Source organism: Ovis canadensis, chromosome 3 (assembly GCF_042477335.2).
Source record: "Ovis canadensis isolate MfBH-ARS-UI-01 breed Bighorn chromosome 3, ARS-UI_OviCan_v2, whole genome shotgun sequence".
Taxonomy (NCBI): domain Eukaryota; kingdom Metazoa; phylum Chordata; class Mammalia; order Artiodactyla; family Bovidae; genus Ovis; species Ovis canadensis.
In genome coordinates this window covers 6353494-6921299 of record NC_091247.1, presented here as the reverse complement: position 1 = coordinate 6921299, position 567806 = coordinate 6353494, and the positions used below count along the sequence as shown (strand labels likewise).

General features: G+C 49.3%; 13 protein-coding genes, 1 long non-coding RNA gene, 2 other non-coding genes and 1 pseudogene across 52 annotated transcripts in view; 10 read left to right on the top strand and 7 right to left on the bottom strand.

Annotated features, from left to right (window-relative positions):
* C3H9orf50 (chromosome 3 C9orf50 homolog) overlaps positions 1–6147 on the bottom strand; it is a 9601-nt gene extending 3454 nt beyond the window's left edge. For both annotated transcript variants that reach the window (XM_069580040.1, XM_069580041.1), the window contains exons 1-3: positions 3006–6147; positions 2612–2705; positions 2403–2516 (exon numbers count right to left, since the gene is read on the bottom strand). In XM_069580040.1, coding sequence (XP_069436141.1) covers positions 2403–2516; positions 2612–2705; positions 3006–3525 — 728 coding nt within the window. In that variant the 5' untranslated portion in view covers positions 3526–6147. The remainder of the gene's footprint in view (positions 1–2402; positions 2517–2611; positions 2706–3005) is intronic.
* Positions 6148–7814: 1667 nt separating this feature from the next.
* Positions 7815–16262, top strand: NTMT1 (N-terminal Xaa-Pro-Lys N-methyltransferase 1). Of its 10 annotated transcripts, none has more exons than XM_069580029.1 (4): positions 7815–7993; positions 13309–13522; positions 14240–14492; positions 15215–16262. In XM_069580029.1, exons 2-4 carry the CDS (start codon positions 13361–13363, stop codon positions 15469–15471), a joined length of 672 nt encoding a protein of 223 aa, XP_069436130.1. In that variant the 5' UTR covers positions 7815–7993; positions 13309–13360; the 3' UTR covers positions 15472–16262. The 10 variants fall into 10 exon arrangements, with proteins under 10 accessions (XP_069436130.1, XP_069436137.1, XP_069436138.1 ...); XM_069580036.1 differs by having other exon boundaries at positions 7821–7993; positions 13309–13458; XM_069580037.1 differs by having other exon boundaries at positions 7824–7911; positions 13309–13458.
* A 193-nt stretch (positions 16263–16455) lies between these two features.
* ASB6 (ankyrin repeat and SOCS box containing 6) lies at positions 16456–22072 on the bottom strand. Of its 6 annotated transcripts, none has more exons than XR_011255087.1 (7): positions 21792–22070; positions 20564–20745; positions 19479–19585; positions 19275–19383; positions 18238–18324; positions 16644–17939; positions 16456–16570 (listed from the first exon to the last, which is right to left on the bottom strand). XR_011255087.1 is itself a non-coding variant. In XM_069580027.1 (6 exons), exons 1-6 carry the CDS (start codon positions 21902–21904, stop codon positions 17272–17274), a joined length of 1266 nt encoding a protein of 421 aa, XP_069436128.1. In that variant the 5' UTR covers positions 21905–22072; the 3' UTR covers positions 16456–17271. The 6 variants fall into 6 exon arrangements, 2 of the variants coding, with proteins under 2 accessions (XP_069436128.1, XP_069436129.1); XR_011255086.1 differs by having other exon boundaries at positions 16456–16580; positions 16654–17939; XR_011255090.1 differs by having other exon boundaries at positions 16644–17813.
* Positions 22073–43969: 21897 nt separating this feature from the next.
* Positions 43970–97605, top strand: PRRX2 (paired related homeobox 2). 2 transcript variants are annotated; one of them, XM_069580026.1, is made up of 4 exons: positions 43970–44518; positions 94625–94812; positions 95641–95819; positions 96971–97605. In XM_069580026.1, the coding sequence occupies exons 1-4, from the start codon at positions 44257–44259 to the stop codon at positions 97002–97004; spliced, it is 663 nt and encodes a 220-aa protein (XP_069436127.1). In that variant the 5' UTR covers positions 43970–44256; the 3' UTR covers positions 97005–97605. The 2 variants fall into 2 exon arrangements, with proteins under 2 accessions (XP_069436127.1, XP_069436126.1); XM_069580025.1 differs by having other exon boundaries at positions 43989–44518; positions 97112–97605.
* Positions 97606–108249: 10644 nt separating this feature from the next.
* On the bottom strand, positions 108250–119905 carry PTGES (prostaglandin E synthase). Its single transcript, XM_069580024.1, has 3 exons — positions 119600–119905; positions 116670–116752; positions 108250–108881 (listed from the first exon to the last, which is right to left on the bottom strand). Exons 1-3 carry the CDS (start codon positions 119726–119728, stop codon positions 108632–108634), a joined length of 462 nt encoding a protein of 153 aa, XP_069436125.1. The 5' UTR covers positions 119729–119905; the 3' UTR covers positions 108250–108631.
* Positions 119906–138475: 18570 nt separating this feature from the next.
* On the top strand, positions 138476–139174 carry LOC138436223 (chromobox protein homolog 1 pseudogene; annotated as a pseudogene).
* A 38550-nt stretch (positions 139175–177724) lies between these two features.
* TOR1B (torsin family 1 member B) lies at positions 177725–184777 on the top strand. The gene is made up of 5 exons (XM_069580020.1): positions 177725–178023; positions 178658–178923; positions 180672–180847; positions 182476–182603; positions 183058–184777. The coding sequence occupies exons 1-5, from the start codon at positions 177825–177827 to the stop codon at positions 183297–183299; spliced, it is 1011 nt and encodes a 336-aa protein (XP_069436121.1). The 5' UTR covers positions 177725–177824; the 3' UTR covers positions 183300–184777.
* A 2096-nt stretch (positions 184778–186873) lies between these two features.
* TOR1A (torsin family 1 member A) lies at positions 186874–196517 on the bottom strand. 3 transcript variants are annotated; one of them, XM_069580018.1, is made up of 6 exons: positions 195681–196517; positions 194457–194918; positions 193545–193810; positions 190796–190971; positions 190567–190694; positions 186874–187450 (listed from the first exon to the last, which is right to left on the bottom strand). In XM_069580018.1, the coding sequence occupies exons 2-6, from the start codon at positions 194887–194889 to the stop codon at positions 187200–187202; spliced, it is 1254 nt and encodes a 417-aa protein (XP_069436119.1). In that variant the 5' UTR covers positions 194890–194918; positions 195681–196517; the 3' UTR covers positions 186874–187199. The 3 variants fall into 3 exon arrangements, with proteins under 3 accessions (XP_069436119.1, XP_069436120.1, XP_069436118.1); XM_069580019.1 differs by having other exon boundaries at positions 194457–194810; positions 195681–195904; XM_069580017.1 differs by having other exon boundaries at positions 194457–195889.
* A 1-nt stretch (position 196518) lies between these two features.
* Positions 196519–205212, bottom strand: C3H9orf78 (chromosome 3 C9orf78 homolog). Its single transcript, XM_069580022.1, has 9 exons — positions 204703–205212; positions 204275–204334; positions 201870–201921; positions 201665–201735; positions 201051–201128; positions 200307–200504; positions 199175–199311; positions 198970–199068; positions 196519–196864 (listed from the first exon to the last, which is right to left on the bottom strand). Exons 1-9 carry the CDS (start codon positions 204783–204785, stop codon positions 196773–196775), a joined length of 870 nt encoding a protein of 289 aa, XP_069436123.1. The 5' UTR covers positions 204786–205212; the 3' UTR covers positions 196519–196772.
* USP20 (ubiquitin specific peptidase 20) lies at positions 204956–251312 on the top strand. 7 transcript variants are annotated; one of them, XR_011255084.1, is made up of 26 exons: positions 204956–205087; positions 214332–214446; positions 217809–217905; positions 223024–223077; positions 224886–224948; positions 225226–225357; positions 226387–226483; positions 226854–226923; positions 228006–228119; positions 229162–229240; positions 231039–231486; positions 232052–232192; positions 232576–232685; positions 232945–233117; positions 233752–233846; positions 240550–240583; positions 240762–240807; positions 241917–242097; positions 242176–242302; positions 245583–245752; positions 245833–245914; positions 246907–247015; positions 247857–248243; positions 248373–249120; positions 249637–249813; positions 249965–251312. XR_011255084.1 is itself a non-coding variant. In XM_069580015.1 (26 exons), the coding sequence occupies exons 3-25, from the start codon at positions 217825–217827 to the stop codon at positions 249795–249797; spliced, it is 2742 nt and encodes a 913-aa protein (XP_069436116.1). In that variant the 5' UTR covers positions 204956–205087; positions 214332–214446; positions 217809–217824; the 3' UTR covers positions 249798–249813; positions 249965–251312. The 7 variants fall into 7 exon arrangements, 4 of the variants coding, with proteins under 4 accessions (XP_069436116.1, XP_069436114.1, XP_069436115.1 ...); XR_011255085.1 differs by having other exon boundaries at positions 231039–231504; positions 246959–247015; positions 247857–247959; positions 249049–249120; XR_011255083.1 differs by having other exon boundaries at positions 231039–231504.
* Positions 215655–217004, top strand: LOC138435407 (prefoldin subunit 2-like). The gene has a single exon (XM_069580023.1). It carries the CDS (start codon positions 215840–215842, stop codon positions 216302–216304), a length of 465 nt encoding a protein of 154 aa, XP_069436124.1. The 5' UTR covers positions 215655–215839; the 3' UTR covers positions 216305–217004.
* A 5150-nt stretch (positions 251313–256462) lies between the features above and the next one.
* FNBP1 (formin binding protein 1) lies at positions 256463–391926 on the bottom strand. 11 transcript variants are annotated; one of them, XM_069582185.1, is made up of 16 exons: positions 391609–391926; positions 343493–343608; positions 331433–331489; positions 330572–330719; positions 314891–314953; positions 314351–314455; positions 288120–288248; positions 286340–286486; positions 284131–284328; positions 282996–283148; positions 273579–273688; positions 268463–268595; positions 266020–266141; positions 265564–265700; positions 263261–263419; positions 256463–259411 (listed from the first exon to the last, which is right to left on the bottom strand). In XM_069582185.1, exons 1-16 carry the CDS (start codon positions 391630–391632, stop codon positions 259404–259406), a joined length of 1809 nt encoding a protein of 602 aa, XP_069438286.1. In that variant the 5' UTR covers positions 391633–391926; the 3' UTR covers positions 256463–259403. The 11 variants fall into 11 exon arrangements, with proteins under 11 accessions (XP_069438286.1, XP_069438280.1, XP_069438281.1 ...); XM_069582179.1 differs by having other exon boundaries at positions 265564–265703; positions 282996–283178; positions 391609–391897; XM_069582180.1 differs by having other exon boundaries at positions 282996–283178; positions 391609–391897.
* On the top strand, positions 300886–300992 carry LOC138438372 (U6 spliceosomal RNA). The gene has a single exon (XR_011256311.1). It is a non-coding gene; the product is annotated as a U6 spliceosomal RNA (small nuclear RNA).
* On the bottom strand, positions 367012–367083 carry TRNAY-AUA (transfer RNA tyrosine (anticodon AUA)). The gene has a single exon. It is a non-coding gene; the product is annotated as a tRNA-Tyr (tRNA).
* Positions 391927–401305: 9379 nt separating the features above from the next.
* GPR107 (G protein-coupled receptor 107) lies at positions 401306–459170 on the top strand. Of its 3 annotated transcripts, none has more exons than XR_011255447.1 (19): positions 401306–401478; positions 412245–412367; positions 412678–412728; positions 412971–413050; positions 414243–414382; positions 415969–416006; positions 417514–417570; positions 421468–421578; positions 422403–422536; positions 426703–426778; positions 428373–428446; positions 428815–428932; positions 431486–431616; positions 434974–435017; positions 448141–448190; positions 449960–450043; positions 450979–451100; positions 454323–454577; positions 456053–459170. XR_011255447.1 is itself a non-coding variant. In XM_069582172.1 (18 exons), exons 1-18 carry the CDS (start codon positions 401338–401340, stop codon positions 454417–454419), a joined length of 1671 nt encoding a protein of 556 aa, XP_069438273.1. In that variant the 5' UTR covers positions 401306–401337; the 3' UTR covers positions 454420–459170. The 3 variants fall into 3 exon arrangements, 1 of the variants encoding a protein (XP_069438273.1); XR_011255446.1 differs by having other exon boundaries at positions 454323–454615; XM_069582172.1 differs by having other exon boundaries at positions 454323–459170.
* Positions 459171–476759: 17589 nt separating this feature from the next.
* On the top strand, positions 476760–477988 carry LOC138438021 (uncharacterized). The gene is made up of 2 exons (XR_011256244.1): positions 476760–477223; positions 477486–477988. It is a non-coding gene; the product is annotated as an uncharacterized lncRNA (long non-coding RNA).
* Positions 477989–478317: 329 nt separating this feature from the next.
* Positions 478318–534325, top strand: NCS1 (neuronal calcium sensor 1). The gene is made up of 8 exons (XM_069580012.1): positions 478318–478709; positions 504959–504983; positions 514750–514888; positions 516153–516231; positions 519590–519678; positions 520162–520239; positions 522800–522917; positions 530716–534325. Exons 1-7 carry the CDS (start codon positions 478646–478648, stop codon positions 522896–522898), a joined length of 573 nt encoding a protein of 190 aa, XP_069436113.1. The 5' UTR covers positions 478318–478645; the 3' UTR covers positions 522899–522917; positions 530716–534325.
* The last annotated feature ends 33481 nt before the right edge of the window (positions 534326–567806 follow it).

The window sequence follows — 567806 nt, the reverse complement described above, 5'->3', positions numbered from 1 at the left end:
CAACTATGAACCATCCCAGTCCAGTGACACGGGGCAGACCACCAGCAGATCTCCCCTTTAAGTTATGTACTGTGTATTGTGGACAGGATAACAACATCCTTATAACAGTTTGCATGAGTGCGTGCTAAGTCTCTTCAGTCGTGTCAGACTCTTTTGCGACTCTATGAACTATAGTCTGCCAGGCTCCTCTGTCCATGGGATTCTCCAGGCAAGAATACTGGAGTGAGTTGCCATGCCCTCCTCCAGGGGATCTTCCCAACTGGAGGCGGGTTCTTTACCACTAGCGCCACCTGGGAAGCCCTGTAAGAGTCTGAGTGCATGCTAAGTTGCTTCAGTTGTGTCCGACTCTTTGTGACCCTATGAACTGTAGCCTGCCAGGCTCCTCCGTCCATGGGATTCTCCAGGCAAGAATACTAGAGTGGGTTGCTGTGCCCTACTCCAGGGGATCTTCCTGACAGGGATCAAACTCGCATCTTTTTTGTCTAACCTGCATTGATAGGCGGCTTCTTTACACTAACATCCCTCCTAGAAGTGTGCTAAGAGTTTGTAGAGTATCAGATAAAATGTGAGGCGTCTAGTTTGAAGCCTGGCCAGGGGCCTGGGCTCAGTAAAGGGGATCTGTGATTATTACATTTATTGCTACTCATTTCAGCCTCCAGAGCAAGGCTGCAGGATGGTGTGCTCGATCCACTGAGGGCTCTGTTTTCCAGAAATGCCATGTTTGATCTTAAGTACATGCCTATGGATATACCTGTCTCCATTTATCTGACCACATCTTTATGTCCATGTGGACACAGAGAGGACACTTTTCATGAGTCCCTTAAAGAGTCAGGCACCCAGTAGATGACCAAGACAGTACCAGCTACATGCATTGGGACCTAGTTACGCAACAGTGGTGCATATCCATAGGCGGTGTATTCCTGGAGCACTGAGTCAAGAAGGGTTCTAAAGCTCAGTGGGGGAAAAGTGCTGTGCTCAATTAGTAATGTCTGCCATGGGCCCAGGATGTCTAGCGTATGTACTGTCCTTGGTCTTTAAACTCAAGGACGATGCTCTTCACCTTTCATCCAGAGTTAAGCAGGGGGAACTACTTCTGCATTATTTTCTCCCTCCCTTAGAGCTATTGCATCCAGGTCCAGCTAAGTTCTAGTGCCCAGGCCCTTCCTACTTCCACTGCTTATTTTATTTCCCCCAATATTTGACATATGTGCTGTGCTCAGTCACTCAGTCATGGCCGGCTCTCTGTAACCCCATGGGCTGTAGCCCACGAGGCTCCTCTGTCCATGGAATTCTCCAGGCAAGAATACTGGAGTGGGTTGCCATTTCCTTCTCCATTGACTTCCTCCCTGGGTCTTCCCTGGTGGCTCAGAGGTTAAAGCATCTGCCTGCAATGGAGGAGACCCGAGTTCAATCCCTGGGTTGGGAAAATCCCCTGGAGAAGGAAATGGCAACCCACTCCAGTATTCTTGCCTGGAGAATCCCATGGACAGAGGAGCCTGGTGGGCTACAGTCCACGGGGTCGCAAAGAGACACGACTGAGCGACTTCACTTTCTCCACTGACATACAGTAAAAGTGAATCAAAGTCAGAGGAAGAGATGGATGAGTGAATGGCAGGGTGGGTGAAAGAATGGGTTGGTGGGTGGGTGGGTGGATGGACTGACGGATGAATTAGTGAAAAGGTCTTTTTTATTTGGCATACCACTCGGCTTGCAGGACCTTAGTTCCCCAACCAGGGGTAGAATCCAGGCCACAGAAGTGAAAGCATTGAGTCCTAACTGCTGGACTGCCAGGGAATTCCGCAAAAGGTCTTAGCATAAGGTTCGGATCTCAGGAGGATAGGTAGATGTATGGATACATGGGTGGAGGAATGATTATGCAGGTGGGTATGTAGACTGGCTTCATGATTAGATTAGTGATGGACAGTATCCTGGATTTACAAGTGGATGGAAGGATTGGTAGACGATCAATCACTGAATTCATGAATAGGTGGACAGAATTGTGGGAGTTTGTGAATAGCTGGCTGGCTGGAGAGATGGATTAATGAATCAACAGGAGACCTGATTCATGAGTGGATGGATGGATGGAGAGATTCATGAATAGATTGTAAAAGACCTGGTTCACAGATGTATGCAATGGTGGATGGGTGAACAGGAGAATGAATATATGAATGGATTCATCAGGGAATTATGAATGTGTGGGTCAAAGACCTGATTAATGAATGGGTGGGTGGATTCATAGATGTTGATGGATGCTCCTTAAACAGGTGGGGAGAAGAATTGATTCATGGATGGACATATAGATGGATGAACAGGTGGACAGATGGATAAATTCTGGAAAGACAGAGGAAGGAAAGAAATGTTCTTTCTCCCCACCCCCCTACCCCCGTCCTCCCACAACTCACTGATTGGCCTTGACCGTGGTGAACTGCGGGTAATCTCTACTCAAGGGCCCCAGGGCAGGTATCTGATGAAGCAAAATCTTCTTAAGGCTATTCTTGAGGTAGGACGATTGGCCCCTTGAAAACAAATAGGCCACACCTGATATGAGGGTCCTCCACGGTCAGAGCGTTGATGACAACCCTGTCCCCACGAAGAGGTCACTGACGCTTACCCAAGGTCTGGGAGGAAGTGGGAGCTGGAACACCGCGGAGGACTTCTGTTGAACTCTGCTGCAGGATGCCTTTGATGTTGAGATGTTGAGGGTGCTGGGGTGGGGGTGGGGCAGGATGAAGTAGAAAGAGTTATGAGCCTTCGCTTGGGGGGCAGTCTTTATTAGGGTCTTCCTGGTTGCATGGCTTTGGGCCTCAGTTTATTCATCTGTACAATGGCAGGGCCGCCCTCAAGCAGTGGTTGTCAGGATTCTGCCACCCTACTTCACTAATACAAGAATCCTATGCCACGTGGTGTGACCCCCACCCCGACCACCCCCACTCCAACCACCCCCACCACCGGAAACGCCGCAGCCCCGCCTTGCCCCGCCCCCTGGGGAGGCGTAGGGGCCTCACTCGGTGGGAGAAGCCGTTCCGCAGACTCAGCCCTTAACTGTCGCAGGAACTGCCGGAACCGGCCCGGGAGAACTTCTCCTAGGAGGGAGCCCAAGGAATCGGAGGTCTCCTTGGCCGAGCCCCTGCGAGAGTCCTTGCGCTGTCCGAGCTCGCGGCATGCGGGCGCCGATTCGGGGGACTCGCGGGCCAAGAGCAGGGGCGGCAGCAGCAGCGACCTCAGCCCTGTCCGGCTCCTCGCCGGCCGCTGGGCCACGGTGGGCAGGACCGGCAGGCGGGACCGGGAGCGCCTGAAGCCCAGCCCGGGATCGGAGTGCAAGGACTCACACGCGGAGGCCTGCCACCACTCGGCGCCGCTCTCAGAGGCCCTCGAGACCCCGAAGACCCCCGCGCCCGAGGCTGCCCGGAGCTCCGGCCGCAGCAGCCTGGGCAGCAGCGGGTCTCTGCGCCGGCGATCGCCACCGCCGGGGAGCCCCTCGGGCGCCACCTGCTGGGCCCAGAAGCTGGGGCGACGCCGGGGCATGACCGGCCGTGCGCTCAGCTCAGGGCATCCTCACGCCAGCGGGGGGCGGAGGGCGGGTGCTGTGGGAAGTGGACAGTAGGGCGCAGACCAGCCCACCCCCCAGGCCATAGCGCCCAGAGCGCGGCAGTGTGGTTCGGGGGATTCCACCACTGGCCCGCCAGACAGTAAAAGCGGCTTCAGGCTAGAGCGCCCCGATCCTGTTTCCTCACCTGAGGAAACGGTGACGGTGAGAGTACCCACATTCTCAAGTTGCTGTGACGTTAAATGAGCCAGCAGATGTAAATGGCTTAGAATAATGCCAGGCACCTTGTACGTGCTTAACAAAGCCTAACTGCTATGATTATTTTAAAATTATTATTTAGGATTTAGTCTCAGCTCCATTACTTACTGGGGCTTCCCTGGTGGCTCAGACAGTCAAGAATCCCCCTGCAATGGGGGAGACCTCGGTTCCATCCCTCGGTTGGGAAGATCCCCTGGAGAAGGGAATGGCTACCCACTCCAGTATTCTTGCCTGGAGAAGTCCATGGACAGAGGAGCCTGGCGGGCTTTACAGTCCATGGCGTCCGTAAGGAGTTGGACAGGACTGAGTGACTTTCACTGCCATTACTTATTAGCTGTACCCTTGCGCAAGCCAGCTGATTGCTCTCAGTGCCCTTATCTGTAGAATGGGGATAACCCAGGGCCTGCTCCTTTGTGAGGATGAAACCGTGCCATGTGGAAAGCACTTGACACCTGGAGTGTTCAACTTGCTATACTGTGACTAGCTCTCAGGTAGAAACTGGAAAAGCTGGAACCAGCTTAAAGGGGTGGCTTGCCCTGCAGTTGCCCATTCCTGCTGGAGCCTCAGAGTCCCTTGGGTGGGAGCTTCTTGAAAATACAGATGCCCCAGATTCTGATTCACTGGGGTCAGGTCAAGACACTTATTTTTAACAAACTTCCCCTTTGGAGACAGAGCCCCAGACCCACCCCCCTCCCCCCACTGCCCCAGCTTCTGACACTGGGATCTGAGCCTGCTTCCTCCCTGTCACACCCACTCCCCAGACTGCTGTCAGCTCTGAACCGGCTTCCCGTGGTAAAGAATCCCCCTGCCAAGCAGGAGACTCAGGTTCAACCCCTGGATCGGGAAGATCCCCTGGAGGAGAAAACGGCAACCCACTCCGGTATTCTTGCCAGGAGAATCCCATGGACAGAGGAGCCTGGCAGGCTGCAGTCGATGGGGTCGCAAAGAGTCAGACATGACTGAGTGTGCACCCACGCACACGTGCACTGACCAACTGCTAGTGTCACACTCACCCTAGTGGGGCTTTGAGGGGTGGGGCCAGAGATGGCCCCTTGAGTTTAGAGCCCCCTAACAGGTGGGCTGGTCCTTGGGAGAGCCCATCTTCCCGGCCTGGTCCCTCTGCTGGCCCCTCCCTGCTGCCTCCATGCCTTTCCAGAGTGATTGTGACCCGCCTGGCACTCAGGGCCAAGTAGGCGCTGAGGCTGGGTGCGGGGCAGAGGGCGGGGCTGTCATGCTCAGGATGTCAAGGCTGCAGTCACAAAGGGGTGTGGGGCTCCCCGCCAAGGCAACCAGGCCCAAGGCAGGGATGAAGGGCTGGGGGGTTCAGTTACCCGCTCTGGGCCTGGGAGGCTCAGATGGGTCAGGTTTGGGCTGGGGTGGCTCTGGAGTTAGAACTCGGAAGTCTGGGCAGTAAGAATGCGGTGGGCCTGGAAGCTTCGAGAACCAGCTTTGAGCCTGCACTCTGCTTCTGCATGCTGTTTGATGCTGGTTGAGTCTCCTTTCTCAGGGCTCCATGATAGAATGGACAGTTGGGCTCCATCTGTGACTCTCGGTTGGGAGGGGGCAGGGAGGAAGCTTGTATTGTAAAACTTGAGTGAGGAACAAGGGTAGTTTGGGCAGTGATTTCACTGGCCTGATAGGATTTTACAATTTGAAAATGGAAAAAAAGATGACTTTGAATTCACATTACAAGATGTCTGCCTGGAGGAGGCATCCCAGACAATGTGATGGATTTCTTTTTTTTTTTTTGAAATTAGTTAGTTAGTTGGCTGTGTTAGGTCTTGGTTGTGGCATGTGGGCTCTCCATTGCCTCAAGCGAGATCTCTTGTTGAGATGTACGATCTTTTGTTGTGACCTATGGACCCTTCAGCTGGGGCACGCAGACTCACTTTTCTCCTTAGCTTGTGGAATCTTAGTTCCCCCACCAGGGATTGAACCCATGTCGCCTGCACTGCAAGGCAGATTCCTAACCCCTGGACCACCAGGGAAATCCCAATGTAATGTATTTCTGCAAAGACTCCTCAACCAGGGATGGAAGAGCATCCTTCCTTGGGAAGTTAGAATATTGAGTCAGGAGGGTGAAAATTTTTTTCTATTTATTCTAAGGGTATGTGAATTTTTAGAAAATGAATGAGGAACACCAGACTACCTAGATGATTTCTAAGAAACCCTCCAGCCCGTATATGCTGCAGACATTTATTGAATATCTATTATGTGCGAGGCTTGGGAATTCAGTGATGCAAGAGGCTTTGGAAGTCAGTGGCCCAGCCAGACCTGGAAAAGTCTTGGAGTCCAGATGCAGGGAAGGGACTTTGTCTTCCATGGACAAGAAAGAAAAAAAAAAAAAAGGTAGAGGTGGATTTTTAGGCACGCCCTGAAAGATCTAGACTCAGAGCCACACCCACAAAGATTATAGAAACTTCCTGATTGAGGCTGCCCAAGATTTATCCTCCTGCCATAGAGGTGTGGAAAATGAAGCTTGGGAGAGGGGTCCGAGGCCAGGGAATCAAGTCTAAACTGGAGTGCCCTAGGGAGTCATGTATGGATGTGAGAGCTGGACTATAAAGAAAGCTGAAAAATAAAAGCTTAGTGCCGAAGAATTGATGCTTTTGAACTGTGGTGTTGGAGAAGACTCTTGAAAGTCCCTTGGACAACAAGGAGATCCAACAAGCTAATCTTAAAGGAAATCAGTCCTGAATATTCATCGTGGAAAGACTGAAGCTGAAGCTGAAACTCCAATTCTTTGGCCACCTGATGTGAAGAGGTGACTCACTGGAAAAGACCCTGATGCTGGGAAAGATTGAAGGCAGGAGGAGAAGTGGACGACAGAGGATGAGATGGTTGGATGGCATCACTGACTCAATGGACATGAGTCTGAGTAAACTCTGGGAGTTAGTGATGGACAGGGAGGCCCATGGGGTGGCAAAGAGTCAGACATGACTGAGTGACTGAACTGAACTGAAGGGAGGATGCTACATAATATGGACAGATCTGGGGACTCAATAGCAGGTCGGGGACTTCCCTGGTGGTCCAGTGGCTAAAACTGTACTCCCAATGCAGGGGGCCCAGGTTCAATCCCTGGTCAGGGAACTAGATCCCAAATGCAACAACTAAGAGCCCACATGCTGCAACTAAGACCCAGCTCAGCCAAATAAATATTAAAAAAAAAAAAAAAACGGTGGGGCTTTTCAGGGCACCCCACTGCCCCACTATAGCTTTCACTTCATTAGAGCAAACACAATTTAAGCACCTCCTGTGTGCAGTGTCCAGGAGGCACTGTAAATCTAAGCCAGGATATCAGTTTAGGAAAAAAGAATTTATGATAAATATTGTGAATATTATGCTATACATGAATACAGTGACCAATATTATGAATCAGTTTCTATTTACCGACAGCAGGCTCCACACACAGGGCTGAAGGCTCAACTCACAGTATCCCACAGATGTAACCCTCGAGCATTGAAAAATGAGCAATTATTCTGTGCATCTGGCGGAAGTAGAGACTGAGGCTTGGAGAGGTTCACAAGGTCTTCCACCTGCAAACTCACATGTTCATCTCGACTGCTTCAGGGACCAATTCAGAATTTGTGTTTGGGAGGAACCTAGGAGAGGGCAACCTTTTCGAAATGGAAACATCATGGACTTGTTCTGCTTATTTGGAGTGGCAACCCCTTGGCATTGTCAAGGGTATTTTTCCTTTACTTTTTTTTGGATCTGTATATTTTAAGGATGTTAATTGTTATGGGTAGAGTTAAGGCTTGAATAAGGCTCTCTCCCCCGCCTCTTTTTTTTGTAACCCAGTGGAAGACCCACAAAATGCTCTTTTTAAGCCTGCTCCAAGTGAGCTGGTGCACAAGCCGGAGGTGGGATAAGCTCTGCGCAGGGAAGTTGTCGAGTTCGGGCCGAAGCCCAAGGGTGCGGGGGGGGGGGACGGGAGGGGGCCGGGGGGGGGCGGGGGGGACGGGGGGCGGGGACGAGTCGCGCGCGGGGCGGAGCCCGAGGCGGCCCCGCCCTCAGAAGAGCGGAAGTGACGTAAGTGGGCAAAAGCGGCGCGCGCCGCGAGGTGTCGCTTCTAGCCGAGGTTGGACGGAGCTGGTCGTGGGCAGGTGGGGGGTCTTTGCCGCCGCCGCCCCCCTCTTTTCCGCTTCCCCGTCCTCTTCTCCCGCGTCCCGGGAGCCCCCACCCGGGGTGAGTAGCGCGAGGCGGAGCGGGGTGGGGCGGAGACAGTGGCTGCCGGGAGAGGGGAGGCCCCGGACCCCAACCGCCTGGGTGCCCTGAGGCCTCCCGGGTTCCTCACGTGACCCGAGCGCGAGCGGGCTCGGCCCCACGTGCGCGCTCGCGGAAGGTCCGCCGGCCGGCCCTGGGCCCCCGGGGTCCCGGGGTGGAGGAAGGCTGAGACCCCGCAAGCCTGATCAGGGCACTGGCCCCACGCCGACCCCCGCCGCCGCAAGTTCCTTTCCCTGTCTGAGCCTCAGTTTCCCCTGTGCCAGATGGGTAAGGCGCGCACCCGCAAAGGAGGGTGGGTGTGAGGATTCAGGAAAACCGCTCAGATCACAGTCGGGCACAGGGTGTCGTGCCCGTTACACAGGCGTCGCTCTCATATTTCACCTTGGACCCGACCCCAGTGACGGCTCAACAGAGGTGCTATTTCAAAAGAGAGCCCGCCGGCCCCCCGAGCCCTTGGAGCCAAGGTCAGCCTGTTGGCAGAGAGGCTGCCATAAATCTGAAGGCCCAAGCTCTGCTGCCCAGTCAGCTGCGCCTCTCTGGATCTTGGTGTGTCTGTAAGACAAGGGTTAGAAACAGCTGGTGTCAGAGGCCCTGCCAGTGGGGCTGGGCTGTACTGCACGTGGTCTGGATGTATAGAGTCTGCTCAGTGAGATGGCCTGAGCCCCTGGGAGAAAGGGGACCTTGAGGGGGGTCAGAAGTCTGGATTCTGTCCTTGTTCTGTTCCTGGTTTCCTGTGTGTGTGCATCGCTCCATTTTAGTGAATGGTTTTTCTGTGTGTACCAGGGACTATGGGAGGGTTGGAAGTAAATACATGTGGCATGCTTTGGTGGCGGCCAGAAGCCCTGGAGTCACCAAAACCTTGAGGGTTTCTGTGCTTGCATGGCCGGAGGCTCGCTCCCCTCTGCTGCCATTGGCAGAGCCATGTGAGCGACTGGATTGACCACCTGCGGTAGCAGGAATAATCCCTTAGGTGTGATCAACACGCCACGGTGTATAAGGGCCTTTCAGTACATTTTCTCATTAGATCTTCACACTTAGCAGAGAGAATTGATGAGCATATCATTGGACAGAGGTTGTTTTTTGTTTTGTTTTTTTTTAAGATTAATATGTGCCCAGCAGTGTCTGGATCACTTTTCACTTTTATATCCACATTTAATCATCACAGCCCTCCTGTAAAGTCAATATTGTTCCCATTTTATAGATAAAGACACCTGCTTAACTGAGGTTATGTCTTAGCTTGCATAGCCAGTGGGAGGCAGAGCCAGCGTTCAGACCTGGTTCATTCACCATCAGAGTTTAATCTCCTCCTGTCTTTGTTGCGTCTTCCTTGTTTCCTCCTTTACGACATGATTCCTTTAAATGTCAAGGTCCCCTGAATAATCTCATTTACAAGAATTCCACTGACAGGTAGTGACAGTTCAGACACCGTTCTCTGTCACGGATGCTGGAAGAAGAGTAGTTGCTGGGGCGGCTGCTCAGGGTCACCCTGAACACCTTGGAGTGGGGAGATGACCATGAAGGATGCCCAGACACATTCCACTCTGAGAAGCAGAAGTTCGCTAATGAGCAAAGGGTTTCTCTTCTCCTCTGAGCTCGTTCAGAGCACTCACGAAGCCAGACTGTGCCCAGGCCCCTTCGCATCCCTGCGGCCACGTGGCTCCTTCCTGTGATCTGGACCAAGCGTAGGAGGACTTCTTGCAGTTTGATCAATAACTCTGCTGTCCCCTCTGCCTCCTAGGGACCTCCTGCCCACCCCAGTCTGGATGCCAGGAGGTACAGTGTAGACAGGGCCCCAGGAGTCATGTTTACTAATGAATCTAAGCTGTTAGAACAAATGGCAAAGTCACCCTTGCCGTTTCCCAGCCCGGATGTGCCTCCCTGGCTTATTCCCAGACTCTGCCTGTCAGTGGGATTCCTGTCAATGAGATCATTCAGGGGGCCTTGGCATTTAAAGGAATCGTGTTGTACGGCTTTTGGTAAAGCAAAAAATCATACTGTCAGTAAAGGGCTTCAGTGTTATCACATTGGAACGGGTACATCTTTGTAGGATTTTCTGAAAAGTGCAGAATGGCTGTAGCCGCACAAAGGTCCTTCTTTGATTCCTTCAGCAACCAGTTAGTAAACCGCCCCCTTGTATCAGGTCTGAGGCTAAGGGTGTGTGAGGCAGTGTCCCTGCGCCCAGGAGCCATGTCTGCTGGGAGGAAAGGCAAACAACGGGGCAGAGGGGGATAGTGCACCCCGGATTAATAATAATAATGATAATAATTGTCCCACAATTATTCTGTTCTTTTGATTGGCAGGGAATTTTGTTGAATACCTGTGAGCTGTGTGGAATGCGAGAGAAATACAGTGGTACATTCCAGGGTGTTGCCTCTGCTTTCTCAGGCAGCTCCCAGTCCAGTGGGGGGAGAGACTCAAGTACGGAAGCAGAAGTTTGTCTGAGGGGGAGCGCTGCTGTGTGGTGTGGAGGAGCTGGCTTTGGCGCTCTCCTTCCTGGGTGGTGGTCGGGCCGGGAGGGACGCTGTGGCAGAGTTGCCGTGGCCCCTTTTGGCCAGGGCCGGGGAGTCCACTTGGCCTTGCCGACCCCACCCACGTAGGCCGCCCCAAACCGAGTCAAGTCCCAGGTGTCATTCAGGCTGGCAGCCCCCTCTCCTGTCAGCTGTCAGGAGACACTGCCACTCTGCCGCAGCTAGCGTGCTTGGGGACTGGCAGGTCTCTGCGTCCTGTTGCCGCGCGTGTCCCTCAGGGTTGGAGGGACAAGAGCCCATTCTCACAAGCAGCATGTGACATCCTTGTTCTGATTGGGGGGTGGCAGCTTCAGGGGTTGGGACACGGGTGTGGGACACCGCCATGATTGGGGTGGGGGGACAGTATTTGGAACCCAGGACCCCCCAGCCTGTGACCCAGAGGGCTCTTGGGTGGGTGCAGTAACTGGAGCCCTTGTCGCCGGGGTCCCGGGCCCTGCGCCTGCCCAGGGAAGCGGGGGATCGGCCTGAGAGCTGATTCAGGAGCCTGCAGAAGGGCCGGAGCAGGGGCCTCCGGGAGCGGAAGGGGCCTCCGAGCCGGGGACCTTGGCTGACCCTGGTCGGGCTCATGGACCTCTCGGCCTTCCTCTGATCTCAGAAGGCCCGCGTGCGACCTGGCCCCTGAGAAAGCCCGGACCCATGGAGGAGGCGGCCCCCTGCCCAGCAGCTCTCACCTGCCAGGCCGGGCCCTCCCTGGTGACCCCACTCGCCGGTGGGGTCTCTGGAAAGGGCTGGCCACGGCAGAAGTGGAACTGCATCGAGGAGCCATATCTCTGAGTTGTTTGGGCGGGGCACGCCTGCTGCTTCTGGAAGGTTCCTTCTGGGACAAGTTCAGAATACATGTGCGGGTTGGAGGCTGGCGACAGACACAGGAGTGAAAAATCTCCAGCGCACCTCATGTTCTGCTCCCCTTCTCTCCTCCTAGTCTCCAGACTGCGTCCTGCAGGCCCTTGCTGTCCCCAGGGCACTTTCCCGTGACTTCCTTTGATGCGTTCCTCGCTCTCTGGGGGTACCAGCTCTTTTGCAGGACTGTACCGGTGGGGCGGGAGTGGGCTTAGCTACAGCCCTGCAGAGTTGTATAAAGGGGGGGGAGTGAAGCCCCCAGAGCACAGGGGCGCACAGCTTTCCTGTAGGACTGGGGGGCTGTCACCTCTGCACCGAGTGACCCCCGTGGGCTCGGTGCTGGGACACAGTGGTGAAAAGGCCCTGCCTGGGGGGCTTCCATTCCTTGAAGGCCAGACAGTCAGTAAACAGCTCATTTCAGAAAGAAACCCACACTCTGAAGGCAGCAGCCACGGGGAGTGGGTAAGGGCATGGGAGGAAGGCACCTCGGGCAGGCCAAGGCAGGCCTCTGGGAGGAGATGACACTTGAGCTGAGACACTGTGGTGCAAATGAGCTGCCCACGTGGGGAGGTCTAGGGCGTGGCAGGTGCACGGGCCTCCCGGCCTAGGGTAGGATGCGAGCGCGTGCGTCCACCCCCTCCTCTGCACGGGCCTCCTGGGGACCCTGACTCACCCTGCCTTCCCATGCTGCCCCAGCTCGGTCCCCAGGCTGGGTCCCCGCACATCCTCACCCTTCAGAAACTCAGCCGATCTCTTCCCTGTTGGTGACACGTGGCAGCCAGCCGAGCCAGCCCTCTGTGTGGGGTGCACGCTACGCCGTCTCTGCTCTGCCCCTGTCCCCATCTAGAGTGTTCCTGGTCCTCAGGGCCCAGCTCAGGGCTTGCCTTCTCTCAGCTGCTGCCCCATCTGCCATTCGGAAGGGACTTCTTCATCCCTTGAGTTCCCATAGCACTTTCTGTCTCAGCGAGAGGCCTCGTTTCTGCCTTGTGTTTGCATTGGTTCCATTCGGGGATTGGGCTGTATCTGGACCAGCCCTGTGCACGGAGAGCATCTGTAGACCAGTGTTGTCCATGGGGAGAGGTGTGACCCTCCCTGCCCCATGTGGCGCAGCCCAGCCAGCGGGTGTGGGGCGCTGTGGGCCTCTGTTCTGCTGCAGGGGCCTGGCCATCTGCCGGGTCTCTCACCCAGGAGTCCACTCAGCTGCCAACACCGCCTTCTGGAATCTCACGTCTCAGGCCACTTCTGCTTAACCCAGAGTAGTTGCAGCTTGCTGCCCTTTGGGCTGAAGGCTGAGTTGGTAGCCGTGACCTAGAGGACCCCGAGTTTCCCCTTGGAAGAGCCCCTCGCCCTCGCGTCTTCCCAGTTGCTGCGCAGATGTGTCCCCCTCCCTGGTGTCAGCTGCTGTGTCACGTCCCCCGGCGCCCATTGTCTGCCCACCCCTGTGCCCCTCTGTGGCCCTCACGCACGGTGGTGTGTGTCCGCCTGCCTGTCTCCCTGTTCACAGCACTGCACCCCACAGCGAGGCTGTCCACGTGTTAATGACCAAAGCTGGGAGGCGGGGTCCTTGGGGTCCCAGAGAGGAGGCTTCAGTCCCCTGCTTTGCTCTCCTTTAACTAGATCAGGATCCTGTCTACCGTGGGGTCAGAAGCCGCCAGGTCAGGTGTCCTGTCGGGAAAGGAAAGCTGGAGAAGCCGGGACGCTGGGTCTCCTGCTGACATGAAGATAGCTCTGCAAAACCACTTGAATACAAGAGTCAGGAGGCCCTGCCCTCCAAGGGGTAGGAGCCGGCGGGGGTTGGGGGGCCAGCCGCTCCTCGGCATCGGACAGGATCGTGAGACCAGCAGCAGCCGTGCCAGGAGACCGGGGCCCGAAACCTGACTGCTTCACCCACTTCCCTTTCCTCCTCAGGAGCCACCGGCGCTGAGTTTGGTGCCTGGGCAGAGACGCAGCTGCTGACAGCATGACGAGCGAGGTGATCGAGGACGAGAAGCAGTTCTACTCCAAGGCCAAGACGTACTGGAAGGAGGTCCCGGCCACCGTGGACGGCATGCTCGGGGGGTATGGCCACATCTCCAGCATCGACATCAACAGCTCCCGGAAGTTCCTGCAGAGGTTTCTGAGGGTAGGCAGGTCCGGTGTGCTCTCCAGGAGGAGAGCCCACGTCCACTACCCAGGCCTTGACAAGCGGGTGGGGCGGGCCAGCTCGTAGGCGTTGCCGCAAGGTCCCCCACCAGGAGCCGGCGGTCGCGCTGGGGCCTCCTAGTGCCGGAACAGAGCAGCATTTTCGCAGACTGTTCCATTTTTCCAGAGGCAGAAACCGTTGCTCTCCTGCCGTGTTTGCAAAAATCTGGGCTATGGGTGTTGGCTGGTCTGCTGAACACAGGCTCCCAGTTTCTCGTCCTGCCACCGCCTCTGTGCCAGGCTGGCGGTGCTGTGGTCGGAGCCTCCCCAGGCCCGCCTCCCTCCTCTCCCTCGGCACACACCGCGGCTGCTGTTGCCCGCCCCTCTACCCGCGTGCCAGCCTCCCAGGTGTGTTCACTGAATGCCCTCTTCCTTCTTGCACTGCTTCTGTCCACGGTCCTTGTGACGGGAGTCTCGGGAGCGAGAGGAGATGAGTGCATCTAGTCAACACCTTTAAGTGGAGGGTGGCTTTCATTTCAGGAACATGTGACCCAGAAAAAGGCTGTGCTGTGCTCACGCCCACCGCTAGCCCACCCACGCCAGCCACCAGCCACTGATCCGAGTCGTTCTGGGGGGTCACAAGGAAAGGCCCTTTGCAGAGACGGGGTCCGTCTGGCTTCTAACCTTTCTCTTCAGTCTGTCTTCCCTGCTGCTTCAGGAAGGCCCGAACAAGACGGGGACCTCGTATGCCCTGGACTGCGGAGCTGGCATTGGGAGGATCACCAAGCGGCTGCTCTTGCCTCTCTTCGGAGTGGTGGACATGGTGGACGTAACGGAGGACTTCTTGGTCAAGGCCAAGACCTACCTGGGCGAGGAGGGCAAGCGAGTGAGGAACTTCTTCTGCTGCGGCCTGCAGGACTTCAGCCCCGAGCCACAGTCATACGATGTGATCTGGATCCAGTGGGTGATAGGTGAGCCTCCCGTGCCTCTCTGCACCTTCCTGCCCATCTGCTCCTGGGGTTGGGGGGCCAGAGGATCCTCAAATCCTCCCTCCCCAGGGCTTCACCTTGAAGGCTCATTTGTTTCCACGTTTTGTTTCAGCTCAGTATCTGCTGCGACCCATTTGGGGGCAGTTTTTTGTTGAAAAAAATATTTAATTTTCAAGTTTTAACTGCACTCAAAGAATGTGGAAATCAGTTTTCCTAAGGAAGGGGTTTTTAGGAAAAGTGGAAGCCTTGGCCACCCCCCGTGCTGTTTGTGGAGAGCGAGCCCTGCCCTGCTGTCCTATCCTGCACCCACTTAGCCTGACGGCACACTCAGGGTGCTCTTCTCGGGTTGCCCACCTGGCAGCAGGCCTCCCCACTGCAAGCTGGGCGGCCCAGGCCTGCTGGGAGCCCGTGGGGGTCCAGCCCTGAGTTCTGTTTGGGGTTGTAATGTAGGTGAGGAACTCAGCTGGGTGCGCACCACTGGCCCGGGCTAGGAAGGATGGGTGGAGGGCAGGTGTGGGGCAGGTGGCTTTTGCGCCCATTTCCGCTCAAAGTGGGGTTTGGTGAACCCCTCTGGGCTGTTGAGAGCCAGCACACCCTGTGTATTCAGCACAGTCAGCTCTCAGGAAGTCAGTGGCAGTGCCGAAGGCCGCGCAGGGGCCTGGCGGAGCCCGCCTCTCCCCAGTGACGGCCTCTGCCTCCCCCAGGCCACCTGACTGATGAGCACCTGGCCGAGTTCCTGCGGCGCTGCAAGCAGGGCCTGCGCCCCAACGGCATTGTCGTCATCAAGGACAACATGGCCCAGGAGGGCGTCATCCTGGATGACGTGGACAGCAGCGTGTGCCGCGCCCTGGACGTGGTGCACAGGATCGTCCGCAGCGCGGGCCTCAGCCTCCTGGCCCAGGAGCGGCAGGAGAACCTCCCGGACGAGATCTACCACGTCTACAGCCTCGCCCTGAGATGAGCGGGCCGGCGGAGCACGGGGCCGGTGTGGGACTGGGGACTGGCGGCCAGGTGAGGCCCAGACGCTCCACGTTGATGGTTCGGGAGTGTTGAGTGGGGTCACTAAATACACCTGTCTGCCATCCACTGCCAAACAGGCTCTTTTTCAAAAAGGCATAAGGGAACCTGGTCCAGAGGAGTGCTGCTGGATGGGGCGGTGAGGCTGCAGCGAGGTGGGGAGTGGGTGACCCCTGAGCCACTGTGCTCCCAGCAGGAGCAAGAGTGAGTCCCTCACCTCCAAGACACTGGCTGGCCCTCCAGCCACAGGCCTGGCTGCCTCAGGAGGAAGAGAATGACCCTTAATGCAGTTGCTGAGGACTGTGCCTCGGGGAAGGGGGGGAGCTGGGACTGTGGGGCCTACAGCTGTGGACCTCCTGGCTGCGAGTCCACATGGCACCTGCTGAATCGTGGGGCTGAGGGCACGTCCACGTTCCTGGTGCTGTTGGGGGTGGGGGCATGTCCACGTTCCTGGTGCTCTTGGGGGGGTGGGGGCGTGTCCACATTGCTGGTGCTGTGGGGGGATGGGGGGATGTCCATGTTCCTGGTGCTGTTGGGGGATGGGGGCATGTCCACATTGCTGGTGCTGTGGTGATGGGGCCCTGGCCTCCTAACATGATGGTCACCGCAGCCTGTGGCAAGGAGAGAGACCGGAGCATCACTCCCAGCTGTGCCTGTGGCTTCTCCTCGGGGGGGCATTTTCAGTTAAAAATAAAAGGGTGAAGCCTATGCTGGAAAGGCCCTCGCCCGTCTGGAGTGGTGCTCGTCTTTACTGGGACAGCCGTGTCATGCGGCTTGCAAACTGCTCTAAGCGTGGCATCTTGTGCCTGCCACCCCTCCCTCCCGGCTGCCGGGGGATCCTTTATCCTGAACTCAGGGAAGGTGGGGTGTGTGTGTGTGGGGGTGTGTGTGTGTGTGTGTGTGTGTGTGTGAATGTTACACAAGGACCTTTAAGGCCAAGAGAAATCAGTTTAATTTTATAAATATATCCTTTAGTCGCCTCAGCTTATCTCCAAGGCGGTTACACAATTCACAATGACCACCTTGTGTGACCCGCAGGCGGCCTGGTGAGGGCTCAACAGAGGGCGGAGGTTGGCTTTCAGCCTTGGTAGCTTTTCCCATCAGATGAGCCCTCACGATGTGAGACGTTTCAGAAAGACAGCCCACGGTCATGCATGATTGCTTTTTAGAAGGCGTGGTCCCCAAACCCCACGTTTGGCACAAACGGAGCTGCTGCCAGAGCAGAGCCCTGCCCCTTGGTGGGCAGGGTGGTGGGTGGCTTGGCCCGAGAGCTATAGAAGCTGGCCAGAGTTAGCTCAGCTCTCTCCCTACCTGCCCTGAAACACTTATTTTTTTGACAGAATCTTGAGTGAAGAGTCAAGGGTCTCGGCTGGGCTGCACCCCACAGGCCCCTCCTGGTGTTTCCACTCGGGCTGGGGCAGGCCGGCTTCCTCAGGAGGGCGTGGGCATGGAGCCCTCTTGCTTCTCTCAGTGCCTGGCACTCCCTCCCACCAGGAGGGTCTGTGCTTGTCCTAAACCCTGTCTCCGGTTCCACTGTGGGCCAAGGCTCGGAGTCGCTGCAGGGGAAGCGGGGGCAGTCTCCCTGCAGAGAGAGGCCTTCCCCCGCTGGAGTGCTTGCAGCCGCCTGGCTCCACCCTGCACCTTCTAACAGGCGGACCGAAGGCTGTCCCCTCGGGCCACCCTGGTACTTCAATCACCCACAGGCGGACGGGGCTGCCCAGACCCCGCCCCACAGCCCGGACGGTCAGATGTCGTCCTCGACGGCACCACTGTGCTCACTGAGGAGGTACCACTTGAGCCTGTCAGGCAGAGGTAGGGTCTTGACCTTGGCGTCCACGGGCCATGGCTGAAGGTAGAGGCGGATGTACACTCGGCACAGGTGCTTGAGGGGCGGGGGGTAGCTCTCCAGCTGCCTCAGGGAGAAGTGCAGGGCCTGGATCTTGTCCGCCAGGCTGCCCACAGGGTGGATGTCAAAGTTCTCGGGCAGCTGGAGCTTCTGGGAGTTGGTCACCATGAGATCCAGCACGGTCTCCGCCTTGCGCAGCAGGTCCGCGTGGCTCTCGTCCTCCGCGCAGCCTGGGTGGGAGCAGAGCCTCTCGAAGACGATGTGGAAGCCGGACCAGCAGGATGCGCCGTGCAGGGAGCAGTTGTAGGCGGCTCCCGACTCCAGCAAGAAGCGCAGCAGGGGGAAGTGGAGCTTGAAGCTCTTGAGGCAGATGTGCGTGAGGGACTCGTGGGCCGGGCACTCGCTGGGGTCGGCGCCGTGGGCCAACAGCAGCTGCGTGACTTGGAAACAGAAGCGGTTGATCAGCTGGGCCTCCTCTTTGTCGCCTCCCACCGTCTCGCCCAGCAGGAAGATAATGCAGGTGAACACTGTGTCCCCGTCTTTGGTGGTGGCCTTGACGTCCGCCCCTAGGAGAGCCAGGAGGGGGAAGAGGTGGTGGGAGGAGGCCTTGGCCCAGGGGGCTGCGCCTCATGGTCCAGGTGCGCGTGGAAGGGTGGGGCTCACCTCCTAGGAGAGCCAGGAGGGGGAAGAGAAGGTGGGAGGAGGCCTCGGCCCAGGGGGCTGCGCCTCATGGTCCAGGGGTGCGTGGAAGGGTGGGGCTCACCTCCTAGGAGAGCCAGGAGGGGGAAGAGGAGGTGGGAGGAGGCCTCAGCCTGGGTGGCCGCGCCTCACGGTCTGGGGGCCGAGTGGAAGGGTGGGGCTCACCTCCTTCCAGCAGGAGCCGGATGTTCTCGGCGTTGTGGACCTGCACCCCGTCACTGCTGGCCAGAGCATGCAGCAGGGCTGTCTTACCTAGTGAGGGAGAGCCAGTGAGGCGGAGAGGCGGGGCTGGGGAAGCCCAGGCCAGGCCAGGCCAGCCCGGAGGAAATACAGACCCTCGGGACCAGATAATGAAGGCTAAAAACAACTGATCTTGGGGATTTCCCTGTGGCCTAGTGGCTAGGACTCTGTGCACCCAATGCTGGGGGTCTGGGTTTGATCCCGGGTCAAGGAACTAGATCCCACGTGCAACAACTAAGACCCGGTGCAGCCAAATGAAAGGAAACCAAAGCTGATCTTGGGCTTCCCTGGCCGCTCAGTGGTAAAGAATCCACCTGCCGTGCAGGAGACACAGCTTTGATCCCTGGCCTGGAAGATCCCATATCCGCAGAGCCACTAAGCCCGTGCTGGAGAGCCCGGGAGCACAGCTACTGAGTCCACACGCCCTAGGGCCCATGTTCCCAAGAGAAGCCTCCAACATGGAAAGCCTGCACACTCCAACCAGAAAGTCGCCCCACTCACCACAACTAGATAAACGTCCACATACCAACAAAGACCCAGCACAGCCCAAAATAAACAAAAACAAAACACCAAACTGACCTCTCAGCTACGGCTGAGGGTGACAGGTTTCTGGCCGTTTTCTCTCCATTGACACAAACATTGGACCAGAAGGGCCAGGAGAAGGAGGATTTTTCTGGGCCCTGAGATGCTACCTGAGACCCAGCCTGGGTGGAAGGAAGCCCTGTCACTCAGGAGCTGAGCACACAGGTCCAGCTCCTGCAGACGCCCTTGTGGGGCCACGATGCACCACCTCCCAAGCCTCTGTGAGTCAGCAGAAGGCACCAGCACGCATCCAGCCATGCTCTGCCGTCAGACGGGCTGCCTCCAGCCTGCCTGCCGAGCCATCACCCCAGCACGCCCAGGGTTACCTCACGAGGCAGTCTGGCCCCAGCCTATCCTGCTTTTCTCCCAGGAGCACCCACCATGCTTGTCGGCCGCATTGACGTCTGCTCCGAGGTCCAGGAGGCGTTGCAGGCAGGGCAGGCGCTCCGGCTCCTCGCTGGCCAGGTCCAGGGGGCTGCTCTCGTGGATCTGAGCCAAGAAAGCACAGCCAGGTTGGCCCTGGGGCCTGTGAGCGGCTCAGGGCCCCAGCCACATGCCTCCTTCAGAGCAGGGCTGGCTCTTACCCGGTCCCTCCGGTTGATGTCGGCCCCGTGGCGCACCAGCAGCTCTACCATGTCAGGCTGGTTTCGCAGGACGGCGATGTGCAGCGCCGTGTAGTAGGTGACCGGGTCTGAAGGCGCAGACACAGCTCACATCAGCCCTGCCCGACGGCACATTCTCACAGGATTCCAGGACCAGCCTGGCAGCCTAGCCCCAACGCTCCGACCCAAGGGCTCCTGGCACCGTGAGGGGTCAGGACACAGCTGTCCTCGTCAGACGCTAGGGTGCTCAGTCAGGCCTAGGTTCGGGTCCTGGGGAGGTGTTCCAGTGAACGGACAAGGTACTTAATCTGGGTTTTAGTCCCTTTTGTAAAATAGGACCTAAAACAAGGCTGTGGGGAGGAACACCCACAAATGCTCAAAGCTGGGTCTCCCAAGTGACTGACTGCAGAACGCCTCCCCCGCTCCTTGACCTCCCAGGAGCCCAGCCGCCTCTGAGCCTGTCCTCCAAAGGGGAGGAGAGACACGCCTGGCACGTCCTGTATCAGCACAAAAACCCCATTCGGGAACAAGTCAGTCCCGAGTGTCTCCTGGCTGACCTTGCCTGCCCCCCCCAACCCCCCACCCAGGGCAAAACAAAGAGGGAAGGAAGATGGCTCCATCAGCACCTCCCGGGCACACCAGCTAGACGCCAACACCATCAGTCCGTGATTTATGCCCAATGTGTCTTATCTGTTTCCCCCCTCTCCCTGTGGCAGGAACCAGCATGCAACATGGCTCAGAACCAGCGGCAGAAAATTACTTTCCCTTAGCTCTGGGCACAGCGCCAGCAGCCCCATTTTTGCATTAATGGAAGCAAGGATTTAGCTGGGAGCTGGGGGAAAGTTTGCTAAGTCAGTCGCCTGATAGGAGCAGCGACAAACTTGCTCCTGATCAGAGGTGGTTGAGGGCCTCTGGGAAACTGCAGGGGGTGGGAGGCCACCCAGTGTGGGTTTCCTCAGGCATCACCCCTGAAGAGATGAGGGCAGAGCCTGGAGGCTTGACTGCCCACCCCCGGCAGGCCACACTCAAGCCATCTATCCACCCCAGCCCTCCAGGCTCCGGCAGACCTTCAAAGTTGAGGTTGGCTCCATTCCGCAGGAGCACGGCGGCTGCGCGCGGCAGCCCCAGCTCGGCCATCTTCAGCAGGGCGTTGCTCACGCCTTCCTGGTAAAATGGAGAGTGGGCTTTTCTCTCCAGCAGCTCGGTGAGAACAAGGATGCGGCTCTCCTCGCTGGCAGCATAACTGGGCCTGGGGCAGGAGAGAGGAGCAGCTGAGGGTGGGACAGGTTGGCAGGGCACCCTGCGGGTAAGTGGCCTTGGTCTCCTGCAGTCACCCCCACTTCGCCCCCACCCCCACCCCAGGCAGGGCCCTGGCTCCATGGGGCAGAAAGTCTCTTCCGAAAAGGTTGGTGGACCAAGCTGGATCTTTTCAATGGAGCAGACTCCAGGTTTGCTGAGAAAGGACTGGGGCTGTCATCAACCTCCTTCCAAGTCACCCATACAACCTGGCCCCTGACTTAGGTACAAAGCCTCATACACCTGCGCTGTTGGCACTGAAGGAAACCCTTGCGGCCAAAGGCAAGAACCAGACACCGACTAACCCGGGGCTGCAGAAGGTGCTGCACCCCAGCTCAGGCCGCCCAGCAGCCAGGGCGGTCAGAAGACCTCCCAAAGCCCGATCACACTCAGAGACGGTTTGGTCCACCAAAGGCTGAGGGACCCAGAAAGCCCTTTGCACCACAGCCCCAACCCGCCTACCCCCCCTCGCCAATTCCAACTGATGCCCAAAACACACCCCCGATCCCCCCTCTCCTCGGCTCTTTTCTCCACTCCACGTAAGGCAGTATATACCACTTTAACCACTGTCAGCCTCTCTCTGGTAGCACGATCACCACGAAGGGTGAGGGTTTTAGCTCGCCGATGTAACCTCTAAACGATGCGCTTTCTGAACAGCCTTCCCACAGGCTAACGTATGACAGACGCGCGCCTGTCTATACCAAACGAGAAACTCCGGGCTACAGAAAGCTCATCCCGCGCCGCGTTTACCGACTACATCCTGCTCCTCTGCAGCTCCAGGTAGAGGGCACAGGACCGGCAGGGCGCAGGGTGGGGCGCTGAGGCAGAGGCCCTGCCGCCACCCCGCCCCACGGGCCTCCCTGAGCGGGCCGCGGCCGCCTCCACCCATCCCCGCCCGCCCTCGGTCTCCTCTGACAGATGAGGACACCGCCCGCCATATTTGTGGGGACAAGGAAAGGGGTGCCGCGCCGGTCTGAGGCGGGGAAGGGCGCGAGTTACCCGTCCAGGGGCTCCTGCCGCTCGGGGTCCTGGATGCCCAAGGAGCCCAGGATAGCATCCACGAGCGGCTGGTACTCGAAGATAATCCTCCGGAAGCCATGCAGGAACGGCATGGCGGCGGCCGCACCTTCCACCGAGGCCGAGACGTCGACTGGGATACGTCGCGGAGCCCGCGGTCCTGACCAGGTTCGGCCGCTCGCTGGGTCCAGTCCCCCGCCCCGCGCCCGGCCCGGTGCACCGCCCAACCCGGGGCTACGCGCCGGAAGTCACCCGCGCGCTTCCGGCCCGCTCAAGCCCCGGGGAAGGGATCGCGGCGGCGGCGACAGCGCCCTCTGCGGTTTCGGAGGATCGCGGTGCGATTGGGCGCGCAAGCTAGGGGTGCCTTGCGGGGACAGCTCCGCAGGACTGGAGGGCGCAGACCGGCAGCCAAGTCCGATCTCAGCCCTAGGCCCGGAAGCTCCTTTCCCGGCCCGGCCCAGCTCCGCCTTGCTATCCCGCTCGCGGCCGCTGGGCGCCGTCCTAGCTCCGCCCATTGAGCGAGCACACACCGGCCGGATCCGTGCCCAGCTCCCAGGAAGGACCCCCGGTGCCCCCGACTTGGGTGGGAGTTGGGTCGGACCACGGTTGGGCCTGGCTTTCACCTTCTCCCCAGGCTGACTGGACCACACTCACCCTGACGGGCGATGGGGACGATTCCTTAGCCCTTGCAGCCTACTGGGGCTTCCACTTTCTGCCTTGATGGACTCAATGAACTTTACTTTCTTCATCTGTAAAATGGGGATAATCAAACCCACGCAAGATCTTGGGTCAAGAGCTCTGTTACTGTCAGCTGAATCTAACAGGAATGAGCCCAAGGCTGGGGCCACTTTTCTAAGAAGTAGTGTCTGGCCTTGGGCCTTGCATTCGAACGTCCACAACCTTGAGGCCCAGGGTGGAGCCTTGATGCCTTCGTGATTCTGGATAGCTCGTCGTGAAGGGGTGTGCCAGTCCCAGCCGCTCAGGTGGCAGCCTTGGTCTCCCATCGCCCCCACCCTCCACCACGTGGGCTTGGGAGTCTCTCCCACCTGACACTCCTCAGGGACAAGTCTTGAAGGAAGTGGAAAACGTTTAGAGATGAATTTAAAGACAACCCCATGTGCCTACAATTAAACATAAAAAAATGGGTAGAGTAGGGCTCCCCCATCCCCGACCCCGGCCACCAAGAAAAACGCAATCCAAAGCCTTCCAGGCCAGCGATGGGGACCCAGCAGGGTCCAGTATGCAGCAAGGGCTGGACAATTGCTTGCTTATAATTCTTCAGTTCACAAGGTTGTTGTGCAGATCAAGAGATGAACCTTTAAAATCCCCATCAGGTCTCAGAAGACCTAATTTTGCTTCCCCCTCCATTGCCTAAAGGAGCAAGAAAAGTGGTAGGGGGATCAGCAGGGAATCTGCCTGTAATTCAGGAGACCTGGGTTCGATCCCTGGGTCGGGAAGATCCCCTGGAAGAGGAAATGGCAACCCACTCCAGTATTCTTGCCTGGAGAATTCCACGGACAGAGGAGCCTGGTAGGCTACAGTCCATGGGGTCGCAAAAAGTTGGACACGACTGAGCGACTAACACACACACACACACACACACACACACATACACAGTCCAAAAGTTATTTTACTCACACAGAAGCGGAGATTTCCAGCTTGTCATGTAAAATCGGAAGACTGGACACCTGGGCCCAAATTCCTGTGGCAACAAGATCCCTCTGGATGGGGCCCTGGCTCTGGCGCACCTCAGTCTCTACAGGAGTTCCCTTGGGAGTCTGGGGATGTTTGCCCCTTTTTAAAGGATTCACACCCCACCCCTCAGTTGATCCCGGGGCCCTGAATGGCACAGGCACCCCCAAGTGACCCCCGGGTTTCACAGCCCTGTTTGACCCCAAGTCACTTGCTCCATGGCACAGGTGAGGGGCCTAAGGGGCCTGGAGAAGGCTAGAGCATGTGGTCAGTAACTGCAGGAGGCCCATCTTCTAGACCATTCTATAGGGTCCAGGGCAGAACTGGGATGGGTGGACTCAGCCTGGCCCGAGGCCAGCCTCTACCCTGGCTTCATTCATTCCTTGAGGCTGTGACAACAAAGCACCAGGAACTGGGTGGCTTAAAACAACAGAAATCTGTTCTCTCCCAGTCCTGGGAGCCAGAACTCTGACCTCAAATTGTCCACAGGGCCATGCTCCCTCTGAAGACAATGGAGAAGGTTTTTAGCATCTCTGGGCATGGCTTATGTCGGTATCACCTGATCTCTGCCTGGACGTGGAACAACAGACTGAGTCCAAATAGGGAAAGGAGTACATCAAGGCTGTATATTGTCGCCCTGCTCATTTAACTTATATGCAGAGTACATCATGAGAAACGCTGGGCTGGAAGAAGCACAAGCTGGAATCAAGATTGCCGGGAGAAATATCAATAACCTCAGATATGCAGATGACACCACCCTTATGGCAGAAAGTGAAGAACTAAAGCGCCTCTTGATGAAAGTGAAAGAGAGTGAAAAAGTTGGCTTAAAGCTCAATATTCAGAAAACTAAGATCATGGCATCTGGTCCCATCACTTCATTGCAAATAGATGGGGAAACAGTGGAAACAGTGACAGACTGTATTTGGGGGGGGGCTCCAAAATCACTGCAGATGGTGATTGCAGCCATGAAATTAAAATACACTTGCTCCTTGGAAGAAAAGTTATGACCAACCTAGATAGCATATTCAAAAGCAGAGACATTACTTTGCCAACAAAGGCCCGTCTGGTCAAAACTATGGTTTTTCCAGTGGTCACGTATGGATGTGAAAGTTGGACTGTGAAGAAAGCTGAGCGCCAAAGAATTGATGCTTTAGAACTATGGTGTTGGAGAAGACTCTTGAGAGTCCCTTGGACTGCAAGGAGATCCAACCAGTCCATCCTAAAGGAAATCAGTCCTGACTGTTCATTGGAAGGACTGATGTTGAAGCTGAAACCAATACTCTGGCCACCTGATGCAAAGAGCTAACTCATTGGAAAAGACCCTGATGCTGGGAAAGATTGAGGGCAGGAGGAGAAGGGGACAGCAGAGGATGAGATGGCTGGATGGCATCACTGACTGGATGGACATGAGTTTGAGTAAACTCCAGGAGTTGGTGATGGACAGGGAGGCCTGCTGTCCACGGGTTCGCAAAGAGTTGAACACGACCGAGCACCTGAACTGAACTGATCTCTGCCCGCCTCTGTCTCCACGCGGCCTTCTTTCCTGCATCTGTGTCTGTGCCCAGATCTCCCTGTCTTTTCTAAACGGCACCAGTCACTGGATTGCGGGCCCACCCTAATCCAGTATGAATTCACCGTAACTTGATTATATTTGCAAAAACCTTATTTCCAAATAAGACCATGGTCATAGGTTCCTCAAGATTAGGATCTAAAATATCTCTTTGGAGGATACACAGCCACTCCAGTGGATGACCCCAGGTATGGCCCTTCTGGATGCTGGGCCTCAGTTTCCCCACCTATAACTCAAAGGCCTTTGGCTCTGACAGAGTTGGAGCCAATGAAGAGATCCTTGATGCCGCCAATGGCCTCTACCAGCAAGAAAAGAATAAGTGTCTAGTGATTAGAACAGTAACAATCACAAGTTAACTTTTATTTACTGAGCCCGTTCTATAGTAACGTTTGACATACTTATCTTAATATACCCTCCTAAAGAGGGTGACAGAGGATGAGATGGTTGGATGGCATCACTGACTCAATGGACATGAATTTGAGCAAATGCTGGGAGATAGTGAAGGACGGGGAAGCCCGGCGTGTTGCAGCCCATGAGGTTTCAAAGAGTCAGACATGGCTTAGAGACTGAACAGCAATAAGTAGGTGTTGGTATTACACCCTTTTCAACAAGGAAACTAAGGCTCAGAGAGATTTGAGTGCTTGCCTAATGCTACACAGCCGGGCTGGGTCATTAACCCAAGTTTGGGGGTCTCTTCCACATACCTGGCCTCCAGGGGTCAGGTGCCTGCAGCTCTTCTGCTTCTGGGCCTGAGAGGGTCTGGACATGCAGAAGGGAGGGGCTGACCCCTGCTCTGTCCCAGCCCCTGGGCACCACACCATGGAGTAGGCCCTGTCGCCTGCCCGTCTCCCAGACTCCTATCTTTAGAAAGCTCTGTGACCCATGACCTCCTTCCCGTCAGCAAGGGCAATCCTGTTTCCTCCATCTGCCTCCCATTAAGGCTCTGTCACTCAGAGACTCTCATTTCAGCTCTGAACCTTCTCTTTTTTCCCCTGCCTCTCACTATCCTGCCAGTCCAGCCACTTCCTGCCACCCAACTCCAGGCTTCTTAGCAGGCAGTGGGCCTGGGGCCAAGCACCCAGTGCTCAGACCCTAGCAGGGTCTGTCCCTGCCCCCTCCTCCCCAGGGAGTTACTCTGAGTACCTAACACACAGAAGGGGATAACCTTCATATATAAAGAACTGTTGAAAATCAACAAGAAGAAAACGAAAACACTAAGAGAAGAATGATCAAAGGACATGTACAGGCATGTCACAAAGGATGAAAAAGGGTCGACCAAAATAAGGAGAGAAGTGTAGTCTCTCCAGCTTTTCAACACTAACAGTGAAAACAGCTGACATATGGGGCTTACCACATGGTCGATTCTGTTCTATAGAAGCTCAGCAAAGTAAGTTACAGAACAGTAGGTACTGTCTGATCCCACTTGGGAAAAAGTGTGTGTGTGTACATGTGTGCATGGGAAGGACTAATTCTTCTATTTATTTTTAAATTTTTGGTTGTGCTGCATGGCATCTGGGATCCTTGTTCCCCAACCAGGAATCAAACCCACACCCCCTGCATTAGAAACACAGAATCTTAACCACTGGATCACCAGGGTAGTCCCCAGGAGTAATTCTCAATGGTCCCGTACTGAGATGTTAGCGGTGACTATTTCTAGGGGCTGGGATCAGGGAAACTTTGACCTTCTTTGTGCTTCTGTGTATTTTCCACCTTCTTACCAAGGACTGGGTCTTACCTGAGACTCAAAATGCTAAACCAGCCAGAGGCAGGATCCGGCCCTGAACCCTCTTACTCCTGGGGGTTGAAGGCAAGACCGTAGAGAACCAGAGCATGGTCTGTTCCCAGAAACTTCTCTCCTCCTGGGACTCCCCTGGTGGCCCAGTAACCAGGACTCTGTTCAGGGGGCCCGGGTCCAGCCTTTAGTCGGGGAACTAGACCCCACTTGAACTAAGGGTTCACATATCAGAGCTGAAGATCGGGGATTCTGCGTCCTGGGACTGGGACCCAGCGCAGCCAAATAAATAAATTAATTTAAAAAACTTTTTCTCCCAACTTCACCCAGGGACATCCTTCCCAGCACACAAGTCACCTCCCCCGAGGCCCTCCTGAACGCCCCCGCCTCCCCCAGCTGCCCTCCCCAGTCCTCTGGCACCGCAGGGCCCAGGTTGACCGTATGAGTGGCACACTGGTGACAGCAGCAGCCTCTGGTGGAGGGCGTCCTGGGCCCATGCATCAGATTAGAAGCTCTGCATGGCTTCCCTTGGGGCTCAGCTGGTAAAGAATCAGGAGACCTGTGTTTGATCCCTGGCTTGGGAAGATCCCCTGAAGAAGGGAAAGGCTACCCACTTCAGTGTTCTTGGGAAGTATTCTTGGGCTTCCCTGGTGGCTCAGCTGGTAAAGAATCCGCAGTGTGGGTCCTGGGTTCAGTCCCTGGGTTGGGAAGATCCCCTGGAGAAGGGAAAGGCTACCCGCTCCAGTATTCTGGCCTGGAGAATTCCATGGACTGTGTAGTCCATGGGGTCACAAAGAGTCAGATATGACTGAGCGACTTTCACTTCATTTCACTTCACGTGGAGGTCCCATCGACTGGTCAGAACACCCCAGGAAGAAAGCGGCAGCCATATTCCTGGGTCCTAGTCCAGGAGACCAAGGCCTGCAGAGAGGACTGACCTGCTCCAGGGCAGCCGGCCAGCAAGCGGCTCCCCAGGCCTCGAGCCTGAGCCTGGCCCTTGGCATCTCCCTGGAAACCCACCGCCTGCCCAGCCATGGCCCCCCACACTCTCTCCCGCTGCCCTCCCCCCACACTCCTGCTCACCCTTTTACACGCTCACACACGCTCATGCTCACTTTCACACACAGGCACCCTCGCACACCCACACGTGCGTGTGCCACTGCATTCACACTCGCAAGACATTCTCACACGCACTCACTTGCTGAGACACAGTCATGCACACGCGTTCACACACGAGTGCACACACACTCAGGGCTGAGGCTGCAGGAGGGCCAATGCCATGGCCCCAGCCCAGCACCCTACCTTCCCAGTGCCCCCTGTTGGCAGCCAGGAGGGGGGCCCTGGAGGGGGAAATTGGTAAAACCCCCCTCCCCTTTTATTTCTCTCTCTCTTTCAATTTGGCAGTTTCCTTACAGTAAGATACTTGGTATTAGTTAGTCACTCAGTCGTGTGCAACTCTTTACGATTCCATGGACTGTATGTAGCCCGCCAGGCTCCTCTGTCTATGGGATTCTCCAGGCAGGAATACTGGAGCGGGTTGCCCTTTCCTTCTCCAGAGGATTTTCCGGACCCAGGGAGCGAACCTGGGTCTCCTGCATTGCAGGCAGATTCTATACCATCTGAGCCACCACTTGGAGAACACAGCAGTCCGCACCAGGGCTAGTCTCCCTCCTCTCCTCAGTGGGGCTGCGAGCCACAGGCCTGGCGGTCCCGGCAGAGAGGCAGACTGGGCGGACCCCCTCTGGTGAGGCCGTGGGGCCACCGCCGCCACCCTGGGCTTTCTCCTGTGTGTGCTCCCCCCAAACTCCTCTCTGTCTCCTTTCCCCTCCCCCACACCTGACCCCACCCTGACCCCCAGCAACCCTCACAAGCGGCCCAGCCTGCTTGGCTGCAGTCCCCACGCTGAAGGGCCTGGCCCTCTGTGGGGCTCAGAGGGCAGCTGAGGGACCAGGGGACTGGGAGCAGGAGTGGCCAGAAGGATCTGGGCTGGGCGGGGAAAGACTGCCCTGTCCCCTCCCTCGTTCTGTGTCTCTCCTAGGAAGCACTCAGGAGCATTTTCAAGACCCCCCAACCCCCAGGGACATCTCTGCCCCCATCTTTACCCTGCTTTTTCCCACCACCTGCCCCCTCCAGGAAGTCCAGCCCTGCCGGCTGCAGCCCCTGCTCCAAGGGCAGCCTCCTCCCTGACATGTCCCCACCGCATTCTGCATCCAGACGTTGCCAAGTGGTCCTGATGTGGGGCCTATGAGAGCCAGCTGTGGGCTGAGCTAGCCCCTGACAAAGCCCCAAGATGGGCAGCCCAGAGCCGCAGAGGGGATGTTGAGGGACCCCTCCCCTTTCTCTGCCGTCCTTGTGTGCCCACATCGGAGGCCTCACCTGACCCCCGAGCCTCTTCCAGAAGAGGTGAGTCCTTAGGGATCAGAAGGAGAACAGGGAGAGAAGGTACCTGCAGCCTGTCTTAGCGCCATAGGTTAGGTGGCTCCAACCATAGACATTCATTTCTCATAGTTCTGGAGGCTGAGAAGTTCAAGATCAAGATGCCAGCAAGGCAGGTTTCATTCCAAGGCCTCTTCTTCCAGCTTGTAGGTGGCCGCCATCCCCTGTGTGCTCACGTGACCATAGGGCACTAATCCTATTGTGGGGGTTCCACCCTCATGACCTCATCTAAGGTGACGCCTTCCAATGGTCTCACTTTATAACGCCATCGCATTGGAGGTTAGGGTGTTCATGTATGAATTTGCTGGGTGGGGAATACAAATGTTCAGCCCGTGCAGAGCCCCTCAGGACCCCCATCTCAAGATGGGAGGAGGTTTGGGGCCTGCGGTCTGGCCTGGCTTGTTCTCAACTTAGCTGCCTCATGGGCACAAGAAAATGGTGGTTTCGAGGCTCACCTAGATTCCTTCCTGCTCCAGAAGTCAGGGGTCCTACTGAGAAGGACACTGAACTTCACATGTGGGAACCATCCCAGGCCTCCTCTGGGCACATCCTCTCCACCTAAATGCTAGACCATCTGTATATGCCTTTCCATCCTTGGCAGGCAGGTATCTGTAATCTCGGCCCAGGCCTTGCCCTCAATGAGCCTTAGTCTATCTCCTTGCCAAAATGGGTTGGGGAGGGTGCCCAAGAGGTCTGAGCCTGCCCCATGCCTCACTGGTCTGTGAACCCAGAGTCTTGATTCACCCAGACTCCCCATCTGACCCCCACTGTCGCCCGCTTGGCCTCAGTTCCTGGCAGGCTGGCCCAGAGGTGGAGCTCAGGGCAAGAACCACTCAGAGCCCTCCACCCCTTGCAGCTCAGCTGAGTGCGAGGCTCTGCCAAGGGAAGGCTCAGGAGGGCTCAGAGCCCTTGGGGATGGAGGGAGACAGAGGGGGGCACAGAGCAGGGTCCTTTGTGCTCCGGGGAAGCCCCTACCCCACCCCACTCCACCGCCGTGGGCCCTGCTTGGCAAAGCTGACGGCAGGAAGAGTCCCGTCGGCCATCCGTCAGGGAGACAGAGAGGGCCCGTTCTAGGAGGGGAGCCGGGAAATTTGATCATTAAGAAACCCTCCTGGCTGTCTGGGGGAATTTAATTAAATTGCTGGAGAGGGCTGGGAGAGAGAGCCACATCTGGAACCAATATGTGCGCTTTGATTTTTTCCCCTCCTCTCTTCTCTTTCTCTCATTCCCTGCCTCCCTCTCCCCATTTCTGGAAAAGGGACACAGAAAAGCCCTGGAGTATTGGTTCCTCCGGGACACAGTTCCTGGCAGACAAAGACGGAGGGAAACCAAAGACAGGGAAACCGTGGAGAAGGCACAGAGGCAGAGGAGCTGGCTGAACACAGGGGCAGAGGCAGGGACGGGAGAGCCAGGGCAGAAGAGGCCTGGGGGCGGCGCGGGGAGCTGTTCCCTGGGATTCGGCCTCAGGGGAGTCAGCAGTGACCAGAGGTCAAGGTCTACTTCGCAGACCCAGAGAGTAGGTTCCAGAAAATCCCAGAAATCCACACGCTCAGCCAAGGGTCCCTCCTCAAGCCAGCGTTTATCAAGGCCCTGCCCAGCTTGAAATGCATTGTGGGTGAATCCTCCGGAAGTGTAGGTACAGATGAGAGAGAAGTGACTTGCCTAGCGTCGCAGAGCACACGGGTGGGTGGCAGTACCGGGGTTTGATCCCAGACTTTCCTGGATTCTGCCCAGACGTGCTGCGTGGGTCACAGTGACTGCGATTCCTTTTCTGGGCAACTAGTGCTGGGCACAAGCTTAGGCTTTCGTGGGCAAGAGCTGACTGAGAGAGGGGGTGAGGTCAGAGGCCTTGTCTATCTCTTACCCCTGTGGAGTGGGACTCTCCAGACCCCACCTAGGCTGCAGCCCCAAGCCAGGCCAGTGTGGGTATTCACGGGCAGGGGAATGGGTGGGCAGCCTCCTGGCCTTGACCCCAGTGGCTGAGCCATCTGACACTAACCTAGTTCCCTCGCAGCCAGATGCCTGCACATTAGAAACCCTGCCCCTGGACTTCCCCAAGCCTGCCAACTCCCACCCCCCAGGCCCCAGAGTCCCCTGCCAGGGCTGGGTCTTTCCTCTGGTCAGACAACCTCTGGGCTAATTCTCTTCCTCCCCTAAAACCCAATACATCCCCACTAGCCTGCACAGCCTGGGGTCCTTTCCCGGATCCCACCTTCCCATCCCTGCCCAGGATGGCTGAAGTTCTGCCCTGAGTTCAGTATGCGTCTTCACGCTTCATCTGCAGGGTGTGAGTCCAGAGGGCAGCCTGGTCCCTGCCGTGGTCCCAGGTCCAGCCCAGAACAGGCACAGGGAGGAGGGTGGCACCTGCCTGTGGAATGGATGCCTCATGACCTTGGTGTATGCAGAGCAGTTGAAAAAGGTCATTTAAGCCCTTGGCTGGGAGGGGAAAGCGAGGCAGAGCAAGAACAAAAAGGATGCTTGGAACAGGTAAGGTTGGAGGCTGTGGGTCCTTCGCATGTGCTGGGTCTCCTGCCTGGCTGCCCCTAGACTCTGTCCCCTGTAACCTGCAAAGTGGAAAGTGTTAGTCACTCAGTTGTGCCTGACTCTTTGCAACCCTAGGGACTGTAGTCCGCCAGGCTCCTCTGTCCTTGGAATTCTCCAGGCAGGCTTCAAGAGTCAGTTTAGCACAGCTTCCTTGGGGAAGCCCTCCCCGGTGCCCTCCCGCAGCCCTCTCCCACGTGGAGCTTTAATCTGTTCACTTCTCTGCTGAGACTGGCTTACTGACATCTCTGCAGGACCAGGCTGTCTGGGTCACTGCTCTATCCCCCGTGCTCCAGCCGACTCCCAGGACTGGAAGGCAATCAGTGAAAATGTGTTGATAGAGGCACTAACCCCTGCATTTGGATGGACCAGCTTGTGAGCTGAGGCTGGGTGGGAGTGGTGGGGTGTGGGGGCAGGTGTGGAAACAGGCCTGGTCCTGCCCTAGGGCTCTGCTCTAGGCCTGTAGTTTTTGTTGTTTAGTTGCTAAGTCACCTCCGATTCTTTGTGACCCCAGGGACTAGAGCTTACCAGGCTCCTCTGTCCATGGGATTTCCCAGGCAAGCATACTGGAGGGGGTTGCCATTTCTTTCTTCAGGGGATCTTCCTGACCCAGGGATGGAACCTGTGACTCCTGCATTGGCAGGCGGATTCTTTACTGCTGAGCCACCAGGCAAGCCTGCTCTAGGTCTGGGGGAGTAATGGCGGTGGTGATGTGGCCGCTATAATAAGTGGAGTGTGCTCTGGGGGGGCAGGCATCCGGCACAGGTTAGGGATGACCAGCAGAGGCGTTCTGCAGCCTTGTGGTGACCCAAGGGGTACAGGTAATTAATTCTTTTTATCCTCCCATTGGACAGATAAATAAAGGAAGATTTAGGGAAACTGGGCGGGGAACTGGAGAGTGCCCAAGTTGGGACTGGAACTCGGCGCTGTCTGGGGTGGTTATGCCAGTCTGTCACTGCGTAACCGTGGAGTCATGTCTTCTCGGAGGGCAGGGAAAGAAGGTCTCCAGGAACCTGAGGGGGGCTCCCCACCCCACGCTGAGCGGTGGGAAGCAGCTAGGTGGGGTGGGATGGGACGGTGAGGGACCAGAGGCCAAAGGGCTGCACTGAGAGCTGGGTGATCAGACAGGGTGGGGGTGGGGGCCACACAGGGCAGGGGTCCAGCCGCCCTAGGGGAAGGAGCAGGAAGACCAGTGGCAAGCCCCAGCAGCCAGCCTGCTGGGCCGTCCACACGGCCCAGGGATACGAAACAAACCAGGAGGGAGGCTCGGGGTCCCACTTGGAGGCCCTGACAGGGTGATGATATACAGAATTTTAAATAAATGTATGTCCTTAGGGGCACATTGTCTGGAGAGAGAAAAAATGGCCATGCTCTTCCCCACTCCCGCCTCCCATCCCTCCCCCAACCCTGGCCAAAGAAAAAAAAGAAAAGAGGGGAAAAAAAATCCATTGCCACAGCTAAAAAGGAAATTGCATTAATACAGATTGTTTTATTTAAAAAACCTTGACCTCCACTTCAAAAAAAAGTCATTAGGCATTCTCCTTCTCAAAGGCTGCCGAGTGATTACCGGGAGGCCGGTCCATTTCTCAATGACTTACTGTTCCTGGCTGCTCGAGGGAAATGTGTGAGGAATCGGGAGTAATTTAAGGCTCCCTGCAGAAAGGTGTGTAAATCTTTGCATGTCTAAAGAAACTTTACCAGACCACTAAGTCGGAGGAAAAGAAAACTGGAAGAGCCCCCACCCCCATCTCCTTTTTTTTTTTTTCGTTTCTTGCCTTTGGAACTCTGATCTCTTTGATCGTAAAAATGGTCATATTTCACCCCCCAAATATCAGCAATCAGCGAACTAAGGAAGTGGGGGCCCATGGGGAGTTTAACCACCGATTAGGCCCTTGGTTTAATTATTTAACGCCTGCCTGGATCGTACAGGCTGTGAACACACTCTCCTGGCGAGGGTTCAAGATCGAGTTATAAATAATAATAACTATTAGATCCCCAATTAAGCCGGTGAGCTGACCGCCCCAGCCCTGTCTTTCAGCCCCACCTTATCCTCCGCCACTGTGGCCCCCGCCCCCATGCTGAGTGCGGGCGAAGGGCCTCGAGCAGCTCCACTCTGCTCACCGCAGAGTAATCACAGCAAGATGTTGGCGGGCCCGCGAGGGAGCCAGGGCAGGGCCTGAGGGCTCCGGAAGCCTTTGTGGAGGCTGGGGGTGCCTTGGGCCTAGCTAGGCCCATGCCCCTCGCCCTGCATCCTTCCCTGGATTCCTGGGGAAGCCAGGGCTGGAGGGGGTGGGATAGATCACTGGCTGGAGGGGGTGCCTTTCCCCTCCAAGACTCAGTTTGTCCACCTATAACAGAAAGGACTTCTCCAGCAAGGCTCAACCTGGGAGTCGCATGGGTCCCCAGAGCCTGAAGCCCACAGCTTGGAAGACTTGAGTGTCCCCCTGTGGCTTCGTGCTTCTCCAAAATGCCAGTATTCAGTGCGTGAGTGCATGCCCAGTGACTTCAGTTATGTCTGACTCTTTGCAACCCTATGGATCCACCAGTCCATGGGGATTCTCCAGGCAAGAATACCGGAGTAGGTTGCCATGCCCTCCTCCAGGGGACCTTCCCCACCCAGGGATCTTACATCTCCTGCACTGGCAGGTGGGTTCTTTACCACTGGCACCACCCAGGAAGCCCTCTGTATACAGTAGGTGCTCAGTAAATCGTTGTGGAATGAGTTGTTCAGGACCATTTCACATTGGTCCTATGAAGCCCGTGAGCCCCACCCCAAGGTCAGCTAAGAGGGGTTGTCGCAGGTCCAGAGTGTAAGTAACCTGGGCACCATGCCATGCCCACCGGGAGCCCTGCACACAGCAGATTCTTAATAGGAGCCTGTCATTTGGCCTGAGACCCAGATCTGGGCCTGTCCCAGCCCTGGGCGGGTCCTTGGGTCCCCAGAACTGCCTGAATGCCATTGTAGCGTGGCCTAGACCTAGTGCATCCCGCCAGCCAGGTGTGTCCTGGGCAGTAGAGATCAGCCATTCAACCCATTCTCTTTCAAAATGACCCTTCATGGAGCCCTACTGTGTGCTGGGTCAGGGCCTGCATCACTTCTCCTTTCTTTTTCCGTGCAGGCTCTGCAGACACGGTGGTGTAAAGGATAGCGCAGGCAGTTTACAGACGGGACGCCAAGGCTCAGAGAGGAAAGCACGCAGCCCAGAGTCACACAGCAGGTCCACAGCAGACACACAGCAGGCCAGCCTCATATCCAGCCAAGTCTTCCCATTTAGGACAGGTTCTCTGTGCTCTCTTGACTTTATCAAAGCCTTTTTTTTTTTTAAAGCCTTTATTGAATTTGTTATAATATTGCTTCTGTTTTATGTTTTGGTTTCGGTCTTTGGGCCACGAGGCACATGGGCTCTTAGTCCCTGGACCAGGGATCAAACCTGAGCCCCCTGTATTGGAAAATGAAGTTTTAACCACTGGACCACTAGGGAAGCCTCCCAAAGCCTGTTACTACACCCATCGGTGCTGTTTATTGACTATTTTCCACTTGCCAGGTTCATGCTAGGCTTTTTACTCAACTCTTACACAGATCATTTCATTTGATTCTCACAACAGCCCTGTGAGATAGGTCTCATTGTTACCTCCATCTTACAGGTGAAGAAACTAAAAGGCCAAGAGGTTAGGTGACCCAGTGAACGTCATGCAGCTGGAAAATGTCGAACACAGGGGCCACTGCATCAGAAAGATTTAAAACAAACACAGGAAAATGAAAAGTCACGTGAAAGGAGAGGAAAAGAGAAGTTAATACACGGACTTGCCTCCTGGACAGAGAGTTACTGTGATTATGTCTTAACATTATCTGGGATTCCTGGTAGCCAGGGCAAGAAGGGAAATGCAATGGGTTATACAGATCGCATTCCTTGGTCTTTATTTTTTAAGGAGGGAGCATAATGCTTCAAGAGAAACAAGTGACTTATTAGCCCTAAATTCTCTATGGGACAACTTGTCGTGATGGTTAGAAGCCTGACAAGCTTACCAGGAGACAGAGCTCAAGCTGTCCAAGTGTCCGTCCCCCTCCCCTCATGGTTGTTGTGACGGTGCTTTAGACGATGCAGTTCAATACGTCTCTGGGCTTACAGGAAGGCTCGGTGAGTAACGAGTCCCCTCTATCTGGAGGACATACCTATCTTTGGACTTGCAGGTAGAGCAGAAACATTTTTCAAAGGGATATAATATTTCATCCCTTGCCAAGAACTGAGAACCAGTCACTTCAGTAGGATTTCCTGGTGTGGAGGGTCCTTGGGAAGCAACTGAGGCTGGGAAAAGTCTGGGCGGTGAGCTGAGGGAGGGGACCAGATGTGCTGCCCCGTTTGGGCTCGGCTCCACTTCCCAGAGGGTGCACCGGGGTCTGGGGTGAGCAGGGAGACCCGCTGTGAGAGCAACCTGACACAATATTTACAGAGTCCTGTGATCTGCCACGGTCACGCCTGGTCACATCTGAGGCACATCAGCCTGTGGTGTTTACGATTCCCCAGACGAGCAGCAGTGAACACAGCTTGGTCCGCGAGCCTCTGTGTGCTGTCCCTGCTGAACTGTCTCCTTCAGAAGAGGCTCTTGGGTTTGTGGCTGCAGGGGAACAGAAAAGCTGCAGGATGCCATGTCGTCCTTGGTCTCTGTTTCATCTGTGAAATGGGCTTAGTCCTTTAGTGATTGACAGTCAAGTGTCCTGCAGAGGTTGTTACAATGAAAGAAAGGCCCAATTATAGAAACAGAACCAATTCCATAAGAAAAATGAGTAGTGAATATAATCAGACATTTTGCAAATAAATACAAGTAGCCGTTAAACTAATAACCTCTATGAGAAAAGAATCTGAAAAAGCAAAGACGTTTCTTTGCCAACAAAGGTCTGTCTACCCAAAGCTCTGGTTTTTCCGGTAGTCATGTATGGATGTGAGAGTTGGACTATTAACAAAGCTGAGCGCCAAAGAATGAATGCTTTTGAACTGTGATGTTGGAGAAGACTCTCGAGAATCCCTTGGATTGCCAGGAGATCAAACCAATCAATCCTCAAGGAAATCAGTCCTGAATATTCATTGGAAGGACTGATGCTGAAGCTGAAACTCCAATACTTTGGCCACCTGATGGAAAGAACTGACTCACTGGAAAAGACCCTGCTGCTGGGAAAGACTGAGGGCAGGAGGAGAAGGGGACGACAGAGGATGAGATGGTTGGATGGCTTCACTGACTCGATGGACATGAGTATGAGCAAGCGGGGGAATTGGTGATGGACGGGGAGGCCTGGTGTGCTGCAGTCTATGGGGTCACAAAGAGTCCGACACGACTGAATGAACTGAGCTGATATGTATAACTGAATCACTTTGCTACATATCTGATACTAACACAACAATGTAAATGAATTATACTCCAATATAAAATAAAACTGAATTAAAAAATAAAAAAGAGTAGCCATTAAATATTCCCATTCAGTGATTAATTTGAGCAGAGACATTACTCTGCCGACAAAGGTTCGTATTGTCAAGGCTATGGTCTTCCCAGTGGTAACATACGGCTGTGAGAGCTGAACCTTAAAGAATGCATAACACCAAAGAATTGATGCCTTCGAACTGTGGTGCTGGAGAAGACTCCTGAAACTCCCTTGGGCAGCCAGGAGATCAAACCTGCCAACCTTAAGGGAGATCAACCCTGAATATTCACTGGAAGGACTGATGCTGAAGCTGAAGCTCCAGTATTTTGGTCACTTGATGCAAACTGTGTGGATCGCAATAAACCGTGGAAAATTCTGAAAGAGATGGGAATACCAGACCACCTGCCCTGCCTCTTGAGAAATCTGTATGCAGGTCAGGAAGCAACAGTTAGAACTGGACATGGAACAACAGACTGGTTCCAAATAGGAAAAGGAGTATGTCAAGGCTGTATATTGTCACCCTGCTTATTTAACTTACATGCAGAGTACATCATGAGAAACACTGGGCTGGAAGAAGCACAAGCTGGAATCAAGATTGCCGGGAGAAATATCAATAACCTCAGATATGCAGATGACACCACCCTTATGGCAGAAAGTGAAGAGGAACTCAAAACCCTCTTGATGAAAGTGAAAGAGGAGAGTGACAAAGTTGGCTTAAAGTTCAATATTCAGAAAACTAAGATCATGGCATCAGGTCCCATTACCTCATGGCGAATAGATGGGGAAACAGTGGAAACAGTGTCAGACTTTATTTTGAGGGGCTCCAAAATCACTGCAGATGGTGATTACAGCCATGAAATTAAACGACATTTATTCCTTGGAAGAAAAGCTATGACCAACCTAGATAGCATATTGAAAAGCAGAGAGATTATTTTACCAAAAAAGGCCCGTCTAATCAAGGCTATGGTTTTTCCAGTGGTCATGTATGGATGTGAAAGTTGGCCTGTAAAGAAAGCTGAGCGCTGAAGAATGGGTGCTTTTGAACTGTGGTGTTGGAGAAGACTCTTGAGAGTCCCTTGGACTGCAAAGAGATCCAGTCCATTCTGAAGGAGATCAGTCCTGGGTGTTCTCTGGAAGGACTGATGCTAAAGCTGAAACTCCAATACTTTGACCACCTCATGCAAAGAGTTGATTCATTGGAAAAGACTCTGATGCTGGGAGGGATTGGGGGCAGGAGAAGAAGGGAACAACAGAGGATACGATGGCTGGATGGCATCACCGACTCGATGGATGTGAGTTTGGGTGAACTCCAGGAGTTGGTGATGGACAGGGAGGCCTGGCGTGCTGCGATTCATGGGGTCGCAAAGAGTCGGACACGACTGAGCAACTGAACTGAACTGAACTGATGCAAGCAGACAACTCACGGGAAAAGTCCCTGATGCTGGGAAAGATCAAGGGCAGAAGGAGAAGAGGGTGTCAGAGGATGAGATGGCTGGAAGGCATCACCGATGCAATGAACATGAACTTGGGCAAATTCTGGGAGGTGGTAAGGGACAGACAGGGAGGCCTGGCATGCTGCAGTCCATGGGGTCGCAAAGAGTCAGACATGACTGGGCGACTGAAAAACAACAACAACATACATATTAAAAGAAGAAAATGTCTTTTAAACTTAAAAGTAAGTTGTTACTATTGTTTTATTTGTTTAGGGCTATGCCTGGGCTTTCTCTAGTTGCAGCGAGCAGGGGCTACTCTACAGTTGTGGTGCTCGGACTCCTCATTGCGATGCTTCTCTTGTTGCAGAGCCTGGGCTCTAGGGTGTGGGCTTCAGTAATTGTGGCCCACGGGCTTAGTTGCCCCACAGCATGTGGAATCTTCTCGAACCATGGGTGGAACCCATGCCCCTTGAACTGGCAGACAGGTTCTTAACCACTGGGCCACCAGGGAAGTCCAGGTTATTATTATTATTATCATCATCATCCTTCTTCCTGGTCTGTCGGCAGTTTGACAAGAGGAGGAGTTGGGCAGGAACTCAGAGGCATTCACAATGGGATACAGAGAAGATTCAAGGGCCTGTTCTCCATGCCCAGCAGAGGTCATGGGAGCAACAAGGAAGCGAGTACAGGCTGTCCAGTGGCTTCCTGAAGCTCCTGATCTGTGGCATCAAGAAGCTGGAAGTAACAAGGTTGCTGATGTGCAACAGATCTAAGTGTGCTGAGAGTGTCCACGCTGTTTCCTTAACAGCTACAAAGATATCTTGGAAGAGCAGCCGGCCATCAGAGTCCCCCATCCCAAGAAGAGGCTGTGCAGCAAAGAAAGTGAATGGACAGCTCTTGGGCACGTTTTATTCACGCTAAATAAAACCATGGAGACTTGTGCCATCAGTAGAGAAAATAACTATATATACTAAAATAACTGAAGTGGTGCTGTGTTCTTCAGGGGTAGAAATTGATACAAGCTTTTTGGAGGCTATGAAGCAATATTATCAAAAGTCTTAAAGTCTTTGGTCAGTATCTGTGACTCAGTGCCTTAGCTGTCCGTTTGCTGCTGTAACAAATGATCACAAGCCTAGTGTTTTAAAACAATACAAAGGCAATATGTTAACCTTTTCAGAGAATAGATGTTGTTGTTGTCCAGTCGCTACTCTGTGCATTGGACTCTTTACAACCTCATGGGCTGCAGCATGCCAGGCTCCTCTGTCCTCCAGCATCTTCAGGAGTTTGCTCAGATCTATGTCCATTAAGTCAGTGATGCCATCTAACCGTCACATCCTCTGCCATGCCCTTCTCCTTTTGCCTTCAGTCTTTCTCAGAAAACAGAAGTCCTGGGCTAAAATCCACGTCCTGCAGGGCTGCATTTCCTTCTGGAGGCTCCAGGGAAGTTCTGTCTCCTTGCCTTTTCCAGTGTAGAGGCTGTCTGTGTTCCTTAGTCAGTGGCCGCCTTCTTCTACCTTCAAAGCCAGCACTGCCCAGCCGTTTCTCACATTGCATCACTCCAGCAATGACTCTCCTGTCTCTCTCTTCCACTTTAAAGGACCCATTCAGATGGTCCAAAACATTCTCCCTGTTTTAAGGTCGCTTGATAGGAACACTTAATTCCATCTGCTGTTTTAATTTTGCTTTGCCATATCCACAATTTCCAGGGATTATGTCAATATCTTTGGGAGGTTACTATCTGCCTACCACATCCAGATATCCTATTTCTAGGTATTTATGATCAAGAAAGTAACTATGGATGTATAGTAATAGGGACTGATGTACAGCAATAGGGAATAATATATCACTAGATTTTCAATAAAAATAATAGTGGACAAGACTAATGACATAATGCAAGCTATTAAAAAGCACAACATAATTTGACTTTTATAACGTATTTAACTATTCTCTCCATCAATCTAGAATATTGATAAAAGCTAGAAAGATATACTCTTTATTTTCAGCTCACGCCTTTTTCTTGTCATATAGCTTCTTCTCAGTCTTCAATTCAATACTGAATAAATAGGAAGATTATCATCAATCTCTTTCATTAAACCAACTTTATATATATATGTATATAAAATCTATTGTGTCTCAGAAATCTCTAGGAGTGGGATATATGTGCTTTTATTGTCTTAATTTTATTCGTGTATTCTAAAATCTCTGCAATAAGCATGCCACTTCTGTACTAAGAGAAGTTAACTTTTTTAAAAGCATGCAAGCTTTCAAGACTGGGGCAAATATGCATTTTTACTCATGCTCAGACTCGGAAGCCAGTCTCGAACAGAGCTGCCAACCAAGGATAAGCTTCTCACCACAGAGCAGGGGCTCTCTCGGCTCCTTCCCCCTCCTCCCCTTCCCCCCTGCTTAGAGCAGGGCCTGCTTCAATAACCACTCGCTGAACAGAGACGTTCCAAACTGGGATCTTATTCTCCCTTCATTGCCCACTCTGGGTTAGCATCACAGGATTTGTCTAAATCACCATGGGAGTCATTTATCTTTTAGCTGTATCCCTTTCGGGTAATGAGTTCCATCCTTCCCAGGTTAACTGGAGTTTCCTGGGGTGCATTCCAGGCTGCCTCAGGCCTGGAGCTCTTGCTCAAGTGCTGAGCTATACAATAGCAGTCAATGCCACTTGCCCTACTCTGCCATCCTTGTACCACCCCAGCCACCAGCCTTAGGACCCACCAGGGGAATTCGCACCCTCATAACAACAACGTGAAGAACGCCAATTCACAAGAATCCTTTCAAATTCGTCCCTTTATCACACAGATGACAGATTACAGTCAGGGAGGACCAGCAAGTGACCTCTTCAAGGCTACACAGCTAGCAAATGGCAATGCGCAGATTCAAACTGGTGTCTCCTTAGCCCTAAAGCTTGAGTTTGCCATCACTGCCTTCCATGACTTCTTGGAATAAATGCTTTTTTTTTTTTAATCTTAAAAAAATATTATTTATTTATCTTTTGGCTGCGCTGGGTCTTTTTTGCTGCACTTTCTCTCTAGTTGCGGCGAGCAGGGGCTACTCTTCATTGCAGTGCCCTGGCTTCTTGCAGAGGCTTCTCTGGTTGTGGAACACAGGCTCTAGGGCACGTGGGTTCAGCAGTGGTGGCACGCGAGCTTAGTTGCCACGTGGCACGTGGAATCTTCCAGGACCAGGGATGGAACCTGTGTCTCTTGTATTGGCAAGTGGAATCTTAACCAGTGGACGTCCAGGGTTGTTCCCTAAAAATGGTAACCGTTAACACTAACTGATTGCTCCCCAGGTACCAGGTGCCCCATATATATCAACCTACTGAATCCTCCTAAGAGTCCATCTTACAGATGCGGCAACTGAAAAGCAAGTATTAATAGACTGCCAAGGCTCACAGCTGGGAAATGCAAGGTCTGCATTTGAACCCGGATGATGTTCAGGCCCTTTCCAGCTCTGCAGGCTGACGCTGACAGTGTCCTGTGCTCTAGGCCATACGCCCAGGATTGCACTCTGATGGAATGCCCATAGAGCCCAAGCTGTAGGTGCAACATCAGACCCCTTCTACAAGGGAGGACTTCCCTAGTGGCTCAGACAGATGAAGTGTCTGCCTACAATGCAGGAGACCTGGGTTCGATCCGTGGATCGGGAAGATCCCCTGGAGAAGGAAATGGCAACCCACTTCAGTACTCTTGCTTGGAAAATCCCATGGGCAGAGGAGCCTGGTAGGCTACAGCCCACAGGATCACAGTCAGACACGACTGAGTGACTTCACTTCACTTCACAAGGGAGGAGGGGGGCTCAGAGGGGGTGGGGGACATGTTTGAGGTCCCACAGCAGTGCGTGATGGACTGGGCCTGGCATCTGGTCTCTGACACCAGTGCTGCTCTGAACGCTGGCTGTGCTTTCCCCGGGATAAGCGCCCCCTACCCTTCGCTTGCTGGGTGCTCCAGCAGGGGAGAGGTTCTTCCAGGCAGTTCCTAGAGTCCAGTCACCGCCCAGCCCTGCTCAGTCCCTCAGAAAGTCATTCAACCACTCACATGTGGGCAGCGCTGGGGACCACTGGAGCCCCTGGATCTCTTTCTCATTGGACACTCACTGGGCAACTTTCCAAAGAAGAAGAATTTGCTGTCCAATGGTTAAGACTCTGTACTTTCAGTGCCGGGGGGTGAGGGTTCTAGCCCTGGGAAGGGAACCAAGATCCCATGTGCTTTGTGGCATGACCAATAAAATAAAATAAATTTGGAAAAAAAGAAGAAGCTCATCTCTCATCATTTCCAGGTCCTCAACCTACCCTTGCATGTGCTCTTATGGATGGCTGTGGCTAATGTGGGGGACACATGGCCTCATCTTGGGGGTGATGCCTTTCTGGGAAAAATCCTGGCTCATGCAGAACCTGGCTGCTCCTCTACAGGTTTTCAGGGGTGAGTGCCGGCTGGGTTTCCTTTGCAGCAGCCCAGAAAGGAGTTTCTGAAGGTCTTCTCCTGGTGGGATTATTTTTCTTGCTCAAACGTTATGGCTCTGCAGTGGTGGAGGGGACAATGGAAGGCCAGGCCTCCAAGAGCAGTTTTGGGGAAAGACCAGCAGCATCTGGACGGCTTACAGTCTCGCTTCACCACCGGGGGCATCTTAGCTGTGCTTTCCTTGCAAAACAAAACAAGAGCAGAGACCCAGGCAGGCCTCTCTCTCACTCTCTGTCACCCATGTGTCAGTCTGGCTGTCGTCTGGCTATCTATCCATCTTCCGTGTGTAAACTAGGAATTCTGGGGCGGGACGGGGAGGGGGAGGGGGGAGGAACCTCCTTCCTCTTGCTTTGGTTTTCCTTGGGGAGGGCCTGGACTATCCCCGAGGTGGGCTAGGGGGATGCTACACCCCTAGAGGGTTGATGATGTACTGCCTTCTGGGGCAGAGACCCTGGTGCGAGGTGGCGTGAACCAGGCGGACCCAGGACTCTCCTCCGTCTGGGCAGGGACGGCAGCATTAGGGTGCATGAGGGTAAAGGTGGGTTGGGAGGTTTCAGATCTGCCGTGGAATCCGTCTGCCCCAGCGTCGCTCCCCCGGTTCCCTGCGGAGGAATCTGTAAATGGAAGCGGGGCTGCTAATCCCTCCACTGTCACCTCTCCAGACACTTGTTGGGGGATTAAAAAAAGAAAAAAGACAGACACATACCCAAACACTGAACTTTCCCATTCCTCCAAATGCGGGTGGGGACGCTGAAAGAAGGACACCCCTCTCTTCTCCCCCCTCCCCGCCCCCAGCCTCCAGCCGGCCGGGCGCGGGACCCCCTCCCTCCCGCAGCCGGAGCGGTGGGGGCGGGCGAGGCGAGGGGAAGGGGGAGGAGGAGAGGCAGGGGGCGAGGTCTGCTTCAAGAAGGGGCGTGTGGCCGGAGGAGCTCGCGTCGGAGCAACTTGGGAGCGCGCGAGGCGGCAGAGAAGGGGAGGGAAGAAAGTTGGTTTCCCCCGACGTCAGCGCCGGGCGGGCCGCGGAGCCAGGAGGCGGCCGGGAGCGGGGCCGAGCGCGGGGCGGCCGGGGCGCGCTCGCTCCGACCCGCGCCTGCCACCCGCGCCTCGGACCCGCGCCCACCACCGCCGCCGGCGACCCCGGGGCGGTCCGCGGGCATGGACAGCGCGGCCGGCCCCGCCTTCGCCCCGGACAAGCCGGCGCTAGGCCCGGGGCCGCCGCCGCCGCCGCCCGCGCTGGGGCCGGGCGACTGCGCCCAGGCGCGCAAGAACTTCACGGTCAGCCACCTCCTGGACCTGGAGGAGGTGGCGGCGGCCGGGCGGCTGGCGGCGCGCCCCGCGCCCAGGGCCGAGGCGCGGGAGGGCGCGGCGCGCGAGCCGTCCGGGGGCAGCAGCGGCAGCGAGGCGGCGCCGCAGGACGGTGAGTGCGCGGGGCCGGGGCCCGGGCGCGCGGCCGGGCGGGGCGCCGGGGATGCGGGGCCAGAGGCTCGTGGGACGGAAGGGGCGAGCGCGGGACCGGCGACGGAAGCGGGGAGGCTGGCTCTGCCGGACCCCGGCCTGGGAAGGAGGCGCCGCGGCGGGACCTCCGGGGGTGCGGGCGCTGGGCGCCGCCTCCCGAGCGGCTGGCGTGGCCGCCGCCGCCGCCGCCCTCGCTGAGGCTATATGTCCGCGATGGACGGGACGGGCGCTGTCGGCTGGGGGAGGCCAGATCCGCCTCCAGTCTTCGGGAGAACGGCGCTGTTGCTGCCTTGTGCCCTGCCCCGGGCGGCACCCCTTGAGCCCCCCACTCCCAAACAGCCTGGGCGAAGTGGGTGCGATTATTGCTGGGGAAACTGAGGCTTCCGAGTGGGGCGAAGAGACCTAGTCGCACAGCGGGGTCTCCAACTCTGCCCCCCTCTCCTCCGGGACACCAACTCAGCGACCGCTAGGCTTTTGTAAGAAGGGTGCCCTGGCTGGGCGATCGATGCTGCCCTCCCCCTCCAGTTTGCCCCGCTGCTAGCAGCTCCCTCGGGGGAGCCGCCCAGCCCTGAAAAGCCAGCTAGGCCTCTCTTACCCTGCCGAGGTTAAAGGTCATCAGGAAGGGGCTTTAAAAACAAACAACCCACCCAAGTGGTTTTTTTTTTTTTCCTTCAAAAAGTCACAGAGGACTGCAGGGTCTTGAGCCTTTGGTAAGAGGGGGAGTGGCTGGGAGAGGAGATGAAGATAAAGCAAAGATCCTGGCCGAGGAGAGTTTGCTGGAGAGAGGGGGAGGGCTGGAGTCCGCATAGCTCACCCCGGCCCCTGGAAAGGAGTGTGGGGGTCCTCTGAGACCACTGCCGGCTCTCCTAGCTCTGGGGAGCCGAAAGACCTGCAGAAGACTCTGGGCCCTTTAAGAGCCACCCACTTGACTCCAGAAGCATTCCCACCTGCCCCTGGGGTCCCCAACTTCCTGCACCAAGGAAGCCCAGGGTGGCTGTGTACCCCACTTTTCAAATGAGAGGAGATGCAGGAAAGGGTGAGGCGTCAGCAGCCTTGTCGGAAGCCTTGTCCAGGAGCCTGGGTGTACCCAAGAAGTATGGCCGACACAGACCTGACTGTCATGGTGCGTCTCAGAGGGTGCCCGCCTGGTGCCAGCCACATGCCATGACCTCCAGGTCCTTCCCAGTGGCGTCCATCTGCCTCTCACCGGCCCCTCTGGCCTCTGTTCACCCACCCAGGGGATCAGGAAGCAGGCTGACTCCTTCCTGGGAGCTGGCGTTTCCCTGGTGGAAGGACAGTGTCTGGTTTGGGCCAAGAGAAAAGTGGGGTGCCCTTTTCTGGTGTCGAGTGGGTCCTGCCAGCCGGTTGGTGGTGGTCGTCGGGTCTCCTGCTGGCTCTGAGCCAGCTTCCCCGCAGGGCAGAGGGGAGGTCTCCGAGTTTCCCCTGAGGCATGGGGGACCCCTGGGGGCTGGGATCAGAAGGAGGAGCATGTTGAAGAAAGGCAGGAAAGGAGAAGGAGTACAGGTGGGGTGGAGAGAGGAGGAAGGAGGCCGGGCGGCTTTGTCCTCAAGTCCTGGCCGCCGTGGGTGTGGACTTCTGCCCTGGCCGCGGCCGTGGGGATGGACAGGAGATGGTCCTGCTTCTTCTGCTCACAGACTAGAAGGGCTCCCAGTGGGGGGCTTTTCTGGGGGAGTCCCAGAATAGCTGGGGTCACAAGTGCTCGGCTAGGGCCTCTGGCAGCCCCCAAACCGCCAGGCCTCCCCAGCAACCCCCCTGGGATTGCGTCTCCCTCACTGAGGGCCCGGGAGCCCTTTCTCTTCTGCACACAGGGAATTCCCAGGCACTGGAGACAAAGGACCCCCCCGGGTGTGGGCTCGGGCGGGAGAGGGCCGAGGGCAGTGGCCAGTCTGCCCCCCAGAGGTGGGCGTCTCCTTCCGTCACTGCGAGGGACCGGGGGCCGCAGGCAGAGTCAGGGCCAGGCTCAAGAAACCCCTACTCCCTAGACCTCAGCCCCATCCTCCTGGTCCGCAGCCCCTGGGGACATTTTCTCCAGGCCTCGACAGACAGACAAACGGAAGCCCAACGTGGACACTGCAGAGAGTTCCTGAAGCTCAAAAACCTAGCTTAAAGAATTCTCTGTTTGAGGTTGCATCTTTCCTAGCTCACTTTTGGTGTTAAAATGCACTTTCTTTTATGAAACAGGGATAATGGCTGGAGATGGTTTTATTTTAATGTCCTTGCTTGGCAAAATTAAAAGGAGGTAACCCTATACTCATTCCTTAGACTGAAAACAAATCTCTAGGCCATGAAACCCAAATGTTTTATGTCGAGTCAAGCAGCTCCCCAAGGCCAGTTGGGTGCATTCCAGCGGTGCCCGCTGCCAGGCAGCAGGGGGGCAGGACTGGGGGCGCTCTGGGGCAGCCCTGCCTGGGAGAGAGAATCCATTGGCTTGCTCAGGGGTCCGGGCCCCCAAGCAGGAAGGTGGATGGAGGAGAGGCTGGCACCCTGCCCTGCTCCACTACTTCCTCTTTCTAGCAGGTGCCCCCTCCCACTGCGGCTGGATTCCCAACTCCTGAAGTCTCCAAAGGTGGAGGAGAAGGGACCTCCCGTCCCCATCCTCATGAGCCCAGCCTGCGTCACAGGGCCCCTTTAATAAGCGGGCAGCCAAACCTCGGGGTGCTGGGACTCTGGTCCCCAGGCCAGCAGCCGTGAGCCCTAGGCTGTGGTTTCATTCTCCAGTTCTGGACCCCGAGGGAGTCCTGGCCCCTCGCTGAGGATGTGGACACGCTTGGAAGTACGTTTTTCTTGTGGATTCTGGAGCTGTTTCCAGATCCAAAGGCAGCGACTGAAACCAAAGAGAGATGCGTGCATGTTCAGTCGCTTAGTTGGGTCCGACTCTCTTCAGACCCATGGACTGCAGCCCGCCAGGCTCCTCTGTCCACGGGATTCTCCAGGCAAGGATACTGGAGCAGGTTGCCGTTTCCTCTTCCAGGGGATCTTCCCCCACCCAGGGATTGAACCTACATCTTCTGCATTGTCAGGCGAATTCTTCACCACGGTACCACCTGGGAAGCCCATAAAAAGATGGGGTGACCCTTATTAGAAAAATAAAGGTTAATGGGGAAACCGATGAGTTAGAAAATTGATGTATTTTCAACCTGTCGGGTTAGCAGTCTCAAAAATGTTTGAATAGATTTTTCAATCTTTCGTTTTCACAGTCATCAGTAGATCTAGCCTATTCTTGCCAATGATTTCCCTGGACCAGGCTCCCCCCTGGAACTGACCGGGAAGGTTGTGGCTTCGCTGGTGACTCAGAGCAAACCAGGGTCTCGGGTTCCTCCCAAGTCAAACGCTGAGGTCTGGGCCGGGGCGCCGAGCTATGCCAAGCACGTTAGGAAAATAAACTCTCGTTTGCTGCCTTCGCAGTGACTTACAACAAAAGAAACCACATTAATAACTGAGATTTTCCTTAAAACATTCCCTCCTGTGGGCAGGGCGGAAACAGGAATGCGGATGCACTGAAAATAAACGAAACCCCTGGAGCCCGGCAGGGATGAAGCCCGCAACCCAGGGAGGCTGCCTGGCCCCAGTGGGGCTGCGACCTGTTTAGGAAAATCTCCTGAACCCAGTGGGTTCCCTTCTCAGAGATCCGAGTGGGGCCCTTGGAGCCTGAGGGCACAGGCTGAGCTGGGGCGGGCTGGGGCCCTGGGCCGGGGGTTTGGGCTACCCCCACGGAACTGTTCTCTGAGTCACCTCTGTTGATTGGCAAAAGGAAGCCACGGACACGCCTGGCTTGGGTGGGCACATCCCTCTCCCCCTTGCCAGTGGTGCCGGGCAAGGCCAAGTATCTGAGTGGGAGGCCTGAAGGGACCACTGAGTTTGAGAGATGGGCCAACTGGCCTTTAGTTTTTGGATTTTTCTTGTGGTCAGATACATCTACCATGGTTTACTGTTTCAGTCATTTTGGAGCGTCAAGTTTAAGGGCGTGAAGTTCATTCGCATCCTTGTACCATCACCCTCACCATCTAGCTCCAAAACGTTTTCCGTCTTCCCCAGCTGAAACTTTGCCCCCCATTGAGCACTAACTCCCCATCCGCCCTCCCCCAGCCCTTGGCAACCACTATTTTCTGTCTCTATGAACTAGACAACCCTCAGGACTCATAGATACGGAATCGTCCAGTACCCGTCCTTCTGTTGCCTAGCTTATTTCACTTAGCATAATGTTCTCACGATGTGTACATGACGTGTTAGAATCTCCTTCCTTTTTAAGGTTGAGTAGTATTCCACCATGTTGAAAACAGTTCGCATTTGATTTCCCCGTTCCCCCACCAGTGGACACTCGGTTGCTTCTGCCGTTGGGCGACTGTGAATGATACTGCTGGGAACGTGGGTGTGGTCCCTGCTTTCAGTTCTTTGAGGGGCCAGAAGTGGAATTCTATGTTGAGTTTTTTGAGAACCGCCGTACTGTCTTCCACATCTGACTTTTTAGCCAGCCTCCCTCTAACTGGCTCTGAAAGATGGCAGCGGCAGCCTCTGGGGCCGTGGAGAAGGGAGACGAGGGTGGTACCAGATGCCAGCCTGTGAGACAGGGGCGGGGCCGGTAGGTGATAAAGACAAAAGTGTTTCTTCAGAACCGACCTTTTAAAGACAAGCCTGCTTTCCTTCCTTCCCTTCCTTCCTTTCCCTCCATCCATTTCCTCTCAGGGGCACGGGTGGGGAGACAGAGCAATCTGCTGTGAATGAGCCCGGGAAGAGGGCGGTCGGGACACCCGGGTCCAGCTCCTGGCTTTGGCTCGTCTCTCCGTGTGTGACCTCCAGGCCCCGACCTGAAGGATGGGAGGCAGCACGCAGGTGTCTGTGGGACACCTCCTGTCTCTCCTCCATGATTCGATCTGGGCTGAGAAATTGCCCTGGGATGGGCCCATCTCCCCAGAGAGGTGGCATCTCTGAGCCCTGGGTCCTGGCTGAGCCTGGACCTGCCCCTCCCCACGACAGGTGAGAGCCTCCCTCAGCACATGCCCAGGGGCAGGGAGACAGGAGTGATGCGAGCTGAGGAAGCAGGCGTAGGAACCAGGCGTAGGAGCTGAGAGCCCAGGGCATTCAGTCTGAGAACGGCTGGACGCCTGGTAGGAGGGGCCCGTGATCCGCAGCTCGGGCTTTTTGTCAGCAGGGAGGACTCTGGCTAGTTCGTGCATGGCCCATGGTTCCAGGGTGGTCTTGCTGCTCTATTTAATAGATCATCTGAGTAGAGCTTGCCAGCCTGGCACGGGGGCCTGGGACCACCGGACACTCCCACAAGGGTCCATAGAAGCTCAACAGGGCAGGAGCTTCCACTGTTCCCTTCCAGAAGACTCCAGAAAAGTGACTTTGCAGCAGCAGTGATAATGCCTGCTGGCCCCCTTGAGGCCCGGGAAGCTCCCTGCGGCCCAGTGTTGCTATCTGTGAAATGGGGATGATGGACAGTGATGTCCCTTATAGGATGTGGGAGACCATGCCCGGAGCATAGTAGGTGCTCAATAAAGGGCCTCCTTTACAGCTCATGGTGATGCTCACTGTGAGTCAGTCCGGGCTAGTGGTTGCCATTCCTATTATAGGGGCAACACAGAGAGGCAAAGTAACCAGCCTGAGGTCTCCTGGCTGTGGAGGGAGGGGTGGGCTTTGTTTTGTCCAGGCCTCTCCTGCACAGCGCAGTGTTGGGGCTGGAGGGGTGGGGCAGGGGAAGCCCTACCTGCTTGTTGCGGAGACTGAGGTTTGGGGATCAAAGCAGTCAGGGAGGTCCTGAGGTCTGGCACAGAGTGGGGCGCTGGGATGACCCTCAGCTGTGTTAGGTTTCTAAGTGGATAGAGACAGGCAAGAAGGGTTCTCAGTGTCTTGTCCTGGGCAGGGATATGAGGTCGGCCTCGACAAGGCAAAACTTGGGAGGCCTTCCTGGTGTGCCAGACCCAAAGGGGAGGGGCTGATCTCAGGTGGGAGTGAAACTTGGGAGTAATTTAAGGAGCCAGTGCTGCCCTGAACACATCCTACAAACGGAGCTTCGGTGTTGGAACCTGAGCAGGGTAGCACCCTGGGGCTAGAGGCCATGGGAGTTGAGGGGAAGGCAGGTGCCTTTGATGGCACGTGGTGAGGGTGACCGGTTACTGTTTGCTGGCCAGGGGCACCCCCGTGCTTCACCCGTCATAGTCTTCCCACCAACCAGAAGTGGGTCTTGTTATTATACCCATTTTATGGAGAGAGAAACCGAGGCTCAGAGAAGCTGAGTGGTTGCCAAAGTCACACGAATGAATATGGGATTCCAGCCCAGACCTGTCCCCAAACCCCTGCTCTCCACTGCTGGCCGAAGCCACCCCTGGAGCCCCCAGAATGCTGGGTGCTCCGACCAGGGATGTCCACTCCCAGGCTGGTGTAGGCTGCATTCAGGGACCACAAGGCAGCTGGGGGAGGGGTCTTCTCCACGTTCTCAGCAATGTGGCCTGGGTCCCGGGGTTGGGGGTTGGGGTGAGGCGGTCAGGCCTGGCAGCATGGGGACTGTCTGGCTTGGGGGTGGGGGCTTGGAAGATATAAGAGTGAGTGGAAGTCCTGCCTGGAAGCATCCAGAATGGCCACGTGGACAGGGGAGAGCTGTGGACGGTCCCTGACTGAGGACCATCAATAAGACTTCTCCAATCTACCCCCCGCTCCCATATTCACTCACTCACGCATTCAGCAGTGATTTTCTGATCACCGACTATGTGTCTCTCCTTCAGCTCCTACCAGCTGCTTAGACTTTCAGATCTCAAGCCCTGGTGAGAATTTCCAGGCACTTCGAAGAGCTGGCATAGAGCGGGGCAGTTTAAGAAGTTGCCAAGAGGGGCTTCCCTGGCCATCCAGTGGTTAAGACTCCTTGCTTCCACGTCAGGGAGCATGAGTTCAGTCCCCGGATGGCATGCCAGGTAGCATGGCCAAAAAATTAAAGATAAACTGAAACAGTTTTAAGTGGCCAAGAAAAGCCGTTTACTGACAACACCTGTCATCTTGCTGCCCCCATCCATTTATCCAAGTGAGCACCTCTCATTATCTTCATCTCAGAGTCAAGAATGGTCCTGAAACAGACTTAGTTTGGCTTAACCAGAAAGCTTGCAAGTTGCCCCTATTTTCCTCATTTTGCAGTGGGTCGGTGATAACTCTGACTGGCATTTGGGAGCCACATGGTGGCTTTCCCAGACTCACGGACACAGAGATACATACCACCCGCCTCAACACACACGACCACCACTCACACACATACGCTCTCTCTCACACACACACTCACCCTCACGCCCCTGTCCCTAAGGCTCCAGCCTGGCCCAAATGATCAGGTCCAGGCTCTTGACAGCCAGGGTGGCCGCAGGCCGCTGGAGGACAGACCAGCAGTCAGATTGCAGCCAGATCACGCCTGGACAGGGCCAGGGGTTAAGTGCCTTTTGCGAGGTGGTGAGTAGAAAGGCACCGTGGGAGCTTCCTGTTTAGACAGAGTTGGGGAAAGTAGTCTCGGCAGGCGCCCATGCTGAGCAGACGCAGGGAGACAGGGTGCCTGGCAGCCCCCAGAGGCAAGAGGGCAGGGTGCTCACTGCCCAGAGAGAGCCGAGCTGCTGCTAGTGAGAGGCCGTGCCTCCCCGGTAGCCAGGGAATCTCCAGGTGTCCTGGCAATGAAGGTCACTGAATATGTGACCCCGATGCTCGGGCTGGCCACCCCCCTCACCAGCCAGGCCCCTCGCCCCGTGTCCCTTCCGCATGTGGGAAGCCGCTTGCTCCCAGCACAGCTCCGAGGGGCCCCCGTGATGACAGGACGCCGTCCACCTGGGGCCCTTTATGGCTCATGATATTTTTTATTGTGTCCTAAAACTGAAGCCAGCTCTGGAAGACATTACTTCGGGTCCCTCTTTGTGATCCTTTCCGCTTTCTTTTGCTTGGGAGGTGCAGCCGGGACCTTCCAGTCTGGGGGCAGGGGCATGGGGACTTTGGAAGGATGCTGGGCCGGTGAGTTGCAGAGGAGTTGAGAAGCTGGGATGGGACCTGGCCGCCTGAGGATGGGTGGCGGGGGCTGCTGGGGGCGTTGTGGTCTTTGGAGAAGGTTCTGGGTTGGGGGGAGGTCAGGGCAGTGAGAGCGGGATGCCCAGGGACTGCAAGACCTGGAAGCTTCCGCAAAAGCTTTTCCACCCAGAGCTGAGATGACAAGGCTGCCCTGGAGGCAGGAGGAGGAGAAGGACTAAGAGTCAGGAACCGGGACCCGCCCAGCCCTGCAACTCGGGACACTCCCTGACTCTGTGTGCCTCAGTGTCCCCAGGTGAGGGGGTCGGACCTTCTGTTTGTCAATACCTGGGCCCAGGAATCACTGCATTCGAATCAACCTGGGAGCAGGTGAAATGCACATTCCCATGTCCCGGCCTGGGGAAGGAAGCCCTCTGGAGCCCGGACCTGGGCCTCTGCGTTTGGCACAGTCCTAGTCATTTTGGGGGCTTCCCAGGTGGCTCGGCGATAAAGAATCTGCCTGCCAACACAGGAGACTCAGGTTCTGTTCCTGGGTCAAGAAGAGCCCCTGGAGGAGGGCATGGCAACCCACTGTAGGATTCTTGCCTGGGGATTCCCACGGACAGAGGAGCCTGGCGGGGCTATAGTCCATGGAGTGGCAAAGAGTCGGACATGACTGAGCGACTACGGAACAGCTAGTCATTGTTATAGGCATCAAAGCGTGTGCACTGCTGTGCTCTCGGAAGCTCCTTCCAGGGCTGATTCTGCCCCTCTGTCATCCTCCTCAGTTTGCCGGGGGGGATAATGGTCCTCTCGTGAGAGGATGGAGAGGCCCACTGGAGCCGCCAGGGAGGACTGGCATCATTTGGAAGCATCTAGAAGGGGCCAGTATGTGTGTGTGGGGGGGTGGTGTTTGCTGCTCCAAGGCCCAGCCCGGCCTCCGCCCCGCAGAGACCCGACTGTACTGTAAGCCGCACAGCTGGGTCTAGGGGAGTGCAGTCACTGGCGAGCATCTCCCAGCACTCAGTGGGCACTCACTGGGCACCAGCCCAAGGCTCCCAGAGCTGGACTGAAGGGGGCATTCCCACGTGGAAGATCCTGTCTCTTCCCCTCGAGCATCCTGACTCCCTCTTGCTGCCAGGGTGACGGGGTCGGGGGTGGGGGTCAGAAGCCTGAGCTGGGGGTCTCTATCACTCATCACTGGAAAAGCCCCCTCCCATTGTCCGGCCTGTCTGTCCTGCTCCTCCCTGTCCCCCCACCCTCTCTGCCCCTCACAACACCACAGGCTTTCCTCGCAGTGGTCTGCAGGATAGGGCATCCATGCCCCCAGGAAGCTGACCACCATCACTGGGGGTTTTGTCCACAGGTCCCCAATCCTGCCTCACTCCCTGCCTGTCCTTCCACCTACATCCCCCCTGCCACCCCCCCCCCCACCAGCCTCCCACTCCCAGCCGCCCCACTTGCCGCGGGCGCAGCCGTTTACATGCCAGAGATGGCGTTATTAAAAATGACATTTAACCAGAGCTAGAATTACCACGCGGATGGCTGCAAACCTCGGAATCAAAGCAGGAGCCGCCGGGCGCGCCTGGCAGGGGCCTCGCGGCCTCCTCTTGCCGCCAGAGCTCCGCGCGGGCCTCCCATATAAAACCCCCGCAGAACTCCGAGGTCTTGAAAGCCCGTGCACCTCCTTTCATTAGACTAACAAATAACACGTAACAGAAAACATCTGTGAACAGCAGCCCCTAATGCTCTCAAGATGGTGCCTCGGGCGGCTGGTCCAGCCAGCGGGCAGCCAGCCATCGTCCAGGGCTCAGGCCCTGGCCGCCCCCCCACCCCAGGTGGGCAAGGACCCTCGGGAGTGCCTGGCACCCCTCCCCTTCCCTCCTGGGCCTCCCCTCTGGCACCCTGTGGACCTGGGGGCCTCCTTCTCTGCCTTCCCATCCTCCTCCAACCCAGTCTTCAGCCCTCTCCTCTTGCAGAAGAGAACCAGTAATCCAGGGGTCTCTTTGCAAGGGGATAGTTGCTGGACAGGACATCTCAGCTGTCCACTCAAGGGCCGGAGCTGGGGCTTGGCCAGCTGTGTGACCTTGGCAAGTGTCGTCTTCTCTCTGGCGTGTTTGTCAGGGGCAGGAGAATCGTGCCCCTTGTGGGGTGGTTTTAAGGGTTTAGGGAAGTGATGGCAGCAGCGTAGCTGATCACGTGAGAAGGTCAGATGGGGAGTCTGCCATTCTCAAGACGGCTGGGGATATTGAGGCTCTGAGTGGTTGCATGACTTGCCAAGGGTCCACAGTGGGCGGAGGAGCCGAGGTTTGGAGCCTCAGAGTCTGCATCCTTTTCACGATCCCGTGAAGCATGAACTGAGGAAGTCGTAAGTGAGGGCGATGTTCAGACCTGGATCTGCTGCGCCCCCTGCCCTTGGGGAACGCCTGGTCTGTGCGGATGGCAGAGGACAGACTCACCTTTGAGAGAGTACAGGCCAGCCCTGCCCTCCCTGAGGCCAGCACCCCTCCATGCCCCCCACCTCTAACCCCGTGGGCTTGGAAGCAAGAGATGCCTCAAGATGCAAGGTCCTCCCCGCGTGGCTGGACATCTGGCTGCCTCCCAGGACCTGAAGCACGGTTCTCACAACTCAAATCAGGTGGCCGGGTGTGCATCCCAGGCGAGGGAAGAAAGGCCAGGAAAACATCCCAGAAATTGGAGAAAAGACAAATTGACCCTTTGTTCCCTATTTCCCTCAAGATCAGGCTACAGAAAACAGGTCTTTCCACCTTCCCCCAAAAGACTGTATGTGAAACTCCATCCCTCCCAGTCCCCTTCCAAGCGATGCCTTGCTATTTGGTTCCCAGAACACTGGATGTAATTCATTAATCCATTCACTCATTTGGCTGAACTGAACTGATTCATTCATTCATTGCGTGCACACGCGTGTTGTTTGAGGCATCACTGAACAGGTGAGTCGTTCAGTCACTCAGTCGTGTCCGATTCTTTGTGACCCCATGTACCTCAGCACGCCAGGCTTCCTTGTCTATCACCAACTCCCAGAGCTTACTCAGACTCATGTCCATCGAGCGGGTGATGCCATCCAACCACCTCATCCTCTGTCGTCCCCTTCTCCTCCTGCCCTCAATCTTTCCCAGCATCAGGGTCTTTTCCAATGAGTCAGTTCTTCGCGTCTGGAGGCCAAAGTATTGGAATTTCAGCTTCAGCATCAGTCCTTCCAATGAATATTCAGGAATGATCTCCTTTAAGATGGTTTGATCTCCTTGTTGTCCAAGGGACGCTCAAGAGCCTTCTCCAACACCACAGTTCAAAAGCCATCAATTCTTTGAGGCTCAGCCTTCTTTATGGTCCAGCTCTCACATCCGTACATGACTACTGGAAGAATTATAGCTTTGACTATGCGGACCTTTGTCAGCAAAGTGCTGTCTTTGCTTTTTAACTCACTGTCTAGGTTGGTCATGCTTGTCCCTAACCAGCGAGTGGAGCAGAGGCAGGAGCACCCTGATGCCCAGCTCTTTACCTTTGTCTGGGCCCGAGCTTAGGACTTCACAGGCTGCCTCATGCTGAGTTCTCTCAGCAGCCTTATGAGGCAGGTGCGGTATTATCCCTGGTGGCTCAGACCTTAAAGAATCCGCCTGCCGTGTGGGAGACCTAGGTTCGATCCCTGGGTTGGGAAGATCCCCTGGAGACGGGAACAGCTACTCACTCCAGTATTCTTGCCTAGAGAATCCCATGGACACAGGAGCCTGGTGGGCTACAGTCCACGGCGTCACAAAGGGTCTGAGCGACTTTCACTATAGATGAGGAAACTGAGGGCCAAGTGACTTGCTCAACGTCACCCAGGATATGCACTGTGGTCCCCAGAGCCCAGGTTCAACGCTGACCACTCTGTGCTGAGCCCGCAGATGGCCCGAGAGCCACAGCGTCCTCTTTTTAAGTTTGTTTTTGGCTGCACTGGGTCTTCGTTGCTGCTCAGGCTTTTCTTGAGTTGCTCGGGCTTCTCACTGCGGTGACTTCTCTCGGCGCGGAGCACAGGCTCCAGGGCTCCCAGGCCTCAGTGGGCGCAGCACACGGGCTCAGTAGTTGAGTTTTGCGGGCTCTAGAGCACAGTCTCAGTGGCTGTGGTGTTCGGGTCTTCATTGCTCTGCAGCATGTGGGATCTTCCCAGACCAGGGATCGAACCCCTGTCTCCTGCATTGGCAGGAGAATTCTTTACCGCTGAGCCCCCAGGGAAGCCCTGTGGTGTCCTCTTGCTGGAATCAGCACAGCCCCTGCCACGGAGGGGCTGTGCCTCTGGTTCCCTCAGTTCTTACCCCAAAGCTCCGCAGTGGCTGAGATACTGCTTTTCCGGGGAAACATCCCTGTGCAGAGTCTGACCCATACTGCCAGGACAGAGGGCTTCTGGGCTGTGCTGTGATGTGGGAGTGAGGGGCGGCTTGGGAGGGCCCCCAGCCTTTGGGAATCTCGAGTTTCTGAGAGACATCATGTTCTAATTGGAAGGCCAGCCTCTCCTGCCGAGCCGGCTGCCCTGCCACCAAACCCCCAAGTGAGGAGAGTGTCAGAGTTCGAAGTGGGAAATTGCTGGAGACAAGAAGTAAAAACGAACTACTCTGGTTTCATGGGGAGGGGAAAAAAAAAACAGGCCAAGATCTAATGTGGCTGAAAGTGGGGTCGTCATTTAAAGGAATCTCTTGCTGTTGCAGTGGTTTCAAGTTGGGGGCAGATCAGAGCTCCAAGGGGAGGAAATGGGGAAGGTTCCCTCCAGCCTCCCTTCCAGAAATATTTCTTGAGCATCTACTACTCCATGCCAGTCTGAGGATTGGATCCTGGGGTCCCATCAAGAAACAAAGGGGTGTGATCTCTGCTATAAAGGAGATGAGAACAGAAAATGGGGTCACCTACCTGGTCTGGAGGTTCAAGGAAGGCGTCCTGGAGGAAGTGGATTCTCAGAAGGGCTCTAAAGGATGAGTGAAGTTAACCAGAAGAAGTTGGGAAGGGTGCTCCAGATGGAAGGAACAGCAGATACAGAAGACTCCATGTTTCCAATGCAGGGTTCACAAGTTCGATCCCTGGTTGGGGAACCAAGATTCTACATGCTGTTCAGCACACCAGAAGAGAGAGAGACGGGCTGTTCCAGGAGCAGAGGAGGTGGGAGGGAGTCCCATTGAGAGGACCAATGAGCAAGGCCTGCTTCAGGATTGGCAGTTTTTGTGTTGGGAAGGGTGGGAATGCTGTGTCCCTTGTGGGTACTGGGGGGTGCGCAGAGCACCCTGGTGCGTGTCGTTGGGCGGGTATCTCCTGTCAGCTGGGAAGTGAATGGCTAACTTGGGAACACCTCTTGTGTCCTGGCTGCCCAGAGCCTCGTGGGCACCCCATCTCCAAAGGAGCAGACCACAAGCGCCGTCTGTCTGTCCCAGTGCACCTTCTGTCTGAGATCCAAGAACCTGTGTCAGGAAAGGGTGGGTCCAGGAGCAGTGCAGAACCCGAGGCAGGGTGTCCCCGTGCCCAGAGTGGGGCTCACCACTCCATCAGTGGGGCAACTGCACCTGCCACAGACCCAACACCGGGGCTTCAGGGATGGCAGTTTCCTTGACAAGGTGAGGAAGGTCGGCCCATGCTGTCTGACTGCAAACCCTGCCTCCCGGGGGAGTGGAGAGAGTGTGGGGTGCTTGTGGCTGAGTTGGGGGCTGGGTGACTGGGGTGCGCTGAGTGGCCTTGTGTTCACCTTCCTCATCACCGAGACCCCGACAGTCAGGACCATTTATTGCGCACCTGCTCTGTGCTCAGCCCTCTGTGTAAATCTCATTAATTCCTCCCAGATCCTCCAGGAGGTAGGCAGTCTTATGGCCCCATTTCCCAGATGAGGAAGCGGAGGCCCAGAGAGATGGGCTGTGCATGGAGGCCATGGGGGCTCCAGGCCTTGGACCCTTGTCTTCGGGGTGTTCCCCACCCCTGCTGGCCTGGAGCCCCTGGGCTGTGCTCATTCCGACCTCACTCAGCCTTTCTTGGCTTGTTTAAAAAGGGATGGATGAGGGTGGTGAGAGCACCGGGCAGAGGATTGCCAGACAGAAATCAGAACTGCTCCTTGACCCAGGCAGGCAGGCAGGCCAGGATCCTGGGACAGGGACTGCCTGCCCCCATTGTTCCCATGCGGCTTGACAATGACCCAGGCATAGAAGCAGAGAGCTGGCCCTGATGTCCCAGTGAGTCCCCGACCTTCTCAGAGGCAGGGCATGCTGCCTGGCTTAGCTGTGGGACTCCAGCTCCAATCTCACCCCCGTTTCCTGGATGATCTTGGGAAAGGACCTCATTTCTCCGAGCCTCAAATTCCTCATCTGCAAAATGGGCACAATGCCAGTACCTGGGGCCTGGGCTGTACAGTGGAGTTGATGAACTCAAGCAAGGCAGGGCTTTACCTCTGGTCTCCAGGAGGCGTGCAGTAAACATCTATGTGTTTTCTTTCTCATGCTCCCTGACACTTGGAAAGAAGCAGATGACCAGTTTAGGACTGTCAAACCCCCTTTTAGAGATGGAAATACCAAGGCGGGAGAAGTTTCCCAAGACCCCCCGCAGGAAGAGGAGTCGAGATCAGGAACAGAGTTCTGGGTCCCAGGAGCTGACCCCAGTGGCCTTTGCTGGCTCTTTAATGATGCTTTCTAAAAAGGAGTCAAGTTATCCAATGCACACCCAGGACCACGAGCCCTCTGCCTCTGCCCAGCCCTGCCTAGTGACCTGGGGTCCCCTCTCTGGGAGGATGGGGCTTTGCTGCAGACCCAGGCTGGCATTCCCCCATGCAGAAAAAGCAGCTTGCTTTCTTTTCCACGGCATAAATTGTAACCATGTATAATTTCATGACAAATACCGTCTATAAAACACAACACAACTGTTTTTATAATGTGGCATTTGAGGTTAAAAATTCAAATTAGAGATTAACTGCAACTTCTAGAGGGTGGCTGGATAAGATGGCTTGGGGGGGGGAACAGATATTCAGATACGCTCCTTCAGGAATTACGGGTGGGTTCTCACCACACGTCTAGAACACGCATGTGTGCGTGCACACACCCACACCCCCCCACACCCACACTTGCGCTCAGCTGATCTCTGGCTTGAGCTAAACTGGTTTAGACATGGTGTTTGCAATGCTGAGAAAGCTGGTCTTGATGCTGGCTCCTTTTTCTGCCCAGGGCTCTGACGTCTAACCGTCCATAAGAAGCAGGTTATGCGATAATCAAGCAGCCCGGAGATTTGTGGAGGCGGATGGTGGGGGGGGAAAAGGCACAGGGCTTGGGGCACCAAGAAAAGGAGCAAACGTAGCGGGTTAACCTCCATCGGGTGCCAGCTCTCAGCTTCTCCCCAAACCCTCCCCTTCCTCCACCCCCTAAAACCAAAACCAGATGGAAATCTAAGTGAACAGTGGGTCTGCGGACAGGGCAGACAGCGTGGGATGGAGCCCTGATCAGATGGGAGGGAGACAAGCCGGAAGAGCCCCGTTCCATTGAGGCCATGGGTGGGGCATGTCCACTGTGGCACCCAGGGGGCCAGATCGGAGCCCCCTGTGGAAGAATGTGGGCCTCTGGAGAGTTCGGTTCGAGGAAACTTCTTGCGGACGGTGGGGATCGTGGAGAATGTTTTTGCTGCTTACTTCCCACTGGAACAGCAGAGGTTGGGCAAGGGGGCTGCCCTCTGCAACGCACACTTTATTCTCCCCACCTTCTCCTGGGTTCTGGCAGGAGGGCAGCAGTTCCAGGGGGTCAGCGGTATGCCAGCGGCCTCCTAATGCACCCAAAGGCCCTAGGGAGATGAGGGCCAGAGTGGGGCCAGCAAGTCAGACTGACCCCAGTTGACTTCCTGGGCCTGGGGCTTACCCTTTCTGAGCCTCAGTTTCTTCATCTGTCAAGTGGGAATGAGGGCGAGTGAATGGTGAGGGTCCAGAGACAGGAAGCCTTGCACGTAGTCCTGGCATGTGCCCAGCTGCTGCTGTCACCGTTACTGCCATCGCTGTTATTGGCAACTCACAGGCGGTCCTGGAGACAGCATGCGTGTGGGGACCCAGCCACACCCCGGGCAGCTGCTGGTCCCCAGGGTCCCTCGTCTCCCCGGCATGAGCATGGGAACTGTCTAACCCAAACTAGCTCCATATAAGGTGACAGCTCCCTTGCTGCTCCACCCCCAGCCCCACCCTGGGGTGGACAGTGTGGGTGGGGCTTGTTTATTCCCCTCATCTTCTGGCAAGTTTGGGGTGAGATGGAGTGGGGAGCGTGCAGGCAGTGTGACCACCCTTCTCTCAGCAGTGGCTGTGTCCATCCTGGGGAACTCAGCACTCCCTGCCTCCCCGCACCCCCCCAACCCCGGTCTTGGGCACACAGGGGCTGGGGCAGGAGCAGCTCTGGGGAGGGGCTTCCATCTCTGGCATGGAGACCTCTGAGTATGGCCTGCATTGTTCCTCTTCTCCTCCAGCTGGGCCCATGCCTGCCGCATCACCTTTAATGTCACTTCTTTGGCCAAAGTCACTCCACTGGGAGCCTTTGCCGGGACCCCCTTCATAGCAGTGAACGCATCATCTCCCTAAAGGGGCCTGCACTAACCCCAGAGTGTACAAGCTCACCCCTCATCTTTAGAGAAGCTCTCAGAGGCTCCTCTACTCAGCATGTATTTCTTGAGCCTGCATTTTGTGCGGGCACCGCAGAGATCGCCCATCGCCCCTAGCAGCTTCTAGGTAACAGGAGACAGTCAATTAACTGATAATGGCACAGTGCCTCTGTGTGTGTGTGTGTGTGTGTGTGTGTGTGTGTGTGCGCGTGCTCAGTCGCTTCAATCATGTCCGATTCTGTGACCCCATGGACTCTAGCCCACCAAGTTTCTCTGTCCGTGGGCTTTCCCATCAAGGATACTGGAGTGGGTTGCCATTTCCTTCTCCAGGGGATCTTCTTGACCCAGGGATCCACCTAAGTCTCCTTCGTTGGCAGGCGGATGGATTCTACAGATCATTCGACTAAGTTGAGAAGCACAGAGTATCTGGGGCTCAGAGACAGGAGTCACCATCCCAAGACTGCACAGCCAGCCCAGAGCCCTCTCATCCTCGCGTCCCCACTGCCCAAGGCTGTGGCTAACGGGAGCCCCTCTGAACACATCCCACGTTAATCGGGAGAGGGAACCAAGAGCAGCCAACGAGGCAGGAGCGGAGTTGGGAGCAGAGGAGAGAGTATTCTGAACGCAGGTCCACAAGCCCCTCTGGTGCGGTTCACTGCAGACTTGGAGGCGGGGGTTCCCCTACTGTGTGTTAGGGGGGCACTCTACTAGTTCTGCCGGTGTCCAGGTCTACGTAAGGTTTGGGCAGCATGCTAGTCGGGATCGGCACCTACAACGGATAGAAAAACTGGCCCCAAGTGGCTTTTGAAAAGCTAAGATAATGTACAAAACTGAAACATCCAGGGTGGAACTTCAGGCGCGACTCGATCCTGGGCTTAAACAATGGAGCAGCCAGAGTGGGTCTGAATCTTGCTGCCACATCAGGTCCCTGCCCAACTCTGAGCCAATCACAGCGGCCGCAGAGGAGCTGCGTGCTGATTGGCCAAAGCTGGACTGTGGGGGGTGGGGCTTCAACCGAACTCCTTGGACCCGGAATGCAGGGAGCTTGCCTCCAAAGCGATGCTTCGGGACGCAACAGAGCTCACATTCACAAGGAAGAGTTCACGAAACAGCGCTAGCCCTGCTTCATGGGCTTCACATGTATTACCCATGAGAGTCTTGCTGGGCCCCCTTACGTATCAGTGTCCCCCTCCCATACCATCAATCACTCCCGGTCAAATAGACTTCATCCGCACACAGCCAAGGGTGAGGTGGGCTTTGGGTGATCAGCTGACATGCAGTCATGCGCGGTCCACATGTCATTAACCATTTGTTACTTGCCGTTGTGCTCGTATTTTGGAGGCAATAAGAAACTGTATTTCAGGTGTCCCAAAGATCAGATTTTGAAAAGCACCTGGACCTCAGGCATTGTGGGCCTAAAGGCTAAACTGAGATTGGCTGTGACCCATTCATTCATTTATCCATCCAGTGTTTCCTGAGCACCTACCTTGTGGGTGCCGCTATCAACACACAGAACCCTGGAGAGGGACGGATGAAACACTGGTGTGTCCAAGCGAGTTTAGGTCAAGCTACTGAAGCATCTGGGGAGGGAGACGGGCCTTTCTGAGCAGTGAGAGGAGAATTCCTACAGGAAGTGGTGCGTAAGCTGAGAGGTGAAGACTAGATCCGGCTTCATGGGGAAAGTATTCCAGCCAGAGAGAACAGCATAGGCAAAGACAGGAAGTGACAGAGTGAGGCTGGTGGGGTGTTTGTGGTGGGACAGGGGCTCCTAAGTATGGGTTCTAGACTCTGGCCCTGTGTGTTGGCTCTTCTCCAGGTCAGGACTAGGGAGAGGGGAGTGAGGTACAGAGGGTGCAGACTGTAAGGAGGTGCTACTGGGCTCGTGTAAGTTCCGGGGGGGTTGGGGGGAGGATGTATCTGAGGTGCACCTCCCTCCTTTTGGTTCCCTCCCTGGTAGGGCCAGCTCAGAAAGAGGTCCCTGCTCATCAGGAGATTTGAAATTCATCTTCACAATTAGCTACCCTTCCTCCACCTGGGGCTCTCTCCCCTCCTCTCTGGAAAAAACAAAACAAAACTCCGCCATACTGATTTTTTGAGTAGGGGGCCTTGGTGGGTCTGGTGGGGCGAGGGGGGAGGCTGGGTAGAATGCTAATGAAATCAGAGGTGCCCAGGTGGGGGCCAGGCCCTGGTTAGGGAAGAATTAAACAAATGCACCCAGCCTGCTGCAGGCTCTTTTCCATATTTGATTGGTGCTGACTGAAGGATAGCCCCCTGCCATGCAGCCCCCTGCGGAGGGGGATAGAGGGGGGTTAGAATGAGGGGGACAGGTTGCTTCTTCAGCCCTGGGAGCCTGAGATGTGGGCTGCATTCAGCCTTGAGAGGTGCTTCATGGAAGGGAACTGCCAAAGAGGGGCTCCGGGCTTGGCCAGGAGCTTGGCCTATACAACCCACCCCTCTGGATAGGTGAGGCATACGGAGGGCTGACCAAGTGCTTGTCAGCCACAGATACACTTGTGGGTCCCCTGTCTTGCCCACTTTCCAGGCATCATCCCATGGAATCGTCACCACAATCATGAGTGGCATGCTATGCCAAGTTGCTTCAGTTGTGTCCTACTCTGTGACCCCATGGACGGTAGCCCGCCAGGCTCCTCTGCCCTTAGGGATTCTCCAGGCAAGAATACTGGAGTGGGTTGCCATGCTCTCCTCCAGGGGATCTTCCCTACCCAGGGATTGCACCTGTGTCTCCTGTGGCTCCTGCACTGCAGGTGGATTCTTTACCACTGAGCCACCGGGGAAGCCCAGTGACAGGCTATGCAGACAGGGAAACTGATCACAGAGCAGTGCAGTGACCTGCCAGGGTCACAGAACCAGCAGCCTGACTGACTCCCCTACCCCTTCTTTTTTTCCTAGATTTTGGCCACACCTTGAGGCATCAGTTTAGTTCAGTCACTCAGTCGTGTCCAACTCTTTGCAACCTCATGGACTGCAGCACATCAGGCCTCCCTGTCCGTCGCCAACTCCTGGAGTTTACTCAGACTCATGTCCATTGAGTCGGTGCTGCCATCCAACCATCTCACCCTCTGTCATCCCCTTCTCCTCCTGCCTTCAATCTTTCCCAGCATCAGGGTCTTTTCAAAGGAGTCAGCTCTTCATGTCAGGTGGCCAAAGTATTGGAGTTTCAGCTTCAGCATCAGCCCTTCCAATGAACATTCAGGACTGATTTCCTTTAGGATGGACTGGTTGGATCTCCTTGCAGTCCAGGGGACTCTCAAGAGTCTTCTCCAACACTGCAGTTCAAAAGCATCAATTTTTTGGTGCTTAGCTTTCTTTATAGTCCAACTCTCACATCCTTACATGACTACTGGAAAAACCATAGCCTTGTGGCATTCGGGATCTTACTTCCCCAAGCAGGGATCGAGCCCCCGCCCTCTGCAATGGAAACATGGTGTCTTAACCACCTGACCACTGAAAAAGTCCCTGGCAGCCCACTTTGATCACTGTACCTGAGTCCATGCAGTCATGATAAGACCCCGCAGGGGACGGCTACTCCTATTTATCCACCTGAGATGTGGGGAGCAGAAAGGTAGCAGGCCCAGGGAGTAAGTAGACACACTCTAGCTCAGATCCCAGCTGGGCAAGCTCAGGCAGGAACACCAACCCTCTGTGCCTGTGTCTCCTGTAAAGCAAGGTAATGCCAGCACCTGCTGTGCACTGAGTGTGGATGAAGAAGGCTTTGAGGGCTTCCCAGGTGGTGCTAGTGGTAAAGAACCTGCCTGCCGACTCAGGAGACGTAAGCGATGCAAGTTCTATCCCTGGGTCGGGAAGATCCCCTGGAGGAGGGCATGGCAACCCACTCCATATTCTTGCCTGTAGAATCCCATGGACAGAGGAGCCTGGTGAGCTACAGTCCGTGGGGTCGCAAAGAGTCCGACACGGCTGAGCGTCTAACACTTGAGGACTGGAAGGGTCTTATGATGTGAAAGGAGGTTGTCTGACCCAGGCTCTGTGGTGTGGTCCCTGAGCATGAGCTGTCCATCTCAGCGTCTGTCCCTCTGTCTGGAGCTTCCTCCCCACTCCCTAAACATGTGCAGTACACATCCATCTCATCTTTCCTCCAAGAAGCACATCAATGTCAGGACAAGGTCTATTCGATGCTGCAGGAGAAAGGCCAGGAAGGCTCCCTAGGCTCACATTTCTTCTGCTCTTTCTGCTTCTCTTCAGTCCCTGGTGGCTGAAGATGGTAAAGAATCAGCCTGCAATACAGGCGACCCAATCCTGGAGGGAGATCTCCATTTGGCACATGAAGAAACTCATTTTGGGTAAGTGGCCTGCAGCTGGGACTTGACTCTAAACCAGTCTAATAGCCAATGATCATGCACTTGGCGTTGTCAGTGGTTCTCAACCCTGACTACACAATTGCATGACCCGGAGAGCTGTCAGTGAGTTCGATGTCCAGACCCCACCCAAAACCTGCTGAGTCAGACTCTCCAGTCTGGAGGGGTGGGGCTTGGCATTCTTTTTTTTTTCCAGCTCAGTTCAGTTCAGTTGCTCTTTGCAAACCCATGGACTGTAGCATGCCAGGCTTCCCTGTCCATCACCAACTCCCAGAACTTGCTCAAACTCATGTCCATCGAGTTGGTGATGCCATCCAACCATCTCATCCTCTGTCATCCCCTTCTCCTCCTGCCCTCAATCTTTTATAGCATTAGGATCTTTTCCAATGAGTCAGTCCTTTGCATCAGGTGGCCAAAGTATTGGAGCTTCAGCTTCAGCATCAGTTCTTTCAATGAATATTCAGGACTGATTTCCTTTAGTATTTTTTTTTAATATTTACTTATTTATTTGGCTGCCCCAGGTCTTAGTTGCAGCATGCAAGACCTTCAGTCTTTCATTGCAGTCTTCAGGATTATTTTAGGTGCAGCATGTAGAATCTGGTTTCCTGATCTGGGCTCCCTGCATTGGGAGTGCGAGTCTTAGCCACTGGACCACCAGGGAAGTCCCATTCTTTTTTCAAAAAACTCCACCTATGCCATCCACCCAACCCAGCTAGGACTGAGGACCCCAGTTCCACCTTTCTGCCTCCATCCCTCCCACCTTATTCCCCATTTTCGGGGGGGGTTGCTAGTCACTACAACACCTGGTTTGCAGATCAAAAACAGGTTGTGTAGCATGCTGCCAGCTCTGACAAAAGATGCCTGCAGGTGGATAAAGATGGGAGGAAATAGGCAAAGCCAAGACCACTTCCCTTAGATGGGCTGGAAATTGTAGTGGTGTAGCTAGTGCTGGCTTGTGAGAACCAACTGTTAAATTTCCAGAATTTTGGAAGCTGGTTGTCAAATACAGATGCTCGCAAAAGTTAAATTGTATAAACTTACAGTTATACAAGTTACTTTTAAAACGGGGCTTTCCTGGGGATTCAGATGGTAGAGAATCTGCCTGCACTGTGGGAGACCTGGGTTCAATCCCTGGGTTGAGAAGATCCCCTGGAGGAGGGCATGGCAACCCACTCCAGCATTCTTGCCTGGAGAATCCCCATGGACAGAGGAGCCTGATGGGCTACAGTCCGTGGGGTCACAAAGGGTTAGACACGACTGGGCGACTAAGCATAGCACAGCACATATTTAAAACAAAGGCAATATATACTCAAAACTTACCTCTCTCTAGTAATTTTACTACATTTTACTGTTATCTAGGTATGAACTTGGGATTATTTATATCTAGTTAGCGGAAATACTATATACTGATGTGCCTCCACACAATTTTACCCTAATTGATGTCACATTATAGCTAGAAATTGGCCGTGGTAGAAGTATCTATACTCCAGAAATTGGCAAACACTGTAAATTAAGGGTCTCCTCTCCCAGAGAGCCAGTTGTTAAAATATTTACCAGCATACCATAGGCTATATTTTAATTTTTTATTTTCCTTTTTTCCCTTTAAAGTAGATTTTAATTTTTAAGAGGAATTTCAAGTTCACAGAAAAATTGAGCAGAAAGTACAGAGAGTCCCCACATAGCCTTTGCCCCCATCATACATACACACCCTCCCCACTATCAACATCCCCCACCAGAAAGTGAAAGTTGCTCAGTTGTGTCTGACTTTTTGTCACCCCATGGTCTGGAATTCCCTAGGCCAGAATACTGGTGGGTAGCCTTTCTCTTCTCCAGGGGATCTTCCCAACATAGGGATCGAACCCAGGTCTCCCACATTGCAGGCGGATTCTTTACCAGCTGAGCCACAAAGAAAGCCCAAGATCTTCCCCATCCAGGTATCAAACTGGGGTCTCCTGCATTGCAAGTGGGTTCTTTACCAACTGAGCTATCAGGGAAGCCCTCCACCCCCCATCCCCTGCCCCTGGCCAGAGTGGTATGTTTGTTATAGTCCATGAGCCTAAATTGACACGTATAGGGGGCAAGGAAGTCCATTGGTCTTGGACAAATATATAATGACGGATCAGTTCAGTTCAGTCGCTCAGTCGTGTCCGACTCTTTGCGACCCCATGAATCGCAGCATGCCAGGCCGCCCTGTCCATCACCATCTCCCGGAGTTCACTCAGACTCATGTCCATCGAGTCCATGATGCCATCCAGCCATCTCATCCTGGGTCGTCCCCTTCTCCTCCTGCCCCCAATTCCTCCCAGCATCAGAGTCTTTTCCATGAGTCAACTCTTCGCATAAGGTGGCCAAAGTACTGGAGCTTCAGCTTTAGCATCATTCCTTCCGAAGAAATCCCAGGGTTGATCTCCTTCAGAATGGACTGGTTGGATCTCCTTGCAGTCCAAGGGACCCTCAAGAGTCTTCTCCAACACCACAGTCCAAACGCATCAATTCTTCAGTGCTCAGCCTTCTTCACAATCCAACTCTGACATCCATACATGACCACAGGAAAAACCATAGCCTTGACTAGATAGACCTTAGTCGGCAAAGTAATGTCTCTGCTTTTGAATATACTATCTAGGTTGGTCATAACTTTTCTTCCAAGGAGTAGCCGTCTTTTAATTTCACGGCTGCAGTCACCATCTGCAGGGATTTTGGAGCCCAAAAAAACAAAGTCTGACACTGTTTCTACTGTTTCCCCATCTATTTCCCATGAAGTGATGGGACCAGATGCCACGATCTTCGTTTTCTGAATGTTGAGCTTTAAGCCAACTTTTTCACTCTCCTCTTTCACTTTCATCAAGAGGGTTTTGAGTTCCTCTTCACTTTCTGCCATAAGGGTGGTGTCATCTGCATATCTGAGGTTATTGATATTTCTCCCGGCAATCTTGATTCCAGTTGTGTTTCTTCCAGTCTAGTGTTTCTCATGATGTACTCTGCATAGAAGTTAAATAGGCAGGGTCACAATATACAGCCTTGACGTACTCCTTTTCCTATTTGGAGCCAGTCTGTTGTTCCATGTCCAGTTCTAACTGTTGCTTCCTGACCTGCATACAGATTTCTCAAGAGGCAGGTCAGGTGGTCTGGTATTCCCATCTCTTTCAGAATTTTCCATAGTTTATTGTGATCCACACAGTCAAAGGCTTTGACCTGGTCAATAAAGCAGAAATGGATGTTTTTCTGGAACTCTCTTGCTTTTTCCATAATCCAGAAGATGTTGGCAATTTGATCTCTGGTTCCTCTGCCTTTTGTAAATCCAGCTTGAACATCAGGGAGTTCACGGTTCACGTATTGCTGAAGCCTGGCTTGGAGAATTTTGAGCATTACTTTACTAGCAAGTGAGATGAGTGCAACTGTGCGGTAGTTTGAGCATTCTTTGACATTGCCTTTCTTTGGGATTGGAATGAAAACTGACCTTTTCCAGTCCTGTGGCCACTGCTGAGTTTTCCAAACTTGCTGGCACATTGAGTGCAGCACTTTCACAGCATCATCTTTCAGGATTTGAAACAGCTCCACTGGAATTCCATCACCTCCACTAGCTTTGTTCATAGTGATGCTTTCCAAGGCCCACTTGACTTCACATTCCAAGATGTCTGGCTCTAGATCAGTGATCACATCATCATGATTATCTGGGTCGTGAAGATCTTTTTTGTACAGTTCTGTGTATTCTTGCCACCTCTTCTTAATATCTTCTGCTTCTGTTAGGTCCATACCATTTCTGTCCTTTATCGAGCCCATCTTTGCATGAAATGTTCCCTTGGTATCCCTGATTTTCTTGAAGAGATCTCTAGTCTTTCCCATTCTGTTGTTTTCCTCTATTTCTTTGCATTGATCGCTGAAGAAGGCTTTCTTATCTCTTCTTGCTATTCTTTGGAACTCTGCATTCAGATGCTTATATCTTTCCTTTTCTCCTTTGCTTTTCGCCTCTCTTCTTTTCCCAGCTATTTGTAAGGCCTCCCCAGACAGCCATTTTGCTTTTTTGCATTTCTTTTCCATGGGGATGGTCTTCATCCCTGTTTCCTGTACAATGTCAGGAACCTCAGTCCATAGTTCATCAGGCACTCTATCTATCAGATCTAGGCCCTTAAATCTATTTCTCACTTCCACTATATAATCATAAGGGATTTGATTTAGGTCATACCTGAATGGTCTAGCAGTTTTCCTTACTTTCTTCAATTTGAGTCTGAATTTGGTAATAAGGAGTTCATGATCTGAACCACAGTCAGCTCCTAGTCTTGTCTTTGTTGACTGTATAGAGCTTCTCCATCTTTGACTGCAAAGAATATAATCAATCTGATTTCGGTGTTGACCATCTGGTGATGTCCATGTGTAGAGTCTTCTCTTGTGTTGTTGGAAGAGGGTGTTTGCTATGACCAGTGCATTTTCTTGGCAAAAGTCTATTAGTCTTTGCCCTGCTTCATTCCACATTCCAAGGCCAAATTTGCCTGTTACTCCAGGTGTTTCTTGACTTCCTACTTTTGCATTCCAGTCCCCTATAAGGAAAAGGACATCCTTTTTGGGTGTTAGTTCTAAAAGATCTTGTAGGTCTTCATAAAACCATTCAAGTTCAGTTTCTTCAGCGTTACTGGTTGGGGCATAGACTTGGATAACCGTGATAACTTGGATAGCCTTGGATGAACAGAGATCATTCTGTCGTTTTTGAGACTGCACCCAAGTACTGCATTTCGGACTCTTTTGTTGACCATGATGGCTACTCCATTTCTTCTGTGGGATTCCTGCCCGCAGTAGTAGATATAATGGTCATCTGAGTTAAATTCACCCATTCCAGTCCATTTTAGTTCGCTGATTCCTAGAATGTTGACATTCACCCTTGCCATCTCTTGTTTGACCACTTCCAATTTGCCTTGATTCATGGACCTGACATTCCAGGTTCCTATGCAATATTGCTCTTTATAGCATCGGATCTTGCTTCTATCACCAGTCACACCCACAACTGAGTATTGTTTTTGCTTTGGCTCCATCCCTTCATTCTTTCTGGAGTTATTTCTCCACTGATCTCCAGTAGCATATTGGGCACCTACTGACCTGGGGAGTTCCTCTTTTGGTATCCTATCATTTTGCCTTTTCCCACTGTTCATGGGGTTCTCAAGGCAAGAATACTGAAGTGGCTTGCATTCCCTTCTCCAGTGGACCACATTCTGTCAGACCTCTCCACCATGACCCGCCCGTCTTGGGTTACCCCGCAGGTATGGCTTGGTTTCATTGAGTTAGACAAGGCTGTGGTCCTAGTGTGATTAGATTGACTAGTTTTCTGTGAGTATGGTTTCAGTGTGTCTGCCCTCTGATGCCCTCTGGCAACACCTACCATCTTACTTGGGTTTCTCTTACCTTGGACGAGGGGTATCTCCTTACCGCCACCGTTCCTGACCTTCAGCGTGGGATAGCTCCTCTAGGCCCTCCTGCCCCTGAGCAGCCGCTGCTCCTCGGGTTGCTCCTCCCCGGCCGCCGGCCCTGGCCTGGGGCGTGGGTGGCTCCTCCCAGCTGCCGGCCCATTATAGTATCATGCAAAATAGTTTCATTGCCCTAAAAATCCTCTATGCTCTGCCTATTCATCCCTCCCCTTTCTCCTGCCCCCAACTCCTAGCAACCTCTTATCCTTTCACTCTCTACATAGTTTTGCGTTTTCCAGAATGTCATGTCGTTTCCAGAATCATACAATATAGAGCCTTTGGAGACTGGCTTCTTTTACTTATTAATATACATTTAAACTCCATTGGTGGCTCAGAGGGTAAAAGTGTCTGCCTGGGTTGGGAAGATCCCCTGGAGAAGGGAGTGGCAACCCACTCCAGTATCCTTACCTGAAGAATTTCTTGGCTGGAGAATTCCATGGACAGAGGAGCCTGGCAGGCTACAGTCCTGGCGTTGCCAACAGTCGGACAGGACTGAGTGATTGACACTTTCATTCATGCATTTTAACTTCTTTCATGTCTTCTCTTAGCTTTATGGTTCTTTCTTTTTTTTTATTGTTGGATATTATTCCGTCATCTGGATGGACCACTGCTTACTTATCCATTCACATATTGAGGGCAAATAGCTGCTTCCAAGTTTTGGCAATTATGAATGAAGCTGCTGTAAACACCTATGTGTAGCTTTTTGTGTGAATATAAGTTTTCAGCTCCTTTAGGTAAATACCAAGAAGCATGTTTTCTGGGTTGTATGGGAACAGTTGGTTTCGTTTTATAAGAAACCGCCAAACTCTTTTCTCCAGTGAACGTATCATTTTGCATTCCCACCAGCAATGAACAAGAGCTCCCATTTGTTTGCATCCTCGGCAGCGCTGAATATTGCCAGTGTTCTCGATCTGGGCTATGTTAGTAAATGTGTTGGAGAAGGCAATGGCAAGCCACTCCACTACTCTTGCCTAGAAAATCCCATGGACGGAGGAGCCTGGTAGGCTGTAGTCCATGGGGTCGCTAAGGGTTGGACACGACTGAGCGACTTCACTTTCACTTTTCACTTTCATGCATTGGAGAAGGAAATGGCAACCCACTCCAGTGTTCTTGCCTGGAGAATCCCAGGGAGGGGGGAGCCTTGTGGGCTGCCGTCTATGGGGTCGCACAGAGTCGGACACAACTGAGCGACTTCACTTTCACTTTGCACTTCCTGCATTGGAGAAGGAAGTGGCAACCCACTCCAGTGTTCTTGCCTGGAGAATCCCAAGGAGCGGGGAGCCTGGTGGGCTGCCGTCTATGGGGTCACACAGAGTCGGACACGACTGAAGCGACTTAGCAGCAGCCGCAGTAGATGTGTGATGGTGTCTCACTGTTGGTTTCACTTGCATTTCCCCTGATGACATGTGATGTAGAACACCTTTGCATCTGTGTTTTTTGCCATCTGTGTATCTACTTAGGTGAGGTGTCCATTACAAGCTCTGGCCATTTTTTTAATTGGGCTGTTTATAATTTAATTTTATAAAAAAAATTTCTCACAGTAGATAATCTTAAGAAAAAAAAAAAAGACCTGTTCTTGGGGCAAAATCTAGTAGTATTTCTATGCAGGAGGTAGGATATTGTCCCTATTTTTTTTCTTTTGTTTTTATTGAGATATAGTTGACATATGGCCCTGTATAAGTTTAAGGTGTACAGCATAATGATTTGACTTACCTACATCATGGAATGATTAATGCAATAAGTTTAATGAACACTCATCATCTCATATAGATGAAAAATTAGAGAAATGGAAAAATATCCTAGGGAGATGAGAACTCAGAATTTACTGTCTCAGTTTTCGTATATAACACGGCGAGTGAATGAGTGAAAGTCACTCAGTTGTGTCCGACTCTTTGTGACCCCATGGACTATACAGTTCATGGAATTCTCCAGGCCAGAACACTGGAGTGGGTAGCCTTTCCCTTCTCCAGGGGACCTTCCTGACCCAGGACTCCAGGTCTTCTGCATTGTAGGTGGATTCTTTACCAGCCGAGCCACAAGGGAAGCCCAAGAATAGTGTAGTGGGTAGCCTATCCCTTCTCAAGCAGATCTTCCCGACCCAGGAATTGAACAGAGGTCTTTTGCATTGCAGGCGGATTGTTAAGTATGTTCATCCTGTTCTACATTACATCCTCTCTTGCTCCTACTTTTCGAGTGTTTAGAAGTTTAGATAATTCTTCCTGCACCACCAAGGCCCTGGACAAGGGTTTGTCTCCTGGCAACACCGGAGTGCTATGCATCAACTTCCTTAAAGAGGCAGAACTAGCGTGTGTGCTCAGTCGCTTCACGCGTGTGTTAGCTGATCTGTGATATTCAGATCAACCCCTCTGTGACCCCGTGGACTGCCGCCCGCCAGGCTGCTCTATCCATGGGATTTTCCAGGCGAGAATACTAGGGCGGGTTGCCATTTCCTTCTCCAGGAGATCTTCCCGACCCAGGGATCGGAGCTGTGTCTCCTGCACTGCGGGAGGATTCTTTACTGCTGAGCCACCGGGAAGGCCCCAGAACTACCATAGCTCTCTCCAAATGGACTTTCGTGACCTGTGTGGAACTTCCCAGGATGAACATGTCAGGGGCAAGGGGTGGTGAGATGGTGGCACACGTGACCCTGTTTGCTGTATCCCTTGAGGGAGAAAGAGCCCTGAGCAGGGAGCGAAACCCATATCCCCTCCGTGGCCCTGTCCAGAACTCTCTCTTCAAGCCCAGGATCAGGATTGGCAATTATTTGCCTCCTTCTCAGAATCCCCTTCCCAGGACTTCCCTGGTGATTCACTGGATAAGACTCCACGCTCCCAATGCACGGGGCTTGGGTTCGAGCCCTGGTCAGGGAACTAGATCCCACATGCCGCAACCAAGAGTGTGTATGTCTCAATTAAAGATTCTGAAAACCGCAACTAAGACCCGGTGCAGCCAAATAAATATTAGGAAAAAAATAGAATCCCCTTCCTGAGCGCGCAGTGAACAAAACTAATCAACCACTGCTCCTCAGAATCCTCCTTAACACAGAGTTCCAACCAGCTGTTATCAGACTGTTACTCTGAGTGACCAGGATGGGGGTGGGCGGGGGAGGATGACACCGAGATTCAGCCCTGGTTTGAGTGCTCCCTGAGGCCCTTTGCAACTCTGACTCTCTGTACAGGATGCTTCCCGGGAGGAGGTAAGCACAGACTCACCTGTGCTCAGCTAAAACCTTCCCAACAGGAGGCAGTGTGTCTCAGTGGTTAGGAGCACATGAGCTGGAGTCTGGTACATCAGGGTGTGAGTGAGTCCCGGATCTTCTGCTAATAGGCTGTGTGACCTTAGAGAAGTTACTAGACCTCTCGGAGCCTGTGTCTTCCTCTGTAAGATGGGTTGATGCTACCTGCTTCCTAAGGTTGCAGGTGTGAGGATCCCACAAAGTCACCATGTAAAGAAAGTGCCTAGAGGGCTCCACGGAGGGCAGCCCTTTTTAGATCATATGGTGTCAGCACGTGGTCGAGCACACGCCTCATGGCTGGGTCAAGCCTTTGGCCTGGAAGTTCAGCGTTTCATGGGCCTCGTGGAGATGATGAGTGAAAATCACTCAGGTGTGTCTGACTTTTTGTGACCCCATGGAATTCTCCAGGCCAGAATATTGGAGTGGGTAGCCTTTCCCTTCTCCAGGGGATCTTCCCAACCTAGGGATCGAACCCAGGTCTCTTGCATTGCAGGCTGGTTCTTGACCATCTGAGCCACCAGGGAAACCCTCGTGGAGATCAGGGCTGCTCTGCAAGTTCCCAGGACTCCCTCCCCCACCGCCAGCCCTGGAGTGTGGACAGAGTCAGTCAGCACCCGTTCCAGAAGTTTCTGACTCCGGGGAAGTGAGGGGTAAAGGAAGGCTGGGAGACCGAGTTCTGGGACCAGGAATCGCCACAAGCCCTCTCAAGGAGCAAAAGAAACTGCCTTTGCAGGGAGAAAGAATGCAGAACCAACGGAGGCCTGTAGAATCCGCTTCCTCCGGATTCAGTCACTGGCCCCAGGTCCCACTTGAGCAGGGTGCTTCTGTGGTTTGGTTTTCACACATCAGAGCCAGTGTCTGTTAGTCCTGGCCAGTGGCCTGGCCTTCACCCCCTGTCCCCAAGCCTGCCAGGGAAGAGGCCCGTCTCACCACGATGGAGGGGAGGGAATCAGAGCTGAGAGCCCGTTCAGGGCCCCCAGTTTGTTTGAGCTTCCCTTTCCTGCACCATCCTGGTCTTCCCCAGACCCCCACCTCTTTTGAGGGGGAGGGCAAGGGGGTGTCCCACAAGCCAGGAACCTCTACTGTGGGACTTGGCTGAAAAATAAAAAAAGACTCTTTCCCCTGTTGGTTTTCAGTGCCCGGGCATGTCCACAGACACCATTACAGAGCTGATTACCCTCCCTCGGCCTGGGAACCTTTAAAGTGCGGTTTTGTTCGAAACCCTAGAATTTCTGACAGCCGGAGTTAACAGGCACCCCCCCCCCCCCACCAAGTGAATTCAGAGGGTATGAATGGGAAAGTTTTGAGCATAACTCTTTTGCTGTCATATAAGCATCTCAGGAAAAGGCTCTTCTTCCAGTTTAAGGCTGAGTGTGGCACTTTGCCATGGCCTCCTTTTCTTATTAAGTCCCCTTGGAGAAAGGGGATGCTAAAACTTAACCTGGACACAACACAGTACTTGCCAATGTAATTTGCAAGCACACATGCTTAGCCCGTAGGGCTAAAGGCCATGGTTAAAATAAGCAAAGAAAGAAATAAAACAAGAGAAAGACAAAAACCCACCTCCACTCACTCACCCACTTCAGCCCACTCAGACCTATAACCCTGAGGGGACTCTTAGGGGAACTGTTTGTAAAGATCATAGCCCCCTTTAGAAGCAGAACACCTCTTATAGCCATGAATGATTTTTTGTTTGTTTGTTTTAAGGAGCTTCTACAAATGAGCAGTTCTCTTAGCAGGTGAGGGCTTGGAGTGTGCCCTCCAAGTGCAGGGTTTGATGTGGGGTGCGATGGGGAATAAGCAGCCACCTGAATTCCTGGGAGTCCCCTGGGAGCCTCACTGCCCCCAGGTGCTTGGGTCAGAGGACCTTTCAGATAAGGGACCAGGGATGCGGGTGAGAAGAGCTTCTCACTCGAGAAAGGCAGGGGAGGGGCGCCCCAGATGAAGGCACGTGTTGCTGCCAACTTCGGGAGACCTCCGGTCCCAGGGATGTGGATCTGCCTGGGGGCTGGAGCCCAACAGTCCAGCTCTGCGGTTGCCTTCTCCCTGCGTGATCTTGGGCCAGTGACCTCTGAGCCTCAGTTTCCCGGCCTGTGAAATGGGAACAGGCGTTGGTAGCAGCGTACCTGTCGCATAAGGTTATTATGCGGAGATATGCCGAGCCGGGTCCACCCCGGAGCCCGCGACACGCCCCCGACAAGCAGGAACCACCTCTGTTGCTAACTGAATTTGTTTTCCCAGGATGGGGAAGGCCAGTGCTAGCTCCGACGCGGGACCCAGCGGAGGCTGGGGGAAGGGTGGGTGGGGACGGAGGCGTCGGAGCAGGAGGGAAGACAGGCTGCCGGAAGGGGGAAGGGAGGGTGGGCGCTGCGCCCCCCGCCCCCGGCCGCGCCCGCCCCGCGCCCACCCCTCCAACTGCGCCCACCCTCCCGCGCGGGCGGCCGCCTAGCTCTCGCGCTGAGCGGCTTGGCGGCGGAGGGCGCGAGCCGCGCGGGGCTGGGCGCGCCGATCTATTAACGTCTGTGTGTCTGGGCCGCGGGTCTGCGGCGAGGCAGGCGCCAGGGGCTCGCCTGGAACCAGATGTGCCCCGGCGCCGCTCTGGCCGCCACCGGCGCGGCGGGCTCGCACGCACGGGCTGGCGCGCACATGGCGGGGAGGGACGGGCGGCGGCGGGCGCGCCCGGGCGGGCACCCCCTGGGTTCCGTGGCCGACCCCAGACCCGCGGGGGCGGAAAAGCGACCTTCCCTCCCCACCCTACCCCCCCAACTCCGGTCCCCGCCTGCGGGCCAGCGCCCCGCCCGGATGGGCCAGTGGCCCCGGGATGCTGGGCTCCTGCGGGTGGGGTCCCCCGAGGGAAGGCTCCCTCTCGGAAGGCCCAGCCCTTCCACGCCCCCTGCGAGAGCCAGGGGACTCTTCCCGCCTCGCCCCCAAAGTTTGTTTTCTTAAGTTTGTGCGTAAGATTTTTTTAAAGTTCTGAGTCAGAGCTTCCCCTAAGACGAGGAGTTTTGGGCCGTGCCGAGAAATGCCAAAATAGGGGGAGGGGGGCAGGAAATAGGGCAAAGGAAATGTAGGGATTGGAGGCTTTTTGACGCATGGATTCGGACGGGGGCTCTTAACCCACGGGGCGGGTAGGGGTTGTGAAATACAAGGATTTCACTGGGGCCTCTCGCAGTTTGGCATCAGATCAGCGTCAACCGCAAGATGGTCCTCAGCCCCGGTGGCGGGTCAGCCGCTTGCCCCACCCCCAGGCCGCCGCAGCCTCGGGGTGCTCTGCTGTGCCCTCTGGGCCTTCTCGGGGGTCCTGTGAAGTGAGCCACAGAGCTGAGCCATCAGAGCTCCCAGTTGTCGGTGCTTGGGCTCCCAGGCCCCCCACCCACCCGCAGCGACCGTTCCCAGCAGGGGAGGTTAGGAAGATGGGGCCACGGGGGAGATGGTTTGGTACCGCTAGATGGAGGCGGAATGGAGAGCAGAGAGAAGGCAAAAGGGCAGGGCGGTGCTGTCAGGCTGGGCCAGCCCAGCCTTGACGCAGAAGAGGGGGCCTCACGCAGGGCCTTTGGCTAGGGGGGTCGGTCCCCTCGGTTTGCACCCCCACCCCGTGCTTCCTTGAAGAGTGTCTCATAGAAAACCTTTGAAGATACGTGGAAAGACTGGGTTTTCCCAGCCATGCCAGGCTTTCTTGTTCTGGAAGTGAGGAGCTAGGATGCTGAGTGGGGGGAAGAGGGTGTCAGTCCCCTTAACATTAAAACACTGAAAGAGGACTCGCCTGCGTGGTCCCCAGGGGCTCAGGGTGGAGTGGGCAGAGCCCTGGGCAGTCAGAGCTCTCTGGCCATTTGTCACATTGCTGAGGGGACCAGCACGTGCCCTCTTCAGGAGGAAACAGGCCCAGAGAGGAGCAGCGGCAAGCTCAAGGTCACAAGGCTGCAAAGTGGAGGAGGTGGGATCCCAACCCAGGCTGCTGGGCTCTGGAGACTTTAGGACCGAGATCAAGTCTCCTCTGCATTTGCGGGCCCAAGGGAGAGGGAGGGTGGTAGCCTCACTTGGAGAGGGGATTGGGATCACCAGCCCCCGGCCCCTTCAGTCCAGTCCAGCCGCCCCTTCCCTTCCAAGCAAGCTCGGCAGACGGGGCTCCAGCCCAAGCTCCTCTTTACTGCCTCTCCTACCGGAAGACGATGCTCACGGTCCTCTGGCCTTGAGCACCTTACTGAAGCTTTCTCTTTGGGAGGGGGTGTCTCTGGCACATGTTCTGGCCCTTAATTAAAAAAAAAAAAAGAAGAAGAAGAAGAGTGGGACTTCTCTGGCAGTTAAGATACTGTGCTTCCACTGCAAAGGGGGAGCAGGTTCAATCCCTGGTTGGGGAGCAAAGATCCCGCGTGCTGTTCGGTGTGGCCAAAACATAAAAAAAAAAAATAAAAACCAGTAAATTTGTTTCTGCAGATAGGAGGGTCTCAGTGGTTTAAAAAAAAATCCGCCTGCCAATGCAGGAGACATGGGAGACGGGTTCAATCGCTGGGGTCAGGAAGATCCCCTAGAGAAGGAAATGGCAACCCACTCCAGTATTGTTGCCTGAAAAGTCCTGTGGACAGAGGAGCCTGGAGGGCTACAGTCCATGGGGTCGAAAAAGAGTTGGACACAACTGGGTGTGCACGCACACATAGGAGGGTCATGGGAGTCGGGAAGCTTAACACGGTTTACCCAGTCTACAGTGCACAGAAGTTGTCACGTGTTTGGGTGGACAGAGAATTGGGACTACCTCCCCACTGGGACCCAAGTTCCATTCATTAGATCAGACAAATATTTGCTCCATATTTATTGAACACCTACCATGTGCCAGCCGCTGATGATAAAGACTTCTCAGGCGCATTCAGGGCAGCCTCCCAGTGGGAGGGCACTAGCTCTTGGGGGGAAAGTAAGTGTCCGACATGCTGTTGTTTAGGAGCAAGATTTAGGGCACCCACCCTTAATCCTCTGAAAGTCTCCACTTGGCAGATGCAAACATGAGGTTTGGAGAGGTTAGGGAATTTGCCAGTAGGTGGCATGGCTAACATATGGCAAGTCTGGGAATCAAACCTAGACCCAGCTGACTCCAAATAAATACACTAATGGTTAATGTGATTCAGCACTTACTATGTCCCAGACACTCTTAAGAACTTTACATATGGTAACTCTTTTAATCCCCACAAAAACTCTTGTTAGGGATATGTGTTCAGTTGTGTCCAATTCTTTGCAGGCCCCTGGACCATAGCCTGCCAGACTCCTCTGCCGGTAGAATTTTCCAGGCCAGAATACCGGAGTGGGGTATTTCCTCACTGCAGGGGATTTTCCTGACCCAAGCTCTCTTGCATCTTCTGTACTGGCAGGCGGATTCTTTACCCCTAGTGCCAGGAAGCCCTGTTGGAATACATTATCTCCATTTTCTAGATGGGAAAACAGAAGCAACAGGAAAGGGGTAACTTGGGACTTCCCTGGGGATGGATGGGAATGTCCCTTTTTAATGAGCTTCCCAGGGAGTCTCGGAGCAGAACGTCAGTGGACACTTCATGAGAAATCTGGAAGACCTGGTATCAGCCCCTCCCCTGGGGGCCACCAGGGTGGAGAGGGGGCAGGGCAGCCTCCAAGCATCATGGAAAAGCTGCCTTCAAATGTTAGCAAGGTGGCCCTGAGGAAAAGTCAGCTGTGCTCTCCCTCGCTCGAAGCATAAACTCGGGGACCCACAGAGAGAGGGACTATGGCTCCCTACCATAGAGATTTTTCCAGAGTCGGGGTTGACTGTCATCCCAGGGTGTGACTAGGACCAGTTAGAGATGTCACAGGGACTTCCCTGGTGGTCCGGTGGCTAAGACCCCACAATCCCAATGCAGGGGGCCTGGGTTCAATCCCTAGTCGGTGAACTAGATCCCACATGCTGCAGCTAAGACTCGGCATAGCCAAATAGATATTTTTTTAAAAAAAGAGAGAGAAAGATGCCACAGATGGCCCTGTGCCCAGGCTTTGAGTGCACCTTGCTGATGAGGCTGGTGGGAGCCAGGACACGTAGCAGAGTCATCAGCCCTGAGGGCACTGGGGCCCGTGAGCCTGGTGTGTGGGTGTGGGCGGAACACACAGATTTGCTCAAGTAGAGCTAAGCCACAGGAAATTGGAGTGGTCTCTGCACCCGGTCCCCTCGCCCTGACTCCCAGCAGGTTGCAAGCTTCAAGAGGCGGGGAGCTCTTAAGTGGGAGAAGAAACCCACACTGGGTCCTTGGCAGCAACTTCAGCCTGGTCTGGAAATGGCTAATGAGGGCAGCTTCCACCGCCAGGTGCCAGCCACTCTGGGGACAGACAGACCGGATGTAAGCCTCCGCTTCGTCACTGCTTGGCTGTGTGACCTGGGTCAGCTACTTCACCTGCCTGACCCTCACGTCTGTGATGGAGAACAAGGCTTACTAACAGCGCCATCTGCACTGGAGAAGGCAGGGCTTTGTAGCACAGTGCCAGGCACACAATAAAAGTTTAGTAAGTGGAAGCCAAAAAAGAAAGTGGAGGGGAGGGGCGGCCCTGTCCTCGCCACCAGCAGAAACACTCGAGACAGCCTGGAGCTTCTATGAGCCGAGCCTCAAACTCACATTTTCCAGCATGCCTGGAACTCACAGATGGGTCGTAAAAACCTGCAGCGATGCTTTAAAGGTCAGCCTCTCTGGGAGTACAACATTGCCCCAGAACTGGGGTCAGAGGAGGTCCTGCCAGCCTTGGAAGAGGGGCAGACGGGCACTGCCTTTGTCTCAGCTGCTATCTCTGGCAGAGGGGTGGTCTGTGCAGGGGACCCCAAGGTGAAACAGGGACAAAGGGTCAGGTTCTTCTAGAGCACAAAAGCTGGTTTTCCATTAAGCTGACTTTTAATTTTTTTTAATGTTTTAAATTAATTTATTATTTTTGGTTGCCCTGGGTCTGCGTTGCTATGCAGGCTTTCTCTAGTTGGACTTCCCTGGCGGCTCAGACGGTAATCTTCCCGCAATGTGGGAGACCCAGGTTCCATCCCTGGGTGGGGAAGATCTCCTGGAGACAGAAATGGCTATCCACTCCAGTATGCTTGCCTGGAGAATTCCACGGACAGAGGAGTCTGATGGGCTACAGTCCATAGGGTGACAAAGAGTCAGACGCGACTGAGTGACTAACACACAACTGGTTGAGGCCAGAAGGGGCTACTCCTCATCGTTGCTCTTGGCTTTCTCATTGCGGTGGCTTCTCTTGTTGTGGAGCACAGACTCTAGAGCACGTGGGCTCAGCAGTTGTGACTTAGTTGCCCTGAGGCATGTGGGATCTTCCCAGACCAGGGATCAAACTTGTGTCCCCTCCATTGGCAGGCAGAATCTTACCCGCTGCACCACCAGCAAAGTCCTCAAGCTGACTCTTTAGCATAGAGTCTGAACACAATTCAGAAAGTCTATGAACCATGCCCCGCCCCCCCAAAGGTATGTGCAAACTTCTGTGTGCGCCTGTGTTTTTCTGGGGAAAGTGAAAGTGTTAGTCGCTCAATCGTGTCTGACTCTTTGCGACCCCATGGACTGTACCCTGCCAGGCTCATCTGTCCACGAAGTCCTCCAGGCACAAATACTGGAGTAGGTAGCCATTCCCTTCTCCAGAGGATCTTCCCAACCCAGGGATTGAACCCAGCTCTCCTGCATTGCAGGCAGATTCTTTACCATCTGAGCCAGCAGGGAAGGGTCCATAGAATTCCTTAGATTCCTCCAAGGGTTCATGATTGACATAGGGGAAGAACCAATGAGTCAGGGCCTCGGTTTCATTTTGAAAAAGTACTAGTGAAGGTAGTGGGCATGTGTGTAGCCCGCTGCGTTGAGCATGTTCTCAGGAAAGCCCTGGACTAGTCCATGTTCTCTGTGCTGCCTTGAGAGGGAGGTACATCTCTTCCTGTCCCACTCCACAGATGGTGAGATGGAGCACCCAAGAGGGGAGCTCTCTTGACTAAGGACCCACAGGGTGATGTTTTCCTACGTCTCCGATGCTTGGAGGAGGCAGCCATTGGCTCTCTGGTGGGGCTGCTGGTTTGCCCCACCCCCTACCAACCTCGCCCTGTTGCTGGGTCAAGGATGCGGATCTCCACAGGGAACCCAGAAACAGAGAGGAGCAAGAAGGAGGACAATGTATGTCCTCAGGGGTGGACATCAGTGGACAGGACTTGCCTTGCTGGAAGCCCTTTGGCTAAGTCACCGTGCCCCCCACCACGTGCCTCAGTTTCCCCATTGGCAACGTGAGGGACTTTGACAGATAATCTGTAAGGTTCCTTCAAGTCTGAGTCCTGAGAAGACAAACGTTACAGACTTGAGATCCCAGAACTGTTTGCAGCTTTGTTTCAGAGTCAAGTTACACAGAGTCGGACTGCTTCTGCGCCTGGGCCCCAGCCTTCGCCCTGACTCCCAGCAGGTGCTGGCCATGGGCTTCAAGAGGCCCGGGAACTAGAACTGGGAGAGGAAACCCCACACTGAGCCCCAAGCAGCAACTTCACCCTGGTCTGGAAATGGTTAATGAGCTTTCCTCCAGATACCAGCCCCTTATTAAAATGTAGGTTTTACAATAAATCTGGCATTTGGCCACCAACCTTAGATTAAAACCAGACGGAACAGACGCTAACCTCCTTCTCAGATCAAATTTTGAGCAAAAGGCTGCTCTTCTTCCTCCCGATGGACTCCCTAACCCTCAATCCCTTATATACCCCCATTCCAACCATGTGCCCCCAATTTATGGAGCTCTTTTTGGGGATCTCGAAAGCAGAGAAGGCTGGGCTGATCACAGATGTGAATTTCTGGTTCCTGGGGCCCTGAGATGGGAGGTGATCAGGCCCTGGACTCAGAGGTTTTGGGGACACCAGGGGAAGCTCCAGGGACCCCAGAGCCTTTGAGATTGCCAGCTCTGTCTGGCTTCTGACCTCCCACCCTTCTCTGTGCCTGAGAATAGGATGCAAATGCTCTCTGTCTGGGAGCTTCATCGCTTCTCCCCACTTGGGCCCAGTGATCCCATTTGTCAAAGTCCCCTGGGACTCTAAAGATGGTTTGGTCCCACCTATCTGCCTCCAGCAGCCCCCACACAAAGACATTCTATCCGGAGATCCCCACCTTGTGGCTGCTGTCTTTCTAAGCATTTCTGACCCAGTGGCTTTGGGGCTTCCCAGGCAGGACTGAGCCCCCCACCCCCACTCGCTATCACTTTCTTCCCTGGCTCCCCACCAAGCATACAGGGGTCTTCTTTCCTTGCTATCCTCAGCCAATCCCAGTATTTCTCTCTGCCTCCTTCCCTTTTTTCTGTGTTCTTGTATAACAACTTTTTGAAACATAATTCACGTACCAGACAACTCACCCATTTAAAGCATACAATCCAGTGATTTTTAATCTATTCAGTTGTGCAGCCATCACCACAATCAATTTGAGAACATTTTCATCACCCAGAAAGCAACCCTGCACACTTTAGTTCTGACCCCACCCCAATCCCCACCTCCACCAGCCTCCCCCAACACCCTGGCAAACACTAATCTACTTCCTGTCTCTATAGATTTGCCTATTTGGGGCAGTTCATTTGAGTGGGATCTTACATTATATGCCTTTCTGTCAATGTCTCCATCTTCTTCCATTCAACATAATGGCGCTAGTGGTAAAGAAGCCACCTGCCAATACAGGAGATACAAGAGATACAAGTTTGCTCCCTGGGTCAGGAAGATCCCCTCGAGTAGGAAATGGCAACCTGTTCCAGTATTCTTGCCTGGAAGATCCCATGGAGAGAGGAGCCTGGCGGGCTACAGTCCATGGGTTTGCAAAGAGTGGGACATAACTGAGTGACTGAGCGCACACAGAGAATATTTTCAACGGTCGTTCGTTTGTGGCATGGGTCAGTACTTCATTCCTTTTGACAGTCGAATAATATTCCATTGTATGGATATCGGTGTGCACATCCGCTGATGGGCATTTTGGGTTGTTCCCACTTTTGGGGCTATAATGAGTAATACTGCTATGAACATTCATTCATATCCAAGTTTTTGTGTGGACATATGTTTTCATTTCGCTTGCGTATATAACTGAGAGTGGAATCACTGGGTCATATGCTAACTCTATTTTTAACATTTTGAGGAACTGCCAGGCTGTTTTCCAGAGTGGCTGCATCACTTTGCATTCCTATCAGCAGGGGCTGGAAGTTCTGACTTCACTGCCTTCTTGCCACCGCTTGTTACTATGTCTTTTGATTCTAGCCGTCCTAGTGGGTATGAAGTGCTATCTCATTGTGAATTGTGCTTTGCTTCACCATCTGTTTCCCTCATGGCTAATGATGTTGAGCAGCTTTTCATGTGCTTATGGGTCATTTGTATATCTTACTTGAAGAAATGTCTATTCAGATCATTAGTTTATTTTTATTTATTTTTGTAAAATATTTATGTATTTATTTGGCTGCACCAGGTCTTAGGTGTGGCAGGCGGACTCTTGGTTGCAGTGTGTGGGATCTAGCTCCTTGACCAGGGATGGAGCCTGAGCCCCCTGAATTGGGAGCATGAAGTCTTAGCCACTGGACCACCAGGGAAGTTCCCATTTGCTCATTTTTAAATTGAATTGTTTGTCTTTTTGTTGTTGAGTTACAAGAGTTTTTAACATCTTCTAAATACAGGTCTCTTACCAAACGTATGATTTGTAAGTAGTTTTCCTATCCTATGAGTTGCCTTTTCACTCTTTTGATGGTGTTCACAAAAGTCTTTGATTTGAAGAGGTCTGATTTCTCTTTTGTCCTTTAATTCCTTGTGCTTTTGGTGTCCTATCTAAGAAACCATTGTCTGGCCCTTGTGAGGGTGAAGGGAAGTGGCTTTGGGACTTGACACTTCTCATCCTTTTTTGGAGCGAATCCTTCCCTCCTTTATATAATCGTTCAGAAATACTTCTGAAACCAAACTACTTGCCTGGTGCTGGGGATACAGCAGTGACAAGGCAAACCCAGCCCCTGTCTTCCTAGAGCTTAGAATGAAATGAAAGAGTCAGGCATGAAGCAGGTAACCAAAACAGAAGAATGACTTAATTACAGATGTGCGGGAGCGAGAGAGGGCCCAGAGGCCTGTACCAAGGAGATGTGTCTGGTCTGGGGGCTGAAAAAGACCCCAAGGACAGGGCATCTAGTCCGAGATTAAAGGCAGGGATGCATTCGCCAGGCAAAATGGGTGCAGGGCTCCAGGCAGAGGGAACAGCATGTGCAAAGGCCCTGAGGTGACGGGAGTTCATGCTGTCCAGTAAGGCAAGTTCCCCTGGCACACTGACCCCCCACTGGGGCTTCTTGGGGCATCCAGTGGCCTGATGGAAGTGTGTGCAGCATGCGTGTCCTTAGCGCATATACAGAAGAGGTTCTAGACTCTAGGGAGACCCAGATGCATTGCACCTGCCTCCAGAACTCTGCTGACGTTTCAAGAGGACATCGGGGGCCTCCCCAGCCTCCTCCAGGGTCAGCCCAAGCCTGGCTGAACCCTCCCCGTAGACACACTGGTTACTGTGCAGGCTGGGAAGGCCTAGGGGTGCAGCAGTCCTGGACGGGGGTGGCCCGTGACCCCTGGTTTCTTATATGCTGTCTGAGGCCTGTGAGGCCATGGGGACATGGATAGGTCTCCAGGGCACCTCTCTGCCCCCTTGAGTCCCAGTGTGTCTTCCTTCCTCACCTTCCTTCCTGCGATATTTTCTCCTTCTCCAGACTGGTAGGTGTAAAAGTAGATGAGCAGCTTGGGTTTTGGTTCAGAATGATTGAGATGAGATGTCCTCGGAGGGGTGGCTGGGCAGTGGTTGCTGGTGGCTGACTCCCCAGCCCACCGCCCCAAGCCCCTGCCCCCTGCCCTGTGACACGTGCTGTCGTGACTCAGCCCTAGCTCCGCAAGGAAGATCCTGGACCCTGGAGACAGCCCAGCACAGGAGCAGACTCTGAAGTCTTCCCACACATTTTCAGTGCCTTCTCATTCATTCATTCATTCACTGAACACTCAACAAATATTTGTGCAGGGTTTGCCTTGGGCTTCCCTGCTGGCTCAGATGGTAAAAATTCTGCAATGCGGGAGACCCAGGATCAATTCCTGTGTCAGGAAGGTCCTCTGGAGAAGGAAATGGCTACCCACTCCAGTATTCTTGACTGGAGAATTCCGTGGACAGAGTAGCCTGGTGGGCTACAGTCGACAGGGTCACAAAAAGTCACACGACTGAGTGATTAACACTTCCTACCTTGGACCAAGCCCTGTGATGGGTCCCAGGGAGTCAGAAAACAGTTAAGTTCCAGTCCCTGCCAGACAAATGACCTTACATTTACCCTACAGCGTGACAGAGCTGTGATGTGGCAGCAGGGCCGGGGCGGGGTGTGCGTGTGTGTGTGTGTGTGTGTGTGTCTGGGATGGCTTCCCGGAGGAGGTGGCATTCTGCTGAGAACTGAAGGTGAGCAGGGAGGCAGAGAGAAGTGGTAAGTCCAGGAACGGAATGGGCAGGAGTCCACAGGGAGAGGATGTGCCTGTCCAGCGTAAATGCTGACCTCCGGGAGACCACTAACCTGGGACAACATCTCTGAAACCACTGAGGTGCCCTGTCCTGGCACTGCCCACCTGGGCGACCTGGGGGTCCCATCCAGTAGATAGAACCAGAAAGCCCTCAAGAGGAAGGCCCCATACCTCTGTCAAGTTTATGGCCAGTTTGCCCAGGGCTGGGCTGGGAACTGGGGCTACCTCCTCCCTCCCTTCTCGCTGCCAAGCAGCTACCAGGGGTGCAGTAAGAAAAAGAATGGGTCTGGGGTTTGCAGAGGGAAAGCTCTCACTTGCTATGTGACCCTGGGTAGGTCCAAGCCCCTCTCTGGGCCCTCCTTCCGTCTTCTCTGTGAGGCAGTGACCCCCGCCCCCCGCCACTCTCGAGGTTGCTGGGGGCCTCCAGGGGGTGATGCTGGAAAGTTCGCCTCGGTGATCTCACTGCCTGCTCCCATTTGGGCCTTCGCCTTGGTCCCTGAGTGTCCTGGACAGAGGCCGACCAGTCCAAGCATGAAAGTGGCCCTTGGCTCCTTGCTTGAGATTCTGGGGGTGGGGTGGGGCTGGCCTCCTGGGGAAGCCCCCCGAAGCCCAGGTGCCCTTCTCCAGAGGGCTCCAGGGTCCACACTTCTTCTCCTACCTCCTGCCCATCTTTCCTTTCTTCCTTCCAATATGAGTGATGCATATAGAGCCAGGCCCAACCTTGGCTCTGCCCTCTCAGGCATCACAGGCTGGCACCCCCCTGCCTCTTCTCAAAGCTACCCTGCCCTACATGCTGCTCCCAGCTACCCCTGGCCTGTGTGCCAGGGACTCCAGCACAGACCTCAGGTTTAGAGATGCTCCTGTTGCCTTCAGCCCCCTCTTCTTGGCTGACCATTCACCCTAAGCCCCTGGAGAGACTCCCCCCATCTCAGGATCCCTCTACATGAGGACCTGGGGGTACTCATCAGGCCGGCTGCCTATGCCAAGGTGGTAAGAAGCCTGGGCTCTGGACCAACCTGCAGATTTAAGTCCCTGCCCCAGCCTTTACTGGCTACGTGGCTTTGACAGGTTGTTTAACCCCGTGCCTCAGTTTCCCCTTCTGTAAAAATCAGGCTAAGAGCACCCAGGTCAGATACTCATGAGGGTTTGGTGAAGTGGTTCCTGTTACCTCCATTTCTCAGGGGGATTCCTGAGGCTGGGGTGAAATAAAGGCTTCGCCCGTGGCCACTCTGCTGGTGAGCCGGCACCAACCTGCGGTCCTAAACCAGGACCCAGGCCTCCTTAACCACCTCTGCTCCCTGTTACTTCTTATCTGATGAGGTGAGATTCTCTCCCAAGGCTCTCCTGGTGGCCCTGGAGTCAGGGATGCTGCCTGGAAGGCACATAAGGATACACATTCCAGAATTCCTGTCTGAGCCCCACTCCTAGGGGGTCTTTCAAATGAACCCAGCTCTCTAGCAGGAAACCTGGGTGTTCGGGGGCGCAGCCTCCATGCGCCCCCACCCCCACCTCCACTTCCTTCCCCAGACTCCTCTGCCTGTAAGTACTTCTGCAGCCTCAAAACTCCTTTGACCAAGGCCCAGTGTTAATTTGTTAAATCCACATCGAGGTCCTGGGGACCTGTTGTTTATTTTTGTGAACGTGTTGGCAGAGATCACATTTGGGGTGGGGGAGGCTGCTTATTCGGTCGGAATAAATGCTAATTAATAAAAGTTATTTATTTGGGTTGGAGCTCGCCGTGGCCCCAGGGTCACGCACAAACTGACTATTTGAAGCAAAAACAAACAGAGAGTGTCTCTCAACAGCTTGAGAAAGGCAGAAACGAAGAGGCCGGGTTTATTTGTCTTAGGAAGAATTTGCAGTTAATTCCCTCCAGACTATTTAGACCCTTAAATTAAATGGAATAAGAAAAACCATGGGTGCAGGGGAAGGAGCCAGGAACACTTGATCATTTGGCCGAGAGCAGAGTTTTCAAATGTCTTTGGCCTGAAGTCAGCCAAGTAAATGGTATGTGTGAAATAATTTAATGGCAGAGAACGGTGCAGCAGTCACTTTTTCTCACTGTAATGTAATAAGAGAGAGAGCGTGGCTGCCTCTGCTATCTGAGTCCGTTTATCTTTCCCTGGACTCAGCCCCTCACAGTAGCCCCTAAAGAGCCCAGGTAAATGGCGGTGGTTTCAGGCTTTATTTTCAATCCCAGAACTTTGACTGAACAAAAGGAAACTTTGGGCACAGCCCTGATTGGGACGGACCTGGCCCCAGTGCTTGCTGGCCCGAGGCTTCAAGAGTATTTATTTATTTTCCAAATACTTGAAGCTCAAGCGTGGAACCCCCAGAGGACACACGCCCACTACATCCACTTCTCAGGGGGCGATTCAGGAACTCGTGGTAACGAACATCCGGCGCATCCGCTGGGAAGCAAAGTGCAGCCCGAGAGTGAGCCCTGGCTAAGGCCAAAGCTGTGGGTTCGAGTCCTGGGTCACCTCCAAGACACCTCCTAAATCTTCCCCATCTCCTGAGCCTCTGCCCGCAGCTGGGGCTGGAAGGAGCTTTCTGCTAGGGGCTGGGCTGAAGAAGAAAGATCCTGTTTATTTGGTGGCGGGGGGTGGGGAGGGGGGAGGGGGGTAGGGGTGGAGGCGCGTTGCATACGATCAAGAATGTTAAGGGCAGGAACTTCCCTGGAGGCCCAGTGATTAAGACTCTGCACTTTCGATGCAGGGGGCGCAGGTTCGATCCCTGGTCTGAGAATGAAGATCCCACATGTTGTGCAGCACAGCCAAAAACAATGTTAAATGCAGCAAGCATTTATGGAGCAATGACTGTGCTCTTGGCATTCAGTTAAACTCAGCTCCTCCAGGAACTTTGTGTGACCCTGGGCAAACCACGGTCCTGCAGGACTCCCAGAGGTGAGGTCTTCCCCCCTGGGGGGCTAGGGATGGAGTCTTGGGGACATTTCCACAGCAGTGAGATGACACAATCCATGAGGTCTCCCAGAGCTGGGACCGAGAGTGTGACCCCCCCGCCCCACACCTGGCATCACCTTCCCTGGGAACCAGGAGAATGACGGAAGACGACTCAGCAGAGACAAACTCATACCCTGGGCTGCCTGAGTCTCCCCACAGGCACGTCCCAGCTGCGTGATCTTGGGTCAACCTTTCAGAGCCTCAGTTTCCCAGTGTGTGAAATGGGATAACACCTCGTAGGGCAGATGCTGGGATCCAGTGGATGGGCGTGTATGCAACACTGGACAGTGTTCGTGCCCAAACCCCGCTTTTGTTGAGCACATTCCATCGCAGCTGCCCTGATGGAGAGAAGTGACTCCAGCCCAGCTGGGGTGAGGGGTGTGAGAGTCGGGTTGCTGGAGCTGGGGGTGTAAATCCCTTGCCTGAGAGTTTCGGCTCCAAGTCTCCAGCAGTTTAGCCAAAGAGCAGAGTTGTTTCTTCCGGCACCCCCTTGGCGGGGGCCAAGGCTGCAAAATGGTTTTCATTTCAACACCCTCCGTTTTGAATTGCTCAGAAATTTCCCGAAAAAGTCTCCTTTTTTGGCTGAAAGGCCTCCTGCGTTGGGTTTGTGCCCAAGCAGTATTGCCTAAAGGGGGGGGCGGAAATCGGCTTGCAATGGCTGGTGTTCCAGAAGCTTCCGTCCACTCTCTGGGGTCTTGATCACACAGGTTTTCAGCTCTCGACCCTTGATATTTTGGTGTAAGATTTCTTCCCACTCGAGGGGGTGAGGGTCAGGGGTGGAGAGACATTCACAGCCACCAGACATTCTCATCCATCTTCACCTTTCCTTGGAGGAAAGGGGTGAGGAGTGAAGACTGAAGCGGGTCCAGGAGATGAGGCCAGCTCGCTCTGTGTTCCCTGCCACCGCCTACCCCATTCCCACATGTGTCCTGTGTTTTTAGTATTTCCCAAATGGGAAAAGTAATGGACTTCAATTCCTGGTCCTCTCTCCAAACCAGGGCCTCTCTCCCTCAGCGCTATGCACATGGTGAGCCAAAGAATTCCCTGATCCAGGGGCTGTTCTGGGCACTGGAGCGTACTTAGCAGCAGCCCTGGTCTCTACCTCCGTCCTAGGAGCACCATTCGCCTCTCAGTCCTGACTTTCAAAATAGTCTCCAGACATTGCCAGATGTCCCCTGGAGGCTAAATTGCCCTCAATTGAGAACCACCGGTCCAAACCCAGTAAGGCCATCTTTTCCCGGGAAACCCTGCCTGATTCCTGCTTGACAACTCCCCTCCCCCAACCCCCACGCCATGCAACCATGACCAGACTCATGGAACAGTTTGCCCTCCAGTCCAATCAGCTGGTTGCTCTGCGTACATGGGAGCCAGGATTGAATGGTATCTGTGGCCGGGCCTGGAATGTTCTAGATGCTCAGCTGAACAACTCAGCATCGTGTGAAGAATGTAGGATGTGGTCAAACCAGTCAATCCTAAAGGAAATCAATCCTAAATATTCACTGGAGGGACCGATGCTGAAGCTGAAGTTCCAATACCTCGGCCACCTGATGCAAAAAGCTGACTCACTGGAAGAGACCCTGACGCTGGGGAAGATTGAGGGCAGGAGGAGAAGGGGACGACAGAGGGCCAGATGGTTGGATGGCATCACTGACCTGATGGATGTGAATTTGAGCAAGCTCCTGGAGATAGTGAAGGACAGACAGGGAAGCCTGGCGTGCTACAGTCCATGGGGTCGCAGAATTGGACACGAATGAGCCACTGAACAACAACGTAAAGGGAATATGTAACTGGGGAAGCAAAAATACAAGGTGTGTCCCCAGATCCAAAAGGTTATCCACACCCTCTGTTGACCCAACTGGGAGCAAGACTGGCCTTCCCGTCCACCGCTGCTGGGAACCCTGGATGGGGGCCTTGGCTATAGCTAGCATTTTACTCATTGGCCCAACAATCCCAATTCTAGGGATCTGTCCCAAATATTCACTGGCAAAAATAGGATATCATGTTTGCATGAGGTTATTCATTGTGGTATTCTTCTGAGTTGCAAAAAATTGGAAACACACCACCTGCCAATCGATAGGGCTCTGGTTTTAGTTAAATAAACCATAGTTTAGGGGTTTCCCTGGTGGTCCAGTGGCGAAGACTCTGTCTTCCCAATGCAGAGGGGGCCTGGGTTCGATTCTGGGTCAGGAAACCAGATCCCCGCGTGCCACAACGGAAAGATTCCGCACAGCCAAATAAGTAAATAAATAGAATATTTTTGAAAACATAGTATGTTTGCACAACTGAGTGGTACAGAGCCACATGCAGGGCTTTCTGTCCTGGGTGGCGAAATCCCTGGGATGTGTTGCTCAGTGGGATCAAAGAGAGGGGCACAGCAGTCCACAGTCGGCTAGCTTCCAACAGAAGAGCAGGAGAAAATACTAGGAAAAAAAATGCAAACAGCAGTGCTGAAAGGATAAAGCAAAGACGAATTTTACAATGGTTCTGGCAGGTGGAAGGTGGGAAAGTGAAAGTGGTAAAGTCGCTCAAAGTCAACCACTAAAAGGAACGAAATAGGGTCATTTGTAGAGTCATGCTTATAAATTATTTTTAAATCACACCTGTGATTTTGTAAAGCTTGGGGAGCAAAGTCAGGAACAGGGCGCCGTTAACTTTTGCTTTGTCCCTCTCCGTGTTTGAATCTGTTTCTGCGACAAGAGATGATGGTTTACTGTTTCTGTGGCAACTCTTTCGGTTCTTTGAGATCCCCTGGAATAGTCCATGGAATTCTTCAGGCCAGAATACTGGAGTGGGTAGCCGTTCTCTTCTCCAGGGGATCTTCCCAACCCAGGGATTGACCCCAGGTCTCCTGCATTGTGGGCAGATTCTTTACCAGCTGAGCCACCAGGGAAGGAGGGAACAAAAGGGAAAATACAGATCAGTGCATATGATGCAAATAAAGAAGGCTGGTTTGCTGGCCCGGGTTGGAGCGGTCTCAGGAGTATAGTAAATAGGAAGAGGAACTTGGCAGCACCAGTGTGTTCAGCGTGATCTCATACTTGTAAGCTTTTTAACTTTTGTTGGAGTTAAATTGCTTTGCAAAATTGTATGAGTTTCTGCTGTAGGATGAAGTGAATCAGCTATAAGTATACATATATCCCCTCCCTCTTGGACCCTCTCCTCCCCAGCCACCCCCCATTCCACCCCTCTAGGTCATCACAGAGCACCAAGCTGAGTTTCCTCTGCTTTATAGCAGGTTCCCACTAGAAATCTATTTTACACGTGGTAGTGTGTATATGGCCCCTGGAGGAGAGCATGGCAACCCACTCCAGTATTCCTGCCTGGAGAATCCCCAGGAACAGAGGAGCCTGGTGAGCTACAGTCCATGGGGTCGCAAAGGGTCAGATGTGACTGGGCAACTAGGCACAGCACAGTCTATCTATGTCCATCCTAATCTCCCAATTCCTCCCACCCTTCCTCGCTGCCCTGTGTCCACGTCTGTTCTCTCCGTCTCTATGCTGGAAATACGTTCACCTGTAACACTTTTCTGGATTCCACATATATGCATTAATATATGATATTTGTTTTTCTGACTTATTCAGCCTATCTGACCGACTCTAGGTCCACCCACCTCTCTACAAATGACCCTGTTTTGTTCCCTGACACGTGTACCCTAATATTCATTGCAGCACTATTTACAATGGCCAGGACGTGGAAAGAACCTAAATATTCAATGACGAATGGAGAAAGAAGACGCAGATGAACACAATGGGATATTACTCAGTCACGAAAAGGAGTGAAATAGGGTCATTTGTAGAGTCAGGCTTGTAAAGTCTTTTATATTCACGTTGGTGATTTTGTAAAGCTTGGGAGTAGAGTCAAGAGAAGGGAGTCATTGCTTTTACTTTGTCCTTTTCAGTGTTGTCCGAATCTTTTGCTGTGACAGTGATGTCAGTTGGTTATCAGAATATACTTTTTTTAACATGAAATCTTCAGATTCTTTAACTTGATAAAGTATCCTTTTGTTAAGTATAGTTGATTTACAATGTGTTAATTTCTGGTGTACAGCAAGGTGATTCAGTTATACCTATACTCATTCTTCTTCATATTCTTTTCCCATTATGCTTAATTATAGGATATTGAACATTGTTCCCTGTGCTATATAGTAGAACCTTGTTGCTTATCCATAAAATACACATTTTCAATACGAAAATAAGATACATAAGCAAGTACTGAACCAGACAGGGTTGGTTCTAAGTGCCCAGTGAATGCAATGGAGGAGAGAGCATTCTGTGTGCACTCAGATCAGGGAGGGCTTCCTGGAGGAGTGAGCAATGAGCAGGGCCCTTCAGGATGAAGGGCCAGCAGTTTAACCCCTGGGTACAATTGAAATGTGCAAACAGTAACTGAACTCCCCCCTCCTCCGTAGAGGGGGCATGAAGAGGTGAATAGCACCTGGCTCGGTTTTTGTGAACATCCAATGGTCTGTGGGTGTTAAAAAGCCTAACAGCGAGCAGTGGACCCTCAGAACTGTGACTTTCACTGTGCCTTTTTATATATTAATATAATTCAACAGAGCTTCCCTGGTGGCTCAGAGGGTAAAGCGTCTGCCTGCAGTGCAGGAGACCTGGGTTCGATACCCATGGCGGTTGACCACACCCCAGAGTCTGAGCCATCTTCGAGGACACGTAGATGCCTCCGGCCCTCCCTGACCAGGTCGGTTGTCCCTCTTGGTCCCCCCAGGAGGGGGGCCTGGCCGCTCTGATTCACCTTTGTATCCCCAGGGCCCTAGCCCTGTGCCTGCCACGTCGTGTGCTCAGTAAGTGTGTTGTGTAATAAATGGATGGATGAAGAAATTAACAAAGGAGTGAATTAAAGGGTCCTGCTCTCAGGGCTGGACCATCCACCCGCAGTGGGAAGACACAGGCTAAAGTGCTCAGCGCACGTTGCTGAGCTGGTGCCTGAGTCATGACCGTGCGGGCTCCTGCGGGCGCAGGGGCAGCCCGGCCTGGCCTTGAGCTGACCCTTGGGTCCCTCCGCAGGTGAGTGTCCCAGCCCCGGGCGCAGCAGCGCCGCCAAGCGGAAGAAGAAGCAGCGGCGGAACCGCACCACGTTCAACAGCAGCCAGCTGCAGGCGCTGGAGCGCGTGTTTGAGCGCACGCACTACCCCGACGCCTTCGTGCGTGAGGAGCTGGCCCGGCGGGTCAACCTCAGCGAGGCGCGCGTCCAGGTGAGCGCTGCGCGTCCGTGGGCTCCTCGCAGGAGCGTGTACAGCCACCATGCACTCAGGGTTAAGGAATTGCCAAGGTGCACGGGGGCGTCTGAGGCCAGGAGGGCCGAGGGTCCGATCCAAGCCCTGCCACTGGCCAGCTGGGTGAGCTTGAGCAAGTACTTAACCCCTCGGTACCGTAGGTGGTGGTGGTGGTGGTGTAGTTGCTAAGTCGTTCCGACTCTTGCGACCCCATGGACTGCAGCCAGCCAGGCTCCTCTGTCCATGGGATTCTCCAGGCAAGAGTACTGAAGTGGGTTTCCATTTCCTTCTCCAGGGGATCTTCCCGACCCAGGAATCGAATCCACCCCGGGTCTCCTGCACTGCAGGCAGATGAGTTATAAGGAAGCCCACAGGGTGGGTTCCCTGTAAAATGAGGATCGTGTGGGTCTATTTTATAGCGTTCTTATGAGAAAGAAAAGAATTATTTTTGTAGCTTAGCTCAGTGTCTGGCACAGAGGGTTTTGATAAATAAAAGTCGTTTTAAAGCGTCCAGGGCTTTCTCCGCGCCAGCTCTGAGCAGAGTGCCCAGCATACACCGCTCTTCATTATAACCTCCCAGCAGCTAAATGTTCAGCAGCTCATGCCTTCATTCCTCCGCTGGCACAGTCTCCAACACACACTGACCCAGCGGCAGGCACTATATCACCCCCATTTTACAGACGGGAAAACTGAGGTTCAGGGAGATGAAGCCGCCAGTGTAGGGTGGTTGACAGAGCAGGTGAACGGTGGGTCCAAGAGGACTTGGGTCCCCCTGGCAGCCCGCTCACGGCTCTTTCCCACCCCCAGGTCTGGTTTCAGAACCGCCGGGCCAAGTTCCGCAGAAACGAGCGGGCCATGCTGGCCAACCGCTCGGCCTCGCTGCTCAAGTCCTACAGTCAGGAGGCCGCCGTCGAGCAGCCGGTGGCTCCCCGGCCCACCGCCCTGAGCCCGGACTATCTCTCCTGGACAGCCTCCTCCCCCTACAGGTGAGCATGGGAACTGCTTCCGGTCAGGGTTGGCGGGGTGGGGGGTGGGGGGGCAGCAGCCTGGAGACCCCTGTAGGGTGGTGTTTTAGGATCCAGATTCCCTCGAGGCTCTGCAGAGAACTATGAAAGGGGCTCAGGCCCTCCGTGGACTGGGGGTGGGTGGGCAGGCGTGTGACTGTGCATGGGGGAGGTTGTAAGAATGTGTGTGTGTGTGTGTGTGTGTGTGTCCGCGCGCGCGCGCGCGCACGCACCTGTATTTGTAAATGTGTGGACTGGCAAGATATGACCTGTCTGGAGGGAGTAGAGAACCCCTGTCACCCTGAGGGAGCTGAACAGCTGCCAGTTTCTGGGACGTCCCTGGTGGTCCAGTGGCTAAGTCTCTGCACTCTCAATGCCGGGGGCCCAGGTTCCATCCCTGGTCAGGGAACTAGATCCCACAGCTTCAGCGGAACTTTAACAGCCACAGCTGAAAGAGCCTGCATGCCGCAACAAAGACCCAGCGCAGCCAAATAAATTACTAAATCAATATTTTTTTAATAAAAAACAAAGAAAACCTGCAGCTTTCTAGGCTAGCGCGAGCGCCTCAGCACCTCTTGTCAGTCATCCTGGAGGGAGGCTGGGAGGGCCCCTGAGGATGGTTCTCAGTCTCAGGGACCTGGCTGGGACCCAGAGGCAAGGGCTGAGGCAGTTTTGTCCTGGTCAAAGTCGGGAAAAGGTGTCAGGGCAGGGCGGGAGAGGGAGGGGGTGCTGGAGAGTTGGGGTTTTGCACCCTACAACTCCCAGGGGTGCTGTCCACCCCTTAGGCTGTGTGAGCAGCTCTGCTGGAGCCCTGGTCTCAGGAGATCCAGTGGGTCAGCTTGTGGGGTCTGAGTCCTGGAAATGCCCACGCTAGACCCACAGCCCTCCCACCTCCTCCCTGCCCTCTCCTTACCTGGGCCAGGAGAACCATCAAGAGGTATCCTTCCATACAGGTGTATGTTCATCCCACCCCCATCCTGCTGTGTGCCAGGCACCGGGCAGGTGCTGGGGGGTGAACAGGATGCAGGAAGCTCCTGGTCCAGTGAGGAATGACCCCAAACCTGCAGGGGCGGCTCCAGGTCCCAGCGCCGACCGTGGGCCCTTCCGCCTCTGCCCTGAATCTTGCGCCGCAGGTCACCTCCAGCCCCAGGGGAAGGCTGCCCGTGAGCTGAGGAGGGGAAGCAAGAGGACCAGAGGCTGGGGTCCTTGGACGGACAGCCAGGGTGGTCAGCTCCGGGCAGCACCGACGTCCTTCTGTCTTGTGTCGCCCCCAGCACGGTGCCACCCTACAGCCCTGGAGGCTCAGGCCCCGCGACCCCGGGGGTCAGCATGGCCAACAGTATCGCCAGTCTCCGTCTCAAGGCCAAGGAGTTCAGCCTGCATCACAGCCAGGTGCCCACCGTGAACTGACAGCCGGCTCCGCCAGGATCCCAGTGCCTCCCTGGTCTAACGACAGCAGAAAGGAGGGCAGACGCGCAGGAAAGTGACCTTCTCCTGCCCCCTGTCTCCGGGACAGGCTGGGTGGGCTCTCCTGGCTGGCCCTTCTCTGCAGCCCAGACTCCTGGGCCCAAGAGGCTGCTGAGATGCCTGGAGCCTGGCTCAGCCCCTCATCCATGGCCGCTGGAGACTTCGGCCCCTGATCCTTGGAGGGGTTGGGCCAGAAGGTGGAATAGCAGCTCACCGAGGACCTCACTTACTTGGTGTGTGAAAGCCAAAAAGCTGTTGTCTGTAAGAAATAAAAAAAGAAGAAATTGTTTAAGCCCCCAAAGATTGCCGGGAGGGCAGACAGGACAGCAAACCAATGAGGGGCCATTTTGAGGGGCCAGCTCCCTCATCTGTGTCCCTTATTCTGAAAAAGTCCTTCATCACCCTGCAGACCCCAGGGGTAGGGAGTGGGGTTGGAGGACAGAGACTTTCCCTGGAGCCCTTGACACCCAGGTGTTTGGGAGAAACCCTGCTGTGTGACTCTGGGCAGGATCCCAGCCTTCTCTGGGCAGGGGTGTCTCCCCTGCCCTATGGCAGGGGCAGCGTGGGTGTGGGGGCAGGGGCTAGAATTAAAGCCCTTGCTGCTGGACACGCAGGAGGTGTGGGTGCCCCTAGACCTTTGGCTGTGGAGGAGCCTGGGCCCAGACAGTGCGGGTGCAGAGAGGAGGCCCCAGGTGGGCTTACAGGGCAGAGTGGTTCTAACAGCCAAGACCGCCAGAGCCCTTCCTCCAAGTTCTCCAGCCTGCCCTTTCGCAGATGGTCACTGGGGGTGAGAGAGGACCTGTGTGCCACCAGCCACTCAGGAGTCTGCAAAAAAGTGTGCAGTGAGGGGTGTGGTCTGAAGCCAGCCCTTTCCACCCGGCCCCAGGCCACCCCTCCTGATGGGCATAGCCTCCAGGGAGGTTAAGAGATCATTTCTGCAACCAGCCCCCAGGAAGTGAGACAACACTTCCCAGGGGAATTCCCTGGGAGTCCAGGGGTTAGAGCTTCCCAGGTGGCGCCAGTGGTAGGTTCCCACCTGGCAATGCAAGGGACATAAGAGACATGGGTTCGATCCCTGGGTGGGGAAGGTCCCCTGGAAACAGGCATAGCAACCCACTCTACTGTCCTAAGAGAAGGACACGACTGAAGCAACTTAGCATGCACACCGCCAGTGGTTAGAGCTAAGTGCTTTCCCTGCCATCTCCCAGGTTCAATCCCTGATTGGGGAACTAGATCCTACCAAGCCATGTGACGTGGCCAAAAATAGAAAAACAAAGAACACACTTCCTGACCCCCAGACGGTCCAGAGGTAGAGGTGCTCAGCCCCTCATCACACCGCTGGACTCCACGGATGGGCCCCATGTCTCCAGTCTGCCCTGCCCATATGGTGTCAAAGCACCCCCAAAGGGCCGGCATCCTCGCCACAGGCTGCATCTTCTAGGTGACCCTGAACAGGGCAAAGCCACGTGGCAATCCTAACATAAGAAACGGTCTCTGTTTTTGTTTTAGAAGGTGTGACCGTCCCCGAGTGAGGTGAGGACCTTCCCCATCTCCCAATTCACCCCCAGAGACTCTTCCCCATCTTTCACTGGGAATTCCACCATGAAAACACAGTTCCTGTGGGGTGGGTGTCACCCTCTTCAGATGTGCCAACGGCCCCCGGGACCATCGCCCTGTGACTGTGATGGGAGGCTGAGGCTCTGGTCAGCAGTAGGGGGGCCGCCAACGAGCGGAGGGCAGCACTGCTCCAGCTGAAGGCGCGGGGAGGGCCATTCTGCCGATGCCTGCAGCTGGCTCTGCCCAGCTGACTCCAGGGGCCAGAGCAAGGAGAGACCAGTGCCCTGACCATGTGTGTGTGATGGGGGACAGGGATAGGGAGTGAAGGGGGGGACAGTCAGAGCTGTGTCTTCTTGCTCAGTTTGGCCTCTGCCTTGGGCGACTGATTTCTGGGTCTCCATTTGCCATTCATTCACTGAACAAATATTGTAAAACTCTTGCTGTGTGCAGGGCCCTGAGCAGAAAGCAGAGAACTGACATGGGATCCCTGGCTACAGAGGCCATCTCAATCACAGGGAGCCCCAAGTCTCGTCTAAGGCATCCAGGCAGGCTTCCTGGAGGAGGTGTCCTGGAAAGATGAAGAGGGGAGGGAGAACAGTGTTTCTGGCAAGGGGAACAGCATGTGTAAAGGCCCTGTGATAGGCCAGAAGCTGCCTCTTTGGGCCAGTGGGGGACAGTTCTGGGTCTGGATTTCGTGCAGGATGAAGATGGACAGAAGCAGGGACCAGTTCACGTGGGGTTTGTGTGGCCAGATCTCAAGTGCAGATGTCATCCTGGCAGTGAGGCGTCATGGAGGGAGTTTGCTTGGTAGAGGGACCCCCTTTCCCCACCTTGGACTCTGTGTGGAGGCAGACACACCCCTGCAGAGGCTGTCCAGTCAGGAGGGCAGCAGCCTGGACCAGATGAGGACAGAGTGGGTGATCCAGGAGGCATCCTGGACCCAGCAGAGACAGAGGCTGATGACTAGCTGTTGGACTAGGGGGAGGCCAGGGGGCCAGGATGTGGTTTAAACACATGGATGCGCCCGGGAGGAAGAGCCCCTGGAAGCAGGACTCACCTGGTAGAGGTGGCAGGAGGAAGCCAGCCGCCTTCTTCTGCCACCTGCTGGCCACTGAAGGGCTCATCAGTGTCCTTCCACCCAACAAGCACTGGGGCCGTCCTGGTCTGAGCTGGGTCTCCCTCACAAGGAGCTTACCGCCCCCCTGCCCCAGGGATTTGCACCAGCCTAGGGCCAGCACACAGGGTCCAGAGCTGTGCCCTCATGGGCAGCCAGGAAAAGTGGGCTCTTTCCTCCCAGAAGCACTGGACTGGTCGTGAGCAAGTGGATGAGTCCGCCCAGGTCCTGGGCAGCGCTCCGGAGTTCAGACAGAGGCACGTCTGGTTTTTCTATTTTCAGTCCAAAGGGAGCTGCCGTGAAGCATCGCCAGGTTGGGGCTGCCTGCTGCAGAGATGGGCTCCCACCGGGCGGGGGGCTTCCACTCACTGGGTGGAGAGCTCCCGCTAGGGCCTGGAAAGGCGGGTCCTGAGACCAGGTTCAGAGAGAGCCGTGGGCCTGGTTCCCACAGAGTCGCTGGCCCTGCCATCAGGCCGCAAGGATGTCAATGTCACTTCCTCCCCAGCACTCTAGAAAAAACAAACTAGCTTAATCGTTTACACATGCAGCTCTGGGGAGCTGAGGGAGGGAGCACCAGGGCCCTCCTTGTGAAAGAAAATATATTCCAACATTGCTGTCACTATTTTAGCCCTAATTACAGGGCTTGCGTGGGCAACCCCCTGGGCAACCATCCAGGGATATAATTTTTCCATGAGGCTAAGGTACCCGAGGCCCCCGTCCCAGGCTGGGAGACTTTGGAATCCTCCTCCCTCCGCCTCCCCTTTGCCCATTTGGCCAAGCAGGCTTGGGACAGGGCATGGCGTGCCTCAGCTTCTGTTTCTGTTTGAAAGAAGGGCACTTGAGAGAAAGAGGGAGAGATGGAAGGAAAGGCAGTCTCTGGCTCTCCTTGCCAGACCCAAAACCTGAGAAATAAAGACCAGAGTTTTACCTTAGGTGAGGCACCTCTCCCGGCCTCAGTTTTCCCCCTCTGTAAAATGGGGGTGACGACAGAAGCCACCTCACAGGGTTGTTGGCACAGAGTTACCTTCCATCAACAAGCGCTTTGGGTGTTTTTGGTGGAAAAATACAGAGCGAGGGGTGGAGTTTGAGGAAGTCAACATACTCCCCGTCCTGCAGGAAAATTGGCTTTCCCTGCCCAGAGAGTCTGGCTCTCCGCTTTGCCCCTTCCAAGCACACACTCCGTGGGCACAGCTGCGGGGGGCGGTGCCTGCACCAAAGCAACACGGCACCCTCAGCTCCTGCGCTTTTGCTGCTGGCCCCTGGAGGGCGCTGTGGGGAGCTCTGTGTCTGTTCTCCCGGCAGACGCAAAGCTGGGAGAAGCAGGGCTCTCTCCCACATAGATCGCCAGAGCTGGCCCAGGCTCCTGACCCGAAAACAAAGTAACAAGCAAGCCCCAGATCACCAACCGGGGTCCCTGTATAAACATCAACACAAGCCTTTTGGAAAATGTACCAACAGCCTCAAAAACGCTTGCATACTTTCACCCAGTGATCCCTTCTCTATAAGCCCTACTTCAAAAAATAATCCAAAGTAAGGGGGAGGGGGTGGGGAGGGGCGGTAGCAATGTGTGCCAAGATGTTTGTCATGCATTTTCGTACATGCAATGTAAAAAATCTGGGAAGACCCAAACCAGAATGTAAATACTTTATAATGGCTCACAATCCACTTGTCTCCATGTTTTCTGTAATGAGATTAATAACCTCACAGGGAAACAAAACAAGCAGGCCAATGTGAACGTCCCAGCTATATAAGTAGCTCTTTGAAGTAGGAGAAAAAAAGTGCTTTCTTCCCTTTTATGTCCCTTTCATCGTGCCTCAGTTCAGAGATGGACTTGTCTTTTCAGTCACTGTTGATGAGTAGCCCCCATCTGAAGCTCTCCCCTCCATTCCTGTTAGCCCGCTGGGAGTCCTCCAGGTCTGGAAGCTTGTGATTATCAAGAATTCCCTTCTCCGCTGAAAGTGGAAGAGTGGGAAGAGTGTACTGAGAGCTTCTTAACATTTAGCTCACATCTTAGAAGAAGTGGGAATGGATTGAACTTGGGATATGAGGGGTCAGGAGTGGGCACCTTGAACTCAGAAGGTGCCCTTGAAAAAGGAGTGTGGATGGCATAATTCTAGGATGGCCCCATGATTCCCACCCCAGGCAGATACACTTTTTGTCATACCCTCCCCTTGCGTAGGGGTGAAATCTCTGACTTTATGTGATTAAGGTCCCTACTCAGTTGACTTTGATCAAAAAGGAGATTGCCCTGGGTGGGCCTGGCCTAATCAGGTAAGCCCTTTAAAAGAGAGTCCAGGTCGTCCCTGGAAGAAGAGATTCAGAGCAGAGAGGGAGGCTCCCTCTAGCCTTGAGCAACAAACAAGAAACCAATCCTGCTGACATCTGAAAGAGCTCAGAAGAGGACACTGCACTCCAGATGAGACCTCAGCTGGGGACCTTGACTGCAGCCTGTGAGACCCTGAGCAGATGACCCAGTTAAGCTGTGCCCAGGCTCCTGACCTATAGAAACTGTAAGATCATAAATGGCTGTTGCTTTCTTTTTTTTTTTTTCTTTTTGCTATGCCACACAGCTTGTGGGATCTTAGTTCCCCAACCAGGAGACCAGGGGTTGAACCTGTGCCCCCTCCAGTGGGAGCAGAATATAACCACTGGACCTCCAGGGAAGTCTCTGGGTGTTGTTTTCAGCTGCTGTGTTTGTGGCAACTCGTGACCCAGCATCAAAAGACCCAACATCAAAAGCTAACGCAGATGGAGACAGAGTTTGGAAGTCCACTGGAGCTTGGCTTCTCTCTACCCATGGCATACCCAAAGGACCCCAGACCCATGACACAGACCTGAAGCCTCTGCTCAAATTACCTGCCATCTTAGCACCTTCTGAGCCATTCTGCATAAACTGACAGATTAGCTGCCCTAAAAGACAGCCTTGATCATGTCCCTCTCCTGCCTAAAGCCTCCTGGGGACCCCCAGGACCGTCCCAACAAGGTTTCATTACCCAGATCAGGTTTTGAGGTCCTGGCATGAAGCCCTGCTCTCCATGTCCAGCCTTAAACCCCTCTTGTTCCTACTCCAGATTCTTCAGACAATCCCGACAACTCAGCCCCCCTCCTCCCACACTCCTCCTGCAGCAACATCCTGCCCACCCAGTCCTCCTGCTCCAGTGAAAATGTATTCTCTGGAGGGTAATTTTTTTTTTTTAAAGCAAGTTAAGGGACTTCCCTGGAGGCTCAGTGTTGGAGAATCCACCTGCCAATGCAGGAGACACAGGTTCGATCCCTGGTCAGGGAAGATCCCACGTGCTGCAGAGCAACTAAGTCCAAGTTTCACAACTACTGAGCCTGTGTTCTGGAGCCCGGGGAACCGCAACTGCTGAGCCGAGTGCCCTAGCCTCGGGGCTCCACAAGAGGAGCCACTGCAACGAGAGGCCCGTTCCCTGCAACTGGAGAGTGGCCCTCGCTCGCCACAACCAGAGAAAGGTCCCCCCAGCAATGAAGACCCAGCACAGCCAAAAATAAATACATTTTTTTAAAAAGCAAGTTAAATTCTAGATGTCAGGCCCATCCGCACATCTGGGGAGATGTGTGTAGTAAGAAACAGAATAATCCAATGTTTTAATTTTATATTCAGAAAATGGAAAGAACAGCCCTATTATTTTCATAATTCAAACTTTAAAAAAATGAAGTTACTCGACATCTTCTTGATGGGCACAGAGACCAAGAGGAGCAACCACTGTCTCTTGGGTGGCCACAGCAGGATCTCCGGGGAAGGGAGGTAATATATAAAGTATAAATATTATGTGTTTAATATGCATAAAAGTATATGCATATTACATACTTTACATACAGTTTGTATGTTTATTTAATAAGCATAGTTAAAAAATCTGGAAAGTCATAGCATGAACTGCTGTTTTCTCAGGGAGGTGGACTGTGGGTGGTCTCTATGCTCACTTGTGCATTTCCCTACTGGGGTACTAAAAACTGACAAAAACTCTTTAGAACCCTATTCAAATTGGAACCATCTTTTTGGAGAACAATATATACACGCCTTAAAAACAGGCATGCCTTTTGGCCCAGTAATTTTACTTCTAGTGACGTACCTGAAAACAATAGAGTGGCCCAGAGATTTATGTCCGAAGGTGCCCACGAAAGCGTTGCTTATGCTGATGCAGCTTAGATAATTAATTATCCAACAATAAGGGCAGATAAATAAATGATGAGGGCACCCGGGATGATGGAAGGCCAGGGAGCTGTTAAGGTTCATGGTATGGACCATCGAAAGCCCCAGAAGGAAGCGCAGATGTATTATTAAGGAAAATCTGAAACAATGACAAAAGGGTCAGGTTTTGAGCCCCTGAGCACAGATGTCATCACATCTGTGACACACGGATGGCATCTCTCCTATGCCAAACACCCTCAACCCACAGTTTTCTGTTGTGGAATTCCATCCAGGATAAAGGCAGTTCTGAATCCCCATGTCTATACTATGTGTGTACACACACACACACACACACACACACACACACACACACTCATTTTACACACCATCATTCATTAATAGACACGCCCTAGAAGCCAAGTGCTCTTACAAGAACTGGGGACACAGGAGCACAGGGAACGACACGGATCCAAATTTCTGCTCCCCCAGAGCGTGCATTCTAGAGGAGAGGTGGACAAGGAAGAAGGAAGATGCTGTGGGGGCTTGCCAGCCCCCTCTGAGGGGCAAGAAGCCATCAGAGGGCTTGGCACACACAAGCTTCTGGCCCCAGAAGCCAGTGGCCTCCGGGGACACGCACAGACGTCCTGGGAGCCCTTAATGCTATGGGGATTGGGCTCCACCTTCCAAGGGGGACCCCAGGTTCTGTTCCTGCCTCCAGGGCTGAAAACCAGCCCCTTTGTCCTCTCATCTTGGCCTGTTCCTCCAAGTCCCTCGCGTACCAGGGTACCACGTACCAAATACCACGTACTCTTGAAGGCCAGAGCCACGAAATCCATTAAATGAGGGAGCCCCAGCAGTTCCCCTAAGGAGCCTCCTAGAAGACTGGGGAGTCCAGTTGGGGCCCACCAGCCATCACCTGGCGTGGGCTTTCTCAGAATGGGTGTGTCCTGGGATGGGGGTGGGGGGTGTTTCTATTGCATTAAACCATATTGGCAACATTTTGAGGTGACGTCCTCAACTCACAGCCCAAGGGCCCTGTGATCCTGGGGTCTGTGTGACATCCCGGCCCTGCTCGGGGCCTTCACCTGACTCAGAGCCAAGGAGAGGATGCCCCCCCCAGACATCAAGCCCCAACCAGGGGCAGCCCTGTGTCTCCAGGCGCGGACTGTGCCCCAAAGTCCTTGCCTGCACCCTGGGCCGTAGTTCCAGAGCCCCCAGGCTCCGCACAGCCCCACCCTCCACACAGCTTCTGCTTTGCTCCACTAGCCCCCCCCACCCCCCTGCCCAGGGCCAGGAGGAAGGTGGGAGTCTCACGTGCAGGCGGAGTACGGGAGGGTGAGACGGAAGTCAGAGGAACTCAGGCCAGGGCCTGAGGGCAACTGGCGCTGGTGCCCAGGATGGCCTGGGGCTGAGCACTGGTCAGCAGACCCCCACCTGCCTCACCTGTCTCACCCACTGCTGCCCAGGAGACGGACACAGGCTTTCATGGGCCTGGGTGTGTGGGCACAGGGGCAGCTGCTGCCCGGAGGTCACCTGCAGCCCTTCCCCAGTCCTGCAGGGTTGGGTCTGTTCTAGAAAAATCACCTGGCTCCTGCCAGCTGCCTCTGGACAGCACCCTGGCGTGGCCCCTCCATGCCGCTGGGTCGCACGCCCCTCTCTCCTGGCTCCCTTCTCCCCCAGCTCCTGGAGGGGCAGTCGGGCACCATTTGTGCCAGCTGGGGATCAAGGACCACTGCCCAGCTATTGACCTCACTTCTCTGCCCTCTCTTTCCACACACCTTCTCCAAGACCCTCTTAGGACACAAACCCAGCCCCCCAAGCCCACGCCGGCCTGTCCCCAGCCTGGCCCGGAACCCCACAACAAGGCTCCAAAGCTTCAAAGGAGCCCCACTGCTGCTCACGCCTCTAACCTCCTTCCCCTCCTCATCCATAGCTCCCCCCACAAGCCCCATTATCCTCCCTTCCCTCCCACCCTCCCTCCCACGCCTCCCCTCCACTTCCCAGGCACTGACCTCAGGGGGCTGAGCTCCGCTGTCTTTGTATCTCAATCTCCTCAGTCTGATTGGACAACCCACCCCCCCAAAAAAAAACAGCCTGACTTACCCCCATCACAGGTGAGTTGCCACCTCCTCCAGGAAGCCCCTCCCCAGCAGGGATTAGAGGCCCTCCTGAGGCCCCCGCTGCCCAACCCCTACTAGGACGCTGAGCGCTTGGAGTTGTCACTGCCTGACGTCCCGTTGTCCCCCAGCCCCACTGTCACAGCTCAGCGACCGAGGGGCCAGGGTCGAGGGGCTGCAGCCGCTGCAGCTCTGAGAGGCAGCCCCCCCACCCATTTCCAGGGTCACGCGCTCCTCATGAGTGTCGGATGCCCTCCTCCCTCGGGTCTCATCTGGGCACTTTGCCTTCTCAGCCCCTTTCCCCAGAAGGGAAAATATTAAAATACAAGTGCACGCACTGGGTCCACGCCTCTGTTCTACCCCGGCTCAGGGACGCTGGACAAGTCGTGGTTCCTTCCAGAGCCTTTCCTCATCAAAAAACAGAAATATCTCCCTCCTGGGATGCGTTTAAGCTTCAAGTGGGGAAAAAAAGTTGTGAACACCACGCCCAGCCCCTGCTTAGCAGACAGCAGGCACTGCACATGGGACTGCACCTTCCTGTTTCCCAGATGTACAGTGGCAGCCCGTGAAGGGACGGTCCAGTGATTTAGATTCCATGTTTTCAATGCAGGGGACGCAGGTTTGATCCCAGGCGGGGACCTAAGATCCCACATGCTGTGGTACAACTAAGCCTATGCGCTTTCATGAAGACTCCACACAGCTGATAATAATAATAATATAAATATTTGGGGGCTTCCCTGATAGCTGAGTTGGTAAAGAATCCGCCTGCGATGCAGGAGACCCCGGTTAGATTCTTGGGTCTGGAAGATCCGCTGGAGAAGGGATAGGCTACCCACTCCAGTATTCTGGCCTGGAGAATTCCATGGACTGTATGGTCCATGGGGTCGCAAGAGTCGGACTCCACTGAGCGACTTTCACTTTTTCCCTTTTCCTGAACAGAGGCTCACCTCACCACCAGGGGGCAGTGTTACCCACTGGCAGCTCCCAGCGCGGCCGGAAGCGGGCCTCAGAATTCTTGGGAGGCCTGGGGTCCCGAGGGAGGCCCGCCTCCATCCTGCCGCCCTACTCAGCAAGCTCGTCAGTCCTCCGGGGCGGAAGTTCAGGGGCTGCAGGGTGGTGGGAGGGGGCGTCCCCAGATCGTAGAAGAAAGGAGCAGTGCTGGGAGTGGGGGTGGGGGTGGTTGTGGAAAGTGAGGCTGGAGGGCACAGTGGTTAGAGCCGGTTTGGGAGCCAGACCGAAGCTGGGTTCAGAGCTGATCCCACACTGTAGGGAGTCCACTCTGAGCTTTGGTTTTCTCCTCTGCCAAAATGCTGGCCTAGTGCCCCTCCTCCTTGCCCGTGGCAGGAGTTGGAGTGAGTGTCTCCCGGGAGTCGGCTTGCATTCTGTGTGGTGTAACGCCCTAGTCTGGGCGTGTTTGTGTGTTTGCCCCAGACACAAACCCACAAAAGTGTCCAGGGAGCCAGATCCTTGGCCAGCCTGGACAGCAGTGGATGGCCAGGAAGCAGCAGCCAAGGCGCTGAGCTGGTCAGACAGTTCATCAGCGACTGAACGCACACGGTCTTAGAGCGAGTCCAGGGACACGGCGGTGGTTTTCAAACCTCACAAATACGAAAGGAGCCAGAACATTTCTTCTAGCCGTTGGTCCTTCAAAGCCCATCATTCTTGACTGACAGCGCTTTGGAGCAACTAAAGCTTCAGGAAGAGAAGGCCAGCCTTCCTGGTGGGCCCTCCCGATCAGCACCTGTGCCAAGGATAGGAACGTCCAGCCAGGGAATGTGGCAGATCACAGGGAAGTGTCAGTGGGGCACGAAGGCACACAACCCTACCCCCAACCACTCAACTCCCATCCTAAGGGAAATTCACACCCTGCCTGTCCTGGGCCCTCCTGGAGAGAGAACTGGCAATGGTACCCAGACCCACCATTGCTGGGACTCCCAAGGGAGCTTTCAAAAAATGCAGATGCCCAGACTCCCCTCTCGACCAGCTGAACCAGAATCTCTGCGGTGGAGGTGAGAACTCCTCATTTATTACATCCCTGGATTCAGAAGGTCGTTAGGTTCCAAAACGTGAACTGAGTCTCTGTTCGCTTTTTCCAGCGTTGGGGAGGAGGAGGGAGGGAGGGAGGTTTTTACAGTGGAAGAATTTTCTATCAATCGTGACAGTCCATCTCTAAACAGTTCCAAATCAGCCGCTTCACCCAGGAATCCAGGGGACACACGGGCAAACACACACAGGCCCCCTGGGGCCAAGATCGCGTGCTCAGCCAGTTGCCAGGAAACCCGGCCCCGGGGCCTGTCACAATCTCAAAGGGGCCATCGGTCCCCCAGGTTCAGCCCCGGTGGCTCGTGGCCAGTGGTCTGGCGGCCGAGGTGGCGTCCATGGCTGGTCACAGATGGCGGGCTGCCTCCCAGACAATCTGCAGGGCCATGGAGGCGCAGGGGAGCTGGGCCAGGGTGTAGGCCAGGGAGCGGGTGGGCGCCCGCAGTTTCCCCAGGTAGGCCACGGTGTGTATCATGCGGCCCAGGAAGAAGACCAGGAAGTGCATCCGGGCGATGAAGGGGTTCGGTCCGAGGAAGGAGTAGACAAAGCCCAGGAACAGGAAGGGGTAGATGGTCTCCATGTCGTTCCGGTGGGCTCTGAGAAGAAAAAGGGGTGCAGTCAGCCAGGTGTCAGCTTCGAGAATGTCCTGGATGCTGGGACCCTCTGCCCCCAAAGGCCCTGCGCCCCTGGGGATCATCTCTGGCATACCAGACTGATGTCCACTGTGGCGGGGACAAGGAGGTACCCCAGAGGCAGACGGGGACTGTGACTCCAAGCTGGTGCCTGCGAGCCGCTCAGGAAGCGAAGCCCTGTTAATGGCCTGGGAGCCATGAAGGGCTGCTGCTTGGGTTCTCCTACCAAGCCCCAGGGCCCGCCAGGACCCAACACCATAAAAAAATGACCAACAAAGAAAGCACCTGACATGGTCTCCCCTGTCCTCCCCTCTGGCCTTGGACACCAGCAGGGAAAAGTGGGGCTCAGTGGGGTTGCGTGAGAGCTGGAGCGGGGCCTAGGTCTGCCTCCAGCCCCTGATCTTTTTTTTTTCTTTCCCAATTTTGGCTGTACCATGTGGCTTATGGGATCTCAGTTCCTTGACCAGGAATTGAACCCAGGACACAGTGGTGAACGTACTGAATCCTAACCACTAGACTACCAAGGAACTCCCCAGCCCATGCTGTGTACCTCCCCAAGGCAGGGCTTTTCTGAGGCCGCTTCCTTCTGAATGCAGGTTCCTCCCCAGTAGGACAGGCAAAGAGCACATGTCTGACATCCACGCCTGGCTCTGTCTTCTGCCCCTAAATCTAAGCAAACCCTTCCTCCTCTCAGGGATTCAGGAATAACAGTAACAACTTCCACTCACAGAGCCAGCCAATCGCTGGGCAGTAGTGACGCTGTTTCCTCTGTGCTACCCTGCTTCTTTCTTTCTTTAAAATGATCAAGTGTGTGTGTATGCGCGGTGATGGGAGTGAGCGTGGGGGTGGCTGTGTATAACCCGGCCATAAAAAAAATGACCAACAAAGAAAACTCATCCACTTCTGCTAAGAGTCGGTTTACATTTTCCATGACTCCTGCTAATGGGCAGCTTCCTCTGAGGAGGGAGGTCGAGTCCCATAAATTAGAGGCTGAGCAAGAGACTGAAGCCAGAGATGGCATGTTGGAGGCGCAAATAAACAGGAACACAGTGCCCGAGCCATGACCTCCCCTGAGGAAAGGCCACATGTGTGAGGCGTGGAGATGCTGCTGGAAGTGAAGCCCCTTCTCCAAGCCTTTCAGCTGGAAGGTTTCACCAAGGTTGCACCAGCAAGCCAGGCCCAGCCCAACTGCCCCTAAGTGGGGACCTGCTGTGGTCCTGCTCTTCCGTCCCACTCTTGCAAGGAGAGTCTCAGCCAAGGGCCATGGTATGTGGATGCTCGGAACTGGGCAGGGTAGGGAGGAGGAGCACTCCGCAGCCCAGGGCTACAGGGGTCTCTGCAGCATGACTAGGCTGGGTGTGGTCAGGGAAAGAGGCATTTCTGGTAAAGCCTGAAAGATGAGGGGCCATCTGTGCAGGAACGAACTCTCCAGGGAGAAGGATGGGCACGTGCAAAGGCCCTGAGGTGGGAATGGGCAGAGTGTGTTCAAGGCCTAGTAGCTGAGCATTCCACACGTGTCTGGAATGTGGTCACAAGAGGGAGTGAGGCAGGAGCAAGACAAGCCGGGGAGAAAGCCCTCAAGAAGGAAAGTAAGGGGTCTGGAATTCAATCTGGACGTACAAAAGCTCCCATAAACTCATCAGGGCCTGGATCTTTCTTAGGTCAAACTTGGGACACAGCAGTTGGAGTCTCTGTCCCCATATCCTGGACGAAACAAGAGTCTTCCTTCTTATCTCACAGAGCCCAACCTTGGAACCCAGGCCCAGGGAACACAAGTCTATAGCAGGGCCGGTCTCACCAGCTGGGGGAAATACTGCTGGATGCCCACGTGAAAGAAGCTGGCTGGGTCTTGGCTTCAGGGACAAAATGCGGGGCGGGGGGGAACTGAGGATGGGGGCCACTCCAGTTCCTTAATCAGTTGAACAAGTCCTTTGTGTTATCTGGGAAGAGGCAGCAACTGTGGCTCTAAAATCATCCCATGCTATGGAGAAAGAGCTGTGTAACAACAACCTCCCCACATACACCTCGGAGAACCTATTTCACGTGAAGTCTGTGTGTCTCAGAATGTGGTCTGCCTCCCACAGGTGACTCATGAGATGGCGCCAGCTGGTATTTTTGTCATCCTGGACGTTTCTGGGAAAGTTTCAGGAAAAGCATAGCTAGCATACGATACCCATTCATTCAGACACTTCTCCTTAAAAGAGGCATTTACACTTTAAGAGTGAGTCACTTCTCAGAAAGCCGTTGAGAGGATCCTTGGCCAAACCCCAAGCACAGGTGAGAAAAAGAAATCAGGGGACTCAGGGTGGGGAGGAGGCATAGGAAAGGAGGAGCAGCCCCACCTCTTGGCACCCACATTCGGGACTAGAGGACTCAGGGGGTCACCTTCAAGGGAGCAGAGGCGCCTGGGAGCTGATAAAGCTCCTCAGCTCTGACCTTCGACCCCTGGGGTCCCCAGTCTCCCATCCTCCTCCCTCTGGTACACTGAATACCACATCGGGACCCCGGCGAAGCCAGAAGTGGTAAGGATGGAGGAGACGTGAGTAAATCAGCTGGATGAGGCAAGGTAACTCACACCCTCCTCCCACCCCAGGATCTGAGCAGAGAGACATGGAGAGAGTCACGTACCAGACAGATGCTTGGGCAAAAACGTGTCATTCCAATACCACTTTTTTTAAGGTGAAGATCGCTCAAAGCAGTTTCCTGCTTTGGACTTGTGTGACCTCCTGCAGCATCAGGCCGGCCCCTTCCCCTCACCAGATATTGCAACACTAGCTGCACTTTACTGCATCAGGTGATGGGTGGGGAGAGGGCCCTGTCCCCCTCTCCGCCCCGCCCCGCCCCTCCTGGGCAGGGACGGCAGCTGGCAGCCAGCCAGCTCTCTCCTTTTATGTCAGGCCCACTCTCTATCCACACAGATGATTTCTTGGGAGTCAGGTTGATACAAGGTAAAAGCTGCTTAGTTTTAAAGGCAGATATAAAATAGAGTTAAACTGCATTCTTGCAAGGAGGGCAGAGCCCATATCTGACGGCCTGGGCTCAATGGCAGCTTAGCCGTCACGAGCGATGTGGCCGTGGCAGACCTCTTCTACAGCTACCAGTTCCGCCCTTGGAAGGTTACTGCGAAGTGGACTGAGTTGGTCCCTAGTAAGTGCTTAGAACCCTGCCTGGCACTGAGCTTGTTGCTGTTCAGTCACTCAGTCATGTTCAACTCTTTTGTGACCCCATGGACTGCAGCCCGCCAGGCTCCTCTGTCCATGGGATTTCCCAGGAGAGAATCCTGGAATGGATTGCCATTTCCTTCTTCAGGGGATCTTCCCGATCCAGGGATCCAACCTGTGTCTCCTGCATTGGCAGGGGAATTCTTTACCACTGAGCCACCAGGCAGGGCCCCTGGCAAGGAGTAGCTTTGCCCTGATTTAGCTGTCTCCCTCTTTGTCATCATCACCATCACCAGCCTTGTCCTGGACACAACTGCTAAAGCTAATTTCCCCTCTTGGTTTTGCCAGACTCCCAACCCCCCTCAGACGGACAGGCCAAATTAATAAAAAACGTTTTATGGCACGGGGGCGGGGGAGGAAGTGTGCGAGGCCTGCAGCCTGCAGCTTGTTGGGTGCTCATTAGACACTTGGCCTTGCCCGAGTCTCTCTGTCTCTGGGCCTCTGTCCACCATCCACAAATAATGTGCTGGGTGGTGTCTTAAGCAGCTTATAATGCAGAGATGTCGGGACCCAATCTCCTGACAAACCAGTTCACTCAGATGATGTCTATACACTCCAGATAATCAGAACTATCCCAAAGTTTGGGTCAGGTGCTTATTGTCTTCTTTCCTCGGGACCACTTAGAGAGCCCCCTGCCCTACCCACCCTCAGCAGTTGCATTCACACAAACTCAGAATTTGGTCAAAAGACACATTGCCAGACTTCAGTGAAAAGTGAAAGTCTTAGTCTTTCAGTCGTATCCAACTTTTTGTGGCTCCTTTGTTCATGGGATTCTCCAGGCATGAATACTGGAGTGGGTTGCCATGCCCTCCTCCAGGGGATCATCCCAACCCAGGGATCCAACCCAGGTCTCCCGAACTGCAGGCAGGTTCTTTACTGTCTGAGCCACCAGGGAAGCCCAAGAATACTGGAGTGGGAAGCCTATCCCTTCTCCAGGGGATCTTCCTGACCCAGGGATCGAACCCAGGTCTCCTGCATTTCAGGCAGATTCTCTACTATCTGAGCCACCAGGGATGCTCAAGAATACTGGAGTGGGTAGCCTATCCCTTCTCCAGGGGGATCTTCCCGACCCAGGAAACAAACTGGACTCTCCTGCATTGCAGGCGGATTCTTTACCAGCTCAGCTACCAGGAAAACCAGAGAAACTTAATAGGGAATCACTAAAAGGATGAGCCTGGGTTTCAAAACTTTCCTTGAAATCTGTTTTCCGACTTCCCCTAGAGTGGGGTTCACATCTGGGCTCTAGCCTACACTCCTCCACAAGGCAGATCTGTGCTCTAAGAACCAGGGCCTAGGTGTTTTCCTGTTTGTGTAGAAGGTGGGCCCGGCTGCACTAAAAGCTTTGGTCTAATATTTAACTCACGTTTGCTTCCAGGGCATCTCCCATCAGGTTCCAGCCAGTTCTCTGGTAGCAGATGGCAGGATGTGTGATTCTCTGTACCCTTGAGGTTTCATGATGTTTTGTGAAGTAAGGAGCCCCTGGGTCTGGCATACTAAGTCCCAGTAAATACCAGTCCATGGAAGGTCCCCAATAAACACTCACAGAATTATAGAAAACATTATTAGATAAGAGGTGCTCAGAAAGTGCTGAACTAAATTTCAGCCATTTGTGCATTCGTACAGTAGACAACAGGGGCTTCTCTGGTGGCTCAAGTGGTAAACAATCCGCCTGCAATGCAGGAGACACGAGTTTGTCCCCTGGGCCAGGAAGAAACCCTGGAGAAGGAAATGGCAACCCACTCCAGTATTCTTGCCTGGGAAATCCAATGGACAGAGTCAGACATGACTTAGTGACTAACCAACAATTGTAGATAATGGGTCCTTTTGTTCAGAAATAAAAATTAAATTGTGTGTGTGGTGGGGGGGGTGGGGGGGGAAGGCAGTTGGCGGTGTCTTGGCACCAGGCAGGTGTGTGGTCTCTCCCTGGCATGGTTACAGCCAGTAGAAATAAAGCACTCAGGAACCTGTGTAACTACTGTGCCACAAGTAAGCTTTGCTACGCAGAGCTCTCACACCCTGGGAGAAGACAAACACTCCTCTGGGTGGATGTTCTGAGCTGGCTCAGGGTATACACAGCCTTGGCAGCCTGCTGTCCCTGCTGCTAATCACTCCCTCCCCATAACCAGGTGGCGTGAGGGTCACGTATGGATTATCATGATGGGTCAGGCTTTTGTTCACCAAAGTACAACTAGTGCTTAGCACAGAACGTAACACTTAGGAAGTGAAGTGAAAGTCACTCAGTCGTGTCCAACTCTTTGTGACCCCACGGACTATACAGCCCATGGAATTCTCCAGGCCAGAATACTGGAGTGGGTAGCCTTTCGCTTCTCCAGAGGGTCTTCCCAACCCAGGGCTCGAACTCAGGTCTCCCGAATTGTGGGCAGATTCTTTACCAGCTGAGCTACCAGGGAGGCCCCTGACGTTTAGGAAGTGCTCATTAAATGTGGAATGAACAAACAGATGGACGGACAGATGGATGGAACTCATATGAAGGACTGTATCCTGTAGTTACATTGTTGTTGTTGCTAAGTTGTATCTAACTCTTTTGTGACCCAACTGGACTGTAGCCCCTCCAGAGTCCTCAGTCCATGGGATTTTCCAGGCAAGAACACTGGAGTGGGTTGCCATTTCCTTCTCCAGGGGATCTTCCCTGCCCAGGGACTGAACTCATGTCTCCTGCGTTGCAGGTGGATTCTTTACCACTGAGCCACCAGGGAAGCCCATAGTTACATTAGAAAGGGTGAAATAGCAATTCTATACTATGCATTTCTGTAACTTAAAAAAAAACGCAAGTACATGTGTCATTTTCAATGGCCAAGAAAAATGTAAGGAAAAACCCCACTTTCTTTCTTTCAGTAAGAGAATCTCTATTATTTTTACTGCTTTGTCCCACCCATGTCTGCCTGTGACTCATGCGAACGTGATAAGAACCATGTGCGGATTTGTCTCCGTCTCCCTCCTGTCTAAGCTGCCCATCCTTCCCATCCCCATTCCACTCCACTGACAATCCCCATCCCTGGGTAGGGCCTCCTCCTGGTTCTCCAGCCTGTTGGTGTAAAGCAGCAGAGGAAACTGCTAAAATACCCACTGAGACCAGCTATGTGAAATTAACATCTGATGGAATTTTACACAGCCCCTTTCTTTTCTTGGCCGCACCGTGAGGCTGGTGGGATCTCAGCTCCCTGACCAAGAATTGAACCCAGTCCACAGCAGTGAAACTACTAAGTCCTAATCACTAGATCACCAAGGAACTCCCTACACAGCTCTTTCTTAAGAATCACTTTTTGAGTAGTATTTACTGACATGGAAAGTGTTCATGAAGTAACGTTATCTGAAAAAACGCAGAACCCCAAATTAGGTGTACAATGCACACGTTATGCTATGAAAAATATTTAGACAGATGGCAAAGAGGAGATAGAAGAACATGTCAGCAGTGATTGGAATTGTGAGTGGTTTTCCCCCTTATCCTCTACACGTTTTCAATATTCCCAAACTGCAATGAATAGTTCTGATCTCTATAAGAAAAAACTGGTTTTGATTGACTGGGGAAAGCCAAGCCTACGAAAAGATGTTCAGCTTCCCTTGGAAATGCAAAGTAAAGGGGCTTCCCTGGTGGTCCTGTGGTTAGCCACAACTAGAGAAAGCCCACGCGCAGCAACAAAGACCCAGCGCAGCCAAAAAAGGAAGGAAGGAAGGAAGGAAGAAACGCACCGCAAAAGTGAAAAGGGACATACATTTTCACCCGTCACGTTGACAGGGATCTGGCCAAAGATGGATCCACTGAGTTGGCAGGAGCGTGGAGACACATCTCACACACCAGCGGCGGGAGTGGACGTAGGCACTATTAGACAGTATTTCTTACCATTTGACTGCGACCTGCAGGTTTGTTCACATGTACACACAAAGGCAAAGGAAAGAAGTTTTGATGCACTTGGTTCGTAACAGAGAAAGACTTAGCCTAAATGCCATCAGAGGGGAAGAGGCTGGATCAGCTATGGACCATCCATTCCGCAGAGAAACAGCATAAATACTGTGGCATCGATGTAATGAACAAGGCCCCTATATAGGCTGATATGAAACAATTTCTGTTGTCACATTTTTAAAAAAGCCCATGGTATAAATCAGCGGGTAAAGGGTGATCCTTTGGGGATACAGAGGAAAAAGCACAGCGTGTGTGTTGTAAATGCAGAAGTTTCTCCAAGAAGGTGCATAAGACACCGGTAACAGCACCAGTCCCTCGAGAGCAGATTCTTCAGGTCAGAGGTTACAGACGGACTGAATGAATTCCCACTGAATAACCTTTTCTAACTCTGTCATCCTGAACCATGAGGACGTACTACAATACTTTTCCTAACTTTTCTTTTCTTAACTAATACTTAACTAGAAATGAAATCAATGAATAAATGAACACTGTTTAAGAGGATTCAGAAGGCAGAAGATCTTGGCCCCTGGGTATCCTCCAAGTGCCCCATGTTCAGAAGAGGGTTTGAAAGGGCAGGCTGTGATCTGGCCAAGGGCCAAGGGTACTTGCCTGAGGCAGCGTTCCACATCTGGGTCGTTCCGGCAATACTGGAGGCCTCCGTGTCTCTGAGCGTCCTCGGGGTTGGCAAAAGCCTGGAATACATCAGCTGAGAATTACTGTTCATGAGATGGACGGCCCAGTGGACGAGGTCTGTGATGACGCAGTCACATACATGTCTGTTCAGCAGTGTCCATGAACTCCTACTGTGTGCTGAGCACTGCTGACTTCATCATGAACAGAGCTGCTATGAACTAAATGCTCGTGTCCCTGCAAATTTCCTGTGTTAAAACCTAACTCCCAGTGTGACGGTGTTGGGAGGTGGGGCCTTTGGGAGGTGATGAGGTCATGAGGGTGGAGCTCTCTTGAATGAGATCAACACTCATAAAAGACACTCCAGAGAGCTCCCTCACCTCTTTGCGGTGTGAGGATACAGCAAGAAGATCACCATCTATGAACCAGAAAGCGGGCCCTCGCCAGACACTGAACCTGCCAGTGTCCTGACCTTGGACTTCCCAGTCTCTAAAACTGTGAGAAATAAATTTCTGTTGTTGCTAGGCCACCCAGTCTCTGGTATTTTTTTTATATAGCAGGGTGAAAAGAGTAAGAAAAAGGCTCCCTTATCCCTGCTTTTGGGAAGCTCACTGTGTAATGAGGGATTTGCCAATGAACCAGAAAAGATCAGGTAGTCAGAGTAAGGAAAAAGAAGACAGGGTTGGCTTTGAGAATGTTCATGGGAGATCCGGCCAAGTCTGGGAATCAGAGAAGGCTTCTCTGAGGCAGTGACAGTAAAGCTGAGACTTGAAGGGTGCAGCACCATTAACCAGAAAATGGGAGGGTTATAGCAACAGCATGCAAGGCTTCAGGAACAGCATGTGCAAAGGCCCTGGGGTCGGAAGAAGAACATGTATGAAGGATAAAAAACCAGCATGGCTGGAGCAGTGACAAGCAAGGGACAGAGTTCTGAGATCAAGTTGTAGGGGTCCTAGGGGCATTTTAAGAATTTAGACTTTGAACTAAGAGCAGTGAGAGAGACTTGACAGGCCCCAGTGAGAAACCCAGCCCCACAGAAACTAACTGCAGGTATCTGAACTTCCCTGGGTCTCAGCTTCCTCATCTGTGAACTCCAGATCACACTGAGATTGTCTACCACACGAAGGTGGCTGCTCACCCCTGAAGACAGCATGAATACACGTTGGCCGGGCCAGGAGCCGTGTCAGTGCAGGCGTTGGAAGCAGAAACACTGCCTCCAGCAGGGGCCGGGGAGCAGGGTGGGCCGGCCTTGGGATGTACTCCCACCAGGAAACCTGTGTCCAGTCATGTTAATTCCAGTTGTTAATAAATAATGAAGACTAACAATAGTGGGGGCATTTGCTCAGTGCCAGGCACTGAACTCTCCTGGTACTACATGACGACCCTAAAGTTTACAAATGAGGAAATCAAGCTCTCACACTTGACCATGGTCCCCAGGCTAATGGGTGGAGGAGCCAGAGTATCCCCGAGTCACCTCCCCACGGGGTAGTTCCCCCAGCTCCTCCCTGGCTGCCTGAACGCAGGGAGCAGGAATGAGAGGGAAATTCACAGGGCTGGGAGAACCCAGGGACAGCCTGAGTGGAGGTTTCCTTCTGCCACGCCCTACTGACCCGACAGAAAGGCACCCCGATAGGTTTGACTCTTCCTTCCCTAACCTACGTGAAAAGGAAAGCTCTGGGCGCAGCATGACCCTGGGAGAATACCTTCCCCCCATGGCAGGGTGTGGGCTCCCGAGCTGGGCACCTGGATCCAAACCCTGCGGTCACAGGCAACATCATCTACCCGAGCCCAGGTTTCTGGTGTGGATCAGAAGTTGAATATGGCCCCCTCCTCCCCACCATGATGGGGATCAATGCTCACTCCAAGGACTCAGTCTGTGAGAAAGACTCCATGAGGCTTTCCCCGCGCGTGAGGTGGGTACTGGGCAGGGAGAGGTCAGGATGACCAGTGTGTCTCTCTCTGCTCCAGAAGTTTCTTCACCTGGGAAGCTGACCTGCCTTGTCTGTACCTCTTGAGACGGGCCCCCCACCGTCCATCTTCAGGACGATATCCGAGCCAGCCTCGACTTGCCTTTGAGCTGGGCAAAGGGCAGGGCCGGGGCCATCTCCTCTCTGAAATACCTGGTGGATAATCAGCTATCCCTCGTGGAGCTCAGGATGGCTGGCGAGCTTGCCCGGAAGGTTTCCGCCGGCTCTGGCTGGAACCAGCCCTCCCGCCCAGTGGCTCCTCGAGCCCCGCCTCACCCCACACCGGCTCAGATCTTGGCGTCAGTCTTTATTGTTGTTTTGGCTCCGGGACTCCAGTGGGGGAAATTCCTCTCGGAGAACTCCAGGGGAGCCTGGCCCGAGATCCGCCGTGTGAAGGCTGCGGTGGGTTTGGGAACGACCTCGCCGAGGGCCAGTCGGGAATTTCCACTGAAAGGTTTCTTGGGGCTCCTGTTGGGTCGGTTTCCACCCGACCCATATATCAGCTCTCCGGTGCGGGAAACCGCCGGGTCAGAGGGAGGCTGAGCGCCCCTGCAAGCTCACGGGACTCGGGAATCTGGCAGTGCTGAGAACTTACCTGGGACACGGCAAGCGGGTAAAACGCTCTTAAGACACCAGGCCAGTGCTCGCTTAGGCGGCGCCAATACTGAGACGGGAGCGCTACCGAGGTGAGCGCGGCCCCTGCGCAAGGAGAACGCGCAAATTCGGATGAAAGCAAAACCAACCTCGAGACAAGGACGTGCGGGCCACAGAGGAGCCATCCCACAGGGCTGGGAGGGGCAGGTCGTTCCCAGCCCGCTCCCGCACGCTCCGGGGGCCGGGATGACTTCTTGGCCAAGGGTCCCCGACTCCAGCCTTCCCGGCGGCTGCGGGAGACGTGAGCGCACGCACGCGGGACTGGGGGTCCCCGAGAGCCGCACCTACCTTCTTCCGCAGCCTCACTTGGCCGGTGATAACGGCCACCGCGTACATTTTGATGACCAGCAGCGCGCTGCAGAGCAGGAAGGCGGGGAGCACCTGGCCGTTCATTAGCTCCAGGACTGAGGCCGGCATCTCGGCGGCGGCGGCGGCGGCTGGGGGAAGAGACCGCGGGCGGAGAGCTCGGGCGCTTGTGTCTCCGGGAGCAGGGAGGGGCAGGGAGAGCGCAGGGAGGCTTGTCTGTACTCTGCACCCGCCCACTCCCAGCCAAATGCAGCAACTTCGGCTCTCGGGTTTTGGAAGAAGCAGAGTCACCGTGGGGGGTTTGTGGGTGGGGGTGTCTCTAGCCCCGCCCCACCCCTCCAGGGCAAATCCTTAAACCCTTTCTAGTCTGTTTCCTCGATCAAGGAACTGGAGGGTTGTATGGCCCTGCCTGCCTGCCAGGGGGTGCAACAAAGCCAGGAGCCTGCCCGACCTCCACGGGGTGGTAGATTCACTAACCCGGGCCTCCCTGACGGTCAGGGCAGGGAGTGGGCTTGAGATCCGAACTCTCTGCTCCCACGTTCAGCCTGGACACTTGAACCACAGCCGAAAGGACACTAATATGACTTTGTTGAATAGTGTGCCCCTCCCCACCTCTCCCCACTCCCAGGGATGTCCGATCTCCATCCTCAGAGCGCATGTGTATGTTAGGGAGCATGGCCAAGGGGCTTTGCAGGGACTAAGTCAAGGTCCTAAAATGGGGAGATTTTCCTGGATTCTCCGTGAATCCAGTTGAATCAGAAGAGTCCTCCTGAGCTTCCCTGCTGGCTCAGCGGTAAAGAATCCACCTGCCAATGCAAGAGACACAGGTCGGATCCCTCATCCAGGAAGATCCCACATGCTGTGGAGCAACTAAGCCCATGCCCCACAGCTACTGAGCCTGTGCTCCAGAGCCTGTGCTCCCCAACAAGGGAAGCCCAAAACTGCAACTGGAAAGGGGCCCCGCCTCAAGAAAAGCCTGCCCAACAATGAGGACTCAGCATGGCCAAAAGTGAAAATAAATCAATCAAAAGAAGTGTCCTCCTAAAAGGAGAGGCCATAGAATTAGGGGAGAAGGCTGTGAAGACAGACGCAGAGGTCAGAGAGGAGAGAAGATACTCCGCTGCTGGCCTCAAAGGTGAAAGGAAGATGAACCAGAGAACGCAGCCTCTAGGAGCTGGACAAGACTAGGAGGAGAATTCTCCCCAGGGGCTTCTAGAAGGAACCAGCCTTGTGGATACGTAACTGTAGCCTACCGAGATTGATTTTCGGCTTTTGGCCTCCAGACTGTGAGATAACACATGTGTGTTGTTTTATGCCACTAAATTTCAGGTAATTTATCACAGGATCCATAGGAAACTAGCGTACCGTTCTACTGTCTTTTAGTACCACTTTAGTTTTCCAGGAAATTCCCAGGCAAACGGTTTGACTGTTCATTACAGGAACTTCTCAAAAGATCCATCAGCTCTTCAGTGATGATCAACAGTTTGTGAGCCCTTTGAGTTTCTTGCTTCAAAATCCTCACCCAGCTGTGTCCTCCCCTCCCCATAGCCCCTTCCCCAGGTGTGCGGTGGGACCTTGGCAAAGGCAGTGATCTTGTTGCTTTGCTGGGGGGCTTCTCAATGACTCAGCAAGTGAAGAATCTGCCTGCAGGGCAGGAGACGCAGGAGACTTGGGTTTGATCCCTGGATTGGGAAGATCCCTGGAGAAGGAAATGGCAACACATTCCAGTATTCTTGCCTGAAAAATACCGTGGACAGAAGAGGCCAGCGGGCTCCATAGTCCATTGCATCACAAAGAGCTAGACATGACTAATCACTAGCAGGAGACCCTGGGGAAGTGGGGAAGATGGCAAAGTTAGTTTCTGGCGCCCATTCTGACCTTGGACCTGCCCAGAAGGACAGCAGTGTCAGTCTGGTTACCCTAAAACTGGGTTCCCCCTTGGTGGGTGTTGAGTCAAAAGACATACCAAGCCAAAGATCAGGAGCAGGAAGGATTTATTTCTTGCAGCAAGTAAGAAGAACCCTGGATATCTTTCCGCAATCAGTGTCTCCCCAACAGCATAACTGGGGATGTTTTAAGCTGAGGGTATATGCTTATTCATAGACTGGCTTGAGCAGAGGACAATTCATCAGAGAATCATGGCAAAGGTTGACAGTCCAAACTTTGAAAGCGAAAGTGAAATCGCTCAGTTGTGTCTGAGCAATCCCATGGACTGTAGCCTACCAGGCTCCTCCATCCATGGGATTTTCCAGGCAAGAATACTGGAGTGGGTTGCCATTTCCTTCTCCAGGAGATCTTCCCGACCCAGGTGTTGAACCTGGGTCTTGAGCATTGTAGGCAGACACTTTACCGTCTGAGCCACCAGGAAGGTCTAAGCTTTCTCATGATGTACTCTGCATATAAGTTAAATAAGCAGGGTGACAATATATAGCCTTGACATACTCCTTTTTCTATTTGGAACCAGTCTGTTGTTCCATGTCCAGTTCTAACTGTTGCTTCCTGACCTGCATACAGATTTCTCAAGAGGCAGGTCAGGTGGTCTGGTATTCCCATCTCTTGAAGAACTTTCCACAGTTTATTACGATCCACACAGTCAAAGGCTTTGGCATAGTCAATAAAGCAGAAATCGATGTTTTTCTGGAACTCTCTTGCTTTTTCGATGATCCAACGGATGTTGGCAATTTGATCTCTGGTTCCTCTGCTTTTTCTAAAACCAGCTTGAACATCTGAAAGTTCATGGTTCAGGTATTGCTGAAGCCTGGCTTGGAGCATTACTTTACTAGCGTGTGAGATGAGTGCAATTGTGCGGTAGTTTGAGCATTCTTTGGCATTGCCTTTCTTTGGGATTGGAATGAAAACTGACCTTTTCCAGTCCTGTGGCCACTGCTGAGTTTTCCAGATTTGTGGCATATTGAGTGCATCACTTTCACAGCATCATCTTTCAGAATTTGAAATAGCTCCACTGGAATTCCATCACCCCCACTAGCTTTGTTCGTAGTGATGCTTTTTAAGGCCCGCTTGACTTCACATTCCAGGTTGTCTGGCTCCAGGTGAGTGATCACACCATCGTGATTATCTGGGTCATTGATTAAAATTCCAAGGCTCAGAAAATGTTATTATCATTCCCCAGGTTTCGGTTGATCTGGGGGCCAAGCATACAAGGAGGCTTTAAATTCTGAAAAATGCCTAGGAATGTGCTTCAGGTGGAAACTTTACATGGGAGTTGTTACAACTCCTCCTGCCTGATAGCAGTTTGTTCTTTGGTTCCCTTAAACTCATTATTACTGAGACCTTTTCAAGGACTAGCACTGTGGCCAGGCTCAGATCACAAAATGGCTTAGGTCAAAATGGCTTCTCTTGTGTCAAAAAAACTATATATGGTTCTTTTCTTCTTGGACCCCCTACCCTATCTTACAGCCTAGCCTGTGCTCCAAAACAGCAGAGGCCAAGAAAAGACCTGTAGTAGAAGCAGCAGTGGTGTTAGTCCCTCAGCTGTGTCTGACTCTTTGCGACCTCATGGGCTGTAGCCCATCAGATTCCTCTGTCCATCAGATTCTCTAGGCACGCATACTGAAGTGGATTGCCATTTCCTTCTCCAAAACTTAATGGCTTATAGACTCTTTGCGACCCTATGGACTGTAGCTCGCCAGGCTCCTCTGGGATTTCCCAGGCAAAGAATACTGGAATGGATTGCCATCTCCTTTTCCATTGGAGCTTTCCAAAGCAAGGATCAAACCCGTGTCTCTTGCATTGGCCGGCAGATTCTTTACCACTGAGCAACCAGAGAAATGCTCCAAAGCAGCAGAGACCAAGGAAAGACCTGAGCAGAGGGTAAAGACACTGGCCGTGGACTCTGAAGCCAGATTCAGCTGGCCTCGAATCCCAGAGCCAGCTCTCAGCTGCCCTCTCTGAACCTATTTATTCAACTGTAAAATTCAGCCAACACTCAGTCACTCCCCACAGTAGTTGTGGGAACGAAGAGGAGTCATGTCTGATTATTAAGCACCTGGTACATAATTGACCCTCCATCAGTTGGAGCCTCTGAACCTTGGTTTCCTCATCAAAACGGGGATAATGATGGCTAGCCAGCAAGGTTGCTGGGAGGGAGACTCTTGGAAAATGCCCACTCTTGCTGCAGGGAACAGTGGGTTGGAGGGGTTGGGGAGGGGAGGGGAGGGGCTAGCTTCTTGCCCATTTATATGGGCCAAGCCTTCCTTTATCTGGACAAAAGATGTGTTTGACACCCATGTCACTGGAGCATGGGGCTGCCAGACAGATTGCCCTAGCCTCATGAGATAAACGTTAGAACACAGTCAAGGACCATCACAGAAAGCAATGGATGTCCTGAAACGTGTTTTATCTCTGACAGGAGACTGAGAGGAACTGTGCTAACTTGCTCCTTGTTGATGTTTTGTCTGAGAACGGAGGATGCCCACCTCTCTTGCCGTCAATTCAGGGAAACCACTGGAGGGGGCTGTCTCCCTCGTCCAAAAGCTCTGTTATGGGGCAAGGGTCTTTCTCTGCACCACCCCAGAACTGTGGGCTGGAGACAACCAAGGGGGGACCCTCATGTTCATCCCTCCTTGGGCCAAGGGGCCTGCTTGGTCTTCTAAAATAGCTAGGTAGAAACCTCATCAGCAGAGGCAGGGAAAACCAGGGTAGACAAAGATTACCTTCTGTAACCTGTAGCCGAAAATAAGAGGGACTTAGTGGGGGAGGCCCTTCTGACCCACGTGTGTGACTTCACGGTAGGAATCTTTTCCTCATCGTCTGCTGAAATGAACCAACTAAGCCAGGGCCCAGTAAGGACAACAAACCCTTCTCTGATCTTCTTTCAAGAATTTCCCTAAAGCCTCCCTCAGTCGGCTGGAGCTGCCTGCTGTTGTTTTTGGTGGTGGTGTTAATTTTCTCTGAGCTCCAGTTACATTCTTTGCCTGTAAAATGGGATCCATGCCCTGCCCCGCTCCACTCCTTGCAGGGGGCGTGGTGGGGGCGCTGTGCTGGGCAGAGAACATGAGGTGGGAGTGTGCACCATGGGCCTGGCCCCAAGGCCCCCAGAAAATACAGGGGTGAATGCACAAAAATGAGGGCAAGAGAAGGCCCTGAGCCACCCCGGGAAGAGGCCTGCCACCTGAGCTTTGTAAATGTTTGGTCTTGTCCCGGGTAGTAGTTCCACAGGTGACTATATACCTAAAAATTCACCAAGGTACACTCAATATTAAAGAATAGCTATAAACGTTTCCCGTCCCAAGTCTAGAGCCCTGAGCGGAGAGCAGCTGCTGTGTGCCAGCTTTCTTCCAGCTCACCCTCCTCGGCATTTCCCGAGGATCAGAGACCAAGTTCTTCCCGCTGTTTCAATTGTCTGTGACTTCAGAGGAGGCTTAGAGAGACAAGGAAGTGGCCCCGCCTCAATTTCTGACCTCGGTCATTATTACTGGGGTTTCCAGGGATGGGGAAATGCAGTGATTTGAAAAAAAAAAAAGTTAGACTGTCTCAGCATCATGCCTTCTCAGAGAAGCAATGTTTTCGAAATATGGTATGTGATCAACGGGAGAAGCAAACCTGGATGAGTGAATGCTTTCAGATGGCTCTGCAGCCCCTCCTGGGGCAGAGGCCACTGGGAACCTTGAGCTCCCCTTGAGATGAGCAATTCAAGGAAGGGCTGTTGCTTTTCATCTGCCAGCTCACCTCTCCTTTCTGCCTTCCTCTGGGAAATCGCAATCTTCCTTTCATTTCCTTGCACCCCTATTGCCTGTCATCCTGTTGTGGCAGCCAATCAGACTACTCCACCTTCTCATCATGGGGTAGCCATGTGACCCAGGCCAGCCAATCACAATGTTTTTAGTGTTTGGGCACTGAGATTGGTCCAAGCAGAGCCAATCAGAAACGTTCCCTGGGAGTTTATATTCCCACACTGATAGAGAAATCCCTCTAGGCTCCAGATTTGAGGGTGGTGGGGCTGGGGCTGGGGTGGTGTTGGCCTGAAGCTGTATGCAGCCATTCACTTTCGCGTTCTCCCTGCATGGTGCCAGCTGTTGGTTATTCTCAAGGAAACAGAGAGACTCCAATCTCTTGACTCATCCAGCCTAGGAGTCTAGGCGTTTCCTTTTTAGCTTCAATAAAACATCACTCAAATCACATCCCTCCTCCGCTCCAAACTCTGCAGTGGTGCCCATCTCACTTAGAATAAACGCCAAAGTTTGAACAATGGCCCATGGCCCTAGCCCATCTGGTCCCCATCTGGTTTTCTATTAACTTCTTTTTCACTCCTTCCTGTCCTCATTCATTCAGTTCAGTCACACTGCTCTCCTTGCTGGTCCTCAAACATAGACCTGACGCTGTCCTTCCTCTGATCCCTCTGCCTGGAATTCTCTCCTCCCAGGCATCCATTGCATCGACAACTCACCTTTAAGTCTTTCTCAAGTCTCACCTTCCCGATCACTTTGAATCAGTTTTGAAGCCTGTCTCCACCCCCAGCTCTCCTGATGCCATTTCCCTATCTCCACTTTTTCTTTTCTTAACACATATCACTCAGAGACACATCAGATAACTTATTTAGTATCCTTACCCAGCAATTCATTCCAGTATTCTTGCCTGGGAAATCCCCTGGACAGAGGAGCCTGGCAAGCTACAGTCCATGGGGTCACCAGTGTCAGACACCACTTAGTGACTAAAACACTCTAATACCTGGCTTTCTTGGGCAGGGGTATCTCTTTTGTTTACTAGTGAACCACCAGCATCAGTCCCACACCTGACACATAGACACCACTGTTACTTATTGAACTGAATTGAACAGAAGTAAGGCAATGGCAACCCACTCAAGTACTCTTGCCTGGAAACTCCCATGGATGGAGGAGCCTGGTAGGCTGCAGTCCATGGAGTCTCGAAGAGCCGGACCCGACTGAGCGACTTCACTTTCACTTTTCACTTTCATGCATTGGAGAGGGAAATGGCAACCCACTCCAGTGTTCTTGCCTGGAGAATCCCAGGGACGGCAGAGCCTGGTGGGCTGCCGTCTATGGGGTCGCACAGAGTTGGACACAACTGAAGAGACTTAGCATGCATGCATGCATGCAAGCTAATTTGATTTGGATATCTTTATAAATATATCTAGAATATGAATCGAGTCCAAAATCCGTGAAGTCCCAGAGTTCAGTTCTGCATTCCAACTCCTCTCTGCTTACTTCTTGGAATTCCCCTGCAGTGAACCTGGCTGTCTCTCCTGCCTGCCAAGCAAAGAGCCCAGGAAGAGGACTAGGTGTCTCTGAGGGGGCTGGCTGCCAGGCAGGTTGGGACCAGAACAAGATTGCCCCAGGACACCTGTCTTTGATAACTATTCAGTTAGGGCTGGAAAAGAAAACGCGATTTCAAATTTGGATAGTTAGCACGCTGACAGCACAAACACTCATCCAGCAGTGTAGAAATACAGAAGCTGACCTTTATTGGCAAGGATAAATGGTTAAGATCGGAAGCCACCCATCAGTGAACCAGGCTGATCTGGGGCTTCCCGAAAAGCTATGACAAACCTAGACAGCATATTAAAAAAGCAGAGACATCACTTTGCCAACAAAGGTCCATATAGTCAAAGCTATGGTTTTCCCAGTAGTCATGTACAGATGTGAGGGTTGGACCATTAAGAAGGCTGAGTGCCAAAGAATTGATGCTTTCCAACTGTGGTGCTAGAAAAGACTCTTGAGAGTCCATTGGACAGCAAAGAGATCATTCCAGTCAATCCTGAAGGAAATCAACCCTGAATATTCACTGGAAGAACTGATGCTGAAGTTGAAGCTCCAATACTTTAGCCACCTGATGCGAAGAGCTAACTCGCTGGAAAAGACCCTGATGCCGGGAAAGGTTGAAGGCAGGAGGAGGACGGGGAAACAGAGGATGAGATGGTTGGATGGCATCACTGACTCAATGGACATGAGTTTTAGCAAACTCCAGGACATAGGGGAGGACAGAGAAGCCTGGCATCCTGCAGTCCATGGAGTCAAAGAGTTGGACAGGACTTAGCTATTGAACAGCAGCAACAGGTGGCGCTACTGATAAAGAACCCACCTTCCAATGCAAGAGATGAGAGAGACTCGGGTTTGATCCCTGGATCAGGAGGATCCCCTGGAGGAGGGCATGGCAACCCACTCCAGTATTCTTGCCTGAAGAAGCCCATCGACAGAGGAGCCTGGTGGGCTATGGTCCATAAAGAATCTTTATGGTCCATAAAGAATCATACATGACTGAAGTAATTTAACATGCGTGCATGCCAAGCTGTCTGTCTAGGCTCCTGACCCTGAAACCCATTCTTCAGATAACCTGAGTCAGATGGGATGATGGCCCCAGGGTCACTGTGGCATTTCCCTCACACCCAACACTGGGCTAATCACAGGCGTCATGATATTCAACCTTCCTGAGAAGAGATGACTGTTAGACCCACTTTTGAGATGTGGGGCCCAGATGGAAGCTGTACTTGCCCTGGGTCCTACAGCTGAGCTTTGGTCCAGGAGGACATTCTTTTAATTTATTTACTTATTTATGGCTGCACTGGGTCTTCGTTGCTTTGCATGGGCTTTCTCTAGTTGCGGTGAGCAGGGGCTGCTCTTCGTTGCTGTGTGTGGGCTCCTCATTGTGGTGGCTTCTCTCGTTGTGGAGCACAGGCTCTAGGCATGCAGACTTCAGTAGTTTCAGTCTGTGGGCTCAGAGGTTGTGGCCCATGCGTTTAGCTGCTCCACAGCATGTGGCATCTTCCCGGACCAGGGATCAAACCCGTGTCCCCTGCATTGACAGGTGGATTGTCATCTACTGCCCCACCAGGGAAGTCCAAGGTGGACATTCTTGTCACAGAGTCAGTGCTGTTCTACCAGGCCCACAGGAGCTGGTACGTGGCAGGCACTCAAGAGGCAGCAACCTTTACTGTGTAATTTTAAATTATTTTTGGCCCCACCATGTGGCCTGAGGATTCTGAGTTCTCTAACCAGGGATTGAACCTGTGCCCTTTAGTATAGAAGCATGGAGTCTTAACCACTGGACCACTAGCGAAGCCCTCTCTTATAAATCTTTTTTTTTAATTTTTAAATAATTTTCAAGTGTAATATAAGGTCCTTTCCACTCTCTCCAAGCTTCTCCACATCAGGAAACTCTTCCTGATGAGAAATAGCAGGATTGCTCAGGTGTAAAGCCCAGTGACTACCCAGAAAAGACTGGATAGTCACACAATGGAATGTTATTCAGCCATTAAAGGGAATGGCATACTGATACAGACTACAGTTCAAACCTGAAAAACTTCAAGACAAGAGAAGGAGCCAGACCCAGAAATCCACCTACTGTGTGATTCTCTGGCTAGGTGCCAACTACAAACTGGCACTTCCCAAGAGCACTGCCAATGACCGCACAACAAGGCCTTTGCCATCTGCCTCCACGGAAATTGAACCCCCTGCTGCTATAGGTGATGACCCTCAACAACCCCTGAGGGAGTTCAGGGTGGAGGGAGGCACTCTGTGCTCCAGGGAATCTGGTGGGACAGATCTTTAGATAGTTGGGTGTTTTTAGGAACAGATTTTATGATCTCAATCCTTGCATCTCCTCATATCTAGAGAAGCACTAAATCCCTTCATGTTGACATCAGACCCTCATGACTAACAAAACCTTTTGTAAAATGAGTGCTTCGCGGCACTGAACTCCCCCTTCACTGAACCCTTCAGTTCAGTTTAGTTCAGTCGCTCAGTCGTGTCTGACTCTGCAACCTCACGGACTGCAGCATGCCAGGCCTCCCTGTTTATCACTACTCGCGGGGTTTACTCAAACTCATGTCCATTGAGTCAGTGATGCCATCCAACCATCTCATCCTCTGTCATCCCCTTCTCCTCCTGCCTTCAATCCTTCCCAGCATCAGAGTCTTTTCCAGCGAGTTAGCTCTTTGCATCAGGTGGCCAAAGTCTTGGAGTTTCTACTTCAACATCAGTCCTTCCAATGAATATTCAGGACTGATTTCCTTTAGGATGGACTGGTTGGATCTCCTTGCAGTCCAAGGGACTCTCAAGAGTCTTCTCCAACACAGTTCAAAAACATCAATTCTTTGGTGCTCAGCTTTCAAAGTCCAACTCTCACATCCATACATGACTACTGGAAAAATCATAGCCCTGACTAGATGGACTTTTGTTGGCAAAGTACTGTCTCTGCTTTTTAATATGCTGCTTAGAGTGATCATAACTTTTCTTCCAAGGAGTAAGCGTCTTTTAATTTCATGGCTGCAGTCACCATCTGCAGTGATTTTGGAGTCCGAAAAAATAAAGTCTGACACTGTTTCCACTGTTTCCCCATCTATTTGCCATGAAGTGATGGGACCAGATGTTCCCTGTTCTTAGTTTTCTGAATGTTGACTTTTAAGCCAACTTTTTCACTCTTTCACTTTCATCAAGAGGCTTTTTTAGTTCTTCTTCGATTTCTGCCATAAATGTGGTATCATTTGCATATCTGAGGTTATTGATATTTTTCCTGGCCATCTTGATTCCAGCTTGTGCTTCATCCAGTCCAGCATTTCTCATGATGTACTCTGCATAGAAGTTAAATAAGCAGGGTGACCGTATACAGCCTTAATGTACTCCTTTCCCTATTTGGAACCAGTTTGTGGTTCCATCTCCAGTTCTAATGGTTGCTTCCTGATTTCTCTGGAGGCAAGTAAGGTGGTCTGGTATTGCCATCTCTTTCAGAGTTTTCAACAGTTTGTTGTGATCTATACAGTCAAAGGCTTTGGCATAGTCAATAGAGCAGAAATAGATGTTTTTCTGGAACTCGCTTGCTTTTTCGATGATCCAGCGGATGTTGGCAATTTGATCTCTGGTTCATCTGCCTTTTCTAAATCCAGCTTGAACATCTGAAAGTTCACAGTTCACGTACTGCTTCTGTTAGGTCCATACCATTACCAAAACCTTATATATTGACTTTTCCGCACTGCCACTTTGGAGCAGTCTCTCAGAGCTCTCTGAGATGCTGCCTCCTGGGCTGCAGTCCTCATTTTGCCCCAAATAAAACTTAACTCACAACTCTCAAGTTGTACATCTTTTTTTTTAAGTCGACATAGGCAATATCCAGGAGAGGCAAATCCAGAGACAGAAAACAGATGGTGGCCAGGGGGCAGTGGAGGGGGCATGGGAGTGATGGTTTGATGCATATGCAGTGTCCTTGGGGGAAGATGAAAGTGTTTCAGAGAGGGTTGGTGGTGATGGGGTGCACAACAATATGAACGCGCTTGATGTCGCTGAATTGTACACTTTAAAATGGCTAATTTTCCATGAAACAGAAAAGCCAAGGTGGCCATCTTGTTTGTGGCTGTATTTGCACACCTAGAGCGGCGTCTGCATAGAGCTGTGCTGGGTCAGCGTTTGTCGGGAGATGGACTGCCTGCCTGTGTGCGCAAGATGCAGGTGAGTCGCTGGGGCTGGCCGTGACTCCCATCCTTGTCTGTCTCCGGGGAAGGAAACACCCTTCTGGCTCTTCCGAGCTCTGACCCAGCGTGTCCTGGATGGACCCCATCTGCTGCTCCTGGGCTCCGGGCCTCAGATCCGGGCACTGATGCAGTCAAGCAGGATCAGCAGTTCCTGGAAACAGCCTGGGGACGTGACATAGCCAAGAGGAGCGGGCGGAGTGAGTAGGAGAGAGGAGATATGTTTGTCTCAGCACGAACCACGGCCAAGACTTTTCCAGGGAAGCGGCAGTCAGCCCAAGCATGGACCCCAGACAGAGGCTCCGGGATCAGCCAGGGTCGAGGCCCTTCCCTGCCTGGGGTGTTCACATCGAGTGGAACATGCCAGCCTGCTCTCCCACGCACACCACCCACCGATGCTGCTTTCCGTGTCCGGCTCTCAGACACATTGGGAGCCCATTTCACGGGAGGCCCTGGAGGGGCTCTTGTGCATTCCTGAGATCATGCTCAGCATGTGATGGCTCAGGGGACAGCTGGCTGAAGTTTTCAAAGGCAAGAACGATGGGAACACCCCCACCTCCCACTTCTTCAGCAGCCTCCAGGCCCCCAGACTTCTTCCACTCCACCAAAAAAAGCACCACCCCCTCTCCCTCCAGGACAAAGACAGTCTTTTATGACTGTAGGTTTCTAAACTAATCCTCCAAATATGCCAGATGCTGAAACTGTCCAGGGGGCAAAGAGGTCACTTCCTCCTTTAGCTCTGGTGCAAGGGTCATCTCTGGAAGTCCCGACTGGGCCATCTCCACTCGAACCCTGCCAGTTTGGGGAACTCACTGTCTTCCAGTAATAATAACAAGAGCAACAATAGCAACGGTGGCAGCTGTTAGCGTTAGGTAACCTCCCAGGAGCCAGGCTTCCTTTCCAGGCTGTACCTGTAAATTTGCCTTTTGTTTTACATGTTAGGGAGCATTCTCGGGCCTGTTTCCTACATGGGAAAATGGACTCAGGGCTCTGAATGACCTTCTCTAAGGCCACAGATTTAGGCAGAGATGGAAATACCCCAAGACAGAGCCCGTGCTCTCAGCCTCCAGACAGAGCTAAGGTTTGAACAGAAGTCAGCCATTCCCATCCTGCACAACTCTCTGTTCAAAATTCTTCCTTTACACTGAGCTGGATCTGCCTTCCTGGGCCACTGAAAATACTGCTATTCCCTTCTTCTCCGCACTGCCCTTCAGAAATTGGAGGACACGCTGGGTCCATCCCAAATCTCCTCTTCCAGGTGAAACAGCTGCCCCATCAGCTGATTCTTAGAGCCCATGTTTTCCAGCGGCCAAGACCCAGTTCAGAAAGATTCCTCTTAGAGGGGCCATCATCCCGTGTGCCACTGAACCAACTCAGACCAGAGGGGAAAATTCTTACCCCTCACGGCTACAGACACAGGAAGCACAGTGACCTCAAGCCGGTCTGGTTACCAAGTTTGTGGGCCTCAGTGCAAGATGAAAATGCAAAGTCCCTTGTTCAGAAGTTATTAAGAAGACAGCAGAGCAGTTAACCAAGCTTAGGACCCTGTGTGAACACACAAGACTGGCCCTGAGCTCAGGGTGACTGAGTGTGGGGTGAGGGGAGAAGGCATGTCCTAATCAAAGCCAGAGAAGGAATAACATCAGGCCTTGATAAGGCCTTTCAGGAGGCCAACATCTTATTATAAATAAGAACAAACAGTAATTGCTGTTTGTTGTTCAGTTGCTAAGTCACATATGACTCTTTGCAACCCCATGGACTGTAGCATGCCAGGCTCCTCTGTCCTCCACTATCTCCTAGAGTTTGCTCAAATTCATATCCATTGAGTTGGTGATGCTATCTGACCATCTCATCCTCTTGTTGCCGCCTTCTCCACTTGTCCTCAATTTCCCCCAGCATCAGGTTTCTTTCCAGTGAGTCGGCACTTCCCAACAGGTCACCAAAGTGTTGCAGCTTCAGGGTAACTTATCCTAAGAGCTAAAGAGAGGTCTCACAACAATCTTTTGGAGCAAATACTCATAACACCAAGATTTCCAATTTTCATAGAAGATTACTGAGGTTCCAGGGAGAAAAACAGCAATAGTAACAGGATCACAAGTGGAGAATTCAAATCCTGATCTGCAGAGTTGCAGACCCATGCTCTGAGCCCCCTTTGCAGTCCAGCCTCTACAAAGACAGAGGTAACATGTCTGTAGGGTGTTGAATAATGTCCCCAGAAAGGATGTGTCTGAGTCCTAACCCACAGTACCTGTGAATGTGCCCTTATTTGGAAATGGGGTCTGTATTAGGGTTTTCCAGAAAAACAAAATAAAAAACAAAATCAGGGACTTCCCTGGTGGTCCAGTGGTTAAGAATCCACCTTCCAACCCAGGTGACATGGGTTCAATCCCTGGCCAGGGAACTAAGACCCCACAGACTGCAGGGCAACTAGGCCCGAGTGCCAGAACTACTGAGTCTGAGTGCTACAATAAAGACCAGACACCTCTCACCCCAAAAAATCAACCATCAATCAAATCATTCATGTGTGTGTGTGTGTATATATATATATAAATATATATATATGCTGTAGACAGAGAGGAGAGATTGTATGACTATATAACTATATAGATACAATCTAAATGGCTTCAGTTACGTCTGACTCTTTGTGACTTTATGGACTGTAGCCTGCCAGCCTTCTCTGTCCATGGGATTCTCCAGGCACGCATACTGGAGTGGGTTGCCATTTCCTTCTCCAGGGGATCTTTCCAACCCAGGGGTCAAACCCGAGTCTCCTGAGTCTCCTGCACTGGCAGGCAGGTTCTTCACCACTAGCACCACCTGGGTATCTCTATATAATCCAGATAGAGTTTGTCTATCTATCCTCTAAAGGGATTTATTATGAGAAATTAGCTTCTGTGATTATAGAGTCTGAGAAGTCCTGTGAACTGCCATCTGCAAGCTGGAGACCCGGAAAACTGGTAGCATAGTTCAATCCAAGTCCAAAGGCTTGAGAACCAGGGGAGTCAATGGTTTAAACCTCAGCCTGAGGGCTGGGGAAGTGAGTGAGCCGGGGAGGCAGGAAAAGAAGGGTGAATCGTCATTCAGCCCTGGTGACTGGATGAAGCCCACCTACTCTGGGGAGGGCGTCTGACTTTCCTGAGTCCACTGATTCAAATGCTAATCTCATCCAGAAACATTCTCACAGACACCCTCAGAAATAATGCTTAATCTAGGTACCCAGTGAACCAGTCAAGTTGACACATTAAATTAACCACCGCAGGGTCTTTGCATACGTAATTAAGTTTGTTGTTGTTCAGCCGCTAAGCCGTGTCCCACTCTGTGACCCCACGGACGGCAGCATACCAGTCCCACCATACCTCCCCTATCCTTCACTATCACCTAGGTCCTTAATTAAGTTAAGGTCATCTCAGATTTGAGGTGGACTCAGTGCAATGACTGGTGACCTTGAGAGAGAACAGAGAAAGAGACTCAGACTCAGAACGGCCACGTAGAGATACAGGCAGAAATTGGAGTGATGTAGCCACAAGCCAAGGACACCAAGGGCTGCCAGCCGACACCTGAAGCTGGGAAAGGGGCGGGAAAGAGACTCCCCTGGAGGTGACCAACCCTGCCCACACCAGAATTTCAGACCTCTGGCTTCCAGAACTACTAGAGAAAAAAATTCTGTTGTTTATATGCGGTAGTTTGTCACGGCAGCCCCAAGAAACTAACAAAATGTCTTTCTGTGTTTTTAAAAGGGTCTGCGTGTCCACAGGACACGTGTAACTGCTGGTTGGATCTCTAGAGAGTGCTTAGTTCATGTAATCCAGCCAAAGACCAAAGATATCTTTAACCAGTACTGCCAACCTAAAAATAAATCGGCAGGCACCTTCCTGGATCTGCAGAAACCCAAGAACTGCAGATAAGAAGTGTGACTCTGGTTCAACGCCTTGTTGAACAAGGAGCCAGAGAGGAAAGGTGGCTTCCTTTCCTTGGAGAAAGGTCCAAGGTCACCACGAGGGCCAGCCATGTTCGTAAGTAACCATTTTCTAGTAGTCATGTTTAAAAACAAAAAAAGAAACAGTGAAATTAATTTCAATAACTGTTTGAGTTCCCCCAGAATACTGTAATAAATCACCAGAGATTTGGTGAAGTTAAAACTACAGAAACGTAACTCTCTCAAGTTCTGGAGGCTGAAAGTGTGAAACCCAGGTGTCAGCAGGGCTGAGCTCCCCCCGCCCTCTAGGAGAAAATCTGTTCCTTGTCTCTTCCAGCTTTCTTGGCTTGTGGTTGCCCCCCTCCCACTTACAAGGAAGGAAGCCTGGTGTGCTGCAGACCACGAGGTTGCAAAGAGTCAGATGCGACTAAGCTACTGAACAACAACATGTGATTTCACTTAGGGTTTACTAGGCTAATCCACGATAATCTCCTTATTTGAAGATCTTCAACTGAAGACACTCCTGGTGGTCCAGTGGTCAAGACTCCACACTTCGGGGGCATGGGTTCAATTCCTGGTCAGGGAAGTAAGATTCCACAGTCAAAAAAATTTTTAACTGAAACACGATTGCAATAAAGATCCTTTTCCCATTACAGTAACACTTATAGATTCCAGGAGTTAAGACGTAATATCCTTGTGGGATATCATTTAGCCATCATAATAATATATTTTGAGCTTCCCAGTTGGCGCTAGTGGTAAAGAACCTGCCTACCAAAACAGGGAATGTAGGTTTGATCCTTGAGTCAGAAAGATCCCCTGAAGGAGGGCATGGCAACCCACTTCAGTATTCTTGCCTGGAGAATCCCCTGGACAGAGAGGCCTGGCAGGCTACACCCCTCCCACTTACAAGGAAGGAAGCCTGGCGTACTGCAGTCCATGTGATTGAAAAGAGTCAGATGCAACTGAAGTGATTTAGCACACACACAGAAATGTATTATATTTAACCAATAGATCCAAAATATAATTTTAACATGTAATCAATATTTTTAAATTATTAACTAGATATTTAACTTTTTTTTTCATATTTAGGCATGAATTCTAGACTCGTGACACATCCCAGTTTGGACTCTTCACATTTCAGGAGCTCAGGGGTCATTTCTGGTTTGAGGTTGCCATAGGGACAGTGCAGCTTTACATAAAATATTCTAGGACTTGTCTTTCTGGTTTTATTTTATTTCCTTAAGACACTTGATACAAAGGTCACAGATGTGATTAGAATCTCAAGTGAAACTCAAGCCTTGAAGTTCAGCTCCCAGGACCTGTGAATCAATCTGTAGAAGCTGCCTGCAAGGTACAGGCCCAAATAGGGGGCTGATTTCAAGCAAGTTGGACTTCAAAAATTCAACTCTGAAAACCCAGCTTATTACCAAAAGAACAGAACTCTGCTTCCTGTCTGTGACGATAAAGTCAACCCAGGGGTTGAGTTTTAGTTTGAAAGGTGCTGATTTTCTATGACCACTTTATGTGTTAAATCTTCTTATCCCACTTTTGAAGAAAGTAAAACTGGGACCTGGAGATGCCCAGTTACCTGCCCTTAGGGCCAAGCGGCTAAGGAGCAGCAGGGAGCACAGGTCTGAGTCAGTTGCTGCCGGGCACCACTGCTTCCTCCCTGAGCCTCACTTTCCCCATCTCTAAAATGGGCATGAGAATAGACCTTCCTCTGAGGATTACTGAGCTAATCCAGGTAGCACATAGAATTGTGACTGGCACTACATGTACATGACTGCTGCTGCTGGTGTTGGGATAGGTTTATTTAAGTGATCCAGTCTAATTCCAGAGGCAGAGCCCTTGGCCTAGGATGTGTGTGTGTGTGTGTGTGTGCGTGTGTGTGTGAAGGGCCACCGGCCCTCCAACTGTCAATCCAGTCGGGATCGAGACCAACATTGAATTAATTACCTGAAAACAGGATAAGAACTATATATAGGGACTTCCCTGGAGGTTCCTTTGGATATACCCATTTGAATGCAGAGTTCCAAAGAATAGCAAGAAGAGCTAAGAAAGCCTTCCTCAGTGATCAATGCAAAGAAATAGATGAAAAGAACAGAATGGGAGAGACCAGAGATCTCTTCAAGAAAATTAGAGATACCAAGGGAACATTTCATGCAAAGATGGGCACAATAAAGGACAGAAATGCTATAGACCTAACAGAAGCAGAAGGTATTAAGAAGAGGTGGCAAGAACACACGAAGAACTGTACAAAAAAGATCTTCACAACCCAGATAATCACGATGGTGTGATCACTCACCTAGAGCCAGACATCCTAGAATGCGAAGTCAAGTGGGCCTTAGGAAGCATCACTATGAACAAAGCTAGTGGAAGTGATGGAAGTCCAGTCGAGTTATTTCAAATCCTAAAAGATGATGTTGTGAAAGTGCTGCACTCAGTATGCCAGCAAATTTGGAAAACTCAGCAGTGGCCACAGGACTGGAAAAGGTCAGTTTTCATTCCAATCTCAAAGAAAGGCAATGCCAAAGAATGTTCAAACTATTGCACAATTGCACTCATCTCACACGCTAGCAAAGCAATGCTCAAAGTTCTCCAAGCCAGGCTTCGACAGTGTGTGAACCATGAACTTCCAGATGTTCAAGCTGGTTTTAGAAAAGGCAGAGGAACCAGAGATCAAATTGCCAACATCCGCTGGATCATCGAATAAGCAAGAGAGTTCCAGAAAAACATCTATTTCTGCTTTATAGACTACGCCAAAGCCTTTGACTGTGTGGATCACAACAAACTGTGGAAAATTCTTCAAGAGATGGGAATACCAGACCACCTGACTGCCTCTTGAGAAACCTATATGCAGGTCAAGAAGCAACAGCAAGAAATGGACATGGAACAACAGACTGGTTCCAAACAGGAAAAAGAGTACATCAAGGCTGTATATTGTCACCCTGCTTATTTAACTTATATGCAGAATACATCATGCGAAATGCTGGGCTGGATGAAGCACAAGCTGGAATCAAGATTGCCAGGAGAAATATCAATAACCTCAGATATGCAGATGACCCCACCGTTATGGCAGAAAGTGAAGAGGAACTCAAAAGCCTCTTGATGAAAGTAAAAGAAGAGAGTGAAAAACTTGGCTTAAAGCTCAACATTCAGAAAATGAAGATCATGGCATCTGGTCCCATCACTTCATGGCAAATAGGGAAACAATGGAAGCAGTGACAGACTATTTTGGGAACTCCCAAATTGGTGCAGATGGTGACTGCAGCCATGAAATTAAAAGGCGTGCTCTTTTAATTTCTCTGAGAAGTTGGCGCAAGCAGCAGGAACAGATCTAAGAACACTGACAAAAGGCCCCTCCCTGAATATCTGCTCCTTGAAAAGAAAAGCTGTGACCAACCTAGACAGCTTATTGAAAAGCAGAGACAGCGCTTTTGTTCGTCTGAGGGGAGGGCTGCTGGCAGGGGCCTGCGGTATGCCGCTTCAGGGAAGGGGCTCGACAATGGTCACCTGGCTTGTTGCCTTTCTGGTTGCCACTCCCCCGGCCGGCCGGACAAGACCAGCCAGTAGCGCGGCACCGATTCCTCTCGGGCTTACAGGTGCTGCTCTGAGCAGCGTCATCCTTTATACCAGAAAGCTGGCGGGCACTACGGGGAAAAAACAAAACAAGGAGAAAGTGGAGGAGGTGTTAGAAGAGGAGGAAGAGGAATAAGTGGTGGAAAAAGTTCTAGACCGTCGAGTGGTAAAGGGCAAGGTGGAGTATCTCCTGAAGTGGAAGGGGTTCTCAGATGAGGATAACACGCGGGAACCAGAAGAGCACCTGGATTGCCCTGACCTCATAACTGAGTTTCCGCCGTCACGGAAAACAGCACACGAGACAGATAAATCAGAGGGAGGCAAGCGCAAAGCTGATTCTGATTCGGAAGATAAGGGGGAGGAGAGCAAACCAAAGAGGAAGAAAGAAGAGTCAGAAAAGCCACGAGGCTTTGCCCGGGGTTTGGAACCAGAGTGGATTATTGGAGCTACGGGCTCCAGTGGAGAACCCATGTCCCTGATGAAATGGAAGAACTCTGGTGAGGCTGATCTGGTCCCTGCCAAGGAAGCCGATGTCAAGTGCCCGCAGGTTGTATCCTCCCATGAGGAAAGGCTGACGTGGCATTCTTACTCCTCAGAGGATGATGACAAAAAGGATAAGAACTAACTTTCTTGAATACCAGCGCCTGTCACATCTGACTGTGGGTTTCAAGTGGGGGAAGAAGGAGTTCTCCTTGTCTTGACACCATGAAGGTGGCTTGAGAAGATGTCCTTTGAAGAGCCAGTATAGCTTCTGTGTCCTGCAGCAGCATAGGGGCTTCAAAGCTGCTCCACGCTGTACAGTTTGCACACCCACCCCAGTGGAGGGGAAGGAGGGTCAGTGTTTCAAGGCAACCCGTTCTGAACTTTGCTTAAAAAAAAAAAAAAGCAAAGGGCCTTCTATGAAGGACAAAACGTAGAATGGGATGTGGGAGAGCAAGAGACACTGAAGATCTTCAAAGAGCATCTCCACAACCCACACAGCCTTCTTCCCGATGGTGTTAACTCTGCATTTTTACAGCGTAGCATGTGTGTAGTTTTTGGCTATTACTGGTGTATTATTTGGGGTGGGTGGGGTGGGGTGGGAAAGAAGGGAGATGGGTTAGGATCATTTTTGTTAAAATTTGGGGAAACGATGAAACAAAGGAAAGAACAACTAATGATGATTGGGTTCAGAGTCCAGAATGTTGTATCCTTTCAAAAAACGTCATTGGCAACCTAAATGAGCACTGAGAGAGACTGCTTAAAAGCTGTGAGTGCCTGAAACTTAGAAGCCAAGGTATTGCCTGCCTGAGTTCAATGCTGTTCCCAACAAAGGAACAAGAAGCTACCAAAGCTGCCCTTTGGGGGATGGAAACTGGTTGAGGAGGAAAAGTCTTACTGGGGTGTATACACAGGCAGATCATTCTGTCTTAGAGGTGCTACTCATGAAACTGACAGGAAGACCCTTTCTTTTCCTATTGTGACGTTACAAATATCAGCTTCTCCATCCAAGCCACTGGTGAAGAACTTAGGGACGGGCAGAGAGTGGAAAAGGAGGCAAGTGAGTAGGGAAAGACAAGGCCCGGTGCTCATAGGGTGGAAAACTCTTGGAGCCTCTGTTTTTTGAACTTTGAAACCATTGGGGGCAGGGTTCAGTCACTGACAGCACAGGGTCAAGAGTGGAATGATTTCAAAAGCCCTGGTCTCAGGAGAAGGTAAATTTTCATACTGGGGCAGTGGTTCACTTTGAAACAAAACAAATGTTTTAATCCTGAGAATTAACTAAAAGCCAAAACGCTGTCTTGAGTCATGAGATCCATCAGTTGTTGACATCGTCTTGATCTGCATCTAGAACTCCATTGTAATTTTCAGGCGTGTGTTAGGTTTTTGTGAAAACTTTTGTTTAAATGTAAACTTCATATCAACACTGTCAGTTTTTTGTCTTAATAAAACTATATAGATTTATAAAATAAATTAATTAATAAAAAGCAGAGACATTACTTTGCCAACAAAGGTCTCTCTAATCAAAGCTGTGGTTTTTCCAGTAGTCATGTATGGATGTGAAAGTTGGGCTATAAGAAAAGCTGAGCGCCGAAGAACTGATGCTTTTGAACTGTGGTGTTGGAGAAGACCCTTGAGAGTCCCTTGGACTGCAAGGAGATCCAACCAGTCAATCCTCAAGGAAATCAATCCTGAATATTCATTGGAAGGACTGATGCTGAAGCTGAAACTCCAATACTCTAGGCTCCTAATGTGAAGAGCTGACTCATGGGAAAAAGACCCTGATGCTGGGAAAGATTGAAGGCAGGAGGAGAAGGGGATGACAGAGGATGAGATGGTTGGATGGCATCTGACATCACTGACCTGATGGACATGAGTTTGAATAAGCTCCAAGAGTTGGTGATGGACAGGGGAGCCTGGCGTGCTGCATTCCATGGGGTCACCAAGAGCTGGACACGGCTGAGCAGCTGAACTAAACTGAACTGAACTGGCAGTCCAGTGGTTAAGATTTCACCTTCCAAAGCAGGGGGCATTGGGTCGATCACTGGTAGGGGAGCTAAGATCCCACATGCCTTGTGCCTAAAAAAAACAACCTAAACAACAGAAGTAATATCTAGCAAACTCAATAAAGACTTTAAAAATGGTCCACAGTTCAGTTCAGTTCAGTCGCTCAGTCGTGTCTCTTTGCAACCCCATGAACTGCAGCACAGCAGGCCTCCCTGTCCATCACCAACTCCCAGAGTTCACTCAAACTCACGTCCATTGAGTCGGTGATGCCATCCAGCCATCTCATCCTCTGCCATCCTGTTCTCCTCCTGCCCCCAGTCCCTATCAGCATGAGAGTCTTTTCCAATGAGTCAACTCTTCGCATGAGGTGGCCAAAGTACTGGAGTTTCAGCTTTAGCATCATTCCTTCCAAAGAAATCCCAGGGCTGATCTCCTTTAGAATAGACTGGTTGGATCTCCTTGCAGTCCAAGGGACTCTCAAAAGTCTCCTCCAACACCACAGTTCTAAAGCATCAATTCTTTGGCGCTCAGCTTTCTTCACAGTCCAACTCTCACATCCATACATGACTACTGGAAAAACCATAGCCTTGACTAGATGGACCTTTGTTGGCAAAGTAATGTCTCTGCTTTTGAATATGCTATCTAGGTTGGTCATAACTTTCCTTCCAAGGAGTAAGCGTCTCTTAATTTCATGGCTGCGATCACCATCTGCAGTGATTTTAGAGCCCCCAAAATAAAGTCTGACACTGTTTCCACTGTTTCCCCATCTATTTCCCATGAAGTGATGGGACCAGATGCCATGATCTTCGTTTTCTGAATGTTGAGCTCTAAGTCAACTTTTTCACTCTCCACTTTCACTTTCATCAAGAGGGTTTTGAGTTCCTCTTCACTTTCTGCCATAAGGGTGGTGTCATCTGCATATCTGAGGTTATTGATATTTCTCCCGGCAATCTTGATTCCAGCTTGTGCTTCTTCCAGCTCAGCGTTTCTCATGATGTACTCTGCATAGAAGTTAAATAAGCAGGGTGACAATATACAGCCTTGACGTACTCCTTTTCCTATTTGGAACCAGTCTGTTCTAGGTAAGGAAGAAAGGAGTCGGGGTGTTGCTGGATGGCCCAGGAACCCGACTGACTGGTTGGAATCCAGGGAGTGTACTGGCGAGCCCAGAATGTGGGCCCCTATAGGGGGCTCACCTCTATAGAGATGGCTCACCCAGGGAAGAAGCCCCAGGCTCGTCAGAGCCACCACGGCCACAGCTGATTGGACAGCAGAGAACACCTGACAGCAGGTAGCCAATGGGAGCCTAGCCCACAGCCAGTGAAATCCACAGCTGGGGAGAGCTCCACCCAAACAGATGTCCCCAGGTGTGAACAGAAGATACCAAGAGAGATAGAAAGATGGGCACGGGGATGGAGCCTGGACCGCGAAGGGGAGTCTGAGCTCAGCAGTCCAAGAAGTCTGTGCGAGCAGCAGGAGCAGATCAAAGAACGCTGACAGAAGTCCCCTCCATGAATCCGCTTCAGGTCCTCGCCAGCCCTGGGATCGTCACCTGTGTTCCCCTGTCCCCCCGAGAGGTTCCTCTTGCACCGCGGCATCTCACAGGAAGTCCCTCGAACCCTGAAGCCTCAGTGTGGCTCTAGCAACCAGGAAGCTACCTGCCGCCAACCAGAGCTGGTCAGCACGGGTCTGCCACCTGCTCTACACGGCACCAGGGTCCACTGGAGGCTAAGTCCCCAGAGAAGAGCGTTTCAGATCCGGCTTGTCCTCTGAGTACCATAGGATAAGATGACATTTTCCTATGCAACCCTCTCTCTGCTTCCCTTCCCCTGACCTGACCCTAACTCCTCCTCCCTGAAGGCCTCCCTGCTCTCACTTCATCCCAAGAGCCAGATGCCCCCTAACAGATAAGAGCGCAGTATAGACCCAGAACCGCCCCTTCCAGCCAGCAGCCCCCTCCTCACTGTGGATTTGCTACCTGTCCATTCTCTGGGCAAGATTCTGGCCTTGTTGACCCATCAAAGGCCACTAGGGCTGTGGGTTCGTCACTGTTGACCATGTTGGCAGCAGCAACTGAGAAAAGAGACAGACCAGCACTCTGGGGAGAGGGTGAGACCCCAAGGATGAGCAGGCAAGTTTGGCTCCCAGACAAGAGTGAGACCTGGCAGAGAGAATTGGCTTTCCCCTCCCAGACAGGCCAACTGAGAGACAGAGCTTCCACTTGAGCTGGAGACACAAGCTGGGCAGTAAACTTGGTGATCAAGTAAAAATCGTTACATAACAAGATTAACAACAATGAGTCAACTTTAGCTGCCGGACTCTGTGCTCTATACTGTGTATACACAGTATTAGTCAGTTGTCTTCCTTATTCCCATTTTAGGGGTGAGGAAGTTGAGGTTCAGAGGAGTGAAATGACTTGATCAATTTCCATGCTAAACCACAGCGAGATCTATATACATGTACCTGATATATGTGAAAAAGACTTCAGAGAGCTGGGGCGGGGTGGAGGAGAGGACTTGGCTTGAGAACGGGCTGATGCTCAGATGGAGCTGACTCCCACGGGGCCAGCTGGACGCTCTGACCTTTCCCACAAGCTCCAGCTTCCAATTCAAACTGTCCATCTTAGAACTGCAGTCAAGTAGCACGTGTGCTCTCATCGACTGCTCAGCCCAGAGCACTGGTCTATGGAGGGTGGGCGTGGTGGGGTGGGATGCTCCAGAAGCTTCCTGAGCTTGGAGCCAGGAGAAGAAGGACCAGATATGTCCCCATCTTCACTGTTCCAGTGCAAGCTACAGCCAGGGACCCACGCAGCTCAGTTTTAAGCACCGCTGGAGGCCCTGTCCCTCCTACCTCATCATAAACCATCCCCTCCCACCCGGGAGACAACACAGTTTTGGCCGCAGTTCCCACACTAAGGAAAAAGTGCTGCTTCCTCCTGGTTGGAGGTCGGATTTGCTTCCAGTTGTCAGTCAACCCCCAGCTCTGCACGGAGCAGGTGAAAAGTCAGGTGGGTGATCGGAACACCAAGGCCAGCCCCGTGGGAACCAGGGGCCTGTAAGGCCCAAGAGCAGTTTTTGTGTGTTTGGTTTTGGCTGTGCCACAAGGCTTGTGGGATCTTAGATCGCTGACCAGGGATTGAATCCAAGCCCTCAGCAATGAGAGCGCGGAGTCCTAACCCCTGGATCATCAGGGAATTCCCAAGAACAGCCATTTCTTTTTTTTCTTTAACATTTAATTTATTAGTTGCGGTTTGTGGCATCTAGTTCCCTGACCAGGGAGCGAACCCAGGCCCCCGGCATTGGGAGCGTTGAGTCTTAGCCACTGGCCCATCAGGGAGCTCCTGAGAACAGCCATTTCTGCAGGTTGCGGAATTTGAGTGGGAGACCGGCGTGCCCAGCCGAGGTGCCTTGCTCCCTCCTTCATTCACTGATTCGTCCATTCAACTCCCGAACCCTGAGTGCTTACGTGTGCCAGGCACTGCGCCACGTGCCCGGGTCACAGAGGTCATATCAGAAGCTCCCGACATTGGGAGGGGTTCAGGGCTCTCTCTCTTCACTTGAGCCGGTGACCTCTCCCTAACCCAGGCCTGGAGTTCCTCTGAGCCAGTCTTGGCCCTCCATCCTGCCTCGTCCCCTGTCCCCGGGTACCCTTTCCTGAGCTCACAGGCGCTGACTTCAGTGATGTAACTGCTGGCCTGAAATCGGAGGGGCTTGGGGCTTCGCTTTTCTCCAGTGTGACTCAGGCACGGACAGGACCTGGGATGTGTTAAGGTTCTCCGTTTTTTACGCAATTGTTTTTCTTCACTCAAACCACAGGCCTTGTGGGGGCACCCCCATCCCCCTTCTCAACCCAGTGACGGTCAGGATTTAGACACTGAGGAAATAAAGAACCTCTCCTCTGCTGGGGTCAAGCCCAGTCCTCAAGAAGGTGCTGCCGTGGAGGCAGGCCTCCGTCCAGAAACACCCTCTGCCCCCGCAAGGCTGGGACCGCCTCCCTCCCTCCTCCCCCTCCTCCCCCTCCTCCCTTTGCCTCTTTTCCCTCTTCCCCAGGCAACAAAGTGGTCTCACGTTCCACCGCTTAGCAATGGGAGATCTGATTTTTCCTAAACTTACTGTATTTCCTTTGGGTTTTATTTTTGTTTCTTTATTTGCACGCACTGGGTCTCAAGGGCCGCACAAGGGATCTTCCATCTGCGTTGCATACGGCATCCGGCATCTTTAGCTGCAGTGTGTGGGGTCTTCAATTGTGGCATGCCAACTCTTAGTTGCGGCATGGGGGATCTAGTTCCTCAACCAGGGCTCAGGCCCCCTGCATTGAGAGCGCAGAGTCTTCGCCACAGGACCACCAAGGGTAGTCCCTGGGTCGCTATATTTCTGAGAAAGAAAACCTGAATAGATGAATAGATGACTCATTCATTCATGGAGCAGCGCTGAACTATTAAGAGCGTATGTTCGAGAGCCAACCTTTTGGTGTGTCCAGCTTCTCTGCTTGCTGTCTTTGCGATCGTAGACTGGTGAATCCCCCCTGTGCCTCCATCCCCTTGTATGGGGTGTGGTGAGGACCAAGGAGGGCTTCCCAGGTGGCGCGAGGGGTAAAGAATCCGCCTGCCAGTGAAGTAGATGTAAGTGATGCGGGTTCGACCCCTGGTTTGGGAAGATCCCCTGGAGGAGGGCACTGCAACCCACTCCTGGATCTGTGCCTGGAGAATCCCACGGACAGAGGAGCTTGGTGGGCTACAGTCCATGGGTCGCAGAGAGTCAGACACGACTGAAGTGACTTGCTTGCAAGCACAAGGACTCGGGAAATGGTGTCAGCAAGGTGAGGATTAGCCAAGGTGCTGAGCACCTCCCTGAGGGCCCTAGGAGCCTCTGGGGGTCTCAGGCCTGGGGGCGAGTGGTCAGGTCTCTGGCTTCTGGAGGGATGGGGTGCCAGAGGAGAGGGGGCAAGTGAAGAAGCCGGTGCTGTTGCCCGGGTGGGAAAGGATGAGGCCTGGGGAAAATACCGCAGAGACCGGCAGGCCTGAGCCATAGGCTGGCCACTAGGCGTCAGAGACAGAAGTCAGAAGAGCGGGTCCCTCTGGGGGAAGGAGGGGAACGGACGGGGATGAGACGCAAGGGAACTTCCTGGGGGCTGAGAAGTTTCTCCATCTCCATCTGGGTGGTAGTTACACGCATATCTACAAAGGTTTAAAAACATTTATTTTTTTTGGTGGAACTGTCACTTAAGATTTGTGTGTTTTACTGAGATAAACTGTACCTCAATAAAACAATAAAGGGAATCCCCTGGCAGACCAGTGCTTAGGACTCAGTGCTTTCACTGCTGGGCCCCAGGTTCAACCCCTGGCCAGGGAACTAAGATCCTGCAAGCCAAGTGGTGCAACCAAAACAAAAAGAGAGAGAGAGAGAAGTAAATAAATAAATTTAAAATAAAATCCCAATGCCCACATCTAGGACTTGAATAGCTGAGTAGATGGGGATGTCATTTCTAGAGGTGGGAAGCCTGAAAGAAATGCTGACTTGAGGGAAAAGATCAAGAATTAGGTGAGACTAATTTCTGGGACTTCCCTGGTGGTCTGGTGACTAAGGCTCCGGGCTCCAAATGCAGGGGACTTGGGTTCAATCCCTGGTCAGGGAACTAGATCCCACATGCTGCCACTAAAAGATCCCACATCCCCCAGCTAAGACCAGCGCAGTCAAAATAAATAAATAAAATATTAAAAGAAAAAATCACTGACTGCAGTGGGAGAAGGGTTGGTGGTAGGGGAGGGAAGGGGTGAGCTGAAAATCCTTTGAATAAATCAGATGTTATCTTGCCTGAGGAACTTTTCATGGAACTTTCCCAAATTCTCCACATGGGGCTTAACAGAAACTTAGATATAAGAAAGAATGCTTTCAGTCAGCAAAAGCTAATGTGATCTTAGATTGGAGCGACAGAGCTCAGGACCAAGCCGTGGAGAGATGGCCCAAATACATGACTTTTCCATTTCCAGAACAGCTACTGTATCCATCCTTTCCTTGTACAAACAAAAGCAAAAAGCCGCACGTAGCGACAGTCAGACGTTTCTATGAGGGGAGGAAAGGTGCGTGCTGAAAGACCCTGCTGCTGGGAAAGACCGAGGGCAGGAGGAGAAGGGGACGACAGGATGAGATGGCTGGATGGCATCACTGACTCGATGGGCACGAGTCTGAGTGAACTCCGGGAGTTAGTGATGGACAGGGAGGCCTGGCGAGCTGCGGTCCAGGGGGTCGCAAAGAGTCGGACACGACTGAGCGACTGAACTGAACTGAAGCCCCTTCAGTTGTGTCTGCCTCTGCCACCCCATGGACTGTAGCCCGCCAGACCCCCCTGTCCAGCGGGTTTTCTAGACGAGGATGCTGGAGTGGGCTCCCGTTTCCTCCTCCAGGGGATCTTCCCGACTCAGGGATCGAACCCGCGTCTCTTATGTCTCCTGCACTGGCAAGCGAGTGTTTTTTATCACAGCGCAATCTGGGAAGCCTGGAAGGAGGAACACCCAGTCATCCAGTCATTAACAGTGTTTATCTCTGGGGAGTAGGACCAGAGATGGAAAGAGGAGGGGCAGAGCATCCCCCTTAATTAACACACTTCTGTGTTGGTGGGAATGTTAATCACAAGCTCTTATTTCACACCATCCAGCCTTGCTATATATATAAGTTCCCTGAGCAGGTACCAAACCCAGGCCCCCTGCATTATGAGCACAGAGTCCTAGCCACTGGACCAGCAGGGAAGTTCCCAGCCTTGCTTTAACTGCCAGTTTAGAGGAATTACGGGGAATGAAGGAACAAATGGACTGACTCCAAGAGCCAGTAAGAGAAAATCTAGAGGGCGGGACTTCCTGTACAACACCTAGCCAGTCTCTCCAAAGGGTCACTGTCCCCGAAAGGAGGGCTGCTGCTGCTGATAAGTCGCTTCAGCTGTGTCTGACTCTGTGTGACCCTGTAGACAGCAGCCCACCAGGCTTCCCCATCCCTGGGATTCTCTAGGCAAGAACACTGGAGTGGGTTGCCATTTTCTTCTCCAATGCATGAAAGTAGAAAGTGAAAGTGAAGTCGCTCAGTCGTGTCCGACTCTTAGCGAGCTCCTGGCCTGCAGCCCACCAGGCTCCTCCATCCATGGGATTTTCCAGGCAAGAGTGCTGGAGTGGGGTGCCATTGCCTTCTCCGAAAGGAGGGCACTGGCTTATAATCTCAAGAATGTACAATCACACGTGATGCACAGCCCTGGGTAGAATATCAGCGGGCACAAACCAACTGGAAAGGTTGACTGGATAAATCTAAATAAAATCATGTTTTATAAAAAAATAAAACCCATGCCCCCTGCTTTGGAAGGTGAAATCTTAACCACTGGACTGCCAGTTCAGTTCAGTTTAGTTCAGCTGCTGTCATGTCCAACTCTTGGTAACCCCATGGAATGCAGCACGCCAGGCTCCCCTGTCCATCACCAACTCTTGGAGCTTATTCAAACTCATGTCCATCAGGTCAGTGATGCCATCCAACCATCTCATCCTCTGTCATCCCCTTCTCCTCCTGCCTTCAATCTTTCCTAGCATCAGGGTCTTTTCCAATGAGTCAGCTCTTCACATCAGGAGCCTAGAGTATTGGAGTTTCAGCTTCAGAATCAGTCCTTCCAATGAATATTCAGGATTGATTTCCTTGAGGATTGACTGGTTGGATCTCCTTGCAGTCCAAGGGACTTTCAAGAGTCTTCTCCAACACCACAGTTCAAATCATCAGTTCTTTGGTGCTCAGCTTTCTTTATAGTTCAACTCTCACATCCATACATGACTACTGGAAAAACCATAGCTTTGACTAGGCAGACCTTTGTAATGTCTCTGCTTTTTAATAAGCTGTCTAGGTTGGTCATAGCTTTTCTTCCAAGGAGCAAGAGTCTTAATTTCATGGCTGCAGTCACCATCTGCACCAATTTTGGAGTCCCCCAAAATAAAAGTCTCTCACTGTTTTCACTGTTTCCACATCTATTTGCCATGAAATGATGGGACTGGATGCCATGATCTTAGTTTTCTGAATGTTGAGTTTTAAGCTAACATTTTTACTCTCCTCTTTCACTTTCATCAAGAGGCTGTTTAGTTCTTTGCTTTCTGCCATAATGATGGTGTCATCTGCATATCTGAGGTTATTGATATCTCTCCTGGCAATCTTGATTCCAGCTTGTGCTTCCTCCAGCCCAGCGTTTCTCATGATGTACTCTGCATATAAGTTAAATAAGCAGGGTGACAATATACAGCCTTGATGTACTCCTTTCCTGATTTGGAACAAGTCTGTTGCTCCATGTCCAGTTCTAACTGTTGCTTCTTGACCTGCATACTGGTTTCTCGAGAGGCAGGTCAGGTGGTCTGGTATTCCCATCTCTTGAAGAATTTTCCACAGTTTGTTGTGATCCCCACAGTCAAAGACTTTGGCGCTCAGAGTCAGTCAAACGTGGCTTCACATTAGGACTCCTTCAGGCTCAAGTGTGAGGACACAGACGAGGTGTCCCAGGTCCCAAACCCTGCTTTTCTCATCTACCAAACCCAGACAAGGGCAGCTCAGCTTTCGACACCACCTGCCACCTCGCCTCCAGAAATGTGGGCAGCAGTTCCAGCCTGGCTCTTCTGAGGACTGAGTGACTGCTCTGACACTTCCCTCAGAAGCCTGCCCCATGCAAGTTCTCACACGGATTAGCAATCAGCATTCATTTTGGTTCAGTTCCAAGTCTGGCTTCCGGACATGCGTGGTGGTCCAGTGGTTAAGAATCCGCCTTGCAATGCCGGGGACACGAGTTCAATGCCTGGTCTGGGAAGATCCCACGTGCCGCGGGGCAACTAAGCTCAAGTGCCTCAGCTACTGAGCCCAGGAGTCACAGGCACTGAAGCACACCTAGAGAGGCCAACGCATAGGGAAGCCTGGGGACCTCAGCTAGCGAGTAGCACCCACTCGGCAACTAGAGAAAACCCACTTGCAGCAATGAAGGCTCAGCATCGCCAAAAAATGAAAAATATTAAAAAGGTAAAAAAAAGTCTGACTTCTCACGACAGCCAAAGGCAAGGCTCAATCCTTCATTAGCTCTTGAGTTAAAAAAAACAACAACAAGCGAAAAAAAAAACACCCTGAAGGATGTTACTGACATAATTGGGGAAATTACAGTGTGGACCACATGTCAGATAACATCGTGTTGAAATTAAAGTGAGTAAGATAATGGTGATTTTAAACACTGTCCTTAACCTTAGGAGACACATGATGAAGGGGTTAGGGCTGGAGTTTAACGACCTCTGCTTTCAGATGGGTCAGGGAAAAAAGAAAGAGGAGACCAGATGGGGACTTCCCTGAGGGTCCAGTGGCTAAGACTCCATGCTCCCAGTGCAGCGGGCCCGGGTTTGATTCACCCTTCAGGGAACTGGATCCCACATACCACGGCTAAGAGTTTAGCATGCTGCAACTAGAAGATACCCCATGCCACCACCAAGTAAATAAAATTTTTAAAAAATATTTCTTTATCTGACTGTGTTGGGTCCTCACTGCTGCACACAGGGTCTCCAGTCTTCGCTGTGGCATGTGGGGTCTTCACTTGCGGCATGCAGACTCTCAGCTGCAGCGTGTGAGATCCAGCTCCTTGACCAGGGATCTAACCTGGGCTCCCTGCCTTGGGGGCACGGAGTCCTAGCCACTGGGCCATCACAGAAGTCCCCCATCCTGACATCACAGAATCTGTGATGTCCACCCACTGGCCCTAGGTTGAAATTTGATGGGCTAGACAGAAATGGAAAACAACGCAGATGAGCACCAGCTAGCAAACAGAGGGACACAAGGTGCCACCCTTACAATGGAATACTACTCAGCAAGAGAAAAGAATTATCTATGGGCACACGCTGGGACCTGGATGAACCTCAAAAATATGCTTCGGAGAAGAAGCTGGACACAAGAGACTACGTATTACATGGTCTGTTTATATGACGTGTCCAGAAAGGGCAAAGTTACAGACAGAAAGATTAGTGGTTTCCTGGGGCAGGGACAGGAACTAGCAGTGAGTGTACATGAAGGATCATGTTGGGTTGATGAAATGTTTCAGAACTGATTTATGGTGATGGTTGCATAACTTGGTAAATTTACTAAAAATTACTCAATTGCATGCATGAAAAGTGTGAACAATACGGTATGCAAATATGCCTCAATAATGTTGTTTTTAAATGTCCCTGGGCCAGAGCACACTGACTAATGGCTTTGGGGTTTTGGACGCACGGGGTCCCATCACCCTTGCTTGGCGATCTTACCCCCCGCAGTCATCGGTCATATTTGTGCTGCCCCCACCGGGCTGTGCATCCTCAGGGGAAGGAGGGGCCGTTTGTGTTTTGCTCACACCACACACCAGGGCCTGCTTGAGGAAGCTGCTCTCTAAATATTTGTCTAATGAGTGAAGGGATGGTGTCATGTTCCCCTTCGGGAAATGGTGGGGTTTCTGGTAGCTCCTGTTACGTGGTCATCAAATATTTCGCCACTATCCTTTTCCATGGCTGTGTGCTTGCTAAGTCACTTCAGTTGTGTCAGACCCTTTGCGACCCCATGGACTGTAGCCCGCCAGGCTCCTCTGTCCATGGGATTCTCCAGGCAAGAATACTGGAGCGGGTTGCCATTCCCTCCTCCTGGAGAGCTTCCTGACCCAGGGACTGAACCTACGGCTCTTACGTCGCCTGCATTGGCACGTGGGTTCTTTACCACTAGCGCCACCTGGGAAGCCCCCTTGGCTGAGCACCTGGGAATACCTTTACCCCTCAGGAGAGCGTTCAGTTCTGTTCATCATGTTGCAGTTTGAAACCTTGTCCTTGTTCCCTGGAATTGCTGACTTTAGAGTCATTTGAGGACTTCCCTGGTAGTCTAGAAACTTCACTGGTGGCTCAGACAGTAAAGAATCTGCCTGCAACGTGGGAGACCCGGGTTCAATCCCTGGCTTGGGAAGATGCCCTGGAGAAGGGAATGGCAACCCACTCCAGTATTCTTGCCTGGAGAATCCCATGGACAGAGGATCCTGGCGGGCTCCAGTCCACGGGGTCACAAAGAGTTGGACACCACTGAGCAACTCACACTTTCACTTTCACTGGTAGTCTAATGGTTAAGACTCCATACCCAATGCAGGGGCCTTGTCAGGGAACTAAGAACCCACATGCCACATGGCACAGCAAGGAAAAAAAATTAAAATAGAGTGATTTGGGCTTTAGGGTCTAACATTTCTACCATTTACCAAAGGCTTACTATGTACAGGGGCTTTGTGTGTATAATTTCATTCAGCCTTTGCAAGTTCTGTGGACCTGGTGTTGTTATTTCCCCTAGTTTGCAAATCAGAACACCGAGGCCAAAAGAGGTTAAAGCAGTCACCCAAGGTCACACAGCTGGGCAGAAAAGCAACGTCAAGATGTGAACTCAGGACCTTCCAAGTCCAGGCCCTTGAAACTAAACACACATCTTAGGCATTCAATGAAATGATATCCATCAGACACAGGGGCAAGGAAAGGGAGCTGAGAACTGGAATTTCCCTGAACCCCTGTTGACATCTGTTTTAATGCCTACAAACTGCATCTTGGGTAATTTTAAGAACTAGAAAATAGATACTTTATTAATATCAGTGAATAGTATGACTAGTTCAACTAGGGGTCCTTTTGTTACCTGGGTGCCACTGTTTTCTACCTCTGCCCGTCTCTCAAGATCGCAAGTAAATTTGCTGCCTTGGCTCTTTTGCAAAATTTCTCCCTTGAAATCGCTGGGGTGAACCCAGATTTCACGTTTTCTAACCCTGCGTGCTGGCCCCATCTAGTGGTTAACGTTGGGAAGTACACCAGCCTTCCTCTGACAAGCTGCAGGGTGAGTCACGGTTTGGGGGAATGAATGCTTCCTGAGCTCAGTTCAGTCGCTCAGTCGTGGCTATTTGCTACCCCATGAACTATAGCACGCCAGGCTTCCCTGTCCTTCATCATCTCCCGGAGCTTTCTCAGACCCATGTCCATTGAATCGGTGATGCCATCCAACCATCTCATCCTCTGTCGTCCCCTTCTCCTCCTGCCCTCCGGTAGTCATGAACGGATCTGAGATTTGTACCATAAAGAAGACTAAGCACTGAAGAATTGATGCTTTCAAACTGTGGAGTGGGAGAAGACTCTTGAGAGTCCCTTGAACTGCAAAATCAAGCCAGTCAATCCTAAAGGAAATCAACCCTGAATATTCATTGGAAGGACTGATGCTGAAGCTGAAACTCCAATACTTTGGCCACCTGATGGCGAAGAACTGACTCATTAGAAAAATACCTTGATGCTGGGAAAGATTGAAGGCAAGAGGAGATGGGGACGACAGAGGATGAGATGGTTGGATGGCATCATTGACTCAGTTGCCGTGAGTCCGCACAAATTCTGCGAGATGGTGAAAGACAGGGAAGCTTGGCGGGCTGCGGTCCATGTGGTCGCACAGAGTCAGACAGACTGAGGGACTGAACACACAGTCCTGCGTGCTCTCTCCATCTAGTGGTGAGAGTCGGGAAGTACACCAGCCTTCCTCTAACAAGCCGCAGGGTGAGGCAAGGTTTGGGAGAATGAATGCCTTCCAGCGCTTCTGGGACAAAGTTAGCCACAGTCTTCAGGTCACCAGAGGCCAGGTTCTCCAGATGCGTTCTAGCTACCTCTTGGGAGGTCGCCTTAACTCTATAATTATAAGTTATTTCATCAAAGGAAATAACATAACATCCTAGATTTACTAGGTGTAATATTTTGCTGTATTTCCTGCAGCTCTCAGAATCTTCAGTAAAAGCAGACCTCTAAGCCCCATCCCTTTGGCCTTCCTCCCAAAAAGTCATCTCCATGCCAAAATTGAGAGCATCAGTTCCTTGTAATTATATTTTGTTTGTTTATTTGGCTGTACTGAGTGGCATGTGAGATCTCAGTTTCCCCATCAGAGATCAAATCTGTGCCCCCTGCATTGGGAAAGCAGAGTCTTAACCAATGGACCACCAGGGAGGTCCCATAATTTTTTTTGTTTTTTGTTTTGCTTTAACCACACGTTATATGGGCATCTCTGGTGGCTCAGACATAAAGAATCTGCCTGCAAGGTGGGAGACCCAGGTTCTACCTGTGGGTTGGGAAGATACCCTGGAGAAGGGAACAGCTACCCATTCTAGTATTCTTGCCTGTAGAATTCCAAGGACAGAGGTGCCTGGTGGGTTACAGTCCATGGAGTTGCAAAGAGTCCGATGGGACTGAACAACTAACACTTTCACTTTCTCACGTTATATAGCCATATGCAATGTGCATTTGAAGTATGTAGAGATTCCCTGGTGGTCCAGTGGGGTCTTAGGTTCAATCCCTGCTCAGGGAACTGAGATCCCACCAGTTACTCATCAAAGCAAAAAAATGCAAACCCATAAGTGATGTACTGTGCATATATCATACCATCCCTGTGTCTGACATTTGCCACTTTTCATTTGTCACTCAGCTCTGGTTCCTGAAACTTACAGAGGGTAATCCACATAGTTCTAGTGCAGCCATTTTTATCTTCTGTATAACATCCCATTGCAGGACTGAACTATGGTTTGTTTATCTGTTCCTCTAGTGATGGAAAATTAGCCTTGATTCCAGTTTTTAATATTACAAATAGCACTACAGGAAACATCCTCAAATGTGTCTTCTTGTGTCGGTGTGTGGGTCCCCCTAGGACTGGGCTTTGCCGGGAAAGGGTTACAGGTGGGCAGGTGGGAAGGGCCGGAGGCAGCCAGGCCCCTGAGCCCAGCACATGGAATTTCTGGGTCACAGGGCTCTATGTCTTACGTCTTCAACCTCACCTGCTGCTGCTAAGTCGCTTCAGTCGTGTCCAACTCTGTGCGACCCCATAGACGGCAGCCCACCAGGCTCCCCTGTCCCTGGGATTTTCCAGGCAAGAGTACTGGAGTGGGGTGCCATTGCCATCTCCAATGCATTGGTCTTATCTCCAGTGCTACCTCTTTAACTGACATCGGGGGGCTCTTGCTCCCGCAAGAGATCTGGGTGACTGCCATTTCCTGGGTATATAGCTTAGCCCTGGAGTGCATGCCACCATCTGCTCATTTCACAAATATTTCTTGACATCAGCTGTGCCATGTGTCATACCATCCCTGTGTCTGACCCAAGAAGCTCGTGTCTTTGACAGCCTCTGTGAAGATGGCAGGCTAACTACCTGTGAGCTTGCCAACAGGGCAAAATCTGAGACCCTTCCCCACCACGTGCAAGGCACTATCATGAGCCTGCCAGGGGCAAACAGAAGGGTCCCTCTTGGCCTGTTTTGAAGGGTATGATGGTTAATTTTATCCATCAGCTTGACTGGGTCCTGGGGGTGCCCATGTATGTGTGTGTTAGTTGCTCAGTCATGTCTGACTCTTTGCAACCCTATGGACTGTAGCCCACCAGGCTTCTCTGTCCATGGGATTCTCCAGGCAAGAGAATTCTCCAGGAGTGGGTTGCCATGCGCTCCTCCAGGGGATCTTCCCAACCCAGGGATTGAACCTGGGTCTCCTGCATTGTAGGCGGACTTTTTACCATCTGAGCCACCAGGGAAGCCTGGAGAGCCCATATATTTGCTTAAATGTTATGTCTGGGTGTGCCTATGAGAATGTTTCTGGATGAGATCAACATTTTTTTGGGGGGGGTCACACCTCATGGATTGCAATATCTTAGTTCTGTGACCAAGGATCGAACTTGGGCCCCAGAAGTAGAAGCGCCAAGTCCTAACCACAAGATGACCAGGGAATTCCCAAGATCAGTATTTAAATTGGTAAACGGGTGAAGCTGATTGCCCTTCCCAATATGGGTAGGCTTTATTCAGTCCACTGAAATCTGAGTATAATAAAAGGCTGAGTAAGAAAGAAATCTCTCTCTGCCTCAATGATTTCAAGGTGTGTCATTGAACTTCTGCCCTGGAACTCAGACCCAAGCTAGAGCTACACCATTAGTTCTTCTGCGGTTCAGATGTTGCAGCCTCCATAATTATGTGAGCCAATTCCTTGTAATAAATTTCTCTACACATGCACGTGCACACACACACACACACACACACACACACGGGTGAATCTGCCTGCAATGCAGAAGACACAGGAGCTGCAGGTTCAATCCCTGGGTCGGGAAGATCCCCTGGAGAAGGGCGTGGTAATCCACTCCAGTATTCTTGCCTGGAGAATCCCATGGACAGAGGAGCCTGGTGGGCTACAGTCCATGGGGTTGCAAAGAGTCAGATGCGACTGAACACACATATCCATCTATACACATGCATCCTATTGGTCTATTTCTCTGGAGAACCCTGGCTAGTACAAGGGGCTCACGGTTAAGAAAGAACTTCACACCACACCGCGTGTTTTCTTAATAGCATTTATTACCATCAGGTGGTCACAGCAGTGCTTTTGTTCCTTTGCTTATTTTCCATCCACCACAACCCCACGAAAGGAGGTCCCTGGTCTGTCTTTTTCACCCTTGCAGAGAGCCTGCCATATGGGCGATGCTCAAAGAATCCCGGCCGAGTGAATGAATGAATGAACTTAGGCGCTGGACCAGAGCAGAGTGAGAACAGCAGTGGTGGGCGTGGAGACGCTGTACTGGAGGAGGGTGGGAAGTAAGCACTCTGCAGGTTCTGAGCATTTACAACGCCCCTGCAAGGAGCCACCGCTCAGTTGCCTCGCTAGTGGCAGGAGGGGAGTCCTGTGCGCAAAAGCCAACACTGGGGTGGTGGATGTGCGCTAGGTTCCTTTGGTGGGAACAGCCCTCTCTGCATCCCGCAGTTATACTGGGGGCAGCCATGGTCCTACCGGGAGATGCCGCTCCCACCCCAGGCCACAGCTGATTGGATCAAGGAGCTGGGCCAATCAAATCGCTTCCCTGGGAGTTTGGAATTGGGGCTAAGAGTCACCAGGGAGAAAGAGAGAGTGATTCATGGTTTCTGTGTGTGTGTGTTGGGACCTGAGCACATAAAACAAGGTGCTATGCAGAGAAGAATGGAGTGGGGCCAGGCCAGGGAGCTGATGAGAGAGGAGGAGAGAGGCAGGCACTCTGGACCTGACTCAGGTCCTTCCTTGGCCTGTGGGCACTCGCACTTGGGCGCTGTGAGACCCCTCTGGGCCTGATGACCCAGTTACTTTTACCGCTTAATCCACTTCTGGTATTTCTTTAGCTTGAAACCCACAGTCTCTGTGGATGAAATCAATGTGTTAACTTGCCACTTGGGTGTGTGTATCCACCCCGGAGGAAGATTCCCTTTCCTCTTTGTGTTTTGCCTGTTAAATGGGAAGGCAGCCCTGGGCCCACGCCCGTTGGGAGGTCAAAGCGGGTGACTAGGTCCCAGAGGGAGAAGAAGCCAGCTTCGGGTTAAACACATTCCATAGAGAAGCCAGACCAGTCATTCCCAGACCCGGCTCTTGGCCATCCATCTGTGATTGACTTGGGGACCAGAGGTGGCACTTGTTTAGGGAACAACGGTGAGAGACCTGAGTGGTGCGTAGAAGCAGAAAGAACAAGAAACTTCTTCCAGAGGTTTTTCAACAACAGCAGTAACAACGCCTTGGGGTGTTTTCCAGCAATACTGCGTTTATAAAGAGTTCTCCATGGGGCAGCTGGTTAGTCTCTGGTGATGTTCGTGGGACTTGGAGGGATCATAAAAGTGAGATGGAAGAATACTCCCTCCCCAACATACATAGCCTTGGTAACACTGGATTGTAATTGCTGGGACCTCCCCCCACCCCCACCCCTGCCAGAAGGGCACCCTGTTGGGCGGCACCCAGTCTTTCTTATTCATTGTAAATCCCTAGGGGAATGGATACAGTGCTTGACCGAAAAAGCCCTGGACTGCTGGAAGGTAAAGGAGTAGAACAGACGAAAGACATTCAGAAGGACTTCCCTGGTGGTACGGTGGCTAAGAATGCCCCTGGCAATGCCAGGGACACAGGTTTGATCCCCGGTCCGGGAAGACCTCACATGCCCTGCAGCAACTAAAACTGTGCGTCGCTACCGCCGAGCCTGTGTGCCGAGAACTATGAAGCCCGAGCACGCCAGAGCCCGCGCTCCACGACAGCTAGAGAGAGCCCACGTGCAGCAACAAAGACCGCCACCGCCAGAAATAAATTAAGAACTTTTTTTAAAAAGAAAGGGTTTTGGTGAAAGTCTGTACCAGAAACACAATTGCAGAAATGCACAAGAAAAGAGAAAATCAGAGAATCTCCTGGGGGTAGCCTCTTGATTTTTTTTTTTTTTAAATCATCCAGGAGTGCAAGGAGAGAACTTTCCAGAAGTCTGGCCTTCCACGCCACCTGCTCCCTGCCTACCTTCTAGGTTCCCACCCTGTCCTACATGTCCATCTCACTGCACTCACGTCCCACGACCACACATCTACTCCTCCATCTTCCCTGAGCGCTCTGCTAAGGTGCCCCACGCTCATCCTGTCAGCTGACCTGTAAGGCAGGGACGATGGTTACAGCCATTCTACAAAGGAGGAGCCAGGGTCTAAGGAGCAACACTAACCTGCCCAGGGTCCTATGCGTGGCTGTAGCAGAGGCAGAATTTGAAGCCAGGCTGTTTGTTTCCTGCAGGTTGGAGGAGAGAGAGAGGCAGGGCAGTGGGTGAGGAGGGCTCAGGGGGCCTCCCAGGGTTTGAGTACCCATCCTGACTCCACCACTGTCTACTCATGTGATGAGTTCCTTGGGCACATCATTCAACCTCTTGGAATAAATATTCTGCCTGTAAAATAAAGATTTCCACTCCACAGGGCAGGCTGAGAATTAAATGAGATAATGACTCTAATGCACCCAGAACCTGGCCCTTAGCAAGCTCTTAAATAAAACAACATATAATAATGTTATTTGTAAAACATATGATAGTCTATAAAGTGTCTGAATCCACAGTGATTGAAAATAAATCAGTGATTGATTAACAGGGGAGGAGGCGGAAAGGGAGCGATGAGAATTACAAAATGGCAAGGGGACTATTCTGGGGCTGATGGGCATATAAATGCGTCAAAACTTGGTTTGATTTGTTGTATGCCAACTTTGGATCTTCCCTGGTGGCTCAGGGGTAAACAATCTGCCTGCCAATGCAGGAGACTCAGGTTTGATTCCTGGGTTGGGAAGATCCTCTATAAAAGGAAGGAAATGGCAACCCACTCCAGTAGTCTTTGCCTGAGAAATCCCAGGGACAGAGGAGCCCGGTAGGCTACAGTCCATGAAGTCGGACATGAAGTCGTCAGTCCATGAAGTCCACAAGGAGTCGGACATACAAAATGTTGTTTTTACCTCAATAAAGGTAATGTTTGAAGACATATGTAATACTCCATAGCCATTAACATTTTATAGAAATAAAATGGATGTCACTGCAAAAGATAACTAGAAAAGAATATCAAATGCCACGTGCCCTGGGAGAGCCCCTCCGTATGAAATAGACAGTAATGAGCCTAAGCTGAGAACAGCGTTTAGGGTGGACAGTTGGCTTTTTATATAATCTAGGGGTTTGAACTTTTTCTGTTGCCATTTTTTTCTGAGGGCACAGAGGTAGTGAGAGTGGGATTTGAACCCAGGTTTCTTGAGTCCTCAGACCAGCAGCTCACCAGCACCCTCTAGTGCTTCCCTCAGGGCGAGCGGCTCTCGCCAGCCTGGAGCAGTTTCCCATTCTATCAGCCTGGTGACACCTCACCTTACCGTCGGCTCAGAAGCGCTCTGGGAAACAGGTGCGGACCAGGGGGCGCTGTCTCTGGTCCTGAAAATCTCCTCCAGCGGCGACCCCAAGGGCCGTGCCCTACACGCAGCAGAGGGGCGCGTGTGAGCGTCAGTTGCTCAGTCGTGTGCCCTCTTTGCGACCCCACAGACTGTAGCCTGCTAGGCATCTTTGTCCATGGGATTTTTTTCAGACAAGAATACTGGAGGGGGGTTGCCATTTTCCTCCTCCAAGGGATCTTCCCAACCCAGGGATTGAACCCGAGTTCCCTGTGTCTCCTGCATTGCAGGCAGATTCTTCACCAGCTGAGCCATCAGCGAAGCCCCAGCCCCAGCAGAAGCACCCTTCCAAGACTTTGCTGGTTGCTCTTTCGAGTTATGATGGCCTTAAGGAGTCAAGCTGGTGGTTTTGAATGTTTCTTATTATCAATTTAAACATTGTAGGTGATGCTCCAAGAGAGAAGTGATGGAAAGTGTAAGGGGGGAAGGGACGATGTAGGGACCCGGGGACAGTGGGAGTGAAGGGGTCGGGCTTCCAGGGACAGTGATGCAGGATGGCAGCTACCATGGGCTTGGGCAGTTTATGAAGACAGAATGTGGATCTGAAATACCCAGAAGCACTCCCCTTTGTAAGATTTATAACAAAAGTTAATATGAAGTGGAGGACTTCCCTGGTGGTATGGTGAATAAGAATCCGCCTCCCAATGCAGGGGACATGGGTTCTATCCCTGGTCGGGGAAGATTCCACATGTCTTAGAGCAACTAAACCCATGCCCGCAACTACTGAGCCCTCACACCCTAAAGCCCACACTCCCCAACAAGAGAAGCCAGTGCAATCAAAAATAAATAGTTAAATCGATTTTTAAAATATGAAATGGAGTTAACAGTTCTAATGGAGTGGCCACCAGGAGCCATATCCGTGCTAGCAAAACAGAAGAATTCGTGTAGCATCAAACTTGTCCACAGAGAGCTTCAGTGCCTAATGTTGTCTGAAGAAAATATGAAACTCCCTCAGTCGACTAAAGGACAATATCACAGGAATTAATTAAAAAAAAAAACCCACAGGCTCTCCACCACCACCCCCCCAATCTGATTGCTTCATTTTCCATAGCAGCATGTTTTCTAGGTATACCTTGCACAGATCTCAGAGTACTAGATGCTCCCATTCAAAGACAATTTCTCTTAAGATATTCTTTTGTTTGTTTGTTTTTAAAATATTCTTCTTTGGTTGCGCTGGGTCTTAGTTGCAGTATGTGGGATCTAGTTCCCTGACGTGGGATTGAACCTGAGCCCCGTGCGTGCATTGGGAGTTCAGAGTCTTAGCCACTGGACCACCAGAGAAGTCCCTACAATTTCTCTTAAGATATTCTAAATGAACTGATTTTTATCTTAAGACACTCAGTGATACTGGAAATACATAAGTTATTTTATATTAAAAAAAAAGATTTCTTAAAAGAAGAGGAATGGGGCCTTGTCAAGATCATTACGTAGTTGAGGGGCACGTGGGGGGTCAGTTATGTCCTCCTGAGGCTCAGATATGGCCAGATTGTCCAGAGAGCTCTTTGTGGAAGGTTTTGAGGTCCTCTGCCCTGTGGCCATCTTCCCATCCTCCACAAATTCCAGTGGCCAACTTCAAGCTAAGTGGCCAAATGACAAATCAGGAAACATCCACATTTTAAGGGAACAAAATGCCATTTGAGAATGCACAATAGCACAAACGGAGAGGGTTCCCCAGGCCCCACAGCAGCCTTGCCCATGGCTAGCTGATCCAAGGTCAAGGTACTTGGGTTGGGTCCTACGGCTTCTCTCTCCATGAAGGCAGTACCAGGCCAATAGGGCCTCGGAGCCTCCACCACTGAGACCTACATGTCCCACTTCTGGGATCCTCTCTCCCAAGTTGGGAGTCACTCGAGTGCTTTTTACATTTCCATGGGCCACCCTGGATTCTTCTAAGAAGCACTGGAGAAGCCCAAGCCAGTCAGTATCAGCATCTGTCGTTTGGAAGCAAAGAACCTTCACTGATGGCACAGGTGGTGACAGGGGCAGGGAGACGGAGCTCAGGGAACTGCGAGGATTCGGGCCGGATTACTGAGCCAGGTGGAGACGCTGCAGGAGGCACCCCCTGCCCCACCCTCCATCTTCCAGGAGAGGGGACACCCAGAGCTCAACGTGACCAAAAGCAAACCCAGCGCCACCCCAGCTCCCCTGGGGACTGTGTGACCACCGAGGAGAAGGGGTCCAGAACTCTGAGAAGCTGGGACCAAGACCCCCCTCCTCCACCACCACCGCCAGGACAGGGCTGCGTGCTAACGAAACCGGAAAGTCAGAAGCAGTTGAGAGACACGTGCAGATGCCAATGTCTCGCCTCAGAGGCCCCCAGGCCTTTTTGTGAAGAACTGTCTGGAAAAGTTTTCTACTGTATCCAAAGGGCCAGGAACTCTGGAGAGTTGAGAGATGGATTCTATGGGGGCTAAACCACATTGTGGTCTAAAATTCCATTTTCCCAGGTCTTTGCTAGAAAAAAAGGGGGGTGTGGAAAATTGCATAATGGACATCGCGATGGGCTGTCTGGAGGGCCTGGGAGAGCTGGAGCTCCAGACCCTCAGAAATGCCCCCAAGGACTTCCCTGGTGGTCCAGTGGTTGAGCGTCCACCTGCCAGTGGAGGGGACAGAGGTTCAATCCCTGCTCCAGGAAGATTCCACAATCGGTGGAGCAACTAAGCCTGCGAACCACATCAACAGAAGCCACTGCAAAGAGAAAGCCGGACGCTTCAACCTGAGCGTGCCCCCCACTCGCCAAAACAAGAAAGCCCATGTAGGGCAACAAAGACCCAGTGCAGCCAATTAATTCACTGAAAGAAAAAAGAAACTCCACCTCGGAAGGAACTGTGAGAATCCGCTATTTCACATAATCAGGCCATCTGGGGGAGGGGGATGCAGGGTGTGAGAGCTATAGGTTTTGAAGGTTATCCAACCAAGGAGGGCTGGCAGAACTCGGGACACACAGGAGACTCTGCACGGGGGTGGGTTGGCTCAGCAGGCCAGGTGACCGGGGATCAGGCAGCATTGCGGGCTGATTAATGCAAGCCTGGACCAAACACAGACCCTGTCACGTGACATCAAAGGGCACAAGTAGGGCTGGAGCCTCACACTGCAGGAAGCATACCCCTGGGTACCGCAGACTTTCCAAGGAGAGCTCAGCATGAATAATGGAAAAGGAATCAATCTTTAGATCCTCAGCTTCCACTGAACTCCTTCCTAAAATTGATCTCCTTTTCTCAACCTGCCCTTCTCGCACAGTACAGAAGAAAGAGCTGGCTTTCAGCCACCCCGTCTCTGACACCATTAGAGAAACTGAAGCTGTGTGTGCCAGCGAGGTCTCCTTCAGCCACGGCCCCCACGATCGACGCATTCATTATTCACCAAAAGGGTAAAAACATGTTCATGCTATTCTGGCTTTCGTGGCTAAAGGACGATTATAAGGATGACTCAATCCAGATGGAAAATTACGATATTCAGAGGGTTATAATCGGAGGAATTTAACATTTTTCTAAGTTAAAAAAATATGTAGTTGTGGTCAAGAAAGACATATCATATGATGTTACTCATAAGTGGAAGCTAATTTTTTAAAATGATACAAATGAACAAAATGAACAGAACAGAAACAGTCTTACAGCTAGGGAAAACAAACCTGTGGGTATGAAAGGAGAAACATGGTGGGGGGACAATTCAGGAGCTTGGGATGAATATATACACACTACAAGAAGGCTCCCCTGGAGGAGGGCATGGCAAAACCCAGTCCAGTACTCTTCCCTGGAAAATCCCGTGGACGGAGAAGCCCAGCGGGCTACAGTCCATGGGGTCACATAGAGTTGGACACGGCTGAAGCAACTCAGCACGCACGCACACATATCTGTTGTTGTTCAGTTGCTGAGTCATATCTGACTCTTTGCAACCCCATGGACTGCAGCATGCCAGGCCTCCCTGTCCTTCACCATCTCCTGGAGTTTACTCAAACTTATTTCCATTAAGTCAGTGATGCCATCCAGCCATCTCATCCTCTGTCGTCCCCTTCTCCTCCTGCCTTCAATCTTTCCCAGCGTCAGGGTCTTTTCTAATGAGTCAGCTCTTTGCACCAGGTGGCCAAAGTATTGGAGTTTGAGCTTCAGTATCAGTCCTTCCAATGAATATTCACGGTTGATTTCGTTTAGGATGGACTGGTTTGATCTCTTTGGAGTCCAAGGGACTCACACATATATAAAACAGATAAGCAACAAGGACATACTGTATAGTACTGGAACTCTACTCAGTATTCTGTGATAACCTACGTGAGAAAATAATCTTAAAAAGGATGAATACATGTATATATATAACTGAATCACTTTGGTGTACACCGGGAACTAACACAACATTATAACTCAAGTATACACCAATAAAATTAAAATTAAAAACACTTAGTTATGGAAATAGACATAAAACTTGCCATCTTAACCATTTTTATGTGTGTAGCTCAGTATCGTTAAGCACATTCACATCGTTGTGTCTCCAACTTCCAAAACGCTGCATCTGGCAGAACTGAAGCTTGACACCCAATAAACACTAATCTCCATTGCCCCTCCCCCAAACCCTGGCAACCAGCATTCTGCAGTCCAGTCTCTACAAATGCAACCATTCTAGGGACTGCGTCTGAGTGAGCCATACAGTATTTGTGTTTTGTGACTGGCTTATGTCACTTAGCATAGGGTTCATAGGAACTTTCATACACTTTACAGTTTCAGTATATATTTCCATTTTTGTTGCCCCTATGTAAATCAGTTGTTGATCAGTAAAAAGAGTGTTTTATCACTTTAAAGATTCATTTTCATGGATACAGAATAATTTATCCATTTCACATCAGTTGCATTCAGCCATTTGAGCATTTTCTGCCCATCAAGTGCAATTTATACACTCTCATAAACCAATTTCAGTTTAGAAGAAGCAAAACTCATGTGATTATGATTTTTACAGTATCACCAAGGGTCAGACAGTAGCACATACAACGCTGTCTTTTTTAACCAAAGAAATCTTTTATTTGAGAATAGTTTTAGATTTACAGAAAATTTGAAAAGTTGATACAGACAGTTTCCACATGGCCCACACACCTAATTGCCCCCTCCCTCCCCTCTTTTTTTGGGGGGGCAGCCGCTGCACTGCTTGTGGGTTCTTAGTTCCCTGGCCAGGGACAGCACCTGAATCCCCTGCATTGGAAAGGGGTTCTTAACCACTGGACCACTTAAACTGAATATGAGGAAGTCCCTCATTATAAGTTTAAATGGTTGCAAAAGACTCAATATCCTATTATCCTATTATTGCTAATAATGATAATACCACCACTAATAATAATAATACCTCTAGTTGTTTACCACTAGTTACTTTGCTCTTGTAGGTATGCTCAGCGGAATCTGAACTCCATGGCAGATTCACCTGCCTTCCTCCATTTATAAAATGCAGGAACAAGTCAGATATTTACAATCAGTTTTTTGTACTTGAATTCACATTTCTATCCTGCTACCCCATCAAATGTCATCCTAATGAAGTGTACTTTCTGCATGAAGTAGTTTATTAACCATCCTATCTAATTTACCTGCAACAAGATATATATTTACATACACACACACATATATACTACAAGATAAAATTTAACATGAAACTTTTTCTGGTGACCACAAAGCTCTAGATGTTAAAACATTTCTTTTGGACTACTATGTCTTAGTACGTGCGTGCATGCTAAGTCACTTCAGTTGTGTACGACTCTTTGCAACCCCATGGACGTCACCTGCCAGGCACCTCTGTCTGTGGGGTTCTCCAGGCAAGAATACTGCAGCAGGTTGCCATTTCTTTCTCCACGGCATCTTCCCGATCCAGGGATCGAACCTGTGTCTCTTATGTCCCCTGCAAAGGCAAGCGAGTTCTTTGCCACTAATGCCACTTGGGAAATACTGTGTTTAGTACATAATCAATCAAAGCAACATAAATGTGTTACGAATTTTAAAATAAATAATTATTACACCAAAAAGTAAGATTTTTATGGAAGTTGTATCTTTTAATGAGATGGAGAGTGTTCTCACTCTCTTTTTCTTTTCCATTTACGTTGTTTCCACAGGGAGAAATTCCTGACTGATTTTCTTCTTTCCAAGGGCTGAAGGTAAGAAAGGGGAGGTGAGAAAGTAGTCTGCAGCAAGCTGGGCTGCTGGATTCTGGCTCAGGAAGGAAAGAGGAAAGCAGCTGAGTTTCTATTGTATGGAAGAGAACTGTACTCAATATCTCATAATTATGTATAATAGAAAAAATCTGAACAAGAATATATATACATTATATATATTTATTATCATATATTATATTAATATATCATATATTAATATAATATAAAATTATATTATATAATTATATACAATCATATCATAATTATACATTATATAACTATTAAATAATTAAATTCAATTAATATTTTATATATTAAAATGTTATCTATTATTTTATAATAAAATATAAACATATAATTATATCTAATATAAAACTATATTCATATCATTTATATTCTGCATAATATATATTATATATACTATATACATATTACATATAATATATAATTGTATAATATATTATATAAATATAATTAATAATTATGATATAATTGTATAGTATAACTGTATAATATAATGGTATATTATATTTAATATAATATTATTATATATACTATATATAATATATTATATACATATTACATATATTTATAATATAAATTATATATAATTATATTCAGTTGAGTTCAGTTCAGTCACTCAGCCGTGTCCGACTCTTTGTGACCCCATGAATTGCAGCACGCCAGGCCTCTCTGTCCATTACCAACTCCCGGAGTTCACTCAAACTCATGTCCATCGAGTCGGTGATGCCACCCAGCCATCTCATCCTCTGTCGTCCGCTTCTCCTCCTGCCCCTAATCCCTCCCAGCATCAGAGCCTTTTCCAATGAGTCAACTCTTCCCATCAGGTGGTCAAAGTATTGGAGTTTCAGCTTTAGCATCAGTCCTTCCAAAGAACACCAAGGACTGATCTCCTTTAGGATGGACTGGTTGGATCTCCTTGCAGTCCAAGGGACTCTCAAGAGTCTTCTCCAACACCACAGTTCAAAAGCATCAATTTTTTGGCACTCAGCTTTCTTCACAGTCCAACTCTCACATCCATACATGACCACAGGAAAAACCATAGCCTTGACTAGATGGACCTTTGTTGGCAAAGTAATGTCTCTGCTTTTGAATATGCTATCTAGGTTGGTCATAACTTTTCTTCCAAGGAGTAAGTGTCTCTTAATTTCATGGTTACAGTCACCATCTGCAGTGATTTTGGAGCACCCAAAGATAAAGTCTGACACTGTTTCTACTGTTTCCCCATCTATTTCCCATGAAGTGATGGGACCGGATGCCGTGATCTTAGTTTTCTTTAATATTGAGCTTTAAGCCAACTTTTTCACTCTCGTGTTTCACTTTCATCAAGAGGCTGTTTAGTTCCTCTTCACTTTCTGCCATAAGGGTGGTGTCATCTGCATATCTGAGGTTATTGATATTTCTCCTGGCAATCTTGATTCCAGCTTGTGCTTCTTCCAGCCCAGCGTTTCTCATGATGTACTCTGCACAGAAGTTAAATAAGCAGGGTGACAATATACAGCCTTGATGTACTCATTTTCTTATTTGGAACCAGTCTGTTGTTCCATGTCTGGTTCTAACTGTTGCTTCCTGACCTGCATATAAGTTTCTCAAGAGGCAGGTCAGGTGGTCTGGTATTCCCATCTCTTTCAGAATTCTCCACAGTTTATTATGATCCACATGGTCAAAGGTTTTGGCATGGTCAATAAAGCAGAAGTAAATGTTTTTCTGGAACTCTTGCATTTTCCAATGATCCAGCGGATGTTGGCAATTTGATCTCTGGTTCCTCTGTCTTTTCTAAAACCAGCTTGAACATCTGGAAGTTCACGGTTCACGTATTGCTGAATCCTGGCTTGGAGAACTTTGAGCATTACTTTACTAGCATGTGAGATGAGTGCAATTGTGCAGTAGTTTGAGCACTCTTTGGCATTGCCTTTCTTTGGGATTTGAATGAAAACTGACCTTTTCCAGTCCTGTGGCCACTGCTGAGTTTTCCAAATTTGTGGCATATTGAGTGCAGCACTTTCACAGCATCATCTTTCAGGATTTGAAATAGCTCAATAGGAATTCCATCACCTCCACTAGCTTTGTTCATAGTGATGCTTTCTAAAGACCCCCTGACTTCACATTCCAGGATGTCTGGCTCTAGGTGAGTGATCACACCATCGTGATTATCTTGGTCGTGAAGATCTTTTTTGTATAGTTCTTCTGTGTATTCTTGCCACCTCTTCTTAATATCTTCTGCTTCTGTTAGATCCATACAATTTCTGTCCTTTATCGAGCCCATCTTTGCATGAAATGTTCCCTTGGTATCTCTAATTTTCTTGAAGAGATCGCTAGTCTTTCCCATTCTGTTGTTTTCCTCTGTTTCTTTGCATTGATCACTGAGGAAGGCTTTCTTATCTCTTCTTGCTATTCTTTGGAACTCTGCATTCAGATGCTTATATCTTTCCTTTTCTCCTTTGCTTTTCGCCTCTCTTCTTTTCACAGCTATTTGTAAGGCCTCCCCAGACGGCCATTTTGCTTTTTTGTATTTCTTTTCCATGGGGATGGTCTTGATCCCTGTCTCCTGTACAATGTCACGAACCTCCGTCCATAGTTCATCAGGCACTCTATCTATCAGATCTAATCTCTTAAATCTATTTCTCACTTCCACCGTATAATCATAAGGGATTTGATTTAGGTCATACCTGAATGGTCTAGTGGTTTTCCCTACTTTCTTCAATTTAAGTCTGAATTTGGCATTAAGGAGTTCATGATCCAAGCCACAGTCAGCTCCCAGTCTTTTTTTTGCTGACTGTATAGAGCTTCTCCATCTTTGGCTGCAAAGAATATAACCAATCTGATTTCGGTGTTGACCATCTGGTGATGTCCATGTGTAGTCTTCTCTTGTGTTGTTGGAAGAGGGTGTTTGCTGTGACTAGTGCGTTATCTTGGCAAAACTCTATTAGCCTTTGCCCTGCTTCATTCCGTATTCCAAGGCCAAATTTGCCTGTTACTCCAGGTGTTTCTTGACTTCCTACTTTTGCATTCCAGTCCCCTATAATGAAAAGGACATGTTTTTTGGCTGTTAGTTCTAAAAGGTCTTATAGGTCTTCATAGAACCGTTCAACTTCAGCTTCTTCAGCATTACTGGTTGGGGCATAGACTTGGATTACTGTGATATTGGATGGTTTGCCTTGGAAATGAACAGAGACCATTCTGTCATTTTTGAGACTGCACCCAAGAACTGCATTTCGGACTCTTGTTGACCATGATGGTTACTCCATTTCTTCTAAGGGATTCCTGCCCGCAGTAGTAGATATAATGGTCATCTGAGTTAAATTCACCATTCCAGTCCATTTTAATTTGCTGATTCCTAGAATGTCGATGTTTACTCTTGCCATCTCCTGTTGGACCACTTCCAGTTTGCCTTGATTCATGGACCTGACATTCCAGGTTCCTATGCAGTATTGCTCTTCACAGCATCGGACCTTGCTTCTATCACCAGTCACATCCACAGCTGGGTATTGTTTTTGCTTTGGCTCCCTCCCTTCATTCTTTCTAGAGTTATTTCTCCACTCATCTCCAGTAGGGTATTGGGCACCTACCAACCTGGGGAGTTCCTCTTTCAGTATCCTATCATTTTGCCTTTTCATATTGTTCATGGGTATATACTGTAATTATGTTATATATTATAATTCTATTATATGATGATGATGATTATATATAATTATATTTAATTAAATAATTATATAATAAATATATAATATTATATATTCATATATTAAATATTATGTATATTATAAGTCTATGCAACCCCATAGACTGTAGCATGCCAGGCCCCTTGTCTATGGAGTTCTCCAGGCAACAATACTGGAATGAGTTGCCATTTCCTCCTTCAGGGGATCTTCCTGATCCAGAGATCAGACCCACATCTCCTGCATTGGCAGGCGGATTCTCTACCACTGCTCCACCTGGGAAGCCTGTAAGTCAGCTATATTTTAATTAAAAAAAATAAAAAGAAGAAGAAAGGAAAGTGGCTGAATTTCTGGTGCATTGCATCTTTACAGTGATCTATCCCACATGACCTTGAGAAGTCATCTATTATTCCTCCAGGGACTCACATACCCCAGGCTGAAGATGGCTAGCCTAGTACAGAGAAAGGCCCAAGCAAGGGCTGCCACCCTACCCCAAAGGTAGGTGAGCAAAGCACCTCTCCTAGGACCCCCTGACAAGCTTTCTCCACCAGGGCTGGTATGAACAGGTGGGCTGGTATGAATAGGTGGACTGGCTGCCAGACCCTATCTGTTGAGTCTAATCAGTTCTCCTTCTGCCTCTGAGGACAGTGGCTGACTCAGGCGTGCAGTTGGCCAAGTCCAGTGTGTTCCCTGGGGTACCACTGTAAGAGATGGAGGAGCAGCTCTGTGGCCTCGGCGGGCCTCCGTGCAGAGAGAAGGAGGTTGGGACTCTGAAAGTCACAGAACCTGGTTCATTCTCTCCCTTCCTGGCTGAGTGGCTCTGGACACGGGACGTCCCTTCTCTGGGCCTCCGTTTCCCTATCTGTAAACTGGGGATCACAGTGGTTCCTTCTTCTTGAAGTTGTCTGGGTACCAGTGAGCTGATGCAGATACAGGCCTTACTGCTGCAGACAGTAAGAGGTCAGGAAGACCTTTTGCTGTGACGGTCACCTCTTTTTGACCCTCTCAACAAACCCGTGGGGCTCACAAGTCAGTTCAGTTCGGTTTAGTTGCTTAGTTGTGTCCGACTCTTTTCAATCCCATGGACTGCAGCACAATAGGCTTCTCTGCCCTTCACCATCTCCCGGAGCTTGCTCAAACTCACATCCATGGCATTGGTGATGTCATCCAAAACATCTCACCCTCTGTCGTCCCCTTCTCCTGCTTTCAACCTTTCCCAGCATCAGGGTTTTTCCAATGAGTCAGTTCTTCGCCTCATGTAGCCAAAGTATTGGAGTTTCAGCTTCAACATCAGTCCTTCCAATGAGTATTCAGGACTGATCTCCTTTAGGATGGACTGGTTGGATCTCCTTGCAGTCCCAGGGACTCTCAAGAGTCTTCTCCAACACCACAGTTCAAAAGCATTCATTCTTCGGTGCTCAGCTTTCTTTATAGTCCAACTCTCACGTCCACACATGACCACTGGAAAAACCATAGCTTTGACTGGATGGACCTTTGTTGGCAAAGTAATGTCTCTGCGTTTCAGCATGCTGTCTAGGTTGGTCACGGCTTTTCTTCCAAGGAGTAAGAGTCTTTTAATTTCATGGCTGCAGTCACCATCTGCAGTGATTTTGGAGCCCAAGAAAATAAGTCTGTCACTGTTTCTATTGTTTCCATATCTATTTGTCATGACATGATGGGACCAGATGCCATGATCTTAGTTTTCTGAATGTTGAGTTTTAAGCCAACTTTTTCACTCTCCTCTTTTACTTTTATCAAGAGGTTGTTTAGTTCTTCTTCACCTTCTGCCATAAAGGTGGTGTCATCTGTGTATCTGAGGTTATTGATATTTCTCCCAGAAATCTTGATTCCAGCTTGTGCTTCATCCAGCCTGGCATTTCGCATGATGTATTCTGCATATAAGTTAAATAAGCAGGTGACAATATACAGCCTTGATGTAATCCTTTCCTGATTTGGAACCAGTCTGTTGTTCCATGTCCAGTTCTAACTGTTGCTTCCTGACCTGTATGCAGATTTCTCAGGAGGCAGGTCAGGTGGTCTGGTATTCCCATCTCTTGAAGAATTTTCCACAGTTTATTGTGATCCACACAGTCAAAGGCTTTGGTGTAATCAATAAAGCAGAAGTAGAAGTTTTTCTGGAACTCTTTTGCTTTTTTGATGATCCAGAAGATGTTGGCAATTTGATCTCTGGTTCCTCTGCCTTTTCTAAAACGAGCTTGAACATCTGGAAGTTCACGGTTCACATATTGCTGAAGCCTGGCTGGGAGAATTTTGAGCATTACTTTGCTAGCGTGTGAGATGAGTGCAATTGTGCAATAGTTTGAACATTCTTTGATACTGCTTTTTTCTGGAATTGGAATGATCTTTTCCAGTCCTGTGGCACTGCTGAGTTTTCCAAATTTGCTGGCATATTGAGTGCAGCATTTTAACATCATCTTTCAGGATTTGAAATAGCTCAACTGGAATTCCATCACCTCCACTAGCTTTGTTCGTAGTGATGCTTCCTAAGGCCCACCTGACTTCACATTCCAGGATGTCTGACTCTAGGTGAGTGATCACACCATCATGATTATCTGGGTCGTGAAGACCTTTTTTGTATAATTCTTTTGCATATTCTTGCTACCTCTTCTTAATACCTTCTGCTTCTGTTAGGTGCATACCATTTCTGTCCTTTATTGTGCCCATCTTTGCATGAAATGTTCCCTCGGTATCTCTAATTTTCTTGAAGAGGTCTCTAGTCTTTCCCATTCTATTGTTTCTTCTATTTCTTCACACTGATCACTGAGGAAGTGATTCTCTCTCCTTGCTAATCTTTGGAACTCTGCTTTCAGATGGGTATATATCTCTTTTTCTCCTTCGCCTTTTGCTTCTCTTCTTTTCTCAGCTATTTTTAAGGCCTCCTCAGACAACCATTTTGCCTTTTTGCATTTGTTTTTCTTGGGAATGGTCTTGATCCCTGCCTCCTGTACAGTGTCATGAACCTCCATCCACAGTTCTCCAGGCATTCTGTCTATCAGATCTAATCCCTTAAATCTATTTGTCACATCCACTGTATAATCATGAGGGATTTGACTTAAGTCATAGTGGTTTTCCATACTTTGTTCAATTTAATTCTGAATTTGGCAATAAGGAGTTCATGATCTGAGACACAGTCAGCTCCCAGTCTTGTTTTTGCCAACTGTATAGAGCTTTTCCATCTTTGGCTGCATGGAGAACGCAATGGCAAACCACTAAAGTATTCTTGCCTTGAGAACCCCCTGAATAGTATGAAAAGCCAAAAAGGTACGACACTGAAAGATGAACTCCCTGGGTCAGTAGGTGCCAAATATGCTCCTGGAGAAGAGTGGGGAAGTAACACCAGAAAGAAGCAAGAGATGGAGCCAGAGAGAAAACAACGCCCAACTGCGGATGTAACTGGGGATGGGAGTAAAGTCTGATGCTGTAAAGAACAATATTGCATAGGAATCTGGAATATTAGATCCATGAATCAAGGTAAATTAGTAGTGGTCAAACAGGAGATGGCAAGAGTGAACACCGACATTTTAGGAGTCAGTGAACTAAAATGGACCTGAATGGGTGAATTTAACTCAGATGACCATTATATCTACTACTGTGGGCAAGAATCCCTTAGAAGAAATGGAGTAGCCCTCATAGTCAACAAAAGAGTCCGAAATGCAGTACTTGGGTGCAATCTCAAAAACAACAGAATGATCTCTGTTTGTTTCCAAGGCAAACCATTCAATATCACAGTAATCCAAGTTTATGCCTTAACCAGTAATGCTGAAGAAGTTGAAGTTGAACGGTTCTATGAAGACCTACAAGACCTTTTAGAACTAACACCCCCAAAAGATGTCCTTTTCATTATAGGAGACTGGAATGCAAAGGTAGGAAGTCAAGAAACACCTGGAGTAACAGGCAAATTTGGCCTTGGAGACAAAATTAAGTAGGGCAAAGGCTCATAGAGTTTTGTTAAGAGAACGCACTGTCATAGCAAACGCCCTCCTCCAACAACACAAGAGAAGACTCTACACATGGACACCACCAGATGGTCAAAACCGAAATCACAAGTCAGGAAAGACTTTTTAGACCATGGTTCTCTGGAGACTCAGATGGTAAAGAATCTGCCTCCAATGCAGGAGATTCGGATTCAATCCCTGGGTCAGGAAGATCCCATGAAGAAGGAAATGGCAACTCACTCCAGTATTCTTGCCTGGAGAATTCCATAGACAGTGGAGCCAGGCGGGCTACGGTCCATGGGGTCACAAACAGTCAGACACAACTGAATGACTAACATGTTCACTTTCAGTGTTTGAAAGGAAACATTGGTGGCCTTTAAGGACTGTGTATGGTGCCAGAAGGAATCAATGGCAGTTTTGCCTGGAATTACAAAAGCTCAGCAACTGGCATTTATGACTAATGATAACACAAAATACATACAATGTCCTGCAAGAAACAAGCAGGTTGGCATTGAAAAATGGAGTCCTCATCATCTAACCCCAACCTGTTCCTTCCCCGTAGCACCCCCACCTCCCCAGTCACAGTGGCTCATCCTGCCCCGTTTCCACTGCCAGAGTAACTCTCAGATTCCTTTCGTTCCCTCTGCTGCCTCTGCACCAGTTCAAGCCACCATCTTCTCTCTCCTGGAATACTGCTCAGGCCTTGAAGCCAGTCTCTCTACCATAGTCTTGGCCCCTCCAACCCTAATACAAGACCAGAGTGGTCTGAACAACCACTGCTGAAAGCCCTCTGGGCTCTTCTGCCCCCAGGATAAAGCCTGGAAAGAGAAGTCCTGATGATTGGACCCCTGGCTGCCATTCCAGTCTCTCCTGCCTTCACAGTTCAGCTGCCTGAGAACCTGGGGCTCCCCGTGTGTCTGGATCTCACTTATCACCAGCCGTATGGGTAGTGCATACCACACTGTGCCTGAAGCATTCGGCCTGACCACCTTCACCCTTCCCCTCCTCACTTGCCTCAGTCCCCTTGAGTCATTTGGACCCATTCTCCAGGTCAAGACTGAGACTTGGAGGAAGAGAGCCTTCCCCAACTTGTCCCCTAAGAGGGGTGCCTTCTCTGTGCACCCCACATCACAGCATTGACCAGATGGTCACTAACCGCTTGTCCATTTGTCTCCCCCACTAGACTGAGAGCTCCGAGATGAAACCCAGCGGGGCCCTGTGGGGCTTCCAGGCCTGGAGGCCCTTTTCCCTGCTGTTTCTTGTAGGCAAGACTCCAGCCTCCACATCCTTCCCTGACTTCCAAAGAGCAGATTCGAACAGTTGACTGTCAATCAAATGAGCAGCGGCCAGGAAAACACAAGATTAAACCAAAGAAGCCCATTGAGATTTGGAGACCCCGAGACTCTGCACCCACCTTAATCTTGTCAGCAACCTCACCTTTGGGAAATATTGTCATAAAACTCCTTATCAAATCTGCTATGTCCCCCTTTGCCTAGCAACATAATAAAGTTATCCTCCTCTACTCCACCTAAAATTCTATGTCCAAGATCCGATTGGCAATGGTGTACAGACGAGCTGAGCTTTTGGCATCAGTGAAGGCAGGAACTGTACCTATTCTATGCCCTGCATTGTATGGCGCTGGCTCTGACACAGCCAGTGTTTGTTAAATATTTGTTAATACACTGGCTGATGAATGAACTCAACAAATTTTGGCGAAGTTTTGGCCAAGGTTACCTGGACCACTGCAACAGCCTCCTCAGTGAACCCAGTAGCCACGGTGATCCCAGGCATGAGTAGTTCTCTGTGTGAAACCTTCAGTTCAGTTCCATTCAGTTGCTCAGTCGTGTCCGACTCTTTGGGAGCCCATGGACTGCAGCATGCCAGGCCTCCCTGTCCATCACCAACTCCGGGAGTTCACTCAAACTCATGTCCATCGAGTTGGTGATGCCATCCAGCCATCTCATCCTCTGTCATCCCCTTCTCCTCCCATCTTCAATCTTTCCCAGCGTCAGGGTCTTTCCAATGAGTCAGCTCTTCGCATCAGGTGGCCAAAGTACTGGAGTTTCAGCTTCAGCATCAGTCCTTCCAATGAATATTCAGGACTGATCTCCTTTAGGATGAACTGGTTGGATCTCCTTGCAGTCCAGGGGACTCTCAATAGTCTTCTCCAACACCACAGTTCAAAAGCATCCATTCTTTGGTGCTCAGCTTTCTTTATAGTTCAACTCTCACATCCATACATGACTACTGGAAAAACCATAGCCTTGACTAGAAGGACCTTTGTTGGCAAATAATGTCTCTGCTTTTTAATATGCTGTCTAGGTTGGTCATAGCTTTTCTTCCAAGGAGCAAGTGTCTTTTTATTTCATGGCTGCAGTCGCCATCTGCAGTGATTCTGGAGTCCAGAAAAATAGAGTCTGCCACTGTTTCCACTGTTTCCCCATTTATTTCCCATGAAGTAATGGAACCAGATGCCATGATCTTTGTTTTGTGGATGTTGAGCTTTAAGCCAACTTTTCTACTCTCCTCTTTCACTTTCATCAAGAGGCTTTTTAGTTCGTCTTCACTTTCTGCTGTAAGGGTGGTGTCATCTGCATATCTGAGGTTATTGATATTTCTCCTGGCAATCTTGATTCCAGCTTGTGCTTTATCTAGCCTAGCATTTCGCATGATGTACTTACTCTGCATATAAGTTAAATAAACAGGGTGACAATATATAGCCTTGACCTACTCCTTTTCCTATTTGGAACCAGTCTGTTGTTCCATGTCTGGTTCTAACTGTTGCTTCCTGACTTGCATATAGATTTCTCAAGAGGCAGGTCAGGTGGTTTGGTATTCCCATCTCTTTCAGAATTTTCCAGAGTTTTTTATTACCCCCCACCAAAACAGAGGCCTTCCCCTTCCAATCTGTCTGGTTCTCCATTCTCACCAGCTTCCACCACGTGACATACTTCAGTTCCCCAGACTGCACATCCTGCATATTCTGTTCTCTGCATAGCACACTCTACTCCTTACTCTTCACTTGGTCAACTCTTTCGAGTCTAGACAAACGCATTCCCTGCTCCATGGGCCCCTGACCTTCAAAGAGCTCGGCATGGACCCTCACCCACTGACTGCCGCCCCTAGAAGTCCAGAGGGTAGGGGCAGCCCCCTCTACTTCCTTGCTGTTTTCCAGCATCCAGCAAGGAGCTGGTCTTGTAGCAGCTCAGTGGAAGAATGGACTTCTGGGTTGGACCTGGCACATCTGCCTTGCTGTAGCCCCAGGGCTTAGCCTGGGGCCCGCAGTACAGAGCTCTAAGCAACTGTTTCAGGAAGGCAGGTGGGTGGGGAGACTTGACAAATGCTCAGGATAGCTCCAGGGGAAGTGAAAGGAGGGGTGACAAAGCAAAGTGTGAAAGATCTGGGAAGAAAGCAAACCAGTAGAAGTTAGGCATGGATTTGAAACAGAAGCTAACCACTCCAGGATTGTTGCCTGGAAAATCTCACGGACAGAGGAGCCTAGCAGGCTACAGTCCCTGGGATCGCAAGAGCCGGACACGACTTAGAGACTAAACCACCACCTCCACCAAGCTTTTCTAGATGGTTTTTCCAGTAGTCGGGTATGGATGTAAGAGTTGGACTATGAAGAAAGCTGAGCGCTGAAGAACTGGTGCTTTTGAACTGTGGAGTTGGAGATGACTCTTGAGAGTTCCTTGGTCTGCAAGGAGATTCAACCAGTTCATCTTAAGGGAGATCAGTCCTGAATATTCATTGGAAGGACTGACGCTGAAGCTGAAACTCCAATACTTTGGCCACCTGATGCGAAGAACTGACTCATTTGAAAAGCCCCTGATGCTGGGAAAGACTGAAGATGGGAGAAGGGGACGACAGAGGATGAGATGGTTGGATGGCATCACCGACTGGATGGACATGAGTTTGAGTAAACTCCGGGAGCTGGTGATGGACAGGGAGGCCTGGCGTGCTGCAGTCCATGGGGTTTCAAAGAGTCGGACACTAGCGAGCGACTCAACTGGACCAAGCTGAGAGGATTTTCGTGCCAGTCACAAAGAAGGCGGCAAAGAGCCACGCCCCTGAACGGAGACAGCTTTAGTGCCACTCACAAAGATGGCGACACGGAGCCACGCCCCTAGCCATCGAAGCCGCCCTATGGGGTGGGCGGACCTGGAGGTCGGAAGTGGCGCATACCGGAAGTCCATCCCACCGCTCGACCGCCTGGGTGCCCAGGCTGCTGCGAAGGCGGTGGCGGCGGGCGCTACGTGGGCTATGCGGCTGGATCCGCGGCTTGGGGGCGCCGCGGCGCTGCGGCTGCTGCTGGCGGCCCACGTGGTGGCGGCATTCGAGCCTATCACGGTGGGCATCGCCATCGGGGCGGCGTCGGCGCTCACCGGCTACCTGTCTTACAAGGACCTGTACTGCCGCTTCGCCGAGTGCTGCCGCAGCGAGCGGCCGCTCAACGCGTCGGGTACGGCGGGGCTGCCCTGGAGGGGCTCGCGGGGCGCGGGAGACAGGCCTCTCGCGGGCGTCAGCGCCCCCGCACCCCGCGCTCACCCTGGGATGGGGTAGGAGGGAGAAGAGGTGGGGTTTCGGTCCCGGCTGCCGCCTCGGAAGCCGTGACTTCGGAGAGATCCTCCGGATCGTGGGGGGTCTGCCCAACTTCCTCCCTAAAAGTTTGCAATTCTTGGGAGGACAGTAAGAAGAAACTGAAAAAGCAGCCGCCCTTCTGTGCCGTGTCGACCCTGTTAAGTACCTTTCAGATGTGCAGCTTCCGCCCCGAAAGCCCACATCTGACTCTCGGTTTTCTTCCAAGCCGGTAGGGTGGCTGGGGGAATAGCACAGCAGCCCAGTCGAGAGGGCCAGTCCTTGGATGAGCGAACGCATTTAGTTTCCTTCTCCAGTCCCTTTACTTGGAAGTGGCCTCGTGTGACCGCAGCCCCGTGGTTCCGCCTCAGTGCCAGCCCTGGGGTTTGGCAGAGATCACATGCTGGACCACTTTGCTAACCTGTGCCTTCCACTTTGGCCAGCTGGGGCGAGCACTGCTCTTCTGGTGCGTGTTTAATGTGTATTTTTCTCTCTTGTTCTCGGGCTGGCTCCTACAGCCCTGAAGCAGGACTTGGAGGAGAAGCTGTTTGGGCAGCATCTGGCCACAGAGGTGATTCTCAAGGCGCTGACCGGCTTCAAGAACAACAAAAATCCGAAGAAACCACTGACTCTCTCCTTACACGGCTGGGCTGGCACAGGCAAGAATTTTGTCAGCCAAATTGTGGCTGAAAATCTTCACCCCAAAGGCCTGAAGAGCAACTTTGTCCACCTGTTTGTGTCGACCCTGCACTTCCCTCATGAGCAGCACATAAAACTGTATCAGGCAAGGAATTGTTATCCCGTCCTCCGGCTTCTCCGACTGGTCTGGGTGACCTGCTCCCTGACTCCAGCCTCTGTTTCTTTCTTTGCGCTGCAGTAGCCCCAGACCCCACTGGTTTAAGGGACAGGTCCCTCACCCTGGTGACCCTTTGCCATTTGCAGTTCTGCAGCTTTTGCCTCACCAATTCCAAAATAATACAGCGGGGCGTGGGCATGCTTAGTCGCTAAGTCGTGTCCGCCTCTTTGCCACCCCATGGACTGTTGCCCACCAGGCTCCTCTGTCCGTGGCATTTCCCAGACAAGAATACTGGAGTGGGCTGCCATTTCCTTCTCCAGGGGATCTTCCCGATCCAGGGATCGAATCCGCGTTTCCTGCAGTGATAGGTGGGTTCTTTACCACTGAGCCACCAGGGAAGCCCAGTACAGCGGGGTGATGCTCCGTTAAAAGATGGAGCCAAGAGCGGGAAGGTGACGTGCTCCCCGCAGTCTTTGTGACCTTATGACAAATGAGAAACTGGAACCCAAATCTCCTGTCTCCCAGTCTGCAGGGTAGCCGTGCTGTGCAGTGAGCATGCGCAACATCCCCATCCGAGCCCTTGGTTAAGTGAAACAGACTCAAATGGCTTTATTTAAGGCTCCCTTGGGAATTCCTTGGTGGTCTCGTGGTTAGGACTCCATGTTTTCACTGCTGAGGGCACAGGTTCAATCCCTGGTCAGGGAACTAAGATCCCTCAAGCACAGCCAAAAATGAAAAAATAAATTCCTGCCTGTGATGTAGCTTCAGCTTGGCCTCCGCATTTAAGCAGTGAGGACCAGAGGGTTTTTTTTCCTCCTCAGTGGCGGTTTTTCCCTTTGCTCCTCCCGTCCTTCATGTTCTTGGCATTGTATTGTTAACTTGTCCGGTAGGGCTCTTGTTTAAATGGACATCCTGTATTCCTACATCCTTAGTGTTCCTACTTAGTGTTAGGTGGGGACTGAAATAAGGAATAGGGACTGAACAAGGAAGTAAAAGTGGATATTTGCCACATAAACAGTAAGACAGGGAAGACAGCCAAAAAGAGAATGATTTTCTTATTTTCCAAATTCTTTCATAAATCCCTAGAAATACAGGCACACATGCTTGTCGTGAAATGTCATCTAGGTCAGCGTCTTTGTTCACTATACTTGTAACACCATTACAAGGCACTGGCTTTGGACACAGCGCTGGTCTTAGTCTAGTTTCTTATTCCTCAGTATGTCTAGTAAAATTGAGATTTCCGTCCACAGTGAGATGAAAATTATCAGTTGGTTACCACTGAAAAGATAAATATTCTTATACTTATTCTTAAACATATCTTATACTTCTTATACCTTTAAAAAGTTGCATTGGGTTCTTCATTTGAGTTAGGAAAACACTAATTTGCCTTTTAGCACCCATCTCTCTGCTGGTTTTCATCCCCCTCCCCTTTTTTTTCTTTCTTTTTTTAAAATTCAATTTTTTAAACATTTATTTAATTGGAGGCTAATTGCAATATTGTAGTGGTTTTTGCCATACATTGACATGAATCAGCCATGTTCCTCCTACTTTTTATAGATGAAGTTTTGGAAAAGTAGTTACCCAGTGAGTGCAGGTTAGGATGTGGTTGTTGTTGTTAAACCCCAGAGAGCTCTGATTTTTCACCTTCCTGAGCGTGAAGAACAGCGTAGCGCTTTTCCCCTGGGCACACCCTTTTGAGTCCCTGTGGCCCATTTTTTCTTTTATGGTTGGTCCAGGACCAGTTACAGAGGTGGATCCGGGGTAACGTGAGTGCATGTGCGGGCTCCGTGTTCATATTTGACGAGATGGATAAGTTGCACCCGGGAGTCATTGACGCAATCAAGCCGTTCCTAGATTACTACGAGCAGATCGATGGTGTATCTTACCGGAAGGCCATCTTCATCTTTCTCAGGTCAGTGGGAGGTGTTTCTTGAGTGGGGATGTACCGAGCCCTTCATTTTCCAAGGGCTAGAAATGTGGGGGGGACAAATGTGCCAGCCTGGCAAAAGTAACTTGCAGACTTCTTCCGAGTGGCTGGTGTCATCATGGCACTGGGCAGGGGCAGGAGGAAACGAATGAAGGAAATTGTTACTGATAATAGGCCGTTTCGCTACCTACACATGTCATCTCTGGGGTTGGTAAAAAGTCATAGCGTTGCACACCAAGTTTTTTTTTTTTATCTCTGCCTGAGAAAACAGATTTTCAGCTCGTGAGGGCAGATGCATTTGTTTTTTCTCTTTCTTTGTCTAGTAAAACATAGTAAATACTCCTTGGTTAAAAATAAACTTTTGAGAAATATCACAAACTGATTCCATCTTAGAAAACTCACAGTGTTTCCTGATAAGTGACATCAGTAAGAAGTCATTACACGCCTTTAATACATATAGACTGGTTTATCTATTTGGCTGTAAGCTGAAAAGAAACTGAAAAGGAAAAGAAAAAACAGTGAACTTAGAGCAGGCCCGTTTCCTGATTAGACTGTCTTTTTCTTGAAATTGATTGTTATTGGAGTCGAGTTGGTTTAGTGCTGTACTAGTGTCTATGGGAGTTTGTTGGTCGTTGCTCAGTCGTGTCTGACTCTGTGACCTCAAGAACTGCACCACGCCAGGCCTCCCTGTCCTTCACCATCTCCCGGAGTTTGCTCAGACTCATATCCATTGAGTCGGTGATGCCATCCAACCATCTCATCCTCTGTTGCCCCCTTCTCCTCCTGCCCTCAGTCTTTCCCAGAATCAGGGTCTTTTCCAATGAGTCAGGTCTTTACATCAGGTAGCCAAAGTATTGGAGTTTCAGTTTCAGCATCAGTCCTTCCAATGAAGGACTTCCAATCAGTCCTTCAGGACTGATTTTCTTGAGGATGGACTGGTTGGATCTCCTTGCAGTCCAAGGGACTCTCAAGAGTCTTCTCCAACACCACAGTTCAAAAGCATGAATTCTTCAGTGCTCAGCTTTCTTTATGGTCCAACTCTCACATCCATACATGACTACTGAAAAAACCATAGCCTTGACTAGATGGACCTTTGTTGGCAAAGTAATGTCTCTGCTTTTTAATGTGCTATCTAGGTTGGTCATAGCTTTTCTTCCAAGGAGCAAGCGTCTTTTAATTTCATGGCTGCAGTCACCATCTGCAGTGATTTTGGAGCCCAAGAAAATAAAGTCTGTCACTGTTTCCATTGTTTCCCCATCTATTTGCCATGAAGTGATGGGATCAGATGCCATGATCTTGGTTTTTTGAATGTTGAGCTTTAAGTCAGCTTTTTCAGTCTCTCTTTCACTTGCATCAAGAGGCTCTTTAGTTCCTCTTCACTTTCTGTCATAAGGGTGGTGTCATCTGCATATCTGAGGTTATAGCAAAGTGTTATATACATATGTACACTGTGTTTTAGGTATTTTTACCCATCTAGGTCACCACAGAGTATTGAGTAGAGTTCCCTGTGCTGGACAGTAGGCTCTCACTAGTTATCTTTTATATACAGTAGTGTGTATATGTCATAGAGAAGTCAGTGTGTGATTTTAATCTGGTTTCTCTGGCAAACTCAGCAACGCAGGCGGAGACCTCATAACTAAGACGGCCCTTGACTTCTGGCGGGCCGGGAGGAAGAGAGAGGACATCCAGCTGAAGGACCTGGAGGCGGTGCTGTCTGTCGGGGTCTTCAATAACAAACACAGTGAGTCTCCCTGAGTGGGTGCCCTCCACCTGGCCCACAGCATCACCCTTCTCTTTCTCGCTCTCTTTTTCATTTTGACTCTGCAGCTTGTGGTTTCTTAGCTCCCCAACCAGGGATCGAACCCGTGCCCTCTGCAGCGGAAGCTCAGGTCCTAACCACCAGACCGCCAGGAAAGTCCCAACCGTCTCTCCCTTTCAGAAAACCACAGAATCCGCCCACCCCTGTAGCTTGGCTGAAGTAGGGACTTTTTTTGGAGGGCGTGCTATTCTAGAAGCCAGTTAGTGGGGGTAGCCAGCCAACCCTTACATCAGGCTTGACCAAAAGCGAATCTTGAGGGCCGCAGACGTGGGGAATGTGCTGGGGTGGGGATGAGGACAGGCCCTGTAGGAGCCGCATGCTGGCGGGCTGACAAGGACGGAAGCGGCAGGAAACCCAGCTGTGCCCTGTTTCCCAGGTGGCCTGTGGCACAGCGGCCTGATAGACCGGAACCTCATCGACTACTTCATCCCCTTCCTGCCCCTGGAGTACAGACATGTGAAGATGTGCGTGCGGGCGGAGATGAAGGCCCGCGGTTCCGCCATCGATGAAGACGTCATCACCCGAGTGGCAGAGGAGATGACGTTCTTCCCGAAGGACGAGAAAATATACTCAGACAAGGGCTGCAAGACTGTGCAGTCACGGCTGGATTTCTACTGAGCCCTCGGCAGGCGGGCTGAGACACGACCGGGCGCCCAGCAGACCGGGGGCCTGGCCTGAAGAAGCACTTTGAAGACCTCCTCGGGGTTTGCACATTTGCACCTGTGGACTCACGGGATCTAAGGGTTGATTTGTGAAATGATGCTCCGCTGTCGAGTGGACTTGTGTTGCAACATGACGGCAACGCAGCTGTTCATCACAGTTGGAAATGAAGTTTTGAAATCCACCTCCCCCACACACTTAACTGACCTTGACAGAAGTGCCTTGAAAACAGAGGCCAGGGACTCTTTCTGACCCAACAGTACCCACACCCCAGAAGCTGAACTGAAGTTCAGGGGCTAATGCAAACCAGGGAGCATTGGGGTTTTCACCTGCCAGAAACACTCTTCGGCTCTTGTTCTTTTTCTTCTACAGAACACGTTCACCAAGATGAAGTATTCTCAGGTAACATTGGTGGCACCTTCCGGTGCAGATTGTCCAGCGGGAGAACCCAGGCCGAGCACACGGCTGGGTGAACCGTCTGCTTGTGGGGTGGGGGCTCCGTGCCAGGCCCCTGCGGCCCTGCAGAACGGGCAGGACCTCTCCTTCTGTCCGTGGCTTTGATGCTGTTTCCAACCCTCGTCATGGGATTCCATCTCCAGCTCTCACTTGGTGTTGACCGCAGCCTTTCTGGTACTACTGCTCCTCCTGAATTTCAGCCATGGCTCCGGGTCCCACCAGCCATCTCATCTCTAGAGATGGATCACAACGCAGCCGTTGGCTTTGAGTTTGAGTCCTTGGTTCCCATGGTGGAATGTTTGTTACAGTTTACATGTCGATCAGCTTTTCACTTGACTCCACAGAACCATTTGAAATCTGCAGAACCCCATCTTTCTCCACAGAGGACACGTGCCAACTGGACGATCAGCTTGCATTGCCAAAGAGAAAGTATTCTACACTAGAAATGCTTGCGTTTTCAAGGATATGGCTGTTTTTAATAATGTTTTTACTTGGGAATCTTAGATAATAGAGAAACGAAACATTGCTTATTTTAAAACATGGGAAGGGATAATTGCCTGTTCCTTTATCAGATACTCTTAAAACAGACGGTCTTGGCTGGTCCTGGGTGTCATCTAAGAATGATGTCCTTTATGGTGGTGGTGCCAGGCTGCACTGCCCTGGCCTTGGGGAAATAAGTCTTTGATTCCAGCCAGTGTGAATCGCTCTATCTTGTGGTTGCAGTGCAACTGAAGACACGTAAGGAGAATATGCAGCTTTTATATATATATAAGATGTGGCAGAATGAATGTTCCTACAGCATGGCCGTGCCTTATAGAGGATCACACTTAGTCTTTTAATGTCAAGGTGAGGCTTGAAACTTTTAGTACATGTCTTCAAGTTGGATCTAAAATTTCTTTTATAACCTTTTGGGTTTCTGGTCAGGAGGAGTTAAGATTTCTTGTTTACAGTGATGCAATAAACTCGAGACGTGTTGGCTACCTTTGAAGTGCTGTTACTGACTTGTAACTTGAAAAGGCCACAGATGCCCACGGCCCAGCCTCCTCACCCCAAGTAAGACGTAGATGAGCTTGGACTGACCTACTGAATGTCAAATAATAAGGCTTAAATTTTATCATGAGATGCCACTTGCAGATTTTTTTTCTGGTTTATTTGGGAGCTCTGAGCTGAGGAAAGGCTCTTTAATAACTTGGGTGAATTAGGCTTACTGGACATGCTGGTTGGCTGTCTTCACATCGTTTGCCTTAAAGACTGTTCAGTACAAAGTTAAACTGGATTAGATGATGAGTCACACCCCAGGTAATTTTTGTGGATGTAAGCACGAGAAAGAGCTGGTCTTACTTTATTTTTTGGCTGCACCCCATGGCACGTGGCCCCTTAGTTTCCCACCCGGGGTCAGAGCCACACCCCCTGACCGGAAGGCAGAGTCTTAATCACTGGATCACTGGGGAAGTCCCAAGCTGGCTTTCTTTCAAACAGATACGCTCTAAAATTAATGCAGGCAGGAAAGCGAGGCCCTAAAATGTGATTTCATTCTGGACCTACAGTGTGGCCGAGCTCAGACCAGGAAACCTGCTTGCCTGGTCTTCCTGCCCAGAACCTGGAAATAACGAAATCCTTGTTACATTAACCAGATCTCAGCTTAATCCCTCAACCTGGGCTCTTCAGTGAGTTATTTGTTCACACTGGCTCTTCCCAGGACCAAGGATGGAGCCCTTTCTAGAAAACAGACCCTCTTCACCACCAGGTCACCCACTCCCCCCGTTTCCAGGTTGGAAGTGCACATCCCGTGAGCCTGCCCTCTCTCCATCGGGGTCCCAAGCCACTGCTGCTTCTACTTGTCCCCACGCAGCCTCATCTGGAAGACTGAACTTTCTAGGTGAGTCAAGGGACCCCAGTGTCCCCTAATAGGGACTCCCAGGGACTGGGGACTTCAGATGAATGGATAGCCCCAATCCGTGACTCCTGGGGACACAGCAGGCCAGCTTCAGGGCAACATCAGGAACTCTCCAGTGCTCAGGGGCGCCTTAGGGGGCCTGAGTGGCCTTAGTTCCTGTACTGGGTGCGTAGCCCTGAGGCAGGGGGTCCCCCGTTTTCTGTGCCTGCTAAAGACTGCCCCTGAGCACTGCAGACACTCACTCACACCCACAAGAGCCCTTGTAGGCACACGTGTGTGCACAATGCAAGGTATTTAGGCCCCTACACTGCTCTCACTCCTGCCTGGCTTCTCAGTGGGGGCTAGGTCTCCAGACTTGAATGAATTTCACAGCTGGGAGTTGGGAGCTCCGTGAACCCGAGACTCCGGACACCCCAGGGAACTGAGCAGAGCCGGAGCCACCCAGATCCTCGGCTGTCACGCCCCTCCCCATTTCAGCCTGGGGTGCCTGGGGTGAGGCCTCAACTCAGCCCAAGCACAGAAGGTAGGGCCTCGAGGTGGTTTTTTTTTTTTCCCCACTTTAAAAAAAATGTATTCACGAATCCCCTTGTAACGTGGCAGCATTTGCATTTAACAAATAGAAACACCGTGCTCAGCATCATGGGGGAAGAAGCTAAGCTTTCCTAGAGGTTTGGGGAGTTCTGATTAAACATGATAAAAATGAGTAAAAAAATATGAAAAACCGTATTTTTATGAAAATTTGGCAAAACCTGCCACTGAGTGCATGACTCATTCAGGAATGGAAAGCAGAGAGGGGCCTTTTCAAAGCTCACTGACAGGCAAGCGATAGGCTTGCAGACACTTTTCTTTCCAGGAAATTCTGTTTCTAGCAAATTGTTCACAGTGTTACTAAGATCATTCACAGTGTTACAGTTCACAGTGTTACTGTGATGAACACTCTTGGGAAGGACACTTGGGCCTTATCTGTGATGGGCCTGGGTGTGTCTGTCTGCTAAGGCTCATCGCCCTTGTGATGGCCATCCCATGACAGGTCGACTCGCTGCTCCAGCCTCGGTCCCCAGTCACGCCACCCTAGAGGACAGACTGAGGGTGGCAGGCATGGGCATTTATGCAGTAGTGACATCACGGTGTACGTTGTAATGATGGGGAATTACGAAAAGACACACACAAGTCAACAACTTAAGAGTCTGAAAAGCTTCTCACAATGTTAAAAACCATTTTAAATAAAAATTATCACATTTTTCAGTAAAACTGATTCATCCTTCCTTGAAACAGAAACACTTGAAATTAAAACATGATTTTTTTAAAAAAAAATCATGAGCCCTGGCTTGGGTGGGCTGGGAGCGGGCTCCTCCCCGCCTCTGCAGGCCCTGGGGGCTGCTGTCTGTCTACATCCGTCACGGACAGCCTGTAGGTTCTGCTGGATGAAAAAATGCCCGGGAAGTGCCTGTCCTGTCACACAGGAAGAATTCATTTCACTCTCTTCCAGGACTGCTCTGGCGCCGTCAGTCATCGTAGTAGTAATCTAACTTGGTGAATACGGTTTTGCAGCCTTTGTCGGAGAAAACTCTCTCCTCTTTGGGGAAAAATGTCATTTCCTCAGCCACCCTGCTCACAATGTCCTCGTCCACCTCGTAGCCTCGGGACTGCATTTCGATTCTGATGCACATCTTCAGGTGTTTATACTCCAGCGGGAGGAAGGGAACGAAATAATCAATGAGGTTTCGGTCTATTAAGCTGCTGTGCCAGAAGCCACCTGGGAAAAAGAAAAAGGGGCTGTTCATCCACCGTCGGTCCGCCCATCTGCACGCATCGGCTGGGTGTCGACCACGAGGTGGAGCCCCGTGCCTGCCCTCAGCGGGGACTGATCTAAGCAGCAGGCAGACTGACCATTCAGCTCGTCAGCAGCCGATGACAGGGTGGCACCACGGGGAGGCCTCTCAAGACTCAAGACCTCAAGCGGGAAGGAGGCTCACCAGCCATCCCCCGGACAGACAGGCCATGCAAGCAAGGGACCAGAGACAGGCTGGCAGGTTCACAGAAGGGGAAGGTGACGGAGGAGTTCCCGGGGAAAGACCAGCCTCTCGGAAATTTGCGACTGGCTGGGGTTCCTGTGGCTGGATCAGTGACAGGGTGCACACTCACTGCTGCCACCTCCGTGTCCAAACCCTCCAGAGCGTTTGGGGGACCAAAGGCTAGAGCCCCAGTAACGTGTGAAGACAGTGCTGTTGCGGCCACAGGGCGGTCACGGGCCCTCCCAGACCCCCGGCCTCTGGACCCCCCGCTCTCTCCTCTGAGGCGAGCCAGCACCGCTGGGTCCCAGCCCGAGGTCCTTCAGAACTGTCTCCCTTCCGCCCTCCCGCTTCCATCCGGTGCCGTAATCCCGGGCTGGCTCTGCTGCCCTTCCCACCCGGGTCTTCCCCGATGCCACCAAGCGCTTCTCTGACACCACCCGGAGGCCCTAGAGTTCCCCTCGGTTCTGCCGACGCGGCACCCGGAGACTGCGGCAGGTCCCACAGGCCGGGCGCCGCCCCACGAGACAGCCCCCCAGCCCCCGACCGGAAGTTCCAGCTGTCCCCTGTGCTCCTGAGGGGCCGACGCCGCCCCTCCTTGGGTTCAGTTTCTTTGTAAGTGGAGCTCATGGAACTCAGAGAAATCTTTTATGACTAGACTGCCAGTTTATTATAAAAGGATGTGATTCGACCAGCCAGCTGGAGACGCAGGGGGCAAGGGATGTGGGAAGGGCCATGAACTCTGAGCCCATCACTCTCCCCAAATCTCTGCGTCTTCACCAACCCGGAGCTCTCCGAACCCTGTCCTTTAGGATTCTTACGGAAAGTTCTCTACCTAGGCATGACTGATTAAATCACTGCCCATTGGCCACTGAGTCAACCTTCAGCTGCCCCTCCCCTCCCCAGGGGCCTGAAAGGGTGGGAGACTGAAAGCTCCAGCCCTCCAATCCAGGGCGGTTCTCCTGGGAAGCGGCCCCCACCTTAGGTATTCTCCAAAAGTCACCTCACTTAACAGACTCCGGGTGGCTGAAAGGGGCGTGTCAGGAACATCAAGACACCTTGATGGCTCTCACTGCTTGGAAAGTCCAAGGGCTTTAGGAGCACTGGGCCAGAAAATGTGGACCAAGGCCAGATATACGTTCTCACTGTCCATCACGGCATCGCAACTGGGGTTCATTCTTGCCCTGCCCAACAGGGCTTTGCACACAGCAGGGGCTCAGTAAACATCTGACTGCCTGGATGGGGTGGAGTCTGTGGCCGTGGGAAAGAACCAAACTGAGTGCTGGGCAGTAGGCCTGCAGCAAGTGGGACAGCCCTGGCCAGTCTCCCGAAGGCCTGCCGGACTTGCCTGAGGCTGGGGACGGAGCACAGCCAGGCAGATGCTGACCTGCCTCTAGGGTTCACAAGGGAGGAGCCGCCCAGTCAGCCAGTAAACAGACGACCCCCGGTAGTGCCAGGGGCTGCGAATGCTGAGTTGGGGCCATCAGGCAAGGAAGGCAGAAGGCTAATCAGCCGGGGAGTCAGGACAACCAGAACCCCCCGAGAGACCCCTGAAGAGTGCTCAGCTGGAGCAAATGACTTTACAGAGCACTGGCGACCACTCCCTGGTCCGTCCTCAGCCTGACAGCCACTCCCCCCCCCCCCCCCACCCCGTCCCCACCCAAGTGCACTGGGACTTCAGCCGCCTGCTCCACACCTCTGCTCCCACGCCTCCAATGCGCCATTTCTCCTGCTCCCTGCAAACCTGCCCCTCCTGGAGGCCGCCCCCTGAACGAACGGGGCGGGGCAAGGGGGCCCTGCCAAGTGCTCAGACCAGATCCTCAATTCGTTTCTCATTCCCACACAGCCCTTTAGGAAATCTCACTGTTTCTACCTTCAAAATACACGCCAGGCCGCCAGTGACCGACCACTCCCACTGCTGCGACGCCCAGCCCAGCCACCAGCACCTCCCCCCTCCCCCCGCCCCCATTGCCGCCTTGTTTGTTCTCCACCTGGCAGCAAGGCAGGCCTGTTAAAACTAGGTCTCAACAGGGCAGTCGGCTCAAAACCCTCCAAGGACTCCCTTTTCCACTTGCAGCCGAGCCCTGCTGTGGGTCCCCAGGCCTTCCACGATCTGCAGCCCACCCCGAGCTCCAGCTCTTCTCTGGCCTCCAGCTCTTCTCCTGCGTTCTCCTGCCCTTCGTCCAGGCACTCTCCCACCTCAGGGGCCTCGCGTGTGCGCTTCCCTCTGGTGCACTGCTTTTCTCTCACTTCCACATGGCTCCCTCACTCCTCAGGTCAGCTCAGATGTCACCCTCACGTGAGCCTTCCCTCACCACTCTATTTAAAACTGCAGCCCTTCCTTGTCGGGCTGTTCCTCCGGGGCACAGACCCTCAGAGTTCCATGGCAAGGCAAGAAAGCAAAGGGCCTGAGGGCCCATCTCCACCAAAGCCTCCCCGGTAGCCATCCTTGTTCCACCATCTGCTTCGATTTAACTGAAGGAAACAGGAAACAAATATTTAAGATCTTGAGGATCAACGAAGTTCCTCTTTCTTGAGTGTGAGTAAAAGTCACCTGGAGTGTGTTTACACAGATTCCCTCAGGAATTCAGACCTCAGCAGGCCTGGGGAAGAGACCGAGAATCGGTCCCAGGTGATGGGGAGGCTGTCAGTCTAAAACAGGATGCAGGATCATGAATGGGGCCAGGGGAGGGGTTTGGTGGTAGGAGCAGATAGCCCCATTTAATGTGCTTTCTTTTCTTTCGCTGCGCTGCACTGCATGTGGGATCTTACTTCCCTGACCAGGGCTCGAACTCAGGGCCCCTGCATTGCAAGTGTGGAGTCTTAACCACCAGGCCGCCAGACCAGAGCCCCCACTTACTGTTCTTGTTATTGAAGGCCGACACAGACAAAGCATGCTCCATGTCTTTGAGCTTGATTTCTTCCCTCTGCTTTCCACTTCTCCAGAAATCTAAAGCCACATCTGTGATCCTTTCTGCTCCAGCATTGCTGCGGGACAATTTCAGCGAATAAGGACTGGGGTGTTTCTCCCCGAAACCCCCAGGGCTGGGGCTCAGTGCTCGTCAACCATGTCCCGGCCCCGACTTTACCTGAGAAATATGAAGATGGCTTTCTGATAGGAGACCCCATCCAGGTTGTCGTAATAGTCTAGGTAAGGCTTGATGGCGTCTATGAGGCCGGCGTGCATCTTGTCCATTTCATCAAATATGAAGATGGACCTTGCACAGGCACTCACGTTGCCGCGAATCCACGACTGTAACTGATCCTGAGTGACAAGGGGGAAGCCAACAGAGATTCTCAGAAGTGCGACTGACACAGCCGGGGGAGCACTATTAACATGGCACCTGGGGTCTACAAAGGCTGCATTTACAAGAGCTTACTGTGTGCTTCCCGCTGTGCCGAGAACTTCACAGCTCTTCTGTTCCTCACCACAACCCCACAGAGTGGGCATCATCATGCCCATTTTACAGATGAGAAGACCGAGGCACAAACAGCTTAATCAACTGAGGTTCCAAAATTTCCCCAATGTTACAAAATTGGCCTGTAACAGAGTGAAGATCTGAACCCCACCCTGCCTGATTCCAAGGCCCCACACCCTGATTATAATTCTTGTCCTGTGACTTGTCACATGGATGCTACATTGCTAGTCCTCTGTCATCAAAATGAACATGTTAAAACGTATCCTGTGGACACCAGCCTTCTTGGGAGAAAGCAGAGACCGAGCAACCTCTTCCCTGATTAAGTCCTTGGAAGAGCCTGGAGAAGGGTAAGGAGACCTCAAGAGCACACGTGCTTGAGGATGTGTGTGGGAAGGCAACATTCCTGAGTTTCTGAAACAGTGCCTGGAGACTGCTGGAATAAATCTGCTTAAATGGAACATTCCCTACGAACATTATGTAGGTACTTCTTGTGTTAAGCAATCAAGATGAGGAGAGAGGACCCTTTTCATCAGAAATTTGAGCTATGGTTTTTAAAAATGCTTTCCTAGATGTTTCTCCCTATGATAAGGAGAGGGCTTCCCAGGTGGCTCAGTAGGTAAAAGAATCCGCCTGCAATGCAGGAGACACAGGAGACCTGGGTTTGATCTCTGGGTCAGGAAGATCCCCTGAAGGAGGACAGGGCAATCCACTCCAATATTCTTGCGTAAAGAATTCCATGGACAGAGGAGCCTAGCAGACTACAGTCCATGAGGTTGCAAAGAGTCAGACACAACTGAAGCAACTAAGCACACACACAAGGTAAAAAGAAAGAGTTAGCTATTAGTTTCTGAGGAAAATTCTGGAAGCTATGATATAGGTCTTGACTTCTTATGATCTGGAGTTTCGCTTGGCTACTCAGACCATGCGTACAGTGTTCCATGGGTGCCTATTAACCAAAGCAGTAACTTTGCTCTGTTCGTGAAAAGTCACTTCAGTCGTGTCTGACTCTTGCGACCCCATGAACTGTAACTGAACAACTCCCCTGTTCATGGGATTCTCCAGGCAAGAACACTGGAGCAGGTTGCCATGCCCTCCTCCAGGGGATCTTCCCAACCCAGGGATCGAGCCCGTGTCTCTTAGATCTCCTGCATTGGCAGGTGGGTTCTTTACCACTAGCACCACTTGGGAAGCCCAACTCTGCTCTGTAGATATGAGCTAACCTCTATTTACAGAAGAACCTCAGGAGAGCTGGAGTGACTTGAACAAGGCCACAGAGTGAGTCACTGTTTAAACGAGAATTCCCTCAGGTCTGGCGGGCTCTAGCAGCCAAGGCCTTCCATTCTGTTCCTCCCTCTCACAGACAACAGAGAGCGTACGTGGAGCACTCACTACAGGCAAGACGCTGTTCTAAGCACGGTTCACCCGTTTTATTGTGATCTTCCAAAACCCATCAAAGCAGTTAACTACTGCATTTCCTATTTCACAGACCAGGAAACTGAGGTGCAGGGAGGTTACGTAACTTGCTCAGTCACACAGCTATTAAACAGCGAAGATGGAATGCTAACTAGAAAGAGCAACTCGTCCCTATTTGCCTGGAACTTTCCCAGTTGTAGCAGCGAAAGCCTCACATCCCAGGAACTCCTGGGCAGTGACCCTGATGCTCATCCAAGCTGAAGGGAAAAATGTGTTCACACAGGTGAGACAAAAAAAAAAAGGGCAATAGTTACCAATGATTTGAACGCTCATGCGCTGAGCATCATGTTACATGACAGGCTTAAGACCTCAAGAAATTCTGACTTCCCTGGTGACACAGTGGTTAAGACTCCCAGCTTCCACTGCAGGGGGTGGCACGGGTTCAAACCCTGGTCAGGGAACGAAGACCCAACATGCTACGTGGCATGGTCAAAATTTTTTTAAAAAGAAATTCTCACAACTGCCATTTGACAGATGAAGAACCTGAGTCTCAAGAGAAGTCAGGTGACTCTCCCAACATTACACAGCTGATAGGTGGGAGCCTGGGGCTCAAATTCAGGTGTGTCTGCCCTGGAAGCCAGGCTGTTAAATCAGTGAGTTCAAGTATAAAAGCAAACTTAGGCCTCCCTAGAAATGTTTTCCCTTTTATAAAACATGTTAGATTTGAAGAGCTTTAACCAGGATTTGATTACGTCCATCTCTAAGATCCTACCACACCACTTACTGAGTACCACCCGCAGCCTGTTTTCAGAAACCAGCTTTGACCGTGTCATTGCTTCTGCCATCTCCAATCCTCTGTAATTTCCACACTTTTTAAAGGGAAACGGCCACGTGTGGCTGTTTTCAGGGCTCACTCCTTTCAACACAGAACATCCAAATCCCATCCCCCAACAAAGAAACCCAAAGCAAGCATCATCCCTGAAGGATTCCAAAATTCGGCCCTTGCCTTATACAGAGTGATGTTCGAGATGTGTGGGAAGTGCAGCGTGGCCACAAACAGGTGGACATAGTCACTGTTCAGCCCACCCTCGTAGATATTCTCCGCGATGATTTTGCTGACAAAATTTTTGCCAGTGCCTGTCCACCCGTGCAGGGAGAGGGTGAGAGGTTTCTTGGGCTTCGGGTTGCTGATGAAGCCAGACACAGCATTTAAGATGACTTTCTTTGCAAGATGCTGTCCAAAGAGCTTGCTGTCGAGATCCTTCTGCAGCGCTGAAAAAAAAAACAAAGCCAGTCAGGCGGAGGGTAGGGGGCACACCTGGCAAAACGTAGCCCAGTTTACAGGCTCACGCAAAGCCAGCAAAGCCCGCTAAGCTCTTCCAAGCGTTTACTGGGACGCAGACATAGGTAGGCACTAGGCCCAGGTGGCCCGTGAGTCCAGGAGGCCCTCCCTCTGCAAGTCCTGCCACACTTTCGGATGAGACCCTGGCTCCAGAACCTCCGCCAACAGCGCGAGCCCCTCACCCCGGCCCTGTCCCTCCCCACCCGAAGGCCGGCAGGAAAAAAAGGGCAGAGTAATTCGGCTCCGCCGCTCTGCGTCGAGAGAGCCCCCACCAGCCTTCCCGTCTCTGGCAAGGAGCGAGCAAGAAACTCTCTGGAGGAAGTTTCCGATCGTCCACCAGCCCGCTTTCTGGGCGAAGGTGCAGCGGGCATCCGCAGGTCTCAGACCAAAGTCCGGTCGGCCTGCGATCGTGGCCCAGGAGCCAGGCCCCGTGCCGCACGCCGGTTCCGGGTCTGGCCCGACCCCCCTGCTCCCACCAACCCCCGGCTGGGCACTGCCCGGGCTTCCCGGCCTCCTGGCTGGCCCCCAACTCTGACCCCCTTCCCAGCTCAGGCACCAGACCCCGGCCCATCCTACCTTCCCGGCTGAGGCTCCGCTTCGGGCTGCAGCACTCGGCGAACAGGCAGTAGAGGCGCGGGTAGGAGATGTAGCCGGTGAGGACGCCGGCCAGGGCCAATCCCAGGCTGATGGGCTCCACCGCCCGCACCGCCAACGGCGCCAGCAGCAGCAGGCCCAGCGCGGCCCGCCCCAGCTTCATGCCGGGACCCGCGCCGCCCCGCCGGTTCTCGCGCCTACCGCCGACCGGCGCCGCCACCAGACCGCGCTTCCGGTTCCTCCCGCCGGCGCCGCCATTCTTCAAAGGGGCGGATCGCCTCCGACGCCGGCGGCCGCCATCTTTGTGAAGGGCAAAGCCCTTTCCTACTTTAGGCGCTGGGGTGGTTGGAGGAGCCAATGGTTTTTTTTTTTCCCTCTTTTTAGTAAAACTTGCTTTTGGGGAACAGTTTTGCATGGGCTTCCCTGGTGGCTCAGACGGTCTGCCTGCAATGCGGGAGACCCGGGTTCGATCCCTAGGTCTGGAAGATCCCCTGGCGCAGGAAATGGCAACGCACTCCAGTACTCTCGCCTGGAGAATCCCACGGACAGAGGAGCCTGGTAGGCTACTGTCCATGGGGTCGCAAAGAGTCGGACACGACTGAGCGACTTTACTTACTTACGTTTATAGAAAAGTTGAGAGGAGAGTACAGAGAGGTTCCATATTACCACACCCTCGCACGCAGTTTCCTCGATTATTTACATCTTACATTAGTAGGTTTTATTGTTGCTGTCGTTAGTTATGTTGCTGCTGCTGCTAAGTAGCTTCAGTCGTGTTTACATTTGTTAAAATTAATGAGCCCATGTTGAGATATTGTAATTAAAGTTTTTTATTTCCTTGTTGTTTAGCCGTTCAGTTGCGCTTTTTTTTTTTTGCGACCCCAAGCCAGGCTCCTCCGTCCATGGGATTTCCCAGGCAAGAATACTGGAGTGGGTTGCCATTTCCGTCTCCAGGGGATTCCCCCCAGCCAGGGATCCAACTCATGCCTCCTGTTTTGGAAGGGGGATTCTTTACCATTGAGCCACCTAGGAAAGCCCTGATCTTTTGTAGGATCCTCAACTATTGGAATTTGATGGTCTTCTTATGATTAGATTGGAGTTATGGGTTTGGGCGAGGAATATACTTTACAGAGATACTCTTTTTATACCATCATATCATAGGTACTATAATCAACATGATTTATGACTGCTGATGTTGACCTTCCTCACCTGGATAAGGTAGTGTTGGTCAGGTCTCTCCCAGGTAACAGTTACTTCCTCTCATTCATTCATTCATAATTTTGAGGATCTCCTATGGACTAGATCCTGGAGATTAAAGAAAAAAAAAAATGAGGTGCTGGTGAATCCTGCCTTCACTGACCTTGCATCTGAGTGAAGGGGAAGAAAAGGAAATCTCTTACAGATGAGAAAACAGGCTGCAAGGCAAATGGACGTGTCCAAGGATTTAATAAAGAAGCTGAGAGCAGGACTCAGATCCGACTCCAAAGCCAAATGTCACTAACCACACGATACCTGACTTAAATCAGCCCAGGGGCCAACCAACCTGTTCTCTCATCACAGCCTGTGTACCTGCCTCACAGAAAGCGACACCACTAGTGGCACCAACCGGACAGCTCCAAGTCTGGAGCCCATGCCAAAGGAGAGAACCCTCTCAGGGGCTGAGCTCGGCTTCTGAGCTGCCCAACCCCAGAACACATGATCTGAGTCACTGCTGGTGCAAGACGACGCAGAACAAATAAGGCGGGATCCATTTCATATTTAATATTTAGATGCTTAAAATGATAGAGATCACTTTTTCTTTTTTTAATAAAAAGAAACATAACTGTAAAAGTCAGAAAATACTAGTGTTCCTTTGATCTTACTTTCAGCTGGATCCACTGTAAAAAGTGAAGGAGGCATTTCCGAATCTCACTCCAGATATTTGAAAACAAGAGACAACGACTGCATGTATTATAATGAAGGCCCAATCTAAAGGATATTATCTTACCCTGAAACACAGAGCTGTTTCCTCCTGACCCAAGGCAAATACTAAGAGAAAGTCAACATATTTAGAAACAAGATTTAATAATGCTCACAAGACTAGTTTGCCCCCAAATGAAAACTACACATTGTTTCAAAAGGTTACAAATTCAATGCCTGAAAATCCCACAGGTAAGCAGTGGGACTGACAGAGTCTGTTTTGGGAGCCATCTGCTAGCCAATGAGCAGGCTTCTGTCCAGGAGATCTTTTATCATGGGGACAAAGGGAGTGGACAACAGTTACTTATACCCCATGCTGCACCTCTCCCCATTTAGCCTCCCTCAGTACCGCCTGTTCATCTTCTTGAACTTCTCGTAATGATAATCATCCGTGGCCTTCTCATTAGCAGGACGCTTGCGGTTGGGAGGGGACCCTGAGAAGGAAAAGAGGAAAAGCTGTTTACCATGCTAGAAGCCACTGATAGGCTTAGCTTTGCACAGGCTAGGTCAACCATACCTGTGTCTCACTCTCGAGAGGCGCCCTAATGCCTGCCCTAGTCAACAGGAACATAGGAGGGCCTCAGTAAGTACGTGTTACTGAGCAACAAGCATGGTGGGGTCAGGTGCCAGCTGCAATATGCTGACTTTAGTGTTAGACCAGGTGAACAGCAGAGTCCCTTGCACTGCAAAGAGATCAAACCAGTCAATCCTAAAGGAAGTCAATCCTGAATATTCATTGGAGGGATTGATGCTGAAGCTGAAGCTCCAATACTTTGGCCACCTGATGTAAAGAGCTGACTCACTGGAAAAGACCCTGATGTTGGGAAAGACAGAGGGCAGGAGGAGAAGAAGGTGACAAAGGATGAGATTTTTAGGTAACATCATTGACTGAATGGACATGAGTTTGAACAAACTCCAGGAGATAGCAAAGGACAGGGAAGCCTGATATTCTTCAGTCCATTAGAGTCACAAAGAGTCGGACGTTACTCAGCAAATGAACAATAACAAATTCAGCAAACTCTTAACTGCACTGAGAGTGTGACTAGGTGTCAGGCATGGCACAAGTACTTTTAGACATGACTTCCTTTCACCTGCCCAGAAATCCCGGCAGGGGCACGTTACCATCTCTCCTCAGAGAGGTTAGCTGACTTGCTCAAGGTCACTCAGAAAGTGACAGGAAGCTAAGCGTTGAACCCAAATCTGGTGCATCTAAAATCTCTGTTTAACAGATATTAATAACAGGAAACTCTGGGAATCAAAGACTACTCGGCCAAAGTGTTACAGGAAATAATTTCTGAAGTAGGAAGGAAGAACCAGAGAAGTCTCAGCAAATGTAGCATTTCCTAAGAATTGTCCCATTGTCGATGAAAAAGATGACACTGCTTGGTGCTAAGAGCACGTGGGGAAGGGCACTGCTGGATGCGGCTGGTGGGAGAACACATCAGCATCACGCTTCCAGAGGATCATTTTGTCGAGTTCTCAGAAGGCAGCGTTAAGGACATGACAGAGTCAAGGACGATCATCATTACATAGGGAAACGTGGGCAACAGCCCGAGTGTCTCGCCAGGGGGAGGCAATTAGACTAAAGGATGTCCACCTGCACAGCAGAACGTGGTGTGCCCACTGAAAGGGAAATGTCATTTACTGTCACGAAGAAACAGGCAGTGGACGGACACTGAAGAGCGGTGATATCCTATTAAGTATGTATACAATATACGTGTGTTTTTTTTAAAAGTCGGGAAGGGTACAGAGTTGGCTCTCGGTATCCATGGTTTCACCAACCAACCCCAGGCTGTGCAGTGCTGCATTTGCAATCGCTGTAGGTTGGCAGCCGTGGGCACCGAGGGCTGACTGTGGAACTCGAGCTTGAGCATCCACAGACTCTGGTGTCGGCAGCAGGTCCTGGAACCGGTCCCCCGAGAATACTGAGGGTTAACACGATGTAACAATGTTGTGTGTACCAGAAACTAACACAGCAGTGGGAGGCAATTATATTACAACTGAAAAATAAATAAAAAGAACCCACTGTATAGTTCAGGGAAAAAAAGGATCTATTGTACAGCATGGAGAACTATACTCAATATCCTGCAATAAACCATAACAAAAAAACCATGAAAAAGAACACACATATGTACGTGTAACTGGCTCACTTTGCTATACAGTGGAAATTAATGCAACACTGAAAAGAAACGATGCTTCAATAAAATAAATATTAAAAACAAAAAATGTTAACTGTGGCCTTCTTTGGGTGGTGAAATCATGAGTAGCTTTTGTTTTTGCTTATTCAAGTTTTCTGAGTCTCTGTTACATTTGATAGCCCATTGAATCCTTAGAGCAACCCCCAGTGGTACATTGTATTACCCCATTTTAAAGGTGAGGAAACTGAGGCTTGGAAAGGGGATGGCACACAACCATGGTCTGGAGAAAGAACTAGAACCCAGATGCCTTGGCCCCAAAGCCCAAGCGCTGCCCCTCCCTGCCTCCACCGACCCTTGGCCACGGCTGCCCTCAGTGGCCCCAAGGCCCCTGCTGTACTCACGCTCAGGCTCCGGCTTCTCTGTGTCCCCCACGCGCAAGGGTCGGGCTTTGGGCTCCTCTTTGTTTCTCCGTATGGGAGCATTGAGCTCCTCATGGTAAACTGGACCGAAAGAGACCAGGGGGTGTGTCAGACAGAACAGCGGGACCCAGGGACCTCAACCCAGTGGTGCAGGGTGGAGCCGCCCCCCTGGCCACGCGGTGCTCACATCGGTTGTGCTGCACGTAGTTCACAGCCATGTTGGTGGGCACGAAGGAGGTCTCGCTGTCTTTCTTCTTGTTCTGCTGCTCAGCCAGCAGACGGGCCTTGGCGTCCTCCGTGGAAATGATGTTTTTTATTTTCGCACTGTGGGGGGAGAGAGGTCACTCCACGGTTAGAGTTCTGCCACTACAGGCCGCAGATGGAACTGACTGGAGGGGCTTGAAGCACCCCTCCCCGCTCAGCTGCATAAGGATGTCATCTTTCTCAGGGCATAGCTCTCTACAGTTTACCAACTCCCCTGCGGCCAGAGTATCATGGCACTCTCACAGCATCGGAGATGCAGGATTTACTCTCTTCTGATCGAGGGGAAACTGAGCCAGAGGTCAGGTGAACTGGTGAACACCCTAAGGCTCAAAGCCAGTGAGGCCAGCAAGAAGGTGAGAACTCAGATGTCTCCCAACTTTCTACCACACCTGAAGAAGATTCTGACCCTGTATTTCCTCCACGAAAGTCCCCTTTTAGAGCGGACGCTTTGTAGTTAGAATGAAAGGAGGATCACCGGGTGGGTGAACCTTATCACCACTCCTGCTGAAGAGAGCAGGCGCTACAAGCACCGACTGGAAGAGCTGTGAACAAAGGCTAAACAAGAACACTTTCAGGGCTTCCCCGGAGGTCCAGTGGTTAAGAATCCACCTTCCAGTGCAGGGGACGTGGGTTTGATCCCTGGTTGGGAAACTAAGATTCCACATGCCATGGTAAGCCCGCACACCACAACTAGAGAGAAGCCAGCACGTCACAATGAAAAGATCCAAAATGCTGCAACTAAGACCCGAAGCAGCCAAATAAATAAGTAAATATAAAAGAGAAAACAGAAAAAAAGTATCCCTCTACTTCATAAAATAAAACAAATACTTTTGTTTTTGGTAGCGACAGTTCCCTGTGTCTTTAACTCCTCTGATCAACCCAAAGAAACTCTGGGCAGCAACCATGTCGGCAGGCCAGAGAGGGTAAGTTTGTATCTGTAGGTTTCCAAGGAGACAAGTTAAGAAACAGCCCCCTTAACTGTTACCTGGAAAGCAGAGAGCTAGCCCTTCTGCCTAGGGGAGGGAGAGAGGCGCGACCGTGAGTCTGAAACTCACTCAATGCCGAGGTCCACCTCAGGGATGCCGCTCAGCATCTGGTTAGACAGCATCTCCTCCGTCTTCTTTGCTGAGGAAACCCGGATGTTTTCCGGCAGCTCATAAAGGCAATCCTCTGCATTCTTTGGTTTGACTTTCTGTTCCTCGTGTTCCACGATCCCTTTCCGCTTCTTCAGCTCTGTCTCAATGTACTTCATCCTGAAACGAGATACCCGCAGGCCTCAGGGAGAGGGAGGACTGCTCCAACCCTGGCCCAGAGCCATGATGGGTGATGATGAAGTTGTCCTCATTCCATGGAGAAGTGAGAAAAATAAAAATAACTTTTCAGTTTTTAAATCAAGCCAGAAGTTTTCAATTTAAAGCACCAATCTATATAATGAGGTCCTGTCCCGCCACATCATGTGTAAGTTTCTTTGATGGCAGTTTTTATTTAACAGCCTTGGTGGCAAAATGAAAAATGGGCAAGTCCAGTGTTTCTCCCTGCAATTTTCTTTAGGGGATGGGATGGGAATATTACTAGCCAAGGAATCTAAAAATTCTAAGAACCACGTTCCTAAAGAATTCTTGAGGTTTTCAAAGTTCTCAAGCCTGAGGTGGTGGAGTAAGGGGGACCAGGGACACAAGAGAGATCATATTTGCTGTTTTTGGATAAGATTAGAAACGTCATCTGTGACTAAATGTCTTAGACACTATCTGGCTGGAGCCCACCCCCAATCGCTCACTGCTGAAAAGACTGACACCTACATGTCGGCATCCTCATCCCGTCGGTTGGTTTCTGCAGAAAATGATGTCCCCAGATGGAGGTCTTCCTCTTCGCTGATCCTACAAAAAATAAAACAGTGAAGGAGAGCCTTAGAGTCACAGATAAATGAGGCTGAATATGATGCTACATGAATAAAACAAGTATGCAATGAAATGTACAACATCTGTCCACAGTTGGAAAAAAATAAGATACGTATATAACACGTAAACAGAAGGAACTCCAGGAATATATGCAAGCACACTGACGGCCTCTGGAGAAACTTCAAGGGTAGTGAGTAGATATATTTATTTTTCACTTTTGCATTGCTTGTATTATTTTGGTAATTGTGTTTCTATGTTTTTCCTGAAAAAGAAAAATAACTTCCACATGGGTTTGAAAGACAATATACAATGCATCTTTACAAGAGGTGCCTACGTACATCACACTAAGTTAACTTTTGAAGACTTTCTTTTGCTTTTAAACAACATACTCTTTACAGAGCACAAAGGGTACTTCAAGCCATATAAAAGCTGCAGCAGGTGCCAGCTCCCTGGAGGAGCACAAACCCAGGCAGGCGGTGCAGGTGAGTTTGTATCTGAGCCTGTTTTGCACGTACTTATCTTTGCCCCTTTCCTTTAGTTTCTTCATGTCCACCATCCCGCCTGTCTTCATCTGAAAGGGATCATCCTGCAGAAAGCAAACAGCGGAGAAGCAGCATCTGTGTAATTTGCAGCGGAATGTTTTGTTCTTAAAGAAAACTCAATCACCCACTGAAGAGCAGTCACATCTTCCCACTGCCCAGAGAGGGTCCCACAACTCACCACTAGAGTGGTCTCCTCTTGTACCTTCTCTCCCACCAGCAGGGCAACAGCACTGAGAATAACCAAAAAGCAGAGGAGAGAGAGAGAGAAAAATGGCACAGTTCAGAGACAAGGAGAAACATTTAGGAAGTCTGAAGAAACATTCAGGAAGTCTGCAATATTAGTGTGGGGTTAAGATTTGAGGAGTGGAAACCAAAGTCAGATGGAAACACCTACAAGAATAACAGGGATCAAGAGACACCCTAGGGACTTCCCCTGTGGTCTAGTGGCTAAGACTCTGCACTCTCAATGCAGGGGCCCTGGTCGGGGAATTATCCCACATGCAGCAACTAAGAGTTTGCGTGCTTCAAAGAAGACCGAAGATCCCATGAGCCACAATTAAGACCTGGTGCAGCCAAATAAATAAATGTTATGAAAAAATAAGAGAGCGAGAGAGACGCTCTAGATGCTAGAGATGGGGGCAGTGTTCACCTCAGTGGTACACTTTCCTACAAAGTCATCTTGGCTTAGAAACCTCATTTCTAAGATTTTGCCTTCACGGAAAATGAAGCTAAAGACAAGTGTAGGAAAATACTACTGCAGCCTTATTTGGTGGTGAAATTTGGCACAATGACCTACAGATCCCAAAATAGAGGGGGTAAGTTAAATTATGGTATGTATATCTGGTGGAATATTATGCAGCTATTAAAAAGGTTTTGGGGGGAACGATTACCCACAATGTGGATGAATACCCACAATATCATGAATTGAAAATACAGTAGTTCCCCCCCACCCTTAGCTGTGGTTTCACTTTTCACAGTGTCAGTTTTATCTATGGTCCAAAAGTATTAAATAGAAAATTCCAGAAATAAAAAAATTCGTAAGTTTTAAGTTAGCTATCAGCTATTATAAACAGTGTGAAGAATCTCTGCCCTCTTGCCTGGTCCGACAGAGGAGGTGAACCACCCTTTTGTCCTGAGGGTCCACACTGTATACATGACCCACCTATCAGTGTGGGGAAAAATAGTCGGCATAAGATTAGATACTATTCAAGCTTCAGGCATCCACTGGGGGTCTTGGAACATAGCCCCTGTGGATAAGAGGAGACTATTGAAGCGCAGAATAAAAATAAGGCTGCTCACAGTCTTTACAAAAGAGAGAGAAAATAGGCAGAGAAGAACATTAAATGTCAACACTGGTTAGCTCTTTATGGGAGAATTATACCTACTATTTATTTTCTTGATTATACCTTTCTAAAATTTCCCAAACTCTTATCAGCGTGCATTTCACAGTTAATTTAAGTGTAAGAAAAACACCAGTCTGGACTTCCCTGGGGGTCCAGTAGTTAAGGATCCACCTGCCAATGCAGGGGACACGGGTTTGATCCCTGGTGGGGGAAGATTCCGCAAGCTGAGGGGCAACTAAGCTTGAGTCCCAACTACGGAGCCCACATGCTGCAAGTCCTGAAGTCCGGGCACCCTAGAGCCCGTCTTTTGAAACAAGAAAAGCCGCTACAACGAGAAGCCCAAGCACCGCAACTAGAGAAAGCCCCTGCATACAAAGGAAGACCCAGTACAGTCATCAGCTCAGGTCAGCCGCTCAGTCGTGTCCAACTCTTTGCGAACCCATGGACTGCAGCACACCAGGCTTCCCTGTCCATCACCAACTCCCAGAGCCTACTCAAACTCATGTCTGTCGTGTCGGTGATGCCACCCAACCATCTCATCCTCTGTCGTCCCCTTCTCCTCCCGCCTTCAATCTTTCCCTGTATCAGGGTCTTTTCCAGTGAGTCGGTTCTTCATATCAGGTGGCCAAAGTATTGGAATTAAAAAACAAAAACAAAAAACACAAGCAATGAATGACCTGTAACTCTGGAAGAAGTGAAACTTGCTCAGTTGTGTCCCAGTCTTTGCAACCCCATGGAATACACAGTCCATGTAATTCTGCAGGCCAGAATACTGGAGTGGGCAGCCTTTCCCTTCTCCAGGGGAATCTTCCCAACCCAGGCATCAAACCCAAGTTGCCCGTATTGCAAGCGGATTCTTAACCAGCTGAGCCACGAGGGAAGCCCAAGAATACTGGAGTGGGTAGCCCATCCCTTCTCCAGCGGATCTAACCGGGGTCTCCTGCATTGCAGGTGGATTCTTTACCAACTGAGCTATCAGGGAAGCCCAGGGTAGCTCTGGAGCAAACTTCAGGACCACAAGTCTCAGGTAATGTCCTGGTTGAACATTTGCAAACAACAATAACAACGCTTGAATCCCTCTCCAGGCAGTACAAAGTGTAAAGTGTGTCAAGAAAAGGAGCTGTCTATGTCTGAGAATGTATTTGTGACAACGACCCGGGAGGGGGGAGAGGAGTCGGAGGAGGTGGTGTCTCTGTCATCCCCTCATGTTCTGGATCCTCGACTACCAAGCGGTACCCACCTCACCCCGTTGGGCCTCTTCCTCAAGTTCTGCACCTCTCGGGTCTCTTCCAGTTTTAATCTTAAAAGAGGAAAAAAAAAAAAAGGCAACGCACAGGCTGAGACACCCTTCACGGGACTCAAAGAGTCAAAAGGCAGCTTCGACGGATATCAATGACTGGCCGTCTAGCCGCCAGCAGTGGTCCAAAGAGTGACTGTGTCTCGACCCACCAGGAGTCAGATCCACTTCGCATCCCAGGGGCACCCCTCCCAACCATGAGACCTTGCGGGGGGGGGTGCGGTCTCATCCCTAGGAGCCTCGTTTTCTTCGTTCGCAGAGGGGTAACGACACCGCTCACAGCAATGGTGTCAACGAGGTACCCGGCTGGTCGTGAGTCCCCTTAGGTTGCCTCTCTCTTCCTGCCTCGTGGGATCCCGCCCCAAACGCACCGAACCTCCTCTGAGTCCTGCTCATCTTCCTCCGACTCCGAGTCGGCGCGGCGCCGGCGGAAAGTCTTCCCGGTGACCGGCATAGTCGCACCGGCACCGCGGTCCAGAGCCGCCAAGCCTCTGCGCCGAGAACTGGGTTACTTCCGGCGCGCGGCTGTGAGGTCAGAGCGCCGGCCCCGCCCGGCCCCGCCCCCAGCTCCGGCCCCGCCCCCGGCCTACACGCCCATCTGACCACGCCCCCGTCCGTGGCGTCGGCCTCTCCCGATTGGGCAGCCCAGGGGGGAGGAGGCGGGGCGCGGCTGGCCGGGCCTCAAGACCCTGCGCCCGCGGCTCGGAGGGCGCGCTTGACTGACAGGCGGCGGTGGCGGTGCGGTTGCGACTGCAGGTGAGTTCCCGGCCGCCGCCGGCTGCTTCAGGGGGCCGGGTCTCTCCGAGCAGGGGCGACCCCAGTCCGGCTCCGGGCCGGCGGGGACCTGGCCCTGCCTGGTGCGCACAACGCCGCGGCCAGGTGAGCAGAGCCCGGGACCTCCCTCGGCCGTCACCGCCCTGACCCCTCCTCCGGCCGGCGCCCAGGGTATCTTCTCGGGCCCCTGGCGCCCCACTTCGAGCCCCTAGGCTCCGGAAGAGGGGGCGCCGTCTCTTTCATTTCTGCCTGGGCCTGCCCCAGCGTTGAAAGCACGCTTGCGGCGTCTCGGACCGTCGACTTCTTTCCTCCGGGTCTGGGCCCTGACGTGCACTTTTTTTTCCTGTAGGGACAAAAGATGACCACTTCTTAGCCTTGATGAATTAAAGCCCCAGCCCCGACTCCCCCGCTAACGATCGCTTCCAGCCACTTCTCCCGGAGGAGAGTCGTGTCTGGTGTTTTGAACCCACTCGGGAGGGTTTGAGGGCAGAAGGTGCTTGCTGGCCGCTTCCCGGGACCTTCGGGGGCCTTGTTTTCGTCCTTTGTCACGAGGACTGTCGCTCTGGCCTCCGCCCCTTGTACCCGAGGATGCTCTGAGGATTAAGTTTATTTGAAAAACAGGAATCAACCGACGCTTAGGATATAACTAAATGCATAAATAATGGCTTACGGGACATCTAGGAAGCCCTTATTAGTTTTCCTTTTTTCAATATGCTGTCTGTCCTTTCCTTAGCAAGACCTACCTGTTATTAAGCGCTTAACGTGACAGGCACTGGACTCAGCATTATTTCATTAAACTCATCCAACAATCCTAGGAAGTAGATTTGATTATTGTTTCTCATTTTGCCAAGGAAGACACCAGGGCTCAGAGAGGCAGTATGTACCTCAGGGAACACAGCTGGAAGGGGGAGTAGAAATCAGTTACAGGCCTCCCTTGCTGCACCTTGCGCACAGTACCTGGCACAGTAAGAGTTGGTTTTCTGCGGGTTCCCTCCTCGGGAAGACCATCCGGAAGTAGGGCAGCATTTCTGGAATGCCTTACTGTTCTCTGGAACAGTCTCCTCTGAGGTTGCCGTCATCTTCTGTGTACTGAGACAGATAGTAGACTCAGGACTTGTTGGAACACCTTGTGGCTTTGATGAAAAGCCATAGTTTAAAAGTGTCCAGGTCTAGCCCTCTGCAGTCTGGTTCAACCAAACCCAAATGCACATGGGAGTCACTGGGCCCCTTGTCTGTGATAGCTGAAGGAGAGGCTCCTTGGGAACTGCCACAGGAACTCAGGGAGTGGACGCCTGCAGCTCTCACGCTCTCAGAGTTGGCTCCAATTTTGCCCTCCCAGGAGCCCTCCCACCAGTAGGTACTGGACAGCACTAAGGAGAGGGCTGCAAGGCCAAGGACATTTCTGCTGATAGCCCAGGGAGGATCATCTGGTACAGATGTACTGTCCCTGCTGGGCAAGACCAGCGTGCCCACTGATAACCTCGGTCTGACTGAGTTGAGTTTAGCAGAAGTGATGCTCCGAAAGTGGCAGGGGTGAGTCTGGCAGCCTGTGGCTGGGCTGAGGGGCTGCAGATCCTCTGAACTTTGGTGGGCCTTTTAGGGGGTCGCTTGAAACTGCTTCTCAGAGGGAGCCTGTGGGAAATCTGAGTTCTCTTCAGTTCAGAGAAATGCCATGTTTTTAGTTTGGTTTGAAGGTTTGGTTCATGAAGAGTGTCCAGGTTTGGCTTGAGTTTGGGTTCGTGCACTGGCTCCTGGAACCAGGTGAAATGTGGGCTTGTCTCAGTGAGCATTAACGTCTAGGTCGATTTGGGAATCCAGCAAAATGATTGCAGCTCACAGCCTGGCCATAGTAAGTACTCATTGAGTGTTTGTGGGACAAACTTACTTATTCAGCAGATATTTACTGAGCTTTCAGTATACAGAACAGGCACTGCTTTGGGTGCTTGAAATACGTCAGGGAGCAAAAGAGACTAAAGACCCCCTGAACTCATGGACTTTATGTTCAGATAGCCTGATAACTATGTAAAGATGTTAGAAGGTGATGCTATGGGAAAAAAAAAAAAAAAGTAGAGCAACGGGAGGGAATCAGAATCGAGGAGAGAATTGACTTGCAGATTTAAATTGGTGTTCTGGTTTGTGGTTTGGTCAGTGACATGACAAAGCAATGGACTGAATTGTTGGCCCTGGGTTCAAGGACCAGTTCTGCCAGCTTGCTGTGTGAGCCTGGGCAGGAGCCTTTCCCCACCAGAGCCCCTGCTCTACCATCCGCTGGTTGTGTGACTTCAGCATGAACCTCTCTAATCCTCTCCTGCTTCGTGGTTTTAGGCGTTCTGGTCTGAGTTTCTGCTTTTACTTACTCCAGGGTTTGCAGCTTCTCAGTGACCTGGGCCAGTCACTGCCTTTAGCCTGTCAGCCCCCAGGGAGTGCCAGCATGGAGCAGCCATAACCCCAATTAATGGGCTCTTACGGCCCCTTGGACAGAGTGCAGTACCGAGCTTCAGGCCGTGCAAGGATGTTAACCTAAACTTAAGGAACTGAAATTGAGCAGAAAAAAGTGCTGTGTGGAGAATGACTCAGAAGAGGTGCTTGTGAGGAAGGCCAAGGGAAGCCACCCTTGGGGTTGGGCATTTGGGTCTGAGGAGGTGAAGGTCATCATCCTCATTCCAAGTTGTTTGGCAGCTGGTAGCTGACAGTTCAGAGCACTGACTTCCTGGGTTTGAATCCTGGCTCAGCAGCTCTGTAGCTCTGTGACCCCCAGCCAGTTGCTTCCCCTCTCTGAGCCTCAGCCTTCCCTCTTTTAGTGATGGAGGTGGAGATGGATTTTGCTCTCAATGTCGCCTGACCTCCAGGGTGATTGTGAGGATTTCATGGGGTCTGTTAGTATCCGTTTCCAGTTCACAGGGCCATCCTGAATGGGGGCAAGCAGAACTTGGCAAGAAAGAAGGGGTGAGGGTCCTGCCTTGAGAGGTGGAAGGACAGTGGACTTGGCGTATTAAGTCTGGTTAAAGAGAGGAATTTGGGGGCAAGGGGGTGGCTTGGAAGTAGAGTGGGGAGCAGGCAGGAGGGGGAGGAAAAGGGGACATGTTTTGTGGGGTAGAAGGGAGCATGGAAAGGTGTGGGCACTGTGTGGGGTGGCCAGTGTGGTGAGGATCAGGGCAGGGGGTTGTCCTTGTGTTGGTGCTGGAGTTGGCAGCATCGCCTTTAAATCCTGAGGAGCTGGGCTCTGAGCTGGCAGAAGGATGTAGCCAGAACCTCCAGGAAGTTGATGAGTAATGGGCCCCTGAGGCCTGGTCTCAGCGGTGGTGCCAGGCCCAGATGCGCTGCCTCACTGCCTGCACCCCTGTGCGGGGCTGAAGTGGGGGTGACTTTCCCCATCACTCCACGAAGGCCCTGGTCGGGGGGACTAGCCCGCCCTTGTTCAGGATAAGGAAGCCTCTTAGACGTCTCATCCGGGGCCTGCAGTGGCCAGGCTCCCTGCCAGACCTGCCAGCCTGCCTCCTCTCCTCCTGCTTTCTCGTCGCCGAGAGGAGGTGGGTCTGGTGGGTCAGGAGGGAGAGGTGCCCCGGTGTCTGTAGCGGAGGCGCAGCCGCTTGGCGGGCATCTTGAATACCAGCTATGGGGCGGTGACTCTTACCAGCACCGTGGAGCTGCTGCTCTCAAGAGGGCCCGTGCCCCAATCCAGGCCTCCGCGCAGTGGAGGTTTCTTTCCTTTTCAATCTTCATTGAACACCTGCTGTGTCCTTTCCGTTTATTTTGCAGAGGGAAGGATGGGAAGGCCACCCCACCTGGCTCACTTGCCGCTGTCCCACTCCCTTGCGCTGTGGTCTTGGGCAAGTGGCTTCCCATCTCAGAGCCTCCGTTCTTCCTCCATAAAATAAGAAGCAGCGGTCCTCACCCGAGAGTGTGTAGTGAAGCGCTGCCATCATGCCTGGCCCAGAGTAGGCACTCGGTCCTGGAGCTCCTGTTGTTGAATTGTCGCTCAGTTGCTCGGGCGTGTCCGACTCTTTGCGACCCCATGGACTGCAGCACGCCAGGCTTCCCTGTCCATCACCAACTCCCGGAGCTTGCTCAAGCTCACATCCATTGACATGAGTTAAGGTTACCTTTTCCAAGAGACCCTTCTCTGCTCCTATCGTTAAGTGAGATAAAAGGAATCTTTAAAAAGTTTCTATTTTGATCATGTAAGCGCCTGTTCAGTGTTTCAAAATTTTAAAATGCCAAATATTTTCCTGGTCACTTGCATGTAGTGATCTGGAAAATCTTCAAAGAAAAATGGAAAGCCAGTGGTATTTAACCAGCCTCAAACTGTGCAACCATGATGTGTAATAAAGAATTTGAAACAGAAAAAAAAAAAGTTTCTATTTTGAAAAAAATCAAACCCAGACAAGTAAAAAGAGTCATAAAATAAATGCCATTTACCCTTCACCTATTATCTACCAATTGCTAACATTTTTGCCCCATTTACTCTCTCTGTATTTATATATTCATCATCATCAGAATTATTCTTGCCAATCCATTTAAGAGTAAGTTGCAGATATCATGACCCTTTGCCCTTCAATATTTAGGAGGAATTATCTAAGGACAAGGATACATAACCAGAAAGTGGTTTTCATCTTGAGAAACTTTTTTTTTTTTTTTTTTTTTTACTATATCAGGGCTTAGTTGCAGAGCTCGGGTTAGTTGCCCAAAGACATGTGGGATCCAAGTTCCCTGACCAGGGATCGAACCCACATGCCCTGCATTGGAAGGCAGACTCTCAACCACTGGACGACCAGGGAAGTCCCCATCTTCAGAAACTTTAATGTTGATCTAACACTGTATCGGTTTCCCAGGGCTGCCATAACAAAGTACCACAGGCTGGATGACTTACAAAACAGAACTTTATTTTCTCGCAGTTCTGTAGGCTGGGGGTCCAAGAAAGAGGTCAGCAGGTTTGATTTCTTCTAAGGCTTCCCCTTGACATACAGATGGTGACTTTCTTGCTATGTCCTCACATGGTTCTTTCTCTTGGAGCCTCTTGGTGTATATCCAAATCTCCTCCTCTTATAAGGACACCACTCTCGTTGGATTAAGGTCCACCCTAAAGACCTCAGTGAACTTAACTACTTTTGGGGGGATAGTTTACTTATTTTTAATTGGAGGATAATTGCTTTACAATGTTGTGTTGGTTTCTGCCTATATTAATATGACTTAATTACCTTTTATTTAAAGTAAATAAATACATAATTTAAAACAAAACCAAAAACACAGCCAGTAACATACTTTACGGGCTTCCCAGGCAGCACAGTGGTAAAGAATTTACCTGCCATTGCAGGAGACCTGGGTTTGATCCCTGGATTGGGAAGATCCCCTGGAGGAGGAAATGGCAACCCACTCCAGTATTCTTGCGTGGAGAATTCCATGGACAGAGGAGCCTGGTGGGCTACAGTCCATGGGGTTGCAAAGAGTCGGACACGACTGAGTGACTGAGTGCCACAACAAACTTTATAGTACCAAGCATTTTTTGAACGTTCTTCCTCTTTTTTAAAAAATGTATTTATTTGGCTATGCTGGGTCTTAGTTGCCACACACAGGATCTTTATTGCAGCATGTGGGATCTAGTTCCCTGACCAGGGATGAACCTGGGTCCCCTGCATTGGAAGCTTGGCGTCTTAGCCACTGGACTAGTGCTGTGCAGATAAATACAAACTCTGAGCAAGTCCCTATGATCAGAAGTCATTACGCTAAATCCTTGCTATGTGTTGTCCCACCTCGTCCTCTCAGTCACCCTACCACCTACCTGCTGTCTTTGTCCCCATTTTTCTGGATGAGGAAACTGAGGATTGGTGATTTTCACTAAAGACACACAGCTTGTGAGCGACAAGATCGAGGAGCTGAACTCGGGGCTAGCTGTCCCCATCATTGCCCTCCGTGATCGTAGTCAACTCCAGGGGTGACGCCTGCGGAGCAGCTGACTGCGGTAAGAACGGAAAGTGGCTCCCATTAGTGATTATAACATCCTTCGTGGCTGCGCACAGGCACCCTGGTGTTGAAACAGGGAATTCTGTGTCCCGCGAGGGCAGCACCCGTGCCTGGCTTGTTCCCCATCACCCAGGAAGGTGCCTGGTCAGTGTTGACTGGGGACCAAGATAAAGCAAAATGACAGCTTTTAGACGGCTGGGGTCATCAAAGTGTGATCCTTGCAGACTTGGGCACTTCAGATGTTCCAGGTCCTGCATAGAATGCTAAGCATCTAGTGTTTGATACTACCACCCGACATTTCCCCGTATATAAACTGGTTTTCTTAAATTGAAGTCTGGTTGATTTACAGTGTCACGTTAGTTTAAGGTATACAGCACAGTGCTTCAGTTATACATACATATGTGAACTTATGTTTTATTCAGATTCTTTTCCCCTATAGATTATTACAAACTATTGAGTATAATTCCTTGTGTTATAGAGTAGGCCCTTGTTGGTTATCTCTTTATATATAGTAGTGTGTATATATACTTATCCCAACCTCCTAATTTATTCCTCCCCGCCTTCCCCTTTGGTAACCGTAGTTTGTTTTCTGTATCTGTGAGTCTGTTTCTATAAACTGATTTTTAAACATTAACTTAAAAAAAATATTAGTAAGCCTTAAACTTTCTATGTTGCTCAGACACTGTTGGGAGGCCAATAAATTTATATGTTTCTGGAGGAAAATTTGTCGGTATGTATCTAGTACTTTCAAAACAAATATTTTGACCCAGTAATTTTTCTTTTGATCAAAGATGTAGTCAAAGACTTACATTCTAAAATAATCCTCACTGCCACACACACACACACTCACACAAATATCCTGTGTCTAACAAGCAAGGTATCGTAGAGCTTAGACTATATGTGGTGTAATATTATCCATCCACTAGAAATGAGGTTGTTGAAAAAAAATTAAGTGATGTGGGAAACACATAAGCACACTCAGTCGTGTCCAGCTCTTTGCAATCCATGGAATTCTCCAGGCCAGAATACCGGAGTGGGTAGCTGTTCCCTTCTCCAGGGGATCTTCCCAACTCAGGTCTCCCGCATTGCAGGTGGATTCTTTACCAGCTGAGCCACAGGGGAAGCCAAGCAATGAAGTTGAAAAGAAATTTAGTGACATGGGAAACAGAATCTAAACCTCCAAAAACTGTATATAATTTAAATCTGTTATATTCTTAACCACCGGATCATCAGGAGAGTCCCTTCTATAAACTCTATGATGAATTTGTGTTGTTTTAGTAATACAGACCCTAATAGGTTACTTTTAAGTATCATCTTTAAAGTTTCGAAAATAAGAGGAACCTGTGTCTGGCATCCTCGGTACATGAGGTTCCCCTCTCTTGGGTCTGTGCTTGTTTCTCCCCAGACCCCTTAGAGCACCTTAGGGAGCAGAACCTCCTTCCCTAGAGATCTCCAGGCCCACAGAGCGTGAACAAGACACTTAGGGGCCATTTCAGAGAAGGGCATCAGCCCCTGAGAGGTCCCAGAAGCCCCAACCCAGGAAGCGCCCCAGGCTGCTACCTGGCTGGCTTGAGAGTGCAGTTCTTCACCCCATGACTCATCCAGAAAAGGATCTCCTATTCACTCCTTTGTTTCTGCCTCGTTAATTTCTGTGCTGGATTAAAACGTTTCATCTTCTCCTGCCCAGCCTATAAATAGAAAAAGGCTGTTTGGTTTTAATAAAATTAATGTACATGATAAAGATCAGCATGGCCTGCAAAGCCTAAAATATTTCCTACCTGGGCCTTTATAGAAAAAGTTTGCTGACCCCTGACTTAGAGCAAGGCTGTGCGCTGGACAGACCAGTCAGGTCCCTGCCCACTGCTTACTAGCCCAGGATTGATCTTGGCCAGGTTCCTGGCTCCTTAAACTCTGGTTCTGTTTCTTCATCTGTAAAGCAGGGGCAGCGGCAGTACACAAGTTTGTTTGCCACAGGGCTTTTTTTCCCCTTCTTCTTCTTCTAACTGAAGTTGCAAGAACCTGAGTTGTCTGATGGCACCTGTGAGTCAGGAGTGGGCCTGTCAATTGTCGCCCTTGTCTGGGGCAGTTTTCCTGGCATGGGGTCTCCCGCTCATGACCTGGCTTTACCATCTAGCCCAAGAGAAGGAGCGCATACTGAAGACACTGGAAAACCCACATACTGCAGCTTAAAATAGTGTGAAGCTGGCAGCCACCCAGCACACTTGACCTCAGTGGAAACAAAAAAACTAGAAGTCTGACTTCAAGTGAGAAGGCTTGGAATTCAGAACCTTGAGCCCCGTCATTGTCACGTGACTGTTTTAAATGGTAGCTTCTAACCGCCTCTCCCTCTTTGAACTGCCCACACCTGGAAGACGTGGCCCACCAAGGCAGGGGGGCAGTGTTGATGAGCAGACGCACCCTGTTGTGTCGGTAGCCTAGGCTTGCTCACGACCCCGGGGTCAGGGGTTTTGAGCAGTGGAAAGTTCTCGGGGAGGCTGGAAGGATGATCTGAGGGTTTCAGTGGCACTCGTGGAAAAGGTGGATCCTCCGGTCCAGCGGGGAGCAGTTGTCGGAGCGGCCTCCCGTGGCCCCCGCTGCCGAACCGTCTCTCAGGGATCACAAAGGTAATGCCCAGCAGTGACTAGCGAGGGGTCTGACACCCCCCTGGGGGGAGGGCTGACCCTGTTTGCCAGCTCCACCCAAGCCTTCTTCAGCCGTCCCAGCAGTGGTGTGTTTTTATTGTCCCTGGAGACATACTGGGGAGTATGTCTAGCCTGTGGATACCCCAAATGTCCAAAAATTCACTCCCCGTGCTGCCCCCCCCACCCCCGCAGGAGGAATTGTGGGCTATTTATAGCTTCTGCTTGGTGTTGAGAGTGTTTCTTTTTCAAGATTTATTTATGTATTTTATTTTGATGTTGGCTGTGCTGGGCTGTGCTCCTTGCTGCGAGCACGCTTTCTCCAGTTGCAACTGGCAGGGGCTACTCTCCATTGCGGTGTGTGGGCTTCCCTTGTTGCGGAGTGCAGGCTCTAGGTGTGCAGGCTTCAGTAGGTGCCACTCCTGGGCCTTTCAGCACAGGCTCAGCAGTTGTGGCTCAAGGACTTAGTTGTGCCAAGGCATGTGGGGATCTTCCCAGACCAGAGACCAAACTGGTGTCCCTTGCATCACAAGGCTGACTCTTAACTACTGGACCCCCAGGGAAGCCTCGAGAGTGATTTTTAAGGTTAACAGAACTACATGAAGTGTGCTGGCTTGTCTTCCCAGGTTCCCCAGCAGAAGCCTGTGCTCACCCCAGCCCAGCGCAGCAACTCACCACTGTTGGCCGGGACCGAAGAATGCGGAGGGTGACTGCCTCCTGGGGCTGTCGCTTGGCACAGAGGTAGGCCCTCAGCCTCTCCCACTCAGGTGTCGCCCTTACACACAGATCAAGAAGGAAGTATAGATTTTTCTTTTTAGGTGAAATGATAGAATTTTGGTTATGTGGGGGTTTTTTTTCCCCTTTTTCAAGTCTCATAGAAAAACGTATGTGGATGAAATGATGTGATATCTGGGATTTGCTGCACAGAGGAGGAAGTGGCAGGTTGAGATGAAGCAAGGTTGGCCATGGATTAATTGTGAAGCCAGGTGATGAGTGCTTGGGGGTGGGTTACACACTTCTGTCTCCTTCCACCTGTGTTTGCATTTTCTGTAAGTTCCAAAGAGCGGGCCAAGAGTCTGACCCGCTTGGGTTTTGGCCTCAGTCCTGGAGCTCCTGTCTGCAAGACCTGGGACCAGAAGGTGTCCTGTTTAGTCATCTATAAAACGGGGCAAAGCTCAGCCTCTGAGATGGCCGGGGAAGCTTTCAAGGGAAGAATGCATGGAAAACACTAAGTCTGGCCCCTCATCAGCACCAGTCACTCCTGTCTAGCATGGAGTCTGGGCCAATTCCCTGCTGGCGATCTTTTGGGGTGGGGAGGGGCTTGCAGGAGGGCGCTTGGCGGGGTCCACCTCCCTCTGGTGGTTGCACAACCTCTGCCCTTGATTAAAGCACTGCTGGCTTCTGCATCTTTGATTGATTGGGCCCTTTTTCTCGGTAATAGTTTGGAGCTAGAGTCAAAAGCCAGGTTCCTGGGTACAATTTCTGCTAAAATATTGGGTGGCAGCAGCATTTACTTATTTACTTTCAAACATTTTCTTTTGAGGTAACTATAGATTCAGAGTAAGTTGCCAAAAAATGTGCCAGGAGGTCCCATGTTCCCTTCCCCCGCGGTGCCCCAGTGGTACCGCATCTCTGGTGTGTCCGTAGTACAGCGTCATGACCAGTAGAGAGACCGGTACACCCAGGGAACTCATTCGGATTTCACCAGTTGTACCTGCACTCATTTGTGTTTGTGTGTGTGTGCGTGTGTGTGTTTAGTTCCAGGCCATTTTCCCTAGTGGCTCAGATGGCAAAGCACCTGCCTGCAATGCAGGAGACTTGGGTTTGATGCGTGGGTCGGAAAGATCCCCTGGAGAGGGGAATGGCAACCCACTCCAGTATTCTTGCCTGGAGAATCCCATGGACAGAGGAGCCTGGAGGGCTGTATTCCGTGGGGTTGCAAAGAGTCGGATACAACTGAGCAACTAATACATACAAATGCATACAGATCCATGTCACCACCACCACAGTCAAGATATGGAGCTGCCCAGCACACCAAGGAGTTCCCTCGAAAGAAGCATTTGCTTTTCAAACTGAAATAGCTTTTTTCCCTTCTGATTTAAAAAAGAGAAGAATTAGCTAGCAGGCGGTGAAGATGGCGGAGAACGGCGGTGGCGCCGGCAAGAGCAGCAGGAGTGGTACGGGGAAGGGGGCGGTGTCCACAGAGCAGGTGACTGCTGGCTTCAGACGTCTTAGGCAGGAACAGCAGGGCCTGGCCTCCAAAGCAGCTGAGCTGGAGATGGAGTTGGATGAGCACGGCCTAGTGATTGATACTCTGAAGGAGGCAGATGAAACCCGCAAGTGCTACCACATGGTTGGAGGGCTGCTGGTGGAGCGGATCGTCAAAGAGGTGCTGCCTGCCTTGGAGAACTACAAGGAGCAGATACAGAAGACCACTGAGCCACTGGCGCAACAGCTTCAGGCAAAGAGAAACGAGCTAAACGAACTCCGGGTAAAGCACAACCTTCGTCTCATGGGGGAAGACGAGAAGCCAGCAGCCAAGGAAAACTCAGAAGGTGCTGGGGCTAAGGCCAGCTCAGCTGGCGTGTTGGCCTCCTAGAAACCAAAGCCTTCGCGTTGCTTTCTACCCTGATTCCCACTTCTAATTTCTCTTTATTGTTATTATTATTTTCTCTGCTATTGTAATATTTTTTTGTTAATTAAATGTTTTGGCCAGGAAAAAAAAGAGAAGAATTACACAGGATGCGTATTTATACAGGAGCGTCAGGATGGAAGTTTGCCACAATATCATCAGCAGTTTATTTTACTTTATTGCCATTGTTGTTTAGTTGCTGAGTCATGTCTGAGTCTTTTGTGACCCCTCTAACCCTCCCAGGCTCCTCTGTCCATGGGATTTCCCAGGCAAGAATACTGGAGTGGGTTGCCATTTCTTCCTCCAGGGGTCTTCCCGACCCAGGGATGAAACTCTTGTCTCCTGCCTTGGCAGGCAGATTCTCTACCACTGAGTCAGCAGAAAGGGAAGTGAAGTTGCCCAGTTGTGTCCGACTCTTTGTGACCCAGTGGACTGTAGCCTCCCAGGCTCCTCTGTCCAGGGGATTTCTCAGGCAAGAATACTGGAGTGGGTTGCCATTTCCTTCTCCAGGGGATCTTCCCTACCCAGAGATCAAACCCAGGTCTTCTGTATTGCAGGCAGGCACTTTACCGTCTGAGCCTCCAGGGAAGCCTTCTATTTTGCTCCTATACCTTGTACTTTAAAAAGTATATCATCTGAGTTTTGTTTTTATAATTGTAAAAAAAAAAAAAAAGCAACAACCACACAGCTCTTATGAAATCTATCACCCAGTTACACCACCGTTGGTACTTCAGCGAACATCTTTCAGACCCCTTCCTAGCTCGGTTTGCCCGCCCTTCTCTGCGACTTTCTCATTCTCCAGTAACATTTTCTAGAGGAGCTGCTGCTCTGACTTCCTCCTCTAGTATCTTGGAGTTTCAAAAGTCTTCTCTAAGTGGAATTCTTCACAGGAAGTGAGATAAGTGGCCTTTCGGTCACCTGGCCTCTCTGAAGCTCTTGAGAAGAGGGAGCTTGCTTGCTCAAAGACCATCCCCTTCTGTTTTTGCCTTTCTACTTGGTTTCCAGACCTAGCCTCTCCACCCTGCCCACTGCTGCCCCCTGGTGTAGAGTGGTCTCCAGGTCAGGGAGCTGGTCTCTTTCAACAGAAAGACTGCGGTTTTAGATTCCCTAACAGGCAGCTCCCCAAATGCAGGAAGCACCCTTGCATCTTCCCTATCAACAGTTCTCATCATCACACCCAGCGCTTGAATTCTAATCACCTCCCTGCACTTGCTGTCCCTGGGCCAGGCATTTCACTGATACTTCCTCCGTGAATCCTTTGAGCAACCCTTCTGGAAGGTGTTATCTTCCTCCCCAATCGTCAGGCGAAGAGGGTGAGGCTCAGAGCAGTTAAGTAGCTTCACCGGGTCATCAGTCAGTATGTGACAGATCTAGGGCTCAAGGCCCAAGTATGCACTTAACCCCCCAGCCTCTCCTGCGTCCAGCCGGCAGGGGCTGCCATTAACCCAGGATCCCTTGTGTTTCCTTGTAGGTGAGCCTGGGCCAGCATGGGGGACTCCAGGGACCTTTGTCCTCATCTTGACTCGATAGGGGAGGTGACCAAAGAGGACTTGCTGCTCAAATCCAAGGTAAAGGGTCAGACCTTCCGGGGCGGAGGCCCACACCCAGGGCACCCCCGCCCCCGCCACATTCCTGGGATACAGACATTTCTGAAGCCGCGGAAGCACTGGCTCCCAGCAGTCTCTGCTTGGCCTTTTATGTAAATGGAAAAGCTGGCGTCTGTTCAGGAGGTCTTCCGGAGCTGTATCCTAATAGCCATTAATTACCACGTAGACCATCCATTTGGGAGCGCTGATGCCCATTAGTGGCTGGAGCAGGTGCAAGGCGGAGAGTCAGGCTCCGAGAGTCCATGGGCATTTTTGCACACTTGACCTGAGAAGGGCTCAGGGAGGTTCAAAGAGAAGAGGTGGGCTACTGTGGTTTTTTTTTGTCTGTACTGTGGCTTGCAGGGTCTTAGTTCCCTGACCAGGGATCAAACCCATGCCTCCTGCACTGGAAGCTTGGAGTCCTAACCGTGGGACCCCCTGGGGATTCCCAAAGGTTGGCCACACTGAATAGGGAGGATTGTCTTTGAATCACTGAATAGGGAGGATTGTTTGTCTTTCAGATTAAATTTTTTTTAAGTAGGTAACACTTTCACATGGTTCAAAAATGAAATGATGTAAGAAGAAAAATGTCAAGGAGTCCCCCTCCCACCCGTCCTGTGCCCACCCTCTCCATCCCACCCTCCAGACAGCCATGAACATAGGTTTCTTTTGTATCTTTTCAGAGTTTGTTTATGGGAATACTTATTTTTCATTTTCCCCTCGATTACATAAAAAGTAGCGTACTGTAGCTGTTTTGGTAACATGCTCTGTTCACCTGGCAGTGTATCTTGGAGCTCTTTGGCCTCAGCACATGGATCTCATGGTTTGTCTTAAAGTTGCATAATAGTTCATTGTGGGGACTCCACAGCTGATCCTCTGTGGGTGGACATCCGGGCCCTTTGCAGCATTCTGTCTGTATAGTGTCATTGTGTTCAGGGGCAGGGCCGTATGTAGGGGCCATTCCCAGGGGTGGGGGTTGGGTCAGACTCCTAGACAGATTTCTGTGTCTTCTTTCCAGGCACCTAATGCTGGTCATTCAGCCTCCCTGCACCAGCAGGTGCTGGGTGGCTTTTGGCCTGAGCTGGTTTAGTCTCAGAGGTGAGTCTTCAAAGTTCCTGTGGCTTCTTTTGAAGTCATTTTGCTTGCTGTTACTGAACCAGGCTCATCTGCTGATTCATAGCAAGCCAAACGCTGAGACACCGAGGTTTGCAGCAAAGAAAGGGTTGATTCACAAGGCAGCCAAGTGAGGAGACAGGAGAACAAGCCTCACATCAGCCTCCCAGAAGGCGAGGGTCTTGGGATATTTATGGGATAAAGAAGCAGGGTGGTCTTAGGCGTGGGGAGAGATGTGGTCATCAGTGTTCTGCACAAGTGTGTCTGAGTTAACGTGCTTCTTCCTAGGATGCGTGTTCAAAAATGGAGGTGCTTAGCATGATCTGAGGCTGGAGTTTTGGGTCCTTTGACATCAAAAGGTCATTTATCAGACACTTACACACACCCAATTTTAGGGTTAGTGGTCCCAAACAGTCTTAGCTGGCTCGAACTGGACAAGACTCCAAGTTTCTGAAAAAACAGCTTAAACCACTATTACTATAGCAACACATACATCAGAGATGTTATCTGTAGGGGTGGTTAAGGAGTCTGGTGATGTATAGGCTACATGAAGCATAGAGGGTATGCAGTTTAAAAAGAATAATAATTAAGGCAAGCTTGCTCAGTGAAGGCAGGCTTCAAGCAGAGGGGTTTTTTACTCAGCTCTTCCCTTAGTTGCTGTTGTGTGAGACAAGTTCCATTTCTGTTCATCACCAATTTCTGCTAACCCTGTAGAGCACAGTTTCAGTGTGGTCAGGAGGAAGAGCGGAGCGAGGCTGTGGTGCATTTGCACCATCTAACACTGGGCCTCTTCCTGCGTCTGCACAAAGGAATAAGTGAAACAAACTGAGAGTTTCTTGGGAAATCTGAGAGCAGGGAGGAGACAAACAAGGTGGGAAGAGGGAGTCAGAACTTGGGAAGATCGGGCTGGGACATGGCAGCCTTTTGGAAATCTACAAAATGAAACCAACATGGTTTTAAAATACCCAGAAGGCGCAAGGATTGAACCAGGTAGCTCACAATGGAGGCAATGCAGATGGCTGAGAAACTCTTGAAAAAAGGTGCTTGACTTCCCTGGTGGTCAAGGATTTTGCCAGGAAACCAATATGGCACCGTTTCAGATGCGCACGGCACAAACTGCTGTTACTCAGAGCCGACCGAGGGAGGGAAGTGGACCCGAAGTTTGTAGTCAAGTTACCATGACTGCAGGGGTTCAGTTCCCACACTCGGAATGTATCTAATAGCAATGTATGTACCCGTTACAAGATACAAATACAGCAGTGTTTACTAAGCACTATTTGAAAAAGGAAAACACTGGTGGTCAAATGCATATTTACCGGGAAGGGAATGAGTGAAACAGTTGTGGTGTCTGTACCCGTAGTGTGGGCCCCTGTGTACTTTTTGCAAAGAATGAGATGGGGTCTCTGTGTACAGACATAGAAGGATGGCCCTGAATAGGTGATAGCAGCCTGTTACTGAGAAGTTGGTATAGTGTGATCTCATTTTTCCTAGCCAAAGGTATGGAGAGAAATACTTCAAGTTATTACAGCATATATATATATGTTATATAATACACTACATATTATGTACAGCATATATGTAATATATGATACATTATATACAGCATATGTATATATACTATATGACACATATACAGCATATATGTATTATATGTAATATAGGACACAATATATACAGTATATATGTATTATATATAATATATTACACATATATAACATGTATTATATATAATATACTACACATTATATACAGCATATATGTGTTGTATATAATATGCTACATATTATATACAGTGTATGCGTCATTTAAATTGTTGAAATAAGCACACAATACTTTTTTCATTCATATGACTGAAATGAAAAAAAAACTTGGGAAGATGGGAGTGAACTGTGAAATCAGAAAGTCACAAAAGAGATGACAAATTTGGAAAGATCAGGAGTAGCAACTTTGAGTCTACCAAGTAGACTGGTCTCCTGCCCCCTTAGCATCCTTGGCAAGAGACCCTAAGACACAGACTGCAAACCTCAGCCCCACGGTTGGGATGAGCTGCGCCTTCTCCACCTTACTGAGAGAGCCATGTTCAGGATTTTTACAAACACAGCCAGAATCTGGGCTTAGTGAAAAGAAGTTCCCATGGAGGCTTAAGGGTCGATGTGGCCACCCTTGGGAGGAAACTAGACCTTTCCCGTAAGTTTGATGACCCTGACTCCTCAGCTGACAGTGCTTCTGACAGTAGGGTCATGACCTCTCCAAACCTCCATTTCTCATCTGTAAGAAGGGGGTCTTGGGACCTGTTGCAGAGACTGTGATAAGGATTACATGAGCAAGGTCCAAAGAACTTAGCTGGATACCTCATTGTGATCCCTCACCAGGGATCAGCCCTGTAACTGCTACAGAGACCAGTGCTTAGAATTCATCTCACAACTGGCAGAGACACACTGGGTATTGTGGAAGCTCAGCTGGAAACTGCTGTTCTAGATAGACACAGACAAAATTACTTAGGTCAGTTTAAATTATAGTGAAAAGACCTTGAAATATAGTGAGTTAAATGAGATAGGGGTTTACTTTTCTCATTGAGCAGTCCGGATGCAGGTGGCTCTGATAGAGTGGATTTGTCATTCTCAACATATGGCATTCACCTCCAGGTCCAGAGTGGTTGCTTGAGTTCCTGCCATCACATCTGCATTCCAGCCAGTGGAAACAAGAGAGAGACCAAGGGTTGTGCAAAACTCAGAAGTGGCACATGTCACTTTTTACTTTTATGCTGTTGACTAGAATTGAGCCCCCATGATCACAGTGGGGGCTAGGACACATAGTCTGTAGCTCACTGACCATGTGCTCAGCCAAAATACATAGATTCTTTTATTAAAGCAGGGAAGAGAGATATCAGTGGACCAGAAGCAGGCTCTGTCATCCTGATCAACAGATACATGGGTGTTTCTATGGTCAACAAAGATACTAATCTGATTTGTACCAGACTCTGTGAAGTCGCAGGGTTAGGCGAAACAGACCATCCCTCCTTCGTGGAGCCCATAGTCTAGCCGGGCAGAAAGGCTTAAATAAATGAGTGTCATGAAAGAGTAGAAGGTGTGATGAGAGCATATTAAGGAGTCTGTTTGCTGAAGCTTTTGTTGAGATCCTTTAATGGACTGGGACCTGGCAGTCCGGAGTTGACGATAAGAAAGTGAAAGAGAGAAAGAGGCTGATAGTCCCTGGTTTACGCAGAGAACCAATAAAGGTCTTGACACGGGGCTTCCATCACTCATGAAGGCACAGGGAACCCTCTCGAGGGGGTGAAGGCACAGGGCACCTTCTCGAGGGGTTCTTGGAAGCCCAGGCAAGAGAGATAGCACAACGGGTTTCTACGCTCCAGAGAATTAGCCAGGGGGAGAGAGAGAGAGAGAGAAAAAAAAAAAGAAAGACACGGGGACCCAAGCTCCAATGGAGCAAAGGTGCTTTAATGGTCTTTCTGTGAGCATATATAGGCTATGGTACAAGAAATTTCTTTCGACAATGATAAAGATCAGAAAACCAAACATGCAGCACCCGTTACCAAGGGAACAAGTGATGACAGTGGGCACAAGGTCAGGAGACAATCCATGTCTCAAGAAAGAGGATCGAGACTGGGCAGTTTTGTCATAAGGAAAATGTTTCCTGAAGGAGATTCAAGCCTGTCTCATCTTATGACCTCAGTCCTGAGAGCTGCGTGCAGTTCTGCTTGCTTCTGGCAGAAGCTGATAAGCAACAGAGGATTTATGAGAAACAGCACGTAGGAATCCTCCTGGTAAACATTCCCTGATAAGCTGTAAGTGATTGTATTGAAGATGTTTTTTCAGGCACGTGAAAAAACAAAATTCAAACAGTAAAGCTTAAAGTGGCCCCATGGGCCGGGATCTCTGTGAGGCAAAGCCTCTGAGCTGAGTCTGATGGCACACATCCTGTGGCCACTCACACCCTCCTCTTTGTCTCTTTCCCTGCCTCACACAGAGCACCTGTCAGTCATGCGGGGTTTCTGGACCCAACCTGTGGGCCTGTCTCCAGGTGAGTTTCCTGCAGCTGTTGGGGGCCTGGAGCTGGGTCCAGACTCTGGGCTGGGAATACCTGTCCTCCGTGGGCATGGCCTGAAACCTTGGGCAGGGACATAGGGCATGGATGTCTCGGGTGTGGTGCCCAAGCCAAGAGGGCCCCAGGGTGTGCGAGCCCCTGGGCTGCCTGCCCTTGCAACCATTAAAGACAAAGAGGGAAAAGCAGGCTAGAGAAGACTGTGGACTGAATGAGCCCATCGGCATGAAGGGGAAGTTTCTATTCAGCATGTGCTTATGAGACGATGCAGCATCTTGGCTGTGAACCCTGGCACTTGTTAGTGGCAGTCTGTCCGTCAGCTGGGGCTTCCCAGGTGACTCGGTGGTACAGAATCCACCTGCAGTGCAGGAGACGCTGGAGACAAGAGTTCGATCCCTGGGTTGGGACGATCCCCTGGAGGAGGAAATGGCTACCCACTCCAGTATTCTTACCTAGAGAATCCCGTAGACAGAGGAGCCTTGTGGGCTATAGTCCATGGGGTTGCAAAGAGTCAGACATCACACACACACACACACACACACACACACACACATATACACCACCACCCCCCCCCGACACACACACACACCCCACCACCCCCGCCCCGCCCCGGGCCAGTCTGGGTCTTTGTTTTGCCATCTATAAAGCAGAGGCCACAACACTGACGACTGCCCCCGCCTTGTAGACCCCCACCTTAGGGTAGAATTTGGCGAGATGGTGCCTGTGATGGGCTTAACATGGTATGTGGCCTGTAGACAGTGTCTAGTAAAATCTGGTTGTGATTATTGTGCTCACCCAAAAGAGTAACGGTAAATGTGTGAACAAGTGATGATTTTCTCTGGGGGCGGGAGGCAGAATTACAGGTAATTCATTTTTCTCTATAACTTTGTAGTGTTTTTCAACTTTGCCACAAGTATATATCACACTATATATAATCTTACTAAAAATTTCTTTGAAAACAAATACAAGGAGAGACCAAAAAAAAGGCAGCAAATGGGCACAAAGATCACAGTTCAAGTCTCTTTGCAGAAGACACAGGAGGCTCAGTAGGGCTCTGGCCTCGTCCTTTTGGGCCTGTCGCTCAGGGTAAACTGCACTGCAGGACACGGTCTGGGGCTCCGGGGACAGCAGGAAGTGGGAGTCATGGCCCTGCCTCCTGGGAGCCCACAGACGCCCCCCGAGAGACCGAGACGGAACCTGACGCAGAAAGTGACGCCGCCCAAAGGCCGTTTCCTTGAAAGGCCCTCACCAGCTGGTGTGTGGTTGACCAGTGCTCAGGGTGCACCAGCGCTCTCCTGCAGTGAAGCCGTCCGACAGCCAGGGCTGGGGTGGAGGCCACGAGCTGGGCCTTGGGAGCTGGGTGGATCTAGGGGAGGAGAGCGCAAAGCCAAAGGCAGGTCACCACGGGGCACGGGGTCAGCACAGGGCCCCCCGGCCACCTCTGCCCATTCAGTGTCCCCCGTCAGAAAACGGCCATGAGGCCCAGGCTCCCCCCGCCCCCCACCAAAAGTGTGGCCCCGCCAACTGGCCCATCAGGAGTGGGGTTTTGGTGGAAAAGGGGTGAGTGGAGGGAGGAGCGGGTCAGGGCGCCCAGCAGCCAGGCCTCAGCCCAGGGCCCACCGCCCGTCTCGCTGAGAGGTGGGGCGGCTGTGTGGCGGCCAGCTGTGCCCAGCGCGCACCTCGGGTGCACAAACCGGTGGCCGGGCCTTGGACCCTGGGGTCCCGGGGTGGCAGCGGGGACACCCCCTCATGGCCCCCCGTCCCGCTCCCCTTCCGTCTCTCCCCAGGTCTCCTGCTCCTATGTCGGCTGCGGAGAATCCTTTGCTGACCACAGCACCCTCCACGCACAGGTGAGTGTGGGCCCCGAGCTCAGACCCCAGCTCCAGCTGCCCCCTGGCTCCACCCGCCTCTCTGGGCCTAGGCGGCTGTGTGTGTAAAATAGGAACAGTCACGGCAAAGAAGGAAGAGAGAAGGCAGCGGCAGCCCTTGGCACGCCTGGCTGAGGTGGGGGGAGCAGAATCTGAGATTCCTGAAAATCTGGGATTTTCCTGAGCCCGCGTAGCTGAGGCAGGCCCGCGGCACCTGTTGGGCCAGTGTGTTCTCCTTCCTTTGCATCTTGCCTTCCAGGCGAAAAAGCACAACCTGACAGTGAACCTGACCACGTTCCGGGTGTGGTGCTATGCCTGTGAGAAGGAAGTGTTCCTGGAGCCGCGCCTGGCGACCCACCCCCCTGGCCCCGCGCCCAAGTTCTCAGAGCAGGTGAGGGGGCGCAGGGGCCAGTCGGTGGTGAAACAAGGGCAAGGGCAGGGCACTGGGTCCCCAACGGCATCTGTTCCCGCTCCGAGTGCCCAGGCGGCTCTGAAGAGCTCAAATCAGCTAATGCCCGCTGAGCCCCAGCCCTGTCCAGGGCAGTGTGAGGGCTCAGGACGCAGAGGTGACTTGGGGCGGGGGGCAGGTAGGCCTTGGGGGTGCCCTGGGCCAAGGCCGGCATGGGAAACACCTGGACACCCTCCCCCGGCAGTGCACCAGGCCAGGAGCCATTCAGACCTTTCGAGGAGGCGGGTGGGGGAGCCCAGCGCGGAGCTGACCCTCAGGGAGGGCTCATTAAGTCAGCATCTGAGCCCTCGGAGAGGCCTGATGTATCTGGGTACAGTGTTGTCTTTCCTCCCTGTTGACAATGATGGTCACATAATAGGTGCTCAGTAAATGTGTACGGACTATGTTTGTGGACTTAAATAATCAATATATATGAGTTTTTGTTTTATTTTTTTACAAAAATGTCTATAAAAAGTATATACAAATCCTGTTTTGGGTGTGTGTGTATTAACAGTTTAAATGCAACAGATATAATAATCGACAGTGTTTGTCTCAGAAAAGTTGGGCTGCCTGTTGTTTTTTCTTTGTTTCTATTTTTCCTCAAATTTGTTATAAATAAAATATTATTACTCATTACTGTAAGTAAAGTACAAGTCAGAGACTTCCCAGGGCAAGGCCACCAGTTCAGTTCAGTCGCTCAGTCGTGTCTGACTCTTGGCGACGGCAGCACGCCGTGGACTGCAGCACGCCAGGCCTCCCAGTCGGTCCATCACCAACTCCCGGAGTTTGCTCAAACTCATGCCCTCTCTTAACCACCATGTCCCCTGCTCAGGTGGGCTAACTGAGTGGTTAGGGGTCTGGGCTGCTCCCCCGACACCCCAGCGCAGGGATGGATGCATGGGCCCGTGCCCAGCCCCTCTCCCTCCTCACCTACTAGTCTTCCTGACTTCTCACCTTGGTTCTCGGACACAGGACTCTCCGCCGCCCTCCCACCCTCTGAGAGCCGTCCCCATCGCTGTGGCAGACGAAGGAGAGTCTGAGTCGGAGGACGATGACCTGAAGCCACGAGGTAACAGCCCCACGAGCTGTGCTACCTGGCAGGTGGGGTGGCGTAGGGCGTTCTCTGTGACACGAGGGCTTCCCTGGAGTGCGGCCCTGGGGCCTGGCAGCCCTCAGCCGCACCTCAGCCGTGCCCCTGGCAGGCAGGCTTCTTTTCAGCCCGGGTCGCTGGCCTTGCTCAGCGCGGACAGTGGGCTGAACGGGGCGGAGGGTGAAGGGGTCTGTGGGGTCCACCCACCGTGGTAGCTGGGGCTGCAGGGAGTGGGACTCCATCGGCTGACTTGGCAGGTTTCCCGGGCAGGTCCTGGGGGGCTCGGGAGCCACGGCTCCTCTCCGAGTGCTCACTGTCCCCTCCCCCTGCGTGTGTGCTGGTTTCCCAGGCCTCACGGGCATGAAGAACCTCGGCAACTCCTGCTACATGAATGCAGCCCTGCAGGCCCTGTCCAACTGGTAGGTTTCGCCTCATCTGGAAGTTGTGGGGCCCTGGGAATAGCAGCTGCTGCCCCCAAGCTGGGTCATGTGCGTTGCTCATAGAAGCCTGGATGTGGGTACATATCAAAATGCCCAGAACCACACCTGCCCTTTGACCCAGCAATCCCTCCAATGGGAATTTCTGCTAAAGGAGGTACCAGTACCCAGAGAGGTTCAAAACACTGTCTGTGCCGTTCCTCACCCTGCCATTTATTGGAAACATGTTAAAGGCCCATAAAAATCACAGATTTAGTACAGACCAGCTTTACGGCGAGTTCAGGAAAAAATGGTGCAGGACAATATTTATTGAAATGGGGAGGAGTTCAGAATATGATAAGTAGAAAAAGGTTGTGAACCTTTATATGGCGAAGTCCCATTTGGGGGGGTGAGGATATTTTTTTCCATCTAAGATACCCTCTACTCCCTGAGGCTGGGCCATCTCCTCTGCCTGGCACTCAGGATCTTGCACCTACTAAGGGTTCTGTGTGTGTGTGTGTGTGTGTGTGTGTGCGTGTGTATGAAAAGGAGGGGAGGGATGGGGGCTCTGCATGCATAGAAAATTCTAGGAGGATATGCCCCCAAATCTTCAGAATAGCTATCCTCACTCACATTGTAGGGTTAAGGTCAGTTACTATTGTTTGCTTATCTGTATTTCCTAATTTTTCTATAATAAATGACTATTTTTTATGTAATGAGGTAACAAAAACAAAGAAAAAAGAAGTGAGGGAGAGGCCTTCAGGCTCAGGAAGCAGGGGCTGATGAAAGGAGGGGTGATGGTTCCTCTAATTTTTACACAACAGTCTTTAAAGAAAGACCTTATCTCCAGTGCATTCACATTCTAAGGTGGGGGGGTTAGGACTTCAGTGTATGAATTTGGGGTGGGATACAATTCAGCCCCATAACAGGTGGGGTCTGTCAAGTCACCTACAGGTATTTATGGCTCTGGGGGGCCCTGGTATATCTCCACACAGGACAGTTTTGCTTCTCCAGCCAGCTCTTATAAATGATGCCCTGTACCCCTTCTCTTCTTTGCTGACCTGGCTCCCTGCCCCCTCCCCCAGCCCCCCGCTCACCCAGTTCTTCTTGGAGTGTGGAGGCCTGGTCCGCACAGACAAGAAGCCAGCCCTGTGCAAAAGTTATCAGAAGCTGGTCTCTGAGGTCTGGCACAGGAAACGGTGAGTGACCGAGTCCCCGACCTCTGGCAAGGGTGTGGGGACAGGCTTTCTGTCGGGCCCCTTGATGGAGCACTTCCGGTGCCCTCAACCTCTCACCATCACGGGCCATGCGTCCCCTGTGTCATGCTTACGGGGGCCCTTCCAGGTGTAGGTCACAGCCAGCTCTGGTTCGCAAACTGGGGAAACCGAGGTTCAGGGAGATTCAAGCGTCTTGCTCAAGATAACACGTCTTGTGAAAGGTGCAGCTAGAACTTGAACCTGGTGTTGACTGCAGCTGGCCGTGCTTCAGAGCGTGTGTGCTGAGGTCTGGAGACACGTGGTGACCACTCCTAGTCTCAGCCACATCTGTGCATGTCGAACAGGGTTTCAGAAGTGGTGGCTGACACTGACCAGGGGCTTTAGCTCAGTGTAAAAGGAATTTAAAGACCAGATGCTTGCAGTAGATCCAGGAAAACGTTAAAATTGGGAATAAAGTGAGTGCATCGAAATAAATTAAAAGCAGATTATTAAACAGTATGATGCAATACAGCTCCAACTTTAAGCCACGTTCAAGTGTTTACCTGAGTGTAATTTTGTGTCTGCATTGTCAAGGAAACGTCTGGAAATCTTCCTGGTGGTTATCTCTGCAGGATGCTGCTCGTGTTGATGATTCTTTGCTATGCTTTTCTGAAATTTTCAATTTTCTTTTTGAAATTTTCTGTTGTTAAATAATGAACATGTATGACTTTTGAAATTAGAAAGCAACAGTAAATATTTCAGAATGAGAACCATTTTAAAGGAGGTGTGTCACAGGCTGGCGGGACGTGATGCCATCCTAGTCAAGAGCTCTCTGCCTGGCTGAGCCAAGACTTGATGTTTTCCTTTCCTGACCTTAGAGATGTGTAAACCTGCCGGGGTCCCTGGCCGGGCCAGCACTGCCCGACATTGCAGTAAACACCACACAGAGCCTGATCTGGCCATCATGGTTGCCCAGCTGCCCTCGCAGGCTTGAATAGCTCAGAGCAGACCACCGCCTGTACTAACGGATTTGGTCTTCTTACAGCCCCAGCTATGTGGTTCCCACCAGCCTGTCCCACGGGATCAAGTTGGTCAACCCAATGTTCCGAGGCTATGCCCAGCAGGTAGGCCATCTGAGCTGCCCCAGGGGACACCCAGGGCTATAAACCAAGACCAGTGTGGAAAAGACCAGAGGTGTGCTTTGCCAGGCAGGACTCCTGCTGCCTGAGCCCTTCATGGGTGCAAGGACCTCAGAGCCTCCCAGAACCTGCTGGTATTCTCCCCACTTGACAGGTTGGGACACTGAGGTTCAGCAGGCAAGTCCTTGCCCAGTGATCACGTATCAGTTACACAGCTGGTACAAGGCAGAGGGGAGAGTTGACCTCAGGCAGCCTTGATTCTAGGCACATGCACCTCTGACCACTCACATAGGCCTGTGCTTTCTCCTTCCCCTAACCATAGGCAAAATTTCACTCTTAGTAAACTAGACATTTTGATGGTAAGTTGTTGTAAATCTAGAGAACCCTTCTGGAATCAGTGATATCTTTCTACAGCATAAAATCATGGACCCACGGTGAAGCAGAATGCAGCTTGCTGCCCCGAGCTGACCGTTCAGGTCCTACCGCAGATGGGGTTTTCGCTGCTGGGCGTGCAGCTGGGGCTGAACCTGTTTGACATTCTGCTGATGAAATCTACCCAGAGCCAGCCCCTCCCTCAGCTAGAACTGAGAAACCAAGGCCCCTCTCTCCACGTCGGCGACCTGAGGCTTTGGGTGTGCGGCTGGCTCTGGCCATTGCTTAGTCGCCGCCTCGTGGGGGTGGGAGCGGGGCCCTAGGGGCTGCTTCTGACATCCAGGTCAAGGACTGTGAGGGACAGGGCTGGACTTTGAACCCAGTGGCCCCACACAGGCACCAGGGGCCCCCAGCTGCCTGCGACCTGCTCCATCATCTTCTGATCTTCTGAAGCACCTCCTGTGTGCACTGCCCCTGCCTGAGCCACTGGGCAAGGCTGTGCCAGAGGCCTCACTGCCCTGGCTCCCCCTGGGCTTGCGACCTCGTCACAGAGTCATCAGGGTCACGGCAGCACTGCCGGGATCAGAGGCCCAGCCAGCCTGCAGTGGCAGCTCTGTTCTGCCCACTTCCTGTCCTGGCCACTGAGTCGTGCCCAGGCCTGTGGGATGCCTGTCCCTCCTGCCACAAGTCCCGGGAAGGCATGGGCACCAGGGCTGGTGAAGGGCCAGAGGAACAGAGAGCGCCAGAGATGGGTTAAGATTGTTGGTGGCCTGGCCTGCCGGCTGCCATTACTACCCAAAAAATTCAGCGGGGTGCTCACATGCATACCCCCCCACAGCGTCACCTGTGTCCCACTCAGCTCCATGCTCACACTCACTTCCCCTCCTTTTGGGAGCAAGGAGACTTTCATGGCTGAACGCTTACATCTGCTGTCTCCCGTGCTGAGTCAGAAGCAGGGCTGGAAAGCAGGAGCCTGGAGACGGGCAGACCTGGGTCACCACATCCACTCTGCCCCTTCAGAGCTCGAGACCTGGGAGAGGTCGGCTGGCCGCCCAGCCTTTGTGTCCTCAGTAGAAGGGGTGGAGAAGGCAATGGCAACCCTCTCTAGTGTTCTTGCCTAGAGGATCCCGTGGACAGAGGAGCCTGGTGTGCTGCTGCCCATAGGGTCGCCCAGAGTCGGACACGACTGAAGCGACTCAGTATGCATGCATGCATTGGAGAAGGAAATGGCAACCCACTCTGGTATTCTTGCCTGGAGAATCCCAGGGACGGAGGAGCCTGGTGGGCTGCCGTCTACGGGGTCGTAGGGTCGGACACGACTGAAGCGACTTAGCAGCAGCAGCAGTAGAAGGGGGTCAGGTGGGCCCTGCCGGGGAGGGGTGCCCATGCTGAGGCCACCCTGGAATTCCAGGACACCCAGGAATTCTTGCGCTGCCTGATGGACCAGCTGCACGAGGAACTCAAGGAGCCTGTGGTGGCCACAGCAGCGGCGCTGACTGAGGCGCGGGACTCAGACTCGAGCGACACAGATGAGAAGCGGGAGGGTGACCGGAGCCCCTCAGAGGATGAGTTCCTGTCCTGCGACTCCAGCAGCGACCGCGGTGAGGGCGACGGGCAGGGGCGCAGCGGGGGAGGCTCCCAGGCCGAGGCGGAACTGCTGCTGGCAGACGAGGCGGGCCGTGCCATCTCTGAGAAGGAGCGCATGAAGGACCGCAAGTTCTCGTGGGGCCAGCAGCGCACCAACTCGGAGCAGGTGGACGAGGACGCCGACGTGGACACCGCCATGGCCGCCCTGGAGCAGCAGCCCCGGGAGACGCAGCCACCCTCCCCGCGGTCCACCAGTCCCTGCCGGACGCCAGGTACCTGCCGGACGCCAGGTACCAGCCAGCCGCGGGGGCACCGCGGCCCTGTTGGCCCCCAGCCCTACCCTGCGGGGCTTAGATGGGAAAGAATCTGCCTGCAGTGCAGGAGACCTGGGTTTGATCCCTGGATCCAGAAGGTTCCCTGGAGAAGGGAATGGCAACCCACTCCAGTATCCTTGCTTGGAGAGTCCCATGGACAGAGGAGCCTGGTGGGCTACAGTCCGTGGGGGTCACAAAGAGTTGGACACGATTGAGTGATTTACACTACCCTAGGGGGCTGCTGTCCCACTAGACCCGGCCTCTAGGTGAGCAGTCAGGTGAATAGCATGTCACTTGGTGGAGAAGGAGTCAGAGCCTGCCCTGAGTTCAAGCCCCCAGCAGGAATGGGAAGTGTGTGGACACGTGTCCTATGTAGGGGCTGGAGAGTGGGCTGGGCTCGGGACAGAGGAGACGTGGTGGGTTCAGGCCTTGGCGCCCTTTGGAGGCGCTGGAGGTCTTCCTGACCAGGCTGGGGGCTGGCTCAGCCGCCCAGCACGGTCCCCCTCGCTCTGTCCACCCCCAGAGCCAGACAACGAGGCGCACATGCGCAGCACCTCCCGGCCCTGCAGCCCCGTCCACCACCACGAGGGGCATACCAAGCTGGCCAGCAGCCCTCATCGTGCCAGCCCCGTGAGGATGGGGCCGGCCTACGTGCTCAAGAAAGGTTCGGAGGAGCGGGCGGGTGGGAAAGGGAGGCGGGGAGCTCGGGCGGGGGCGGGGGGGGGCGGGGGCGGGGGGGGGCGGGGGCGGGGGGGTGGCCGGGGCCGGAGGTTGCGCCCCTGGCGGCGGTGTTTGGTTTGCGAGCGCTTTCTGTCAGGGGCTGTGCCGCGCGTCCTTCACGCGGTGTCTCTGAGCCGTCTTAACGTGGCTGGGACACTAGTTGGGGCACTAGTGGGGGGTGCCTCCCGCAGACCCAGGAGGTGGCGTGGGAGCCGGTCACGTGACTCGTACAGGCGTGACCACCCAGAGCCTGCCTCTGGCCCCGGGCAGGCGGGCAGGCGGGTCGGGCCTAGTCCCAGGTCTAGCCCCAGGACGCGGTGCCCCCAGCCCAGGTCCCCAGCAGCCGGCGGCGGAAGGAGCAGAGCTACCGCAGCGTCATCTCGGACATCTTCGACGGCTCCGTCCTCAGCCTTGTGCAGTGTCTCACCTGTGACCGGGTGGGTGCCACGTGGGGAGGGGAGCGACACACAGGGCTTCCCACTCAGCTTGGGGCTGGGGCACTGGCTCTGCGCCCCCATCTCTCTAAAGGTGGGCCCTGGTCCTGGGGCTCCCCGTGTCCCAGGACTGGGGAGCTGGCTCTCTGCCCCACACCTGTCATTTGGCGGCTGGGGTTTGGGGTCCAGACCCCTGGTCTGGGCAGGGCAGAACCCTGGCAGATGGAAAGCCAGATTGACCTTCAACCTTCCCCCGCCCCAGGTGTCCACCACAGTGGAGACATTCCAGGACCTGTCACTGCCCATTCCTGGCAAGGAGGACCTGGCCAAACTCCACTCGGCCATCTACCAGAACGTGCCAGCCAAGCCGGGCGCCTGTGGGGACAGCTATGCGGCCCAGGGCTGGCTTGCCTTTATTGTGGAGTATATCCGACGGTAGGTCCACCTCCCCGCCTGCTGGAAGAAATAACCACCCTTGACCTGGTCTTCCTGGAGCTGGCAGCCTGATGGGCTGACAGACCTTTAACAGCAAAATACCAGCTTTCACAGGGATGAGGGTGTAGTTCGGAAGGGGCTTGAGACTGAAGGATGCTCGTGAGTTAGCATGTTCTGTGGCGGTACTGAGGTGGCCTGGTTTGAACAGGGCCATAGATTGGAGGGCAGTAATGATGGGGAGAGTGACCAGGTGGCAGCTAGAAAGGAGGGCAGTGGCTGAGTGAGGGCCTGGCCCTGCAGGGAGAGCCAGTGGGCTTTCTGGAGCCTCCACTGTGTTCCACGAAGCCTGCTTTACCCTCCTGATGTCAGGAACCTATGCTCTGCCCTGAAGACAGGCCAGCGTGGCCAGGGCCTCTTCACAGATAGGGAAGGCAAGACTCGGGGAGGTGATGTCACCCTCGCAAGGACACTGGCTGGTGGTCCCAGGTTTCCAGCTCCAGACCTCAGCTAAGTCCATGCACCAGGCCAGGCTGCCTCTCTGGATCCAAACAGACCTCAGCCCCCCAGGCCCCCATGTCTTACTTTTGCCAAGACCCTGGCAGCATGCCCCCATACTCGCTTTCTGTCTCTGTAGGTTCGTGGTATCCTGTACCCCTAGCTGGTTTTGGGGGCCAGTCGTCACCCTGGAAGACTGCCTGGCTGCCTTCTTTGCTGCTGATGAGCTGAAGGGTGAGTGGACCAGGCTGGAGTGGGGCTGGGGGCGCTGGGTCAGGATACGGTTCAAGGTTTCCGGGACGCACTCAGTGTCTCACACCTGCCTGCTGGGCAGGCTCTGGGATTGCACACTCTCGCAGCCTCACCACCTTGGAGCTCTTAGGGGTTCCCTGTTTTCGTTTTTTTACCTATTTGGTGGACAAATAGGATAGCGTTCTTTAATTTTGCATTTCCTTGATTATTGATAAGCTCAGACATTTAAAAAATACTGACTGTATTTCCCATTTTGAAATTTCCTGTTCCTGTCTTCTTCCTGTTTTTCTGTTCAGTGACTGGCATCGCATTAACCTTTGGGAAAACTCCTTTTAATTTTTAAGTTGGTAAGATATGTATTCCCTTCTGGAGAAGGGAAAGGCTACCCACTCCAGTAATCTGGCCAGAATTTCATGGACTATACAGTCCATGGGGTTGCAAAGAGTCAGATACAACTGAGTGACTTTCACTTAAGATATACATAACATAAAATGTAGCATCGTGACTACTTTTAAGTGTTCAGTTCAGCGTAGTGTTAACTATATACATATTGTCGTGCAACCAATCTTCAGAACCTTCTCATCTTGCGGAACTGAAATTCTGTCCCTTAAATAGCCGTGCCCTGTCTCCCCTTCCACCAGCCCTGGGCAACCACCATCCTACTTTCTGTTTTTCTGAATTTGACTATTCTAGTTGCCCCATCCAAGTTGAATCATACAGTGTTTGTCCTTTTGCAACTGGCCTGTGTCTCTTAGCATAACGTCCTCAGGGTTCATCCATATTGTAGCAGGTGTAGAATTTCCTTGCTGTTTTAAGGCCGAATAATATTCCATCATTTTGGATAGACCATGTTTTGTTTATTCATCATCTTGTCGGTGGACCCTTGGGTTGCTTCCACCTTTTGGCTCTTGTGAATAATGCTGCAATGAACAGGGATTCTAGTCTAGTCAAGGCTATGGTTTTTCCTGTGGTCATGTATGGATGTGAGAGTTGGACTGTGAAGAAGGCTGAGCGCCGAAGAATTGATGCTTTTGAACTGTGGTGTTGGAGAAGACTCTTGAGAGTCCCTTGGACGGCAAGGAGATCCAACCAGTCCATTCTGAATGAGATCAGCCCTGGGATTTCTTTGGAAGGAATGATGCTGAAGCTGAAGCTCCAGTACTTTGGCCACCTCATGTGAAGAGTTAACTCATTGGAAAAGACTCTGATGCTGGGAGGGATTGGGGGCAGGAGGAGAAGGGGACGACCGAGGATGAGATGGCTGGATGCATCACGGACTCGATGGACGTGAGTCTGAGTGAACTCCAGGAGTTGGTGATGGACAGGGAGGCCTGGCGTGCTGCGATGCATGGGGCCGCAAAGAGTCGGACACGGCTGAGCGACTGAACGGAACGGAACGGAACAGGGGTTCACAGATGGCTCTTTGAGGCAGTGATTGTATTCCCTCTGGTTATATGCCCATTAGTGGGATTGCTTGGTTATTTGATCATTCTCAAAATTCTGGCTTGCTCAAAATTCTCCAAGCCAGGCTTCAACAGTACATGAACCGTGAACTTCCAGATGTTTAAGCTGGATTTAGAAAAGGCAGAGGAACCAGAGATCAAATTGCCAACATCCGCTGGATCATCGAAAAAGCAATTGAGTTCCAGAAAAGCACCTACTTCTGCTTTATGGACTATGCCAAAATCTTTGTGTGGATCACAACAAACTGTGGAAAATTCTTCAAGAGATGGGAATACCAGACCACCTGACCTGCCTTCTGAGAAATCTTTAAGCAGGTCAAGAAGCAACAGTTAGAACTGGACATGGAACAACAGACTGGTTCCAAATAGGGAAGGGAGTACGTCAAGGCTGTATATTGTCACCCTGCTTATTTAACTTATATGCAGAGTACATCATGAGAAACGCTGGGCTGGATGAAGCACAAGCTGGAATCAAGATTGCCAGGAGAAATATCAATAACCTCAGATATGCAGATGACACCACCCTTATGGCAGAAAGTGAAGAGGAACTAAAAACCTTCTTAATGAAAGTGAAAGAGGAGAGTGGAAAAGTTGGCTTAAAGCTCAACATTCAGAAAACTAGGATCATGACATCTGGTCCCATCACTTCATGGGAAATAGATGGGGAAACAGTGTCAGACTTTCTTTTAGGGGGCTCCAAAATCACTGCAGATGGTGACTGCAGCCATGAAATTAATAGACACTTACTCCTTGGAAGGAAAGTTATGACCAACCTAGATAGCATATTCAAAAGCAGAGACATTACTTTGCCAACCAAGGTCCGTCTAGTCAAGGCTGTGGTTTTTCCTGTGGTCATGTATGGATGTGAGAGTTGGACTGTGAAGAAGGCTGAGTGCCGAAGAATTGATGCTTTTGAACTGTGGTGTTGGAGAAGACTCTTGAGAGTCCCTTGGACGGCAAGGAGATCCAACCAGTCCATTCTAAAGGAGATCAGTCCTGGGTGTTCATTGGAAGGACTGATGTTAAAGCTGAAACTCCAATACTTTGGCCACCTTATGCGAAGAGTTGACTCATTGGAAAAGACCCTGATGCTAGGAGAGATTGGGGTCAGGAGGAGAAGGGGACGACAGGGGATGAGATGGCTGGATGGCATCACTGACTCAACAGACACGAGTTTGAGTGAACTTTGGGAGTTGGTGATGGACAGGGAGGCCTGGCGTGCTGCGATTCATGGGGTCGCAAAAAGTCAGACACAGCTGAGCAACTGAACTGAACTGAATTGATGAAAGTGAAAGAGGAGAGTGAAAAAGTTGGCTTATAGCTCAACATTCAGAAAACTAAGATCATGGCATCCAGTCCCATCACTTCATAGCAAACAGATAGGGAAACAGTGACAGACTTTCTCTTCGTGGGCTCCAAAATCAGTGCAGATGGTGCCTGCAGCCATGCAATTAAAAGACACTTGCTCCTTGGGAGAAAAGCTATGACCAAGCTGCTGCTGCTAAGTCGCTTCAGTCGTGTCTGACTCTGTGCGACCCCATAGATGGCAGCCCACCAGGCTCCCCCGTCCCTGGGATTCTCCAGGCAAGAACACTGGAGTGGGTTGCCATTTCCTTCCCCAATGCATGAAAGTGAAAAGCGAAAGTGAAGTCGCTCAGTCGTGCCCCACTCTTCGTGACCCCAGGGACTACAGCCCCCCAGGCTCCTCCATCCATGGGATTTTCCAGGCAAGAGTACTGGAGTGGGGTGCCATTGCCTTCTCCAAGCTAGACAACATATTAAAACAGAGACATTCCTTTGTCAACAAGGGTCCTTCTAGTCAAAGCTGTGGTTTTTCCAGTAGTCATGTATGGATGTGAGAGTTGGACTATAAAGAAAGCTGAGCACCAAAGAATTGATGCTTTTGAACTGTGGTGTTGGAGAAGACTCTTGAGAGTCCCTTGGACTGCAAGGAGATCCAGCCAGTCCATCCTAAAGGAGATCAGTCCTGAATATTCATTGGAAGGACTGATGCTGAAGCTGAAACTCCAATACTTTGGCCCCCTAATGGGAAGAACTGACTCATTGGAAAGACCCTGATGCTGGGAAAGATTGAAGGCAGGAGGGGAAGGGGACGACAGAGGATGAAATGGTTGGATGGCATCACTGGCTCAATGGACATGAGTTTGAGTAAGCTCCAGGAGTTGGTGATGGTCAGGGAAGCCTGGCATTCTGCAGTCCATGGGGTTGCAAAGAGCTGGACAAGACTGAGTGACTGAACTGAACTGAATGATTGTCCTATTAATAGTTCTATTTTCTTGAGGAACTACTATGCCATCTTCCATAATAACTGTGCTGATTTACATTCCTACTAATAGGGCACAAGGGTTCTCTTTTCTCTACATCCTTGCCAAAAATTGTATTCTCTTGTCTTTTTTAAAAACCTCTTTCTGGGATTTCCCTGGTGGTCCACTGGTTAGGACTCTAGGCTTTCACTGCTGAGGGCCTGAGTTCAGTCCCTGGTTGGGAAATTCAGATCCCACAAGCCGTGTGCTGTAGCCAGAAATTAATAAGTTTCAAAAATTGAAAAGCTTTCTTTTTGATAATTATTCTAACAAGTGTGGGGTGACGTCACATTGTGGTTTTCATTAGCATTCCATGATGATTAGTCATGCTGAGCATCTTTTATGTACCTGTTGACCATCTGATATCTTCTTTGGAAAAAATCCTATTTAGGTCCTCTGCCCATTTCTAAGTGGTACTGTTTGTGTTTTGCTATTGACTTGCATGAATTCTTTATATAGTTTGGATGTTAACCCCTAGTCTGATATATGATTTATAAAATATTTTCTCCCATCCTGTAGATCACCTCCTCATTTTGTTGCTTGTTTTTTTGCTATGCAGAAGCTTTTTAGTTTGATGTAGGCCCACTTGTTTATTTTTGCTTTTCTTGCTTGCGTTTTTGATGTCGTAGCCAAAAAAAATCACTGCCAAGACCAAATGTCCATGAAGTTTTTTTCCTTATGTTTTCTTCCAGAAGTAGTATAGTGTCAGATCTTATGTTTAAGTCTTTAACTAATTTTGAGTTTATTTTTGTGAGTGGTGTAAGATAGGGCACAATTTCATTCTTTTGCATGTGAATATCCAGTTTTCCCAACACTGTTTATTGAAAAGATTATCTTTTCCCCATTGAGTACTTTTGGCACCCTTGTCAAATATTAGTTGACCATATATGCATGGGTTTACCTCTGGCCTCTCACTTCTGTTCATCATTCTATGTGTCTGTTTTTAGGCCAGTGCCATACTGTTCTGATAACTGGACTTAAGCAGTAGAGTTTGAAATCAGGAAATGTGATGCCTCCAGCTTTGTTCTTTCTCAAGATTCTTTTGTTCATTTGGGATCTTTTATAGTTTTATGTGAATTTTAGGACTTTTTTCTATATCTATAACAACGTCATTGGATTGCATTGAATCTATAGATGGGTTTGGGTAGTATGGACATTTTAATAGTATTTATCATCCTGCTCCATGACCATAGGATATCTTTCCATTTATCCATGTCATTGTGTGGGAACAACTCAGTATTCCTGAGTCGTATCCTACCATTTAACTTGATTTCGGCATTTTCTGCTTAGAGACATCCTCGGAGCCCAAGGTTAGAGACAGTCCTACAAGACCTCCCTTTCCCCAAGTTCAGACGCCAGTCACAACTGCAAGTTGTCACCCGGGCTTCTGATCAAGTGGCTGCAGATGGGGAGTTCCAACAACCCCCTCCTAAGGTTCAATTAGAGCAGCTTAGAGCAGCTTGCAGAGCTCAGAGAAGCATTTTATTACTAGATGACTGGTTTATTACTAATATAAAAGGATATGACTTAGGAAAAGCCAGAGGGAAGAGGTGCATCGGGCAGGTCATGCGGGAAGCTGTGCGGAGTTTCCTTTCAGGTTTTCCATTTCCTCGTAATTCAGTCTGGGTAGGTTTTATATTTCTAGAAATTCATCCATTTCTTCTAGGTTGTCCAATTTGTTGGTGTATAGTTCATCAATATAAAGTCTCTCTCTTTTTTTTTTAATATAAAGTCTCTTATGATCCTTTATATTTCTACAGTGTCAGTTGTATGTCTCTTCTTTCATTTATAATTTTGTTTGAGTCCTCTCTCTTTTTTGTTGGTTAAACTGGCTAAAGATTTGTTAATTTTTTTCTTTTTGGAAAAAAAAAAAACAACAACAACCAAAAACCAGTTTCATTGGCTTTTTTCCCTATTGTCTTTCTAGTTTGTTTCATTTATTTCTGCTTTAATCTTTATGATCTCCTTTCTCCTGCTAACTTTGGGTTTAGTTTGTTCTTTTTCTGATTCCTTAAGGTGTAAAATAGATTGTTTGGGAACGTTCTTTTTTGCTTACTGTAGGCATTTGTTGCTATAAAGTTATACCTCTTAAAGTTGTTTTTGTTGCCTCCCATAAGTGCTAGCATGTTGTATCTACATTTCTGTCTCAGAATACTTTCTGATTTCCTTTTGATTTCTTCTCTGACCCATCAGTTGTTCAGGAATGTGTTGTTTAATTTCCCGATATTTGTGAATTTTTTAGGTTTCCTCCTGTTACTGGTTTTTAGTTTCATACCATTGTGGTTGGAAAAGATATTAGATATGATTTTGGACTTCTTTAAATAAGTTGGGCTTTTTTACTTTGTGAGCCAACATATGATCTGTTCTGGAGAATGCGTGTACTTCTGAAGAACGGGTATGCTGGTGCTGTTGGGTGGAATGTTCTGTGTGTGTCTGTTAGGTCCATTTGGTCTGTAGTGTTATTCGAGTCTGCTGTTCCTTTATTAATTTTCTGTCTGGGTGATCTGTCAAAGTTTCCAACAGTTACTGAATTGCTGTATGTGTCTCCCTTCAGCTGTGCTTTCAGTATTCAGGCGCTCCAGTGTTGTTTGTAGTTGTTACATCCTCCTGACGAGTGGACCCCATTATCACTGTATAGTGACCCTCTTTGTCTCTTGTAACTGATTTTGGCTGAAAGTATTTTATCTGATATAAGTGCAGCCACTCCTGCTCTCTCTTGGTTACCACTGCACAGAATGTTTTTTTCCATCCCTTCACTTTCAGCCTCTGTGTGTCCTTGAAGATAAAACACAGATCTCTTGCAGGCAGCTTGGTGTGGTTCTACTTCTAAGTCATCACGTGCACTTCTCCACCATGTCCCATCCTCTCTAACCTTGGTCTCTTTATTTTACTGCCCAGGTGACAACATGTACAGCTGTGAACGGTGTAAAAAGTAAGTGTGTGCATTCTGGAGGCTTCTCCTCAACTTCCTGTCTGCATCTGTGGTCCACACACTTCCCCCTGGCCTTCCCCAGGGAACTCAGCCGCACAGCGTGCCTGGGATGGGAGGGGCACTTGCCTCCGCCTGGCCCCCTCTCAGGACGTTCACGTCCCCTGCTCTCTCCTCCCAGGCTTCGCAACGGGGTGAAGTACTGCAAGGTCTTGCGGTTGCCGGAGGTGAGTGGGCAGCTCCCCGACCCTCTGCCTGCTAGGCCTTCTCCACCCTGTGCACAGCGCTGTGCAGGGCAGTGCCTGACTCCCTCCCAGACCCAGGAGACCTGTGGAGACTCTGCTGCTGAGTCTTGAGAGATCCTCCCCAACTCCCTGCCCTGGGAGGGTCTGGCTGATGCCAGGGAGGCTCGTTGTTCAGTGTGTAACGCAGAGCCCAGTTTTTTCATCGTTTAGCACGTCTTGTGAGGGCAGGAGGCAGGTGTGGGGGCACTGAGCTCACCCTCTGGGCTGAGCCCGAGACAGGGCTGCTGGGAAGGCCTTTCTGAGGAAGTGGCGTCTGAGTGAGGCCTGCGGACATAGGCAGGTGTTGGTCTGGTGGAGTGAGACCACGGGAGGAACTGGTGGTGGAAACCCTGAGGCAGAAACGGGCCTGGCCGAGGCTTGTGGCTGCGACGAGAGGTGCGCGTGGCCCAAGGCACAGGTGCTGGGCTTGGCTCAGCCAGTCTGGGGGGATCCTTTGCGGAGATCGGCACCCACAGAGCTGGTGGTTAGAGTTCTTGGGGGGGTTGGTGCACTGGGCCAGTGACAGCTTCTTGTCCAGACCAGCCGAGTGTTCGAGTTCAGCCCATCCCAGTGGCCAGTCCTGGTGGTGCAGCTCAGTCACACCAACCTTCTCTGGGGACTGGAAGCTGGCCTGGGCCCACTCCCATCCATGGTTCTTTTTTTTTTTTTAATGGCTCTAATAAAGGCTGTTAATCTAAAATACAACCAAGTTACAAGTCGTCAGTAAGGATTTTCCATCCTTGAAAATGTGTGTCGAAGAAAGGGAGGCTGCTCAGACACCCGCCCAGCTGGGGTGGGCAGCACACCCCTAGGCATGGTTCTTCAGTGTGTTCACACAGAGTCAAAAGCTGGACCATTGGCTGGTCCGGACCTCTGCAAGACCTCTGTAGGCACTTTCTTTTAGTCATCTGGGCTGCAGGGCCTGAGTGGGTCACGCAGTGGGCTGGGGGGCAGTTCCCGGAGCCCTGGCTCAAGGCCCCCATCAGGTGCCCTGGGGTCACGGGGCCCTGGCCAGCCCACGAGTGATCAGCACCTCTCTCCACCTCCCCCAGATCCTGTGCATTCACCTGAAACGGTTTAGGCACGAGGTCATGTACTCTTTCAAGATCAGCAGCCACGTGTCCTTCCCCCTCGAGGGCCTTGACCTGCACCCCTTCCTCGCCAAGGAGTGCACGTCCCAGATCACCACCTATGACCTCCTCTCGGTCATCTGCCACCACGGCACGGCAGGCAGTGAGTCCGCGCCCACCCCTGCCCCGACCCCGCCCGGTCCCCCGGGGGCTCCGTCACCGCCTGTGTCTCCCGCCGCAGGTGGCCACTACATCGCCTACTGCCAGAACGTGATCAACGGGCAGTGGTATGAGTTCGACGACCAGTACGTCACCGAGGTCCACGAGACGGTGGTGCAGAACGCGGAGGCCTACGTGCTCTTCTACAGGTGCGGTTCGGCCAGCGCGCCGGGGCCCTGCCAGCGACCCGCGAGCCTAGCGTCCTGCGCCGCCTCCGCAGGACTTCACCCGGGGGCGGGGGGGCGCCTGCGAGGGCTTTAGGCCGGGGAGGAGTGAGGATTGGGGGTTTTAAAGAGAGCCTGCTGCTCTGGCTGCTGTCAGGAAAGCAGGAAACCCATGTAGCTGAGTTGGGTTTTCTGCAGTGATCCTGGTGGGAGGTGATGACGCTGGAACTCTGGCAGCGGCGGTGGGGCCTGTGAGATGTGGAGGGCGCTGAGATATGGAGGGTGCTGAGATGAAGGGGGTGCTGAGATGAGGGGTGCTGAGATGGGAGGGTGCTGAGATGGGAGGGTGCTGAGATATGGAGGGTGCTGAGATGAGGAGGGGTGCTGAGATGGGAGCGTGCTGAGATGAGGGGTGCTGAGGTGGGAGGGTGCTGAGATATGGAGGGTGCTGAGATGAGGAGGGTGCAGAGATATGGAAGGTGCTGAGATGAGGAGGGTTCTGAGATGGGAGGGTGCTGAGATATGGAAGGTGCTGAGATGAGGAGGGGTGCTGAGATGGGAGGGTGCTGAGATGAGGGGGGTTCTGAGATGAGAGGTGCTGAGATGAGGAGGGTTCTGAGATGGGAGGGTGCTGAGATATGGAAGGTGCTGAGATGAGGAGGGGTGCTGAGATGGGAGGGTGCTGAGATGAGGGGGTTTCTGAGATGAGAGGTGCTGAGATGTGGAGGGGTGCTGAGATGTGGGGTGCTGAGGTGGGAGGGTGCTGAGATGTGGAGGGCGCTGAGATGCGGACGGTGGTGAGATTTGGAGGGGCACTGAGATGAGGATGGTTCTGAGATGAGGATGGTGCTGAGATGAGGGGTGCTGAGATGACGAGGGTGCTGAGATGTGGGGGGTGCTGAGATGAGGGGTGCTGAGATACGGAAGGGTGCTGAGATGGAGGAGGGATGCTGAGATGCAGAAGGGTCCTGAGATATGGAGGGGTGCTGAGATGTGGAGGGTGCTGAGATATGGAGGGTGCTGAGATGATTATGATTATAATATGATTATAATGATTATAATAAGACGAGTATGATTATACAGTGGAATTGAGAAATAGATTTAAGGGCCTAGATCTGATAGATAGAGTGCCTGATGAACTATGGAATGAGGTTCATGACATTATACAGGAGACAGGGATCAAGACCATCCCCATGGAAAAGAAATGCAGAAAAGCAAAATGGCTGTCTGGGGAGGCCTTACAAATAGCTGTGAAAAGAAGAGAGGCAAAAAGCAAAGGAGAAAAGGAAATATATAAGCATCTGAATGCAGAGTTCCAAAGAATAGCAAGAAGAGATAAGAAAGCCTTCTTCAGCGATCAATGCAAAGAAATAGAGGAAAAGAACAGAATGGGAAAGACTAGAGATCTCTTCAAGAAAATTAGAGATACCAAGGGAACATTTCATGCAAAGATGGGCTTGATAAAGGACAGAAATGGTATGGACCTAACAGAAGCAGAAGATATTAAGAAGAGGTGGCAAGAATACACAGAAGAACTGTACAAAAGAGATCTTCACGACCCAGATAGTCATGATGGTATGATCACTCATCTAGAGCCAGACATCCTGGAATGTGAAGTCAAGTGGGCCTTAGAAAGCATCACTATGAACAAAGCTACTGGAGGTGATAGAATTCCAGTTGAGCTATTTCAAATCCTGAAAGATGATGCTGTGAAAGTGCTGCACTCAATATGCCACAAATTTGGAAAACTCAGCAGTGGCCACAGGACTGGAAAAGGTCAGTTTTCATTCCGATCCCAAAGAAAGGCAATGCCAAAGAATGCTCAAACAACCGCACAATTGCACTCATCTCATATGCTAGTAAAGTAATGCTCAAAATTCTCCAAGCCAGGCTTCAGCAATATGTGAACCGTGAACTTCCAGATGTTCAAGCTCGTTTTAGAAAAGGCAGAGGAAGCAGAGATCAAATTGCCAACATCCTCTGGATCATGGAAAAAGCAAGAAAGTTCCAGAAAAACATCGATTTCTGCTTTATTGACTATGCCAAAGCCTTTGACTGTGTGGATCACAATAAACTGTGGAAAATTCTTCAAGAGATGGGAATTCCAGACCACCTGACCTGCCTCTTGAGAAATCTGTATGCAGGTTAGGAAGCAACAGTTAGAACTGGACATGGAACAACAGACTGATTTCAAATAGGAAAAGGAGTACGTCAAGGCTGTATATTGTCACCCTGCTTATTTAACTTATATACAGAGTACATCATGAGAAACGCTGGACTGGAAGAAACAAGCTGGAATCAAGACTGCTGGGAGAAATATCAATAACCTCAGATATGCAGATGACACCACCCTTATGGCAGAAAGTGAAGAGGAACTAAAAAGCCTCTTGATGAAAGTGAAACACGAGAGTGAAAGAGTTGGCTTAAAGCTCAGCATTTCAGAAAACGAAGATCATGGCATCTGTTCCCATCACTTCATGGGAAATAGATGGGGAAACATTGGAAGCTTTGAAGAAGCTTTTGAAGAATTGATGCTTTTGAACTGTGGTATTGGAGAAGACTCTTGAGAGTCCCTTGGACTGCAAGGAGATCCAACCAGTCCATTCTGAATGAGATCAGCCCTGGGATTTCTTTGGAAGGAATGATGCTAAAGCTGAAACTCCAGTACTTTGGCCACCTGATGCGAAGAGTTGACTCATTGGAAAAGACTCTGATGCTGGGAGGGATTTGGGGCAGGAGGAGAAGGGGACGACAGAGAATGAGATGACTGGATGGCATCACTGACTCGATGGACACGAGTCTGAGTGAACTCTGGGAGTTGGTGACAGGCCTGGCGTGCTGCGATTCATGGGGTCGCAAAGAGTTGGACACGACTGAGCGACTGAACTGAACTGAGATGCAGAGGGGTGCTGAGATGAGGGGTGCTGAGATGCAGAGGGTGCTGACATGTGGAGGGTGCTGAGATGCGGAAGGGTCCTGAGGTATGGAGAGGTGCTGAGATGCGGAGGGTGCTGAGATAATGGAGAGTGCTGAGATGCAGAGGGGTGCTGAGATGCAGAGGGGTGCTGAGATGCAGAGGGTGCTGAGATGCGGAGGGTGCTGAGATGTGGAGGGGTGCTGAGATGAGGGGTGCTGGGATAGGGAGGGGTGCTGAGATGTGGAGGGTGCTGAGATGTGGAGGGGTGCTAAGGGGCCTGAAATGTGGGGCTTCCTGCACGGCGCGTGGCTCCCACTCCTGACCCTCCCCCGTGCCACCCTGCCCCAGGAAGAGCAGCGAGGAAGCTGTGCGTGAGCGGCAGCAGGTGGTGTCCCTGGCCGCCATGCGGGAGCCCAGCCTGCTGCGGTTCTATGTGTCCCGGGAATGGCTCAACAAGTTCAACACCTTCGCTGAGCCAGGGCCCATCACCAACCACACGTTCCTCTGCTCCCATGGAGGTGAGGCGGCCTTCTCTGTGCCAGGGGCGGGGCAGGGGAGGGCTGGCAGGTCCAGCTCCCCCATGTACCTTCCTCCTCAGGGATCCCGCCCAACAAATATCACTACATCGACGACCTGGTGGTGATCCTGCCACAGAACGTGTGGGAGCACCTCTACAACAGGTACGGCGCCCACAGTGTCCTCTTCTGTCCAGGCTGGGCGGGAGAGGAGGCCCGGGGAGGGGTGCCTCCTTGACCCCACCCTGCCCTCACCCAGGAAGCGGAGCAGCACAGAAGCAGTTTGGGAGGGGCTCCCCCTTGCAGCCATGTCTGCCTAGGGCATCCGGCCAGACCCTCCCAGTCACAGGACACAGAAACCTGGCTAGAGAGAGCGTGCGGCCCCTCGCAGTCCGTTGTGGGGCTGCCGGCTGCAGGGCGGGCTGGTAGATGTCTCTCCCCATGCCATGCCTCGCTTGGGGCCATGAGCGCCTGCTGCCTGGGGCCCTCCAGGTTCAAGTCCCTCAAGAGCCTGTGGATCTCTCATGGAGGGGTGAGCCCCTGCCCAGACTCGGGTCACTCTGCACCCAGCAGGCGGGCTGTGCCATGGCATCGGGGTGATCACATAGATGGGGAGGAAGAGGCTGGAGAGTCCCAGCTGCTCCCACTCCTTGGACTGGCTTGGCCCCGCCCACTGGCAGGTCAGGTGTGGCCTGTGCCCCGATGGATGGGTTAGAACCCCGCGAGAGCCTCCCCAGGCCCAGTGTAGACCACCCCCCGCCCACCTGCCTGCAGAAGGACCTGCAGCCTTCCTTCGACGTTGTCCTCAGAGTCAGGTCAGGCAGGCTTCGGCCACCGCCGCTGCCCAGTGGCCAGGACAGGAAGCCAGGGTGTTGAACGGTCCTCGTGACCACGAAGCACGTATTTGTGACGCCCCTGCCCTGGGGCAGGTGCTCTTCTGGATGCTGCAGGCGCTCAGGTGCGCGGGCAGCCCCGCCAGTCAAGTGGAGAAGGTGAGCTGAGCCAACAGGCCGTGCGCAGGGTACCCAGGGAGCCCGAGGGCCGGGCCAGGGCGGCACTAGGAGGCCTCACTTTCTGGCAGGTTCTGCTGCCTCCCCCAGCAGGGCCCTCCCCTCAGGACTCGTGCGTGTCTCTCTCTCCCGCCCACCCGGGTGCAGGTTTGGGGGCGGCCCCGCCGTGAACCATCTGTACGTGTGCTCCATCTGCCAGGTGGAGATCGAGGCTCTGGCCAAGCGCAGGCGGGTGGAGATCGACACCTTCATCAAGGTGCGTGGGGCGGGGAGCCCAGTGCAGGCAGGCTCAGGTGGGAGCTTCGTTCTGTAGGAGACCAGAGGGCCAGGGGCCAGGCCAGATGGTGAAGGGGTTCACCGGAGGGAAGAGTCAGGTTTAGTAAGCTCAGGTGCCTCCGCTCAGGGGACTCCACGCAGCTGTTTAAAGGGATAGGTGCTGCCCATTGGGGCTGGATGGTTCTTTATTGGGCTGGTGGTAGGATGTTTAGCAACATCCTGACCTCTGCCCAATTGATGCTAGTGACAGCAAAAATCACCTCCAGACGTGGGCAGGTGTTCCCCAGGGGAACCACTGGGCTCTGTGAACTGACAACGGAAGGGTGCATTGAATGAAAACACCAAGTTGCAAGATGGGACCCAGTATGATCCTGTTTGGGAGAAAAAGACTCCTGCGGGGGCCACAGGGGTGTGTGAGAACCGAGACCCCTGGTGCTGCTCGCAGGGATGGGGCCCAGGGTGCCTCCATCCTTCGTCAGTCCAGGGTTGGACGTTAGACACCAGGCATCATCACTGTTAAAAAATAACATGTCAGGCTAGTTAGAGAGTGGGCAGGGGACCAGGTTCTGTTCATTGTGGGGGGAACAGCATCTGCCGTGCGATCTCAACTGGTTTTTACGAAGTCATTAACAAGAGGCTCACCCAGGTGTTAGCAGCAGGCACTGGAGTGGTGGGAGCATGGGGGAGAGGGTTCTTTTCTTGAACTTGTCTGGCAGTTCGAAACTTTCTCTGGGTGTCCGGTGTTTCCTAAGAGTCCAGGGTGGGGCCCGAGGGGGGTTGGATGTTCTCGCTGACCCTCCCCTCGGCCCCGCCCCGCCCAGCTGAACAAGGCATTCCAGGCCGAGGAGGCGCCCGGCGTCATCTACTGTATCAGCATGCAGTGGTTCCGAGAGTGGGAGGCCTTCGTCAAGGGCAAGGACAACGGTGAGTCAGGGGGCCCCGGGCCGGCCGCTCCCCGTGCTGGCAGGGACTCGGGGCCCGCCCACCTCCTGGAGTGTCCCAGGAGGCGTGGGCTGGGGTGCCCGGATCTGAGCCCGCCCAGCAGGTTTTTGGCACCAGCCTTTCCAGTGCTCACCCTCTGCATGGAGCACGGGTGCTCTCCCCGCCCCATGCTGGGATTGGGTCCCCGTCCCGGCCGGGCCTTCTGGTTGCAGTAGGACAGGAGCTGTCTCATGCTGCCCGTCCTGTTCCTGCCCCTCTGCCCCATGGTGAGCGGGGTGACTGCCCTTCCTCCTGCCAGACCCTTTCCCCTGGGGACTCCGTGGCCCTAAATAGATGTTAGTTGTTAGATGGCTTCAGACTCTTAGGACTTGGACACTGTTATTCTCCACTCACAGATGTGGAGACAGCAGAGCATTCACTGAGAGCCCGGGCTCACTCACCTGCACGCGGCTCTCTCCTCACCCCTTGAGTTCCACACTCGGCTCCCAGACCAGGGTTTGGAGCCCAGCGGGGTCAGCAGAGCCAGGAGCCTCTGAACACGAGATGTTCATTTCACCCTTTCGAGCACAAGCGCTGGACAGGACGTGGGGAAAGGAGGCGGGTCTCACTGCCATCCACACACCCCCCTCCCCGCCCACAGCGGCTTCGATTGATCAGGAACCCGGCTCCAGAGTCGCAGCCCCATCTCAGGCCAGGCTGTCAGATGAGAGCAGGGTCCAGCTGACCCTGGACGTCCACCTTCCCCCCACTGCCCTTGCCCCAAGCTAGGGTCTGAAACTGGGGCTGGCATCCTCAGGATTCCCCTCTGCCAGGTCCGGGGACACCATGAGTGCCTCCAGCCTTTAGACTCATGTCGATGAGCCTTTGGAGCCCTGAGTACTTCACCCCGTAAGACCTTGACCCTGACTCCTGGGGCCCAGCACCGCCTCCCCAGGATCACAGGTGTGACCTCACACCTGGAGAGTGGCTCTCATCTGCTGAGGGCTGGAGGCTGCCAGTGGCTGGGCACTGGGTTTCTGTCCACTGCTGCAGAGGCCCAGAGGTCCTGAACCCGAGCTGTGTCTGTTCCAGAGCCCCCGGGGCCCATTGACAACAGCAGGATCGCACAGGTCAAAGGAAGCGGCCACATCCAGCTGAAGCAGGGTGAGGCTTAGCCCTGCCCCTGCCTCCTCCCGCCGGCCAGGCTCCCCTCCTGGCTCCTGGGAGCCCCCTCTTGTCACCTCCTGGGTTCCAGGTCCTCCCAGGAGCCCCCTTGATCAGGCTGCGACATCCATCCAAGTCCAGGCCTGGGCTTTGCGCAGAGTGGTCGAGGTGCTTAGCCTCTGCGTGGGTTCCCCAGCCCCTCTGTTCCCTACCCATGCCCTCTCCCTGCTCTGCCGCCTCACCTGTCTGTCCTTTTTGCATGACCCCCACCCCAGGAAACGAGGGGCTGCGACCACAGATGTGCCCTCTGGGGGTCCTCAGAGGATGGACTTGCCCCTGGAAAACCCCAAGATTCCCATTTACGGCTTGGCACAGGAGCCCATGATTGTCCCCCCCCGCCCTGCCTCCTTGGGGCCTGGCGCTCCCAGAGCGCCCCCTCAGAGCCCCCATACTGCCAAGGTGGTGGCTTCAGCAAGGGCGAGCCCAGCCTGAGCGGCAGCCCCTCATACCCTGCAGGAGCTGACTATGGGCAGATCTCCGAGGAGACCTGGGTGTACCTGAACAACCTCTATGGCGGCGGCCCCGAGATTGCCATCCGCCAGAGCGTGGCTCAGCTCCCGGACTCGGAGAGCTTGCATGGCGAGCAGAAGATCGAAGCCGAGACCCGGGCCTTGTGACTTGGTGGGCCAGTCTGTGAGTCCCCTCCTCCCTGGGCAGAGACCCTCCCGTGTCCCTTGAGCGCTGGGGAGTGCCCTGCGCACACAACCCCCCCACCCCTGCACCCCAACCCTGAGGCTGCTCAGAAGAAGGACCTTCTCGAGGGATGACCCAGCTGTCCCCACAGGCCCCCGCCTTTGCCCTCCGCCCCGTAGAGGGTGTGTCCCCAGAAGAGAGGCTGGCCGCTCTGGAAACCCAGATGTGTAAAGAGGGAGACGAGTTATTTTGGTTCACAGTGAGTAACGCCGCAGCTCGGAAATACATCCCCTTCAGGCTTGTTTAAACGACCACGGCTCTGCGACGTTAACTCGGGTCCCTGCCGTCGTGTCGTCATTGTCACCGAACCTGCCCTCTCGCTGGCTCGGGCCCAGCCATGGTCCCTGGAGCCCTCAAGTTGGGGGCCGCGGCCGCGGGATGGGGGGTCGCGGAGGGGCTGCTGCTCCCCAGGTGTTGCCCACCGGTGCCTGGTCCAACTGCGGGTCAGAGCCCTGAGCAGGGTGCCGTGCGCCAGCCCTGAGGATGCCGCCCCTGCGGGTCCCTGCGCCAGTTCCTGCCGAGGCCCCCCCTTCGCTCCGCACCTGGTCGGTCATCATAGAAGTCTCCAGAATCCTGCTCGCAGTGTTTCTCCTGCAGACTTAACAACTCTGGACCCATTGGCAGTTGGGACCCGAGGGCGGGCTTGGCATTCTGTCTGGGGGGACAGTTTCCGGAGGCAGCTGGTCCCCTCTCACCCTGCCTTGCCCTGCCCCGGGCATCGCTGGTCACTTGCCCCTGCCAGGGACCCAGGTGGTGCAGCAGGAATCCCTCATGTTCCTGTGTCTGCTGTTAATGCAGCTTCCGCGGGGGGGGCGCTGACGTTTCTCCCCAACACTGAGCCATGCAGAGCCCCTGGCCCGGGGAGGGGAGTGCCTGGACCAGCTCACATGGGTGGGTCCCAGAAGGGTGTCTTGTAGATGCTGAGCGAGGCCACTGCTGGGGTGCTGGGACCCCTGCGCACAGCAAGGTGACACAGAAGTCCCTGGACGAAAGAGCCGGGTGGAGAGGCCCACCTCCTCGGGGCCAGAGTGAATGAGAGGCAGGGAAGGGGTCCTGGGACCAAAGCCCCCCAGCTGCTGTGCCCTTCAGTCTCCGTAGAAGAGATGCCTGTGGAACTTGGCGGCCGGCGGCTCTGGCAGAGCCCCTGAAGCTCTCACAGTGTGTTGCTCACTTCTGTGATCTCGTTGCACCCGGATCTGGTTCCTTCCCCACTGAGGCAGCCGAGATCAAAGAACAGGCCACTGCTGGAATCTCTGGACACTTGCCGCAGCCCTTGGGAAGCTGGTGCCGCCACCAGCAGCCACCCCGCCCTGCAGATCCTGGCAGCCGCCCGCTGCCCCATCTTGTGACATGGACTCCACTGTGCAGGTTGTACTCACCCCACGTCTGCATCTAGTGTGAGCTCAGAGCGTCCCAGTAAACACGTGCCGTGCCCCACAGTCCGTGCCCGCATCTCTGCATCTGCCGCACTTAATTCTGTTCCTGGGTGGGGAGGAGGCGAGGGAACCTGGCTGCTATGGGGGAGGGCCGTGGAGCCACCGTGATGAACGTGACAAGTGACCAGACGTGGTGGGGGGCTCTGCATGGCTCCCCAAGAGGCTGCAAGAGAGGAAGAGGAGACCGCTCCACTTTCAGCCCACGTTGGCCTCTGTCCTTCCTTTCCTGGGACCCACCCCAGCCCCAGAGAAGGGGGGCCGGTTGTGGTCGGGGCTTGAGGCCCCCACCGCCCACAGACCTCTCCTCTCTGCCCCACGGACTCCTCGGAGCAGTTGAGAAGCAGGGGTTCTTGCTGGACCCTTCGAGGGCTGCAAAGCCTGGGGCGGGGGTACTGTCTCCTCCCCAGCGGCTGACCTTGGCCCCTCTGTCACCGCATTGTGGTTGCTCGTGTCTGGCACCCGGGGCTCCCTGACGCTTAAGTGACGCTAGTGTTTTACAGCCTCTGCGGTTTGGGTTCGTTTTGTTTATGCTTTGGGGGTTTGGAGGGGAGAGAAGAGCTTGAGATTTTATGTATGACTTGAAACATTTACTTGTGAAAATCCCATCAGACGCACATCTGCAGAAACATCTTCAACAGAGTGATAAAACAGGCAACAGATACCTGCCCCCAGGAAAGACTCTTACAGTCTCACTGAAGCCCCTCCAGAACCTCCGGATCACCCCCACCCACCCCAGCCGAAGCTCTTTCCCTGCATTTTCTTTGGCCTCCAGTTCAGTTCAGTGGCTCAGTCATCTCTGACTCTTTTCAACCCCATGACATGCCATGGCATGCCAGGCCTCCCGGTCCATCACCAACTCCCGGAGTTTACTCAAATTCATGTCCACTGAGTCAGTGGTGCCATCCAACCATCTCATCCTCTGTCGTCCCCTTCTCCTCCTGCCCTCAATCTTTCCCAGCATCAGAGTCTTTTCCAATGAGTCAGTTCTTCGCATCAGGTGGTCAAAGTATTGGAGCTTCAGCTTCAGCATCAGTCCTTCCAATGACTATTCAGGACTGATTTCCTTTAGGATGGACTGGTTGGCTCTCCTTGCAGTCCAGGGGACTCTCAAGAGTCTTCTCCAACACCACAGTTCAAAAGCATCAGTTCTCCGGCGCTCAGCCTTCGTTATGGTTGGCCTCACTTTTCTTTATGCTTTCACCACGTGCATGCTGTGTGTGTGTGCGTGTATGTATGTGTCTGAGCCTCATTTTAGCTTTGCTCACATTTGAATGGGGGAATCTCATGGTACAGATAGGGTGACTGGCTTTTCCTGTTTAACGTGGAAGCTGGGAATGGGAAAGTTTTGTCTGGAGGGTTGAGTCATCTGGAGGCTTGGAGACATTCATTTGTTGTAGGTACCACAGGAGGGTGGGGCTTCCCAGGTGCCACTAGAGGTAAAGAACCTGCCTGCCAGTGCAGAAGATGTTAGAGAGGTGGGTTCGATCCCTGGGTCCAGAAGATCCCCTGGAGGAGGGCATGGAAACCCACTGCAGTATTCTTACCTGGAGAATCCCATGGACAGAGGAGCCTGGTGAGCGATGGTCTAAAGGGTCACAAAGAGTTGGATACGACTGAAGCGACTTATCACACACACAGGAGGATACAGGTACCAGTTGGCCTTCAGATGTTTCCTCTGTGTTGTCCCTTGAGATAACAGGCTGGGCCACACTGAGACAGAGTATGAAGGCAGCCCAGGAGTGTGTGGTTGGTGAACTTGGTTCACAGACGAGTGGAGACGGGCAGCGCTGGGCGGCAGAGGAAGTCACCTCCATCTTCTGTCTCCCACGTGGCATCCTGTGGTCCAGCTCCTCCCTCCAGGCTGGCCCAGGCCTTGCTCCAGCAGCGCCTTTTAGAGTCAAAAGCCACCTGGCAGACCGGGAAGTCTGTAGACCAACTGCTACCTGTGTCTGCAGGCCTTTCCACCTGTCTGTGCTTCTGTTCACAAAGCTTCATCAGAAAATACATTGGTAAGGCGCTGCTGCTGCTGCTGCTGCTGCTGCTGCTAAGTCACTTCAGTTGAGTGCAACTCTGTGCGACCCCATAGATGGCAGCCCACCAGGCTCCCTGGGATTCTCCAGGCAAGAACACTGGAGTGGGTTGCCATTTCCTTCACCAGTGCATGAAAGTGAAAAGTGACTGAACTCGCTCTTAGCGACCCCATGGACTGCAGCTTACCAGGCTCCTCTGTCCATGGGATTTTCCAGGCAAGAGTACTGGAGTGGGCTGCCATCGCCTTCTCCACTGGTAAGGTGCAGCTATCCCCAAAGTGTAGTTTCCTTACCTTTATGCTAGTTGGAATTCCATGCGAATAGTAAATTGTCCTGCAAGTCTTGCCCAACCACACTTTGAGTCCCTGAGAGCCTCGGGGAAGGAAGTGGTGTTTCAGAACTGTTCCTCCGTCTGGCTCTCTTCCCTATGACACCGGTATCTGTCCACGGTTGAGAGGCTTGTTGGTTATAGCAAAGGCACAGGACACAGAAGGAATCAATGTCTTTGGGAAAAGCTCTTAGAGAGAGCCATCCCCATTTTAGACAAAGCGTGTCCAGGAAGGCTGCCCCCAGGATGTGTATGTTCCGATGCAGCCTCCAGGCCGTCTTTGGACCAGACACCAGGATGCAGCCCAGATGAGGGCTGACAGGAGAGTCGGCACCACAGGCAGGGCTCTTGGCCTGGCATGGTGGGAGGATGTACACACGTGCAGGTCATGAGGCTCCTGGGGCAGAATGCCGCAGCACCCAGGGGATCCTCCCCACCCCCTTTGCTTTCGGGGCCGACAGAGGAAAATGAAATCCCCGTGTCCTCCTGCAGCTTTTGGCCCCCAGGCTCTGAGGACAAAGCCACGTGGGGGCGGTTCTGTTTCTGCTCCCATCTCCAGCTCATGGGAGGTCATTTAAGTAAGCACCACTTGTTCTACCATCTGGACAGAAACAGTGTTAGGTCTGAACATGAGCAGCTGTGGCGAAATGACTCGTGACACAAAGAGGCTGCTGAGTGCCATTCTGCAGCCTTTGCACTTTAATCCTGGGTCTCAAAGGGTGCTGCAACAAGGCTTATGCCTCCCCTTCTCAGAAAAGTCCAGCAGAAGCCAGAGAGGAGAAGGAGAGGCCCTCTGTAGGCCAGGTGGGCAGCGCCAGGGTCTGGACTTCCTTACTGCCCAGGACTCAAGGAGACGTTAATCCCCACGTGGCGGCTGGGCCTGCTGTTGGTCACCATCCGGGCCTCCTGCTCCTTCCCTCACTCACACCTGCACCATCCCATTTTTTTTGCTGTCCTGTGGATCGCACAATCCAGAGATCTCTTTCGCTTTAATTTTAAAACGGAGGGCATCCTGGAACCACCCACCCCTGCCTCTGCCCACTCCCATTTCCGGTCTGGTCGCCCTCCTGGGGACCCTCGTCCTTCCCTCCTCGCAGGCAGGCTTCTCTGCCACTAGGGGTCGCGCGGGCGCCTCTGCGCATCGGCGGGCGGGGGCGGGGCCGGCCGCAGGGGGCGGGGAGAGACGGAGCGGGGCGGGGCCTGGCCGGGGCGGATGCTGCGATTCCCGGACCCACCGGAGGAGCCTGACCGACGAGTCTGAGTCAGGGCTTTCTGCGCTACCGAGGCTGCCTTCGGGAGCGCACCAGGAAACCAACGGTCCGCCGCTCCTACTGCGTCACCGCCCCTGGTTTCCGACCCCGCAGGGGCGGGAGGTGGGTCGCAGAAGGTTCAAGTGTCACTTCCCCAAATACTTGAACCAAGTAGCTGTATAAAGATGGGCCGAGCTGGACGGTTCAGTGTTTCAGACCTGCGAGCAGGGTGAGGTCACAGAGCTCCCAGCCCTGAATTCTGCCCAAGAATCAGAATAACACCATCACGGAGACGGGAGTGAGCTCCCGGTCAGAACTGACATCTAAGCTGTAGCTGTGGCGTCGACCGAGTGCTTTCTTGCCGGCCTCCTGTCCTCACCCCACTACCCCGGAACCGGAGGCCAGAGAGGTGGCGACACGCGCCCCAGGCTGACCCAGCTCCCAGCTCCTCGGTGCTCGCCGGTCCGGCCGGCCGGTGGGGGTGGTGTGTGTGTGGGGCGGGGTGGAGAGGGCGGTTCTAAGTGAGACAGGTGGAGACATTCTGCCTCTTACAGACTGTTAGAGACTATTCCCCAAATACGAGAAAAGCTCAGAAAGAACGTACTGGCAACATTCTTCCCATACTAGCCCTTTACTGACAATCTGGACCTGCCTCGGCAGGACAGTCATAGGCCGCCTTGTTCCCTTGACCACCCCGTCTCTTGCCCGAGAACCCTGCCTTGGCTCTCTGACACCATCCTCCCCAGCAGAGAAGACATCAGGCTTTGCTGAGAACTTGGCAATGTCCGTAGGAGGAGCCGAGGCCACAGTGAGGCCTGGCGTCTCATTGGTGGCCTCCCCTCCCACCCCCTCAGCAAGTGAGTGGCACTTGGCATTAGCTAGGGCGCCCTGCTCACTTAATATTTCACTCCCTCACCAACTGTTTTCCTACCTTGGCTCTAAAGAGCCTTAAGAAACAAAGAGGTCTGGGCATGAACCAGACTCCCCTTCACAAAACCCAGGGTGAGACTGTCAGCGCTGGATATGGAAAGGGCCGGCCAGCACAGGCACAAGGCCCTCGCCCTTAAAGGCGGCAGGCTGTCCTCAGCTTCACATAAGCCAGTGATTATTCCAGCCAAGCTGCCAAGAAGAGGGTGGGCTTGAGCACTCGTGACACCAGACCACGAATGAAATGCAAACCTGCTGCAATTTCACAGCTCCCTCCATCCCCCCACAGAAGGTAGGGTCCTCGAAATCCCAGCGCAGCTGCTAGCCAAATTTGCACGCATGAAAAATGTCCCAGACTGAAGGAGCTTCCCCAGAACCCTGCACTGAGTCAACCTGAATCCTGCATCACCAAGGTCTCTGACAGCTTTCCCCGGTGGGCCAGGGTGGAATTTCGAGCTGGCTGGGTCTGAAGCCCCTCTCCAGGCAGATGGCGCCAGGACTTATGTCCAGTTTACACCGTAAATCAATGACCTGATCGGAGCTCAGCCTCCAGCCCAGGGGACTCTGATTGCTTCCAAGACTGGGGTCACCTCTTTGTGCAACAAAGCAGTCCCGTGATACTGTGCCAGAAGTTACACTTTTATTTAACATTTAGAGGATTAACATATAGTTACAAGGTCAATATAAGCCTTCCAATGGAAGCACTTTATTTGGTTTAATTCCATCTCTAGAGACAAATGGGCAATTCCAGAACCTTTACAGTGGCAGTGGGCCGTTACAACACTGAAACGCCTCCAAAGTTTAGAATTAGTGCAACACACACTGATAAACCAAGAAGTTTAAAGGTGCTGGACACCAGGTTAAAATAGAATTCTGGATCACTTTTTAAAGTTTTTTTTTTTTTTTTCTTTTGATGATATAAGCACAGGAGGCAGAGCCATTAGGAAGTATGAAATTGACTTTTCTGGAAAAATACTTAGCATCCACATAACCTTTTCATGTTCAGTAAACTTTTCCCCAGCAATTACAGATGTTACCAAAAGGGACTGAAGCCTCTGTACTAACCGCTGGAGAGACAGACTCCTCGCACCCCAAAGCTTCAGGGTGTTCATGATAAAAGCCCAAAGGAAAATCCCATCCCAGCTTACCATGCCTTTTTATTCTTTCCTATCCAGCAAAGGAAAAACTGGGTAAACGACAAGTTCCTCACTTTCTGTTTTTAAGTTATTTTCAGAGTACGTTCTTTAAAAATGAGTCATTCTTACGGCATAACAATATTCTAGCATCGGTGGAGAAATGATGGTCAGTGGATATGAGGGAAGGCTGAGAAAGCACATGGCAGAATCCACGTTTCTACTCTATGTGAACTGCTCATAATAATATATAGACGATTTCACAGTAGGATTCCCAGAGTAAATGATAAATCTCAACTAGCCTATAATAACTTATTTCCTTGACTAAGCCCCAGCTGGTACAGCGCTCCCCTTTCCCCGTAGCCACACAGACTGGCAGAAAAGCAAACACCGAGGTGAACATTGAAAAGTACTTCTTCTCCATTCTTTTTTGGACGCAGGTGGTACAGAGAAAAAGAAAGGCACAGGGGATACAGAGGACACCAGCATAGTCCATATCAGGTTAAACAGACATTTAAAAGAACAAAGTACTGCAGCGTATACCTTTCCCCCTAAATCGGAAGAAGTTAATCTACCCTGACCCCTAATACGAAAGACGCAAAGCACATGCATTCCCGAGGCTCTAGAATCCAATTTTTTTTTTCTTAAAAAAAAAAAAATAGCATCCTTGTGGAGTGGAGAGTGGGCAGCTTGACTTGGTGAAATTCAGAAGTTCCTGGAGACGCCTGATGGACCAACCCTATGTGGGGCTGCTGGGGCTGCACGGAGGAACCACGCGCCTGCTGGTTTGCAGGGACGCAGGTGAAGCCCAGACTCTTCCTGTCCTTTGGCATCCTGGCTTCGCCATCATCTGCCAAGACAGTCTTCTCGCAAGACTGAGGAGCCTGGGACAATGGGGCTGCCCCCTGAGTTACAGAGGGGCCCCCAGACGCCCACAGCTGCAGAGGCTCCCTCTGGGGCGGAAGGGGTGAGAGGGGCCCAACGCCTGCTCCAACCTGAAGCCACTTCCTCTTCCCCCCGCTCACACTTGGCCTTTGTTCCCTCGTGGTTTCCTGTCACCAAAGGTTGACTGAGCAGCTTTGAGGCTGGTGTGCGGTCAACCCTGGTTTGCTGAGAGGGACCATTTTCCTACCCCTGAACCAAGGCCCAACCCTCGGGACCTGTCCTCTCTGTACCGGTCCCTTCCGCTCCTGCCAGATTTCCTTGTCTTAGACTCGAAAGTGTGGCAAAGCTGCGAGGAGGCTCAAGGTGACCGTCTAGTCACCAAAAGCTGAACAGGGAAGATGCCTGATGGCACCCTGGGGCTTCTGATGGGATCCTTGTTCACAGAAACCCACAGTCCAAGATTTCTCTTGACTGTTTCTGCACCAGGTTAAGTAGAGAAGCTACAGTGCTCTAAGGTGTGAGCGGCCCACTGGGTACGGGACCTCGTGTCTTCTTCAAAGATCCACGAGAGGAAGGAGATTCAGCTCAGAAGACAAACTCGATTAACTCTGCGTGGCCTGGAGAGCACACGCTAAAATGTGGAAGCTGCAGCCACAGGGTCACTTGGCGGACCACGAGAAGCACAGGGGCTTTGGTGATGACGGCAATGGAGTCCTAAGGTGCGGCCCTTGGAATTCACAGAAAGGGGAGAGTCTTCCTTTGGCCAATGAGCTAATGCAGAGGCGAGACGCTCATTCGCGACCCGCGGTCCTTATTGATGGGTGGCCAACGGGGAGAAGGTGGGCTGGGACCTTCCTTGACCCCATGAAAAGCGAGGGGACAGAGGCATGACAGCGGGACTGGCCCAAGAGCTGGAATTTGACTTCTGGTGTGGACTTTTCTAGGCCACTGAAGACAGGACCACAGACAAAAACGTGTGTGTGTGTGTGTCTACCACGGACACTCAGGCCGTGAAACATTTCAAGGGCCGATTGTTTAGTACCTGGTGAGGGCCCATAGTCAGGAGAGGACCACCGAATACACAATGGACTTGGGGAAAGATGAGTATTTTCTAACGTAAGGGACACATCAGTGGCTTTTGGGCACCCAGTCCACCGGGCGCAGGCCTGACCCTCCTCGCCCAGATTCGGTTCGTCTCGCCAGGAGACCAGTGGCAAAGTTTTCACGGAAAGGCACGGTGTGAATCGTGGCCGGGCCGGGTTGCGCCAGGTGGACTGAGGTCGCGGGGCAGGGGCGGCCCGCCCCCTGCCAAGAGGCGGCCAGACTGGGCCAGGGGCCTTTTAACATGCTGTAAAAAGGAAAGAAAAGAAGAAAGCGAGCAGCTGCAGGTGGGGATGGATGTCAGCTTCAGGCCGAGGGGCCCAGGGCCACACAGCAGCCCAGGCCCAGGGCGTTCGTGGGCGCTCAGGCCTGTGGAGACAAGCAGACCGAAGGGTTTCTCCTGGGAAGGCTCCCCGAGGCTCTGGCTCCTGGAACCACCTTTAGCAATCTACAATACAAAAGACAGAGAAAGGAAAAGGCAGTTAGAGTGGAGGGCTGGCAGGTCAGGGGCGGGCACTCCACTTCTCAGGCAGACTGCACCGCCCTGGACAGGGCGAGGGGAGGGGGCATTTTTAGAGCACTTGGTTACCACAGGGCTCGTCTGAGATAAGGAACTTTCACGGTTTTATCTGCAGTCAGAGCAGCTAGTCTTTCCTTCAGGGGTAAGAGAAAGCACCCGGAAGACGGTGCACTGCCGCATGCCCCCAGCTCATCTTTCCCATCAATCGAGCTCTGAGACAAAGAAAGAAACCAGCTTCCCAGAAAGATGTGAGGAGTCCAAGGACCCAGTTCTCTCTGTGACCGACACTCTCGGTCCCTTGGCAGTAAAATGCAACATCTTTGGTGAAAAGGAAAACCTATTGCTTGGTAATAAACAGTGAAAGTTCTTCATCTGGGGGACAGAAGAGAAACGAGAGACAGACTCCCGAAGCCCATAGGCACACACAGGGTGAGCAACAGAGAAGGTGCCATCATTTCACAAGGGGGAAAGGGCAGAATTTTTCTTTTTTTTAAAAAAAAGCATTTGGCTAGAAAACTCCCCATTATTGAAGACGAGAGGGTTAAATGCTTGGATTACACAGAATTTCTCGGAGAGGTGAAAAATCATTTAAAATACACAACACTGAGAAAAAATGTAACGTTTATTAGAGAGGCAGATACGAGGGTACAGCTACAAGGTGCCACACAGATTTTTTTCTTGGAGGATAAGGAAGAGAGAGGAAACAGTCATGTTGGCCATATTCAAACAAAACTTACTCAGAACCCAAGTGTCTACAATAAACTCAAGTGCGGATCAGCCGGCAGGGGACCTAGCTACCAGAGTAACCGTCCTTCTGGCTCCCCCAGCGGTTACAAAAACAAAAAGGTCATTAGGCAGCAGAATCACCAATAAAACAAACAAATAAAAGAGTAAAACGTTAAAACAACGAATTCAAGTAATCCTTTTAGTTTTTCTATTGCAGTATATACAAATAGATTGGGGAGGGGGCAGTTATGGGCATATTTCACAGAGAGCAATTAAAACAACAAAACTAAACTAAATCATAAAAGAGGACAGTCACAATTCAGTTGGCCCATGGAACTTCCTCTAGTCTAACTATTTTGGCAGTTATTAAATAGTCACTTGGCAGACGCCACACACACATACGAAAGTGCACCGGCGTTACTGACAACTCCTCTTGAGTCGCAGGCGTCAGAAAGCAGCAGCCCCACCCGGCTGGGCTGGGCTTAGAGGGAGGGCAGTGTTTGTGGGGCAGGCTGAACAGACTTATGAACAAGGTAGGGAAAGGAAAGAGTCTACATCCATTATTAGCTTCTAAGTGTATCTCTGCATAAAAGGAGAAAACTTTATACACAAGCTGAGACTTTGCTACTTTTGACAGAGTAACTGTTAGAAGAACACTAAGTGTGCTTTGGGGGTGGGAATGGAAGCTCCCGACTCTCTGGGAATTGTTTCAAGACTTCTGCTAATCCTTTGCACACCGACTTAGATGGAACTGAAACTAAAAAATATCTTCTGCTGTTGAGTCACTAAGACACAGATTCATCTGGTTGAAGGTACGGAGGCATACCAGCTAAAATAATGATCATAATTTGTATGCCCAAATCGCCCCACCCATATCCAAAAGACAGTTGAGCTATTTCCTGAATTAGATTTGCACAGCTCTAAAGAGGAGGGGAATAAAAGCAAAAGAAACAAACAAATCAAAAATCAACCGACTTCATGGCATGCCATACTTTTGAAATCAAGCTTTAAAAAGCCTAATGTTGCCTTGCCTCATTTTAAGACTTTTTTTCAGTGTCTAGTTTGTTTTCTCCAATACTTCACAGTCTGGAAATGAGTTCATCCTGGGTTTTAATGTCTTAGGTATTCACTTGGTTACATGCCCAAGGCTGTGACCACCTACTGTTCATGAAATCCCCATGGGTTAAGGGCCAACTGATTTTCCTTGCTGTGGTAGTTAAAAGGAAGTGCTGAAATGATTCTCCTGAGAGATCTGGGGTCAGGATAGGTGGTTTTATCGATACTATGGCAGCAAAGGTATAATAATGCAAAAGAAATTTAAATGACAAAATTATACTAAAAAAAAAAAAAAAAAAAATCGGGCTGGCCAGTGTCGGTTTCCTGTTTTTGATACTGGATCACAATTATGTCAGATGTAACCGCTTGGGAAAGCTGGATAAAGGGGATCTCTCTACTATCTTTGCAACTTTCTGACAACCTGTGATTATTTAAAAATTAAAACTGTTTTAAAAATCAGGCAGTCATTAAGTAAAGGTTACTACATTTTATTTTGGTGGGCCTCAAATGTTAGCTGCCCAGTCGTGTCCAACTCTGTGACCCCATGGTCCGTAGTCACCGGGTTCCTCTCCAGGCAAGAATAATGGAGAGACCCTTGGGAAATGCAGAACTTTCTGCTAGAATCTGTCACAGGCACCCATAGTTCCTGCCAGGTCCTAGACCCCGTAATGCATTGCTGTCAATTTAAAAATCAGCTTTAAATTGACCCGACCTTCTAAAAGGAGTCCATAGAGTAGAAGCAAGGAGCTGATTTCCTATTTTAAAGTAGGAAGGACATGAATAAATAATTTTCAAAGCCAAAGAAAAAGAGAATCTCAATCCCATACCTTTACTCTGACTCATTTTTAGCTGGTTCTCTGTGAGCTCAGGGAAGATTCTAGACATAAGCACAATCATTGGGCATGTCCCCAGTTTCACTACCTAGCCTGCCAATTTAAAAATGCAAATCCCCATGTGACCCAGATTCCTTTAAGATGGTGAAACATTTTATTATATAATTAACCACTTGATGGTTATTATATAAAAGGATCTATAAGTTCTAAAATGATTTTCAGTAAATAGACACTTTGGGGCTTAACAATGCCAATGATTAAAACACAAACCAAAAGAACTGTAAAAAGTGATGTGCTGGCGTCTGTGTTTTGCTTACAAGGGTCTATTCACAGCACCACCTGGGCACAAAAAACCTCCAACAGAACAGAATGAAGAGAGTTGTTTTTACATAATTTATCTAAACAGCTCTAGCACATCTGATCAACTCTGTCAACTGGCAAAAGAAAGATCAGTAGTCATGTGTGAAAACCAACTGGTCGAAAGACCAACGTTTTCCATGATTCAATTGGTTGTCTAGGATCATATTGACATAACCAGATAACACGGTGCTCTAACAATGCTCTTACACATGTTTAAGGAAATATACACACTTTCGGTACCAACATCATTCTTTACTTACGCTATTCTTTATTGATGACTTCCTCCAAAATGAATGACTGTAAAACTTAACAAACAAGCGCAGTTCAGTTTATGAAGTTACACACTGTAACATTCTAAGGCGGTCCACTTTCTGGCAGACACTAGTTATTAACGAGAGCTGAAGTCTTCTGCACTCCTAGGACGTGCATGGACTTTTAGAGTCAGAAATACGAATCAGAAGCTAGAAGGCAACTTTTTGGTTATCTACAGTCGCTGCCCCAAGAAGAAATGTTTATCAGATTTCAAAGGACACCGTTGTAAATTGGCAGTTGGCAGCTTTCCACGGAAAATGTCATGAGCAAGTGACACCGAATCATCATCAAAACCAGCCCAGGAAATTCAGGCCTAAGATGCCTAAACATCCACCTTGTGCCTAAAAGAAACACGCACCGTGATGCTCCCCATCCAGTCTTTCGAAGAACTGCCTGTAAGAGTCATGATTGTGGGGAGAAACAACTCCAATTCTAAAGTTTTGTGTGTGTGTGTGTTTTTTTAAGTTGTATTAAATATAAGTCTTAGCACCTTTGGCATTTTTGTCCAAATAGACTTCGACGTAGGAAGTGGGAACATAACCCTCTTCATCTTCATTTCTCCGAATTCGGGTCCACCCGTCGCCCTTGTCTTCCTCTATCACGTACAGCGTCTCTCCTTCAACTACTGAAATGGTTCCTTCATTCTGACCTGAAAAAGCAAAGTCAGAGTAGCTTAGGTTTCTTGCCAAATCTGGCTTTGGAGCAGACGGCGAGTCTTGCAGTACAACTGGAGAAAAGACGGACGCTCTCCTCCCGTCCAGAAGCTGCCAGGCCCTCACCCTGCATCACTAGGACCCTTGTCTAATTCCTCACGGGAGCCGTCTCTCTCCCGCCTCCCAGAACAGGAGGTATCTCCCCAGAGGAAATCTTAGGTCCTCTTCTCTACCCTCCCCTGAAGGTGCTCCTTTGGCATCAACGACACCTCTTTACACAGCACCCCACTTTTCTTTCCCCCGTTCTGGTTCTTAGCTGAGGCTTAGGTGCCACCATGCCTTCTCTCTGAGGCCCATTTCCACCCTGATGGTGCCTGGGCACCTGGGACACAATTCGGGTGAACCTGGACTCACTGTTTTGCCTCCCAAACTAGATCCTCCTCCCACTTTCCCATTTCAGCGGACATCTCCATCGTCCCAGGAACGCAGCTTCAGGGATCAGCTGTGAGTTCCTCCCTGCTTCGTTTCCAACTTCCAATCAGCCACGCATCTGAGCGTTTTATTGGCTGCAGCGTCTCTGCATCCATCTGCCTCCTAATCAAGGCCCCCAATACCATTCACTAAGATAATTTCAAAAGACTAGTCACCACCACCCAAGCAGTGTCCTGAGAGGCAGACTGCTTAGGGGGCTGTTAATAGTGGTAACTGTGGACGCAGGGGGAGAGAGATGGTGTGGACTGGAAATTACACTGGGAGCACGGAACCTCGGGCTTCTCTCCTTTGTTTTGTCACAATGAATGTTTAGTTTATCAAAGGCTCTAAAAGTCCTACGGTCAAGGAAATTTCCTGGCAGTCCAGTGGGTAGGGCTCTGCCCTTCCACTGCAGGGGGCATGGGTTTGAGCGCTGATCGGAGAACTCAGATCCTGCAAATCAAAGAGGCAAGGATGAAAAAAAAAAAAGTCTTACAGCAAAGCAGTTCATTTATCCCAGGGTTTCTGAAAACGATCTGAGCTCCGATTCCTTCTTTCACAGCATCCTTGCCAGCATCCTGCAGGACGCTGTTTCAAGGCTCATCAGTTTGGGAACCTCGAGGTTAGGCTTCCTAAGCATTTGCCCTGTCTTCTAACTGAGAGCACACGTATGGGAATAAATGTCTACGGTACAGCTCTGCTTGTGTCAACAACATGCTCAGATACTTTCTGGAGGGCCTGATGTTTGCCAGATAAGAGCCAAGTGTTTCTCTTACCCACCCCCCACACTGGCCCCAGCCCCTCCTCGTCTTATATCCCACTATTATTCCTAAGACACCTGAGCTCCAGGCACACAAACCCCACGCTTTTCCTGCTCCATGCTTGGCAATGCCCATGCCTCTGGCACCCTGCAGCATGGTGAGTTCAGTGGATAAGAATCCACCTTCCAATGCAGGGGACGTGGGTTCAATCCCCAGTCTGGGAAGATTCCACATGGCACAGAGGGGCTAAGCTTGTGAGCCACAACTATTGAGCCTGTGCCCTAGAGCCCAAGAGCTGCAACTACTGAAGCTCGTGCCCTCTAGAACCAGTGCCCCGCAAGAGAAGCCCCCACAATGAGAAGCCCTTGCACCAAAACGAGAGGAGCCCCTGCTCGCCACAACTAGAGAAAGCCTGTGAGCAGCTGTGAAGACCCAGACAGCCGAAAATAAAAATAAACAAATCCCCCCAGGGAAGGGGTCATAGCCTCGTGTGGATCCCCCATCACTCCGTCCCTCTCTTCTGCTGAACCCTCCTCTATGTGCGTCTGCTTTATTTCCTCCCAGGGCGGATGCCAGACCACACCACCTGCCTCCCACGCTTTCAGGGGTCTTTGCAAGACAGGAGCTCCGTAAGTACTGAAGGCGTGGATGAAATAATCATTCCATACTACCTGCTGCGATTAAGCTCACCGAAAGTTGGTCAACAGTCTGGACCCAAAGGCAAAATACACAGCCCTCAACCAGAAAGAAATCAGAATCACAGATACTATGAGCAGAATGAAAGAGGAAGAGAGGAAGGTTCTGAAGGAAGGTTCTTTTGAAGCCTCTTCCTGAAAGGAAGGTTCTGAAGGCTTCAAAAGACAGTCTGACCACAGAAAGAGAAGAGGGATGCAGACAGTCGGTGTTACCTTCAAACGTGTAGAGGGCTTTACATGTCCCTATGGCAGGAAGGGGCTCCTCGTCGTCAAACTCGTCGTCAAAGTCTGTGGCCAGCACCTTGACCTCACTCTCCTGACTCTGCTCCTCTGTGTAACTGCCATCGGGGCTGCTCAAGAAAGCAAAACACACAGCAACTATAGCAACTGACCCCAGTGAGGGCTCAAATGTAGCCCCTGCGAGAGCCAAGTGCTTGCAACTCCGGAGTGTTGTAACCAGGGACCGCCCCTCACCCCGCAGGCTCCAGCACCATCCACGGGGCATCAGACAACTGTAATGTGGAAAAAACCACAGGCCAGGCATCAAAGACACGTGGGACCTAACAAGGATCTTGTGAGCATCTCTGATTCCAGAATCGGGCAGTAAATACAAAGCCAAAATAAAAAAAGAACCAGAAACCCCAAACAGGCGCTGTCCAGATACTGTACCTTTCCCGATCCTGCGCGCAGTTGTTGACCGAGGGGGCGTTCTGCGCCTCGTACATCCCACTCTGCCGACGGGCCTGGTCGCTGCGGGCTGGGAGTCGGCCTTCGACCTCGGCCAGCCAGGCCTGCAAAGAGAAATCAGGAAAGACTCTGGTCTGAGCTCAGCTGAGGGCCTGACCAAGCAGAGGTTCAGGCCCCCAACCTGGGCTTCTGGTTGGTCGCTGAAGCCGACTGGAGAAGGACCATGTGGCGGGGGAGAGGAGCCTCCAGTCTGTTTGCCCTGACTGTATAAACATACTTGAAGGCAAAGCTGGCGATGTACAAGCACAGACTTCCATTTAACCGCTGCTCATAAAGTGGCAGAAGGACACCAGCCTGGCTTAAACTCTCGGCCTTTTATTCATTTATTTATTGCGCGGCAGGTGGGGTCTTAGGGCTTCCCTTGTAGCTCAGCGGTAAAGAATCCGCCTGCCAATGCAGGAGACACGGGTTCAGTCCCTGGGTGGGGAAGAACCCCTGGAGGAGAGCATGGCAGCCCACTCCAGTATTCCTGCCTGGGAAACCCTATGGACAGAGGAGCCCGGTGGGCTATGGTCCACGGGGTCGCAAAAGAGTCAGACACGACTGAGCGGCTAAACAACAACAACAATATGAGATCTTAGTTCCCAGACCAGAGATTGAACCCATGTCTGCATCCCTGCATTGGAATCCCCGCCACTGGACCACCAGCAAAGTCCCCACAACTCTCGGGCTTTTTAAGCAGCTGTATGACATCTGATAAGTCGCATCTAGTTCCCCCTGGTTCCAAAAGTTCCGTGACCATGACGTCACCCTGGGAACCACGAGGGTCCTGCCACACTTCAGCAGTGACTTAGTTTAAAAGCCACACTTCCCTTTTTTTTTTTTGCCCTTAGGAGTGTAATGGTTTTTTTTTTTTTTTTAATAGTGAAGAAACCTTGTACACAGGAAATCAAAGTAGATCAACTTTTCTTCAGCAACCTTTGAAATAGTGTAAAAATGGCAATTCAAATGACCAGAAAAGGACATTTCTGGGTTCTAAAATCTCAACCAATAATAACTTACTGACAGATTCTAGAAAGAATGGAAAAAAGTCATATTTGGCTTTTCATGGCTAGAAATAATCTATTTTGATCAGAATGATCAGTTACTATTTTTCTAGTCTTTCCATTTTAGGGGTCGGGGGAGAAGCCTTTTGTCCACAGCTTAAAAGATTCATTATGTGTGTTTCTTCTTCGAGTCTCATGTGTGTTTCCTGCTGGTTTCCATCTTTTGATAATAGGTCCTTTGAAACAACAATAACATATTTCAATGGTTTCCCCCCACAACCCAGAAATAAACCCTTGTATTTATGATTAATTGGCTTGTAACAGCGAGTTACAAGCTGTCTTGAACAGCCGAGACAGTTCAAGGAGAGAAAAGGTCTTTTTGACAAATGGTGCTGGGACAACTAAAAAAGAATGAATCCGGACCTGTACTTTTAACCACGTACAAAAATTAACTCAAAACGAACCAAACACTTAAACATAAAAGGGAAAACTACAACATTTAGAAGAAAACATAAGCATAAAGGTTTATGATCTTGGATTAGGTGCTGGTTACTTAGTTATGCCACCAAAAGCACAAGTGATAAAGAGAAAAAAATTTTTGGTGAATTGATTTCATCAAAATTAAAATGGTTTGGGAGTTCCCTGGCAGTCCAGTGGTTAGCACTTGGTGCTTTAATAGCCCGGGCCCGGGTTCAATCCCTGGTCAGGGAACCAAGATCTTGAAAGATGTGAGGCATGATCAAAAAAAAAAAACAAACCAAAAAAACCACAACTTTTGTGCTTCAGAGGACATCTTGAAGAGAGTAGAAAGCAATCCATAGAATGGAAAAAATATCTGCAAATCATAGATATGAAAAGGAATTCGCATCCAGAATATATTTTGAAAATGTTTACACTGATACCAAAGCCAGACAAAGACCCTGCAAGACAATTACAAATATTAACAGCCTTCTTAAAATTGTCTTTTTGATTCACTGAGATGATGGACAACTGTATACTCCCGATTATACCCACTGTCAACACAAGGTGAAACAAAACAACTTGAGTGAATTTAAGTGAAACACTTAAATGAAAAAAAACAAAAAAACAAAAAAAAACACACAAAAACACCCGTATATAACTATAACCTTAAACAGTGTCCCCTTTAAGGGACACCATTAAAACAGGATACGCTGAAAAGCAGAACACCAAATGCATGACAGTGTCTTTTTCCTTTCCTCATAACTCGTGAAACACCTGACTTTTCCAGCTGCATCCCTCACAGGGAAAGAAATGCTGGCGCTCTACAACCTCATGAGTCCCGTGACCCCACACCTACTTCTGTTTCTTTTCTTTTTATTTTCCCCCAACAAAGCTTTTCCACAACAGCTTTTTCCTACCTCAAATTTCTGGGTCTCTAGTCTCAGCTTCTCTATATTTTGGCTGACTTCTGCTAATTTGTGATCCAAACTGGTGGGGTCTCCCATTTGCGGATTCTTTAGGTAGACATCTTTCATTTTTGTGATGGCATCTCTGAAAAAGAGAAGGGGCAGAACATGGCCAAGTTAATGCTGCTGTTAGATTTAGAGCAAATGAACTGACTCCCTGCCAGGTGGGGGACTGGGCAGTGGGGTGGACAACTTTACTGAACTTCAGCAAAAGAAACTCTACACTAATCACCCAACACAAGACCAATGACACCAAGTGCATTGTGAGTCACAGGAAATAGTTTAACCAAAATATAGAAATAAGTGGAAGAGAATTTCTGTGTCTTCACACACATACACACACACACACACACACACACACACACAGAGGCCATGCTGTGCGGCATGTGGGATCTTATTTCTCTCGTTGTTCATTCCCTAAGGGGTGTCTGACTCTTTGCAACCTCATGGACTGCAGCGTGCCAAGCTTCCCGGTCCTTCACCATCTCCCAGAGTTTGCTCAGACTCATGTCCATCAAGTCAGTGATGATATCAAACTATTTCATTCTCTGCCGCCCCCTTCTCCTTTTGCCCTCAATCTTTCCCAGCATCAGGGTCTTTTCCAATGAGTTGGTTCTTCATATCAGGTGGCAAGGTATTGGAGCTTCAGCTGTAGCATCAGTCCTTCCAATGAACATTCAGGGTTGATTTCCTTTAGGATTGACTGGTTTGATTTTGCTGACTTGACCACGGATTGAACCTGGGTCCCAAACACTGGAAGCTCAGAGTCTTAAACCACTGAACCACTGGGGAAGTCCCATCACTCTGCTTTCTTTTATTTCCACTTCCCAACATTATATATCTTGTTCTTATGCTTATTGCTTATTGTCTATCTCTTTCTTCTAGAACAGCAGCGCTCTGAGAAGCTCTCTGGGCTCAAGCCCTTTTGCTAACATGACACACCCCCCAGTAGCCAGACCACACCTGGCTCACAACAGATGCTCAACAAGTATATGGCGTCCCCAGGTAGGGCAGTGGTAAAGAATCTATCTGCCACTGCAGCAGACGCAAGAGACGGGGGCCCAACTGTGTGGTCGCCCACAGGTTCACAAGTCGTCTCTTTACTCCATGACCTATACCTCCAACTACTGCCCTATTTCTCAGTAAAACTTCTCAAAAGAGGTGTTTAAAGCCATTATCTCCCATTCCTCTCCTCCAGATCTCTCCAGAGGTTTATCATTTTTGTTCATCTTTTCAGGGGAACCAACTTCTGGATCTGTTCATCCTCTCTGTTGAATATGTGGTTCTATTTCATTGATTGGTAGCCTTTCCTTTATTATTTATTTCCTTTTTTCTATCTTCTTTGGTTTAATTTGTTTCTAATATGTATCGAAAGCTGTCAGTTTCCCTTTATGAGCATTGGCTTTAATGACATCCCCAAATGCAGGTGGAGAATGTGTGTTAAATTCTGTTTCAGGTATTTTCTAATATCTATGATGATTTCTTCTTTAATCTATGTGTTACTCAGAGCTACATTCTTTCCTTTTTTAAAGCAGTAAGAACGGATTTTATTCAAAACTAACTGCAAATGGGGGAAAGAGGAGAGTGAGAAAGCTGACTCGAAACTCAACATTCAAAAAACTAAGGTCATGGCAGCTGGTCGCATCATTTCATGGCAAACAGAAGGGGAAAAAGTGGAAGCAGTGACAGACGTGATTTTCTTGGGCTCCAGAATCACCGTGGATGGTGACTGCAGCCATGACATTAAAAGACGCTTACTCCCTGGAAGGAAAGCTACGACAAACCTGGACAGCATATTAAAAAGCAGAGATATCACTTTGCCAACAAGGGTCCGTATAGTTAAAGTTATGATTTTTCCAGTAGTCATGTGAGAGGTGGACCATACAGAAGGATGAGCACTGGAGAACTGATGCTTTTGAACTGTGGTGTTGGATAAGACTCTTCAGAATCCGGTGGACTGCGAAGAGATCAAGCCAGTCCATCCTAAAGGAAATCAGTCCTGAATATTCATTGGAAGAACTGATGCTGAAGCTGAAGCCCCAATAGTTTGGCCACCTGATGCAAAGAGTCAACTCATTGGAGAAGATCCTGATGCCGGGAAGGATTGAGGGCAGGAGGAGAAGGGGGAGACTGAGGAGGAGATGGCTGGATGGCAGCACCAACTCAATGGACGTGAATTTGAGCAAGCTCCGGGAGAGAGTGGAGGACAGAGGAGCCTGTCGTGCTGCAGTCCCAGGAGCTGCGAAAGAGTCGGACACTCTTAGTGGCTAAACAGCAACAAAGCTGGGGCTTCACCGTCGCGCGGGCTCTTCTCTAGTTGAGGGAGTGGGGACTCCTCTCTGGTTGCGGTGCACAGGCTTCTCTTGCTGCAAAGCTTGGGCTCTAGAGCACAGGCTTAGTAGCTGTGGTGCATGGGGTAGTTGCCCCATGGAATGTGGGGTCTTCCTGGACCAGGGATCGAACCCACGTCTCCCGCATTGGCAGGCAGATTCTTTACCACTGAGCCACCAGAGAAGCACTGAAGTTGATCCTTTTGAACTGAATAGTTTGGAGGGAGGGCGGTTATTTGGCTTGAAAGTCAGTCCTCTCACACTCGTTTCCTTCTAGTTGACACCTGCATGGCCTGTCATTTTCCATTCTTTATTTTCAACCTCTCTGCACCTAATGAGCTGGGTGTGTCTTTTGTAACTAGCACACAAGTGGTGTCCAGTTTTAGGTTTTTGTCCAGTTTGAAAATCTTTTAATTGGAACATGTAGTCTGTTCACATTTAACATACTGATTCATTTTATTTTACAAACACTATGCCAGGCACTGTCCTCAGCCCTTGAGGTACCCTGGTACACTTAATCTTCACGCAGGCATATTAACTCCCTTTTCATGACGAGGAAACCGAACTACCAGGAGGTCAAGACTCTTGTCCAAGGTTTGCAAACGAAACAGGTGGAGCCAGATTGGAACTGGGGTGTCTAGTGTGCTTGGTATTTTAAATCTTCCACCCTAATTTGTGCTTTTGATTTGTCCTGCCTATTTTATATATTTTTTTCTCTCCTATCTTGCCTTTTTGGATTATTTTAAACAAAAACAAACCAAAAAATCCAACCTTTTCCAGATCATGTCACCTCTGCTCAAAGCCTTTCATTTTCTGTTTGTCCTGCGTAAAACCTAAGTTGCATAACAGAGGTTTTTGATGTTTTGTTCATTCTTTATCCTCAAGGCCTAGAATATTCCCTTACACACAGTAAATGCTCAATAAACAGAGGTGAAGTGAAACGTGAAGGTGATTTGCCTTACTGCTAGCAAGCACCACTCTGGGGGTTCAAAGGTCGCACCGTGGTCGCAACCCAAGTGACAGAAACTTTTCTCCACGAAATCAAACAATTAGGGAGGGTCTGTCAATCACTTATAAAATGGCATTTCAGATATCTGAGTCATAACTTGCTACTCCAGGGCAAACTATATCTGCTCATTTAGTAAACAGCACGAGGTTTATAATGGATTTATAAACCTTTTATATCTGGTCCCAGATGTTATAGAAAGTACAAAGACAAAATTTTTATTTCACAAAGTATATTTTTAATTCAAACCTAGAATAAAGTTCATTATATGTGTTCTTCTTTTTAACATACTGAAACAATATTTATAAAGTGATATATTTTTCAGGAGTTGCTCTCCCAGGGATTAAAAATATATATATAAAACCCACTTTTTATTTGCAAGTATTTAAACTGGCTGCCTTGCCAACTTCATTTATTTTTTGAGTAACTAAATTTTAACCTCAGCTTCAATATCACTGGGCTTCCCTGGTAGATCAGCTGGTAGAGAATCTGCCTGCAATGTGGGAGAACTGGGTTTGATACCTGGGTTGGGAAGATCCCCTGGAGAAAGGAAAGGTTACCCACTCCAGTATTGTGGCCTGGAGAATTCCATGGGCCGCATAGTCCATAGGGTCACAAAAAGTGACTTTCACTCACTCACTCGATATCACTGAATTTATGTAGGGCTACCATGTGGCCTACTTCATGCCACACAACGTGTGGACTCTCAGTTCCCTGACCAGGGATTGAACCCATGGCCCGTGTCCTGGAAATGTGGCGTCTTAGCCACTGGACTACCAGGGAGGTCCCTCAGGTTATCCTTTAAGTGCAGATCTCCATTATTAAATGACTCAGTTAATCCCCTCAGTGAGAATATAGAAAGTGAGGGACAATAAAGCGGTTTTCTCTTTTTAAATTACGCATAGTCGATTAACAATGTTGGGTTACTTTCAGGTATACAGCAAAGCGATTCAGTTACACATACATGTCTAACTTTTTTTCCAGACTCCTTTTCCTTATTGGTTGTTACAAAGTACTGAGCTGCTGCTGCTCAGTTGCTAAGTCATATCCGACTCCTTGCACCCCAGCGTCTGTAGAATGCCAGCAACAGCAGAAACAGAAATGGATATTTTAATGCAAAGGAAAATGAAAAATGCGTTTTAAACTTGTACAGAGTGTTTATTTTCTCTATAAAAATTGTAACTATTAAACAAATAAATTGCCTATAATGGAAAGTGATTTATGAATAAGCTGGTTTGCTCAGACATCATACAGACTTTGGTATATACCACAGAATGTTTTGTTGTACTGGTGAAATTCTCTTATCTAACCTGATTTTATATTCCATGGTGACAACATGGTAAACGTAGTGTTACTAACGTAAGTGAACACATCAAAAAAGAAAAAAAAGGAGAGAGATAACCAAAACGCATTTTGTTCCCCAAACATAGAGTAATACCTATTTGTTAAAAGAATCCTCCCTGTCTTTATGTATTTTTATACATGTGGGAATATGTGATCTTAGTTTCCCCACCAGGGGTTGAACCTGTGCCCCCTTGCATTGGAAGCACAGAGTCTTAGCCACTGGACCACCAGCAAAGTGCCCAGGAATCCTGTCTTTAAGCAATCCAGTAGACTAGCTATGACCAAACACGTGGCTAAAACAATCACCTAAATTAAAATCTAATTTAGAGCCTCTCATCTTTCCAAACTGAACTTGAATTTCTTAATAAGTCGTTTCGATCCACTCTACCTTTGATCCATCTCCTTTTGGATTTCTTTATTTAATTCATCGACTTTCTGTTGGAGCTTTTTCCTTCTCTGTTCAGGTGGGAGGTTGCTGAAATCTTCTGGTGTCGCGCCCTGCAGACACAAACAGAAATGAGCCAGAAAGCCTCCTTGAAAAAAAAGACACCAAGAGAAGCCTGCAGGGAGATTCCCCAGACACCAGGACGATGCAGATGTCTGCGTGTGTTTTCATGAAATAAATTAAGCTCTTTCCCACGACACCCAGCTGAGATGCAAAAATCCGTGCATGCAAACTGCAAAGGCCCCACAAACCGTTTTCCATGCTGGCCCCGCAGCCTCCGACAAGGAAGGGAGCCCCGAGACAGGAAGATATACTTCTGACCCCAGTGAGAATCAGTGAGGAACAAGTCTGGAGACAGTCTGCACTTCGCTGTCAGTGTCGACGGCAACACTGAAGCTTTAGGCTTATGTTTTCCTCCTATTAAAAAACTGGTAAGTGGCCCCATCAACTGTTTCATGTCGATGGCACTGTTCCCCACCCCACCCCCACCCCCACCTCGTCTGAGTATTCCTTCCCGTCTCTGCATACAGCCTGAGGCCAAAAGTTTCCATCCCTGTGAAGTGACAGATGGGACATCTGGTTCCTCCAGGAATGCGGGTGAAAAGGACATTAAGGGGAAAAACCCTCCCCCACTTCTTGTCACCTTTAGGATCATCTCAGAGAATTCCCGGAGAATCACCGCCGCCCCCACTCCCCCAGTTTCAAAACCAACTTTTCCATAATGTCTGAAATCAGCCTCAGCTGTTTCTAACTCATCAGAAGAAGTACACTTTGTTTTTTTCGCTGCACTACATGGCACGTGGGATCTTAGTTCCCTGACCAGGGATCGCACCCAGGCCCTCTGCATAGCAAGCAGAGGGAAGTCTTGGAAGAAGTATACTTTGATATCTTGATTCCTTTTCAAAAACAATTGCTCTCTTTCCTCTGTGCATGTGTTATAAGTAGAAAATATCAACCGTGAGTTGCCAGACTTTTACCCACACTTACGTGTCATTTCCTAAAATGAGGCTATTTTCATAAAGAAAGAGAAATTTGCTCAATAGCCAGGGATAAGCCAGGCAATTTGAAAAGAGATTTTGCTTTAGAATCCCTTCAAAAAAAAAAAAAAAAAGAAGGCAAGACAGACTTGCTTGGGAGTGGATGGAAAAGAAGGGACCTGGATAATGTAATTGCAAAATCAGCTTGAGTTTGCCAAGCAGCTTACACGGGGGCTTGTGACCGAAGTTCCTAGGCTGCTTATTAGAAAATGCCAGGCTGCTGGGTTGGAAGTCTGTGATTCAGCAAATAGTTCACCACTAAGGCCACCAAAGACCTTTCAGCTAATATTCTCAAAGACTACGTGTGTGCCCGTGGGCATGTATGAGTTTGAGTGGGACGAGATCTGAGTGAAAGCAAAACAGAAGTGATTATTCCCTAAGGCCAACCCAGGAAAGCTCAGCTTGCTTCTAAAGCTAAGATGAAGCCAACTAATCTTCAGTATAATAATAAAGCAGGCTTGTTTTTCCTTTTCCACATAATACCTGAAACTGCAATTGTTTTCCAATTTTCTCCACTCAGTCACTGCGCCCCAAAGCTCAATAGTTTGGTCTCATGCTGAACTGACTTAAATCAGCATGTTTTCTGGAACTGGAGATTTTGTTTTCATTTTTGTCTTAATGCTAGAATGTGACAAAACAGTCTAAGACGCACTGCTTCAGAAGGCAGGAAACCTAGTAAGTGGTCGATGTTCATTCATTCAGATGCTCTGAGCCTCACTATGTGGTGTGAGACCCAAAGACTTTTCTACAATGATGGAAATGTTTTCACATGTCTGCACCGTCCAACCTGGTAGCCACACATGGCTGCTGAGCACTTGAAATGTGCCCAGTGCAATTGTGGAACTAAATTTAAAAAATTTTAGTTACATGGGAGATTCAGGTCAACAGTTCTAGATCCAAAGAAACTCAGGTCTCTGGACAGTACCTTCAAAAGTTCATTTTGTCCTGTCCACCTTTTGAAGCTTGAATTCTTTCAAATAATACTCTAACCTATGATTTATTTTGCCAGGAAGGAATTTTTATTTCTGCCTTTGAGTTGGAGGAGACTTTCTGAACTCTTTGGAGGGGCCTCAAAGAGACTGGCCCTACCGGGGTTTGGAAGAGAGGCCGCAGGCACGTTTGTATATTTTCAATGGCTGTGACTCTAAGGAGATCTTATTTTACCTGCTACCGGAATCAAACACTTGCTCGCTTGACATGAGCTACTTCTTGAGATTTATAATTTTTACACCCACCCTGTCTTTGTGTATCTTCTTTATTAGCTTCAAAGTGAGGGCATCAAGCAACAACATCTCAAACAGAAAGACTGTCTGATAATATTATCTTTTGCCACCAGCAGCTCAGCAAAAGAACAAATAAAGGGCAAAAGAGAAGCCCTGGCATCTGACAGATTCCCAGTTAATTGATCCACTTTCTCCCAAATTCATACTGATGTTCATTTAAATGTCTAGATCTTTCCTTCTTGTAGACACCTTAATCGAGAACTCTTCTAAGGATTTTATTTTACCTTCTAAGAAATGTTTCATTTAATAAAAAATTCTTTCTCTTTAGGGCTGGATCAGTTGTCAAATACCAGGTCAGGGTGAAAAGATTATGTATATACTTTTATATATATATTCAAACACATGTAAAAGTACATACATACAAAGATAACCATAAAATACTGCCCTACATTCTCAATAACAGTGCATAAAATGCTGATGTCATTCCTGGTTGAAGGGTCAAGTTCATCATTGTCCGTGACTTCAGGATATTCTCAGCTGTGGTGTTTGAGATTACTATATAACTTACACATATCTGAAGAACAGTATGGGTTATGTGGTTAAGAGTTTCTTTTAATAGGTTTAATGATTAGTTTGACTATTTACTAGGGCTATGAAATTAAAAGTAGTAACAACACTGGACACTAAAGAAATCATTTTAGAAAGGCTTAGGAGGCTCTTTTCACTGTCCAAAAAATTGTCTTTGATTTCTTGAATCAGCTACGCCAAGGCACCAGCGTATTTACGGAGCAACTTAAAAGTTTCATGACCTTCAATTCTCGAAGGTGCCTTAGACCTGAGTCTGAGCCCAGCATCATTCCTGCATGCCTCCCTCAGGTCCCCAGTGATTTTCATCTGCTTCTGTGGCTCCTGGAGAGGAGCAACTTTCAACTATTAAATTTGCTTTCATTTAGAATGATTCGATACATAAACTTCCTCATATTTAGTATTTATATTTGTTCATATTTAAATAAAGCTTATCAACATCTGTCATCCTCTTAAGACTCCAGTGGTAAAGAAAATCAAATCACGAGTTAAGCGTTAATTTTCTTAATGGGGAAAGATTATGATCACCTCTGTTAGACCCTGGACCTTCATATTCCAGAGGTCTAATAAGGAAGCACCAACAAAGGCACACACAAGGGAAACACACATCAACAGTTAACCCTGAAGATGGGCTGCAGATGGCACAGCACCCACAAAATGCACACCGAAACACCTGATTAGATTCAGGACATGCATGGAGTAATTGTGCTTACCAGCTTGAGAGAAAGCTTCATGTAAAAATCGAAGGGGTAACAGGGAAAAAGAGAGAGAGAGAGAAACAACAACACATGAGAAGAGGAACTTGGTCCGTTCCACTGAATTAACATAACACATAAATTCAACCTGGCGCTTTGTGAACATGACTTGTAGCGGATCTGTGCCGAAATTCCCAAGAGGGGCCAATCTGCCCAAACCTTTCTTTAGCGGCCATGGTGCCAGAGCAAAGTATAAAGATAGGAAGGGAGCGCTTCTGCTTACTGTTCTGGATTGGTCATGTCAGCCTGAGTATAAATTAATAAGAGTTTGCAATCAGTGACATATCATGATTATAAAAGATGGAAGTGATCACAGAAACTTTTGTTCACCACATTTCCCATGGAAAGTTTCACACAGACTAAAAGAGTTGGGAAAGCAATGAATTCCACAACATATCAGTAATATTTTTATCTTAAGGGGCTCTAACACATCTGAACCCTGGTATTTCCTAAAGGTACTAAGACAAAGTCTCAAATTGGTAAATGGGAACCAAGGACTGGAAGATGCTCTGAGACCGGACCTGCAGGAACCAGGAAGCCTCTCAGCACCAGGTTGGAGATGGATGCTGTCTCCCACCTGTGTACTGCAGGCACTTCCTGCTATACAGAAGGTGTCTTCTGGGGCTTTCTATCGAACTGCAGGCCCCACCCACAGAGGTTCCATAGCACCTGGGGAGTTAACAGAAGTTGCTGCTCTTGCAAGCAACCTTTAGGAAACAGCCAACTGTCTTAACTACTGAGGGGTACTTACTCCTCGCTGTGGATTTCCTGTTAATTGCCAGGACACAGCAGTTTGCAATTCTGCTAGGCCTGGAGGTTGGCAAAACTATACCGATTACTGGATCCAAAACCAGATTAAAAGGCATCTCAAAATTAGGAAAAGAAACACTGGTTCTTCGGTGATAGGTGAAACATGCTTTTTGGCAATAAAGCAGTATTTTGAGAGTTTGGTGCATATCTACTTGGCTGCTGTAATCCTAAAAGTTCAGGCAATTGGTAGGAGGATCCAAAAATACATTGGAGATAGAGTGGCAGAGAAAGTGCCCCTTGAATTTATTTACTTACTTAGATATTTATTTATTTATTTGGCTGCATCCAGTCTTAGTTGGGGCAGATGGGATCTCTAGTTTTGGCAAGCTCTTAGTTGCCCCATGTGGGATCTAGTTCCCAGACCAGGGATGAAACCTCGACCCCCTGCATCGGGAATGCAGAGTCTTAGCCCCTGGACCACCAGGAAGTCCCCAGGGCCCTTTGGTTTTAAATTGGAAGGGAACAGGGTGTTAAAAATTCCTTAACTAGACTTAAAAAATCTCATTATTCGGATTAACTCAAAGTTGATACTTCATTGTGAATAGACATTAAGCTTTTAAAGAAATTTTCCCTCTGGGGGAAAAATACTTTTAAGGAAAGGCATAGCAAGACAAAATCTTGGGAAGAAAAGGTGCAGACCGTCATATTTGTGATCGCTGTCCAGGTAGGCAACCTACATAACGCCTTGAGCCCCTCCTGTAAATTTTAGCACAGATCTGTTTATCACAATTTGAGTTTTTTACAGACAACGCTTTTGGTGCACAGCAGAAAACTTGCAAATATCTTTCTTGCAAAGCAGACCTTATACAAACGTTTCCTCACACATTACCGTGTAAATGCTGCTAATTTGAACTCGGCACTCTACCTGCTGTCTATTTGTCTACTTCCATGGCTTAAGGTAATTATATATATATATTTAAAATTTTATTTATTTTTAAAGTAATATATTTTTTCCTTAGCCATTCCAAAACCAGAATTCTAACATCAAGATTAATAGCACAGGACTATTACCACTTCATAATAAAAATAACTCATTAGGATTGAGAACAGATCCCAATAGAAATAGGCAATATTGAATTCTCAAATCCAATTTTCTGAAGTGGACAGGTGATGGATAATCTACAAGAAGTGCCATCAGTATAATCTTTTTAATGACTGTAAACTGGTTTTCCATCTTAAGTTGCAAGCCAGCCAGTTAGATCCTTTTCAATTAGAAACTGAATCACCTGCCAAGAGAACACTTTGAAAGGCTGCATTAAGTGCGCTGTGCGACACCTGAAGTACTAAAAGCTGTCAGTTTCAGGCAACGATTATGGAGCCTGGGGAGCCACGAGTGTCAATAACACATGAGGGCACACAGAGCTGGCGGGTCCATGTGTTATTGGGCCGTCACAGGTACTAACCTCAAGTACAGAGAAAGGGGACAGTGAACAGGAATATGTAAGTGTCTGTGGTCTAAAGTCCACGGAAGGTCATTTCACTGCTCTGTGACCCTTGCTCAGGCGTTGCTGATTTTTTTTTTTTTTTTTGGTTGTCCTTTACGGACCCATCTGTTTCAGATGTGCATGTGGGTAAGGGAGCCACACGCGGCCGTCTGCGAGAGTGCCATTCTCCCGTGACCAGCGGCGTTTTAGGGGTGAGATTCTGCCGTAAAATCGTACTCAGTGACACCAGCTCAGACAGCAGTCCCCGTCTACGCAAAGGGGAGAAACACAAGCTCGGCTCGCTGACGTTTTTAGGAAGCTTGTTCCTGGAAAAGTTTGGCCCCTTTTTCCATGCGACTTTCCGGGATGAGGAAGCCTGTGGCTGGGTGGGTACAAGGAGGCTTCTCCCGCTGTCTGAGTCAGAGAGCACCTAGGTCCCCAGTCTTGGTGCTATCACACGGGTTAGTGCCTGTGCCGTGACCGCATGACCTGGCCGTCACAGGTAAACTTACAACATAGTCCCTAGCTTCAAAAGCATACGTGGGTTTCCCTATCGTCCTCTTCATGAGTTCTTTGTGAAAACAGAGAGCCTGAGTCTGCCAATAATCAGCAAGAGAACAAAGTCAATCAAATGAAATTAACCAGAAGATTGTAACATCTGACAAACAATTGGTAGGGATTTTCAAAATATTTTGATCAATGTTGATGGTATTTTTCCATACAATGAACTCTAAAGTGCGAGGAGCAGGGAGACAGGTCCCGATTTTAGATTTTTAGAAGGCCCGTACTCAGATCAGGAAATCTTAAGAAAGTAAAGTCACGCTCTGTAGATTGCAAATTGAGAACACACAATCTCGATTCATTTTTCTTTGACTTACATAAAGATGAAACAGTGGTTAATAATGGTGGCATGACAATCTCTAAAGATGTCCAATGAGACATTTTCTTACAAATGTGAATGATTTACAACAAAAAATATTTTATCCTACTCATTCAGAAACAAAATCAGTTATGTGACAAAATATTCGCATTGCATTTACACATTCTGATAATCAGAAACAAATGATTAAAATCTAGATCAGAAAGCTGCACAGCACGATAAAAGACACATTAAAATCACAGATTTGTTATTCTCCTAGAAGCATTTTCCTGTCTTTCGCGCAATAATCTTAAAAAGTGGAATAAATGAAATACTAGCAAGGACTGTATCATTTTAATTAGGGATCCTGTAAACCATGTACCTTCTGTTTTGAAATTGCTTTAAAATCAAATTTATTTCCCCAAACTTCAGATTTTTTTTAAACTTCCTTATCTTACTTCTATGATGCATTTCCTTTTCTTTTTTCACACTATTTCCTGAAGAAGAGCACATCAAATCTGACCCTAAAAACAGATCAACTAAAAATAAGAGAAGTAAAAATATGTTTATATTTATTTACTGATGCTTCATGTGTGTGTGTGTGTGTTTATTCTCAAAAGCACACTCACAATTTAGGAAATTTCTTTTAAAGATAGAGGTTTGCTGAGCACAGATTTGAGGTGTAAGAAATAAAACTTATTTTGCTAATTATGTTTTTTTTTAAGAGAAGGGCATTCCTTTAATTAATCAAAATAACCCATTTTTCATTTCACCGTTTTTGTTTTCAAGTGTTTATTTTTTTCCTAGCCATGTTTTCTTATGCTTATTGATTACTGACATTCTTGGTCTCTTCCTAAACATTTAGAGAACACCATGAAACATGCTTCAGAAACCATTTGCCACCAAGATTGTGATGTTGACAGAAGAATGGAATAGATACATACGCAAACAGTAAAAAACCATGAATATTCGACATTTTTCATTATGAGATTACAAAAGACAATGCAGACATATTTTTATAAATATAATAAATGAGTGCTCTGTAAAGGTTTTGGAAGCAGCAGAGGTGGGGTAACCGTTTACAGTTTATGTAAAACTTCCTAGTTGATAGCCTAGTAGAGCGACCTATAGTCATCTGTTGGAGATTCTTCCATGAACAAGGAGCAGAGATGGATGGAGCATTAATTCTAAAAGCCAGCATAATGGAGATCTAATTATAGAGTTCAACATGAGCCATTGTCCACTGCTGAAGCTATATTCTGCCTTTTAACAAAGGCACTCTTGAAATCTTTAGGAAATTAAATTCGAATTCTTACCCTGATATGCTGGATAACCTTAAAACAGGATAATTCCACCAACTATACTCTTCACAGAAAACTCAGATTTCATTACCAAAGGAATCAGCATATAAAAAAATGAGGGTTTTGCCCCTTATTTAAAAACGTAACAATGTAGCTATTTTTTTAAAACATCTTTTATACACAGAGGAAAGGAAAAGTAAAAATTTGTTACAAGGAACATACCTCCACTACAACCATAGTGTAACTCTCACAGAACAGAATAAAAGAAAACCTTACCACATACGCGTTTAATGTTTACCCATTATTCATTATAAAGAGTATTTGGGGATGGCTTAGACTGACCATTTAGGTTTATTCAGGAGGCTACAAATGAATGACTTTGTTCCAGTTTTTTTCTAAAAAAAACCAAACTGGTATCTGCTTTGGACTGCTGATCAATTCCATAAAACCCTGTGACTTAAGCACATGCGATCTTAATTAGGATGGCAAAACGGAGTCAATCAGAATAAAACAGGTTCTTCTTGGTGCGAACACATAGACTCTCAGATCATAAACAGGTTCTCTGGCTTTAAATCCTGGCTCTATATCTTCCTAGCTTCATCTTTGTAGGTACCAGTTTGCTTATCAGTAAAATAAAGAAATCTTAGTACCTAGGTTCATAGGGTGGTTGACAGAGTTAAACAAGCACACAGAACACAGTCTGGCAAACGACAAGCATACGATAAATGTCGGCTGCTATTACTCCACCCTCTTAAGAGACAAACTGCACTAGCTTATATGCAGTCAGATCTGTTACCAGATATTTGATCAACATCTTGTAAATTCGCCGAAACAGCTAAAGAAACCCCTGTAATCCATACCATTTCCCCGCAGGCCTGGAGGCATAGCTCAGAGAGAAGTACCCTCTTTATACACTGTTTCAGTAATTATTAAGCAAATATTTTCTGACTATGCAGTGATTTCCACCTCTTCAAATGCTGCTAGCTTTAGAAACCGAATTTAAGTTTCCTTTTTTTAGTACGATCAAGGTAAAATATTAATGATTTAGATATTTCAGAAAGGAAATGAAGCAAGGTCTCCCTCCCCACCCCCCCACCAAATGGATTACAGACAAAAAAGAACTCTGGCTGGCTGGCTTCCCCTCTCTCTCCTTCCATCCATCCTGCTTCCTTCCTTTTTCTTTTTTGTTTTTTTTTTTGCTCTCTCTGTGGCTCTTCTTCTTTCCGGCTATAATGAATCATAGGTTCTTATTGTCTTATGTTATGGGAAAACACAATGGAGTCATTCACAAACAAAATTAAGTTATGCAGAACAAAACACGCAACCAAAGCGCACCAGAGAGACAGGACTCGAGAGGAGAACTTACCCCACGCTTTAGACTCCGGAAGCAGTGGATTTTGGGTTTGGAGGTCATGAACTCGTTGAAGCGATGGGAGAGGGGTTCCTTTTGCTGCTTGGGAGACTGGGGGCCGTTGGGAACAGCAGAGGGTGAGGCAGAGGCAGGGGGAGGTGGGGGAGGCTGATGGGGGGATGTTAAAAGGGACATAAGCTACGTGTAAGAGATGGAGCGGTGACGGAGTAAAAAATCAGAAACAAGAAGATAAGACACAAAACAAAAATAAGCATCAAATAATATTTGAAATCCAAAGCAAGTCAAACACAAACAATTAAAAATTTAGGCCATGGTCCAAAAGAAAACATGGAGGACATGTTAAATGGAGAATATGGTGAAAGTGGAAGTTTTAGTAAGTAAAGCAACAGAAGAAGAGCAAGAAATATCTGACCAGAAGCTCATGCAGACTTTCACATGCAAACTGCCGTTCTAACTAGTTACCCTAAACCAGTCTAAGCCAGAAGGGTAAATACTTCTAAGCCACCTAGACTAACACAGCTGGATGGGAGAAAATGAAAGTCCTTAAATGCTAAGGTTGTGAAAACAGCAAGACAGTCTTAAAATGAAATATTAAATTATTCTAAGGTTAAAGCGGTTCGTGTCGCCTCGATCACACCCTTTATGCCCAGGTTAATGCTGTCATGCACCTACATATCACACTCTAGAAAGAAAATAAAAAATGTTCATGGATACATATGTTAACATGAGCTCAAAACCAAGTTATTAATCCAGGGAAACCACTTCAGTTAGAGATGCTGACACATGGTTATATAAAAGTGGCGCAGCGTCCCTTCTCTCAGCCCAGGGAAGCAGCAGTCTAGGAGACTTAGGAGTGAAAGGCGTGATGCGGAACGGCCCGAGGTCAGTAGGCTGTTAGTGTGGGTGACACGGTGCAGGTGATAAATGCGTCTGAAATAAGACAAAAGGCCACGGCCAAGGTACCACCACCAAAGAGAGATATTGCCTTAAAATGAAACAGCACGCTAGCCTTCTGTTTGCATTCTGAAACTACAAGCTTAAAACTCTTTGTTCCTTTAAAGACTAAAAGACAGATGAACATCTCCACACCTTGTAACACTCACATCACACTGGAACCAGTCATCAGTACCTTATTTTTTTTGATGAACGGCCATAACTTTCCTTTGGATTTGCCACCAAATTTGAGCTCTGATTTGCCTTCTCCTCTGGAATTTGAAAGGCTGTTATCTGACACAGTGCGTTTCATAGGCTGAGTGTAATCCTCAAATTCAATGTCTCCTGGAGGCTCGAACCCAGACTTATAAGCTTCTACGACCAGCTGCGAATCCTGCAATGACACCCATCACGCACAAATATGTTCCAATCCATGTAAATACTTTCCACGCACTGAACTATGATGCCCTCACACAGACGACATTCTAAGGAAGTTATATTGAGTAACAGATTTTTTTTCTAGTAATATTTTTATCATTTGAAAGAGTAACTTGTAAAGCTATACATCTAGTTGAGGTTTCAAGATAATTTTAATTATTTTTCTACATTTAGAGAAACAAATATTAAGAACAACTTTGCCAAAAAGCAGAAAAATTGGGTCATTTATTATGCAATTCCCTTGAAAAATTGTTGTTGCTTAGTCGCTGAGTTATGTCCGACTCTTTGCAACCCCATGGACTGTAGCCCTCCAGGCTCCTCTGTCCATGGGATTTTCTAGGCAAGAATACTGGAGTGGGTTGCCATTTCCTTCTTCAAGGGGTCTTCCCAATGCAGGGGTCGAACCCGCATTTCCTGCTTGACAGGCGGATTCTTTACCACTGAGCCACCTAGGAAGCCCTTCCCTTGAAAAAATGCAGTAATATAAAAACTGATTCTCATCAGAAGGTCTTAAAGCCATTTGGCATACACAAAGTCAAGGCAAAAAAATATCCTCCCTCCGATTTCTTTGGTTCACTGTGGTTCAAAGATAGGAATTTATTGGATAACTTTCCTTTATGTATATATTTGCCCAAAGTCTCTCCTCCACTAGAATGTAAGCTCCCTCCTGGTTTTCCTCTACTGCATCCCTAGCACCTGGATGATGCCTAATGATAATGACAGAATAAATGTTAGCTGAATAAATGAGGGAACTGACTGCCTACTCTGTGGTGTCCCCCTGCTAGGAACTTTGAGTTCCGAGTCTTTTCGGGGTCAGGTGATGAAGACCAACGTGTAAGGAAATGACAATCATTGTGTCCAAGATAGACAGATGTACAGTTAAAGTATTATAAAAGCACCTGTGACTTGTAATAAAATTCTAATGATATCGGATTGAAAAAGAAGAAACTATTAGAGAAGACCATTTGGAAAGATCTCAACTTTCTACCATGAGCCCACATTTTAATTGGTCATAGCTGTTTTAGCTAACATGGAATTTGTAGGTGTGCCATAGACATCAATTGTCTTGTAAGAGCCAATTATCCTTCCTTCTGATTAACAAGAACCCTGATTTTAAGCTGAGCACACGGCCATCCAGCAAAAAGGCTTCACTCTAAAGCCTTCTGTACAGCAGGAAGTGGCCCCAGGACTAGGTTTTGACTTCTGAGATCTCTGAGATGTAGGCAGAAGTACAGTGAGCAATTTTAGAAAGCTTCCTTAAATAGATAGTGTGGACTCTTCTCTATTTAATGCTTTATGGAATTTGGATGTGATGGCTGGAGCTACAGAAGCCATGTTGAGTTTGAAAGTCATATCATCAAAAGCTGTGAACTAGGAGAAGCCTGAATTCCTGAGGACTTGCCGATCATTTGCCCATACCACAGCTGGATGCTCTGCCTGGCAGACATCTTCACACAGGAGGAAAAATAAACTGTCTTAAGACACTACTGTCATTGTTATATGAACCTAAGCCTATACTCTCAGGCTTCCTTGATGGCTCAGTGGTAAAGAGTCTACCTGCTAAGCAGGATACGTGGGTTCAGTCCCTGGGTCAGGAAGATCCCCTGAAGAAGGAAATGGCAACGCACTCCAGTATTCTTGCCTGAGAAATCTCATGGACAGAGGAACCTGGTGGGCTACGGTCCTTGGGGATGCAAAAGAGTCAAACACGGCTTAGTGATTAAACAGTAACAACAAAACTTATACTAACATCCACAGTCGCAAATGTGTGAAGGACTACACTACATCCAAAACATGGAGGGCTGAATTTTAAAAACTCTGAAAAGGTATTGCTATTGTTGAAAAGTACTTGTGACCACTGAAAGCAGCTACTCTCAGATGATTGAATAAGGTCACTGTGGGAAGGGACAGGGAAATAATGGAACCACAGCTATCCATTACCATTAAGTCCAAACTATAGTACTTACATTTTTCGGATCAATTGACTCGGCTGCCTTTACGATTCCATCCAAGCATTTCCCAATGATGGGAATCACCTGCCGGTCCAGCTCTGCGTATGTCTTCACTGATTCTCCAATTCTCACTATCCTCCTCTCCTCCATCTCTTGTATTTTCTGCAACATTAGAGTGTGCATAAAATTAGTTTGGTTTACTATTATTTAAGGAAGTTGTTTTTTGGTAGCATTGTTACCTCTAAAAAATTCTCTAGGAGGGAAATAGGCCTATAAAAAGGTTCAAATTAGGGACTTCCCTGGCGGTCCAGTGGTTAAGACTCTGCCCTTCTACTACTGTGGGCACGAGTTTGATCCCTGGTCAGGGAACTAAGATTCCTTCATGACGCTCGAGGTGGCCAAAAACAAATTTAAAAAGGTTAGAGTTAAAGCAACCATAAATTTATTGTGCTTCTACTTCAGCCAGCTGGACACATACTTTACTAATTGTGAGGCTGTCTAAATGTACACTTTACACAGTTCCATTCCAATTTCAGGAAGATCCTGAAACGCAGGTAGTTTTACTATTAATACCATTTGGTTCAGTTCAGTTCAGTTATTAGATTTCAAATCTTTCCTCCATCTTCGGGCCACTGTTTCATCCTTTACCAAAAGCATGGCATGCAGGTTAACTGCCTTGACCCAACACAGGCTGAGACACCCAACACAACTTCTACAAGTTGGAGGGGTTTTTTAAAATTTCTTTTTAATTGAGGATAATTTCTTTACAATATTGTGCTGATTTCTGCCATACAACAATGTGAATCAGCCATAAGTATACATACGTCTCCTCCTTCTTGACCCTCCCTCCCAACTCCCCGTCTCATCCTTCTAGGTTGTCACAGGGTACCTCATTGAGCTCCCTGCATCATACAGCAAATTCCCACTTCCTCTCTGTTTTACATATGGCAAAGTGTATGCTTCATTGCTACCCTCTCAATTTGTCTCACCCTCTCCTTCACAAGCTGGAAGTTCTTGCTTGCTGTGTAGACACCATGATACAAATTTTTGTTATTTTTTCTACAGTAGAACTTGAAGTTGTACAAAAATTCCCAAAGGGGGAGAACAGCATCATGTATCCTCTCTCACACTGTTAAACAGTCCAGAGGAAAGACAACAGGAATATCAAAACAACAGTGAGCTATCACCTCACACCTGTCAAAATGGTGATCAGGAAAAGTCTACAAGTAACAAATGTTGGTGAGGATACAGAGAAAAGAGAACCCATGTACACTGATGGTGGGAATGCAAAGTGGTACAGCCCTTTGAAAGCAATATGTAGGTTCCTCAGAAAAATAATAGAACTACCATATGATCCACTCCTGGGTATATATCCAGGAAAAAAAAAAAAAAAGAAAGGAAACATTAATTCCAACAGATACATGCACCCCAATGTTCATAGTCATCTGTTCAAATCCTACAGCTGTCTTAATGCTGCTCTGATTCCTAAAGGTAAGTTTGGCATTTTTGTAAGCAGAATGGTCCTTTTAGCAAAAAGAGTGTTAACGTAAGAATCACGGTTCTAAGTCTGACCAAGAATGGTTGCAGGGTCAAACCAAGCAAACTTACAAAGTCTGTTGATTAATCTTGAAATTCGTGTTATGTTTCATCTTAATGTCAGTATGTGCTTAATCTGAATTTTTTTTTAAAGTGATTTGAGTTAGAGGAAATTTAGAATGCTATAAATACTTGGAAATCATGATTCCAAGTAACTTGTTTCTAAGCCAAGCAAATCTGAGAGAGCTGAACCACTTACCTGAAAGATGTTTGGAATGTGAGTGTGGTAATACTCATGCTGCTCATGGTTGAATTTCTGTAGAATCGATGAGTAATCTGTTTTGCTCTCCTCTGCCATTTGATGACGTGTTTGAGCTTGTTGTCGTGCCTTAGGGCAAAAAATGAGAACTTCCCATGTTTATCCATAATATATAAAAGCCTAGGATTGCAAACTGGAGGGACTGCGGGGAGGGGGTGTCACATTTTCCTCAAACGTATCCTATTTACCAGGTGCTGGGTTTTTTTGAAAATTGTTTAAACAACCCAATCCAAAATAGGGCAGAAGATCTGAAGACACATTTCTCCAAAGAAGACCCACAGATGGCCAATAGGCACATGAAAAGATGCTCGACATCACAAACTATTAGAGAAGTGCGAGTCTAAGCAACGGTGACCTATCAGCTTGCACCTGTCAAAATGGCTATTAGGAAAAGTCTGCAATAACAAATGTTGGTGAGGATGCAGAGAGAAGGGAACCCCTGTACATTGTGAATTGGTACAGCCCCTATGGAAGACAATATGCAGGTTCCTCAAAAAAGTAAAAATTGAACTACCATACGATCCAGCAAGTCCACTCCTGAGTGTACATCCAGAAAAACAGCTATGTGCACCCCAGTGTCCACAGCGGCACTATTTACAACAGTCACGTCAGAGAAGCAACTCAAGCACCCACCAACAGATGCATGGATTAGGAAGATATGGTATACATACGCAATGGAATATTGTGTGTTAGTCGCTCAGTCGTGTCCAACTCTTTTCGACCCCACGAACTGTGACTTGCCAGGCTCCTCTGCCCATGGGATTCTCCAGCCTAGAATACCGGAGTGGGTTGCCATTTCCTTCTCCAGGGGATCTTCCCAACCCAGGGATCAAAACCGGGTCTCCTACATTGCAGGCAGATTCTTTTACCATCTGAGCTATGTCTTGGAACACTCATGGAATATTACTCAACCATAAAAAAGAATGAAATTCTTCCATGTGGCAACGTGAATGGACCTAAGGGCTATTATGTTTAGTGAAATAAGTCAGACAGAGAAAGACAACTACTGTAAGAGATCACTTACAGGTGGAATCTAAAAAAAAATATCACAAATGATTATCAGACTCACAGATATAGAAAACAAACTTGTGATTATCAAAAGGGAGAGGGACAAATTATGGGTATGAGATTAACAATTCAAACTACTGTATTTATAATAGATAAGCAACAAGGATATACTGTATAGCACAGGGAAATAGAGCCAACCCCTGAAACTAACATATTATTATAAAACAACTACTGTTGTTCATTCAGTAAGTCGTGTCCGATTCTTTGCGACCCCATGGACTGCAGCATACTATGCTCCTCTGTCCTTCATTATCTCCTGGAGTTTGCTCAAATTCATTTCTGTTGAGTCCACTGATGCTATCTATCCAACTCATCAACTACGCTTCGATTTTCACAAACCCCACCATTCTTGCCTTAACGTGGCACTACTTTCCAGTTTGAAACGTACCAACATTCTTTATTGTCTACACTTGGCCCAATTCACATATTTAGTACCAAGATTTAGGTTCCCTCGTGGGAACCTCTGATCATACTTTTTATTTTTTGAGTCGGGGACAGGGGGTCCATAATTTTTTTTTACCCAATTATCAAATGAGTTCATGAATTAAAAAGGCGTGTGAACCACTAATCTATAAGGGTCTTTCCAAAACTCTCCACTATGTTTTTTTTTCAGAATATATTTTAAAGTGGCACTAAGTATGGTGCCCTCTTTGAGCCGTGTGTGTGTGTGTGTTTCAGTTGCTCAGTTGTGTCTGACTCTTTGTGACCCCATTGACTATAGCACACCAGGGTTCCCTGTCCTTCACTATCTCCTGGAGTTAGCTCAAACTAATGTCCATGGCGTCAGTGATGCCATCCAACTATTTCATCCTCTGTCGCCCCCTTCTCTCCTGCCTTTAATCTTTCCCAGTATCAGGGTCTTTTCCAATGTTTTATTGCATTGCTTTTCTTCTAAATAATAATAGAATTCCTAAATTTGTTTCTCTCTTTTAATTCATATTTTGGTTACTCACACACAAACAAGAAAGAGGCTATTAGCGACAAGCCGCATAATCGATTTGAAAGTTCAAACAAGAATGTCCGAAAAGCCTAAAGTCCTCCACAAATACCAACGATTGTTATGCTGGTATTAGCTCCTCAGATTCCTTGGAGGTGCCTTGATAAATATAATCTCATGAATCTCTAAGACGACCTGAGGTCCACGCAGGACAAAAACTACCTCCTGCCAGATGAAGAGATGGCTTGGCCTGTGTGCTTGGCAAACTTACCACACCAAGCCAAGAACACAACAGGAGAAGGGCCTTGTTCCAACACAACCAAGGCAACTTTTGTCTGGTTGCTTGTTTTGCTTCGTTTTACTGAAACTTTTTTTTTTTAAAGATAAAGGAAAAACAGAGAACCATTCAAATGCCAACACGAAGAAGAAAGGTTGGAGGTGTCTGTCTGTGCTATCCTCTGACTCGTTGCTGGTTCCAGGTCGGTTTCTTTGCATCTCAACGTCCTTTATTGGTTTCCTGCCTCTGTGACTTGAAGGCTTAACCTGATTTCACTTCCTCGACACGCTTCGCTCACCTGTGTATCTGTGAAGCACGGTGGGTCACTCAGATCTGCTTCCTTTATTCCCTTCTCTGTTCCTCGGTAAACACTTCCCTAGTGCAGGTATCAATATTACCATTTCCAAGCTGATTTCCTTATTACCTGAGATTTCTTAGCTTCTTAAGACCCGATTTACCAACGTCTCATCTCCTCTCCGTTATTAGCCCAGCTGCCACGTTCTTCCTCTTTGTCGGCGGCCTCTTAGCGCCCTTCCTGACCATATGCTTCGGCTTCCGCTTTACTGCACTCCCCAGCGCGTGTACTAGCCAGTCCCCAGCTACCCTGTAAAATCCATGCCCTTCCAACACACAGTAACCCCCCTCCGTTTAAACAGCAGCCTCCCCACCTACGTGCATCCATCTGTTCCCCTGATGCAGCCAATGCAAAAGCCCTTTTAACTCTTTCAGTTACCGAGTTTTATCATGTCTCACTCTGCTAGGACTACGGAAAAAAAAGGGGCAATGACAACCCACCACCAAGGAAATTCCCAGGTAGACCCCGCCACAACCGCCCCACTCCCGCCACCATTTCTAAAAAATTCTCTACTTCATTCACAAACCTTCCTCAGAAAAAAGTCAGAAAATCCCCAGGGCAGGCAGGTTCCTTCATCTCTTTTATAAATGAGGAGCACCAAGGTGGAGCATCTCCTGATTTATTTTGGAGAAATGATACAACTTGGTGAAAGCTGAACATAGCTTAGTTCTGAAACAAGGATCAGAATGTCAGCATTAAACACGCACGTATGTGTGCGTGTACACACACACACACACACACACAGCCCACATCAGCAGATCAATGCTTCCTGACAATCCATTCATCATAATGACTGCGGAATATTTTACTCATGAGAACTGGAGGCAAGCCTGTCGGAGGTGCCCCAGGACCACCTGACTGGAAGTGCCTGTTACCCTCCTTCCTCTGAACTACTCAGAATCTCTAATAATGTTTCTGCTTTGGCTAGATAGTTACTTTCTGTTGTTGTTTAGTGGCTAATTTGTGTCTGACTCTCTTGCGACTCCAGGACTATAGCCCACCAGGCTCCTCTGTTCATGGGATTTAAGAATACTGGAGTGGACTGCCATTTCATTTCCTTCTCCAGGGGATCTTGCCGACCCAGGGACTGAACTCAGATCTCCTGCACTGGCAGGCGGATTCTTTACAGTGAGTCACCAGGGGAGCCCATAGTTGCTTTAATAAGCATATCAACTCATAATTGTTTCACAATGCCCATACGCTGTAATCCCAAAATACAACTTGGTGACTGCTACATGTAAACTACGGAAGAAACGGAGATAAAGAAGATAAAATCCAGCCTGGAGAACGGAAGACAACAGACTCCAGAGGGAAGGAACTGGTCTATCTTTTGTGAAAGAAGCATTATGTCTCGGGCAGTTTTCTGAAAAGAAAAATCTTGGCCATCAGTATGCAAAAGCCTTCGTATATCTACAGTCTGTCTCTGACCCACTAAAAAGATACAGCAACATTTAGAAGCAGCAAAATATCATCACATATCATGTTCTGCAAGACCACAGTGGAAAGACAGGGCTGTCTTACTCTCATCCCAGGATTCAGCTGCTTTGAATTAATACCCACTGTTGAACTCCAGGCCCAGGAATGTACCATTGTTCTGACTAAGATTGACTATGGAAATCTATTTTGGTTTCATAAGCTGTGATGTTTACTTTGCGCTGGAACGTCAAGAGTCTCTCTCAAACACCAGGGCTGAGTCAGTTACTCATTATTACAAATATGCTTTTAAAAATAAAGTATTTTCAAAAACTTATTTGGAGAAACTGCTAAATAACTAGATATTTTCGACAGTGCATCTCCTCATGCCTAAGGCTGCATGAAGATTAGAAGCATCACCATTTCCCAGCTCTTTGTAAGTCTGTCTAAAAATAGCAACTATTATCTTAAAGAGGTACAGTATTTCCATCCTCGGCAAGACCATCAGCTATTTCTTTTCATTCAAGTTCCCATCTAAGAATAAAAGATAAAGCATCTTGTGGCAACATTACTGTGGGGCAGAGAGAAGTTCAGAGGATTTTTTTTTTCCAATCAGTCACAGTTACAGAATTTAGAGATAATATTCTAAAAAAGTCCAGAATGACCACAATTGTCTCAGGCCATAAGTCACAGAGATCTTTAAATAAGACCTACACCACTTTCACTGTCAGTCAGAAAGACTGAGCTTGAACTGTGGAATTTCTTTAACAAATCCTTGGGAATCTCCCCAAATAAATCCAAATTGGCCTAAGTATGTATCACTTAAGTGTGACCTCACTGCTTGGTAATTCTTAACATCGTCTTATTGACATCTGCTTCAAAGGTCAGAGTTACAGTTTCTAAATAAAGGAAACCATATTTTAGAAACCAAGCTGCAGCCCAATGCTTCTAAATCCTAATGGGTTTAAAGACAAAAATACTATAATCCATTTAGTTAGTTAAATTTAGATGACCAGCATGGCCAAAATGTGCAGTTACTTCCTGTTCAATTCATTAAGAAAAGAACACTGCTGGCTGAGTCTCAGTTATAAACAGAGACGATGAGCCGTACCAAGGGATGTGTTTACTTTCATTTGGGGAACGTCGTAGATTTTCTTACTATGTTATACCCTCACATCTTTTACCAGGACTTCTTATGGCTTTTGACCTTTTAACGAAATGAGCAAATACAGACTGGTTTTATTCATATACATCAGTTTAGTTCAGTCGCTCAGCCGTGTCCGACTCTTTGTCCGACTGCAGCACACCAGGCTTCCCTGTCCATCACCAACTCCCAGAGTTTACTCAAACTCATGTCCATTGAGTCGGTGATGCCTGCCAACCATCTCATCCTCTGTCATCCCCCTCTCCTCCCACCTTCAATCTTTCCCAGCATCAGGGTCTTTTCCAATGAGTCAGCTCTTCGTATCAGGTGGCCAAAGTATTGGAGTTTCAGCTTCAGCATCAGTCCTTCCAGTGAATATTCAGGGTTGATTTCTTTTAGGATCGACAAGTTTGATCCCCATACCCTAACTCATATACATAATGAAATGTAACATGGCTTCTCTTGTGGCTCAAGGGCTCCAGAGCATGCCCATTCAGTAGCTGTGGAATGAGGGATCTTAAGCAACCAGTTTGCCAATGTAGGAGATGCAGGCTCGATCCCTGGATTGGGGAATTTCCCTGGAGAAGGGTATGGCAACCCACTCCAGTATCCATGCCTGGAGAATCCCATGGAGAGGGGGAGCCTGGCAGGCTACAGCCTATAGGGTCACGAAGAGTCGGACATGACTGAAGCGACCGAGCATGCACCTGTCGGGGATCTTAGTTCCCAGACCAGGGATCGATCCTGTGTCCCCTGCAGTGGAAGGCAGATGCATAACCGCTGGACCACCAGGGAAGTCTCATGAGATATATTAATTTTTTGAACATGTCCTCAGACTTCTCAGAACTGTATCCATTGCTGTTCCTTAAATGACAAACTATTTATTGCAGAAGAACTCAGAGCTTTGAAAAGTCATTTTTTCCCTTGGGTTGAAGTATGCAATGTAACAACTTAAAAGGGCCTGTTTGATTACCAAAAATTGGGGGAACACAATGTAGAGGGTTTCATCAGTCATAGTTCCAACAGCAGTAAGCATCTTCTGGAGAAGCTGGCCTTGCAGTATTTTATTTCGTCATCATCATGTCGTTGTTCAGGCCCTCAGTTGTGTCCATCTAGAGACCCCGTGGACGGCAGCACACCAGGCTCCTCTGTGCTCCACTATCTCCCAGGGTTTGCTCCAATTCATGTCCATTGAGGCAGCGATGCTATCTGACCATCTCATCCTCTGCTACTCTCTTCTTCTGCCTTCAATCTTTGCCAGCATCAGGCTCTTTTCCAATGAGTTATCTCTTTTCATCAGGTGGCAGGATTATTGGAGCTTCAGTTTCAGCATCAGTCCTTCCAGTGAATATTTGGGGTTGACTTCCTTTAGGATCAACATGTTTGATCTCGTTGCAGTTCAAGGAACTCTCAGCATGATGAGAAACCAATTGTATTTTAGGCCAGGAGGAAAAGGGAGGCTAAATCAAGATTGTATTCTGAATTTACTATTCTGCACCACAGCTAAGACTGCCCATATTTATTATTCAATAGCCAGCAACTTGCAGCAGCTCCACTTAGGGGGCAGATGGCCTAACCATCAGCCCCGGAAACCAGCATACAGCATTCCAAAAGGGCACACAGCCTGGACTGGAGGCACAGCAAGAATGCAGCAGGGCACCTGGCTCTCGCCTCATGCTTCTGCAAGCTACCCGAGCTGCTGACTTCATGTCATAGATAAAATTAAACACACTAGTTTTATAATCTGAGTTATCTGACTTCTCTCCATCTTCATCAGTTCTTTTTTCTTTTTTCACTTGGTAACAAAAATATGCTTGTGGTACCTAATTCAAATTTATAAAATTGTACGGTTTAGAAAGTAAAAGTCCCTGCACATCCCATTTTCTGATAATCACCGGTAACACTGACAACAGGACCCCAGGTGACACGGAGAGGAGGTAGAGCAGCCTCAGGAACATTCTGGTGAAAGTTCCAAGAACACTGCAGCAAGGCCATCAGTAAATGAATGATACCACCATGCTACAATGATCGCCAGTCAACAGCTGGCAAAGTTGGTGTGTCTCAGAGTCACCAGCAGCTCCAGCGATTGGAGCACCTTGCCTTCTGGATGTGCCCAGGTTAATGGGAAGAAATGCACACGTTTTCATGGCATACAAGGATATTATAACCCATTTTTTAGGTTGGTTGGTTGGTTTGGCTGTAATGGGTCTTCACAGCTGTGCGGGCTTTTTTCTAGTTGCAGCGGGCGGGGGCTGTTCTTCCTTGCAGTGTGCAGGCTTCTCGTTGCTGTGGCTTCTCTTGTTGCAGAGCTTTAGGGCACATGGACTCAGTGGTTGCGGCTCAGTTGCTCTGTGGCATGCGGGATCTTCCCAGACCAGGGACAGAATCCGAGTCTCCTGCGTTGGCAGGTGGATTCTTTACCACTGAGCCACCAGGGAAGCCCTAGGTATTTTATTTTTTAAATTTACTAATTTTGCTGCACCACCTGGCATCTTAGTGCCCTGACCAGGGATCAAACCCATGCCCCCTATGGTGGAAGCACAGAGTCTTAACCACTGGACCATCAGGGAAGTTCCAACAGGTATTTCTGAGATCAGAAAAATAGCACTCTTTTAAGAATCCCTGAAACTTCTAACTGCTAGACTGAATTTCTCTAAGATTTGTTAATGATTAGAAGCAAAACGGATTTCACCCTAGCCTTTGACTTAGCAATTCTACTTCTGGGAATTTATCCTAATGAAATAATCTTCAATGTTCATAAAAAAATACACAAAATATTGTTTATCATAGCTAATAATTTGAGACAATGTCCAGCAACGTAATTGATTAATTATATGTCATGCTATTGTGTAGCACCCTGCTTATTTAACCTATTGTATATACATCATGTGAAATGCCAGGCTGGAGGAAGTATAAGCTGGAATCAAGATTGCCAGGAGAAATACCAATAACCTCAGGTATGCAGATGACATCACCCTCACGGCAGAAGGCAAAGAGGAACTAAAGAGCCTCTGGATGAAGGTTAAAGAGGAATGTGAAAAAGCTGGCTTAAAACTCAACATTCAAAAAATGAAGGTCATGGCATCCAGTCCCATCATTTCATGGCAAATAGATGGGGAAATAATGGAAACAGTAACAGACTTTATTTTCTTGGGCTCCAAAATCACTGCAGATGGTGACTGCAGCCATGAAATTAAGACGCTTGCTCCTTGGAAGAAAAGTTATGACAAACCTAGGCAGCATATTAAAAAGCAGAGACATTACTTTGCCAACAAAGGTCTGTGTAGTCAAAGCTATGGTGTTTCCAGTTGTCAAGTACGGATGTGAAAGTTGGACCATAAAGAAAGCTGAGCACCAAAGAATTGATGCTTTTGAATTGTGGTGCTGGAGAACACTCTTGAGAGTCCCTTGGACTGCAAGAAGATCCAACCAATCAATCCTGAATATTCACTGGAAGGACGGATGCTAAAGGTGAAGCTCCAATATTTTGGCCACCTGCTGCAAAGTGGCAACTTATTGGAAAAGACCCTGATGCTGGGAAAGATTGAAGGCAGGAAGAAAAGGGGGCAACAGAGGATGAGATGGTTGGATGCATCACTGACACAATGAACCTGAGTCTGAGCAAGCTCCAGAAGATGGTGAACGACAGGGAAGCCTGGCGTGCTGCAATCCACAAGGTTGCAAAGAATCAGACACGACTGAGCAGCTGAACAACAAGAAAATTGTGTGGCTTGGAAGAAAAAATAATTTGAAAGAGTATTGAGTAAGGAAAAGTGAAAGCTATATATGATTTAATTTAAGGTTCCAAAGCAGTATTTACAAAATACCTTCATTATTATTAAAAAAAAAAACAACACATCACTAATGATCACTTTTAAAAGTGATGTTTAGTTTAGTTTGCTAAAAAGCTTAGTGAAAGAGGCAAATTCTATGCAGAATTCCAGAAACAGTAAAAGACTGAAGCAGTATGGCTTGTCTTTGAGGTACACACACACACACACACACACACACACACACACACTGCTCTGAGAGGTATAGTAGGAAGGCCATTAACAAAGGAAGAGAAGGAGCTCTCTATCTGGAGTAATGTTGTTGTGTGATAGATGGCATTGTTTCAATTTCACAGCAAACTGTTGCATCTAGAATAGATTTTCAGTTCAAGACTAGGAATGCATTTAAAAATTCCTATTCAGACAGAGTGCTGTGAGTTTTTGTTGGAGGCTTCCAGACCAGGGACTTGCCAAAACAATGAGCCTGTCTTTCTTTGATAAATTATAAGGCCAGCTAAAATACAGAACAGAGAAAAACTTCAAAATAAGTTAACCAAAGAAATATGCCTGAAGTATTCCAGCAATTTCCTGATTTTTTTTTTTTTTTTGACAGGCTTACAAGTTCTAGCCCCAGTATTGTAGGTTACTTTGGTACCCGGTCACTGAAATAGAAAGGAGAGAATATGGAAAGATAGCAAATGAGACCAGCATCTCAATCTCTCATGGGCCATTCACTTGCTAAACAGTTTTTAAGAAAAGGCTTCTGTTTCCCTACACCCCAGTTGCCTTATTTAAAAAGTAGAATTAGAAGGTGAACTACAATTTCTGCTGGAAGAGAAGCCACTGCTGATATAATTTGTCTTGATGCTGGCATACCTCCAAGGTAAGCTGGTGAAAACAAACGTGGTATGAGCTCAGAGATCTTGGTCAAATAGAAACCATGGTCTCCAAGACTTGGTCCCCTCCTCCTCCCTGGTTTCTAACACATTATATTTGGCAAGGGTCTTGAGTTTTTAGTTACAGTAGATTGACATTGATTATCTCTTTCTCTTCCCTTTTCCCCCTTAATGAATAACATCACCCCAAAATATGACACTCATGAGGTTCTGTATATGCGCAGCTGATGAGAACAGCTGAGATTCTGGAAAGTTAATGACTTAACTGTATGATGATAAACAATGATCATTGTTCTCTGTGGCTGCGGCATTATTGTGAAGAACAAATATACTGAAAGCACTCTGGAATGCAGTTCTACAAAAGATACATTCCGTAGAAGAGTGAAAAAAATTAATCATGTTATATACCCCAGGGAAAGAAATGAAATACCATGAAATCTGAGATACACACACACACACTGAAATATTACTTAGCCATGAAAAACAATGAAATAATTCCATTTGTAGCAACATGGATGGATCTAGAGATAATCACAGTAAGTGGAGTCAGAGAAAGACAAATACTATATAATATAACTTACGTGTGGAATATTTTTTAAAATGATACAAATAAACTTATCTACAAAACAAAAATAGACTCGCAAACATAGTAAACAAACTTATGGTTACCAAAGGAAAAATGTGAGGGGGATAAATTAGGAATTTGGGGTTAACAGATCACAGTACTATATATAAAATAAACAATGATGACTTACCATGTAGCAAAGGGAACTATATTCACTACCTTGTAATAACTTGCAATGGACTAGAATCTGGAAAAGTACATATGTACACATATATATGGGCTTTCCTGGTAGCTCAGCTGGCAAAGAATCTGCTTGCAATGCAGGAGACCCCAGTTTGATTCCTGGGTCAGGAAGATCCACTGGAGAAGGGATAGACTACCCACTCCAGTATTCTTGGGCTTCCCTGGTGGCTCAGCTGGCAAAGAATCTGCTTGCAATGTGAGAGATGTGGGTTTGATCCCTGGGTCAGGAAGATCCCCTGGAGAAGGGAACAGCTAGCCACTCCAGTACTCTAGATTGGAGAATCCCATGGACTGTATAGTTCGTGGGGTTGCAAAGAGTTGGACATGACTAAGTGACTTTCACGATCACACACATACATACATACATATATATATATATATATATATATATATACACACATATGTATCACTGAATCACTTTGCTGCGTACATGAAACATTATTAAAAAATTATACTTCAGTTAAAAAAAAAAGAAATCTGAGATGTTTGGTGAGCAGCTGTTCATCCTCATTACCTAAGTCACAATAGATATTTCCTCTAGGATTCCTGGAGGAAAAAGTACATCCCTGCTGAAGATATGTTCATACAAAAAAATAATAATATTAACAATCACAAAAGCACAAGGGAATAAACCACCGAGAGAGCTGACACAATAGGGAGAAAAACTAGCACCATCAAAACTTGAGCTAAGGGACTTCCCTGCCGGTCCATTGGTTAAGACTGCACTTCCAATGCAGGGGCCCAGGTTTGATCCCCGGTTGGGGAACTAAGATCCCACATGCTGAATGGTGCAGTCAAATAAATAAAGTTATTGTTTTTTTAAAAAAATCTTGAGCTAAAAGAACAATTTAAAGAAAATACAAGAGAAGAACATTTAAAAGTGATAAAAGAAATAAAAGAATCAAAAGAAATCATAAGGAAATGAGAGACACAGAATGAAAAGTTTCATACACATCTGAGTCCCAGAACTGACAGTTAGAGAGAATGAAAAGACAGGTGTATCTGCAGAGTTAACACCTGAGAGTTTTCCTACATAGACGAAAGAAACAAGTCCCCAATGAATCCCAAGCAGAGTAAATGAGAATCAAAAAAAGTCTGTACATTGAAATAACACAGAGTTGTCAAAACACCAAAAGAACACCAAAAGCAAAGATAAGGTCTTAACAGATAGGGTGAACAGTCAAATACCCATAAAAAGAATGTTATTAAGTAGGTAGTCAACTTCCCAAGAGGAACAAGCAAGGGAAAAAGACAATGGAATGAGGTGTTCAAAATGTTTAGAGAAAATCACTGTCAGCTTAGAATTCTATCCCTAACCAAACTATCATATCAGAGTGAGGACACAGTAAAAACATTCCAGACAAATAAACAGCTTATGATTCACAAGTGAAAAGAAAGTGTTAGCGTCAGTCACTCAGTTGTGCTCTACTCTTTGTGACCCCATGGACTGTAGCCCATCAGGCTCCTCTGTCCATGGAACTCTCCAGGCAAGAATACTGGAGTGGGTTGCCATGCTCTTCTCCAGGGGATCTTCCCATCCCAGGAATCGAACCTGGGTCTCCTGCATTGCAGACAGATTCTTTACCATTTGAGCCACCAAGCCCACATACCCTTATGGAAAAAAAAAATAAAAACAACATCATCCAGGAAGGAGGAAATTTAATTTAAAACATGTAAAATTTAAAATATTTTAAAAAATATTTAATATAAATTTAAAATGTTCCCTGAGAAGGGAATAATATGCAAGAAAGAACAACATTAAGTGTGCCTGAGCACATGTCTATGGCTGTGTGGATAGATGGCGAAGACATGGCTGCCCCCTCTAGACCATCCCTGGGGCCCAGTTCTCCTTATTGGACCCCTTGCATACACTGAGGCTTCGATTGCTATGTATCATGTATTCCCAACCCACTATCCCTGGCCGAGTTCTGTAGACAAGAACAGTGGTTAACAACAAAGAGCTCATTTACTATATAATCCAGGAGTGAAATCACATGGTACACTGGCAGGAACGCTTAATTCAAAAAGAATTCATTGAGTGCTCGCTTCGGCAGCACATATACTAAAATTGGAACGATACAGAGAAGATTAGCATGGCCCCTGCGCAAGGATGACATGCAAATTCGTGAAGCGTTCCATATTTTTTGGAATTTAGGAAGATGGCAATGACGACCCTGTATGCAAGACAGGGAAAGAGACACAGATGTGTATAATGGACTTTTGGACTCAGAGGGAGAGGGAGAGGGTGGGATGATTTGGGAGAATGACAGTCTAACATGTATACTATCATGTAAGAATTGAATCGCCAGTCTATGTCTGAAGCAGGATGCAGCATGCTTGGGGCTGATGCATGGGGATGACCCAGAGAGATGTTATGGGGAGGGAGGTGGGAGGGGGGTTCATGTTTGGGAACGCATGTAAGAATTAAAGATTTTAAAATTAAAAAAATAAAAAACTAAAAAAAAAAAAAGCTAATTGATAGAACAAAAAAAAAAACAAAAAACAAAAAACAAAAAGAATTCATTGAAATATGCTTCAGTCTCAGCTCTCCCATATCCATCAAGGCCACTTAAGGTTAATGGCAATTTAACATTGATAGCCTTACCTTTTTTTTTTTTTGTAAATCTATAGAGGGATAAAAGAATTATGGTAAGGACTGAAATCCTTTCAGAAAAAAATAAAACATGTTCCCAGTGTAAATGTTTTGAGAAGTTGGTTCAACAGCATTTTACATGGATCACACTTATTCTCCCATTTTACTCTTGATATCCTTCACAATCTGTTCTCACATCATCTCTCCAGGAGACCCTGCTCAGCCCCCTGTTCTGTTAATATCATCAGCATGCTACCCTCAGTGCCTGGGATGAAATTCTTTTCATCTCAGAGGCTCCCTCTCTGCTTTATCTATTCAATTTCTACCAATCCATCATACTCAACTCCTGATTCTTCCTTTAGCTCTATCCCAACAATCTTTCATCCATGTAGGGCTTTTCCAGATGCTGAATCTATGAGCAACTTTTGAGCTCCTAGTATTTGCTGGTCACCAGACCAGGTAATTCCACATATGATGTGCCTCATTATTTTTTAAATTATTTGGCGACACCAGGTCTTAGTTGAAGCACATGGAATTTTTTAGTTGTGGCATGCAGAATCTTTATTTTTAGTGTGGCATATAAATCCTTAGTTCTGACCAGTGTTCTGACTAGTGATGGAACCCAGCTGGACCCCTGCATTGGGAACATGGAGTCTGAGCCACTGGACCACGAGGGAAGTCCCTCAGTAATTTTTTAACTACTGCTGCTCTGAATATTTTCACCATAGGCAGCTTTGCATATATAAACATTATCTTATTCTGTAACTGAGTTTTCCTTCTCTCTCTATCTCTTTGTTATCTGCTAACCAAGGCCTTTATGAAAGATATTCCTTTATAACCTTACTGATGCTCTGAACTATTGGTCCAATAAATACTCTAGCAAATGCCTTGGATGTTTAAAATACACTTAATCAGGGACTTCCCTGGCAGTCCACTGGTTTAAGACCTTGTGCTGCCACTGTGGGAGTGGAGATTCAATCCCTGGCTGGGGAACTAAGATCCTACTTGCCCTGTGGCATGGCCAAAAACAACAACAAGAAGATAAAATAAAATACACTTAATTGATTCACAGCAGGTTGAAGGGAGAAGAACTCAGAAGAGTCTGAAGCAACCAAAAGAACCCCAACAAGGAAAACACAGATGATAATAGTGTCTACCAATGACTTTGCATCCAAACATGGGCTGTTTTCCTACATCATGTACCACTGAAACCTCTCAGCCAGCCCTTGAAGTGTATAATATTATCCTTATTTTACAGAGTAACAAAACAGGCTCAGAGATGAAGTAAAGTGCATCACACCAGACCATTATCAAATGACAGAAACAAGATAAGAACACTTATCTGTGTGGCATCAAGACACAGCTCCTGGCCAAGTCAGACCATTTACTACTAGTAAAAATTAAAACATTTTATTAAATGACTTGCCATACAAAAGCCTTTAGAACAGCGAAGGGCACGACGGAAATGCCAAGAATTGAAGCTACACACACACCGCCCCCCCAAATAAGTAAATACCATTGTTATTTAAATTCATTTTAGTTTATATTCACATTCATATAGTCATATGAGTGTTTGTATTCACTTTATGTTTTATTCAATTCATTTTTATTTTCAGATCTAGGGTATGGGAATGAACTATCATCCTCACCGTATTGCTAGTCTGAACATTTACTTAGAGGCTTGCTGTTAGCAGTACTAAAGCAGAGCTGAGATAGATCTTGATGTTAGCATTTTCATGTAAATCATGTATACTGGAAATATTTCACTGAAGAGGCTCTTAAAAGTATTTACTCTTTTTTAGGGGGGCGGGGGGCATGCCACACAGCATGCAGGATCTTCCCAAACCAGGAAGGACCAGGAATCGAACCTGTGCCCCTTGCGGCGGGAGTGCAGAATTCTTACTTTGGGCAGCACCCCCACCCCCAACATTTCTGATACTCTGAGATTTTGACATTTTGACTTTCCTGTTTCTTTTTAAACATTTACCCAAACTCCATTTGCTGTGCAAAAACCACTTATTTTCAAAGCAAATAAGCAAAAATTAAGGTCAACAACATAGAGACTGTAGTAATCACTAGCAAATGAACTAAAACTGGGAGCTGAATGCAACTTTAAGAGTATCTGGTAGGTGAAACATTTAACCATAGTAAATGATTTTATGTTCTGACATTCCTATCACAAATTCAATTTTTAAATATTGAGTGTAGCCTTAAAAAAAAACCTTCATCATGCTAATATTCATTTATGACATAGATAAAAGCTGTGTCCCATTTCCAAATATAAATACATATATTCTATATTTAATAATTTGGGGGAATTCCCATTAAATTCCATTTCCCATGGGAAGCATCAAAAGAAGAAAACACATCCATTATTACTCAGGACAAATATTAAGCATCAAAACAATGGAAACCGATGTTTGTTCAATACAGGCACACTGATAAGTAAAATAAACAAAACAAACTCTAGAGATATGACTGCTTACAGGACAGATGTAAACACGAGGGTAACGAAAGTGACTTTTATGGGCATCTTTGATTTGAACATTGATCCTCTTTTAAAGAATAGTTACAGCAACAATATCCATTTTAAATTCTATACATTTTCTCTTGTTGCAAACAAAACAAATTTTAAAGTAAAAGATCAAGCTGCTGTTGCAAAATATGTTTCCTGCATTCATGCTAACCACTTCCTCTTTTGGAAAAAAAAATTGTTTTCTAAATTGTTACAGTGAACAATCCCTTCAGATAACCAGGCAGACACTTGTTATAAAGCAAATTTGGGGAAAGCACTAAAGATATTCACATGTTTAATAAAGATGTCAACCTCGTAGTTACAGCGAGGGAAGAGAAAAAAATTTAATAGTACAATTCCTTATACGTACAACGACTAAAGTAGTCATCTTGCTAGAGAATGTTTCCCCAAATGGTAAAAAAATTTAACACTCTGCTACTCAGCTGGCTTCGGTAAGAACAACTTTGCCCTGTTTGTGCTTCACAGAGCCAGCATCCCTGATTCCAACTGAGGGCAACCTCCTAAACTAGCAAACTTAATTTGCTTTATTAAGATAAGTATCAAACTGATAATCAGTCAATGTAAACTCCTTCATTCTTGCTTAATACTGACATTGGTATAGAGAATTCTTCTGGTTGGTCAACACTCAGAATTGCAATGAATTTGAATTAAGAAGCCAAGCTAACCATTAGATGGCAAACAACTGCCTAGAAAATGAAGACGTTGGCAGTCAAAGAATCAGACAAGTTAAACGACACTAGACCTATATAGGAAAAGGAGAAATGGATGCCGGAGTTTAAAAACCATACCTCGAACTCACTAACCATTTCTGCAGCTACTTGTAACCAAACGAACTGCAGTTTCTGTTAAACAATATCCTATTTTGCATTTAGAAATTATGTAAGAGCCAACAGTCACAAGGCGAGGGCGAGTTGGAGAAAGGGAATTATTCATTGCCTGACATGGATGAACTCAGTTTAATGCATGCATTTAGAAAACACTGTGCTCTCTGTTAGGAAATATTAGTGCACATTCCATTCATTTTGATAACCTTTTCCTTTTCATCCCAGCGCCGCACTAGCCAGCTGCAGCGTTATCAGGAAGCAGAGATTAGGCACCGCTTCTCTTCCACGTCTGTCTAGCGTGCTATTATTCCAACGCACAGGGACAGATAAAACCCGACTTTAATGTGTTTGTCACCAGAATGGCATTCAAGAAGTACTAGGGGGACACGTGGGAAAACTCACCATATAGTCCCTGAATATTAGGAAGAGAGTGAAAGGTGAATTCCTTAAAGTCAAGGAGGCAGTGAGTCCATGATGGTATCTGGGTCAACCCCACACCTGGCCAGGATGTAGGCCATAGATAATGGCTGAGGGGATGAATCAATGGATGGGAACAGTTCACAGCTCAGGAATTTTATCAACAAGGGGAGATACTACTAACACAACGATATAAAGCAATCATCCTCCAATTAAAAAATAAATTTAAAAAGTGTTAACCCTCCCCCCCTAAAAAAATACAACACAAATGAACTTATCTGTGAAACAGAGACAGACTCACAGGCTTAGAAAACAGACCTGCAGTTGCCAAGAGGGAGGGAGAGTGAGGCAGGGATGGACTGGGAGGTTGGGCTTAGCAGATGCAAACTACTATATAGAGCATGGCTAAGCAACGAGGCCTTACTGTACGCACGCGGAGAATTATTCAGTACCCTGCGATAAAGCAGATGAAAAAGAATGCAAGTGTACGTCCAACTGAATCATTTTGCTGTACAGTAAAAGTCAACACACTATTAGTTCAGTTCAGTTCAGCCGCTCAGTTGTGTCCGACTCTTTGCGACTCCACAGACCGCAGCACACCAGGCCTCCCTGTCCATCACCAACTCCATCGTCAAACTCATGTCCATTGAGTCGGTGATGCCTTCCAACCATCTCATCTTCTGTCGTCTCCTTCTCCTCCCGCCCTCAGTCTTTCCCCACACATTATTAACCAACTATATATCCATAAAACAAACTTAAACAAGTTTTTTAAAAATGAGAATAAGACCATGAAATGCTGATTCCATTAGAATTCCCTTAAATTAATTACAAAAAAAAAGTATGGAGCAACTCATCTGGGGGCCTATGTTTACATAGAAAAAGACAAATTTGGAACTTAGTTCTATACCAAATTTAGAACTATACCAAATGGAAGGAAACTGTAAGAAAGACATTACTAGAAACATTTTTATGAAAATAAATTAATGGCTACTTAGAATTCTTATTCTCCACGAGTAATCCCCAAACTGAATAAAAGCTTGAAATACTGACTCCATTAAAAGTAATCCTGGGACTTCCCTGCTGGTCCAGTGGCTAAGGCTCTCTGCTCCCAACACAGGGGGCCCAGGTTCCATCCTTGGTCAGAGAACTAGATCCTGCAGGCTGCAACTAAGAGTTTGCACACTGCAACTGAAAGATCAAAGACTCCACTTGCTGCAACTAAGATCCAGAATGGTCAAATAAATAAATATTTTTTAAAAAGTCTCCTGCCCACTTCTTTATACACTGTACTCTACCACCATCCCCCCTCCAAAATCGAGAATACACGAAGAGCTTGATTGCTCACGGAGACCATGAACAATAGTCCTTTGGCCCCATGTCCACTCTGACGGCACTGGTCCTGAGCTTCTGAAAGAAGGGGCCATGGAGAGCTGGGCTCTCTGTACTTCTAAGCCTAACCCTTGAAAATGTGTGACTTGGAAATGATAATATTCCAGTTGTCTAGGCTTTTCCCATCACACAACAATGTTTCAACAGTAGTGATGAAAATTTTAACAGGTCAACCACATAGTAATTAAAAGTGTGGCAAAAAGCTTGATTGGGGCAGGCAAAGATAACTGTATAATTATATACATACATACATATGTATATGGCTATCCAGGTGGCTCAGTGGTAAAGAATCTACCTGCCAAGCAGGAGTCACAGGTTCTATCCTTGGGTCCGGAATTCCCAGGGATCCCTGGGTCCCCTGGAGAAGGAAGTAGCAACCCACTCCAGTATTCTTGCCTGCTCAATCCCATGGACAGAGGAGCCTGGTGGGCTACCATCCATCGGGTGGCAAAGAGTCAGACACAGTTCAGCAACTAAACCACCATATGCCAGAAAGAAGAGAGTCTGTTTTTAAAATGAGTTAAAGATTTGGTCATTTTACAAAACAGGTTATTATAACTAGCAGGTAATAGCATATGAAAAGATGCTCAACATCATTTTTTATCAAAGAAATATAAAGGTAAATTAAAAACACCACCAGAATCCACTTCAGACTCATTAAAAAGGCTGAAATGGAAGGACTGAGACTACCAACCCTCGGTGAGGGTGAGGAGCCGCTGCTGGAGGTGTGCCCACTGGTAAAGCCACCTTGTCAAGGTCTGACAGCACACTGTGCCAAATACGCTCCTGTGGCTCAGGGTTCCGCCTCGGGCACACTACTAAGAAGGAGGAGAGCCCGCGCCTGCCAACTGAGGTGTGTATACATGTTCATACGAGCTTTGTTCTTCATTTGGCCTCAACATGGAAACAGTCCGAACATCTGCCAACCTGAGGACGGATAAACTGTACATTCACACGATGGACGCCACACAGCAACACACACCTCCCTTACTTGCGACGAGAATATGAATCTCACAGACACCATATTGAGCTAGAGAAGCCAGACGGGAGAATACGGATGGTATAACCTGTATGAACTATAGAAACAGGCTAAACAAATATACGTCACATGTCAGCATAACGGGTTATTATTATTATTATAATAACTTTGGGTGGGGATAGGGTCCCAGGGGGACTACTGGGGTCTTAGGAACATCCCTTATCTGGGGCCCTAGCACACAATTTCATTTATATGCAAAAACTCATTGAGCTGTCCACATAAGATGTGGCCACGCTATGGTATGTAAATCACACCTCAATAAACACCCGTTTGAAAAGGTCTAGGGGGGAGTTGGTGATGGACAGGGAGGCCTGGCGTGCTGCAATTCATGGGGTCGCAAAGAGTCGGACACAACTGAGCGACTGAACTGAACTGAGGGACCTCCCTGGTGGTCCAGTGGTTAAGACTCGTAACCCAGGGGACCTGGATTGGCTTCCACGTGCCAGGGAGCAGCTGAGTGTGCACACTGTAACTACTGAGCCCATGCACTCTGGAGCCCACCGCTACAACTAGAGAGTCCGTGCACCTCAAGGAAAGACCCTGCGTGCCCCAACTAAAACCCGAAACAGCCAAGTAAGCAAATAAAATATCTTTTAAAAAAGGTCTAGAGGGACACATAGCATGTGGCAAAAGTGACCACCCCGAGGAGGGTCTGGGAAGGGGAGGGCTGGACAGCAGAGAATACTTCACCTTATTCTCAGTGCTTTAATTACTTTTTTTTTACATGAGACTCCTGTAGCTGAGTAAGACATAATATGGTTTAATTGTTCCATGTTCCCTTGCAGTCCTTTGACCTCTCAATATTACAAGACAGAGTAAGGATTATCTTTTCCATCTCATTAAAAGGGAGGGGGAAAGGCTGGTTTCTCTTACCTTCAACCTGAACATGTAGGTCACAGGCCACAAGATGACCTATTCCACCCTATACTGGTTCTCTGACAAACCCAGCTTTACCCATTTCAAGTCACTACAGCTCATTCCAAGTCTTCAAATTCAAAACTTTCTGACAGCGGCCTCTTGGCAAGGGATGAGAGACTACCTAGCTCCTTGAGTTTTCATCACCGATAAAAACCATTCCACTGAACTGACTTTCTTTCCCCATCATTCTTCTAAGGGACATGGCATGATCACGACATCCAAATATGTCCACTGGCCCAGAGATAAGACTGCCAGTGGGTTTTGGGGTTTTTTTTTTTTAATGTCTATTCATACATATAAATTTACATTTAGTTAAACTGGGCACCTCAAGGCTAACACATGCCTGCTTCTAAGCAAAGGACGGAACACATACTCAAGGTGAACCCAAAGCCAAATGTGGTCTGGGGTAGATCTGGGCAGTGTGAACACAGAGCTAATCTCTCTGCGGAACATTAACCTCCCCAAAGGAAAAGAAAATCGGGCTCCCACCCAGATCCTACGCAGCTTAGAAGATGCATCACGCACACAGTTCCCATGGACGGTGTCATCAAACACAAGTGCGATTTAGGAAAGTCCGTCGTACTCGTAGTGGGAGCAGCGATGGTATCTTTGCAAACACAGGCTTATCATTCCAAGGGCTGTGGAGCTGACTGCCGGAAAAAGCAGGGGGAGTCACCTCGAAGACAACTGGGTAATTGAATCATTTGCAGAAACTGGAGGAAAAGATATTTATAATAGATCCGAAGCCTCTCAGAAGTCAAGATGGGAAATTACATTAAGTGCCCCGAAGAACTGAAACACTGCTTCCTTTCAGCTTGATCCTGACAAGAGGCTTCACTGGTGACAGATAATGCAAAAACTAATAACAATCAAATCATGGCTTTGCTGTGGGGAAATTACAGTGCTTCAAGTCACATTCATAAACAGAATAATTTAAGAATTCCAAAAAAAAAAAAAAAAAGAATTCCGATGTTTACTTATTTTTTAAGTGTGAAGTGCCTTAGTTTGTGTCAGGATAAGCATAGTTATTGTTGTTATTATTATTTTTTAAATATTTATTTATTTTTATTCATTTGGCTGTCCCAGGTCTTAGTTGCAGCACATGGGATCTAGTTCCCTGACCAGAAATCGAACCCAGGCTCTTTGCACTGGAAGCACAGCCTTAGCCACTGGACTACCAGGCAAGTCCCAGAATTTCAACATTAGATAGTGCATGTCCTTAGGGAGGAGGTACATAGAAGGGGACAACAGAGGATGAGATGGTTGGATGGCATCACCAACTCAATGGATATGAGCTTGGGTAAACTCCAGAAGTTTCTGATGGACAGGGAGGCCTGGTGTGCTGCAGTCCATGGGGTCACAGAGTTGGACACAACTGAGCAACTGAACTGAACAGAACTGAAATAGGACTTCCATAAACATAACAAAATGACACTGCCAGTATAAGAAATAACAATGCATCCTTAGAAATGTTAAAATAGTTGAGAAGAGCAATTCAGTTTGGTAGTACCTTTCAAAAGTCCCAAAGCTGCAACCCGACTTAGAAATTGCACTTCTGATACATTAACTCTCCTGGATCCGACCCAAGGGAGGAAAACTAAAGAGTCACCTGGAAATTTTTTCAATCACAAAGGCCCAGAACTCACCCAGCAGGTGTGGATTCCCTAAACCCTAAGTGGGAAATTCAAACTGATGTGGTCCCAGCCTGGCCGTGAGCCAGGAAAGGACAGCTTCCCGGAGAACCCACTTTAAGTGTGGGCCAGAGTGGAAATTCCAAGGAACACACGTTTATAATCACACACGTTGTCTTCTCCATCTCACGGGTTTTCTGCTGTGACTTCTACCTTCTTATGTGACTGAAATACAAGGCAGTGGTGATGCTGGTATAGGAGGCTTGCCAGGCTATATGCAATTTTTCATACTCAATATTCAGAAGCAACCGTGGGTAAGCCTTTACAATGTCATGAGATCTTAACTAACACAAAGGTGAAGTTCACCTGAAACTAATATAATATTGTAAGTCAATTATACTTCAATTTAAAAAGAAAGGAAAAAAAATTTAAAAAAAGAGAAAAAAAAAGAAGGAAAAAATTTAAAAAAAAAAGAAAGGAAGAAAAAGGCTGAAGATTGCAAGTAGTGGCTGGCTCAGTGGCTTCAAGAAGTACTACAATGCGCATTCTGTGAGCTCTCTAGAAAAGCTGGGACTATGAACGCAAAATCTGGAATGCTATTTCCACCTGTGTAAAAACAGCAGGTAAGGGCAGGAGACTGCATGTGGGATCAGATTTTATTTTGCGGAAAGTGAATGCTCTCAAGGACAAGAAAGGAATTAGATCAGTAGCTAGCAACTCTCCCACTATAAAGTATTACAAAACATTTAAGGAACCTAATTTCCTCTCACAAATATTTTCTAAATAATAATTTAGAAAATAAAAAGGAACACTCCAAAACTAATATAGCAAACTAGAACAGCCAAGAAAGAAAAACCACAGGTTTCTATTTCGATGAACCAGAAAAACATTCTACTTCTGCTTCATTGACTATGCCAAAGCCTTTGTGTGGATCACCACAAACTGGAAAATTCTTAAAGAGATGAGAATACCAAGACCACCTGACCTGCCTCTTGAGAAATCTGTATGCAGGTCAAGAAGCAACAGTTAGAAATGGACATGGAACAACAGACTGGTTCCAAAATGGGAAAGGAGTACGTCAAGGCTGTATATTGTCACCCTGCTTATTTAACTTATAAGCAGAGTACATCATGAGAAACGCTAGGCTGTAGGAAACACAAGCTGGAATCAAGATTGCCGGGAGAAATATCAATAACCTCAGATATGCAGATGACACCACCCTTACGGCAGAAAGTGGAGAAGAACTAAAGTGCCTCTTGATGAAAGTGAAAGAGAAGAGTGAAGATGTTGGCTTAAAGTTCAATATTCAGAAAACTAAGATCATGGCATTTGGTCCCATCATTTCATGGCAAATAGATGTGGAAACAATGGAAACAGTGACAGACTTTATTTTGGGGGGCTCCAAAATCAGTGCAGATGGTGACTGCAGCCATGAAATTAAAAGACGCTTACTCCTTGGAAGAAAAGTTATGACCAACCTAGACAGCCTATTAAAAAGAGACATTACTTTGCCAACAAAGGTCTATCTAGTCAAAGCTGCGGTTTTTCCAGTAGTCATGTATGGATGTGAGAGTTGGACTATAAAGCTGAGCGCTGAAGAATTGATGCTTTTGAACTGTGGTGCTGGAGAAGACTCTTGAAAGTTCCTTGGACAGCAAGGAGATCCAACCAGTCCATCCTAAAGGGAATCAGTCCTGAATATTCACTGGAACAACTGATGCTGAAGCTGAAACTCCAATACTTTGGCCACCTGATGTGAAGAGCTGACTCATTGGAAAAGACCCTGATGCTGGGAAAGATTGAAGGCAGGAGGAGAAGGGGATGACAGAGGATGAGATGGGTGGATGGCATCACCAACTCAACGGACATGAGTTTGAGTAAGCTCTGGGAATTGTTGATGGACAGGGAAACTTGGCATGCTGCAGTCCATGGGGTCACAAAGAGTTGGACACGACTGAGTGACTGAACTGAACTGATTTCAATGAACACTGACGCAAGATCTCAAATAAAATGTTAATAATGTAAATCCAGCTCTGTATTAAAAAAATATATACATCAAAATCTAGTTATACTAGTCCCAGGAATGCTAATTTGGTTCAATATAAGAAAACTTAATAACGTAATCTGTCCATTAATGGATTAAAGGAAACAGGAAAGGTATTTGATGATATTCAATATCAAGTTGAGTTTTAAAAAAACAACCTCTTGGCAAAATAGGAAAAGAAGGGAATCCCTTATAATAAGCCTGATAAAGGCTTATTATAATCATGTTTAATGGGGAAACATTTGAAGCACTCTCTTTATCCAGAATGAGATAAGGAAGTCCACAATAACGGCTTCTGCCAGGATAAAAGAGGTCATAACCAGAAGAGCAAGATAAGAAAAATAAATAAAAGGCATAAAGACTGAAAAAGAAGAAATAAGACTGTCATTATCTGCTGTTACGACTGTCTCTAAGGAAAACCCCAAAATAGAAATAAAAAGAGTTTATTAGCAAGGCATCTGGCTATAAAATGAATATACAAAAGTTTTATGTTCATTTAACCTCCAATTTTTTTTTTTAATAAACTTTGGGTCAATCTATTTTAATTGAGTAACATATTAAATATTTTGGGGCTTTAACATTTCATGAGAACTTATGGTAATTTATGGTGCATTTTGGGGCTTCTCAGGTTGGAGAAGGTGATGGCACCCCACTCCAGTACTCTTGCCTAGAGAATCCCACGGACGGAGGAGCCTGGTAGGCTGCAGTCCATGGGGTCGCGAAGAGTCAGACACGACTGAGCGACTTCACTTTCATGCATTGGAGAAGGAAATGGCAACCCACTCCAGTGTTCTTGCCTGGAGAATCCCAGAGACAGGTGAGCCTGGTGGGCTGCCGTCTATTGGTCGCACAGAGTCGGACAGGACTGAAACGACTTAGCAGCAGGTGGCTCAATGTTAAAGAATCTGCCCGCTAATGTAGGAGACTCAGGTTCAAACCCTGGGTAGGAAAGATCCCTTGGAGGAGGAAATGGCAACCCACTCCAGGATTCCTGCCTAGAGAATTCCATGAGCAGATGAGCCCAGTGGGTGGCAGTCCATGGGGTTGCAAAGAGTCAGACATGATTGAGTGACGGTTACGTTACTATGAGCGTGGTAATTTTACCAGCAAATGAATGTATCTTTTGGTAAACTAAATATCCCCACTCAAGATCAAATATAGGTATTAAGAATGTGTTTTCTAATATACTAGGTAATTTTAGAGGAAGCCACACTAATCTATGCCTAGGCTTTAGGCAAGGAATCTGGCAGAATTGGGCAAATGACTAAATACCTAATTTACACTATTTTCCAAGCAAATTCATCTCCAAATTATCTGGCAAAAAGTGAAAGAAATCTACAAAAACGCAGTGCTTTTCCCCACGTAAAAGCATGAAGCTATGAATGCCAAAACAGCCCTGGGCAGTCAGGAATGAATACGGTTCTTTAACAGCCTAATTTTGTTTACACTCATATTGATGACTTTTATAAAAAGAAAATTTAGCTTCTAGGGAAAAAACACACAGGGAACCACAAGAAGACACAGTACAAGCTTTATAATAATGTTCCTAATTGCCAACAACACAAGTCCATTTTGGGAAAAGCTCTGGAGAGGACCTCCCAATGCAAGCCTTGGGCTACAACCTGTTAGCACACCTGAATGAGTCCATCAGAACTCTGGCCACTAGCGTGAGTCTCTTTATCTTTTTATCAGAAGCAGTGCCAGCAGCCAAGCTCCTTCAGATGGCGCTGGGCGGTCTGCTCCAGGTTTTAAGAGGTCGATTTTTTTCTTTGAAAAGCCATTAAGAGAGAGAACCACAGTCTGCGGAAACCACCCCTTAAGATATGTTCATGGTTTAAGTCTCCACGTTAATCTTCCTGGTGACTAAAGAAATCAACACGCTGCTCAAATCGTAACACTGAAGATTCCCCCAAATTTTAGATACCCCCCCCAGCCTCCTACTAACACCCCACACCCCAAGTTGACACGAAATGAAAATAATCCCAAGTTGAGTGGCCTTTTGTGGTTGCATCAGAAAGAAGAACTTGGGGACCAACAGTCTGGGAGGATACGTGACAAGCATTAAAAGAGGAAATGAAAAAAAAAAAAAAAAGACTCTCGCTTTCACCTTACCTTTTCAACATCTGCTTTCGTAACATTTATGTCAGCATCCATTTTCTCAAAGTACTGCTGGGCTCGGTCAGCCTCTTTGCAATCCCGCTCAAAACGTCTTTTACACTAAGAACAGAGGAAGATGGTGACAGGGAAAGTGATTGTTAATGAAACCATGAGATTCCTATATGAAGATGTAATTTTATCATAATTTTATCGGCATTCCCTCATTCCCCCTCCCCAAAAGCATTAGTTTCCGAACTGATTTGTTCCATGTCATCATTTCAGGAAGTTATTTTAAAATCTGCCTTTATTTCCATCCAAACTGTCTAATCTTTGTTCTTCCCTGTGATTTTTAGAAAAAGGATTCCACTTGGGTTCTCTGGGGCTCAACATTTTACTCCCAGTAATAATCTCTAGAAATCAATTAAATTCAAATTGTAAAAATCTCTAAAGATGTTAGGGTCTCTGTTTTGTACTTACTGTTGATTCAAACTTAAGTTAAATTCAGATCAGAAAAACCCATAAAGACATTTCTTGAGCGGCTGGTTTTTCACTTACTGATTCTAGTTGCTTCCAGCACGTCTCTATGTGTTGCTGTGCCTTCCGTCCATCGTGAAAGTGCTGAGGGGGGGTGGGGGGGGAGGAGGAGCAAAGACACACCCATGATTAGTACCCCATCTTTCTCTTATCAAGACTTGAAAAAAAAAATTCACCCACTCCAAGGATATTTAAATATTGAATATCTAGCCCATGCATTCCGAAGAAATGTAAGACTTAAAAAATAAATGAGAAATGAAAACCATAATAAGTTACTAGTCACAGAGTTCCATCTCTGACTTTAGCTATAATAATACTGAATGCTAAGAATTATTTATGCTACTTGTGAAAATGACAGGAATGCTTTATAAAGATGGCAATCAGATCTTTATTTTTAATCGCTTTGAGGTATAATTCATATGCCATATGATTCACCCACTGAAACTGTTCAACTCAATGGGTTTTAGTCTAGTCACAAAATAAGCAACTCTCATCACAATCAATTTCAGAACATTTAAAAAAATTTTCTGGCCATACCCCTGCCACTCCACCCTTCCGAGGCACATTCGACCATAGTTCCTCAACCAGAGATTGAATCCTCACCCCCTGCATTAGAAGGCAGAGTCCTAACCACTGGATTGCTGGGGAAGTCCCTTGAACATCTGTATCACCTCAGAAGAAATGCTGCACCTCTTAGCTGTCACCTCCCATCTTCCCCAGCCCTAGGCAAACACCACGCCACTTCCGGTCTGTATAGACTTGCTTACTCTGGACATTTCATACGAAAGGAATCGTACAATATGAAGTCCTTTGTGACTGACATCATGCTTTCAACGTATCATAATGTTCACTCAGCCTAACGTTTACAATGATCACACATAACAGTACTTCATTCCTTTTATTGCCACGTGGTAATTTTTGGGGTGACCCGTCCCCAGTTTGGGGCTATTATGAATCATGCTGCTGCAAACACTTGTCTAAGTTTTGGGGAGATGTTTCCATAACTTAGACTTTCTTAAACTTCAATTCACCTCCCTGCCATCTGCAAAGGCCCTGTGGCAGGTATATGCTTGGTGTTGACCACCAGGGACATCAGAGAGGCAGACCAAAGTGTCTCAAGAATGTGAGGAGATGGGGTCAGAGAAGAAAGGTGCAGCCTGTGCAGAGTCTGTAGGCTATTTGTCTGCATGAGCTGGGAAGTCGGGGATGTCATGTAAGAATGTTCTAGGTGGGAGTTCTGCTCCAACCCTGGAAATAATGGACACTTGCACCCTGGGGCGGCAGCGTACGTGGTGACAGAGGCTCAGACTCTGGGTGTCCTTTGATCAGGAAAATCACCAATAAATCAGATCAGATGTGGGCTGTGAGATACAGAGAGGTCAGAGTGATTCCAAGGATGTTCTGACCTGCATGGACCACATGCACGAAAGCCCTTGCCCCCTGGTTCTGTTAGACTTGACAGGTTCTGGCAGACTAGAGAGCGGGAATTTCCATCTGCACCGCCACTAGGATGCAAGGGGGTGACCAAGTCCTTTGACTAAAGGCCACCGCTCTGGCCGGGCAGTGCCCCCACAGCTCATCTCTGAAGTGCCTACAAGGCTCCCCTGCTCTTTGAGACCTAGGGCCACGGCAGCTCCCTACTGTGATCAGCCCGGGGTGTGGGGGGTACCACTCCATCCCTTCACTCTTCCTGAATCCTCTCCACAAGTGCTGAATGCTCCTTTTAATAAATGACCTTCCTTCAATGACTAGGCGTGAATGTGCTGTCTGTCTTCTGGCTGAGGAGGTAAGCACGGCTGGGAGGGGTGTGCAGTGGAGGAGGGAAGCGAAAGGGTGGCGGGCATGGAGAGGTCCCCTCGGTACTCAGAGCCTTTTCTCTCACCTCATCAGAACCTATGACTTAGCCGAGACACACAAGGCAACTGACCCCGGGAGGCCGGCGAGGAGGAGACAAAAATCAAACTCTTTTTTTTTTTTTTCCCTTAAAGAACAGTGTTCCTTTATAAGGGAATGTTTTCTTGTCTCTCTTTGGAGGTCACGTTTCACCATTTTAAGTGCCTCTTGACAGCAAGGTTTACCCATCTAGCAATTTTTTTTGGTCTGTAGGAGCCCCGTGGGGCTTCGTATTTCGAGTCTCATTTTAATAGACAGAGGGATACGACAGAAAAAAGATGGATACGACCAAATAGAGATGGAGCTGAAGGCAGGCATAAACAAGTAAGAAAGGATGGGCTTTGGGGAGGCGTAAGAGGAGCCGAGAGCAGAGTCGAGCTTTGGAGGGGAAGTACAGAACGCGAGCAACGCGAGCAGGTTTTCTGAAAGCCACAGACATCACTTTAAAGAAGGCGAAGGGGGGTGGGGAGGACCTGGGGAGATAGAGGAGTGAGGGGTTCAGGAGGGGGACAAAGGCTCAGCTGTGCCCCTCGGCCCGAGAGTCCCTCATCCCCAAACTGTCCAGAGGACCAGCCCCATTTCCTATGCAGGTCCCTGGTGTCCTATAGTTGGCTGAAAAGCTATCCCCATTTCTCCCCAATCTTACTTTGAGATTCAAAGACAGACACAAAAAAGAAAACCTCAGCACCCAATTCAGAGCTAGGCTCTAAGCTTCTACTCTAACAGCAGCTCTGAAATGAACGTTTTCACAAAACGAAAGCTCCCTCACAGCCAGCGCCGTCCTGACCCAGAGGAAACGCACACAAAGGCCGTGCAGAAGCGACGGACCCTGCACAGGAAGGTGGCTCGGGCTTTACCAGCAAAGGGATCGGCTCTCAAGATCACAGTCTTCCAAAAAAGGCCATGTTTTGGAAGCACGAGTGGATAATTTGATCGAAAACCTGCTAGATAGTAAATTCTCTTCCTGCTTCTTCATTTCCAGGTTGAATAATAAATATGCATTTATTTTTCAACCACTGTATGGGCCTCAACTTTATTGGTTAGCTTTTTCCCCGGAAGAGCTCCTGTCATAACACTCTCCCCCCACCCCCCCCCACCCCCCACCCCCACAACACCAAAACAATTATTCAAGAAGTATGCTTGTGATTGCATTTCCTGCGGCTTAAGAGAAAAAAAAAAACAAACCAAGTGTCACTGATTTTCTTTCTACTCTTTCTTGCCTAGTATGTGTTCTCCAAGATGGATTTGCCTACAAGACGCAAAAACCCTGGGCCGGCTGATCCCTTAGGAAACCAATGGACGGAACAAAAGCCCTTCTGATGGTTTGGAGCATCCCATGACCTAAATAGCTGCGGCCCTTTGTAGCCAGCGAGATCTTCCCTCCTTTAATGGCTTTATTTCAACAGTTGCAAAGTTAAACAAACCAACCAGCTTGCCAGATGTGTTTCTTGTTTATTAGCAAACAATGGTCAAACATTTTTTCACTGGGCAGTGAGCAAGTGTGGATCTAAAAAGTGTGCCTCCAAGCTCTAAATAAAGATGAATTGTTCTCGAGAAAAAAGATAATGGGCACTTCTTTTGGAGCCACGGAGTGAAGTCATCACAGCTCTTTTCTCCTATCAGAGGAGAGACAGGAAATGCCATCTCTAGGGACCCAGGGAAAAAAAAAAACAAAAACAACGCTCTTTGCTTTCTCCTGTAATAAGATGCTTTAGTTTCTCTTCAAACATAATAATAGACCTTTTTAAATGCCTGATGCTATCCGGGTGGCAGCGAAGCTTACTTTCAACTTTTTGGTTGAACCTTAAAAATATACAGGTAAAATCTATACAAATCAAATGAGCCTTCAAAAAATTTTCAGAAATTTCCCAGGGGCCAGGAGTAGCTGAGATTAAAAAAAAAAAAAAATCACAGGAAACCTAAAATAGGCAAGCATTAACTCAAAGCAAAATGACAAAGACAAAGCTTCAAAGCAGATTTAACTGTGCTGCAAGAAATCATCCTTAGGCTGAATAGATAAATGGTGAGAATATTCGTTACTCACACACTGCAATTAGGTACAACAGCTACTCATTTTGCTATATATATATATAATAGATCATCAATTTTAAAAACTACATTAAAAAAGCAAAATACGGCATTGATGTGAAAAGAGTCACTTCTTAAAAAAAAAAAGTGGAAAAAAAATTACAGAATAAACACTCAAGTAAGGCAAGCCAGCCATCTGGAATTTTAAATAAAACTCAGATTCTACATATGAAAACAAAGGAACACAAAAAAACTTTAAAAGGGGAAGAAGAAGGGAGTTTCTAAAAAATATATCTGGGACAAATACTAGTATTTCCAAAAAAAAACCTACAGCGTGATGGGCTTGAATACCAGAGGGCTTCTAGTGCTAGCCTGACTCGGGGTTAATTAACCTAATGATAAACTCTGTGTCTGTGGATATTCGTGCGGACTGTGTAGGGAAGCTGTGAAGCACCTTCAGACAGGTTCAGGGCAGCTGTCACTTCAGTGAAGCCCAAACTATAACCCCAGAAACATTTGTGATGGGAATTGCCTTGCGCTTTTCTTCAGTAAGACCTATTTCCTCTAAATTCATTTATAACAAAAATACTTTCTCAATGGACTTGTTTAAAGTTCCTAAAATGCCTGCCTCCCCGTGTCACGGGCAGTTACTTAACTTCCCCCATAATACTGACCATCTGGGCACTGGGCAGCCCCCTTCCCCCAGCCCAGTCCAGGTCCAGCAGCTCCGGTCAAGTTTCCGTCACCCCCTCTCCTGCTGTTCCCCTCCCCCACCCTCTTATTCTCCTGCTGGCTTTCACTCCCCAGAACTCTCCACAAACACACTATTGCTTTTTTTGTCCACACACCAGGCTCGTGGGATCTCAGTTCCCCAAACAGGGATTGAACTTGGGCCCTCGGAAATGAGCACAGGGTCTATCCACTGGACCTGCAGACAATTCCCCGCATCCACACTTTTCACCTAGACTCCAGTAGTCTTTTTTAAAACTGTTCTTCAAAACAATCCATTCTTTCACATTCCTTAAGATTCTAATTCCTCTGAAGAATCCTCATTCACTCAGGATGAAAGGATCTTCAAAGGATCGATAGTAAGCAGCCAATGGCTCAGATTCTTCACGTGATCTCTTCCAAGGGTATGAAACTGTTCTTCCAAACCAAACCAAGGGAAATCACCTTTAATAAGGGTTTTAGATAGAGTGCTAGGTTGATAGGTGAAACTTCAGGGACAGTCATCCTTCCCTGAGCTGAAAGGTTTTAAAGTCTAACTCAAATCATTCATTCAAGTGTGTTCATGGCACACCCACACGTGCAGGGTGCTACATTGCTTGTGAATAAAGCAAAGCTTCTTTCCTTGAGAAACTGTAGACACAGCAGTAGGAGAAGAGGGTAAGGAACTAGGGAGGGATGGGTGTGGGTGCAGGCAGCGTTTAGACAGGGCGGTCTGGGAGGATGCTGAAGCAGAGGCTTGAACAAAGTGCAGGAGTGAACTTGCAAAGTTCTCAGAAACACCCTTCCAAGCAAGCAGTGGGAATAGCTAATGAGGATGCTTTGAAGTGGGAAAGGGCTTGGCCTGTCCAGGGAACAGAGAGATGCCAGCGCAATTAGACTGAGAGGGAGGGTAAGGCAGGAGAAGAAAAAGGGCCAGACCGTGGATGGCTTCCCAAGCCCCATGAGCACGGTGGAAAGCTACTGGAAAAATGTAAGAAGGGAAGTGGCATGGTCTGATCTGCATTACTGCAAGGTTGTGCTGCCTGAAGCAGGGGGGTGCAGGCTGCTGCACCTGCCCAAGGGGGAGCTGGTGGTGGAGGTGGAGGTGGGGAGCTGGACCACGGACCAGGGGGCAGGCCTGGAAGCAGAGACGAGTTAAAACTAAAAGGCTTAGGACAGTCCACCAGATGAGAGACGCTGAGAGACTGGTTGTGCAGGAAGTGGTGAGAAGTGTCTGGATTCAGAACATTTACTGAAGGCACAGCTGACGGGACCTGACGTTAGCCAGAAGACGGGGCGAAAGGGAAGAATAAGCCTTGGGTGCCCCACGTTTTTGGCCAGAACAACTGAGTTAAAAAGGACTGCCATTCACAGACGGTGGGAATTGTAGATAGGAATGCTGTGCTTAGTCACTCAGTCATGTCTGACTCTTTGTGACCCCGTAGACTGTAACCCGCCAGGCTCCTCTGTCCATGGGATTCTCCAGGCAAGAATCCTGGCGTGGGTTGCTATTTCCTTTCCAGAGGATCTTCCCAACCCAGGGATCAAACCCAGGTCTCCTGCATTGCAGACAGATTCTTTACTGTCTGAGCCATCAGGGAAGTCCAACAGGCTAAGACGGAGGCAGAATAAAGGATAAACTCTGGGGAGGCACAGCTTGTTTTGGGACAGGTTGAGTGGACCACCTCATCACACAACTCTGGGGTCTCCTTTACACTCTTCCTGGGCTCCAGGGCCTCCACTGACAACGATGCTGCGTCGGTGAGTCAGGGGAGAGACACAAAACTTTCGTCAAGGAATTCTCACAAATTTCAGAAGAAAAAGGTCTCATTCCTGCTTACAAGGGGGAAATACAAAGTCGCATTTCAAATTCAGGAAGTCAAGGACAAGACTGAAGGATCCTGATAACTAAGTATGTCATCCCATAAATGAGAAAAAAGAATTTCTTTGCTTCACCAGACCAATGGTTTTGCAGGTGACAGAACTACAGTGGAGACAAGGTCTTAATAGAATGCTGGTCTTCACAGAACGTTCTTTGAAAACAGAGGACAGAACAAACCAAAATACACCTTTTGGACATACATTAAACCTGAGGCTATTAGTGGGTGTTGTATAAGCATGACTCACAAAAGACCAACTCGTTTTGTAGGGTTTCCTGCTTTTTGAGGGGTTTCCCAGGTGGCTCAGTGGTAAATGAGCAATGCAGGAGATGTGGGTTCCATCCTTGAGTGAGGAAGTTCCCCTGGAGGAGAAAATGGCAACCCCCTCTTGCCTGGGAAATCCCACAGACAGAGGAGCCCCGAGGGCTACAGTCCATGGGGCTGCAAAGAGCCAGACACGACTGAGCGACTCAGCACAGTTTAACAGCAGTAAGGAAGAACTAACTGCTCTTTAGACCCACTGCTCTTTTTCCTGATCACGAAATCTAATATCTGCTTTGCTTTTCTGCATTTTCTTCTTACAGGTTCTGGCTTTATAACAGAGTATCCACAGCTGAATCTCAACAGGACTGAATAAATCAAGAACAGATTTGCAATTAGCTTGATCACACAGATAAGCTCCTTTTACTTTCCGGTTTCCTTCATGCTAAGTTTTATCTGTTCACTGTCATCTCTTTTAAAAACATGTTCTAGGGAGTTCCCTGGTGGCCCAATGGTTAGGATTTGGTGCTTTCACTGCCATGGCTGGGGTTCAGTCCCTGGTCAGGGAACTGAGATCCCCCCATCTGCACGGCAGGTGCAGCCAAAACAGACGAACAAAAAAAAACCATGCCCCGGACATATTAGAGTCAGTCTGAGCCGCAGAACTGCCTTACAGGCCATTAAGCTTGTTTTGTAAGTTTCATAAACAGAACCTATCCAACACCTAACTTTAAGAAGAATGCATGACTTTCAGTTATCAATTTTTCAACATCTCTGAAACCTTGGGGAAATTTTTCTTATGGTCACTTCGAAGTAATGTGGGGTCTTGCAAGCATTATCTGAGATTTAGAAAAATTTTAGTGAGTCACTGAAGGCATTGTATAATTATTTCCTCTAGAACTCTTCAGATAACCATTGCCAAAAACTGATTCTGCTCCTGGCCAACATTTTGAAATGAAGCATTCTTTCCACCTGCCAGGAGAAATGTAGTTAGAGGTTCCAGTAAATGTTGGCTGGAACCTCCTGATTTCCCTCCTGGAGCTATAAATCTCCATAAATCCCTCATATGTGGTTAGTGGTGACCACTGCAGATAACCCTACACAGACTCAGAGGTTGGAGCTGAACTCTGTTCTCTAAAATTATTTAATAACTATAGCCACTAAAATTCTAATTATGAAAACTACATATTTTCAGGACTTCCCAGGTAGCACTATTGGTAAAGAATCTGCCTGCCAAGGTAGGAGATGTAAGAAATTCGGGTTCAATCCCTGGGTTGGGAAGATCCCCTGGAGAAGAAAATGGCAACCCATTCTAGTATTCTTGCCTGGAAAACCCCATGGACAGAAGAGCCTGGTGGGATACAGTCTATGGGGTCACAAAGAATGACCTCATGGACTGAAAGAGTTGGACAAAACTGAGTGAGCATATACACAGAAGGAAACTTACAAAAATGAGGATTTTGATTGACAAGGATTTTGAGTTTTTGTTCTTTAATTCAGAGTTTTTGTAAAATTTTGGCAGCTAATAAACGAGTCACAGTCACTCTACCCAAAAAGAAAGAATAAATTAAAAAAATCGAAGTTTTCATTGCATGTGGTCAGCTTACAGAGATAATGAGTATTGCTCTCACTGTAAATTTGTAAAAATCTAGAAAAACCAGCCCAAGCTTCCTGATAGCCCAGAGATAAAGAATCTGCCTGCAGTGCAAGAGATACAGGTTTGATCCCTGGGTCAGGAAGATCCCCTGGAGGGGGCAATGGCAACTTACTCCACTATTCTTGCCCGGAAAATCTCATGGACAGAGGAACCTGGTGGGCTACAGTCTGTGGGGTTGCAAAGAGTCAGACATGACTGAATACTCCCTCATGAAAAGCAAGCCAGTATAAAACTTCCAGATTTTACACATTAAAATTCACCATGCTGCCTTAGAAAGAACTGTTGATTTCCCCAGTTATTTCTACCCATGATCATTGAACACCAGTGAATCCCAGACACTGGCACAAAATCGGATGTGTTAATTTATCTTTGAGAATAAAAGACTGAATGCGAAGCAAAGGAAATGGTCACTGTATATTTTGACTTATACTCACCCCAAGGGCAGGCTACTAATTCCATTACTTCTGAAGAGAAGGTGAGCATCTTGCCAAAAATACAGTTGCCTTAAGTGGAGCCCATTAGGTGAAGAAATTAAGAGCCCCTGCCCCTCTCAGGCTTCCAGAAGTGTTGGTGGTCCCTAATGAGGACTGCTGCTGGCTCAAACACCAGGCAGGAAAGAACCTAAATGGCTGTGCTCTTGCAAATGGCAAGTCAAGGCTCTCTTTTAAAGAATTTCCTTTCACAAAATCAACACATTTTCATCAAAATAAGCAAACACACTTTTGTGTATCAGGACAGACACTGGTTATTCATAACACTAGCTGAGTGAGCTCCCTACGGAACAGAGCATGTGTGGAAACTGCTGCATAAAAGTTGTATTTCCTCAAGTCTACAAATAACAAATGAAAGAGAGTAGGGAGAAAAGGGAACCTTCCTACACTGCTGATGGGGACGTAAGTTGGTGCAACCATCATGGTGGACAGTATGGAGGTTCCTCAAAAATCTAAAAATAGAGTTGTCATATGAACCCGGGGCTTCCCTGGTGGCTCAGATGGTAAAGAATCTGCTGGCAACGTGGGAGACCTGGGTTCAACCTCTGGGTTGGGAAGATCCCCTGGAAGAGGGCATGGCAACTCACTCCAGTATTCTAGCCTGGAGAATCTCCACAGACAGAGGAGCCTGGTAGGCTGTAGTCCATGGGGTCTCAAAGAGTCAGACATGACTGAACAACTAAGCACAGCACAGCACATAAGATCCTGCAATTTCACTTTGGGGCATATATCCAGACAAAACTAGAATTCAAAAAGATACCTGTACCCCAGTGTTCACAGTAGCACTATTCACAAGAGACACGGAAACTTAAATGCCCATCAACAGAACAATAGATAAGGAAGATATGCTACATATATACAATGGAATACTACTCAGCCATAAAAAGGAACAAAATTATGCCCTTTGCAGCAATACGGATGGGCCCAGAGACACCATATGGTATGACTTCTATGTTGAATGTAAAATATGGCACAAGTGAACTTATCCTCAAAACAGAAACAGACTCAGAGACATGGAAGTAAGACTTGTGGTTGCCGACAGGGAGCAGGGGAGGGAGAGGGATGGTCTGGGATTTGGGGGTTGGTAGATGCAAACTGTTACATTTAGGATGGATAAACAATAAGGGCCTGCTGCGCAGCACAGGGAACTACAGCCAGTCTCCAGGGGTAAACTATCGTGGAAAAGAATATTTTAAAGGAATGTCTATATGTGTATAACTGAGTCACTTTGTTGTACAACAGAGATGGCAGCAAGATTGTAAATCAACCACGCTTCAATTAAAAAATGAAATAAATTTAAAAACAATCATCTTTTCCCCTAAAAACAAGAACCGTGAGCATCATTCTATCTTACAGTTAGAGGTTTTTTTAAATTAATTTTTTGAAACTTTCAACTTTTTTAATTAAAAAAAAATTTTTTTTGGCCACTCAGCGTGTGGGATCCTAGTTTCTGCTCTACAGCATAGTGACTCGGTTATACATTTAAGACTTCAAAATTTTGCTTAAGGTCAGACAACTCACTTGTGAGCACAACATGGCCCCAGAGGCAAGGAGAATGTCCCTGTCTCCCTCTGCTTTCATCTCTCACACTGCCAGAGTGCGTGCTGTTGCCTCAGCCGTGTCCAGCTCCGTGTGACTCTATGGATTGCCACCTGCCAGGCTTCTCTGTCCCTGGGATTCTCCAGGCAAGAATACTGGAGTGGGCTGCTGTGCCTTCCTCCAGGGGATCTTCCCAACTCAGGGAGCGAACCCAAGGCAGGAAGGAAACCTCATCTTTTGCATAGTGAGCCATTTCTCACCTTGTTAGAGATTAATGTGCTCGAACATAGAAAAATCTAGATGAAAAATGATTTTCTACTGCTATTGGAACTGAACCTGGAAACACTCTCTATTGGGAGTAATAAGATCCAGCAGTAATCCTGTAAATTCTAAACCGTCCCTTTGGGCAGGGAGGAACTCGCCACTATATTAAGTGGCTCAGAAGGTATTAGGGCTGACAGTTAAGAATGGTACTTCAGCAGGACAGTATTTCTAGTCAGCCACAAGAAACAATAGCTTGACCTAAAAATTTAAAAGCAGCTTGTTTTCAATGCCATCCGCCAAGTCAACGTTTTTAGAAAGGTCCTTTTAAATGCACCAGACAATACTGTTATGACACATGGTCACAAAGAGACCTGTAGATGCTCCTGCTTTCTGTAATAAACCCTGATCAAACCTTTCCTCTGGGGTAGGAAGGAGATTTTGTATTGAGAAGCAGAAGGACCTGATGGGAGGTTCTGGATATGCAGTGCCTATGCATCAATACCAGTGAGGTGCTGCTGCTGCTGCTGCTAAGTCGCTTCAGTCGTGTCCGACTCTGGGTGACTCCAGAGACGGCAGTCCACAAGGCTCCCCCATCCCTGGGATTCTCCAGGCAAGAACACTGGAGTGGGTTGCCATTTCCTTCTCCAATGCATGAAAGTAAAGAAGTGAAAGTGAAGTCGCTCAATCGTGTCTGACTCTTCGAGACCCCATGGACTGTAGCCCACCAGGCTCCTTTGTCCATGGGATTTTCCAGGCAAGAGTACTAGGCGGTTGGTACCTGTCTTGTTGTGACCCTCCCCGCAACTCTGGAAGGTGGTTTATTACCATCAGCCTCAGTCACAGATTCAGAACTAGGTTGCTCAGAGAGTTTTACATCCTGACTAAGGTTTCCTAGCTAGTGGGGCTGTTGGAGACCTAAGCGGGTTTGTTGACTGCAGACCCTGGGTCCCTTTCTCGCCTCCCCGACCCCCGGGAGCTGAGGCTCTCCGGACATACTTCTGATTCAGGCTCTCCTCTCCTCCCAGGAAGATCTGAAGTTCACTGGCAGCTCTTCACAGTGCCGCAGCGAAGTGGCAACTGGATTTGACCCCAGAAGAGGTGGATTTGGTCTCTAGCTCTCTTGGGGTCCTTCTGCTGATAATTACCATCACCAGAAAGTGGAAGCGACAGCAGTCCACTGTGGTTTTGAGAATCATCCTTAAGAAAATTAGATCACTTACGAAGAAAATTCAGGGTAACCAAAAGTGAAAGGTCATAAGGAGAAAGGCTGCTTAGTACAACAGGATCCCAAGGAGCCCTTTCTACAGCCCTTTCTATGCTGCGGAGACCTTCATACCCGTCAATCTGGCATCCTTGGATGTAAGTTCAAGAAAATAAACTCAGCGGGAATAAGAGCGTGTATGTGAACAACCACTGCCCAGAGAGGCAGGCTGGCTGGGGGCAAAATGCAAGTAAGACAATGAGCAAAATGTACAACAGCCTGCCCTTCCTCCTCATCAGTTATTATCACCTATAAAAACAAACACTTGGAAAAAAAAAGGAAACAAACAAACAAACAAACAAACACTTGAGGCCAAATGGTTAAATATCCAATATTATCAAAATAATGTTCGATATTAGAGCATCAACATACTGCCATATCATGCATTCTAAATAATGGTAACTATCACCATGTAATAAAGCAAAAAATAAGTTCATAAATCATTATATTAAAACACCGGAAATGTACCTGTATTTATTGCTATTCTTTCTAGAACTTTAAAAAGTTTCACAGTTTCCTAAATTTTCATCTGAATAGAATTACAAAAGGCTTTAAGAGAGTATGTTGTTTACATCTCCTCCCAACAGAACATCTGACTCAGAGAGATGTAATTCTCCCTAAAATAAAAGGAATGCCATGTATTGCAAGATATCATTTAATGTGTGTCTGTACTACCTATCATTTACTCATTAAATTACTATAATTTTTTGATTAAAGAAGGAAAAGAATGCAAAGTACAGATATGACACACTTTAAAAAAGACATATGATTAACAGAGAGGAAATTAAACAAAAGGATGTAGCCATAACACAGCACAGAGATACAGGATCCCCAGCTAGTAAAGTCTAACTGAGAACTAAGCTATGTTGAAGACGGCTGCTTCTGCTTCTCAATTCTTTCTTTCACTCCAAGAGTACTGATCGAGAGCCTGACACTCGTCACTCTTTCAGGGGCTGAGACAAAAAATGTCTTGTCCTTGTGGAGCTTGCCAACTCAACGGACATGAGTTTGAGCAAACTCTGGGAGACAGTGAGGGACAGGGAAGCCTGGTGTGCTGCAGTCCATGGGGCCGCAAAGAGCCGGACACAACTTAGTGACTGGACAACAACAACAACAACATAATGTTATTTACATGAAAATGCAAACATGAGAATCTATCTCAGCTTTGCTTTAGTACAGCAAGTTAAGTGACTGAACAACAGCAGCTAAAGAAAAATAAATAAATTAAGCAGGGGGGAGTAGCATAAATGAGGTGGAGAAGGTGGGAGGACCTTGTAACTTTTAAAAACTATTTATTTGTTTAGCGGTGCTGGGTCTTAGCTGTGGCATGTGGGATCTTTAGTTGTAGCACAGCAGCTTAACTGCGGCACATGAGCTCTAGTGCCTGACTCGGATGGAACCTGGGCCGATGCACTGGGGATGCAGAGGGTTAGCCATTGGACCACCAGGAAAGTCTCTATAGTCTTAAATAAGATAAACAAGACAGACTTGAATGAGAAGCTGACATTCCCGAGAAAGAAGTCGGGAAGTGAGTTCTGCAGATACCTAGGGAAAAGCTTTACCAAGGCAAGAAAACGCAGTGCAAAGGCCCTGGGCCAGAACCGCAGGGGGCATGGGTGAGGAGCAGCCAGGAGGCCATGTGGTTGGAGGCGAGGCATTTAAAAAAGCAACAGGAGGCCAAGTCACGTGGACTTCACATTTCACGATTCACTCCAGAAAAGAGAATGAATATTTCCCTCTAAGGTAAATACACGGAGTTTTTAACTTAAGAGCGTTGGCTAAAATGCCAACCTGTAAGAGTGAAGGAAAGTCAGGAAGAGACACGAGGCACAAATAAGAAGAAGGTGTTTAACATGGACTTTGCGGGGTCGAGGGAGATTCTGGACCCAGGGAAGCAGTCCAACATCGCAGCCAGATTCACTGTGTTTATTTTATGACTGTATGAGGGATTCTGCTTCATTCCAAACCTTAGCATTCTGTTTCGCTGCTTCCTTGCCGTCATATAAAAGTTCCCCTTTCGTGAACAGTCTATAGAGCCTGTCACCCTACTGCAGCTCTGGCGCAAGGCTTCTCAGTCAAGATGGACATTTTGGGTCAGGTAATTCTTTGTCGTGGAGGCTTGTCCTGTGCATTATGGGATGTTAACAGCACTTCTGGGTTCTACCCACTAGATGCCAGCAGCAACCCCCACCCCCAGCTATAATAACCCAAACAACCAATAACATCTCCAGACATTGACAAATATTTGCTGGGGTGGGTAGAAAAAGCTGTGCCCTCTTGGGAATCACCACTCTAATGTGAACAGACAAAAACCTCATCTCAACTTATTAACTTTGTTCCAAACACCTTCCTGCCTCAGGGCCTTTGCACGGCTGTTCTCTCTCCTGAATTCCTGTCCCAGGTGACGCCTACTTGTCCCTCAGGCCCTCTGGGGAACTTTCGCCTGATATGGCGCATGAGCATGTCAGGTGTTCCCATTATATGTTCATTTGTATATATACATTTGTACTTTGTGGAGACTATCACAATTGCAATTAAATAATTATTTTGGTCATAATTATCTAACGTCTCCTTCATTTCAGCAAAAACTCTATCAGTCTTATTGGCTCATATATCTCCAGAGCACTCAGAGCAGGCCTCAAACGTATACAGAAAAGCATTTTGTCGTTGTTGTTCAGCTTCTCAGTTGTGTCCAACTGTGACCCTACAGACCGCAGCATGCCAGGCTCCTCCGTCCTTCACTGTCTCCCAGAGTTTGCTCAAATTCATGTCCACTGAGTCAGTGATGCTATCCAACCATCTCATCCTCTGCCAGCCCCTTCTCCTGTGGCCTTCAGTCTTTCCCAGCATCAGGGTCTTTTCCAATGAGCCGACTCTTTGCGTGAGAAAAGCATGTCACTGGCCAACTTTGGTATTTTATTACAACAAATTATTAAGTGCCTCACAGGCAATCCAAGTACAGTGATACAGACCATGGCTTAATGATAAATCTCCTCGGTCAAAATCTTGACTATGAATATACTTTACTTGAGGGTACATTTTTCCCTTTTGTTAACAATAAAAGTCATGAAAAGACTGTAATGGTGATGAGAGGAACAAAAAGGCCCTTTATTAGATGATAATGAATGAGCCAGGGAACAGAGTGTCTGAAAGATGGCTGAGGCCATCTTTCTGGCTCTTTTGAACTCCTTATAAGGATTTATTTTAATATAATTTATTCCACACAGCAGACACCATATTACCTTGCTTACTCTTGTATGTCCCAGAGCCTCAAATATATTTAAATTCATCATAAGAGGTTAGTATTCTGGGGCCCACAGATGGGTTGCAGAGTATATAATGGACCCTTGAAATCATACGTAAAGACCTGTAAACACTTTCTAGGAATCGAGTCCGTAATTTTTATATGCTTCTCAAAGGTAGCAATTTAAGACCCACCATCTCATATGATTTCATTTAACTTTGAAACTTCTCGGGAAGGACTTGCCTGGCGGCCCAGTGGTTAAGACTCTGCACTTCCAATGCAGGAGACACAGGTTTGGTTCCTGATTGGGGAACTAAGATCCCACATGCCTAGCGGCATGGTCAAAAAATAAATAAAAGATAAGCAACAAGGATTTACTGTATAGTACAGGAAACCATAAAAACAAACAAAAACTTCGAGGGACAGTCCCATCATCTTTGCTCTACCTCTTAGGAAGAAAAACAAATTTTAGTTACCGATTTCCTCTCCTGCTTCAGTTCCTGGACGTAGCGCACTAACTCCGCAATGATCTGAGAGGTCATATTCTCGGAGATGACTTCATGCTGCCCAGCATAATCATTCATTTCATTCAGGGTGGCAAGGAAGGCTTTGCAAGCCGTGTACCTACAGAACAGAACACACACCACTCCTTTTCAAACAGGGCACATCCTCTCTCACGTGGCTTCCCGCCAGCGAAAGAGTAATTAACATTACTATCAGGGTAATATGCCTCCAGCTCCCATAGGGTCTTGACAAATTCATTACACATCAGGATGTTCTCATCAAAATGGCACATAATTAATTACAACTGAAACATTTTTCATTTTGAGAAGCCAAATTGCTCTATATCAGGCAACACTTGGCTTTGTCAGTAGCCCAGGTAAAACCCAAAATACATACACCTACTATATGTACTAATGTCATGGATATTTAGATCTAAATTAGAGGTGATAATTTTGGGCTATTCATGTTAAGATGTCTTAACTGCTGTCTGAAACGGACGTATTTCTTGGATGAATGAGACGCCTGATATTACCAAGATGTAGAGTGCACAGTCCATTCACACTTCCTGTATTTGCTTATACACACTTCCTGTATTAAGCTTTTCCTAATTACCTTAATTGAAACAATCTGGAAAAGGTCTAGTGCCTCTTTAAGAAGTTATTTGAGTAAGTTTTTATTGTCTTTCCCCCCATTTAAAAATTGACACAGATATGAATGAGGAGTGCAATCTGTTTTTGTAGATACACTACATCTGCAGAATATATGTAGATTTCCTTTATAATCATCCCAAGGACATACACATACTGCCACATAACAATCAATGATAGACACACCTGTATTCTTCTTCCTCTTTCGAGTTCTTTTTAGGTTGGTATTTCTTTGAAAGATTCCTGAAACAAAAAGGCAGACATATCACCTTATACAGAAGATAACTGAGAAATCAGAGAGACAAAAGATAGTGTTTTTGTTTACAAGTTAAAAAGTCACAAAATGGTCACAGCTGAACCATTTATTTCCTTCCATCTTTCGATGCGAAAGACTTGCGTAGATTTGAATCTTTTAGAGAAAGATAGAGCAAATATGAACAGACATGGTCACCAGCTGGTCACTTACCTGGATGTTAAGACCTGACATTATTTAACTAGAGGGCGTAGTTTCTATGCAGTGGCTTTTATTTACAGCACTGAGCTGGGGTAGTTTTTCTTACCAGGTCTCCATCCCGCATACTTATCCTCAGTCAAGCATTATTGCTTTAAATCCAAGGCAAACATATGGACTGGGTCCGAATGTTTAAAATTAAAATTCAAAGGGCATGTTTTCAAGGCTCTGTGGTTTCTCTTTCAAAGAGTTAATGAAAACCACTTGTGTGAATAAGTCTCCTTAAAGGAAGTAGAAATGATATTTGGAGGGATGTTTATGCCAAGACATTTAACTAGGAGAAATTTTAACCTGTGTAGCAGGCTCACACTGAACACACTCAGATTAGCCAAAATTGCTCTAATCTCTCTTCCTAATCCCACCTCCAGGTCAAGAATCCAAATACTCCCCTCTACATTCTGCTGGAGAAGGAAATGGCAACCCACTCCAGTGTTCTTGCCTGGAGAATCCCGGGGACAGGGAAGCCTGGTGGGCTGCCATCTACGGGATCGCACAGAGTCGGACACGACTGAAGTGACTTAGCAGCAGCTACATTCTGCATGCTTAAATTTACATAAAAACGAAGAGTGATCTTGAAAAAAGAAAATTCACTAATGGCTCCAGGGATTGATTTCTCTTGGGTCCTATTTTGGCTTCCGTAGTTAGAAGAACAGCCATAGATAAAGAAGGTGTGGTAACATATGTACAAGGGAATACTATGCAGCCATAAAAAAGCACGAAACAATGCAATTTGCAGCAACATGGATGGGCCTAGATACTATCACACTAAGTGACGTAAGTCAGAAAGAGAAAGACAAATTCCAAAGTTCGGCACCAAGGAACCTGGCTATGAAACAGAAACAGACTCACAGATACAGAGAAGAGATTTGTGGTTGCCGAGGGGGAGGGGCTGGGGGAGGGAAGGACTGAGTGTTTGGGATTAGTAGATGCAAATGATTACCTGTAGAATGAATGGACAATAGGGTCCTACTGAATAGTACAGGGAACTATATTCAATGTCCCAGGATAAAGCATAACGGGAGAAAATATGAAAAAGAAGTGACTCAGTAAGTGTATGTATAAATGAGTCACTTTGCTGTACAGCAGAAATGAATACAACATTGTAAACCAACTTCAATTTTTACAAAAAGAAGAAGGGGAGGAGAAAGAACAGTCCTAGGAGGTGACTAGTGGTCCACAGTGAGACTCTCCATATGACACCATTTCACTATTCACTTCTCTTTTTATTCCCTATTGCTATTCCTCTTTCATAGTAGCTACTTTCATTATTTCACATTTAATTTCTTTCATTTCCCCTGAATCTACAGATGTGCCTACAGAAGTATACAATAGTAAATTTGCAATTTTGACCATGATACATTTTACAGACAGAGTGAAACGTGAATTCGTCTCCAATAGGTGTTACTAGATAACATGAGAGGAAGAGGACTTCAGTGAAAAGGACATTGCTCTGGGAATCCAGAGACCATGTGTCTGGATGGTGTGACCTCGAGCAAATCAGTGGGCAAGTCTGTGCTTCCAGTTCCTCATCTCTAACCCTGAGGCAGGGGCGTGAAATGACCTCTCTTGTACCATAAAGTTTCGAAATTCCAAGGGAATATACATCACCCAATAGAATAGTGATTGCTGCAATTACTTAAAAAAGGCAGTACGTAACAATTCAAAATTTTTAAGTAGATAAACTGATAAAAGAAAAATGTACTGACTTGGAGGTTGCTATCACATGAGCTGTGCTTCAACTACACGGTGTTTTCTCTACTGATAACTCTCACAGCAAAGATCATCTGGTAGATTTAGATTCAAAAGACTGTGAAGAAGCAGTATTTCCTAAATACTAAATATCTAAAGCAAGTACTTTAGAGAAAAACAATAATGCAGACAAGAGAAATCTTGCATATCAAAAACACAGTGGAACTCTGAGTTGGCCTACCACGTTTCATCTTTAAAGATGTGGGGACTTCCCTGGTGGTCCCGTGATTAAGAATCTGCCTTCCATGGGTTTGATCCCTGGTTGGGGAACTAATATCCCATGTGCCTTGGAGCAACTAAGCTCCTACACCACAGTGAAGACCCAGTGCAGCCAAAAAAAGATTTAACAAGAACAGTAGCTCCAACTTACATGTACCAGGAATATTAGGAGGGGAGCCATGGAAAGCAGATGACTAGATAATCAATAGATTCTTTTGCAAATATATTTAAAGTAGCATATATGTGATCTGCAGTATTGAAAAGCCTAGAAGTTTCATGAGACATTTTTAGTGCATGGTTTTAAATCTCTTCTGCTAACCATAAACTACAAATGGAAAAATGCCACTTCTAAATTCACACCTTACATAAAAATCCATTCAAAACTGTTATTTTAGAGGTTTATTTAAACCCACACTTTCTTTTTAGCTTCCAGTCCTTAGCCATAAAAATAGTTCAAATTTTATACCTAATTGAAGGAAGCAGAGCTTGAAGAGATCCAGGAGAAACCAGCACTTTTTATAGTTCCGTTTTCCCAGTCAAATCCGAAACAGGATTAAAGACCTGTTGTGGGTGATCTCCAGTAAAGATGGTCTTTCTGTGCATGAGTATTACTTTGACAGTTTTAAACATATATAGCATTCAAATGCTTCTTAAAAGCATCAATGAATAATTCACTCTATAAATGCTAACAGAAAACTAAAACCTTAAGAGGTCTAGAAGAGAATTTCAGATCCAAAGATACTTCTGTCAGGGACCACTACAAAAAAAGAAAAAGACAGCAATTGCCTTTCCATTCTCTCGAGATGGGTTTTCTTGCCCTATGTGTATTAAGTTATTTTAAAAATAAGCAAGCAATAAACCACCAAAAGCAACTTTAAATTTATGAGATCTTTCTGAGAAACAAGTGTTTTATATATTTGCTCTTCAGATAGGCTAATTAAAAGGTAGGAGGAAAATACACATCTTAAATAAAAATACTAGACTTAAATTTGGTTGTTCCTAAGAGCTGCCAGGAGGCTTTAAAAAAGGAGATGCTTAGGCTCCATTTCAGATCCTCTGAAATGGAAGGTCTAGGGCTGGACCCAGGAATTTTTTTTTTTCTATCTTTCTTTTATACTTTTAAAAGCTCACTGCAGATTTCCAGATAAAGATGGCAAAATAAAATCTCATTAGAGAATTGCGCTTTTTTCCAACAAGAGGTGAAATAAAAGCCCGGAAATTTTCCAGAGCAGAAAATAAACCAATGAAGAAGGGCACATAACCTCAGTCTACACATTTTGAGAAGTGGTGACCCATGTGAGGGATGGAAGGTTCTAGAACAGTGTACAACAGATGTTTGACCCCTCCCTCACAGTCACGGGAAGGGAAAGAAGTCCACGGAACATGGACTGGCTGAAAATCGAGTCAGACAGAAGTTAGATGAGGGGTGAGCCGGCACTCAGGGACAGAGACAGAAACGCTCTGGGAGGCGGACAGGCAGGCTGAGCACCCGATTCCAGGGCCTGGCAGGGGCTGGGCTGGCCGCCTGGGCCTCCACTTCCCAGGGCCGTAAGCCGGACACCTGGAGGAGATCACCCCAAATCTAAGGATTCCCAAGGAACAGGAGTGAATGCTTATGACCTAATGGAGTGAATGTCAAAACAGAAACACTAGCAAAGTTTCAGAAGAGACAATGAAACTCAGAGTCTCAAAGACAAGAGGTACAAAGTCAGGCGCCCCATGGGGTTAACTGAAACTGGCGATTAACACGAATTCTTGAGCTTGCCTTCCAGTTTGTTAAAAACCCCTCTGCTTGTACCCTGCCTTCACCATTCAAGCTTGCTTTCTTGCTACAAAAGCCTTGCTTGTCTTCCAAGCATTACGCAGCTGAAACAGTAAGATATTTGCCTGGGTTGTTTTCCAGGAACCTGGAATCAGCTGTGTTGAGCTCAAGTTTAAGCCAACTAACACTGGTTTTGTGTCTTAGTTGCTCAGTCATGTATGATTCTTTGAGACCCCATGGACTGTAATTCGCCAAACTCCTCTGACCATGGAATTCTTCAGGCAAGAATGCTGGAGTGGGTAGCCATACTCTTCTCCAGGGGATCTTCCTGACCCAGGGATCGAACCCAGGTCTCCTGCATTGAAGGTAGATTCTTTACCATCTGAGCCATCAGGGAAGCCCCACCTAAAACTGGAGTTGCACAGGTGTCCAGTGAATGGCCTTTTGATGGTAGAGGGTCAGAAACTCCACCCTCAGATCGTGCTAAGCACTTCCATTTTGGAACATGCATCCCACAAAGAAGCAAGCAACTCAGGTACACCTGCACAGAAAACGAATGACCTCATCCTACCTGCACTCACCTTTCTCCACACCTAAGGCCAACCACCGCCCTGCTTCTTTAAGAAATATCCCACGACCCTCGCCTTCCAGGAGGCTGATCTGGGACTTGTTCTCCTGCCTCCTCCCTTGGTAGCCTAAGACATGCACATGCTTTATCTCATTAAGACCCCTCAACCACCTTGTAAGGCAGGAAAGATCATCATCCTTACTACTCACATATTACAGATGAAAAAAGACAAAGCACATAGAGTAATCTGCCCCAAATCATTATTACTGTTAAGTGGAAGAACATTCCAGACACTAAGACTCTAGGGTGGGGTCCCCACCTCCGGGATCTGATGCCTGATGATCCAAGGTGGAGCTGATGTAATGATAATTGAAACAAAGTGCACAGTAACTACAATGCACTTGAACACCCGAGACCGTCCCTCCCCCACCCCAGCCCATAGAAAACCTCTCTTCCACGAAACCGGTGTGCCAGAAAGGTTGGGGACCGCTGCTCTAGAATCTGTTCCTTTTAAGCACTTCACCAAACTGCCTGCATTAAATATAAGCAAGGCGAAAAGATGCAGTGTAATACAGAAGACAAGGGAGGAAGAAAATGAGAGAGAAAGACCCAATTTGGAAGAAAATATATAAGGGATGAAATAAACATCTGACTTTGCAATTGAAAGTGCTGTAAAGAAAACTGATAAAGAGGGGTCAACCACAAAGCCTTGCTTGGAAAAGTTACCAAACTGCTAAGTGGCACAAAAAGGTTCTTCATAGAGTCAAAAAGGGGAGCCACCTACAAAGAATAAATATTTGGCTGTCCCTAGACTTTTCCATCGGAGAAGGCAATGGCACCCCACTCCAGTACTCTTGCCTGGAATATCCCATGGACGGAGGAGCCTGGTGGGCTGCAGTCCATAGGGTCACTGAGAGTCGGACACAACCGAGCAACTTCACTTTCACTTTTCACTTTCATGCATTAGAGAAGGAAATGGCAACCCACTCCAGTATCCTTGCTTGGAGAATCCCAGGATGGCGGAGCCTGGTGGGCTGCCGTCTATGGGGTCGCACAGAGTCAGACACGACTAAAGCGACTTAGCAGCAGCGGCAGCAGCAGACTCTTCCACCAGAAGACAACGTAGCCACAAAGTTTGGAGAGAAAGAATGACCAGAGAATAATTTAAGTCACATTGTTGTTAGGTGCAGTCTATCCTCCATTATCTTTGGGGTCCACATCCATGGTGTCAATGAACTACAGATGAAAAATATTGGGGTGGGGGATTCCAGAAGGTTCCCCAAAGCAAAATTTGAATTTGCTTCATGCTGGCAACAGTTGACACACTATTTACATTGTATGAGGTATTATAAGGAATCTAGAGATGATTTAAATATTTGGAAGGATGTGTGTAGGTTATACAAAGATACTATGCCTTGTTATATAAAGCAACTTGAGCATCTTCAAATCTCTGTATCTGAGGAGGTGGTTCCTGGAATCGATGTTTGCAGACACTGAGGGATGACTGTAGAGTGGTATTCTCAAACAAGAAAGAACTCGAGGAGCATGCCAAAAGTTCCCATCAAGGGTAAAATATCCCTATTTTTCTTGATGCCAACAAACAAGGGGAGAGGCTGTGGGTAGAGGGAATGCTGATGAACATATATCTGTAATTAAGGCAAACTAACTGTGAGACTCATTTTATAAACCAAGTTACATAACTCAACTAGGAGAGGAAGTAAAAGACATAAATACTCTTTCCTTTATCTTTCCTAGCAGTGAGTCAACTGAGCCTGTTTAAAATTACAACATGAGTTAAAAACAAAACAAATAACAACAAAAACACACACAAAAAGACCCCACCAAACAGCAATGACAACCTGCTTTTTTTTTTTTTGCTAAATCTTATAAGAATTTAATATTTCAAGCTTGGTAAATCCTTCAAGTTTCACTTTAATATCTTGCTAACTGTTCAAATAAATTTAAATTCAATACCTTGTATATACAATATGCAGTATATTTTATAAAATGACTTTGACAATTTCCTTTCATTTACAATGGGCTCCAATTTAAAAAAAAAAAAACAACCAGGAAAAGAATGGCTCAAGAAGAAAGTACAAATGACTCCAATGCATAAAAACATATCCAACCTCATTCTTACTAAGAAAAACATAAATTACTGGTCAGATCTAGCAATTTTTACTTATCAAATCAGCAAAGATTAAAAAAAGACACATAACAAGAAATACTGAGGGTCAAGGCAGGTAGCAGTGCCATGCACTCTGGGATGGTGATAATGTTACAGTTTCCAAGAAAGGCCACTTGGCAAATTTTACCAGAACCAAAGGGCTACTTTTAGGAACTTATTCTCTAGACATGTTTGTCCAAGTGTTTCATTCAAAGTTATCCATCGCAACTTTGTTCAGAGTTGCAAACAGCTGGAAACAATCAAGGTATCCACCAATCCAGTACAACACTGTATAGCTGTGAAAGATAAACATGAACTCCTAGAATAATCTACACGGTGCAAAAAGGCAAGGCCACCCTGAGCTTCAGGGAAGCAAGGATTAGAAGTTTCAATCATATGAGTTCATTACCTGGTCATGACAAATAAGTCACTGTTTTGTTTCGTTTTTTTTTTTTAAGAAACAGATTGCTAAGGGGCAATCAATAGTTGGTTCTCTTATATAGGCCATATAACATATTTTAAGATTATATTAAGAATTTAACCCTGCCTTGAATGGAGGGGATTCCCTGGTGGCTCAGCAGTGAAGAATCTGCTTACAATACAGGAGACATGGGTTCGATCCCTGGGTCGGGAAGATCCCCTGGAGGAGGGCATGGCAACCCACTCCAGTATTCTTGCCTGGAGAATTCCATGGACAAAGGAGCCTGGTGGGCTATAGTACATAGGGTTGCAAAGAGTCAGGCGTATCTGAAGCGACTGAGCACTCATGCACACATGCCTTGAATGGAGTGTAACTATAGCAGGTATCAGCAAACTTATATATAAGCATATATACACACACACATAAGCAAGCTTAGAAAGGACCAGACACTAAGTATTTCAGACTTGCAAGCAGGTCCTGGTCATGTGGTCTCTGTTGCACTGTTCCACTGCCATTTTTTTTTTTTTTTTTTTGCAAAAGCAGCCACAGACAATACATAAATGAATGGATGTGCCTGTGTTCCAATAAAACTTTATTTATAAAACCCGGCAGTGATGGATTGGGCCACAGAAGTGGCCAATAGTTTGTTAACCACTGACCTACAGAAACCAAAGCCTTAATTATCATCTTCTACATCTAAAATAAGTTAGCATTTTTTTTTCTTCTAATGCAGAAAAGAATTAAACGACAGATATCTCTCTCCAAAAGTGATGTTTTTCAACATCATAGTGGTATTTCAAGCAAGTCTTTGTTGAATATGCTCCAGTCACACTGGCTGGAACTTTTCATTCCTCGAACTTATCTGTACTGTAGGAGCTCTGCACTTGCTGATTCCTTGGCCTGGAAGAACGACTCTCAGACCTTTGCTTGCTGTCTGTCAGTTCTCAAGCTATGGATTTTCCCTGGCCAGTGTGACTAAGTAACCCTTTCCCCACATCAGGCTTTAATATTAGAAAGTTATCAGCACTTTGGGAAAACCAGAAAGTACAGCAGGGAGGCAAGGAGGCCCTCACTGTGCAGGTGACATTTGAGCAAAGACTTGAAGGAGGTGAGGCAGTTGGCCACCTGGATCCTGGGAGATAAAACCTCTGTGTGATCTGTATGAACAGCCGTGTAACATCCCTGCGGCGAAAACAGGCCTGGCACGTACAAGATTGAACAAGGAGGCGGGGATGGTTAGAGCAGAGATACGAAGGGAGAGAGGATGTCACAGAGGGAGGGAGACCGCTTGTGTTGGCTTTGTAGGACATACACCGTAAGGATTTCAGATTTACTCTGAGGGAAACTTGAGTGGAGGGGGCAGTGAGGAGAGGGAGAACTGGGCTGCAGAGATGCAGATTTTGAGTGGAGAGATGCCTTTTCAGAACGTTACATGTGAGATGTTTTCTAGACATCCGAATGGACATTCTGAGCAACCTGCTTCTGGAGTTCAGGATAAAGGTCTAGCTTGGAGACACATGTCTGTTGCCATAGAGACCATCCTGAAAGCCAGGAGACAGACAAGATCACCAGGAGGGCACAGACTGAGAAGAAAAGAGGACCGGGAGTTGGGCACTGGGGCAGATTAGGGTGAAGGGGCGGGAGGAGACAAGGAACCTCTAGGGAGCCTGAGCAGAGCCTTCCAAAGAGCGTTCGGTGAGACAGGAAGGAAGCCTAGAGATGGGGGTTTCAGATGCCAAGTGAGGGAAGTGTTTCGAGGAGGCAGCATCCACCCCATCAAAGCTGCTGAGGGGTCAAGGATGGTGAGGACTGAGGACAGGCAACTGGCTGGGCCAGGATGAAGGTCACGGGCACCCCCAAGGAGCAGTTCACACAGGTGAGCTTAATAAGGAGAGGAGGGGTGAGCTCAAAAGTTTTGTTTTCTTTGTGGATTTTCAACGACGGGAGACAGTGGTGCGTTTCTGTGCAGATGGGGGTCATCTAATAGAAAGGGAAGCACTGATAACACGGAGATGGAGGGAAAACTAGTGGGACAGGGTTCTGGGAAGGGCCAGTGTGTAAGAGGTGGGCTGGGATTCGGACAGGAGCATCAGGTGTGGGAACAGATTCGGACAGGTGGGTTACAGAGTGTGAGACTCTAAGGACGTTTTCCTTGGACCGCTTCAATTTTCTCAGGGAAGCGGGAAGCAAGCAGTGAAGATAGGAAGGAGATGTTGGGCTGTGTGGCAAGGAGAGCCATGAAAGACTCAGGCAAACGGAAAAGCAGATCAGCAAGGCACTCTGATTACTCCTCAGCACCAAGGGCCCTGCCCAGATCTCAGTCTTAAGGATTAGAAGACACTTCCAGAGGACTAGTAATTGTCTTGAAGGCAAGGTTCAATTACTCATTATCTGTTTCTGTCAACTTCTCCTATAAGCACAGGACTTTCCTGGTGGCTGAGAGGGTAAAGAATCCACCTACAGTGTAGGAGACCTGGGGTTCGATCCCTGGCTTGGGAAGATCCCCTGGAAGAGGGCATGGCAACCCACTCCAGTATTCTTGCCTGGAGAATTCCCATGGACAGAGGAGCCTGGTGGGCTACAGTCCATGGGGTCGAAAAGAGTCGGACACGACTAACCGACTAAGCACACATCCATAAGCACAAATGTAGACATTTTGCAGGGGTGGAGTAAAACAAATGTTCCAGACATTTAAATCTCAGGAAAAGGACTTCCGAAGAGATAACAGCCACAGCAGTAACACTGCTATTCTAGATCTGAAACAGGGGGAAATGGTCAACGGAGAGCTATTAAATGCTACCCCAAACCTACTGCTGGAATTGGGAGTCTTTTCCAATGCCTCCAGTTTTGTGACCTAAATCCTCGCTCACAGAGAGTGATGAGAAAGGTCCGGGAGACAGGTGCTGCCCAGAGGGCAGCCAAGCAGCGCCTTTCTGTCCTGACACAGAACTGGTGGAGAAGCTTGCCGAGGACAGACTTTGCGACATCAGATGACAAACCTTCCAAGCAGGACAAGGCAGTGGCCGAGCCTCCAGGAAAGAGGAGACGACGCCAAGAGAGAAAGTCAAGGAAGGCAGGGAAATCCTTTAGGGGAGACTAGCAGCAGCAGCAGCAGCACGCTTTGGCTAAAGTTGTTGCGCAACCCATCTCCACAGAGAAGACACCAGTGCAATGTTTAAATAATCAACACGGAGCAGCTCGTTCGCCACGCCCAGTGTCAGTAATGAAGCTTTCAACTGCTAATGAGGCTGAGCACATAAGGCATCAGAAGTTCATCTGCAATAAAATTTATTTATAAAAATAAGTTTATTTATTAAATTCTTACTGAGTCAATTTAATTTTACTTAAGTTTTATTCAGCAAAATTAAATAAAGACAATTTAATTCATAGTAAATAAATTATCAAATTATTATTAAATAATATATTTATTACTAAACAAATTTGTTGTTGCTGCGGCTCCGTCGCTATGTCATGTCCCACTCTGTGACCCCATGGACTGCAGCACACCAGGCTCCTCTGTCCTCCACTACCTCCCACAGTTTGCTCAAATTCATGTCCATGGAGCCGGTGATGCTATCTAACCATCTCATCTTCTGCCGCCCCTGTCTCCTGTTGCCTGCAGTCTTTCCCAGCTGTACTATTAAGCAAATAAATAGTAAATTTATAAAAAAAAACTATAAAAATGATTTCATTGAGCAATATATATTGTGTTTTATCTACTCAATGGAAACAAAACTTATCATCCGTGAAGTGCACCATACGTACCACTTAGGCACTTATTAAATGACAACAAGAGCTCTCTAAGATGATTCTTTCAAAGATACATGACATTCACCTTGTCCAGATGGTCTCTGGATTAAAATGAAATGTTTCTAAATTGAAAGTCATCTAGGTATTCACAATCTGCACAAACCAACAAGAAATCATTAAAGATCTTGCCACTTCAAGCTTAGTTCTGCCAGCAACTTTTAAATATTTTATGTAAGAACACAAACTTCTTGGATAATTTTGTCCTTGGAGTTGTAAGAAGGGCTGCCTGAGGACCACTCAGCTGCTGCTGGAGGGAACATGAATCAGACGAGCTCTCTGGAAAACTGACTCCATCTGCTAAATCTAAACATACACAAAGCCTAAGACCCAGGAATCCCACTCCTGGGCATGTACTTTATACCCCAAGTTGGAAACAAGCAATAGCCTAGCGGCAGTAGACTGGACAAGCCTTGACACACTCATCAACCAAAATAAAAAGCACCACAACATGTAACGAATGAATCTCACAGACGTAATGAGGAACAAAGGAAACCAAATAAAACAGTGCATAATACATGATAACATTCACCAAAGCTTCAAAAACATGCCAGACCAATCCATGTGGTCGGAGATCAGCAGAGTGGTCAACCACGGGGGCAGGGGAGGGGGATGAACCCCAGAAGGGACTGGGGGAGTGGGGGCTGAGGCTGGTAATTTTCTGTTTCTTGACTTGGGTGCCGATCATATAATTGTATTCACTCTGAAAATTTCTGGAGTCATACACTTATGATATGTGTCCTTCTCTGTTGTTATGTTTCAAATAAAGTTTTCTGGGAAAAAAAAAAGGTGCTCCAAAATTCAGCTGCTAACCTTTTAAGCAACAGAACATAAAAGCAATAACTTGGTTTTTCTGTTTACTGTGCTCTGAAAAATAATTTTCTATATGGAAAAAAAAATTGCTTTTACTGCAATATAAGCTTTCCTGAAAGGGGAAAATCAATATTTAAAGGCTTACACATTTATGGTATAAAATGAGGGTATAAATGACCCTTACATTCATTCTGCAGTTAACAAACAACCTTTCTCAATATCAACTTACCTGAGTTGTTTTGCATAGCTGAGTTCAATCTCTGTCCTCTCCTTTACAAATTTGATGTATTTCTCAAGAATATCAATTCCCCACTGTGTGTGTTTTTCTAAGTTGTCAAATTGATCCTGTTAATCAAAAAAAAAAAAAAAAGGCAGAGCTTGTAATCTTTGTCTGTGATTAACATAACTTCAGTTCTCTCAACAATATATCAGTACGTAGAAAGCAGTTCTAACATTTTCCATGATTGTACTTGGGTGCTTTTTCGTTGAGCAATTTTAAATCAACATTACCAAATTTGGTTTGAAAACTGCCTGAGATATTGAACTCTGACCCATCCATTCACGTTCCTTATTCCTGTTTAGAAACGTGGTGTTTGGATATATTTAATGTATTGGCACAAAGCAGAGTGTCTTCTGCAGATACCAAAAATTGAGAGATGAAACACACTCCCGAGTTAACTCAGCCACACTCTTAGCACCTGAAGGGTCATTTGCGAGTTAACTTTCAACATAAGCTCATTGAAATTTGGGGCAAAGAAATGGGAGAGAGAAGAGTTACAAAATACTACTTTCTTCAAACAAATAAAATGACTCACATGGACTCTATTCAATATTCACCCATGCGTCAAGCCTACCGTGTGGGGCAGGAATGGTGACTGGGGCTGGGGAGCCAAGAATAAAAATATGGCCCCAATGTGCCGAGTGCTTGAGAACAGCAGTCTGGAAGAGTGAGAGCGGTAGGTATTCCAGCCACAGCTAATGCAAAGGCAGGGAGAGGACCAGGAATCAGGTGGACTGGTCTTGCTAGAGCCCAAGGTGGGGGTAGGATGCAAGGGAACGAGTGGCAGTGGCTGATGGAACCCGAGGGTCCCGGCTGAATCACCCAAGGCCTTGAATGCCGAGTTAAGGTGCTCAGACTCTCTGGTGGGCACTAAAGGGCCTGCAAATGGAGGGGCACTGCCAGAGATACATTTAGCATCACCAGGAGCTGGATGTCAGGGGACGGTTCAGTAATCCAAAGGCAAAAAGCCAGGAGCAGAGGGAGGGAGTCTACAGATCATGAACCAACAACCAGCGAGCGTGCAAACAGTTCCATTTAGAATGCATGAACGAGGACCTAGTGTATAGCCCAGGGAATTATATTCAGTATCCTGGGATAAATCATAATGGAAAAGAATGTTTAAAAACGCATTGAAAAGATTATAAGAAAAGAATATAGGTATGTGTATAAGTCAGACACTTTGCTATACCACAGAGATGGCACAGCACTGTGTATCAACTATACTTCAAACAGAAAGGCTTCCCTGGTGGTTCACATGGTAAGAATCTGCCTGCAATGCAGAAGACCTGGGTTCAATCCCTGGGTTAGGAAGGTCCCCTGGAGAAGGGAATGGCCACCCACTCCAGGACTCTTGCCTGGAGAATTCCATGGACGGAGGAGCCTGGTGGGCTACAGTCCATGGGCTCGCACCACTGAGCTCAAACTCAGCTAGCCTTCATGACAGATTAGATGGAGAGTTGGAAGGGATGTGCAGGGCAGAATCCTAGGGTGGCTGCTTGGTTCTGCTTCATGGAACCCTAACTCAACAAATCACTTCACCCCACACTGCCGCCCCTCTGGCTGTCTTCTCCATGAAGCAGAACTCGGTCCCACAAAACAGTTGGAGAAACCTCAACGTAAGAAATTCAGGTTTTCTTGGATGTCCCTGGTGGGGTACCGTGAATAAGAATCCATCTGCCAATACAGGGGACATGGGTTCGAGCCCTGGTCTGGGAAGATGCCACATGCCAGCAGGACAGCTAAGCATGTGCTCCACAGCCACTGAGCCCAGGTCCTAGAGCCCGTGAGCTGCAGCCACTGATGCCTGTGCGTCTAGACCTGTGCTCTGCAACAAAAGGAGTCACTGCAAGGACAAGCTCGTGCACAAAAGCAGAGTAGCCCCCACTCTCCCCAGCTAGATACAGCCCAGAGCAGAGCAGCGAAGACCCGGCACAACCAAAAATAAATAGATAATTAATTTAAAGGAAAAAAAAAAAGAAATTCAGGTTTTCTTTTACTACAATGTTTTCTAATTGAAAATTAACACTGTAAAATGTTTATCTCGATATCTAATAACGTTTACTGTTACCATTAAAAAAATCGAGTGAAAGAAAGTGAAAGTCACTCAGTTGTGTCCGACTCTTTGCGACCCCATGGACTGTACCATCCATGGAATTCTCCAGGCCAGAATACTGGAGTGGGTAGCCTTTCTCTTCTCCAGGGGATCTTCCCAACCCAGGGATTGAACCCAGGTCTCCCTCACTGCAGGCGGATTCTTTATCAGCTGAGCCACCAAAAATCAAGGACTAATATTAAAGACTTTCATTGATTCCTGGTCCCCAATAATAGATTTCACAAACTGAGACTTCACTGCTCAAGAAGGTTATTTATGTTACCTCTAAGGACAAGGATGGTCAGGCAAATTTAAAGTGTAAACAAGACTGTAGATCTCTTTAAAGTACTTGAGAGAACAAATATACAAACAGTTCGAGTAATGACTGCAATCATTCCTAGTTATTCAGAACAAGGCTTCTTTTTATTTTTAATTGGCTGTTTTATTTTAGTCTTTATTTTGGCTGCTCTGGGTCTTTGTCGAGGTGCATCAAGGGTTCTCTAGTTGCAGGGCTCGTGGACTTAGTTACCCCACAGCATGTGGGATTTTAATTCCCCAACTAGGGATCAAATCTGTGTTCCTTGCATTAGAAGCTGGATTCTTAACCACTGGACCACCAGGGAATTCCCAGAGCAAGGCTACTTTAAAGCTTTCTGCTAATCAGTAAACCATTGTTAATACAGTTTTACAATGATCTTATTTATTTAACTTTTTCATACCCCTCCCCCCATTTGAGACCCCTCTTTCTGTATAATTTCTACCACCAGAGCCTTACTTTTTTTTTTCCGCCCATGCTACGGGGCATGTGGGATCTTAGTTCCCTGACCAGGGATCAAACCCACGCCCCCTGCGTTGGAAGCATGGAGTCGACCACTGGACCATCAGGGAAGTCCCCAGCCTTACTATTTTTAAAGGTATAGATGTTTCCTCAAAAACTTACTAAGATCATCTGCTCTTAGATTTCACCCTTGTCCTGCTAACAACCAAACTTCCTATTTTTCCTTACTATATTATTTTGCGATTCTTTTTAGCACTAATATGTACAATATAAAGCAATAGCTTTTGAGATCAAAAAACTTAAAAAAAAATTTACACTTGAATTGAGCCTATCTTAAAAATTACTGGCCTCAAACTAACAATATGTTTTCAATAAAGTTCTCTCTATTCAAGACCATTCTGCAAGCTATAATAAAGTACTTACTAAAATAAGTGTCCAAATGGGATAGAAGATCTTAATAACAAACAAAAAAACAACCTGACTCGATAACAAACTAGTGTTGCTCATGAATATAGTATAGATCTTTTTTCTGCTATTATTACAACACCTCAGTGACGCAGGACTCGACTGTTGCTGCCACAGGGATGGCCGCAACATGGACTTTTTGACAGCAGCTACAAGAAAATTCAAAACAGATGGAAAACCAACCAACCCGCTTACATTCTTGATGGAAATATGGAAAACTTGATGGGAAAAAAAAAAACAAAACCAAAACCCTCCAGATCTTAAAAAGACTCTTTTGTGAACAAATATTGTAGGTGGTTATTTTTCAAAATAGCCTTTACTACTTTGCAGATGGTACCATGATCAAAAATGAGTCCTTTCCATTTTCTGTGAATTAGACTTGATTTAAAGAGAGGGAGGGAGAGAAACAGAGAGAGAGAAAATGTTTTCCTGTTTGATGTCACATTGCAGCAGTTTTGAAGACTCCTTTCCCCCCTTAAAATTCATTAAAGACCCCAAAGAGTCTTTGCTCATCTTAATACATACCCATGTATGTGTGTTTATTTGTATACACACAAACAGAGGCTGTGCTGGGTCTTAGCAGCAGCACACAGGACCTTTTTGCTCCGGCACGTGAAATCTAGTTCCCTGACCGGGGATCAAACCCAGACTCCTTGCATCAAGAGTGAGGAGTCTTACCCACTGGACCACCAGGCAAGTTCCTGTTTATCTGCTTTATAGCTATCAATATTTACTCTACCAGAAATTAAAAGTTGAAAGTCTTAAAAAATATCAATTCATTTTTAAAAGACAACAATAAATTTGTTGTATATTAATTGACCTAATGTATATATTATTTTTAGGAACTTTACTTCAAAAAAAAACCCCCTCCCCTCAAAAAAATTAGAAGTATGGCACTGTTTTACATGTCTACAAATCTCTTTAATGTCTGGTTTAATCAAAGACAGCTGGATTCTCATCTTCTTTCACATTCAGTCTGTCGTGGGTCCTTATTTTGGTAGAAGTATATAAAATAATACAACTTAACCCAGATATGCAATGGTTAGAAAATAGAGGCGTATTTCAATGCCTGTCTAGATAATTGTGGATACCATACCCAAACTCAACAAATAGTAGTTTCTTAAAGGCTGGCTGCAATGTGAAATTTGAAACCATGCAATGAATTTTTCATACCAGTTACAATAAAATGCGCTGGTCTGTCCTGCACTCTGAATGGATCTCTTACCTGGGCGTGACTGCATTATGCTCTGGCCATTTGGAAAATATTATTTCACTTATTATGCAGATCTTCCAAGTGGTGACGCATTTCAATATAAACTATTTTAGAAACACATGTCTATATCATTACTGATCTTATCCGATGAGTCTTTAAATATGTGGTCACAGTCAAGGTCACAGCGGCAAGGATACATTTTCCAAAACTTTAATTTCCACTTAAAAGCTGGGATTTTATCATTGGCTACAAATACTGTCAGTTGTTTCCTTGAGGTGACAGGCTTGATTCATTCATTTTAGAGAAAATGTCTGCCAAATGCCTGAGAGTTCATCTGTTGATTGTTCTTTGAAGTAAAAACGATATAAAAGTGGGCTTCCCTGGTGGATCAGTGGTAAAGCATCCACCTGTCAATGCAAAAGACTCAGATTCATTTCCTGAGTTGAGAAGATCCCCTGGAAAAGGAAATAGCAACCCGCTCTGGTATTCCGACTCTTTGCAACCCCATGGACTGTAGCCCACCAGGCTCCTCTATCCATGGGATTTCCCAGACAAGTATTCACTGGAGTGGGTTGCCATGCCCTCCTTCATTTGGTCTTCCATGGTTTTCCTCATTGCAGGGCAGATTCTTTACTGTCTGAGCCACCAGGGAAGTCCAAGAATACTGGAGTGGGTAGCCTATTTCTTCTCCAGGGAAATTTCCTGACCAAGGAATCAAACCAGGGTCTCCTGCATTGCAGGCAGATTCTTTTTCAGCTGAGCCACCTGGGAAGGCCCCTGATAAAAGCAGCTAGTCCAGCTCAAAATACAATCACTTAAGTATTCTGGTTTAATATTCTGGTTTAAGTATTCTGGTTCTTATCTTGCCACACTATTAAAAAGATGAATGATGTATATTTAAACATTGAGATTCATTCATCTTTACTGTTTCATCAAAGACATTTAAAAATAAAACTGATTTTTTTTTTCAAACAGGTAATGATGAGAATACAATAACCACTACCACAATTTGGAGCCAGCACCCTGATTCCTGCTAAGCCACCAGTCATCTTACCCACCACTGCTTTTGTACCATTAGTGCAAACGCCCACACGGCGAGAAAGACAATGTCTTAGTGTCATTATGAATATAGTTTTGACCTCGTGGACTCCACGAGAGGGTTTCTGGAACCTCCAGAGGTTCAGACACGCACTATCACATGACACATACTCTAAAACTTCTACTTGAAAGCTTCATATTGCCAAAGACGAAGAAAGTCAGATAACGTAGGACCTAATGGAAAATGTTTAATTTATAAGTGTATACTATACATACACTCAACAAATAACTCCAAATTTGCCAAGATAACTGCAAATGGATGTGTCCAAGTAACTGATTACAACCTGACAGGTACCTTTTCAGAATCTCTTTCCCCCTCCCCCTTACCAAGCCTTCTCTTGAATTCTCATTGCTCCTTGAATTCTAATGAACCAAACGCTCCTGGCAGGAGCTTTCAGCTACAAGGGGCTGAGTAAGCCAAAAAGACAAATGAGGAAAGCGCAACTGTATTAATCAGTATTTTACAATTATTTTTTCATGTCCTAGACTGTGATCAAGCTCCTTTATACACTGAAGATTGAACAATGAAATAAACATGAACTCTGGCATTTGTTTAGGTCATGAAGTTATCTTCATCAGAGGTTCTAAAAAATCATGAAGTTTACTTAACTTTTTGTATTTTGGGTGGTTTTTTTTTTGGCTCCACCATGTGGTATGCGTGACTTTAGTTCCCTGACCAGAGATTAGCATTGGGAGCATGGAGTCTTAACCACTGGACCCCCAGAGAAGTCCCCAAATCATAAAGTTTAATACAAACAAAATTTGCCTTCCCATAGACCCACAATATAAACCCATCAGTCAGGGTGAAGACTGGTTTCTCTAGGTCAGATATAATGACTATTCTTGCTTACTCAAGAAGACTTCTGAAATCGGATTTTTTTTTTTCCCAAATGATGCCAAAGAACTAACACAGGAACTATGAGCACAAAAGCTATTTAAGATGAAGAGACGCAAATCGGCCACAGTGAAGCTGTCTCCAAAGTACAGGTCAATTCTTAACATGATACTTCCTCTAATCAAAGAGGATATTAAACAGACACATCCGAAATCCCTGGAAAAAGCCAACCTGATAAGAAACTGAGTTGCCAAAGTCACCTCTGTATAAATGGCTCAGACTGGAGAAACGGTATCCAAAGGCAGTCCTCCTCTACACGGAAATGCAGAAATCTGTCCCCCTGCGGGAAGTTACTTACTCAGGAAAGGGAATTATCCCCTCCTGTCACTGGGGTACTTCCATGTGGTATCAAACCACTGTCTTAGGATGCTCTAATTCTGTAAGAAACCCGCTTTCCTGAGGACTTGGGCACCTTGCGAAGCACCAGATCCTAAATGGCTCTGTTTCTTTTTCTCTTTCGGCCGTGCCACGTGGCACGTGCGATCTTAGTTCCCCAACCAGGGATCAAACTTGTGCCCCCTGTAGTGGATACTAGATGTCCTAACCACTGGTCGGCCAGGGGAGTGCCCCACATGGCTCTATTTCTACAGAATCCCTTGGATGATATTGCTGGTGCTGGCGTCCTCTTCTCTTTGAGGGAAGTGTTAGAAGAGATTTGAAAAAAGATAGATACAGGTATATGTGTAACTGAATAATTTTGCTGTATACCTGAAACGAACACAACATTGTTAATCTGCTATTGTATGAGTGCCTAGTTGCTCAGTCATGTCCAACTCTTTGAGACCCCGTGGGCTGAAGCCCACCAGGCCCCTCTGTCCATGGGATTCTCCAGGCAAGAATACTGGAGTGGGTAGCCATTCCCTTCTCCAGGGGATCTTCCTGACCCAGGGATCGAACCCAGGTCTCCTACACTGCAGGCAGATTCTTTACCGTCTGAGTCACCAGGGAAGCCCTGTTAATCTCCTATACTCCAATGTAAAATAAAAAAAAATTAAAAAGAGTGTCAGAGCAACCTAGATGTCCACCAACAGATGAATGGATAATGAAGTTGTGGTACATATAAACAATGGAATATTATTCAGCTGTAAAAAAGAACACGTTTGAGTCAGTTCCAGTGAGGTAGATGAACCTGGAGCCTATTATATAGAGTGAAGTATAAGTCAGAAAGAGAAAAGCAAATATCATATATTAATGAATATATATGGAATCTAGAAAAATGGTACTGATGAACCTATTTGCAAGACAGGAATAGAGACACAGACACGCAGAGCCAAGACAGGGCACAGCACACAGCAGGGGAAGGAGAGGGCGGGACGAATTGAGAGAGCAGCAGTCAAACATACAGATTACCACGTGTAAAGCAGCTAACGGGAAGTTGCTGTGTAACAGGGAACACAACCTGGAACCCAGTGAGAAGCTAGAGTGGTAGAATGGAGTGGGAGGCAGGTTCAAGGGGGAGGGGACAGATGTATACGTACGGCTGATTCATGTTGTTCTACGGCAGAAGCCAACACAATATTGTAAAGCAATTACCCTCCCATTAAAAATAAATGTTTAAAAAAAGTTACTACACACACACACACACACAAAGTGTCAGAAGATATAGACTTACCCAGACTGAATGTAAGAAAACCTCACTTAAAAAGTTTTTAAAAATCCACTTGAGTCTGAATATTTAAGTGGTTGCCTCTATAGAAAGAACAACAATAAAAAAATTATAGAACTTTATAAACAAAAATGTGTCATCCAAAATACCATCTGCGATTCTATTTCTTGGATGTTTAACAAAGATTTCAATTCATTTCCTTGGACAAAGGAAGACTTGTCCTCCTACGTTAAATCAAAGGCAGAAATACCCCAAAAATATAGTTTCAACATAAAAGCTGTCAAACCTTGAAAGTGATGAAAAACCATTACCCAAAGTGACTTCAGTGTTTGTCCACAGTAGATAAAATGTGAGAGACAGCATTAGAGGGTTTCTTTCAAAGAGCCAGATAGCCTTGTGTTTTGACAATACAGATTTTTGCAGATTCTGTCAAACCATGTATACATCTGCTGATTCTGAAATGGGTCCAGTGAACTGGGGTGGTGCGGCTCCTTGGGTTGAAAATGCCTACTCAGGCAAGAGCCTATAACATAACTGACAAAATAGGGGCTCTGATGTGACAGGGTCATGGCTGGACAGTCAAGTTGGTACAACAGATTTTAATTAGGAAGGGAATGCACGCAAAACGGAAGGTTTTCCTGAACTTGCTGCTGCTGCTGCTAAGTCGCTTCAGTCGTGTCCGACTACCCCATAGACGGCAGCCCAACAGGCTTCCCCATCCCTGGGATTCTCCAGGCAAGAACACTGGAGTGGGTTGCCATTTCCTTCTCCAATGCGTGAAAGTGAAAAGTGACAGTGAAGTCGCTCAGTCGTGTCCGACTCTTCGCAACCCCATGGACTGCAGCCTACCAGGTTCCTCCACCCATGGGATTTTCCAGGCAAGAGTACTGGAGTGGGGTGCCATTGCCTTCTCCGTTCCTGAACTTGAGATCTCTTTAAAGAGCAGGTCTAGGGATTCCCTCATTGTCCAGTAGCTAAGACTCCATGCTTCCAATGCAGGGGACCTGGGTTCGAGCTCTGGTCAGGGAACTGGATCCCATGTGCTGCAACTGAGAGTTTGCATGGTTATAAGGGTGTATAATGCAAGCCGCCACTAAAAATTCTGGGTGCTGCAACTGAAAGAACCCACATGCCACAATGAAGATCGAAGATTCCGTGTGCCACAACTAAGACCCACTGCAGCCAAATAAATAAAATGTTTAAAAACGAATAAGGAAGTCTACAGCATGTCAGAAAAAACAGGTACAAAGTTAGGTATATTTACAATAATGAGTCACTGTTGTGAACCCTGTTATGAAAATGAAAATACTAAAGAATTACTCCATGTTCTTTCCAGCCATTGCTCTGGAAACATGAAAGGTAAGGACACAAACACGCGATGAAAACACATGTTCGAGTCAAAAACAAAAACTGTAGCTGAAGTTTAAGAGGCAGCAGCGTATGGATGAAGTTATTGACATAAAGAATGTGGAGAGGCGCACAGAACATGAAAAGTTGTGTCTTGGAATTTTTCTAACAATAATTACATTGTGTACAAAGGGCAGTAAGGAGGCTGGTGCTGGCTGGATGTACAACAAATTAAAGGCCCCAGAAAGCAGAAGACCCAGGCCAGTGAATGAGGGGTGCCCTCAGCCAACTGTAATGTGATTTTATCCTGCATCCTGAAATGAAAAGAGAAGGTAACAAATCATATGTGTAGAAAAAGCACCCAAGTTCTGACTGGACTGGAGACCAAGCAGATGAGACTTGGAGGGGAAATTGCTCTGGAACATACTGCTTTAAGAAGCTGCAGTGAGCTTCTGACCTATCTCAACGTTCTTAGAAAATCTTAATCACTCTCTGCCCCCTTCTCTGTTCCTTTGGATACAGTAAAAGCAACAAACAAGCAAAAACAGACATCTGTAACTGCCCCAAACAGGTTATGTGAGAGAGATAGCAAAGAATAAGATTTTGAAGGAAAAAACATTTCAAGGAGCATTCACTATTTTTCATTAAAAAAAAAAAAAAAGAAAAAAAACCCACTAACTTTGTAAATGATATTTCATGGTAATATATATTTTTTTAATTAGAGGAAAATTGCTTTACAATGGTTCGTTAAGTTTCTGCCTGTAAATGATATTTTCAATGGTACTCCTCCCGATAGACATTGTCAAATATCTAAGTAGAGGAAGAAAAGAATTAAGGGTGATGGGTAGGGTGGGGTAAATTAGGAGTTTGGGATTAACAGATACACACTACTGTATAGGGCTTCCCTGGTGGCTCAGAAGGTAAAGAATCCACCTGCAATGCGGGAGACCTGGGGTTCGATCCCTGGGCTGGAAAGATCCGCTGGAGGGCATGGCAACCCACTCCAGTATTCTTGCCTGGAGAATCCCCATGGACTGTAGCCCGCCGGGCACCTCTGTCCACGGGTGTCACAAAGAGCCGCAAAGAGTCAGACACAACTAAGCAACTAAGCAGTGCTGTATATAAAGTAGACAAACCACAAGGACCTACTGTGTGGCATTGGGAACTATACTCACTCTCTTGTAATAATCTATAACTGAAAGGAATCTGAAAAAAAAAAAAAAATATATATATATATATAAAATTGAATCACTGCTCTGTACACCGGAAACTAACACATTGTAAATCAGCTATACTTCAATGAAAGGATGAAGGAAGGAAGGAAGGAAGGAGGATGAACCTATAAAAACTAGGTTCAGAAAGCTGGGTCTAGCTTGAAATTGTAGTGGGCTGCATCAATGCTAAATGAAGATGGAAATTAGTCAGAGAACAAAACCTTGCTCTTTGTAAGAAAAAAAAAAAAACGCTCTCATTGCTTAGTCAAGTTTGTTAAGATGAACGTTTTTAAAACAAACGCTCGGGATCATCGCCATCTGGCCTCGACCTGGAATGGAATCTTCTCATTCATTTCCAGGTATCTGTGCATCAGCTTGGACATGGAAGGCTGTCTAAATATGAACTGGCTTCTTTCCCGGGCCGGCTCCATCAGCAGGTGCAAGAGTTCAGTCCCCTCCCCCTCCTCCAGCTGGCCAGCCATCCTCTAAGTCCTAGAGAACTCACTGTACCTCTCAAACATCCCACACCATCCTCTACAGGTTTAAGACTAACGCAAGGGCAGAAGAAAAGAGGGGGAGGGAGAGAGGAGGAAACCACATTCCGAATACCAGGAGGAACTTTGAAGGCGGTCCAAAGACTAATGAAGAGCAAAGTATATAAACTAAACTTTTAATGAGAAGGAAAAGCCAGATTTTAAAACTCTGACTTACTTCTAAACTCTATAAATTATTTCCAGGTGTGTGTGTGGGATCGGGCAGAATATTAGAGAAATACCATAGGGGAACATTTTTGTTTAAGTCCTGGCACCTGAAATTTAGTTAACACCAATGAAAAAGATTAAACACGTAGCAATTAACTCACTTCCAATGTTACGTAAAGAAGGTTCAGGGACTTCCCTGGTGGTCCAGTGGTTAAGAATCTACCTTCCATCCATAAGAGAGAAAAAAAAAAAGAATCCACCTTCCAGCATAAGGGTCACGGGTTCAATCCCTAGTCGGGAAACTAAGATTGCATACGCCACCGAGCAACTAAGCTTGCATGCCACAACTACAGAATTTTTGAGAGTTTGTTTTGTGACCAGGAGAGCTCTTATTTGTACGAAACAGTTTTTAAAATACAGAATAAAATAGTTTTATTTCTACTATTATTCACAACATCTGGTCCAAATACTACATATTTTTTAAATACTCAAGTTTAAAGAAGGCATGTTAGAAAAACTAATGAAAGATCCTGCGTGATGAAGACCTGACACATACCAATAAATAATAAAAAAGTATTTTAAGAAATATTAATTCATCTGGTGACAAACTTTACCCAAGCCTATTTATAAAATTGATTCGTCACACATACTGTGATCATTTTTATCTTCCATGGTAGAACCAGATTGCTATTTACTGTAGTTCCTTTCTCCATTTTAAAAAATCTGGAATTCCAAACACGTCTGTTCCCAAAGGTTTTGGACAGTGGATGTCAGACCTAATTTGGGGAAATCAGTTGCTCAATAAGACAAGATAGGGAAAAAAAGTATAAGGATTGGAAGGGAAGAAATATGTCATTCACAGAGCATATGATTAATAATGTAGCACAGACAAAAGAATCCAGTGATAACTTTTAAGAACTAAGAGCTTAATACAGTTGCTGGATATAAAATCAATGTCTAGGGCGCAACTGCTTTTCAATACAAGAGCAACAAGCCGAACATGAAGTCTGAGCAACAATATCATTCACAATAGCATGAAAAATTGCAACTGGGTAGAAATGAACTTAATAAAAAATCTGTGAGACCGTCAGGGAGAAAACAATTAAATCTTCTTGAGACATTAAAGAAACCCAGAAGAAATGCAGAGATACAAGGCTCCATAATGTAAATATATCAAATCATTCCCAAATTATCTATAGATCTAATGCAGTTTCAATTAAAAGCCCAACAAGTTTCCGGAGAATGTAATTCAAAGACTAAACGGAGCTGCAAAAATCAGTCAACAGACAAAACACTCTTGAAAAGCAAGGGGGGGTATTGGCCACACCCAACACAGACTTACTGTGAAGTTAATGAAAAGGCTGTGTGGTGTTGGCCAGGGACAGAAAAACAGGAGAATGCAAAGAAGAGAAGGCCAGGAACAGGCCCAAGCCAAAAAAGACTTTGTCTAGATAACAGGTAATCCTATAGAAAAGTCAGAGAAGCTAACGGCAGGATCCGGAGGCTAGAATGAATTGGTTTGAACTCCAGCTCTTTGGGGCTTTCCTGGGGGACTCAGATGGTAAAGAATCTGCCTGTAGTGCAGGAGACCGGGGTTCAGTCCTTGGGTTGGGAAGATCCCCTGAAGAAGGGAATGACAACCCACTCCAGTATTCTTGCTTGGAGAATCCCATGGACAGAGGAGCATGGGGGTCACAGAGAATTGAACAGGACTGAGTAACTAACACTTTCACTTTAGCTCTTTGATAGAACAGCTATGTCACATGGACCACGTTACTTAAACTCTCTGCGTTTGTTTCTTGTCTAAAAACTGGGAATAATAGCAGGATCTGTTTGTAGGAATTTGTATAAGGATTTGTATAAGCTGTCTCACACTGAGAACATTGCTTGGTACACGGTTAGTCCTTAGTGAGTGTTAATACTAGCATCATGACCATCATCACACCATCATGATCAAAGGTCAATGGGGAAGAAACAAGCTGTTCAATAAAAGGTGCTGGGATAACTGTATATCTGTTGGGGAAAACGAAATCAAAACTCTCTTTTACAATATATACACAAAATAATTCCAGGTAGATTAAGGACCTAAATGGAGACAAGCAAGACGGTTAACACTTTTAGAAGACAATATACAAGAATGCTTTTCCACCTTGAGGTAGGAAAGGATTTTTAAACAAGATACAAAAATGCATGTACCATAAAGAAAAATAAATTGATAAGCTTGTCTGTGTAAAAACTAAAAACTTCTGTTCGTGAAAAGATACCATGAGGAAAATGAAACGATACATGATAAGCTGGGAGAAGATATTTGTAATACATGATCAACAAAGGATTAGTAAGTATCTACAATATATTAATAGAAGGAATAGACAAACCAAATTTTTTTAATTGATGTATAACTGATATATAACATTATATTAGTTTCAGGTATACAAAATAATTATTTGATATTTACATATATCCTGAAATGATTGCAACAGTAAGTCAACATCTGTCACCATACATAGTTACAAAACTTGTTTTTCCTTTGAGATGAGAATTAAATTTCTGAAAAAGAGGAAAGAAACTCAATAGGAAAGAAGGGAAATCATAATAACTTAAAGAATGAATATCAAGTCACAGAATTGACAAAACTAAACTACTGTTTACTGGTATATTCATAAGTGATGAAAAACTACAAAGAAAAACTGAAGTGTTTTTAATACAAAATTTTGAATAATGCTCCATTAGGGCAGTACGACAGGAAGGGGAGATGTGATCGGGCTCATAGGGGACTTCTGGATGGAGTAAAGCTCTATTTCTTTCCCTGGATGAAACGCTCATGGATGTGCATTTCACTGTTTCTGCACACACCATTCTATCCATACACAGCTTCATACACTGATTTATAATATATCATACTGCTCATTGCTCATGCATGCTCAGTCATGTCTGACTCTTTTCAACCCTGTGGACTGTAGACCACCAGGCTCCTCTGCCCATGGGATTTCCCAGGCAGGAATACTGGAGTGGGTTGCCATGCCCTCCTCCAGGGGGTCTTCCCCTCCCAGGGATGAAATGGGTCTCGTGTGTCTCCTGGCAGGCGGACTCTACCACTGAGCCACCTGACTCAATTATACTATACTAATTATACCATAAATAATATGTAATTATTAGTTTACAGTTTGATTAATGAGGAAACCTTCAATATAAGAGGAACTTAAGATCACTGAAACCTCTGCCAACGGGAAATCAAAAATGAAGATACATTCATGAAAGAAAAAAAGAAGTCAATAGAAAAATCTATTACATTAAATATTGAACTATTACTTTTTCCTTGATTGATGGGCTTCTTAGTTTGTTCCCATAAAAAATATAAAATGTTCTTCAGAAGATGGGCATCATTTAATACCCAAGTATGGATTGATTATTGATTGCAAAAAATACTTCACACTTCCAAGCAAAAAACTTTAAAAATCCAAGACCATTATTGTCTAAGAGCCAAAAATATTTTTCACATACTATCACAGGAATATAATAGATAATTCTTCTCAAATAAAATGCTGATGAAGGCTAAGACAACACATTATATTACAGGGTACGCAACATACGCTATGTCTTCTCTATAACAAAATCACATTCATCCATTCATTCACTCATCCAGTGATATTTTACTGAGCACCAACTATGTGTCAAACACTGGAGGGCGTAGCAGCAAAGAGAAAACATAAATTTTCTATTCTTATGGAGCTTATGTACTAGCAGATCTTGACTGTATTAAACTATAAAAAAATCTCAGAAAGATTAATCCAAAATTAGCTTACAGTCCCATGAGAAGAACTACTAGTTCTCCAGATAACATCATTTTAAAACCCACTGATACCCATTAGCAGAAGTGACAGTCAAAATATTTAACAACCAAATATCAACAGACTCCCCATCCAATCAGAACAGAGGCCAGCTCTACTGGGGCATCCTGACTGAAAATCAGCCTTGTCTGTTGCCCAGATCTCTTCCAGATAAGGTGGACCAATTACAGTTACATCCCACCAACAGAGAATAAGGGTCCCTATCTTACTGAACATGACCAGAATTTAATATTACCATTTGTAAAGCAAAAAACAAAGGGTGCTGGGAAAACTGGACAGCTACATGCAAAAGAATAAAATTAGAACACTACCTAACGCCATACACAAAGATAAATTCAAAATGGATTAAAGAACTAAATGTAAGACCAGAAACTATAAAACTCTTAGAGGAAAACATAGGCAGAATACTCGATGACATAAATCAAAGCAAGATCTTCTATGACCCACGTCCTAGAGTAATGGAAATAAAAAATAAGCGAGTGGGACCTAATTAAACTTAAAGGCTTTTACACAGCAAAGGAAACTACAAACAAGGTGAAAAGACAATCCTCAGAATGGGAGAAAATAACAGCAAAGGAAACAACTGTCAAAGAATTAATTTCCAAAATATACAAGCAGCTCATACAATTCAACACCAGAAAAGCAAACAACCCAATCAAAAAGTGGGAAAGGGACCTGAGGAGACATTTCTCCAAAGACATACAGACGGCCAACAAGCACATGAAGAGATGCTCAGCATCACTCAGAGACATGCAAATCAAGCCTCCAGCAAGGTACCACCTCACATTAGTCAGAATGGCCATCACCAGACGACTACAAACAATAAACGCTGGATAGGGTGTGGAGAAAAGGGAACACCCTTGCATTTCTGCTGGGAATATAAACTGATATAGCCACTATGGAAGACGGTATGGAGATTCCTTAAAAAGCTAGGAATAAAACCACCATTTAACAGAGCAATCCCACTCCTAGGCATATTCCCTGAGGAAACCAAAGCTGAAAAAGACACATGTGCCCTAATGTTCACTGCAGCACTATTTACAATAGCTAGAACATGGAAGCAACCTAGATGTCCATCAACAGATGAACAGATAAAGAAGCTGCGGTACCTACGTACAACGGAATACTACTCAGGCCATAAGAAGGAATGTATTCTAATCAGTTCTAACGAGGTGGATGAACCTAGAACCTATCGTACAGAGTGAAGTAAGTCAGAAAGAGAAATAGAAATATCATATACTGGCACATATATATGGAATCTGAAGAGACGGCTCTGATGAATTTATTTTCAGGGCAGCAATGGAGAAAAAGACACAGAGAACAGACCCATGGACGTGGGGGCAGGAGAGGAAGGAGAAGGGGAGATGGATGCAGAGAGTAACATAGAAATTTACACCATATGTAAAACAGATAGCCAACGGGAATTTGCTGTATGACTCAGGGAACTCACACAGGGGCTCTGCGACAGGCTGAAGGCTGGGATGGGGAGGGAGGTGGGAGGGAGGGAAGTCCAGGAGGGAGGAGACACGGGTGTACCTATGGCTGATCCGTGTTGATGTATTACAGAAAATCACAAAATTCTGTAAAGCAATTATGCTTCAATTAAAATTTTTTTTTAATGAACAAAAAAAATTCATTTTGCCAATTTGTTAAACAAATTGCTTTATTATGCATTTCTTTGATGACTGATAAATTTAAGATTTTTACACAGGTTTATTAGCATTTGGAATTTCCTCTCATAACTATTCTCTTAACCTCTATTCACTTATCTATTAGAAATTTTGAATTTATCTTATTGCTTTGCATAAGCTCACCATTTCTTAAAAGTTTAAGCGTCATTGGTATAACTGTCTTTCGTAGTTTGTTGGATTTAAAATTGGATGTATATTTTTTATGCAGAGAAATGTAATATATGGTTATGGTTACCTCAGGGGATTAGAGAACTCTGAGGGTCCCCCCACTATTTTATACTTCTCTGTGCATTCCAAGTTTTCTTCAATGAGCATTTTTCCTGATTATCAATATGTTGCTGCTGCTAAATCGCTTCAGTCGTGTTCTGACTCTGTGCGACCCAAAGGACTGCAGCCTACCAGGCTCCTCTGTCCATGGGATTTTCCAGGCAAGAGTACTGGAGTGGGTCGCCATTGCCTTCTCTGATTATCAATATAGTTTGATGTTAAATTATTTTTGAAGATACCTAAGTAGAGGCTTCCCTAGTGGTCCAGTAGTTAAGAATCCACCTTTCAATGCAGGGGACACAGGTTTGATCCCTTGTCGGGGAACTAAGACCCCACATGCTGCAGGGCAACTAAGCCCGAACCACAGTTACTGAGGCTATGTGCTACAACTAAGACCCAGTGCAGCCTACAATACATACACACACACATATATATATTTTAGGACACCTAAGGAAATGGCATAAGTAAATATCTAGTATACTGGAAGTAACTCCATTTCCTTCCAGGCTGTGTGTGTGTTAGTCGCTCAGTCATGTCCGACTCTGCGACCCCATCAGCGGTAGCCCGCCAGGCGCTCTGTCCATGGGCTTTTCCAGGCAAGAATACTGGAGTGGGTTGCCATTTCCTTAATTCATGATAAAACTAGCATAAATGCTGCCCTTTTATTCAAGTATGGTGCTTCTACTAAAAGGGAAAACATCTCCACGGACTTACGTACATTAAACAAGAATCCGTGGCTCACTTTCAAATGTCTTTCTGTCTAAATCTCTAAATGCGCTGCCAAGTGCCGAGGCCTTCATAGTAATCCATTTACCAAAGATGCGCCGGGACTCTCACCTGTAACCCCAACACTAGTTACCTCTTCCATGGAGCACGACCTCATCTGAGCCTGACTCACCATGTCTTGCACCATCGAACAAGACTAACAGGGCACATGCCACCAGGGGGCCATTGTTAAATATTTGTGGAATGAATGAATTAGGGGAAACTTCTTCAGCTACAACTGTAACTTTTATTGTTTAATTCCTTCAAGCCCATGATCAGAATGAGTTTAGCTCACATACGTTGTTTCTATCCTGGATTTCAGGATGATGTGTGCTAGCCTTTCTGCCAAGAGCTAGGGCTGCAGTTGTGAGCAGAAAAGTACCCTGCTCTCAATGAGCCATTAAACATGTTACTTTTGAAAAACCTACAATAACATGAGATTTTACATATATGAGGTTGCTTTTTCTTTTTGGCCTTGTTTTCTACAACTTCCAATCACAATAACTAGGAGAACTAAAGTCCCTGAAAGTGAAAGTCACTCAGCTCATGGAATTCTCCAGGCCAGAATACTGGAAAGGGTAGCCTTTCCCTTCTCCAGGGGATCTTCCCAACCCAGGGATCGAACCCTGGTCTCCCCCATTGCAGGCGGATTCTTTACCAGCTGAGCCACAAGGGAAGCCCAAGAATACTGGAGTGGGTAGCCTATCCCTTCTCCAGTGGATCTTCTCAACCCAGGAATCAACCAGGGTCTCCATGCCCTTAAGTCTCTGAGCTCGGGTGCAAAAAAAAAACCCTTAAAATTCTAGTACATGGCTGCTTTCCCCAAGCTGTTACCAAGGAATGTGAGACAGCCAAATGTTTAGATATCTATAATCCTGGCACAAGTATTTTCTTTTCATTAATTATACATGAGTAGTCAGTTTTCTTGGCTACCCAGGTGGTGCTAGTAGTAAAGGACCCACCTGCCAATGCAGTAGACATAAGAGATACAGGTTTGATCTCTGCATCGGCAAGATCCTCTGGAGAAGGAAATTGGAAACTCACCCTAATATTCTTTCCTGGAGAATCCCCATGGATAGAGGAGGCTGGCGGGCTACAGCCCATAGGGTCACAAAGAGTCGGATACGACTGAAGTGACGTAGCACGCAGCACAGTCAGTTTTCTTAATAAGTAAAAGCTGCAAGGAGATCCAACCAGTCCATTCTGAAGGAGATCAGTCCTGGGTGTTTTTTGGAAGGACTGATGCTAAAGCTGAAACTCCAATACTTTGGCCACCTCATGCGAAGAGTTGACTCATTGGAAAAGACTCTGATGCTAGGAGGGATTGGGAGCAGGAGGAGAAGGGGACGACAGAGGATGAGATGGCTGGATGGCATCACCGACTCAATGGACATGAGTATGAGTGAACTCCGGGAGTTGGTGATGGACAGGGAGGCCTGGCGTGCTGCGATTCATGGGGTTGCAAACAGTCAGACACGATTGAGCAACTGAACTGAACTGATTCAAGTTTTAAAAATAAACACAAACAGATAGCTCAAAGAAAACCCATCGTGTTTGGCTCTGTTTTTGAGAGGTTGTAAAGTGTTTCTAGCTGCATCTTATTCCATTCTTTTGAGCTATTTCTGTGTCATGCTTTAAAAATGAACTAAAATGAGTAAACTAAAACCAAACAGCGTTGCTACAGACTCCGTGTTTTATTGCAGGGCAGAGGGAGGGAAGTTTGTGGACGCTGCAGCGTGAGGCACCACAGTTGGACCCCTGTCTCAGCGTCCCACCACGCTAACAGTGTAAAGTCACGTAACTTCTCTAAGTGCAAACCCACTCTTAAAGCCATTGAACTGTACACTTAAAAGTGGTTACAACAGCACATTTTATATTATGTATCAGTTCAGTTCAGTTGCTCAGTCCTGTCGGACTCTGTGACCCCATGGACTGCAGCACGCCAGGCTTCCCTGTCCATCGCCAACTCCCAGAGTTTACTCAAACTCATGTCTTAATAACTAAAAGCTATTCATGTTTAAAAAATCAACACAGATAGTTCAGAGATATATTATGTATATTTTACAACAAAAAAATTTTATGCGGACTTGCCTGATGGTCCAGTGGTAAAGAACCCCCCTTCCAACACAGGGGACATAGGTTTGATCTCTGGTCTGGGAAGATTCCACATGCCTTAGAGCAACTAAGCCTGTGAGCCAAAGCTACACCGCGCTCAAGGGCCCTAGGGGCGCAGCTAGCGAAGCCCGCCCGCCTAGAGCCTGTTTTCCGCAACAAGAGAAGCGAACCACAATGCAAACCCAGGTACTGCAACAAAGACCCAGTGCAACCATAAATAAGTAAAACCTCTGTTTATTCTAAGTAAAGGAAACAAAGTCCAATAACACAAGAAGAGGTCATAATAATAGTTGGTACTATACACAGCAATTGAAACAAAAGTCAAGTTCTTGCTTTAAGAAAGATTAAAACCTAATAGCTATTAACCTTGCTGTTCTCATCTGAGTGACCCAAAGCACTTCCAACATAGAATTTGGCTTGCAGAGTTACTTGCTTTTTTACTTATTACAAATAAAGGAATAGCAATACTGCTCAACAGAGCAAGCCAACCATATCCTGGTTACTGTCATACAACATCATTATATATTTGAATGTTTTAATATTCTTGAAACTAGAGCCTCACTCTTGGTGTAGTACCACCAAAAATGACTTTTTTAGTTTGGTAAAGAATTCACCTCCAATGCAGGAGACTCTGGTTTGATTCCTGGGTTGGGAAGATCCCCTGGAAGGGATAAGCTACCCATTTCAGTATTCCTGGGCTTCCCTGGTGGCTCAACTGGTAAAGAATCTGCCTGTAATATGGGAGACCTGGGTTCGATCCCTACCTTGGGAAGATCCTCTGGAGAAGGGAAAGGCTACCCACGCCAGTATTCTGGCCTAGAGAACTCCAGGGACTGCATAGTTCATGTGTTGCAAAGAGTTGGCCAAGACTGAGCGGCTTTTTTTTTCTTATAGTTTGCCTTCTCTAAAATGTAATATAGTTAGCATCAGACAGTGTGTAGCTTTCTCAGACCAGTTCTTTCACTTCAGTTCAGTTCAGTTCAGTTGCTCAGTCGTGTCCGACTCTTTGCGACCCCATGAATCTCAGCACGACAGGCCTCCCTGTCCATCACCAACTGCCGGAGTTCACTCAGACTCACGTCCATCGAGACCGTGATGCCATCCAGCCATCTCATCCTCGGTCATCCCTTTCTCCTCCTGCCCCTAATCCCTCCCAGCATCAGGGTCTTTTCCAATGAGTCAACTCTTTGCATGAGGTGGCCAAAATACTGGAGTTTCAGCTTTAGCATCATTCCTTCCAAAGAAATCCTAGGGCTGATTTCCTCCAGAATGGACTGGTTGGATCTCCTTGCAGTCCAAGGGACTCTCAAGAGTCTTCTCCAACACCACAGTTCAAAAGCATCAGTTCTTTGGCGCTCAGCTTTCTTCACAGTCCAACTCTCACATCCATACATGACCACTGGAAAAACCACAGCCTTGACTAGATGGACCTTTGCTGGCAAAGTAATGTCTCTGCTTTTCAATATGCTATCTAGGTTGGTCATACTTTCCTTCCAAGGAGTAAGCATCTTTTAATTTCATGGCTGTAGTCACCATCAGCAGTGATTTTGGAGCCCCCAAAAATAAAGTCTGACACTGTTTCCCCACCTATTTCCCATGAAGTGATGGGACCAGAGGCCATGATCTTTGTTTTCTGAATGTTGAGCTTTGGCCAACTTTTTCACTCTCCACTTTCACTTTCATCAACAGGCTTTTTAGTTTCTCTTCACTTTCTGCCATAAGGGTGGTGTCAGCAGTATGCATTTAAAGTTCCTCCATGTCATACAAAGACCTACTATATAGCACAGGGAACCCTAATCAATATTATGTAATAACCTACAGGGGAAAAGAATCTGAAAAAGCATGCATATATTTATGTGTATATGTGTGTGTCCCCGTATAACTGAATCACTGTGCTATAAACCTGAAACTTACATGATATTATAAATCAACTACACTTCAATTCAATTTTTTTTAATTCCTCCACATCTTTCTGTGACTTGATAGCTCATTTCTCTTTATTGCTGAATAATATTCCATCGTCTGAATATACCAGTTTGTTTTCCATTCACCTATTGAAAGACATCATGTTTCTTTCTTGAGTTTTGACAATTATAAATAAAGCTGCTATAAACATGGGTGTGTCTATCTGACTGATATTTTCCCTTCAGAAAAAAAAAATCTTGAATAATTTAAGGTGTGGAAAATTGTAGGCATGCCGTGCAATTTTTTTTTTTTTCAGGCAGTATTTGTAAAGATAGCATAAACGAACAAGACGGTGTTCACTTCCCCAGGGAAACCTCTTGAAACTCCTAGTCTTAGCTAGCTCCCCAATCATGGTCTCATAATATGATGTACTTCTCTTTTGTGGTAATGATAAGAGTATAAATCCACACTTATCTGGGCTGTTATTTGATTAGTAAGCTCTATGAGGGTAGGCACCCTCTGTGTGCTCACCCCTGTATTCCTCCAGGGTATAACAGAATGAGTATCTTGGCAAAATAACTATTTTAATAATATCAAAAGAGCCAGCGTTAGTGAAAAATTTCTTAAACTTAAAAAACATTTCAGGTCTTGAAAAGATTCAAACAGCATCTCATATACAGCTGATTAAAAATTACTGCAGAAAGAAAAAGACAAAAAAGAATTGCTAAGGTTCACTGCAATTTTCACTACCTCAAAACTGTGTTTTTAGACTTGTCTTCTAGCATATGGAGAACACTGGATTGTTTTTTTAATTGGAGTATGACTGCTCTACAATGTTGTGTTAGCTTCTGCTGCACAGCAACGTGACTCAGCTCTGTGTACACATGTATCCCCTCCCTCCCATCACTCCCTGGATTATTTTAAATGCAGTAAAGAAGAGTCCACTTTTATATACAGGCACTTACCACTTACTAAAATAAGAATACATGAATAAAGACCTGTGATGCATATATAAGCAACGGAATATTATTCAGTCATGAGAAAGAAGGAAATTCCAACATTTGTGACACATGAATAGACTTGGAAGGTATTATGCTACATGAAAGAAATTGGACACCAAAAGACAAGTATTGTATAGTGTCACTTGTATGTGGAATATAAAAAAGCCAAACAGAGAGTAGAATGGTGGTTACCAAGGACCAGGGGGTAGGACTAGGGGTGAATATGGGAATGGTGAGATGTTGGTGAAAGGGTGGAATTTTCCACTTAGAAGGTGAAAAGGTTCTCAGGATCTAATGTACAGCATGGTAATTATAGTTAATGATGCTATAAGTGAAGTGAATGAAGTCGCTCAGTCGTGTCCAACTCTTTGCGACCCCATGGACTATAGCCCTCCAGGCTTCTCTGTCCATGGGATTTTCCAGGCAATAGTACTGGAGTGGATTGCCATTTCCTTCTCCAGTGAATCTTCCTGACCCAGGGATGGAACCTGGGTCTCCTGCATTATAGACAGACGCTTTACCGTCTGAGCCACCCAGGAAGTCCTATAATATAATGATGCCATATTACACACCTAAAAGTTGTTAAGAGAGTAGCTCTTAACTGTTCTCACCACAAGAAAGAGATGATAACTACGTGGCATGATGGAGGTGTTAGGTAACTATGGTGGTAACCACTTTGTAATGCATAAGCATCAAATCAACAAGTTGTACTTCTTAAACTTATACCATGTTACATGTCAATTATGTCAATAAAGCTGGGATGAAGAATGTAAGGCAGCTAAATTGCACCACAAGAATTTCTACAAATTGAAAACTCTGCCCCATGAAAATCTGAAGTGGGGAATTTATTTCAAGCAAGTAAGTATCAGCTTTTCCTAGCTAGAAGTAATAAAATAACACATCAAAAAGACAATCAAATTGTCATATTTTTCCCCAGACAAAAGCCAACATACACCAGCCAAGATGATTTCCTGGGTTAAACCAACAATGGGATTGCATTGGTTTCATAAAAAGTCTTTATGAGTTTAACAGTGATTTTGGATGAAAGAGACATCATGGAGTAGAGTGATTTAAGAAAATATTTTGGAGTGATTTAAGAAAAATTTTGTAATTTGCTCCTGTGTTTACAAAAATCAATGAGTAAAGCTCCAAAAGAGCTGCCTGCTCCATCTGGGGCCCAAAGCTGCCACACAAATTCCTATTTGACAATAATTAACCGGAAAAAAATAAACAATACCCCTCCTGCTTGTTTAGCTGTTTGCTTTGGTTTTCTGAATGATGGCTGGCCAGGAAGGAACCTCGAGTTTTTCAAGTGGTCAAATGCGCAGTGCTGATCGTATCTCTGTAAACAGTGGACTATGTTCACAGGACCCCACTAGATTAAACACAAAAAAGCCTATAGAACGTGAAAGCAACCTGGACGTCCCTTAGGAGGCTGTTCTGATGATCTGCCTTTTAGGCAACAGAAGTGAAGTGAAGTGAAGTGAAGTGGCTCAGTTGTGTCCGACTCTTTGCGGCCCCTTGGAATATAGCCCACCAGGCTCCTCCGTCCATGGGATTTTCCGGGCAAGAATACTGGAGTGGGGTGCCATTTCCTTCTCCAGGAGATCTTCCCGACCCAGGGATTGAACCCAGGTCTCCCACATTGTAGGCAGACGCTTTACCGTCTGAGCCACCAGGGAAGTCTCAACAGAACTATGTTCCCATCATATTTCTCCATGTGGATACTGAAGAGGAAACTCCCATTGGCTGTCAACACACGGTACGAACTGCACTGATTCTGCCTGGGAGGAAATGTCATGCGTGCTTACTGTCACATCAGCAATACACGTGAACGTTGATTTTTCTCATTGAATTCGGGTACTTCAGAATTGCCCTGTGATTATTCTTGTGTTAGGCATTTCTTCCCCTATTTTGGTTTATTAAATGTTATCTATTTGAGACTAATAGTACAATAACAACTTTAAAATGATGGTTTCCGTAACATTTACACTACCTTACATCAACATAAAACCACAAGGTAGGACTTCCCTGGTAGTCCAGTGATTGAGACTACACCCTTCCAATGCAGAAGGAAATGGCAACCCGCTCCACTGTTCTTGCCTGGAGAGTCCCATGGATGGTGGAGCCTGGTGGGCTACAGTCCACGGGGTAGCAAAGAGTTGAACACGACTGAGCGACTTAACTAACTTCTAAAGCAGGGGCATGGGTTCAGTCCCTGGTCAGGGCACTAAGATCCCACACGCCCCATGACTTGGTCAAAAAATAAATAATAATAATAATAATAAACTACAGGAAAAAAAAAGGTACTAAAACTTTATTAAGAAGAAAGTGTTAGTTGCTTAGTCGTGTCTGACTCTTTGCAATCCCATAGACTATAGCCCGCCAGGCTCCTCTGTCCATGGGATTCTCCAGGCAAGAATACTGGAGAGGGTTGCCATTCCCTTCTCCAGGGGATCCTCCCAATCCAGGGATCGAACCCCAGGTCTCCTGCATTACAGGCAGATTCTTAACTGTCTGAGCCACCAGGGAAGCCCTAAGAATTTATTAACAACACCAAAAATTGCCAATAGGAAGAGAGCATTAATATGCTATGCCTACTCAGCAAAGAGAGAGTCCAAATTCAGACCTTGAGTTTCTTGTACTCGGCTCTGAATGCCTTAACAGATTCAAGGGAGGGAGCACTCCAGGACTTTGAAAAGCTGCCATCTTTTCAAGTGGCAGGCAGCCTTCAGCCTTTCATTCCCACTGCAGAACAGCAGAGAATGTAAAGCCCAACTGGCCCCTGTAGACCGTGGGTGTCAGGACATCCTCTGTTACTAAGACAAATCAAAATCACCATTAATAGATACTCTAGATCCCCACCTGCTTAAAAAAAAAAAAAAAAAAAAAAAAAACCCTTCTTCAAACAATGTCAAATTACTGGCTATTAATATTTTTCCAACATGCTTTTGACCTAACAGAAAACTGGCCATTCAGAACAAATGGGTTTTTAGGTACTGAAAAATGATGATAGCAGTTTCTAGAAACCTCACACCTGGTCGGCTTAAGGACGGCTGTCAGGTCTTTTCATATCCACCCCCTCGGCACCCGGTTCCGTGCTTTGCACACTGCATGTTTGTGGAAGCGAGTTACAACACAGGTAAACTGCATAATGTTTACAGTCGATCTAACTATAGTAGCTTTAAAAAAAACACACAACCACGTAGCTATTTTTAGTCCCACACAGTAATTACAGTAAGACGTAAAAAGTCAACCTTGACTGCTCACCGTCAGCTCCTTTCTCTTCTTTGGAACACTAACATTAGCCAACTGAACTGAAAGCCACTAAGTACTGGTTTGGGTAGATAGCTTAACAACTGATTTGGTGAAAAATTAATTTGCAAAGAGAACAATTCCCAATTAATTCTTCGAGTTTGGGCTAATGTTGTGGGTGTATTTTTTTTTTTTAATTGCACCTAATACACCCTTAGAACCTGTTTTGCAACAAAAGTTCTCAGACAATCATTAAGGAGACTTCAAACACAACACAGCAATCCTTTAATTACTTGGGAGAAAATTTCTAGGACCCTTCTGAGGAGTTAAAGCTCAACTGTTTTATATAGTGTTTACAATGGCTTTTAAATTTCCAAAGATCAAGAAGCTTCCCAGATTAGTTGTTTGTCATCTTAGAGATAACAAATATGCCCAGTACCAATCTGCTTTTTTTGTCTTAAACTGAGATGAAATTCACCTAACGTAAAATTAACACTCAAGTGTTGAGCAGATATCAAAAACATTTGATTATAAACAGTTAAGGAGAACTCAATACGTGCCTGTTGACAACACAGCTGTCAGATCTCTTTGGAGGATGATCTGATGACACTTATCCAAGTTTTTGGTATTTATCCCTCAAATATACTTACACTGATGCAAAATAACACAGAGAAGACTATTAATCTGCGCTGTTTTTAATAGGAAAATATACTGAAGGCAGTTTAATGATCATAGCAAATTTCAATATATCAGTATGATAGGATTTTATTAACCAAAAGTTAAGTTACATTAAATTACAGGAAATTATACTCAATATTTTGTTATAATCTATAAGGGGAAAGAATTTGAAAAAGAATATATACATAGTTAAATACATAGCCATATATATTTATGTAAGAGTTGACTCATTGGAAAAGACTCTGATGCTGGGAGGGATTGGGGGCAGGAGGAGAAGGGGACGACAGAGGATGAGATGGCTGGATGGTATCACTGACTCGATGGATGTGAGTCTGAGTGAACTCCGGGAGATGGTGATGGACTGGGAGACCTGGCGTGCTGCAATTCATGGGGCTGCAAAGAGTTGGACACAACTGAGCGACTGAACTGAACTGAACTGAGACACAGTTTTATATAAAACTATCACTTTGTTGTACACCTGAAATTAACACAACATTGTAAATCAACTATACTTGAATTTAAACAAAAAGAAAAAAGGAAAAAAGGGACACACAAAGAATGAGGTAGCTAAGGAAAAAGATGAAATAAAACACCAAGATATTATAAGTGATAAAAGGTAGCAAAAAGTGAGAATAGTATACTAACATTTCTATGGGGGAGTGGCATCTGCTTATCAACACTTGATAGCTCACTGGAGCTAGTACAGATGTGAGAGCTAGACCATAAAGAATTGAAGCATTTGAATTGTGGAGCTCGAGAAGACTCTTGAGGGTCCCTTGGACTGCAAGGAGATTACACCAGTCAATCCTAAAAGAAATCAACCCTGAATATTCACTGGAAGGACTGATGCTGAAGCTGAAACTGAAGCCCTGATACTTTGGCCACCTGATGTGAAGAGCTGACTCATTTGAAAAGACCCTGACTGAAGCCAAGAGGAGAAGGGGGTGACAGAGGATGAGATGGTTAAATAGCATTACTGACTCAATAGACATGAATTTGAGCAAACTCTGGGAGAAAATGGAGGACAGAGGAGCCTTGTGTGCTGCAGTCCGGGGCATCACAAAGAGTCAGACATGACTTAGCAACTGAAAACTAACAACTCACTGGAAGAAGTCACAAAAAAACACCAGTACAGTATATTAACGCATATATATGGAATTTAGAAAGATGGTAACAATGACTCTATATGCGAGACAGCAAGAGATAGATATAAAGAACAGATTTTTGGACTTTGTGGGAGAAGGCAAAAGTGGGATGATTCGAGAGAATAGCATTGAAACATGTATATTTCCATGTGTGAAACAGATCACCAGTCCAAGTTTGATGCACGAAACAGGTCACTGAAAGCCGGTGCACTGGGACAGCCCTGAGGGATGGGATGGGGAGGGAGGTGGGAGGGGGGGTTCAGGATGGGGGACACGTGTACGCCCATGGCTGATTTATGTCAATGTATGGCAAAAAACCACCACAATATTGTAAAGTAACTAGCCTCCATTAAAATAAATAATTAAAAAAAAAAAAACTAGTAACAGTGATTATCCCCAGGGAGGAAAAAGGGTGTATCGCCTATTCAAATGCATAAATAAATTCAGTACGTAAATAAGAAATAAATCATTCCTTTGAAATCATGACTCTTCCCCAGTTTGGCTGCTTTAACAGTCTTCTCTCAGGGCTGAACTCGCAGAGTTCATTTAAGTGTGGAATTACATGAAGGATATTACAGGGACGAAACGACACACAAGGAGGGTTGGCTGGAGCAGGTAAAGAGGCACGAAGCTACCCCGGGCAAGGGTGCTCCTGGTGGAGGGCAAAGCTGGGACAGAGCAGTGCAGAGCCCAAGGGGAGAAGCAGGTTGGTGCTCAGGAAGGAAGGCAGGTTTGGCTGGAAGAGAGTGTCTAGGGATACCGGGCAGGCTGGCAAGGTAAAGGGTTGTCTAATTACAGATTTTTTGGGGGGGGATGTGGACCATTTTTAAAGTCTTTATTATAATTGTTAAATAATATTGTTTCTGTTTCATGCTTTGGTGTTTTGGCTTAGAGGCATGTGAGATCTTAGCTCCCCAACCAAGGGATCGAAACTGCACCCCCTGCATTGGAAGGCAAAGTCATAAACCCTAGACCGCCAGGAAAGTCCTCTTAAATTCCCATTTTACTCCGGGATGGCAAGACCTCCTTAGGTTTGGGCTCAGGTCCACGCCTCACCTACCCCATAGGAGATAACCCAGGTTCCTATGTGTTCTCCTCGCAGTATCCCTTGAAGCTGCCTACGAGATCCCAAGAATGGGTCATCTTTTTAAATCTGGGTATTTAGCATTTCCCCTGCTTCCCTGAGCTCAACCTCCTACTGACGTCAGCAAACCCAGCATTCCTCCTATCTAGTCTCTCTTTTCTCCCTTTCTTTCTTTCCTTTCATCCCATATGAGATTGCCTGGTCCCAGGATGAGCCCACAGTTCAAAGATGACCAAGTAAATAGTGTAGAAAATCCTTTAATCTCCCTTTGAGCTATGCTGGTCTCTGCCACATTGTAAAATCAAGATACGTACAATCTGCAGCTTGGCCTGCGTTTGCAGTCGTTTAACAGCCAGCCCCATACTCCAAGCATGTGACCTGACTGGGGTCTATACCTCAGACAATCTTGATATCTTTTTAATCAAACAGATCTTTTTACAGACTACGGGATATGGGTGACACCTACCTGAATACTGCTGATGGAGATGATTCTTTGCCCATTTCTGCAAATGACTTTTTAAGTTTTTCTTTTTCCCAATAATCAAAGCGTGTGTAGATCTGCTTGGAATTATCAGGAACATTCTTTATCCCAATGTCTCTCATCTAATGGAGGGTTTCCTTCTCATTCGACTGGCTGTTCCTTCCACTTTCTCAATTCAGTTCAGTTCAGTTCAGTCGCTCAGTCGTGTCCGACTCTTTGCGACCCCATGAATCGCAGGCCGCATAAACCAAAAAATAATCCAGAATGTAAAGAAGAAAAAAGTCGCCAACCCGCATTTCATTTCCATCAGTGTCTGAATATTGTTATCTAGAAACGAAGCATTGACGGCCTAAAAGTTTTCCTCGAATGATCTTATGTGTTTACCTTATTTACTTGCAGCTACCAAAGTGACAATAAGTTTAACATCCAGCCTGTCAGGTTTCTTAACCAAAAAGCTTTTGTTCGGCAAAATAGTCCCTGATATTTCTGCGTATGGAGTCACACCCAAGACATGCAATCCATGTACAGAGCATCTGACAACTTAGGGAATGGGTCTAATGAGTCTATTTACATGCCACTTTTCAATTTGTTGAAACTTCTACAAACCTCCGATTAAAAGTATTGGCATCTCTTTGAGCTCCAGTGTGGGAACTGTATGTAAAATTTCTAAATAGAGTTGCTAGCCTTGGAAGTAGCTACCCGACCATAATTGACCTTGATGTCTTCTCCGTGTATTATGAATCATTACTCTTGGGACAACCACCTTTAGGGTCAATTGATCCTGAAACTCAGATTACCCTAGAACACTTGACGGGGCCTGAGGTCATGCGGTCTAATTTACACCCAATTCGTCAGTCACCTCGACAAAACCCCCAACACAGAAAGGAGTACTCATTCAGCTTCTTCTCAAAAGAAAACTCAAGATCGTCACAACATGGAAAGGTGAATAACAACACACAATGCTCATAAAGCTTATTGTGTCAGACATTTACTGCTCTAAGTATTCATTAACTCATTTAATGTTCTCAATACCCCCATAAAGCAGGCACTCTTATTCTCCCCATTTTACAGATGAAGGAACCGAGGTTGGATGACTTGTCCACAATTACTCAGCTAGTTAGTATCATGTTATGAACCAAGCCGTCACCATCCAGTCCCATGCTGTTGAACAATGTGGCACTGGCTAAACTGCGGAAATCTTGTAAGAATAAAAGAACTTTAAGCAATCATTAGAGGGTATCAAGCCCAGTGGTCCACTCAGAGAAAGAAGACAGAATGAATGAGCAGCAGGGAGACAACGAGATGCATCTGCTTAGCTTTAGGCTAACAGGTTCATTGCCTCCAGAATATTGACTCTATTTCACAACTAATGCAACAGAAATCGTGGCATTTTACTTGATATTTCTTATATAACACTTCTTTAGTGGATCAGTATAGCTTACAGAGAGAAGATGCATTTTAGGGGGGAAAAAACTAGAAAAACTATTTCCTGTGAAAAGGAATTGCAGGGAAATGTCCTCTTCCGTGGGTCCATGGCTATGACAATAATGCAGAAAACCTTGAGGCTTGGTAAAGAATGACACAGCATCATCATATTCAAAGTGGACAATTTCGTGACAAGAACCTTAGGACAAATTTAGTTTAAGGAGTTTATTTTCTCCTGTATCCGCCTGCAATGCAGGAGACCCCGGTTCAATTTCTGGCTCAGGAAGTTTCCCTGGAGAAGGGATAAGCTACCCATTCCAGTATTCTTGGGCTTCTCTGGTGGCTCAGATGGTAAAGAATCCATCTGAAATGTGGGAGACCTGGGTTCAATCCTTGAGTTGGGAAGATCTTCTGGAGGAGGGCATGGCAACCCACTCCAGTATTCTTGCCTGGAGAATCCCCATGGACAGAGGTGTCTGTTAGGCTATAGTCCATGGGGTCGCAAAGAGTTGGACATGGCTGAGTGACTAAGCACAGCATAGGTTAAGGAGTTTATTTTCTCCTCTAAGTCTTCATGTTAGAGCTTCTCCGTTTCCTATCCCACCATCTTCAGAAAGAATAAGCATAAATAATACTTGAATGTTCCTCAACTTTTTGATTTCTTATTCTAAGGAATTTCTTTAGAAAGGTATTTTATTTTATTTTTAGATAGAAGAAAAAGGCAGACTGTAGCTCTAAAGTAAATGAACAATGGTAGTATTATTATCAAGCATGACACCCAGGGATATTGTTTTAGTTGTTACTGTGTAAGAAATCACTCCTAAACCTTAGTGGGGAAGAATCATTTCTAGGCCGGCAATCTGACAGGGACAATTTGTCTCTGATCCTCCGTGGCTGGGACCCCAGCTGGAAAGGCTTGAAGGCTGTGTGTGGGGACTTGACTGCAAGAGGGTATGAGCATCTGCGTGCCCTTCCCTAAGGCTGGCTGTTGATTATGACTGTTCGCCAAGCCCTCAGTTGGGCTGTCAGCTGGGACCCCTACAGTTAACTTCTCCAGATGGATTCTCTATGTGGACAGCTTATTCATTGGAAGGACTGATGCTGAAGCTCCAATACTTTGGCCACTTGATGCCAACTCACTGGAAAAGATTCTGATGCTGGGAAAAACTGAGGGCAGGAGGAAAAGGGGGCAGCAGAGGATGAGATGGTTGGATGGCATCACCGACTTGATGGACATGAGTTTGAGCAAGCTCCGGGAGTTGGTGATGGACAGGGAAGCCTGGCGTGCTGCAGTCCATGAGGTTGCAAAGAGTCAGACACGACTGAGCGACTGAAAAACAACAACAACGTGGGCTGCTTGGGCTTCCTAACAATATGGTGCTGAATTCCAAGAGTAACCATCCCCAAAGAGCAAGGCCAAAATGCATGGTGTATTAACAATCCTGCTTCAGAAATAACATGGCGTCACTTTTACCATATTCTACTGGTCAAGGAAGTCATAAGGATCTGCCTAGGGTCAAGGGAAAGGGACAGAAGCCTTCCCCTGCTCCTCAGTGGGAGGAACCTCAAGGTGACATTGGAAGAGCAGGTAGAATGGGAGATACTGTTGTGGTCATCCTTGCAAAACAGAACCTGTCACACATCTGAAGTAGAATCCTGCCCTCCCTGCCGTCCAATCTGATTGATTCTGTGATCTAATATTTTAAACTACCTCTGAGAAATGCAAAGGGGAATATTAGGCCATATATCAGGCACAAGAGAGATCCCTAAGTCAACAGAATGCAAACTGAATAATTATAAACATTCTTTGAGCATCTCCAAAGCACACACGGAGCTTTCAAAGAAATACAATTGAAACTCAGACTGTCTGCAAAAGCTCATTAAAATGATGCATGTTGACATTAATTTCTGATTATTACCAAAAACTCAATGCTCATCAGTGGCCATTTACTTTTATTTTTTCATCTGTGAATTGGTACATTAGTTTTACTTCTACGCCTATCGAAGCTTCAGATCTGTTTATTATACTCCTATAACATTTTACAAAACCAATCAACTCTTAATAGTCTATGCCCCTCCTAACCTAACACAAGTCTCACATTATGATTCTCAGTAAGATTTTCTCTTTGTTTGCCTTCGTTTTTGTTTTTAGCCATGCCACGCAGCATGCGGGATGTTAGTTCCCTGACCAGGGATTGAGACTTCATCTCTTGCATTAGAAGCACAGGGTCTTAACCGCTGGACCACCAGGCAAGTCTGGATTCTTAGTAAGGTAAACAGTGGAGCAGAGAGAGCATAGCCCCTGTCCAAAAGGACAGCATATTATGACAGTTTTTCTAAGTGACAGAGTTCTAAAGTTAAATTAAGAGTGCTTGTAGGAATATAACCATGTCAAGAGCTTAGAATTTTCTGATTCCCCAACCTTATATTGAATAATCAGATCCAAACAGACCCAAACAGCCCGGAGCCCAGAGCTCCAGATGCATATATTTAACTAGACACTTAGATAACTAGGAGCATCTGGCAAAATGTCCAGCACTAAACTTCTGTTCTGCCCCCGCTCCCCGCCGCCGTCAACCTGAAATCTGTTCTCAGTCTCTCACAGCCTTATTTTTCTCCATGGCATTTATCGTTATTGGATACATTAGATATACCCTTACACTTGCCCCTTCGATCACATATATGAGGGCAACGTTTTTTTACCGTTTGGTTTATTGCCCCTTTCCCTGTGCCCAGAACAAAGCCTGGCATATAGGAGGTGGTCATTAATATTGCTGAATGAATGAATGATGACTTACCTGGTGCCTGAATAAATCACAATGACAGAACCAAAAGGAATAAGGAGAACTGGAGTTCCCTGGTGGTCCAGTCACCAAGAATCTGACTGCCAACGCAGGGGACAAGGTTGGGGAAGATTCCACATGCTACAGGGCAAATAAGCTTGTTCATCACAACTATGGAACCTGTGCTGTAGAGCCCGGGAGCAGCAACTCCCTCAGGCCCATGTGCCCTAGAGCCTGCGTTCTGCAACAAAAGAAACCACCGCAGTGAGAAGCCCGCGCTCTGCATCCAGAGTAGAAAGCCCGGGTGCAGCCATGAAGTCCCCATTCAGCCAAAAGTAAGTAAATAAATAAATAATAAACATTTTTAAAAAGAAGTGACACCATGTCAGGTAACTTCAAAGAAAGAGTACCTTAGAATGATTATGTTTGTTTAAGTGGTTGACGGGGTAAGAAAGTAGCTTCAAAGTATTGCTAGATTTTAAAGTTGTTATAAAGGATAAAATGAGCAAAAACTGAGGATGTATAAAAAACGAATCTTAGTGTTAAATCATGCTTCTTCAGCAACATCAGAATTACCTAAGAGAGCTTTTAAATGGACAGATGCTTGGACGTGCCAGCCTGGGGAATGCTTGGAAGGGAGAAGATGATGAAAACCCAACACGCAACCTGGAAACTCCGATGGAATCTCAGGGATGGAAGATGGAATAGAGATTAGAATTTAGAAAGTCTGACTTAACTAAATACGTTATAGTCTGTCTAAAGAAATATAAAAGGAAAGGGAATAATCTACATAGTATCAGTAAAACGGACTCTCTTGTTTAGTCCCTCAGTTGTGTCTGACTCATGGGATGTCCCAGGCAAGAATCCCGGAGAGGATTGCCATTTCCTTCTCCTGGGGATCTTCCCGATTCACGGATCAAACCCGTGTTGCCTGCTTGGCAGGAAGATTCTTTACCACTGAGCCACCAGGAAAACCCCAAACAGATTCCATTCTATCCTTAATGTAGATTTATCCCTCCAGAAGAAACAGATGCCTCAGGCTTCCACAGCTTGGCTTCACAATCCATTAAATTCCTCCAACTCTATTTTGATTTTATGCTCTCCAAGAAACTTTGCATAGAATTTAACTTTCCACAAAGATTAGCCTTCAGGGAGAAAAATGTGCGCTTCGGCAAATATGAATAGCTTAGTCTCCTCATAGATATACTTCTCATGGTAAATTTGAAACTTTGCATTCTGGTTTGTGCATCAGTCTTGGGAGTTTGGTTAATGTGAGTCACCTCTAAGGCATATTGAAAATACCAATTCTGTTAGGTGAAAAGAGCTGAGAAGCAGACCCTGGTAGCCCTATCAAGGTTGCACTATCTGAGCACAAAGAGACAGCAAGAAAGAAGCGACTGTAGGTTTGCAGTTTGTGTCCAACTGGGAGAGAAAACAAAAATGAACTAAGGCCGATATACTGTTTAACCCATTAGCCAAAGCAATGAATTGACCTCATCCTTCCAATGCCCTGGCTCACCACGCACGAAGTACACTGCCAGGTCTTCCCTGGGCAACAAGACTCCCTAGCAAATCATTTACACCAATTCCACGCTTCGGTTCAGTTCAGTTGCTCAGTCGTGTCCGACTCTGCGATCCCATGGACAGCAGCGTGCCAGGCTTCCCTGTCCATCACCAACTCCCAGAGTTTGCTCAAACTCATGGCCATTGAGTCAGTGATGCCACCCTTAGAAAAATGTGAAGGGGTGCTCTCTGCTCCGAACCAGAGATTAATCCAATAGGCCAATTAAGCCTAGTCTGGCCTGCAGCTTTGTCACTGCTTTCCAACCTTCTCTGCTGTGCATGCAGTAAGGAGACTGAAGAACTAGCCCCACAGCAATTGCTTTCAGCAGTTCCAGGGTGGACATCTTATTATGTCCCCAAGGTGAAGCCACTGCCTTCACTGTTTTCAGCCGCAGTCTACCTTTTCAGGCTTCTCTTCATGGCTCGGTTCATTCTGGAGCTCGGCGTTCTGCTGTACTTGTGGGTCTTTGAACCTGGCATTTAATCCCTTCTCCAGGAAGGCTGTCCAGCTCGCCCTCCCAACCTGATCACCTGGCTTCACCTGTGTAACTTACCAGTCCTTCAGGACAGCATACAGATGCCAGTTCTTCCCCAACTGAGTTACACGCCTGTGTACAAGTTTCCAGGTAGTTTACTCTATCTTAGTTCTTACCACTGCTGCTGCTGCTGCTGCTAAGTCGCTTCAGTCGTGTCCGGCTCTGTGCGATCCCATAGACGGCAGCCCACCAGGCTCCCCCGTTCCTGGGATTCTCCAGGCAAGAACACTGGAGTGGGTTGCCATTTCCTTCTCCAATGCGTGAAAGTGAAAAGTGAAAGTGAAGTCGCTCAGTCGTGTCCGACTCTTCGAGACCCAGTGGACTGCAGCCCACCAGGCTCCTTCATCCATGGGATTTTCCAGGCGAGAGTACTGGAGTGGGGTGCCACTGCCTTCTCTGTCGTTCTTATCACACCGTACTGCAACTTCCTATGTATGTTTCTGTCCCCTGACTAGACTGCAAGCCAGTGGGCAAGAACAATGTCTTGGCACTTAGCAGATGCTCAAAGAATAAATAGATACTATGGACAAAATTGGAGAAGGAAATGGCAACCCACTCCAGTGTTCTTGCCTGGAGAATCCCAGGGATGGCGGAGCCTGGTGGGCTGCCGTCTATGGGGTCGCACAGAGTCGGACACGACTGAAGTGACTTGGCAGCATGGACAAAATATGAAGTCTCAGTCATTCTCAAGGTGTTTGTCTCTCTCGTCTGATGTACTTTTTTCTAATTTTGGTGTCTTCCTGAATGCACTAAAGTTGTAATTATTTGCCACCAACATCACTGATCCTCTTGCTGAAAATGGTAATGACAGTTAAGAATTACATCTATCCTAAGATGATAGACAGACTTTTCATGTAATCTTAGTATCTTTTGAAAACTGAATAATGCAAACAGATAACCTAGGGTTTTTTAAATTTATTTTTAATCGAAGGATAATTGCTTTACTTTTACAGATAAGTAAATTTTAAATTTAAAAATTCAGAGCCATGCTGGAAAATATATTTTACATACACATGTACACTCATGAAATCCAACTTTCTTTGCACAAACATTGTCAATTTCATATGTATCTGTCCTAACACAAACATTTTAAAAATTCTTAGTTCTCTTTGCTAAGAAGAAAACAGTCTCAAACTAAGCTGATATATTGAATAATTCATTAGCTGCCTCAAGCAACAAATATCCAGCTTCTGCAGGGGAGGGGGGAGGACAATGTGACTTCAGCAGAACTTTTTTTTAAATGGTAAGAATAGCCACAAAGAATTATGTCCACCTGAGGGATAATATAAAGATTATACCTTAAGTGGATCCAAGTATGTTGCTAAAAAATTAGAATGGTTAGAGTCTTATCTCTTAAAGGAAAGAGATAAACATGCATGCATAGTCTATAATTCAGATTTCCTTTCCAAAGCACTTATGTCCAGGCACTTTCCTACTATTAGGTTATTTTATTTTATGGTTAACATGAAAACAGAATTTTAAATCAAAGAACAGTCTGTGCCATGCAAACTAGAAATGTTCATTTAACAGAGATTAGCTTCCAGCTGGAGAACTCTGCAATTTGTTCCCAAGGAACAGGTTTGTCTGTTATTTTCCCCTTTAACCTTCCCCCTGACTCTAGCTGGACCATAAAGAAGGCTGAGTGCTGAAGAATTGACGCTTTCAAATTGTGGTGCTAGAGAAGACTCCTGAGACTCCTTTGGACTTCAAGGAGATCAAACCAGTCAATCTTAAAGGAAATCAACCGTGAATACTCATTGGAAGGACTGATACTGAAGCTGAAGGTCCAATACTTTGGCCACCTGATGAGAAGAACTGACTTACTGGAGAGGATGCTGATACTAGGAAAGACTGAAGGCAGGAGAAGAAGGGGGCAACCGAGGATGAGACGGTTAGATGGCATCACTGACTCAATGGACATGGGTTTGAGCAAACTCTGGGAGGTAGTGAAGGACAGGGAAGCCTGATGTGCTGCAGTCCATGGGGTCACAAAGAGTCAGACATGACTGAGCAACTGAACAAGACTCTCCTAACTTGTATTTACCCATCCCCTCTCATCCAACAATTCCGAAGCACTTCACAAACAAGCAGGCACTCATCTTTGCACTTTCTTGTGAAGAAGAAGGCAAGCTTCACCATAGCAATTTATAGGTTATGAAAACGAGGAGCAGAGATGAAGATGTGCCCAACACTAATAAATGCTGGATGGGGCAAGCCGTCCAGTCCAGGCTGAGCGCTTCCAGGCCCTCTCATCCATCTGGGCGTGCTCACACCATTTCTCCCAAAGACCTATAGGTATTTCATTGCATTTCAGGAACCGTCAGTTTTGGTTGTGCAGATAGAAGTACAAAGGGTATAGCTTCCTGTAAAGGTGCCAGGTTTTCTTTCGCTGTTGAAATGAAGGGAAATATTTAATTTCTTGTTTCTAGGGAACCAAAACTTTGAGGTGCAGCCTGGGACAGCCAGATCACCCGCAAAGTGGTCAGTATCTAATTCTCTTTGCTCTGTCTCAATTTCATTAAAAGTACTTTTCATCAAGACATAATTTTGTCAGACCCCCAGATCAGAAACTTGATACTGTCCTTTACAAATTAATACCTTTATTTAATTGTAATACAAATTAATAATTACAAATTATAGCACCTTTACAGGGCTTCCCTTATGACTCAGCTGGTAAAGAATCCACCTGCAATGCGGGAGACCTGGGTTCGATCCCTGGGTTGGGAAGATCCCCTGGAGAAGGGAAAGGCTACCCACTCCAGTATTCTGGCTCGGAGAAATCCATGGACTACAGTCCATGGGGTCGAAAAGAGTCAGACACGACTTGAGTGACTTTCACTTTCACTCTTTCACAATACCTTTACAAATTAATTTCTTTAAAAAGAAAAATAACCTTCAGATTTACAGGAATGGGGGTATCACTAGACATACATGGAACACCTGCTAGAACAGAAGCTTCATTCATAGTGGTTTCTGGTGTGATTACAGCACGGCACTATGAGTCATTAGTTCTCAATGATTCTCAACATGAGTAACATCAAACGTTTTAGAAAGCAAAACCTCCATCAGTGGTTGGGGAAATACGAGTGAGTAATGGGGACAGCAGGGAGATCTGAACAGTCCATCCTAAAGGAAATCAGTCCTGCATATTCGTTGCCAAGACTGATGTTAAAGCTGAAACTCCAATACTTTGGCCACCTGATGCGAAGAACTGACTCATTTGAAAAGACCTTGATGCTGGGAAAGATTGAAGGCAGGAGAAGGGGACGACAGACGGTGAGATGGTTGGATGGCATCACCGACTCAACGGACATGAGATTGAGTAAACTCCGGGAGTTGGTGATGGACAGGGAGGCCTGGCGTGCTGTAGTCCATGGGGTCGCAAAGAGTCTGAGCAACTGAACTGAACTGAATGGGGAAAGAGGGATTATGAGCTACTAATACAGAAGATATATTTTTTTTTAACTCACATTTATTCAGTGTTAGGAGTAAAAAAAAAAGTATATTCCAGCACTGGTATTCATTGTTTGGGTGGGTCTGGTCTATAAAATGTGAATAGCAAACTTACAGGGTCCTTATTAGTTTATGAAAGCATGTATTTAAATCCCTTAATCAAGGTGTGTCAAGCACGGAACAGGCTGGTTCTCTTCTGTTTTCACACTTTAAAAGATGGAGGGACAATCTGGGCTCTTTGCAGATTCCTCAGACAAGCAGGCAGCAGAGAGGTTTTACGATGTGTGCTGGTGAAGACCGAGGGGTTGAAAAAACCCCACAGGGGCAAAAAGATGACACAAAAAGACGCTAAAATACTGTTAATTTCGAAGCTGGGTGGTGTGTACAGAGGGGTTCATCATATTTTCTCTATGTATGTTTGAAAATTCCTATAATTAAGAAGTTCAAACAATAGAAAGAAAAGTTAGTGTGGCTGAGTCCCTTCCCTGTTCATCTGAAACTATCACAATATTGGCAATCGACTATATCCCAGTAGAAAATGGTTTTGGTGTTAAAAAAATAAAAATACATACATAAATAATAAAAATAAAATAAACAACAACCAAAAAAAAAAACACATTCGATAGTATTAACTTGAAAGAAAAAGAAAGATGAGGAGAGCTCTAGAATCCCAGACATGGGATTGAACCTCTGCTTTCGGCTCTATGAACTTGCTAAATTATCTTACTGTTTGTTCTGTGCTTCAGTTTCCTCTCTTGTAAAAGGATAATGATGGTGTGGTCAGTGCAGAGCTGTGCCACTCAGATCCTTTTTCCAGAAAGGAGTTGAGGCCCAGCTGCACAGGGTGTGGTTAGCAGACAGCTTCCTTTAGGGTCTGCCTTGTCTTCCGAGCCAAAGTCACATTGTTCTTGGGGTAGCCCTTTGCCAGTGAACGAGCAAGGCAGTGGTACAAGGGCCTGGCCGTTTCTGCCCACCGTGAGACTCCCCGAATGGGTAATCTTTGCTCTAGAGCTTCTCGTTGGCCTGGTGGAGACTTTCTCAGGCAGCACTATGGTCTGATGGCTCCCTCAGCCCAATCACACTTACTCCCTTTTCCTTTCACAAGTGTTCCTTCCCTACAAAGCTTAGCATTCCTAGTTCCATCTCAGAATCTTCTCAGATGCTGGCCCAAATGGTACTTTTAACTTCACTGGATTCTTGAGAAGAATCAATGAGATGATGGATGACAAACTTTCACAGCACCTGAGGCATGGTGAGCTCTCAGTAAGCAGTAGTATTTTTTTTTTTTTTGCTTTGGTTTTACTTCCAGTTTTATTAAGATATAATTGACATATAGAAAATAAGTGTGAGGTGTACAGCATGATAATAATCAGCAACGTTGATGACATCAATTCAACTGTTTCTAAGGCATGGTGCACATGGAATTATTACAGAACTACAGAGTTTATGCAGTGATAACCTATTTCTATTTTTACAACCCGTGGAGTAGAGAAGTAAAGGTGGAAACTAGCTGCTGAACTGTTAACACACTAAAACCATAGCTTTAGTCTAAGAATTAATTATCAAAAATTTCATTTCAATCATTAGAATACTGTGTTCTAAGTTTTAAAAAGAAACCATAATATAGTGAATGTGATATTGCAGCTTTGAGGTGAACAAATCTTATGATTTGTGCAACAGGAAATTTTAAGTTTCATCTATTTTGTTGTTGGTGGCATGAATCTAGTTCTAGGGCAATTGAGGTTGTTAAGATTTACAGAAAGTTAGCACAGAATCTTACAGATGAAGTTTATGAGTTAAAAGAATCAATATTAAAAAACGTGTATATTCCCAACTAACTCTTTGACATAATAAACACATTTGGCCCTTTATTGACTTTTTGAATTTATTAACCAGACACATCACTAGGCTCAGGCCAGTAAGACTACATATTACTAAATCAGGAAACAAATATTTCATTATAAATGCTAATTCCAGAAGACTTCACACCCACATTCCAAAATCTAATTAGATTAATTTCCTAGGGCATACATGTATTTTTGGTAGCTTGCAATTTTTAAGTGTCAAAATAAAACCTTATTTTAAAATGTGGGCGGTGTTGATGAAACAAGTATGAGTAATACTTGCAGGAAACACAATATTAGCTTAGCGAGGAAGTGGGTGACACTTGAACAGTCCTTCAAAGAGGCACTTTCCATGTCGCACCAATGTAAAGCAAGAGTTCTAATGCAGTCACACAGTAAGCACAGGCAGAACCCCTGACAGTGCTTGAAATACAGCTTTACCCACCCGAACTGCATGTTCAGGATGATATCTGAGTATAAGGTGAAAGCAACGAACTGATGGGTAAATGTCAACCACAAAATCACCAGATCTCCCATGTTCTGTTTAACATCTACTAACCAGAGAGGTGGTGATGGACAGGGAGGCCTGGCGTGCTGCGATTCATGGGGTCGCAAAGAGTCGGACACAACTGAGCGACTGAACTGAACCAGAGAGACAAATATCATATTACTTATAAGTGGAATTTTTAAAAAATGACACAAAGGAACTTCCTTACAAGACAGAAATAGACTGGGGCTTCCCTAACAGCCCAATGGCTAGGACTCGGAGCGTTCAATACTATGGTTCCAGGTACATCCCTGGTCGGGGAACTAAGATTATGCATGCCTTGAGCAGTGTGGCAGAAAAAAAGAAAAACAGAAATAGACTCAGAGACATAGAAAAGAAGCCTCTGGTGACCAAAGGAGAAGGTTGTTCAGTTGCTAAATCACGTCTGACTCTGCGACCCCGTGGACTACAGCACTCCAGGCTTCCCTAGCTTTCACTGTCTCAAGGAGTTTGCTCAAACTCATGTCCATTGAGTCAGCAGAGGGATAAATTAGGAGTTTGAGATTTGCAGATACAAACTACTATATAAAAAACAGATAAACAACAAGGACCTACTGTATGAACTACCTTCAATATTGTGTAATAATCAATACCGGAAAGAAACTGAAATATATATACATGACTGGATCACTTTGCTATACACCTGAAACATTATAAGTCAACTATACTTCGATTACAGAACATAAAGATTTAAAAATAAATTAATATTAAAAAAAAATCTACTATCCAGAGAAGACAGTGCAAACCCTGTTTTAATGGAAAGGTGGCATTGACAGAACTACACTTGATTTTTTTTTTTTCTTTTGGTCTGTCTTTTGAGGTGGTTTTGCTCACCCTAGTTCCAGGATTGATGTCTCCCATGTCAGTCTTGCCATGTTTATCCCAAAAAGAAACCTCTGAAGGGTTAAAGAAGAAAAGAGCTGGAGGACAGCTATGAAATGTTGTTAGTCCTCTGCTCCATTGAGTACTGGGCAGTGAGAAAAGGTAATAATTCTCCAAATCCTGCAACTAGTTAATTACGTCAATGTTAAAAAAAGAATCAGTATTGTCTAGTTTAAAATTTTAACACACTACAAAGTGTTCTTATGGGTTTCCCAGGAGGTGCAGTGATAGAGAATCTGCCTGCCAATGCAGAAGACGCAAGAGATGGGGGTTCCATCCCTGGGCTGGGAAGATCCCCTGGAGATGGGAAGGGCAACCCACTCCAGTATCCTTGCCTGGAGATTCCCATGGACAGAGGAGCCTGGTGTACAGTCCATGGGGTCAGAAAGAGTTGGATAAGAATGAGTGACTTAGCACGCACAGGCGCGCACACACACACACTCACAGTGTTCTTATATAAACACACACATATGCATCAGGTATCAGCCGCATGAACAACAGAAAGGAGACAACTTTTCAAGCTCTACTTTAAAGGTAAAAAAAACTGTCTAGAGGGACTTCCCTGGAGGTCCAGGGCTTAAGACTCCATGCTTCCGCAGGCCCTCCTCCAGGGTTCTTGCCTGGAGAATCCCAGGGACAGAGGAGCCTGGCAGGCTACAGTCCATAGCATCCAAGAGACTCGACTTAGCATGCACGTACGCTTCCGCACACAGGTCTCCAGGGTGGCCAAAAAACAGAAAAGGGTCTAAACTGTGTTTGTGTGGAAGGAGTATATGAGGAATCTCTGGACCTTCTGCTCATTTTTGCTGTGAAACTAAAACTGCTCTAAAAAGTAAGTCTATTGGGATTCCCCTGGTGGTCTAGTGTCTAAGACTTCAAGCTCCCAATGCAGGGGTCCCCAGTTCATCCCTGGTCAGGGAATTAGATCCCAAATGCTGTAATTAAGAGTGCAAGCTGCAACTAAGACCTGGCGCAGCAAAATAAATAAGCAAAATATATTAAAATCTTTTTAAATCGTCTACTTTTTACAAAAAGGTCCCTGGATTTTTTTTTTTTTTAATCTTTACACTGCCAAAGCAAAGAAAGGCATTAAAACTACCCTGCCATTACTTTAAAACCGCAAATGTTGGGACTTCCCTGGTGGTCCAGAGGTTAAGACTCCACACTCCCAATGCAGGGAGTTCGACCCCTGGTCAGGGAACTAGATCCTGCATGCTGCAACTGAGATCCAGCACAGCCAAATAAAAAATAAGTAAATATTAAAAAAAAAAAACACACAGCAAATGTTAAAACAAGAGGGGGAAAAAAAGGATTCATTCATTTATTCAATAAGTTATTTCTTGAACTGCTACTGTGAGGCAGGCATTGTGAACACCACCATCAATGTCACTATAGCCAACAAATTGCAGAAAGCATTATATGTCTGGCACTGTCCTAAAAACAACAGGTTTTAAAAAAAATTAAGTACCATCAACACAGGTGGCTTAACATAGTAATATGTTAACCAATATGTATTAGTTGGGTCTCTGCTTTCTTGTTATTATTTTGGGCTATTCCATTTCTTATTAGCATCAAAAGAAAGAAATAAAGATAGCAGAGAGGACACTAGGAGATAAAAGTAGATTATATCACTTAGTAATTTATTAGCCACAAAGAGTAGACCGTTGCAAGGCAGGTTAAAATTTCCAATGGATTTATTTTTACTTCACATTAATGATCAAGCTTATAAAGAGTTGAGTTGACACTTCAATAATGCCTTACTTCTTTTTAATATGCAGATACAAAACCCAAAAAAATTCTAAAGAAATTCTCGCTTTGCCATTTCTCCAGTGACCAGAGAGAACTTGAACAAGTCAGTACAAACTAGATAGCCTCTTAACATGACCTTTTAAACACAGTCTTGAGTAAATGCATTTTGGTTAATCTTAGAAACAAATCTCTTTTTTGACTTTGAGGTTGCAGGCTAGAGTTAAACCTGATTGTACATGCTTTCTCTGAAATGGGCAGATTCCCTTCAAAGTATATAAAGTGAAACAACAGGCTCCTATCAGTCTTGCACACAATAGCTGTTCAATAAAAAAAGTTAAAAATTCCTAAAATGCAAATTAGGAAGAGATGTACAGAAATATTTTATTATACCCTAATCACTTTTTTTTAAAATTTTTAAATTAATTTTTATTGGAGTATAGTTGATTTACAATATTGTGTCAGTGCCTGCAGTGCAGCAAAGTGAATCAGTCACACATACATAAACTGATATATCCACTCTTTCACATTCTATTCCCATCTGCTCGATACTCTGTAATGACCCCATCACTTCAAATCATCCATTTTATACTTTGTTATGACCTACTGGTATAAAATAGAAAGCCCCAATTTTCACACAATCTAGTAAAGTTATCACAAATTATGGGTTTTGAGTTCATTTTTATGATTGCATGAGAACTTCCTGACTTCTCACTATCAGGAGTATCAAAATTTATGCCGATGAAGAGGTTAAAAGAAAAAAGAGAAGAGAACGGTTTTACTGTCTACAAAGCAGGATGTGGCTAAGAACAGAACTTTAATGTAAAGCGCACGTTAGAAACACGTCCTTTTGAAAAGCTTATAGGGACGTTGACTAGTGTCGACGTGTAAAACCTGATGGCGTTTGTGAAGGTCTATGAAAGCTGCAAAGACCTGTCGCAAAGAACTCATGGCCATCCAAACCAGAGCTCCATCTCTCTCCATCTAGAAGCATCGTTCTGCCAAGTTAGGCTTGAGTGCCCCATCATTATCTCATTACCCCTGTGCAAAATCCCACAGCCACCAGTCAAGGAAAACCCTCAATCAGGGCTCTGCCAGGCGGCCCCATGCACCACACCACAGAGTCTCTCACCACCAGAGAACTGGAGGTCGTTTTTCAGAATTTTAATCTGAAAAATTTTTAATCTCCCATTTTTCTTCTTTTTGTTTTTTTTTTTTTAAATTTTCTTCTTTAATCTCAAACTTTAATGAAATGAGGCAACTGAAAACAGACATTTTTGGTGCCCTTTTGCTTCTTGGAATTTAAACTCAAAATTTGCACTTCTCTTAGTACAAATTACAAGTTCCATTTTTTTCCCTCTATTAACCTCTAAACCACTCAAGGGCAAAGGGCGATACTCTAGTAGAATGCCTTTTTCTTTTTTTTTTTTTTTTTAACTCTTCATGGACAGGTCCTTCCTAGAGACAACAGATAACTAGTTCTTTCTCGTAAACCTTAACAAATGAGAAAAAATTTCAAGTAGTTTACACACCTTCTCCCTTAAAAATCTTTTCCAATTATTTTCACTGTAGGAAATTTCAATCCTAGAGAGTAGAAAACCTGGTAACGAGCCTTCCTGTACCCATTACCCAGGTTAGCAGTGACCCGCTCCCTTGCAATTTCATTTCATTCACATTCCCATCCACTATCACCCCAAACTCTTTTGAAGCAAATCTAAGGTTTCCTTTTACTTGTATATATTCCAGTTCCTACTGATTTTCAACAACTTGCCTTTGCCTTCCTTTCCACCCTCTACCGGCTGAAAGAAGTGTACAGAATAACGCAGGGGATTGAGGCTGTCTTATCTGGTGTTTTCTCATAACTACTATCATCCCACTGCCCATCCCTTTCTGGATCATCTTCTATAACATTCACTAACATCACCATGAAATGGCCACCATGGTGTTCAACCCCTAAACTACAGCCCATTTCACTTGGAAATATATTGTATTCCACCCTCCCAATAAACCCTTTCTCTTGTTTGAACAAGTGAAAATAAAAATTGTGCCAAAATTTCTATTCTGTTGATAAAAACTTATTCTGATTAGTTCCCCCAGATAGGGGAAAAAGAGGCAAAGGGAGTGGAGAGGGAATAGAAGAGGAAAGAAATCCAACACTGAAAATGGTAGACTCTGCCTAATTGGCTGTGTATACTTACGACCATCTGCTACTTTAAGAATGAATATTTGCAAACATCAGTCGAAAAGTTGAGATCCTTTTAGACAGGGGATGTTTACAAAATGAATTCTCATTTAAGGGAACTACTGCCTTCAGAATTTTGGTATCAATAACAGTAGCTGCTTCTGAGCCTAAGAAGTGGTTGTGTAAAAACAATTAAAGCAAAAAAAAAAATTAATTAAGGGAGGATGCGCTCTGTTTCTATAGCTGCTCTAACCTTTTATTTTGACGTGAGATTTCTTGGCCTCCACTCAGATAGCAACCACCACCCCACACTTTCTTCTCCACACCCTTTACAAATGGAATTCCGAAAGGAGGCACTTTCGAGTTCCTCCTGGGAAATAGCTCATCTTGAGGACGTCTCGGTGCAATAACAGATTTCATCTCCTTCTTCCTCTGCACTCCGCTCTGCCCATCGCTTGCCCAGAGATTTCCTTAGGAATCCAGAGGAAGCAAGGAATCCAGAGGAAAACAAGCCCCAGTCCACAAGCCACAGCCTCTCCTCCCCAGGACCGCCAGTGCACCGCCTTGGCATCCGGGTCCGGGGAGAGAAGAGCTTGCAGACACCCCGCCGCTTGTTTATCCATCCGCGCCCGGGGTTAAACATCCCGGCGGGGCGCTCCCTACCGCATTTCAGACTCTTTCCTCCCAGCGGTTAAAAAATACAAAACTGACCCCGCTAATGCCTGTTCCCGCAGGAGGCAACACAAGGCGTCCCTCTAACTCCTACTACTCTCCCCTCCAGGCCGAACGCCGCAATCCCCACATCGAATGCAAGATCTGAGTTGCCCCTGGGAGAATCACAAGCGCACCCCAAACCACCACAGGGCAAACGTCCTCGCCACTAGAGGGAAGACACCAGTTCTCACTCAGCCCTGCACCGCCAAACCCAAGCCCTGGGACCCGGCCCCGCCAGGGCCGCCCCGCCCCCCGGGAGAGCGCCCGAACCACCCGCACCTCCTTGGAGACACAGCAGAGGAGCGCGGGTCTGGACGCCGAATACCTAACGCAGCCCTGAAAATCCCCGGCCTTCCACGCCCCCATTGAGTCGGCCCGCCTCGCTGAAGACAGGGGCGTCCCGCCCGCGCCTCTGATCAGGAGGTGCGGGGACCCAGATCCGCGCGCCGCGCTCGGGCTGTGGAGGGGACCCCCACCAGCGGCCCCTGCTCTGGCCGCCGGAGGGGGCAGCGGTTCACACCAGCCCCCCCTCACCTCAGAAGGGCGAATCTGGCGCGCACCTCCCGCTCAAGCCGAGGCCAACGAGAAGCACTCGGACCTGCGCCTCCCGCCAGGGCCGCAGAGACCTCCGACCGGCGCGCGATCTCGTCCACCGGGGGCAGCCCGGGCCGCGTCCCCCAGCCCAGGCGCACCAGGCACCTTTCCGCCACCTCCCTGCATCCTCGCGGGCCCGGCCCCTCACTCACCCAGAGCTCGGTGCCCCAGCTCATGGTGCAGGGGGCGGGAAGGGGCGCGCCGCGCGGCGGGGCGCGGCTCTCCGGTCCCCCTCCCCAGCGATCCCGTCTCCCCGGGAGATCCCCGCGATCGCGGAAAGTCCGTGCCCCGTGCGGCCGCCGCCTCCTCCGGCTCGCCGCTCCTCGCCTAGGGTCTCCGCGGCGCTCCTCCTCCCCGGTCGCTCCTCGGCAAAATGGCCCGAGGAAGCAGCAGCGGCGGTCGCCGCAGCGCCCGCCCGCCCCACACCCGAGAGCGAGGGGCGGGAGAGGGGCGGGGCGGGGCCGCGCGCCGGGGGCGGAGCCGGCCTGACAGCTCGCGCACGCGCGCGCCCCGCCCCCGGCCCAACCTCCCCTCGGGCGCCCCCCGCCCGCGTGGCCCCGGGGTCCGGAAGGACTTGCAGAAAGCAGGGGCCTCTGGTGGGACCTGGAGCCGCCGGCCTCCCCGCTGCCGTGTTTTTTTGTTTTGTTTTGTTTTGTTTTTAATTACTTATTAGCAGCCACACTCTCTGCTCTTAGGGACAAACCACTCGCCTCCGAACGGAGCCGGCCCCTGTTATTACGGGGGCTCTGCCGAGGCCTGAGGTTGCTCCCCTGCGCCAAGCGCTGCTTTGAATTTAAGGACCATGCTTTTCGTTGCTCAGCCATCAGAGCTAGCTCGAGCGGGTCTTTTCCCCTACCGCCCGGGAAGCCTTGGAGGCCCGGGGGGCCCTCACAGCCTTGAGCCGGTTGGCGTGGGGCCAGGTGCAGTGCTGTCTGCATACTACACACAGAAGGACTCGGAGGCCGAGAGCGACCTAGCAGAGTGGCTGGGGAAAAGAGTCCAGGGGCGCACAACCGGTGATTTCTAATCTCTGAAACCGGTGATTTCCGACTTGTTCGGCCAAGAAACTCTCAGACGTTGAAATCACGTTGCCGCGTAGTGGGTGAAAAAAAGCAAAGGCTCTGGGTCCACAGACAGGGGTTTCTGGTTCCAGTCCCGCCACCCGTACTCACTAGCTGGGTGGCCTAGGACAAGGCCTCCATCTCTGTAGAAGCTCAGAGCCTTCTCCCCCACCTCCCGCCAAAGGGAGGCAGTAACTACCCAGGTCAGCGAAAGATGACGACCACCTGTTACCCGGCCAGTGGTTGGTAAACTGATAACTAATTTTTAAGTAGATACGGACTCCTTTTCCCCTGCACTCCTAGAGTATACACAAATAACATTCCAGGATTGTGTGTGTGCGTCGCTCAGTCGTGTCCCACTCTTTGCGACCCCATGGACTGTAGCCCACCAGGTTCCTTTGTCCGTGGAATTCTCCAGGCAAGAATACTGGAGTGGGTTGCCATTTCCTTCTCCGGCGGATCTTCCACACCCCAGGGACCCCTCGGGGTCTTCTGCATCGCAGGCGGATTCTTCACTGTCTGAGCCACCAGGGAAGCCTGATTCCAGGATTGGAACTGGAGAACTGTTTGGGTTCCGACTCCTTCCTCTGATTCACTAGGCCCTTTCTCCCCAAACTTTTCTTTCTTCCTCAGCTAATCCTACTCACTTTTCTGACTATCTGTGAACTCCTAAAATGGGCCCCCTTTAAGAAGTGTTTCAGCTGCCTGTCTCTCTAATCCCACTACACCCAGCCTCAACCAGCTTATCATTCTTCTCCAAGAGAGGGTGGGGCAAGGGTGGTGTTCTACTCTTGCAGATAAACCAAGTCTACTTCCTTTGTTGGACAGGATCACAATAAATTTAAACTGTCAAACCTGTTTTGGTCCGTCTTTTTCCAGTAAGGAGTTCCTTCCACCAGTTTGTTGTTAGTGTGTGTTTTAGATATTTTGTTCTCAGTTACCGGGTCTGGAAACTCTGAACTCCAATCCTGCTAGACCTGTAAACCATCAGAACAGCCAGCCACTTACCTCCCAAGGTACATTCATTAACAGCCTGAGTGAGTTGGAGGGGTCAGAAACTCAATCAATACTGCACAGTTCAGTTTGCTATTTGGAAATGCTGAGTGAAATGCAGGTAATCTAACAGGACCCTGCCTCACAAATCACCTCAATTTCTTCCTGCCAAGATTTACTATTTTTTCAAATACAGTGATCTAATCTTGCTGCCTTCTAGAAGACTTATCAAAAACAGTGACTTGTGAAAAGATGCTAATCAGGAGGAAAAACAACCTGCAGCTCTTAAGAAGAGAAAGGGGGGGAGGGGGGGCAAAGAGCAAGAGACAGCAGAAAGAGAGCGAGAGAGAGACCACATTAAAAGGAAACCTTTTAAGATGAGTAAGCAGGAAACAGTTATAGGAACCCATTAAGCCACAGCAGCAATACTGTATGGAACTGGGTTAATTAGACCACACTGCAAATACCTTTAACTTCATTAAGTCTGGTGGTAACAAAAAAAGGGTTGAAGGTATCAGAATCGTCAATAAATGAAAGAAAAAGTCACCACTGATTTTAAAGCAATGGAAACAAACAGGATTCAGCATAAAAAGAAATAAGCTAGCAAAGAAAAAGATTAAATACAGCACAGTATTTTTTAGGAGGAACTAAATCCATTTCAGTTTCCCTTATAGTAAAAGGGAGTGAGTTTAAGAGAAGAACTTCTATTAATAAGTGACTGTGACTGACCTGCTTAGGAATCAGTTTTCACAAGAGGTATTGTAAATCCTGTGGCTTCCCCACTGGCTCAGTAGTAAAGAATCCATCTGCCAATGCAGGAGACGGAGGTTTGATCCCTGGGTCAGGAAGATCCCCTGGAGGAAATGGCAACCCATTCCAGTATTCTTGCCTGGAAAATCCCATGGACAGAGGAGCCTGGGAGGGCTACAGTCCATGGGGCTGCAGGAGAGCCGGACATGATTTAATGCCTAAACAATTGTAAACCCCATCTATGTAAATACCGAAACGACCTCAGTTCAGTTCAGTTCAGTCCTGCAGTCGTGTCCGATTCCTTGCAACCCCATGGACTGCAGCATGCCAGGCCTCTCTGTCCATCACCAACTCCCAGAGTTTACTCAAACTCATGTGCATTGAGTCAGTGATGCCACCTAACCATCTCATCCTCTGTTGTCCCCTTCTCCTCCTGCCTTCAATCTTTCCCAGCATCAGAGTCTGTTCCAATGAGTCAGGTCTTTGCATCAGGTGGCCAAAGTATTGGAGTTTCAGCTTCAGCATCAGTCCTTCCAATGAATATTCAGGACTGATTTCCTTTAGCATGGATTGGTTGGATCTCCTTGCTCTCAAGGGACTCTAAATTACCTAGGGGATCGGTTTGGGCTATATACACCTGTTTCACCTTTTAGGAACATGTGGAGAATACTGATTTACAAAGTTATGATCTTGGCAGGCAACTACATAAATTTCCACTGAATAATCTGATCACATGGATATTATTAGCACTGAAACAAGGTATCTAGAAAATATAGACCCTGTATAGTTGCCATGGAGTTAAACAATTTTAATAGAGCCTTTCAGCAACTCCAATTCGTCTTGCTAGTATAAACATCTAATTCAGGGGCTTAGATGTAGAGATATCACTATCTAATCTATTTAAAAGGCTTCCTGTTCTTCAGTTACTAAGTCATGTCCAACTCTTTGCGATCCCATGGACTGCAGCAAGCCAGGCATCCCTGTCCTTGACTATCTCCCAGGATATTATCAAACTCATGTCCATTGAGTTGATGATAACATCCATTGAGTCAATGATGCCATCTCACCCTCTGTTGCCCCTTTCTCCTCCTCCCTCAATCTTTCCCAGCATCAAGGTCTTTTCCAATGAGTTGGAAAAGTATTGGAGCTTCAGCATTAGTCCTTCCAATGAATGTTCAGGGTTGATTTCCTTTAGGATTGACTGGTTTGATCTCCTTGCTGTCCAAGGGTCTCTCAAGATCTTCAGCACGACAGTTTAAAAGCATCTATTCTTTGGTGCCCAACCTTCTTTCTGGTCCAACTTTCACATCCGTACATGACTACTGGAAAAATCACAGCTTTGACTATATGGACCTTTGTCGGCAAAGTGATCACTCGGCTTTTTAATACACTAAGTGGTTTTGTAATTGTTCCATAGGGATCCTACTGTTCCACTACTTATTAGGTATGTGGCCTTAGACAAGTGACTTAAACTCTCAGAACTTCACTTAAAACACGGACCTCCAAGGTTGTTGTGAGGCTGAAAGAAGGGAGCTGGCGGTGAGCACAGAGTGAGCACAAGAGTGGATAGCCCCGCACAGAAAGCTCTAGAGCTATGGTTGAATTATTTCCCTTCTCTAGGCCTCAGTTTCCTCCTCCATAAAATGGACATAATGCTTTGCTCCAAAAGTTACTGCAAAGATGAAAAGAAAGAACACATATAAAATGCTTAGCACATGGGGGCACAAGTATCGGTTCCCTATTTTTCCTCTTATTTTTTGGAGGATTTTTACTTCCTCTATCAAGGAAAGCAATCCTTTAAGCACTTCTGATGTGGCAAAACAGATTGTCTGAACTACCATTGATTGGTTGTCTATCACTGAAGTACTCTTCTTAAAGAAATTCTCAGGATTTCTTTTTTTTCCTTTAAAATAGCTTCCATCAGTTTCCAGCTTAAAATTCTCCATTTGTTTAGCATTCAAACTACTTACTAAGGACCCAAGAAAGCAGTGGAGTGGAAAAAGTTGGAGTGGGATAAAAGGAGAACTCTGTCGTGAGTAGAATCTTAAGACTGCAACCAATTTTTGTACTCAGTAATGGAATTCCCCTGAAGGTCTACAAAGATGTGAATAAAATCAGGAAAAACCAGTTGTCTGTGGCTAAGCAAGTTACACACTATGCCACCAAATTGAGAAGTGGATTGAAGCTTTTCTCCAACCTGCAGGATTCAAGATGTGTCAGGGGCTAGCTTTTCCAAGAAGATGACTCTGCAAGGAGAGTCTGTGGGCGTTCCCCAAGCCCTAAGAAATGACATTTCAAGTCAAAGAATGAAAGTGACATTTGACTTGTGAATATATTGCCAAGTTCTAGTTTGACCTCTGGTTCCCTGTACTGTGTTTATACAGAATTTTGATCTGAAATGTCATCTCTTTCGATAAGAAAGACAAGCAATAATCATAACTAGAGAATATTAACCCCATAATTACATTAAATATCTCTGGAAATTTCTAAACTGATGTCAAACATTATTAATCACACTCGATTCAAACTCCAAATTCTGCTACTAGTGGCAAACTTCAGTAGTTCTTGCAATGTTAGAGAAAACAGAAAAATAAGACCCACTTGACTAAGAGGGTAAGGCTGAAAGTCAGGTTTAGGATATAGTCTTTCTAGCCCCTCAAGGCTTTTTCAGTCAGTAGCTTAAAGTTTAATGCCCGTTTGAAAATGTGGCCAGGGAGAGGCAAGCCTAACTCATTCTGTTACTCAACAGGTCTATTCCCAGTTACAGTATCATGATTATGCAAATAACCTGCTCTTGAAACTCTGAAATCATGTGCCTAAGTAAAATTGCCAAGACAGCATTTTCACAGAATTTGAGAAGTAACTATCTAAAAAACCCTTTACTTTCAGTTTAGTCCAGTTGCTCAGTCGTGTCCAACTCTTTGCAACCCCATGGACTGCACGCCAGGCCTCCCTATCCATCACCAACTCCTGAAGTTTATTCAGACTCATGTCCATTGAGTCGGTGATGCCATCCAAACATCTCATCCTCTGTCGTCTCCTTCTCCTCCCGCCTTCAATCTTTCCCAGCATCAGGGTCTTTTCAAACGAGTCAGCTCTTCGAATCAGGTGGCCAAAGTACTGGAGTTTCAATTTCAGCATCAGTCCTTCCAATGAATATTCAAGACTGATTTCCTTTAGGATAGACTGGTTGGATCTCCTTGCTGTCCAAGGGACTCTCAAGAGTCTTCTCCCAACACCACAGTTCAAAAGCATACTTCACTTTTAAGTCTTTGTAACTTGTGTTCCCTTTCTTTTGTTGTTCAGTTGCTAAGTTGCATCTGACTTCGACCCCATGGACTGCAGCATGCCAGGCTTCTCTGTCCTTCACCAACTCTTGGAGTTTGCTCAAATCTCTCAGTTCCAAACTAATGACCGGCACAATATAGTTCCCAAATACCTGAAGAAGCTATTTCTCATAAACTTCTAAGCAGATGCCACTGGTATGTGACCCTGTGAAAGTCACATAATTCCTAAGTGAAAAGGAGCAAGGTATAAAAACCCAGCTTTGAGCCCTTGTAAAACTGTTTTCCAGAGACTAAAAGACAAAGGCCTCCTATTTTATAAATGAGTTATTCTAATATAAAATTAAGATTCTTCCTGATCAATCCATTTTTAGAAGCCTATTATTTTCAAATTTAAAACCAGAGATTCTCAAAAATGGTACCTCACTTTAAAAAGTATACAGTAACGCTCCAAAACATTGCAGATTGACTTTAAAAATGAAGTGCGTGCGTGCTTAGTTGTATCTGACTCTTTGTGACCTTATGGACTGTAGCCCACCAGGCTCCTCTGTTTGTGGGATTCTCCAGGCAAGAATACTAGAGTGGTTTGCCATTTCCTCCTCCAGGGGATCTTCCCAACTCAGGTATCAAATCTGCATCTCCTACACTGGCAGGTGGATTCTTTACCACAGAGCCACCTAGGAAGCCTCCATAAAAAAAGGAAACTGCACTTAAAAATCCCCATTTCTTTTGACTAGTTTGATACTGATGTGAGGATCAGTTGACTGTCTGGTTTCTCCTCTTCCCTAAAAGAAAGTATCAATTATTTTTTATTTCTTCCATGTTCTTTCATATTGCTGATTTTTAAAATGCTTTCTGAACATTTCTCTTGAATTTCACTTGATAAGATACTGGCTACTCAGATTCTGGGAGTTTATTTTTTGAAAATTTAAAAGAATTTTAAAAAATAATAAAATTTTAATAATCGGAATGCCGTGTATGGTATAGTACAAGAAGCACAGAGCCAGTTTTAAAGCAGATGAGGTTCAGTCCTGGATGCTTGCCCTAAATTACCTAAGTCCTTGTGTGATCCCGAGAAAATCATTTTTGAGTTCTTTGTATTTGTTTTCACATCTGTTAATAAGGTGAAAGGATTTGTTGATTTTCTAAGGACGCGTCCGGCCTCATAAGAGATTAATTTTTTATAACAATTGCAGGATAAGGATTAAATGCTAGGCTTTGTGGGCAAGGCCTGGATGAGAGTCATTTATAAATGATCAGACCACCCTTGAATAAATTTTTCTAACCAAGTCTTGTCTTTAAGAAAGGAACAAAAATACAGACAGTACAAAGATTTCGTGGTCTTAAATGAGATAGTGTGCACAAAGACCCTGATGCTGGGAAAGACTGAAGGCAAAAGGAGAAGGGTGTGGTAGAGGGTGAGATGTGTTAGACAGCCTCTAACACAATGGACACGAATTTGAGCAAACTCTGGGAGACGGTGGTGGACAGAGGAGCCTGGTGTGCTGCAGTCCATGCGATCACAAAGCGTAGGACATGACTTACTGACTGAACAACAGCAACATATAAAGTACTTAGCAGAATATTTGGCAAACTTAACTGCTTAATAAATAGATTAACTATTATCTCATTTGTGGATTTCCAAGACAATGAAGTTTCTTGTTCTAAGTTTCTTCATCTGTAAAATTGTGTAGCAAGATCAGACGAGAATTTTGCTCAAAGAAGTAAGATGACATATTCATGCTGCTGCTCCTGCTAAGTCACTTTAGTCGTGTTCGACTCTGTGCGACCCCATGGACGGCAGCCCACCAGGCTCCCCTGTCCCTGGGATTCTCCAGGCAAGAACACTGGAGTGGGTTTACATATTCATAATACATGGCTAAAAATCTTAGGCTGGAGAAAGAAATTAAACTACCAACGAGTAAACATTGCCTTTCTATCTTCCTGGCTACACCTTAGTGCCCTACTTTTGTTCTTACAGAGGGTGTGACAGAACGTGGACTAGTTTTTGACCTGCCAGCAGTGCAGGACACCCCAGCTGGATTCTTGGGTCGGGAAGATCTGCTGGAGAAGGGATAGGCTACCAGCTCCAGTATTCTTGGACTTCCCTTGTGGCTCAGCTGGTAAAGAATCTGCCTGTAATGCAGGAGACCTGGCTTGGGAAGATCCCCTGGAGAAGGGAAAGGCTACCCACTCCAGTATTTTGGCCTGGAGAATTCCATGGACAACCCGACTGAGCCACTTTCACTTTCAAGAATTCACAGATTCATGACTTTGACTGAGATTGCACAGCTAAAAGATCTGGGACTCTCACCCCTCTACTCTGTACTTCCCCTCCTGATTTTTGTTAACCTGAGTGCAGCACTTTATTCACTTTATTTTCATTTAGATATATCATGTTAACTTCAGTTCCTAGTTCCAGTTAAAAACGTTAGGAATCTGATTCTGTCATAAAACACTGATAGTCATGCAGTATTGGGGGATTCCTTGCGGTTTTTATTTTCTTCTCTTTTGCTTAAATGATTGCCCACAAAGAGCATGCATTGTGTGGCAAGCCAAAAAAAGGCGAAATAAAAAAACATCTAAAAACTAAATAAACCTAGCTAGTCTATTGGTAATTTTAATAAGCATTATCTTTTTTATAACTCCATGATAAAAATAGCGATTTGGAGGGAACAATCTACAAATTCTTTCATTAAAGGTCTCTCTACAAATTTGAAAGATTAGAAGCAAGGAAAATTTCCACACAGGATTAAGAGATTCATACTCTAGCGGTTGGATGAAAAAGCATAAAGCGATATAACAGTATTTAGCATTTTCCACGTGATTCCCACTTCAACCTGGAACAAATGACAATCTCTCAGAACTTCAGTTTGCTTACCAGTAAAGTGTGTGAGTGTGTGTGTGTGTGTGTGTCGGGTGGGGGTGGTAATGTCGGGTGGGGGTGGTAATACTTACACCTACCTCCTATCTCATCAGACTGTTCCAAGGATTACATGCAAAAATGCACCCAAAAGGCTTAACGAAGTGCCTGATACGTTGTCCTTGTTTAGTCGCTCAGCTGTGTCCGATTCTTTTGCGACCCCATGGACAGGCTCCTTTCTGTCCACAGGATTTCCCAGACAAGAACACTGGAGTGAGTTGCCATTTCCTCCTCCAGGGTATCTTCCCAACCCAGGAATGGAACCAGAGTCTCTGTGTCTCCTGCACCGCAGGTGGATTCTTTACCGCTGAGCCACTGGGGAAGAAGTACCTCATAAAGGCTCAATAAATTACTAAAACCATCTCATCAAAAATTTGTGTTAAGTGCCTCAAAAAACAAAAACAAAACCACCCAAGGACTGATGACAAGCCACGAACTTGGTTTTTCTACCGAGTGAAGGCCGCTCGGGGCAATCGGTCCCATCAACCCAGGAGGCATTCCCCGCCTAGTAACGCCAGGTCCCTCGGTGGGCCGCCGGCGCGCAGGCCCAAGGTCGCTTTCAAAGCTCCGCGGGGCGGAGGCAACGCCAGGGTTGGTCCAGCCCAGAGACTGTTACCATGGCAACCGCCACAGGCTACCTACTGCGGGCGCATCTCTTCTTGCTAAACCGAAAAATCCTCACAGCAGAGGCCAACTGAACGGCCTCGAAGTGTACCCGCCCCGCTCCCGAGACCGCAAACTCCAGGAAAAAGGCCACAGTCTCCCCGCCGCTGGCTGCAGAGAGCCCCCTTTCAGGCGCTTCCGGCAGCCGCCGCCCTTTAACCCCGGAAGTGGGCGGGAGAGGAAGCAGCTGCTGATGCTGGAACAAACATGGCGGCCCCGGCGCCCTTCGGCTTCTCGGGCTCCCGCAGTCAGCGGCTAGCCGCCGGCCTCCGGCTGTTCCCGCTGTTGGGGCTGCTGCAGCTGCTGGCCGAGCCCGGCCTGGGCCGCGTCCACCACCTGGCGCTCAAGGTAAGGGCGACCGGGGCCTTGCAAGACCAGGGCGGGGGACAGAGGCCGAGGCCGCTCCCTGATGCTGAGGGGCAACTTTTGGCCCAGGGGAAGCGGAGAGTGGGGAGGTTGTCTATGAGCGATTGGGGTTCCCGCCTCTATTCCCAGTTGCGGACTCCCTCCCAGAGGGGTCTGGTGGGAACTGTGGGAATGGCGGGAGTCCTCGGTCGGTCTGGAAAAGGGAGGAAGAGAACTAAGAGAGGGGAAGGGGCTAAACTGCGGCGTAACCCCGAAGGACTCTCGGGGCCATGCTTGCAGTCCTGTTGGCTTCCCTGTCTTCCTTGCCGAGAGCAACTTGATCTTCCTCCTCCCTTTGATCTCCAACTTCTACGCCCGACTTCGCTCGTCTGCCGTCTCCTTTCGTTCATCCCCCTGGTGCCTAGCGGTTGGAAGGTGCGGGGAATCTTTGCCTCAGTTTCCCTGGTGGACTTGGCGGTTTCTGGCCTGAGCAAAGCGAGCATCTCCAGAAGGAATTTCAAATCTCGCTTGAAATCCGTTACCGGAAATTTAAGCCCAGCAATGAAAATATGTTTTTGATTAGAAGCCCTTTTTATCCCGCGCTTCTGTCATTGTCTGTCTAGGGAAGAAATTTACGATAGGCCTAGAATGAACCCTTTGTATCCTGCTTTTTAACTCAAAACATGCTTCCAGGCGATTTAGCTGGTTAATATATGAGACCAGGAAAAATAAATCGTTGTGACCCAAAGCCTTGTACATTATTTTCATTCTGCAAGGTACTCTTAACAGAGTAAGGTTTCAGCAGTGAGAAAGTTTGTCTTATTAAAACCCTGTACATTAACAAAGCAATGTATTTTGTGACTGTAGTTTAAAATACAGAATCTGGATTAAAAAAAACCTGACTAGACCCATACTGTTGTTTGTAAATAATAAATATCCTGATTGAAATGGTTGTCAACTGCAGGGAGAGAAGTGAGTCTTGGCTCCTTTTGAGAATATGCTGAAAGATATTGAATCTCTTCCCAGAAAATGCAGGTAGAAATGTAGGCAAAACTTCTTGGAATTTATAGGGCTTTGTAATCCTGCCAGAGCTTATCCATAGTCCTTAGTCCCCAGGCCTGTGACTCCAAGTGCCGAACTCCTAAAATTCTTTCACTTTATAGTTTAGAATCTTGAGTCTTAGGTGAAATCATGTAACTGAGTTTTTGTAGCTTATAAATTAGAGAATAACACTAATACTGAACCATGGATGCACTGAACCATGTGTCTTGGCTTTAGGCATGTCTAGAATTAAAGTGTCAGATGGCCAGCATCATTAGGTAAATATCAACAAAGTTGATATAGAAGGAAAAGTATACTACCCTCAATGGGAGAAGCAACCTGAGTTGGTGTAATTCTGGTGATTGATTTCTCTACATTGTGCTACATTGCTTCAGTTCAGTTCAGTTCAGTCGCTCAGTCATGTCCGACTCTTTGCGACCCCGTGAATCGCAGCACGCCAGGCCTACCTGTCCATCACCATCTCCTGGACGTGAGCAAACTCACATCCATTGAGTTGGTGATGCCATCCAGCCATCTCATCTCTGTCGTCCCCTTTTCCTCCTGCCCCCAATTCTTCCCAGCATCAGAGTCTTTTCCAATGAGTCAACTCTTCACATGAGGTGGCCAGAGTACTGGACTTTCAGCTTTAGCATCAGTCCTTCCAGAGAACACCCAGGACTGATTTTCTTTAGAATGGACTGGTTGGATCTCCTTGCAGTCTAAGGGACTCTCAAGAGTCTTCTCCAACACCACAGTTCAAAAGCATCAATTCTTTGGTGCTCAGCTTTCTTCACAGTCCAACTCTCACATCCATACATGATTACTGGAAAAACCATAGCCTTGACTAGACGGACCTTTGTTGGCAAAGTAATGTCTCTGCTTTTTAATATGCTGTCTAGGTTGGTCATAACTTTCCTTCCAAGGAGTAAGCTACATTGCTTAATGTTTTTCATCTTTGTTTTCTCAAATACTTGATGCCTGTTCCATAATCAGTATTGTACTTGTTTCTCTTAACAGTCTGACATTTTGCCTAAGAAAATGAAGTCACCTGAAGGGAGCCTGTCAGAGCAGCAACGTTAGATTGTCTTATTTTGCTTGAGATTGAGAGAGAGAATTTCAACCATACACCAAAATAGACAGAATAGTATAGTGAATTCCCATGTAGCTGTAACCATTAACCAATGGCTAATTCTGCCCTATCCCCACACACATCCCTTCTCAGGTGCATTCTTTAATTTTTAACTAGAAAATAAATCTTTTTTTTTTGTTTAATGTGTTTACTTATGTGGCTGCCTCTGGTCTTAGTTGAAGCAAGTGGAGTCTCAGTTCCTCAATCATGATCAAACCGACATCCCCTGCACTGCAAGGCAAAGTTTCAACCACCAGGTCACCAGAGAAGTCCCCCTTTCATTCTTTATTCAGTTTTCTCATTCCATGTTACGTTCTCCATTATTCTTCTAGTCTTCTCAAATTCCTTGTCTTTTGTTTTTTAGATTCCTTAACTTTTGGAAACTTTTAAGGCATGGTGTATATACATTAAAATCCATACATTGTAAATGTACAATTCAGTGATTGTTGGTAAATTTACTGAGTTATGCAGCTATCATCACAATCCAGCCATAGAACATTTCCATCACCCATGTAAGATCTCTTTTGTTGGTTTACAGTTAATTCCTAGTCTGACCTCCAGCCCCAGACAACCACTAATCTACTTTCTGTCTCTATAGATTTGCCCTTTCTGGATGTTTCATATAAATGGAATCACATAGTATATGGTCCTTTTGTCTGGCTTCTTTTACTTATGTTACTGAGGTTCATCCATGTTGTACTGTGTATTAGTAATTCATTCCTTTTAATGGGCAAATACTTTTTCATTGTATGACTATATCACCTATCTCAGCCATTTACCAAAACATTTGAATGTTTGGGTTTCCATTTTTGTCTGTTGTGAGTAATATTGCTGCAAACATTCACATGCAAGTCTTTGGGAAGCATGTTTTTGTTTTGGGGGGTTGATGGCTAGGAGTGGAGTAGAATTGTTGGGTCATATGGTAGATAGCTTCCCGGGTGGCTCAGATGGTAAAGAATCCACCTGCCAATGCAGGAGACACAAGAGACATGGATTCGATCCCTGGGTTGGGAAGATCCCCTGGAGAAGGGAATGGCTACCTACTCTAGTATTCTTGCCTGGAAAATCCCAAAGACAGAAGAGCCTGGCGTGCTACAATCCATGGGGTCACAAAAGAGTCAGACACGACTGAGCGACTAACACTTTCACTTTTTTTTCATGGAAGATTTATATTTAACTTTTTAAGAAACTGCCAAAGTACTTTCTAAAGCAACTGTACCATTTTGCAGTCCTAACAGCAATTTGTGAGGGTTCTGCTTACTACATATTATGCCAACATTTGTCTTCATACTGTCTTCGAGTGAATCAAAGTCATCATATTGTTTGATCCTTAAAATCCATAAATGTTTCAGTATATATTTCAGTATGTACCTATAAGAAATAGGGACTCTTAAAAATGTAACTGCAGTATCAGATGACACCCTTATGGCCAAAAGCGAAGAGGAACTAAAGAACCTCTTGATGAAGGTGAAAGAGGAGCGTGAAAAAGCTGGCTTAAAACTCAGCATTCAAAAACTACGATCATGGTACTCAGTCCCATCACTTCATGGCAAATAGTTGTGGTAAAAATGGAAACAGTGACAGATTTTTTTCTTGGGCTCCAAAATTACTGCAAACGGTGACTGCAGCCATGAAATTAGAAGACACTTGCTCCTTAGAAGAAAAGCTATGACCAACCTAGGCAGTATATTAAAAAGCAGAGACATTAACTTGGCCAACAAAGGTCCGTCTAGTCAAAGCTGTGGTTTTTCTAGTAGTCATGTATGGATGTGAGAGTTGGACCATAAAGAAGGCTGAGCACCGAAGAATTGATGCTTTTGAACTGTGGTGTTGGAGAAGACTCTTGAGAGTCCCTTGGACCGCAAGGCCATCAAACCAGTCAATCCTAAGGAAATCAATCCTGAATATTCATTGGAGGGACTGATACTGAGGCTGAAGCTCCACTTTGGCCACTTGATGAGAAGAACTGACTTACTGGAGAAGATGCTGATACTAGGAAAGACTGAAGGCAGGAGGAGAAGGGGATGACAGGATGAGATGGTTGGATGGCATCACCGACTCAATGGACACGAGTTTGGGCAAGCTCTGGGAGGTGGTGAAGGACAGGGAAGCCTGGTCTGCTGCAGCCCATAGGGTCACAAAGAATTAGACGTGACTGAGTGACTGAACAACAACAACAATGTCATTTTAACAGAAAGAAAGATAATGTTTAATATCATGAAATACCAAATCAGGTTCAAATTTCCATTGGTCAGAAATGGATTTAAACTTTTTAAAAATCAGAATCTAAATAGTCTCCTCACATTATGAGTGGTTAATATACCTCTTAAGTCTGTCTTGATCTGGGGGTCTCACTCCTTCCAGCTCCCCTGTACTGGATTGTGCTGATTTGTTTCCTCGTAGTGTAGTTTAGTATGTTCACCTATGCTTCCGTCCTGTGTGGCCTAGATTTGCAGATTATGTGTGTTTGTGTGTTTAAGAAAAACTAGAAATCCAGGCTTTCAAGTGAAACTAGCTAGCTCAAACTCAAATTTAAAAACAAAAGCAAAGCACTGTGTCGGCCACATGCGGCACATTTGTGGGCCGGTGTGGTCAGTGGACCGCCAGTTGAGCTGTTTAGAGAAGTGGCTGGGTAGGTGACCATAAGCTAGCTTAGTTAGATGTTACTCTGTTTTCTAAAATTCAGTCTGTGAGAAAAACTAAATTGACGTATCATTACCCCACTTGCTTTATGTTTGAAAGCCGTCTAAAATGGGAAGTTATTGAGGAACATAAACCATTTCTTATATTCCAATATTTAGTGAAAAGTTTAAAACAACTTTCTAAAATAAGGGGGAAAAGGAGAAAAATATAGTAGTTGTCTATAAGGGTTATGGGATTTTTTTTTTTTTTTTTTTTTAGTTTTGTCTCCATATCTACCCTTTCTTCTGAGCTCTGGACAAGTGTATCCAGTTTCCTAACCCCCATTTCCACGTAAGTGGCTCATAATCATCTCTGTATGTTAGAAACATCCTCACCCTTCACCCCTAATCTGTACATACTCTTTCTCCAGTTTTTCTTTTCTTAGTAACTGGGACCACCAGCTGCTCATTTTCTTAAGTCAGAAATCTTTTATTCTTATCTTCTCAGCCCCAGGCTTCATAGATTTGTGTTCTAAATACGAAGCTCTCCAAACCATCACTCCTGTCATCACCACTGTGACTGTTAGGCCTAGGACTTCCTTGGACCAGGGAGGTCTCCTCATACCTGTTTTCCCAGCGTTATCTTAGTTCCTATTGTGTTTTGTAGCCTTATCTTCCTAAAAGCCAAAGCCAATCATGACACTCCCCTTAAGCCCATTGGTGGCACCCTGTTCCCCTCAGGGGGAACTCTCAGTCCTTCCAGTGCCCATCTTTCTGTGTGCCAGTCTCCTCTCTGCTATCATTGCCCTGCTTTTCTTTAGTTTCTTAGTTCATACATGTGCAGTTTGGTGAATTTTTTTAATGTCTGAATGTACCCAGGTAACCAGCACCCAGATCAAGAAGAAGGACTTTACTAATACCCCAGAAGCCCCCTTGATTTTCTCTCCCAGTCACTAAAAGTCTTATAATACCCAGCACACATCAAAACAGGAGAAGGAGTGAGGTCTTATCCTGCTCAGTTTTGAACCATAATGCCACATGACTCTGTAGTGGGGATCAGGCAGATCGATGGGGGCAGAACGGAAGCGCCGATGAGAGGCTCATCCCAGTGCAAACTTGAAGTGCAGCAGAGGGGGCGCTGTAGGGCAGTGGAAGTTAGGACGGATCGCTCTGGAGTGGCCTCAGGACACCTTGCTGGTCTCCATGGGAGGAGGGGGTGGGAAGAGATGGCTCTCCTGCAAACAAAATATATTCCAGGTGAATTAAAGACTAAATGTGAAAACAGAACTCTCAAACTTTTAGAATAACATATTGTGAATATTTTTGGGCTTCCCTGATAGCTCAGTTGGTAAAGAATCCACGTGCAATGCAGGAGACCCTGGTTCAATTCCTGGATCGGGAAGATCCTCCGGAGAAGGGATAGGCTACCCACTCCAGTATTCTTGGGCTTCCCTTGTGGCTCAGCTGGTAAAGAATTCACCTGCAATGTGGGAGACCTGGGTTCAATCCCTGGGTTGGAAAGATCCCCTGGAGAAGGGAAAAGCTACCCACTCCAGTATTCTGGCCTGGAGAATTCCACAGACTATACATGAGTCACAAAGAGGCGGACACAACTGACCAACTTTCACTCTCACAAATATTTTAGACTTTGGAATAGAGAAGGACATTTTTGAAAAGACATTTAAAATTGTTATCAGGAATAAACATTGAATTTTTTAAAATTTTATTGAAATATAGTTGATTTACAGTGTTGTGTTAACTTCTGCTGAACAGCAGTGACTCAGTTATACATATATATTTTCTTTTCTGTATCTTTTCTTTATCATTATGGTTTGTTGCAGGATATTGACCACAGTTCCCTGTGTTATACAGTAGGTGCTTGTTGTTTATCTATCCTATGGTATATAATAGTTTGCATCTGTTAATTCCAAACTTTCAGTACTTCCCTCCCCTACACCCCTGACAGATTTTTTTTGAAGACGAAAACTGTCAGGAATAAGGATCAATAGGTTTTCTCTTTCAAAATATAAAAAGACTTGTATAACAAAAGATACCACAGTTTAAAGAAAAGACCAGGAAAAGATATTTGCAGCATCAAAGTCAAAATTAGTACCCAGAATATATAAAGAACTTACGAAAACAAATCCAAAAGGAAAACGGACATATGATGTTTATTTATTTAGTTTTCTAAATTTTTACTTTTTAGGCCATGCTGCCTGGCATGTGGGATCTTTCCCAACAACCACTGGACTGCTGGGGAAGTCTGACATATGATATGTTTTAAAAAAGCATTTTACAAAAGAAAAACTCAAATGGCTAATAAACCTAAATGAGGTGCTCAAACTCATAAAGTCCCAGGAAATGCAAATTGAATCAACATCAGCATTGATTTTCCCCCAAACTGGGAAAAATGAAATGTCTAATGACATCAAGGTTCAGTAAGGATGTAAAGAAAGTTTCTTGTACTTTGGGAATTCATTTGTCAATTTCTACTAAAATTGAAAATGTGCACACCCTGTGTCCTAGGATTGTCCATCTAGATATATATACCCTTAATCCCCACCCAGGTAATACATAATGTATGTGCAAGGGGGGCTTCCCTGGTGGTCCAGTGGTTGAGAATCCACCTTGCAATACAAGGGACACCAGTTGGATCCCCGGTCGGGGAAAGTCCCACATGCCATGGAGCACTGAGCCTGTGGATCACAGCTACTGAGTCTGCATTCTAGAGGGTGAGAGCCACAGCTGCTGAGCCCACTTGCTGCAGCTGCTGAAGCCTGCATGCCCTAGAACCCATGCTCTGCAGAAAGAGAAGCCACTGCAAGCGGAAGCCTGTGCACACAACTAGAGAAAGCCTGTGTGCAGCAGTGAAGACCCAGCTCAGCCAACGCATAAAATAGATAGATAAATACATCTTTAAAATAGCACAGAGTTTAAAGGAAAAAAAGATACGTACAAGGAATTCTCATAACTGTTGTCATAGCAAATGATTGGAAATTACCTGAATGCCCAGGAATGATTGGGATTTACCTGAATGCCCAGGTGATGCTTTGGGGAAATAGATGTACCATGATGTACATGCGATGGAACACAAGCATATAAAGTGAGGAACCAGAGCATATTCAATGTGTCAGCACAGATAGGGCCTCAAAGAATGCAGTGCTGTCTGAAAAATGCAAGTTGCCAGATGTACACATACATTGTAACACAGTTTATCCAAATTTTAAAAACATCATGATACTGTATTGATTTTTATGGTTATGGATATGTCATGAGCTTGGGAAGGGATGGTTGAGGGGAATAGGATTTATTCTCTTCCTTTTCCTGCTCCTTGCCCTCTCTCTGTTCTGATGGCTCTGAAGCAGCTTTGATGTAGACACGTCATAATTGTGAGCAGTGGATATTTGTTGCTACTCCTTTTACTTTTCTACAGCTTAGGGGATTTTGAGCCTCCCTGGGGGAAAGGGCTCTCTTGTCTTGCTGACCATTGATTGTCCTTGGGGAGATTCTGGCTTCCCTGTGGTGGAAGAAGAGGTTTCCTTATTCCTGGACAGTAAGGACTGGCTGTTGGGAGACTTTTTTTTTTGAGAGTCTTTTATCACTTCTTGGGCCTTAGCCATTAGTGGCATTTTGTAAATACTGGTTTATTTACATTTGAATTAAATCAAAGTTGAATGAGTGATTAGTGGGTTTGACTTTCTTGGTTCCTATTAATCTGAAATTTTGTGTCTATTTGTATAGTGAAATACAGTTTACAGAGTCCCTTCCTTATATATCTTATTTGATATGGTAACATGATTACTTAAAAGGGAGTGTTGGAAATTAGGTTAGATGAGAGTCTTGCAATTAATATATTGCTGGCAAATAATAATTGTTGAAAATAACTATTTTTTAGTAATTATAAATTAGTACATGGTCTTTGTTAGGAATTCAGACAATACAGGTTCCTAGCAAAGACCATGTACTAATTTATTTCCCATGTTAGCAAGGTAATGCTCAAAATCCTTCAAGCTGGGCTTCGGCAGTTCGTGAAATGAGAAATTCCAGATGTACAGGCTGGATTTAGAAAGGGCAGGGGAACCAGAGATCAAATTGCCAGTGTTCTTTGGATCATAGAGAAAGCAAGGGAATTCCAAAAGATACCTGCTTCATTGGCTACACTAAAACCTTTGTGTGGATCACAGTAAACTGGAAAACTCTTCCAGAGATAGGAACACCAGACCACCTTACCTACATCCTGAGAAACCTGTAGGCAGGACAAGAAGCAACAGAACCTTACATGGAACAACTGACTGGTTCAAAGTTGGGAAAGGAGTACATCAAGGCTGTATATTGTCACTGTTTATTTAATCTCTATACAGAGTATATCATGCAAAATGCTGGACTGAATGTCTCTCAAGCTGGAATCAAGATTCCTGGGAGAAATATCTACAGCCTCAGATATGCAGAGGATACCACTCTTAATGGCAGAAAGCAAAGAGGAACTAAAGAGCCTCTTGATGAGGGTGAAAGAGGAGAGTGAAAAAGCTGGCTTAAAACTCAACATTCAGTAAACTCAGATTATGGCTTCTGGTCACATCACTTCATGGCAAGCAGATGGGGAAAAGTGGAAACAGTGACAGATTTTATTTTCTTGGGCTCCAAAATCATTTTGGACGGTGACTGCCACCATGAAATTAAAAGACATTTGCTCCTTGGAAGAAAAGCTATGACAAACCTAGACAGTGTATTAAAAAGCAGAGACATCGCTTTGCCAGCAAAGGTCTGTACAGCCAAAGCTGTGGTTTTTCCTGTAGTTGTGTATGGATGTGAGAGTTAGACCATGAGGAAGGCAGAGCACTGAAGAACTAACTGATGCTTTTGAAGTGTGGTCCCTTGGACAGCAAGGAGATCAAACCAGTCAAGCCTAAAGAAAATCAGTCCTGAATATTCATTGGAAGGCCTGATGCGGAAACTCCAGTATTTTGGCAACTTGATGCAAAGAGCCAACTCATTTGAAAAGACCCTGATGCTGGGAAAGATTGAAGGCAGGAGGAGAAGGGGGTGATGGAAGATGAAATGGTTGGATGGCATCATCAACTCAATGGGCATGAGTTTGAGGCAAGTCTGGTAGATGGTGAAGGACAGGGAAGCCTGTTATGCTGCAGTCCGTGGAGTTTCAAAGAGTCAGACATGACTGAGCCACTAAACAACTAAGTGAAAGAAACAATGAATAGAATTTTAAAATACAAACGAAAAACAAAGACTAGCAAAAACAGTGATGTGGATTTGGGGAAGAACCAATCCAAGTTTTAGAAAAATACTTAGCCTAGTGTTTTGTGTTTAGGAGCTATGTGATAACTGAACATTTGGGCAGATAATTCCCAATATGAAACTCATGACTTCACACAACGTGAAGTGCCTTTGTGGAACCTCAGCTTTAGGAGTATTCTCTGATCCCGTTGTTCTCTTGGCCTTACAGTTTGTGGACTGAGCTGAGGTTGGAGTCACAACTCTGAGACAGTTTCAAGTAATGGGCAGGTGTCCCTTGGTGTCCTTCACAGGGAGGAGCCAAGTGTATTCTTGGAGCAGCTTTGGCTACTTGCCCCTCGCCATCCCTCCCTGTTTTGAGTGCCTGCTGGCTGCCGGGCCTTGTCCTTGAAGGAAGGATAGGAGGATGACCAGAACATTGCTCCTCCTCCCCTGGAACTCACGCCCCAGCAGGCCGTCGGGCCTGCCTCCAGGACCCTTCCAAATGCACTGGACTGAATCGAATCTATGGTGTGTTTCCCTCTGTGACATTGTTGCTGTCGTATGAATTTCTGATGAGTCTTCTGCAGCTTTTGGAGCAAGATCAGGTCCCAGAGTGGTCAATATTACTGAATATATGGAGACATTGGTTACCTGACAGGCAACTAGATACCGCAGTTTTCCAAGCAAATGAATAGGTTTGCTAATCAACTTCTCCAGATTACTAATTCTACTGCACATCTTTTCAGGATGATGTGAGGCATAAGGTTCATCTGAACACCTTTGGATTCTTCAAGAATGGGTACATGAAGGTGAATGTCAGTAGCCTTTCAGTGAATGAACCGAAAGGAGCCACAGACAAGGACTTAACTGTAAGTGCCTTTCCAGGATCAAGGGTAAACCTTTCCTGTGGCTTAGGTAAGAGCATCCCCCTTTGTTAAATATGAAATATTAGAATGGGGAGAACTTGTGAGCAGGCATCAGTAGTTTTATTTTTAAACACTGAAGTTATAATTCTTGAATAATTTCAGTTACAACTGATCCTTCTTACAAAATACACGCTAAGAAAACTGAGAGGAAGGCCAGGCCAAAATAATCACCTTTTCTTCTCTTGGGCTAAGAAAGGTATGGACTTCGGGGCATCAGTGCTAATTCACTTCTACCGTTTTCACCTCCTCTTAGATTGGATTCAGCCTAGACCGAACAAAGAATGATGGATTTTCTTCGTATCTGGTGAGCATCAAGCGACCTGAGCCCTCCCTACACTTGAGCCCAAGGCCCTGGGTGGGACACCCTGCTCTTGCCAGTGCTGTTTTTTAAGGTGGCCGCTTTGACTTCCAAGCATCTCGGAGCAGCTACAGTTGTGTTTTTTGAGTCAGGGCTGGGCCACTTACTTGCTTTGTTCATGAAAACTTTTTGTTCTTGTTCTAGTGTGACTAAATAACATGCTCTATAATTGGGTCTTCCTTTCTTAGGATGAAGATGTGAATTACTGTATTTTAAAGAAACAGTCTGCCTCTGTCACCCTTTTAATCCTAGACATCTCCAGAAGTGAGTAAGTAATGCTAATAATCCTTCATTTCAACCCTCGAGTAAAGTTAGGGGGAGTTTGGTAGTTAATCTAAGATGCGTATCATCTGCCACATGCCAAGTACTTTGCCAAGTGCTGGAGATTACAAACAAGATGAAGAGGGTGGGGGTGCAGTCCTGGAGGAGCTTCTAGATGAGACAGCAGCAATACCAGTGGTGGCAGCAAACTGGAGGAACAGTAGGGCAGAGGGACGGTGGTGCGTGGGCAGGAAGGGAAGGCTTCAGAGAAGCGTTGGCGCAGCCAGCTTTCTCGTGAGGGGACTTTGCAGAGGAATAAGAAAGGGTAGCACGTTCCGGGCAGAGAACGTGTTGTGCCGAGGCGGAGCAGCATGCGCTAGCGTGGTGCGTGTTCAGTGAGGTGAGTGCGTTGTTCGCAGCCAGCTAAGGGGAAGAGGGAGGTTTCTGCCTATCCCGTGCTGGACGTCCTCCCCTTGACGCGTGTGATAGTGCCGACTGAGGGCCCGTGTCCACTCCGGCATCGAAACTTGCGGGCCCCTCCTCAGGCAGGATGGGTCTCACAAAATTGGGGTCTGGTCAGCAGGGAGAGGGAGGAAATGCATCTTAGATGGGCTGCTAATCGTTTTTACTGCCCCTCACCTGCTCCCCGAGGCCTCGTTTTAACACCTTACTGGGTTTTTTTTAACCTCTTGTTCCTTTTCCCTTGTGCACGAAATGCAGGGAAGATGGGGAAAGAGTAGTCATTTCTCCTAATTCTCCATGTTAGAGTAATCAGTCATTTATATTTCCTTCTAAACTTGTTTCCTAAGTCTAGAACATTTGATTTTAAAAATCCAGAGTCATTTTATAATTTAATAAGCATCCCTGTTCATTCAGCTTGATCATCATCAATTTGTTGAACACATTACACATACTTAGGGAGGAAATATATACCTCAGAATCAAATGGTTGCTATAGACGCAAACTTTAGAGTGAGGCTGCCCCAGCTGCTAACTAGCTTACTACTCTTGGGCAAATTCTTTAACCTGTTAGCTGCCATTTCAGCATCTGTAAAAGGCAGATAATAGAATCTATATCATAGTTCATCATGGACTGCATGAGATGATGGGCTTAGAGCTGGAAACAACACCTAACTGACAACACCTACCGGCCGTAAGCTTTACTTTGAACTCTTTTTCTTCTGTCTTACTTGAATTTAGAGTGAAAATAAGATCTCCACCAGAAGCTGGTACCCAGTTACCAAAGATCATCTTTACCAAGGATGAGAAGGTTGTCGGTCAGAGCCAGGAGCCTGGTGGTAACCCTGTCTTAGCAGGCAGCCAGGCTCCAAAAGAACAAGGTAACTGTAAGGTAGACACTAGCCTTTCCTCCACTACCTTGCTCATAGATCCAGTTTTGTTCCTACCTAAAAACAAACATGATTTTACTTAGCATTATTTTATTTTTGAGGTGATATAAAAATGCATAACAAAGGAAAATGCAGGAAAGAGGGGGAAAGAATAGTCATTTCTTCTTATTCTCCATGTTAGAGTAATCAATAATTTCTATTTCCTTCTAAACTTGTTTCCTAAGTCTAGAACATTTGATTTTAAAAATTCATAGTCATCTTATAATTTTATAAGCATCCCTGTTCACTCAGCTTTAAAATGTTTTTATACTTATCAGATGCCCCATTAAATAGATACTGTAGTTTGCTTGGCATTTTCCCTTAAAGAGACATAGTTCCATTTTGATGCTATTATAAAGCACTGCTGCATCAGACATCTTTATTTGTAGTTTTTTTTTTCATATGTGTAACTTTTTTTTTAGGCTGAGTTCCAGGAACTGGAATTTCTGGTTCAAAGGATATGAATACTTTTGGGAACATTGATACATATTTTCATTCCTTTCCACATGAGTTGTGTGAATTTATGCTCCTTTTGGGAAATATACAATCATAGCACCCACATCACCAAGTCCTAGCCAGCAGTGGGGTTTTGGTTGTGTTTGTTTTTTAAATCCTAAAGTGAAAGGCAAAGGGGTTGTCCTCGGTTTTGAAGTCACTCTTACTACTGAGATTGCACTTTTCCTCCCTATGTTGATTTACCAGTTTAGATTTATCACCTCTTTTATTGACCATCACGTTTATCTAATAATTTATATGAGTTCTTTAAAGATAACTTTACTAGTTACAGTATTATTTATGTATTATTTTCTCAGCTTGTCAGAGTTCTAATACACGCTAAAAGACGTGCACAAGTGCTCCGTGTGTGCGATGGTGCGGTTCCGTGTATGTGCGCCATCTTCTCCTTGTCTAGGTTCCTTGGGCGCACATGACCGTTCCCTGGGCAGAACATTTTCGTCCTTCTTTTTATTCTGAAACTCTCTCCCTTCCTACACAGTTTGGGAGTCTCTTCCTCAGAAAGAACGACTTAAGTAAAAATAAGACACAGAGGCCCTCTCTTTTCATTGAAAGAAGTCATTAGCAATCTTTACACTTCTTGCCATGAGGAAAAAAGTATGCTTTATGCTAATAATATTTGCTGTTTTTTCTACATATGTAAATAAATCTCATACATATATATTTTAAACAGTGATCTGGTTTCAAGTGTCATTACTTAGAAAAAAAGAAAGTCATTCCACGTGGCACCTTTGGCAGTTACATGCACTGGGTTATTTAGAGACAGTTTCCTTCATTGATGCTGAGTGTTGCCATTTATTAAATTGTGTTCATAATAGAACATGTCCAATTTGTGGCTTTTACAGCTCAAGAATGTTTGGGGTTTTGAGGAGTTACAAGTTTGTAAGATGGCATGTGGCCTCGCCATTTTGTTTATTTGTTTGAATTATTTGATGTTAGATGAGCTAGAGTCTCATAAAGTGATACCATAGTATACATATGAGCTGAACCATGCAATAATATCTTCTAAATGATTCTTCTTTTAGAAAATGGAAAGTCTAAAAGAAGTACTGTGGATTCAAAGGTAAGAACGAACCCCAGCCTGTGCTCTCAGCTTCTCCAGGTGTGTGTGCTCACACACACGTCGGACTGTCCTTGTATATATGTGTACACACACACGCACATCTGCATGCTCAGTCTACAGGCAGTTGCCTTCTGTTTGGGGAGAGAACTTGGACACTGAAATAATTTCAGAGTAAGACTGAGCACTGAGTTATACAGCCCTTAGGTGATGGAAGCTCAGATAGTGAGGGGAGAGGGAAGCGGGGTGTCTGAGGGTCGTCTGGAGGGAGATGTCACCAGGGCTTGAAGTTTGTTGGATTGTTTGGGGAAGAAGATGAGAAGAAAGGGGCTGAAGACCATCATGAGCAAAGACTGGAAGTGGAAATGAGCATTGACAAGTATTGGGCACTGGCCTGTTGAAAGTAAAACATAACATATATTTGGAATCAGAGAGAGGGATCTTAGATTATAGAGGGCCAAAAAATTGAAGATATCGATGCACAGAAAACAGGAAGTCATCGTGTGTTCTTGGTCAGGATGGAAAGTGATACAGAACGTGTTAAGGGAAAGTCATTGTTCAGAAGGAACGTGCAGGGTAGCGGTGGTGAGGAGGCCGGGGACCTGAGAGGGACCAGGAGGAGTGCTGTTGTAACCGTGCAGGTTTAGGGTGTTGAGCATCTGAGCCAGAGCAGAGCTTCGGGATGTGGAGTGAGTGAGCAGCAGTCTGGGAGGCCAGGGCGGCGGGGAGAAGAGGTAGGTTGCTTTCCTACCCTCAGTGAGGTAGGGAACAGAAATAACAGAAGGGCACGTGGGAAAGTTTTAGTTGGGGTAATCTTAATTTTTCAGTGATGGAGCATCCGGATGGCAGGGTTTTGTTTTAACAGCTTTCCTGAAGTAAAATTGATACACTACAAACTGTGTGTATTTAAAGTGGCAGCTCAATAAGTTTTGACTTACACGTGCACCTCTGAAGCCACCACCACAACATATCCGTCACCACAGAGGGCTCTCCTGCTCCTTTGTCCCCTCCTGTCCCTAGGGAGCCACTGCTCTGCCACTAGATTCTCTTTCATTTAGTGTGATTATTTCAGGTGCCTCTCTGCCGTCCCATGTCTCAGTAGCTCCTTCTTTTTGTAACTCAGCTTTAGTCCATTGTGCCCGCCGCAGTACGTCAGTCGTTTGCCGTTGGTCATGGAGGCCAGGTGCCGTGTTGAGGTGCGGCCTGGGTTGGCATTCGTTGTCTCACTAAAGCTGTAAGACTAGAGAGGTGCTCAGCAGGGAGCAGGAGGCTGTTGGAGCGACAGGAGAGGTGACTAAGAAAAGGAAACGGGTAAAGGTTTACCTTTTTTTGTAAAACAGGATTTCATTCGTATTGAAAAGATGGTGAATTTCTTTTTCAGTGAGCTTTAGACGACCAGTGAATTTAGGATTTTAGAAGAACATGTTTTGGAGCTTTAAAATTTGTATTTTTAGTAGCATGTTTTTTTCTGATGTTCTCATCTAAAATAGGTTGTTGATGTCTTTTTTAGGCAACAGGAGAGAAATCCTTTTCTGTTCGTAATAATGATGGGGCAGTTTCATTCCAGGTACGTAATCTCTCTGAGTCAAGCTTTGTACGATTTATCTCTGCCATGTAAAAGGGTGAATTTTTAAAGAAACTTTCAAGTTAGGAATAATAACTTATATATAGCATTCCAATCCCAAAGAAAGGCAATGCAAAAGAATGCTCAAACTACTGCACAATTGCACTCATCTCACATGCTAGTAAAGTAATGCTCAAAATTCTCCAAGCCAGGGTTCAGCAATACGTGAACCGTGAACTTCCTGATGTTCAAGCTGGTTTTAGAAAAGGCAAAGGAACCAGAGATCAAATTGCCAACATCCTCTGGATCATGGAAAAAGCAAGAGAGTTCCAGAAAAACATCTACTTCTGCTTTATTGGCTATGCCAAAGCCTTTGACTGTGTGGATCACAATAAACTGTGGAAAATTCTTCAAGAGATGGGAATACCAGACCACCTGACCTGCCTCTTGAGAAATCTGTATGCAGGTCAGGAAGCAACAGTTAGAACTGGACATGGAACAACAGACTGATTTCAAATAGGAAAAGGAGTACGTCAGGGCTGTATATTGTCACCTTGCTTATTTACCTTCTATGCAGAGTACATCATGAGAAACACTGGACTGGAAGAAACAAGCTGGAATCAAGACTGCTGGGAGAAATATCAATAACCTCAGATATGCAGATGACACCACCCTTATGGCAGAAAGGGAAGAGAAACTAAAAAGCCTCTTGATGAAAGTGAAAGAGGAGAGTGGAAAAGTTGGCTTAAAGCTCAACATTCAGAAAACGAAGATCATGGCATCTGGTCCCATCACTCCATGGGAAATAATAGATGGGGAAACAGTGGAAACAGTGGCAGACTTTATTTTGGGGGGCTCCAAAATCACTGCAGATGGTGACTGCAGCCATGAAATTAAAAGATGCTTACTCCTTGGAAGAAAAGTTATGACCAACCTAGATAGCATATTCAAAAGCAGAGACATTGCTTTGCCGACTAAGGTCCGTTTAGTCAAGGCTATGGTTTTTCCTGTGGTCATGTATGGATGTGAGAGTTGGACTGTGAAGAAGGTTGAGCGCCGAAGAATTGATGCGTTTGAACTGTGGTGTTGGGGAAGACTCTTGAGAGTCCCTTGGACTGCAAGGAGATCCAACCAGTCCGTTCTGAAGGAGATCAACCCTGGGATTTCTTTGGAAGAAATGATGCTAAAGTTGAAACTCCAGTACTTTGGCCACCTCATGCGAAGAGTTGACTCATTGGAAAAGACTCTTATGCTGGGAGGGATTGGGGGCAGGAGGAGAAGGGGATGATAGAGGATGAGATGGCTGGATGGCATCACGGACTAGATGGACGTGAATCTGAGTGAACTCCGGGAGTTGGTGGTGGACAGGGAGGCCTGGCGTGCTGCGATTAATGGTGTCGCAGAGTCGGACACAACTGAGCGACTGAACTGAACTGATGCTGTGTGCCAGTCATTTGAATATAGTAACTCTCTCCGTAACAAACCTCCAAGGTGGGTATTGTTATCCGCCGCTTATCAAATCATGTATACCCAGTGTGAGCATCAAGGCCCAGGTTCCAACCCTGGTTCTCCCTGGCTGTCCCCACAAATCTGCCCGTCTAATCCCACACTGCCTCCCATTCAGAATGTGTCAGAAACCCAGAATTCTACACCTGAAAGGATGATTGTCATCTTTTGGATGATGTTGTCATTTCAGAGACGAGTTCACTGAGACTTAGAGGCCTGAGACCTGCTCAGCCATCACCATCGCTAACTGCACATGAGTATCTATGGCAGCGTCACAGCCTGTGTGTGGGGTGTGGGGTAGGACACTGAGTTGGATCTCAGAGCCTACATGCTAGGTGGTGACCTTGGACAACTCACTTAACCTCTGAAGCTCACTCTTTAATCATCTGAAAATGGAAAATGATGACACCCATCTCACAGGGTGTTAGGTGTATCATTTTTAAAAAATAAAAGTGCTTTGTAAAGCAGTGTACAAATAGTCTGTTATCATTAACTTGTAAGAATCACTACCTCTTATTCTAGGCAGTTTTCATTAACTGAGGCATCATTTACTTCGAGTGAAATGCACAGCTCCTGAGTGTGTGGTTTTGTCAATTCTGACAATGGCCTGCACCCCTGTAGCCCGTGCTCAAGATTCTCTGTATTTGTACCACTTCTGAAAGGCCCCCACCCCTGCATCTGCAGGTCTGAGTTCTCTCACCATAGATTCTTTTGCTGCTCTAACAGTGTTGATGTTATTTAACTTTAGTAGCCGTCGGTTTTAACAGCTGACTGAGAGTTTGTGGGGTGCTCATCTGCTCTGAACCCTCAGCAGCTTCCCCTCTGTCTCACAGTAGAAGCCCAAGTCCTCCCTCTGGTCTCCGCGCACACGTGGTCTGGCTGCTGTTGACTCTGACCTCAGTTCCTGTTTCCTCCCCGCCCTCTGTGTGTTACTATGCTCCAGCCACTGCTGCTCCTAGAGAAGATAAAGCCTTGGCTTCTGCTCTAGCAGTGCCCACTGGAGAAAAGCTTGTCCACAGAGTCTGCATGACTAATTTCTTCCTCCTTCAAGTCTTGGCTCAAATGTCACCTTTTCAGCAAAGCTTCCTCCAGTTTCACTGTTTTAAATGCAGTCCCGCCCCCACCCCCCGCTCTACCTTTTCCCTTAACACTTCTTTCCAGCGTACAGCGTGCTGTATGTATTTGTTATATTTATTGTCTCTCTCTCCCTTTAGAAGGTAACTGTAAGGGCAGGGATTTCTGTCTGCTTTCTTGCTGCTCTGGGTGAATTCCTCATCTTGGGCCTGGCCCTGGTAGTCTTCCTGTCAGTAATTACGGAGATGAATGTATGAGTGACTGTCAGACATCCTGCTGAGTGCTTACACCTTACCGTTGTCTCGCTTCATCCTCCCAGCCAGCTATGAAAGTAGGCACTTGTATTAGTCCCCTTTACAGATGTCTCTTTTTTTCCCTTCTTTAAAATTTTGAGGTACGGTACCTATAGAAGAGTCTGTAGTACTTACCTTGAGTACAGATGATTATCAGTAATCACCTTCGTAGCCATCACCTGGTCCAGGAACTAGAACAGGGCTTACCATGCCTGTGTCCCTCATGTTCTTCTCAACTCTAGAGTAACTCCTGTCATGAAAGATGTTACCATAACCATTTCCTTGTTTTCTTCATCGTTCACCACTTGTATATGTAGCCCTAAACAGTATATTAATATTTTAGACTTATAGTAAAATGTTCCCTAGAATTGATTAAGCAGTCACATTCTGTGAATATGTATATATGTGTGTATATATATAAATAACTTTTTTATTTACATTAAGCTTCACTTGAGTACATGAAATATGTTGAAAAACAAAGAAAAATCTCTAAACATAGTAGATGTAGCCTCTGTTACTGTTGTCTAAAATCATACAGGTACATTTTGATGAGGAAATTACTGGTCATTTACTTTTTTAAGTACCAGAAGAACATCCTTTCTTTTTTAGAAGTATTTCTTACCTAAAGGGCAAAACAATAATGTGTGGGCTTGAAAGCTAGATAACCGCGTCTTAACTTAGCTCTGCAGACTTCAGCAAAAACCCATCACTGATGGATAGATATGTGATAAAGGAAGTGTAGTGAGGTGTAGAGGCTAGGTAGTGGGTGCATAGGTATTCACCGTATAATCCAGTCTGCTTTTCTCTTAGCTTGAAAATTGTTAAAATATTAGGAGGGTATCAAAGAATAAGAAAATGTGTATTGGAACTCTGCTCTAGGAGAGTTTGATTAACTGAAGTAAACAGTCTGTTTTCTTCTGTTCGTAGTATTCATGACTTCTTTCTGAGATTTAAAAATTTAGCTGAGAAAAAAAAAATTTAGCTGAGGATTTGGATATCCTTAAACTTTTTTCTTCTTCATTTTCAGTTTTTCTTTAACATCAGCACTGATGACCAAGAAGGCCTCTACAGTCTTTATTTTCATAAGTGTCTTGGAAGTGACGTTTGGTCTAATGACAAGTTTTCGTTCAGCCTCGATGTGAGTACCATATGAAAACTGCTCCACGTAGATGTTGTCAGCTGTGTAAAATGCAAGATGGTTTTTTCCTTTCTAAGAGCAGTTTTAAGGACATTTAAGCAGAGTTAGAGAAAACATACCGGAGAAGGCAATGGCAACCCACTCCAGTACTCTTGCCTGGAAACTCCCATGGATGGAGGAGCCTGGTAGGCTGCAGTCCATGGGGTCGCTAAGAGTTGGACATGACTGAGTGACTTTACTTTCACTTTTCACTTTCATGCATTGGAGAAGGAAATGGCAACCCACTCCAGCGTTCTTGCCTGGAGAATCCCAAGGACGGAGGAGCCTGGTAGGCTGCCGTCTGTGAGGTCACACAGAGTCGGACACGACTGAAGCGACTTAGCAGCAGCAGCAGCGGCAGAGAAAAACATGTCCAGAACAACATTTCTGCCAGTGGGCAACATACTTCAGCAGAGGATTCTTTAAAAGGAAATATAAAGGATTTATATTAGGATGTGTTTACACTTCAGCCTGTGCATTAAGAATGTGGTTGTTTTGACTTCCTCGGTGGTCCAGTGGTTAAGACTCTGCACTAACAAGGCAGGGGATGCAGGTTCGATCCCTGGTTCAGGGAACTAAGATCCCTCACGCCTCAGGATGCAGCCAAAAAAAAAAATGCGTCGTGCTGTCTGTAAGTCATCTATAACTCTGTTTCTGAAAAGAATATGGTTGTTACCTTCTGGTGCTCACTTTCTTGAGCTTCTGTGAAATAGCAGAGATTCTAAATTACTGAATATGGGATGATCTATTCCTGAAAAGTGAAAATAGTCTCATGTTGGTTTCAGATCGAGATCACAGAGAAGAATCCTGACAGCTACCTCTCAGCAGGAGAAATTCCTCTCCCCAAATTGTACATTTCCATGGCCTTCTTCTTCTTTCTCTCTGGGACCATCTGGATTCACATCCTTCGAAAACGACGGTAAATTATCACCTTGAGCCCTTCAGCCCCCAGGGCTTGGGGATGTGTTTGTTTAATTTCACCTGTTGCTGTCTTCTGAACCAAGAGACCTTGTCACTAGCAGTCCTGTTCTCTTCAAAGGGCACCTTCCCCGAAACAAGGGGGACTCTGCAAAAGCCTTACAGTGTGGGAGGCCTTTGCATGTAATGATGTTTGTTTACTTCCTATGCTTGGTTTAAAAAGCAAATCTAAATATTTCAGTAATATACAGTCGAAGTAAAATGTATAAGCAAAGTGTTTCCATAGCAAGGTCTGGAGAAGGAAATGGCAACCCACTGCAGTACTCTCGCCTGGAAAATCCCATGGACGGAGGAGCATGGTAGGCTAGAGTCCATGGGGTCACACAGAGTCGGACGTGAATGAGCGACTGGGCGACTTCACTTTCCATAGCAAGCACACCCCAGCTCAGGACTCAGAGTGAATGCATTGGTCACGTTCAGGGGCTGTTTGTTCTTAAGACAAGAGGCGCGACCGTGGTTCAGCGCCTGGTGGGAGCATGGAGCTGCTGCTGAGCTCCGAAGGCCCAGCCGGGGTTGACACTGCCCTCCAGAGGCTCGAGAAAACCTCTTCAGAGCCTGCCTGCCTGACTCTTGGCCTTTCTCCTGAAACCCCCGAGGCTTTAACTTCCTCTTCTTGGTATTTGAGGGGAGTAGCAGCATATGAGTGATTAATCACTAGTGAGAACTAGTGATTAATTCTGTGTCCCTCCCCCAAAGTGGAAATGAAATGCTAGTTTTCAGTTAAAGAATAGTGTTTGTTATAAAGCCCATAAACTGTGTAAAGGATGGTATGGAAATATGGTATCATAATAGAGATTTAAATTCACACAATAAATGAGTACCCCAAATACCAGATGCCTCCTCCTCTGGAGCAGTGGGCCAGAAGTGGAGACCTCTAAGCCCTGGAGGCCTGCCTGTCTTCTAGTGGACATGGCTCCGCTCGAGTACTGGGCTCTGCTGAGTGCAGTTTGCTGTTTCCTGTTTGTTGTATATCTTTTACACCCACTGGATGCAAAGAACATCTTGTTTGCTTGTGAAGGACTCTACATAATCATGTTTGGACTAGAGATCGGGAAACCATTAACAAGAGAAAAAGAATCCTGCAAATTCAGGCCATAAAAGATGGTGGAGGGTGGTTTTTTGTTTTTTGTTTTTTTTAAGAACGTTTTGCTCTTAACTTTAGTAGACAAGTAAGAACTAGGAGTTGGAAACCTGGTTTTCAAACGTAAACGCTGACTGTTGTTGCTGCTGATTGAAGTGTACCTGGCTTCACCCTGTAATTCTGTTTCCTCAGCTGCAGAACTGGAACAGTCATAATCTGCCTAATCTGCCTTCCTCTCAAAGTCTTAGATCTTCAGACTTCTTGTGTGATTTCCCCTGAAATGCTGTGTACAAGAGGGCTTTGCAAATCAGTGCGCTATGCAAAGATGAGACACATGCAAAATAGTTTAGCCAGATGTTCAGTGGTGTTTTAAATTCCCTTTATTTAGCGAGGCAACAGTCAGTGTCACTGGTTCACTTTTATATAAAACTGTGATGACAGTTTAAAACCTGTGGTTAAACGAGGCTGACCTGCTTTGGACAGCATATTTGAAACTTCTTGTTGAAGTGTAGTGTAGATCCAGAAACGTGTTGTTCTGGCCCTCTGCCACCCGCCCCGCCCCCCATGTTTTTCCAGGAGCCTTGAGCCACGTGGGGTTGGTGATTCGAGTCACGTCATGGATGTGACTCTAGGGCTCTCGGAGAGACTCGCAGCCCCTAGAGCTGGAGGGAGCCGAGAGACTTGGCCCTTGGCTTGTGGAGGCCTTGAGAGGGGAGGTGAGAGCCACGGTTGGCGTCCCGGGCACAGCTGGCCTGGGCCCACATTGGTCTGCTGTGCCATCGTGGCCTCTCACGTCCGCGAGTTCTGTCATGGCCCTGGAGCACGGGGAGCTGGGGGGGGAACACAGACACCTGGCCTGCTTGGAGCTGCTCTCCGCCCAGCCCGGCGCTGAGTGTGGCGGCGCCATCTTCAGCAGAGGTTTCTGAGGCCTCGTGGGAGGAGGGCGGTCAGGGTAGAGCCCGTGTATGAGCCTGGTCGCTGCCCCCTCAGAGCTGGAACTCTTGCCTGCCTTCACCTGCCGGCGCCGCTGTCCCCCAGGCTGCAGGTGGAGGGGGCCAGGCCGTGGGGGTGAGCCCAGCCCTTGCCGGCTGTGCAGCCTGGCTGAGTCTCGTGGCTATTGAGGACGGACAGACTCCTCTGGCCTTGACTTCCCTTTCAACCTTCAAGTAGGTAGGCCCCGGAGCAGGAAAGAACCAGGGAGGAAGCCAGCCCGGAAACTGGTGTGCGTCACTCAGGACCCGCCCTCCTTATCGTTCTGTGCAAGGCCCTCTCCTGTTTGACTTCCTGTCCCCTCGTTCCTTCCCACCCACGGCCAGCCGCCCAAATGTGTTTCATTTGTGTTTGGGGTATTTGTGTATCTTGATAAACAAATCACGTTTACTGGTATTGAATGTATTTTTAATTCATATGAACTGTCCTGTCTGTAGGTATTGTTTTCGTACCTTGTTCCACTCGGTAACGTCCTCTTTAAGACGCAGGCACATCGCTGGTGTGCACCCAGTTCATGGCTGTTCAGCTCCTCTGTGGCATCCGGTGGGCGCCCCATTTCGCTTGCCCGCCCTCTTCATGGTGGACCCTTAGCTTGTCCCCAGACGGCTCGGGCGGCCTCTGAGGTTCATTCCGGGAGGAGGCGAGCTGGGCGTGGGGCGAGTGCTCTTTTAGTTTCACCGAGCACTGCCAGGTTGCTTCCTGGGGTGCCTGGGCGGGCGGGTGCTGCTCCCGCATGCACGCCGGCACTGACGCCTGAGTCGGTGCCTCGTTTTCTCTGGTGTCTTTCTAGAGTTACATCTGCCTCCCAGGCTTCCCCGCGTGACGGCCTGTATTTGCATTATCCTTCCGTCAGGTGTTCTGTGTGTCCCTGGTTGCTGTGCTTGAGTTCCGTCCTCATTTGAATCTCAGTCCCTCGTATGCCTTAAGACATTGCCTATTTCTTTTCCCAGTTGAATTGTTGAGGGAAAATCTTTCACATTAATGGAGTCGAGGCCATGTAATTGTAGTCTTCTGGGTCGTGCCTCGTGGATCCTGAGAGGCCCATTCCTACTCCAGATCACAAAATGTCTGTTTTCTGTTTAGCAGCCAAATCCCCCTGGGGTATAGGTAAGCATGAAGCTGAGGTCAGCTTTCCTCATTTATTATATCGGTTTAAGCTGAGTTTTTTTTCTCCTCCAGTGCCAGGTATTAAGCAGTCTATTCTTTTCCCACTGACCTGGTGTCACCTTAAATATTAAGCTTCCGTACAAGCACAAATCTGTCTTTAAGCTTGCTAGTCTGTTCTGTTGGTTTACTTCTCTGATGCTCACTGTCCCCCATTTTTTAACTGCTGTGTCGGGGAGGTCCCCCTGTCGCTCTTCCTCAAGTCTTTGGTTTCTTTCATAGGGTTTAGAACTTTTTCTCTGTCATGGTTTTGTGTGTCTCAGGTTAACTCCTAGGGCGAGGCGGGAAGGGGTAGAGGAATTGAATGCCTGGCAGCCTGAGGGTGGACTAGTACCCGCAGAGGAGGTGGGGGGGAGTGGGTGCTGTGTCTCACTGGCCTGGTGTGTTTGGCAGGTTCCAGCTTCAGGGGACAGAGAGGGGCATGGTCTTTGACCATCCCTGCTACCTAGCACCAAGCCCACCTCTCTGGGCTAGCGATTTCCCCTGGAGCTGTGCCCAGTCGCCTCTGCCTTCTTGGGGATTTTGTGCCGTTTTCATAGATGCATCTGCCTCTTTCTTGCCTCTGTGGGCTTTCCAGGGTGGTTTCCGGACAGGAAACTGGCAACCTGTTTAGATTTCCATCTTATCAGGCCTGGGAACCCATTGTGCATAACTTGGCTCCATTCACAGAGTTGGATTACATGGTAGAGATGACTTAGGACCCCATTCCACGCCTTCTCTGCTGGCAGCAACCACTTTTTTAAAAAAGCTTTGTGTTTGTGGTTTGCTTAGATCATATTTACGACTTCCTTGTAAATATTTGATGGGTGGAGCTTTGGCTGTCCTTTGGGAATGTGAAATTGTCCTTAAATTCTTTTCTCTCTGTTTTATAGGAATGATGTCTTTAAAATTCACTGGCTGATGGCTGCCCTTCCTTTCACCAAGTCTCTTTCCTTGGTGTTCCACGCAGTATGTATTAGTATTTTGGGGTCATTTATGAAATACCTATATTATCAGGGAAAATAAGTTGGAAGACAGGCTACATCCAACAACAGATAAAAGAATACCTTTGCCATGAAGCCTCCTTTGGTCTGGGAAGGGCTGGTCATGGGATAAATCATCATAGCCTCCCTAGTGCTAGACTTAAGACATCTTTAGATATTACCTACAGACTTGGAGTTTTCTCTTGTAGATATTTTATTTTTTCACCCTCCTAGTCATTTCTTGAGATTAGAGGGCCACCTCATGAATTGTTTCCACAGCTTCCTTTATTTTTTGAAATAGTCCCCCACGTTCCCATTTGATTTGAAATTCACTGTTAGCATACTTGTTTGAGAGGAAACTGATGCTCTGAAGGTTGAGGCATAAGAATTGAGTCAAGCTCTGAATATTTAGTGCCGATGCAGACTGAAATGAGCCAGCCGGCGGGAGACAGTCACAGCTTCCCCACTTTGTAGGCCTGCGAGATATCCGTGGGCCCCATCTGGGAGGGTGACAGTCTCCAGACTCTCTCAGAAGCCTACTGCCCGTAAGAATGTTGTCCTAGAAAAAGTAATAATGTATCCAGTTGCAGTTTCAAGAAAGGACGATTATTTGGCTAGTTTCCCGTTTGGATTAAGGTAAAAGGATTCCTTCTGGAATCATGCAGATGAGGAGTCATAGGATTCTTGGGTCACTTTCACATCCAGACAGCTACGTGTAGAGGAATGAAAGGTGCATGAAGGGACTGATGTCGGCTTTGGGCATCCTGCCTGCAGGCCTTTGGGGCGCTACTGAAGCTGGCCACTTCAGTGGAAATTCATTGGTAGCTTCAGGTAGCTCTAAATTTACAGGTTTGGTTCCTGCCCCGCCCCCCACCAAAGAAAATAGAGTTGAAGCTGGGTGATTCCACATAGGTTTTTTAACTGAGTTAGTTATTATGTAAGCAGCAAGGCTATGAGAAAGAAAGCTGTTGCCTGGGATTGAAAAGACCCGTGACATTTGGAGGATTTTTTTGTTTTTTTTTGGTTTTTTACATCTTTACTTTTATATATTAATTCATTAATTAGCCATTTAGTACCGCTTGTGGAATCTCAGTTCCCCTGCCCAAGGATTGAACCTGGGACCCAGCAGTGAAAACCTGGACTCCTAACCACTAGGGACTCCCTTGGAGATTTCTTATGAGAAGAGAATAGGCAGCCATTTGCCAGAGTGAATCATCTGCCTCAAGAGAGGGACCTTGGGACTCCTTGCCAGTACAGAGGTTAAGACTCCATGCTTCAAATGCAGGGGCTGCACATTCGATCCCTGGTCAGGGACTAAGATCCCACATGGTACGCAGTGGGGCCAAAAGAAAAGAGAGGGGCCCGGACTAGGGGTTAGTGACGTGGAACCCTTCTGTCTCGTTCCCCAGGCTCCCTGCCGTTCGCAGTGGGCTCACGTGCTTCACTGTGCATCCGCAAGTGCAGTGTTAGGGAGAGGGGGCGGGTGTCCCCATCACAAGGGCCTCTGGTGGCGTTTCCTGTCCTGCTGTGGGTAAGGCATTGGTAGACGGCCTTTCTGAAACGCACCTGTTTTCTCGCAGATCGACTACCACTACATCTCCTCCCAGGGCTTCCCGATCGAAGGGTGGGCTGTGGTGTACTACATCACTCACCTGTGAGTACCGAGAGTGCCTCGGGAAATACCCGTCCTGTGACGTAATGGCTGGGCAAGGCTGGGGAGCGGAGCTAGCGTGAGACCTGCCCCAGGGCGAGGGAGACGGCCCCGCCCTCACAGGGCAGCCGTGGGACACGTGGGTGGCTGTCAGCATGCTCCTGAAGGGGTCCCCCCAGCACAACAGTGGGCCACGTAGCTAACTATTGCTGTGCCGGAAAAGAAACGCTGTTCGCTGACGTGCGTTCCCTACATCTGGCCATCTGTCTTTTGGAGGAAGTGGGTGAAATCATAGAATGAGCTGTAGACTGTGACTCAGAATGAAAAGCTAAAGAGACCCGTTGATGTCTGTTCATTCTTCCCTTTTGCAGCTTGAAGGGGGCACTGCTGTTCATCACCATCGCGCTCATCGGCACTGGCTGGGCTTTCATTAAGCACATCCTTTCTGATAAAGACAAGAAGGTCTTCATGGTTGTCATCCCGCTGCAGGTAAAGGATTTCTAACCCTGCTCGTCCTCCTCCTCTCGAGCATTTGCTGGGCTGAGCTCCAGGCCTGTCTGGGGAGAGGAAGTTGGGTCTCCTGGAAACCCCCCTCCTCTGGCTTTGGGGTTGAATCCTGGGCCTGTCTTTCTGGATTCTGATGGACCCAGATCTCAGGTTGTTGCACTGGGAGGTGCTCCACCATCTGCCGTCTTTAAACAGCACATGAACAGGGAGCTGCTGAGAAGTTAGGGAAACGTACTGCCGCCTTTTCTGCATCTTAATGGTCCTCTTAGCAAAGAAGCTTGGGTACACTATGACTTGGTTAATGATTTCTCTTTTTTCTGGCTGTGCTGCTCGGCTTACAGGATCTTAGTTCCCCAACCAGGGATTGAACTGGACCGTGGCAGTGAAAGCACTAAGTCCTAACCACTGGACTGCCAGGAAATTCCCAACAAATTATTGTAAAATGTGAATGACACCAGTGAGTTTCCAGAAGGTAGAATATGAGACATTGGGGCAAACGTTTATTAAGAGCTTCATGTGTTTGGGGCCTTGGACTGAGGCCAACTTTAAAAAACTGTGAGCCCTTTAGGAAAGAAACTTTGTCTTATGTGTAGCAGTCTTATTGGAGGTAGAACTTGGACGTAAAGAATGCACGATAAACAGATCCTAGCAGGGACACACAACTCCTCAGCTCTGCTTGACCAGAGAGCATCTGTTTGATAAAGTTGTTCTTGTCTGTGATCATTTGGAGCCCAGTGCAAGTGTGGCGGGTGAGGATTGGAACGGTGCCAATTCCCCAGGCACCCAGGTCAGCCTGCTCACCCGGTGATTGATGGTTTGGCAATGTTTGTGGCAAAACCATCTTCACTTTCAATCATAAGAGACATATGTTCAGTTCAGTTCAGTTGCTCAGTCGTGTCCGACTCTTTGCAACCCCATGAATCGCAGCACGCCAGGCCTCCCTGTCCATCACCATCTCCCGGAGTTCACTCAAACTCAGGTCCATCGAGTTTCTCATCCTCTGTCGTCCCCTTCTCCTCCTGCCCCCAATCCCTCCCAGCATCATGATCTTTTCCAGTGAGTCAACTCTTCGCATGAGGTGGCTAAAGTACTGGAGTTTCAGCTGTAGCATCATTCCTTCCAAAGAACATCCAGGGCTGATCTCCTTTAGAATGGACTGGTTGGATCTCCTTGCAGTCCAAGGGACTCAAGAGTCCTCTCCAACACCACAGTTCAAAAGCATCAATTCTTTGGCACTCAGCCTTCTTCACAGTCCAGCTCTCACATCCATACATGACCACTGGAAAAACCATATGTTAGTGCCATGTAAATGCTCCAGACTGGTCGCTGTAGGTTTCCAGCGAGAGAGTATTCACTTCAGTTCGGATGATCTGGAAGAGCTGTCTGGTGGAGATGGGCCTGGCCTAGACAGGGGCAAACGTGACATCGCCGTCGGGCGAGCAGGAGAGGCCGAGGCGCTGGACGGGCCTTGGCTGTTGAGCCACCACGGCCACTTCTCTGCCGGGTAGTGTTCTCCAGCCTGCCAAGGCCTCAAGAGCTGGGAGACGGTGGCCGGGGTCCTCCTGCCCCGTCTCCCCTCCCTCCAGGGGCAGCTGCCCCCCTCTTCAGCCCCACTCTGCTTCACACAGCCTGGAGTGACGTGATAGAGGCTCTTCCCAGCTTTCCCTCTTCTGTTCCCCAGAAGGAACAAAAACACAAGGCTACAAGGCAGGTCACTCTGAGGAAGCAAGGCCATTTAGACAATCAAATATAAGGAAGTTACGAGGATTTAAATGCAAGGGCTAGTCTGGGAAGTCCTTGAACATCAGCCTTGACAAGTTGAAACTGTTTCCTTCTGGTCATGGGAGCCACTGTGCGCTCCTGAGTAGGGAGTGAAGCAAACGTGGCGTTTCAGGAACACTGTTGGCGCCTGGTCCCTCACCAGTGCCTCGAGTGGCACGGTGTGCCTTGTGTCCAGAGTGTGAACTGAGGGCAAGATGGAATTAAGCTGTTTATTTCCCAGTTTGTCTTCTTAGAGCCACAGATGCAGACCTGTACACTGGACGAGGCTTCTGAAGGAGCCCAGAGGCTGGGTGTCAGTGAGAGATTTCAGGCTAATTTTTGCATTGGTATGAAGTGTGGCTTCAGTGATGATTTAACTGATATGTCCTAGACGGAAAGAGAAACTACCCTTCCTAAGTCATAGCACGACAGGTTTCCCATTTCTGTGGAAATATGGAGAATTCCCTGTAGAGCAGTGAAGCAGAGTGTTTGGGACCACGGACTTTGCATGGAGTAGAGGTGGAACTCCTCTGCTTTCTTACCTAGTGATAATCTTCAAAAGAATAGTTCATCAACTGTGTTTCCCTTGTGCTCAGAGGTGTCACAGGTTTTATTTAAACTGTTGCCTTCTGTCTGACCAGCTGAGGGACTTTTCATAACATGCTGATTGCTTAGCGACAGGACGGAGCGCACACAGCCCAGCCTGTAGGCCCGGGTGTCCGCTGCCCCGGGGCTCTGTCGCACAGATCTGTCCATGCTCCCTGTGTCCCGCAGGTCCTGGCCAATGTGGCCTACATCATCATAGAGTCCACCGAGGAGGGAACGACAGAGTACGGCCTGTGGAAGGACTCCCTGTTTCTGGTTGACCTGCTGTGCTGCGGGGCCATCCTCTTCCCGGTGGTGTGGTGAGTTCCCCTCGGGGGGAGAGGCCACGCCTGCGCCACGGGCATGTCCATCCAGCCTGGCAGTTGGACCCGCCGAACCCAAACTGGTCAGAGTCACCCGGGGCACACGACAGCTTCCTGGGCCCCAGGCTGACCTGAGTTAGTCTCCAGGCTGGACTGGGGAGTTGTGCCTCTGTTAGGTTCCCCAGGGGACTGCAGTAGCGCTCACCTGGCACCAACTTTTTAGCACTTGAGATGCTGGAGAAGGGTTTGGAGATGAGAACTCAGTAGCAACATAAAACAGCCGTGTGAATTTGAAGGAAAGGGAGTTGAAGAAAGCCTACAGATGGCCTCTTCTTGCCAAGTTAGATAGAAAATGAGGAAGTACATCAACATAAAGCTAGTGGTAGTTCTCAGCTCATAAACGTAAATGTCATCAGATGGATTCACTTCATCCCTGAAATTGGCAGACTTTAGATGCATATACTGTGCTTTGACTATGTGTAAAGACAGTTAGTGCCAAGTCAGCGATTGAAGAGGAAGAATATTCTCCTTAGAGTGCATCCAAGTAAAGGAAATTCTTGCTTCCATAGGAAGAAAGAAAGGCTCACAGAAATCGAACACTCACCCTCATTATGATCTAGTTCTGTGGCCACTTGAAAGCAATCAGTTCTTTTGGAATAAAGTTTTAAAAAATAGACTTAGCTGTCTTCTCTTAGAAGTGAGGTGTTCCCATACTGCAGTGCCCCACACAGTGAATTAGTATTTTTATGGTCCTGGGGTTGATGGGGTCGTTCATTTTTCTGATTATTTAGAACGTGGTGTCAGTGGAGTGTAATCCTCGTTTCAGTCAGTTAGATCCACTTTGTAAAACTTTATTGGGGCCCACTGGATGTTGGTTGCGGCATGTGGGCTCTCAGTTGCGGCATGTGGGATCGAGTTTCCTGACCAAGGATCAAGACTGGGCCCCTGCATTTGGAGCAGTCTCTTCACTGCTGGCCCACCGGGGAAGTCCCAAGCATGTTAGATTCACTCTTAACCTAACTCGTACATCACACATATTCACATATCAGTTCAACAGACAGCTGCCTGCTTAGGAGAGAGCACAAATGAGTCTTCATAGTCTCCACAACTGCCCCGTATCCTGTTCAGGAATAGCGACCTAGACATTTGAAACAGGATGACTAGCATCGTCTCTAGTTGGAAAGAGCGTCTTACTACTAGGGAACAGAGCCTCAGCCCCAACTCTGACGCCTGTCACCCTCAGCACAGCAACATAGAAGGGACCTGTGGGCAGGTTCCCCCGTGGTCCAGTGGTTAGGACGCTGAGCTTCCACTTCTGGGGGCCCCTGTTGGAATCCCTGGTCCGGGAACTAGGATCCTGCAAGCCACAGAGTGCGGCCAAAAAGGGAAATTGAGGAAGGCCGAGATGCACTGTGGAGCTACAAAGGGTCCCTTCCTGCCGTTCGTTGATTGCAGCACTAAGGAGTAGATGCCAAACGGCAAGATTCTTCACGGTAGATGTTCTGAAAATCGCTGTAAAATGAGAAAAACCCAACTACTAGAGAGATGATCTAAGAAACTTCCAGAATTTCTTTCGGACACTCAGGTTCAGCCAGCATCGGTTTGGCGTCGTCTTTGTGCTCCTTAATTTCATGTGTTGTGCCATTCAGTTCTCCCAGGTGGGCAGACTACAGAGTTTTTGGGAGAAAGGACTCACAGTCCAGTCGAGCGTGGTTGGCTGGGCTAGGCCTGCAGCCCAGGCCCACGAGACTCCGGCCCTGCCCTGCAGCGGGTCTGCTCGCGCTGTGCCCTTCCTCTCAGACAGTCCCTCCTTCCGTGCCCCTCAGCTCTGCCTGGAACGCTGGTCCACAGCTTCCTTAAGAACGTTCCTGTTCTGCTGTCTGTACTAATGGTAATTAGTTGCCAGCACTTTCTAGCTGGAAAAGACTCCTTGGAGGCCAGCATGTTTTTGGCAAAGTTAGAAATACCCAGTCAGTGAAATACCAAGTTTGCATGAATCCTTGTGCTCACAGCCCCTAGGTCTAGGCTTTAGAGGTCGGCCTGTGACCTTATAGGGTCCATCCTCTCCAGGTGGCAAGTGAGCTCATTGAGCCTGCATTGTCTTGGTCCATTTGGGGTGGGGGCATAGTGGTGGGACTGAGATTAGATATTAGGCTGGTGGAAAGTAATTGCAGTTTCGGACCGTGAATTTTAAATCACTGTGTGTGCTCAGTTGCTCAGTCTTGTCTGACTGTTTGCGACCCAATGGACTGTAGCCTGCCAGACACCTCTGTCCATGGGGATTCTCCAGGCAAGCGTAGTGGAGTGGGTTGCCATGCCCTCTTCCAGGGAATCTTCCCAACCCAGGGATCGAATCCAGGTCTCCTGCATTGCAGATGGATTCTTTACTGTTTGAGTCGCCAGGGAAGCCCTTAAATCATTATAACTGTGCTCAAGCACAGCTTTATTAATCAAAATAGGAACCGTTACCATCAACACATTTTTGCCAATGAGGAATAAGTTTGTTTATTCTTGTAGCATAAAAATCTATGCTTTGGGATTCAACAAGCTCTTGGAAAGCATTTTCTGCCTCCTGTTGGTTGTGGAAGCGTTTTCCTGTAAGAAGTTGTCAAGATGCTTGAAGGAATGGTAGTCATTTCCCTAGTCTAAAATAAATATAAAATAAACAGCAAGTAATAAAGCGAGGAATGTGCATTAAAGTGATGTATAACATAACCACATTTATTTAAGAATGTATTCCAAAATCAAACAGCAAAGTTCAACAATGCAAGACCATAGTTACTTCTGCACCAACCTAAAGAAGATGCAATGGAGAAGGCAGTGGCACCCCACTCCAGTACTTTTGCCTGGAAAATCCCATGGACGGAAGAGCCTGGTAGGCTGCAGTCCATGAGGTCGCTAGAGTCCAACACGACTGAGCGACTTCACTTTCACTTCTCACTTTCATGCGTTGGAGAAGGAAATCGCTGCCCACTCCAGTGTTCTTGCCTGGAGAATCCCAGGGACTGAGGAGCCTGGTAGGAGGCCGTCTAGGGGTTACACGGCTGAAGCGACTTAGCAGCAGCAGCAGATGCAGACTGCTCACGACTGTGTTTTGATCTCTCCCCTCACACCAGGCCCTTGCCAGACTTCATGCAGCCAGCAGAGGGCGTCTTTAACTCTCAGGCTTGAGAGCCACACATGCCTGAGGCTTGGTTATCACCATCACCATGTCTAGGGAGTGCTCTATAAAGTCATCCATTCCAGCCTTTTAGTTTATGTGGAGAAATTCAAGGCCTCAAGTTACTAGTACTGAAAATGGAGAGGAATGCAAATTCGTTAGCTAACCTTTTGTTCTGCAAATGTTTCTTTTAGGTCAATTAGGCATTTACAAGAAGCATCAGCCACAGATGGAAAAGGCAAGTTCCTTTGTATTGTTTGTATTCTTTTGCTCTTTTGGCCAGCCTTCCCTAAAGCCTTGTGCCTGGGTACTGCAGCGGGCGGGGCGGGGGGGGTGGGGGGGTGGGGAGGGAAGGCTGGCTTCCTGGGGGGAGGGTGGGTGGGCAGGGGCTTTGTAAGAGCAGCCCGGTTGTTGGGGGTTGTTGGGTGACGAGGCGGGTGGGGAGCGTTGCTGAGCCCAGCTGTATAAGGCTTGGGAGTGACTCTGCTTACCAGATGATTCACCGCATTTCCATTCGTGAGTGTGATCCTCACCTTCTCAAAACTGAGTCAGGAGGAGCAAATGTTGTCTTGGAAGGACCAGATAACACCTCCCCATGCGAACAGAAGGTCTTATGGATCCGGGATGGCTATGTGTAAAGCGTCCCTTCCTGCTGACTTAAAACACACTTTCAAAATAGATGTGTCGGTATTAATTTAAAAAGAGACTGATGCCAGAAAGAACCTCTAAAGCGATCTGATTTTTAAGTTGTCTTGCAGTTAGAACCCTTCTGCTGCTTCTTGGTTTTCCGACTCGGCCTCCTAAGTCAGAAAAGAAACTGCAGAGAAAGTGTTGTGTGTGTCTCGGGGCTTATTTGAATCATGTCCAGGACTGCAGGGTGCCGTGAGCCAAGTGGGGATTTCAGGCCACAGGGGTCAAGGAGCCAGACTCACAAAGGTCCCACCTGCCTCTGGATCCATGAAGTCACACACCCAGTGCTGTGCTAATGTTCTTTAAGGCAGATTATTCACTTGTCGTTAGATAAAATATGTTGTCAATCTGTTTTCTGATTGTAAAAGTAATGTGGATTCATTTTGGAAATTTTGGTAAATAGTAGGTAGGAATCTTCCTTCACACTTGCTGTATGAGTATCACATCATTTTCTCTAATTTGAATTAACCTGACTTCAAGCCTTCCCACCAGTGTCAGGCACAATCTTGGATTCTTATTGAGAGCACAATACATAGTCTGGGGCCCACAGTAGTTCCTGTTGAGATTCCTGCTATCCGGGTCTTGCTGTGAGTAGCCTGGTGTGTGAGGGTCATGCCAGGCTGGGAGCCTCAGTCAGTGCTCAATTCCAGGCTCCCAAGGCCCCTCGGCTCCCCGGGGGGCCACAGGCCCACCCCCTGCAGAATGTGCCAGCTCATTTTCTTTCTAGTCTCAGGAAATAGCTCTCTCGTGTTTTTCACTCCTTCCTTCGAAGGCCCTGGGTTTCCTTCTCCCTCTGGAATGCCCTCGGTGATAGATTCTTTTCAGTGAGCTGAAGCTGGACTGTGCTCTGCAGAAATCTTTTGCTTTTAGCCTGGCTACCTAGCCTTCCTCTGAGCCGTGGATCTCATAGAACCCTCCTGCCTTCTCGCAATGGATGAAGGAAAGCTACTGAAAACAGACCACAAATGAGAGTCTCAATAAAGCATCTTGTCACAAACAAGAGGATCCAAAGTAGAAAATAAAACCCACCTTCTGGGAATACCTATTGTTTGGGCATTTTCTTGACTTTTTTTCCTTCTTCTATGCATGTTGTATGTAAAATTAGTTTTGTTGTTATTATTTTTAATGTGTGCATACCGCTGTATTTGTTCACGGGTTTTATTTATGTTTTGGCCGGGTTTGGTCTCTGTTGCTGCTCGCGGTCTTTCTCCAGTCGCGGGCCGTGGGCTTCTCGTTGTGGTGGCTTCTCCTGTTCTAGAGCACGGGCTTTAGGCACGTGGGCTTCAGCAGCTGCAGCAGGCGGGCTCAGTAGCTGTAGCTTGTGGGCCTCGTCGCCCCGAGACACGTGGAGCTTCCACGGACCAGGGATTGGCTGTGTCCCGTGTTCTTACCCACCACGCCACCAGGGAAGTCCCGTTTATTATTTCTGTAACTTAATAGATCTTTCTCTGACTTTAATGTGTTGAGATGTGACATTTTAACTTTTTTTAATCTTTTTACACTTGTGGTTCTGGGTTCACTTTTCTGACCATTCGACTGAAAATGTCTAAAAACCCTAAGGGTACTGTCCTCCAGTCGATCAGTTTTATCTGTCCTCTTCTTCCCCTTGGTGAGTTCCTGGTTCTTCCTCAGCGCTGCCTTCTCCCGTTCTCTCCGCCATCCTGACCCTCTGGCACCTCTCTGCCTTCTCCACCTTCCTTTTAGAGGACATGAAGGGTGACTGTGGCAGTTAATTGTCTCTGTGACCATTTATTCCATGAGAAGTTGACCGTTGGCTGAGCATCCTGGTGAAGTGTTCTCCCTGGGATAGATGGTGCAGCCAGGAGGGGTCACCCCTGCTCGCCCACATCCGTAGTGAAGAGAAGCATCATGGAGCAGGCATGCTTTTGTCATCGTCCAGGGCGCATGAGGCAGTTTCCTATTCCTTCCACCAGGTGACAGCAAGGGGCCTCTTGAGTGGAGGGCCAGTCCGAGAGCCGGAAGTCGTGAGGGCACACCAGGCTCGAGTCCACCGTTCTCAGGGGGACAGACCATTAAGAAAGCACCCACTTCCCATCAGCAGATATCTCAAACCCTTTGAAAGGGGGACAGAGTAGATGGGAGTAGGGGTGTCTCCTTGATCTGAGTTCCTCCATTGAACTGACTTAGGCTGGGGGTGCTTTTGAGCTCATCTCCAGACGCGTGCTTCACTCTGCAGTTTGAGAGCTGCGACACTTGCAGAGTCAGGGCAGCCATGTCCCCGCGATTGATGTCTCCCCTGCAGAGAACTCGGGCCAGCTGGCTGTGCTGGCAGGCCCTCCTCAAACGTGACTGCTGAGTGGCCGTGCCCCGCCCTGCCACCCAGGACAGTGGTGCGGCGGCACGGGAAGGCTCGAGTGAGCACACCGCCCGTGGACCCCTGGGTCTGGGATGTGGTGCTGACCCTCTGCTCCTCAGTTTGCCCTTCCTGAGATCTCGCCCATCCTGAGACAGCTGACAGAGTGAAGGCTGTGGACGATAAAATCTCCTGCATTTGGAAGCTTTTCGCTGGATGGAGCCTGACACTTTGGTTCTTATTCTTAGGCTCATTATTCCACTGACTAATTGCATGACCTTGACAGTGACTTGGGCTTAAGAACGTCAGCTTCTTGAGAGTGTGCCGCCCAAGCTGCCTGATCGCAAGCAGGGGCAGCGCTGTCGCCGCTCTGCCTGCACTTGGGGTCCGTGGTGCTTTCAGAGAAGCTGGGCTTGGAGTTGTTGACGTCTTCGTCTCTGGGCTCCTTCTGACTGAAGCTGAGAGAGTGTGAAGGACGGCATGGAGGGCGAAGCTGCCCACTGTCCTAGTCACGCATTCGTCTCCTCTGTCACACGTGCTGGCTCCTCTCACGTCCTTTGTCATTTGGAGTCACTGCTGCGCCGCGTTCTGAGAGGCGGCTTCATGGAGCCTTCACAGGCACGTCCGACTCTGCTGCCGCTGCGTTTCAAGCCCGCCAGGAGTCGCCGTCTCTGCCCTTGAGCCTGCCTTCCTATTCCCTTTTCTTCCTCCAGTGTCGTTACCTCAGAGGATGCCTTGGGGATACACGCCCTGCGTCTAATTAACAGTCTCTGTTTCTGAGCATCTCCCTCCCCACAACCCCCTTGAGTTTCTGAGGAAAATTTCAGAGGAAGCGTTCTGGGGAATCTTAGCTTTCACATGAGCTTCAAAAGCCCTGAAACAAATGGTGGTTGGCTGGTTGCTGGGGGGGGTGGAGAAGTGGCTTCATTCCAGCCACTGCCATGTTCTGAAAGTAGCTGTGACCTCGAGAGGTCACAGCGGTTCGTCAGGGCAACCATCCTCCAGAGGGTCCTTGGGGTCAGAACTTTCTTCGTAATGCGATGTCATCAGCCTTCTTTGCTGTTGATTTTTGCACTGATGGCGCAGAAGCAGTGGCGGGTAAGCCAGCTGGCACCTCAGCAGGCTGCTCGGCCGGGGCACCGGACTGCTGTGGCCGCTGCCTTCTCTTCATTCTCGCCTACTCACGGGTGGAGAAGGCTCGCGTCACTGAAGAGAGCCCTTGATGAGTTAGGAGAAACTTTCAACGTCGGTACATCGCAGCCCTTGGGCTCCTGTCTTTCACGGCTCCGAGTGGAATGGGACACGCCCAGGAAGCACTTGCGCTTCCTTCTGGAGGGTGGCGGTCATCTTGAGGGAGAGCACGTGTGCGGCGGTGTGAGCTTGTGAGCTCCGCCAGCTGTGTTCTCTCGGGCGTTTTGGGGCTCTGCTGGGTCTCTGTTACTTTTGCACGGGCTTCTCTAGTTGGCGGTGTGAGGTCTTGGCGTGGCAGGGGCTGCTCTAGGGAGTGCGGGCCTCAGTAGTCGTGGCACACAGGCTTAGTTGCCCCGCAGCATGTGGCATCTCCCCAGACCCAGGGGTCGAACCCAGATCACCTGCATTGGCAGGCGGATTCTTGACCACGGAAGGCCCAGGACACTGTTTTTATTTGAAGGAATGATGACAGTCAAACTACAGTTACTCAGGCCTGGGCTTTTAACAGACATTTTCTTGAAATTGAATGAAATGTGTATGTCACTTCAGGAAAGCAAAAAGTATTTGTTGTCAGTGATCTCATTTTCGCTTGAAAACACAGGTTTTAATTTAGGAAAACGTAGAATCTACCCCTGTAAACTTGACAGCTTCCCAGTTTTTAACAGACATCTGATATGAACAGAGGTGATATTAATAAATGTAAATATTTCATGATGAATTTCAGTATTTCCGAGATCTCCTCTAACTCAGTGAGAGAATATTTTCCACCTGATCAGTGCATGTTACACACACATGAGTGAAAGATCTGTTCAGCGCTTGAGGTGGACCAGCGGATTGCACTGTGACAGTATGGAGGTTCACTGCTGCAGTTTCAGATTCCCCGTCTTAGTTCCCCATCTTTAAGAAGCTACCACTTGTCAAGCTGTAATGCAGAATCAAAGACGACTGTTTGCAGTTCTCTGAGAAGGCCTGCCTCTGATCAGGCCCTATTTTTTTTTTAAATAAACTTCAATCAGAACACTCCCTCACATCAGACTGAAGGCAGAAGCAAATATGAGAATCCAGTTCTGTTCTATTAGGCCAGACGTTAAAGGGATTTGCAAAAATGGGAAACAGTTTTACTCTTCTCCTGAAATTTGAGTTTTTTATTTTATGAGGAAAACATTGTTTATATTAACACATAACAGATCTATTTTTGCTAACCTATAAATGAGCTATTAAATATCTAAAAAATTTGTGTCAGTTTCTAATACGGTAGGTACCGGTAGACTTGACCCACACTAACAGACGCTCTGGAACGTGGGAAGGGTCCCGAGACTGAAAGTCTGAGAGCCGTGTCTTAGGGATGAGACTTGTTGAGCCTCTGCTGGTCACGAGGGCCACGAGCGGGAGCGGAAGCTGCCTGGCTCTCTTCTCCTGTGCCTGCTGAGCCCGTTTCAGACTTAGTTGGCCATATTCTTGTGACGAAGATGTCTGTTCATTCTGGACAATTAAGGGGGGGGGAATGTTTTATTTGGGTTTATTCGTATAAACAGGCCGAACAAAAAACCCACTGCCGAGAAAGGAAGAGAAGTAACCCTCCGCCTGTTTTTGTAGATAAAGTTTTATTGGAACACAGCCGTGCTCCTGTGTACACTTGTGGTCTGTGGCTGCTTTTGCGCTGCAGTGGCAGGGCTGAGGGGCTGTGGCAGAGACCACCCGGCCCAGAGGGCCTGAAACACTTGCTCTCCAGCGCGCACAAAAAGAGTCTGCCGGCTGCTGGCTGCTGTAGACATTCAAGAGATACCATCTTAGAAACTGCACCTACAGTGTAGCGGTGTTGACTGACTTCCCTCTATATTGAGCACTGTGAAAACTGTAAAGCTCACCCTGCTATTTACTGAACTCCAGCTCTGTGTCCAGAGCTGCGTTTCTTGTTGTTTGATTGGAACAATAACTTTTACGTCATCCTCTGCCCTGATATTTTACCTAACCTGTTACTCTAATGGGAATCCATGATTTTCTTTAAGTAACCTGCTGGCTCGCTCTCTGGGTGGTGTGACAGAAGCATTCATAAAACGCCCGCATCTCCTATGGCGTGAGGTGAGGGGGCATGGGTCAGGCCCTTGGAGGGTTCTGTCCTGTGCTCAGGGCCGCCTCACCAAAGCACGTGGCAGCCCTCTGACCCTGCTGTTTGTCCCATGGCGTCCGTGATGCCCTACCCCGGCGTGTGGCACCCAGGTGTGGGCAGGGTTGTGTGGCCTTCAGCAAATTTTCAAACAAGTCTGTGACCCTAGGAAGGGTGAAAACCATAGCTAAGTAGACTGTCATTAGAATGAGAGGAAAAAAAAAATCTAGTTTTTGAGATTGGCTTAAAACAGTGATTTTTAATTTCTTTAAACCCCAAAAGCTTTCTCATCTCAGATCACCCAAAATTCCTTCTCTGTTGTCATCCTGGTCACAGCTTCTGGGCAACATTTTGAAATGGTCACTTAACCAGGGATACCACCCTGAGTATGTGTAACCTACGGCCGAAAGCAAAGGGGCCCCTCACATCCCTAGGCTGAGAACCCGCTTCATCTTGGACACATGGCCAGTTTTTTAGCCTGTGTGTGCTCCATTGCTAAGTGGTGTCCGACTCTTCACGACTCCATGGACTGTAGCCCACCAGGCTCCTCCGTCCATGGGATGCTCCAGGCAAGAATGTTGAAGTGGGTGGCTGTGCCTCCTCCAGGGCATCTTCCTGGCCCAGGGATCGAACCCAGGTCTCGGGTCTGCTGCATTGGCAGATGAGCTCTTTACCACTGTGCCACCTGGGAAGCCCTGTTTTTTATTAGGCCTTTGAAACACTGGGGACCTGATTGCCTGAGGGGTCCCTCCCTTGGCCCCCCAGCAGGCCTGCTCAGCCGTCTGGGTTCTTTTTCTGGGGGGTATCAGCACACATGTGACTCCGGGTCTCGAGGCAGACACAGTTGAAAGCAACTCTTGTTGACTGCTGCAGCACTCAGGGAGGTCAGGTTCTCTTCTTGCGGAGACGTTGTTGCTGCTGGCCAGGCTGTGTCTTCAAGCAGCGGGATGTCTATCCATCTCCCTCGCCGCAGTGCACTGAATATGTGCCATGGGCACAGCCTTGGGGTGGGGAGGGTGGGGCCCAGACATGCTGCTCAGCGCAGCTCATCATGGTAGCTTCTGGAGATGGTGTGATGGGGTGATTGCTGACCGCAGCAGAGGCGGAGACTGCTCGGCCCTGAGGACCCTTCAGCCCCCTAGCAGGGGGTTCTCTGGTGCAGTTCTAGAGCAGAAGGGAAGAGAGAGGCAGAAGCATGCTTGACTCAGCAAAGCCCTTCGCAGAGTTACGTTCCTCGTCAGCCACTCTCTTGGGCCATTCTTGTTTCTTTTCGCTAGTCATTGAAGGTAAGCTTTTGCTTACAAGAAGATGCGCGCACAGCTCTTAACTGTGACTTTTGACCACTCCTGGGTCACTGGAGTGGATGTTTTAAGTGGACTGTGGAAATACCACGTTTTCACATGAGCCTCAACAGAGTGAAGGTCAAAAATTTCACCTGTTAGTAGTCCTTCTTTTCTTAGCAGGCCCTCTCCCACCCTCGTTCCTGACACCTTCTCTGAGATAGGTTAGTGGGGTCTCTTAATGAGGCCAGAAGGTGCCCCATGAGTTAATCGCTCCCCAGAAAGGACGCTTTGGGAGCAGGGTGGTCCCAGGTCAGGAGACGCCTGGCTCTCTCAGGTCTGTCCCCCGCCCAGAGCAGGCCCGCGCCGGGAGCGGAGGCAGACTGTGGAGCCCGTACTGTTGAGAGTGAGTCAGCCCGAGTCTCCCACTGGCCTGGCTTTGCCATCACACTCATTTCACTGGTTTTTTTGTTTGACTCAGAATTCCTCCATAGCAGCAGGGAGGAAGCAGGGAAAAAGCGGGTAGGTAGGGCGGATGTTTTTAAGCCTTGAGGCTTTCTGGGAAAGGATTGTTTGGGAAATTTTCCACCTGTAGGAGACTCTTGTGGGCCTTCGCCTCTGTGTGTCCCATAGATCTATCGGTATTGACCCTCAGGATGGATTGCTGGCAGCTCCCCGGCATTGACGAGCATGTCAAGCCACCATCATGTCCCTGGGCCACTGGTGAATTACAAGGCTGTGAATTGCCTTTCTTTCAGCACAAAGTGTGGGGATTAAAAGCTTGGTCCTTGGAGAGAGGGTCTTGGGTTTGAGCGGTGCCCTCCTCACTTGCAAGCTGTGTGACCTTGGTAATGTACTAAACCCTACAGGCCTGAATCCTTCACGTATGAGGCATTGGCGGCGATGACCCTGCCCTCATAGGGTCTCTTTTGAGGATCACACGAGATGAAGCTTGAAGGGTGCGTGGCCTGGTGCCTGGTTACTGCTCAGTAGATGTGACCACCAGCTTGTTGTTGTTCAGTTGCTCAGTCGTGTCTCTTTGCGACCCCGTGACTGTAGCCCACCAGGCCCCTCTGTTTATGGGGTTTCCCAGGCAAGAACTGGAGTAGGCTGCCATTTTCTTCTCCAGGGTATCTTCCCGACCCAGGGATCGAACCTGTGTTTTCTGCATTGGCGGGCAGATGCTTTACCATCTGAGCCACTAGGGAAGCCTTGTGACAGCCAGCCCTGTTGTTTTTCTCATGGTCCCGGTTCCAGGACCATCAGGGAAGACCGCCTGGGGAGTAAGGGCACGGTCTGTCATCTTGCCAGCCTGTGTAGTAACCCTGTGGTGTAAAGAGGGAAGGTAAGGTGACGGTCCAGGGAGGGGGTGGCCTTTCCTCTGGATATCCAGGCTTACATCTGCTCACATGCTGCTGCGTCAGAGGACTGTCTTGTTAAGCATGTGAGAGGCCTGGGCTCCTCCCGCCTTGGTGGGCACCTGTTCTGTTCCCATCGGTAAAAACCGTCTGCCAGAACCCAGAGTCATGGCTGTTTTCCTGAGCATGAGTGGGAGGGAGAGGAACCCACAAGCCGTAGCCTTGTAGGAGCTCCTGAAGCGGCTGGGCTGCTCCCCTTCCTTGCCTCCCATCCCTGTCCTTCCCTGATCCCTGGGAGGGTTTTCAGAACCTTCCAGCCAGGCCTAGTTCCAGAAGAGTCAGGGGCAAGTTGGGCATCTGTCTTGTCAGTAAAGCCCTCCAGGGCATTCTGGTGCTTACCCCAGTTAAGAGCCATTGCCAGGAAGAAGTTGTAACCCACCGTGAAGAAACTCTCCCGTGAAGGCAACTGATGCCCAGAGAAGGCAGTGCAGACTGGGCACAGGCCCATGGCGTTCTGATGGTGCAGGGACCGGAGTGCAGGTCTCCCGGCTCCTGTCCGAGGGATTTTTCCTGCCACCACACTCATTCTTTTACCATATTTGCTGCTTCTCGTGGTGGGTCAGAAATAGCCCAGACCTGGGGAGCCTACACTCCCGCGGGAGCCCAGCCCTGCCGTGGTCCTTAACTGCAGGGAAAGCTTTTCTGGAAGGAAAGCCAAGGGAGGCTTGGGATTCCAGGCTGCGACCTGCTCCATCACTGCTCCTTGCATCATGCTGGCGAGGCTGCCCCCTCGGAGCCGGTGCCTCCCCGCCCAGCAGGCTGATTCAGCGTGTGCATACAGCCGCCCGCTGCCAGGAGAGCCCGGGGCCACCGCTGGCTCCTGGTCCCTTATGAGCGCCTGGGTTCCTGCCAGAGGTGGCAGCCGCTGCGGCACAGCCACTCGCGGACTGAAGCTGCGTCCACCTGAACAAGGAGTTGGGGGTGCTCACTCTCTGCGCAGCCGAACATCAGAGTACAGCTTCAGCTGGCCCTCCGTCACTGCCGTTCCTGCATCCTACACGCCACAGGGCCTCTAGTCTGTAGTGTTTACCTTTGGGGAAAGAAATCCGCATATTTGACCTGAACCGGAGCAGGTCACATCTGTGTTGCTCAGGGATCAACTTAATCCTAATATAATCCTAACGCTTTAACATCAGACGCTCCTCCACTGCTGAAACCCGTGAGCTGTTTGGGTTCCACGTACCGCCTCATCCATCCCCCAACAGCCCCAGTGGTAGGTGGTGGCAGTGGTTTTGTTTTACAGGTGAAGGAACCGAGGCTCAGAGAAGTTAGGCAACTTACCTGAGGTCACACAGCCCATAAACAACACAGATGGAATTTGAACTCAAGGTGTTCAGATGTGCAGGGCCTGCGCTGTTACCCACTTATTTCTCACAATAAGTGAGCTTTATTCCTGCCTTCGCAGCCTGGGCTGTGGCAAGGACACCTTATGGGACCCCAGAGCCTGATCCCATAAGCAGCAGTCTCGCAAACAGATGTTTTTCTCTTGACTGCAAGTGATGTCCATCGTGACGGGTGGGTTTCCAGATCAAACTTGAGCTCGTGCGTTGTGATTGCATCTGTTAGAGTCACCACTAATTGTTCCTAAGGTCCGTTTATTCATCCTAGCACGGGTCCTGGGATGACCTGGCGTCATTGCCCATGCTGACGTTTCCCCATGGGGCCTGGACGTGGGTGTGCAGGCTCACTCAGCGTGTGCTTCCTGGCCTGCCTCTCTTGCGAGTGTCTGATGGGCAGCCCTGCTGGCATGCATCCCAGGGAGGTAGCAATGTCGTGCCTTCCTGTCCTCTCCTTTCCTCTCACTCCCATGAGACCTGCAGCATCCTAAGCCCCCTGCCTCCCCTCAGTCAGCTCTGCCTCTGCCCCTGATTTCCTTCCCTGTGATGGCAGGTGGAGGGCAGGGTGGCTTCAGACTTCCCCTGAAGAATTCTCCGGTATCCTCAACGTCACCCCTGCTCCCCAACCACGAAGGTGAGGTCACCTCGTTCCCCACTCTGCACTGACAGGGACCCCACCACTGCTTAGAGGAACCTCCGAAAATTCAAGGATTGTGACCTCAGTTGGATTCTTACTCTTTCTTTCTTTTTTTTTTGAGCCACACCGCATGGCTTGTGGGATCTTAGTTCCTTGGCCGGGGATCGAGCCCACACCCCGGCAGTGAAAGAGCAGCTTAACTGCTGGACCATCAGGAAACACCCTGGGCTCTTATTCTTAATTCTTCCATCCTTTCTTCAAAGAGGTTGTTCGAAAATGCTGATGTGATCTAGGCTCTGCCCTGCTCGAGACCCTCAGGGGGCCTCAGCACCCTCAAGGAGGGCCGCCTGTTGTCTGCGTCTGACTCAGTCTTGGGTTTTGTCCTCCACCCGGCAGAATCCCCAGCCTCTCCAGCACCTCCAGACCTGGGTGCCTGCTCCTCCCAAGCGTCCTCTTGGCTCGACCTCTCCACTCTCACTCCCTCCTGAGCCGCAGGCAGGCCTCTGCTTGGACGCCACCTCCTTTGGGAATCCTGACCCCCCCACCCCCTGCCGCGTCCTGTCCCCTTGGTCTGCCTCGGGAGCCCTTCATTGGGGGTGGCCATGGCAACCATGCATGTCCCGGCACGGCACCTTGAAATCCAGGAATAGAAACACGCCGCTTCTCCCGATGGGTTCTTGCGGAAGCAAAGGCAGGAGTTTCATTTGCCAGGATCTATTTCACCAAGGAAAATTGAGAAGAGACTTCTAAAGCATTTCCATCATTTAAATGGTCCGATTGTTGGTGCCATTCTTTCTCAGTTACTCACAATGAAGCGGATTAAACGTCCAAATGTAGGAGCGATTTGCTTCTGTGGAAGGGCCCCAGGTCTCAGAGGCCACCTGGATTAGTGGGGCAGAGAGCAGCACGAGCTGGCCGTCTATTGACCGCCCCTGGCGTGAACAGGTTCGCGTGCATGCACAGGAGGAACACTGATTCACACAAACGTGCAGAGTTTTAAATCTGGTGACACAGAAGTCATTTGGCACTTCTTGGTTTCAACATCTTGTCCTCAGTGAAACGTCTCCTGTCCTGCAGGTGGGCGTGGGGGTGGAGGGGGAGTCCCTGACCCCACCCCACACTGCCGGGGTCTCTGTGGGCCGGGCGTGGTGAGGGGGTGGCCCTGATCCAGCGCCTCTCCTTCCCTGAGGACGGAAACCACTGCCCCTGGGGCAGGCTCCACAGTCACCGCTGCATCCCAGGGCCCGGCCTAGAGTCAGCGTAGATGAAAAAGGACAGAGAACCAGAGAGACTTAATAACAGCAGGACCACGAGAGGGATTGCTCGATAAGAAAGCTCTGGTTTATCTGCCTCCTTCATTTAGCTCCTTCAGATGCTACATGAGTGCGTGAGTCCATCGCGCTGTAGACACGGGTGTCAGAGCCTCTCAGTTTGGGGCGTTAGAATTGCCCAGGTCTGAACCTCATTTGCCCACTCGGTTTCTCAGAGCAGTCTCTTAACGGATACTGTTAGTTGGTGATCACCTTGAAGGTTAATTTAGGATTTCAGGAATCTCTTTGGGAACCTAAGCTCAACTGCCCCCACCCCGCCCCGACTAATCACGAGCCAGAGGAGGGAGACAGGGGAAGTCAATCCGTCACCATCCACAGTTCCATTCCTAAAGGGAACCAGTAATTAAATGCTGTTAAGCAAAATTAATTTGCCTCCTGCCGGAAGGTTGATGATGAATGAAAGGCTTGCTAATCGGAGAGGGAGCCAGGCTACCCTCTGTGGTCATCAATATTTCATGGCCGTTGGTGGTGGCAGGAAGTTAGCTGTTCCTGGCTCCCTGACCTTGAGCGCTCTTGGAGGTAGGACAAAGCTGGGGAGGTCGTTTTTAAAGGGCTTTGTTATAAGACACAGTGAAAACCTAAGTGAAATTTGCAATACACACTCATGGGTTAATTGGATTTACACCCTCAGTTAGCTGGAGAGTCCCCTGAGACCATTCCTAGTGGAGTTGCAGCTCTGTAGCCACAGTGGCAGAGCTGAAATGTTTAATGATGGCTTTGTGGGTTGGAAGAGTTGGGATTTATAGTGTCTGCTAATTTCTGTGGTGTCACTATCCTCCCAGGAAGGCCATTTAAAGCTTCTGAACCCAGGACGGGGAGGAGCGCTGTTTTGCTGGAGCTGGGGGCGCCAGCCTGCTGCCCCCACGATTCCCAGATCCTGCCTGGAGATAGGGGGAGACCCTGGCAGGCTTCATGTCCAGAACCACAGAGGTGCCCCCAGGTGGCGCCCCCATCTGCGTTAGCCTCGGCCCCTGGACCTCGAGTGTGCTTGCTGGTGACGAGCTTTAAAAATGAGAACAGCAGCAGCCTCTCATGGTGTTGTCTTCTTCTCCCCAGCTGCTATTAACTTGGCGAAGCTGAAACTTTTCAGACATTACTACGTCCTGGTGAGTAAAAAATTCCTAAGTCTGTGAATAAGATCAATTCGAGGAATAGAGCTGATGAACTAGCTCCCGGGAGCTGTGGGGATTTCATTGAACAAAACCAAGCAGTGGCTGTAGACATGGGGAATTAAGTGTCTGAGCACTCACTACTAGGCTTTGGTTCTGAACCTGGCTTTACACACTCAGAAAAGTAACGCACGCTTGATATCTTTTAAATGCAGGATGATAGGAACACAGCGAAAGCCATTTATGACCCTGAACCTTCTGCTCCTTCCCTTTTCTTACTCCTCCCCCAGGTATTAACGGTTAACAGTTCAGTCATTGTTTCTCTAGATTCTTTTCTAGGCAAACGCCATGCATAGCTGTTCCTTTAACTTTTTTAAAAAATTGGCTTACAAAATTGGGATCATGTCTAAAAACATGACTGAAATGAACACGAAAAGTCCATATAAGCGTACCACCAGAAGAACTTGCTGTAAAATATTAGGCTCATAGATTCCTGGAATGTGTAAGCTATGGGTCTCCTAGAATTTTGCTCCCCTACGCCCAGACAAAAGCTTCAGAGTCGTTTTCATCTGTGGTTTTTCCACTGACCGTCACTCTGCACGGTCCCTTCCCCGTAAGCCTGTCTGCCCTGGGCACAGCCCAGCAAGCTGTTCGCTCCCCGTGGGTCTGCATGTTGAATCCTTGTCATGCCCTTCCTTACTAGGGTACTTAGGATGACTGGTCCTTCCTCTGACTGTAGACCTCTAACATTCACAGGATCTCCTGAAGAGACTAAAAGCCAGTGTTTTCCCTGTATGGTTTTATTTTGCTGTTATTGCTGGAAAACATTTCTCAAAGCCTGGGACTAAAATACTGTTACCCTTTAGGGCTGGAAATCAGCGGGTTATATACGAGATTTTATTTTCTTGGGCTCCAAAGTCACTGCAGACAGTGACTATAATCATGAAATTAAAAGACGCTTATTCCTTGAAAGGAAATTTTACACACCTAGATAGCTTATTAAAAAGCAGAGACATCACTTTGTTGACTAAGGTCCATCAAAGCTGTGGTTTTTCCAGTAGTCATCTATGGATGTGAGAGTTGGACCATAAAGAAGACTGAGCACCGAAGAATTGATGCTTTTGAATTGTGGTGCTGGAGAAGACTCTTGAGAGAGTCACTTGGACTGCAAGGAGATCAAACCCGTCAATCCTTTAGGAAATCAACCCTGAATATTCACTGCAAGGAAGGATGCTGAAGCTCTAATACTTTGGCCACCTGATGCGAAGAGCTGACTCATTGGAAAAGACCCTGATGCTGGGAAAGATTGAGGGCAGGAGGAGAAGGGGCCACAGAGGATGAAATGGTTGGATGGCATCACCAACTCACTGAACATAGGTTTGAGCAAACTCCGGGAGATAGTGAAGGGAAGCTGAGCATGCTGCAGTCCACGGAATCACAAAGAGTTGGACATGACTTAACAACTCAACAACACTACCACCAAAAATGTATGAGAATTTGGTGAGAAGGAGGTTGCTCAGGAGTTAAGAGCAAAGTATCCTGTCCATGGGAGTGACTGTTACCAATCAATATCTTAGTCACCTAGAGAAAAAGAGGAAATCCTCTCAAGTAGTGGAGAGTTTCTCTCTCTGCTGATTTATTAATTAGCACTGTAAGTGTCAAATAATTTTCTTCAGGTAACTGCTTTCCCCTTAGCAGACTGTTAGAAGAAAGCAGTGCTGTGATTTCTGCTTTGACTTTGTTCTTGCCTCTCTGTTCCTCATTAGATCGTATGTTACATATACTTCACCAGGATTATTGCATTTCTCCTCAAACTCGCTGTTCCGTTCCAGTGGAAGTGGCTGTACCAGGTATGCTGCTCAGGGGACAGTGCCAGGGAACTTGTGTCTGAGCAGGAAGTCTCGGAGTAACTTGAGATGGTTCCAGATTTATTTGGCAGTGGCCACTAAGACCGTCTGTCTCTTCTCGTGTATAGTTAAGATGTGTTTGTCCAGGAAAGCTGCTGGATTACATGAGAAATCTGGAATTGATTTAGTTTTCAATTTTAAAAGTCCTTGAAGAGAAAAAAACCCCAGGCAGAGAAAGCCTTGCCCAGTATAATTCAAACCTCAATGAAATGGGGCCCTATCCTTCAGTAATAGGGCTTAGAATAGCTTAGAATCCAGACCTCCCTTCTTCTTGTCCATTGTTGTTATTATTTCAATAATAAAGTTATCTTTGCAGTATATTAGAGCTAGTTTAACTACTGGTTAGTCACCAAATGATTTAGAGACTATTATTTGGAAGCTCTCACTTGGTGCTTTGGACATTGTAGGGAAATGTATGTATATAATGAGCTCTTCAAAGATGCCAGTGAAGACTTAAAACAAGGACTCTCAAATGTCCTCTCTGGGAAGAAGTGAAAGTCGCTCAGTCATGTCCAACGCTTTGCGACCCCATGAACTATACAGTCAGTGGAATTCTCTAGGACAGAATACTGGAGTGGGTAGCCTTTCCCTTCTCCAAGGGATCTTCCCAGTCCAGGGATTGAACCTGCAGGGATTGAATCTCCCACATGGCAGGTGGATTCTTTACCATCTGAGCCACAAGGGAAGCCCTCTCTAGGCAGAAGGCTTCAGCAAGTCCCCTAAGGAACATGGTCCCCAACGGTCAGCTTTGGCGTTTGAGTGACTGATCAGTGAGCGGTGGGTTATTGGGGACAGGGGAGACTGTTTGTTTGGTTCCACTGCTTTCTGAAGAACAGTATTCTAATCCCTTTACGTGGGGATGGTTTTAAAATTCGCAGCTCCTGGATGAAATGGCCACGCTGGTGTTCTTTGTTCTCACGGGGTATAAGTTCCGTCCAGCTTCAGACAACCCCTATCTACAACTTTCTCAGGAAGAAGATGACTTGGAAATGGAATCTGTGTAAGAATCTCCTTTCTTCCCTCCCCTCCCTTGCCCCTACCTCACTGAGAGCAGCGTGGTGTGAACGGGAGCAGCTGCTCTCTGCAGATTATTGCTTCAGAGGTGGTCCCTCTATGTTTAGGTGCAAGAGATGGACACTCAGGCCCCAGGCTTTTGTATTCAGGTTGAGGTCCAGTATCTGCCAGGCATCACTTAGTCTTCAGGAGAAGTAGAACTTGCCATCCTCTGAGGCATTCTTGGAGCCTGCTGCCAGCAACTTAGCAGCAAGAACTTGGGGATATCCTTGGCCTGTTGAGAACTTTTGGGGATGGATAGCCCCACTTCCCATTGGGCCTGCCGGTGGAAGCTCAGGTTTGACAGTGTAATCATCCAAGTCATCTTTAAGTCTGCTAATGATCCTCGCACGTCCTTCGTCGTCAGATGACTTGATGGCTTTTCACAGCTAGCACAGTGACTTGACCTATATCTGAGCTGTAAAAAGAGCTTTTCTGAGTCACAGGCTAAGTGACTCTAGGGTCCTGTTTTCCGGGAAGGGGCAGTCATTTTCTAGAGAAGTGAATAGTGATTGAGAATATTTGTTTGTAAACTGATGAACTCTGATGGGCCAGGTCAGCAGCTGTGTTTGATAACGCACCTGCGGCTGAGTTCCTACCTCCCTGTCCACCCTTTGAAGTGTGTGGCCTCTAGCACAGGTGGCCTTTTCTCTCTTCCCAATTCAGAGGCTGAGCCTTGACCCACGGCAGGCTCCGCTGGGCTGGCGGGCAAGTCGGGCAGCGTGGGATGCGCTCAGCTCCTCTGTGGAAATAGTAATTGGAAGCAGAACCTGCTTCTGGGCCCCAAACACCAGCTTCCTGTTGTGCAGAGGAAGAAACCCCTGTTAGAGAAAGTGGAGGGGAGCGCAGGGGGACCGCCCGATATGCCTTTTCCAGAAGTAACGGAATCCGAGCCGGGACCGCTGGCTGAAAAGGCACAAGTGAGGGCCCATCTGGAGTGCAGCATGCGTGTGTGCTTCGTTGCTCAGCTGTGTCTGCCTCTTTGCAAGCCCTGTGGACTGCAGTCTGCCAGGCTCGTCTGTCTAGGGGTCTCCAGATAAGAGTACTGCAGTGGGTTGCCACGCCTTCCTGCAGGGAATCTTTCTGACCCAGGGATCGCACCCGCGTCTCATATCTCTTGTGTTGGCAGGCGGGTTCTATACCACTAGCACCACCTGGGAAGCCGAGAGCTAAGTATACATTTGTTTTTTGCTGTAACTTGTTCGGGACCACATTTTACAGAGCGCCTCTTCCTGCTGGGTTTCTTTTCAGAAACTCCCCTGCCCTCCTCCCTCCACCTGCATCTTGCTGTTGCCCCTCCTCTTTCAGTACAGGCTTCAGAGCATCCCGCATCCCCCACCCCACCCGGGTAGAGGTGGTTCCTCGTCCTGAGCCGTCATCAAGCCTGCGTCCTGGCACTCCCATCCTGTATGTCTGGGGTGGCTCTGCATGTCCACCTGAAAGACTGTCCGTTCTGCTGGGCACTGGGCCCCCTGAGAGCACCAGTTCCAGCTTGACCGCTCTCTGTCCTCACCCCAGGCCTGTCATGATGGAGGAAACGTGGTTTTCTCAGTTGGGCCACCATGTGGTGAGGAATATTTCCTTAGGGAAAGCAAGGAAGCAAAGGCTGTCCTAAGCCTGCCGTCTGAGCCGTCCCTGGGTTGTGATGCCTGGTGCCCTGCCCTCAGCATCCGCACGTGTTGAGCTCCGCCTTCTTAACATGGTGCGGCAGCCACAGAACCAACACTTGACACTCACCAGCAGCCTCTGCAGGAATCCCTCGGTTCCCGCAAGAACCGCCTCCCGGTCTTGGCTTTACCAGAAGTACAGATAACCCAGAAGAAAAGCCCAGCCCTGGGGAGGACTGCATGACCCTGAGGCAGCAACATGACAACAGAAGAGAAGGGAGAACCTTCTTTTCTCACTCTGTATGAGATCGTTTCTCCACTGTATGATCCAGCTGGACAGACGCTAGCTGTGTCACATGTGGAGCCACTGAGTTGCCGTTTGTAGGTAACGGGACCTGGGAGTTGGGGGTGCATAGGAAGGGTCCTTGGAGAGAGTGTGCTGGGTTGGCTGGTTGAATTTTACTTCACTGATTAGGAAATTCCTCTTGGTCCACGATGGGGGACAGAGGTGCCTCATGTTTCTTAAGAGTACTTCGGAGATGCTGGGCCGGGGTGTTTGTTTTTAAGGCTCTTTCGTAGAACGTTTTTAGCTTCATAACACTGAACAGAATTGAACAGAGGATGCAGATATTCCCTGCGTGTGCCTCCCACCCCACACGTGCGTAGCTTCCTCCATCGGCAGCATCCACTCCACAGGGCCCATTCCTTACAACTGATGAACCTGCGCTGACTCACCATCGTAACCGCAGCCCGTAGTTTACAGTAGGGGCCGCTCTTGGTGTTGCGCACTCTCCGGCTTTGGACAGACCTGTACCGCCGGTATAGAGGTGTACGGCGTCGCTGCAGCGCCCAGAAGTCCCCCCGGGCTCCGCCGACCAGGGGGAGCTCGTGTCTGCTCGGTATTCCCTGCGGTGGAGCCGTGAACATGGAGAGCCTCAGGCTCTGTCTGGCTCCCACTTTGTGAGGCAGGAGGCTGGCCTCTCCTGGACTCCACCTCCTCAAGGGATGTCGTGATTCACTCCCGGTCTCTGTAACGGTCAAAGAGTCTTTGGGCCCAGAAGGTTCCTCAAAACCCGTGGTTCTGTCCCAGGTCTCAGAGGTGAGCCACTGTGGCTGTTTAGTATAAAGTGTCTACAGCTGATTAGCTTTTTTTTTCCCCCCCAGAATGTTAGTTATGACACAGATAATGATGTCATAATTGTGACTAGTTTTATATATATTTATATATAAAACATAGAACTTTGTGACAGGAAGAGAGAGAGATTAACGTTGGTTGTGCTAACAGCTGACACGCCGTGACTCAGCACGGCGGAGCACCTGGCTGCCCGTCATGACAGTTCTGGGAAGTCAGGATGTGTGTATCCTGCAGCGCAAGGGGGAGGGTCACGTGACCAGGCGCGCTCACAGGGCTCAGCTCGCCGAGCAGGCCAGGATTTGAACCCGGGTCTGTCCTACTTCAGAGCCAACACCCCGTAGCCCTAGGTGGCGCTGGGCTGCAGTGAGCGCAGCCTTTTACTCAAAGACTGAGGTTTCCCTCGTTGGTGTTTTTTTCCCTCACTCAGAGTGACGACGTCAGGGGTGATGGAGAATATGAAGAAAGTCAAGAAGGTGACCAATGGCTCGGTGGAGCCGCAGGGCGACTGGGAAGGTAGCGCGTGACGGAGCGGCTCGGAGGGGCGAGGGCAGAGACTTCTAATTTATTCGCAGTCCGGTTGGTCAGCGGGAGCGTCGGCCCCTCGCGACGGCGACACCGCAGAGCTCTCGGCTGGAGCCAAGCGCCACGGAGACCCAGCTTCTCACTCTTTTCTGGACACCTGGTGCGCGCTGGTGACAGGCAGCTCGCATTCTCCTTCAGGTGGGAGTGGCGGGGAGGGAGTGTAAGAGGAGGCAGGGAAAGGAAGCCTTTGTTTTTAATTTCTATTTCCGCTTTTTAATTGGGGAGCTCTTCAGGGAGATGCAGTTGTGACCCAGTGTGTAGCAGGGAGTGCTGGCAGATGGGGGACCCCGCCGGCCCGGGAAGGGTCTTCAGGTGGTGAGCTGCTGTCGAGAGGGGGCTCAGGGACTCACAGAGAAGGCCGGGGTGGGGGCGGGGGGCAAGTGTCACTGCATCTTCAGGGAGAAAACAGATGAGGTTATTTTACAAAGAAAATCGAGACTCAGTGTAGCATGAGGAGCCTGCCCCGGGGTTCTTGGCCCTGAGTCTCACCCCAGACCTTCGTCCTGAATTCTGAAAGTGACCAGGGGCAGCGGTTGTCTGAGGGCCGTGGTGTCACCGTCCGTCAGGGTCCTGCTCGTGGCAAACGGTTTCCTGCCTGATGGGTGGACAGAACTGTGTTCTTAAGCTCGAAAAGCCGCCTCTGCTGGGATTTCCCTGGCTTCCCCAACAGCTCAGGGCAGCGCCGTCTCTGGCGGCCCTGTGCGCTCCTCTCTCAGCTGCCCCTGCCCTGTGTGATCAGAAGCGGAGGAATGGGAAGGACTTTCCTTCAGGAGCAGCTTGGGGCAGGAGGGGTCCTGTTAAAGCAAACCCTTCAGTCCAAGCAAGCTTTCCCTGTGAGCCGGGCAGGACTCAAGAATGGAGGAGCGGCGTGGACCTCGTCCCTGTGTTCCAGGAGCACGCGTGTGAAGAAGAAGGGTGTGATGAGTGGTTCTACTCTTGGGGTCTGGGGATGGGGAACCCCTTTCAGGAATCTCAGTGAGGTTCTCTTCCAAACTTGCAGAGCGTGGAGCTGAGCATGGGTGGGGACGGCACTGCCGCTCCGTTGGGAGCCGAGGTCTTTGGATAATGGGGCGAGCCCAGAAGGTCCGCCGTGACCCGGGGCGTAGCAGGGCTTGCCAGTCACCTCCTGCTAAGGCTCCGGCTGCCGGGGCCCAAGGCGGGGACTGAGACACCGCGTCAGGCACATGGGGTGCTGGCCATGCAGGTGGCTCCCAGCGCCCGCGTGTGTCAGAAGCCTGAGCCCTCCCTCACCTCCTGAGTGCCAGACGGTGACAGCGGCTGGGGGTGCTTCTTGGACCACTGGCCTGGAGGGGCCGATGAGAAGCCACAAGATTTAGGGGTGCCGCTCAGCATCCCTGGTTTAGGAACCTGAAGAGTCTCTACTGAGAAAACAGTGGTTTTCCCTTCCCTGTGCCCCTGACTGTTCCCAGCTGACCATGAGGACGCACGCGTCCCTTGTGCACTCTTTGATATCCCCCCGTGCTCTCCCGGCACGACCTCCACGGGGCTCGGTCCCAGCCCATTGTGGAGAGGAGCGAGCAGGCTGGCCTGACCCTGCCCTTCGCCTTTCCACAGATATTTTCGGGGAGGTTCGTGTGTTCGCCTGTCTTCAGGAGCCAGGAAATATGCCCTGAGTATTAGCTAAGGGACTTTCTTTTTGAGTTAACTCGGAGCCGTGCAACAGGAGAAGGAAGCGGCCTGGAGAACGGGGGCATTTTTCCAGACTCCTGTCTTCCTGTGTGTAGACGCCATCCCCACACCTCAGGAACGTGTCTCCTGCCGCGGCCCAAACCCCCTGCGGTGCTCCCCTCCGAAGGACTCGTTTGCTGTTTGTCCTGCGAGCCGCTGTCCTTGACGAGGCCGTAGACTTCTTGGCAGGAACCAAAGGTTTGAGGGACACCCCCACCTCTCCCCAGCCCCCACCCCTGCCGCCCTGAGGGTCTCCATGGAGGTGTCTTCAGTTCCTGGCCTGGAGACAGGGACGGCAGTACGTGCAGATGAGGGCGCGCGTGTGGGCAGGCCCTGGCCCCCTGCAGCCACAGGAGGGCAGGAGCCCCCCAGGCTGGACCATCTTCAAACCCCCGTGTCCCCCGCTCTGGGCGCCTCTAGGCTCACGGAAGGGCTGAGTTGGCTGCAGTGGTACGGTCCTGACCCTTCAGGAGCAGGACGGTACAGGTGAGAGAAGGTAGTGGATCCGAAGTGAAAGTCAGGCTGAAGCCTTCCTAACAAGTGGGTCGTCTGCCCGCCTCCTGTGTTGTAACTGGCAAGAAGGTTTGAAGTCAGGCCGATGAGGAAGGAAAATCAAAGCCCCAGTCCAAGACCAGGCGGTGGTAGTGCCCACGTTTCCAAAATTACTTAAGCTCTTCATCCTGTTCCATAAACCTGTGGTTGTCCCTCTGTCGCTTGGATGGCTGTGAGCAGCGCTCAGCCCTCACCCTGGAGTGACGATGCGGGGTTGGGGTCCAAAGCCAGGCCTTCTCCCCAGCAGACAGCCGCTCGCTGCGGCCTGACGGTCAGAGCCTGCGCGGCTCGTGCTGCGTGCTGTCGGAGTGGTTAAACCCTCCCTCTTAGTGTTGGAGGATCGGGCAGAGAGGATTGTGTGTGTCAGGAGTGATCAGTGGTATTTATAGCTTCGCTTCCTGCCCCTGCTCCCCGAATCTGTCTGTGAGAGACACCCTTGCCTCCTCTGAGAAACCGGCCGTGGACCAGAAGTGCCACTGGCTGCCAGATTTTAGGAGGTAAAGGGTCTGTTTTCCTTTAATAAAGTGTGTATTTTGCTAGAAAAGCACTTTTTGGACAGTAAGAACAATCACTGATCTCTCCCTTTTTTAGTTTTTGAAATCGTTGATCTCTTAATCCTAACTCTTAACAGTGGCCAGAGACTCCATTAGCCCATTTCTCCGTCCCTCGGTGCTGTAACGTTTTAGCAGCGGCGCGTACGCTGAACACACCTGGGGGCCCGTTCTCTTGTAAGGAGAAGCTTGCTCTAGTGTAAAAGATGGTTTCTCAGATCATATCCTGAGCCCAGTTTTCTTTCCAGAAACCACTCTAGAGTAAAATTTACAGGGTCCCCCCACACACACACCTTGGACATATCCAGCCAGCGAAGGCAGCACCCAGTCTCTTCATGATGCAACTCCGTGGGGCTGTCAGGGCAAGGGGTCTGCTCCCTCGTTGTGACCTCCCCACGACCCACATCCCTCTCCCTCTCCCCTCGCTCTCCCCTCCTTTTGGCCCAGGGCCGTCAGGTCCACGTGGGCTCAGCCTGGGAACACAGGCTGAAGCCCTTGGTGCATTGCATCATTTTCTGCCAGCAGCTGTGAGAAGGATGTATTTTCCAAGCTCAGGAGAATTTTATCCCGAGCACGTATGATCGCTTTCGACCGTGTGTGATGTTCTGCCCCCACATGGAAACGGATGTCTTGTTTTAGTCCTCACCGACCAAGGAGTGGTGTCACATATGCTGGTTTCCACTGTGAGTGGCTCTGGCCATCTCCCGGGGCCTGAGACAGGCTACCCCACACACCCTGCAGAGCACTGGGGCCATTGGTGCTTCCTGCTGCCCAGCAGCTGAACTTCAGAGGAGCCGGGTCGTCGCCCACCCCTCCTCCTGCCCCACACTCCACACCTCACCCTTGCTTCCCTGACCCACCCCAACCTTGAGCAGATTCGGAATTGGCTGAGTCCAGGGTGCTGTGGCCTGCGGGTTTTTCTTCTTCTTCTTCTTAAGAATTCAGTAAATTAATGGTTTTCCCACTGAAGAAGTTAAATTAGATTTTGTCTTGATACCTCTTGGTATATCAGAAACAAACCACACCAGACTTTCTAGAAGATCTGCTCCTTTACTCCGCTTTTTTCCCAGTGTTTTCAGGCAGGAGGTCTTAAGAGCTTCACCTGAGTTGATGCTAGTCCTTGTCACCTCCACCTGGAATGCAGTTATTGATTGGCAAGCTGGACACTCTCCAGCTTCCCCCAGGGTCTCTCCTCTCACCTGGCGATGCACCCGCCCACTCTGCACGGTATGTGCCTGACAGATAGTGTTTCTGGGACATGGACACGCACCTCCCCTGCGGGGCTGTGTGAAGAACGAAGCCAGGGGAGGGACAGGGAGGTGCCGGAGCCAAGATTCGCTTGTCACACCAGGGACCTTTGGGCTTCCGGCTGTTTGGGAAGGGGGTCCCTGATTAAGTCAGTAAAGGTCAAGGTCAGACAGAGAACTTAGCTCACTCCCAAGACAGCAAGCTTGTCTTGAGGCAGGGTCTGAGGTTTGGTGGTGGGCAGGCATATCAGTCAGGGAGCCAGCTGTCAGCCTTCTTAGTATTTAAGACACTCATTACAAAAGGATCCAAAAATCCTGTCTGCACAAGGGGGTTTCTTGACGCCTTAAGCAGCTTCTGCAGATCGTAAAATTGGATTTACCTGGTCATGTGACCTCAAAAGAACTCAGACACATCCAATCCAGAAAATAAGTTTCATTTGGGGGAGAAAATGTCTGTAAATATTCTTTGCTTTCCAGGTTAGTTTGGGATGCAGAGGGAGTTGTCAGTATTTTTTTTTCTTTTTTAAACGCTGATGATTATTGAAGAGTATTTATGTAAACATATAACAGGTGGGGGTTCCGATCAGGGTGATGTAGAGGGTGGATTCTCTTGCTGTGATGCAAACATGTAAAATAAAGATTCTATGGCGGAAATGTATGTTTGTGATCCGAGCAAGTCGCCAACTCCTGACTGCTGTCTCTCCACTTCCCTCTTATCATTTTTTTCTTTGTGATTTTTTGTTCATTAAATTAGTGAATGCCTCCCACTCACTCCTGCTGACAATAGTGACACCTACTAGAGAAGTTACCGTGTCTTAGCAGATCTGTGCAGCTGCTACCGAAACACAGACATGGCTGCAACTCCAGAGGCCGTGTCTTAGAACAGATGGAAGAGCAGCTGTAATTGACGAGGGTCCTGCCTGCACAGGGGTCGGGGTGCCTTCTGAGCCAGGTCCTGCGCACTGCTGCCCCTGGACGGGCTCTGACGGCAGAGACCTGGGGCAAAGCCTACACCTCGACAGGCGTAGGTCTGCCCCCTTTCGAAGCTGGTTATCCCACGTCAGAATCCAAACAATCCAGACTGCCCTGGTGGTCCAGTGGTTAAGAATCCGCCTGCCAGTGGCAGGGGACACAGCTTCCATCCCTAGTCTGGGAAGATTCCACGTGCCTCGGGTGACTAAGCCCAGGGGCCATAAGTACCGAGCCTGCACTCTGGAGCCCTCGAGCTGCAATTACTGAAGCCCGCACACCTAGAGCCGGCGCTCGGTAGCAAGAGAAGCCACTGCATTGAGAAGCCCTGTACAGTGAAGAGTAGCCTCCACTTGGCACAGCTAGGAAAAGCTCGCACACAGCAGTAATGACCCAGTACAGCCCCAAATAAAAAAAATTTTTTTAAGAAGAAAAATCAGAGGAAGTCATCTAATCCCAAACTCCTTATTTTACTAGAAATGTTTTAAATGGAGGTTTAACTTACATACAGTAAAATTTACCTTTCAGACATACAGTTGGAAGAGTTTTAACGTGTATAAGCAGCTCCAGCCTCTCCTTTAACTGAGATGTAACATTTCCATGACCCCATAAAGTCCCCTGTGCCCCTTCTCGGTCCACACCACCCCCTCTGCACAGCTGCCACAGACACTGCTCTGATGTCTACGCCATTGTCTGGTCTATTCTGGAAGGTCGCGTGCGTGGGATCCCGCTTCAGTGTATGGCTTCCTCCATGCAGGAGACGTCTATGACTTGTCCATTCAGATCCCTGGCTGTAAAGCTGCAAAAATGGGGGCCTGGACATGGTTGTGTCCACCCTCCACCTCACCCACCTGCTGAGTGTCGGAGCCAAGAGGAGAACCTGGGTCTCCTGGACTCCAGCCTTGGGGTGATGAAGGTAGAGTCACGGGCCTCAGGCACTGCTGCTGTGCTGACAGGAACGTTCGAACGACCCTCTATTCACTGTCTCACAGAAGCTCGGTATGAAGGCCTTGGGTCCTTGTCCTCTGGCCCAGATCTTCCAGTTACCGGCCATGCCTCACCCGCAGCCCCTTCCTGACTCTGCCCAGGTCTTGGGTTATTAAGGGTATCTGTGGAATGAAGCCTGAGGAGAGGGGACAGGGCGTTCTGAGAGTGGACGGCTCAGGAGTCAAATGAGGCTGTCGAGAGCGTGAGGTGCTGAGGCAGGAAGGGGACAGCTGAGGGAAGGTGCGGGAAGGACCCGGGGACTGTCTCACCCAGTGCGTCTCAGACCCGAGCAAGTGTGAGTCCCCCGGAGGGCTCGGGGCTTGTGATTCAGTAGGTCTCCAGGCCTGAGAGGCTGCATTGCTAACAAGCTCCCAGGCAGTGCCGCCTCAGCTGTGCCAGGTCACACCTCAAGAGCCCAGCTCCCTGGTTGAGACCTGCCCCAGGAGTTCACGGGGTGTGTTGAGTGCCCACCCATGCAGACTTCTGGACCCACTGCAGTGAGCTGGCATCCTCTCTGGGCCCACCTGGCAGGGTTGCAGTGGTAATCGGGTGAGGAGGGTACAGGCAGGGGCTGGTGTGCCAGCTGAACCACTCCCCTCCATTGGAACAAGGAGGCTTCCTCCTCCCCAGTTAGAATCACAGGCATCTGAGTTGACTACACATGAGCTTCACAGGCTGCAGAAGACACTACCTGGACCCTCTATCTCAGGGTGCCACTCAGGGCCAGGAAGGCCTGTGCCGGTGGGTCTGAGCTGCCTTCTGGTTTCTCTAATGAGTTGGTCAAACAGGGCTGACCCAGATCTGCTGGCCAAGAGCAGCCCACTGCCCCCAGGAGCCCGTGGAGTCCTCCTGGTGCCCACGTGGGCTGCTTCCCTGTGGCAGCCGCCTCCTCTGGATGCCCTTCCCTTCCCCGGAATCCGTCAGGTCAGCAGGTGGAGAGCTGCACAGTCCCTCAGGCTGTGCAACAACGTGGCTGCTAAGCGGGGTGAGAAAGCGCTGACTTCCCGAAGACCCGCAGACCCGAGCCGTCCCCGGCTCGAGCTGCGTGCCCAGCGGGCACTGCTGAACATCCATCCAGCCCTCATGCTGGTCTGGCCCTGCACATGGGGAGCAGCTGCCTGCGTGGTTTGGGGGCTGGATTTTATGGGGTCGTGCCCCTTGCAGGAACCGCACCCTACACCAGTCCTTCCCAGTTGCCAGGGATGCTGACCTTCATAAAAACAGAGGGAACTGCTCGTGAGAACGTGCAGAGCTGAGCTTGAATCTCTGCATCAGTCGTCCTCGATCATGTGTGCAGCAGGCGTCTCGTTCAGGCCTTGGGCTCTAGTCTTCCTGGCTCGATCAGGGGCTGAAAGCACCTAATACCCTGGTGTTTGCAGAACTAGAATATAAGCAGTCTGGCTCCCGCTGCCTGATGAGAGAGCAGTGGCGGGGATGGGATGCATGGGACAGAGTTGAGCACATCACCGTTGCCCTTACTTCCTCCCCTCTTCCCTCCCGCCCTTTCCAGTTTAATTGACCCCTTCCCACCAGCAGTACAGCTTGTTCAAGTTTTTCCCCAAACACTTGGGGAAATAAACTAAAAACTAAGTCTCCCCAGGCTAAGCAGCCCCCACCCCCCACTTACAGGGCAAGCTTCTTAGGTCTTCTTTCCCACCCAGGCACAGTGTTCAAGAAGCTGCCGGCCGATACAGGAGGTGCGGGTTCGATCCCTGGGTCAGGAAGATGCCCTGGAGAAGGAAATGGCTACCCATCCCCGTATTCTTGCCTGGAAAATGCCATGGACGGGAGCCTGGTGGGCTACAGTCCGTGGGGTCACAAATGAATCAGATGCGACTGAGCGTGTGCACAGACGCACGCATGCACGCCCACCTCAGTGCAGTCTGGGTTCCATTGGCCGAAGTCTCCTGCAGTCTTTGAGGCTGGGTTACTACCTGCTGTGACTTCAGCAGCTTCCGGCACCGTGGGACCCTCCCCCGGGAGGCTTCATCCCCAGCTTTCTTCTCCAGCTGCCTGGCCACAGCTGGCTTCCTGCGTCCATCCGTTTGGTGCTGGCTTCTCTGCCACTGCTCAGCTGTCTTCCCGCTCTCTGACACCCGGGATTTTATTTCCAGCCTAGAGCTGCCCTGAGCTACTAATGGCTTATTCAGCTGCCTCTGGAACTGGTGGCTTTTTTTGGTTTGTTTGTTTCTCGCTTACCTCGTGGCTTATGGAACTTTTTTGTTCCCCGACAGGGATTGAACCCAGGTACTTGGCATAAAGAGTGCTAAGTCCTAGCCACTAGACTGCCAGGAATTAATTCCCTTCCTTCCGCTTGTTTTAAAGGCACTTCAAAGCCACACTTTCAAAATGAAACTACCATGACACCACCTACCCCTAATCCTGGTAAATGTGATCCAGGCCAAAAACTTAGGGCCTTACCCTTTTTTGTTGTTCATTTAAAAACATTTTATCAGCATATAGTTGATTTACAATGTTGTATTCATTTCAGGTGTACAGCAAAGTGAATCAGTTATACATACACACACATCCACCCTTTTTAAGATTCTTTTCCCATAGAGGCCATTATAGAGTGCTGAGGAGTATTCCCTGTTACCTACAATGGCACCCCACTACAGTGCTCTTGCCTGGAAAATCCCATGGACGGAGGAGTCTGGTAGGCTGCAGTCCATGGGGTCGCTAAGAGTCAGACTCGACTGAGCGACTTCACTTATGGACCTTATCCTTGACAATTCCTTTCCTCCCACCCCATCCCAGTCCTGTGGCTCAAGCCCACCCATTTCTTTTTCCCCACTTTGCCAGGCCAGCCCCACACACCTGTCACCTGGATTACAACATCAGCTGCTGCCTTGCGGCTGGTGGCCTGGCTTCCAGTCTTGCCCCACCCGCAGGCTTTGCCACAGTGACTGCCTGCTGTGTAAAGCATGGAGATGCAAAAGCAAGCAAGGACGATGCAAGGTCAATATGCAAAGGTCAACTCTTTCTATACACTTGGAATGAACAGTCCATACAATGAAAGTAAAACATTTCCATTTACAATAGCATCAAAAAGAATAAAACAGACAAATTTAACAGATGTGTAAAATTTATACTCTGAAAGCATTGAAAGAAATTAGTGAAAGTCACTCGGTCATGGCCGACTCTTTGACCCCATGGACTAGGCAGTCTGTGTAATTCTCTGCGCCAGAATACTGGAGTGGGTTCTCTTCCGCAGGGGATCTTCCCAACCCAGGGACTGAACCCAGGTCTCCCACACTGCAGGTGGATTCTTTACCAGCTGAGCCACCAGGGAAGCTCTGAAAGAAATTAAAGACGATTTAAAAAGAATCCCTTGGACAGCAAGGTGATCCAACCAATCCATCCTAAAGCAAACCAGTCCTGCGTATTCATTGGAAGGACTGATGCTGAAGCTGAAACTCCAGTACTTTGGCCACCTGATGTGAAGAACTGACTCATTGGAAAAGACCCTGATGCTGGGAAAGATTGAAGGCAGGAGGACAAGGGGATGACAGAGAGAGGATGAGATGGTTGGATGGCATCACCGACTTGATGGACAGGAGTTTGAGCAAGCTCTGGGAGTTGGTGATGGACAGGGAAGCCTGGCGTGCCGCAGTCTATGGAGTCGCAGAGAGTCGGACATGGCTGGAGCGACTGAGCTGAACTGAAATAAATAGAAAGCAATCTCATACTCATGGATCAGGAAACAATATTGTTAAAGAGGACAATACTCCCCAAATTGATCTTAGAATTCAATGTAATCCCTACCCAAATCCCAGGAGCTTTCTTTGCAGAAGTTCACAATTTGTTCTTCAAATTCATCTGCAAATGTGAGGAATTCATGGTAGCAGAATCTGCCTGCAATGCAGGAGACCGGAGTTCAATCCCTGGGTTAGGAAGATACCCTGGAGAAGGGAATGGCTACCCACTCCAGTATTCTTGCTTGGAGAATTCTATGGACAGGGAGGCCTGGCAAGTTATAGTCCAAGGAGTCACAAAGAATGGGACACAACTGAGTGACTAACACTTTCATAGTAGCCAGAACAATCTTGAAAAAAAACAAAGCTGATGGACTCCCATTTCTCAGTTTCAAAGCATACACAAAGCTGTCATGATCAAGAGAATGTGGGTGGCATGGATATGAGCATGAATGTATAGCTCAATAATATAAAATAGGAAGTCCTGAAATGAACCCGAGCATTTATGACAAGGGTGCCAAGACCATTCAATTCAGTCTGAAAAGGATCTTTTTCCCTCCCCAACCAATGGTGCTAAGGAAAACTGGACATTCACATGTAGAAAGTAAGTTTGTAACCTTACCTCACACCATATACCCAAATTACCTCAATGGATCATACCTTTGAAGCTATAAAACTCTTACAAGAGCACATGGGGTAAATCTTTATGATCTTGTAATTAGGCAATTGTTTCTTACATATGACACCAAAGACAAGCAATAAAGAAAAGGTAAACTGGAGTTGATGCAAATTAAAACTTACGAGCTTCAAAGGGCATCATCAAGAAACTGAAAAGACAGCCTGAATATTTGCAAATCGTATATCTGAGAATGGTCTTGTTTCCAGGATGTATGAAGAACTCATATGACTCAATAAAAAGGTAACCCATTTTTTAAATGTGCAAAAGATCTGAATAGGTGTTTGGCTTCACATAATAATTTCATTGTTCATTTATGACATGTCTCAGAATTTCATTCCTTTTTAAGGCTGGGTAATATTCCATTTTATATACATACTCACACATACCATATTTTGTTTATCCATTCATCCAAGATTGTCGGGAGAAATATCAATAACCTCAGATATGCAGATGACACCACCCTTATGGCAGAAAGTGAAGAGGAACTAAAGAGCCTCTTGATGAAAGTGAAAGAGGAGAGTGAAAAAGTTGGCTTAAAGCTCAACATTCAGAAAACGAAGACCATGGCATCCGGTCCCATCACTTCATGACAAATAGATGGGGAAACAATGGAAACAGTGGCTGACTTTATTTCTCTGGGCTCCAAAATCACTGCAGATGGTGATTGCAGCCATGAAATTAAAAGACGCTTACTCCTTGGAAGGAAAGTTATGACCAACCTAGACAGCATATTGAAAAGCAGAGACATTACTTTGTCAACAAAGGTCCATCTAGTCAAAGCTATGGTTTTTCCAGTGGTCATGTATGGATGTGAGAGTTGGACTGTGAAGAAAGCTGAGCACCAAAGAATTGATGCTTGTGAACTGTGGTGTTGGAGAAGACTCTTGAGAGTCCCTTGGACAGCAAGATCCAACCAGTCCATCCTAAAGGAGATCAGTCCTGGGTGTTCATTGGAAGGACTGATGCTGAAGCTGAAACTCCAACCCTTTGGCCATCTGATGCGAAGAGCTGACTCATTTGAAAAGACCCTGACGCTGGGAAAGATTGAAAGCAAGAGGAGAAGGGGACAACAGAGGATGAAATAGTTGGATGGCATCACTGACTCAATGGACATGAGTTTGAGTAAACTTTGGGAGTTGGTGATGGACAGGGAGGCCTAGAGTGCTGCAGTCCATGGGGTCGCAAAGAGTCGGACATGACTGAGCAACTGAAGTGAACATAATCAGACTGCACCCAGATCTGTGTATTGGGTCACATCAGTGTATCGATAATTACAGCACAAAGGAGGGATGTGAGGGACTTTGCCTGCTGCCTCTCACACTTTTATCTCCTCTTCTCTATCCCATACTGGAACCCCAGGTTTCTCAGACTTGTGGTGTGGGTGAGACTGACCCCATACTCCCAGCTCTAGCCTTGAAGCTCTCAACTAGTTTAGACTGATCAGCACATCTCTTGTCTCCCCACCCCACCACATAGATTGGTTGGCAGGGGAGGAAGGTCACTTTCAGCAGGATGCAAACACCAAGTGGGCCGCCTAAACTGCCACCTGCAGCAGGTTCGAGAACCTTCCAGCAATGGTCCCAGTGCTGAGGATGCAGAGCCAGAAATGGAGAGGGGAAACCCAGATCCTCTCCGAGCCTGTACACCTGGATCAAGCCTTGCCTGAAGGCAGATCCTGCTGGATTCCTGAGTTACATGGGTCAATAAAGTTCCCTTTATGCTTTAGCCCGTTTCGTTGTTGTTCAGTCAGTCATGTCTGGCTCTTTGCGACCCCATGAACCAAAGCATGCCAGGCTTCCCTGTCCTTCACCATCTCCCAGAGCTTGTTCAAACTCATGTCCATTGAGTTGGTGATGCCATCCTACCATCTCATCCTCTGCCGCCCCCTTCTCCTTTTGCCCTCAGTCTTTCCCAGCATCAGGGTCTTTTCCAGTGAGTCGACTCTGCATCAGGTGGCCAAAGTATTGGAGTTTCAGGTTCAGCATCAGTCCTTCCGATGAATATTCAAGGTTGATTTCCTTTAGGATTGACTGGTTTGATCTTTAAAACTGATTTCCTTGGTTTTGAGATGAAGCTCGTTTACCCCTTCTGGAATTCGCATGCAGGCTAGTTTGCCCACACTGCATATCGGTGGCCCTCAGTAGTGGGACTCCTACCTTAGCCTGGTCCAGGCTAAATGGGTCCATAAAACCCATTAGCAGGTGGCCTCATGGATTTTCAATCATCTTACCTCCCAGTGACAAGTCTCTCCAGGCCCCTATGAACCACTGTTAGCACAGAGCATCCAGAGGCCATGCCAGGTGATTCAGACAGAATTATTAACAAGGCTTTATTTACTCTTCCAGAGCGGCATGCCGGGAAACCCAGCCACGCGGCAGACCAGGGAGAACCTTGGGCCACACGGGCAGTCAGGGGCCAAGTCCTTACAGGGCCTCCCCTGCCACCCCTTAGACTGTGCTGACTTCCACAGTCTTCCAGGCTAAGGGCCAAACCTCGCCCTTGGAGACAAGTCACCCCCGAGCCGGCAGCCCATTTGGAAGGAGCTGAAAGTGACACCTCCCTTTCTCTCTGGTTTGCTGCCTTCAGTGTCCCCAGGCCCCAGGCTCCAGGGGCTCTCTGACTCTGGCAGGTTCCTGCCGTCAGCTGGGTGTTGGCAGGTGTCCTTCAAGTAGAGAGACGGGGCAGAGAACCACAAGAAGCAGCAGCTGCTGGGCTAGGCAGGAGGAGAGAGAGGCCACTTCCATGGACCCATGGGTCTTTTCTGCCCTCCCGCCCCTAGCCTGGGAGCCAGCCAGCTGCCAGCGATGTGGTGCTTGGGTGGGTGTGTTGCTGGATGCTGTCTCGGAGTGGAGGTGGGGGGAGGAGGGATGTCCCCACCCCATATTTAACCCACTGGGGCTTGGCAGGGGCGGGCTGGATGTCAGCCCTAGAAGCAGCTGGGAGTCAGGGGGAGCAGAGGCCATTCTCTTATAAATGAAGGTGCAGAGAGATGTGGGGTGAGGAGCCAGAAAAGACAGTTCTAGAGCTCTACCTCCAAGCTCTCGGCCCTGTGCCCCCACCTCCCAGAGTGGCTGGTCCCACGTCCTAATATATGGCATTCTGCCTCTCTGTTCCCAGAATCCAAAGACCTCCTATGACCCCCACCTGCCCCGCCCAGTGGGTTGGGCTTTGAAGGGCAGGCAAGGACCCTGTGCTGGGCATAGAGCCCTGGGTCAGGCATCCTCGGCCAGCGGTCAGTGAGGGAATGTGGCGGGGGGAGAGGGCGCATGGTCTGCACATTGACGTGTTAGTGATGGCCCAGCGGCCGCGGAGACTGAGGGCTTTCAAGGTGCACAGCTGATGATCGTCCGCTGCTTGCTGGACCCCAAGAGGTGATGTCAGTCAGCCTCCCCAAAACGTCAGAGGCCAAGCAGATGCAGCCCTCCTGGCCCCCCAGAGGTTTTGGAGGAAGAGGCTTTGCAGAGGTGGCGGTGCTCCCTTACTCATGCCTCAATGCGTGCGTGCATGCCAAGTCGCTTTGGTCGTGTTGGACTCTTTGTGACCCCATGGACTGTAGCCCACCAGGCTCCTCTGTCCATGGGATTTTCCAAGCAAGAATACTGGAGTGGATTGCCATTCCCTTCTCCAGTGGATCTTCTCAACCCAGGGGTCGAACCCGGGTCTGCTGCATTGCAGGCACATTCTTTACCATTTGAGCTACAGGGGTGACCTACCATGCCTTAGCAGGTAGTCTCAAATCATGTGGATGCCCTGCCTTCTGCCAGCATTGGTGGGCCCTAAAGCCAAACAGTTACAGAAGATGGGTTCAGCAGAGCACACATGTCTTTGTACTCAGATTTCAGGATTTTTAAAATTTTTATTTATTTTTAAATGTACTTATTTTTAATTGAAGGATAATTAATTTTATCCTCATCCTTATTGCTTTTATCTTTTATCCAACACAATTATAATTGTGTTGGTTTCTGCCTAGCATCAACATGAATGGGCCATAGATGTACCTACGGCCCCTCTCTCTCAAACCTCCCCCCACCCCCCACTCCATCCCGCCGCTCTGAGTTGTTTCAGAGCCCCCTGGTTGAATTCCCAGATTTCAGAAAGTTTCTGTACCACATAGTGAACTCACAGGCCAGGGATCAGACAAGCTTGACTTGAATCCCTATGGCCAGAGCTGTGTGACTGAGACCCAGCTCCTCAACCTCTCTGGGCCTGGCTGCCTAACCCACAGGATTTGCCGAGGCCCATGAGCTGGCACTCCGGAAGCACCTGGCACACTGCCTGGCACACAGCAGCAGCGCAGTGAGCAGTAGCTGCCACTGTTACCACAGGACTTGCTCTTCACCAAGTTCAAGTCTGAATGCAAGAGATGCTGAAGGACTCTATGAGATGGCCAGGTGTCCCGCTTGCACGCTGGTCAGCTCTGATGCTTCAGGACCGAGCCCCAGCTTGGAACTCTTTCACCACCCAGTGTCATAGCCAGAAGGGACCATGAATCTCCTCAATGTACAGATGGGAAAACTGAGATCCGGAGAGCGAGAGCGATTGTCCAAGTCTGTACCGGAAGGAGCTTGGTGGGCCTGGAGCCCAGGATAGTGGCCTGGGCATCATTGTATTCAGTGCACGGTCAACCTCAAGGAGATGGATGGATCTAACATCATGGCCGAAGGGGCATCAGGGGCTGAAGAGTCACCACCCCCATTCATCAGCGTGGTCTGAGCTTTTGCTGGACGGGGCCCCGGCCAGGCAGCAGTGCCAAGACACAAGCAGTGATGCCCTCATGCGGCTGCTGGGTTGGCGCAGAGGTAACTGCTGCATGGGGGCTGGGACCCTGGGAGAGCTGGGCCAGGCCCCAGTGACTGTCAGGCCCTCTCCCAGAAAGTGTCTCTTGGATCGGCCCACAGGAGTCATGGCTCCTGACACTGGCTCTGGCACTCCCGAGGACAAGGAGGGGCTGGGCCTGGCTCAGAAACCAACAAGCATCTCACTGACGTGCTGGGGGTAAGCCAAGGGGGTGGGCAGCTCGCTGGCACCCAGGGTGATCACGGGCTCCAGGGTTTGTGCCTCCAGGAGAGCTGTCCCTCTTCCCACTCCTGCTCTGAGCATGTCCGAGCTTGACCCCGGAGAGCCCGCTGGGGTCTGGAGGCTTCACCATGCCCAGCAGAAGCCACAGGACCCAGCTCCCGCCCCGCAGAGAGAAACAAGCCTCTGTCTGCCTTTCTCCCATCCACAAGGTGGGCACATTGGACCTGGGGGGCTTCAAATAGAGGCTCCCAGTTTTGAGGATTCTCAAACGCAGAGGTCGCTGGCATTCAGGATATCTGTCCAGCTCCACTTCCTGGAAGGTGGACCTCTGAAGCTGGAACTATGGGACCTAACCTCGCTGGCCAGGGCTGATTAGACCAGGCAAACACTTGACTCACGCAAGCCCATCAGATCGTCTCTGGGGACTGGGCTGTGTGACTCAGCCTGGGGGGCAGGAGGGAATAGAAGGCTGAGCTGGGCAGCTGGCACAGAGGATAATGTCTGCAGAGGCTGAAACATTCCCCTGAGAAGCAGGGTCCCGGTCATCATCCACTAACCCGAACCCCATTCTTCTGGAAAACACATCCAGTTTACTTGGGAGGGAGACCCCTCCCTCCTGGAGTGGGGGCAGCTGTCCGACCAGCTGCCCTGCCCATCCCCCATCCAGTGTGATCCCCAGAAGCCCCGTGTGGCCATCACACAGTCTCTCGGGACTGGAGCTTGCACAAAGGGCTGCAGAGCGGGAGGAAGAGGCCAGAGGACACCCCAGCCTGGAGACAGGGCTTCCTTGCCTCTGCTGCTAGCTCCCACACCCTGGAGACTCTGGCTCCTGCCCCTCCGCAGCCGGGTCTCCGGTCGTTCCCTTGGTTCCTTGAGCGCTTCTGTGTGTACAGACATCGCTGGTTCTGCTACCATCAATGGGCTTCCATCTCTGGGATCTAGGGGCTTGGGATGTCAGGGGAGAACCAGCACCGCCCCAAGGCTGCCCTTACCGTGAGGCGCCCTAAGTGCCCATTTCGCTTCAGCTGGGTCGGGGACAAGCATGGATTTCTGACCCTCCCCTGATCCCGATCCTCAGTGTGGTTGGCAAGGGCAGGGGAGCATCAGCCAGCAGACTGGTCCCCTTTGCCTGGGCATGAGGTTCACCGTGGGACAGTAGGAGTGTGCGTGTATGTGTGTATGTGAGTGTGTGTCTCTAGCAGCCCACTTGTAAGAAGCACCTCACTCGAGACCCTTACAGAAAGCTTTCCTGGGGAGGTGAGGTTCAGAGAAGGTCTCCCAAGCTCGTGGGGGCAGAGACTGAGGACTAGAACACCGCCTGTTAATGGAGAGCAGGAGCCAACAGTCACTGCAGGAGCAAAGAGCTCCTTTCTCACTTCCCTGGGCACCCATGAGAACTGGAGAGGGAGACCTCTGTCCCCAGGCCAGTGAGCTGTGCACCCTCTTCTTGTTCACAGACCCACTCATTCAGCTGCTCCTGAGACAGACAGCCTCACTTTCTGCCCCAGGGAAGCCCCCTTGCAAGGCCCATAAGCAGCCCTGAGGGGCAGCGGGCTCCCCAGGGACCCACCATCCCAACTTAGGAGTGAGGAGACCGAGCTCAGAGGGGCTCCAGTCCCGACCCTACGACTGGCATTCACACTCGGTTCAGGGTCCTTTCCACCAATAGTGGCATTAAATGATTTCTCATTTCCTTTATCAATAACAATAATTATAATGTTAATAAAACATATATTATTACGCATCAAAAATAATAATGTCTTCCCAAGTGGCTCAGTGGTAAAGAATCCGTCTGCCAATGCAAGTGACACAGGAGACACAGGTTCACTCCCTGGGTCAGAAGATCCCCTGGAGGAGGAAATGGCAGCCCACTCCAGTACTCTTGCCCGAGAAATCCCATGGACAGAGGAGCCTGGCGGGTTACAGTCCATGAGCTCGAAAAGAGTTGGACACGACTTAGAGACTCACGCACAAAATAATAGCCAGTCTTTACTAAGGAGTGCCAAGTATCTCCATACATCACACAATTCTCCTAATGATTCTGTGGGGAGGTGGTATTTTTATTATGCCCACTTTCCAGATATGGAAACTGAGGTTTAAGGAGTTTAAGTGGGCTTCCCTCATAGCTCAGTTGGTAAAGACCCAGGTCCGATTCCTGGGCTGGGAAGATCCCCTGGAGAAGGAAATGGCAACCCATCTGTCTCACCTCTTCATAACATCATTTCTCCCATGGGAGTCAGAACTTGTAAAACAGTGGGCTCTTCATGGTCCTTTATTCCATGGGACTTAAGGACGTAAGGAAAAAATAAGCATGAAAATGCTGAAATAAAACAAATGTCTTTTCCCACAGGCCTTCTCAGAGACTTTAGTATGCTAATATGCCCTGTTAGATGGGAAGCCCCCGCAAAGCATTGGACCAGGGAACTCTTTTCCCCACTGAGACTGTTTTTTCTGCAGGAGATCCTGGATTATATATGTTTGACAATTATTTTTAAATTTGGAAAAAAAATATGACCAAAAACTACTTAATTAAGACACCCAGGGGCTTCCCTGGTGGTCCAGTGGTTACGCCTCCATACTTCCACTGCAGGGGATGTGGGTTGGCTCCCTGGCCGGGGACCTAAGATACCACAAGTCACACGACATGGCCAAAAAACACAAACAAACCTACAATGAGGAACACTGTTTTTTTCAATCTCACAATTGGCATCATCCTAGGATTTGTGAAACTTTTTGTGCTGTTAACTGATCTGTCTCACATAAGCAGATTTCCATTCATGCTAGAATTAAGTATTGGACAGGATTCCATGGTATGGATAAATGAATGCCTCGTTTTTTTTTGATTTGTAAATTGCTCCCATTTTGTTGTTGTTGTTGTTGTTAGAAATGCTGCTACAGTAGCGTCGTTGCAGCTAAACACTTGTACAGAGCTCTAATTGTTGACTTCGGATAATTTCCTAGAAGTGGAATTGCTGAGTCAGAGAATATGGCTGGTTACTGCCAAAATGTTCTTCAGAACGGTTGTACCAGCTCACACCCTGCCTGGCAGTGTCCAGATGCCCACTTTCTCACTCCTTTGCCAACACTGGGTTATGGGCATTGACTCCTTTTTTTTTTTTTTTTTGGTTTTGTGTGCTTCTGATGAGTTGTCAGGGACAGCGTTTGTTGTCCTCCTGTTTCCTCTTTGAGCCCTTTCACTGATTTCTTTATTTTTTATTATTGTTTAATTGGAGGATAATTGCTTCACAACATTGTGATGCTCTTTGCCATACATCACCATGAACCGGCCATGGGTACACGTATATTCCCTCCCTCTTGAACCCCATCCTTCTTCCGTCCCCACCCCATCCCGAGCACCGGCTTTGGGCTCCCTGCATCATGTATCAAACTCCCACTGGCTATCTATTTAACATATGGTAGTTTACATGCTTCAGTGCTGTTCTCTCAAATCATTCCACCCTTTTTTCCTCCAACTGTGTCCAAAGCTATGCTCTTCATGTTCTCGTCTCCTTTGCTGCCCTGCACGGTAGAATCATCCATTCTTCCTTTTCTACATTCCATATATATGCAGTCCCAATTTCTATGGAGGTTTTGAGGGCTCATCTTTTTCTTATTAGCTTGCAAGTTCTTTTTTTTTTTTTTGGCCTCCATACTTCTCAGCACGTGGGCTCTTATTTCCTTGACCAGAGATTGAACCTGTGCCCCCTGCGTTGGAATCTCGGCCTCTGGATCACCAGGGAAGTTCTGAAAGTTCTTTTTTTAAATTTTATTTACTTTTTGGCTGTGCTGGGTCTTTGTTGCTCCGAGGGCTTTTATCTCGTTGTGGCGAGTGGGGGCCACTCTCTAGTTGAGGTGCTTGGGCTTCTCATTGCAGCGGCTTCTCTTATTGCAGAGCGCAGGCTCTAGGGCGGGGGGACTTCAGTCGTTGCAGTTCCCATGCTTTCGAGCACAGGCTCAGTAGTTGAGGGGCTCGGGCTTAGTTGCTTTGTGGCATGTGGGACCTTCCCAGACCAGGGATTGAACCCTGTCCCCTACATTGGCAGGAAGACTGTTTACACGGAGTCACCAGGGCAGCCCCTGAAAGTTCTTAATAGGTTAGAGATATTAACTCTGTTGTGAGCCTGTACAAAGCATTTCTGATGCTTGTAAATCCTTCTCCCGTGAGAAGATCCGCTACATCTATGAGATGGGAAATGATTTGCAAAAGTCACAGTGCGTGGGGCTTCCCTGGTGGCTCAGACGGTAAAGAATCCACCTACAATGCGGGAGACCTGGGTTCAGTCCCTGGGTCAGGAAGATCCCCTGGAGGAGGAAATGGCAACCCACTCCAGTATTCTTGCCTGGAGAATCCCATGGACAGAGGAGCCTGGCAGGCTAGAGTCTATGGGGTTGCAAAGAGTCAGACTCGACTGAGCGACTAACATTTGCATGACACTTTCACATGGTGCATAAGGAACATGATCAGGCCTGGACCTGGGCCTCAGGATGCCTGCTCAAGGCCAGGGGTCAGCGGGTCCCTTCCCCTCCTACTCCCCTCCACTGGGCCAGATTCCAGCATACCCCCGCTCCTAGCAGCTGGCTGCACCTGGGCAGCCCTCGCTGGCATCCCTGATTGATGGAATGGAACGGACTTTCTCCGGACACACACACCTCCTTATACCCCTCAGACTGCTTTCTACATGGGTATATGGAACTAATTTGTTTATTTATATGCACTGGTTTATGACCTGCTCCTTGCCGGGCTCCCCCTCCACCAGGGATCCATTGGGTCCCTTCCCCTCTCTCGCTCCCAACCCCCATCTAATCAGTGGGCCTGATTCCCTGGCTCCTCACTGGCCTCTGTCCCTCATCGGCCCCGTCCAATCCATAGCAGCAGAGAGGACCCTCTGAGGTGGAAATCTGGTCATGAAATCCTGGTTTGAAGCCCAGCTACACATTTTTCTTCACCGTAAACACCAAATTCCCGTGGCAGAAAGAACTGGAACCAGTGCTCTCGTGAGAACAACCAGGCCCTCAGAGAGTGAATCTGAGTGCTGCGTCCAGCGTGGTTCGGGGTAAGGCATTTGGGTGTGGGTGGGGACCCTTTGGGCCCAAATCCAGGTTAGGAAAGAGGGGAAGGCTGGCTCCAAGACCCAGCACCTCCCCACGCATGTTCCTACATCCTGAGGACCCAGAACACCCTGCCCAGCCTCGCCCCAGACCAGCTCCTGTGTATCTCTCTTTCTCTTCCTAGTACGTGATCTTCCCTCTTTCCAGTGACTTGTGGGACACCCCAGGCTCCTGGTGTTCTTCCTACCTCACTGCCCACATCTCCCGTCTCCCCAGCCTGTGCCCCTGGGGCTCAGTCCTCCAATGACACTGGCTCCCTTACTGACCATCCTGTCACAGAACTTTAACCTGCGTCTCTGCCAGCAGGACACCTCAGCTACTCCCTGCAGCCTGGGCCTGCCCATGAACTCCAGGCGCCTGATTCACTTGCTTCTTCAGCATCTCCGCTTGGGCAACTAACAGGCATCTCATACCTCTCACGTCCAGAACCGGACTCCTGCTCTTCCCACCTGCAAACCTGACCACTCCCCACTTCTCAGATCAGATCCCAAGCCTGGACCTTGACTCTCTTCTCTCTTTGTCTCAGCGCCACTCAATCTATTCGGCTATCTCGCCAAATATCGCTGCCTCCAAAATATAACCGAGTCTAACCAGTTCTCTCCATATCCTCCCCACCACTCTGGGCCCACCCACCACCATCCCCATTGATGACTGTGACCTCCCAAAGGTCCCCGTTTTCACCCTGCCTGCCTGGCGTCAGTGCTCAGCAGCCCAGGGATCCAGGTGAGTATCAACAGATTCCCGAGTCTGACCTCATCTCCTGCCTCTTCTATACTCTCCAAGCCTCACCGCGCTGCACCCCTGCCAGGCCACCCAGAGGCCGACTGGGCTCCACTTCAGGGCAACCCCTCCTTCAGGTTCTTGTTCAAACAGCGCATCCTCAGTGAGGCCTCCCTGCTAGAGAACACCCACCACTTCCCGCTCCAGCACTAACCATCTCCCTTCTCTGCCTCACTATGTTTTCACCTCTGACATTGTATATTTTACTCATGCATTTTATGTTTATATCACTCTCTGGCATGGCAACCCACAGTCTTCTTGCCTAGAGAATCCCAAGGACAGAAGAGCCTGGTGGGCTATGGTCCATAGGGTGGCAAAGGGTCAGACACGACTGAAGCGACTTAGCACAGTGCAGTACTCGTTAACTGTGTGCTTCCCAATAGGAAGAGTTTTGTCTCTATCCTGTGGGGCCCGGCGCGTAATAGGTGCTCAGTAAATATTTGCTGAGTGACCATTTGTGAATCTGGGAAGCCCCCAGGAGCCTCCCTGCTCCTACAGGCATTTCTGTGCCTGGTTCACGTCCTTTCATGGCATTCTTTATGAGCGTGATTTGGGGTCCACTGTGGGGCAGGCAGGGGAGGAGGGGGTCCCTGAGGTCCCTGAGGAAATGGACCACAGGTTTCCCCTGAATTGAGTCCTTTTTTTCCCCAGTAAAGTGACATCTTTTTAACATTTACTTTTATGTATTTATTTGGCTGCACCAGGTCTCACTTGCGGCACGTGGGAATTTTAGTTGCTGCGTGCACACTCGTAGTTGCAGCATGTGGGATTAAGTTCCCTGACCAGCGATGGAACCTCAGCCCTCCGCATTAGGAGCACAGAGTCTTAGCCACTGGACCACCAGGGGAAGCCCTTTAATTGCTACAGCTGTCACTGACGTCCTGATCTGGCCTTGGTCCCCGTATTGGCTGCCCCTCCTCCCAGACAGGACACTCAGGCCGGGCTGGTCAGCTCCAAGCCCCTCCCCGGGGTCCATTCTGAGCCAGTCCTTGCAGTTGAGACATCCTGCTCCCAAGTCTAGCCCAGGTGCCTCCAACTGTGGGCCCAGATCTTGGAGCCCATGCCCTCCCCATTTTCTTGACAGAATGAACTCCAGGAGGCCAGCAAGTCCTCCTGGGCCAGAGACCCAGGCAAGGCCTTCAGGGGAAAAGCTGGACCGGATGTATCTGGAGGGAGGAAGAGGCAATTGGAGGGGCTGGGAAGCGGGATTTCTCTGTCTCCTCAGTTCCTCTGGGCTTCCCGGATCCCCTGAGGTCTGAACACTGTGCCAGCATGGGGATGAAAAGAGACCAAGCCCACCACCTCATCCCCTCAGGCCTAAGGGAAGGCCAGTCTTCCTGCCTCGTTCTGTCCACCCCAGGCCTCCAGCACTGATGTCCCTCCTCCGCCAGCCCCTGCCTCCTCCACAGAGGATGGCTGAATGGCCATTGCAAGTCAGGCCCTTCTAGATGTTGGAGATACAACTTCAGGTAAGACAAGACTCCCTGGGGCGTGTCGGGGGCGGAGGGGCGTGGGGATGGTACTGTAGTGGAGGGGACAGCAAACCATGATGAAAAAAATCTGCTAATGAAATCTGTGATAGTTGCTAAAGAGAAAAACAGATGAAGCTGGGGAAGGGAGAGGAGAGATCCCATCACATTGACACTGGAGATGAGGTGGCCGGGGAAGGCCCTGTAGACGCTCCCTCACCATTTACTCCCCGCTTGGCAATCGTGGCCTCTGTCCATGCAGGTGGAGCCCTGGCTACTGGTCTGGGCCTCAGCTCCGGCCCAGAGCGCCCCTCCACACTGAGTCCAGAGATGCAGAGAAGGCAGATTTGACCCTGTTAAATCGCGGAGGCCCGACTGAAGCGACTTAGCAGCAGCAGCAGCAGCTTCTTGGGGAGAGGTCAGGCCTGTCCCCACCGGCCCTGCCCTTCTCGCTCATCATACCCCCGGGATGTGCATGTGCCGGAGAGGCTCTCTCCCTGGGGCTCAGGCCTCCCCTCCTCTAGGATTTTGGGGCCTTGAACACGTTCCCAGCCACCCTGCCCCCCCTCTCTTCCTCCGGGCTTGGAGGTCACCTTCCCCGGGCCAGTAGACGCCCCCCGCCACCACATGTGCTATCCTGCGGAGCCCTGCGGTCCCCTCTCCCGCCCCTCGCCCCGTGAGGGCTGGGACCGCGCCAGTCCTGTTCCGCGGCATCCCCAGCGCCCCACAAATCCGTGTCGAATGAATGAATGTCTCCGGGCCCGAGCCTCGGCCTCATTCAAGTCAGATCTTCCGGGCCCTCCCCGGCCCGGCTCCGCCCTGGGTGGGGTTGGGTGCGGGGGCCGGAGCGCCGTGGATCGCCGCCAGGGAGGTGACGGGGGTTGGGGGTGACCTCGCCCTCCCGGCTCGGGGACCAATGAAGCCGGGGGTGGGGGGACGCCCCTCCGCCGGCCCGGCTCGGCGCTCCCCGGGGCCGCCGATCCGCCGGCGCAGGCCCGGCCGGGCGGGCGGGTGCGGGGCGGGAGGTGGCGCCGGGCGCTGAGTGGCGGCTCCGGGTCCACCCCCGGCGCGCCGGTGCGGGCGGGAGGCGGGGAGCGCAGGGGCGGCGGCGAGAGCGAAGCGCAGCAGCGAGCATGTGCCGCGGAGCTCAGTAACCAGGGACGACCGCGGCGACAGCGCGGCCGCGTCGGCGCCCAGCCCAGCGCAGCTCCGCGCCGCGGCGCCCGGAGAGGGCGGCGGCCGGACGGCCCGGGCCTGCCGTACGGTGCCCCCGTGCCCCGGCCCCGCCGGCCCGGCGCAGACAAAGGCGCGGCCCCGGCCCGGCCCGCCGGCCCCCCCCGCGCGCCCCGCCCCGGCCCAGCCGCTCCCGCTGGGTGCCCCGACGGGGTCTGGCCCGGGGCGCGGGGGCCGCGGCCGCCGAGGATGGGGAAATCCAACAGCAAGTTGAAGCCTGAAGTTGTGGAGGAGCTGACCAGGAAAACCTACTGTGAGTGCGCCCGCCGGGACCCCCGCGCCGCGCCCCCGGCGCTGCCTCCGCCCCCTCGCGCCCCTCCCCCCACGCGCGCCCCCTCTCCCGCACCAGCCGGCTCCGCGCCCCCAGTGTCCGCCCCCAGGGGCCGGCTCCCCGCGAGGCAGCCAAGCTCCCTCGGCCGTCCCCTGCTCTGCCCCCCACGCCCCGGGGCCCTCGGAAGCTCGCGGCCGCGCCCCCAGCCTCACACCTGGCCCTATTGTTCTAGGGCACCCCCCCCACCCCGTCTCCACGCGCGCCCCGGACGTCTGCCGCCTGTCAGCGTGCGCGGGGCCACCCTCGGGACGGGAGGGCAGGCCCTGGCCCCTTCGCGGCCCCCTCCCAGCAGAGCTGTCCAAAAGGGCAGGGATGGGCACGAGCGAGGGGCGGTGGGCCGCGGAGGGGGCGCCCGCTAGCGAGGTGGCTCCGGCTGCGCGGAGCCGACTGGCGGCGGGGCGGGTGATTCATGCATCACGATGCCGCTGCTGCTACTGCCGCTGCTACTGCTGCGAGGTTGGCCTGTCGCCCCCTCCCTGGCCCTGATCGTGTGTTAGGGGGGTGTTGGGTGGCGGGGGGGGAAGACTTGCCAGAGAGCTGGCGGCAGCGAAGGGTCCTGGGCGCCCTCTTGGCTGCAGGACTTCCAGGCTGATCTCTCCTCTGGCCCTGATCTCACCTTCCTGGTTTCCATCTCTACTTGCCAGACTGGGAAGTGGGTTTCTGCAGCCATAGGTGATCTGGCCCCACGCATCCTGTAACCATCTGGGGCACCCATGAGAGGAGGGTCTGCCCATCTCAGATGTCCCTAGGTCTGTCCCAGTGTGTCTCTCTCCACTTGTCCAATTCCACACCTCTCCAGTTCGCTCACATCTCCAGTTTCTCCATCCCAGACTTCTCCTTCCCTGCAAGCCTCTGGGAGATACCCCTGGCACACCAAGGGTTAATGGCGCTGGGTCCTGACCCACAGAGGGTCTCTTTTGGGGGATTTCAAGAAAGACTGCTGATGGGTGAGGAAGGGCTTCTGCCTGGTGGATCTGACTGGGAAGGGGGCAGAGATTCTGGGCTTGGGTTGGAATTCAGAACCTGTACCTGGGCAGCTGTGTGGATCCGGCAGCTCTGCGCCCTCCCTGGAGGTGGCAGACTGACCACCAGCTGCACCCGTTGATGGAGGCTCAGCTTCTGGTGGTGCATTGCACAACCTCTGCTCCCCGCCCCCCAACCCCGTTCGGTTGATCTGAGCACACTTGCAGGTCTGCCCCAGCCCACACTTCCGCTCCGTGCCCCTTGGTCCCCGTGTGCTTGGAATGAAGGGGGCTTTCCTGAGTGGGTGCTCTTCCGCTAGAGGTACTGGCTCTTCTCCAGTGGAATTCTGCAGCACAGCGCTCACATCCCAGCAGCTGCTCCTCGAAGGGAGTGAGGCTTGGAGGACTCCATCCTTACTTCTCTCAACCTCTTTCTGAGCTGGGCAGGTGGTCCTTTCCAGTTCAGCTGTGGTTTTGTGAGGTTTGCTGGGCCTTCCTGCAGGCTCCGTCTGGAAATGACCCATAGCTGTCAGCAGGCAGGCTGCCCGGGGGGATCTTTCCAGGCAGAGCACACGGTGGGCTTCAAAGGAGGGGTGGGCTTGGGTGCTCCAGGGTGTCTCTGTCATGGTGGGAGCAGGGGAGGTGCCTATGAGCTGAGTGAAGCCCAGGTTCCTGCTCCTGGAGCGCATCAAGCACGGCAAGCTCCTTGCTTTGCTAACGTGTTGTCTTCACAGTGGTTCCAGGACCCAAGATCCCACAGCACCCCTGTCACCAGGCGATGCCAGGACTTGAACCCAGGGCTGTCTGGCTCCCAAGTTACGCCCTTCGAGAGACCTCAGAACTCACCCTGAGAAATCCAGAGAAGCTTTTCCTCTTTCCAGTTTCTAAGCTCATGTTGGTAGACTCGGATGGGAAGGTTCCTGGGGAGGTCATTTTGTCTACCCCCCTCTCTCTGGGCAGATCTAGCAACTTCGGGAGAAGTTGAGTCAACAAGGCCTTGTTGGGAACCAGCCCCGTGGTGCTGGGCTGAGCCGGTCTATTTTTAAAGGCCTTTGGAGACCTGGAACAGTTTCGCTGAGGGAGTGAACAAGCCGGGTACTTTTTCTCAGGAGCTCTTACTGGGTTTGGGCTGACGGAGATGGTGGCGGGCTCACGGGCCTTCTGTCTGTCTCCCTTGCCGGTGTCGGCTCCCCCAGGGCAGGCCCTTCCTTCTCTGATTGTGCTGGCACTTAGTAGGGCCACAGGTTCTCTGTTGAATGAAGAACCTCCCAGCAGGAACAGCAGAGAAAGCCTGCAGCTGGTTCTAAAGCCCCCAGCTGGGCCTCCTGGTGACAGGGCTTGGAGCCATCTGCTCTTTGTTTAAGGGATTCTGTGTTTTGTACAGGGTCCAGAGAGGAGCGCTTAGGGAGGACTCTCAAATGTCAGAATCTCCTGGAGAGCCCCAGTTAAATACCAAGGTGCCCGGGTCTGGTTGCCTCCCAGATTTCCGATTCTCAGAGTCTGAGCTGGGCCCAGGCACTTGTCTCCTTGACGAGTGTCTGTCATGCAGACCTTGGTTCCGAGGATTCCTGGCTCAAGACCCACAGCTGGTTCTGGGGGTCCCAGCATGTGTCAGCATCACCTGGTGGCCTAGGCCACCACCTCGGGTGACCCACAACCTGCTGCCAAAGGCTACAGGAGACCCCTAGGGGAACCCCAGATGTCCACACCTCAGTCAGTGCCAGCTGCCATCCTTGGTGGGGAGCCTCCTGTTTTTGGAAGAGACGATCTTGGTGGTGTGTGTGTGTGTGTGTGTGTGTGTGTGTGTGTGTGTATAAGCAGGAGGCAGTCTTGAAGCTCCCACTATGTGGCCCTCCCTAGGTGCATCTGGATTCAGCCTAGCTGAACCGCTTCTTCATTCAGCCTTGACACTGCAAAGCAGACTTTTTTCCTCCCCTGCATAAGAGATTTTGTAAGTCATCAGCGCCCCGTAACCCAATCCTCACCCCTTTCCGGCACAGTTCACATCCAGGGGCAGCAGGAGGTTTGCGAGAGGTGCAGGCCCTGCCCAGCTGGGACTCACTAAACAGTGCTCGGTGTGGCCAGTGGCCTGGTTTCTGTGAGGTCTGGCCCGCTCATGTCCAGCTTGTTGTTGAGGCTGTTGTCAGCCCTGTGTGCCCAGACTATGAGACAGGCCAGCTCTTCACCTAACTGAGCCTCAGTTTCCTCATCTGCAAGATGGGTGTGCTCATGGTACCTGATTCCGAGGGTGTGTGACAAGGGAACAAGATAATTTGCACACAGCATGATACAAGGTGAATGGTTGTTGCTATTCAATCGCTCAGTTGTGTCTGACTGCTTTGTGACCCCATGGACTGTAGCCTGCTAGGCTCCTCTGTCCATCAGATTTCCCAGGCAAGAATACTGGAGTGGGTTGCCATTTCCTTCTACAGGGGATCTTCCTGACCCAGGGATCAAACCCGCGTCTTTCATGTCTCTTGCGTTGGCAGGTGGATTCTTTAACTCTAAGCCACTTGGCTCCTTAATGTGTGACACACACTTGTCAAGGATTTAAGGATACATGTTAGTGATCGTAATTAATGCATTGTTTTAACTATACAGTTCAGCTTCATTCTGAACTGGTCGCAAATATATCTTGTGAGCAAAGTACCTCTCATCTTTCTGCAGAGGAATCTTCCATGGCCCTGGTCTTTGTGCCTGGCACTCAGGAGGCATAGCATGATGAGACTTTTGGTTGGCCCGAGTCTTAGCAGGTTCTTGTTGTACCCACAGCAGTCTCCCTGCCCCCCTCCCCCCGACTTGTTAATTTTGAGGCTTCCCTGATCTACCATTCCCTGAATGCCCACTCTGTGCCGGGCCCAGAGATGGAGATGTGAATGAGAGAGATGTAATTCCTGCCCTCAGGTGGAAACCAGGCAGGTCATCTGGAAAGCTGAGCTTGTGGCGCTCAGGCCATTTGTTGTGGTCTGAGCTGCCTCCATTTAAAGGCTTCTGGACCCAAGCCAGCCGGTTCCAAGAGGCAGAAAGCTCCACCCCTCTCCCCCTTTCTTCTCTCCTTACGGTGCTCACCACTCTCCCCATGGACCCTCTTTCCAAGACTCAGAGGAGGTCATTTCTCCCTGCCATTCTTGGTCGGCCCGGGCTCTGCCTTGCCCTGGCTCGCCAGCCTGGAGCCTCTTTGGCCTTTTCCCTGATGCCCAGAATGTGGAGGGAGGAGCGGCTGGCTGGGCTTTTGCGGGAGCCAGCAGCTAAGGCCTCTGCGACCCAGAGCAGAGAAGGGGATCCCAGGAATCTGGTTGAGAGATGCTGGTTGTCACGTCTCTCTGGCTTTGGGAAGGGTCCAAGAGGGTCCCTTCCTCCAGGGTAAGGGATACTCTCTGAGGGTTACTTCCCCCTCCCAATCTGCTTGGCCAGAGAGGGCAAGACATTGCCTTGGAGGAGGCAGGATCTAAGCACTCGTCTTAAGATAAATGAGCAAGTCAGGGTGTGGAGGCCCCCACCACCAAGCAAAGGATAAGCCACTCAGGAGAAGGAAGGCCCTGAGGAAGGAAGGTGGCTTCTGCAAACCCTCTGCATCCCATGTGCATGCGGGTAAGACCCAGGAGGCTGCTCCCTGACTCCAATGAAAACTAAACAGAGCACTAGCAGGAGGAATCGAGGTTAGACTCTTAACGCGGGGCTGGGCCTTTGGGCAAGTAATATCAAATCCGTTGTAAACTCTATCCTGGAGAATGGGGCCGGGTCCTCATTCACGCTCTGTGACCTTGGGCGAGTTGCTCACCCTCTCTGAGCCCAGTTTGCTCATCTGCAATACCTGCCCAAGTGACTCTGTGGGTCTAAAGGGGAGAGGGCTTTGAGGTCCAAGCATGGGCTGGAGGGGAGCGGGGGGATGTTTAGCCACAGAGTCTCTGAGAGGGCCGTAGACCCCGGGGGCCGGATATGCTGGGGTTCTGGCCCTTTCCTTGGGCAAGCCTCGTCTCCTGGAGCCTCACTTTCCTCTGGAAAACAGACAGCACAGGGGCCCCAGAGTCGGAGGATTTAGCCCTGCCTGCTTCTGGGGAGACCCTTTAAACCTCTCCCGGAGGCAGCTGGTCCTCGGAGGCAAGTCCTCTGTCCTCTGGAGCTGGATATTCTCACTGGTTTACATTCTGCCCCTTGAGGAGAGAAACAGAGGCCAGAGAGGGGCAGGGACACCCCCAGGGCCCAGGCCACCTGCAAACACCTCTTCCAGCTTTCTGCCTCCTCCAGCTCCACCCGTCGCCACCCCCACCGCAGAGAGTTCTGGCATCTCACATCTCACAGTGTCAGGGAAAGCTCTTTCTCCTGGGGGCAGCCTCGGGACTGGACCCGGCCTCCTCTGCTCCCAAGACCAGGCTTGAGCCCCTCTGGGGCCGACATAGCTGGCTGGTGCATGGGCCTCGTGCTATCCCTCACCCAAAGGCCATAGGAAGGGACTTGGACATTTTCTGAGGTGGGTAGAATGGGGGTCCATGGATGGAGATGGTGGAGACATTAGATTTGGGTTTAGATATCATTTTAGCACATAGTCCAATGAATGGGGGGGCTTCCCAGGTGGCTCAGTGGTAAAGAATCCGCCTTTTAATGCAGAAGCTGCAAGAGACAAGGGTTTGATCTCTGGATCAGTAAGACCCACTAGAAAGGAGGTGGCAACCCACTCCACTACTCTTGCCTGGAAAATTCCATGGACAGAGGAGCCTGGTGGGCTACAGTCCATGAGATCGCAAAGAGTCGGCTGCTACAGTGAGTGGATTGGAGAAGAGGGTTGCAATCAAAGTCGTGTGATCATAGTGATGAACTGGGGGTTCATCAGTGCGGGTGATGTAAAGGACAGATCCTGCGTGTATTTAGGAGGAAGACTCAGTAGGACTTGGTACATAGGTTTTATTACCTTGTGAATTTGAGATTATATACTCTTTAACTTTTAAAAATCTGACAATTGTGAATGTTTGCCCACATCATTAACTGCTCTTCTAAAACATGATTTTTATATGATGCATCATATAAGTGCAGCATATTTTATTTAATCCCCGGCCACTGGACAGGTAGATTGCTTTTTTCTCCCCAGTGTAAACAGTGCTGTGATAAGCATCTTTGTACCAAATCTTGGCATAAACATCTCTGTAGTAAATTTTTGCACATGTCTCTTCTTGAAGATAAATTTCCCCAAATGAAGTTGTGGCATTACAGGCTGGGAACATCTTAAAAGGCTTTTGATTGAAAAATTGTTCAGTTGCTCTCCACAAAGTATCAATATGTTCCCATTTATATTTTCAGCAAAAGTGGATGAGGGAGTGCCTATTTCCCTGTATCCTTGCCAGCACCGAGTATTATTGTTTTCTTAATAATTGCCAGCTTGATGAAGAAGAAAAAAGTAGCTCGCTATTTCAATATTCATTTCTTTGATTACTATAAAATAAAATCCTGGAATCTTTGAGCTAGAGGAGACTTTGGGGTCAGGTAGTTCAATGTTCTCATTTTACTAACGGACCAGTCGAGTACCTGAAAGGTGAAATATCTCTCCCAAGGCCACATGGCAAATACACAGGCCGGGAACCTAGGAGGGCTCATTCCCGTCGGGTGCCTCCCACAGTGCCATGATGAGTTGGCCTTTGGGGTGGAGATGAGCAGGTAAAGAAAAACAAACAGAAATTTTAAAAGAGATTGCTTCTTACTATCATTATGAGATGTAATAGTTTGTATTGCATGTGGCCTGTCTACCAGGGAAGAAAGTGAGAGTGTTAGTCGCTCAGTTGTGTCCAACTCTTTGCAACCCCATGGACTGTAGCTCGCCAGGCTCCTCTGTCCGTGAAATTCTCCAGGCAAGAATATTGGAGTGGATTACCATTCCCTTCTCCATGGGATCTTCCCGACCCAGGGATCAAACCTGGGTATCCTGCTTTGCAGGCAGATTCTTTACCATCTGAGCCACAAGGGAAGCCAGGGCAGAGATCATCATAAATTAACATGCCAGGTTTCTAGATAATGTGAAATTGGGGTCAGATTCCCAGCCAGGGGTGGGACAGCAGAGTGGTGAGGGCTCAAGGGTAAGTGTGTTGGCCGTGTATCCCCGGGGAGCCCCCCACCTCTCTGAGCTCTGGGTGCCTGGTGTGTGCCTGTCAGCAGGCACAGGAACCGATGCCAGTAAGTGCCAGTAATTGACCTCACAGGATGGGAGCTGATTGGCCATCAGAATCAGGGGACGGTTCCTGGCCACCCCCCTGGGAGGTCACAGGGTAGAGTGTCACAGGCCCCTGACTGAATTGGGAGTGAGTGGCAAACGCAGAAGACATCTATGTTTAGCCTGGCGGGTTGGAGGCTAGATCGTTCTGGGAAGTGGGGAGGGTGGGCCGGCTCCTGAAGGCTGGATTTTAGGATCCTGCGTGGATGTGGGCCTGGGGGACTGTAGACACACCTGCCTGGGGTTCTGTCCCAGAATTGCTGCAGCCTGGACAGTGACTGGAGTCGCTAGCCCCTTCTGGGCCTCGGTTTCCCTTTCTGTACGGTGTTCGGATTGCCGGATGGTGGGATTTCCTCTGGGGAAGCCTCTCCCACCCCCATCCTGGGTCCCAGGGACGGGACATGCTTGGGCTCTGGCGTCTGATGCCTTGGCTCGGCCACAGGCATATCCTTCCTCTCCTGATGCCTCTGTTTTCTCATCTGTGAGCTGGGGCTCGTAAGCCCCCCATAACACAGGGTGTTGTGTGTGAGGTCAGACACGGCGGAGACACTGAGTTCGGTGGCCCACTTGGTGCTCCCTCTGAGCGCATCACTGGTGATGGGGGGCCCGTGAGCAGTGACTCGTGAGGATCAGAGGCTGTCGCCACGGCGAGAGTTGGGCCTTAGATCACGTCTGTGGGATGCAGGCCCAGCTCAGGGTTCACGTGTCTGTCACCCACTCCTCCTGGGAGCTCTGCGTGGTCCTCGCTTTACAGATGAGGAAACTGAGGCTCAGGGGACCGCAGCTGGCCCAGGGCACACACCTGGTGAGTGATGCAGGGGGAAAATTGACTCTGGGCCTGGAGGAGGGGTCCTGTGCGGCTGGGGGTGGGGGTGCGCCGAGATGCTAAGGGCATGGGTGTGGGTGAGCGTGAGTGACTGTGGGCGCCGGGAGTGGGTGTGCAGCCCTGGCTCACGTGGGCACGCACCGAGTGCGAGTGATGGGGTCACTGCGTGTGTCAGGAGTGGGTGAGCAGCACGTCGGTGTGTATGAAGGCAGGTCTGAGCAGGTTGTGATGTAGGTGTGCAGGGGGGGTGGGGGTGGGGGCACTTGGGTGGGAGGCAGAGACAGGCTGGGGCTGGGCCAGAACTCATTGCTCAACTGCCTGCCCCAGGGCCAGGTGACGTGGCTGCCACGCCTCTTCCTTTCTGCCCTGGCCTTGAGGCTTCGGTCGCTGGGAGCCTCCTGCCCTCGAGCTGTGGGGAAATGTCACTGGGAGGAATGAGAGTAAGGATGCATCCTGTTTACTAAGTGGGCACTTGGCGCCAAGCCATGCCGAGTACAGAATTCTCTCCTGTGTTCTCACTGCAGTGAGAACTATTGTGTCCATTTTACAGATGAGGGGAAGAAGGCCCAGGCAGGTTTAGGGACATGCCTAAGACCGCCCAGCCAGTCAGCAGCCAAGATGGGGCTCCCGCTTAGACTTAGACCTTTATCTTGCAAAGCCATGCACTTCCCACCCCGTGCCAGCGTCCCATCTCTGTGAGCCTCATAACCTTGGAGCTGCTGCTTAAGGTAGTGAGTGTCCCATCAGTGGAGGCATTCAAGCAGCTGCCAGAGTATCAGACAGTGCCAGGTGTTCCTGGATGCCTGGGCTGGATGGGAGGTTGGATGGTGGGGTGGTAGGATCCTTCCAGCTGGAAACACAGCCCTACTGATCTTATTTATTTTTGGTGGTGCCGTGTGGCTTGCAGGATCTTAGTTTCTCCACCAGGGATTGAACTCATGCCCTTGGCAGTGCAAGGGTGGAGTCCAAAGTACCGGACCGCCAGGGATTTCCCAGCCGCACTGATCTTGCTGTTCTGATTTCTGCAGGGGACTGGAGGCAGCCACGCTTGGCTTCCTCTGGGGCAGAGCTGAGGCCTGCAGGAAGGTGGCAGGAGAAGGGCTGGGACGAGTCCAGGGAGCCCCACCAGGAGCATGCAGTGGGCAGGGCCACACCCCTGTCTCTGAGGCTTTCTTAGCTCTGCCCCATCCATGGGGGGCCTTGGGTTCTGACCTTGTGTGGACCCTGTGCTGACCTCAGGGAAGCCTCCCAGCCTGTGAGCTCTGGAGCAGAGTACCCCATTGTGCAGTGTCCCCTGCTTTCGGGGAGCCCGCAGACTGGGGGCTGGGAAGCTGATTGGGGGCAGCCTGAGGAGGGGCAGCCCAAGGATGAGGCCATGGAGGCCCAGAGCGCCCCGGTCACCGTGCCCTGCCCTGCCCCTGCCTGGCATGGGTGCGGTGCGTTGGGAAGTGTCTGTTGGACCCAGGAAGACGCGGAGTCCTCACGGGGGCTCAGAGGCACAGTAGACTGCGGGGTCTGGAGGCTGGGTCACAGGGCCCTGTGTCACCGTCCGCAACTTGAGGGCTGGGACAGGTCTGGTGGATTTCGGGTTTGCTCAGTGCCCAGTCTAGAGCACAGGGCAGGCCTGTGTGTGCCTCTGGGAAAAGCTTGGTTTTCCCAACGTGCTTGTCCATGTGTTGCTTTGTTTTGCTCCTCCGATGACCCGGGTGGGACCCATCTGTGCCCGTGCCCTGCCATCTGATGGGGGTGCGGAGTTGCCAGGGAGTCAGAGTCTGGGATCCCCATTCCAGCCCACGACTCATCGTGGCCTTTGGTGGCGCCTCTCAGGGTCTCCGTTCCCCATCTGTCGCACTCTCAGTAAGATGGGATGTCGCCTTTTCTCAGCTTCAGGGAAGCCTGACCGACTGTGCCCCCAGGGAGGCCATGCTCCCCACCTCGGGAGCCCGGCAGGGTGCTTGGGATGGGTGCAGGCCAGCTGCTGGCTCTGGCACTCCTGCTCTCACAAGGTGGCCCCGGAAGCTGGCGGGGCGTCCAGGCCACACTGAGCTCTGGATTCCCTGGCAGGGGAGGAGGAGGAGGGCAGAGGAATGTGGCTTTGAGGAATGTTTAACCCAAGGCAGAAATAGCACTCTGCTTTTTTTTTTTCATTCCAAGCTCGGGTTTTCAGCTAGGAAGTGGGCTCAGAGTGCCATTCTCTCTTTCTTCAGCCTCTGGCTCCCCGACTGCTCTAGCCTTCTGGGGGCAGGAAGTGGCCTCTTTTTTTTTTTAAACTAGGAAGCTGCTGTGGGAACCAGAAAGGACCCTGGATTTGGAGGAAGGCAGAGTTGCCGTCTCTGGGCTCGCACAGAGTCAGACACGACTGAAGTGACTTGGCAGCAGCAGCAGAGTTGGTTGGGTTTACATCCCCAATTCTCTATTTCCATTGAAAAAGACCCTGATGCTGGGAAAGATTGAGGGCAGGAGGAGAAGGGGACGACAGAGGATGAGATGGTTGGCTGGCATCACCGACTCAGTGGACATGAGTTTGAGCAAGCTCTGGGAGATGGTGAAGGACAGGGAAGCCTGGTGTGCTGCAGTCCATGGGGCCGCAAAGAGTCGGACACAGCGTTCCCAGGCCTGTGATCACGCCGCACCCTGACACCTGCTTTCTCTCCTGGGGGTGGGGGAGGAAATAGGATCTGAGATCTAGTGACCTGGTGGGTGGGGGAGGGGAGAGGATTTGAGATGGCTTGTCAGTCGTGTCAGGCGTTCCCCCTCAGGGACCAGCCGGGCCTGGGTACAACGCCCAGCTCCTCTCATCAGCTTTGCGGTCTTGGCCAAGCCCTTTCTTATGGAGCCTCCTCACTTCGTCTGTAAAATGGGCCGGTGACGATAGCCCCGCCTCCCGGGGTGGTGGATGGAATGAAGGTGGAAAACGTTGGCAAGAGGGCCTGGACATCCTAGACTCGAAAACCCTTCTCTGAGTCCCGGGGGCCTCAGGCGTAAAATGGGAAAACGCCCCCCGCTGGGGGCCTGCAGCCGGGTGACATGAGGGTCCTAGCCAGGGATGAGTGCCCACTAGGACAGCTTTTCATCTGACCCTTCCATTTGCCTCATTCCTCTGACCCCGGGGCCCCTACCTCCACCCACACTCGGCTTAAACCAGTGCCCAAGTCCCCTCCACAGAGGTGCCCGGGGCCCAGCCAGTGCCTGCCCCAGATCTGGCGCTGAGAACACGTGTAACCCACCCTGCTGCCATCGGGCTGTGGGCACCTTGTGGATGGGACCGCGTCTGGTCTCACGGTTCACTGCTCCATCCCTGGTCCTCGGACAGAGCCTGGAACACGTTTGTCGAAAGGAAGGAAACAAATCCGTCAATGTACACGCTAATGGATGAGGGACGTTTCTTCTCATCATCCATCTTGGGTCTTTGCTGTTCCTTTGCCTGGCCTCCTCCCACCTCCTGGCCTGGGTGATGGGGGGCTTGCCACATCTGGGGGAGAGGTGGGCCTCAGAAGGCAGGTGCTGGGAGGCTGGGCCTCAGCAGGTCAGGCCTAGTGAGGACCCCAGCCCCTCTCTCCTGCTGGGGCTGGGGAGACGAGGAGGGGGTCAGCCAATCAGCTCAGCCCCTCCTTTGAGGCCCCTCCTGCCCCTGTCTCTTTGTAGGAACCACAAGATTCCTGTTCAAAGGCAGGAGATGGGGCTATTTTTGGCACTGTGGGGGAAAAAAAAAGAATGCTTCCCTTCTGTTCAAAAATATATGGTGTGTGTGCTGGGCAGGCGGAGAGCTTGGTGGAGCTCAAAGCCTCTGCTGGTGGGGAGGGGGTCCTGCCCTGGGCCCCCATGGCCCTGCCCGTCTCCATGGCTCACTACCCACACAGCCACATTGGGCAGCTATTGTTTCCTTGCTAGGCCTGAGCGGAATGGGATCTTAATTAAAACCAACAGTAGTCGTCAAAATAAAGGAGAGGAGCCTGCCAGCTGCTCCCACCTTGGTGCGTGTTTCCTCTACCCTGGCTCCGTGGAGGGGGCTGGGTGGTCATGAGAGGCATTCTGGGCACATCTCTGGGAAGGAGGGCCAGCCCGCTGTGCGAGAATGGGTGGAGGCCCTGGGTACCCCTGTGGGCGAGTCTGGCCAAGGGCATCCCTGGGCCACTATGCTACCCCTCACTCTCCAATCCAGAAAGTCATGGGAGTGCCGAGACACAGGGTAGATTGGATGGATGGGTTTCTGGCCCTCCTGGATTCAGTTTGGCAGGGAAACAAGATAGAGTGTTGTGCAATGCAATGCGAGTCCACCAGGTCTGGGGTGCACCTGGGAGGGCTTCCTGGAGGAGGCAGTGTTTTAGGAGAGACGGTTATCATGTACGGGTGTGAGTTGAACCATAAAGAAGGCTGAGCACCAAAGAATTGATGTTTTCGAACTGTGGTGCTGGAGAAGACACTTGAGAGCCCCTTGGACAGCAAGATCAAACCAGTCAATCCTAAAGGAAATCAACCCTGCATATTCATTGGAAGGACTGATGCTGAAGCTGAAGCTCCAATACTTTGGTCACCTGACTCACTGGAAAAGACCCTGATGCTGGGAAAGACTGAGGGCCAAGGAGAAGGGGCAACAGAGGATAAGATGGTTGGATGGCATCACCGACTCAATGGACATGAATCTCAGCAAGCTCCGGGAGATGGTGAGGTTAGAGAAGCCTGGCGTGCTGCAGTCCGTGGGGTCGCAAAGAGTTGGACAGGACTTAGCAACTGAACAACAAGGGTAGTGTTGCCAGATATACTAAACAGTTATTCGCTGTTTATGTGAAATCTGAATTTTTATTTGCTCACTTTGCAGCGTGACCTGAGGGAGACCTAGGAGCTGAGAAGCCACGGGGAGATGTGCGGGGAGGGGTGGTTTATGGGAGATGCTGAGAGTGTTTCACAGAGAAGGAACAGTGTGTTCTGGGTCTGGAGGCATCAAGCTGCGGCAACTCTGAGGCCCTGGAAACCTGAAGGAGCAGGGGTAGGAGTGTAGAGGGGGTGCCCCCGGGGCCAGAGGCCAATCGGGGAGCCCTTCCGGGAAGCAGCTGACCAGCAGGGCAGGGCTCCACCCAGAGGCCACACTGGCGGGGCCGGTCTTGGGAACAGGTGAGGCCACGGGGTGCAGGGCGGGAGAAGGGGGCCTGCCTTGGCCGGAGGAGACAGCAGCATTTGCTCAGGGTCACGGTCCTGCCTCTGGTGGGTTCTGGTCAGGCTGGCGGGTGTGCGGGTGTGACTTTCTCAGGGTCCCAGTGCCGGAGTCCAGAACAATGAGTGACCCAACTCATAGCTCTTAAAGGGCCAGAGCTGGATTTGGAACCCTCAGGGCCGCGAATCCTGGGCTCCTGGGGCTCCACCCTCGCAGGCCCTGGAATGTGTGCCCTGGAACCTTTGGGGGCCACTGTGATGAAGGCCAGCCCGGTGTGTCCCTCCCCTTCCCAGGACTAGGGACAAAGCAAGCAAGTGGGGGCTATGGATCAGAGGAGGCAGAGGCCATGTGCCCCAGGAGGGGGTGGATAGGCGGAGGGCGACTACCCATGGCTCTCGTTGCCCCTGCCCCTCCTAGGCGCTCATGTTATTGGCCCTGGTTGTCCTGCTCTGCCTTTGCGTGCTGTGACACCTTTATTAATGAGAGTAGCAATTGCTAACATTTTGGAGTCTTTGCTGTGTTCCATCTGCCTGGGTCATAGGCTTCTTCTGCTTTTAAATATTTACTTGGCTGCACTGGGTCTTAGTTGCGGCACATGGGAAATTCAATCTTTGTTGCGGCATGTGGGATCTAGTTCCCTGACCAGGGATCGAACCTGGGCCCTCTCCATTGGGAGCGCAGGGTGTTCACCACTGGCCCACCAGGTATGTCCCGTGGCGCTTCTTCTGGCTTAATTCTTTGTTCCTCTTGAATGTTCCCTGGCCGCTTCTGGTGGTCCCCAGGTCTCATCATGCTCTGAACTTTGGACATCAGCAGCCCCAGTGCTGGCAAGCCCTTTCTCTCTGCCTGATGAGGTCTGATTGCCTTTACAGGTCAGTGTAAGTGCCCCGTCCTCAGGGAGCACGCGCTGACCCCTACTTGGGTCGGTTTCCTGCTTTACATGACAGATAATTCGACAGCCCTGTGGTCCCCTGCTGTAGGTCAGTATCTACAGTTCCATCAGGGCCTTGGAGGACAAGGACTGGTGTCTAGGTCACTGTCGCGTTCCCTGGCCCATATGAGTGCTCAGAAATTAATTGCTGGATGAACGAAGGGGTGAAAAATCCTGTTTGTTCCTTCTAGCCACCCTGGAAGGAAGGTTTTGGCACCACCACCACAATCCCCATTTTACAGGAGAGGAGACTGAGGCTCAGAGAGGTGAACTCAGTTTCTCAAGGTCACATAGGAGCTAAAGAATGAATTACTTGACTCAGAAATAGACCCTTCCTGTTGGCCAGGTGCTTCAGTCCCTCCCGTAGCCTCTGACCTCGAACCCAGGTCTCCCGCATTGCAGGCAAATTCTTTACCAGCTGAGCCACAAGGGAAGCCCCTGACCTTGGCAGATGCTTGGAAAATATTCATGAAATTGGGCTACACCAAATCCCTGAGCACTCCACTCTGCTCTGAAATGTTTGAGAGGTTCTCCCCTAGGAGTCCTGAGAAAATCTCGAATGTCAGCCTTTCCCCAAGGTCTCAAAGGAAGCAGAAGGTGTGGTTGGCATCCTTCAGGACCAACCACTCTTCTGGAAGATTCAGAGTCTGTCGGTAGAGAGGGCTTGAACCAGGGAGTCACTGGAGTCTTACCTTGGTGTGGGTGTGCGTGTGTGAGAGAATGAGGAACACACGTGCAGTCACCAAGGCCAGTCCATTTATCAGCCAGAAGTGGCTGCGCTTCAGACAGTAAAGGTGGGCATGTCTACCTTCCAGTTTACCCACCCAAACTGAGCATAACACAGGCCTTCCACAAGAACGAACGCGTGCAGAGCGCCTCCCGTGTGCTGGATGCTGTTCTATGGTTGTGACGTAGGCGGACCCAGATCCTGCCCACAGATCCAGCCACTGGGGAAGGACAAAACTGAAAGATACGGGCATTCCTTGTACTGTTTCTCTGATGTCACTGTTGTGAACATTTTTGCCAGTTTCTTCTTGTCTCTTCGCGATGTATATAGGTTTTAGCATGCTCAGTTTTCAGATGAGGTTCAGAGAGGTTAAGCGACTCATGCAAGGATGCACAGCTGGGACGTGGGAGAGCCGGGATTTGAACCTGTGTCAGTGTGCCTTGGTCTGGTTCCCTCATCAAAGCAAGTCATTAACAGATCAGCAGATACTATGGACTTCTGCTTCCCAGCCCTGGTGGCCCTTTTCTGGGGATTCAGAGAAGCCGAAGATTCAAAGGGACAGATGGTGAAGTGCAGGAATCAGGCAGAGTGTTAAGCAAGGTTATTCTCAGAATACATTTGTGTGCTGTTTCAGACACCGCACTTCCGGACAAGCTATGCTATCACTCAGACCCTGGTTCTGGCTCCAGCTCCACTGCAGGCTAACTTTGGTCCTTGGGCAAATAGCTTTCCCCCTGGGGTCTCAGTTTCCAGATCAGTATAATGGGGATAATCAAAATTCTTACCTCACAGCATCATTTGGGCACTGAATGAGCTTCAGGCATGAGACGTGCCTTGTCTAGGACACACACACAGTCATGCCGAATATATGGCAGCTCTTTCGTCTTGCTATTCCTGGAAGCCACGAGACAAATGACATCTTCCTGCAGTTTGACTTGAGAACATTTTGGGAACAGTTATTCAACTTACATAGAAATTAAAATCAATGCATTTCGAAATTTTAATTTTAAAGCAAAACAAGCATCTGTAAATGATGAAATAGACTGCAAAATCTATTTGAACTAAGAAAAATTTGAACTAAAACACATGACTTGAAACACACCTTTTTTTCGGTGATTTCCTGGACTCTGCCCCTCTCTCCTGGGGTTGGGGGTCCTGGCCCTGTTCCCTCAGGGGATCTGGGGAGGGCACCTTTGGGGAGACCTTGGACTCCTCCAGGGACAAAGCACTTTCACCTACCTGTGAGTGGGTCAGAGTGAATATTCCTATTCCATTTGTCAGAGGAGAAAACTGAGGCTTGGAGTGGGAAATGAATCGCAAAGATTCAAGCTCTATTTGGGAAATCTGAAAGCCAGAAAGGTCACAGCATCCAGGAGAAAGATGGGGTCCTGGGTGCCTTAGTCTCCAGGATAGGTACCACCAAGGGGCGTTTTGATGGACAGGAGCCGCTGCTCCCCAAGTCTCATGCACCCCAGTGCCTGGCCCTCAATAGGTGCTGGGCGGGGGCTTGCCGTGGCCTGGGGGCACGGGGTGGGTGGCCCTCTTCTCAGGGATGATCATCTCTAGGCTAAAGCCTTCTTAACTTTGGGCTCTGGAGTCACGTCGACCTGACCTCCCACCTCCACTCCTCCACTGCTGACCATGAACGTGACCTGGGACGAGGGCCTTTGCCTCTTGTGAAGCCTCAGTTTCTTCACCAGTGAAGTGGGCTGTTGGGGACCCTTCACCTCTCAGCATAAGGGCTGGTGCAGCCCCAGAACTCAGCCAGTGGGGTGGTCTGGAGCTCAGGAAGGAACCTGAGGGGCCACGTGGGATCAGGGGCCTCTGAACTGGGATCTGAGTGGCCTGAGCAGCCTCTCAGGCCTGGGTTCCCTTGAGGGCTTCTCCTCTCTGTGTCCAGTCTTAGCCCGGGCCCCACCGCCTGGCTCCGCTAGCCACTTGTCCCATCCTGCCAGAGCCGCAGTGAGACCCCTGACGTTCTCTGCCGATACCGTGACTGTTGGCATGCGAGTCCCTGGCTCCATGTGGCGCACTTATCACTTGCTGGGCTCAGCGCCTTCAACCTCTTCTTGCTGGCTGCAGCAGCAGCCCTGTGATGCAGGAAGAAACCACGGCTCAGAGAGGGTACTGCACTGACCGGGGTCACACATAGTGCGTGGACCCGTCTCCGCAGTGGGAGAGAGCCCAGCTTCTTTGGGGCCACGGTCAGGGTCCTCCAGGCCTGAGTTCAGGGTAGTGAAGAGCAGGTCTGGGAGCCTGGGGCCTGATTGGGCCCCTCCCCACCCGAACCCACCTTCTGTGGTCAGGGAACTGACATCTATTCCAGGTTCCTGAAGTCAGGGGGCCCTGGCACTCTCCCCAGACCCACAATGGGCCCTTTGGCAGATGAAGCAGCCCCAGGACTGCTCAGTCATCCTGCCACCCGGCACCCTGATCCCTCTTAGTGTGGAGGATGGGGGCGCCATGAGCGGTTAAGGAGCAGGGGCCAGGAGCGGTCAGGGCTGGGTCAGCTCATGGGTGACTATGAACGTGGCTCCTTGCACACCCCAGGAGCCTGGGGCTCTGTCAGGGTCTCCAGAGTCCCGCGTGGAGGGCAGGGTGCAGGGCTGGTCGCTGCAATAGTGGCTCACGGCTCTGGTCTTTATCTCCCCAGGGCTGGCAGCCTGAGGCCCTGCATCCTCCCCCTCAGCGAGCCTGCGCAGAGGGTGCAGGGTGGCGAGGCAGGCGGGGGGTGCCCTGCAGCGGGCCATGGGCCCCCACCAGCCGGAGCTCAGCCAATGAGGGTGGAAATAGCCATGGGGGCTGGGCTGCTGCCCCCCACCCCGGGGAAGGCCTGAGCGGGCTGGGCTCTGGGAGACTGGCTCCTTCAGGGTGAGGGCGAGGGGCTCCTGGAGCACCCGGGAGTGCTGGGCGGGAGGCCAGGCCTCCTTCCTGATGAAACTCAGGCTCCCCCGCAGCTGGGCATTTATGGAAAATAGGCGCGGGGCAGGCTGGAGGGCGCCGGTCTGCTCTGTGCCCAGCCCGGCGGAGGCATGGACCGATCTCATCACAGGGCAGTGGCAGTGGGCGGCACGCCTTACCTCTCCGCTAGCGGCGGCTCTGCTGGAGGGTCCGTGTCACGGATGAGCCTGCCTGCCGCCCCTGGCCAAGGTCACCAGGTCGTCTGCTCCAGGGCGGGTGCCCACCCTGCAGTCTCCTCTCAGCCCCCTCCTGGTGTTCCCCCTTGGGGCCTCCTCCCTCCTGGTGCTCCCCCTTGGGGCCTCCTCCCTCCTGGTGCTCCCCCTTGGGGCCTCCTGCCTGGGGGCCTGTGAGCCTCCACAGTCATTGACTTGTGGAGGCGTGGAGGTCTCAGGAGCGCCCTGCCCCTCCCCACACCGGGGGGAAGCCACAGGTGGCCCCAGGTTGGGGGCAGCCAGGATTCGTCTGCTCCTCCCTGGAGCACCTGTGTGTGTCCATGAGGTCTATGCGGGCTCACCCCAGGGCCTGTATGTGACCCATGGGTCTGGGACAGCTCGGGTGGGGAGTGATCGGGGCTCGGGGAGCTTGTGGCTCCTGGGGGATCAGAGAGAGCCTCGCTTACACCGCCCTCGGGTGGCCGGCCCTTACCGGTGGGAAACCTTGGAGGCCTTATTGAACGCTCTTTCTTGTCTTCCCATCCCCCTGGTGCCACCCTTCACACTTAGCACAGCAGGTGATGCTACTGTGAGCAGCAGGAGGGGCAGGAAAACTGAGGCCCAGACCTGGGAAGTGACAGGTCACGCAGGAAGGGAGTTGCAGAGTCCTGAAATCCACAATGTCCCAAGACCACCATCCTCCCTATGGGCGACTGCCCCTTGAGGGAGGGCGGGGATCCCTGGCCCTGGGCTGGGGGGGCCAGGCTGCAGCGGTGCAGGGGGCTGCATACTGGGCCATTAGCACGTTCCCTCCCTTCTCTGAAGAAGCTTTGCTGGGAGGGGAGGATGTGACCAAATTAGGGCCGCTGCCGGGTGCAGCCCAGATGGGAGGATGGGAAGAGGTTGGCACAGCCCTGGGCTGGGGTTGGGGGTGTTCTTGGGTTCTTCAGGGAGCCAGGATGGGTGGGACTGCCTCGTAAGGCGAGAAGAAGGGGTGTTCACAGGTTGGGGACCCAGGAGGGGAGGTTTGGTCTGGGATGGGGGTGCATTTGGACCATGTGGTCTGTGAGGGGTCCCTGGGCTATCAAGAGGAGCTAAAAGTCTGGAGGGGGGTTGTGGTGTGCATGTGCTGCCCCCCCCCGGAGAGCACAGAGGAGGGCTCTGGGTGGGGACTTGGAGAACCCCAATATTTAGAGACTGAGCAAAGAAGGAGAGCCCCGGGGCTTGAGGGGGAGCTTTGGGACAAGGTGCACTTCTGGAAGGAGCAGGATCCATGATGTCAGAGGGTGGGATTCTGTGATGAGGGGTTGCGGGCGGCCAGGTCCAAACGGCCCCCACGTTCTCTTTGTGTGAATCAAACTGGAGGTTCTCTTTTTGTGTGAGTCAAAACGGAGGCCCCTTTGCGGATGGGTTTTCCTTCAGCCACTGTGGGGGCGGGGGGAGGCATGACTGACATTCTTGTAGCCTTTGTCCCTGCAGATGGAAAGGGACCCCTGCAGAACGGCCCCCCCAGGGAGGCTGCCCGCAGGGGGTCCTCCAAGTGCCTCTGTGGGGGTTGCAGCCCCTGCTGTCTGTTCCCACCGTGTTTGAGCTGAGCTTCCATCAGGAGAGAGGTATTTTGCTTTAGGGAAATAAAAATCAGACTCAACATTTATCCTGGGCTCCAGGGACTGGCTCTCATGTTCTTTCCCAGCAGACAGAGCTGTGGGCAAGGGAGGAGGAGTGCCTGGGAACGCGGCTCTGGGCGTTGGAGGGGAGCAGACACCCACCACAGCCAGGGGGTGAAGACTGGCTTGGGGGGCAGGGGCTAGGCCCCGCCTTCCACGCTGAGCCCCCAGCAGGCCTGCTGTAGCTCTGCTGCCCCGGTGCTCAGGGCAGGTCAGTGGGAGGGAGTCCTAGCTGTCCTCTAAGCTGGGAATTTTCTATCTAGCCCTCAAGGAACCCTCCAGATAGCTCTGCCTGCTAGGTGTCTGTATCCATCCTTCAGATGAGGACCCTGAGGCTCAGAGAGGATAAGTCACTTGTTTTGGAGCCAGCCAGTATACCAGCGGTTGAGACAGGCTGCTGACCCAGAGCCTCTCCAAGTTTGGGCTGCGTGGTCTTAAATACTGGTTTCCCTAATGAGCCTGGGTGCCTGGAGGCGGGAGCGAGCTGGGGAAAGGCAGCTTGTTTTCAAAACTGGCCGGAGCCAGTCGTAATGGTGAAGGTAAACACGTTGTGAGAACCATGTTTTAGGATGTGTTCCCAACCCAGCCAAGTGGTTTGGTGACGATGTGGGAATAAACAGGGTCTATTCTCTGCCTCCCATGTTGGGACACTGGGGCTGGGCTTTGAGGGTGATGCTAGGAGAAGCGTTTGGCCACTGGGGACTTCGCATCCATCTGGGAAAATGAGGTGGGGAAAGGGCTTCTAATGAGCCCTCGCTGGGTGCCAGACGTCACACCGAACACTCTAACTTCATCCCCCTTCCCTCAGAGAGAGACTGTTATTTGTCCCATTGGTGGCTCAGACTGCCACCTCCAGTGCAGGAGACCCGGATTTGATCCCTGGGTCAGGAAGATCCCCGGAGTAGGGAATGGCTACCCAGTCCCGTATTCTTGCTTGGAAAATTTCAAGGACAGAGGAGCCTGGCAGGCTACAGTCTATGGGGTTGCGAAGAGTCAGACACGAGTAAGCAACTAACACTTTAACGTTCTCAGATGAGCAAACCAAGGCTCAGAGATGTGAGTTCATTCGCCCAAGGGCACACGGCCAGAGCCTTCTCTGCGGTCTGCCCTATTTTTCTAATGTCCTGTAACCCCTTCTCCCTGGCTTGGCCCTGTAGGCAGTGCCCTGTCTGACCCTCTGTTGTATAGTTGATAGGAAGACAAGACTCCATTTAAACCATGCTTCCCACCCACAAAGGGGGTTCCCAAAGAAGGGGCTTCCTAGAAAAGGGACATCCCAGCTGGGACTTGAAAAGTGTTGTAGGGGTTACCCAGGTGACAGAGGCAAGGGCAAGGGTTCCGGGCAGAAGGAGCAGCCGGTGCAAAGGCCTGGAGGTGGGACTGATTAGAGAAGCTTGAGGGCATCACAGGATGGGGCGGGCAGGGGCTGGGGGTTGGTCACCCTGAAAATGACCTTCATGCATCCTGGGCCCTGAGCCCTGAGCACGGACCTGGGACCTGCCGAGTCCGTGGTGGACGCATGTTAATTTCACACTTGAATGGAGACTCGGAGGGATGGGGGGATGGGACCAAGCAGGGAGCCTGAGCCTGGGAATGTCACTCTAGTGTCTGGGCAGAGGGCGAAGACGGAGGGACCCCATAACTGTCCCCTCGCCCCCTCCTCCCTCCTAGTGCCTGCGGTCCTTGGAGCTGCTGGGGGCGTGTTCCCCCAGCAGGACCTTCAGCTCTTCTGGCGCTGTCAGCGGGTGCACACAGGCAGTGGGCTGATGAGGCCAAAGCTTCCCCCCAACATTTTCTTGAAAGCTCAAGAGCAGCTCTGGGGCCGTGAGCACCTGTGTGTCCGTCGTCTCGATGCGCCAGCTGTCAGCATTTTGCCACATTTGCTTCCTGTCTCTTTCTAAATATGTGTGTGTGTATTTCTGAACCTCTCGAGGGAGGCTGCAGGCATCCTGGTTGTCACCCCTAAATACTTCAGGGCACATCCCAAGGAAAGAGGACATGGTCCCACGCCACCTCCGTACCGTAGCTGCTCCTAATGAAGGAGCAGTGACTCCATCCGGGCATCTGAGTGCCTGCCTGTGGGCAGCTTCCCCCACCATCCCCATCATATCTCTCACACCCATAGTTGTTGTGGTTCAGTTGCCCAGTCGTGTCCGACTCTTTGTGACCCTGTGGACTTCAGCACGCCAAGGTTCCTTGTCCTTCACTATCTCCTGGAGTTTGCTCAAACTCACGTTCGTTGAGTCGGTGATGCCATCCAACCATCTCATCCTCTGTCATCCCCTCCTCCTCCTGCCCTCAGTCTTTCCCAGCATCAGGGTCTTTTCTAATGAGTCGACTCTTTGCATCAGGTGGCCAAAGTATTGGAGCTTCAGCTTCAGCATCAGTCCTTCCAATGAGTATTCAGGACTGATTTCCTTTAGGATGGACTGGTTGGATCTCCTTGTAGTCCAAGGGACTCTCAAGAGCCTTCCCCAACACCGCAATTCAAAAGCATCAACTCTTTGGCGCTCAACTTTCTTTATAGTCCAACTCTCACATCCATACCTGACTACTGGAAAAACCATAGCTTTGACTAGATGGACCTTTGTCGGCAAAGTGATGTCACCACTTTTCAACATACTGTCTAGGTTAGTCATAGCTTTTCTTCCAAGGAGCAAGCGTCTTTTAATTTCATGGCTGCAGTCACCGTACGCAGTGATTTTGGAGCCAAAGAAAAGAAAATCTGCCAGTTTCCACTTTTTCCCCTTCTATTTGCCATGAAGTGATAGGACCGGATGCCATGATCTTCATTTTTTGAATGTTGCATTTTAAGCCAGCTTTTTCACTCTCCTCTTTCACCTTCGTCAAGAGGCTCTTTAGCTCCTCTTTGCTTTCTGCTGTGAGGCTGGTGTCGTCTGCACCCAGGGTAGCTAGTCTATGACTCCAGATTCAGGACCCAAGCCAGGCATTTCGAGTTGCATTTGATGGCCTTGTCTCTTTGGTCTTTTTTTTTTTTTTTTTTTAATCTGGAACAATCCCCTGCCTCGTTTTCTACCTTTTCGCACCAACATTTTAGTATCCTGGACAGTTGTCTTGTCAAATGTCCCACGTTCTGCGTTTGTCTGGTTGTATCCTCATGATTAGACTGGGAGCTGGAATTTGGAGGCAGGCCTGCCTGACCTTTGTGGAGCGGGGGCAGGTGGCCAAGCCCCTCTGAGATCTGCCTGCTGCTCGCCCCACCTCCAACGGACCCCAGGACTATAGGCAGTGAAGCAGTGGCAGCTGCCAGGCCAGGCATGGGGCCAGGGGATACCTGTTTCCTGGCTAATTAGCTGTGTAAAGCAGGGGTAGGGACTGTCTCCCTCTTCCCAGCTCACAGCCAGCAGAACTTGGCTACCTGCTGACCACTCTGTGCTCTGTTTTGGGGGCCTTTGTAATGGGGAAGGGGCAGCCAACTGTGTCTGTGTCTTGAGGGCTTATTGGGTACGGGGGCTGGTGAAGGGTACGGGGGAGGAGGTGGAAGCTGAGAGGCCCTGGGATGGGGGTGCTGCTAGGGGATGGGGCAGAGGGCATGGTCAGGAGAGGGTTGGGACTTCTGAGCTGGGAGATTCCAGGGAAGTCTCCTTCTTTGACCTTGAAAGGGGGCCTTGCCTAAGGTCAGCAGTGGACCAGCACCCCAATGCTTGCTACCCTGCTCCTCCTGTTTATATTATATGATACCAAGGTCACACAAGGTCACACAGCTCATTGGATGACTCGAAGTAGGGGTGGGGGCATCCACTTGGGCATCCATCCTGGGCTCTGAAGGCACAGTCCTGGCCCCTGGCCCCACCCAGCCACCTCAGGTAACTCAGCCAAGTAAGCAGGTCTGCCTGAGCCTCAGTCTCCTCATTGGGAAAACAGGATCACACCTATCTATGGGATTTTATGCCTGTGAAGAGCACCAAGCACTTTAACCTTCACAACTAGCCCATTTGACAGATGAGGAAACTGAGGCTCAGGGCTGGGAGGTACTTCACTGGGGGACACACAGCTAGTAAGCTGTGGAGCTAGGCTTAAACTCGGGCTGTCCATTCCGGCTCCAGAGTATGAGCCCCTAAGCTCCTGGCTGCGCTATGATGGATCTCCTGTGTCTCCAGGTTGAATAGTTAAGGATCAGTCCCTTGGCTCCTGCTGCCTTTCTCTACCAAGTATGGGTGGTAAGTGTAGGGCTGCCCAGTCTCTGTTAGGCCAGGGAAGATTTCCCTCGCCACCCTCCTGCCTGATTCCCTTCCCACTCTCTTGTTCAGTCCCTCAGTCACGTCAGACCCTTTGCGACCCCATGAACTGCAGCACTCCAGGCTCCCCTGTCCTTCACTGTCTCCTGGAGTTTGCTCAGCCTCATGTCCACTGAGTTGATGATGTCATCCAACCATCTCATCCTCTGTCGTCCCCTTCTCCTCCTGCCCTCAATCTTTCCCAGCATCAGGGTCTTTTCTAATGAGTTGGCTCTTCGCATCAGGTGGCCAAAGTATTGGGGCTTCAGCTTCAGCGTCACTCCTTCCAGTGAATATTCAAGGTTGATTTCCTTTAGGATGGACTGGTTTGATCTCCTTGCTGTCCAAGGGACTCTCTACCCTCTGCCAAAACTCTCTTGGAAAATTGCATTCTTTTGCACCAGGTCTGGCTCTTCCTGGTAACCTACAGCTCTCACTGTTCCCTTGCTGCCTCTGTCTCTTTTTTAAGTTGGAGTGTAATTGCTTTATAATGCTGTGTTGGTTTCTGCTGCACAACATCGAGAGTTAGCTGTTTGTGTCCGTGTATCCCCTCCTCCTTGAACCTCCCTCCCCGACCCCGTCCCACCCCTCTAGGTCGTTACAGAGCCTTGAGCTGAGCTCCCTGTGTACGGCAGCTTCCCACTAGCTGTCTGTCTGACACACGGTCGTGGATGTGTGTTAACGCTGCTCTCTCGGTTCGTCCCTCCCTTTCCTTCCCTGTGTCAAGTCCGTTCTCTACTGTCTGCATCTCTACTCCTCCCTGTAAATGGGTTCCCCAGTGCCATGTCTCTGGATTCCACATGTGTGTGTTAATATATGACGTTTGTTTTCCTGACTCTGTACGACAGACTCAGCATTGTGCCCATGGACAGGGCATCTCCTCCAGCCTCTGGTGGGAGGAGAGTGCCGACAAGGGGGGCTTGGCGGGGTCTTGCCACCTGCCCTAGGAGTCTAACTACCAGCGTCCAGGTGTGGGCCGGTGGCTGAGCCACAGACTCGAATGCAGACTCTCACCCTCCCACTGCACGTCCTGCCGCCCTTTGTACCTCAGTTTCCCCATCTGCAACCAGGGCAGAGTGGCAGCTTCCCTGGGAGCATTGTCAAGGCAGCTGAACTGAAGCACAGAAGCCCACCCTGCTCCAGATCGAGGCTCGTGGTGGGTGCTCGGGACTTGGCAGCTGTTATGAGCTTGCTCTGAACAGTTTCTTGAAAAGTGACCTCAATCGAGTCTGATCAGGCACACATGGTGAGGTGCACCCCCTTGGGCCTCCCTTCCCACTTCGCTGGGGAGGGATTTCAGTTCTTTTACTCACCTGACCTGCACCCAACACCCACCTTCCTGCCTGTTCACTCATCCATTCATTCTCCAAGTCTGAATTGAGCACATCCGAGTGCCAGGCCTTGTGCTGGGGACTCAGGAGTATTCACACCTGTTCTGATTGAATTCCCAGGACAGCTAGTGTGGTAGGCACTGTAACTGCTATTCCCATTTTACAAACAGGAAAACTGAGGCGTGGAGTGCTGGAGGTCCTCTCCCAAGGTCCACCCCTACCCTGGGAATGAGTGAGGCCTTAGAGGTGGTTACATGTTCTTGTTCAGTGACTTTAGAGAAATTACTGGTTTTGTTCCAACCCGAACTGATTCAGTACTTTTCAGAAAAAAACTTTCTTTTTGTTGTTTATTTCACGGTTCAGTAAAGAATGACTATTTGGGCTCGGCTGGAGGTTCTGCTACTTTATATGGCTTGTTCTAGCTTCTCGTTCACGCCTCCATTCTTGCCTTGCCTGTAAAAAGAACCTGGGGCTGAATGCTTTGAGGGGCTGGAGGGCTGGGTAGAGGAGGGGAGGGTGCTGGGTGCTTCCAGGGCAGAGGAGGGGGTTCAGCCTTTCTGGCCCGGCCCTCCATGTGCTGGCAGGGCGGCTGAGTGCCTGGGGACACCAGTGACTTCTCTGACCACCCTGTCCCCAGGGACGCCAGATGGGGACAACTGATCCTCTGCGTTGGCCCGGGCACACAGTCCTGCCTGCCTTGCCCAGGACAGCAGGGAGAGGCCAGCCCCTGCCTGCAAGAGGCTGATCTTGACAGTCCTCCCAGCAGCTCAGTGGGTGTCTGGAGGGGATGGGCCATGGTTGCCCCCTGGGGTCAGGATGGTCAGACTGAGACTGCTCACCAGCTGGGGGTAGGGGACGGCAGGTATCTTCTTGTTCAGAGCTGGCTGGTGTCCAGAAATGTCCAGACGTGGGCAGAATGGCCGTGGGTGGGGGTGGGGAGGGCAGCAAGGAGGCTCCCCTGTGTCTGTCTGTCCCCTAGGACACCTCCCTGAGCTAAAAGGCCACTTTTCTCTTTTCTCTTGCAGTTACCGAGAAGGAAGTCCAGCAGTGGTGAGTAGCTGCGTTTTCCCAAAATTGTTGGGTGGGTTGGGAGTGTTGGCTTCGTGCTGATGGGCCGGCAGCCCAGCTGCCCAGGACAGGGGCACATGGAGGGCCCTCTGAGAGCGGCTTATCCACAAACAGGTCCAGGCAGCCTTGGGTTCAGATTCCTTTGTTCACAAGGAACTAACTTAGATCCAACTGAACTGTGGTTGGGGGTGGTGGTGGGTTGGTGGTGACCCCATGCCTTGGATGGCATCTCTGAGGACCACCAGTGTTAATTTCAGACCCTGCTCACCCGAGGAGGGGGTTTGAACCAGAAGCAAGTCAGGAGACTGGATCCCAGGCCCAGCTTTCTCACTGGATTATCACGTGGTCTTGAGAAGTCTCTTCCCCTCTCTGGGGTTCAGCCACTCTCTCTAATAAAGTGATTGAATAGATTGGATCAAGGATGGTAGATAGTTTTCTTCTTGGATGCCAGCTCTGATCAGTCCACAGTAGCTGCCTGGACTGCTGTGTTAAGGAAGATTCTGAGGCCGTAAGTCATGGAGCAAACGGAAGGTATAGCAGTGAGGCATCAATGAGGTCTGTGATGGATTAGCGATGCCTGCCCCGGGGTGGGGAGAGGAGAGTGGTGTACTGTCTGTTACTGCAGAATGTGGAGCCCCCAGGGGAGGCTCACTGTTAGGTGAACCTGAGTTGGGGGTGGATAGGTGAGCAAGGAGGGGAGCTTGGAGACCTTCTAGAAAGTTTGGTGGCTTAGAGTCCCAGCCTTGCCTCTTCCCATCTCTTTGGCCTCTGAGCCTCCGGTTCCCCATGTAGGAATAATGAGGGATTGAAGTGGTAGTCCCTGTAAAGGTCAGAGCACAGGGCCCAAGGGCTGACAGCCATTGACAGTTGTCTTCCGTCCACTGTTCAGACATGCACTCCATCACAGTAGGGAAGGTCGCAGGCCACGAGACTCCTGGGGGAGCCCTTGGCAGCCTACACCTCCCTGACCCTCAGTCCAGGCGGCAGAGGGGGAGAGCTGTGGCTACCCTGCCCAGCTCGGGTGACCCCTTGCCAGAGACCCCAGCCAGGTGGGCAGCCCCTGGGTGGTGAGCTGACTGCAGGGATGGAGGGGGGCGGGAGCAATGCCGCCTCGTTCTTCCTTCCCCATGTCCTCGGCCCTGACAGGTGGGCCTGACCCACCTCTGACCCCATTTTCCACTTCGCCACTCCCCTAGGTGGGCGTCCAGAAATGCTCCTGCTTCTCGGTCTTATCCTCCAGGCTCACCCTCCTGGATCGCCTCACCCCGCCGCTTAAAGCCCCTTTGTGGGGACTTCCCTGGTGGTCCAGTGGCTGAGACTCCGAGCTCCCAAGGCAGGGGTTCCGTCCTTGGTCAAAGAACTAGATCCCACACGCGACAATGAAGAGCAAAGACCCTGCATGCCTCGACTAAAACCCCATGCAGCCAAGCAAAGCAAACGAATATATAAGTATAAAAGCCCCTCATGGCTTCTTACTGCACTTAGCATAAAGGCCCAGCCTCTTGCCTGGCCCTCAAGGCTCCCCGAAGTCTCTGGCCTCACCTGCTGGCTCACCAGGCACCAGCCACACCAGGCTGCCTCCTGCCTCAGGGCCTCCGTCCCTGCTATTCCCGCAGCCGCAGATCTTGGCATCTTTGCTGCAGCGTCGCCTCGTGGGAGAGGTCACACTGACCACCCTCCCTGTCTCTCCAGCCCGGCCCAGGGTGGTCTTGTCTGGGGCTGACTTTCACTAGCTGCTCCACAGAAGAGGAGCCAGGCCCAGGGTCTTCTGTGACTCTGTGCTGGTCCTGGGCCACGCAGTGAGCAGAAGCAGAGCTGGGCAGGTGCCAGGTCCCCCCAGGCAGGCCCAGATCCCAGGTGGTCAGGAGCGCAAAGCAGGCCACAGTGATGCGAGGCTGGGCTGGGCCACGTGGGCTCTCGCTGCCCACCTGGCTTCATGTTGGTCGCCCCCTTGGCTGCCCCCAGCTCTGTATTCGCAGAGAGGAAGAGGCTGGGGGCTCAGGGAGGTGGGGCTGGTGTGAGGTCTGGGTCCACAGCCATCCCCTTGACCATCTTGACCATCTCATTTCCTGCCCTGAGCTCCATTCACCACAGTGGAAGACTGAAGACCTCGATGGGGGCTGAGTAGGAGACCGCAGACAGTGGTACCCAACCTTTTTGGCCCCAGGGGGACATTTCACGGGAGACCGTTTTCCCATGGACCGGGAAGCAGGGGGATGGTTTGGGGATGATTCAAGCACATTCCATTTATCATGCGCTTTATTTCTAATCTGATGCTGCCGCTGACCAGACCAGAGGTACCGGTCTGCAGCCCAGAGGTTGGGGACCCCTGCCATAGCAGGCCCCAGGCCCTTACAATCGACTGTGACATCGTGGTCACCTGGAGAGTGAAGGGAACATGATCCCCAATGGGAGCAACAGGGCGTAAATAGTGGCCCCAAGACGGTTTTGTGGTGAAGAATGTGCAGAGGGAACAGCAGATGGGGAGGAAACTGGCCAGAGGCTGGTAGTGGGTGTGTTGGGGGTGGTGGCCTCACGGATTATGGGTATTTTCTTTCTCTTGCATTTTCTATTTTATAAGTTTTCCGTAACGCTTTTTATTATGTTTATAATAACCAAATAGCCTGATGGCATTGTAACAGAGACAGTGGGTGAGGCAGGAAGAATTCTGCAGCTGCCTTGACAGGGCCAGCTGTCAATCCTGGATCCTTGTCTGCAGTCACAGCCCTGGGTTAAGGAGGCTGCCTCTCCTTAACATCTGTGGGCGCCTCCTGTGGGCCAGGTGCTTAAAAACAATGCCGGGAGGTCAGGCTAGGAGCAGCCCATTTTACAGATGAAGAAACTGAGGCTCTGAGACACTTTCCTGGGTCACCCAGCTGTGTGTGTGTGTGTGTGTGTGTGTGTGTGTGTGTGTAGTCTGAGTCCAGCTTGCTGGCCTCCGTGGCCAGGGGTACAGGGGCTCAGCCCTGCCCGCTCTGGCTTTGGGAAATCCTACAAAGCTGAGGGCTGCGGAGGGTGGGAGGGTGATAGGACTTAGAAGGGGGAGGGGAGAGGTGCAGGGAAGAGGTCCCAGCCGCAGGGATGTCTGTGAGCCCCTCCTCCGGATCGTCTGAAGGCTGGTCTCCAGGGAGCTGGGCGGGGAATGCCATGGGAAAGGAGGTGTTTGAAAAGATAATGGGGACAGTTTGCCAGGGATGCTGCGGCAGGCAGTCCCAGCTGCGTTTGGCTGATTGCAGCTGGGGTTATGCTTTCTTCTTCATCTACCTATTTATTTCCCACTTTTCACACTGCAGAAGGCAGCGTCCGCCACACTTAACCCTTGGCAGGAAGGCGGGTGGGTATGGCAGGGCTCGCTTCAAGCTGGGTCCCAGAGGACAAGGCTCTGTGGGATCTGAGAGCAGCGGATCCCAGGAAGGCCTGGAAGGCCAGGGCCTTGGGGAATGAGGCCCTGGTGGCCTTGGGGCCGCGGTGCCTGCCGAGAATGGGAAGCTGAGCTGGAATCGGACCTGCGGGTCGTGGCCGGTGTTCATTCATTCACTCATCACTCATTCATTCATTAATTCACACCCTCATTCGCTCATTCATTCACTCCCTCATTCCTCCACCCACTCACTCATTCATTAATTCACTCTCATTGCTCCTTCACTCTGTCATTCACCATTCATTCACTCATTGGGTCATGCCCTCACTCACTCATTCATGCCCTACTCCCATTCGCTGGCTCACGTTCATTCACTCCCTCCCTGATTCACTCATTCATTCACCCACTCCCCCTTTCCTTCACTCCCTCATTCATTCATTCATTTGCTGGTCCATTCATTCAATAAATCTGTACTGAGCACCTGATCTGTGCCAAGCACCCTCCCAGCGCCAGGGGCAGTAGGGACTGGGGGAGACGAGGCGCTGGAGTCTCCCAGGGGACCCAGGCTGGCGCAGTGGGGGGGCAGACACAGGCTGGTGCCAGGGTGGGAGGCATACAGGAAGGAGTGTTTTGTAAGTGGCGTTCAGCCTGCAGTGTTTTATGAAATGACAGATTTCTCTTCCTTCCCTTTCCCTCTTAAAGAGGCGTCAGAAGGCAGTTGTCGAATCTAGGCTTTTCTTTGCTCATCTCCACCCTGTCATGGAGAGCTGACTCTCAGGTACAGTCAGCCTCGTCAGACGCCTGTGCTCTGGTGGCTGGAAACCGCGTGTGCGGAGCTCCAGGGCCGGGCTGTGTCCCGGATTTGATTCCATGGCTTCTCCTCCGATTCCTAAAGAGTTAAGACCCCTGCTCTGAGACAAGATTGTGTGAGGACGCTTCGTGCCTCCCCCCTCCCCCGGCCTGACCTTCACCAGCATCCACGCCAGGACTTCTGTCGCTTCCACCATTGGGCTGGAACCAGGCAGAAGGCGCCCAGGAAAATAGGCCGTGGAGGTTTTGGGCCACGGCTGGTGACTGGCCACACACAGAGGTGGTGGTGGGGCTCCACCTCGGGGCCCCCGTTTGCCCACTGTGCGACTCGCTAGGCATTTACTGAGCCCCTACTGTGTGTCTTGGGCTTCCTGTGTAGCTGAGTCGGTAAAGCATCTGCCTGCAATATGGAAGACCTGGGTTCAATTCTGGGTTGGAAAGATCCCCTGGAGAAGGAGACGGCAACCCACTCCAGTGTTCTTGCCTGGAGAAGCCCATGGACCCTAACGGGCTGCAGTTTGTGGGATCGCAAGAGTAGGACGTGACTTAGCGCTCTATTTATTGTTTTGTTGTGTGTCAGAACAACCTGCAGATTCAGGGTAAACTGGAAGATGTGAGGTTCCTGCCTCAGTAGACTCTGCAATGCACTCACTGGCCTGTCATCACAGAGGCTACGGGCACCATTGCGAGGCCCAGGCCAGGGACAGGGTGCTGTGAGTGTGTGTGCTGGAGCCTGGCTCTGTCTGGGGTGGGCAGAGAGGGCTTCTCTAGGAAGCACTGAAGCTAAGAACAAAAGGGGGAAAGAGGAGGCAAGGAGTGTGCTGGGCTGAAGAAATGCCATGTGGTGGCCCTGAGCCAAGAGGAGATATAACAGCTCCCAGCCTCAGTTTCCCCATCTGTACAATGGGTGTAATAATCCCCACTTCCTGGGTTTGTTGGGACAATTTGGTGAAATGGTGCCTGGAAATCACATAGCCTCATGTCTGTGCATGCATGCTAAGTCACTTCAGTCATGTCCAACTCTTTGCCACCCTGTGGACTGTAACCCGCCAGGCTCCTCTCTCCATGGAACTCCCCACACAAGAATACTGGAGTGGGTTGTCATGCCCTCCTCCAAGAGATCTTCCTGACTCAGGCATCAAACCTGCATCTCCTGTGGTTCCTGCATTGCAGGTGGATTCTTTTACTGCTGAGCCACCTGGGAAGCCCAGGTCCCTGTTGTTAGGAATCCTGGACCACTGGAAAGCAGACACTGGGGAAGACCCTCTCTCTGCTCTGTGGGGCTCCCTGGAGACCTTCTAGTCCTCTGGTCCTCCACTGAAGTAGCTCTGCCCCAGGGGAGATGTTGGCATTGTCTGGAGACACCTTGGGTTGTCATAACTTGGGGTGGGGATGCTTCTGGTATCTAGCAGGGGGAGGCCAGGGAGGCCGTCAAATATTCTATCTCTTTGGACAGGCCCCCACGACCAAGAATCGTCTGACTCCAGATGTCAATAGTGTTGGTGGAAAACCCTGATCTAGTCTAAGCCATTTATTTTACCAGCAGAGAAACTGTGGGAGCTTGCGGGAAAGGGCTTTCCTCGGGCCCCTCTGATGAGCCAGGACTGGAGCACAGGGCGGGCTCCGGAGCAGGTTTCCAGGCAGCTGTATGTCTGAAGCAGAGAGAGAGGGGTGGTGGAGAGAGAGGGAGGAAGCCCTGGGCCTGTTGGAACCTGAGCCAGGGCCGAGGATGGGGGCGCAGTCACGTACGTCTCTTGTTATCCTGGGATGGAATTCCTGGGCAGGAACTCAGTTATTAAGCAGCAGCTCCCTTGTGTGCCCGCTGTGGGGAGGGGGTGTGTGCCTGGGGTGTGTGTCCTGGCTCTGCCAGCCAGGGGTGCTGAGCTGCACCTCGGAACCGGACCTTGGCAGGAAGTCCTGATCTCAGAGCCATGAGGGCTTGAAGAGCAAATTCAGGGCCCTGGAGGCCACTGGAGCATCTGGGCCCAGACTCCTCTCTTCTTCAGCAAGACAGGGTGCCCCCATCTTCTGATGATGGGGTTACAGTGTTTGGAGAGCAAGCACTTGCCTTTACATGCAGCTTGGCTCACAGGAGAGGCGGATGAAGAGCGAGCCTGGGAGGCAGGAGTCCCGGGACCGAGCCCTGTGTCTGCTGTGTGGCCTTGGGCCAGTCTCTCTCCCTCTCTGGGCCCCCAGTTTCCCATCGATCCATGGCAGGATGGGAGTGTACCCGTAGTTCTGTAACCATCTGCCTGGAGTTCTCAGATTCCGACCAGGGTCTCCAGGGCTCTGGAAGAATGCCCGTGACACCTCGGCTCTTTTTATTTATTTTATTTGTGTTTATTCATTCATTCATTCATCCAGCTCATTCATTGAGCTCAGTGGACATTTACTGAGCCCCCATTACGTGCAGGCCCTGGGCCAGGCACGTGGGCACCGTGGCGTCAGGGAGTTTGCAGTCTGATGGGGGACCCTGAAGGTATGCGCGGTACAGTGTTGTTCCTGCTGCCCTGGGGTCTTTCTAGGGCTAGGGGAGCAGATGAGCAGTGCAGCCCCTGGGGGGGGCCCGGGCAGACTTCTGGAAGGAAGCTGGGACCTGGTGGATAAGTGCGTTAGCCAGGCGAAGAGGAAGAGAAGAAGGTGTTTTGCAGGCCCAGGGACCCATAGGTCCGAAGGCTGGGAGGGTGGCTGGCATGGCCAACTCTGGAAAGTGCCACAGGGTGTGGAATATGGGCCTGGCGGGGGGACAGTGGGCAGGGGAGGCTGGGCCATCAGGCCGGGGTGGGGCTGCTGCTGATGGCACCAAGGGGGCTGGGCCCCACAGGGACAGGGACAATCTCTGCCAGGGAAACAAGACACCCACCCCCAAGCCCAAGGTTTCCCACTGAGGCCAGCCTCCCTGCACCCCCCGGGAAAGCTGCAGGGCCCCCACTGCCAGCGCCCCCTGCAGGCTCACATAGCACTGCCAGCTCCCCGCCCACTGCCCTGCCTTCCCCTCCCGGGGGGCCAGGCAGCCCCAGGGACCGGGCCAGGAGAAGGCTTTGGGCACCTTCGGGTCTCTCGCTGTTGTTTTTAATAATTGTTTAGAATCGCTCGAGTAACACACAGCCCCCTGGGGGGAAATGGGAGGCGCTGGGGGACACCAGGGGAAGTGTGGCCCCCATCTGGGTCTCCAGGGCCTGCTGTCCCCCAACGTGGGTCATCACGTCCTGGCGCCAGGCCTGCCGCCTCCTCGTGCCCAGGGACCCATCCTGGCCCTGAGGGTCACAGACCAGGCCTCGGCTCTGAAATGCTTCTCCCTAGCTCTCCATCCTGGCCCAGGCATGGAGATTTGTGCCTGGAACACACACCTGGGAAGGATGCTTTGTCAGGGGGACCGGCCCTTTCCTGGTCCCTGCTATGGGAGGGGCCCTGACCTCAGTGCCTTCATCTGTGAAGTGGGGTCACTGAACCCACTGAGCGGGGCTGAGGGGCGATTGCAAGAGGAACTGTCCACGAAGGCTTAGGCCAGTGCCCAGCATGGGGCTGTTGTCAAAGGTAATGAGACAGGACAACTGAGCCTGTACCGCCTCCCTGGGCCTCTGGCCCCTCAAGGTGCCCCAGGGGGTGGGTGGGAGGGCACATGGAGGCCCAACCTCCTTTATGACCCCTTGCTTGTGATGGGCACTACCTATGATGAGAACTCACACTAGCCAGACCCCGAGCCCTGCTCCATCTCCTGGCTTCCTCCCGGCCTCTCCTTCACCCTTGAAGGAACGCTGACATGTTAGCAAGAGTTTTGTCTTGCTTTCTTTCTGATGTCTGACCTCAATCACTTAGGTCCCAGGCTTCCCTGGTGGCTCAGATGGTAAGGAATCTGCCTGCAATGCAGGAGACCCAGGTTTGGTCACTGGGTGGGGAAGAGCCCCTGAAGAAGGGAATGGCTACCCACTCCAGTACTCTTGCCTGGAGAACCCCATGGACAGAGGAGCCTGGTGGGCTACGGTCCATGGGGTCCCAAAGAGTCAGACACACCCAAACGACTAACACCTTCACGATCGCCAAGGCCCCCTCCTCCCTGTGCCTTGCACGTCCCTTCCCCCAGCCCAAGCCCCTCAGATTGTTCTCCAAGGGTGGGGGCACTGTGGCTTCCCCACAGGCTCCTGGTCAGCCCCCAGTCACGCCTCTCCAGTAACTTTCCCAGGACCTGATCGGAGAGTGGCCCCAGTAGACTGGAGCAGTGTGGGGCAGCTGGGGACATCTTCAGGGCTGGTGTCTCTGAGCATCTGGCCCTCTCAGTGGATACTTCATACCCTGCCTCAGCTCCAGTCTAGGTTGCGAGGACTTGCAAATCTCTCCATGACGGAGCCTCAGTTTCCTCATCTTTAAAATGGCCTTGGGAACTCCTTGGCAGTCCAGGGGTTAGGACTCTGCACTTTCACTGCCAAGGGCTGGGATTCAATCCCTGGTCGGGGAACTGAAATCCCACATGCCACACCATAAAAAAGAAATGGTGGGAGGGCCGTCCTCCTAATACTTTGCTCATGGGCCTGTTTGGGTGTCCCAAGAGAATCAGGTTTGCAAAGCTCCCAGCAGACAGTGGCTGAGCGGAGGTAACAGCTGGTAGCCGATAAAAGCTGATCCGTCTCTCTGCCCCCATTTGTGCTGGGAATCCTTCTCAGAGGAAGGTATGTCCTGGCTGGAGTTGCCAAGCTCCATGCAGGAGCCAGCTGGTGAACTGATTTAAAAGAGCACTGAGGTCATGATACTAAAGGTCCTGCCATCGATTATTTTTTATGTCCAGCCCTGTGCCAAGGATGCTGTCAGCATCTCGCACAGTCCCTGCATGACGGATGTGACAGCTGTCCCTGTTCGTAGAGGAGATGAGTCAGGCTCAGAGAGGTGAAGCCGCTTGCCCGAGGACGCACAGCCCGCGAATGGCAGACCCAGGATGAGGGCTGTGAAGCCATGTTGCCATCAGCTGGCCGGCTGTCTGGAGGGTCCCGGCTGTCTGGGAATGCAGGGTGGACAGGTCCAGTTGGGACCCCCCCGAGGTGCCCTGGGAGATTGCTGGGCTCTGCCTGCATTGCTTACCCAGTTCCCTGGGAACAGAGGCAGGGGAGCTGGTGTGTGCACACCGGAGGGGGTGCAGGCATGTGGGAGGAGCCAGCTGCTAGGCCCCAGATGGTGGCTCTGCCCACCAGCGCCACCAGCCTGCCCTGCTCTAGGAGGGGCTCAGTGGAGAAGGTGGGGGAGGCGGGAGTGCCTTGCGCAAGAGTGAGGCTTCGAGGAGGTTGTTTGTGTGAGTTTTGTGTTAGGCACCTGTGTGGAGCGGGGGGCTGAGTGGCCACGTGACTCCTACCCACTGGGAAAGATGAGGCTCAGAGAGGTATGGCCACCTTTCGCCAGTCACACAGCTAACGAGAGGCAGGGGTGGGATGAGCCCAGGCCTATGATGTCCAGGTCTGTGCTCACGACCCCATGTGACACGGTTTCCCAGAACAGGGCCTCCAGCTTCTGGGGCGCTGGGCAGGAGCTCCCAGCAGGTGGTGATGCTGGAGTCTCCTTCACCGTCTCTCGCCTGGCCTCTACCTCCAGGTACAAGGGCTTCATCAAGGACTGCCCCAGTGGGCAGCTGGACGCAGCAGGCTTCCAGAAGATCTACAAGCAGTTCTTCCCATTTGGGGACCCCACCAAGTTCGCCACGTTTGTTTTCAATGTCTTTGATGAGAACAAGGTGAGCTGGGGATTGATGGGTCCTGCACCAGCCCGGAGTCCCCTCCCACCCACCCCCAAAACCATCCCAGAGTCCCCTCCACCCTCCACAACCAGCCCACAGTCCCCTCCTTCCTGAGGCGTCTCCACATCCATGCTCACCCACTGATGTTCCCTTCGGAGAAGAAATACATACCCATACACACAGATGCACACACATGCCATGCACACACACACGAACATGTGCACTCGTATTGCACACAAATGCCTGCACGTGTATACGCTGCATGAGCTCCAGTGTGCGCAAGGCACCTGCAGAGATCCACGTACGCACACACATACCATCCACACAGACATGCGTGTATACACACATGCACACATATACATCTGCTTTGACCCTTTTCTTACAAGGACAAAATACAAATGCCTCCAGGGATGATAATAGGATTTGTAATCGTAACAGACACTTACTGAACCCTTACGAGCATTGTTTTTACCGAGACCTTACAACCGACTACCAGAAAAGGATGCCTTTTAATTATCCCCATTTAGCAGATGAGGAAACCGACAGTCATATACTATGAGATCCTTTGTGCCTGGCTTCTTTCACTGAGCATGATGTTTTCAAGGCTCATTCGCGTTATAGCGCGTCCACCCCTGTGCCCCAGGCGATGGCCACCCGGACAATCGGCATATACCTGCCGTTGGGGCATCTGCAGTCCTCCGGACTCCATCCCACGCTGGCATATTTCCTGGCATCCCCCGTGTTTCTGGTGGATGTCCTGTCACTTGTTTCCACGCTCCACGCTGTTGGGCACTCAGGCTTGTTTCTGCTCTTTCATACCCTGGCTTTCTCCGCAGGCTGCCTGGCCCTGGGAAGAGCTCCAGTGGCCTCTCTGGGGTCTCAGTGTCCTCAGCTGTAGACCAAATAGGAGTGAACAGTCCAGAGCCCCGCCTTCTTCTCAAACCTCTGAGCCAGTGGTTCTAGGCTGAGGAGAAGGGGGTTCTGGCAGCCGCTGTGCTGTGCTGATGGAGCCGCTGGCTGTTCCTTCCACCAGCTGTGGAGTCAGGCCCTCCCCCTGGCTCGCCCTGTCGCTGTCCCTCCTACCGGCCTGTCCCATTTCTAGTCCTCCCCTCCCCCCGATCTTCTCTGAACCTCATCCCTTCCCTCCCATGCTCTGCTCTTGGGGGTCTGGTACCTGCTGCCGTCCGTCCATCACCATCCGTCGGAGAAGGGGCCTGACCAGCATTAACCGAGGCCACGCCTGCCTTTCTCTCTCCTGCAGGACGGGCGGATCGAGTTCTCTGAGTTCATCCAGGCACTGTCGGTGACCTCAAGGGGAACCCTGGATGAGAAGCTGCGGTGTAAGTCCTGCTCCCTGGCAGTCCCAGGCTGGAGGGAGGCCAAACACCCGGGCCCAGGCCGTCTGCCCGGGGCTGACAGTGGCACAGATGTCCTGTCCTTCCAGGTCAGAGGCGGTTTCCCAGGGGTGCCCAGGCAGGAGGAACATGGCTTCTTTAAGCGGGTGGACAGATGGGGCAGGAGCAGAGGGACATTTGAGCAGGTGCAGACATAGGAGGCTCAGTGGTAAAGGCATCTGCCTGTAACCTGACCCGGGTGTGATCCCTGGGTTGGGAAGGCCCCCTGGAGGAGGAAATGGCAACTCACTCCAGTGTTCTTGCCTGGAGAATTCCATGGACAGAGGAGCCTGGCAGGCTACAGTCCATGGGGTCACAAAGAGACGGACACGACTGAGCGGTTAACACACACAGACATGGGACCTCGGGCAAGACAGCGTGGAGCTAAGAGCTCCGCTTCCAGGGCTGGATCCACTGCTTTGGAGGCTGTTGTGATGACTGATCTAATTCATTCACTTATGTCCTGGTTCAGCCAACGGATACTGACCAAACACGGCAACGTGTCAGTACTGGACAGAGGCCGGGACCCACTGGAGCATCAGATAGACAGGCACCTGCCTTCGCGGCTGTCAGTCTAGCACAGGGGCGTTGTCCATAAGGTCCCAGAAAACTGCAGCCAAGGCAGGAAGCGCGAGATGTGAGCTGACTGGACAGGAACTGACCCTGTTGTGTGTTGGGAGCTGAGCTGGGAAGAGGGAAGCTGGCTGGGAGAGGGAGGAGGGAAGAGGGCTCGTGGCAGGGGAACAGCATGTGCGAGGCCCTCAAAAGGGTCAAGAGAAGGATTCAGAGGGGAGAGTGAGGGAATCTGGAGAGAAGACGAAGACCGTGGGCTAGAACTCACTTCTCCATGAATGCAGAGATCCAAAGAATAGCAAGGAGAGATAAGAAAGCCTTCCTCAGTGATTGATGCAAAGAAATAGAGGAAAACAATAGAACAGGAAAGACTAGAGAGCTCTTCAAGAAAATTAGAGATACCAAGGGAACATTTCATGCAAAGATGGGCACAATAAAGGACAGAAATGGTTTGGACCTAACAGAAGCAGAAGATATTAAGAAGAGGTGGCAAGAATACACAGAAGAACTACACAAAAAAGGTCTTCATGACCCAGATAACCACGATGGTGTGATCACTCACCTAGAACCAGACGTCCTGGAGTGTGAAGTCAAGTGGGCCGTAGGAAGCATCACTATGAACAAAGCTAGTGGAGGTGATGGAATTCCGGCTGAGTTGTTTCAAATCCTAAAAGATGATGTTGTGAAAGTGCTGCACTCGATATGCCAGCACATTTGGAAAACTCAGCAGTGGCCACAGGACTGGAAAAGGTCAGTTTTCATTCCAATCCCAAAGAAAGGCAATGCCAAAGAATGTTCCAACTATCACACAATTGCACTCATCTCACACGCTTTCTCCAAGCCAGGCTTCAACACTACGTGAACCAAGAGCTTCCAGATGTTCAAACTGGATTTAGAAAAGGCAGAGGAGCCAGAGATCAAATTGCCAATATCCGTTGGATCATAGAAAAAAACAAGAGCATTCCAGGAAAACATCCACTTCTGCTTCATTGACTACACGAAGGCCTTTGACTGTGTGGGTCACAACAAACTGTGGAAAATTCTTAAAGAGATGGAAATACCAGACCACCTTGCCTGTCTCCTGAAAAACCTGTATGCAGGTCAAGAAGCAACAGTTAGAACTGGACATGGAACAACAGACTGGTTCCAAATTGGGAAAGGAGTATGTTAAGGCTGTCTATTGTCACCCTGCTTATTTAACTTTTATGCAGAGTACATCATGAGAAATGCTGGGCTGGATGAAGCACAGGCTGAAATCAAGATTGCTGGGAGAAATATCAATAACCTCAGATATGCAGATGACACCACCCTTATGGTACCACCGTTATGAAGAGGAACTAAAGAACCTCTTGATGAAAGTGAAGAAGGAAAGTGAAAAAGCTGGCTTAAAACTCAACATTCAAAAAACTAAGATCATGGCATTAGCTCCCATCACTTCATAGCAAATAGATGGGAAAACAATGAAACAGTGTCAGACTATTTTCTTGGGCTCCAAAATCACTGCAACCATGAAACTAAAAGATGCTTGCTCTTTGGAAGAAAAACTATGAAAAACTTAGACAGCATATTAAAAAAGTAGAGGCATTACTTTACCAACAAAGGTCTGTCTTGTCAAAGCTACAGTTTTTCCAGTAGTCATGTATGGATGTGAGAGTTAGATCATAAAGAAGGCTGAGCACTGAAGAACTGATGCTTGTGAACTGTGGTGTTGGAGAAGACTCTTGAGAGTTCCTGGGACTGCAAGGATATCCAGCCAGTACATTCTAAAGGAAATCAGTCCTGAATATTCATTGGAAAGACTGACGCTAAAGCTGAAGCTCCAATACTTTGGCCACCTAATGCAAAGAGTTGACTCATTAGAAAAGACCTTGATGCTGGGAAAGATTGAGGGCAGGAGGGGAAGGGGATGACAGAGGATGAGATGGTTGGATGGCATCACTGACTCAGTGGACATGAGTTTGAGCAAGCTCCAGGAGATGGTGAAGGACAGAGAAGCCTGGCCTGCTGCAGTCCATGAGGTCACAAAGAGTCGGACATGGCTGAGCGACTGAACAACACCACTTCTTACTGAGACATCTTCACCGCTTTACATCGGCACCAAGAAAATGCAGCGGTTTCTTTTAGGAATAAAAGAGGATTTTATTTATGCAGAAGCTCCTCCCCCTTTCCCAGGCATGTGATTTTATTTTCTAAGGTGACCCTAGCTGGATACAGCATCAGTGTGGAGAGGGAGTGACTGAGAGCAGGCAGAGGCTGGTGGGTGGGGAGGGAGAGCGGTGGCTTGGGAGATCCTGCTGGGGCCTCCGCTCTTGCAGACTTCTAGTTGAAATGGTACCTGTGTCCCTTTTATGAGTGTGTGTCTGTCTGTCTCCTCCCATCTGTGTTGATGTAAATATTCATTGGGCTTCCCAGGTGGCTCAGCGGTAAAGCATTCACCTGCTAATGCAGGAGATGTGAGATTGATCCCCGGGTGGGGAAGAGCCCCTGGAGTAGGAAATGGCAACCCACTCCAGTATTCTTGTCTGGGAAATCGCATGGGCGGAGGAGCCTGGTGGCCTACAGTCCGTGGGGTCGCACAGAGTCAGAGACGGCTGAGCGAATAGACAACAACAGATATTCATTGACTGGATGAGTGATGGGGCTCGTGGCCGGACTGCATACTGAGATGCAGGGTGGGACGGCTCCCCTGCCCCGGGCCAGGGGTGATTCCGTCCTGGCTGGCTGATTGCAGGGGCCTTCAAGCTCTACGACTTGGACAACGACGGCTACATCACCAGGAACGAGATGCTGGACATTGTGGACGCCATTTACCAGATGGTGGTGAGAAACTTGGGTCTTATGGGGTCGGGGGTGGCCGTAGGGACATGACATTTAGTGGCTGGGCCTGGCCCAGAGGAAGCACCCCCTGGGGCAGCTCTCCTGCCAGGGGTAAGAGATGGCCAGAGGAGGGTCACTGCCCGGGGTTGCTCTGTGCAGATGGAGGCTGGGGTGGATGGGATGCTCTGGAGCAGAATTACAGATGGTGGAGACATTGTAGGGAGTCGGAGGGAGGGAGAGGCAGGCCTCATCTGGAACTGCCCCGGTCTGGGGGGGCATGTTTTTTTTTTGGCTGTGCCCCAGGTCATGTGGGATCTTAGTTCCCTGACTAGGGATCGAACCCTCACCCTCTGCATTGGAAGTGTAGGGTCTTAACCACTGCACCATGTGGGAGGTCCTGGGGTGGGGGAGAGGGCGTATTTTTGAGCAAAGGGCCCCAAGTCAGGTGTGGCAGGGGCCAGTCCGTACCTCATCTGTCCCTGGCAGGGAAACACTGTGGAGCTCCCTGAGGAGGAGAATACCCCGGAGAAGAGGGTGGACCGGATCTTCGCTATGATGGACAAGGTGAGACCCCCTTGCATAGGCTCCACTGGCCACCTAGGGGCCCGACTCCAGGTAGGCATCATGACTGCTGTGATGTCCACTGGTCTGGCTGGCAGCCATCTCCTTTGAACAGCAAGGGTTTTAAATAAATTTGTCCAGCTCTTTCTCTTTGATCCACTAAGATTCTCAACCTTATAAATTTTTTGCCATGGACCAGAGATGTTGGCATTCTGGACAAGTTGGCTGTGGACTCCTCAGAATAATGATTTTTAAGTGCATTAGATAAAATCCACAGAGTTAAGAAGGGAGCTATTTGGAATACAGCTGGCAAGACCTTTTTTGAAAAAGAATTTGTGATGTGAGCTTCTTTATGAATCCATTGGGTAATAAGATATAGAGGTGGGTTTAAGCATCCTGTAATACCAAGTGGGGCGATATGTACTGGTGGTCCTATAGCAGCCGTGATGTGTCATGAAAATGCCGAGATCCCCACGGTTGACAAAGTCACAGGTACTTCCGGTCCCATGGGGTATCATCACCTAGATTCATGATGGAAGGAAGGGCTCAATTTCAGGTAGAAGTTAGCAAAAAGGACGACCTCATTTTTTCCCATTTTAGTTCACAGACCTGCTGAATTCTGTCCACAGACCCCAGTTTAAGAAACTCTTCTTTTTAAAATGAGTTTGTTATTTTTATTATTATTTTTTACAGTGGGCCCTTGTTGGTTATCTATTTTAAATATAGCAGCATGTCCTTGGCAATCTCAAACTCCCAGTCTAGCTCTCCCCCTAACCCCCCACCCCCGCTGGTAACCAGGGGAATAAATTCATTCTCTCAGTCTGTGAGTCTGTTTTGTAAATAAGTTCATTCTTATCATTTTTTTTTAACTTTTTATTCTGGGTTGGGGTATAGCCAATTGACAAACAGTGTTGTGATGGTTTCAGGTAGACAGCAAAGGGACTCAGCCATACAGATAACATGTCCAGATTCCCCCAAACTCCCCTCCCACCCAGGCTGCCACATGACATTGAGCAGAGTCCCCTGAGCTATACAGCAGGTCCTTGTTGGTTTTCCATTTTAAATCCAGCAGTGTATATGTGTTAATTCCAAACTCCCAATCTATCGCTCCCCCGACCCTTCCCCTGCTGGTAACCATAAATTCCTTCTCTAAGTCTGTGAGTCTGTTTCTGTTTCGTAAATAAGTTCATCTGTATCAATTTTTAAAGCTTCTGCATATAAACAATATCATATAAGAAACCCTTCTTTATACCAAAGTCTTAAAAGTGGAAATAGCATTGTTTTTAAATTGTAATTGGATGGCAGGGTGGTACAGAAACCCAGTATTGCTTACCTTCAAAAAAGAATACGAATGAGAGTGACCTTGGACTTATTACATCCTGGTTGGGTGCAGGTGCTTGTCCTGAAAGCTTTGAGCCTGAGGCCTGACTTCCTTAATTAAAAAAGTGAGATCAGCTCATGTCAGAGAGGCTCAGACACGGAGGCTCAGTCGGCGCTGGGCTCCTGGGGACAATCAAAAGACGGGGCCACAGAGTGTGGGGTGAGAATCCTAGTTTCTTGCAGAGTTTCAGTGCTATTCAACAGCAAGGTTGAATAGCAAGGTGTTAAATCCCCCTCCTCTGCCCCCAATCAGACCTCCCTTATTTTGGGAAGCAAAGCGCACACTGGGGTCAGGTTGGGTGCAAACCTGGCTTCCCCAGTTAGCAGCCAGGGAACCCTGGGCCGGTGACTGGCCTTTAGCATCCTCACCAGTGAAATGGTGATAAGACCAGCCCCTCTTCTTAGACTAAGCACCCGTGTAGCGTGTGTGGGACCCGCAGTGGGCACCCCTCGAGGTCTGCCTGCTGAGTCTGTGGAACCCTCATCACACCGTCCCTCTCCGGGTGCGGGACGTGGTGGTGGGGGTGGAGGTGGGGGTGGGTAGCCTCCAAGGCCTTTTTGTTTTGCTCTCACGTGTTTCCTTGAAAGATGCTCCAGAGGAAGGGATTCTGGCCCGAATCATTTCCTCCCACAAGAGATCCACCAAAGCCCTCTTGTGTGGGTTCCACCCAGCCTCCTTGCCGATCTCTGGGGTCCGGTGTATGCTGCTCCAGGAACGGCTTAAACACCCTTCCAAAGGTGACCCCAGAGACAGGCATCAGGCCCTCAGCCTTGTGGGATTAACACCCTTTGTGGGGACAAACAGCAGCGAGGATGATAACTATGGCCCTAAGGTGCACTGCCAGTTGGCCAAGCGCTTTACAACAGCTTGAGCTGAAGGGTGGCTCACCCAGTGCCCTGAAGAAGCTGGGCAGTTCTCTCCACTCCCCAGACGCAGAAACAGGAGCCCCGAGAGGTGGGTCACCCACCCGAGGTGAGCCAGCCAGGAAGTGCCCGGGTCTGTCTGTGCCCGGCTCCTCCCACCTAATGAGTGGTGTTGCCTCCCACCTGACCTAACTTTGGAAGCACTCTGGGGACCAGCCCTGGGCTGGGCTTGGGGAGGGCGTGTTCAGGGTCCGGGCCAGAGGCCCCTGTACTAGGAGGCTGGCCACCCCCTCTCCTCTACCCGCCTCTCTGCTTACAGAACGCCGATGGGAAGCTGACGCTGCAGGAGTTCCAGGAAGGATCCAAGGCAGACCCGTCCATCGTGCAGGCACTGTCCCTCTATGATGGGCTGGTATAGTCCAAGGCCCAGAGCTGGGGTGAGTGGAGGGGGCCTGGGGGGTGGGGTGGGGGCAAGGGGGCACACCCAGCCAGAGGACATCTGGGTTTGGCAGATAAGTGCCTGGGTTTACCAGGGGCGCTTGGGGTCTGACCAGGTGAAACACAGCTAGTAGGGGGAGGCCCAGGAGGCACAGCCTTCAGGTCAACCAGGGCTCCTCTGTTTTTGTCGTTTTTATAAACCTAGATTCAGCCAGAGACTTGAATAGAAGTTTCCCTGGGTTGAAAACACTTTGAAAGAACGTCCCAGTTCTCAGTCAGGGCCAGGGGCCTAAGAGAATAGAAGTTTCTCATCCCTTCTCGGTCAGGGTGGCTGAAGACCTCAGCTTCTGACTCTTGATCAATAGCTCAAATGTGGTTTCTTATTTTTATCCCATAAGCTTTTGGTTTGTTTCCCTTAGTGTAGGATGATAGCCTACAGAAGTTTCTGTTGCTGGCAGAGAACTGACCCCCATGGTCTTGTCCAGCTGTTAGCATCTTGTATGCGTCTCCTGGATGAGGCAGTCTGTTGGTACAGACCCAAGAGTTGAATTGCTGGAACATAGAATGTGTGTATATATTTAGCTTTAGTTGATAATACCAGACAGTTTTCCAGCTTCTTAAATTTCAGCTGTTTTGGTGAGCCTGTAGTGATAGCTTGTTGTAATCTTTATCTGCATGTCTCTGACGAGCGCTGAAGTTGGGCACATTGGCATATGTGAAAGTGAAAGTGAAAATCGCTCAGTCGTGTCAGACTCCTTGTGATCCTATGGACTGGGCCTGCCAGGCTCCTCCTGTCCATGGAATTGTCCAGGCAAGAGTACTGGAGTGGGTTGCCGTTCCCTTCTCCACGGGATCTTCCCAACCTACGGATCGAACCCAGGTCTCCCACATCGCAGGCGGCTTCTTTACCGTCTGAGCAGGGAAGCCCAAGAATACTGGAGTGGGTAGCTTATGCCTTCTCCAGGGGATCTTCCTGACCCAGAAATCGAACCATCGTCTCCTGCATTGCAGGCAGGTTCTTTAGCAGCTGAGCCAGCCGGGAAATTCATGTGTGCACACTCAATTTTACCATCACCTTATGCGCAGTGCTGTCTGAGTCGTCTGTTGCTGCACACTGAGATCTTGCAAAACAGCAGCCGGAAAGAATAAATATCAGGAATTTGGATACAGCTTTTTTTGGTGCCTTTGGCTCAAAGTGTGTCATGAGGATGCAGCTGAGCTGTCAGGAGGATGATAAACCATCTCAGCTGGCCCAAGAGTATCCTGGATTTAGCACTGAAAGTCCTCCTGGGAAACCCCTCTGTGTTAGGTAAACCAGGGTGATCACTCCCTGTTGGCCAGGGCTGTGGTCTCATCTGAAGGTGTGGTTGGGGGTGTCCCACTTCTAAGCTCACTCATTTGGCGTGGCAGCCTCACCATGTGCCCCTTTGCACAAGGCTGCCTAACAGCATGGTGACCGGCTTCCCTGAGGGTGAGATTTCTGGGAGGCAGAGAACCCAAGGTGAAAGCATAGTCTTTTTATAACCTGATCTTGAGAAGCAAGATCCCATTGCTTCTTCCTCAAGAATGCCTTCACTGCTACTGCTACTGCTAAGTCGCTTCAGTCGTGTCCGACTCTGTGTGACCCCATAGACGGCAGCCCACCAGGCTCCCCCGTCCCTGGGATTCTCCAGGCAAGAACACTGGAGTGGGTTGCCATTTCCTTCTCCAATGCATGAAAGTGAAAAGTGAAAGGGAAGTCACTCAGTTGTGTCCAACTCTTCGCGACCCCATGGACCGCAGCCTACCAGGCTCCTCTGTCCATGGGATTTTCCAGTCAAGAGTACTGGAGTGGGGTGCCATTGCCTTCTCCGATGCCTTCACTACTTTAAGCTATTTGTATTTCTATATACGTTTTAGAATCAACTTATAAATGCCTGTGTGTGCACACACACACACACATACTTGGATTTTGATTGGGATTGAGTTGAATCTCGGCTTCCTAGGTGGTGCTGGTGGTAAAGAACCTGCCTGCCAGTGCAGGAGATGTAAGAGACTTGGGTTCAATCCCTGGGTTAGGAAGATCCCCTGGAGGAGGGCATGGCAACCCACTCCAATATTCTTGTCTGGAGAATCCCAGGGACAGAGGAGCCTGCTGGGCTACATCTATAGGGTCGCAAAGAGTTGCACGTGACTGAAGTGACTTAGCATGCATACAAGAGATGAATCTATTGTTTAACTTGGGGGAAAATTGGCAACTTTATAATGATGGGTGTTCTAGTCCATGAAGATGGTATATCTCTCTGTTCCAGTGCAGTTCAGTTCAGTCACTCAGTCATGTCCAACTCTTTGTGGCCCCATGGACTGCAGCACGCTAGGCCTCCCTGTCCATCACCAACTTCAGGAGTTTACTCAGACTCATGTCCATTGAGTTGGTGATGCCATCCTTTGAATTTTTGTCTTGGTAACATTTTGCTATTTTTAGCTAAAGGGTCTTTGACATCTTTTAATAGATTTAGCCCTAGGTATCTGATGTTTTGGATGGTGTTTTAAGTAGTAATTTTAATTGTATTTTCCATTTGTTTCTGGTTTATAGGAATTCAGGTGATTTTTTAAAACTGATCCTATAACCATGGTCCCGCTAACTTCATTTATGAACTCTTAGATTCTGCCTTAGATTCTTTTGGATTGTCTACATTCTCTTCCTTCTTTTCCCATCTCTCTGCCTTTGTTCCTTTCTCCTGCTTCCTTGCTGGTTGGGCCCTCCAGTCACATAGGAGTGATGAAGGTCTAACTCTTGGGCGAAAGCTTTCAACAGTTTCCCATTAGTTAGTTTATTTGTTATTAGTTAGGTTGTTAGATAGATTTGGTCAGATTTAGGAAGTTTTCTTCTTTTCTAGTTTTCTAGGAGTTATTTGTTTTTTTTTTTTTTAATCATTAGTGGTGTTGAATTTTATCAAAATTTTCTGCATTTATCAATATTCTTATATGACTTTTCTCTCTTTCTTTGTTGTTAAGATGATTAATTACACCAGGTGATTTGTGTGTGTGTGAATATATTGTATGGCTCATCCATGGAGTCCTGCCCATTTAAATATTCTATGTTTTTTAGATATTCTATGTTTTTGTGTTTTTTTCTGTTCTTTTTCAAATTCTTTTCCCGCTTAGGTTGCTATATAATATTGAGCAGAGTTCCCTGTGCTATACAGTAGGTCTTTTTGGTTACCTGTTTTAAATATAGCAATGTGTGCACGTCAACCCCAAACTCCCGAACTGTCCCTCCCTTCCAGCCGTACCCCCAGGTAACCAAAAGCTCATTCTCTTAAGTCTCTGAGTCTGTTTCTGTTTTGTAAATAAATTCATTTGTATAATTTTTTTTTTCAGTTTTACATATAAGTGATGCCACATGATTTGTCTTTCTCTGCTGACTTTCTTCACCCAGTCAGTCTCTAGGTTCATCCATGTGGCTGCAAATGGCGTTATTTCACTCTTTTTGATGGCTGAGTCAGTTCCATTGTGTGTAGGGACCACATCGTCTTTATCCATTCATTTGTCAGTGGGCGTCGTAAACGGTGCTGCAGCGAACACCGGCGTGCACGTATCCCTCTGAACCATGTTTTTCTCTGGATATATGCCCAGGAGTGGGATTGTAGGATCATACGGCAGCTCTACTTTTAGTTTTTTAAGGAACCTCCATACTGTCCTCCATCGCAGCTGCACCAATTTACTTTCTCACCAACAGTGTAGGAGGGTTCCCTTCTCTCCATGCCCTCTCCAGCACTTATTGCTTGTGGATTTTGTGATGATGGCCCTTCTGACTTACACCAATCAGTTTTGGCACCCCACTCCAGTACTCTTGACTGGAAAATTCCATGGACAGAGGAGCCTGGTAGGCTGCGGTCCATGCAGTCACAAAGAGTCAGACACAACTGAGTGACTTCCCTTTCACTTTTCACTTTCATGCATTGGAGAAGGAAATGGCAACCCACTCCAGTGTTCTTGCCTGGAGAATCCCAGGGACGGGGGAGCCTGGCGGGCTGCCATCTATGGGGTCGCACAGAGTTGGACACGACTGAAGCGACTTAGCTTCTGATGATACATACTTTAATGTATCATGTATCATCAGATTTGATTTGCTGATATTTTGTTTAGGAGGCCTGTTTTGAAGCTTCTAATGTTATTTTGCTTGTTAAATCCTTTTTCACTGAAGGGAATATATTTAAAAAGAAAACCTCCATTAACAATTATTATTAATAAAAACAAAACCCTTCATATATAACCCCGATGGCTCAGTGGGTGGGGGCTCCACCTGAAATGCAGAAGACATAGGACTTGCAGGTTTGACCCCTGGGTCGGGAAGATTCCCCTGGAGAAGGAAATGGCAGCCCACTCCAGTATTCTTGCCTGAAAAATCCCATGGATAGCCGAGCCTGGCGGGCCACAGTCCAAAGGGTCGCAAAGAGTTGGACACGACTGAGTGACCGAACACACACACATATAGCCCAGAAATAACCACCGTGAACATTCTGTGTCTAGAATGATTCAGAAAGAATTGCACACTTACAGAAACTCAATGCTCAGTAACTAGGTCACATAGGAACATAATAATCAAACCAATTTGTAAAGGCACTGTGACAGATATTTCTGTAATCTTAGTATGCTCAGTATGCAGCTCTGGGTCCTGGAGCACATCCTGATCTGTTGTCTAATTTCCACGGTCCCCTTTTTGTGAATTACCACCAGCGGCCTCCTTGGCAATTGTCGCCTAACGACTGCTTCATTTCCTCCAGGCCATGGGAAAGCGGTGCAAACATGGTGTTGATGTACTCCCCGCCGAGGAAAAGTTGTACAGTGTAGTTCATTTCTCTAAGGCGTGTGATTATTTTCGAATTACCTTATTTGTTTTTGCCTCACAGTTTTCTATGAATATATATGTACACACATTTCCTCAACAGCAATGAGTTCATAACCATATGCTGTTGGCTATTTTTCTCTTTTTGTTTTGTGTTTTCAAAGAACAACTTGTAGGAAACACTTATTTTTCTCTTTTGGAAACTCAACACTAAGAGGTTTGTAACATGTTTTATTCAGCTTGGCTTCACATTCTTTGTGTCTGCACTGGCTTTCCTTAACACAATTTATGTAGCCATATATCTTACCCTCACGCGTCGGCCAAGATGGTGTAATTTTATTTCCGTGACAAGCTTTTCAGGGTGACAAGATTCACTTTTCTAAAGCTCTTCCCGAAAACTGCCCTTCCCATTTTTTCTCAGGCTTTCCCAGATCCTGTCTGATTGTAATTACATCCAACTTGTGTTCTGTCGTTTTTGTGATTTATTTGCCTTCTGAGATTCCTGAGGTATCATAATTCTTAGATAAATTACTGTTATATAATTCATTGAATTATTCAGAAACTGAGATCATGCATATTTTCTGCATCACTAAATCTTGCTCGAGATCATCCTTTTTAATAGTTGCATAGTATTCCATTTATGGCTGGACCATACTTTAACCAGTGTTGTGGTATGGGACACTTAGGTTGTTGGAAATTTGAGGATGGATTAAAACCATTTTAATTATGGAAACATTCTCAGGCAATAGTGGAGAATATGTAACTCCATGTACCTATTAGTCAGTTCAGTCGCTCAGTAGTGTCTGACTCTTTATGACCCCATGAACTGCAGCACACCAGGCCCCCCTGTCCATCACCAACTCCCAGAGTCCACCCAAAAGCATGTCCATCGAGTCAGGGATGCCATCCAGCTATCTCATCCTCTGTCATCCCCTTCTCCTCCTGCCCTCAATCTTTCCCAGCATCAGGGTCTTTTCAAATGAGTCAGCTTTTCTCATCAAGTGGCCAAAGTATTGGAGTTTCAGCTTCAGCTTCAGTCCCTCCAATGAACACCCAGGACTGATCCCAGCTTTAGAATCACCGATTAATAGCGATCTTGACCATCTATTCCTTCCCCCACATACCACTCAAGCTGGGTTGTTTTGAAGAAAATTCAAGACATCATATCATTTCACGCATAAATATTTCAAAGTGTATTTCTAAAATATAATGATTTTTTTAAAAAATCCATAATACCAAGAAAAAAGTAATTCCTTAATACGCTCCCATCAGCATTTAAATTTCAGTTTCCCGTTATTTCACAGTTTTTTTCTTACTTTGATTATTGGAATCAGAATTGGAATAAAAGCCACAGATGGCAATTGGTTGGTAGGGCTCTTTTATTTATCTTTTTTATTAAAGATTTTTTTATGTGGACCATTTTAAAATTCTTTATTGAATTTGTTACCATATCGCTTCTGTTTCATGGGTTTTGTTTTTAGTGTTTTTTTTTTTTTTGCTGAGAGGCATGTGGGATCTTAGCTTCCTGACCAGGGATCGAACCTGCACCCCCTGCATTGGAAGGCAAAGTCTTAACCACTGGACCACCAGGGAAGTCCCCTCTTAAGTTTATTTTCATCTCTGAGTTTTCCCCTGTCCCTTTCCATCTCACTGTTTGTTGAGAAGCGCATTCTGTAGGGTTCCCCACAGTCTGGGATTTACTAACGGTGCCCCGGTGTGCTGTTTACAGACTCCTGTTTCCTGTTCTTCCTGGAAATGGCAGTTGACCTTGCCACTGGATTTGGTCCACTTTTGGGGAGAGCGTCTCGTGGCTGGGGTTGTGTGTGTCCGGCAGGCACACGTGATGGCGGTGACATCAGCGGCTCTTGCTCACTGCCATCCCCATCCATTCATCAGGCCGTGCAAAACGGTGATGTCCTACGCTTGTCTTTCCTTCATGGCTGGGTGCGTCGCTTTTATAAAGGGAGACGTTCCCTCAGCCACTCGTGGGTTATCCCCAGGGTGTAGTGTTCACAGGGAGGGCAGGATGGATACTTGATTCTTCATCAGTTTTCAAAACAAGTTGGATTTCCCACATCCTTTAGAAGGGACCAGTGATGCTTTATAAAAACAATATGTGTAATTGTGAGTTTAGGGATTTAAATGCATTTGATGAGTTTATTTTGGGGTATGGGGGGGACTGCCAAACTTTTCCACAGTATCTGCATCATTTTATGTTCCTGCCAGCTATGATCAAGGGTTCCAATTTTTCCGCACCCTCACCAATGCTTGTTGGTTTTAGGCTTTATCCTAGTATTTGTGAAGTGATGTTTCTTTCTTTCTTTCTCTCTCTCTCTTTTTGTTTTTTCCTCGCCTCAAGGCGTGGGGATCTTAGTTCTCTGATCAGGGATCAAACCTGTGGCCTCCTGCATCGGAAGCACGAAGTCTTAGCCACTGGACCACCAGGGCAGTTCCTGCTTGTGCTTTGGGCTCGCTTTTCCCTGATGACTGACTCTGTCGAGCGTCTTGTCGGGTGCTTGCTGGCCCCTGCTCCCTCCGTTCTTAACGGTTGCATATTCTTTTATCGCGTGGTTCTGTCTTTATTGATCCGACCCGTCCCTCTCTCTTGGACACTGTTTGTTCTCTCCTGTTTAATTTTGCTGTTACAGATGATACTGTCATAAGCCTCGCATTTATTTCTGAACCATACATTCTTAAGCACCAAATGTGTGGATCAGAGGGCGTGCACATTTTTAGGACTCGTCACCTCGTTCTCTAGTTCCAGGGCCCCCAGTCCCTAGGCCATGGACTGGTACTGGTCAGTGGCTTGTTAGGAACCAGGCTGCACAGCATGTAGTGAGCAGCTGTTTTCCACGAAACCGGTTCCTGGTGCCAGCAGGGTTGGGGGTGGCCCTCCAGTTGACTTCCGCCCGCTCTGTGCCCCTGGCAGCCAGCGCTGAGCCCGCCCCGCCTCCTGTGTCTTCCAGATGCCTGGGAACCACTCACCTCCTCCCGTGCCATGAGGCCGCCTCCGCCCTGACTCCCCCGCCCCCGACTCCCGTGTCCACGAGCCTTCCTCCGCACCCACACCCAGCCGAGCTGCCCTGGAATCTCGAGGCCGGCTCCCCTCTGCCCCGCACCCACCCACCGCCTGAAGCCACCGGCTCCGATCGCCAACAACTTCTGCTTGTCCAGAAAACGACCACACGGATGGGAAAGGCTCCGGCCCTCTGCAGAACCCAGGACTCGTCTGCTTTGCAGGAGGGGCCTCTCGGTCTCTCCTGCTCTCCTCGCGTGTGTGCTGTTTTTTTTTCTTTTTATTTCAAACAGACATTGAAAAAGAAAACAACAAAACAAAACTACCTTTTGTTCTAGAAGATTCCGACTGACACATGGGGAGAAGGCCTCGGAGAACCCTGCCTCCCACCTTGACCTTTGCAGCCGCTCAGCCGCGGGGGCTCGGGGCCTAGGGGGTGATGCAATACTGTCACCCTCCTTCCTCGGGCAGCAAAACCGCCTGCTTGGCTAGGATGATTAATTACGATGACGCTGATTTTCTGTGATAACAGTATTGTGCTTTCGGTGGGGAAAGTGAGGTTTTTTTTTTTATATATAGATATACATATATAATTGATATCTTTTATTTATTGGTTGTTAACTGTTCTGCTGCCTCCGTGTGTCCAATGGTCCCAGGGATGCGGGGCCCACCGTTTACATGTGCACGCCCCTCGCCCACCTGCCCACACGCTTGGGAGGATGGTGGCCTGCAGCGGCCGAGAAGCCAAAAATCTTTTTTTTTTTTTAATTTAGATACTGCGCTTGCTTAATGTTTGGAGAGGGGAAAGGTGGGCTTCTCCAATGGCTGATGCACTGTTCCCTCTGCCCGAATGCCTCCTCTCTGGATCTCTATTCTCTGCTCCCAGCTCACACACCTCTCTGTCCTGTATCCTCGGGGTCCATCCCATCTTTTCTGAGGACAGACAAGGGACAGCTTTGAGCGTCTCGGTTCTCGCTCTGGTGTTTGCTGCCGCGAGGTTTGTGCTGAGATTGGGAGCCAGGAAGGCGGGAGGGGTGGGGGAGGGGGGAGACCGAGAAGCTAGGAGAGGTGATGGGGGAGTGAGCCAGCGTTTAAGGGCTGCTACTGTGTCTCCTCGGTGGGCTTTGAGAATTGCCGAGCACTCTGCTTTCCTGCCTCCCTGTCTGCCTCGTCCAGAGGAGCACGGTACCCTTCCCTCCTTTAGCTGAAAAGCCAGGACGGGGGGAGGGGGGCAGGGAGAGACGAGCTGCAGGCAGTCCCATTCAGGTGGCATCTCCGGCTGTGACCTGCCTGTGCTCACAGAAGTTGCTAGCTCTGCCTGCCACTGAGACAGGACAGCCCCAGAGTCAGATGACCTTGGAGCAGAGGCTGGGAGCCCAAGGCTGGCCCTTGCTCTGTGGTCTCGGGCCCCCCCTTGCCCTCTCTGGGCCCCAGCTTCCACCACCACTGCAGACCCGGGGAGGGGGAGGGGCCTGGGCTGGAGGATCTGAAGGCTTTTCTCCATCCCTGCCGACACTGTCTAATTCTAAGCCTGGGTCTCCAGCTGTTGGTGACGCTGTGGTCTGTGGCTAAGTTTCCAGACCCCAGCAGACACGGGGACCGTCTGAGCCACCATCTCATCTCTTGGCACATGTCTTCAGGGACACGGCAGCCCCTGGTGGCATTGCGTGGGGTCAGATGACATGCCTTGTCCCTCCCCGTAGTTTCCTGGCCCTCCTGGGCTCTTGAGCCAGCTTCCAGGCTCAGAATTTGTCCTCCCCCAGGGAAGGCTTCGGGGGCCAGAAGCAGCCTCCCAGCCCGTGGTAGGGCCAGGCTGGAGTCTAGAATCTCGGCTTCTTTTTTGCACAGTCAGCAGCTGACCCCTTCCTTGCTTATCCCGGCCCCAGGAGATGAGGAGCTGGCGCTCAGTCCCCACTGGGAATTGCCCTCGCCGTCTACTTTTCACTTTCCCAGGAGGCCAGAGATTCCCTTGCTCCTTAGTCCTCAGCCACCAGACGCTCTGCCAGAGAGCAGCTCTGCCAGCGTGGGCCTTGCGCTTCCACATCTTAGGCTGGACCACTCAGCCAGCTCCCATCTCTCCCTCCTGATGTTTGCAGACCCTCCGCCTCCCCTGGAAGCCCCCCAGACAGACCCTGCATGAGTGGGATCGGTAGTTCCATTTTCATGGGGGACTTTGAAACCTGGGCTCTTTGGGGCCCCTGCAGTCCCCTTCCTGCTCTGGCCCAGGAGGCCCCAGGACTCATCAAGTCCTGCAGTTCTTCATCCTGGCTCTGACCAGGGGGCCCAGGGTGGGAAGTGAGCTTGGTGACTTGCGACTGGAGGTCAGATGACTTCTGAGACTCGATCTGTGTCTCTCATCCAGGGGTCAGGAGTGGCTGTGCCTCTGTCCTGGGGGCATCACAGAAAGGGCTTGTGGCTGAGAATTCTCCAGGGTTCAGCATGTGGGTCCCACCAGCTGAAGCATTGATTCCCAGAGATCCAGGGAGATCTGAAGGCCAGGCTTTCCTCCCACCTTCTCGCCTTTGGCCTTTTGGTTTGGAGCCACAGGTGTGGCTTAGCAGGAGGTACTATGGGCCCGTGCCCTAGGGACACCTTGGGTCCTTGCCTGGAGACCATCCAGAGAGTGTTGGACACTGTCCGTTTTTGCCCGAGATTGTGGACAGCAACAAGCCTGTCACCTCCTCTCACCAGGCCTCCAGTCTCGGCACCCTGGAACCCTGAGCAGTCCGTGGGCCTCTCTCCCTGCCACCGTTTCCCACCCGAGGCCCAACCCCATCGGCTGCTGCTCTCCAGGGCTTCGAGACCAGCCGAAAGCCAGGCTCTTAGCCTCCCCCACCCCCTCCTACCCCCTGCTCCCCGGCCCAGGAGCAGGAATCAGCCTCGGGCAGCGCGACTGCAGCAGCCCTGGCTCCTTCCTCACGGTGTCCACTCCCCGCTCTGCTTTGATGGTACTTAGGAGAACGTCATGCGTTTCCAGTATTCAACCAAGCAATGTTTAGAGCAACGTCAAGGCAAACGTGTGTCCTCTCCATCCCCGAAACATTTTCTCATTTTGACAGACACTTCCTAGATGACAGATGCACCTGGGCTTTCGAGGACATTGTCTCTTCTCTCGGGGTTTGGGGGGTGGTGGTGGGTGGGAGTCCTGGGTCTCCTGGGAAGTAGCAGCTTCATTGTTCAAGGTGAAAGCTACAGGGTTCCCAGTGGTTTCAGCTTCTAAGTATTGAGGGGAATGCAGGGAGCGCCCCCTGGTGGTGATGAGCAGTAAAGACATTTGGGGGACTTGCTCTGCCAAATAGATGGTTTGAGAAGGAGGCTGCAGATGGGGATTTGAGGAGGGGGGCCAAGATCTCATCCAGGCCCTGGGCTTCCAGCCCCACCTCATTGGCAGCATGTGTCCCACACGCCCCTCTTCTAGGTCCACCCCAGGGGTAGCAAGTGAATTAGCATAAGGGCACTGTGATGGGAAGCCTTGCCCCCCACCCCCCTCTTTTTTAATATCTGCGGAATAAATCCAATGGTTGACTTTTGAATGAATAAAAAGGCTTTTGTTGAATAAACAGCTGGTCCCAGCTTCTGTCTTGGCATCTAGGCATCTCAGGCTTTGTCTGCTCCCCGGGATTGGGACGAACTCAGAATCCTTTCCACCCACCCACCCCCGACCCCCACGCTCCGCTAGGCTGTACATTCGGTGTTCCCTGCGTCTCTGCCACCGCTGGCGGCCCCAGGGAGGGCCACAAGCTCCCAGTCTGACTCAGTGACCGGCTTTCTCCAGGACTCTGGGCAAGTCTCTGCTGCTCACTGGGACTCAGTTTCTCCATCCGTCAGATGGGAGTGAGTCTCTGTTCAACCCCTATCACAGGGCCGTTGTGGGGAGCAGCCATGAGTGGAACCAGCAGAGCCCTTGGTCAAGGTGAAAGGCCAGTGGAGACGTGAATGGTCATGGGGCCCCCCACCCAGAGCCTGTGACTTTGGAAAGGAGTTTGGGCAACTGTTACCGAGAAAGAAAAAAAGAAAAGCAATGTTTCCTGGGTGGTGACTTCCTTTGTTCGCCTCCCCAGTCCCTCTTCTTTCGGGGTGCTGTCCGGTCTGAATCTGCTGGTGGGTGTCTCTGGGGGAGGGGCAGGCCCTTGCCCTGGTGGTGCGCCTGGGGGGTGGGGTGGGACCCCGGGGTGGACAGAAGCCCCGTGGCATGCCCAGGCCTCCCCTCCTGCTCCCGCTGTATGTCGTCCGTGTCGCGCCAATTAAACACGCTTCCTGACTTGTCTTTGCTTCCCTTGTGTGGGCCTGTTGCTTTGTCTGTTTCTTTCTCGTTTCATTGTAGGTTTCTTGCTTTCTCTTGCTTTGGGTGTTGTCCGCCCAGTTGCCCCGAGAGAAAGAATGTGGACAGTGAGAACCTTGGGTGTAGTGAGCAAACCAGAGCATTCCCAGGAGAGTTTCTGTGGAAGCCATGGGTTCAGCAGTGTGAACCTCAAGCCCACCCCACGAGTCACTCCCAGTGTTTCCGTTCCCACCTGTTTCATCTCTCGCGGGTCTCGACAGGGTTTAACAATGTTTGAAAACGTGGGCCCGGACAAGTGGTGCTCAGGACTGAGTGTTGTCAGAATCACCCGGGAGCTTGTGGAAACCCAGGATGCCAGCCTCACCGCCAGAGTTTCTGATTAACTGAGTTTGAGCTGGGGCTTAGAAATGTACATCTCCAACAAGTTCCCAGGCCCTGCAGATGTTGCTGGTCTGGGATCACACGCTGGAACCCCTGGGGAGCTGTTGACACTGGGGGACAACCAGCTGAGTTCTCAGTTTTATTTTTTTTGGCCACGTCATGCGGCTTGTGGGATCCTAGTTCTCTGACCAGGGATTGAACCCAGGCTCTTGATAGTGAAAGTGCTGAGTCTTAACCACTGGACCACCAGGGAATTCCCCAGGGGTTCTAAAGAGGAGTCCAGCCTCTGTTTCCCGGGGATTCAGGCTAAATATTCACCTGCACGTAGCTTTTGCACCCGCCGTGTGTCAGACACAAGGGCTTATTGAGCGGAGGAGTGTTCTGGGAGGGGAGGTGGGTAGCTAAGTAGCCCTGATGGGGCTCTCAGAAAGGCACGCCAGGGTTTGGCAGTCAGCATGGCTGCCCTCTGCCCGGAACTTGGGATCTTGGAGGGACCCCCTCTTTCCCCTCTAGTTAAGTGACCGAATGTTTGCTGGACACGCATGGCGTGGTCCCTTCATGTGCTGGGTGTTTGAGGGAGGAGGGATCAGAGGAGGGGACAGTCTTTGCCTTCTGGAGTTTGCTGCGGAAGCATTAATTAGGAGGACAGTAAAAGGCAATGTCACATTAAGAGCATACCTGCTGGTTAGAAGTATGTTGTCACTCTGGGCCCAGGCTCCTGAAAGACATGCCCGTGTGTAGGCTGATGAGATCAAGCTGCTAGCATTAGAATGAGCTGCCACCTGTAAAAACAGGTTGTGGTTCAGAGTTGGTTTTGTGAAAGGAATCGTCAGACCAACACCACCCGGGAGACAAAGCTGGAGGACGGCCCAACATAACGCTCACTTCTAGGCTGAAGCAGCCACAGAGAAGAGGGTACAAGGATGGCGCTCTCCATGGCCACTCCAAGCACCCAGCATCCAGCCTTGCTCAAGACACTAGAACTCCTTCAGACACATACTCAGTGGCTTCAGTCGTGTCCGACTCTTTGCGACCCCACGGACTGTAGCCCACCAGGCTCCTCTGTCCACGGGATTCTCCAGGTAAGAATACTGGAGTGGGTTGCCATGCCCTCCTCCAGGGCATCTTTCCCAACCCAGGGATTGAACCCCCATCGCTTATGTCTCCTGCATTGGCAGGTGGGTTCTTTACCACTAGCACCACCCAGGAAGCCCTTCTCCAGACCAAGGGGAGCAACTCAAAGGCAACATGGGAAGGCAGTGTGGGATGGTGGTTAGGGGTGCAGGTTCTAAAATTAGACCTGGTTCTCAGCCACCGCTTGACACTGGGCATGAGTTGTAACTGACAGGGTTTCTGGCAAAAATGTGGGCTCTAATTAGAGGTAGGTGATTCCCACAGCCCTTTCCCAGCAACCTTCCCACCAGATGAAATGTTACAACAAAAACAAGTTTTAGGTCAAATTCTGCCAAATGTCCAAATATGTACTAGCAAGCAGGTGCAAAAGGTTAAAACATTTGTCTGTCCAGGGAGTTGGGGAACTCAGGACCCCAGTGACCCCAGAGTACAGTCTCTGGCTTTGGGTTCTCTTCCCAGTTGGTACAGAGATGCAGAGTTTGGGGGATCTTTCTGTCAATCATTAACTTCTATCACCTCACACTTCTCCTACAAAAAATGATTTCTAGCATCCTTTTGTTAATGAATCAACTTTGGAGTGTAGGTTTTAATAGTAATACATATTTAAAATGCTAACATGACCCCTTCTGGAGAGCAGGTTCCTAAGCAGGATGTTTCAAATCCTAAGGGACTGTCTTTGAGGTGGGGACTGGAGGTAATTGACACCTGCGCATGTGCTCTGTTTCCACGATTCCACCGAAGCACTGAAAGTAAGGGTGTGCACGAGAGCACCCTCTCTCAGGGAAGCCCAGGATCTGGTTCAAAGGCCTGGTGTGAAAGCAGCTGGGGCAATGATGCCAGAGTATAAGCTCTCAGTGAGTGTAAAGTGTCACTGGAGGTGGCTCTGGTCTTTTCCCAGTAACCTTAGGAAGTGTCTGCAGGGACAAGGTTCAGAGCCTCTGCTTCTGAAGACACATGGTGGGCCATAATCTCCTGTTCTGGGTCAGGCTGAAGTCTGCACTGACCTCCCCCTGGCCCAGCCTACCTTGGGCAACTTCCTGTGGGTTGAGGCCCAAAAGAGGTCCAGAGCTGGCCAATTCCTTCCTATCTGGGCCACCTGGTTTACCAGGATGGCTCAGACTAGCTGCTGGCTCAGACTAGCGTAGGTGAACCCCCCAAGATGGGCTGATTTTTCCCACCCCATCCCCCATGCCCTCCCCAAACCTCAAACTCATGTCTGCATGACAGAAATGAGTCATCTCCCTAAATCTTACTTCCCAGAGCCGAGCTCAGGGTATCACTAGGCATGAAGAGGAGAGAAAAGGAGTGGCCGGTGGGATGGAGGGTGGGGAATGCAATGCAGACCCCTGCCCTGATGTGGCTGCCCCCTCCCTGCCGCTCTCCTTGGGGGGGGTGGTGCCTCCTGCAGTCTGCCTGTCACTGGTACATGTCCCATTATGATAGTGCCTGTCTCACATCTGGGCTTCCCTGGTGGCTCAGCCAGTACAGAACCCTCCTGCAATGTGGGAGACCTGGGTTCGATCCCTGGGTCGGGAAGATCCCCTGGAGAATGGCGTGGCAGCCCACTCTAGTATTCTCACCTGGCGTATGAGCCATCCTGGCAAACCAGGTGGCCCAGATAGGCACTTCCCCAGCACTGGGGAAACAGACTCTTGGAGGACACAAACAAAACCCTGTGCGCACCAGGACTCAGGAGAGAGGAGCAGCGACCCCACGGGAGACTGAGCCAGGCTTGCCCCGGAGTGTCTCCCATCCAGGAATAGAAATTGTATATCCTCTAGTCCCCTGATCTAGGGGAGCCTGGTCAGGGAAGTGGCATGGAAAAAGGCTTTGAAGGCCTCCTAAGTTTAGGAAAAGTGAGCTCGCATAGGTACGGTAGAGACTTCTGCTTATTTCTGTAGCCTTTACCACTGCCCCCCACCCCCACCTATATTTAGCTGTGCCCTGGGCTGCATGGACAAAAGAACTACATTTCCCAACCTGCCTTGGAGCTGAATGTGACCATGTGACTCAGTTCTGACCAATGGAAAGAAAGCAATGAACACACCCTCCTTCCTTTCCCCTCCTTACCTCTGGCTGGACCTTAAATTCCAAAACAGATTTCCTGGTGCTTGGGCCCCTGATCCCATGGAGGGGCTGCACCAGCCCTGGATCATTTACACTGGGATTGTTAGGAGTGAAATAAACACACTTCCAACATGATTAAGCCATCCGGGGTCTTTGTGTCAACAGCCACATTTTAACATTTTAATTCAACCTTCATACACTGAGTGATTCTCTGGGTCATTTTAAATGAGCTGATGTCACCTACAAATGTTTGCATCTAAACTCTCAGTGTTTGCCAAAGTGATTTAGTAAAAAACCAACAGTGCAACACGTCCCCCATGCAGCCTCTTCTGACTCATGCCTTCCCAGCCCCCTCTTCCTTTTTCTTCTTCCTTTCCGGCTGTGCCTCCCTCCACAAGTTCAGGAAGCTGGGGATCCCAGTGGAAAGGAGTCTTGGGGGAAGGGCCTTCTTTTGCTGAAGGACTAGGGAGTTAGGGGGTGGGGCAGAGCCCTGCCTGGACCAGGAGGCCCTGTAAGACTTCGTTAGTTGGAATTTCCCTGGGAAACCTCAGTGGGGGTGGGTACTATGAAGGCTGGCCTCACACTGGGCACTGGAAGGACCTTGCCAGGAGCTTCAAGATGGGGGGGCACCAGAGCGCCTCACAGTCCATTTAAACTCCCACCTCCCTTTCCCTAGAGACCTGAAATAAAGCCATCACATAAGCAGATCTTTGAGATAACAGATGTGATGAAAACAGCTTTAGGGAATTCCCTGGCGGTCCAGTGGTTAGGATTCTGCCCTTTCAAAGCTGGGGCCCAGGTTTAATACCCTGTCAGGGAACCAAGATCCCAAAAGCCAGTGAGGCTCAGCCAAAAAAAACCCAAAAAACTAAAACAGCTTTGTTTAGAGACCAGGGTGGAATAGTGGAGAATTGCCATCTGGCCGAGGGTGTCTCCTTTTAATCTTTGGAATGTTGGTTGCCCCAGAGGTGAGGGGAGGTCTCTGCCATATTGTGGAAGGAATGCTTCAATTTTTGAGGATGCTGAGGACTCAATTAATACGTTAAGCATCCAAAAACCTTCTTGCTTTAGGAGGAGATTTGTACCACATCAGAGGCCAGAGCTGGGACCTGGGGTGAAGGGGTGATGGACTGGCCTGGGAGGAGAGGGGAGAGGCTCCCCATCACCAGGCAGGAACCATCTTCCTTGTCAGGGAAAACCTCCAGTCCACTCTGAGATCTGAATTCTACACCAAAGCACATGCCTCAAACCAACTCACCCAGTGCTGGCTGTTTTCTGAGAGATTTCCAGGCAGCAGCCTCAGGCTGACTGAAGTCCTTGTCCGGCTTCTGCAGGGATGAACCGAGACTCATATGTGTATACTGTCCAGCCACAAAGTCAGGCCTCAAAAGCAGGACACACCCCAGAGGGTCATGAACTTCAGCTGCAGATGGGTGATGTCAACCAAGGACCTCACCATGGGGTGGGGTTGAGCCCTTCTCCCTGCTTGCAGTCACCCAGGGACCTCCTGCAGGAGGAGGGGCAGGGCTGGCCTTCAGGAATGGCAGTATCTAGATGGGGAAACTACAAGATCAAACCAGTCCATCCTAGAGGAAATCAGTTCTGAATATTCATTGGAAGGACTGATGCTGAAGCTGAAGCTCAGATACTTTTACCATCTGACGTGAAGAACTGACTCTTTGGAAAAGACCCTGATGCTGGGAAAGATTGAAGGCAGGAGAAGGGGACAACAGAGGATGAGATGGTTAGATGGCATCACCGACTTGATGGACATGAGTTTGAGCAAGCTCTGGGAGTTGGTGATAGACAGGGAGGCCTGGTGCGCTGCTGTCCATGGGGTGGCAAAGAGTCAGACATGACTGAGCGGCTGAACTGAGGTGGGGAGGAGGTGAGGGAGGGGTGCCCCAAGCAGGAAACAGCAGGTGCAGAGATACAGAGGTAGGATTATAGGAGACAGCCACATGGCGGGAGGGAAGGATGCACGTGGACCCAGTGGCCACTGCTTCCGTGTCAGTGAAGCGTCAGATTTTCCCAGGATATGAATCTCTACAGAAAGAAGGGACACAGGCCCCCTTTCAGGAGTCGGTACCAGCCCAGACCTGGGTAGTCTGAGCTTATAGCCCTCTTTCTGTGCTTCTTGGGAAGCCTGGCCTCATGGCTCTTCTCTGTAACTCACCCATTCTATCAACAAAGTGATCCTAGCACAATAGATCTTGGTAAAGCTAATACCACACTGAACTGTGTGCTAGGTTCTCAGCCATCATTTTGTTTAGGCCTTACAGCAGTGCCCCCTTGAGACCAATTGTAGCATAACATCCCAATTGATGCTTTCAAACTTTGGTGTTGAAGACTCTTAAAGAGTACCTTTAAGTGTACTTAAAAGATTGCAAGTGTCCGACTCTTGCGATCCCATGAACTGTAGCCTGCCGGGCTCCTCTGTCCATCTGATTCTCCAGGCAAGAATACTGGCAAGGAGATCAAACCAGTCAATATTAAAGGAAATCAACCCTGAATATTCACTGGAAGGACTGATGCTGAAGCTCCAGTACTTTGGCCACCTGATTCGATGGGCCAACTCATTGGAAAAGACCCCGATGCAGGAGGAGAAGGGGGTGACAGAGGATGAGATGGTTGGATTGCATTACCAACTCAATGGACAAAGAGTTTCCACAGCCTCTGGGAGATGGTGAAAGACAGGGAAGGCTGGCGTGCTGCAGTCCATAAGACGGCAGATCGGACGCAACGTAGCAACTGAACAACAACAAATGGCCCAGAGAGAAGCGGCAGGGCCCCGTCTTACCGTCTGTAAAGGGCTTCCAATAAAACTGCTTTTGGCCAGACACCAGGTGTTGGGGGAGGTAGCTTCTGTTAGGTCCAGATCTGGGCAGTGGATGGCCGTCTCTGGTCTCTCCCAGATGCTGCTGCTTGGGAGGTGAGGTGTGCGAGGGAAGGGGGCTTGCCCAGCTGGGGTCTGTGGAGGTGGGGTGAGGACCTCTTGCCTGGAGGGAGAAGCAGCTCAGAGGCAGACTGGCGGTGGGAGGGGCGGCGAGGGGGGGGGGGACAAGGCGAGGGAGGCAGGGGCTGGACCCAGGGAGGAAGGTCCTGCTCACAACCTGCTGCCTGCTGGGGACAGAAGACCCTGAAAACATCTGAGCCTGAGAGCCCATTCCTGCTCAGGGAAGCCAGCTGGGCACGAACTGCAGGAGCAGGCGAGAAGGGTTGGGACAGGCTGCAGGAATGATGGGGTCAGCCAGAGAGGGTCCCAGGGTGCCACCTGGACAGGCCTGGAGCTGTCTGATGGGGTTGATCACGGGACTCAGCTTGCAGGTTTCTGTTGTGAGCATCATGTGACCAGAGCAGGAAGAGCTTAGGTGGGGCTGGGCAATCAGGAAGCGCCCACATACAGCTGCTGCCCCCTCCCCCACTCCGGCCGCTCTGCAGCTACTGTTCTCATCCCCATTTTCAAAGGAGGAAACCGAGTCTCAGAGAGGGTCAGTGACTTCCCTAGAGTCACACAGCAAATACGTGGAAGAGCAGAGATTTGAGGCCAGGCCTTCCGAACATAAAGCCAGAGCCACCACTGTGATCCATTAGTTTTGGCCGGGTGTCCTCTCTCTCAGGGTGCCTGGAACCAGCACTTCCCAGAGTCTGGAATTTTCCACCAGGCAACGGGCTGAACGTGGAGCGATCTCACTTTCTCAACACAAAGGCAAATCTGACCCTGGGCTCCCTGGAGCTGCCGGCGCCCAACTGGGCGTCCTTGGCTGGCCACTCCTTGCCCTGGACGCTCTAGGAAGAAAAAGAGGCGACAAGCCAGCCACTCCCATGACCCTCACCCTCAGCTCCCTGGCTGGTCTTGGGACAAGGCAGGCGAAGTGTTTCTTCCACAAGGAGGGGTCAGATGGACCATCGCGTGGCTCAGAGAGGCCTGGGATTCCAGGGGCAGGGTGGGGCCTGGGAAAGCCCGCTGTCTTCAGCATTTTTTGGCTAGTCTCAAGACATTTTCAAGGCACCCCACTTGCTGTACCATCTGGCTGTAAATTAAACAGTTCAGGGAGGCGAAGGGTGAGGGATGATTGCTCTTTTCTCCCAAAGTTTCCAGTCTCATAATATAGCTATATTTCTTTCCCTGGGTTCCAGTCCTGGCTACACCCCTACCAGCTGTGGGATCTGGGCTAATATGGAATCATGAACCTAGCTGAGCCTTAGTTTCCTCATCTGTCGAGTGGGGTTGATAGAAGCTAGAAGTCCATTTCTCACAGGGCCATGGGTGAGAATCGATAAAAATGATGTGTCTGAACTCCTTTGTAAATAGAAGCAGTTAATATTATTGCTGCTATTGTCCAGTTCTCCTTGCCCCAAAGTTGCTGCCCTTTCGTTTAGTCCAGTTTTGGTCCAGAAACATGGCTCCTAGCTTGTGTCTCTGGCTGCCCCGACCCCTGGAGAATGTGCAGTCCAGATCTCTAACCAGGTCTGAGTCCGAGAGGAAAATGCCTTGAGTCAAGAGTGCCAGCTGAGCCAAGCAGTAGCAGAGGCAGGCTCCCACTGTGCTAACATCTTCCTTGCTTGCACATGTCCCCACACCTGCCCAGGGAGCATCCCAGAACCCGAAAAGCCTTGATGTGCAAAAGGGGTGCTTTGTGCAAACAGCAGGGAGGAAGCCCCTGCTTCCCACCCGGGCGGGGCCCAGGTGCCCACAATCTCTGCCTTGCAGGCAAAGCTGCCCTGTGCATCTAAGGAGGGATTTAGACCTGACCTTGCCCTTGAGGCTTCCTGCACCCCCACCCTCTCTTTTCTGGAGCTGGAAGGATTCAGACGGGAAGCTGGCCCCGGGGCCTGTGTTGAGTTTGCCTCAGATTCAGCCCTGGTATCTGGCAGCCTCTGTTAGGAGAATCAATTCTTGGAAATTCCCCAGATCAATACCTGCTGCAAAGAGAGCTGAGCATCACTCGGACCAGAGGGAAACTTGAGAGCTTCAAAAGACTGCAGGGGATGGAAGAAGGGTGATAAAACGCTTCCCATAAAGTGACATGAAATGATTTGTAACATGTCTCTATTTCTTTACAAGTGGAAGGAGCTTCTCCAGGGAACGCCAGCCAGGAGGACACACAGCTTCTTACTTCCAGAGCCCTGGTTCCTGCGGTCCACCGCAAGCGGGGTATCCTCGTAACCACACCCTGGCCTCGTGTCAACCAGACGAGGTTCAGATGCAGCGGAAGCACCAGCTGGTGACTCTGAGGAGCTTCTGTCCCTCATCTTTGTGTGTGTGTTGTGTGTGTTTTACAATCGAAGAAAATCATATATTTAACACTGTGGTGCCGTGAAGGCGCTACAGAGGTGGAAGACCAAACTAAGTGATATCGATGGAATGGATGGGCTTCAGAGATCTTACAGATCCATACCCAAAACTCAGGACAAAAGATCATTTTATTCCCGTGAAGTCTGAGCTTTACCTCCTGATACTATGTATTACTGACTGCCCATCCGCAGCCGTTAACTGAGAATATAAACTCCGAGAGACATTAGGCAGCAAAGTTGTTCCTCTCCTGAGCCATTAAAATACTATTTATTTATCTGGCTGTGCAGGGTCTTAGTTGCGGAAGGTGGAGTTTAGTTCGCTGACCGGGGATGGAACCCGGGCCCCCCAGCATGGGAGCATGGAGTCTTAACCACTGGACCACGAGGGAAGTCCCCTGAGTCACCTTCTTTTCTGGAGGTAAATTTCCTACCACAGAAAGTCAATCATGAATCATTTTAATGCTAGGTGGCGTTTGGTACCTTCACGACGTCGTGTAGCCATCACCTCTTATCTTGTTCCAAGATGTTTTCATCACCCTAAGAAGCCCTGCTCCTGTTACGCAGTCACCCTCCTTGTCCCCTGTCCCCAGTCCTCGGCAGCCACCAGCCTGCCTTCTGGCCCCATGCATTTTCCTCTTCTGGATGCCTCGCATAAATGGAATCATGCGATAGTGGTTCCTTTGTGTCTGGCTCCTTGCGCTCAGCATGATGTTCCTGAGGCTCATCCACGCTGTAGCAGGTATCAGGGCATCCTTCCTTTTTACATGCTCCCTAAGCTTCGAGATGGGGTTCGCCAAGCCCACAGAGGGCTTCCCTGGTGGCTCAGATGGTAAAGCGTCTGCCTACAATGCGGGAGACCCGAGTTCGATCCCTGGGTCGGGGAGATCCCCTGGAGAAGGAAATGGCAACCCACTCCAGTGCCCTTGCCTGGAAAATTCCATGGATGGAGGATCCTGGTGGGCTACAGTCTATGGGGGTCGCAAAGAGTGGGACACGACTGAGTCACTTCACTTCAAGCCCACAGAGATCCCTGGGAGGGAAGGAAACTCCACTCCAGCGTGGGTTTGATGAAGGACAGAGCCTCCAAGTGGCTTCTGGGATCTGTCAGTGTAAGACCTACATGGGTGATGTGCAGAAACTTTGCACGTGGAAAACACCCACCACTCTTTCTTTCCTATTATTTTGTTTCATTTTGGCTGCCCTGGGTCTTCCTTGCAGCCTGCAGGCTTTCTCTAATGCGGGTGCACATGAGCTTCTCTCGGGGCATATGGGCTCTGGAGCATGCGGGCTCAGTAGCTGGGACGCGTGGGCTTTCTCCAGTTGTGGCACAGGGGCTTAATGGCATGTGGGATCTTAGTTCCTCGACCAGGGATCGAACCTGCGTCCCTTACAGTGAGAGGCAGAGCCTTAACCGCTGGGCCACAAGGAAATTCTCCCAACACTCTTTACTTTTGTATCTATATGAGATGATGGATGTTCGCTGAACTTATTGTGGCCATCATTTCCGGATGCGTGTAAGTCAAATCATGGAGCTGTCACCTTAAACTTACACAGTGCTGTATGTCAATTATGCCTCAATAAAACTGGAAGGAAAAAAGAAAACACTCAACAAATGATCTTCATTGCCATTCCTCCTCCAGGCAGACCTCCATAGGAAGCTTCACTCTGGTCAGAACGGCCTTTGTTAAGATAAACTCTAAGAGCCAGAGGCTAAAGTCCTGCCCAAGGGACTTTACCTTCAGGGTCTAGGAAGTCTAAAGATCTAAAGGTGAAAATTTCTCTCTGCACTGTGCTGGGTGTCACGGCTCACTTGTGCTTTAGTCTCTGTCTTAATTTCAAACGCCCCAGAAAAAAATTGTGAGTTAAGAATTTGAGGGCAAGGATTTTTTGGGGGAGATGATTCTAGGCAACTGACGGCAACAGACTTGGAGGTCAGCATTACTATCACCCTTTTACAGATGAGAAAATAGAGGCGCCGAGAGGCTGAGTAAAAGTATATTAACATTATTATTGGATTTTTAAGTTGTATTTTCTTTTAAAAAAATATTTATCTAACTGCACCAAGCCTTAGTTGCAGCATGGAAGATCTAGTTCCCTGACCAGGGACTGAACCCTGGCCCTCTGCACTGGGATTACAGGGTCTTAACCGCTGAACCACCAGGGAAGTCTAGCTATATTTTCTTAAAAACACTATTTTCCTGGCAAATATGCATATTGAAAATGTTCAACTTTATTAGTAAGTCAAGAAGTATAGATAAAAATAAGTCTGATACATTTTCATCTACCATGTTCGTACAGATTTTAAGAATAACTTTCAATATTGGGGAGGGCGGAGGAGAGTAAAGACTTCCTCCCACTGCAGACGGAAGGATATATCAGACAATTTACAATATGCATCAGAAGCCATAAATACATACTCTCTTTGACTCAGAAACCTGCTTGTGGAAAATTGTCCATTGAAAATTTTGTAAAAATTCAGCTACAGTGTGCTCACTGAATGTGAATAAAAATAATAGAAATTATTACAGTTGCCTTGTGTTGAGAAAAACAATTTAAAAAATGGAAATAAGGCAAAAAGAGGGTGGGGCATCCTTTTAAAGTCATGGAAGGGCATTTTCTAACAAGCCCACCTGAAGGTCAACTAATTCTCTCAGGAGCTGTAATTTCCTTTGACTTTCTAGTTGCCATCAATCAGGGATCAGATATTTTACAGCTCTGTGACGTTAGAGGCTAATTTATAGACAGCTGATAAAGTACACAGGTTTTCTTTTCTGTCATTTAGAAAATAACCTCAAAGATGATCCATGTGTCTTTGGGATATGGCTGTATCTAATTTAGCAATCTATATCCACGTTCTTTCTTTCAGCAGCTATATACAACTCCAATCATCATCCTGCTGATTCCCTTGCTAATGAAGTTGCCCATGAAATGAGGATTTTCATCATTTTGAAAAATTGGCCTTCACATATGGAGTATTAAAGACAAGATACAACATACATGTCTAATTATAGGGCACTGGCTAAATAGGTTATGGTATATTCATGGTCCAATGGATTACTAAGCAGCCACTGAAAATCAGATGGTAGAAGACTCTTTAATGACATGTTGTCAGTTAAAAAAAAAATCACAACTATAGATACAGAATGATGTAATTGTTGTTAAAACAATGTGGGGACTTCCCTGGTGGTTCAGTGGCTAAGACATTGAGCTCCCAGTGTGGGGGCCCAGGTTTGATTCCTGGCCAGGAAACTAGATCCCCCATGTTGCACTTAAGACCCAGAGCGGCCAAATAAATAAATAAGAAATAAAGCAAATATTTAACACCCCCCAAAAAAACCTAATGTGTTATCGAATGAAAGTCGGTGTCCCCCACAATTCGTATGTTGAAATGCTAACCCTCAAGGGTTAGGCCCCTTTAGGAGGTGGGGCCTCTGGGAGGGGATTAGGCCGTGAGGGTGGAGCCCTCATGAGTGGGATTTGCGCCTGTATCAATGGCACCCCACTCCAGTACTCTTGCCTGGAAAATCCCATGGACGGAGGAGCCTGGTAGGCTGCAGTCCATGGGGTTGCTAAGAGGCACGACTGAGCGACTTCACTTTCGCTTTTCACTTTCATGCATTGGAGAAGGAAATGGCAACCCACTCCAGTGTTCTTGCCTGGAGAATCCCAGAGACAGAGGAGCCTAGTGGGCTGCCATCTATGGGGTTACACAGAGTCGGACATGACTGAAGAGACTTAGCAGCAGCAAGAGGCCCCAGAGGGCTCACTTGCCCCTTCAGCCTCGAGAAGACACAGAGAGAAGAAGGCTGTCCTTGAACCAGAAAGCGGCCCTCACCAAACACTGAAATCCACTGATGCCATGATCTTGGACTTCCCAGAGTCCAGAACTGTAAGTTTATTGTGTTTTTGTTACAGCAGCCCAAACGGACTGAGACACAGGCATAGACAGAGGTCTGCGGTTGTATTCATCAAGATAATAACAGTGCTTATTCCTGGGAAACTGGTTTTATAGATTTACAGATTTACAGCGCAGTGACTGAGTATTTTTATAGATTGCTGCTAAGTCGCTTCAGTCGTGTCCGACTCTGTGCGACCCCGTAGATGGCAGCCCACCAGGCTCCCCCGTCCCTGGGATTCTCCAGGCAAGAACACTGGAGTGGGGTGCCATTTCTTTCTCCGATGCATGAAAGTGAAAAGCGAAAGTGAAGTCGCTCAGTCGTGTCCGACTCTTAGCAACCTCATGGACTGCAGCCTACCAGGCTCCTCCATCCATGGGATTTTCTAGGCAAGAGTGCTGGAGTGGGCTGACATTGCCTTCTCTGGGGAAACTCTTTTAGAGAGTGTTTAAAACTTCATTGTGTCTTCCATTTTTCTAATTTTCTGTAATGAGCATGTCTTTTTTGAGTCATATTTTTGTTTAAAACACCATTTAAAGTTCTATTTGTGACTATATATTGATAGCCCTTACTAATCTACATTAACTTTTTGAGGCTTCTGTATTTTTAAATTTAAATTTTTGGATTGAAATGCAGTAAAATTGACCTTATTTTTTTGGTGTACATTTCTGTTCATTGTCTTGTCGTTGTTCAGTCCCTCAGTCACGTCCGACTCTTTGCAACCCCACGGACTGCAGCACGCCAGGCCTCCCCGTCCATCACCAACTCCTGGAGCTTGCTCAAACTCCTGTCTATTGAATTGGTGATGCCATCCAACCATCTCGTTCTGTTATCCCCTTCTCCTCCTGCCTTCAATCTTTCCCAGAGCACACGTATAAATTTGTGTAACCACGGCCACCACCAGGATCCAAAACAGTTCTATCACTGAAAAAACTCCTTTATGCAAATTTCCGGACAGTCCAGTGGAGAGGACTCCACACTTCCACTGCCAGAGGTGCAGGTTCAGTGCCTGGTCAGGGAACTAAGACTCCCGCAAGCTACGTGGTGTGACCAAACAAACAAACAAATGAAACACAAATGCATTCCTTTCTGCTAACCCCTTGGAATCACACGCTCACCTCTCCTAACCCACAGCAACCATCGACCTGTTCGCATCACTATATCACTGGAGTAGTTTTGTCTTTTTGTGAATGTCATATAAACGGAAACAAACAAAGGGTTGGAGAGAATCACTGAGAGGATGTGATGGCTGGTCCACCCAAGAGCTGGATCCAGGCCATCAGAGGCGCCTTGCCCGCTCCCTGTTCTTGGAGTGTAGTTCTGTCCACCTTTCCCACAGTGGAAGCCGTTCTCCAGGACATGACCTGGAGTAAGGTGTAGTTGTGACCACCTGGACAACAGAAGTGACTGAAGCCAGGGAGGGTCTCTATATAAACTTTAAGCTTCTGGCGGGTGGGTGGGACAGATCTCCTTTAGAATGGACTGGTTGGATCTCCTTGCAGTCCAAGGGACTCTCAAGAGTCTTCTCCAACACCACAGTTCAAAAGCATCAATTCTTTGGCTCTCAACTTTCTTCACAGTCCAACTCTCACATCCATACATGACCACTGAAAAAACAATAGCCTCGACTAGACAGACCTTTTGTTGGCAAAGTAATGTCTCTGCTTTTTAATATGCAATCTAGGTTGGTCATAACTTTCCTTCGAAGGAGTAAGCATATTTTAATATCATGGCTGTGGTCACCATGTGCAGTGATTTTGGAGCCCCCAAAATAAAGTCTGATACTGTTTCTGCTGTTTCCCCATCTATTTGTCATGAAGTGATGGGACCAGATGCCATGATCTTCGTTTTCTGAATGTTGAGCTTTAAGCCAACTTTTTCACTTTCCTCTTTCACTTTCATCAAGAGGCTTTTTAGTTCCTCTTCACTTTCTGCCATAAGGGTGGTGTCATCTGCATATCTGAGGTTATTGATATTTCTCCTGGCAATCTTGATTCCAGCTTGTGCTTCCTCCAGCCCAGCGTTTCTCATGATGTACTCTGCATACATAAGCAGGGAGACAATATACAGCCTTGACGGACTCCTTTTCCTATTTGGAACCAGTCTGTTGTTCCATGTCCGGTTCTAACTGTTACTTCCTGGCCTGCATATAGGTTTCTCAAGAGTGTGGGGCCTATTTATCCATTCACCCACTGAAGAATATTTGGGTCATTTCTGAGATTTGGTGTTTATGAATAGAGCTTCTATAAGCATTCACGTATGTTTTTGTATGAAGGTAAACTTTCATTTCTCTAGAGTCAATACCTCAAAGTGGGACAGTTGAGTCACACAGCAAGTGGATGTTTAATTTTATGAAAACTGTTAAAACTGTTTTCTGGAGTGCCTGCGTCATTTTGCTTTTCCACCTGCAATGAATGAGAGTTCCAGTCCCTCCACATTCTCACTAGCATTTAGTGTTGCTGATTTTTTTTTTTTAAGTCTTGCTGTTCTACTGGACTTCCCAGATGGCACTGTTGGTAAAGAATCCACCTGCAATGCAGGAGACACAAGAGACACAGGTTTGATCCCTGGGTCGGGAAGATCCTCTGGAGAAGGAAATAGCAACTCACTCCAGTATTCTTGCCTGGGAAATCCCATGGACAGAGGAGCCTGGTGGGTACAGTCCATGGGGCTGCAGAGTCAGACAGGACTGAGCGTGCACACACCATTCTAGCAGGTGTGTAGTTCATCTCAGAACGGCTTTAATGTGCCTTTCCCTGATGTCTAATGATATTGAACGTATTGAACATATGCCTTTCATATGCCCTCTTGGGGTTGTTTGTTTTTTTACTGCTGAGTTGTGAGAGTTCTTTATACATTCTGCAGTCAAATGCTCTACCCCCGAGCTATACCCCCTGATAGCTCTCTGTGCATTCTGGATATCAGTCCTTTGATGGGCGTGCAATTTGCCAATGCTTTCTCCAAGTCTGTAGCTTGTCTTTTCATTCTCTCTCATTCAAAAACAAATTTATTCATTTGGCTGCCTTGGATCTTAGTTGCAGCATGTGGGATCTTCATTGCGTCATGTGGAATCTTTCATTAGGCACGTGGACTCTCTAGCTTGATGTGGGCTTAGTTGCTCTGTGACAGGTGAGATCTTAGCTCCCAGACCAGGGATTGAACCCGCATACTCTGCATCGCAAGGCAGATTCTTAACCACCAGGCCACCAGGGAAGTTCCTGTCTTTTCATCCTCTTACCTGTCTTTCACAGACTGAACATTTTTGATTTCTTAGAAACTTTTATTTTATATAAAAAGGGGTTTTCCCTGGAAACTCAGACAGTAAATTACCTGCCTGCAGTGTAGGAGACCCAGGTTTGATCCCTAGGTTGGGAAGATCCCCTGCAGAAGGGAATGGCAACCCACTCCAGTATTCTTGCCTGGAAAATTCCATGGACAAAAGAGCCTGGTGGGCTACAGTCCATGGGATTGTAGAGTCAGACACGACTGAGCTACTAACACTTATTTTGTATTGGAATATATCCAATTAACAATGCTGTGATAGTTTCAGGTGAACAGCGAAGGGACTCAGCCATACATACACATGTATCCATTCTCCCCCAAACTCCCCTCCCATCCAGACTGCCACATAACACTGAGCAGAGTTCCCTGTGCTATGCAGTAGGCCCTTGTTGGTTATCTGTTTTAAACACAGCAGTGTGTACATGTCCACCCCAAACTCCCTAACTATCCCTTCCCTCCACATCTCCCCACTAGTAACCGTGAGTTCATTCTCTAAGTATGGAAGTCTGTTTCTATTTTGCAAATAAGTTCATCTGTATAGTTTCTTTTCTAGATTCTGCATGTAAGCAACATCATATGATATTTCTCTTTGACTTACTTCACTCAGGATGACAATCTCTGGGTCCATCCCTGCTGCTGCAAGTGACATTAGATCATTCTTCTTAAAGGCTGAGCACTATTCATTATATATTTATAACGTCTCTTCTTTATCCATTCTTCTCACTATGGACATTTAGGTTGCTTCCCTGTCTTGGCTATTTTAAGCAGTGCTGCATGAACATGGGGGTGTATGTATCCTTTCAGGCATTTTTTCCCCCTCTGGATATGTGTCCAGAAGTGGGATTATAGGAGCATTTGTTTTTTGGTTGCTAAGTCATGTCTGACTCCTTGTGACCCCATGGGCTGCAGCATGCCAGGCTTCCCTGTCCTTCACTGTCTCCCGGAGTTTGCTCAGACTCATGTCCATTGCGTCAATGATGCCATCCAACCATCTCATCCTCTGTCGTCCCCTTTTCCTGCCTTCAATCTTTCCTAGCATCAGTGTCTCTTCCCAGTATCGGGGTCTTTTCTTCAGCTTCAACATTAGTCCTTCCAATGAATATTCAAGGTTGATTTCCTTTAGGAATGACTGGTTTGATTTTCTTGTTGTCCAAGGGACTCTCAAGAGTCTTCTCCAGCACCACAACTGAATGCTTTATAGGATCCTAAGTAACTCTCATTTTAGTTTTTTAAGGAAGCCCCATTCTGTTCAAAGCCACCCTGACTGGTGTGAGGTGGTATCTCAGTGTAGCTTTGATTTGCGTTTCTCTCATAGTCAGGGACGGTGCATGTCTTCTCGTGTGCCTCTTGGCCATCTGTATGTTTTCTTTGGAGAAATGTCTATTTAGGTCTTCTGCCCGTTTTTTGATTGGACTGTTTATTTTGATGATATTAAGCTTCATGAGCTGTTTGTAGATTTTGGAGACTAATCCCTTGTCAGTCACATCATCTATAAACATTTTCTTTCTGTCTGTGGGTTGTCTTCTCGTTTTGTTTATGATCTCCTTTGCTGTGCAAAAGCTTTTGAGTTTAATTAGGTCCCCGTTTGTTTATTTTTGTTTTTATTTCCATTACTCTGGGAGACGGTCGAAAAAGATACTGCTGCAATTTATGTCAGAGTGTGTTCTGCCTATGTTTTTCTCTAGAAGTTTTATAGTGTCTGGTCTTGTATTTAGGTCTCTAATCCATTTTGAGCTTGTGTGTGTGTGTGGTGTTGAAAAATGATCTGATTTAATTTTTTATATGTAGCTGTTTAGTATTCCCAGCACCATTTGTTGAAGAGACCGTCTTTCCACCATTGTATAATTTTGCTTCCTTTGTTGAAGATTAATTGACCAGAGGTGCTTATGTTTATTTCTGGGCCTTCTATCCTGTTACATTAATCTATATTTCTGTTTTTGTGCCAGGACCAACCATACTGTCTTGATGACTGTAGCTTTGTCAAATTTTAAGATTTTTTGTTCTAGTTCTGTAAAAAATGCCATTGGTAATTTGACAGGGATTGCATCGAATCATCTGTTGATTGTCTTGGGTAGTGTAGTCATTTTGACAATATTGATTCTTCCAATCCAGGAACATGGAGTATCTTTCCATCTGTTTTTGTTTTCTTCAACACAGAAGAAGCCCCAGATCATGAATATATTATCTTCTATATATTTTTTTAAGTTTTATAGTTGTTTTTTTTTTAATGTTTAGATCTACAACTCATTTGAGTTAACTTCTGTATAAAGTGTGAAGTTTAGGTCAAGGATTGGTCGAGTTTTTGCATATGGATATCCAATTGTTCCAAGACCGTCCATTGAACTGCCTTTTCACCCCTGTCAAAAACCAATTGGCCATGGTTATGGGTGCCTGTATCTGGACCTTCTATCCTGCTTCACTAATGTATGTAGCTGTTCCTGTACCAGTACCACGCTGACTTGATTGATAACTTCTGTGTAGAGGGTCTTAAAATTGACTATCATGAGTCTTTCCATGGTAGCCTTCTTTTTCAAAACAGTTTTGGCTCTTACTTCCCTGTCTTTCAGTGTAAATTTTAGAATTGGTTTGTTTCTGTCTTAGAGACTGCTAGGATTTGTGTTGGAATGGCATTAGGTTTACAGATCAATTTGTGCAGAATTGACATCATGGCTATACTGAGTCTTCTAATCCAGAAACACAATCTGTCTTTTCATTTCTTTTATTTTTTTAAACATTTATTTATTTTTGACTGTGCTGGGTCTTCATTGCTGCATGGGCTTTCTCTGGTTGCAGAGGGCAGGGGTTACCAGTTTGTGGTGTGTGAGCTTCTCACTGCAGGGGCTTCCCCTGTTGTGGAGCACCGGCTCTAGGCACACGGGCTTAGTAGTTGTGGCCATGGCCTTAGTTGCTCTGCAGTATGTGGGATCTTCCTGGACCAGGGATCAAACCAGCATCCCTAGCATTGTAAAGTGAAGTGAAGTCGCTCAGTCGTGTCCGACTCTTTGCGACCCCATGGACTGTAGCCTACCAGGCTCCTCTGTCCATGGGATTTTCCAGGCAATAGTCCTGGAGTGGATTGCCATTTCCTTCTCCAGGGGATCTTCCCAACCCAGGGATCAAACCCGGGTCTCCCGAATTGTAGACAGACGCTTTACCGTCTGAGCCACCAGGGAAGTCCTAGCATTGCAAGGCAGATCCTAAATCACTGGACCACCGGGGAAGCCCCCGTCTTTCCATGTCTTTAGATTTTCTTTGCTTCCTTCCATCCACACGTTGTAGTTTTCATTGTATGGATCCTATAGCTGTTTTGTCAGATTCATATCTAATCATGTCATTTTGAGGCGCTATTGTAAAATAGCATTAAAACTTTTTAATTTCCAATTGTTCATTACTAGTATATATAAATAAGATGAATTTTTCTGTGTTGATCTTGACCCTGCCACCTAGGTAAACTCACTTCTTAGTTCTGGGATTTTGGGGGTTGGGAGTAGGGGTTTAAAAATTCATTGGAATTTTCTATTCTGACAATCATGTCATCTCAAAGGAAGAACAGTTTTATTTCTTGCTTTCCGGTCTATAGCCAGCCCCCTCTCCCACTTTTCTTGCCTTATTATGCTGACTAGGACTTCTAACACGATGTTGATAAAAAGTGGTGAGGTGGCACTCTTTCCTTGCTCCCAATCAGAGGGGGAGGGTGTTCAGTCTCTCAGCAGTAACTCTGATGTTAACTGTAGGTTTTTTTTTTTTTTCTGTAGATTCCTTTTATCAGGGTGGGTCAATTTATTTCTATTTCTATTGCTGAGAGCTTTTTCAAGAATGGATACCACATTTTCTCTAATTCTTTCTCTGAATCAATTGATACAATCATGTGGCTTTTCTTTTTCAGGCTGACCATATGGTGGGTTACTCTGATTGCTTTTGAACACTGAACTAGTCTTACATTCCTGGGATAAACCCAACTTGATCTTGGAATATTACTCCTTTTATGTATTTCTGAATTTGTTTGCTGATATTTTGTTGAGGAGTTTTGCATCTCTGCCCATGAGAAAAACTGGTCTTTGATTGTATGTCTTTATCCAGTTTTGATACCAGGTGGCATCGTAAAAAGAGTTACAAAGTGTTCCTTTCTCTTTTATTGGGTAGAATTCCTTTGAATATTTGGTATGATTTACCAGTAAATTATCTGGACAAGGAGACTTCCTTTTTGGAAGGGGTTTAAATTATAAATTCAATTTATTGGTTATAGGATGAGTCAGGTTATCTATTTCAACCTGGGAGTGAGATTTTGTAAAAAAAATTTTTTTTTGAGGAATTTGTCCATTTCATCTAAATTATTTGGCTTATGTACACAGAATTGTTCTATTATTTGTTATTCTTTTAATATCTGTGTGCCTACAGTGACCTCTTATCTCTCATTCCTGATACTGATAATTTTTTTTCCTTTATCAATTTTGCTTGCAGTTCACCAGTTTTATTGATCTTTTCCAAGAAACAAGCGTCGGTTTCACTGATTATCTCTATCATTTTTCTGATTTCAGCTTTACTGATGTCAGCTCCTATCTTTGTTTCTTTCCTTATGCTTCAGATTTATCTTAAGCTTTTTTTCTAGTTTCTTTAAATGGAGGCCCAGGTTATTGATCTGAGATCTTTTTTCCCCCAATATGAACATTTAATGCTATAAACTTTCTCCTAAACATTTCTTTACCTGCATCCCAAATATTCTGGTACATTGTCTTTTCATTTTTCTTATTGATTTCTAGTTTAATTCCACTATGGTCAGAGAACATACTTTATATATTTTCAGGTTTGTTATGACCCAGGATCTGATCTCTCCTGGTCACTGTCCCAGTTGCAATAGAAAAGAAGTGTCTTCTGATATTGTTGGGTGGAGTGTTCTGTAAATGTCAATTAGATCCAGGTGGTTGTTGGTGATGTTCAATTTTTCCGTATCCTTGCTGGTTCTATGAATTACTGAGATATGCTGAGTGACCACATAGAGGATTTGTTCAAAGAGGGGACAAAGCTGAGGGACAAGGCGCCTTGGTCATCAAGAGACTGAGTCCTGGCGGCTGCATCGGTTTGCTCATTACACTGTCTTGGGAGGCAGACACACATTTGTTTGAATCACCTCAGCCCCCCTGCTTCCTAAAGGGGAGCTCACGGCTAACAGCTGAGTTTCAGATGTCACCTATGGACATCCAAACACATATATGCCTAAACTCTTATTTTCCATCTCTGCTGACATTCAAACAATCTACTTACTCACAGCTGCGCTGGGTCTAGGTGCAGGGAGCAGGGATTTCTCCCTAGTTGCGGTGCACGGGCTTCTCTTGCTGCAGAGTACAGGCTCTAGGGTGTGTGGGCTCAGTAGCTGTGGCACAAAGGCTTACCTGCCCCACGGCATGTGGACTCTCCCCAGACCAGGGATCACACCTCTGTCCCCTGCACTGGCAGGTGCATTCTTAACCACTGGACCGCCAAGGAACTCCTCTCACGACATTTTTGAGGAAGGGAAAGTGAAAGAGTCTGGGTCTTCCCTTCCTTTCCCCCCTGACCTCCTAAGGAACATTTTTGCTGTTTTCTCTGAGACTCTGGGCTGATAAAAGGTAGTGGGTAGAAAAGCTGAGATAAGTCAAAGGGGCTAAATTAAGTTGTGTTTTAAAAAGAGTTCATTGCTATGAAGGAGAAAATACTTGATGCGGAAGGGTGTGGAGAGGAGAAATTTAGAGGTGCAGCTGTGAGGGCGAAATGACTTCAGGGGAGACGTGTTGAAAGCAGACTTTTAGAGAGTTAGGCAAGATGTCAGGAGGTGTAATTCCCCTTCTGCCAATACTCCAAGAGCCTTCAGTAAAGGCTGACTTGACTCTTTGATGCCTTTGAGTCACACTTGTATTTCTTCGGGCTATGACACCTTGCCGAGCTGGACCTGAAGGTCAGTCAGAGGCCAAGCTGTCATTCAAGGCATTAATTTAAGGGACACCCTACAGGAGTTTGGGAGAGTAGGGTTTCTTTCTTTCCAGGCCCAGAAGGCACAGAACTATGCTCCCTACGCCAGCAGGGGAGACTTGGCAAGAAAGTTACACGTTGGAATTCAGAGAACTCCTTAATTTTGAAAGTACTGTATTTAAAGTGGATCACTTCCTCCAAAAGCAGGTCATCAACTCCCTCAGCACACAGTTGTCTGGTTACATCAAAAAATATATTTTCCCCTTTGTCAAGTTCACAGAACTAGGAGGAATCACTTGGTTGGGGGGAGGGCTTTAATTAGAAATGTTTGAGGGAAAAAGAGGGGAAACTACCTATCCCAAATCCTGAACCCACCTCCTCCCATCCCTCTCTGCCAGCTCTCTGAATTGTAAATAGGAAGGGGAGAATTAGAACCAATGATAATAACAGCTTGCTGTACCCAACAATTATTGAGCGCTTGCTGAATGCCGGATCATTTCACATAGAGTGAAAGCACCTAGGCCAGGACCTGACATTAGGAAGATGCTCAAAACCTGTTTGCTGACTCACACCAGCCAGGTCTGCCAAAGACGCTTCAGTGCTCAGGTAATTCGCTCCTTTTAAAGATAAGTCAGCTGCCATCAAGAGAAAGACAAGCCCATGAAGCCATCTCCTGAATAAAGCAACATTTCTCCACCTTCAGTATTTCAGACTTTTGTTATAAATGGCAGCAGCCCAGCCCAAACAAGCCTAAACAAGAAAAGAGAACTTATCAATTCCCATGATCACACCACAGAAAGTAGGAGGTGGGGAGCAAGGACTCAAAGGATGATACGCTTCCTTCTCTTCCTCTTTCTGCTTCTTGTCTCTCCTGGCTTCTCTCTCCCACTACAGGTGGTCTCTCCCCACCTGGAAGCGCAGAACATGACTGCTGGTGTCCCTCCGACTCACAGCCTTGAACCCTGTCAGCCCAGAAGCAAGATTCTTCCCCAGGAGAAACATCCCAGGGAAGGATGTTGATTGGCTCCACTTGGGTCACGTGCCCATCTCTAGACCAACCCCAGAAAAGTATTTTGATTGGCTTCGCTTGGCTCACATGACCATCTCTAGACCAATTGCTCTAGCTGGAGAGATGGGACAATATCATTAGTTCAGCCTGGGTCATGTGACCTTCTTTGTCGGGGGACGCCTGCTGAGATCCATTTCCTGAAGCAGTGGAGCCCTGTTGTCAATTGTAGGCAACAGAGGCGAGCTTTTGCTGATCTCAGCAGTGTAGTTAGGTGCTCACACGTGAGCCAGGAAGTCATACTTGGTGCTAACCAGGCGGAAACAAGCCCTTCTGGTTCCAGTCGGATGACTAAAGGCTGTGGCTAGTACCACTGCCCCTGCCACACCAGGAACTTGATCTTGCGGCCACTGCCACCAAGGAGCCAGCAGCTTTTTTGTGTCTGGTTCTGAACCTGAAGGCCAGCAGAGGGTATCTGATGGGTACAGCCTGTAGCACCTGTGCTTCAGCTGCAAGGGAGGGCAGGAGATCAGGTAACTGTATTTTAATATTGTGGCTGGCCAAAACTCAAAACAAATGTCCACCGCAGGGTACATATTGAGCATTCATGCAACAGCCGCTAACCACTTTGTTCCCAAAGCTTCTGCTCCTGCAACGTAAGCCTGTATCTACTAAATGTCAAACGAGAGGTCACCAGATCGCCTTTTTTTAGTGGAGTCCACCCCATAAATCTTGGTGCTTGGCACGCGGCTCCTCTTCATGCTGACAAGGTCATGACTTGATGTCTGGGCTGGCAAGCATCATTTCTCTCTTTCAGATTTTCCAAGTGGGGTTCTTAGGAGGCAGTTCCAGGCGCCATTAATTTAAACATCTTTAATCTGATTTATTTTGCAATTCCCTGCTTTAATCAAAGGTCAGCTGTCCCAGCTCAGTTGTTAGGATGAATCTGTTTCCTTGATGGACAGCGTCTTCCCGACACTGTGGATCTTTTGCTGGAGATCTCTTGAGGGCAAACTGAATTGGCAGGAAGTGAAAGGAGACTCGGGGGGCAGGGGTCCTGGCTGGTGGGTGAATCCATCATCCGCCCCCAGAGGCTGAGCTCAGCTTTATCCAGAGGCAGAGGAAGGCCCCGGCTGCCCTCCCCAGATCCCCTAATCCTTGGGCGTGCGTGCGTGCGTGCGTGCGTGCGTGCGTGCATGCGTGCGTGCATGCGTGCGTGCGTGTGCACTCAGTTGTGTCTGACTCTTCACAACCTCATGGACTGTAGCCCGCCAGGCTCCTCTGTCCATGGAATTTTCCAGGCAAGAATATTCGAACGGGTTGCCATTTCCTTCTCCAGGAGATCTTCCTGACCCAGGGATCGAACCTACATCTCTAGTGTCTCCTGCATTGGCAGGTGGATTTTCTACCAGTTGAGCCACTGGAGAATGCCTTACTCTGTTTTTCCACTCACCCTCCTCAGACAGCCATGTGCTGCCTTAAAAAAAATACCTTTTTATTGTGGTGAAATACACATACCATAAAATTCACCATGCTAGTTATTTGAGAGCACACGGTTCAGAGACAGTTCATATACCCACAGTGTTGCACGGTCATCGCTGCTATCCAGTTGCGGAACATTTTCATCATTCCAGAAGGAAACCCCCTTAGCAACTAAGCAGCGGCTCCTCCAGGCCCCCACCCCCAGCCCCGGGCTACCAGTCTGCCTTCCGTTGCCATGGATTTGCCTAGTTTACATTCTGGATGTTTCCGATTCCACAGATGTGTTCCATATAAATGGAGTCATACCATTATATGGCCTTTTGTGTCTGGTGTCGTTCACAATGTTCTTGAGGTTCACCCACATTGTAGCATGTGTCAGAACTCCTTTCTTTCTCATTGTTGAACAATATGCCATATTTTGGGCTCCCCTGGTAGCTCAACGGCTAAAGAATCCGCCTGCAGTGCAGGAAACCCGGGTTTGATTTCTGTGTTGGGAAGTTCCTCCTGGAGGAGGGATAGGCTACCCACTTCAGTATTCTTGGGCTTCCCTGGTGGCTCAGGCAGTAAAGAATCTGCCTGCAATGCGGGAGACCTGGGTTTTATTCCTGGGCTGGGAAGATCCCTTGGAGGAGGGCATGGCAACCCACTCCAGTATTCTTGCCTGGAGAATCCCCATGGACAGAGGAGCCTGGCGGGCTACAGTCCATGGGGTCTCAGAGTCAGACATGACTCAGCACAGGACATGCCATATTTTGCTTATCCATTTGTCTGTGATGGACATTTGGGTTGTTCTCTCCTCTGGGCTGGTGTGAATGATGCTGCTATGAGTGTCCATGCTGCAGGACAGGCATGTCTCAGTGAGGAGATTTTGGCTGCCAGTAACAGAGAATGCAATGCGACTGGCTTAACTCTGAAGGAAAATGCATCATTGCCTATGATGGATAGGCACGTCTAGGGCAGCTCCAAAGAGCCCTTGTCTTTGCTCTTTTCTTCCCTACAGGCTGGATTTACTCATGGTTTCAGGCTGCAAAGTTACAGGGGGCCTAAGCAGACATGACATCACTGAGTGGAAGAAGAGGGGCCCTTTCTTCCTTGTGTCTCTTTTTCTAGAATGTTATAGTTTAACTTTTACCCTTTGACCTACTAATCGTCTCAACTTCATTTTTGTGTATGGTGTGAGGTTGGGATCCAGGTTCATAATTTGTTTCCATACAGATATCAGATATCTAGTTGTTTCAACACTGTTAGCTCAGAAAGACTTCCCTTTCCCATTGACACCTCTGTCAAAAATCAATTGCTGGGCTTGGGGGAGAATGCTGCTGCTGCTGCTAAGCCGCTCCAGTCGTGTCCAACTCTGTGCAACCCCATAGATGGCAGCCCACCAGGCTCCCCTGTCCCTGGGATTCTCCAGGCAAGAACACTGGAGTGGGTTGCCATTTCCTTCTCCAAAGCATGAAAGTGAAAATGAAGTCGCTCAGTCATGTCCGACTCTTAGCAACCCCATGGACTGCAGCCTACAAGGCTCCTCCATCCATGGGATTTTCCAGGCAAGAGTGCTGGAGTGGGTTGCCACTGCCTTCTCCATTGGGGGAGAGTAGATACATGTTTATGTATGGCTGAGTCCCTTCACTGTTCACCTGAAACTACCACAGCATTGTTAATCAGCTACACCCCAATACAAAACAAGAAGTTTAAAGTTTGAAAAAAAATCAGTTGCTCATGGATACGCAGATCTATCGCAGGACTCTCTTTTCTGTTCTATTGGCTGATTCTCCTTTCTTTTTTATAACTTGGAGGATAATTGCTTTACAATGTTGTGTTGGTTTCCATCATAGAGTGGCGTGAATCAGCCAGAAGGATATCATCTTTCTTTTTGCCCATGCCACTCTGTCTTAACTACTGTTGCTTTCGAATAAGCCTTCAAATCAGACAGTGACCTTGTTCTTTTGTGTGTGTCTTCTGAAAACAACCTAGCAGGAGATACCCTTCATATCCCCCTGGCCAGAATCGCATCCACTCCCATTCCTAGCTCAACCACTGTCTGGGGGACTGGGACCACAGGAGTGAGCTAGCCCATCAGAATTTCACTTGGAGAGGAGAATGAAGAGTAGGCACCTGAACCCAAAAGTCGAAGGTGAAAGCCAAGCTTTCCAGGAAGAAGTGGGGGAAACATTAGGGTAAGAAGCCAACAGTTTCTGCCCAAAAGCACAAAGCAGTTCAGTGGAATTTTTAATTAGGGGGAGAGAGAGAGAGAACAAAAGAATAAAAGGGACAGACAGGAAATCTCGACTCATCCTGGATATTCTTCCCAGCCACTGATGACAATGATAAAGGGGACATAGTGGCTCTAAGTGACAACAAGGCTTAGCATACCGCACAGTGAGCAATGACCGCTTGCCAATGAGGTGGGCTCCTTCCCCCTGATGACAGCACCAGGGGCTCACTGACACTTGAGCTCCATCTGGGGGATGATGGTCGGGTCTGGGTGGTGGGGAGCAATTCTTGGAGCCCTTGGCTGTGCTTTAGCTCCTTTCATTGCTCAGTCTTGGAGGCATGGGGATGAGCAACAGTTCCTGTAACTCTTAAGCTGCTCCAGTATTTCTTGGGACCATCTCAAACCATTCCTTAGGGCACATGTGACTTGGAGGCTGGTCCCACAGAGGGATGGATTCGGCAGTAAATCACTCAAGTGCCTGGCTGCCTGGAGCCGGCACACCACTGTGATGATTCTGGCTCCCCGGCTCCTTCTCCTCAGTAGCTCCATCTTCCTGACTGTTTATCAGTTCCTTCAGCTTCTTGCTAGTTCTGTCCTCCAGGGCTCTCACTCAATTCTTCAATTCCTTCTAGAAGAGAGCGGCAAGGCTTTGAGATGGTTCCTACCTCTCTGGCCCTGGGGGTGTGATCACACGAGGATGGGTAGACTTATCTACGAGATTGCTCCTCTCTCTCCTCTCATTTTCCCCGGGCAGTTTGGTGAAACGTGGTAGACTATGAGTTTATGGCATTTCAAAGATGCTGAGAGTCTGAAAGATAAGTCTGAGTCCAGCCCCAGGGCTGCCCACCAGGGTCCACTGTAGCTCTAGAAGTTCTGCTTGTTGGGACTCCTGTACAAGTCATTCACCCACGTTTCTGACGTAGCATGGAGTGGAGCCACTGATCACAGGTCTTAGACAAAGGTGGGTGCGGATGCCGAGTTCAGCCTGGACAGGTGGCTTTGCCTCTTGGAGCCTCAGTTTCCCCATCTGTCACATGAAGGGTAAGTATTGACCTCCGTGGTTGTTAGAGCAGATCTGAGGAGGCGTGATGCAGACTGCCTGGCACTCAATAAGGACGCGGCAAATACTCCCCATCATTAGTGTTTTTACTCTTTCAGAGGAAAAGAGCAGTTTCCCTCAGGGAGACCACTGGAGTGAGACAAGGTGAGAGGTGGGCGCTAGAATTACAGAGGCTTGGGACTTCCCTAGCAGTCCAGTGGTTAAGACTTCACCTTCCAACGTGTGGGTTTGATCCCTGGTCGGGGAGATAAGATCCCACATGCCTCCTGCCAGAAAAAGCAAAAACAGGAGCAATATTGTAACAAATTTAATAAAGACTTTTAAAATGGTCCACATTAAAAAAAAAAAAAAAAGAGAGAGAGAGAGAGAGAGAATGAGGAAAGCTCTAATATGGCTGAGACTAGGATGCATTTGGAGAAGGAAATGGCAGTCCACTCCAGTATTCTTGCCTGGAGAATTCCAGGGACGGAGGAGCCTGGTGGGCTGCCGTCTATGGGGTCGCACAGAGTTGGACACGACTGAAGCGACTTAGCAGCAGCAGCAGGATGCATTTAGGCAGTGGGGTGTGAGGAAGGGTAAGGAAGGCCCATGGGTGGGGAAGGGTCCACTTTTCTTGGGCCAGCCAAGTGTCTAGAGCCCCAGGTTTTGATCGAGCCCTGCAGCTGGTCTTGGATCCCAGTGTAGACACAGTAGGCAGGCCTGGATTCCCAAGCCAAGGCTGAGAGTGGTGGGAGGAGCCGTGAGAGCGCATGCCTTCCTCGAGTGGATGGGCCAGACCCACGATGCTCTCCAGAGCAAACATGTGGTATGCTAGGAAACAAATAACCCCACTGAGACTGCTCCTTCTGGAAACAGGGGAAAAATGTGGATTATCTTGAGTTCAAAAATGTGGGCTCCCGGGCGGCCAGTAAAGTCAAGGTAGTGGGACAGAAGCTGATTGATGAGTTTGGTTATGTTTTCTCTGGCCTTTCCGTGCTCACACTCGGTGCTGTAAGGCCTTTCCACTTGGGTGACCATGGTTACATTCTTGGGGAGTGCTGAGCACCCGGAGGGGCTCAGTGGGGGCATCCTGGATGCTTGGTGCCTGCCAAAGGCTCCTTTCCATGGTAAGGGGGAAGGGAGAGAGAGGCTTTGCTATGATGATTGCAGACAAGTTCCCTTGCCTCCTTCCTATGTCTCCAAGGGACCCTGGAAGTGGTTCTAGATGTTGGGGGGCTGCAAGAACCACTGGAGGTCATCTTGTCGGTCCCCTCCCCCCTCCAAGAATCCTAAAAATGGGGAAATGAGAGCCAGAGAGGGCAAGAGCCTCCTTGCTCGAGGTCACCGGGCTATCTGGGGACTCAGATCCATGGTCCCACGGTTCTGGCAATCTGCCTGAGAAGCATCTTGCTTTCTGTGGTTCCTGTCTGCTCTCAGCTCCTCTGGGGAGAAGGCTTACAGCTTCTTGGCATCTGCCAGCTAGACGCTTTGAACTTGGGCTTCTGTGACCTTTCTGAAAGGCAGACTGGAGCAGGTTGCTTCCCAAAGGGCTGTCTTCAACAGCTCCCAGGACCTCTGCAGAGACCCCCACATGTGCCCTTTGTAAGATACGTGAGGCCCTTCACGAGCCGGCCTCTGTCCTCTCCTCCGCCATTGCTCTCCAGCCGCACGGGCTAGCAGTGGGCCTCTCACGTCCTCCTGCCTTTGCACATGCTGTTCCTGCTCCTCAAATGCCCTTTCCTCCTGTTCTTGAAGGTTTCTCAGGCTGTCCCCGTGGCCTCCTCTGACCCCCTAGGCTCAGCCACTCCTTCCTCTGAGCTCCCAGAGCTCTCGATCCTTCCTCTATTAGCACTTATCTCATTGACTCAGAATGATTTGTTTACACGGCTCTTCTCCCCAGGGTAGGAGGCATGCCTTCCACATCTGTATGTCTTCCCTCCCCCAGCAGTGCCTAGCAGAGTGCCGGAAGCCCAGCCTGGGCTCAGCCGGTGTACGTGGAGTGAATGGCCACGGGACGTGTGTGTCCCCAAAGGTCCCCCTGCACGCGGCCTGGAACGTCAGCGCCTGTGAGCCGTGCCTGGCTCCTGGCTCCTGTCCCCCTTTGCCTTCCCACAGCTGGGGCCTCTCTTCTCCTTCCAACAGCTGGCCCAGCCCTGCCCAGACTCGGGGGCCAGCCACAGCCTCGCCCAGGGAGATTTAAAGAGCCCGTGTTCAGACGTGCAGGTGACTCAACCCCCCATGAGCTCGACCACGAGTTCTGTTGTCATCTGGGTCTAGGCTCTTGGTTCCCACCACATCCCATGAGACAGGTAGCGCCCCAGGGACCATTTTCCCCAGATCTTAGTCCTTCCTATGAAAGAGTCTAGAATTAAGTCCTCCTGGTCTAGCCCTGGTTTAGAACTGAGTCCCCCTGGTCTAGCCCTGGTTTGGAACTGAGTCCCCCTGGTCTAGCCCTGGTCTAGAACTGAGTCCCCCTGGTCTAGCCCTGGTCTAGAACTGAGTCCCCCTGGTCTAGCCCTGGTCTAGAACTGAGTCCTCCTGTCTAGCCCTGGTCTAGAACTGAGTCCTCCTGGTCTAGCCCTGGTCTAGAACTGAGTCCCTGAGGATATGTGTCGCTTTCCTTCCCATGGCCAGCGCCCAGCCACTGGGCCTCCCTGATACCCGCTGGCCCATTTAGGTGGCAAACCTTCCCTGGGTGCCTAGCATGTGCAGGTACAGGGTCTCTGCTGCCACGGAGCTCACAGTAGGGGTGGGAGGAGCAGGGATGACACTGGTGATACCAGTAGGCAGTGCTAGGACAAGAGGTCAGACAGGGGCTCTGGGGTCACAGAGCAAGGTGCTGAGGTAACCTCAGAGCTGGGGTCTGAGCTGAGATGGAGGGGGCAAGGAGATGTTACAAGGAGAAGTGGGGGAGGGGAGCATCTTCCTGGTTCAGCACTCCAAAAGGGCAGGGTCTGGAGAAATCTACCACCATGCCCCACATACAGACCAGAACCTTCCGTCAGGTCCGTGGGGCTGCCTGTGCCTGTCCTGGGAGCATGATGTTCTCAGGGGAGGCACTGAAAAGTGAGAGAACTATGGCTCCCTCCCATGGCGCTCCAAACCAGGCAGGCCCACGAAAGCTGTTTCTCCTTTATTTTATTGTTTAGCTGCTAAGTTGGAAAAGGCAATGGCAACCCACTCCAGTACTCTTGCCTGGAGAATCCCTTGGATGGAGGAGCCATCGGGTAGGCTGCAGTCCATCCGGTCGCTAAGAGTTGAACATGGCTGAGTGACTTCACTCTCACTTTTCACTTTCATGCATTGGAGAAAGCAATGGCAACCCACTCTAGCGTTCTTGACTGGAGAATCCCAGGGACAGGGGAGCCTGGTGGGCTGCCGTCTGTGGGGTCACAGAGTCGGACACGACTGAGGCGACTTAGCAGCAGCAGTGGTGTGTGACTCTTTTATGACGCCATGGACTGTAGCCCGTCAGGGTCCTCTGTCCATGGGATTTCCCAGGGAAGGATACTGGAGGCGGTGGCCATTTCCTTCTCCAGGGAATCTTCCTGACCCAGGGATGGAGCCTGCATCTTCTGCATTGGCAGACAGATTCTCTACCACTGAGCCACCTGGGAAGTCCTTTATTTAGTCAGTCGATATTGAGTGAATCCCCACCATGAGCCAGAGACCAGGCTGGGAACTGGGGTGGGGGAGGCTGATCTGGGGAACCAAGATGCATTCCTGCCCTCAAAGGACTCATGGGCCAGTCAGGAGAGAGGTATATTAAGAAGCCGTGAGAGCACAGCATGGGGTTAGCAGTGGTGGGGCCCCAATTCTCTCCAGGTGGTGGGAGGAAGCCCTGTCTGGGAAAGGATGGCCACAGGGACCCAGACAGCACCACGAGGATCTCACTTGTGTCCCAGAACCCTCCTGTGGGAGCCAGCAAGACTGGTGGGCAGAGGGATAGCCCCACCACCTGGAGTCATCAGATGACCTATGGACAGTGTCTTATAATGCTTAGCAGAGGCAGCAGAGCCCAGGGGGTTTGGGATCCTTCTAGTCGAGTCTCTGCTATTTGAGAGCTGAGTGATTTTGAGGCAAACGACTGGGCTTCCCTTTACTCATCTGTAAAATGGGTTCTGTTAATGTATGGATGTGAGAGTTGGACTGTGAAGAAAGCTGAGCACCGAAGAATTGATGCTTTTGAATTGTGGTGTTGGAGAAGACTCTTGAGAGTTCCTTGGACTGCAAGGAGATCTAACCAGTCCATTGTAAAGGAGATCAGCCCTAGGTGTTCTTTGGAAGGAATGATGCTAAAGCTGAAACTCCAGTACTTTGGCCACCTCATGTGAAGAGCTGACTCATTGGAAAGACTCTGATGCTGGAGGGATTGGGGGCAGGAGGAGAAGGGGATGACCGAGGATGAGATGGCTGGATGGCATCACTGACTCGATGGACGTGAGTTTGAGAGTTGGTGATGGACAGGGAGGCCTGCTGCTGCTGCTGCTAAGTCACTTCAGTCGTGTCCAACTCTGTGTGACCCCATAGATGGCAGCCCACCAGGCTCCCCTGTCCCTGGGATTCTCCAGTCAAGAACGCTAGAGTGGGTTGCCATTTCCTTCTCCAATGCATGCAAGTGAAAAGTGAAAGTGAAGTCTCTCAGTCCTGTCCGACTCTTCGAGACCGCATGGACTGCAGCCCACCAGGCTCCTCCATCCATGGGATTTTCCAGGCAAGAGTACCGGAGTGGGGTGCCATTGCCTGGCGTGCTGCAATTCATGGGGTCGCAAAGAGTCGGACACGACTGAGCGACTGAACTGAACTGAACTGAACTGAATGCCTCCCTCCCGGGTTGCAGCCAGCCCCTGAGGAAATAGTAACTACGTGATAAGGCTTAGCAACGTAGTTGCTGCTCAGCTTTCGTGGGTTGATTGTATTAACCGTCCTAATAGACGATAACTGGGAAGCACACATCCCTGTGGAAAGAAAGGGAGTTGCATTTTGTGCGTGTGTGTGTTTGCGTGTGTGTCT

Coding starts and splice junctions, on each gene's coding strand:
- NTMT1 (XM_069580029.1), top strand. CDS start 13,361: ATGACGAGCGAGGTGATCGAGGACGAGAAGCAGTTCTACTCCAAGGCC. Junction 13,523..14,239: donor TCCTGCAGAGGTTTCTGAGG/GTAGGCAGGTCC, acceptor CTGCTGCTTCAG/GAAGGCCCGAACAAGACGGG. Junction 14,493..15,214: donor CTGGATCCAGTGGGTGATAG/GTGAGCCTCCCG, acceptor TGCCTCCCCCAG/GCCACCTGACTGATGAGCAC.
- ASB6 (XM_069580027.1), bottom strand. CDS start 21,904: ATGCCGTTCCTGCATGGCTTCCGGAGGATTATCTTCGAGTACCAGCCG. Junction 19,384..19,478: donor ACATCAACCGGAGGGACCGG/GTAAGAGCCAGC, acceptor TTCTTGGCTCAG/ATCCACGAGAGCAGCCCCCT. Junction 18,325..19,274: donor CAATGCGGCCGACAAGCATG/GTGGGTGCTCCT, acceptor CTCCCTCACTAG/GTAAGACAGCCCTGCTGCAT.
- PRRX2 (XM_069580025.1), top strand. CDS start 44,257: ATGGACAGCGCGGCCGGCCCCGCCTTCGCCCCGGACAAGCCGGCGCTA. Junction 94,813..95,640: donor TCAGCGAGGCGCGCGTCCAG/GTGAGCGCTGCG, acceptor TCCCACCCCCAG/GTCTGGTTTCAGAACCGCCG. Junction 95,820..97,111: donor ACAGCCTCCTCCCCCTACAG/GTGAGCATGGGA, acceptor TGTCGCCCCCAG/CACGGTGCCACCCTACAGCC.
- PTGES (XM_069580024.1), bottom strand. CDS start 119,728: ATGCCGGCCTCAGTCCTGGAGCTAATGAACGGCCAGGTGCTCCCCGCC. Junction 116,753..119,599: donor AAGTGAGGCTGCGGAAGAAG/GTAGGTGCGGCT, acceptor GATGTATTCCAG/GCTTTTGCCAACCCCGAGGA. Junction 108,882..116,669: donor GATGTGGAACGCTGCCTCAG/GCAAGTACCCTT, acceptor TTTTCTTCTCAG/AGCCCACCGGAACGACATGG.
- TOR1B (XM_069580020.1), top strand. CDS start 177,825: ATGCGGCTGGATCCGCGGCTTGGGGGCGCCGCGGCGCTGCGGCTGCTG. Junction 178,924..180,671: donor AGCACATAAAACTGTATCAG/GCAAGGAATTGT, acceptor TGGTTGGTCCAG/GACCAGTTACAGAGGTGGAT. Junction 180,848..182,475: donor GCCATCTTCATCTTTCTCAG/GTCAGTGGGAGG, acceptor TGGCAAACTCAG/CAACGCAGGCGGAGACCTCA.
- TOR1A (XM_069580017.1), bottom strand. CDS start 195,048: ATGGACAGTAGCCTACCAGGCTCCTCTGTCCGTGGGATTCTCCAGGCG. Junction 193,811..194,456: donor GCGGAGCCTCAGCCGGGAAG/GTAGGATGGGCC, acceptor TTTTTTTTTCAG/CGCTGCAGAAGGATCTCGAC. Junction 190,972..193,544: donor CGAACATCACTCTGTATAAG/GCAAGGGCCGAA, acceptor CTTGTCACTCAG/GATCAGTTACAGTCGTGGAT.
- C3H9orf78 (XM_069580022.1), bottom strand. CDS start 204,785: ATGCCGGTCACCGGGAAGACTTTCCGCCGGCGCCGCGCCGACTCGGAG. Junction 201,129..201,664: donor AAGGAAAGGGGCAAAGATAA/GTACGTGCAAAA, acceptor TATTTTTTGTAG/GATCAGCGAAGAGGAAGACC. Junction 199,312..200,306: donor GAGGTGGACCTCGGCATTGA/GTGAGTTTCAGA, acceptor CTCCCCCCACAG/TGCGAAAATAAAAAACATCA.
- LOC138435407 (XM_069580023.1), top strand. CDS start 215,840: ATGGCGGAGAACGGCGGTGGCGCCGGCAAGAGCAGCAGGAGTGGTACG.
- USP20 (XM_069580013.1), top strand. CDS start 217,825: ATGGGGGACTCCAGGGACCTTTGTCCTCATCTTGACTCGATAGGGGAG. Junction 225,358..226,386: donor CGCCCAAGTTCTCAGAGCAG/GTGAGGGGGCGC, acceptor TCTCGGACACAG/GACTCTCCGCCGCCCTCCCA. Junction 226,924..228,005: donor CTGCAGGCCCTGTCCAACTG/GTAGGTTTCGCC, acceptor CCCCTCCCCCAG/CCCCCCGCTCACCCAGTTCT.
- FNBP1 (XM_069582175.2), bottom strand. CDS start 391,632: ATGAGCTGGGGCACCGAGCTCTGG. Junction 314,456..314,890: donor GCTGGAAGCAACTAGAATCA/GTAAGTGAAAAA, acceptor CTCTGTTCTTAG/TGTAAAAGACGTTTTGAGCG. Junction 266,142..268,462: donor TAGAGACCCAGAAATTTGAG/GTAGGAAAAAGC, acceptor TTCTCTTTGCAG/GCCTGGCTGGCCGAGGTCGA.
- GPR107 (XM_069582172.1), top strand. CDS start 401,338: ATGGCGGCCCCGGCGCCCTTCGGCTTCTCGGGCTCCCGCAGTCAGCGG. Junction 412,368..412,677: donor CCACAGACAAGGACTTAACT/GTAAGTGCCTTT, acceptor ACCTCCTCTTAG/ATTGGATTCAGCCTAGACCG. Junction 448,191..449,959: donor TCAGACATTACTACGTCCTG/GTGAGTAAAAAA, acceptor GTTCCTCATTAG/ATCGTATGTTACATATACTT.
- NCS1 (XM_069580012.1), top strand. CDS start 478,646: ATGGGGAAATCCAACAGCAAGTTGAAGCCTGAAGTTGTGGAGGAGCTG. Junction 504,984..514,749: donor GAGAAGGAAGTCCAGCAGTG/GTGAGTAGCTGC, acceptor CTCTACCTCCAG/GTACAAGGGCTTCATCAAGG. Junction 520,240..522,799: donor TCTTCGCTATGATGGACAAG/GTGAGACCCCCT, acceptor CTCTGCTTACAG/AACGCCGATGGGAAGCTGAC.